Source organism: Sturnira hondurensis, unplaced genomic scaffold (genome assembly GCF_014824575.4).
Source record: "Sturnira hondurensis isolate 20B ecotype Veracruz unplaced genomic scaffold, ASM1482457v3 Scaffold0008782, whole genome shotgun sequence".
NCBI lineage: Eukaryota > Metazoa > Chordata > Mammalia > Chiroptera > Phyllostomidae > Sturnira > Sturnira hondurensis.
Genome location: NW_028081413.1, coordinates 6,353,559 through 6,930,274, shown reverse-complemented (window position 1 = coordinate 6,930,274; position 576,716 = coordinate 6,353,559). Strand labels below are relative to the sequence as shown.

Here is a 576,716-nt window from a genome sequence, read left to right as displayed (position 1 = left end):
TCTATTGCCCCCACTGACTACTAGAGTGAAGTCATCATTGTCCACATGTGCGCATTCCAGTCCACTCTCCTTGGCTGCCAGGTTACATTAATGTCGCACAAACCACTCTCATTATGTTAACAATGGCTGGGCTTTTTCTGGACAGACCTTATATATTAAACTTTATCCACTAGTGCTGTTAAATTCACATATTCTAATAATTTATTTATAGATTCTTTTATATTTCCATCTCTGAATAATGACAGTTGTATTTCTTCCTTTTTAATATTTATAATTTTAATTTTTTTCTTGAATTAGCTTAGATTTTTAGTACAATATTGACTAGAGGGGTGACTGTGGGCATCCTTGGCTTTTTACTCATTAGAGGGAGACTGCTTAATATTTCACCATTAAATATGGTGTGTGTGTGTTTCTCACGGACACCCTTTATCAAATTAAGAAAATTTCTTTTTATTTTGAATTTGCTGAGTGGTTTATTTTTATCACTAGCAGGTATTACATTTTATTAAATGCTTTTTCTGTATATATTGAAAGGATCATTTTTTGTCTTGGAGATGTAGCAGGGCCCCTTCATGTTGATCTCCGAATTTATTCCCCAGCCTTTTCCAATCTTTGCTCAGCTCTTCAGGAATCTTCTGTTTTCTGCCATTCTTGGAACCTTGAGCTACTCACGTAACGCCTTGACAGGGGAGCTCATGCAACTATTTGAACTCATTTCTCTATGAGTCTCTCCTCTCTTGTATTTTTGCACCTCAAGTCATAGTCACCTGATGGTCTTGAACTCCACCCTCTGCCTCATCAGCCAATTAGTGCTGCAACTCGCTCTATAGACCCCATTCCCCATACCGCCAGTTGGCAAACACCTTTGGGGAAACCCTGGGTGAGTAAGGCGCTCACCTCTGAAACAGTGTATTTCGCTCAGGGTTTGTATCCCCTCAGTTTCTGACTACACTCCTCAATGCACTCAAACGGTTGTTTTGTGTATTTTGCCCAGTTTTTATAGTTGCTCTAGCCTGATACAAGCTATTCCATCCTGGCCAGAGCCTGCAGTCTGTGCCACTTCTACCTTCTCCCCTCTGTCTGACCACAAAGATATTCCCAAGAAAACAAAACATTGAGTAAGCTTTACTGGATCTGACCCTCTGGCAGAAAACCACTCCAAACTCTGGACAACAAGACAAACAAGCAAACAATCAGAAGGCACTGGAGAGTGAATAAAAGCCGGGAGATTCTGGGGTGGTGGGTGGTGGGGAGTTGACACTTGGAAGAAGGGAGTCAGGAGGTTGATTCCCTCATTTTTGTTTCTGTTATAACTCCTGAGGACAGGCTAACTTGGTGTGTGGGGTGCAAGTGAAACACAGGGAGAAAACCTGTCATCTTTCTGAACTAAAAAACAGGAGGACAGAACTCAGGACAAAGTTCCTGGATAAAAAGCCAAAAGCCAGCGATAGAGTCTCACATTTTGTGTCTAAACTCTGTCCCGTTTGCAGGCTTATCTCTAAACCACGCATGCTCGGGGCAGCCTTTGAGCAGCCCAGCTAAGGATCCCAGAACTGGACTGCGATTGGAACAGCCGCCAGTAGACAGACTCCTGCAGTTTGGATTTAACATCAGGGTTCAGTCAGGGCTACTCTTCACTGACTGTCTTTTCTCTCGAGAATGAAACCCATTTTCCTGGTTCTTTGTATGCTGAGCCGTTACAGATTCTGAATGTTGAGCATTGTGAATGTTACCAAGAATCTAGGAAATAAATCGTAGGCATTACAGGACTTAGAAAAGCACCTTTCACCAGCCCCTCAGATTATGTTACATAATTCTTAGATCTGATCTTTTTCACCACATTCAAAGTTCAGAATGACTCCTCCCGAGCAGTGAAACCTGGGTCAGTCCTGCTGGAAACCGCCCAAAACAACACAGGAAGTCCTCCTTTACAGGAAGTCCTCCTTCCCAAACCGGGGTTTTCCTTTATCCCTCCCTCCCTTGTCCCCACTCTCCTTTTTTTTATAGCTCTAGCGTAAGGAAATGATGAGCTTTGGTACCAAGCGCTACACCATGGCAGCTGTAAAGCAGCAGAGCCTGGACTCGAACCCAGGCAGCCTGACTCGGGGTCTAAGCTCTTCAGCACCTGGCTCTACTGCCTCTCTGTGAGCAGCACGTGGGCAGGCACGGAGGTGGCTCTCACTGCTTTCCACAGGCAAAGACCATTATTAAGCAGAAGAGAATCTTTTGGTACAGGTAAGTAGTAGAGTTTTGATTTTGTTTTTTGTTGTTTCCCCCCCCCCTACATCAGGCCACATCGACTCTGTAGAAGCGAGAGACTTGGAAAGGGCATGAGGAGTAAGGGTAAACACATCCATCAACTAGAAAACATCAGGCAGCCACAGATTTCTCACCTCCCTCTTCTGTTTTCAACCCCGGAGTTACACACAACTTGATGGTTGGAGAAAGTTTGTTCTGAGAAGTTCCATGCTTACGATGCAGGGGCGGCCCCTTTCTGTTATTCAGACCTTGAACCTGATAATCTCCGCTATACTCTTTGCTGGAATAGAGTTCAGAGTGTATTAATTTTCTTAGTTCTTTCACTGAAGGCTATAAAATTTTAGGGAAAAAAACACTTGAACCGTCTGCGTTTATATTTTATGTTTTATTTTTGAAACAAGGAGACTAGCTCTGAAATGCTTCGTGTGGCACTTTAATGAAAAGCTTCAATTTATGACATTTCAATATAGTTGAAGACCGAAAAGACCAGTTTTCAGGGTGGAATTTTCCTGAGTGCACACAGGTAAATACAGTTAGATACACGTTCCTTTTATTGTCTGAGTTGGTCTCTTTGGGCACTTGATATTTAGAAAAAAATAATCCTGAGCATTTCACCTGAGTGTTAACATCAGAGATGGCCAGTCTTATTTCAAATTCTAGAACTTCTTGCTGTAGTGGACTATAGGACCACTGGTCATGGCGCTCACAAGTGAGGGTCCTGGACACCTTCTGACAACCCCAAATGGCCTGTCCCATATATATATGGTTCCTGTGAAGTCGTCTCTTTCGTACCTCCAACTTTTCATTGTGGGCATCTATTTGGTTGGAAGGCTAAATGTCAGGAGGGCTGTATTCGGTTCTCAGACACTACATCCATCTGTCTTCTGCTGTCACCTATTCCTCCTCCTCCCCCCTTGTGTCTCCTTTCCAACTTCCCCTTCAGTTTTGCCTGAAGAAAGTAATTCCCAGTTACTTATGAGTATGAAGTCTACCTCCTACTACTGCCCTGACCATCTCTTTGCAAGCATTTCCAGTGTCTGGTCTTCATGGTCATGGTCTTCATCAAGTTGCTATACATAAACTCAGACCTTCTTGTGGATGTCCTTCCCATGGCAATGAGCAGGGACACCTCGAAGAGGCTACGGGAGGTCTTATTTCCCTTCCTCACTCTAGAAGTAGAAGAAGTTCTACCAGACTAGTCAGGAGTGAGGGGGGTTGGAGAGGCTTCACACCACACAGCAGGGGAGCGAGGGCTGTGGCTTTGCTCTGTGTGGATGGTGGCCAGGAAGGAGTGGGGCCTTGACTCTGCGCTATTGCTCTGACATGTGACCTCTGCATTTCATCCTCTTCCCTTGCTTTCCCTCTGGAGTCTCTCCCATCAGGCAAAGAATACATTTGACCAGAGTTCATATGTTGGACTGTGAACTTGGTCTGTGAGTCTGGAAGCCTCACTAGGCACTCATAGTTTCTACACTGCGATGTTGAGAAAGCTGAGCTTACAGTGAGATAAGAAAATCTCCCCAAGGCCTTCTTTCTCTGCTTCATACAAAAAATAGTAGAAAAAAATGTCTTTGTTTGTTAGATTTTCTACTCATGCTGAGGTGGGCACAAAGAACATTCAGTTGAGGAACTACTAGGTGGAATGAGGCTTGCTTATATCCCCCAAACTTTTATTTTATATAATGCTATATATTAGGGGAATAGGATGATCTCTAAAGCTGACCTTTTTCATGCGCATAGATGATTACTCTCAGATGAAAAAAAATTACCCTAAATTTTAAGTGCCACATAAACAGCAGTGTGTAAAATCGGAAAATACTGTAGACATAGCCAAACATAGTTTGCACACACCTATAATTTAAATCTTAATTCAAATGCCGTCTCTCTACTGTTTGCAACATCATGGATGGAACTGGAAAGCATTATGCTGAGTGAAGTAAGCCAGGCGGTGAAAGACAAATACCATATGATATCACCGTTAATAGGAATCTAAACAACAAAAAAACCAAACAAGCAAAATATGACCGAAGACACGCAAATACGGAACAGGCTGACAGGGACCAGAGGGGAGAGGGGAGAGAATCAGAGGGGAAAAGGGGAAGGACTCCCATGAACAAGTATAAAGGACACATGGACAATAACTAAGGTGGAGGATGGAAATGGGAGGGAGGTAGGGAGCACTGGGAGTGCAGGGCTGGGAATATAAGACAGAAGACTGTACTTGAACAAGAATTAAATTATATATATATATATATATATATATATATATATATATACACACACACAAAACAAAAAAAATGCCATCTCTCCCATAATACCTCCTCTGACCCCCCTGACCTGAGACAGCCTCATCTGCCCTCTTCTGAATGTTCCCAGTACCTTCTTTGGGCTTCCCTAGCAATAGGCAGGCCTACTGCTACCTCGTAGTGTCGTTACTGTGTGTCTTGACTGTAGGGCTTATGATTGATGCCTTTATTCTGCTTCATCTCCTGTGGCTCCTAGCAGTGCCTATACAAAGTAGGCACTTAGGAATGATTCCTTGGAGATTTTTATTTCTTTTCCATGGCATCTGGAGGGAGACAGTTAGAATTGTGAACCTAGGCCCCATGTTGCGAGAGCTCACTCTTCTGCTGGTACAGCCACCTGGGCATCGGCACTGCAGAGGGAAGGGAGGTGAAGGGATGTGGCACAAAAGACGAGGTCGTCTGGCCGGGTGGCAGTTTTTGTAGGTTACTGAAGATAACTGGTGAAGGCATCTTTCCTTGGCAGGTCCTTTCTCCTCTGCACTCCCCAGGCTCTTGCTTTCTGATAACTTTTCTCCTTTCATAACCATTCTTGATACTGGTTTTAACTACATTTCACTTGGACACCAATGTTGGGGTAAAAAAAAAGACTCAGTGCACATTTCCTTTGGCTGTAACATGGCCCTATCCCATAGGGTTGTTTTTGGTGGGGGGGCCAGGGCAGGGCAGGGGGTGGTGGTGGTGGCAGGACGAGGCTGGGGGAAGAGGGTGAATTGTCTCTGAACAAGGCTCTTAAAAAGTGAAAAACTGACCAGCACTACCCTCTTGTGGCCAAACGAAAGTTCTTTGCATTTAAGCAGGCTTCAGCCAAAAATGCAAGAGTGTGATCAGCATTTGAAAACAGGAAGACAGATCACTTGTCACTCCTCGACCATCCTCTTTATGAGCTCTAACAAGTTCCATTAGTATTGATTCATTCAACACATATTTACTGAGCCTGTTTCTTAGGGCAGGCGTTGTTCTAGGCTCTGGGATTAGAGCAAAACAGCCAAAAATGTCTGCCCACATTCAAGTGGGTAGAGGCAGATAGTAAGCAAATAATTAAAATATGGAAATATCAGATGATATTGTGAGATATAAATAGGTGGGGGAGGGGAGGCAGGGAGAGCAGCCTTTGAAAACTCGCTTGGGACCGTGGCATTATAGCCAAGACTTGAAGGAAATGAAAGACCATGTGGCTGCCAAGGAGGGCAGTGTGGTGAACAGGGGGAGAACAAGTGCATGGCCTTGAGGCTGGTGCATGCCTGGTACATCTGAGGATCTTTAGCTAATTCCCTCCTCACACCCCTGTAATGGTTTTTCATTCAACTCTCTCCACTGGAAGCTTCCAAGTTGAATTCTGGTTCCTGCCAGGACCGTGGCTGATACCCTGTTCATCAGCCAGAAGCATTCCTTACCCTGGAGAGTTGCTACATGTGGGTGATTCTAGGACTGCAGGTTTGTGGGAAGAGATGGCACTGACCAAGGTATGGTTTCCTGAGCCCTTCCCATCTCTGGTCACACAATCCCTTATAAGCTTGTGGAATTCCTAGGCTCTCCTTAACCTCCCAGTACTTTCTACTGACACATCCTAGACAAACATGGGCCCACCTCAACAAGACTAGGAAATGCAGGCTCGAAAAAAATGGGGACTAAGTAGTAGCTCCTCACTCATAGTCAGTGATCCAGTGGAGATTTGAACCCCTGAAGCTGTGTTGGAAACCCACATTGCAGAAGCACAGTGGCCTTTCCTGCTACCCAGAGAACCTGTTTCCAAGGAGAGGTCTGGTTTGAGAAGGGCCTGGATAACGTTTCCAAGTCTGGGAAGCAGAACAGGGGTGACCACTGCTTTAAGTGAGCGGTGCTGAGCTGGACTTTTGATTTCCAGCAACGGGAGCTTACTACCCCCCAAATATCCATCAGTTTCTGAAAGATTACAAAGCTCCCCACACAACAAAGGGCACAAGATGGATAGTCAACTGACATGAGTTTCCTTTCTCTTATATTAAAGTTCGCCTTTATCTAGTAGTTAATCTTAGTTCTGCCTTCTAAAGCCACACAGAAAAATGACTGTCTCCATATTTTAGTCTCTAAAACCGAACTGCCTTCTGTTCTCCAAAGAGCAGTCCCAAGTCCTGCAAGCTGTCATATGACATGGCTTCCAGGTCTTATATTATCTAATTTACCCTTCCTCCACACCCCGGGGTGAACAGGATCCTACAGATAAGGTCTGACTGGCAAAGGGCAGTAGCGCCAGTCTCCTTTTGTCCTGAACACTATGGCTTCATTAATGCTTCCTGAGCTTTCAGCAGCCATTCTGGAAGCTGTATCACACACAGATATGAGCTTGGCATCAACCAAGATCCCTAACCCTGTTGAACATGGATTATTCTTAACTCTACATCTCCTCTGCTTTGTGTTCACACAGGTTGAAACACAATACAAAATGCAGGACTTTCCACTTGCTCTGATAAATTTTATTTGTTGGTTTGGTTGCTTGTTTCATCATCATTGAAAATTCTGATTCTGCCCTGGCTGGCGTAGCTCAGTGGATTGAGCGCGGGCCTGCAAACCATACGATCGCGGTTCGATTCCCAGTCAAGGCACATGCCTGGGTTGCAGGCCGGTTCCCAGTTCCTGGCAGGGGACGCACGAGGCAACCATACATTGATATTTCTCTCCCTCTCTCTCCTTCCCTTCTAAGATAAATAAATAAAATCTTAAAAAAAAAAAGAAAATTCTGATTCTATGAAAAAATTACCTCACCCAGTTAATGACCAGAGATAGCTGCTACAGTAGAAATTGCTGAACTCTGGATGCAGAGGAGCTTGGGTGTGAAATCTTTGGCCTTGGGATAGTTGTTGAACTTGGACAGCTAGTTAATGCTTCCATTAAAGAGGCCAACAGCACCTATTGAAATACACAGATTTTGTACAGTGTCATAAATGTACAGCTGGAATCTATGTTTGACTGTTAACCAATGTCACCCCAGTAAATTTAATAAAAAAGAAAACAGTAAATGAAAAAATAAATAAAAATAAAGTGGCTAACAATGCTCTCCCCCAGGAGCAAGTTACAACAGCTGCAAGTCCTTTCAGTACATTCTGAAATGGAATTTCTCCGGGTCTGGGGACTTGAATTTAATTAAATGGATTAAGTGCTCTCCTTATATCTTCTCACCTATCTGAAAACTTAATTACCTGCTCACCATTCGGGACTACCCTTTTTATCCTGGTACAGATCAATTTCCTCGATAGAAAAGGCTGATGTGAAATAGGACTCTTATCTATTAACATTACACCCAAATCCTAAGGAGTGTTCTTTCCCTCTCAGCTCTCCTGTTCCAAATGCAACATTGAAATGCCTTTTAAAAAAATGTACTTTATGATATCTTTTTGAAAACCTCAGTGTTGTCTTGAAAAAGGCACTGAAAAAGGAGTCAAGTCTTAGACGCTGGTTCCAGCCTTCCTGTTACCTGATTTCATACTAGCTACATCCTCCCTGGGCATGAGGCTGATTTCTGGGTGCTTTCTAAGACCGCCCATTCTGACATTCTTTGATTCTAGGAACTAGTCCATTCAGGTCCTTACACAAGTAAGAAGCTACCTTCTTCCTAACCTTCTCTGAGCCTGCCAGGCCCCAGTCCTGCCCTCCCTCTTTTCCAGGGGGAATCCCTCTGGAAGCCTGGAAGTACCTCCCTCACTTCTCCTTGTCAGGAGTTTCAGTGGGTGATGCTCCAATGAGTCTTATTTTCTTGAGAAATAGTGTTTCTTAAGAATGAGTTAGGAAGTTTGCTTTAAAAGCTTAGTGCAACAGACATTAAGTTCCTACTATGTGCCCAGCACTGCATGATGAGTGCACAGGGACGCAGAGGAGAAGGGAGGGCAAACAGATCAAGAAATAAGCAATAAATCATGTTCTCAAAGACTCTCAATTTTGTAGCGGGTCCTGGAACTCAACATCAAAGTTAGAGGTAACTGGGAAATTTTTCTGAAGTATCGATGCTGACTTGATGGGGGCTCAGAACTATCAATAGTCACTTACTGATCACTTATATCACAGACACCGTGTTAGATACTCTATATGGTCCCATTTCACAGTTTAGTGAACTGCCTGAGATTGCCCAGCTAGTAGTAAATGGCAGAACCGGGGCTCAGAGGCCACTTCTGGATTCCTCCAGGGCACTTGCCTTTCATTTTCAGATGTAATAAAGAGCCCTGAAGTCATCTTCAAATCCAAGTTAGTCTGCTAATTAGTAGAACTACTGAACGAGTAATTATAGTCAGGTATTTATCCATTTCCTATTCTCCTCTCTCCTCTGTAAGTCATTTAAAGTTGCTATAGAGATTCAAGATCGCCTCCATTCATTGGTTTAAATTTTACTTTGGAGCTTAATTATACTTTAGTTTCATGATTCTTATTAAAATTAAACATGCCTTGGATAAATGCTTTATTAAGGCATTGCAAGGGAGACGTAGGTTTTATAGGGAAAGCCTGAGAATCTGTTGAGGCCACTGTCAGTGCAGGTGGAAGGAGGTGCCGGGTCCAGGAGGTGACAGGGAAACTGCAGCGATCACTGGAAGGGCGACTCGACTGAGTGCAGCTTTGCCGAGATGGCCCCTGGGGAGCCCATGCGAAAGGTTTAGTTCTCACATGCAGCCACGCCCTGTTCGTGCTACAGCTTTTAGTATAACATTGGCCTTGGAAGGGATTCGACTCATTCCAGGGGTGTCATTATCCCTGGCAGGTTGACACTTGCAAAGCCCAGTAGAAATGGTCACAGCAGGTCTTTTTCTCTCACTCCACAGATGCTCACCAGTTAGGATTTCATCGGTTCCTTCGAAATCCTCACCTTTATGCCATGGCCATCGCCCACTTGTGTGGGCGCCAGCTTGAAGGAACATCAGTTCTTTCCCCTGGGAGCTAGCTCAGTGTGTTTGCATCCCGGTGGGCTCTGTGGTCCCTGAGCTTGAAAGCCACCAGCTCTGCTGCAGGGACCGTGGGTGGGTAGGTGCTCCTTCCTTCACTTGCTTCGGCAGGGAGGAGTCTTCTTGCTGCTGTCCTCAGGGGTCTCAGCTGGCAGAACTACCCTAGTGCAGAGTTGTCTACCCTCACTAGCAATTTGTGGGAGCCTAACCCCCAGCTTGGAATTGGGCTTTATTTTTCTTCTGAGAGGTTTTTTTTAGAAAGTTGGCAAAACCTGGATCTAACCTGAGGCTTTCTAGGTCCTGGATTTCTGAGCCCTGCTGAGCTGAGTCACAGAAGAGTGACAGGAGCAATAGCAGTGGCTTTCAGCAGCTCTTAGGAGAATTACCATGCAGAGGTGGTGACGTGGGGTGGGAGCGAAGGCTAGGAAAACATGGCAGATGGGGAAAGTCCAAAAGGGTGTGGCAGGAAAGGGAATGGATTCCCTGGCTATGGATCCTTTTTTGGGGGGCTGGAATTTTCCTGCAGTAAATGTAGGTGGTTAGGAGACTCCTTCCTTCCAGGCCAGTTTAACCTGGAACTACATTTACAGTCAACTTTAAATAAATCATATGCAGTTTAAACCCTACACAGCTCACAGTTAGCACTGCAGTCTAAAAGTAAGAGATGAATGTGAGATTAGGTACTGAAAGGTCCCCCTGCCTCTCCAGGCAGTGTCTGAGGACCTCTGGTATAGAAAATCGCTGAGCCAGTGCAAGTCTGGAGCCTACTATACCATAGACTTCCTATGTAAACCTATCCTCTTTCCAAGATTTTTCCTACTGGGAAGATCACCATTTACCAGTCTTACAAGAGGAAATGTCAATTCAACACATTTTTATGTCCCTCCTCTCTGCCCTACTGTACTAGAAAAAACAGGCACAAAAAGATTATGCAATTCCTACTTCTATTTTGTAATTCCTACCTCGAGTTTATCTACTAGTAAGAAAAAAGGAAGTACGAAGTGTCTGCAACACAAAAAAGAGTGAGGAAGCACCATTCAGAGGCTACCATGCCAAGGAAGCTCAAGGAGAAAAGATTACATCTAGAACAGGAAGGAGCTAATGGGGAGGCGTCAACTGATATAAGCAGTGACAGAGACACAGGATGATGAAAGAGGGAGGGGAGGTGGGGGATGATGATCCAATACTTCCCCAGGCTTTTAAATAAAGTGCCCAGGGAGAGACTAGAGCTCCTACCCTAATGCTCTGCATAGTCAAAGAAAATTCTCTGAGCAGAGAGAATCTGAATGGCAGCTTATTATTACCAATTTACTTACGCCCGAAAGAGTTCAAAATTAACTCAATAAACCGTTGTCTCCAAGGGATTAGACATTGACAGAATTGGAGGGTGGAGAATGCACCAAATATTCTCAAGGGGCCTCTGTTGGTTCACAAACTGGCCCCCATATACAAAGGGCGGGGAGAGACCAGAGAAAAGGCCACTCCAGGTGGCAGGTGGGAGGTTTAGTAAGCAAGGGAACTTGAGGCTTGTTTTGGGTGGCTTCAAAGCAAGTAGATCTCCATAACTGCCCGCTGGAATCTTTTTAATGTTTATGTGGAGGCCTTAAGTTGTTTCAGTCGCATATACCATCCAGCTGGTCTTACTTCCTTTATACCAGAGACTCTCAACCTTAGTAATACATTAGAATCACCTGGGTATATTTAAAAACATTGCTGCCTGGGCCCCAATACCAGGTATTTTGATTTTATTTAAGGGCACTGGTATTTTTGAAAAGCACCTTTCACCTCCCTACCTGAGGTGATTACAATATGCAGCCAAGGTTGACAACCACTGCTTTCAAAGCATTTAGAGCAATTTCCTGACTCCCCATGGAAAACACAGGTGGGGAGAACTGGGAAAATGAGTAAGAAGAGTTGGGGACAATGCTATGTAGGAAGATGAACTTCACCTCAACATGACCACTGATCCTGATTATTATTTCTGCATGTTTCAGCTACTTTGACACCTTCCAACTGGGTCTACATTCGCTCCTACCTACCTCACGTTGATAAGAACAGTCTCTTGAGCATAGTGGGTACTTTCTATGCCATGGAGAGAACAGAGAAATCAGGGTAAAGCAACAGTTTATCCTTTGAAATGTAGGAGGCAGAATAATGCCCTTCCACAGGATATCCATTTCCCAACGTCTGGAACTTGTAAATATTGTAATATATACCTCACATGAGACTGCAAATATGATTAAGTTAAGGATCTTGAAGAGAGATTATCCTGTATTTCCCAAAAGTGGATTCAATGTAGTGATCACAAGGGTTGTTGCAAGTGAAAGAGAAAAGGAGTATAGTTGGAGTTGGAGGAGATATAATTGACATAATCAGAAGTAGGAGCAATGGCTTTGAAAATGGAAGGAGACCATGAAACAAAAAATGTGGGCAGCCTCTAGAAGCTGCTAAATATTCACACACGTTATCTCACATAACCCTCACAACAATCCCATATCAAAGGTCTTTTAGCCCTGAATGGTGTGGCTCAGTGGATTGAATGCTGGCCTGCAAACAGAAAGATCACCGTTTTGATTCTTGGTCAGGGCACATGCTTGGGTTGTGGGCCAGGTCCCTGGTTGAGGGCTGGCAAGAGGCAACCAATGGGTGTTTCTCTTCTTCTCTATCTCCCTCCCTTCCTCTCTCTCTATAAATTAATAATTTTTTTTTGCCCTGGCTGGTGTAACTCAGTGGACTGAGTGTGGGCCTGTGAACCAGAGGATCACGGTTCAATTCCCAGTCAGGGCACATGCCTGGGTGCAGGCCAGTTCCCAGCAGAGGACTCATGAGAGGCAACCATACATTGATATTTCTCTCCCTTTCTCCTTCCTTTCCCATCTAAAGATAAATAAATAAAATGTAAAAAAAAAGGTCTTTTTACTGCTGTCTCATGGAGGAAGAACCAGAGACTCTGAGGGTTAAGATCTATATTTCTTAAAATCCAAAATGTCAGTAAGTATAAGATGCCCCATTCTATTATGTGCATTAGGAAAAAAGACACCACTAATTAAACTGACATAGCATCAACACAAACCATTTCTAATTCTAATTTAAAATAACAAAATGAGATACACATTTTCATATGATAACCCTTACATTGCATTGTAATAAAATTTAATGTCAAAATTTTTAAAATATATTCTCCTTGAACAAACTTATTTTTGATTGAGCCCTCAAAGCTGCGCTGCATAGCACAGTGCCCACTAGGCCCAGGCGCCCAGTTTAAAATGAGAGGGAGGTAAATCTAATGCACTTCAGATTTCAAAGGCCTGGTAAACTATACTCAGATATCTCACTAGCAGGTTTCTATATTGATTATACACTAAAGTAATAATATTTTGGATTAAATAAGGTATAACATTAAGATTAATTTCGCCTGTTTCTTTTTACCTTTTTAACATGATTTCTAAAGAATTTAAAAATACATATGTGGCTTTTGTCACATTGCTATTGGACAGCATTTTCTTAAAGTGTGTGAATAATCTGCCTATTGGATAAAACAACACAATCTGGAGTTATGGAGCTATTTCATGCCTTTTTTTCAGAGGAAGAAAGAATGATGTTCACAAACCCCATATTCACAAAATTTAGGCAGAGTGAGGTGAGTGTGTGCATTGTTGAATTGGAAGGGGTCCAGGCAAAATGTCCAATTAAGTATTCATTTTGGAATACGTCACTTTTAAATTTTTTTATTGTAGTACAATGTACATAGCATAAATTTTGCTATTTTAATCATTTCAAGTGTCCAATTCAGAGGTATTTAATGCATTTACAATTTTGTGCAACCATCAACACTATCGCTAGAACTTCTTCATCTTTTGAAATGGAAACTCTATTCATTAGATAACTCCTCAGTCCCTCCTCCTCCCAGCCTCTGGCAATTACCATTCCACTTTCTGTCCCTAGGAGTCTGACTACTACAGGTGCTTCATACGAGCGAAATCACACCATGTATGCCCTGGCTGGTGTAGCTCAGCAGATTGAGCGCGGGCCTGTGAACCAGACGATTGCGGTTCGATTCCCAGTCAGGGCACATGCCTGGGTTGCAGGCCAGTTCCCCGCAGGGGCCAGTTCCCAGCAGGGGATGCACAAGAAGCAACCATACATTGATGTTCCTCTTCCTCTCTCCTTCCCTTCCCCTCTAAAGATAAATAAAATATTTAAAAAAAAAGAAAGAAATCACACCATGTATGTCCTTCTGCTGCTGGTGTTTTACTTAGCATAAGGCTCTCAAGATTGATTCATTCCTTTTTAAGGATGAATAATCTTCCATTATAAGTCCATGCCGCATTTTGTGTATCCATTCATCTGTTTATAGATGAATATATCATGTTGTACTTGCTCTGTTACTTGTAATTGTTCTTTTGATAAAGGGCTTCAGCTTCGATTTACCTCATATCTTTTGTAGTATTTATTGGAAGACTTATGGCCGATGGGCTCTAAAGAGATTCCTCTTAAAGAAATGTGCTTTTCAGAGCCACTTACAAATAGGGCAATTTTTAGAAGAACCAGGAGCACACATTTGGTGCCACAATATCAACGGATATTGACAAGTTAGAAGAAACTTCGTTATCAGATGCTTTGGCATCAAGTCATGCAAATAAGACACTTCTACTAAGATGCTGACTTTTCGCGCTAGAATGTACTACTAGGAACCCAGCATTATTCCACTATAATACTTAATCTAGTGTCTCCAGTCTATAGCCTGAGATAAGTAGACTTTCTATAAGGTTATTTGGCTCTAGTGAATCCATGAAGAACAAACTGTTACAGAAGTTCAGGCTATGTAGTTCTGGAACAGATTTGGGGTTTTATTGCCATCACCAAAAATGTAGTTCCTAATGCTAGAGTTACGTGAACAGGAAAGGGAATATTTATTGAAAGTTATACAGACTTAGAATGATGGCAAAATTCTGTTTTTAAGCCCCCAAATCCTCCAATCACACATAAATGCACAGTCCTGCCTCCCCTAGCCAAACCAGGCCAGTCAGAGGTATTTCTCTCAGAAAGCTCAGCTAGGCTCCCACAATTTCCAGCACCATCGACCATTTCTCTGTGTTCTCCAGCTATAGTAAATTGCCGTGCTATGCATACCCAGTTTAAATACTCAGGCTGAGTATTGTTCATTTGCAGGGTTTCTTGCATCTCCCACAAGTCCCTTGCTTTTTCATTCAAGCAAGGTTAAGCTCCCCACACACACCTGTGCCTTATCAGTCCAGGTAGGCATGGCCTCCTGATATGTGGCTAATCCTTTCCAAGCTCTAGTGCAGGTGCAGTATGAAGCTAGCCTGCTATTAATGATACCCAAAATAACTCTCAATGGCCCTGATCCAAGTCTTCCATCCCCCAGCCAGGTCTACAAGGGGATATCCTATATTCCCTGACACTCCAAGTTCTGGACCCTGTTCCACACCTATTACAAAACGAGGAATCAGGAAGCAAACCTTTCTTCCTGCAATGTCTCCAGTGTCCTCTATTTACAAAGCTTAGCACTTGGCCACCAGACAAAGAAAAATGTTTAAGGGGCCAACATTCATCTTCAAAGAGTGGGCAAAAAGGATGAATTTGGAGCTCAGAGTCAAAGATCTATAGATGGCACAAAAACTTCGGTGACTGGTGGGAAAAGACCTGTACAAGCCATAGAGTGATAGGCTGAGCAATCTCACTTTCACTGACAGAAAATGAAGAGAGCTCGTTGGAAGTGAAGAATGAAAGATCTAGTGATATATAAAGGATTGTTTGTGTTTTGAAGATCCCAAAGATGCCTTATGACCTGAAAGGAGTAAATAGGAAAATCCTCGCTTATGTGAGCAAAAGTGTGTAACAGTGTTATACAGGAGGATCATTGTGTCCACCTCTCTGGCCCAGTGGGGGAGACCACATGTGTTGTTTCAGCAAATATTTCATGAACACATACCAGACGCAAGTACTGTTGTAGTCCCCAAGGAGACAGTAGCTAACCTCTTCATCCTTAAAATAAAAAAAGACAATAAGAAATAATTAAAGTGACAAACTATTAACAAGACAATAACAAATTAAAACATATGCAGGTGGTATGCAGAAAACACTAGGCGATGTCATAGGAAGCGACTGGGGAAAAGGGTCAACTGAATTAGACGAGGTACATGGGAGGGTTGCTCTGCTGAGCTGACATTTGAATTCAGAACTAAAGGATGAGCACAAGCTAGGTGGGTGAGAGCCCAGGAGGAAGCATTCTGGGAAGCAAGGCAAAAGGCCCTGAGGCAGGAAACCACTGGCTTTCCTCAGAGTGGGCCTGGAAAGGGAAGGGGAGGTGAGGGAGGGGAGGCATTTCTCGTCAACAGCCAGAATGCATTAACTCACATCCCTGAAAGACTAAATAGCCCTAGGGTCCCATAAAGAGAAAAGAAATCTTATTACAGTGTCTGCAAATGTCCTTGAGATATTCCTCATGGACCGTGTGATTCCCCATCTGTATTAGATTGGGTTAAGCTACAGCCCAGCTCTACACAGTATTCAGATCATTAGTGCAGCTGGCCTAGAGGGTCAGCTACCATCTAATCTGAAAGCCTAGACATACTCTGTAGGCAACAACCACATGCACTTCCCTAATCTATCACCCAACCAACATGAGGAGTTTGGGTAATGAAACAAATTTCAAAAATAAGTCTTATCTATGAAATTCACTGCTAGTTAACATGTTCAAATGTTAGGAATTTGTATCTTACTGGTTAAAAGAAAGATATGTAATTTTGTGGACTGGCCAAAGTATTTTAAATCTACTCCCTACTTATGCATGAACATGAACAGAGACTATAAGAACCCAGTGAGGCATATAGCCTGCACCTTCTGCACAGAACCCAGGGCTCAATTCCAAACTAGTCCTGTGTCCAACCACGGAGGATTGTTCTTTCTCTGCTGCTGACCAGAGGGGTGATAGTCCCCTACCTGTGGAATATTGCCACTCAAGCTACAGAGTACCTAAAAAAACAGAGAGCTAGAACTTCATCTAATTTGCAGAGCAGCTTGTATGAACTTGCTTGAAAATAAATGTTTGTCTTGTAAGTGTATGTCTGCTGGAATTTGGTCTGAAATTTGCTTTCTTTAAAATCTGGTAGTAAGGTTGGGGAAAAATGCTAACCCTCGGGTTCCTCGAACTTTTTAGTGACTATGATTTTTTGCATAAAAGAACCTAAGAGAGTTAGCATGACCAAATTGATTTATATCCATTTGAAACACACTCCCAAGTGACAAATAACTGGCAGCAGTCATTCAACAGAGAGCAATTGGAGAAAAGCAAGATCTCTAAATATAGAGGATTCTAGATTTTTTAAATTACAGTTTATGTTCAATATTATTTTGTGTTAGTTTCAGGTGTCCTGCATAGGGGTTGAACACTCATGTACCTTGCAAAGTCTTCCCCCCCAATATTTACAGTACAGATTGGTAGTTACAAAATAGTCATGGTGACGTAAAGTACAGCATAGGATATATAGTAATAGTATTGTAATAACTGGAGGATTCTAGATGAAAAATCTCAACCATGAGTAACTGCATAAGAGCATGCATGTTTCTTGAAACTTGCAATAAGGTGTTAAACATAAGGGAAACTCCAACCCAGAACAAGAGGGTCGTAGCACAAGAACAGTAAAGATCTAGAGAAGAGGCTCGAACACCCTTCAGAGAAGGATTCTCTCAAGGGAGGAATTGATACCTGGGAGTGCAGGGCAGAAGTATGGACAGGTGAAGGTGTGTCCTTTCCAAACATTTCTATGAGTCTTCTCTATCTTCCTCTTTGGCTCCTAGAATTTGTGAGCAAACAGCAGAAGGCCCAGCTATCAAGACAGGAAGGAAAATATTATCTTAATACTCCACTCCCTTCTCATCTACTAAATAAGTAAGAATATAGTTGTGACAATTTCCATAGCCTAACTCAGTCTTACAAACTTCTGTACAAGACAGTTTCTAATAATGTTTGATAGTAATTTTTTAAAGATAGGCTGATAAGGGAAGCCAATATTAAGTGTGGAGAAAGTTAATTCCAGAAGGATTAAGTGGAAATTATAGAATTAGAATTCTTTCATATTCTTCTTTTGATGGATTACCTGTAGGGAGAAGCCAGTAAATGATAATTGTGCCTAGAGTGAAGAGTTGCTAAGACACTGAAAAATCAAAGGAAAAGAAATTTACAGAGGCATTAAGGATGTACCTTAAAGACTTAAGGGAATTTAAACTGAAGACAGTGCCGTGTCCTCCCCCTGCACTACCCTCCACCCCACCCCGAGCTATACAAGGACTGTAGTACTTATCCCCCTTCCCTAATTGTGGGAGGGATGGCCAGACAAGTCCGTTTCTGGAGATAGGGCTCTTCGGAAGTCCAGCTTTGGTTCGATGACCTTTGATGGCCTTGCTGAACTTACTTTGGACGGCGTGACAGCCTAGGATACTTCCACCCAACCTTTTCTTGCCTCATTCCTTCAGTTGTGGTCAATTGGTATCACAGGGTGTTCTCCCAGCCCTTCCTGGCTCTGTCCCCATGGTCTCTCATACGTTTGTCATCTAATAACATCTTTGCATGTTTAGTCACACCCTAGCGTCTCCTTCTTGGAAGACCTAGACATGCAATTCTTTCCACCAATTTTTCTTCAAATATGTCAAGTAGGAAAATAGTAATAATTAATTCACAGCCATTGCATTCTTTCTTAGTCTTTGAGATTACTAAAATCCCAAGTCTTTGTTAAAAAGGTGTTTTTGGAAGTAGGAGTATAATACCTGTGGTGGTCCTAATCTGATGTTTATTTCAAAAATGAGCCAAAGGTGTCCTTAAGGTTCAAAGGTGTCCTTCTTTTAGAAACAAGAATATAATCCACTTAGATGATAGAAACCTCATTGAATAGCTATAGAACAGGGGTGTCAAACTCATTTTCACTGGGGGCCACATCAGCCTCACAGTTGCCTTCAAAGGGCAGAATGCAATTTTAGGACTGTATAAATGTAACTACTCCTCAACAGTTAAGCAAGAGCTTGGCATTGCAACTGGGTAGAAACAGGGTGCCTGGATGGATAAAACAAGGTGGAGGGTCAGATTTGGCCTATAGGCCTTGTGTTTGCCACCTGTGCTATAGAGACTTAAAATGCCCTCTAGCCCTGGCTTGTGTGGCTCAGTGGATGGAGTACTGGCCTGCAGACCGAAAGGTCACTGGTTTGCTTCCCAGTTGGGGCACACGCCTGGGTTGTGGGCCAGGTCCCTGTTTGGGGGCATGTGAAGGGCAACCACACATCGATGCTTCTCTCCCCCTCTTTCTCCTTCCTTCCTGTCTCTCTAAAATAAGTAAATAAAATCTTTTAAAACTATATTTAAAAAAATAAAATGTTCTTTAGATCTATAACAACATCATTTTCATAAAACAAATTTGCACGGCACTTGTGCAAGTTAGATATGAATGAGATCTTAGAAATCATTTGTTCTGACTGCTCCCTCCCCTTTTTTTCTTTCAGAAGGGAAAATACAGGTCTAGATGGACAAAAGGGCCTGCCCACATGCTGTTGGGCCAGAGACAGGTTCTGCCACAGGGGCCCAATGCTCAGCACTGTGCCTAGGGCGCCACTCCATGCTGCTTCCAGCTGATGGAGCTTCTGGTGATGGAGCAGCACTTGAGGGAAGATTGGCTGCACATTGTGAGTGGCTCCATGTACAGTCAGGAAAGTGGAAATAAGAGAAGACTTAAGTGTTACGGGAACCTGAATTCTTGTTTAATTTCTAACAACTGGTGTTTGACCTTGGGTAATTCCAGTGACACCTCTGGATTATAGCTTCACCTGCAAAATTTTGGTGTTAAACTCAATACTCTTCAAGGTCCTTTCAACTCTCACATTTGAGGTCTTCCCTTGGCAGAAATCATGGGGAAGGAGGTTGCCAAGTGATTAAATACAGAGTATAGGCAAGGGAAGTCTTGGGTCCAAGGAATATCTGACTCTTCCTCTTTAAGATAAATATGTAAGTTTCTAAGAAAATGAAAGAGCAGTGATGGTTATGCTGCATACTACCCCAGGATACACAAATGCACAATGACAATAGTGTCCAAAAATGACCCAAGGAAGTCAACTTCAAACTGAAAAGAACAATGTGCTCTTCTCTTCTGTACGTAATACATTACCCAACAAATCCTGTCTGAAGGTCATTTATTATAAGTAACCTACTAGTTCACTAGTCTCTTCAAATGTCAAGTCCAACCATGGTTAACATTTGGCATCTTACAATTATTTAACAATAACACTGCAGTTACATAGTTTGAAATCATTAATGGAAGGAACTCGGCCTTGCTCCTACTGAGTTCTGGTACCTTTTGTGCCTGTGGCTTAGATGTGTGGAGAAGAGAGAGATCCATTGGACTGGGCAGTTAGGAGATCTTGGCTGAATTTTGTCAGGGCATTTCTGTGATGCAGTGAATGGGAAGCCTGGAGGAGGAGTGGAAGTGAGGAGAAAATAATCTGGGAAGTGAGAGAAATAGCGGAAGAGATCCTTGAGGACGAGTCTTGAGAAAAGTTTTTCTTTTTGGTCTAGAGACTTGAGAACGTTTCAAGGCAAGGGAAATGTGAGCATAATTTGAGTAGTGATAGGTAAACAGAGGTGATATCAAAAGTGGGGGTGTGGGGCAGGTAGGCAAGGATTTGACTTGATCAGTTTGGGCTTTTAGGGATATTGTGGAGGCCATGTTCATAGCCACACCACGAAGTGTGTGTGTGTGTGTAGGGGAGTTGATGGACTTATATTCTGGAACTTTCTATTCTTTCAGTTGAATAGGACTCTGGAGTTAAGGAGTTAGAGGTGGAGCTTTCAGGAAAGAGTAGAGTTTTTAGCATTTGGGGAGAATGGGACTCAGAGCTACTCAAGGACAAGCAGAGTCATAATGGTGCTGGAGGCCCAGCTGAGGCTGGATGTTTTGAATCTCAGTGACTGCAGATGAAAGGACTGCTCTCCACAGCACAGGTGTCGGGAAGTCCAACCGGGACTGGTCCAGCTTTGTGGGTGTTACCTGGTGGTTGCAGGAAAAGCATATGGTGTGGAGGATGCTGACAAGAAAATTGACAATGGAGTCCAGACTTAGTAATGAAGCAAAGAGTGATCAGTACAGTGTTGATAACTTCAGAGAAATGGGGATAAAAGTCGCACGGGGTCTTTGTGAAAATTAAGTGTGATAATCAACATACAAAACTTTGTTAGGGAGTGTGCAGACAGGGTCTATAATTTGACCCCACTTACAAGTTAGCTTGCCAGAGGATGCTGGTAGGAGATACGCGACTTCTGAAACAGAAACAAAGAAGTATATTACCGCAAAAGCAGTAGCTAGAGCTCCATGCTCATTTGCATTGGTTCTCTGTGTCCCCCAAGTCCCACAAGCCCTGTGATAAATACTTGCATGCACAGTGGGTTGACTTATAAGAGAGGGCACTAAATTGGGGGATTTACCACTTTCTAGTAAGAAGAAGCAAGCTTGCTCTTTGCCCAGGGGAAGATAGTACCTCATTCTTCAGGGTTACTTGCTGCCAACACAACTCTGAGAAACAGTCTGGCTCAAGAGTGGGCAGAGCCTTGCATTCTTGGCACACCCAGCAAGAACATACAGGAATGTTCAAAAGCTCATGGCATATTGCTCCTTCCAGTAAGTATCGTGCCTGGTAGGTAGTAGATTTTTTAACAAATATTAGCCACAGTTAATAATCATGTTGCTATTTATGATTAAGTTGAATTCTAGTCCAAATTCAGGAGAGATAGATGGGGAGTCAAAGATCCACAGTCAGGGCCCATATATCTCACTAGCAATAAAAGGCTTGATATTAAGCTTTGGCTAAATGAACTCTAGAGCATTTGACATGTTTGTAAATGAAATGCAAAGAGAATAAGAACTAAAAGTTTTTTAATATATCCATTAAAGAAAAAATTATTTTTTCTAACACTGTGTACTATGAAATATAAACGTAGAACACATGATGAAAGAGCTGAAGTAAACCATAATGTAGTCCCATTCCTGAAAACACAGTGGGTAAGTGTGAGGTACAGAGAAAGGTCTACAAATGTGGCTGAGAGGGTTGATTTTTACTTTATACTATTTACCTAAAAGGTCAAGTGGGGACATACAAAGGTAGAAAAACATTCCAGGATGGCTCTAAAATCAAGGGAATGGACTAACTAACTTCCCCAGACAACTAGAATAAGATTTTTTATTTTTTCCATATGATTTCACTTATATGTGGAATCTAATGAATGGATAAACTAACAAATAAAATAGAAACCAACAGATACAGAGAACAGACTGACAGCTGTCAGAGGGGAGGGTGGTTAGGGTGTTGGGTGCAAAGGGTGAAGGGATTAAGAAAAAAAAGGAAGAAAGAAAAGAAAGAAAAAAAGGAAGGAAGGAAGGAAACAAAGAAAAGAAAGAAAAGGGAAGACAAACCAACAACTCATACACACAGGCTATAGGATGGTGATTACCGGAGGGAAAGGGGGTGGGGGAGGCAGAAAAGGGTAAAAGGGAGATAAATGGTGATGGAAGGAGACTTAACTCGTGGTGGTGAGCACACAATATGATATTCCAATGATGTATTATAGAATTGTACACCTGTAACCTATATACTTTTATTAACCAATGTCACCCCTATAAATTCAATCAATAAGTGAAAAAAAGTTCTTCTGTGATCTATGGTCAAATTCATAAAAAGTCATAGAAACACAGCAGTACTTTTTTAAAATGCATCCCTCAGCTCCTTTTCCTTGGATTTTCTCTCCAACATCACAGAGTGATAAGGATCCTCGTCACTCTGCTCTTATAACTTAACATGTTGAGTCTTTACTTTTTCTTTTCTTTACTTTGAGGTCAAAATCTTAATGAGATTGAGAAGGCATTCCCAACCAGAGAGAAGGAATTTTCATACAATTAAATATGGAATAGATCATATCTTTTATGTGTTCTCATATTAATCTTAATTAAGGAAGTATTTTCGCAGCCTGTCTGGATGAGAACATTGGTTCTGGAGGGCACTAGGAAATGCTTTTGTTAACACCGTGAGCTTAGCCCACCCCCAATCCCAAGCAAATATTCAGTGTCTAAGCCCTAGTGTCATCTATGATTACTGATCTAAAGTTATTCAGGGTTTTTCTTTCTAGTTATAATTGAAAACCACTTAAAAAAAGGAAACTAAGTACAAAAATGACACAGAATTGAGCCAGCTCTAACCCAAATGAGTCAAATTATGGTATAACTTTCCTCTTAGGTTTATCATTCTGGCTAATAGGTTTTTGCCCAAGTGACTTTATTTCAGATTAGCCAATTGGGGCCACCTTCAGAATCTAATTTGTTAAGGATTTGGGACAGCTGACCCAAATTTCAACTGGATTTGGTAGCTCGGCTAGAGCACTGATTGCCGGCATGATTTAATACCCTAGGGCTTAGGCCATGGGGCCAGGGGTACAGTTTTAACAGATTTATCTCTAGGCACATCCCAGGTTCCTGGGAGCCCAAAATCAAACACAGCACCTTCCTGTACACATTGTTATAAGGATGAATGGAAAGAGAGAAGGAGTGATCTCAGCTACACTAAACTAAAAACTTTTGTCTAGTGGTAAGAGTTTACCACTATGGGTAATCGTGTGACCTTTTAATGTATTTTTTTTACTTTTAAATTACAGTTGACATACAATATTATATCAGTTTCAGGCATACAACATAGGGATTGGACATTTGTGTAATTTACAAAGTGATAACATTGATAAGTCTAGTATCCATATGACAATGGTGGGACCTTTTAATTTTTCCCATACATAATATAAAAGAGGTTTATTTTAGCCCTGGCCTGTGTGGCTCTGTGGATTGAATGCTGGCCCCTGTGAACCAAAGGGTCACCAGTTTGATTCCCAGTCACGGAATATGCCTGGGTTGTAGGCCAGGTTCCCCAGCTGCGGACCCACGAGAGGCAACCACACATTGATGTTTCTCTCTCTCTCTCTCGTCCTCCCTTCCCCTCTCTCTAGAAGTAAATAAATAATTTTAAAAAGAGGTTTATTTTGAAGAAGTTTCAATTTACTATTAACTTTAAGTAAATGACATGTGTTTATGTGAGGTTTTTAAACATTTATAAACCTCCCCAGCCATTTCTTCCAAGAACTCAGATCTCAAGAACTCTTAAAATTAGCTTAATCTTTTATATTTGCCTAAGATAAGCCAATTAGCTTATTGAGGAAATTATTGGAAAAAAAAACAAAACAAAACATGGAACTCTGTTTCCATCCTCCCATATTTTTAATGTAAATATATTTCATATAGTCAAGATAAAGTGTCTATGTCCATCTTGTCAGTAGTTTAATAAGAAGGAACTAACTGCAGAACACCGCCTTAACCCAGTAACATGAAAGCCTTTAAAATAAAACTTGAAAAGCAATGCTAAGGGTGAAGACGATCTTCCTATCGGTTAATCTCCTCTCCCCCTCCCATATTCTAAAATTGGGTAAAATATGGGTATTCAGGTAAGGTGCCCTTTGGCAAGGAGCCAATGAGTCTCTGTTTCAGCATCTGGAGCCAGGTGAATATCCTAGGGAAGGTAATAAGGCCAGTGAGTAGCAGACATCTGGTCACCTTAGTCCTATATCCTCCAGGTGTTAACTTGCTTTCTAAAAAAAAAAAAATCCTTTGGGACATAGTACAAAGAATTGCATTTTGTTAATGATCACATTTAGTAAAACAGCTGGCCTGTCAAGAATATAGGAATAAACATGCTGTCCTTTCACCATAAGAGTAAGCTAAGCCACCTGCTGGCTGACAGGTAGCAGTGCCCTGTAATAAGTGCGGAAAGAAGGAAAGATCACATGCCCATTGGGTGAGCATTGCTCTTGCTCCTGTTTTCCCTTTTCCCCTGGGAATAGTAAGTTCCAGCTCAGTTATTAGCTTTGTCTTCTTCCTTACTTGACTCCAGTATTCAGCCATTGGATGCTTTGGGTTAAATGAGAAAAACTCAGCTGAACAGCTTGTCCTAAAGAAGGCCTGTTGTGAAATCCATCCAAAAATCCAATAAGTGGGAGTGATATCTGTTGGTGAGTGAATTGGGTTACCTGAGGTAAAGCTGAGTTACTAAAGCAGTATGACAATCAGAAAGAGGGAAATCTGAAAGGACCTTGATGTACATTCCTGTTCCTAAAAGATGAGCCTAGAAATTTGGAAGAGAAAAATCCAAAGACCCTTACCCATTTGCATTTCAGCACTTGTTTCGGGGTAGTTGCGGTGTGGTGGATAGAACCCGGTCTCAGTTCTGTGGCATTATTTCATTTTTTCTCTGCTGTAAAGAGTTGGCATAAAATTAAATGATATAATTAATGTTGAAGCACTCACAATTTTGTCCCCACAGGACATTTGAAAATGTCGGCAGATATTTTTGGTTCTCCAACTGGCTGGTGGGTGGTACTACTGTCATCTAGTGTCTAGTATAGACAAGGAATGCTCCTTAAGTCCCACAATGCACATGGCTGGCCACCCTCCTGCACCCAAACCAAGACTTCTCTGGCCTCAAATGTCAATAGTGTGAGGCCAAGAAATCCTGTCTAGGTTCACCTTCTTCATTCTGCTTTACTCAGGAAATCTGAGAAATGAGACCTTTACTAAGAGTGAGTGTCTTGAGTAGGTAGATGATTTGGGGGGAGGGTGGGGAAGAATGCTGGGGAGTGCAGATGCAGGCATTGAGTTGAGTCGCTTGTAGTTACATATGAATCTGATTGTGGGTGTTCACTGGCCTTGGCTCCCAGGTTGGTAGATGAATAGAATGGGAGGGCATTTGATTATAGACTTTACAGAAATAGTTTGTACCCATATCAAAAGGCCTGAGTGGATTATAACCATAAACTTTAGATGGGGTGAATGAAAAAGGTGAAGAGATTAAACCAAAAACAAATAAAAAAGACTGGTAGACAGACAACAGTATACTGGTGTTGTATCAGTATGTTAGATTTACAAAGACTGTTCCAGATCATTTAGGTAAAGAAGAGTTGCTTATTAAAAGTTATGCTTAATTTTAAGGTACAAGTTCTTGTTTTGGTTTTGTTACTGGAAGAACTTTGGGAAGGCCATCATCTGATTCCAGACTCTGCCTTTTATAGATAAGCCTGATGCAATGAGACTAGAAAAGATGAGATGAAATCATTCTGTCAGTGACAGAATTGCTGAGTTTAATATGCAAGGAAAGGGGCAATGGAGAGGTGGTAAAAATTAAGAATTGACTGAGGAGCACCTGAAGGCCTAGAAAATTGTTGATACAAGAGATCTATGTGTAAATGTGCCACAAACCATGATGGTTCCCTTTTGCCTATGAGAAGCTTCTCAGATGCCTTATAGAATCTATATTGCTACTTATTCCCTTCATCCAGGTACCTCTATTTCACCTCCTACTGTTGATTCCTAACTACTTTCTACCTCCCTGCCTATGACCTTTGACTAATGCCCTCAGTAGACCTCTACTTGGCTCCAATGCTTGCTTTGTCCCTGAATATGCCCCTCATTCTGTGTCTTGTCTCCCCCACAAACCCATAACCACCAAGTGCAGGTTCTGAGAACTAGAATGGTTTCCAACTACCTGAACACACTGTTGGCTGGGAGGGATTTTCATGAGATCAAATTCAGAATAACCAACCCTGGGGAAAAGTGGGTAGGGAAAGTTCTGGAAGGCAAGACCTCAGGATTGGTAGACTTAAAGATTTGGTAATCTGTATAAGAACTCCTGGCAAAAAACTATATTTCTAATATTATAGAATTTTTATTTTTTTAAAATTTATTGATTGTAGAGAGGAAAAAGAGGGGGTAGAGAGAGTGAAAGAAGATTGATTTTTTTGTTCCACTTATTGAAACATTCATTGGTTAATTCATTTTTTAAAAAAGATTTTATTTATTTATCTTAGAGGGGAAGGGAGGGGAAGGAGAGAGAGAGAGAGAGAGAGAGAGAGAGAAATATCAATGTATGGTTGCCTCTCGTGCATCCCCCACCAGGAACCGGGAACTGGCCTGCATCTCAGGCATGTGCCCTGACTGGGAATTGAACCTCAATCATGTGGTTCGCAGGCCCATGCTCAACCCACTGAGCTACACCAGCCAGGGCCATTGGTTAATTGTTATACGTGCCCTGACTGGGGATTGAACCTACAACCTTAGTATAATGGAGGATGTTCTAACTGAGCTACCTGGCCAGGGCTCCAATATTATAGAATCTTAAAGATGTTTTTTTTTGCTTTGTAACTTATATGAGCAACAATGCAATAGTGTTTATAGCAATGTTCCTTGACTATAGGGACTGAGTCTTATTTTCCCTTACTTCCAGAGGCTAGCACATTCCAGGAAACACGGCAGACTCACAATACGTGTAGTTGAATAAAATTCATTTCTATCTTGCATTTGTGTTCACTCAGAATTATGGAAAGATCAGGTAAGCTGATAAAAAAAATCATTGTGTATAAATAGAAAAGGTTAACTGTGTTTAACAACTATGTCTTACATTTTTTTAACTTTTTTGTTGAATTTATTGGGGTGATATTGGTTAATAAAATTTGTATGTAGGTTTCAGGTGTACATGTCTATAATATATCATCTGTATATTGTATCATATTCACCACCACAAGTCAAGTCTCCTTCCATCACCACTTATTCCCCTTTTACCCTCTCCTACTTCCCCCATCCCTCTTTCCCTCTAGTAATCACCATACTGTTGTCTACCAGTCTTTTTTATTTGTTTTTGGTTTAATCTCTTCACCTTTTTCATTCAGCCCCTAATTTCCCCCCAATAGACTGATAACTGTTAGTCCATTCTCTGTATCTATGAATCTATTTCTATTTTTTGTTAGTTTATTTTGTTCATTAGATTTCACATGTAAGTGATATCACATGGTATTTGTCTTTCTCTGACTGGCTTATCTCACTTAAAATAATACTCTCCAGGTCTATCCATGCTGTCACAAAAGGTAGGGTTTCCTTTTTTAGTGTTGTTTTTTTTTTTTTTACAGATTCAATTTTGTAAATGGACCACCGTCTTTTTTAACCATTCATCTATTGATGGGCACTTAGGCTGCTTCCAAATCTTTCTTCTCACATTCTTGAAGACCAAGAGAGAGAAGCAAGGAAGCAATGCCTTGGAAAGCAGACTGCCATGATCTGTACAAATCCAGGAAATTCTGCTGTTAATTTTTGGAGAGGAAACAAGATTTTTATTGGCCATTCTTAGGGACAGGACTTGAAGTAGAGAGGGAGACAGTTTTCAAATTGTTAGCATCCAAGATAGGATTCATCAAAATATTTCGTTCTATTGGAGTTGTGTACACATGAGATGCAGAGCTTCCTGGAGATCACCAGCCCTATGTATGCACATGAATGTAGACTCCCAATGCTTGGATCACAGAGTATTTGGGAACTCTATGTGCATTGGTCCTTCATCTACAGTAAATCTCACCTTCCCTTCTAAACAGACACTCACTCATGCAGCCATTCACTGACTCACTCACTCTCTTACACACAGAACCCTGACACATTCTGGTTCAGGAAGGGGTACACAGGTACCTTTTTGTTGAGGATAATGTAGCTGTGTACCTGACTGATTATGTGTAGGTGGTATGTTTTAATTTGAATTGTTTAAAATATACTAGCACAGTTCCTAAACTTATGTTAGTTATTAATTGCTTTTGAGCCACGAATCTCTTTGAGAGCCTAATAAAAAAGGTATGGGCTACCTTTTTTAAAAAATGAACGTAGGGCATAGGCACAATATTTTTCAGGCACATATAGTTTCATGACATTTATAGCTACTTCTGAAGGAGAACATTAAAGGTGTCACATAAAAAATATCTGGAAAAGGAATTGTGGGAAGAAGACTTTTAAGAAGTGCATAACCATTCCATCAGGGGTTGCAATTCAAATGTCTATAAGGCTTAGATAGAAATCCTAAATGAGTGACTCAGGGAGGACCTAACAGAGCAGGAAATGGTAAGCAATGCAGAAACCTGGTGGTCTTCTGCCCCTGAAAAATGCAGCTGCTACTCCGTCTCAACTACCTGTAGGCATGTAGCTTCAGTATTGCCAGAATTTAGAGTTTTACAAAACATAAAAATATGGATTTCATTACATTTCCTGATTTTTAGAAGACTATGCAAGCAAACAAAACACGACTAGACTTCCCTCAATATTTTATAAACAATTTTTAAATGTACAAAGAAAGAATTAGACAGTAGATACTCAAATACTCACCACCTAGTTTCTATAGGAAATATTTGGCTTACTTGCTTTGTTGTATATCTGTCCATCTGCTTGTCCCTCTATCCATCCTTCAGTCTGTCTTAATTTTTATGCATTTCGATGTGAGTTGCAGACATACAGGTTCACTTCCTTTGAAACACTTGTGGCTGCCCATTTTTTGATGCCCAGTATAATCTATTTTTATTCATTTACCTGTATGTATGTGCATGCACACACCTAAGTGTGTATTTTAAATGAAGCTTTTTTGTTACTCTTATATGTTCTGGAGCATGATGTTAACTAGTAATGCCCCTACACTGTTGTGGGTAGGACAGTGCTTGATGGTGTTACATAGGAATTGTCATGCATTGGGGTGGAAGTGGGTGAGGTGGGGAATGATTTGAGAGTTCAGAACCCATTTTTGGTCCAGACCCAAATCTGAGAGTTATTCTTTCTGCCTAAACTTGCAGAATAAAAGTAACCTTTTTATGGCCACAAAGAAAATGCAAAATGCTGTATGCTGGGAGGAAGACAGTGCAAAAGAACTCAGCAATCACTTACCTTGTACCAAGGTGTGCAGACTGAGGAAATAGAGAGGGATGGTGAGCTGAGAGACCAAACAATCAGACAAGCTGTTACTACAGTAGTTACTGGTAAATATTTTGCTGATTATATTGAGGAGAAGCAAAGTCATCATTAATTAGCAAAACATACACAATAAAAGTAAAATGTGTATAATCACATGCTGATGGTATCTTCATGCATTGTGCCAAGAGGGTGCTAAGTGCTTTGGCACATTTTATTTTTTAAAAAAACATAAACATCAAATTATGAGGTAGGCTCAGTTGAGGAGAGTGAGGTTCAGAGAGATCTTGTATGTCAAAAATCGAACTGTTGGGAAGTGGTAGAACTAAGCTGTGAGCCCTGGTCTGTTTTGTTCCGAACACATTCTCCTAACCACACAACTGTACTATGAATCCTCTAAAACATTTCAATACTGGAAAGAGTTTGGGGAACACAATATGGCTAGGATCAGCTACAAAATTTGTGGGACCTGGTGCAAGTTCCATTGTTCAAAAATTAATAAGAATTTCAAGACAGAGCAAAGCATTAAACAAAGTACGGGCCCTTCTATGCCTGGCCCTGTGTGACTGCAGAAGTGGCGTGCCCATCAAGCTGGACTTGGATTGCAATATGGAACCGAGACCCACAGATGGTCATTTACAGGATGTGAGCCACACAAAAAAGGAATCCAGCAAAGGCCAGAAGACAGAACCTGTATTAGTCACTCAGCCTCTTTAGTTAGCTGGAACTGGAAATTTGCATAGAAAACCACTTATTGTATCTGTATTTTGTGGTATATAGATTATATAGTAAAATGTATGTACAATTTAATGGAGAGTGTTCTCTCAATCTTTCTTGACTTACTGTTTCATAAAGTTCTCATATTAAACAACTATTCCAGTGCTGTAGTGAGTTCTCAAGACAAGCCCCCCCCCCCCCCGACCACTGCTGTTAAAATTCTGAGGTCCCAGTAGAATAGAAACAGGTAAACCTTCCCTCCCCACTCCCATACCTCCACAGACCTGCCCAGAGATGTGGTTTTGCCAATTCTAGGGATGTGCCTTTTGCATGAGCTTCTGAAGCCTTCACATGCCACAATCACAGTACTGATCTGAGATCAAGATTTGTTTGTGCAGAAGGGACTTAAGGTGAAAGGGAGGCCAGTGAGTCTTTCTGTGTGATACATGCAGATGAGCCCTGCTCTCCATGGGCAGAATGGTGAAGACATCACACTTGTGTTTAAGTGCTTTTCTTGCTGCCCTTTTCTCTCACTGGTCATTCCTTCTGCTTGGCATGAAGTCTCCTCAGCAAGTACTTGGTTTGGGTCTCACCATGCCTTTACCTCTTCCAGACTGGCCCATTGCCCTTCAAGCCCAGACCTGATTCTTTTCTCTCTGTTCAACAAGTCTTACCTGACTTTCCTCTTTCCCTCAGGTTATCCTAGGTGACTGGCCAGGAGGAAATCAATTAATTTCATGTATTAATTTGAACTAAGACTAATGGCTAACACGAATTTGATAGATTGCTTTCACATTTTAATGCCTTAGCTTAAGGATGAGTAATGAGGGAACAGTAGGTACCCAGGCTGAAACTTTGCAAGAGGTAGCTCCAACAAAGGGGCTATTCCAGCTGCCTCTGACTGATCTTAACAATATTGTACTTATTTCACTGGGAGCAAAGTCCTGCTTTCTGTGAACCAAGTGGAGAGACAACAGGCACTTTATATTTGTGTACTGTTAAATGAAAATTTAAATGACATACTTTTTGCTTATCAAATGTTGAAGTTAAAAATAGACGTTATTGAGGACAATGTGAAATCAACACTCATATAGTGTAAGAGTATCAATTAGTGTAGATTTTCTGAAGAAATTTGACAGTTTGATGGTAATGGTTAAGCTAAACATATACACAAATATATATACATATTATACATACATGTCGTGTATGTATGCACACATACACATATGTACACATACCGAGGTGTGCCTGGAAAAAGTCAGGCCATTAATATAATGAGAATGGTTTGCATGACATCAGTGTAACCTGACATCCCAGGAGAGTGGACTGGGATGAGCATGGATGAACAATGACAACTTCACTGTACTAGTCAGTGGGGGTGGTAGACACTGTTGAGTGAGCATGTGTACTGTGTGGCCAACACATTCAAAATGGCTGAGTGAGTAGAGCAATGAATCTGCATCAAATTTTGTGTTAAGCTCCAACATTTCTCCAAGGAAACTTTTCAGATGATTTAGAAGACTTTCAGGGACTAAGAGATGATTGCAGTGCAAATAAAAGTGTGGCACAAATGCTTCAAGGTGGTCAAGAATCTTTGGAAAGTGATTCATGTTCTAGAAGGCCTGCAGTGAACAGAGCACCTGAGGATATTGAACTGTACAGGCTGCAATCAGCAAAGGCTGGCTAACAGTGTGAGAACTAGAAGCTGATCTGAGATTCCAAAAATTACTGTGTCTGAGATTTTGCCACAAGATCTCAGTAAGAAACACGTCATGGCACAATCCATCCTACAGCTTCTGCTGCCAAGGCAGAAGGAATATTGTGCTGCAGTTGCTATTGACTTGATGCAAACTGCTACCAATGAACCACATTTTCAAGAAGGTCATAACTGGAGATGAATGGTGGGCATATGGCTATGATCTGGAAATACAACCCAGTCGTCCCAGTGGAAGTCTCCCAGTTCTCCACTCTCAAAAAAGGTACGGCAAAGTCTCAGCAAGATTGGGATCATGTTAATTATGTTTCTTGATTGGGAAGATGTTGTCCACCACACGTATGCTCCTCCAGGCCTAACAAGTACCAAGGGGTACTACCTGAATGTTCTTCGCTGGTTGAGAGATGCAATGTGACAAAAACAGCCAGTTTGGGGCAACTGGTGATTGGTAGCTTCATCACGACAATGCACCTGCTCATGCATCATGTCTCATGCAGAGTTTTTGATGAAACATCAAATTACCCAGGTGACTTAGACTTCCTACATCCCGGATTTGGCACCCTGTGACTTCTGGCTTTTCCCAAAACTAAAATCTCATTTGAAAGGGAAGAGATTACATACTGTCGATGAGATTCAGTAAAATACAATGGGGCAGGTAATGCAATTTCAACAAAGGATTTTGCAGAGTGTTTTGAACAGTAGGAGAGATGCTGAGAGAACTGTGTGAGGTCCCAAGGCATCTACTTTGAAGGGGACTGAAGTGTGATTGTCCTATGTATAATGTTTCTTGTATCTTCTATCTTCTTCAATAAATATCTCAATTTTTCATATTACACAACTGAATACCTTCTGAACAGACCTTATATATATATAAATAAAATATTTTAAGGATTCATATGAAGGCCAACAATGCCCTGTGCAGTCTGGCCCTGACTACCTCTCCAGTGTCATGTCCCACCCTCTCCTTCAAGCTCAGAGTCTATTCACATGGGTTTCTCTCAGTTTTCCCAAACACCTTATGTTCCCTCCTGCCAGGGAATTTTGCCTAGATTACTCTTTCTACCTGGATGGTTCTTTATTTCTCTTTTTACTAATTAATTCCTGCTTGTCTCTCAGATCTCAGTTTAAGTCACCTTCCCAGGAAGTCTTCTCAGACCATTACTTCACCTCACTTTCCCCTTAAGTGGAACAGTTTCCCTTATCTTCTGCTTTTAGGGACTTCATTGCTTTCCTTGCAGTACTTAACCTAGTAAGTAATGATACTGTCCTTTGTGTGATTATATTATTCATCCGTCTGCCTTTTTGCACCAGAAACTCAAAGAGAGCAGGTTTGTGTTCACCTTTCCATTTCTAGTACCTAGAAGGGGTCCCAGTGCTCAAGAAATACTTGCTGATTAAATAGATGAATGGTGAGATTGTAATCAGTTTTTATTTGTGCTTTCTTGTATTTGCAAAATACAATGATCATGTGATACTTTCATAATCATAAGAAAACGATTTAAAAAACATTTTTCCCTTTGAGGATGCAGCTGTTCTCTGCAGAGCCTGCGTCTTTGGCACTGATTCCTCTGACTGCTACCACTCTAGGCGCTGAAACATGATTATGCTGCATTGTCTGAAGTTCTGCCCCAGATGGGGTAATCCTTCCCTGCCTATCACTTTAGTTGACTTGCCACAAAGCAGGTGACTTGGTATCCTGCTGTTCTCTCTCTCCTGCCCTCAGGGGTGCATCCTGGTGGCTCTCACGGAGCTGCATACCAAGCCCGCAGTGGCTGCAAATCCTGCCATAGTGTCTGAGGATATGTCTCTTGGCACGAAGCCCTCACACATCCTACCCTTCTATTCCCCGATAGTCAAGAGACCCATAATCAATATGACTGCTCCTGTTGAGTCAAACCTCAGCATTTTCGGGCAAATAAAATGAGTGATTTAATGGCTTCAGCTTAAGACTCAAGTTCTTGTTTTTATGCTACAAGCTGACAGCATGAATGCAATTATGGTTGTAGCTAAGTGAGAGTAATTTCTCCATATGGTGCTTCAGGTGGCACTTAAGATATTTTTAATACTTCTGTAGGCAGGTTAAAAAAATCTTGTCTGCAAACATTCTACCAGCCTCCACAGTGTTCACCTACACATTGCAACATTACAAGGATAATTCAGTATTTGAAATCCTCTTCGGAATGAGTTGGGGAATAAATAATATAAATGGTGCATCAGAAGAGGCAGAGCCCACTCCATTTGCAGAGGTATCATTCTGCTGGTTTGAGTATTTTCAACCGTTATTTAAGCTCTGACTTTTCCATGGCCTGATTTATCTTTTCTCAGACTGTGAACCCACATTAGGTGACAACGCTGCAGCCCAAAGCTTGTTTATCTGTGTCTTAGATCCCTGGATGTGCTGCAGAGATAAACATTTTGATGCCATTAAGTATTATCAGGAAATGTCGGGGTGATGAGTAGCTATTGATGAACAGAATAGCATCTATATTAGGATGAATGTGGCAGCGGGCCAGTTGCATTTATCCGGCGTGGAGAGGAAAAGCTGATTACACAGCTGAGGGCGAATGAGGTGGAAACATCTTGGAGATTAGGTTTGCTCCCAGTGTCCTACATTTCAAAGGGATGTGATCATTGGTTTCATGTTGAATGTTTCCCATGGGTAGCCTTTCTCTTCCCATAGGTTGTTCTGCACTTGAAATAAAATCTAACCAAATCTACCTTGGAGAACACTGCATGTATAAATTTACCTCAGTTGGGACAAAGAACATTAACATTAGCTGTCCTGTGCTTGGCATTTTGGAATAACTTTGTCGTTCCCATCTGTGACCCGTGAGGACAGGGAAGTCCCAATTGGTTAAGGTGATTTGGGCCTTATGACTAGTGAGGACAAGAACATGTTGGGCCCTTTCTGGAATTATTTGCTATGCTGTTATATCCTGTCAGAGCACAGTCCTTCTCCGTGGGAGGGCCAAGGCCATTCCCCAGGGAGGGATCACTGGGGTGCTCTTCCCGCCCCAGTTCCCTTCACACCTCCCAGAATTTACTTGTAGTGTCTAGTCTCCACTTTCACTCTAGCTGCTCTCCCCTTGACATCCACACATAGGTTCTTCATAACCCTTTCCCCTGACATCAGCCTTGGGGTAAAAGAAACTCCTTGCTCCCGACGGGTCACATAATGGAAGGTGGGACTCCAAGGCAACAGATGCCATCACGGGCAGCATCCCATCTCTTCTTCCCCACCTGGTTGGTGTCCTTCCAGACAGAACCACCAAATGGTGTTTTCTCTGTGTCTGGTGGCTCTGCTGCTTTTTTGAGCCTCTTTTGATTTTCTAGGTCACACATTGAAGTTATCCACCTTGGGGAAGGACAGAGATTCAATGAAACAAAGCAGAACACTTATATGCAAGGCATCCTTGGGGTGAAAATGTAAACAATAGCCAATCCTCTCCCTCAAGTTGCTTTCAATCCAGAGGAGGAAACAAATATGTCTGCAGCCTTTTAGGGGGGGCAAGGGAATAAGAGAAGTACAAACAACACGGCACAGAAGCCCGGAATTGGAAATGAATTCTGACAGGGGATGAGGGAAGGTTTCGGGAGGAAGTGACTTGTGAGCTGGAGCTTAATTGTGGGAAGACATTTTAAAATCTCTTTCTTTGAAAGGAAGCACTTAGTGGTTAAATTATGACATACGTGGCTTTCATTGACTGTAGGAGGTCCCAACAGTAGGTCTGGAAAGCTTCAGATGTATGATAGGATTCATCTGAATCTACAGCCTGGTTTACATTTCTCTTCTGCCTTTTTTTTTTTTCAGGAAAGAGATGGTTTCATCTTTTGAGAGAAGTTGAGAGTCACTGGATCTGTGGGCAACTATGTTTCTTGCTGTTATAGGTGATAGAAGAAACACTTGTGAATGTGTGCATTACAGATGTTACCTTCCCCTCTTCTCTCCCCTATTTACCTTCCCAGTCCGAAGTCAGAAGCAGGCCTCTTTGGTCTTATTAAAGCTGCTGGAGTTATTAAATGAATTTCACACAAGATAAACAGTCCTTCAAGAACTTGAGTGCACAGAAATCAGCTGGGCTAAAAATGCAGATTCAGCTGATTCAGTAGGCCTGGGGTGGATCTGAGATTCTGTATTTCCAACAAGCTTCCACATACAGTTAGTCCTGCTGGTCTTCTGACCACACATCCAAATGAGCATCGCTATCTAGTTTCACTAGAAGTGAACTAAGAGGTACAGAAGAGAGTTGGGGAATGGATGAGGAGTCACATGAAATCCTTCCACCTACCATTAAGGGCTTAAAAGAGGCATGAAAGCACAGCATGAAGCCCTCAAATAGGTAGAAACCATCTTTTATATTTTCTTGGTTCACTCAGAAGTAGAGTACTTTCACAAGTAAATTGACCAAATTCAGTATTCAAAAATTTGCAGGCATTGCATCATCTATTTCAGAGAGGGGTGCATTTCTGTGGGTATTATTAAAAATAGCTTCTTCCCTTAGGAAGGCAAGTACTGGGTAACACAAAATTGTGGGCCTCTGGGTCAGAAGGATGTGGGGTTAAGACTTTTTGTCAACTGTGTAAGCTCAATTGAGTTAATGTTCTCTCTACTCTGTTTCCTCATCTGTGAAATGAGGATAGTGCCTCCTGGGTGGTTGTGAAGTCTGGCAATTATATTTACAAACCGACCTCTCCAAGTCTGACCCATACCGTGTGTCCTCAAATTGTGCTTCATGGATATCAGAAAACGGGTTTTCATTGAAATGGATATCCTCGGAGTCTAGCAAAGCATCTAACAGGTAGTGCCAGGCACTTAGACACTTAGTAACTTTTTATTAAATGAGGAGCACATACAATCCTAAGTGTCTATATTGCTAACCTGTTAATTAGTTTATACCTTTGTATTTATCTATAACCTTTCACTTATTTATATTTTGTCTTTACAATAATCACTTTGGGGTATATTTTTCTTCTTCTCTTTCCATTTAAACCACCTTCTATATACTCCTCCCTCATAAGCTTAGATATTTCTCCCAAGAACATATTTCCGAGTTCGATTAAAGAAAGGTCAGAACAGGCTTTATGAATCTCCTCAGAAAGCTTCTGAAATAATGCTGGAATAAGACTTTGGATTATGTCCTCTTTTTTCTTTCTAGGACTAAACTCTTAAGGCCATGATAATATATATATTATATATATAATATAATAATATTATATATATAATAATATATAATATATAATATATAATATATATAATATTATATATATAATATAATAAAGTAAACCAAATATATATATTTGGTTTACTTTAAAAGACTTCTACTTCAGTTAAAATCCAGTTAGACTCAGGCCCTGAAAAAATTTGCTGCCTTCCCATTAATATCAGATCGCATCTCCTGTCTATGAACAAAGCTGCCTTGTAATTAATCCACACACATATCAGAGCCTCTGCTTCACTCTTGGAAGAGCTTCTGAAGCTGCAGCATCAAGAAGTCAGTAACGTGGGAATTGGGTCCCACTAGCAAAGTTTCCAGGTAAACAACAACAACAAAAGAAAAACAAAACAAAAAAAACTTCAAAGAAATAAGAGTGCTGTTAACGCTTCTTGTTCTTCTAATTCATAATGATGGGTTTCAAACATAAGTGTTGACCTAGTATTGACTGGACTCCTAATTAGGTGACCCAAGAACAACTACTTGACTGATCTTCTGAGCTCTCATTTTCTTATTTATAAGGTAAAATTTACACAGGGTAGATGTGTAGTAAATTGAAGGTAGTAACTATAGATAAAAAATATTATGGGTAAGAATAAATCAGAATTTCCATAAGCTATTATTTCTAGAAAAAAACTTTTTTGAGGGAAAACATTCACTTTAAAATACCTTGCCAAAGTGTTTCACACTTACTTATTATTTGAAAACAGAATATGTTCAGGGTACAGTTTCTTCTTTATGCCAAATGCATGATAAATTTTGCATTTATCAGAAAGCAGATTAAAGGCTATGCTCTTTCTTGCCTACCTACCTGAAGCAGAAAGAAGTACCACCCAAACCACAGACCAAATCACTTTATTATTAAGACCTCAAATTTTACGTCACGTTTGGAGATAGTCCATTCCGGGACGATTTGGCATTTGGCAGCATGATGGTTTACCTCAGATCAAGGTGTATACTGATTCACCAGCACAGAAACAGTGGCAACAAGCACTTGAACGCTATCGTTTGCCAGCAAGCAGGTACCTTCCACTGTGAGGCCCCGGCCTCTGGACATGCGGACCCTGTGTTTCTTTCCCTGGTAACCAACGCGCTACGTCATTGTTTCTCTGAAACCAATTTAGCTCTTACTTCCAAATAGTCAAAGTAATGTACCTGCCAGCGGTTAGGGCTAAAGAGCTAATTAGAGGTGAGAGCAAGACTAGCATGCGAATTGGGTTTACCTGTGGATTCTATCTCTTGAGTTTTCCTCTTTGGCTCCTTTTAGCACTTTTAATCTTGAATGGCTGGCTTGCGGGTTACAGGGGTAAGAGCCGCTGACCTGATCATTGGAGTTGCACAGCCCCGCGGGGTCTCGGAGGCGTGGGGACCTCAAGAACTATGGGGGTCACCGGCCTGCTCCCTTCCCGCCAACGCTTCGAACTAGTCCATGAGAGCTCCGAGAGGTCACCGGACGCAAACAAGCCGAGGTGATTGGCTGTGGTCGGGGCTTCCGACCTAGCCTACCCACCACCCCCTCCCACCCCGCAGCCTTGATTGCGTCGCCCAATAACCTCACCGCGCCCCAGGCTGGCCCCGCGGCTCAGCGGTCTGACCGCTCGGATCGCCGCTGCACATCCCCATTGGTCGGTTGTCCTGCCGATCAGTACATTGCTCACCTCCCCCCCAAACAGTTTGTCAGGCAGGCGCGTGCTAGGGGGTGGGACCTCGGGGGCTGGGGGCGGGGACTGGGCGGGGCCTCCACGGAGGCCGGCGCAGCGGCTGCTGTAGCTTCTGGCTCTGGACTCCCTTACCGCATCCTCTCAGCAGCGGCTAGGGCTGCTGCACCTGGTCAGGTAAAGAGAGACTTGTCCCTCTCGCTGGCGGCCTGCCCCGCCTCTTCTCCTCCCCGACCAAAGGCTGCCTGCTCCGCCTCCCTGGGCTTTAGGGCTCTCGCGAAGAGGCACCAGATCTGTTTTGACCAGCTACCTATCTTCCTTCCCTTCTACGTCTGTTCCTTCAGCTTCCCAACCGAGCGGTTCCAAAGTGCGTTGGTGGGGCCCCCAGGGTTACCCTAACGCTCCTCACTTTAAAACTGTCGTTAATTCTCAGGTCCCAGCCCTCTGACTCACCAGTGCAGTCTCATTCCCAGCTTGGCACAGGAAAGGTGGACCGGCAGGACGGGCGGGGGAGGGAGGGATGCAGCGCTCTATCTTGAAGCTGGATGTCTTTTCTTTAGTTCAGAGTGGGAGCCCCTTATTGGGGCTGGTTTGGGAATGGAAGCTGCTTCATGATAACTAGCAATGTGTATAGAAGGCTATCTCTTGCTGCTTTCTGCTTATATTTATAGGTGACATTCATCATCATCGTTCTCTTCTTTCATCATCGTCACCATCACCTTCACCACCATCATTTCTCTTCCTCCATCAGAGCTCCTCAAGTTCTGCAAAGCCAGACTCTGTTCAGGCATGTAAGTGCTGACCCCTCAAATAACAAGCAGCCCTTGTCCTCTGAGGCCAGAGCCAAGTCCTCATGTACTTAAAAGACATGTAGCTGTCAGCAGAGTGTGATTTGGGGGATTTTCCTTATCTTCATTTGCAGTTAAGATTGCCACACACAGAAAAAAAGCCCTTTGTTTTAATCATCCATCCCGCTGCTTGGTGGCTTTTGGAGAGTTTGACATTGGTACTAACACATTCCCCATGTGCTGAATGCAGCGTCCAGGACCTGTGGTGCAGACCTGTGCAAAATGGGTGCTTCAGCCGTGGAGAGGTGAATGCCCAGATACAAGCCTTTAAGAGGACCAGGTCAAGTAGTTCAGCATCTGACTTTCTTCCACTGTGGCTCCAGTTGTACTAAAGCATAATCTATGTTTGGGTATGGGGTATGTGTCATCATGTGCTGTGCCACCGTGGAGGAACTGAGTGCCTGGAAGAGAGAGTTGTGTTGTGTTATCTACATCAGGTAGCATCTTAGGGGCAGGCCACTGGGCTTCGACAGCTCTTGCTCAGCTGTTCTTAGGGCTTACTACAAGATCATTTGGATCGTAGACTTACTAACTTTCTTCAGGAGGAAAAACAGTAAAATTGAGCATTGCATACCAGATCATCATTGTGGAAGATACCACTTTAAAAGTGTTATAAAAGTCCCAGGTCTTCTTGGTCAGAGATGTCTAGTCTCCTTTTTCTCAACTGTGTTTATAGTCTGGTAGTAGGGTCAATGAATAAAATGTCCTTAGATATAAATACTTCAGGAACTAAGGAGTAGTGGCCCCGCTGGAGGCAGTATATCATAAGGTTAAACTCATACGCCTGTCTCCTGGGTTCAAATTCTGGACCAACCGCCTACGAGCTGAGTGCTTTTGGCAAGTCGCTTACCCTCCTGAGCTTTAGTTTCTTGTTTGTAAAGCCAGGATAATATTATCAGCCTCATAGTGGAAGCTGTAATGAATAAATGAGATAATGTATTTAAAATGCCTAGTAGTTCTTGGCACAGTATAATTAGGGAATGAAGGGCAATGTTTACTGATATTAATAATACTTTCCAGTGAGGGTAATGAAAGGCAGTGTTCTGTCCCTAAGATGTGTATTTTTTTTCTGTATTGCCTTTCTCCATCCTCTTTAGCTGTTAAAGCTGTTGCTAATGGAGGATGGCAGTGTTCGGGGTCTTTGTAGGACTCCGCCTTAGAGGGATGGCACTGACTGAAGCCACCTATGTTTGGACAGACATTTCTCTCACCAGCCTGCACAAATGCTTAGTGAGCTTTATTAAGGCGCATTAAAGATGTGGTTGTAGAAAAAGTTTCTGGACCTCTGGGCCTGTCCTAGGCTGCTGCTTTTCCCTTGGCTCTTTAGTGCACTGACTTGGTAAATTGTGCTTTTTTACACACTGGTGAATGCATTGGCTTCTTCCCAGGAGAAGCAGGACTGCTTTCCTTCAAATGTCCCAGGGAATTGAAGAAACTCTAACTTGCCAGCGTGGATGAAATTTTGTTTCACAATATTTTTCTTCCCAAAGAATAATATATTTCTCTTTGCCCATGCAGAAAACAGGAAGTGATTACTGAATATCTATGTGGTTCAATTTTTTTCATTTAGAGAGGTTAGCAGTCTTATCGGCTTTGGGAGAATAGTTTGAAATTTAGAGTGTATTGCTTATTATATTAGTTAGGGTCCATTCTTTTGTATGGGATGGAGAGCCTGCAGAAAGAATCCTACACAAAAATGGGCATTTGGGGCTAACATAATTGAGTCATGACCAAACTCTAATGTCTTGGTGAGGAAGCTGATCTACCACAGCCAGGTCCTGAAGCTGGTCTACCCCCAGCCAGGTTCAGATATTTCTGGTTGATTAGTGGTTTTCTGTCTCCTTGTCTCTATTTCTTTCAGTTCTGTCTTCTATTTCTGCTTTTCTTTCTCTGTCTTGGCTTTATTCTTTCGTATCAGAGACCTTGTCCTCTTAGGATCTTCATAAGCTCTAGATTCACCTCAATCTAGCTCTGTAACCTAAAGGTAGCTCCCTTCTCTAGCTCCAAAGTGAATCTGAGGAGAGAACTCTGATTGGTCCTTGGTTACAGACTTAACCTTGCTTTGACCAAGGGAATGGGGTCCTGTGGGTACTGCCATTTCCTGAGGGTGGATCTCATATCTTTTGTGGCCTTTCTCCCTTTCTAGGAATAAAATTTGTAGATCTGTCCCCAAAAGAAGGGGAATGGGAGGAATGGGAACAGATGGGAACATGATGTGGCGATGGTAAACATTCTTGGTAGAGGGTTCAGAAACATGTCTCTCCTGACTTGTATACAGTGAGTCAGAGTCCAGTTTTGTTCAAGCTTTGAACTTGTGCAAATCATCCTTGGCAAAGGTGTGTTTTAGATAATCTTGCCTTTAATGGTTTTCTTTACAACATCGTTTATAAAATTGTGAAAATTCATCAGAGATATGTAATAACATACAGTGATCCCACACTGTTGGAGGATCATGTTTGGGAGTTATTCAGAATCTCTTATTGAGCCTTAGTTTCCACAGAGTTCGTTATTTTTAAATGTATATAGTCTTTGTCTTAAAAAATCAATGTTGTTCTCAGCAGGTCTCAGCCTGTGTGTTGACAGAGTTATAGCCACTAATCTGATTTGCTTGATCTTGTAAAGATGCTAAACCATGGGACTTGTATCCTCACAGAGCAAATATGAGCTTGCACCAACAGGCTGGCCTTGTGAGGAAATTGAAACATCGTGTTTAGTGTCTGTATAAAAGTGCTGGCAAAGCAGTCATCTGTGTGCCTGTAATATGATAATTATGAAAGCAGGAAGAGGGAAGGAAGGCTACGAATCTCCTTACCTTGTCAACATTTAAAAGTCAAGGTTCTGGGAAGTGGACCATTCCCTACCAGCTAGGATTTCTTATGTTTTCTGGCTAGATACAAAACATGTCTATGAGTAATCTGTATTTCTTCAGGCTTTGAATATATAATGGCATAGTATATGCATGAGGCTGGGGAAGGGGGAAGACTTGGTCTTCCCTTTGGGCCACAGCACCTCACCACTTTGCTGAAATGATTAAGGCCTCTGTAATTCACCTCTGCAGGAACTGGGCCGCTAGCTAGTTTTTTTGTTTTTGTTCTTGTTTTTCTTAAACCAATTCATCTATTTTCTTACCTTAATCAAAACTGACCTTAATCAAAACCGTATTGTGTTCTATCTTATTAGGGTGATGCCTGCTTCTCCTTTCTAAGGTGCCATAGATCATTGTTAAAGGCCAACATCTTTCAAGTTAAATACTTTTTCTCACCTTGGTATTCCAAGTCATAGGCAAGGCTATTGGAAATATTTTCGATGTAAGCAGGAAGTTGTTTTTTTTATAACAGGAGGAAAACAAAAGTTAGTTATCATGTGTATAACACTTACATATGAGAGTAACCAGATATGAGTAACTCCAAGGGGTAGGAGAGGATTTCGGATTAAGTATTTACCATCTTAGGCTAAAGAAGAAAGAGTTTTGGGCTTCTGGTTGGGAGGCAAGTTGTGGGAAGGTGATCAGAAAAGTGTCATAAACAAGGGTTGTTTAGTAAGGTGTGTTATGGAGATTGAAGTCGGTTTCTTCTCCGCTTGTGAGAGCTAAGTAGTTCTCTTCCTGGTGTGGGAGGAGATACCTTTTATAAATGGAAATGGCTTTATAAATATGTTTCCTTTACAAAATGAACACTTATGCACTGGTTTTAGAGCTCTTCTTGCATCTGCTTGTTCTCAATGGTCTTTATCTCATAGCAACCCATATGCCAGAGAAGCATATTTTGGGGGGCACTATATTCTGATACCCCTCACTCTACCCTTTGAAGTTTCCTCTTTTCCCTCTAGGAAGTTTTGTGTATCGAAGGCCAGGCTATAGGTAGCTATAGAGAGATTGGGGTAAGGGTTTGCAAGATAAGAGATCTACAAAGGAGGACAGAAAGCAAGCAGATTGGAACAAGGACGAGAAAGCAGAAAATGACATTTAAATGCGTTACCCACCTTGTTGAAATAGTCTCTCAGCCCTGGGACTAAGTCAGTCTAGTAAAACTGGTGTGTCTAGTTTCAGGAGTCAGTGGTATAGGAGGGAGTCAGGTGGGTACCTAAGTGAGGATTCTATATGGTATACAAACAATTTAACTAAAGAAATTTGAAGGTCTAATTAGCTTTATTCAGTAATTCATTAATTGGAGAGCATTCTGTCTAGCGAATAGAAAGGCACTCTGAGGAGTTGTATGAAATGAAAGACGTTTATAGACGGAAGGGGGCAGGGCAAGGAAGTTATTCTAGCAGAGTGAATTACCTTGGGCAAGCTCACCTTCCTTTTGCGGGGTGGGCAGAGGTCTATCAGGGAGATTACCCCGCTGGTTCATCAATGCGGACAGGGTAGTTCCATACTGACTGGTTAAGATTACCATACTGAGAGAGGCTTAAACCGCAGTTAGGTTAGGTATTAAGTCTTGGTTTGATGACATGGGCTTAGCACAGGTGACTCCACTTTAGGCCCATGTCTTTTTTAATAATAGTGTGAGCAATCAGGCATTTAATAAGGGGGGTTTCTATGGAAACAAAAGAAAAACAAAGGTTAATGATTATAACAAACTATATTCCCAGTTTTTGACTCCAGAGTGTAGTTGGTCAGAATTTCTAGATATTGACCTCAAAGCATCCTGAGATGGTAGAGTGAGAACAGGTAGTGGCAATTTAATGAATTTCTCAGCTCAGAGTTTGAATGTTTCTGGTGAAGGCATCAGGTGTTCCTGTGAACTTTCTGAGTGGCCTACGCAACGGGAACGCAGAATGGCAGGAATTTTTAATATTCACGTGGGTCATTGAGATATGGACAGATAGCAAATGCAGCCAGAAAGCTGACTGGGGAGGGTTGATGAAGCTTTAAAGCAGGGCAGGAAATACCATTTGGCTGCTGCTGTGAAGGTACTAGTACCGATATCCCAGTAGGAGTGCTCTAGTGTACATGTTTATGAAAGAAGCACGGGGAACATGCAATGGCCTGCAGAACGATATTTACAAATCCGGCTAACAGAGCAGTTTGTGTGTGCACTTTAGCTATGGTTGCCCTGTTTTTCCCACACTAGTATCGGTCCACACATTCAGGCTCAGATGCTTTCTCAAGTGATTTCTTCTGTGAAACAGGGTAGGGAAAATATGGCTTTTTAGAGGGAGTAGAGAACTTGTCTACTTATTAGGGTAAGCTAACTTCAGTGATCTATTCACCGTGGTAATTTGAGGAAACCGTAGCTTCCAAAACCTTGACATTTGTACAAGTGAAGTTCTAATGCAATTCTCTGAAACAATGACATCATCTATGGCTGAGAGAAAACCCTCTGGGTAGCACATAGATGGTAATGGTCCTTTCTCATGCTCCCCAAAGGCACTTTCCAATGTCTCAGCATCTCTAAGTACTACAGAGCAGTTTGTCTGCTCTTCTATGTTGGAAAGATTGCTGAGCAAGGATGGGGAAAGTATTTTGGAATGACAATTGCTTTCTTAGCACTTAATGATCTTTCTCCTCTGTGAGAATTTCACCTGGGCAGATACAATGTTAAATGTATTTAGTGTCCAGAAGGCGGTAACTAAAATCTTTGTCATCATTTCCAAAGGGTACATTGCTGCTTTGATCTGTTCACTGACTGAAAGCTCATCTGTACAGGCTTGGTCCTATGAGTACTAAGAAAGCCAACTTCTCACCATAACCCATGGAGCCCATACAACTTGATGTTCTATTCTGAGAAAAAAAAATGCCCTTTAAGTCTATTCCAAGAGCAAGCAGTGAGCATGAGTTGTATGATCCCTCTGTGTCCATCCTGTTCTTAAAACAGGAGATTTAAGCTCCTTCTCTTGGTTACCTAATCTGTCAGTAGGTACCTCTGTGCAGTAGATAGATGATACTGTTTAGCACAGATGAGCAAATCAAGACTCAGAGAAGTTAATGTGCTTACTTAAGAGTATGGCTGTAAATGGGATCTGGGTAGTATTTACTCCACCCACTGGGGTTGCACTCCACCTTCTGTCTAGTAAGCCACTGAAAGCATTCCTGACTTTAAAATTTTTTAAACTTTCAAAGCAGGACAAACCATATATATAGTGCAGTATTCTTAGTATGGATCTAGTGAAAAGCAAGGGTTGATTTTTTTTAGGTATTAAAATGATTATCCTTTCTCTTTTTAAATAAGGACAGCTACTTTAGAAATTTTTCTAAGCCTAGCTCAGATTTGGAAAGCTTTGCACATAATTTTTAAGAAGCCCACAGGTCTGCAGAAAACAGAATTCATCTGCAGAATTGGCATCTGTCCCATCCCCACTTGCCAATGTCCCTGTCACTTTTCATTTCTGTTTCTTTTGTAGCATCTTTTGCCTATAGGAGACCAACTGGGCTTTTGAATCCAGTCTTTCCTCTCCAACCAGCCCCCAAATAAATAGGAATAGAACATATCATGTGTAATAAGGTATATTGGTCTTCGGTTAAGGTCACTTTCTTATTTGTCATAAGCTGGTCCTGATTTCTTTTAAATTCTGAAAATACAGGTTGATTCTAATTGTCATGATTTTTTGGAGAGCTAAAACTCCATGATACCCTACTGTCATGAGGGAAACTGGCAGGTCGGAACAAGTAAACTTACTGCTTTCTCAGGCAGCATCATCCATAACTCTTCTACCCACATTATTCTCTAGGTAGGTGACAAGATATATTTCTAGTTGTGGAGCGGGAGAACTGAGATAGGTCAGTTGCCAAGGTCAGCCATGGTCAGTGGCACAGCCAGGAATAGATCCAGGTCACCCTACTCCCTGGGCTTTGTTCATCACATCACTCGCCTTCTCTTCAGGAAGTACCAGCCCTGCCAACCACAAAAATGAAAGGACAGTCAACTCTCGGACCCAGTGTTGGAGGCTTGGCCCTTTTTTTTTGTTTTTAATTTGGGGGTAAAACATATCAATGGCCGCTAACTTGCTGCAGTGTTGGCTAGATTTAGGATCTTAACTAATTCAGAATTTGTTAAGAAAAACAAAATTCTGTACTGATAGTCAATAATACTGTGTTTTACACTTAAAATGTTGTTAAGAGGGTAGATTTCATGTTAGTGTTTCCAAAATAAATAAAAATTTAAAATATTAAGAAAAGATAAACTTCGGACATCATAGTCACTAGCTGGGCAAATGGCAAAGCAAAAGGGCGGGGCAGGTGACAGCTCCGAGGTGGGTGCAGAGGGCACTGCACCAGGTGTGGTTCTCCAACCGCATCTCAGAGGGAAGAGAGGCACAGAAGAGGAGAGAAAGGGCTTATAGCCTAAGACTCCACATCTAGAGGTAGGACATGGCCCCAGGAGAATAGCCTAAGGAAAAAAGTAAGTTCATAAATAAGAAGAGAGTTCGAAAAAAATGCTCAGCCAGTTTTTATAAAAGCAGGCTTTTAACCGTACAGTTAGTGCATGATGTACAGAGTCTGCCTCTTGAAGAAGATGAGGTCAAATTCACAGAGAGCGAGGAAGCAGAGCCACTCGGTTCTCATTTTGCTTCTGTCTTTTCCATTCAAGTGCAGCAGATGAGAATCTCCATTTACAGAGACAGGTACATACAAAAAATATCTCCTCTCTTTATTTTTTTACAAAGCATTTCAGTTTCAAATCTCTTCCTTCTGAAAAGGCAGGAGACTTACCCTCAGTCCTTCTTAGGGCCACACCACTGCCCGGAGTCATGTCAGGGCCAGGTGGCTGACACTGTAGGGCAGCGTTGGGAGAGGGGACCCTGTGGTCAAGGAGGCCTGCAGCACCCAGGGGTTTTGCTCCCGTGGTTCTCTTAGTGGCACATCTCCAGGTCCTTCTTAGTCCACAGAAAACTTTTGGTAATATTTCCAATGGTTCCTTCTACCTTGGTGTACCACGTACAGCTCTGCAATCTTGAGCTCTTTCTGGAGACACTGCCAGGAAGCAGGACCTGGCTCCTCACTCCTCCAAATCTGTAAGGCTACCCTCCTCCTTTCCCAATGGCTCTGGGGAGATATTACTCCATGTTTCCTAAAGATTCTTCATTTTTATGAATCTTATTCCTTTTTACTTGCTTCAAGACATTCCCTGAGTTCTTTTAAGGATTTTGGAAAACAAAAACCCAGAAATATTCTCAGGTTATTTCTGTTTTTCTCCTTGTTACCTCCCTCCCCCGATGCAGTGAACACCGATTTCAAAATACCTGCCTTATTGGGAATCAATCAAAGGGACAGAAAACAAAAGGAAATAAAAAGAAAAATCAACATCTCTGAATATTACTTTCCTTTAGAAGTACAGTAATTTGGGGTATCTGTCAGGTTCATATCCATTTTCCTTTCTCTGAAAATGACCCCAGATACATGCATGGGTATCATATACACAACACCACACCCCTGATCAAGGCTGCTAAATGCCAGGACATCTCCAAGAATCAGAGTTTAAGATGGAACGACTGCAGTGACTGAGAGTCTCCGGAGTTAAGTCACAGTAAGTGAAATGACCCAGGGAGAGAGCTTCGGAGTCCTGTCCCCGAGGCTTTTGGCAGGTGCTATTTCCTGTTCTTCCTGCTCTTGGCGTTTCAACTCTTACTCTCATTTCATGAAATTGTTCAGGAATTTAATGAAATTGGATATGGTTCTTTTCTTGTGAAGGTATACACAATCAGTTTCAATTGCTTACAACCAAGAGTAATTTAAGAATGGTCTTCAAAATTGCAAAGGCAGAAAAACATGGTGAAGAGGAAACTGAAACTCCAGATAGGTGAAGAGATAGTAAGATAGAATCTAGCTATTTAAGATGTGTTTGTCTAATGATTTAAAGTGACTCTTGCAAGGATCGTATTTATGATCTGGAACAACTTTTGGCATTGTTTGAGAAGAAGCTGTTTTTAGCCGTGGGTACTGCTTTGTCATTGGCACACTAGAGAACAGTGAGATGATATGCAGGCTTTTGAGGATGGAAACACTTCATCTGAAGGCTTGACAAGACTGGGGTGGTTTAGTCAGGTGAGAGGTTGTCTCAGGAAACAGGACTGTATTTCAGGTGTTCAAAGGACTGTTGGCCAGGAGAGGAGTTGGATTCTTAAGGCAGCTCTGGAAATAAGAACAAGCACCAGTGGAAAGATGTTAGTGGAAATAGACTTGGCTCAGGAAAAGGGAACTTTTTTCTTTTCTTCCTTCCTTCCTTCCTTCCTTCCTTCCTTCCTTCCTTTCTTTCTTTCTTTCTTTCACATTTAAGGCCGTCTGGAATGCCATGGGGCTTCCTTGAGGCTTCCTTCTACACTTTCCCGTGCAGAAGTTCAAGGTGAAACTGGATGGTCATTTATGAGGGTTACAATGAAGGAGAGTCCTGTGTTAGTAAGGAGGTGGGATGGAATGACTAAGTTTTCTTTAAATTTAAAATTCCGATACCTTCTTTATGGATAATATTAACTCCTAGGCAAAGAAAATGTGAACCCACATTTTGATAGAATGCATAAGAAAAAAAGAACCATAGGCTGAAAACTTTCACTGAGAGAAGATAGTTCCAAAAAGTAACAGAAACAAAAATTTGTTTTTTTAACCTATAAATGAAAGGAAGAAATTAATGATGATTAAGATTTTTCACTCAGGTGACTCACTGAATTAAAAAACTTTCTATAATATTAATGTAATATTACAAAATGCAGGAAATACCGTATTCTATTGTACCTAGAATTCTAGCCCATGTGAAACTGAATAACTATCTTGAGTTATTTTAAGGAATAAATCAGAGTTCCAACTTTTCTCCCAAATCTTTATAAATGAAAAAATGTTACTACAGCACCTTCTTCGAAACCTAAACAGCTCAGATAATTTAGCCGCCATCCCCAAAATGTCTCGCATAAACTAATCTCTTTAACAACAATGTAACCATTTGTGTATTTGTGTTATTATTCTTAATTAGAGGGTAATAACTGGATTACTCTAGTTTGTTATTCACTGCAGCAAACAGATGTCAACATTCAAGAAGCATGTCTTAAACCCAAATGGACAAGGAAACCCACTTATTTTCAAATGTGGTCTCAAAGGCTCCATTAGACATAGTCTGACATCATGAAGCTTTTCATAATCTCTTTTGAAAAACCTTCAAGTAAAAACCTTAAAAACCTTTAAATGAATGGTTTTCAAATAGCCATTTATTATCTTCTACTTGATGTATTTGAGTGGATTGTATTTATAAAGAATATTTAAAAGAATTTAGTCTTTCCTGCTTTGCAAGACACCATTTGCCACCGAAGTAAAAATCGTAATTTCTATTTTGGAGTCGAACTGCAAAAGAAAGAAACATAATCATAAATGTAGATTCTAATGTAAAGCCCATAAAAATTATTTTTGGAAATGTAAAGCAATATAAAAAGGCACAAAAAAGAAAATAACAATGGTTCTATTACCACCAGGAAGAATTAACTACATTTTGGCATATTCTCTCTTTATTTTTAGGTAACACGCTTTAAAAAATCATATATATTAATTATCAAGAGTTGAAATAAGACAGAAAGCCACAAAGATAACAATCTTTAAAAATCTTCTCCAATAATACAATTCCCATTGTTAACCTTAGGTGAACATCATTTCAGACTCTCTGTCTGTCTATCTATGGATGGATGTTTAGATAGAAATACTTTATAAAATTGAATAGAGATGCTATTTATAACAAAAAATAATTTCTAAATTTTGAAAGCAATGAAAAGAAACTGAATTGAAACTAAGGATTATCCAAACTTCAAATAACTACTTCATTGCAAAGTATATTAATTTTTTAAAAAAAATCTCTGTATAGCTAAACTGTCATGAAAAATACCAAGATGTTGGAGTCATTGTTATTAATTATATTGCTGTTTCCTAAATACTTTTTGCTTTAGAGAGTATAAATTGACTACCCTCCTTTTATTTGAAGGGTAACACTTTTGAAACTTTCTCCTCTCTCTCGCACCTCCTGGGTGTTACTAGATGTATTATGATTTGTATATTTTTCAAGTTATAGCATCTCATTTTCCTCAGTGAATTTAATTTTAAGTATGTTTGGTAATAGTAGCTCTATGCTTAAATGGGCTGAATATGTGCAGGCTCTGGGCGTGATACCCTTGCACTTGATTTTCAGTTATTTTACCGACGATAGTATTTGATAAACGCTGACCCACTAATGTGACACATTCATTCATAATCCCTAATATTTAGGGTCCCTAAAAGTGTGTAACCCATTTTCACTCATTCACTAAAAAGTTGTTGCATGCCTATTTGGTGCTAGACAATCTTGAACTTTAAAATTTCACTGTTGCATAGCATAGTCCCTTCCCTCAAGAAGTGAGGCCAGCCAAAATATATTAAACTCCCACTGTGTTCCCTCCATGAGAGCTGTTTTATTATTATTATTTTATCATTATTATTTTATCCTCAGTGCCCATCCTAAAGCCTAGTGTTCAATAAGCCCTCAATTAATACTTATTTAATTGAATGGACCTTTATATGCCAGAAAGTGGTATGTGCATTAAAAGTTTTATCTAATTTTATCTTTACAACAAACCTATTAGGCATTTGTGTCTCCATTTTATAGAAGAGGAAGCTGAGTCTCATAATATTTCAAAGTTATACGGCAGGATTTGATGGTAAAATGCATTCTGGCTTCATGACACCTAGCCTGGGTCACTTGTGTTGGGAGTAGTAGAGGGCAGAGGCACGTGGCCTGCTGATTACAGTACAGTGGGGTGAGTAGTACAATGGGGTCTTGACAGTCTAGAAGGTAAGAGGCTGTTTGGGGTTGAATTTCCACTATTTATTTGCTATATGGTGTTGAACAGGCTCTTTTACTTCCCTAAGCCCCAGTTTCCTATTTGTAAAATGGAATTATCAGTAGGATTATATAAGGTAAAATGTTTAGTGTAATGCCTGCCCCCATCTGAGCTCAAGAAATAGATGCCATTAATATTATTTTGCAACGTGCTCTGTATACCCGAAGGAATAATTCTTCACCTCAGGTTTCCGGGGGAGGAGACATTTGCTCTTGAGCTCTGCCGGGAGCGAGCATAGGAATTCGTCAGGTGAGAGGCTGATGGAGTCTTGAAAGGAAGAGAAACGTGAAACACAGGACAGGAGACCCTGCTGAGACCCACAGCACCTGCAGCTGCTAAAACGTCCTTCCTTCACTGTACTTTTCGAAAGTGTCCACACAGGAGTGTCTGTGTTCAGAGAGGCTGACTTGCAAATGACTATTGTATCTTACTGGACCATCTTCCCATTGAGAAGTGAATTAGCCAGTGTCTGCACAGCTCCCAGGAAACGTGACAGGGCAGTTTTGGGGCTATTGGTCCAGGAGGCCAGGGGCCATCCCAGGCCAGTGTAAGAGCACCCCTGGTCCTAAGGAGCCTGCAGCCTGTCTGATGTTCTGGAGCAGTGTTCTTCAACCTGTTTTTCCCATGGTCTCTTTCCTTTAGACTTCTCCCTAATTGCTCACCCCTACCTGGGAATTGTTAATACAACAGATAAACTGCATAGTTGGTTATGCACCATATATTTATCCCTACTTCGTACACAGAAAAGAGTTAAGATTTTTAACCTCCTCCATGAACCAACTTGAATGAAACAGACTTCAGAGGGCCTTCTCAGGTAAGTGGCTGGTCTGGAGCCAATCTAAAACTTGAAGGCGCTATCTGCTGTGCTATAAATAGCCACTCTTTACTATGCTTTCAGTTGCACTTCCACAGTGCTTCCTTCTGGAATAATGATCTGGGTCACTGCATTAACCTCCCAGCTGGTCTCTCTCCGCTTCCTCACCTGCCCTTTCACAGTCTGTTTTCCATGTGGTAGCCCAAGTGACCTTTTAAATGTAATCAGATCATGTTTTTCCTCAGATTAAAACTCTCAAATAGCTTCACATTGGACTTAGAATGAAACCTGGACTCCATATCATGGTCGCAAAGTGTACCTGATTGAGCTCTTGCCTGTTGCTCTAATCTCTCCTGGTGCCAGCCTGTGTGCAGGGGAGGGCGCTCCCATGGACAGACAGACAGGCCTTCAGGCAGGAAGTCACAGGTGTTTCTGGTGAGCAGCACTTGGTGGGAGGAGCTGATTGCCAAGAGGATGTGGGTGGACAATGGCAGTGGCTATGACACCAAAAATGTACAGGAGAGGGCATTTGTCCGCTCAGGGAAGTCAGGAAAGTCTTCTCTGAAAAAAGTGACAGTGATGGAGCTATGATATGAAAAAGCCTTATGAGTGAATTATGTGAAAGAGGAATGAATGGCAGTCACATTCTGTGCAGAGGGACCGGTCCGTGCAGAGCCCTCAGGTGGAGGGAGTGGCCTGCCCGTGAGCCACTGAGAGGTAACTGTGGCCAAGGCCTGGGATAAAATGAAGGTTGAAAAATAGATAGGGGGCCATTTGCTGAGGGCTTTTCAGGCCATGTTAAGGCCTGAAATCTGTCTTAAGAGCAAGATTGCCACTAAAGGGTTTTGACTATGTGTGACTAGTGAGGAGGTGCAAGGTCGGATTTTTGTTTGGAAAAGATTGCACTGGCTGCAGTGTGAGCAACCAATGAATGAGCATAGGCCCGTTTGGAGGCACTGTGCTAATAGGGGGGTAGGGTGGCAGCTGGTAGTGGTTTGGCCAGGCCTTTGCTGGTTTTAGCTCTGAAAGGCCTGTATTCTGAAAACTCACGGCAAGCCAACCCTGTCTGTCACCTGTTCTATGCCATCATTCAGGTAGAGATTATGGTTGTCTCACGAAAGATGCAGGCTCACATCAGAAGAAAAAGGATTAGCACCATAGTGGCCTATTTTGGAAAGCCCCTTGGAATTGGCCTCCCCAGACAAATAGGCAATGCAGAAGTGCACACAGGCATGTACACACACACACGCACACATGCCCTTAGTGTGCAAATTGCTCTAGGTAAGCCTTGCTGTTTATTTTTTTCTACACAGGCTTGGTGGTATCACATTTTTGACATCTCAAAGCCCGGAGCCTGCCCAAGCAATTGTAGACCTAGGTAAGAAAGTGGATCAGATCATTGCTGCACTTTGTACTTCTGCTCACTGTCACCTGCACCCTGGCCTACTCTTATCCCCGGCTTACTGGTCCCAGTCTTGCTCCCCTCACGCCCACCCCACACACTGTTAGCATCCACAGTACCACTAGAGCGTGCTCTTTGAGCACACTGTACTACAGAGCACTTCAGTAGTTCCCAGTAGGCCCCTAAATAAAGTGAATAGCTCCCTTCTTAGATTTTCAAGCTGCCTCTCCTGCCCCCTTGTATAACCCTTCACAGTTTTCGAGTCCCCCAAGGCAGATGACTTTTGTTACTAAGACAGCAAAAAGAAGTGAGGGAGGAATACTGCTACTGTACCCTCATCACAAATAGCTAATTGGGCCCACTGTGTGTGCCAGGCACTATTTTAATCACTTTGCATATATATATTTATTAATATCTATATTAATAAGTGGAATACTCATTGGACAGACTTTTACTGAGCATGCGTGACTCCAGGTAAGGTCTCAATCACAGGACACAGCGGGGAACGGAGCTTCTCCCTTCACTGTGGTAGCATCTGCCTGGGGAGAGACGGAGGAACCATGGGTGTGCAGGGTGGCAGGTGACAAGTTCCATGGACTCAGGTGCATCAGGGCCAGGGCCGGAGAGTGACGCCCGCCAAGTCACCAAGGAAGCATTTTAATGAAGCATCTTTTGAGTGTAGAGTGAGTCATAAAGATTCTGGGGCAGTTCAGGCAAAGGGAATAGTAAAAATATATATTTTTTTTAGTTTATGTTGTAATCCTGAAATTGCGCCTTTCACTTTTCTCTTAGGCACTGGTCAAGGTTTCATACATCTATTTTTCTACCCCTTATTTAGTATCCGGAAGTACTAAAAATTATTTTATTCACGGTTCACATCTCCTACTTCCATTTTAATCTGACCTTTATTGGAAATTTTGGTATCAATGTAGTCTCTTACCCTCTAATTTGCCTTTTTGTATTTTTCATATTTTTCTCTCCTTGATACGTATCTTAATGAGGGACATGATTGCGTTTTTTGTCCACGTTAATCGTGGTTGTCGGAAAGTGAAGCCAGAGCCATCAGAGGTGGTTCGTGCCGGCTGCAAGTGATGACGTGCTTGAAATATCAGGTGGAGACACGGGTTGGGTTTATATCTTCAGATAATGACACTTTAGTCCACTCTTTGCTGAGTATCTGCCACCTCTAAGGCATGTGTTATAGGGAAAACAAAGACAATGAGGATGGCAGCCCTCCCTTCAGGGAGGTTTTGATCAGATAGGGGAAAATACATCCCAAAAGGTTAATTGACAATAGGAGGCAGGGTGCATTGGGATTCCATTCCTGGATAATGCAGATCTGGAACACGTAATAATAATAGCTGTTACTATATAACCCTTGTTATGTGTCAGACTCCGTGTTCTAAATGCTGATAGGTCGGTCAGTCAGGTATCATTGTCTGTATTTTAGGGATGAGAAACTGAGGCACATAGACATTACATAACTAGCTAAGGCTCCCATGCTGAGTGGAAGAGCTGGGATTTGAACTAGGGCAGTATAGACCCTAAAGCTGTGCTACAGGGGGAGAGTTACTTTGGCCCTCAAGAGTATGAGGCGTGAAGCCCAAGGACTGCTGAAGTCTGGGTTCACAAGCTCAGTTAGGACTGAGCCAAACATTCCGCCAGGGAGGGCTAAACAGATTGGAGACCGACAGCAGGGCGTGGAGACATCACAGCCTGGGTTAGACTGTAACGGCCTGAAGAGAGCCTTGAATTAAAGACTTTTGCCTTTGTGCATGGCCAAGAGGAGTGATTAAAGCAGCTCTTCAGAGGCTATGTGTTAAATGCCGAATAGAGTTTAGACCACACAGGGAAAAGGCTTTAGAAGTGCTGGGCTGTGTCCTGGGTCTCACTTAAGCCAACATTTTTTTTTTTTTTTAGATTTTATTTATTTATTTACCTTTAGAGGGGAAGGGGAGAGGGAGAGAAACATCAATGTATGGTTGCCTTTTGTCCATCCCCTGCTGGGAGTTGGCCTGCAGGGAACTGGCCTGCAACCCAGGCATGTGCCCTGACTGGGAATTGAACCGCGATCCTCTGGTTCGCAGGCCCGCGCTCAATCCACTGAGCTACGCCAGCCAGGGCCAGCCAACATTTTTTTTTATAATAGAGGTGAAAATAATATGCCTGGATTAACTCATTCTTTTTTACTCGTGTTAATTTTATGTTCAGTGTTACTGTTTTTAATACGTTTCTTGCCTTCTAGTTTCTTGCATTACTGATGAAGGTTTCGCTTTATCTCCCTCCCTGTAAATTTTGTATGCCATCTCCCTTGGCCGCTTCCCTCCCTTACGTTCTTGTGGTGCCTTTGGCTCCAGAAGTCTGGCTTCTGGTCCCATGCGTGGTCTGGATCTACTATGTACCTAAAAAGTACAGTGGAGAGTGGGCTCTGTTTCTCCGTGGGAGGGACGACAGAATTGGGAGGGACGATGAAAAGGTACTTTATATATGGGGACCCTGAGGCACAAGGAGATTGATTGACTCACAGAACTGGCAGAGCTGGGCTTGAGCCCAGGCCTTCTCACGCTGAGCAGTCTGCGCTGCCCAGGTGGAAACGGTTTTATACGAAGACTCATGAGTCCTGGCCCGGTTGTACCATGGGGTGAGTGCTCCATAAAAGAAGAGGAATCAGTAAATCAGTGGATCCATCTTCAGATTGAGATTCAGTGACCCCAGTCAGTGCTATGGGGATTTTCAGAGCCAGCGTTCTGGAGCAAACCATCTGGGTTCGAATCCCAGTTCAGTCACTTAGTAACTGTGAGACCTGAGGCAAGTTAGTGACCCTCTCTGTGCCTCAGTTTCTTCATTGTAGAATGGGATGCTAATGGCACTTACCTCATAGATTCTTTTATTTGTGAATATGAATGTGTTAAAACAGGAAAAGCCCTAAGAAGGGTTACTAGTACCTGGTGAGTGATCACTAAACAATAGTAATCACCTCAACAATGAAAGATGTAGGCTATTTCTTTATGTTCCACCTGAGAACCAAAACTCAGAAACACACTTTGTTTGTCTAGGTCATGTCTTAGCTGCGGGCACATGCACTGGGGTTTTGTTAATACTGGGAAGATCCCTGGCCATTTCAATGCCTCTTCTACTTAAGTGAAGCTGAAATTCCCTGAATTGATGCCCTAGCCTATCATTCCCTTTGACAGGGTAATCCTGTGAATGAAAATACTTCTGGGACGGTGAAATTATGTAATCAAAAGCTACATGATTTCTATCTGGCCGTATTTGAAAGTGAATTTTCATATGGGCAGGAAAAAGAATGTGTTTCAAGTGAGAGGAAAGGAAGCTCAAGGAGGCTGGTTAGTGGAGCCAAAATCAAGTCATCCATCTAGAACAGTGTGAGACAATAGCAAATGTGCCCTTGGCTTTGTTGGCACTTCACCCGGGCATTTCTCTCCAACCTCCCTCAGCAAAGGCGGCACTGTCTCACATGCTGGTCTGGTTTTCTACTGTTTTCAGATAAATTGTTTGTTTAAATAAGATTGTACGTGAGAGATTTCTTCCAAAAGCATTGTGGAATTTTGAGGCTTTGTATCCTCAATTCAGTAAATAATCCAACTGGGGCGGAACCTCTCGTTTGAGGGGCGTGTTTATGGGTGAGAATTTCTTGATGCTTTTCACTTTTGTGGGTGAGCACTAGTGTGTGTGTGGGAGAAGGAGGGGCGGGTATATTCAGGATTCCTCTGCTTTGATGGGTCCTAGAGTTTGGCCTTCCTGGAACCATATCCACCTTTGGTTTTCCAGTCACCAGATCTACAAATGCACAGCCAGCATTGTGTGAAGTGTTCTGAGTCACGGGTTCATCACTTTCTAGGACTCACTTCTTTGTTGAAAAACAAAGGAAAGGGAAAAGGGCTGTGGAGAAATAAGGGCTACCTGCCTTTTTAAATTTTGTATAGAAGAGAAGTAATAAAAGGAGAAAATATGTGGTAAAACACTTTAGAAGACTGAGGGGTTTCCTTCTAGAATGTCAAGTTCCTCCCTAGAAATAACCTAGGAATTCTCCATGATTGAGACCCTAGCAGTTAAAGAATATTTCTTTCCTGCAAAAGGAGTCTCGTTTATTATTTAAAGCAAACATGTGGTGGGAAAAAGTCTGTCCACGTGAAAGTTCCCCTCAGTGTCTTGGGCCCCTTATTTAGCCCTGTGGGTCAGCATCCATTTTGCAACAGAAATCATGATTCGATTAAACCTCTACACTTTGCTTTAGAAAACAGGATAGGGTGGAATGTGGAAATATTTCTGATTGCCCAGGTATTCTAAGTCCATAATGGGAAAAGCAACCATACACGGGGATCTTATCATTAATAACCTTTATATAGTAGGGAGTTGGGAACATGAAAAACCATATGATATTTGTTCATTTGATCCTATGCTCCCCAAAACCTAGTGGCCCCTATTAGGCTAGATACCCTTAAATACCAGTGGATCCAATTCTGGGTGTTAGGGAATCAGGGAAACATTCATGATTATTGGGATCTACTGTTTCTATTTGAAATAAAATATAATGATGTGAGATAATACAAAAAATAGCTTAAGAGAACAAAGATTCTTTGCCTGTTCAAGAAGAATATATATTATAATGTATATAAAAACAGAATACTAGAATGGGTTCAAACTGTTTCGGAAGGCCAGTTCAGCCAAGCACGTAGCCACTTGTGGAGGTAAAATCAATAGGACCTGATAATGGATTTGAATCTGAGCAGGAGGGTATTAAGGAGGACTGATAGGTCTGTAGAACTGGATGGATAATGATTTCATTTCCTCGGGATCGCTATCAAATAGTCATCAACGTGCACTTGAAAAGGTCCAGTGATAGGGAGCCTTCCAAAGAAACCCATTTCCTTTGAGTAACTTTGATTTTTTCCTTCTTTGGGAAGGGAGTCATAGTTATCCCTGAGTTTCTTCTCATCATTTTTTTTTTGTGTGTGTCACTTGCTTTTTCTTCACTGAGTATAAACTTAGTAACCCGGCCATCACTTGTATGGGTTCCATTGAGGCCACGTTAATAATAATGCCGAATTATGGTGAATCCTGCTTCTTTCCTGTTTGCATAGGACTTCACCCACTTCTTAAAACCTCCTGTTATTTCCTGGAGCCTTGCATGCTCAGCATTCAGGCCGGTCACACCATCCTCCAGCCTTGTCCTCACTGCACCTTGCCCCGGCCTCTGCTCCTGGTGCCTTCCTCCGTTAACCGTGCCGCTGAGCACAGCAGGCTTCTGTAATGGCCTTCTTGAGTTTTTAGGACACTGAAGGAAGTGGTGCATGGGAAAGAACGGCCCTTTCTCCAACCCTGGCCGTGCTTGCTCGCCTGGGCCCTGAGCAGCACAGTCGGTTTCATAGTCTCACAAAGTCTTTTATGAACTCACAGAAATTTCCAACCTTCTTCTGTTTGATTAACATCTGTCCTTTTTTCTCTTTTGTCCTCATCTTTCTCTCTCTCTCCTCCTATTTCTAACCCACAATTTTCCCTTTCTCTCTCTCTAGATTCATATATATATATATATATATATATATATATATATATATATATATATGTATATGTACGTCTCCTTCCCTTTTCCTGTTGCTCCAATACAAAAACTCTTCCCTGTATATCCTGGAGGATACCTTGTCTATCAGGGCCACATAGAGGTGGGCTGGATATCGCCTCGCCGCCTAGGCTCAGGTGGATCACTGTTCCTCAGCAACTTCAGCTCGTTGTTCTAGCTGCTCCATTTTCCTGTGGGATATGCGAGGTTGCTCTTTTATCAGAAGGCCTCTGGGAAGACCGTCCTTGCGCTCACAGTGGTGTTTCGGTGATATGGTTCCCCACCTCCACCTCAAAGTCACACTCTTTAATTTTTCATCCTTTAAATTTTCTCTAGCCTTAGTGAAATAATCTGTTTTTTAACCTTTTTTCTTTTTAGTGTCTGCCATGATGCAGTAACTGAGCTAGAGCCCAAGTCCCTTTTCCTCTTTAAAATCCTTCCTGATAAGCTAAAGTATTGAGAAACAGTCAGGCTCCAGCTACTCGAATGTGCTATGCTGGAGGGACTATTGATTTGGGGGTTAGACTGACCTTGTGGTGAAGCTTAACTCTGCCACTTCCTTGTTGTGAATTTTATCGATTATGATACACAAAACAAAATGAAAGCCATACAAGGCAGTAGATCATTGCTAGAGTGAAATGAGGTAACAAATGTAGAATCTCTAACTCAGGGTCGAACCACATAACCAGTGTTGTTCTCCATCTGCTTCTTCCCTTTTCTGTCCCATCCCTTGGGGACAAGCTTCACCCGTTGTACAGCTGCCTGCAGTTCATCGCTGCATCCAGATACACATAACAGTCCCCCCGTAGCTGTGTACTCTGCCTTTTCTTACCTTGCCACCACCTTCCACTTTACTTAATGTACCAGTGGCCTTTGCATCTAGTTTATCACAGAACCTTGAGTTAGCATGTGGGCTGATCATTTAGTCATAAATTCATGTTCACTGCTTTGTACCTTAGTAACGGTGTCCAGTTTTTCATTAGTACAGTAAAATCTGTGATCGCCTTAGAAGTAGAACACATCTCTCATTTGAATCATTGTGTTTTATATACTATATATAACCATACATTATGATAGCAGCAAGTGATATTAACACAGTTTCTAACTCTGTTATGAACACACATTGCATATGTGAATATGTTCATTGTATAGGTTTTCCTGAAATCCCTTAGAATGGAAGAAGAAATAACTGTAGTTATGGTTATATTGGTGACATGCTGACTCTTGGAAGGCAATGGAGACTGACGAAAAAGAATGAGTTAAGAATTGTCTCCTAACATCAAATTTAAGAAAACCCCCTAGTTAATTTTTCCTCCACTAATAATTCTATCTAAACAACCAGTGGTGAGATTAAATTCCCATGTCCTGAAGGTATTTATATTATAAAATGAAATGTGTAATGCTCCAGAACATGCTTTTTAGAAGCATGTAAATTTATTTGGCTCAAGTAGACCCCCAGTGCAGCCAAATGGGTGTTTGTCCTGATGGCGGCAGGCCCTTTAAGAAGGATTTTCTTGGTAAATCCTGATCTCTTAATCCATATAGAATTCCTCCAATTAGAAAACTGATTCATCATGCAAGTACAGTCCACTTTAGAGAACATTTTGTTTAATCTGATGATAAAAAAATACTCAATAGTGCACTTCCTGGAGGCCTCATCAGATTCACAGATTTACTTTGCAATTTATGAGACAAATTTGTGCCAAGTGCAACTTTTTATAGAAGGCTATAAAAGTTATGGAACCTCAGGCCTTAGTTTCATTCTCGTTCTGTATTCTAACTACTATGGCACACATACTTGCTGCACTTATCATATGTTTGCTCTTATTTCAAACTGTCTTTGAAACTTGCCACAGACCATGTAAACTCTTCCTGATACCAGAAATGTGCTCAGAGCCCCTTAGTTCCCAGGCTCCCCTGTGTGCTGGTAACGTAACGGGGAGAGACCCACCACTCTTTCCATTAGGGATCAGATGGCAGCCACTTATCTCAAATGCAATTAAAAATTTTTGTATATAGTTATTTCTTCAATCTATCTAGAGGTCTTAGCGATCTCAAATTCAGAAATGTTCTTATTAAATTGTTTTATAAAGGATTTTTTAAAATGTGTTTTGAATCCTAAAAACATAGAAAATTTCTAGAAGCAGTATGAAGTTTCTGTAACAAATTATCTGGGACAATCATCCAAACCTCAAAGCTTTGGCTTCTTCATCGGTTTCCTAAATGTATACTTATCTTCACCCTTATTCTTTCCAAACTACAGCTTAGATAGCTATAGTTTTTTACTTCTGATATAGTAATGTGCTTTATTCTGTTTTTGCCTTTTAATTGAGATCAATTAACAGATGTTTGAGAATGAGATTGTGGAATCATTAGGAAATGTTGCTAAGATTACATGTAAATGGTATAAAAGAAATCTTAGACACCTTCTGGGTAACATTCACAGATATAGAAACAGCGGACATGACATGTTTGCATAAAATGGTGAAATTTGTGAGTAGCAGTCAAGTGGGGGATTCTCAAGAGAAGCTCAGTTTATTAAATGTAAGATGTGTACTGAGCCAAGAAGGCCCTGCTTCCTGTGCTAAGCCTTTGGGTCTGATGGTGGCCGCTGTGGCACAGAAGGGTCTGTGTTAGAACCGTTGACATTAGGGATAAGATAATTCCATTCTAGAAGGAACATTGCAGGCGTTGCATGCTCTTTTTCCTTGCTGCCATAACTTATATTCTGGCTGAGGGACACAGCAGATCATGGTGTTACCTCCTTAAACACCATAGTCTGTAAACCATTATTTCCCAAAGAGAAGAGAAATAATCCTCATGTAGAGATGCTAGAGATCTTCTAAGGGTCTCCCATAAATGGTTCATGATCTTTCCCTGAGGTTTTAAGAAATGCAGTATTTTGTAACTACTATATGCAGACTTTTAAGACATTCAGGCTTAGATTCAAGTTCCAGTTTTACAGATCAATAATTCAGTGACTTAGGGCCAGTTACTTAACTTCTCTAAGCTTACATGGGTCTCCTGGGTGAAGTGCAAGAATTACTGGTACTCATTTCATAGGACTGAGAGAATTAAATGAATGGGGCACAGGAAGCACTTAGCCTAGGGCCTAGCACTGGTTAAGAACTCATGAAACTTTGGTGAATGTCCTCCTCCCCCCTCTCCTTCTGCACCTTCTCCTTCTCCTGTCCCTCTCCCCTTTCCTTCTCCTCCTCATCCTCTTCCTCCTTCCCTTCCTCTTCTTTCTTCCCAAACAAGTATGGATCTACCTATATCACTGCCACTCCTCTATTGTTAACATTTATGGATTCTTACTGCTTTTCCCCAGGCTCTCTTCCTGCCTCTTCCTTAGCGAACTAAGGAACATGAGCTTGTGGGACAGCACTGGGAATTTCAGCTGTCTTTGCTGAAACAGATATAAACACTGAGCCAGAATATAGTTTGGGGTGACCTTGCCCCTTTCTTGGGAGAGCCTTCTGTTTAACCATTACTCCATATAGAGTTACTGGTATTGTGCAAAACACAGTTCAAAATAAGTAACTCTTATGGCAGATTTTGTGAAGTGCTACTAGATTAAGGTGAATAAGAGGCTTCCTTGGTTCCCATGGTAAACATAAGAGTTTGTCAAACCGATACCAATGTCTCCCACAACAAAGCAAGAAGGAAGCAGATATACCTTATGAAATTATTGTCTGTAAGTTATGGTCCCCCATAGGATTCTGAGTATTTACTCAGACATAGAACTCTTCAAAAAGTCATGTTTAAATAAGAAACCTTTACCAAGGAGTGGGCTTTGAGCTCACTTGCTTTACTTTATGTAGTACTACATTGCATTCAAGTTCTATCCAATACCACATTTTTAAAAAGATTTTATTAATTTATTTTTAGAGAGAGGGGAAGGGAGGGGGAGAAACATCGATCAGTTGTCTCTTGCACACATCCCAACCAGGGACCTGGCCTGAAACCTAGGTGTGTACCCTGACTGGGAATCGACCCTGGGACCTTCCAGTTCACAGGCTGGCACTTAGTCCACTGAGCCACATCAGCCAGGGCCCAACAACACATTTTTAATGCCATTTTAAAAAATAATTGTCATTTGTAGTGGGATGGTAGAGAGAGCACCTGACTGGGAGTCTGGGAACCTGGGTTCGAGTCCCTTCTATCGCTCACTAGCTGTGTGACCAGGGAGAAGCTCCTCTGAACTTTCTGGTCCCCTGTAGCCTCTCTGTGTGCGCAGTGACAATGACAACATCTGTCATGTCTGCCTCACAGGGTGGTTGTGTGGCTCGAATGGAAGTTGGGCCACACAGCCAAAAATAACTGTTGAACAAGTTTTGGCTTCTATTTTATTTTTGTAGAGATTTGCAAGTATAGTATATGTTATAATGAAACCTAGCTTAGACTGTTGGTGGTTTCAAAGTCAAATTAGAGTTTCAAAGATAGAAAGTTTACTTGTACAGTATAAACAGGCTTAGTACTTTTTTCTTGTAACACTGCAAGAATGCAAGTAACATCATACATTTGTAGTCTTTATGAAGAAAACAATAACCATTGAGGTAAGTCTGTAAACTCAGTTTCACTGCTTCTATCTCAGAGTCATCTTCTCCTCTTCACTTAGCCCTAGCCTTTGAACGTGAAACCTTCCTAGTTGTCCAGGCTGACCTCCCCCTGTGTCCTCCAGCCCTGTCTTCTCCTTCCCCTGGTGCCTTCCTTCACCTGTTGTTCCCTATTTGATCACACCTTCCACTTGCATCACCAGTATCTCCCTCTTTACTACCTCTGTCTTCTCAACTAAAATCATGGTGAAGTTTCCTTTGTCTTAAAAAACAAAACAAAAGTAAAAATGAAGACAAAGTCTTACTTAAAACCTGTGCAGAATGCTCCTCTCATTTTCTTCTCTTAACCTTTTTTTTTTTGCTCTTTGCAATATATTTTGGTGTTTTATTCCTCCACTGAAATTATTGTCTAAAATTCTTTCTGTAATCTACCTATCTAGTTGTTTCTGTTTCAACCTCTGAACAGTTTGACGTTTTCCTGAGCTCTTCATTCTTGACTCTCCAGTGTCTTTCTACTCCGTTCTGTTCTGCTATTACGACTAAGTTCATCTTTCTTAGTTGAGTGCTCAACAAACTACTTTCCTGATTGAAACACATCAAATGCTTCCCAATTGTCTATAAAGTTAGTGTTAACTTCCTACCAACCTGGATTCAAATCTTTCTACAATGTGTTATCACTCCATTTTTCTTGATTTAATCTCTCCTGACATGTAGCTAAGAAACAAAGTGAGTACTTTTCCCCTTTGCAAATTTGCAATCTTGTATAATGCTCCTCCTTCTGGAATTCCCTTTTCTTAATTGCTACCTGTCAAAATATTACCCTTCAGTGAGCTATTTCAAATGATGTTGTCTGCCTGAAGGATTTTTTGATTGTACACACATGATGTAGTCTCTCCTTTCTTTGTCTTTTATTGATCTGTTCTTTGATATTTTATAAAATGGGTCTCTTTCTGCTTTGTATTGTAGTAATTTAGTTATTACTCCCATAACCCCACTCCTACAGTGTGTAGATTATTTGAAGAAAAATTCCTTGTTTGGGAAAAGAGCTAGAAAGTGATTGTAGATCTACCTTCATTCTCATGTCTTCTATCTGAAGAACAGTGGCGCCGCGCTGCATTCTGGGGTGGGTGGGAAGGAGACGTGAAGGCACCGGCTTCTTCACCATCAAGCCCAAGAGGCATAATTCAAGCTACCTCCGCCCAAATGAGCAATGGGAGGGAGCAGTAACTGCTATCCCGAGAAAATAACTGTAGCTGGGGAAAGGCTATCCAAGAGGAGCTGTGGAAACACCTACTGAAAAAACATAGCCTAGGAGGAGGGGAGCCGGGGAATAAATATTCTGACTCTTCTTCCATTCCACCCTCCATTTGCTGCTAGTACTTACTGGTGGCTATGCGATAAATAGAAACCAGAATACAAGGGAGCTAATTGATTGAATCCATGAAAGTCAGCGTCTTGATGCTTCAAGTTGTGTGCAGAAGGGTAGAGCCTGAATTTGAATGGACAGTTTTCAGATTCAGTTAACAAACAATTTTCAGTTTGTTAACAGAAGTTAGAAATAATCTATCTTAGCAGCTTTGGGCTCAGATGGAGACTTAGGGCATGACTGTGCCAATGGCTAAACAAGTAAAGCTTTGTATTGATTGTCTTTTGGGGACAAAATTAATTAGAAAATGTACAGTAAGCAGACAGAATGATAGCAGCTAATTCTTGGATCTTATTTTAGGCACTGGTGGAATATGAGCATTGAATAGCATCTACTAAAAGTCAATGATTTCTCACTCTAATGAAATACAATAGCTATTTCCATTTTGGGTAAAATAAAAATATGTACTTGCTTATCCCAAAAAGAGCCAGGGAAGAGATATCCATTAGCAGTGTTGTCTTAAAGAGAATGTCAGCCTGGACTTTGTCAGAGGAAATGGAAGACAGGAAGATTTTCCAGGGAAAAAAGCGCTCTTACATGGAGCGCAACCAAAGAAGGTCACTGCGTAGACCAAATTAAGACGTCTAATTTAGTGTGTGGAGCCTGCAGAGTTGCTGCCTTTTAGTCGAAGCAGAATGAGGCAATGCTGCTTGAAATAGTCCTGTGAACTCAGCATGAAATTGCAGTGCGGTGTATTTAACCCCACTTCATATTGCTTTTTTTGTTCTTTTTCTCCCCCCACCCCAAGACTTGCAGTTCTTTTTCCTGAGGTTTCTCAGATGGAAAATATGTGTGATGACTCAGCACTGCCCTCTGACTTGCTAGTGGACCTTCACAGAAGAGCGTTTGCCTCGCTGTGAAGCCTTCTTTTGACTAAAGTGTTGAGGTTCAAGTTCACTTACTCAGAGTATACACTTTTCTTCTTCAAAGAGGAGTTCTGTAGTCTTTGGGTCAGCTAGTAGGTGTCACCAAATAATATTTTGAGTCAGTGGACTGGAAACTTAGAAATTAAATCTCTCATTTAACAAAGGACGTGAAATTTGCCACTGCCAGGGATGCTCACTGAATCCTGGCTTTTTTCTTTCATCGAGAGGGATATTTGGGAAGATCCACGGATTGTTATTCTGTGCTCCACAGCAAGGCAGCTCTATAAACATTCAATGATGGTAGTGGAGGGTGCACACAACAATTTTGATAAACATAATTTCAAACTATGGAAGAGAATGGGAAAAGTAAGTGTTTGAAAAATGTTTATGTTTCTTGGCAGTAATCTGTCTTAAATCGTTTGGACTTAGGGTGTCCAAAATTGTAGCAAAAGTAATTCTAAAACTCATGCTAGGACCATAAAATATGAACTTTTATTAAGTTTCCTCTAAGATGCCCTGTCATTGCAAAATTCAAGCAAGTTCTATCGTTTCTGTGCCACCGATGACATCAATTCCTGTGCTGCTGTGCAGTAGGAGGAGAAACTTGTTCTTTCCAAGTGACCACTGCTTATAGTTAAAACAATTCACTCCAGTTGTCAGCCCCTACCTTTCATTGCTGATAGTGTCTTTTGCTTGCATTTTTATTAAATGATAAGGCCCAGAGAGAGAAGTACTAAGAGTATCTTCTCTACTTGCTTATGGTCAATGGAAACTCAGAAATTATGAACACATGACATGAAGAAACACATTTGCACCTGGATTTGGACCCCCAGAACCTTTTAGAATAGTGTTTTATCTTGGAAGCAAAGAACAACTCTGCATCATTTTTTAAAATTTCACAGTTCCAGGAATGGGACACTTTTCTTTTACAATTGTTAGAAGTCTGTTGTTGCTCTGTATCCTGCCACAAACCCCATGAACGATGTTAAGTCTGCAGCCCAAAACTCATTCCCTTTGTCTTCTCTACCCTATTGTTTGGGCCCTAGTTGAAATGGTCTTCATCATGGTACCACACCATGGTTGCAACTGTCACTATTTTTATTCTATTCTTCTACAAATGAAAACGTAGCAATAGTAGAAAAGTGCTTGGTCTTTAAGAAGGGGTGATGGATGAAGCAGAAGATAAGGATTTAAGGATATAACCAGGGATGTGACTCCTATTACTGCCAGAGAAGAAAGAGAGAAAGACTTGCTTGTATTATGGAAGTCCTGTGGTTTAGTCTAATACTAACTTCTGAGAAATGAATTCTGGTCTCAGTTTGGTTTTAATGATTAAAATATTTCAGAGCTAGGCTTTACAGACTTGTAATAAAAACATAGTAAGAAGTTAGATCATTGAACATTAATATCTTTAGCTATAAAATATGGGAGCCCTGGTTGGTGTGGCTCAATGGATTGAGTGCTGGCCTGCAAACCAAAGGGTTGCTGGTTTGATTCCTAGTCAGGGCACATGCCTGGGTAAGGGGCACTTGAGAGGCAAGCACACATTGGTGTTTTTCTCCCTCTCTCTAAAAATAAATAAAATCTTAAAAAATAAATAAAATATGGGGAATTCCTTTACTACCTGTTTCCTTCTCAGCCTCAGTTAAAGTCTCTTTTTCCTCCATATATCTGTCTCTTAAATATCTGTGTTTCCAGGAATATATTCTGAAACCTTTGCTTTTCTTGGTCTGCATGTTCTCCTCGAGTAACTTCAAGCCATTGACTTTAACTCTATATTGTATGCATCCTTTTTTTAAAAGATTTTATTTATTTATCTTTAGAGAGGAAGGGAAGGAAAGGAGAGAAACATCAATGTATGGTTGCCTCTCGTGAGTTCCCTTCCAGGAACTGGCCTGCAACCCAGGCATGTGCCCTGACCAGGAATCGAACCACGATCATGTGGTTCACAGGCCCATGCTCAATCCACTAAGCTACACCAGCCAGGGCAATACATTGTATGCATTCTTGACGGTTTTTCTGTTTAGACCATTTATATGATGTAATTGTTATATTTAAATTAAGGTTTACCATTTTGTTATTTATTTATGCTTGTTGCCTCTTTTTTTATTGTTTTCCTTTTCCTACTTTACCCTTTCTTGTTTTCTTTTGAGTTTTTGAAAAATTTTTTATTATTTCATTTGAATCTATCAATTATATTATTGACTATATCTCTTTGTATTCTTTTTTAGTGGGTGCTCTAGGAATTACGGTGTACATGCCCAACTCTTCATGGTGCAGTTAGAATTAAAGTATTAATATTCTTTACCAACATATAGGTCCCCTTTCCCACTTACTTTTCTGTTGTCATTGTTTAACATATTATAGGTACATATGTTGCAACCCCATCAAACAATATTATTGTTTTGCTTTTAATTGTCAAACATCTTTTAAAGAATTTAAGAAAGGATTAATATTATATTACATTGATAGTTACCATTTATGTTGCTCTTCCTTCATTTTTGATATTATAAGTTTCTTTCTGGTATCATTTTCATTGTCTGAAGGCTTTCTTTTTTTTAGTATATTTTATTGATCATGCTATTACATTGTCCCATTTTATTCTCCCAGTTATTCTCCCCTCTGCTCTGCATCCCCCACCCTCCAGCATTTCTTTCCTTGGTTCATGTCCATGGGTTGCACACATCAGTTCTTTGACTTTTCTATTTCCTATACTATTCTTAGCCTCCCCCTGTCTATTTTATGTCTATCAATTATTCTTCTTATTCTCCATATCTTTTCCCCTGCATTATCCTCCTTCCCCTCCCCACTGATAACCCTGCATGTGATTTCAATTTCTATGAGCCTGTTCCAGTTCTAGTTGTTTGCTTTTTGTTTTTGTTTTTTAGGTTTAGTTATTGATAGTTATGAGTTTGTTGTCATTTTACTGTTCATAGTTTTTATCTTTTTCAATTTCTTAGGTAAGTCACCTTAACATTTCATATAATAAGGGCTTGGTAATGATGAGCTCCTTTAACTTTACTTTATCTGGGAAGCACTTTATCTGCCCTTCCATTCTAAATGAAAGATTTGCTGAATAGAGTAATCTTGGATGTAGGTCCTTGCTTTTCATGACTTGGAATACTTCCTTCCAGCCCCTTCTTGCCTGCAAAGTTTCTTTTGAGAAATCCGCTGACAGTCTTATGGGCACTCCTTTGTAGGTAACTGTCTCCTTTTCTCTTGCTGCTTTTAAGATTCTCCCTGTATCTTTAATGTTGGGTAATATATTTATGATGTGCCTTTGGGTGTTTCTCCTTGGGTCCAATTTCTTTGGGACTCTCTGGGTTTCCTGGACTTCCTGAAAGTGTATTTCTTTGGTCATATTGGGGAAGTTTTCCTTCATTATTTTTTCAAATATGTTTTCAATTTAGTGCTATTCTGGCACCCCTATGATTTGGATGCTGGAACATTTAAATTGTCCTGGAGGTTCTTAAGCCTCTCCTCATTTTTTAAATTCTTTTTTCTTCATTCTGTTCCAATTGGGTTTTTATTTCTTCCTTTTGTTCCAAATCATTGATCTGACTCCTGGTTTTCTTCCCTTCACTGTTGGTTCCCTATATATTTTTCCTTTATTTCACTTTGTATAGCCTTCATTTCTTCCTTTATTTATGACTGAGCTCCAATTCTGTGAGTATCCTGATTACCAGTGTTTTGAACTCTATATCAGATAGGTTGTCTATCTCCTTGTCACTTAGCTCTTTCTCTTTTTCGTTTTTATCTGTTCTTTCAGTTGGGTCATATTCCTTTGTCTCCGCACACCTATGATGTTGTAAGTGGAGGAGCATTAGGTACTCGCTAGGGAAAGGCAACCCTCTTTGCTGCACTGTGGCCCTGTCTGTAGGGGGAGAGATCAAACAGGGAACAATGACACTGGCTTGCTCCACTCTAGCCCCACTTTCCAACGAACTCTCCTATGAGACTGGGAATTTCTCTCTCCTTCACAGCTCCCACAGGATTTTACAGCTAGAGGTCTTTGGTTTCCTGCTCTACCAGTCCTTGCTTTGTGGCAGGTCCTCTTCGCCTGGCTGCCTGTCTCCACCCCTCCTACCACTCTGGATGAATGTTTCTTTAACTCCACGGTTGTTGAAGTTCCATATTGTTTGATTTTTCTGGAAGTTCTGGTTGTTTATTTTTTAAGTTGGTTTTTATCCTTCCTTTGGTTGTGTGAGGAAGTGAAGCATTTCTACCTACGCCTCCATCTTGGCTGGAACTCTAAAGAGCTTTCTTTAGAAATTCTTTTATAGCAGGTCTGCTTACAACTAATTCTCTTACTTTTCCTTTATCTGAGAATGTCTTTATTTTACTTTTTAAAAAAGATTTTATTTATTTATTTTTAAAGAGAGAGGAAGGTAGGGAGAAAGAGAGGGAGAGAAACATCGATGTGTAGTAGAAATACCTAGGCCTTGCCTCTCACATGCCCCACAACAAGAGACCAGGCCCACAGTGCAGGCATGTGCCGGCCCTGACTGGGAATTGAACCAGTGACCCTTCGCATTGGGGAATGATGCCCAACCAACTGAGCCACACCAGTCAGGGCTCACCTGGATTCTTAAAGTCCAGATATAAAGTTTTGCATTAACGGGTCTTTTCTTTCAGTACCTTAAAAAAATTGTCTAACTTTTTTTTTTTCCTGTGAGTAGTCTGAGCCCACCTGGCAACTCCAGGTTGACCAGATATCTGCATTTTTTTTTTAAACCTTCATTTTATTCTTCTTCTTTATCTGTCTTCCTCAATGAGTTTCTATTATAAAACTCTTTCTCCTTTTTCTCTTTGTCTACTTAAGATATACTTTTGTGTAGCTTTTTGCTCTTTAGAACCAGGTAGAAAATATCTGACAAAAATCACTCATTGCAGATATCAATGCTTAATAAATGATTATTGTGTTTTCTTTCCCAGAGGGATTTCTTTTAAACATGGGCATCTTGAAAATTGAGCAATGCCTTAATTACAGAAATGAAGTGCTACCATACCGAATTCTAAACCCCACCCTTGTGTGTAGGGGTGTTAGCCACAGAGACACTCCTGGTACCTCACGTTGCAGGAGGGAGCAGCCACCTTCACGTTTGCGACGTTCCAACCACTTCCATGGTGAAGAGACCAGAAAAGCCCTGCAGGGCCAGCAGTGGCTTACAGATTTTTGCTTTTTCTTAACATTACTTCTGGCCTTTTTTTTTCTATTTTTTTATTTAATTCTTATTCAAGTACAGTTTTCTGTTTTTACTTCTGGCCTTAAATAGGCAAGAAGTATGAAAAAAAAACTTGAATTTCTTATTTAGATTTTAAACTTTGAATTTTTTACTTTTAGCTCTTTTGGCAAAATATATGAGTTGTTTTCAGAAGATACTCCAAATTGGTGGCTGAATACCTTTACCCCAATGTACTTTAAAAAATGTCGAATCTTAGAAGATGCTTTTTTTGGAGAGTAAAAAGGCTTGACTTATTTTTGCAAAGTGATATTCCAAAGACAAGTTGTTAAAATGGCTATGTTTTGTAAGGATCTCACAGTCCCCTTGCCTCAGGATTTCTGGAAGGTATATTAGTTCTGTTTTATAACAAACATAAGCTGAAGCCTAGAGAAGTTGAGAGACCTTCTGTAGGTTATACAGTGAGTTCCCATGTGGAAAGAGGGGACTTTTGTCTTGGGGCTAAAATCGAAGCACTCTGCCATCTCTCAGCTGCAGAGAAGCTCTGCTGGTCAAGGGCAGGGTGGGAGTGGGAAGAGGCTGCAGTCCGCCTCCTGACTGATGCCTTGAGTTGGCTGAGGTCAGCCAGAGAGGAAGGCTAAGCCCTGGTGATGCTTTGATTTGTGTTGGTGTGTGATTTATCCACTCTGTTAGACAAGCTACTTTCTTCCCCTGTTCCTCAGGCAGTCTTATTGCTGGAGATGACTGTCAGCTGCTTTCTCTGCATAGCCACCATCACATGCCCCTGCACCGGAGCCTGGGAAGCCTGACCACAGACCAGCATCTTTGAGGCATGAATAATTAGGTAGGCATAATGGAAGGCACTCACTCTACCCTCCAATTGTGTAAGCCCATTACTGAACTCTGCCACATCAGCTTCTATCTTCCAAGGGGGGAAGTCAGAGGATTTTCGTACAAGGGCACTGTAACTCTAGACAGATTCAATAAAGCGTTTCATAACTGCTACCAAGTCAGGGAGGGGTCAGACATCATCAGCCTCAGCCTGCAGCCAAATGAACATCCGGGAGACATATTTTTCAAGCAGACGCCCACAAAAGACATTCTCACGGAGCTGTACAAACTCACAGCGGAGAGGGAGAGACTGCTGGACAACCTTCTGAGCTCAGACCACATCCTGGGGATCACGATGGGGAACCAGGAGGGGAAGTTGTCAGAGCTGTCAGTGAGCCTGGCCCCTGAGGACGACTGTTTCCAGAGTGCTGGCAACTGGCAGGGCGAGCCCCTCGTGGGCTGTCTCAATAAGAGGAGCACCCATGGGAACAAAAAGCCCCGGAGGTTTGGTGGAAGCAGAGAGAGCGCGGAGGTGCTCCCACAGAAGGGAACAAGAAGGAAAGGACACGGGGGCCAGGAATCGGCTCCACAGATGGGGAGGGACCAAATCTGTTCTAGCAACTCTGTTCCTCTTTCTCGGGCAAGGCCTAATCTTTGGCTTCTAGAGGAGAGAGGCAACTTACTCCCAAGAAGGCCACTTACCTCTTCCCTGCAGAGGACAGAAAGCTGTCCCCCAGAGATTCCCAGGACGCTGGACCCTGACCCTGGCTTTGGGAGCTTCGATACAGCTTCTGAGGATGCTAAGCTTGGAAGAAGAGGGTTGCCCCCTGCCGGCAGCTCCACAGAGCCAGGGGCTGGTGGTGCTGGGGGGCTACAAAGGGCACCTCGCAGGCTAGCACGTCAGCAAACATGTTTCTCAGGAAGTCACGAGGGCGCTGAGAAGCATTCACGTGTAGAGAGCCGCTGGAGGAAGTCTACTGAGCAGTCTCACAAGAAGAAATCTGTTTCCAAAGTGGTGGCCAAAGTCCAGGATCTCTCTGCTCAGGTACAGAGAGTAGTTAAAGCGCATCCTGAGGGCGAAGGAAGGATTGCTTTTTGCCCCGGAACTCAAGCTGAGTTCATACCCAGTGCGGACGTGCTCAGCCTCCGAGGAGCCAAGGCTGGAGCTCATGGTTCCAAGCAGTGGAGCAAAAAGCAGCAAGGAGACAAGTCATTGCAGTCATCAGCCAGGGAATATCCTCCAGCCAGCATCGAGGCAGCTGTGAACAAGGTCCTTCTGAAGGTGATAGAGAGTGAGAAGTTAGTTGAAACTACTCAAGGAAAGAGGCTGGGCTTCCCCCACAGCGCTACGGCCACCCACACCCTCCCAGACTCTAGAAGCAAGAGGAGAGCTGACCTGTCTCTGAGTGGCCACAAAACCTTGTTTCTGGACCTGCCCCACAGTGCTGGCCCTGAGTCCTCACAGGGCGGAGGTGATGAGAAGAGGCTGTCCCCCCCAGCACTGGCAGCCCTGAGCATGGTATTTAATAATTCATCCTCTCAGTCTGGCATAAACAAACAGATGTCACCTGTTCCCTCACCTCTATCTCCAAGGCCTCCCAGTCCTCAGCAGCATCACAAGATCCTCCGGCTGCCTGGTGAGAGGGAAGCCGCTCTTGATGACTCTCCTGCTAGAAAGAGCGGTACCTTCTCTGGGTTCACTTCTGCTGACACCTTGGAGCCATCATCTTCTGCGAAGGTCACGGAGACGAAAGGAGCCAGCTCGGCCTTCCTCAGAGCAGACCAACCTCGGTTGGTGCCTGGGGAAACTTTGGAAAAGAGCTTGGGGCCCGGGAAGATCACAGCTCAGCCTCAGCACCAGTCGCCTCCAGGTTAGTCCCGGTTTAAGATGCTTTACATCTGTTTTTTTTTTTTTTTTTCTCAGTGATTCACAAACTGCTTATACTATTCAGAGACTGGTTAATTAATGAACCAAAATTCCTGAGCCTGTTAGTCAATTCTCCTCATAGCAAGGAACCTGGGAGTGCTATAGGGGAGTGTGGGGATTGTGAGGATGATGGTAACTTACAGAGTCAGGGTGTAGCTGCTTCCAGAAGCAGTGCTCTGTGCGTGTCTTCATTTGATTTTACTGTGGCAGGCGAATGCTAAGGCGGCCTCCATGGTTGTTTAACACAGGCCTCTCAAAGGAAACAGGAGTGAATGGGCAGAGAGAAGTAGCAATTTGTAGCTGCCTTTGATGCAAACACTGGACCATTGGCCACTTGACCTCGACCTTGCTGCTCGTGCTGCTGGAGTGGCTTGAGTTTGCTAGGACTCTCCAGGCAGAAGAGCAAGAGCACACTGTGTGCTGGCTTCTGTCTGTTGTCAGAGGCTTATGCCATTTGCTTTTGTTTTTAGTGATCACCTTTGCAATGTCATGATTTTGTGCCAAAAACTTTTTTGGTGCCGTGTTTACCAGAGGAGTGATTAATTCAGTGTAATTTGAGGATACTTAGTTCAGATTTTCTTTTACTTCTGTGTTTTGTTTTTTTTTTTTAGTTTCCTGAAGAAACACAAAGTCATATTTACCCTGAAGTTATAGCTTATTTATTTGTAGGTTACTATTGCCCCTGGTATAACATCAGTTCTTATGCAAAAAGGGTGAAAGAGATAATCTGGCTTGTATGCTTAATATGATTTGAAATTTTACATGAACATAATTAGGGGGTTCTGTAGGTGGGTTCAATAAGACGGGAAAAAAAAGACAACAGTGTGTAAGTGCCACTCCTGTATTCGTTACATTTTCCAGGCCCATGTGGCCAGATGCTCAGGGTTTTGTATGCCAGCGTGTGGGCAACAGGTTCTTTTTCAGCGTCCCTTTAGCAGCATATGGCCAATGCTCTGTCTAGGGAATAGTTTGTAATACAATATATGGTGTCTTAAAGGTTAGAGCAAACCTCCTGGCAGTTTTTGAGATAAAAATACCTATCTGGGAAAGAAAAACTTCAAAAGCTTTCTGTCCGTTTTGAATTCTTGACATTTTGTAAATTTCTCTAAATCACTGGCAAGGGGTTGGCTCTTTTAAAAATGTGGTGAATGGTTTCAACTTACTGTTTATAATACATTGATCTTAGTTTGAAGACTTGCTTTCTCCATAATATAACATATCTGCATTACCAAGAAAGTCATCGAATTATAGATTTTATGGCCTGTATCCTTAAACCCTAGTGATGAAAAGTCTTTCTCCCTGTGGACACTTCAAAATGCTTGGAAAGGAAGCTCTCTACAAATATTAGGTGAGAAACTTCCGGAGACCCGGGTGTCTTATGGTTACCTTCACTCCGAAGGGTCCTGTTAGAAATCACGCCGATTCTAGGATTCTCTGTGCCCCTCATCCAGAAACTGTACAATAAATACACTGAGTAAATCTTTTTCCCCTGATTTAGAATTACCTTTTTATTTTGTTGTCCTTTTTCCATATAAAAATATTATAAAAAGCTCTGTCATATCTGGGTCAAGGTAGGCACAGAGGACAGTCAATTTCTAAGTGACTGACCTTGAGCCCACGGAAGGGCAAATTCAACAGATGATCACTTTTTTCTTTGGCTTCTCCATAGAATTGCTTAGAACCATTCTCTTTACTTTGGTTCCAGATCTTCCATTGGGATTGTTAGTAGCCCATTCTGAAGCCAGTTGTTAAAATCACAGGGACTCCTTCACAGGAAGACTGCTTGTGCTTTAACTTTATAAAAGGAGTTTGAAAGGGAAGGAGAATAGGAGTGTGGAGTGACCATTTTTTTCTGTTGTGGGTAACTTTCCTTTTGCTGGGACCTTTCCCTAGGACCTCCAAACATGACCTCTTATCTTGGCCCTCCTTTGAAAACCATGGAGGGAAGGAGTTCTCCAGAGAGTATTTCCGATCTGTTTCCTGTGTTCTTGTCCCCTTTCCTCCCTTTAGTCCCCCTTTTCTGTAGCCGTGAATCCTCTTCATATTCTGGATCCTTCCGTGACTTTCTGCAGCTGGTGGGGCCATACAGGGAAACTTTTCCTGCTTCTAACTGCCCTTTTCTTTCACTTTATTTCTCCTGCCACCTCACCCCACCAGAGGGAAGGTCTGTAACTCATTTACTGTCACTGCACAGTGGCTCTTTATCTGGATCCACCTCCTCCTTTCTCCCATGCCGACTAGTATTACCAGGTTGAGTTTACGGTCTGTGGACATTTATTTCCTGTGGAAGTAACATGTAGGTATTTTATTGAAGTGATGTATTAACATTGAATGTTCCCCTTAACCGCTCAAGTAAGAGATTAAGTCTGGCAAAAGTAATCGGATCTGTTTCCAGTTGGAAGATTCTTAAGCGTTATGGACAAGTGGTAATTCCCAGGAAAGAGTGGAATCCACTTTTCACAGGACCAAGCCATTAAAGCCAACACTACTGTCCACACAGGAGAGAACATAAAGGTATCACAGAGGCTCTTGGTCCATGTCCTATTGGCTTTGTAGTTTTTCCTAACTTCATTCCAGGAGGTACGTACAGGAATTTCTTGTCGGGTAGTGATTCGATCAGATAGAGAACATGCTAACAATGAATAGTGGCCAGATTTGGCTTCTCATCACCCACCCCCTTTCCTCCTCACCCCTCCCACACCTTGGAATTGGTTTTATAGTCTTTTATTTGGGGATGGAAACTGCTATATGCTATATGCAGAATGTTCCCAAGCCTTTGTACATCGTGGTCTTTTCTCAAACCTTGAGGGACTCTGGTTGGGCAAGCCTGCATAGCAGTGGTGTTGGGGCTGGGATTCCTTTCTGTTTTGATGATTTCTTTTACCTTTGATCTTCAGAAGACCCTTTTAATGCCAAAAGAATCACGTGAACTTGGCTCACCCTCCTCAGGACAATGCCCAGTGTTTCAGTGCGCTTCTCAGCAACCTTGTGATCTTTTCCTTTGATTGAAGTCACTGAGGTGGCTATGGAAGCATATGCCTCGGGCATAATCCTTCCTGATGTTGTGAATCATTTGACCAGTTCTTGTGCCCTTGAAAAGATGTAGTTAATGTCCGTGGATTGAGGGTTGAGAGGCATAATTGTGATAGATTTTATTCTATCTAGTGCTACTGTCAAAACTTTGATTCCTCTCTTGGTATGTATTATGGGAAGTAGATGCAGTTTCTTCCTACGTGAATTCTGAGATTTGATGCAATTCCAAGAAAATTTTAAAGAAAGCTTACAACATTAATGGAGATATGTAGCCATTTAAGATTACTGCAAGAAGTATGTCAAAAGATTACTGCAGAAAATGAGTAGAAAACTATCTGTAATTAATGTTAAGAAAGAAAACAATATTCATAAGATACATAAAAATACACAATTTCTGTATTTCCTCCATGTCCTTTAATGAGGCAGACGCCCAGCATTGAGGCTTCAGCACTGCAAGGAAGGGAGATGCAGGTTGCTAGGCAGCTATGAAAGCAGTGCCCGTCAGGGACTAGTCAGGGACATAGGGTTGGGTGAGAGCAGAGCATTATCCAGAAACCAGGGGGAGGCACTTTGGAAAGGCTTCTGCATTAAACAGGTGCTGACAGGTGACCGACATCCCCAGACCTGAAGGAACAAGGAGAGTAGAGGCCACTGGAACCTCAGGCAGGGGAGCTGAATGGAGAGGACCACGTGGCAGGGACAGTGACTTGTGGTAGGGGTACCTGGCAGAGAGGAAGCTGTGGGAATAAATGTCCAGGCCCCACTTTTCTTTGATCTTCTGCCTGGAAACCTCTTCTAACTGAACCAACCAGAAGGCAAAATGTTAAGGGAGTTGGTAGATGGGATCTACAGGGTCAGCCTTCTGGAGCCAAGCACGTGGTGTGGAGAAGGGTAGAGAGTGGATCTGGAGGGGCAAGTGAGAGACCAGATGATGCAGATAGATTGAGCCACAAGGACCAAGAAGTGCAAAAAGATAAAATAGTATGTATGTATTTATTTATTTATTTATTTATTTATTTATTTCCTTTTAAAAAAATTGTTGTTCGCCCTGGCTAGTGTGGCTCAGTGGATTGAGTGCCAGCCTGCGAACCAAAGGGTCGCCAGTTTGATTCCCAGTCAGGGCACATGCCTGGATTGCAGGCCAGGTCCCTAGCTGGGGGCACATGAAAGATAACCACACATTAATGTTTCTCTCCTTCTTTTTCTCCCTTCCCTTCTGTCAAAAAGTAAATAAATTAAATCTTTTTTTAAAAACCCCAAAACTTGAAAAAAATTATTGTTGCAGTACAATTGTCTCCATTTCCCACCCACTACCCCCACCCACCCCAGCCATGCCCACCATCAATCCTACCCCCCTTTGGTTTGTCCTTTATACATGTTCCTTGATGACCCTTCCCTGTTTTCCCCATATTATTCCCCTCCCACTTCCTTTCTGGTTACTGTCAGTTTGTTCTTTATTTCAATGTCTCTGGTTATATTTTTGCTTGCTTGTTTGTTTTATTGAGTAGGTTCCACTTATAGGTGAGATCAAATGGTATTTGTCTTTCACTGCCTGGCTTATTTCACTCAGCATAATGCTCTTCATTTCCATCCATCATATCTCAAAGGATAGGAGCTGCTTCTTTCTTTCTGCTGCATAGAATTCCATTGTGTAAATGTACCACAGTTTTTTGATCCATTTATTTACTGATGGGCACTTAGGTTGCTTCCAGCACTTGGCTATTGTAAATTGTGCTGTAATGAACATTGGGGTGCATAGGTTCTTTTGGATTGGTGTTTCAGGGTTCTTAGGATATAATCCCAGCACTGGAAATGCTGGGTTTAAAGGCAGTTCCATTTTTAGTTTTCAGTTTTCTGAGGAAATTCCACACTGTTTTCCACAGTGGCTGCACCAGTCTGCATTCCCGCCAAGAGTGCACTAGGGTTCCCTTTTTTCCACAAAGTCTCCTGCATTTGTTGTTTGTGGATTTGGTTTTGATGGCTGTTCTCACTGGCATCTCATACCAGTCAGAATGACTAGTCAGAGTGACTGGTCAGAATGAGAAGTGTTATCTCATTGTGGTTTCAATTTGCATCTCTCTGATGGCTAGTGATACTGAACATCCTTTCATATGTCTCTGGGCCCTCTGTATGTCTTCCCTGGAGAATTGTCTCTTCGGGTCCTTTGCCCATTTTTTAGTTGGGTTGTTTGTCTCCCTGGTGTGGAGTCATATGAGTTCTTTATATAGTTTCAAGATCAAACCCTTGTCTGAGGGAGGTATCATTTGCAAATATATTTTCTCATGTGGTTGGTTCCCTATTTATTTTGCTGATGTTTTTTTTAGCCGTGCAGGAGCTTTTCATTTTGATGAAATTCCACTTGTTTATAGAATGGTATTTTAAATGAGCAATAAGATAAAGAAGGATGTGTGTGTGGTATATGTTTTGTTGTAGAATACTGGTTATCTTGGTAATAAATAATTATGGTAATAAATGATTATTGCACTGTTTTATTCCTTTTCTGTATGACCTTTCTACCTCTCAATGTAATTAGGTCAATTGCCTTATTGTTTAAAGTTCAGAAACAGAAGAAGTGAAAGAATTAGAAGACATGGTGATACAGTTTTCAGTCTGTGAATTCAGAAAAATTCATCTGATTTTCAAATAAAAATCTCCTGTACTTATCAGTGATTGACAACACATTGTGCTTGGTTGCTTTCTATGCAAAACATGAGAAGAATTAAAAAATATCTTCCCCAATTATATCAAATTAAGAATAACTAATTTTCTTTTTAAAAGTTTTAAAAAAAATTTTATTTATTTATCTTTAGAGGGGAAAGGAAGGAGAGAAGGAGAGAAATATCAATGTATGGTTGCTTCTTGTGAGTCCCCTGCTGGGAACTGGCCTGCAACCCAGGCATGTGCCCTGACTGGGAATCGAACTGCGATTATGTGGTTCGCAGGCCCGCACTCAATCCACTGAGCTACACCAGCCAGGGCAAGAATAACTAATTTTCATATGAAATATAGAATAGATTTTCTACCAATCAACAACTTGTCTTTGGAGCTCCTTATAAAAAACTGTTTCTCTTATTCAGATTGTGTTTCTCAAAAAAGAATATGCTTTAAAGGCCAAGACTTGATATTTAAAAATCCCAAACCAGCTTTACATAAATGAATTTTTTGCTTGGTTAATATGCCGTTGGCATTGAGGACAACACCTTCTATTGAATCGTTTTTCATTTGTCTCTTTTCCAGTCTTGGATTCAGAGTACAAGGTTTAAAGCAAGGATGGCAGTCTGTGGTCCTAGGCCAAATGTATCCATCTCTTCTGAAGAAATATAGACACAGCAGAATGAACACTGTGATAGAAAGTAACAGCCACTAAAAAATCTAAGAGAAGACCATTTTTTAAATAAATAGAGGTTAAGTTTTGGAGAAATAGTTATTGAATATGTACAGGGTATGGCAGAAGTAGGTTTACAATTGTGAGTACATGAAACAGAGTTTACTTGTGTGTTATTATTTAGTTATTAACTATTATATCATTTTGCATACAAATACCTATAAACATACTTTTGCCTCCCCCCTTCCCATATGCTTCCATCACTCAACTCTTCTGCCTCATGGTGTCATTAGTTGGGGCACAAAAACTAAGACAAACTTTGAAGGTTATCATTAGAGTAAAAGGGTTTTATCAAACTGATAAAGCAAAGTACTGAATATGGAAGGTCTGTGCTTTGTTTTATCCCTCATGGACGCTCCTGGTGGGGGTGCTTTTTGAAAACAGAAACCAACTCTGGGCCTACTTTCTACCTCTTGATAGTTTTTATCAGATAAGTGGCCTTTACTGCCGACCTGACTTCACTCACTTTCTGATCACTTATAAAAATCATAGGTAACTCCTGTTAGCGAGTTTTTAAATGGGGATCAACCCATGCTGTTTAGTACATTTTCATGGCCTCTGGGCTGTGGTATTAGGCCAGACCATCCCCCCAGATTTCCTCTGAGTGCTCTGGAAGCTCAGCTGCCTGCTGTCTCATGTTCCAGAGTCTCTTCACTCTCACAGAAGGTCTTGGAGTTCTTTCCACAGTCATACATTGCTTCAGTACATGGAACAAGAGGCTTCTGTGGCCCACTGCCTTAATCTGAGACTAGGTCAGATTAGGATTCAGATATATATTGGAGGTAGAGGGACCTATGGGGTCCTTGAGGGATACTGAATAATAGGGAAGGACAGTGGACAATGGAAGAAGTATCATGAGAGAACAGGTCTGGACCAACAGTCTGTATGCAGATAATTTCTTGAACTCTAGCAGGACTGGTGTTGGCAGGAAGGGAAGGAATGACTTTGTCCCAGAAGTCCAGTAGTTTTGCAGGTGGAAGAGCAGTTTTAGAGGGGCACAAACTTTCTGACTGGAACAAGAGCAAAGCCCCCACCACAGTGGTCTGGAAGAGGTTGTCACCAGCCGAAGGGCAGCAGAGTGACAGAGTAACAGAGCCCAGTGGGGTGAGGGTCCTCACCCCCATAACTTGTGGGCCCCCCAATGGGCATAACTGGGGAAGAAGAGCCTGAGAAAAGACCTATGGCAACTTTCTACCAAGCAAGTGAGTGAGGGTTTCTCAGACATTGAGATTCAGGTTTTTGTGACAGTTTTATTCTCAGTAAGGCGGTAAGTTGGATCATCCAGGTGTCACGTATTTTTCTTGAAATGTTATGATGTGGGGGGTTTTTGTTTGTTTGTTTAAGCTTAAGTTAAAAAAATTGTTAAAGCAAAAAATTTTTGCTTTAAGATTTTATTTTATTTTTTTTTGGAGAGAGAGGAAGAGAGGGAAGAAGAAAGGGAGAGAAACATCAACGTGTGAGAGATACATCAACCTGTTGCCTCTCAAGTGCCCCAATCTGGGGGCCTGGCCAGAAAACCAGGCATGTGCCCTGACTGGGAATCGACTCTGCGACCTTTTGGTTCACAAGCTGTCACTCAGTCTACTGAGACATCCCAGCCAGGGCTAAAATTATGACTTATAGTTTTGCATTTGTGGGGAGAGCCCAGAAATAATCCTGTGACTGATTGGAGCTGTTGGTTTTCGTGTTCGCCCAGGGAAGTTGTAGAGAAAGTAAATAACATATGTGGATGGAGCCTAAATATAGTCTCCCTGGGTCCAGACATGGGTCTAGGCACGTTTAGATAATTACATGGTTAGACCTGTCACAAGCTTTGTACTTCAGTGCCCAGAGGATTATCACAGGGCTACGCTCATCCTAAAGAAAGCAGGATTTGAGGCATAGGAGGAGGTACCTGCCCCACGGGGGCAGAACAACACTAAAAACAGCATGATGTATGCCCTCCAGGCTTTTTGCTGGCTCAGTACTCTGGACTCATGGTTGGGTGGTAGGGAGAGAAGACTTCAATGGAAAAAGCATTGCGAAAAGTTACAGAGTAATTTTACTAAAATTTCCTTAAGATATTGAAGACAGAGTCTGCCTAAAAGTACACAGACCTGTGGTCAGAGTCCTTGCTCGAGATGCTGTTGAAGCAGTGTGGCCAGGCACCTGGTGGAATGAGCCCACCTTTATCTCTTACTAAGGAGAAGTGGACACATGGGAGAGGCAGGCAGTAGTTCTGTGGGAATCCATCTGGCACCTCAGCTGCACCAACCCTGGTGACAGTTCTACCAGCGTCAAGAGGCATGTTAAACAGTCAGAACAGGAGCGAACAGCGGTGATCTCGGGAGAGTTGCATCCATGGGCCCACGTGATCCCTGGAATGAATGATTCAGAGAAATGGGCAGGGGAAGGGGTGCACCAACACTAGTAGGGCAGAGACACAGTGATTTTGTACCTTGTTGCTACGCCCTGACTGCATTTGCTGGAAAAATATAATATCTCGTTCATAGGGTTCTTTTGAGAATCAGGTAACACGCGAGGGGGACCCAGAATAAACCAGAACTATCTTCTGGAGGGCAAGCCCTTTGTAATCCAGGCATCCCCCACTAGGTGAGTGTTCTAGGAAGCTGACTGGAGCAGTGCACCAGCTGGCACTGTTGTGAGGGGCTACTTTGGCTTCAGTGACTTTTATTTTGAAGACTCTTTTAATCCATTTGCCCATTTTATGGAGGGTGATATACAAGCGCACCTGCCCACACCTTGCTGAGTGTTCAGCAGTTTTTGACCAAAAACAGCATGACTCCCTTGCCCCACCCTCCGTATTCACTGATCTGGCCCCGAGCGATTTTTGTGTTTGTTTCCCAGGATGAAAAAAGTCCTCAAAGGGAAACGTTTTGCCTGCCAGTGTAGAAGAGATGAAACAAAAAAAATGGCAGAAGCACTAAAAGGCCTCAAAATCAACAAGTTCAAAAACTGATTTGAGTGGTGGAAAAACGCTTGATAGGTTTATTGCATTAAATGGAGAGTACTTTGAAGGGGACTGAAGTTTAAATGTCTGAATAAATATGCAATTTTTTATAAATAAATTTCAGGGGTTTTTGGATCCCCCCTCTAATACTGATGAAAATGCTTTAGAAAACATTAGCTTTATTATAATTACAGAGCATTGTTGCCTCAGAAGGGAGGAAGGATTTTAATAATTTACTCTTTTTGATGCTTTTCAGTGATGAAATCATGTTATAGTTCACAAGTAGCTTATTTTATGTGGATTTCTTGATTTTCTCTCAGTTAAAGTGGCTACATTTACTTCTATTTTTAAGTCACTTATATAGCATTTTTGGTCTGTACGTTAGTTTTGATTTTCCACCTAATTTATAAAAAACTTGGTGATAGTGATTGTATCTCATAACACTGATGTCCTCTTTACTGAGTCTAGCTTAAAACTGGCTTACTCAGTAGCTTTTGAATGTAATGGGGGGCGGTGTAATTTTGAATTGAAATAAGTAAAAAGAAATTACAATTACATTTTTGATACTAATGTCATTCCATCATGAAATCATAAGTTAAAGGATGTTATAACAAAAGCAAGTCCAAAGTCCCTTTTCTTCTTTCCTATCAATTGTTGCTGAACCACCTGAAGTCACATCTTCCCCCTACATAGATTTTCTAATTTATTTATTCTTAATCCTCACCTGCATATATGTTTATTAATTTTAGAGAGAGAGGAAGGGGGGAGAGAGAGAGAAAGAAACAATGATGTGAGAGAGAAGCATTATGTGGTTGCCTCTCATATATGCCCAGACCGGGGATTGAACCCACAACCTAAATATGTATGTGCCCCAACCAGGGATTAAACCCACAACCTTTTGGTGCATGGGACAACATTCCAACCAACTGAGCCACCTAGGCAGGGCAGCTTTTTCAATTTCTTCAACTAATAGCAATTTTGTCCATCCTGATATCTCCATCTTTTATTTTGTGTGTGAAAACAATAGGTTTTGGACATCAACTATTATGTTAGTATACGTATTTTATAATATTCTTTCATTTTTTTCTGTGTCAATCTCAAATTCACATCAAGCTTTTGAATGTAGGACTCTATCTTATACTTAAATGGATGATTTTCAGTTCCTTGAATAGTATGTCACAAGGTGGTCCATATGTATTGGTTTAATTAAATTTTTTGGCCGTTGACTTTAATTAAAAACCATGCTCCAATTTATGAGTGACAAGGCAGTGACTGAGAGGCAGAGAGTCCTAGGAATAGTTAAACAGAGTGGTTGGCAGATCCTTCAGCTGACATGCCGTAGCAGAGTGGAGTGGGTTGTCCCCGCCCTGTTCTTGGAGTCTCATCTTCATTTGGAACCTGTTTCTGCTGGTGATAGAATATCCCAGAATTAAAACAGATGTTTCTTATGCTCATGTTTTTAAAAGACCTCCTCAAAGACAGTAACAGTGTCATGTTTGTCATTACTTACCTGGGGTCGGGTTCAGTACTTGTTCAGGCATGCATTCTGTGATAGGTTCGTTGAATGAATGTACAAGTGGGTGAATGAATGGTGAGAAAACTCAGTCTGCCAACTGGTAACAGGGACAAATGTTCCCCATTTATCCTGTGTTAAACAGAATGAAATTGGTTTCATACCATATTATGTGATTACTATCACTCTATCTTGATAGATAATACTTTATTTATTAACTAACCTTAAAAGGATTAATCTCTGTATAGGTTTAGGAATCTGAATATACTGAGATGACAGGACTAAAATCAAATGGAACTTGGGTTCTCAAAGCCACATTTTTTGTGAACAAAGAAACTGTCCTTTTAACTGGAATAGTTTTGTAACATAGTCAATTTTTCATGAACAGACCATCTTTAGTCTTAAGATGAGACTTTATTGTCAACAGCAGTCACTGAAGTGTATAGTCAACTGATCAAACTGGAAATGGACACCAGAGGCAGCTTACCATTCCATGCATTTTGCTGGTCACAGGTTAACCATGTTGTATTATGCATGACCGAAGTCCAGCGTATTTGCACCAAGGGACCCTTTATCGACCAACAGGTTGGGGAACTATAAGACTGGACAGGTCCTGGTGACTCTCCTGGGCTGATGCAAGACATCCTGCAAGGCCCACCTACTAAATGCCTGGTGCCCACCATTAAAGTCTGCCTTCTCTGTGAAAGCACTGTTGTGAGAATATATTTGTGTGTGATGAAAATACAAGTTGAGACCATGTGATTGATTTCCACAAAACTCATTGAATTAATTTGCCCATAAAACTGCTATTATTACCTAGCAGAGCAAGATCCTTACAGAGTAGGTTATAGGACAGGGTTCCAAGAGTGGAAGCAGAAATCAAGGCCAGGAAAACAGTAAGTAGGCCTATATCACGGCATGAGCATTTGAGGCCCCAAACCAATGGAGCAGGATAAGAACACCAGGGACCTCAATTCCATCTGCAGGTGTCCCTTGCCTTTGCTGTGGCCATGTCATGTAACTGGATCATGGAAGTGATGTGCCGTGATAATCACAAGTTCTGCTTTCAAGGAATAGGAATCTAAGGGACTCTCTTAGAATTCTGCCCACCACAGTCTCCTTCCATTATTTAGGGCTCTCCTTTCCGGTCTTACGTTCTGCTTCCATTGTCAGAACCCTATTCCCACAGCCATCCCTAATGTAACCTAATGTGTATATACAATAGACTGTTCTCCACCTCTGGATCATTAATCATGATATACGGGTTGAGAGTGTGTGTGCAAAAGCAGAACACTTCAGTGTCAAATCCCAGCTCTACTACCTACGAGAAGATTAGCAACTGTCTTAGTCTATAAAGGGGAGTGAGAATAGTGTCTGCATAGTAAATAATACTTTAAATACTTATGAGTCATTGTAAGATGAAGTGGTGTATTTAAAAGGCTTGACACAGTGTCTATCACATAATTCTGCAAAAATGTTTAGATATTATTAGTAGTGTTTTGTAGCTCAATGGCTTTATTTATACATTATTTCTTTACATGAGATACCTTGATACATTCCTATGCATCCTTCAAAATTCATCCTAACCCTGGTTATGCACAATGGGAAGGATATAGGGAACTCTCTATTTTTCAACTTTCCTATAAGTCTAAAATTATTACAAGAGAAAGTTAAAAGTCCTAAATGTTATCACAATTATAAAACCTTCTGACTCTCCTTATTGTAGAATGAACAATTTCATTCTACTTTCATAGAATTTAAGTATCATCACATTACACCATAATTATTTGTTCCCATTTCTGTCTAAATATAAACTCTATGAAAGCAAAGAGTAAGCTTTATTTATCTTTGTATCTCTAATGTATAGCATCCCATTAGATGTAGCTTAGAGCATATATTACATAAGTGCTGGCCCAGTAGCTAACTGTTGAATGTATTTTTGTTTATTGTACATGAGAGATTCGCCGTGGAAAATGAGATGTGACTATAGGACATTTTAACTCGTGGCAGGGTCAGCGTGCTGTCCAACTGTGGTTACCAAAAAGCGTGGTTCCCGAGACAATCGGTGTTATTAGCCACAACTAGGAACTTGGTAAAATGCTGTTTCTTGGACCCCGTTCTCCAGACCCACTGAACCAGAATTTCTGGGAGTGTGTCAGAGCTGTCCAACCTTAACCATGTTAGTGGAGACCAAGAGAGAACATAAATTATTACCCTAGTGTGTAGCTATGTTAAATGAATTCACAATGTTGTAAGTGTAAATATTTCATCAAAGGGAAATGATATAGATGAGCTATTATTGAGAAACCATTGAATTCCCATTTAGACATATAGTTATAAACATGAAAAGTTTATTTGTTTTATTATCCTACTGACATTGTACATTGCATTAATACAGGAAGGTAGGATGCTATTCTTGAAGGTAGAATGCTGTTTTGCTGCCCGACATTTGGTGCTGTGATCACAGCTTTTACCATCGATCATAATATTAGTGTTCTGGCTTTGATACAGATGTCTTCAAATAACTATTGACGCCTTCCAAGCGCCTGCTGCTGTTTTTCCAACGATGCTGCTTCTCCAAATTGTATTTGAGCATCCACTAGGCTTTCAGTATATAGCTTTTATAGCCAGTTTTATGTTACCAACAAATATTGGTGGAGTTACAAGATTTCATTTAATAAGCCATTAAGATACTGCAACCACACATCTGCAGCTTTATTTTTTAAAGAGCAGCGCTTTTCTTTTGTTACCATCTTTCTAATTCTTTTAAGAGCAAATGTCTTTAAAAAAATTGTATGATAATTTATGTCTAGCCTGAATCAGGAAAGCATTTGCTTCTCAGCTGTAGAAGCTGTTGAATCCTAGCCTCTGCTATTGGAGGAAAATCACTTCCTTATGTCTGTTGGGCAATATTTTCCTTTCAGAGGTTTGGAAGCTGTCCTTTCAGAATGCCTCGGCCTTCCTAGGGCTTTTTCCTTTTCATGCTGAATAGACCATAATTCATACAACTGCTCAGGTGAGCTGGGTTGAGGATGAAGCACCCCCTACCCCAGACCTTGAAATCAGGAAACCTACGTTTCAATCCTGCTTCTGTCTATTGCTATCTATGTGTCTGTGAGTAAAATGCAACTTCTCCAACTCTCAACAATGGGTTCATGATGTCACACTTTCAGAGTTGCTGTGAGAATGAAATGAGACAGCGTACATGAAAGTGCATGACAAATATGAGGAATTATTTTTATGATTACAAATGGCACCCTCAAAAAGAGCTGTCGCCTTTCAGTTATCCTTTGTGAGTCTGTATGCCAAAGAGGCCCGTGGATATTCTAAATGGCTATTCTCTGCAGGCTACGTCCTGAGAAACTGCATGTATTTTCTCCTCCCCCAGGGGCACTATTTACTGTCATTTCTTCCACGTGGGAAACCACTAAAAGGTTTAATAACTATCAGCTTTGTATTCTGAGGCAAATAGCTTTGGCAATAGTGGGAATGTGATAAATTGTAAATAGGGGTAGGATCCAAAAGGCCTGTAATAGTCTTGGTGTTGGTAGTAATAAGAAATAGGTTCCAAAACTCTGTGGATTCAAACTAGATGAATTTGATCAGATCTACATTTGAGAAAGAAGACAGTCAAGGATGACTCTATAGATCCCTGCCTCCAGTGACTGGGAAGACAACCTCTAAATGAAGACACACAGGGCCTGCAGCCAGGCAAACTCTCTCAGAGTGTTGATTAATGGATCTGTGCCAAAATGTAGAAAGGTGTCATTTGCATGTCACAAGACTCCTCACTGCTCCCTGTCCTGCTCAGATTTTTTTTTTTCAACCTGGTGTTCTTAGTCAACTTTGAAGAAAAACTGAGATGGAGAAAGAAGTGTTAGGTGACAGAATCAAAGCTTGTTAAATCCTGCCTAAGCTAAATGGAGCAAGACTGAAGTCAGGAGGATACTGGAAACATCCTGCATTTAGAGTAAAATATCCACTTACAAGTAAAGGACATCGGAGACTTTGGTTTCAGCTTTAGTTGACAACATATTGATTTTGAGCCAGTGGGGTGTGACTGTTTAAAACAAAAGCCAGACTACATTAGTAATAGGTATTCATATCAAGAGCAAAAATGTACTACTGTACTCTATACAGTCTGACAAATGTGGAGTTTGGGGTGTGATTATGGGTTCATATTTGGAGGGGGCGATTGACAAATTGGATTATATGCAGGGGATCAGGATGGATACATATTGAGAAATTATTTAATAGGAAAAAGAGTCCAAAAGAATAGAGAGCCAGTAAAATTGGAAAGGGGATGCATGACCAAGGCTGTTTGGTGGATACTGCATGTGTCACCCAGACTCCTCTGTTAAGATCAAGGCCCTGGTCCCCTCAGCTGCTGGGCGTGTTGCTGGCTGATGGCTCACAGCTGAGTTGTCCTCACTGCCACACCCCACCCCACTCTGCTGTCTGCAGAAAGTCCACGTGCTCTTCAAACACAGCCCTATCCCATGGCTGGTCTGTGGGTGAGAGCGCAAAAGCTCAGTCCTGTTTCCTGGCGCAGGACAGCTCTGAAGTCGCGCCCCAGCTTCAAAGCTCCTGTGTGATCAGCCAGGACCTCTGATGTGGCTGCGTCTCTTCCTGCCGGATCCTGCCTCCCCCACTCTCTCCACTAGGCCTTCTGCGTGGAAACCTCTTTTCAGCCTATTTCCCAGGGAATCCTACCTGCAACAGCTGATAGTATAGAGACTGGGAGAGGATAAATTGTGCAATAAATGATGCTGGAACAATGGATTATCCATGTGGAAAGAAAAAAAGTTGGAGCTACCTTATGCTGTGCACCAAATCTACTGAAATGGGAAGAGCAAAACTTTATAGCATTTAGCAGGAAATATGGAAGTCACAGGAGAGGGTTTTTTAAAAGCACAAACCATAAAGAAAATTATTAGTGAACTGGTCTATATTAAAATAATATAAAATTAACATGAAATGAAGTGAAATTCATTTAACTGTAATAAATGATATTTTAAAAGTAATAAGAAAAACTAGGAGAAAAATATTTGCAGTACTTATGACTAACAAAGAATTAATATTCAAAGAATATAAAGAATTCATACAAGTTAGTAAATAAAAGGCAAACTGCCCAGGAGGACAAAGTGGGAATAGATGATAGTTCACTTAAGAGAAAGTCTGAATGATGAATATATGAAAATATGCTTAGCTTCACAAGCAATTAGAGAAGTGACAATTAAAATAAGATCTTATTTCATACATATCAAAGTGGAAAAGTGATTTTAAATTAATTTAATAGCACTTTTTCTTCTCTTTTTTCCCCTCCTTTCTGTGCTTCTGGGCCTGTTCACATGCCATTTTCATGATAAACTATCCATCGGTGAAGACCTAGCAGAAATGTCATCTTTTCCATTAATCTTCCTGGTTAGAGTTAAGCACTTCCTCTTATCTGTTCCAGATTGTGCTTTGTGCCTTTTCCATTTTAACACGCTTGGCATCGTCATTACCTTCAAGGCCCTGATGCTAATTCAATTATGAGCCCCTGGATGGCGGCAATCATAACATGTTGCCTACGTGCCTCTGGCATTTATCACAGTGTGAGACGCTCGAGTAGCCAAGGTAGACTGGATGGCTAGACAGTTGACTCGCCAAGGTAGACTGGATGGCTGAGTGATGGCTGACATCCGATGAACCCGTGTTCCAGTGGCTTTTTTCGTAAGATCAGCCCTCTTCACAACAGGGCTGAAAGTCAGGTGCCTTGTCCTGCTTGCTTTGTTTTCTCTTTGACTTATCCACTAAAATTAGTTCAAGATAAACACTAACTTTTTTTTTACCTTGGAGAAAGTACTTTAATTCTCCTGGCTTCAAATTTCTTTCTTTAAAAAATATTATTAAAATTGTTTTCAGTTTTAGTTTATATTCGGTATTATTTTTTGTTGGTTTCAGGTGTACAGCACAGTGGTTAGACAGTCATATGCTTTGCCGAGTGTTCCCCTGGTACTTCCAGGACCTACCTGGCACCATGTGTAGTTACTACAATATTATTAAACTCTAATTTTGAAAACAGTTTTTAATCACTCATTACCTACAGTGGAGTATATTATTAAATGTGGTTCCCACCCTCAGTTTAAAGAGGTTAAGCAGATACACTGGTTCTTTTTACCACAGGCAGACAGCTGCGCAGGGACAAAATAAGTGCTGTTTTTCTCAGTTACTCATGGCCTTTCTTCCAGGTGCATTGCTGCTTAGAAGTAGCATCAGGATTTATTTTTAATTCTGAAAAAAATGAAAGAAGTATACTCTGTCTAGAGAGATTATATATATATATATCTCCATCCCTCGGGAAAGCTAAGTCTGGAAATAAACACCTTTAAGGCATTTGAAGTTTTTTTAAATTTCTTTTTTAAAAGCTAACAGCTGTTCTGTAGACCCCACATGGGAGAAATGATTTAGTTGATATTTGTCTCTTTTTACAGAGATTATAAAATATTAAAGCTGGGAGGGTCCTTGGGCTGAGTGCTTTCATGGTACAGGTAATGAAAATAAGACTTCGTGTAGAGTGTTGTAACTGTTTAGTGAGAGAATACTCCAGATTTACTCACTTCAGCTTTGATTCTTTATTCTTTATTCTGTTCCCACCAACAATTTGAAGGTAACAAGAAACTTCTTTGAATTTTCAATGACTTTGAGTTATAGTAGCTACTTTGATATTTACTTTGGAGCCCTTGAAACTTCCCCAATAAGCAATTGCTTTATGGTCTTTGTACCATTAATAATGAACTTTCATTGGCATCTAAATTCAAGGGCATAAATCAACTCCATTCTAAAAAAATATAATTATTTAGGCTCACGGTTAATATGGAGTAAAAAGTAAAGTTTATAAAATAAACTAAAAATTCACTTGATTAATAAGTAAATTGTGATAAAGATTCTATTAAGTATTGAATAACTTAAGTATATTCTATTAAGTATAGAATGGAATGGTTGTATTCAATCATCTTATGTGAAATTGAAATATAGTTGGTAATATACCTGAAGTTCTATTTACTCTCTGGTTAAAATGAATAAATTAGAATAAATCTCCATGGACAATCCATCTTTGAAAATCTTTTACCTTTAAATATTTTGATTCTGTGATTGTAATAATAGAGGAGTCATCTAGACATTACAAAGTTAACCAAGGCTTGATGTTGCTTAGCAAAGAAGGTTTTCTTCATTATTTTTTTTGTTTTGAAAAGTGATCTCTGATTCAAACACTGTCTTGTCTTTCTGAAAGGCCCCTGGGAATCTCTTTCATTAATCTCCATATATGTATTTTCTGTCCTTTTATTTGGTAAGACTGTACTTTACTCAACTAAGTAAATGACAGTTGTTCAAACCATGTGGTTTCTCTGCACTTGGCTGGATGGATGTAAGGTTTAAAGAAGGCATCGTGGAAGAAAATGGATAGTCATATATCTATATATCTGTCCTTAAAAAGTCCAACTACTGTTAATATAATGAGAATGGTTTGCGTGACATACATGTAAATAGGTAGCCAAGGAGAGTGGACTGGAATGCACATATGTGAACAGTGATGACTTCACTGTACTAGTCAGTGGGGGCGGTAGACACATTGAGTGAGCATATGTACTGTGTGGCCATTGCATTCAAAATGACTGAGCAAGTAAAGCAATGAATCTGCATCAAATTTTGCATTAAGTTTGAACATTCCTCTGTGGAAACTATTTGGATGATTCAGAAGGTCTCAGCTATAGGCAACTGGTGATTGGTAGCTTCATCACGACAAGTCACCTGCTCATGCATCATGTCTCCTGAAGATTTTTTTGGTGAAACATCAAATCACCCAGGTGACTCAGCCCCCTACAGCCCAGATTTGGCTTGCAGAGACTTCTGGTTTTTCCCTAAACTAAAATCACCTTTGAAAGGAAAAAAATTTCAGGCTCTCAGTGAGATTCAGGAAAATACAATGGGGCAGCTGATGACAATGGGGAGAACTGTATAAAGTCCCGAGGTACCTACTTTGAAGGGGACTCAGGCATCATTGTCCTGTGTACAGTGTTTCTTGTATCTTCTGTAAATGTTTCTGTTTTTCCTATTTCATGGCTGGATACCTTCTGGATAGACTGTGTGTGTGTGTATAAATTGAATCTGAATTTCTGCTGCTCTGAATAACCTTACATCCATCCAACCAAGTGCAGGGAAACCACGTGGTTTGAACAACTGTCATTAGACTGAAGTACCAGTCTAATGCAAGGTATACAACCTCCAGTAGTCTCAGTTTTATCTTTTCTACTTTGTGCATAACAAAATATGCTTCAGAGGCTTCTTATGAAGAGTAAATAAGATGACAAGAACAGTGTCAGACACACTGAAAGCAATTATGTCACATTATGGGCTGCAACTGCCAGTAAAATTTTTCTTTTTGGTGCTGGTGTACACTTTTCCTCTTGATCTCATTGAAGCTTTAGGTACTTTCCTGCAACTGTCCTGAGTATGTGTTTTTAAAAAGTTACTTTTCAATTGTATATTCATAACAATTGGTCCTAATATGATGTGTCAGTGAAGATAAGAGTGTTCGTTTCTGATTTCCACAACAAATAAATTCTTGCTTTCTCTTTCCACCACTATTCTGTATGGAAACAGCATAGCATTGCAGGATTTCTGCAAACATGTTCAGAAAAGACCAATGGGTAGATTCTCTAGAAGCTGGAATCAGTAGATGATTAATTTCTTTAATAGAGAGTTATGTCTTTTTCATGTTTGCATTCCCAGAACCCAACTTGTATAAATAGATTTGGTAATGAATATTTTATAGAGTGTATGGAGGTGGGGCAAAACTCCTTCCAAATTCTAATGTACTTAAAAGAAACCTTAGTCAATTTCCTAACTTAAAGTATAGGCCATGCCTTGGATAATGTTATAACAGATTAAGAGGCCTTACTTAATTTTTGCAGACAAGATTTTGATGCCCAAAAGAAGGGAAGCCAGAATAAACAGTAGTCCTTAGAAAGTGCTGCTTTAACAAGGATTATTTCTAACCAAGTGTGCTATATGCTATACCAGTACTGATATTTTTGTAAAATGTATAATAAGAATATTAAAAATGCTGGTTACAAAATAAGTTTCCCCAATAGTTCTGTTTATTGGTTCAACACATATGACTTTGCATTGCTGAAGGATTTCATTCCTGCCTATGAAAATTCATATCTAAAAAGTTTTTGATCAATGCTCTACTGCTGCTCAGAGTTGATTATTACAACTCACAGTTATTTTTTTTGTTAAAGATTTTATTTATTTATTTTTAGAGAGGGGAAGGGGGAGAGAAAGAGAGGAAGAAAAACATCAATGTGTGGTTTCCTCTCACATGCCTCCCACTGAGGACCCAGCCTGCAACCCAGTCATGTGCCTTTATTGCGAATCCAACAGCGACCCTTGGGTTCACAGGCTGGCACTCAATCCACTGAGCCACACCAGCCAGGGCAACTCACAGTTATTTTTTTGAAAAATGACTGCATAGGCTTTCAGCCAAGATGGAGGCATAGGTAGATACACTTCACTTCCTCATACAACCAAAAAAGGTAACAACCAATTTAAAAAACATACAACCAAAACTTCCAGGAAATTGAACTGTATAGAAGTCTGACAACCAAGGAGTTAAAGAAACATTCATTCAGACTTCGCCACAATGCAGGAAAGTGGGTTGCCCCACCCAGGCAAATACCTAAGACTCTGCCCCTTTCATCCTAACAGGTGCACTGAGACAAAGAAATATGCCCCAAACAAAAGAACAGATCAAAACTCCAGAAAAATAACTAAGCAACACGGAGATAGCCAACCTATTAGATGCAGAGTTCAAAACACAGTAATCAGGATGCTCACAGAAATGATTGAGTGTGGTCAAAAAAGAAAGAAAGAAGTGAAGGCCGTACAAAGTGAAATAAAGAAAAATATACAGGGAACCAACAGTGAAGGGAAGGAAACTGGGATGGAAATCAAAGATTTGGAACAGAAGGAAGAAATGAACATTCAACCAGAACAGAAGGAGAAACAAGAATTTTAAAAAATGATAAGAAGCTTAGAAACTTCTGGGTCAACTTTAAATGTTCCAACATCCAAATCATAGGGTGCCAGAAGAAGAGGAAGAGCAAGAAATAGAAGACTTATTTGAAAAATAATGAAGGAAAACTTCCCCAATCTGGCCAAGGAACTAGACGTGCAAGTTCAGGAACTTCAGAAACTAGACGTGCAAGTTCAGGAACTTCAGAGAGTCCCAAAGAAGTTGGATCCAGTGAGGAACACACCAAGGCACATCATAATTAAATTATCTGAGATGAAAGATAAGGAGAGAATCTTAAAAGCAGCAAGAGAAAAGAAAACAGTTACCTACAAAGGTGTTCCCAAAGACTATCAGCTGATTTCTCAAAAGAAATCTTATAGGCAAGAAGGGACTGGAAAGAAGTATTCAAATTCATGAAAAGCAGGGACCTACAATGTAGATTACTCTATCTAGCAAAGCTATCATTTAGAATGGGAGGGCTGATAAAGTGCTTCCCAGATAAGGTCAAGTTAAAGGAGTTCATCACCACCAAGCCCTTATTATATGAAATGTTAAAGGGACTTATCTAAGAAAAAGAAGATAAAAAATATGAACAGTAAAATGACAACAAACTCACAACTATCAACAACTGAACCTAAAAACAAAAACAAACTCAGCAAACAACTAGAACAGGAACAGAATCACAGAAATGGAGATCATATGGAGGGTTATCAGTGGAGAGGTGGGGGGGAGTGGGTGGGGGGAAAGGTACAGTGAATAAGAAGCATAATGGGTAGGTACAAGAAAGACACGGGAGGTTAAGAATAGTATGGGAAATGGAGAAGCCAAAGAACTTACACGTACAACTCATGGAGATGGAGAGGGGGCAGAATGCTGGAAGGAGGCAGGTGCTGGGTGAAGGAGGATAAAGGGGAGAAAAAAAGGGTACAACTGTAATAGCATAATCAATAAAAAGCACTTGAATTTTTTTTAAAGACTGCAGAATTTTTCTATACTGTGCACAGTTTATTTATCCCTGCTCTCATGGACCAATGTATCCTATTCCTCCATTTCAACAGGAGAAGGGATTAGAAGAATCTACTGGTCATTAATCAATTGACTGCCAGAACCCAACTCTTTTTTTCCTCCCTTGCCTAGGCATGGAATTCTACAAAAGTCACCAATAAGGTTCATAAAATAGAGTCAATGCAATGTGGGAATTAACATTTATTACAGTTTCCCCTACTGTGTAAGAGTAATTACATGGAAATTTCATTTAAAGCTTAGAGGTCTGTATTTTGCACACTATCTCAGGCCTGTGTGTGTGTGCAAGAAAAGAAATGAGATTTGCTGAAGGAAAGCTCTGAGACCATACAGTTTTTGCTTTGTTTTTGGCTTCTGCATTTTTATCCTTTGAATATTTTTTTAAGTTACTCAGATCAGTGTGCTTCTGTGACTGAGAAAATCATTCTGCCAATATAAACCATGTTGATAAGTCTCATCTGCCAAAATGACTTAAAATCCCATCCATGCTTTGCTTTTTTTTTGTTTTTAGGAATCAGAGTTTACTCTCATGAAAATTCTCTTTGCTGGCTCATTCTTGTCACTGTCATCCATTAGATCCCATTTCATCTGCAAACAGCCTGTTTTGTTTTTCCTCAGCTCACAGGCGCCATCAGAACACCACCTCCCTGGGGGATTACGCTCCTCTGGCTCCCCGTGAGCTCGAGGACATTTGCATTGGAAGCTAAGTAGCTTAGGGGTGCGTTTCAAGACAGGGGTAGCTACAAAATAGTAGCTAACTACTGTTTTGTTTAAAAACTAAATCATTATCCTCATTGAACTGCAGGGACTTCATGAAACACATGTTCACTTGTTCAGGGTTGAGAATGTCAATTGCCCAGTGAGACCAAGAACTGGGTCCCAGGTGTGTGGCCTACTGAGGAATCTGAGAAACGATGTCTTTCCTTAGGAAAAAATAAGGATCCATAATTTTTCAAGTGAGAAAGGTGTGCTCTGGCATAAAGGGAATGGATTATTTTAAAATGCTTTAAAAATAGGTAAGGTAGTATTTGAAAATGTCTGTTCCAGATATACAAAAAGGTATGTCTCAGTTCTGAAAAATTTAAACCTTGATTTTTACTGCACACAGCCCTATTTATGGAGCATTCTTGCCAAAGAGCTGAGTGTACATGTAATCAGACAGCCAGGGCTAACTTCCCATTCGCAGGAAATATGGGAGCCAGGGGGATAAGTTAAACAACACCACAAGCAAGCAGACAGGTGAGTCCATACATGGGACTGTTCTAGTTTTTTTTTTTAATTGAGTTATAAGTGACAACACTGTGTAAGGTTAAGATGTACAACATGTTGATTTAATACATTTATGTATTGCAATATGATTACCACCATAGCATTACAAAACCCTTCACCACATCACATAATTATCATTTCTATTTGCGGTGGGAAAAAATAAGATCTAGTCTCTTAGCAACTTTGAAGTTTATAAGGCAGTCAGCAAAAGAGACAGACTTAGGGGAGACTAAGGGGAGACTTATTGGTCTGGTAAATATATGCAGAAAACTTTGAAATATGTTTGAAATAAGCGAACTATAAAAAGACACTTTTGAAATAATTATGAGAATTGAATATGGACTAGATATTTGAGATTACCAAGGAATTATTGTTAAATCTGTTAGATATGACCATGGCATTGTGAGTATGTAAGACTGGTTTTCAGTGTGGGGCCTCTGACTAGCACCTCCAGCATCGCCTGGGAGTACATGAGAAATGAAAATTCTCACCCCACCTCAAACCTACTGAAAATGAACTTCTGGGGGTGGGACCCAACAAGAGTGTGAGAATCACTGATACAAGAAAATAGTCATGTTTTCAAAGAGTACATAGGGGTGCAATGGTATAAGGTCTGACAGTATTACAGTACTTCATTAAAATAAAGGTAAAAATTTGATGAAGCAAGTATGGCAAAATCTTAATTGTTTTGTTGAGTAATATGTTTGTGTGGCTGCATTATATGGTTCTTTCTATTTTCGTGTATGTTCATTAGAGAATTTTGGGGAACCTTGCAACACACGTGCACACAAAAGGCGAATCCTTCTCAGAGAAAACAAACAAGCAAACAAAAACTTGATTTTAAATTTTATAAAAAGTTCATGTTTGCCGACAGAAAACTGGGGTAAGTGTAGGCTTTGCCTTGGACCACTTGGCTGGATGGTCTTGGTAAGCCATTTTCCGGGAACCTCATCATTCTCATCCATGAGATGAGGAGGTTCAGCCTGTGATCCATTGTGAAGGTTCATTCAAGCTTGCTCTTTTTGGTTCTCTGAGCATTCAGATGAGTGGTCAGGAATGCTCCTCATCTGTGTTTCTCAAGTCTGGGGTTTGATCTGTGGGTGAGCATGTTTCTCTCTCTCTCTCTCTCTCTCTCATCCATTTTTTAGAGGATAGCAACATTCTGTGGGATGACTGAAGCCCAGGCCCATCACCCTCTGACAGAGTAGATAGGGTATGAAATTTCATGAAGAAGATCCCCAGGATATGAAATGTGACCTGCCTTCCAGGTTGGGCCAGAGATGGCGAAGGCCCAGAGCAGAGTTTGGTATACCTGTTGCTCCTGGCATTTGCCTTAAGTCCTTTCTTTTGCCTTTAACTGTTGCTGTGGTCATCACCTCCTCAAACAGGGTGTCAACTCTGAGTGGGCTCAGGAGCCCTAATTCATAGCTGTCACACTTCAATGACCCTACTGATTAGAATAGTCAAAGCCATGCACCTAGTTTGACAGACGGCAGTGGTACCCTCACTGCTGGGTTGAGTCAGGTTATCTAGTAAACCATGAAAATGCAGAATTGCTTGGTGAATTCAGGCCTCTGTGTGTCCATGTTGAGGGGCGAGACAAGGGGAAGGCAGCATCTCTCTAGGGAGGCCTTGGGGGCATGCCAGGCCAGTCTTGGGGAGGGGATGGCCAGGGAAGGGATGATGGGAATATGGGAGCGTGTGTGGAGAGGCTACACATTGCATTGGCAAGAGGAAGGGAAAATGAAATCGGAGGAAGCTCGTGAGGATAAGGAACAACAGCTGCAGAGTCCAGCAGCCAGGAGATGCATCCTCCACCTACTCCTCTTTAGATTACCTGATAGAAAGGCAATTCCCAGGAGTGCAGGCAATCAGTGATAGAGTTCCCACTGACAGAGCGGTTCCTGGAGGCCTCTTCCCAGTGAAGGCATTTGCTTATTTTCTCTTCTCATGTTTCTTCATTTCTTTTATTTTCTTACCTTGACTTTGACCCTGCCTGTGCCTTAGCAAACAAGGTATGCCCATGGGCATTGGCTAAAATATGACAGTAACAGCAATAACACTGTTTGTTGAGCACTTATGTACAGTCAGTTGGATCGAACACTTGATAAATATTGTATTTAATTTAAGCAACAATTTATACAATAGCTATTGTACCCATTTTACAGATAAAGAACAGAAAGTCAAAGGAGTGAGGTAAGTTGCCTGGGTCACTCAGCTTGGTAAGTGGCAGAACCTAGAGTTCAGTCCAGGTCTGACCCACTGTCACTGTGGTCCCTCATCTCTCTGCCTCACTGCTGTACCTTCTTCCATGGTGACAGAGACTGGAGTGAAGACCTGGAGCCAAAGCAGTGGGGCCGTCTGCTGAGACGGCCACACAGCGGAGTGATTGCAGTACCCACACTCCCTTAGTTTACTTAAGGCCCATAATCATGTAGAAAAGCCATTCCCCAGTATAAAAAATGTGTAAGCACTTCCCATAGCATATTAAAAGGAAATGTATTATTCACTTTTAGTAGGAAAATTAGTTTCTGGAGTGGAGTCTGAACAAACCTAGCGTCCTCCCCTGGGAAAGCTTTCTTGGTCAGTTGTGTTGCACTGACTCTCTGGGGGCTACGTTAGTTCACAGTCATGTAGGTTTCTTTTGTCTTCTCAGGGATATATAGCTACCCTTCTCCTTTAAGACAGGCAGAGAGAAAGAAGATAGAATTCCAGAATGCTTCTAAAACTCCTTCCTACCCCGTAGCCCCTACCTCTCACCTAGAAGAGCCAAATATGGACCCGCAGCTAATTTGCAGAGTGGCGGGGGTGGTAAAGGGTCTCACGGGGACAGGCGGTGGGGAGGGCAAGGGCAGAGTTGGTTAAAGAAAGCTGTGGATAGAACCAGCAACTGCAGCGACATCTGTGGGGTCGCACTTGTGCTTACACGGAACTCCCACATACATTAATTACCAGGAGATCTGCACAGAAATCCCCACAAGGTGAGTGGGTGTATTTCTGTCTGCTTTTTTTTAAAAAAAAATCGTTTATTTGGTTTATGCCCTACCTCATTCCAGAAAGGATTTGGAAGAGACTTTGCATTCAATGTAGAAGATAAAATGCATTTAAAACAGGTGTTAGGAATTAGAAAACATTCTTTTTGATAGCGTCATATTTGACCTTAAATTTTGTATCCAAAGCACTCTGGAACCCTTAATACAACCCTTGCTCTGTTTTCAGGAAAAAATAACTTGAATGTTATTCATCAATGAAATAACTTGCTTGGACACTTTCATCCTGAAACATCATTGTATAAGATTAGAAAGCAGCTGTTCAAGAACCATTCCATAGACAGAAGAAGTGGGTACTCTTCATTCCTATTTGAAATTGTTCCCAAGCACTTCCATCTCTGTTTATGCTTATGTTTATGTTCTTGTGGGGGTACAGTAGATGTGCATAAAATGTATATTTTTATAATCTCCCCAAAGACATAAACCTCTTCAGTAGCATGCACTTTCTGGCATTGCTAACAGTCCTGTCTCACAAGCAGGGAATGCCATCTCCATTGGAAAGAGACCGGAACCAAGACTCAAGGAAGGTACTAGCCAAGTAAACAGCAGAGGGAAGACTTGGTGTTGAATCCCTGTCCTCTGTTCCACCATGTTGCCTTGTCTGCTGTGGCCACGGAGCCATCTTCTCTGAACTGTAACAGCGAACACAGCCCTGTTGCTGTGATTGTGTGGATGTCCACAAAGCACTCAAAAATCATCTGGTCACTCAATAACATTCATTGAATACCTATGACGTATTCATCACTGTTCCAGATATAGCAGACACAGCAGTAGACACACACACGCAAACAACTAATCCCTGTCTTCATGGAGCTCACACTGAGGACCAAAATATGATCATTAAGTTCTATACTTGGTTAGCTGGGCATATGTGCGATAAAGAGAAACAAGGCAGAAAACAGGACAGGAAGTGCCTACGTCGGTTCCACGGTTTTATGGTCCATAGAATAGGAAGCTTTGTATTGGTATATAATGCACAATGGTGATCCTACCCAGTTTCATGTCATGTATTTTAAGAATGTGGCATAACCCTGGGGAAGTAGCCTGATTCCAACAGCGTTCCATGGAGAGTCACTTCTGACCACAGACCTTGCCAGTTAAGCTTTTGGTTTCTCTAGCTTCACGCCTGCCAAGAGGCCTCCTTGCTCCTCTGGGGATTGCTTTTCTCACATTTCAGAAGGACAGTGCATTCTTGTGTCAGGTGTGAAAGGGATCTTTCCCACTGGATGCCAATGAGAAGAAGCACCAGGGAAGGCTGGCCGACAGAGCCCACACTCTCTTCTCTAACTGGGTTATTCTGTGCGCTAGCTTATCTCACTGTGAGATCTACCTGCTCCGTTTGTACCAACGCCTAACAGCGGTATTCTCCGGGACACATCTTTGCAAAGGAGGACTTAAGCGAGGGGGTGAGATTCTAAAGACTCAAAACTTCACACTGGCCTTTTGAAAAAAAAAAGTAGAGAAACTTCTGGAACAAGGTCCCAAGTTGTTGTATATGTACTATCTAAAGTGCTTACTGGTCTTGGTGGGTGCTGCTCAAATAGCACATCATTTGAATTTTGACACTTTTAAAAGATTTTTCTTGGGGGAACACACAGGGCAGGGAGGGGGGACATCGGAAGGTAATTTGAAGAGAGGAATTCAAACAAAATGTTTCAAATGTATAGGCTGTCTTAATTTTAGCTGCACAACATTGTGATTTGGATGCGTTTGCTTTTATTCTTAAGTTTACTTTTTAGGAAAAAAAAAGTAAGATAGCCCTGGCCAAGTGGTTTGGTTGGTTGGAGTGTCACCCCATATACCAAAAGGCTGCAGGTTCTATCCCCGGTCAGGGCATGTATGGGAGGCAACTGATCGATGTCTCTCTCTCACGCCTGTGTTTCTTTTTCTCTCTTTCTTCCTCTCTCTCTAAAATTAACAAATCCTGGGTGAGGAATTTTTTAAAAGGGGAGATAGCTGAATGAGCAAGACGTGTAACAATCCCTCCAGGATCATAGTTTTCTTTTACCTTTCAGTGCCCTTACACTTGACCTTGTGGCTGACTGTCCCACGGTTAGTTATGAAGTTCTCCCAGCCCACTGCCGTTTCCCTTCTTGCTCGCAGCAAATCCAGACACCTGGAGAGCAGCAGCCAGGTGCAAGGTGGGGTGGTGGTGCACCTAGAGAACCTGTTTTGAAACTGCATTTGCTTGGCAAGTGCACTGTTTTTATATAGATTGCTGTTTATTGAGTGGTTTGGAACAAGATGCGCTGGAACTATGAGCTCAGTAACCTTTTCCCACTGCTTCCAGAGCCATCCTTAGGCCATTGAAAACAGCCTTGCCATTATTTTGTTTTGTCTCTTCTTTTAAACTTTATCTTGATTCCTATAACCCCATTTAGAATCAGTGGAATTATCTAATTTGATAATTCACTAGGTCTACTTATCATTTCCTAGAAAACAGTAGTTTTCTGGCTGTTTCGTAGTGTTTGTACTTACAGAAGCTTTGTGGTTTAACATAGGGCCTTGGACCAATATCTTGTCCACCACACGGGCTGTGTTCTTTTGAACTCCTAGCAAATAATTTGACATATGTACTTTTAGTTATGTTACTATAAACAACTAGAAAGGTTAGTGGCTCCTTAATTTGCCCCAAAGGTGTATGAACATGTCTCTGTGGCTTGAGGATCCTTTGAAGAAACCATCAACACTCAACAGTTGTCATTACTCATAATTGTAGAAATTTAGGGATTGAGAAGGTATAATGGTGCTACTCAGAGGATTATCTAGGTTCATCCCCGTTCCTAACACAGAGTTCTGCAGGTGAAGCAATCTCCTTAAGGTAAGTGGCGAGCTGGTGCCAGAGCCGGGATTGGGACAAGGTCTCCAGTGTTCCAGCCACTGTACTTTCCTTGGGCTTGTGATCCTGTTTGTAGTCTTGCCCACTCATTTACAATCGTGTCCATACTCTGACAGCCCTGTTAAAGATCATCTGTTGTCTTTGGAACAAGGAAACCCAGAGACATTGCGTGGTCTTGTCCAGCCTCGCAGAGGTTGTAGGTACCAGAAGTGGGACTAGAAGCCAGGTTCCCTAACTCCCAACCCAGTGCTTTTTTAGCCAGTACCCTGATTCTTCACAGACGGCTGCGCCTTAGACAGTGTTTTAACTCAGAACCTAGAGACTCCCGTGAACTCAGTCACATAGTCCTTTCTTCTTGTGAGTGGATCTGTTGAAGGACATAGCTCTGTGTGACAGTGGCATTTAACAGGGAGGCAGAGAGATGCAGCTCCACCTCCAATTCTCTGTGATTCTGTGGATTCATGGCACATCTCATGTACAAACTCAGGACATGACTTAATGTTCCTTTCTGTTGGAGAATTCTCTGCTCCTTTTCCAGCCCTGTATGTTTCTTTGTGTTTTGTCCAGTAGAGGGGGGTGTGTGCTCACAGACCAGCAGACCCCCGGGCTCCTCCTGCAAGTTGGATTATTGGGAAGGCACCTGGTGGTGAAAGAGATGTGAGCCTGGGCAGGACAGCACGTGGGAGGAGCTGGAGATAGTGGTGGGAGAGTTCAAGAGGCTATGCTGCAGGGAATCAGCAAAGGAAACTAAAGGTATTCCTTGGAAACACATCCCCTGGGTCCCAGAAATTCTTTTTAGGTTAATGCCTCCCCAAGAAGAGTGACAGGCTAGGACACTGCAGGTTTGAATGTTTCTATCACAAGACTCTCTGCTCTTAGGTGTGGTAAGTGTCCAGGGTGCGATATATGCATAATGTCATGCCAGTCCTGGTCTGGGGTTCCTTTTCCAAATGACACAGTGTGGGCTACATGAGGAAAAAGTACAACGTTTTCTCTTAGCACCAACTGCACACAGTCTGCTTCTTCACATCCGAAACCTGTGTGCTGGGGTCTGGGAAAGACCCACTGATTCTTCCGTTTTTAGTTAAAGTGGTAGACCACAGTGCATTAAGACAGAGTCCCGAGAAGAAAAATGAAATGCTCATTTCTCCTGTATGCAGTTCAGCAGAGCAGGGAGAGAAGTACCAACACAGTCCTTCCTGGAGAAGCCAAAGCTGTAGAGGAGTTTCAGAGAAGGGCTGTTTTGTTGACCACATTCAGCTGCTCCTAATTTGGACTCTCCGAATTGAGACAAGCATTTACAGCCAGGAGAGAAGGAGGGAGGTGGGAGGAAGACAGGGGAGGAGGGACACATTTAGGGGCTAGACTTAATAATGGGGATGAAGAAAGGGAGAAAAAGAAAATCTTGACTTTCTTCTTCAGACCCAGCCGTGGGAAATATATTTTCGAAGTCCCTTGCCTCACTGACCTGAACAATTATGTTAGGTGGCATGGGTCATTTCAGGGCACTTCCTGGCACCTGGATGTCCCTATCTCTGTTTTCTTCCTTGTAGAGAGGGTCCAGACAGGCGTGGGAAAGTCCGATAACATGCTTCGTCTGATGAGAGGCTTTCTCCTGGGGTACAAGAGCTTTTCTTATGTCTGCTTAAACAATATTTAGTGGCTGGTGGAGGTGTTCCTGTCACTTGAGGCTGGATCGCCCCCAGTGGGTGTTCACCTAGTGCTTGTTTGCTGCATTTTCTCCATTTTTCCATTGCTCTGACCTGCCAACCTCATCAGTATCCTGAGAGCCTTCCCTCGTGGCCACAGCCTTTTGCCTTGAGGAGGTGGCCTGCAATGACATTATCACCTGTCTGTATAAAACTTTGATCATTGTGACTCTGAAGGATATTTCCTGAAGTAAGCACTTGGCGTTGCACATGACATTCAGATGCTTTGGGCAGTCATGTGGAATATACAGGGACTTGGTCCCAGCCCCATGGGTACCCCCCGAAAGTGGCCTGGGTCGCAGCCACACACAAAGAACAAATAGGTTGGTGACCAGTTACCATTACAGACTTTTCAAAACCTATTTCCATCCCCAGCTAACACTGACCTGTTCAGAAAGGGTACCATGTAAGTCAATAGAAATAATGGTCCTCGTTCTTATTTAAAATAGGTCTTTCTGGTTTGCGGTGCAATGTCCCAGCCATCTTATCTGAGCCTCTCACCAGTCCTGTGGTGGCTGTTGCAGGCATGGTTCATTTTACCCATGCGGAAACTGAGGCCCCGAGTATGGGCCAACTCCACTAGAGAAACAGAGTTATGTCTACGGCCATACCACCCTGAACGCGCCCGATCTCGTCTGATCTCGGAAGCTAAGCAGGGTCGGGCCTGGTTAGTACTTGGATGGGAGAAACAGAGTTAGTCAGAGGTGGAACCAGAACTCAAGATCTAGATTTTCTCAGTACAAGTATAGTTTTTTTTTAAATGATAACATCTTAATATATGATACAGCTAATGTGGATAATTTTGTTCTAAAAACTGGAAGAACTATAGTGTTGTTAAAAGATTCAGATAATTTCCCAAGTCTTCTGGAAAAATATTTCCCTCATTAAGAAAATACACTCTTCTTTTGATATATCATATATATATACATGCATATATATCACCGTAGAAATTATGTATGTGTTTATCATTAGATAAAACTTTGGAAACACAAGAATTAATTTCAAAAACTAGTAAAACTGTTCAACCTTGCAAGTCTGAAATAAACACAATATTTTGAACTTTTAAAATTACATATCTGTATTAACAACATTTTAATTGTTTTATGTAATATCACAGAATTTTCCTATGCCATTAAATTTTCTTAACATTTGTTTTAATATTTGCATGTATTCCATGAAATAAATTCACCATAGCTTTCAAACTACGCCCTTCCTCATAGGTTGTGTCAGCCCTTGCTGTCAGAAACTGGTACAGCACACAACTTTTTATCTAAAGTTTTTTTTTTACATTTCTAAATAGTTTCATGAGACTAAAGCATCTAAAAAGTATACATGCATTTAGTTTTTGAAGTAAAAACTAAATACGAGCAGAGCAAGGGCTGACTGGCACAGAGGAAAGTTCTCTGAATTTGGGGGGACTGGGATCAGGAGCAGAAAGGTATTTGGTCCGTGGACACTGGAAGCTCTTCCAGCTGCGTTGGCGAGATCGTCTCAGATCTCAGTTTAGCCACCACTTCCTTTACCGTTTTCTCAGACATCTTCTGTCATATATGTACCAAATACCAGACTGCACGGTCTTCTCATGTGCCTCGTAGCCTTCCGCACTTGCCCCTTTGCAGCACGTACCAGGTCACGTGCTAATGGCCTGGTTGCTTCTCAGTGGCTTTTCCAAGACCAAAAGCTCTTGAGAGTGGAGACCCTGCCTTAGTACTCAGGGCAGTACCTGGTACATCATAGGTACTTGTGTTAAGTCTGCCCATGCTACCATAACACAATACCAGACTGGGTTGCATGAACAATAGACATTTATTTTCTCACAATTTTGGAGTCTGGAAATCCAAGACTGAGTTGCCGGCAGAGTTTGTTTACTCTGAGGCCTCTCTTCTTGGCTAGCAGATGGCTGCCCTCTTGTCTGTCGCCTCTTCACATGGTCATGCCTCTATGCACTTGTCTGGCCTCGGTGTATCCAAATTCATTCTTCTAAGAACTCCAATCAGACTGGAATATGACCCACCCTCCTGGCCTCATTTAAACTTAATCACCTCTTTTTTTTTTACTTTTTTAAAAATTGAATTCATTGCCATGACATTGGTTAATAAAATCATATAGATTGTAAGATTGTAAGATTATATAGATTCGGCTGTACAGTTCTATAATACATCATCTGTATATTGTACTGTGTGTTCACTGCCCCAGGTCAAGTCTGCTTCATCACCAATTTATGCCCGTTTACCCTCTTCTGTCTCCCCCTGCCCCCTCTCCCCAGTAATCACCATACTGTTATCTGTGTCTAGGGGTTTTTTTTTTCTTAATCCCTTCACCCTTTCATCCAGCTTCCCAACCCCCCTCCCCTCCACAGCTATCAGTCTGTTCATCTTTTAAAATGTTTTTCAAAAAATATGGAATGCACCCTGGCTGGTGTAGCTCAGTGGATTGAGAGCGGGCCTGCGAACCACAGGATCGTGGTTCAATTCCCAGTTAGGGCACATGCCTGGGTTGCAGGCCAGTTCCCAGCAGGGGACTCACGAGAAGCAACCATACATTGATATTTCTCTCCCTCTCTCCTTCCCTTCCCTCTAAAGATAAATAAATAAAATCTTAAAAAATATGGAATGCTTCAAGCATCTGTGTGCCATCCTTGCAGAGGGAGTGTGATGATCTTCTCTGTGTTGTCCCAGTTTTAGTGCATGTGCCGCCCAGGTGAGCACTTACTCACCCTTCGAAGGCCCCATCTCTAAATTGAGTCACATTCTGAGGTACAAGGGGTTAGGCCAACACATAGATTTGGGGGGAACATAGTTCAGTCTATTACCTTACTCCTTATTCATTTTTTATTATGAAATATTTGACATGCCTGTAGATGAATTAGAAGATAATGTTTACATTCCAGCTGCCTACCTTCTGGACGATGGCCAGAGGTCTGAATGATAGAGGCAGTCTGGTATCCTGTGAGAGGTGCCTGACCCACACTCGGAGCCCTCAGTCTGTGTCTTGGCTCTGCCAGTTCCCAGTCATGTGATCTTAACCACCCCCAGCGTCAGTCTGCTCACCTGCACAGTTGGGATAATAACACCTACTTTAGTAGATGGTTGTGGGACTAGGTGAGATCATACAGATGGGGGTGTGTAGAGGCAGACACCAGACAGCGCCGGTTTAACCTGTCAGTGCAAAGGTATGTTCGAAGTAAGAAGCATTTCAATTTACTGATGAGGAGGGCTCAGGTACTGACTGAGTTCTAAAAGTCCTTGAGTTTTAAATAGTAATTTAGACATTTTACCATTGTTATTTATACATACTGCTACCCCAGCCTCAGATTCATTTCAGCTCAGTTAAGATTGGTGGTTTATGAACCTTTTTTCATTTGGGAAAAAAAGGTGGATATATTAGCTTATTTATACATAAAGCACTTGTTTATTAAAGCCCACAGTTTTCAGATTNGAGGGCTCAGGTACTGACTGAGTTCTAAAAGTCCTTGAGTTTTAAATAGTAATTTAGACATTTTACCATTGTTATTTATACATACTGCTACCCCAGCCTCAGATTCATTTCAGCTCAGTTAAGATTGGTGGTTTATGAACCTTTTTTCATTTGGGAAAAAAGGTGGATATATTAGCTTATTTATATATAAAGCACTTGTTTATTAAAGCCCACAGTTTTCAGATTTCAATGAGTGATTTTAATTCTTGCCCCCAAGTTCTGCAGCTAATCAATTGTGGGGTTGCCTGGCTGCTGTTGTCACGGAGGGTTGTGTTGCTTGAGCTTTAAAATGTCTTTACGTAAAATATCACGATGTCTCAGTGTAAGGACAGTGATAACTTCTGGGAGGCACTTTATAAGTGGACCTTGAAACACCATAGGAACATAAATTCTCCCTTTAGGACATGGAAAGAGTATTCACTGGTGAGCAGTTGCAGGCTATGGGAACATAGAGAGAGGCCGTGGAATCTTCAGCATCCTCCAAGAATCAGTAGCCCAGCAGTGGAGCCCTCACTTCTGGTCTTATCTAAGCATCAGTCATGACCAAATATTTTCAGCTAATCGGCTTCTCCTGGCCTCTTTCTGAGGATGTTAGAAATCATGGCCTTTGGTCGTTCACAAATCTACTTTTTACTCTTTTCCCAGGGCAAGCGTTTGCTTTCTCTCTCTCTGCACCCTACTGCTGTTAGGCCTCTCTGCTGCTCCCGTCCCCGTGCTCTCCCCTTCCTTCCTCCTGCCTCATTCCTGGTTTCTGTTTCAACAAGCCTGCAGCCTACAAGCCTCTGTCGTCTCTCCTTCTTGCCCTTTCTTACTGTCTCCTGACCTGCCTTCATGCCTGGGCACTCTGCCATGTCTGCTGTTCTCTCATTCGTGTGTATTTTCAATCTCTCTCCAGCTTTCCCCGCTCCCTGTCCCTCCCCTTGTTGCTGCCTCTCCCACTTCTCCATCCAGATCCTCCTCCAGCGTGAACAGAAGTTCGACATTCCTCAGAGGTGTAGCCGCTCTCTCATCCTGTTATCCTTCAGGGTGACTTAGGGGTGGGACCTCTGGATTTATTGCACCTGCTTCTCCACAGACACTGGAGCAGATGTGACATGGGTGTCCTCCTAAGCATCGTTACAAGAACTCCTTCCTAAAATTATCTTCTGGGCTCAGCATAGCCTGTACCCGAGGAGGAGTTTCACAGCCCCGAGGAGGAGCTTGAACAAGTGAATGAGGAGGGAGCTTTGGTAGGTACGCAGCTGGGTTTGGTATGACAGCGTTTTTATTTCAGCTTTTGTCCTGGTCGAGTAGCTTTAGCACACTTGCAAATTTGACTTCTGTTTTACAAGGTTCACCCATGTTTAAAAATATCTTTATTCAGTTTAGGGAAGGCAGTTACACTTGGATTTCATTTAGTAAGTAATAGTGATTGTATTGTTTACAGTGAGATCTGGATTCACTTATCGTTTATTCTGCTCCATCCCTTGAGACTGAGGTTAAGTGATGGTCCACGTAAGGACAGAAAAGAGTTGGTTAAAAGGTCTTAGGGTTCACACTGAAACTAGAGGAGCATTAACCATGGCATTACTGAAAATTAATGGCTATCTGTGGTTGAGTTCCAATGATCCAGCCAACCACTTCATTCATTTGGAGACCACAGTCCCCGTGAAAAACAGGTCCAGCCTGATTTCCTCTGTTTGAGGTGCATCACGGGACACCTGCTCCTCCTTACCCCTTGTGGGTACGACTCTGTCTTACTTGCCTCTCCCCACCCAGTTCCTAATGTTCAGCATGTCTGTTTGCAACGTGCATCGTGCAGTTTTCTTAAACTCCCACGCATTATAACCTCTCGCAGAGTCAACCAGCCACAGCTTTTCTTTGTCAGGAAAACCACGGCCTTTAATCAAGATGAAGCATTTATCACACTTTGCACTTACACAGCCAGTTTTTTATGGGTATCAGTTTTCCTTTCCAGGGTTTTGGAGCCAGAGAACTCACCAGGAAGGCAGATCCAGAAGAGTTCAGGTTTCATGGCCCTGCAAATTGGTAGTTACAGTCACTTGTCTTCCTTCCTTTCCCTGGTTTCTGCTCCGACCTGCCTGCAGCCTACGTTGCTGCTGTACTGCCTTCTCTTTTGGCCTGCTGAATGGCCTCCCTCCTGAGTCTACTGCCAGGGCTTCCAGCTCTCCTCTTGGCCCATTTCCTGCTACTTGTCTTTCTCCCTCTGCTCTGCTAAAGAATGAGCAGAAGTGTAAGAACCCTCAGCTACATCTATGGGACTTTTTAAATGAGGTTTGGAGGTTGATAAGTGATAACCTTGAACAAAAGTAATATACATATTCAGTGGATAATAAGAATAGATACAGAGTTGGCCTACTTGAAACATTATTGGATGTTATAGACACTGGCTCTCCGTCTGTGCCCAGCTTTGTCTCACACTTTGCTTCCCTGCGCAAACTCTACTTCAGAGTTGAAGTACTCCACAAACTCTGTACTCCACACTGTTTGCAAGCACTCTGTGCTGTTCTGTTGGACCCCTTGCCTGCAGGGCCCCTTCCTTCCTCTCGCCCATCTCTTGCCCATCTGCGAGGCCAGCCCCTCCCCCCATCCTGCCTCCTTCGCAATGTCACGTCCTTGGTCGCTCTGCTCATCTCTTCCTCCTCTCAGTCTAGGAGGACTCTCTGTATCTCATCACATGGTGCTGGATCACAACGATGTCTCTGAGGAGGACGGACACCCCATGTGGCCAGGAATGAACTCCTTTTAGTCCGCAGCTGTGGCAGCCGCAGCAGCCGCAGAAGGGGAATATTTGCACAGTGCTGCACCATTTGCAAAGCCCTTTCAGCTATGTTACCTCATCTAGTTTTCAAAATTTCACTGCAAGCTTGGTATTATTATCGTTATCTCATATATAGATCTTTAGAGGCCACTGTCCCAGCTTAGTGACTTATTGCAAAGAAAAGCTTTAACCATTAATTAATAGAGAGATGGGTTTTAGAAAGAAATTTGGCATTTTCAAGGGGCTATAAATAAGAAATCAAAATGGGAGGGAGGTGGGGAGCCCTGGAGGGGGGCAGGGCAGGGAATATATAAAACAGAAAACTGTACTTGAATAAGAATTAAATTAAAAAAATAAGAAATCAATTCTACTTAGGAAGTTAAACATTTGGATATTGAATATTAACAAAACACTTCCTTGATAAAGTCACATGAAGAGAAAAAAACCTCAGTACTAAAACTGGGAGCTTTTAGAAAAATTTCACCACACAAAGTTGTCCATTTAATGGACCCTATTCTTATTTTTTAAATACTGTATTTATTTATTTTTAGAGAGAGGGGAAGGGAAGGAGAAAGAGAGGGAGAGAAACATCAATGTGTGGTTGCCTCTCATGTGGCCAACCACATGGTAATTACTGACAGCTTTCTAAGTGTCAGATGCTATGTATTATCAGTAAACCCTTAAGGAGCCTTTGAGAAAGGTTATGTATTACCTCAATTTTATAGATGACAAAAATTAGACTTAGAGAGGTTAATTTTCTTCAGCTGAGATCCCACAGCTGGTAAGTGTTGGATCAGGGATTCAAACTCGGCATTCTACCAGATCATGTGGTCTCCCTGGATATATTCTTATTGTGTGGCATCATGCTGTTTTAGAAAGAGGGGTGATACAAATAAACTCAGTCCCTTTAAATTGTCTCAAAATTCTGGGATAGGGAGAAGTGGGCTTGAGGAGACAGTCGTATATTCCAGGATATAACTTCATTAAATTGCTTCTGATTTCAGTAGATAATAATGGCACACAGTAACTTTAACATTTTTCCTTGTGAAAAGCAAGGCTCCATGGTTTATTTCTCTTCCCAAATAAAAAAATTCTAAGAAATAAAAATTAAGCCTGCTTTGCCCCTTTCCCCTGATCTCCTATTGACTTGCTCTCATGCAAAGAATATAATGAAGGGGGAAAAGAGTACTGTTGAGTCCAGTATCTGATTAGTGGACATCACCTTTCTCTCTCCAAACTTTGCTGGATCAGTTACTGAAAATGAAAGCAACCATTTCAGATTTGTCTTCCAGAAGACAGATGATTAGATGAGACAAAACAGGTGCTGGAAGATTTGAGCAGTGTTTGTGTGTCTTGGTGGTGAAGACCAGGTGCTTTTTCACTCCAGGGATTCTCAACTACACAGTGAGAATCATGGCTACCCAGTAGGATCACTCGGGAACTTGAAAGAGATCGTAATACTCAGTCCCAGGGGCTGAGTGCATCGGGCACTGCAGCGGCCTTCTCCGGCCAAGTGGTGGTATCATCGAAACCATTACTGATGAGGAAGGAAGATGACAAGGGTGGGTGAGATGTACAGAGGGGCTGCCTCACTGGGCAGGAGCCATGAATAGCATAGAGAGGCTGTGACAGCATAACAAGAAGATGACCTTTTTGTCTTACTCTATGTATTAGAACATTTTACAATAGATGTCAATATTTTTTTACCACATGGCACCCATTTCCCCTTTGTCTGGTCACAGTACCCCACTTTTCCTATGGAGAACTACCTCTTTTCTTTTTTAAAAAAAGTTTTATTTATTAATTTTTAGAGAGAGCAAAGGGGTGAGGAGAGAGAGAGGGGAAAAAAAAACATCAATTTGCTGTTCCACTTATTTGTGCATCCATTGGTTGATTCTTGTATGCGCTCTGACCAGGCAGGGATCAAACTCACAACCTTGGTGTATCTGGGTGACACTCTAACCAGCTGAGCTTCCCAGCCAGGGCCAAGGAACTACCTCTCACTTTCTCACTTTATATGGTAAAGATGGGGCTGATCTGGAGATCATGTGACCCAGTCATGTGACCCAGGACCTGGCTACTCTGATCAGTGTGGGAATGGGCACATTTTTCAAGCTATAGTATAGGAGGAATGATCCTTGGATCTTTTGCTAGAACAGCTGGGGCACTTAGTAACTTATGGTTACTAAGGTAGAAGGGTATAATTCTGAAGCTGTAATAACCATCTTGACTCCACATGAAAAAAACAAGATCAAAAGATGCAGAGAGATTCCTTATATCATATGAGTACCTAGATCCAGCCATGCTTATAACCCTAGACTTTTTGGTTACATGAGGTAATAAATTCCATTTTGCTTATGTCAGTTTAGTTGGATTTCTGTTATAACAGAGAGTTCTAACTGACTCTCCTCAAGGGGGCCAAATGAGAAAGCAACATGTTGATATTGGGTGAGGAGTCATCTAAGGGACGCATCTTTCTGGGATACCTGAGTCTGTGTTAAACCACATATCCCTTCAAACGACTCCGTCTACTTGGCCAACAACCCTCACCATCTCTCCAGTCCAGCTATGTGAGATTTCATGTTTCCCTCTCTGGGTATTTCTGCTTTTAGGGGTAAACAGATCCTAGACCTTATTATCTGTCTCTTGAAGACATGTTCAATACTCAATGTGCTCTGATGCTATTTTGGGGAACCATTGCCACATACAGTGAGCATTCACTCTGCGCTGTGTATTGATTCACCAAACACTGACTGAATCAAATCTGTCTACCAGATAGTGTAGGGGGTCTTGGACACCATGCAATAGAGTGTTTACCTAATTTAATAGATCATGAAAAGCCGAGGGAGACCTTTGAAGAGAGGAAGGATATGACCCCAGCTGTGACTCAGGAAGATTAACTAGACAATAGAGTGAAAGGCAATAAGAGATTAGAATGAGGAAGGTCAGTTGGTGATGGTGGCCATTAATGAATTGATGAGAACCCAAAAAGGGGCTGGAAAGAAAGGGATAAATATGAAAAACATTGTACAAATAGATCCACAAAGCTTAACATTCTGGCATAGAGGGGTTCTAAATTATTCTGAAGTTTGAGTTGTGAGGCTATGGAGTAGCTTAGTTTCAATGTCTGGCCCATGGTACATACTAATAAATGCTAGTGTCCTTTAATAAGATTGGATAGCTTGTACTAGGCCAATCTTCTACCATTTCTACCATAGGAAATATAATCAGTTCCCTCTTTTGTTAATAAGCATATAGCAACACCATGGCAGCAATTGGAACAAAGCCCCTTATTCTCAGCTCTTTGCAAGAGCATACTTGAAGTAGGGCAGGCCAACATGGGTCAATTCAGTGTTCATGGATTTGACACAGACACGTTCCCCTCTCACACATTGTATGTGTTGGCAGTGGCCATTAGATTCAAACATTGCTGGATTATTGAGTGGAACTATTTAGAAGGTGATGTTAGGATATTGGCCTGGTTGTTTATCTTGTTGTGTTCTATACTCTGAAGACACTTAGCAAATATGCATGAAATTTACTGTGGGATAAGCATTTAAAAAGTGAGCCTAACCCTGGCCAAGTAGCTCAGTTGGTTATGGTGTCATCACACTACACCAAGGTTGTGGAATTGATTTCTTGTCAATCAATCAATGAATGCATAAATATTTGGAACAACAAATCAGTGTTTCTCTTTCTCTGTCTTTCTTTCTCTCCCTTCCTCTGTCTCTTTAAAATTAGTAGTAAAAATAATTAAAAAATAAGAGTGAGCCTAATATGTATACTCTAAAATCAATATTAATCTTATAAAACTTATTTCAAATTACCTTCTCTTCCCACTGTAATATGTACTTTTGGGGAGAAAACTGTTAATAAATTACTGGATTTAAAAAATTATTTCTTTTTGAAGAAAACAAGTACTTGGTCACTTGAGCTTAGACAACATGACCATATATCAAGAAGGAGTAGAAACAAGTAAAATTGGAATATGACCAGAATAAATAAGGCTTCTCAGCTTTTTCACTTTTTTGGTGAGGGGAGCTAAGGGTGTTAAAAATCTTTTAGGCTTCATGTGACTAAGAACACTGTACTTCATTCTACTGGCAAGACTTTTTTTGTTTCTCTATTTAGTTAACTGTAACAGTTTCCAGAAACCATTTTCTGTACTTCAGGAGGGTTATTCTTTATTTGCCCATTTTCTGTCAGTGGCCCTGAGTGTACTCTCAGTTCCTTAAAGGCATGACCTGTGCCTTATTCACGCTCTTTACTTCTGATACATATTTAGTAAGTGAACAAATGAACTAATCAATAAGAAAAACAATGATGGTGACCTCCTTAAGTTCTAGATTTTTCTTGTTGTGGAACTAAGTCTATTACTTTCTTTTTCTCCTTCAGTTTTTTAAAAATAGTTTTTAGGTTTTATTTATTTATCTTTAGAGGGGAAGGGAGGGAGAGAAGGAGAGAAATATCAATGTATGGCTGCCTCTCATGGGTCCCCTGCTGGGAACTGGCCTGCAACCCAGGCATGTGCCCTGACTGGGAATCGAACCACGAGCCTTTAGTTTGCAGGCCAGCACTCAGTCCATTGAGCCTCACCAGCCAGACCTCCTTCAGTTTTTTAAAATAGGAAGTAAAATGCCCATTCTGTGCTCTATTGGGAACTAAGATATTAGACACAGGATATCCAAGTGGAAATAAGTGTGGTACTGGGGCAAATACCACTGGAAACAGGGATTTAAACTCTCCCTTTGGACTCTCAATTCATAGACAGTCCAAAACTGTGTAAAGGATATTGGCATTGAATTGAATATGACACCGAATCCCCCATTTGGTCTGAGGGGGCAGAGGCACAATGTACTTAGTCATTATGTTGCTCAAACTCAGAATTAGGCATTTGATCTAAGTCTTGTTTGTAAAATACTTTTCCCCCAAAAAACATAGGACCTACCACTCTGTCTTGGTAAAAGTCCAGGATTTAGTTTTCTGTTGAACTGGGCCTTGGAGAAAGTGGGCTGTGAGTCATACATGGGTGATTATATGTTTTGTTTTCTTGTAACATCAACTAGCTGTCCTTCCATGTGTGTCACGTGGAATGTTCTCAAGTTCACATTTTTGGGTCATATGGATAAAGCAGAGTAATTCCTGAAGATAAAGCCAAAACCTCTGCCAAGCAGAGATGGGAAGAAAGGGGAAACTGGTTTCTATCCCAGGTTGCAGGCTCACAATGCAGCCAGCCTCATTGAAAAATGAAGACAACCAAAACAATACGCAGAACAGAATGTCTGGCTTCACTACATGTGTGTATTGGTACACACCATATAATAGTGGTAACCTCTGGGAGTGGCCACATGAGAATTTTTTCACTTTTGCACTGTACAATTCCATATTGCTTGAATATATCACAGCAAACAGGCACAAGATGGCCAACGTTGAGAACTTCTTTCCTTCCAGGACATGAAAAGTAGTGCACAGGCTAACCATTCCATATAGACAAAGTAAACACTGTTTGTGGCCTGATCCATGGCCTTTGGAAAGGGTATGGAGGAGAATAAAGTGACTGGAGCTAGTACATCTGCTATCTTCAGCACATGTGCCATAATTTGCAAACAGAATACTTTTATTTACCTTATTTGTATGGTTCTTAAGCCTTAGAATAAAAACAAATTCTGAGAAGTGAAAACTAATTCTCATTTCAACATAAAGCTCTCCAGTGGTCAGTTGGGTTTGTCCTTGAAACAGAGGTCAGAGTTCTGAATCAATCTGTGTCTTCATCTAGCATTGTGACCTTGAATTGAGTCATGTGATTGCTAATCTCTCAGTTTCCCCACCTGTTAAAGTTGATGGTAACAATTCTTACTGTTGCATTCCTGAGTGGGGTGTTGGGAAGTTTCCTAAGATCATGTTAGCAAAATGCTTTGAGCTCTTTAGATAAAAGGCTCAATATAAACACAAAGTCTTATTAAGATAATTATATAGTGATTTTACATAGTTAAATTTATATACAAGGCTAAGTGTAATGTTGAAAGTCATTTTGTGGAGGCAGAGAAGCAGATTGGCTTTCAAAATCTGAAAATGAAATTCTTCACACATTTTGCAAACAGAGTAGAATCATTTGCTTTTAGAATAAAATAAGGAACAGTTCTTACAGGACTTAGTTTTGAGAAATGATTCAAAACAATGAAAGGTAAAAAAAAATTAAGTTTTTCTGTTTCAAAACACGTTTTGAAAAGCAAAGTGATCGCTTCTTCTTTCTCCTGAAAGAGGAAGAAAATAAAAAGAAGCTCTTGAACAATCTGCTGGTTTAAAAAAAAGTTTTGTCATTAACATGACTGTAAAGTGGTGAAACCTGTCTGGCCCACTGTGTATACGGAAGGTTGACTCATTAATGCTTGGCGGAGTTTCTTTCCCGGTGGCACTGTACCAGTTGCTCCTTTGATGGAACAAGAGAAGTACATCTTCTGCACGTTACTTTGTCTCGAGTTGTCCTGAGAACCCATCATGTTTGCTGCAGGCTCCCCACCCTTTGGTACCATGGGTGCATGCTACTACTATAATCCAAGACATGGTCAGTCAATTTCAGTCCCCAAGATTTGGAAGTGCCGACACAGGAGGTCAGTAGCTGCAGAGGAAGGTAAGCTCAAAAGCAGGAGCACATGATCTTGTCTGCAGGGGTTGGGGCTGGGGGGAAAGGTTTCTGTTTAAAGTAGAGATAAATCTATTCATATGATCAGAATTGAAATTCCTTTTTATTTAGTAAATGCTTTTCATTTGCTAGAGTTTATGGGCAGACCTATGAAAGAGGAGTCATTGGTGAAGGTCACTGTTTGGCAAGTTGGCTCAGGTGTCCTCCAGTTTGTGACCCACAGGGCTGCCGATCTTAAGTTTTAAGAATCATACTATCTGAATGTTGACATATTCATTCAATTACATTGAACAAAGCTAAGGATTAGTCTGTTTATTTATAAAGGAAGGTTTAGGAAAAATCTTCATCTAGAGAGATCATTTTCATTATAAAAACTCTGGAGTGTGAATGTGATTAGTTGTATTTATGTGAAGATTTTATATGTTCTTTAAAGGCAGGATGATGTAATGAAAAGCTATATCAATATCAAGAAGTATTTAGTCTATATTATTTACCTATAGTGTATTGAAACACTTTGCATCTAATCTTTAACATGGACATTGTTTAAATCAGGTTCTTTGCTTTTAATATCTGATAGGGACATTATTAAAATGTAAGAGGAAGAGATTTTATTCTTTCCTGCAGGTCCCACCCCTTGTTCCTATTAGACAGTTTTGTGGTGGTGAGGTAGAGACTATCTAACTTTATGTTCAAGTTAGAGAAGTTACCAAGGAAAAATAAGTTCTGTAAAATAAATTAATTTCAGCCTTAAGGGAGACATTGACATTCTTCTATTTTCCAATTTCTCCCTATTTGTTGGTGCCTGTTGGCAGTCATAATCTCTGTTTTTCTGGTTTGTTCTAATCTTTTAGACGTATTTCTTAGTATGCCCTTGAGAATCTCTGTGTTTGGACAGAAGATCATCAGTGGTTTTGAAGAGAGTCGATGTTAAACTAGGAGGAAAGGTATTAATAAAGCTAATGAGAAAATCCCTTAAGTTGTAATTGCTCAGTGGCAACGAGCAATTAAAGCAGAAAAAGCCGAAGTTTTGTATAGAGCATATTAAGCAGTGAGTCAAAAATTTTAAGTTTGCAAGCTGTGTTTTGTGCTCTGAAAGCATTTCTTAAAGAGACACATGCACATTTACTTAGAATTCATAGGATGTTATCGTATGACAGAATCAGAAACAGTTTCAGACTTTTTCTGAAATTCACAACACATTTATTTTGATTTGGGAAAAGTAATATTTCTTTCTTCAGATCATGAAAGGGAGAGTTTCCCTTCCCTACTACCATCTCATCACCAGTAACCTAGACCAGATGAATAATAGGCATTTGAATGTAAATCCAAATTTTATTCTTAGTTCAAACACTAATTTGCTATATGGCCCTAAGTATGTTTTATAATCCTTGTTTGCTTTAGTTGTGCTTTCTTTAAGGAGATTAAGTGTGCACTTTCTAGCTCATCAAAATGGTACAAAAATGCTGTTTGCAGTATGATAATCTTTAGTAGATGTAGGTGGAGCATATATCAGAAGTTGTTTACTTATTGGAATTATTTATTAATGATTCATTTATTAACTGTGCCTTCTTATTCTACATACCTATAAATTTTGATCTTTGAAGGACTCAAATTTATTGAGGTGCAAGGAACAAATATTGAGCTCACTTCATATTGAGATTTTTCCAACAGCAATTGTCAAGGTTAAATAATGTATTTGGGGGAAAAGTGTTCAGTACTAGTTAAATAAGAATACTCCAAGAAATGAATGCACCTTGTAAATCTCACAGACAATCCTTGTATTTCTCAGAATGCCAGTAATCAAAATGCAGCTATGGTTTCTATAACCTCCAGATTTTAAATTACTCTTAAGTAGATGCAGGATTTCTGCATCATCTTCTTTATAACAGGAAATTACAAATGCTTTTGTTGTTATTGCCGGAATCTGAGGGCGTATAGCTTCCAGCAGTGGCACCTGGATTTGTTTTCTTTCTCGTTTGGAGTGAGGGTAAGGTGCTAGCGGGAGCGGTAGAGGGGAGTAAGTTCTTTGCCAACACTGAATAGTTAAAAATTTTTTTCATGTATTAATCACCCAGAAACTCTACTACTAAAGACATGCCAGTAGTCCTCTTTGACTACTGGAATAGTCTCAAAACTAGATCTTTTATTTTACCCTTATACTATACTTTCTTCTCCCTCTTAATATAGAAGTGATATGCCTGCATATGAGATGGACTTTAATTTCAAATAGAATGTTTCTAAATTATTGCAGGGTCATTTATTCATCTTAAAGGTGAGTCATTGACTTTAGTGTCATATGTCATTGGTTATCATCATAAAAGTAATAATAGTATTAATGCTAATAAAAGTGTTAACCATTTTTGAGTGCTATGTAAAGTACTTTAAATATTTCATTTTCTTTAACCCTCACAAAACTCTTGGGGGGATTTCTATTATCTCCATTTTATAGATGAAGAACCTGCCCAAATGGATGGATAGTAACCTTTCTGAATCCAAGACCTAGAATCTCTCACTATTCCATATTTTTCATGAAGGAAAAAATTCCTGTTTAGTATGATTTGCCCTTATAGCTCATAATCATGTTTGGGCTTTCGTATGAATTTCCCTCCTATTACTGCTTGTATCACAGGCTGTTTTGCGGGGAGAGGTTGGAATGAGTACCAGCAAAAATGAACAAAAGTAATTTAATTGTGGGAGGTTGAATGCATATCGAAACTTTTGCAAGTTTTGTTGTTGGGTAAAGCAAGAATTAATGTGAGCCAAGGATACTTTAAAATAGCTAGAGACTTCTCCCAACCAGATGTAAAGAAAAGTAAAAAACTAGGGTTCCAGAGGGGGATACATAGTAATGAAAAACATACAATAAAAAATAAAAAGAAAACTAGGCTATCTACTCTATAGATGAATTCCAGTGAGAAAATGAACCTAGTTCTCTTTTTTTTTTCACTATAAAATGGGGATTCAAATAACTAGGGCTAAGGAAAGTCATTAGACGAACCAAAAACCAGGGACATAGCTAAAGTTATGGTTAGATCGCTAGTCTTCCTGTACATGTGTATATACATCTTTCAGCTAAGGGGCTACAATCCCCCTCCACCCTGAGAAAACTCTTACACAGTAAGAACCACCTGAGAAACATTATTATTATTGTAAGAGTGTGAGAGACTCCAGTTGAATAGTGATGCAGCCCTGGATCTGCTGGACAAGGGTCACAGGTCACTGTGGTGGGGGTATCTGTAATCTGAAGCTGAGGCCTGTAAAACCACCTAACTAGAAAGAGGTAAGAGTCAAGCAGTGCCGTGGAAAGAGAACTTCTATGGAGTAACTGAAAACGTGGCCAGAAGCAGCACGATGGGAGCTAAGGCTAGATTTAGGGATTTGAGAGGCAAAGAAGAGTGAGAAAGAGCAAGTTGAGAGGAAACAGGTAAGCAGTTCCAGTTACCAGATGCAGGTGTGGTCCACACCTGGATTTCAGGTGCTTAGTATATTGTGGCTTGTGGGACAACCATTTGCATTTAAAAGGCAGGAACAAGGTAGTTAAGGGGGCTGGTGGTACATCAAGTCTCCTCTGATCAAAATATTTTTGTGACTTGAGGATGAAATTCAATTTCCTTAGAAAGGCTGTACCAAAGGGCCTCGGCCACCCGGCCCTGCCTCTCTCCCATAAGTAGCCCACATCCCAGTCTTAGTGAAACATGTACCATCTGCTGAGCACACCCATTCTGTTACATGTGCATGTCCCTTCTGGCTTGCCACGTTAAATCTTACTCATTCTTCAAGTAATAAGTATTATTTCTTCTGAGAAGGAGCCCATTCCAGATACCCCCAGCCCCGCCTCCATCTCCTAGGGACAGCCTTAAGTAACTCTACGCTTTGTGCCTTAGTGCTCTCCTGTGACACATTCCAATAATTTATTTACTCTTTCATTTCCCTTATGGTTGCTGGACTCCTTGAAGGCATGGACAGGGTATTACATGATTCAGTACCTGGCATAGTAGGTGCTTAATCAGTATTTTGACTGAATGGGTAAATGAAGTTTTGATGACTGTGTAAATATTACTTGTTAAATCCATACACTGACCATGCATTGAATCAAAGATGAGCACAGGTCACTTACCTTCCTAGGTATGTTCAGTAACCAGACCACTGAACTTTTCAGGGGCTGGTTAAACAGACATGATCTAAATGTTTGCATGTTTGTCCTGGCAGTTGTGAGTCAGTAGATTGAGCATCAGCTTACAAACCAAAAGGTTACTGGTTCAGTTCCTAGTCCGAGCACATGCCAGAGTTGTGGGCCAGTGCCCAGTTGGGGGCGTATAGGACCAAACCAGTCGATGTTTCTCTCACATGCTGATGTTTCTCTCCGTCTCTTTCACCCTCCCTCTCCTCTCTCTAAGAAAAAATAAAATATTTAAATGTTTGCATCTTTTCAGTCTAACACAATAAGCAATATAAAGGGGAAAAATGATTTCCAGAAGTTAAACATCTCACACTGATTAGTGAAAGTGGGATCCTTTTCATTCATTTAATTATAGTACTTTATGGACATTTGTGCTATGCATTCATTCAGGTAATGAGAAATACAGGCTTTACAGTTGGGGTGAGACATTGCGGCAGCCATTACTCTTTATTTACTGACTGTGTTTGAGAAAGGAGCATTGTTTGTCGTGTGGCAGGGAAGGAGATCCTGAGTGCTTCAGTCGTGAGGCAAGGAGAGACTCAGTTTGCGTGGTGTTCTGGTGGTGTACACAAATAAGCAGGTGGGTGATTCAAGTGGTTAAACAACAATGCCTTGTTCCAGAAAAGGCACAGATGTGACAGAGACAGGTCTCTGGGAATCCAGTGACCACATTTTATAGTAAATGTATTTTTGAAAATTTCTCGGAAAATATTCAGATACTCATGATTTCTCTATACTTATGTTTAGGTCTAAATATTTCAGAAGTGAGAGGCCAGTTATTTCTTCCTCCATCACTGCCTTGAAGTTAGCCTATTACAGTACTTTCCTTAGAGTCCTGGGCTGCTTGATTCGTCCTCCTTGGGCAAGCAGGGACCCCCAGCAGCTATACCCTACAGCCCTGGCCTGGGCAGAGGCTGAGGAGTCTCCTGTCTGCACTTGTAGAGCATTGAGACAAAGAGCAGGCACCGGTAGCGGTGTCCTACAGGGTCTCCAGGTCAGAGAAAGTTCCCAGGGAAACCAAGTTGAGTTTCTCAACAAAACTATTTGAGAGCAGGAAGGTAGGAAAGCAGCTTAGGAGACCATACATGGAGAGCTGACAAGGGCGGAGTTTGACTAGGACTTGGGTGTGGGGGGTGGCAGGCCTGGAGCAATTCCTGAGCTAAGGAGCCAGTAGGTGGCTGTGTTTCCCACACTTGTAGGTAAAAACATAATGAGAATAATTAAAGGGGCAGTAGGGAGTAGTTTTCAGTCAGGGCTTTTATTAGTAAAGAAGGCTGCTTTGAGGGATGGCGGTGCTTCTAAGGACCTGAACTGCAAGGTGATGGTCTGGAAGGCATCAGGACTGGAGAAACTGATGTAGCCATGGAGCTGGCTCTGAGATGCAGCACCAAAAGTCCAGTAAGCAATATGCGGTATTCCATCTGCTCTGGTAAATCTGGGTGGTGGTGGTATCCCAGGGGCTCTTATCCAGAGGCAGAGAGCAGTAACAGAGGTGGTGGGTAGCAGCACTATTTAGATTGGGGTGTGGGCTGTGGGGAAAAGTGCCTGAGTGTAGGACCCAGGGTAATATTTTTGTTTTCTGCCGGAGCCTAGGTGTCGACTGGAGGTGGAGGGTGGGGAACGGGGTTGTGCTGCATGGAGGAGCAGCAAACCATCCTTGGTGGAAGTAGGCTTTATAATTAACTGTGTATACCCTCCGTTCCCAGATATGCTCCTTGAAAAATAATACAGGATAACAACAAAAATTGTATAGAAAGAAGGACTAGAATGAAACCCATTGAAATACTTGGGGCAGTCATTCCTGAATATGGGGTCTGTGGCTGACTGTTTTTCCTTCTGCTCAAAGGTAGTTTCTAAATCTGCAGCATAAGCAAATTCTACTTTAATAATGAAGGATAAAACAATTCACTTTAAAAAGGGTAGATAGGAAGGATTGTAACCAAATTTTACTGGCTTCACAGTTTTGCTCCATATTTATTCACCACTGATTGAAGGGATAAGATGCGTAGATAGTTCAGAACAATAGATGATTCAAAGTCTGAGGTGGACCTGAGACACAAAAACATGGACATACTCATCTTGTTTAATTCGTATGTAGAAGTGGATTGAACTCATGTCAAGGAGCCAGTTGACCTTTGGGGGAAAACATGTCAGGAAGTGATTAATTCATTTACAAATGATCATGCAGTACACAGGCCAAGTTTTGGGAGTAGGGTATCCAGGTTACACCAATAAATGTAGACGCTGGAAAAATTTATTTAGAGCTTAGGTTACTTGTGCCTTGGGGGTATTAAATATTTTTATTGTACTTTGTCTATAAGAATTTTGTTTCCTCATTCCCTAAAAAACAAATTAATACATGCATACACACACACACACATATACACACATATATACACATACATACATATATACATACATACATACATACTGTCTGTTGCCAACATGCCTGGTAGTGAAGGTTCTGGTAAGCATCTTTTCCTTTGACTCACTCCTTGTACACCACATGCTGAGGCCAGCTGTACTGTGGAGGCTAAACCTTTCTGAAGTGTAAGCACAGTAGCTACAGCCCTAGAGACTGGTATATTTCTTTCTGCCCTTCATTTCTTGCTATCTCCACACATCGTGTCCTAGCAAACCACATTCACAGCATCTATGTACGTACTCCCATTATGCAAGTATTTATTATTATGCTATTCCTTTCAGTTGTGAGCTCTGGGAGAACAAAGGCAGTATCTTGTCCTTCTAGCAGCAATGACTATGACAACGCACTTGAAAAATACTGGATAATAAATATTATCCGGTATGCTCCCAGAGGTACAGGTAGCATGTGTGCCAGTCACTTAATAAACTAGATGCTTTGCAACCACCTTGTTGCCTCTCATATCAGCATAGTGTTTTTCTGTCATAGATTTGAAATTAAACACGGGGACATGAAATTCTTCCCCACTCGTAGGCTCTTTCATTAGGTGTCTCCAGGGAGCATTTGGATTGTATTGGTTCGCTGTGCTTGCTACCTGTTTAGTGGAGCAGTGGCAGTTTCAATTTTTTAATTAAAAAGTTTATATAATAAAATTACTAGAAAAAAACAAAAAGAGAGCAGTAAAAATATTCCATAATCCAGCTACCTCAACTCTTTTTACAGATAGGTGTTTTTACTTGACTATGGTCATTTATTTTGTGTATTGTGTACTTCCATAGTTAGCTATGATTATTTCAAACTTTTATATGTTGATACAATCTTGTTAATTATAGCTTTGTAATTTCAATAGATTATTGTATTTTACCATGTTGATGAACAATAGTATTAAATCTATTGTTAGACAAATTGTTTCCAAGTTGTGAACTAATAGAAAACACTGTTATTCACATTGTTTTTTATTTTCATTAAATGATTTCTTTGAGGTGAATTTGTAGAAATATAAGTAGAAAAAAGATGAGTACTTTGTTAGTGTCTTAGTTCTTTCCAAAAATTTACACTAACATATAGTACTACCAATTCATATGCAATGGTTACTCACAGAGACTTTTTAAAAAAAACTTCATTGAGATGTAATACATATACCGTACAATGTACTCATATAAAATGTACAGTTCAGTGGCTTTTAGTATATTCACAGAGATATACAACTATCACCACAATCAATTTTAGAACATTGTATCACCTGCCCTAAAGACCCTATATGCATCAGCAATCACTTGCCATTTCTCCACAATCCCCCCCAGCCCTAGGGTACTCCTAATTTACTTTCTGTTTCTATAGATTTGCCTGTTCTAGACATTCTGTGTAAATGAAATAATTCAATGTATGGTCTTTTGTAACTGGTCTCTCTGACTTAGCATAATGTTTTCAATATTTATCCTTTTTATTGCCAAATAACATTCCATTGTATAGAAATATAGCACATTTTGTTTATTCATAAGTAGGTGGGCATTTGGGTTCTTTCTGCCTTTTGCCTGTTATTAACAATGCTGCTATGAAGATTCATGTAGAAGTTTTTACATGGGCATATGCTTAATTTCTCTTGGCAAATTCTACTCTACTGCCAGGTCACAGAATAACCCTGTATTTAGCCTTTCGAGGAAATGCCAGATTGTTCCCCAAAGCCCCTACACCATTCTGCGTTCCTACCAGCAATGTTCAGGAGTTCCAGTTTCCCCACATCCTCTCCAGCTCTTGTTATTGTCTGCCTTTCCAAGAACAGCCATCCTAGTCGTTGTGAAGTAGTGATTCTTCACCAGGGTTTTGATTTGCATTTCAGAGGGCCTTCTACGTTTTTTAATATTTATATAGAATTATAATAAAATGTTATGTTTTAAATTGCCTGTGAAAGGTTGAAAGTATTTTGCATATATTTTAACTTATACTAAAATATATGTAATTTGTAGAAAGCATATGCAGAGTACCATGGAAAGCACGCAGAAAGGATACAGTTCATAGAATGAGAGGGAAACGTGCCCTTAGAAGTACATACAAGTAGGAAACGGCATACCACAAAAAATTTAAAAACAGCACCTGAATCAAGAGCAGTTTATACTTACATACCACTTTTTCCCATGTCTTATGTCATTTATTCTGAGTAATTATCATCTTAGGTGCTATATACAGACAACTTTAAGAAAATGTTGAGGACTTGTTTGTAGAACCTTTTTAAGGTTAATAAAATTATACTATATGCCACAGCATTAAAATTTTGATTGTCTTAAAGTTCTGACAGCTTGTTTCTGACTTTACTAATAGGTATACTAATAACTTTACCAATGGAAAATGGCTAAAGGAGTAGCAGAAGGATTTTAATTGAGATTTAATACATTTTAAAATAAAAGACTTAAAATTAGTCATCAAAATGCCTTATGCAGGTACTTTGCCCATTTTTTAACAGAACTGTTTGTTTGTTTTGGGTGTTGAGTTGTATAAGTTCTTTACAAATTTTGAATATTATCCCCTTATCAGATACAAGGCGTTAATGTGGTGAGCATGTTCTCCCATTGAGCGGATTGTCTTCATTTTCTTGGTAGTTTCCTTTGCTGTGGAAAACTTTTTAGCTTGATGTAGACCCATTTGTTTATATATTTTGTCCTTGCCTAAGAAGTTATATCAGAAAAAATATTGCTATGAGAAATGTCTGAGATTTTATTGCCTGTTTTCTTCTAGGATTTTTATGTTTTGAGCCTAACATTTAAGTCTTCAATCCATTTTGAGTTTATTCTTGTGTATGATGTAAGAAGGTGGTCATTTCATTTTTTTTGCACAAATTTGTCCAGTTTTCTCAAAACCATTTATGGAATAGACTGTCTTTACCCCATTGTATGTTCTTGCCTCCTTTATCATATATTAATTGACCATAAAGGTGTGGGTTTATTTCTGGGCTCTCTATTCTGCTCCATTGACCTATATGTTGGTATATATTTAAAAAACAATGCTGTTTTTCAAATATTTTATTTTTTATTAAATTTATTGGGGTGACATACAGATTGCTAATAGACATGAAAACATGCTCAATATCACTAATCATCAGAAAAATGCAAATTACAACCACAATGAGATATCACCTTATACCTGTCAGAATGGCTATCATCAATAAATCAACAAACAACTGTGGTGAGGATGTGGAGTAAAGGGAGCCCTCATGCCCTGTTGGTGGGAATGCAGACTGGTGCAGCCACTGTGGAAAGCAGTATGGAAATACCTCAAAACATTAGAAATATCCCTAACCAGGTAGCTTCGCTGGTTAGAGCATTCTCCCAATATGCCAAGGTTCAACCCCCAGTCTGGGTACATAGAAGAATCAACCAATGAATGCATAAATAAGTGGAACAACAAATCGATGTTTCTCTCTCTCTCTTTGTCTCTCCCCTCCCTTCTTCTTTCTTTGTCTAAAGTTAATAAACAAAAACTTGCACAAAAATTTAAAATGGACCTGCCTTATGACCCAGCCATTTCACTTCTGGGAATATATCTGAAGAAACCCAAAACAGTAGTTCAAAAGGATATACACATCCCTATGTTCATTGCAGCATTATTTACCATAGCCAAGATTTGGTAGTAGCCAAAGTGCCCATCAGTAGATGAGTGGATAAAAAAGATGTTGTACATTTACACAATCAAAAGTACTCAGTTATAAAAAAAAAAGAAGGAAATCTCACCTTTCGTGACAGCATGGATGAACCTGGAGAATATTTTGATATGTAAAATAAGCCAAACAGAGAGAGACAAATATCCTATGATTTCACTTATATGTGGAATCTAATGAACAAAATAAACTAACAAACAAAATAAAAAGACTCATAGACACAGAGAACAGAGTGACAGCTGTCAGAGCGTAGGGGGGTTGGGAGGCTAGGTGAAAAGGTAAAGGGATTAAGCAAAAAAAAAAGAAAAGAAAGAAAACTTACAGACATAGTCAACAGTATGGTGATTACCAGAGGGAATAGAGGGCTGGGGAGAAGTAGAAGGTAGTAGGTGATGGAAGGAGACTTGACTTGGTGTGGTGAACACACAATATAATGTACAGATGATGGGTTATAGAATTATACACCTGAAACCTATACAATTTTATAAACCAGTGTCATCCCAATAAACTCAATAAAAATAAATAGAATAGAAAAATGCCTTATTAATTTGCATTTATAAAAATCTTTCCTGAAGATAATCAACATTAAAATGAGAAATAGAAGAGAAGCCTGATGTGTGGGTGTGTGTCCTATAGACGTTATTGGGGGGGCAGCATCCCAATAATCTTCTGAAAATGATTGTCCTATTTTGATAATACAGAATTTTACTTCTTTTAAATTACAAAAGTGTTCTATGGTCATTATAGAATATAAAGAAATTTATGAAAATAGAAAAAATCCTTTATCACCACCCTTAGGAAAAATATTGTTAAAATTTACAATTTTTTACTTTTTTTTAACTATGCTTAAATAAAATTCCTATACTCAATATATAATTTGGGGGCTAATATATTATAAGCCTTTTCCTATATTTTCAAACATTATATAAGTATTGTTTTAATTATCGTAAGATATTATGTATAGAGAATGGGCCATCTGCTTACTATCACTTACCTAATTTTAGATCTTGGCTTATTTATAATTTTTCAGTGTTTTAATAATGTAATAAGCATTTTTGGATGGGATGTTTTAACAGTGTGATATTTGGATAGGTTGCTTGCATTTTTAAATAATTTCTTTATAGTGGATTCCTAGGAGAAAATTAAAGTGTCAAAAGTATGACTATTATCTGCATTTCAATATTTATTACCAAATTGTTCCTCCAGATTTTATTCAGTATGTTCCCACTAGCCAAGTATCCATACACTTACTTTATTTATTTATTTAACAAATATTTAATGGGAACTTGCTACGTCCAGGCATGGTATGAAAGGCCAGGCCTAAAGAACACGCTTGGCACTGTCCTGCCTTTTTAGAGCAGGTGCCTCTTTTACTGTTCTGTTACCAACATTGCATATTTTCAATATTTTATTTTTCTGATTTGATGGGGGGGATGTTGTATTTTATTGCTTCTTTAATTTGTATTTTTTTATTACTGTTAGTGATATTGAATACTTCTCGATATTCATTGGTCACTTATCTTACATGCCCTTGGCCATTTAAAGTCTTTTAAAAATATATGGAGGGCAATTCCTGTAGAGATCAGAGTGGAAGCAAGTGTGAGTGTGTCCCACAGAAGGAGACATGGCTGACAATGCGTTTGAGTCCATTGGCAAGGTTGACCTGGCTTTAACCGTCATGGGAGGCAGGGTGAACTCTGCCTTGTGTACTGCAGATGCTGGGCACAGAACAGTCATCTTTGGTTGGTTCTGTGGAGTGCAGGACATCGTGGTACAGGAAGGGGTGCACCTTCTCATCCTTTGGGTACAGAAACCAGTTATCTCTGACTACCACTCTCAACCACATTACATGCCAGTGATCACTGGTAGCAAAGATTTACAGAATAGCCACATCACCCTGCGTATCTTTTTACATCCGGTAGCTAGTCAGCTTCCCTGCAACTTCTCCAGCATCCAGAGAAGGCTGTGATGAGCGCACTGCTGTCCATCACTACAGAGATAGATCCTCAAGTCACTGTGATGTGTCTTGATGCTGGAGAACTCATCCCCCCAGAGACAGCTGGTCTCCAGACCTGTGAGTGAGGACCTTACTGAGTGGATGGAGCTGCAAACTTCGGGCTGTCCTGGATGATGAGTCTTTGATGCATCTTTCAGGAAAGAGTTCACAGAAGTGGTAGAAGCCAAACTGGTGGCCCAGCAGGAAGCAGAGAGGACCAGATTTGTGGTGGAGAAGGACGAGCAGCTTTAGAAGGTGGCCATCATCACCACTGAGAAGATTCCAAGGCCACCAAGCTGATCACCAACTCACTTGCCACTGTGGACCATGGCCTAATGGAGCCACAGAGGAAGCCACAGCCCGGCTCTCACACTCTCCAGTGTCACCTGCCCACTGGGGGCAGGGCGGTCTCGGCCCCTCCAGCTGCCCCAGCGAGGCCTTCCCTGCCTGCGCCTCCTCAGGCCCAGCAGGCCACAGCCCCAAGGATCCTTAACGTTGCCTTCCTTCTGCTCCCACCCCAGAATCACTGTGAAATTCCATGATGGGCTTAAAGAAAAGGAAGTAAAAGTAAAATCACTTCGGATCACTAAATATATCCATGGACACTATCATGGATTTGTATGTTGTCCTTTCACAGAGACCTCACAGATCTTATTTCTGTATTACTTGGAGACATTTGTGAACTTAATGAAATGTTTTACTACATTTGCTACTAAACCAAGTACCGGCCTTCATCATTTTTTAATTAAAAATTGTTTTTAATTACAGATTACATTCAATAATATTTTGTATTAGTTTTAGGTGTACAGCATAGTGGTTGGTTAGATAATCATATACTTTACAAAATGTTCCCCCCCAATATTTTCAGAATTCAGCTGGCACCATACACAGTTATTACAGTATTACTGACTATATTTCCTATGCTGTACTTTACATCCCCACGACTATGGTAATTTGTGAGGACCAATTTGTACTTTTCACCCTTTTTTACCCAGTCCCCCATCTTCGTCTTAAACACACTTAGTCTTAAAGCACTCTCTAGACTAAATGTGAATTGCTTCTTCCTTGACTTTGGGGTAAGAGATGGTAATAATAAATGGTAATACATTTATGACAGGTTTGCTAGGGTGTTTAATTTCTTCTTGGGCTAATTGTGAATATTGGGATATTTTCAGTATTTGACATCATATCATTCTTTCCTGTTCTGGGAATTGATCGATAGTTTGAAAGTTTCGTATTAGGAGGCGGAGTGGTAATCAATATTGCAGGCTGAGGTCACTGACAGGGGCCAAAGCCAATAATGTGTGAAATTTAGGATGAATTGCTTTTTGAGTTTTGTCTGGATTTACTAAGACAGGGGAGTTGTTTGGGCAAACGATGTCTCTTTGGAGTTTCTTTGAAGTAACCATCTAATGAATCAAGGAAAGGGCAGTTAAATCCCTCTTGGTGAGAACATCAAAAGAGGAATGGGGTATAGTTACATGTCAGGAGCCAAGCGCTATCAGTTGACCTTTCTTAAGAGTCAGGAGAGGAGTTTGGGTGGTTGGGAAGTTTTTGTTACGTAGTGACCTTTTCTTTTCTCTCACTTTTTTTTTTCTTTCTCCCCCTGTCTTTGGTTTCTATGTCTGTGCTTGCTTAATTATTCAACAGCAGAGTTAGGGAACTAGAAACTAAAAGGCATGTTTTACTAATGGCAGAGATTCTTCAAGTGTCTTCCACATTGTACTCTCATAATTTTATTATTCTATTTATTTTTTCTTGAAGGCAAAGAAAATGAGATAATCCCATTCTCTTATAAATAGATGTTTGAATTTATTTTCTTTTCTCTTTTATGCCATTATTTTCTTTCTCTACTTGTGGGAGTTAAAAGATATATAAATGATTGACACCTACAGATTACTTTAGCATACCTTTTAGTCTGATGTAGTTTTCCCCATCCTCCATCAAATTTATTGTGAAAGTCATGAGTATTTAACTTGTTGGTTTGAATTTCATCTCTTCTATCTTCTTGTTTAGTTGGTGAGGAAGCCAATGGTTAAGAGGTGCCAGAAAGTTAATAGACAAAAGAAGAATCCCGGAACTTAGTCAAAGAACTGCAAAACACGGCTCACACACACCAACACTCCTCTGTTTTGTGTCAGGGAAGGCATTACTAATCAATCACTGAGATTCTTCCCCACTGAGCCTGAACAGGGCCTCAGAATTCTTGTCAATGTTGCACTCTAGCTATCATTCCCAATAACATGACTTCCAGTCTGAACACTACTTTATTTTCTTTATATAAGATTTGCAAACATACTTCTGGGATTTCAAGTTTACTGTAATTGAGAAGAGGCCTACATGAAATATCTGAAATATACTAGCATTTCTCTCATTTCTCTTAAGAGGGACTACCATGATGCCGTCTGCATAGAAGGAAATCTGATCTGATAACTTTCATTGCTATAGTCAACTTTGTCTGAGACCCATTAGTTATATAGTTTCAGGTCATGAAAAAAGTTATGGATAAAATACAGAGAAAATGCTGGCAAAGGGGCAGTGGCAAGAAGACTTCTCTTTTGGAAAGGTATTTGAGCAGAAATCAGCTCTGGGATGATCCAGGGGACAGAATTCCAGCAGAGGAAACACAAGTGTGAATGCCACAGGCAGGAGTGAGGTTGTTTTACTCACAGAACAGCAAGAAGGTTGAGGCGGCTAGAATGCATGAAGTGAGTAGAATGCATGAAGTGAGTAAGGGAGATGGGGAGAAAGAAGTAGGTAGATGAGGGTGAGATCAGGCGAGCTTCTTTAAGGCCAGGAATTTACTTCTTTTTTTTAAACTCTGATGGGAAGCCATTTCAGGATTTCATCTGAGGAATGGCATGATGTTTTTAAAAGATCTTTTGGATGCTTTTGGAGACTATTATGGGGGACAGGAGTGGAAGAAGAGAGAAGACCTGGGAGATTATTTCAATTGCCCAGGTGAGAGTAGAGAGTCTAAGCCACCTTCTACTCTCACCTGACAAAGTGGCTTTTGTCACTTTGTGGCTTAGACTGGGTGGTAACCATATGCCAAGTGGTTATATTTGGGATGCTATTTGGTGGTAGAACAAACAGGCCTTGTGCATAAAATGTACGTGGAACATGAGAGAAAGAAAGAACCCAAGGATGGAGCATGTTTTTAATCTTATAAACTGAGTGCATATTGATGCCATTTACTTAAATGGAAAGGACTGTGAAGGAGTCAGGTTAGGAGGAAAACCTAGATTAAGAGGGATGCATTTGCACCCTGCAGTGAGTAGTCAGTGCCTGTAGGAGACAAGAGAAAGAGAGGTCTGGCTGGATAAACCAGCGTGGGAGTCACTAGAGTTTCAATGGTATTAACAACTTTGAGACTTAAATGAGATAACCAGGAGTGTAAGTGAAGATGAGGAAGAGAAATGCACTCAGTACATACAGCTCTCTAGGGGGTTAAAATGGTCAGAGCAGTGGTCCCCAACTAGGTTTAGTTGGCCATGTCTGGAAACACTTCGTTGTCACAATTGACAGGGAGAGGGGGCATGCTACTTGTAACTAGTGGGTCAAGGCCAGAGATGCTGCTGAGCATCCTACAATACACAGAACATTCTCCTGCAAAAAAAGAATTATCTGGCCTCAAATGTCAACAGTTATAAGGCTAAGAAAGCTGACTTAGAAGTAGAGAGGATGAGGAGCCAGCAAGAAGTAAGTAGTGAACTAAGGGGGAAACTTAGACAGTGTAAGGACATGGTTTCCACAAATTCATTTCAAGGAAAAAATTGTGTTCAACTCTGCCTGATGTTACTAAAAAGTTCCATGAGATGAGTACTGACACTTGACCACTGGTTTTGGTAAGATAGGAAAGACTTCGGGATGCATCCATAGGATTCAGGACTTCTCTGAAGAGTAATAGATTTAAATGATGAGATTTATACATTTTTCTAAAGTCGAGCACACATTAAAGAAAGCTACTTCCACACACTTGTTTTTCAGGATTCCATGGATCTTATCTATCATTACATAACCCAGATCCAGTAACCCTCAAATTCTTTCAATTTCTTCTTCCCACTTTTTTTATAAAAAAATTATTGGTTAGCATTAGCTTGGGTCCAATAGCTGTCTGTTGGCCGCTCAGTTCTGAAGAGTCCAGATTATAACAGAGGCAGGGCTGCTCAGAGTCTCCGCTTAGGTTCTTGGAGCAATTAAAAAAAAAAAAACCATCACAATGAAATTTCAACATTCTTTTTCTCTTTCTTTTTTAAAAAGATTTTATTATTTTATTTTTAGGGAAAGGGGAAGGCAGGGAGAAAGAGAGGGAGAGAAACATTAATGTATGGTTGCCTCTTGCATACTCCATAGTGGGGAACTGGCCTGCAACCCAGGCGTGTGCCCTGACTGGGAATCGAAATGGTGACCCTTTGTTTCGCAGGCCAGTACTCAACCCACTGAGCCACATCAGCCAGGGCTCTCTTTCTTTTAATGGTGCAAATATTAAGGTTCACATTAGCATTGTTTTAAAAATAGAAATGTTTTAAAAAATGTTCTACAAAGAAAACGACATCAAACCCCTTCAGCAAAGTTTAACATCGGTATTATCCATTTTTTTCTTTATTATTTTCTCTTTTTAGTTAATTCCCTCTATCCTTGATTTCATGGCAAATTATGGAACTATTTTAGAGTTAAATTAGCTGGAAGACATTACTGTAGGAAGAGATATACGTTACAAGTTTCCTTAGTAATTGTGTTTTTATTTCCTTTAGTTCTCAGTGGCTGGAGCCATCTTGGGTATGGCTCCTGTTTTAACAGTGCTTAATCCTCCAATACTGAATTTCCCCTAACCTCAGACCAGGGTGAGTGCGGTTTTCCCCATGGATTTTTTATATTTGTATCATTATTTGGTGCTTCTATTCATTAGCAACAAGTCTTTCCTCATACTATACTTTAAAGGATAAATTGTGAAAATTTGACACAGAAGTCTATTCCTATGTTTGTACATAAAATGTGAGCCCACAGTAAATACAACAATACAATTCAGTCTCATTTTCTTTACTCTTCTGAAGCCATTATTGACCATCTTGTGCTTGTTTATAATCTCTCAGCAATGCTAAATTCAAAGGTTTCTATTCTATTCTTCATTTGGTGGAATTGTTCTGTGGAATTATTTATCATGAACTTGAGTATATTGGTAAGTTCTTCTTGGCTGACTGTATGGTCAACATTATTTTTAGTATAGATTTAGCTTACTTTATGTACCCATTGCTTTCCTGAAATACTTGCCCAAGAAGTGAATTTTCTTTTAGTAAATTGATTTTTCTACTTTCATGCATTTAAATTAGAGCTGTGTTTTCTAGTAGGACAGTAGTTCCAGGACATAATAAAATCACTTTCAAAATTATAGTATTACCCTTAGGGGGCAGAAAAAATAGGACAATTTTCAGATGGGGATAAAATGCAAAACCAGTCACTAAATTGAAGATTATCGGGGTTAATGTTATGTTTGACTCAAGAGATTCCACGTGTAAAGGAAAGGAAGCCATGATAACTTAGCTAAACAAAACATTATGAGACAAAACAGACCCCTCTAATATTCTGCAGGAAAACATGATACTCATTTTGGTGACACAGATTTTTTTTGTTTTTTGTTGGGTTTTTTTTTGGGGGGGGAGAACATATTATTGTTTGAGGTGTTAAAGGACAAAATTCAACCAAGTAAACTTGAAGATCTACGTGGCTTCATGAATCAGGCAGCGTCCTTTTTAGTGACGAGAGGGGCACTAAGAGGAACTGTACCAGACAGAAGGTTTTTATAGACAGAAAGATGGTGGGACAAGAAAGTTCAATGAGTGAACTATTTCAGGCAAGTTATCTTTCCTTAGGGGAAGGCAGAGGGTCTTATCAGGCATATCGCCTCACTGGTGCTGACAGAGAGATTTGGGACTGATCGGTTTAAAATTCTACTCCTAGGACAGGCTGAAACTGTAGTTAGGTTAGGAGTCAGGTCTTGGTGGGGCTTGGCAAGGTGATTCCTTTCTGGGCCTGTTGTTTCTTTTTGGGTAGCAGGCCAGCACCCAGTCCGCTGAGCCGCACCAGCTGAGGTTCCTAGTGTTTCTTTCTAAGATTAGGGAAAACGATGAACAATAGAAATATTTCAAAATAACAAAAATAGAATATGAGAATATATTTGTTAAAGTATTCATTTGAACTTGAAAGCTAACCCTTTGGAGAAATGGAGCTCTGTCTCATTCTTCCTTTGCTTCCAGCATCTAATTCAGCAATGAACAAAGAGTAAGGATTCTTATAACCAGGGTTTGTATAATGTTTATGGCATTTAGTTTCCCACTTTTTTCTATTATAAATTATACTTTGATGGCTAACTTATAATTTGTTGATATAAGAAACGTGCAAACCTATAAAGAATTTTCGTAAGATTTTATTTGAGCCAAACCGATGACAGTAGCTAGGAAGTAGGATCTCAAATGCTTCAGAGAATGACAGTTTGTGGTTTGTTTTATGCACTTGACATTAAGGAGGGGAGGTAAGGGAGATTGCATGGAGGTGGGAGAGAGTGAGGCAGAAGAGTTCACAAGATTACGTGCTTCACTGAGGGTGGTTATTTCAAAGGTGTGTTAACCTAGATGCAGAAAAACAAGGGGCCGGTTTGCTGAAGGCAAAGATAAACTTTTTACTGAAGACGTTATAGGCCTGGGGCATGACTTCCCACGTGACCTGCCTAGTTAGGAATTTATAATCAGATCACCCTGGGAGGTTACTTTCTGTGGAAACCTCCCCTTTTTCTGTCCACAAATATACCTCTCACAAAGATCTTGAATAGCAAAATGATTATTTTTCTAGGGTAGATTCACACAAGTCAGTTTTGCTGGTGAAAGGATAAGAATATGTACACATTTTATGATAGGAATCAGCAGACTTTTCTGTAATGAGCCAAATAGTGAAATGTTTTATTTTAAAGGCCACAAGGTCTCTGTTGCTGCTGCCGCCGTTCTTCCTCCTTCCTGCATCTTCTCCCTGCCTTCTTCCTCCTCCTTCCTCTCCTTTAAATATGGAGAAATGGAAGAACCATTCTTAGCTCACAGGCTGCATAAAAACGGTTGAGTGTTGTATTTGGCTGTTGTATTTGGTCAGCCTATTTCACATATATTGTCAAATAACTTCTCAAGGATGTATACCGGTGTATTCTTTTTCTGGGAAGCTTTGGAAGTATGTGTCCCACAGTCACTCCCTTTATCATTTTAATATTGATATGAGCACATTCATTCTATATTACTTTTCAAGTGTGCAGCTTCAACATTTACTATTGTTTCTTAGATTGCAGGAGTTTAATATTCTAGGTCCAGGTCAAGATATTTTATGAAAGACATTTATTTTGTGAGGCACAAAAGGCAAATAAATGTTTCTAATGTTGAGAACTTGAAACAGCCAGGGAGCACTCTCAGCTGCCTGGCTCGTTGAACATGACTTGGTTCCCTAGTGGAAGCATTCTTCCTTTGGAGATTAAGATCTCCAAACCCACCCAGGCCAAGGTTGCAAGGATGGGAAGCGAAAATCATGCAAGTGAATTGTTAGGTGTAACAGTGAGACCGGCCCTTCTCACTCTACTTTGGAACCCCAGATCTGTGTGTCCTGAGAGACACAGTGCCCACTTTTCCTGCTAGTTGAAGGTGTATGAGAGGGGGACCCCCCAAAATTCCAGAACTTATGTATAAAATATTGTGTATTTATTTTTACGTATTTAAACTTCAGTCACCTTCAAAGTACTCTCCATTTGATGCAATACACCCATCGAGACGATTTTTCCTATTGCTCAAAACAGTTTTTGAATTCGTTAATTTTGATGCCTTTCAGTGCTTCTGCCAGTTTTGTTTCACCTCTTCCACATTGGCAACATGTTTCCCTTTGAGGACATTTTCATCTGGGGAGACCAAAAAAAGTTACTTGGGGCGAGACCAGATGAATAGGAAGGGTGGGTCATGGGCTGCCGTTTTTGGTCAAAAACTGCTGAACACTCAGAGCGTTGTGGGCAGGTGTGCTGGTAAATCACCCATCATGAAATGGGCAAACATTTTGAAAAAGACTTCGAGAAAAATTCACTGAAGCCAAATGCTGCCTCTCACAACAAATCAGCTGGTGCACTGACACAGATGGGTTCCCAGAACACTCACCTAGCAGGGGAAGCCTGTACTACAAGGGTCTCACCCTCCAGAAGGTAATTTTGTTCTTTTTAGGTTTCTTTTCCCCCCCATTACATCTTTGGGATAATTGCAGAGATTTGTGCCACTATCAAAGATCTGAAAGGTGCAGGGATGTGTACTCCTCTTTAAATTTTCTTTTGGCTAATGAGAAAACAGATGGCTTTTAGAGAATTATTAGATTATTGTAAATTTAATTACACAAGGATGCAAGTTGCAATCACTGTTTCAGATATGGTGTACTTACTGAGTGTATCAGCACAGCCGCTGGGAGCTGCGTACACTTACTGATTCAGACAGTTTTGATACTAGTCATTTCATCGTCAACTGGAAGAGATGGCAGTGTGCTTGTCACTGCTTTACTTTAGGGCTATGGCAGTTTTCTTTCTCTCTGTCATAATCTGAAAGGAGTTTGGTCATCTCGATATCCTACCATAGATTATGCCGGCCCATTACCTTGTGGCTAGTATTCTCACCGGGTATGGTAAACATCAGGTAGCAAGCACCTGAGAGGCCTTAGTAATAATACACAAACATGCTCAAGGGTAGGAAATAAACTCCATTCCTGATACCAGGTACCTTATTAGTCAGAGTCCTGGCACAAAATAGCTGGTACATTCAAAAGAGTTTAAACTGAAAATAACTTAATGAAGAGATTATGTCCAGACTGATTAAGGAGATTGACATGGGTTTGAGAGGTTACTGGAAATTAGTAATGGCAAAGAGCCATTACATCCCTAGGGGAAAAGGTGGGGACTGTATCACAGGAAGGTGGCAAGGACTGGGGACAGGAAAGAGAGCCATGTGGCAAGAGCTATGGCTGCCAAAGAAAGGTGCCACATTCAAAATCTTGATCCAGCAGGTATGGAGTGACGCAACCTCTTTCTTCTTTTGCTCTTTACTTGTTAGACGTCCCCCTCAGCTGTCTCATAGTCATTGGTTGTCTGTACACACTTAAGACCTGGGAACCAAAAGGCTGATTGGAAGCTCTGAGTGCCTATAAAAAGACACTGGGATTGAGCTTCTCTTGGAGGGTGGTCTGGGGCAGCTGTGTAGCAAGGAAGCTTCAGGGTCAGTGTGTCCAGTTTCTTTTTCTTGACTAGTTATGTTTCTTTCAGAATAATGTTATATTACCTGCCTAATTCTAGAGCCTAAAAGTGAGGAGGGAAAGAAACCCCTAAAGCTTCTGTATTCAACATCCAAGAAGCAAAGTTTACTGAATCCTCTATGTCATGTGACTTAACCACACACTGACTGCGCCAGATATCCCTAAATCCAGGAATAAGTGCTAAGATGTTGACCAGAGTGCAAGAGGCCAGTCGTTCACCATTACACAAGCTATAAATTTCCCTCTCATACTACTTTAGCTGAATCTTAAATATTTCCTTTCCCTTGTTCTTCTTTGACCTGTGAGTTATTTTGAACTGTTGTCCAATTTCCAAATATTGGGGATTTTGCAGATAGCTTTCTGTTAGTGGTATATAATTAAATTCCACTGTGGTCAGTAAACATATTTGTTATGCTTTTGATACTTTTAAATTTATGAAGACTTATTTTATGGCAAAATATGAGGTCCATTTTGATAAATTCCATATGCAGTTGAAAAGAATTTATATTCTGTACTTATTGGAGGGAGTATCTTATAAGTATCAATTAGGTAAACTTGGTGGTACTATTTTCAAGTTCTGTATTTCTGTTGNTGTTGTCCAATTTCCAAATATTGGGGATTTTGCAGATAGCTTTCTGTTAGTGGTATATAATTAAATTCCACTGTGGTCAGTAAACATATTTGTTATGCTTTTGATACTTTTAAATTTATGAAGACTTATTTTATGGCAAAATATGAGGTCCATTTTGATAAATTCCATATGCAGTTGAAAAGAATTTATATTCTGTACTTATTGGATGGAGTATCTTTTAAGTATCAGTTAGGTAAACTTGGTGGTACTATTTTCAAGTTCTGTATTTCTGTTGATTTTTCTCCAGTCTGTTCTATTAATTACTGAAGTAAGAGTGTGGAAATCTCCATATATATATATGTATTTATATATTTTGCAGTTTAGTTATAATAGTTTTGCTTCATATATATTGAAGTTCTTTTACTAGATACAAACAATCTTAGGACTATCATATCTTTTTTGATAACTCCTTCATCATTATGGAATTTCTCTCTTTACTCCTGGTAACATATCTCATTTTTAAGTTTATTTTGTCTGCTATTAATGTAGCCACTCAAGCTTTCTGTAATTAGTGTTTTCAAGATATAAATTTTCCCATCCTTTTAGTGTTAATCTATTTATGACTTTCGTACTTAAAAATTAGTTTCTTGTACATAGATAGCATATAGCTGAGTCTTGTTCTTTTTTAAACTCTGACTTTAAACTGGAGATTTTTAGGTGATATACACTTAATGTACTATCATTGTGGTTGGGTTTTAATCTGCCTTCCATTTGTTCTTTGTTCTCTTTTATATAATGTTCTGTTTTCTTTTGGATGGAGTACTTTCTAGGATTTCATATTATATCCATTGTTGGAGATTTTATTTTTAAAAACTGGTTATTCTAGAGTTATAGTAAGCAACTTCATTTTTTCTTTTTTATTGACTTAATTGGGGTGGCACTGGTTAACAAAATCATACAGGTTTCAGGTGCACAGTTCCACAACACATCATCTCTATGCTGTATTGTGTGTTCACCACCCCAAGTCAAGTCTCCATCTATCATGTAATTTATTTCAGTTTATTTTCAAATAATACTACATTACTTTTCTTAAATGTATGAATCTTACAACAGAATATTTTCGTATCTCTCTCAGATGTGCTATTGTTGCCAATATTTTATATCTACATATGCTATAAGCCTCACAATACATTCTGGGTTTTTTTTTGCTGCTGTTAATTATATTTTTAATAACTTTAATAATGAGGAAAATACCTTATGTACTTCTTTATATGTTGATTTATTTTTGGTGTTTTCCAAATTTTCTTCTGGTATTCTTTTTTTTTCTTTTTTGCCTGAAAAGAATTATCAACACTTCCTATAATCTAAGTCAATTGGAGATGAATTGTCTAGCTTTTGATTGTATGATTTTTATTTCATTTTGGAAGATGTTTTTGCTGAATGTAAAATTCTAGGTTGAACAAAAAAGGAAATAAACAAAAAATAAAATTCTAGGTTGACTTTTTAAATATTTCAGCATTTTTTGGTCTTTCTGTACTTTAAGCTTGTTGTGATAGAAAGTATGAACTAATCTTTTTCTTTGGTTTTCTATGCATAATATTACTTTTTTGTCTTACTGCTATGTAATATTTTTAAATATTTCAGCATTTTTTGGTCTTTCTGTACTTTAAGCATGTTGTGATAGAAAGTATGAAATAATCTTTTTTCTTTGGTTTTCTATGCATAATATTACTTTTTTGTCTTACTGCTATGTAATATTTTTTATCACTGGTGTTCAGCAAGTTTATTTATTATGGTTTTCTTTGTGTTTATCCCTCTTGAGGTTTATCAAGTTTCTTTGATCTGTGGTTTGTATTTATCAAATTTGGAAAATTCTAACCAATATTTCCTTAAATATTTTTATGTTTCTCTTCAATTTCTTCTTCTAATTTTACATGTGTTAGACCACCTGATAGTGCTCCAGAGGTCACTAGGGCCCTATGAATTATTTTCAGTCCAGAAATCACCTGTGAGCCTTGGCAGTCACTAGACTCAATTTGTTTTATGTTTCTCAAGTACTATAACACTGTGCTATTTGCTATTGAATATCTAAAAGTAGTTGTTCCCTATATTTTATTTAGTTTCTAGTTGTTTATAGCAGGAGATTAATTCCAGGCTCTGGGTTCAGAACCTATTTCTTCTACTCCCTGTTTGACCCTGAGCAAACAACTTCTCTATTTCATTAGATTTCTCATCTTTAAAATGGGTTTTCTTTATAAATACCTTGCGGGATTGCTGTGAAGATTCTCAACAGTATGTACTGCATATAAAGTTGTGACATATAGTAAATGTCCCATGTGTAGGACATCACTGGCCCTGAGGAAATGGATGTGTGGGAAGGAGAGCGGTGGCGAATCAGGCCTCAGCTAAGAACGTTGGGGTAAAATGCAGGTTCTTCTTTAGAACTAATGGCAAGTGGAAGGAGGAAGATGGAAAAACTATGGTGCCTAAGATACCTTGGCACAAGGGGGCCATTTTACGAATTTGGCTGTTTCAGAAAGGCCACTACTTAGTTGCTCTCAGGAAGAACTCATCACTCCAGTTCCAAATAATCAGGCAGTGAAGATAATTTCCAAACCTCTCTGGTTAGGAGGACAGAGTCTATTGATCAGCAGCTAGACCAGCTCCACTGGCTCTGTGAAATCAACTGTTGGTCAGACAGCTGAGATGGAGCTAAGGCTAAGGTGGAACTAATTCTATTAATTAAGAACATCTTGCCCTGGCCGGTTGCTCAGTTGGTTGGAGCATCCTCCTGATGTGCCAAGGCTGTAGATCCCATCCCTGGTCGGGGCATGTGCAAGAGTCAGCCAATGAACGCATGCACGGGTAGAGCCACTGGTTGATGTTTGTCTCTCTCCTCCTCTTTCTCTCTCTTTCTCTAGAATTAATACATTTAAAAATTAAAAAATAAAAATAAATAACAATGTTTCTCAGAATTAAATATCAGAAACCTTTGTCAGCCCCGAAGGATTGGTATGTTTCTTCCTTTTGATAATAGGGGTGAAATAATCAAATGTTCTTGCTCCATTAGCCTGGGCACTTGAAGCTGTGTGTTGTTTGCAATCTCGTAAAAATTGACCCTTAATATTGGCACATGTGCCTTCTTTATTTCTTCATATTAATCTTGTTATGTGTATTTAGTTTTTGTGAATCTCTTAAGATCATTTGTTTTTGGAAAGGAATTATTTAAAAAGTCATTTATTGAGTATATACATTTTTAACACAAAGATTAGTCTTCTGGAGTTATTATATTTTTTATACCTTCTTGGCTATTAAGTTAATTAGTGTTTATGTGATATCTCTTCAAGAGCTGGTTTGCCCATTGGTGCAACTGAAATAATGTGATATAAGAAAGAAAAACGTTATTCAAGTTTATATGTAATGAATACTACAAGAAATTTTTTGTATCTTTGTTCTTCACATCAGTATTTTTTGTTAACAAGTAAATATATTCTTTATGACCAAAAGACCAAAAATTTTTGATCACTCAGGAATCCAAAATACCAGCATCTAATTTCTTCAGCATTTATTATCTGAAAATGGAAGGAGGCTCTTGCTATCTCAGTGAACCCTACAGTCTTCCAAATTTGATCCTTTCTCGGCCCTTTCTGCACCAAACCGTAGTTAGATGCATCTGCTCCTACCTTCTGTTCGGTTTAAAGCAGGGCAACTCAGCATCATTTGTATTGCTTTAAACGCATGCCCCTGTTTCTCAGGTGTTAAAATATTCAGTGTAACTTCAGCATAAATGAGTCTTGACTTGAGTAATATTTGCTTCTCACCTAGCATCTGTATTCTTCCCAGGAAAGGATCATGGAAAGAGGTTAAAGTAATAATCATAACAATATATATTTATCTACCTCTTTAAAACGCAATGTCATTGAAAGCCATGCCTATAGGTAATTTTATTCGTGGCTCTAGGCTTATGTTTTGGGTGCCACGGGGAATCTGTGTAAGGCCCTGCGGAACTGCTGTTTTTGGAGGTAACCAGCCACGTACTTGGAGCTATTGCATGGGGTGATGTAAATTCTATTTTTAGGGCTTGAACAGATTTGGACAGAGCTGCACTGGAGTGCTACCAGGAATTCTTATGAGCTTAATTATTTTTCTCTTTGCGTGCTTTGACAAAAAATAGTCCTTACCATGAGCATGTAGTTTTTAATATGCTCTCATTGCATACAGGTTTCTTTACTTAAAGCAGGTATTTGTTTGTATTCCTCATCAATACATCACCCCTGGCCCAGGAAAATCTTCCTGGAAGGAAACTATTCTGAGCACAGCTCAATATCAGGTATATTCTTGTTATCTTCGATTTAATAATGAGGACATAAAGATTCAGGGAGGTTTAGTAATTCCACCAAGGTCAAACAATTAGCAAAGGTCACAGTGAGGAATTAAACCCACCTGTTAAACTATTCACATCTACTTCTTTCCCAGACCCCAACATTCCTATCGGTGGATTGGGGATAATGTTCTCTAAATAACATGAAAGATTTTCCTGAAACCTGGACTTTAGTACTGCCTTTGCCACTAGCTGGGTTTGTTGGAAATATCACAGTCTTCCTGGATTTCAGTTCCCTCAACTATAAAATGAGCAGGAGAGAAATTCAAAATTCCTTCCAGCTCTAATATTTATTTTATTTTATTTGAATTTAAATGATCGACAGCATCGCACCTGTTAATGGAAATGGATGCTTTCTGCATAGATTCTGAAACTGACGTGGGCCACTCCCCAGCCCTTCCCACTTGCTCACCCACTGGCCGCCTTCCCCTGCCTCTCTGGGCCTCCTACCTGTCTGTCCTGGCTCATCATGTCTGTCTCCACATACTTCTAGCAAGGAGAGTTAGAGGCTAGGATGGATAGATTAGAGGCTTTTTCAGAATGATGCCTACTTAGCTGATATTGTAGCATTTAACATCACTGGGAATGAAAACGAGGGCAGTAGAACTTGATTGTGTTCATCCCTAATTGCCAGAAACCAGCCAAGAGACTATAGTTTTGCCCAAGATCTGCCTTTTTGGACATAGACATGAATAATTGCCTGCCCTCCATACAAGTACTTAACAATGTCACTTTCCATTAGCTACACATCTAGATTGCAATCGATCTTGCCTGTAAATATATGTTTGAATAACATAACAGAAGACAGCCTGCTTACATTTACCTATGGGTTCTGATTTTCATGGTTGGGAAAACGTCACCTCTTGGATTTATTTTAAGTCGACTATGATGGATGGCCTTGGGAACGACAGCATAGGAATAAACACTCATGAGAGTTTCAGGCTTTTCCCCTTTCTCTTTGGAGGCACAGCCACTTCATCATTGCTGTCAAGTGAGGGCTCAGTGTGACAGAGAATTTAAGAGAAAGGCTAAAAGGCACTGTTATGTTTGAAATACACATGAACCCATTTTCTCTTTGATAAATTCTTTAGATAACTTGACATATTCCTTTGATAATTAAAGGAAATACATTCAAAGGTAAATAGGGTAATTTTTCTGTAATGAAATGTAGTATGTGTGTGGATCTTGTTATGAAGAGGAAATGGGTATGCTATGAGTTTTCACTTGGTTGTATGAAAATCTGATACATGGAGTAATTGCTTTTACAGCAAGTTGCAAAATAAAATTATTGTAGTCTTTAAGCCTACTCAGGTGATACGGTTTAAAGTTTTTAATATGCATAGTGCTTTTGGTGGGGGCAGATGATAGAGAGTGTATTAGATAGCTAGTTCAACAATGAACCCGAAATCTCAATAGCAAAAAAATCACAGCAAATATTTATTATTCTCATTCATTGGCTTAGAAATTGGCTAAGGTTCACTTGATCTTACCTGGGTTCAGCTGAGGTTGGCTCCAGGCAGCAGGACTATGTTTGGGTCTGCTCTGTGTGTCTAATTTCAGGTTCCCCAGGGCATGCTTGTCAAATAATGATGGCAGAAACACAAAGCAGGGTGTAAAAACACACAATGCCTCTTAAGGTCTTTGCTCATAATTGGCACACTGTCACATTGCTCACATTCAATTGGCCAAAGCAAGTGACAAGACCAGGTCCAGCATCCGTGGGCCAATGGGAAGAGCTATGAACACAACTGGAAAAGACCTTGGGTGCATAATACTAATACAGGGAGGGAGTAAAGAAGTGGAAACCATAATTCAGTGTACCATAGGTAGATATAAACTATGGGTACTGCCTTCAGTATAAATGGCGTATTACCTTTCCTTTCTTTCTGCTTCCATTATACTGATAATTGACAGCAAAACCCCAGTCTGATGTTGTAGGTTAGCATCAGGAAGTGCAGCTCATCACTTGAATGGGCGAGACAAGCACAGACCTTCCAAGTGGCCCCCAGGTAAGTCGCCTTTCCTGTACTGTACCTGTGCTGTGTTGTTACTGAAAGTGGCCGGCTTCGGAATTAACCTGTGTGCATATGTGTGGTCCATCGAGCTGTTGGAATGTCTTTGAGAAGCAAAAAAGCAACAGATGTTGAGTAAAAACCAAATTTATAACATGCACCTGAAAAGGAAAGAGGCTTTTTACAGAAATGTTCAGTGAAAATCAAACACCTCAAAATTAGTTTGTATCAGAATATTAACTGACATTTGACTTTTGATGAATATACTTACCTAACTTTAGGTAAGTTTTCCTTCTCTTTATTAAATTTATTCAGTTGGATAAATAGGCTATTACCTATTAAATAAATATAGGCATGTACTTTGAGTATTCAAAAAACTTATAACAGATTATTAAAACTTCTATGAAAAGACTTTATAACTTTGTTATATTCTTTCTAATGGTAAATTTGTCCTCAGTCCTTACCTACCTTCTCAGATGTTTGAGAATAACGTTTTAATGTTGCTTATTTCTGTCCTTGGTCCTGTGCTGTCAAATTGATTCTCGACAAAATTACTACATTATGGTTTTTCACTTTGTCTGTTTCCTTCATAGGGATTTTGTCTGGTTAAACACTAGGTATTATGGACTGACTTTTTAAAATTAAAACTATTTCCAAAACGAAGTTACTTTGTATTGTTTCTACATAAACTTCATGCTGTGCTCCCTTCTCAGAAGGAGTGGCTCTGCTTGCCCTCCGCACCGCACTGGTGCAGTGTCGGCTGGCACAGTACGGGTGGAGTGGGTTTGCGTTTGCATCTGTATTTTCCCTAAGACACCAGATCCTAGTTACTGTGGGAATTTACCACTCTCTTACACCGAAATGATGAACTTCTGCTCACCAGACAATGTGCCTTTGATGACAGAGATGTCTTACCTTAGGTGTTGTATATTATGTTCTCTGTGATGTGTATATTATGCTTTATGTCACTTTATTAACCAGTGTAAACCTTACTCAATGCTGGCAGCTATTCCAAAATAAAATTGAAAAGTAGAGGGGCTTAAAAGGAGAGGACTAGTAATTCATACATTTCTGAAGATAAGGTAGCATGGTGAGAGTATACCATAAATTTTAAAAGGCCTATTTTCTAGTTTCTTGCCCAGTGTGAACAGAAATAGTCTAAGAGGGAAATGAGCCATATAATGGAAGTTAAAAGGGGTCTGAGCTTTAGTCTCTTCATCTATTTAAAGCATGGCCAGCAACCTTCCTGTAGGGGTCACCAGGAAGATAAAGTGAAGGTCCTCAACACAGTGCCTCTTCTGTGAGGGGGAGTAGGCTGCTCTGCAGAACAGGAGGCCCAGACAAAAGCCCAGGAGAGTGTAGGCGGTAAGGGGCATAGCAAAGGATGGGGCTAGGTGACTGGAAGGCTCTCATCTTAAGACTTCTGGCTCAACAAAAGGAAGAGGTGGGTTTTAATATTTTGGACACCCTATGTCTGCAGAGTAGGCACCTAAGGTCCTGGGCTCTCATTTTGTCAGTAGCCGTAGACTAGTGTTCTCGGGGTGGCTGTGGAGATGCTGTGACCTGCCTTACCTTTCCCTCCGAAGTGTTTGGAGAGCCACTAATTGAACCAGCAAACGAAAAGCAAAACCCAAACCTTGGCTGTTTTTAAATATTGTTTCTTCTAAAATGCTACTTTGTTATAAAGGAGAAGCATGTTATCACATGATCCCTGTGTTAGTTGATTTATTCTTGGCTCCGGTGACAGCTAAATCAGGGGTTCAGCATGGCGGAAGTCATCGGCTGGCTTTGGGTCACTGCCAAAGAGATGCTGTTACAAAGATTATGTGTAATAAACACCCTACCCTGTAGCCAACAGTGATCTCTATTGCAAAAGTACACTGAACCTAAACCCTTAACTTCTACCGGTTGTGTAGTATTTCGCCACGGTTCCTTACCAGCAATTAAAAGAGGACTAGACACTTGAGAGCCATATTGGACTGTTAGATCACCATATTGGTGATCTAACTGGTGATTTCCAAAAGGTGTTCCGTTGGCATGCTGGTGGTTTGCAACATGTTTATAAGGTGCCCCTTTCAATGGATTCTGTGGTCAAATAAGTTTAAAAAATGCTATTATACAGAGCTTAGTTTCTTTACTAAAGATCATCTCAAGGTCTTTAGTGATGCTAATATGAATTTTAGCATTTTAGCCCCATCTTTTCCCTATGCCCCTTACCACCTACACTCTCCTGGGCTTTTGTCTGGGCCTCCTGTTCTGCAGAGCAGCCTACTCCCCCTCACAGAAGAGGCACTGTGTTGAGGACCTTCACTTTATCTTCCTGGTGACCCCTACAGGAAGGCTGCTGGCCATGCTTTAAGGAGATGAAGAGACTAAGGCTCAGACCCCTTTTAACTTCCATTATATGGCTCATCTCCCTCCTAGACTATTTCTGTTCAAGAAACAAGAAAATAGGCCTTTTAACAGAGAAAGCATACACCTCTTTCTTCACACTTCCTTGATCATGAAGTCCTTTTGTTATAGAACACACATTGTCATCACAGGAGTGCCAGGCAGAGGCCATGTAGTCCGGCCATTGAGAATAGGGCCTCCCGTGTGTAACTGCCTGGGTTCACCACTTCCTGATGTTACGATCTTGAGCAACAAATTGAGGTTGACCAGTCACTGCCTCTTCTGTGATTCACTTTCTTTCTCTAAAATGGGAACACTAATGATACCTCCCTATAGGTTGCTTTAAAAATATTGAAGGATGGGACTAAGAACAGTCCCTGGCATATACTTGACTGTTACTGTCCTAACATTTAGATAAGAACTAGCGTAACACCCTCATTCTGGGGATAAGGAAAGTGAGTTCCATATAGTTCATTCATGCAGCCTCACTCATTCCACAAGCTGACCAAGTGCCAGTATACAGCACTTATGACAATTCTGTCCCCACAATGAAGATGAATATGGGGTAGACACACACTAGCACCTTGGCTCAGGTGACAACCCAGCCTTCTGACTTCTGTCCTCCAGCTCATTCTCTGATTCCACCCTGAGTGAGAATGATCTATGTAGCAAGAATAAGGAGCACAGAGTTGAGCTAATAGACTTATTAGGAAAGCAAACTCTAAAAATAGAACTTACAAAGGGAAGTAGGAAGTAGTATGAAGTGACCCACACAGGGAGTCCCCAAACATGCTAGCTTGATGTTTTTCTGGCTGCTGTGCCACTGAAGGTCTTCTCTGTGTTTGTCTAGGCATCTCCTCCGAGGGCTTTCCCCGGGACTGCTTCACTGAGCAGTCAGCCACGAAAGACCTTCCCATCAGGGATGGAGGTGCATGGGTCCTGGGCCAGAGAGCTGGACCAGCCTGTCCCTTTCTGCTGCATGAAGAGAGAGAGAAGACAAACAGAAGTGAATTTTACTTGGATCTCTACGTAAGTAGAAATTGTTGTGTTTGTGCTGTGATTCTGTGCAGCCCACAGAGTTTCGTTTATTCTGCATTTAATGTAAACCATGTTTGTAAAGGTGCTGAAGTTTCGTTTGGTGTATGATCGGGGGAGGTAACTGTCTAAAAATCAACTGGTTGCAGAAAGCAAATCTTGGTGATCTGAAATTTGTGTGATAGAAAGTCACTATATTTACACTCTGAGCTTCTCAGAGTCCTCTGTTCACATCATTTTGCTGCCTAAACCTCATGATAGGAATACTGATTTGTTGCTAGTCACCTCTTAATAGCATTTCTCTAAAAATGTGAGGACATATGTTAGCTGACTGGTAGGTTCCAGTGAAACCCAAATAGCCAGTCTTCCTTGCACATTCCTAAACCTTTCTTTCTTCCCAACTGCTCCAATAACAGGTGATCAGGTTGGCAGGAAATCTGCCGAATACAAGATGACCCATTTAAAAAAACACAGCCTTCTTCTTTCTCACTCATTTTTGGATTCATTGACACAGAAACACTGACTACCCTACACGAAGCCGCAGGCTGAGTTTTAGCTACTTCGACATTGTAGACGGCCTGATAGGATTGGCCAGACTGCTCCCATTCTCACCGCCCCTCTTTACCTCCCAGTTTCATGTTGGACATGGGGATGAACATTAGGAGTCCAAGAAGCATTCCCCCACCCCTCCATTAATTCTCATGCCTGTCAACGCAAGCTCATACTCCTGATTTCTTTGCGTACTTTCCAATTTTTTACTTTCAGGCCCGGAAGTATGTGTTTGATAAGTGTGGGTTAGGTCTGTGATGCCCATATAGGTGTTGGCTTTTTCAGGCAACCAGGAGCAGAACCTTGCACTTTTTCATAACCACAAAACCATAGTCATAGTCTGTCCAGTTAGAAAAGCATTCGACATCCCAGTTATTGTAGAAGGAGCTTCAGAATGGAGCTGACAGATGAAAAAATCTACAACCCTTCATGAGATGACATGGAAATTTGTAGAGTTTTTGTTTTCTGTCTGTGTGTAGAAAGTAAAGTTGCAGGCATTGAGATGTGCTCAAGGCAAGAAGGTGGACAGCGACACCTGCTGGTCCAATCGCCGTAAGTCGAGCTTGCTGCAGGAATGCACAGACATTGATTTTGGAAGGCTTTCTTTTTCTTTTGTGTATTTTAACAGTTATGTGTTTAAAAAAAACAGTGTTTACAATGTGTTTTTTTAGGCATTGGCTAAACTATGTATTTTTGGTTTTCCTTCTCTACTGGGAATTACTTCTTAATTTTACTTAGTTTATTTTAATTATAGAAATCATACACAATCCTTTCAGAAATTTTGAAATATGTATTTAAATTTAAAGAAAAGAATAATCTATAATCTCAGAAGCCAAGGACACTGTTAAAATTTGATACTTTGGGTTTTTTTTATTATGTATGATATATTTTCAATGAGGAATTTTTATAAACACTGGGTTTATATCCTTCTTTTTTTGCTTTACCAGTTGCTTTTATATTCTTTCCCCATATTCTTACAAATTCTAGAAAGAGTTTGTAAGAATTCTAGATCTTCTATATCTTAAGTGAAAGCATATTATCATACTATAATCATATCCAAAAATTTATTCAATTATTCTTTATTATTGGATGTTGAAGTTATTTTGAGTCTTGGAATAATATACTACAATTGGAAGTAAATAGCACTATCACACATATAATTTTCCCTATGCCCTTTCTCCTCCTAGTATTTTTAGGTTTCTGACACATATCATTGCATACATAAGGTCTATCTCCTGAACCAGCCTTTAATGGCATATATATGTAGGTATATAAATAAAATAATTATAATATTTACATATTATAGATTATACACAACATGTAAATAATTTGCTTTAAATTTCTTATTTTCTATATTAGCTTTTTTTACACTTTGGATCTTAAGGCTTCTCACCTCTAAGCCCTTTCCCCGCAGTAACCTTTGACTCTCATTGTTTTAAATATTGATACTCTAAGTAAGATTTCCCATTTGGGAGGGTTCTAGTGACATAGTCTAAGTTTACATCCTGTCGGTAATCACCACACCAGCCTACGAGGACGGCTTTCTTCTGAGGGACTGTGAACACTAAGGTCAGGGAGGTGTTCATTGCAATGTGCTGTTCGGGTCAGCCTGAAGTGTCTGTTGGCACCGCTGGGTCCTAGGGCAGCCGACAGAACATCACTTTCCTCATCGCTTTCCTGTGGATGCGCTGCCACTTGTTAGTATGCAGCGGGGAGAGCTCGGAAGTTAATAATCAGTGGGGACCTGGCATCCGCACGCGGATCAGAATGGTCACTGGCATGAGAGCTGGGGCTACTATTCAGGCCCTCTGTTCAACTTTCTTTCTTCTTTTTTTTGTAAAGGGCCAGAGAGGGAGTGTTTTAGGGTTTGGGGACCCTGCAAGGGTTGTGTTGAAACCACTGAACACTGCTGACAAAAGTAGCCGTGGAGAATGCATACACGTGCATTGGAACACGTCTGTGTTCCAACAAAAATTTGTGGACATGGAAATTTGCATTTCATATAATTTTCACATCTCAAGAAATGTTTTTTATCTTTTGATTCCTCCCCTGTGTCCCATCATTTAAAAAATGTAAAGGTTGCCCTGGCTGGTTTGGCTTAGTGGATTGAGTGCTGGCCTGGGAACCAAAGTGTCGCAGGTTTGATTCCCGGTCAGGGTACTTGCTTTGGTTATGGGCCAGGTCCCTGGTTGGGGGTGTGCGAGAGGCAACCACACACAGATGTTTCTCCTCCTCTCTTTCTGTCTTCCTTTCCCTCTCTCTAAAAATAAATAAACAAAATCTTTTTTAAAAACATAAAGGTCTTTCTTAGCTATGGACCATTCAAAACCAGGCGGTGGGCCAGATTTGCAGTCCGCCTACCTCTGCTCTAGACCAGGAGATGGACATCGTGCCCACTTGGACCCTTGGCTTGCCTGGCTCTAGCTGTGGCACCGTGGGCACTGGCCTGACTTCTGTGGGCTTCATTTTAAATGTGTTTTCACAGAATGGGGAGAAACAGGAACAGATGAAACAAAGTCCCTTTTAGCTATAATGTGAGATTTCCTGATTTTATTTATAAGAACATAAATCAACTGAAGCAGTGATAATCGCATGGAATGTAAATCAGTTTATTTAAAGGAAACAAATAAATTTTAATGTTCTGAATGGGAATCTTTGTCCTAATGTGAGAAATAAGGTCACATCTTTCTAGGAGACCAAAATTTGTACATAGTCCCCGAAGTCTATTTGAAGGTGCACACTTCTTTTTGCTTCTCCAGTGCAGTGCCCCCACCCCACAAACACACCCCAGTTTTACTGAGGTGTCACTGACATATAACATTGTGTAAGTTTAAGGTGTGCAACAGAATGCTTTTACATGTGTATGTATTACAGAATGATCACCACATTAAACTTAGTCAATGTCCATTGCTCACAGTTACCAGTTTGTTTATTTTCTTGCGATGAAAACGTCTAAGATCTACTCTCCTAACAACTTTTAACTATGCAATACGGTGTTATTAACCATAGTCACCGTGCTGTACATTACATCCCTAGAACTTGCTGATCTTGTACCTGAAAGTCTGTACCTTTTGACTGTCCTCGCCCATTTCCCCTACCTCCATCCCCCACCCCTGCCAACCACCCATCTGTTCCGTTTCTTCTTTTCCTTTTTGTTGTCTGTTTCTATGAGCTTCTTTTTTTTTTAATTCCACATATAGCTGAGAATATACAGCATTTGTCTTTCTCTGTCTGACTTATTTCATTTGGCAGAAAGCCCTGGGGAGCCATCGGTGCTGTGACATTCATCTTTCAGTTACTGAATTGTGAGAAGGTCCCGGGGTTCCCTGGGGAAATAGCAGGGTGCGGGGCTGGGGTAGGACAGACACCACAGAGATGCAGGGCAGTGCGTGCTTACCCACCGGTACGCATTTCATTGTTTGAGTCCCCGGTGCTGGTCTTGGTGCCACTTGGATGAGCGGCACCAGACTACCGTGTAGAGAGGTGCTGTTCCGGAGATCATCCTCTCATCCTGCTCCAGCAAATTCTGGGGGCCGTTCCGGGCGACCTACAAAACTGAAAGATAAACCCAGTGCTCAGTCAGTTCCACCTTTAGATCCTGAGCTTGCTAAATATTCCATAGGGTGAACTTACAGTGAAAATCATTTGCTGTTGTTCTGATTCTCCAGTTTAACTGGTTGTCCTGTTTTATTCACTAAATGTAGCAACCCTAGGCATCACTTGCGGGTGGCATTCATATGCACCAAATGTGTGAATTGCCCCAGGGTGGCATCTCTGTGTGGTTAGCACTCAGTCACCCCAGAGTGCCCATTTAGAGCATGGAGATTTTACAGTTAGCCTTAAAGGGGAGTTTCTTGTGTTCCACCAAACCAGAAGCTACCATTGGCCGTGCTCCTCAGTTATGAGCACACTTTGAACCAGAGGTCAAAGGCAACTGGGTATGGACAGAGTAGAGAGCAAATGGGGCCGAACTTCTCATGACAAGTGCAATTTCCTGAAGATCCCATTTGAGAGGCATAGTCACTGTGAAGGATGGTGTGTAAAATGTCTATAAACATGGGACATGGGTGGGCTAGAAAGGCCACTAAAAAAGCTGAGACCTGAGATTGAAAAAAAGATAGGAAAAGCAGAAAAGGTAACCAGTCATTAAGATGACATACTGGTTGCACAAATTCTGGAAGTAGGATTTTGCCTGCCAGCTTTTAAAACACAAATGTTGACCTCTTCTTGGTGATTCTGGTTTCCAAAAATCATCTCGATCTCCTTTTCATCAGTGGGGCCCTGAATTCTTATTACTGAATTGGCCTAATTGGATAGGGAGGACATAGCATGGGGTTCCAAGTAATTGTATCTTATGAACGGAATAATATGATTCCAAGTGCACCCCCAGCCTGTAGTGTCTCACCCAGTAACAAACACTTCCATGCACTGATCACTTCCTAAACGCCAGGTACCGTCCTTTGCGGTTATCATTATGCCTAGTGTACAATAAGGAGAGAGGTTCAGCCAGGTCAGGGGCACAGATTGGAACCTAAGTGCTTAAATGTTAAGCCCTTCTACCTCTCCGCTACTGTGGATGCTTTTTTGTTTGTTTTCTTTTGTTTTTAATTTAAGAAACAAAGAAATCCATTTAATGGGTATGAGTTAGACCCCATAACTAATGAGAAGGATTGAGAAGCAGGCTCCGAGTTAGATAACCCGAACCACAGCCAGGGCACCCCCTAGACCTCAATCCAGTGAACAGTCTGCAACTGCTGCCACAGAGCTCTAGGTGTCTCAACGTGCGTTTTTAAAGATCCGGGGTCTTTAATGGGGAAATGCTGATGGGAGCAGGAGTGGGATTCAGACTTTCTACCTTCCTTTGCTCCTAAATGTCAAGCTCCGCAGCATAAATTAGATTCAACAGCAAAAAGTACACAGTGCTGTCTGATCTGGTGCCTTTGCAGTACATGGAAGGGGCCATGTCCTTGTCTTGTTGTCATGGAAGCCAGTAAGAGCCTACAATGGATACCTAAGACCGCAGATGTATGTGTGAGTACGTGTGTGTGTGTGTGTGTGTGTGAGAGAGAGAGAGTGAGAAAGAGGGAGAGACCAAGATCACATGTCTGTTGGCTGTATAATAAATGATCAAGAAATGACCTAGGGAAAAAGAATAGCTGTAAGTGATGAATTATTGATTGCATTGGAAAATCACCTATTTTTTACCATACAAACTCCTCATCACATTAAGTCATGATAAAACAATTGAAGAAAGTAATCTGACTTTACCTTCAAGCCCCATGAAATTTAACCAGTTATCTGAAATTAGTACTATTCTTGAAATTAGTGTGGAAGGTTGTTATCACATTTAATTAAATAGAAATCCCATAAGATGCCACGAAGTTCAGTTCGTATGCCATTTCCCTTCCTTCACTAAAATCTACCTGTCCTTCTCTATATACTACAAGATAAGGGCAAATCTAACATCTCAGACTTCTTTGTAAAGCGAAAGGAGCAGTGAGTTTGGCTTAATTGTGGAACCACCTTCATGGCTAATGGAACCGTGAAGTTCACTTTTCTCTAATCCTGATTATGCTTACTGTGCTGATTTCCTCTTTGTTTCTTCTGACTTGACATATAATAGCTGCTCATGTGAAGTTTGGACCCGTGAGAGTGTACACAGGGAAAACTTCTTATCATGCTTTCAGAGCCTGAGAGAACACAGAGTAGAATTGAGCTTTATACTAATGTTGAGAAATTTATCTAGGCATCTTATTTAAATGAATTCAAATATTGCAGCTGAAATATTTTATTTGGTTTCTGTAAAATTCAAAATAATTGATTTTTTTTGTCCTTTTTGAACGAGTTCAGTTTTTTTCCAGCCTCCCTTTTCTGTCTCTCACTACACGTGTCATTTATGTTCCAATTGTGTGTTTCTGAAAGCACTTTCTTTCCTCTCTCTCCAGGATAAAGATGGTGATTTGTGGTTAAAATTACAGCCCCACATGACCCACTTAGAATTTGAAATGCAGTAGCCTCTGTCTAGAGAACACTTGAGAGCATTTCTAAGTTAACATAAGGTTCTAGTTGTTATGACCCAGTCGTTTTTTTCTTTTCCGTCTTTTTATTTTTGCAGACTTTAATTAAGCCATCTTGAATTATTATTATTATTAATCTAAATAGGGTTGAGAACTGTAGCTACTATGTAAATGTCCTGAGATGAACATTACAAACTTCCCTTTCATTTCTTTAGACTATTTCATGATGCTTTTTAAAGTGTTGAAAATGACAGAAATACTATATATACTTGTTTTGCTTAAATAAAACATTAAAAGGATGTGCAAAATGGCAGCAATAGCGAGTGTGTTTCAGGATAGAAAAGTGACTCCTCTGCCGCCCAGTGGCCCCTGCCACTCTGTACTCTCCACTGAGCGTGGTGAGGCAAGCAAGCGTTAGGACTATTCGCACATTGAATTCTTAGGGCAATCCTTACGAGTTAAATATTTTTCTCAGTTTATACATGTAGACACTGGCTCATAGAAGTTAAGAAACTTGCCCAAGTCACGCAGTTAATGTGTGACTAGTAAGTAATATCTCTTATTGAACACATGGCTTGTTCAAAGCCATAGCCCTGCCCCTCCTCCACTATCTCCTGCCCCCTCTTCACCTGTGTTCGAGAAGGGGGTCAGAGTTCTGGCCATGCCTAGCTCACTTCCTCTTTTGTAATTTTGATGCATTTTCATTTGTTTCTATATTTTTTTCTCTTAAAATGACTAAATTATGTGAGTATTAACTTCAAAGAATCATAACTGATAAAATCTTAAGAGCGCATAATCTTTGTGTTCTCTGCAAATTCCTCCTAACTTACACTAGCCATTGGGTTCTGTAACCATGTGATTTATTTGACCTCCATTCTGATGTTTCAATGTGAAGGAGAACTGTTACAAAATACCATAGATCTTTGACTTATCGTAATGGAAAGAATGTACCTGTAGAATCAGAGTGACCCAGTCCAAATCCTGGCTTTGCCACTCATTGGTTGTTTAATGTTAAAATTGATCCAATTTATTTGAACCTCAGGTATTAGCATCAACAGCAGGGTCCAAACAGTAGGCACTAGTAGGCTGATAATTAAAATTAAACAAAATTAAAAATTCAGTTCCTCAGTCATACTAGCTACACTTTCAGTGCTTGGAGGCCACCTGTGGCCAGCATCTACTGCAGTGGATGACAGATAGGGAACATTCCCATCACCACAGACACTTGCACTGGAGAGCACTATTCTGTGGAGTGAGGTCAGTGACACTTCCCCTCGAGTTATGGGGGGTGGGGATGAAGGTGCAAGAAAACTTGCATGAAGTATTTAGGATGGCACTTACTTGGGACAAGATGGACTCTCTGAAAAAATGCTGGTTCCTTCCCTCCTTTCCCATTACGCTTATTTTTCTTATTGACCTTCCTTTTGTTTTAGGTAAATCTTCACCTTCCCTAATTTTTCTGTTGCCTCCTTTACATTTACAAAATAGTTAAAAATGATACCTGGGTCTTTGGTGTCTGAGGTTATATCTCAAGGTAACTCTTACTTTAAAAAATTAAAGAAGGAAAGGGTCCCCAGCATAGCGCAGCCACGGCTGTCTAGTGATACGACGTGAGAAGTGGGAGCACATGGGCAGCAAGAGGTTTGTGGGTTTGTTAGACTCCAGATCTTCATCTGGAACTTTTATCCTGATCGACTTCAGCCACATGACGTGCTTTCTGCAGGATGTCGTGGCTTCTGGTGATTATCTATGTGAGGCACCAACAGTATTCATTTGGGGGAAGCTCAGAACCTTCCAGAAGCCTGACCAGGAAAGTCTGTGCCTTGTAGAATGCTCCTTTCATTTTTTTACCCTCCCTGCCAGCTCCACAAATAAGCCCAGGCTTTCCTTTGCCCAGCACATTAGTTTTGCCGTTGGTGTGACGGTGCTGAGGGGCTGCACGGGCAGGAGCATCGTCAGCCCCATCAACAGACTATTGAGAAAACCATTTTCTTGAGAGAATCCACATGCATGGGTTGTTTTTTTTTTTTGAAATGATTTGAGTTGGTTTAAAAATCATCTTGAAGCACAGGAAAAGCAATGAAGAACAGGATGAACTCTGTCCCCTTCTCCAGGGGCAACCTGGGAAAACTTCAAGCTAATTACTCTCCTCAGGTGACACAGATGGAAAAAAACAATCCAGAGAGCACTGGCCCCAAAACACCCCCAAGGGATCCCTTGAAAGAATTTGTTTTGGAGCTCCATTCACTCGTGGCACAGACGTGATGTGGGGCGGTATATTTGGTAGGCCTTTCTGTACTGAACAATCCAGTTCTGCCCGAACGGCCCTCCTGCCCAAGTGCATGTGCAGGGGAGAGGAACCTTCCTGCTCTGTCAGTTCATCAGTGAGTACTTGTTTCACATGGACAGTTTAAAAAAAATTCTGTTGGGTGCTGGTTGATATCCCTAGGAAAGCTGTTTCTTTCCTATGAAAACATAGGATGCCCATATAGCGCAGGTGGTGAGCATGAGGCCTGCAGGCCGAATCCAGCCCTCCACCTTGTTTTATCCGGCTCAGCACCTTGTTTCTACCCGGCGGCAGCACCGAGCTCCTTGCCCCTAGTTAAGGAGTAGTTACATTCATACAGTTCTTAAGTTACTCTTAAGTTACATTTGGCCCTTTGAAGGCAACCCTGGCTGACAGGGCAACCCATCAGGGGGCAGGAGTTTGACACTCCTGCCATACAGTATTTACTGTGTGCCAGGCATGGATGAGAGAGTCAAACAGATAATAGTTTATTTAATGCTCTTAACAACCCATATTCCCAGTTTCCAAGTGAGGAAGCTGAGGCACAGGGACCTTTTATAATTTGCCTAAGGTCAAGCTTCTTGATGGAGCAGAGCAGGATGCAAGCCCAGGACCCAGGGGACAGGGCCTTAACTCTGTAACTGCCCCTGCTCTTTGACTGTTGAAAGATCTCGGACCCAGTGCTCTCTTCTGTCTCCCGCCTTCCCCACAGCCTCTCCTCTCTCTTCAGGCCTTCTAGTGTATTACCTACATTCAATGCATTTCCACGGAATACTTGCTGCTTACTGCTCAGTAGAAGGCCTTAATCACAGGGGCCTGTTTCTGCAGTACGCAAGTGCAGCCTGTTCTCTTTTTTAACCAAGTAGTAAAAGTGTTGCTGGCTTCTGATAGGCTGATGCAGGGGGCGGGGGGGGGGGGGGGCTGTATTAAGTGCTGTGTTAGCTGGCAGGGGCAAGCCCCACCGGGAAGGCAGGGGACGGACGTGTTACAAAACTTAAGTAGAAGGGGCAGCCTAGGGAGGTTTCTGGCTTTGTCTTTCATTTGGCTTCGTAACTCCATTTCGAAGATGTGGAAAATTAGCATAAAGAGGATGCTATTCAGGAAGAAGGTAAGAAGATCGTGTGCCAAGGCAGCAGTAGGGGGTGTGATGTGGGGTGGGTGCAAGTTAGGACGCCCATCTCAACCTTGCTGCTGCGCTTGCACAGTGTGAACTGGTGCCAGTTATTTAGCTTCTCTTGCCTTTGGACACCTTCCTCTTTAAAAGAAGAGGGTTGAGGTCATTGATTTCTAATATTTCTGAAGTCCTCCATGCAGCCTCCCAACAATTTGATTCTACCCACATTCTTCTATAACCTATGCACCTCATTCATTGGAATGTCTTGTGGAGGACTTGTGATGTCATAGTTTCCTTAGATGTCAGCGTCATTTGATAAGTTGAAACACATTTCCTGAACTCCGCAAACCCATCTGTACCCATTACCCCATGTGTACCTTTACTCGTAGTTTACGTACTTTTCCCAGTCTTTTGCTCTAAACGTTTGTTTTTCACAGAAATAGATTATGTATTTCTATTTACTTTACTACTTTTAACTCCACTTTCTGCTTGCTGTCTCAAGCGATCGTCACGTGAACCTGGTTGAAGCACTTTAGGGAGGTGGAAGCAAGCAGTCATACAGATCAGGCCCAGACCTTGAATAAACTGGATAATGTGGGGATGAGGTAGCCTGACGCTGTGAAATGCAGTCTCGTTTGCTTTACTTTCCCCTTGCCTTTCTGGGGTTTTATGAGAATATGGGAGGGAATTATCTAAGCTGAATGGCACGGGGGAAGGCCACAGAGGGTAAGGGGAAGTGGTTCTAGGAAGTTTTCCTTTTAGGCATCTTCTAACTTCTGCAAATTGATTTTTCTTTAAGTTTTTAATGCTGATTAATCTTGTGAGAGTCCAGGAGCTAGTTTCTACTGCCCGCACGAGGTGATGTGTCTTTTTGTCGCAATCACTTTTTTTTAGACTTATTTCACCAGGTATCTCTTTGCGGGACTGGTGTTCTCATTGCCACGAGGTACAGTTGGCTGCAGCCTCAATCTGAGAGGATAGTGCGATGGACGGGAGAAACAGAAAATTCATTGGTAGTAAATTCTCCACCCAAGTAGATACTAAGTTCCATTTTTAAGTAGCTGGGTACTGATCGTTTCTTTAACAAATAATTACAGAGAACATCATGTGGGTCACATGCTACCTAGTTATTTATCACGCCTGTTTGAACTTAGCTGTCTGAGGCAGACCATTTTTTATTTGGCCTTCTGCTCAAATGTAGCTATTAGAGAGCTTGAGAACAACAGAAAATCGGGTAATGTTGTACAGGTGACAGTCTTGGCTATGCCCGTTTTGGGTAGTAGGTGCTTAGGAACAGAATGAGACAATGAGATGTTATTCACGTCTAGGAAAAGTGACTACTGTATAATGTTTGCCATGTATAATGAACACTTTTTTTGCCCAAATTTTTGAGGGAGAAAGTATGAATGCATATTATAGAGGGGTATAATGATTACATACTATGGGTATAATAATTCTGTGTGTAATGTGCACAAAAATGTGGGTGCCCATTATACACGGCAAAATACAGTATTCTCTCCCACCACACAAATATTACAGCATTCAATAGGACCACCTTTCAAGGCAACTAAGATCCAATTTGTAGGTAGTTTATTTGAACATTATAGTCTGAAACATTTTTAATTCCCTGAATGACCAGAAATAGCAATATTTTTCATGGTCATGAGAACCAGTGGCCTGCAAGAGTGTCAGTGTTCAAAGATCTGTTTGAGCTATGTTGCCGTTCCTTCCTACTCATGTTCGTATTGAGGTGGTCACTGATGGCTTTCATTCAGAATTGTTTTAGGCCCACCTATTGCTGTTCAGACTGGGTTTGGGATTTGAAGTACTTGGTTATAGCCTGTGGACGGAGTCACCTCTTTCTTGGCTGCTTTCCCCTACTAAGCTACACATTTCATGAAGGTCTTAGAGGGCTGGAGTGTTTTCATCTTTATATCCCTGGAGCTTTGTACACAGTTGGTGCTTGATCAGGATTGTTGGGTGAATACATCATCGTGCCAGGAGCCCACTTCGCGAATGAAGGGCAACTGCATGGGCAGGCTGGAAAGCTTCTTTCTCTGTTAGAGTCCAGAGAATTCTGTGTGTTGATTGTGAGCAGTAGAAAAGCCCAGTAGGAAATTTTGCTTACTATTTCTAAGCAGCCCCTCTAGATTTTTTTCCTAAATTACAACAAGGGAAAAGAATGGTCATTCTCACCCTGGATGTTGTGGCTCAATGGACTGAGCACCAGCCTGCGAACCAAAGTGTCACTGGTTTGATTCCCAGTCTAGGGTACACACCTGGGTTTTGGGCCAGGTCCCCCGGTAGGGGGCATGTGAAAGGCAACCACACACTAAAGTTTCTCTCCATTTCTCCCTCCCTTCCCCTCTCTAAAAATAATCAACAAAATCTTTTTTAAAATAATGCTCATTCGCATTAAGTTCTTTGTGAGATTAGTCTTCTGTGGCATCTCAGAGGGCAGAGTACATCACATGTCCTGCTGAGACCGCCAACCACGTGGGCCGACACATCTTCACACTTCTTACCTCAGGTGTGTGTGTCATCTGATTTTGGCAGGAGGCAGAAATCACGGTTTTAGAAGGGTGGTTAAGAGTGTGGATTCTGGAGTCTTACCACCTGGATTCAAGTCCTAGCTTTACCACTCACCGATGCTGTGAACCTGGGGAAATCACTTTATCTGGCTGTGCTTCCAAGTAGGAAAAAGAATAATCCTGACCTCGTAGCTATGTACATCAATCAGTTAATATAGAACAGTGCTTGGCACACACTAAACACCTAAGAAATGTTAGACACTATTACCATTCTCCACTCGTTAGCTGTGCAACCTGGAGAAGTTATGTTCTCCTGGCCATGGTTGACTCACATTTAAAGTGAACCTAAAAATAACTTACCCACCTTGAGATGCTAGAATCAAATCATCTCCTGGGACCCAAGACTTGTCCCACCTTCCATGATGTATTGGAATTGTGATTACTGAGAGGATTCTGAGACTTTGTCATTCTGCTCCATATTGTAGTGTAGAAGAAGGGCCAACAGGTCTTTCCAGTTTATGTCCCATGTTGCCCAAATCTGCTGAGGGTTCCTGAAATACATTCTGGAAGTCAGTAATTAGGTATGTCTGAGAACATGGAGCTTTCTCAGTTTCAGAAAGGAAACACCAAATATGTGCATGTCTCCTCCCCTCACTGTATGCTATCACAAAGTGGTAGAGCTTATGAATGAGCTGGTGTGATGATTCCTTCTTTCCTTGGGCTTGGAGAGGAAGTCAGATTTTGTCATTGCGCATTTTCTCTAGACAGGAAGCTTGTTCTGAGAGTGGAGTGGCACCCGTGAGTATCCTGCATGCGTGGTGCCCTTTTTGATCATGTGTGCCATAGTTGGTAATTCCAACACATACTGGGATCAGCAGCAAACAGGAAAGTATCTGTTTAGACACAGGGTCAAACCATGGGTTAGGATGTACTGTCTTCACTTTCCCATAGAAACTGATGGAATATATTACAGTGTGTACCCTTTTTTGTACAAGGGGTCCTTCTGGACACATTGCTAGAAATGTATTATTGCAATCCGAATTTCTCAGTATTAATATTTATTGGGAAACATGATACAAGTTTTCAGTGTGGGACCCACAGCCATTCTCTGCTACAGAGAAGGTAAGGCTGTCCTTTGCCTGTGGCAACAACTTCTGTTTTGCAGAATAAATCGCCTTGTGCATTTAACACTGGGCTCAATCTTCTCACAGTGTTGCTCCAAGAGAGTCAGTGATTACTATTAAGCCCTGGTTACTGTTAAACCCTGATAACTATTAAGCCCATTTGACTTTCCTGACCCAGCACAGTGCCCAGGTGCTCACTGAATGCCTGCCGACTGGACAGGATTTGAAAGAGAAACACCTGAGACCCTCAGGTACAAGAGGAAGCTGTCCCAGGAGGCAACCAGGCAGCTGGGAAACAGGACTGCAATTTTTCCACGACCTCAGTTGCCAGGTTCCCAGCATATAAACAGAGTACTAAGAACTACTTTGAGCTGATGTTGGGTGGTTGATTTGTCTGTCCTGTTTTTGTTTTAGGCAAATTGGGTCTGTGATAGAGACCCAACTGATAGAGACCTTTCAGATGTTTTGTCCCTTAAGGGAATGTGGCTCTTCAGGGACCTTTGATGAATTACCGTGCCTAACAAGGCAGGTTGTGTGTTACCTTGTACCATTGCCAGGTTACATTTAGTTGGTTGGATCACTGAAGCAGAAAGAGGTGCCCTTTGGCTTCCAGGATTCCTAAAAAAGCCAGGAAGTCAGAGCTGCTGAAGAAGCCCGAGGATGGCAGGGAGTGTGCAGGGTAATCACTCCTGCTGGGCTAGGGCTGTTTACTCTGCCGCCCCAAGGCTGGTGGACACAGGCGTGGTGGGCGTGCTTGGCGGAGTACCTGTTTGCGGAGCACTGAGACACCGGGGCAGGGCTGAACCAGCAGTAACCTGAAACCAGTCCTGTTGGTTTTCCTTCTCGGGTCCCACAGCTAAAATCTGCATTCCTGAAGAAACCTGCAGGGAAGCGGAAGAAAGCACTTAAAAAAAAATTAAAGGGCAGTAGTTAGCTGCTTTTGCCTTCCAGGCATTTTGAGATCATCCGTTTCTTTCTGTACTTTAATTTCTTCGCTTTGGGCTTTGTGAGTGCCTTGTTGATCTCTCTGTATGCCCTGCTAGTTTTTTTGGCCTGGGTGACCCAGGCTTCTGACCAGAAGTTAGATGGCAAAGTAGGGCCTGTAAGAAGTATTTCAGTCCTTTTCTGCTGATTCACTTTTGAATTTCTTGGGCTGCTCCGGGGGTGGCGGAGGGCTGTCAGGCTCGGCTTGCCGGCTCAGCACTTCTGGGAGCCCCACTTGCTCACCAATGAGGAAGTTGAAAGCAACCAGGAGAAAGACAGGCACTGGGGCGGAGCCGTGGTAAAGTCCTGGGCCGGGATGACTGGGACAGGCTGACTTTCCTTATGACAAAAAGCCTTTTGTCCACGGGAATAAATGCGGAAGTCCCAGAGGAGCAGCGTCCCCAGTCTGTGTGTAGTAAGGTGCACAGCCTCGCTGCCTCGGGGCACAAAGCTCCACGGACTTTTTACAGCTGCCCTGGGTGCACCCCTGTCGCGCAGTCCGGAAGGGGAGCCCGGTGGCGACTGACCTGAAGGAGACCGGGAGTGCTGGCTCTGCGGCCGGGCGGTCTGGCTGCCGGCTCCTGTTGCTCTCCGTCCTGTAAGGGAAGAGCTGATGGAGTGGATAAACTGAGAGCAGGGGAAGTAACCCAAGTCAGAACTTCCACTGAGGGCATTGCTCCGAGACATGGAGGACGGTGATAACTCTGTGAGCGGCAGTGATGTCTCGGAACCAGACACATCTGAAGCTGGACCTGACATGGCTCAGTCGATCCTGAGCAAGTTCTCCGTGAAATCCCTGTTTGGGTTTACCAGTAAATTGGAACCTGTGAAGCCTGAAGGAGACGAGGATGTGGTGCTGAAAGCGTTCCACAGTGTCGTGGTGGATCCCACCCCTCGGCAGGATGATGCCCGCCATGGTTCGGATCAGCAGGAGGCAGAGGCTCCGGGACCACCTGACCTCAGAAGTGAAGGGAAGCCTGCGAGGGTGGAGGCAGAGATGGGGTCAGAGGGAAGTCAGGGGAAAGCAGAGGCAGGGATTTCTCTCCCTGGGCAAGAGCTTCTTCCACTCACAGCTTTAAGCACAGATAATGTCCTTTTGGTTCGCGGGACCCTCGTGAACACCACCAGTGATTCTGAATCTGATGATGGTGGGCAGGAGCCAGAAGACAGAAGCAACACCAATGGCCCAAAGTCCCCTGGTATTGTTTTATCTAAGCCATCGGAGAAGCCCAAAGAAAAGCCAGGAGATTGTAGGGAAAATATTGCCACTAGGGAAAGGGATGACGCAGAGCTGGGTGCAGAAGGTCCTCAAGGGACTCCTTCTGAGAAATGTAGCAAACCGCACCCTGGTGATGGTGGTCCTCAGACGGAACACAGCCCCGACCGGGTACAAGCGGGAGAAGAAGGCTCCCAAATTCTACCTGTGGTAATGGACCAGAGCTTGAGTGCTGGTATCACTGAAAGTACCCCTTCTAAAAAAGAAGTCCCTGGAGAGAAGTCATTCCAGCTTCCAGCTTTTTTTAGTGGGCTTCGTGTGCTAAAAAAGGGGGCTCCAGCCGAGGGTGGGGAGACCATCACAGAAATTAAACCAAAGGATGGGGACTTGGCTTTGCTCAAATTGACCCAGCCTGTTCACAAGTCATTAGTACAGACAGTGCCACAGACAGTGAAGAAGACCGGGGAGAAAACCAGTGATCTGAAGGCCACTCCCACTCTCCTGGAGCAGCTCTCCCAGCTACTCAGCATTGACATGCCCAGAGCAGAACTGAAGGCAGAAGACCCTGAGCGGCCCCGGGCAGAAGAGATGGGCTGCAGTGCTGCCCAGGAGAGCCAGAGCGGCCCCGGAGAAGCCCCAAGCCAGGGTGGAGAGGTCAAGCCAAAGCCACCAGAAACCGCCCTGGAGGCCTTTAAGGCCCTATTCATCCGTCCCCCCAAAAAGGGGACCACAGCGGATACCTCTGAGCTTGAAGCTCTCAAACGCAAGATGAGGCATGAGAAGGAGTCACTAAGAGCTGTGTTCGAACGGTCCAAGTCAAGGCCAGCGGACGGCCCTTCGGATTCCAAAAGCGTATGTAGAATTGGGTTTTGCATTTTGTCGTAAAATGTGCTGCTGCTGTATTTCTTGAGGTTTCCTATCAGAGTGAATCTTGTCACCTATTGTTATTAACGACTGTCTTTTAGGTGAAAGATGATTATATTGAAGTTGCCCTTGTAAGGAGTATGGAGTTGGACAGAAGTGTTTTCTTTCTTCCTTATGTTTTTATGGATTGTTATAAGAGAGATATATGTAAATAATGTGCCGATGGCAGAGGAGACTGGTCAGTCCAAGTTTAAACATTAATAGTAAATGTTCTCACAAAAACTAAGCAGCAGGAGGATGTGATGCATGATGGAAACATAGCCCAGATATTTCCTCACCACTTAATTATATACCTCAGTGAAAAGTATTTTTCCTTTGTGCATACGCCTACTGTTTGGCGGATGGAATACTTGTTTGTGATGTAATGTAAATGTTCCCTGTCGGTTACAAGGCATTCTGATTGAGCACTGGATTTATAATGAGGCCTGAATTTAAATTCTAATAATACCACTTACTGTTGGGATGACCTTGGTTATCTTCAAGCCTCAATCTCCTCAGGAAGAAAATACCCAAATAACCTTCCTTTTATATGCTGGTTGTGAAGCTTAAATGAAGTTCATGTGTGGTAACTATGTAACTAATAAAAGCTGTTATTCAAAGAAAATTAATTCAGTAATTATAGAGACTACCTAATAAATTTTAAAGGTTTCTACGGACAAAAAGTAGAATTTCTTGGTTTGTGTCAACTCAGAATACAGTTATTCCCTTTTATACATTTAACCAGTTAAAATGCTAAACATTTTAAAGCCTTTGAAAAATTATTTTGAATTGTAGTTAAAAGCTAAGCACAATATACCACTTGCATAGTTGTAAAAATCAACTGAAACAAATAGCTTGAATTTGAAAGCCATTTCACTATTATTATTTTAATAGGAAAGAAAAAGAGAATTGAAATAGCAATGTGGAGTGCTCAGAGAAGTGTCTTGGCCTACAGCTAATGTCCATGGAAAATGCACAAGTAGTCATTATGGGATAAAGAGTCCTGGGCTTGTTTGGGAAACACTTGTAAACATACCTGATTGTAGTACATTTCTATCTGTTTCTTCGGCTCAAAGTATATTTGTGCATTTTTAAATAGTTACACAATAAAAATCATCTATCAAGGGTCGTGTAATACTTGGCCTTGAGGGGTTTTTTATTGACGTATAACCCACACATAACATTGTATTAGTGTCAGGTGTGCGGCATGAGTCGACATGTGGATGTACTGCAAAACAATGACCACAGTAAGGCTCTTTACCTTCTATCCCCATATGGAATTACGAATTTCTTTTCTTGTGATGAGGACATTTAAAATTTACTTTATTAATAACCTTCAAACTCAAAACACAATATTATTGAACTGTAGTTACCATGTGGTACATTAATGACAACCTTATGGCCTTGAGTTGTTCGTAATTTTCACTTCCACCGACCGGTCACTTCACATTTCTGGGAAAGGATCATTGAACAATGATCCTTTGGCACAATGCACAACTGGCCATTAATATTCATTTTGATTCCTCTTAGAGTGAGCATGTTTGTTTTGGGGGGAAGATTGGCGTTCACCCTATTTCATGGAGCGTCTCCTTTTCTTTGCCCACTGTGTAAACAGCCTGACCACAGCCCCACCGAGCAGGACGACAGGACTCCTGGCCGACTCCAAGCTGTCTGGCCACCCCCAAAGGCAAAGGACACAGAAGAAAAAGTGGGACTGAAGTACACTGAAGCAGGTAATGCGGAAACGGGCCAGGTACCCAGCATGGGTCTGTTGCTGCTACGGCTTTTAGTTATAATTCAGAAGACTCTCAAAATTAGGGGTTTTGTTTCATTATAAAGTGTAATACTGGAGGCTTTTCTTTTTGGTTGTGCCTTTAAAATGAACCCTTGCCCACTTATCGTTAAAGAATCTCAGAATCTAGACGAAAGGTGAATGCAGTGGAATGAATGAAGGGGGGCACGTGTGTAAAGTAGGAGACCCTTTGGGGAACTGATGGAGAAGGCAGATTACAAATCCCTCAGGAAGCAGGTGGTTGGCCCTCTCTAATGCGTGAGCTGGCAGGGTTGCTGGAAGAGGCAGAGTATGACTCTTCGGAGCTGTAATCTGATTTGCTGTTTGTCTTTGAGTAAAATGCTTTTGAGCTACAGGAACCTTGTGCAGAGTGAACATACAGATACCATATCAGTTACTCTCTTACTTTTGTCAGACAAAGCTTTATTTAATGCATGGCCATTTTTAAAGGAACCTAACTCTCTGGAAACCTTCCCAGGAGTTTTGCATGAATATATTTAAATGGCGTGGGAATGTGGGTACTTTCACTCTGTTAAGTGAGGGGTTCACATGAAATTTTAAAAAGGAATGAAGAATGAGAGGATAGTATATCCTACTTGTATGTGTGTTTGTCTGTGCATGTCTGTAATGAAACCTCTATCATCCTGATATTTGGAGATGACCTGTGTAGGCTTGCATTAGATTGGCCCAAAAAATTTAGTTCGTTTTTTTCTATATGATGTCTCTAGTAGTGCGTAGTTGTCTTTAATTTCATTTGAAATAATTTTGTTAGATTGTATTGTGGCAGCTGTCATATCAGCATGAATTTTTTAAAAACCATCTAAATTGGTGAATTTTTGCACAGCCATTTTAATACTGAAGATGGAAGGAAATAGGCAACATTTTGGCATATTATACTTTATTACTTCAAGAAAGTGAGAAACGCAACTCAAATGCAAAATTTGATTTGTGCAGTGTATGAAGAAGGTGCTGTGACTGACTGAATGTGTCAAAAGTGATTTGCAAAGCTTCTTGGTACTATTGACATTTTGGCCAAGTAATGATTTTGCTGTGGGGCTGTCTTCTGCATTGGAAGATGTTGAGCCCCTGGCCTCTGCCCACCAAATCAATACATTTATTGGTGAAAATGAAAATGTGTCTTTTTATTTTATGGAAAAAACCTAAATGGACTTTTTGGCCAGCCCAGTGTTTTGCTGATTGTCTTAGGTGTGTGTGCATATTAAGGTCAGTTTATCTGCTTATAGACAAGTTCTTCTTTTATTTCTATTCATTGATAGACATAAGTGGATCAAGGTTTTGTTGATTTAGTAATATATGGGTTTTCTGCAGTATCATAAAATTACGATGTTCAGCGATTGAGAACACAGGTGAATCCTGAGTTGGCAGCCTGATTTCTTTCTGCCTCCATTCACACGATTGCGTACCTCTGACTACCTCAAGATGTCAACTGCTTTGTAGCATTTTTCTCCTGCAATGCTTGACTTACAGGATGAAAACTATCATATCCTTAGTGAATGTGAATATAGCTATTCCAGTCTTCTCGCTTACATCTGAATTTCCAGAATTGGAATGCTTTTTATTGCAATATTGAACCACATACCAAATAATTTTTCTCATTACCTGGCCCATTTTGAACAGGTAAAAGTGCTGAAGTTTGCCTTTAATGAAAACCAGAGTCCTGTGAGTTCTCATGTTGGTGATCTTAGTCTCACCCCATCAGAGTATCTGGGCAATCTTCCTTGTAACCTGCTGGATAGAGAAAAAAATACATGGCAGGAATATTTTGGGCCTGTTTATACTTCTAGTCGTCACTTCTGTCCTCTTCTGTTTCCAGAAGCTCAGAAGAGCCCTGCAATTTACCTCGTCTGTGGCTTTCTCGTTTTTTGTTTTTCTTTAATACAATGAAATGTGCTCTCAGAGATCTCTAAGGTTTTGGCAAATGGCAGAGGAAGGGGTGAATAATGATAGTTCTCCTAGGTAGACGGTGATGGCAGCGTGTGGCAGAGAGGGCTGGCTGACCGGTCCCTGGCTGGTCCCCATCCAGGCATCTAGGTCCCTGGCCGGTTCCCATGAGTGGCAATACTGTGGCTTAATTACCGTGCTCCTACATCTGGTGCTCAGTTTCTTTGGAGCCTTGTAGTTGTTCATTACTCTGTGCATATACTTTGGTAGCGGTGGGGCGGGGGAGGGGGTATCAAAGAAGAATAAGATACCTCATGTCTCAGGAAACTTGTTTGTTTTGCCCACTACTCAATGCTAGCACATACTACTAGCTTTGTCATTTATTGTTAATTTTGAGGGCATTAATATTTTTCTTGTTATTGTCTTAAACTCTGTTGTTGAGAAAACTGGAGACTTAGAAGCATTTGGTTTATAACAACACATTCTGTGGTGTTTTCACTGGTTTTCCTGCCTTAAGGAAGCACACAAAATTTGCCACTCTTTAGGAGTCACAGAGACAGAAAAAATCAATACAAAATATTTCAAGGTATTTGAAGTCTTGTGATTTTATTCCTTCAGTGCTTTTATTTTTCTCGGGGTGTATTATTCATTAAATTGGTGGAACAGGAGGTCACAACTAGCATTCATATTTCTGTTGTGCACTAGCAATTCTGAGCTGTTGACATCCAAGCCTAGTTCTTGGCAGAGATGGACCAGAGATGGTGTTTTTCTTTGTCAGTGTCACACTGTCCTTATGCTGCCCTAGGCCACTTCGGACTTGCTGCTGCTTGGGTTTCCCTCTATTCAGAGTTTATCATTCAGTGATCTTCTTTCCTCAGGGCTTAAGGTATCACCTAATACTGTGAACTCACTTTTGTTCAGGATAAAAAGAAAAAGAGCTGATATCAGAGAAGCTGTCCCCTTAAGCTACTGCTTCTTGAATCCTCATAGCCAGATGAGGGTAGGTAGCCATTGTTGCTGATGTCATTGCCAAGGATGCTCTCTTTTGCCATTTCCAAAGCCATCAGCATCATCGTAGCTGCTGACACTGTGACTACCTTGGCAGCTAAAGCCTTTGGCTCCCACTGGAGCCTCCGATGCCACTGCGATGACATTGTGCCCACCATCCAGGGAGGTTCTGCTGCCAATCTCTGAGCTCTCGGAGCCTTGTGGATGTGCCAGTTGGGAGAAGCACAAGAACCTGCAGGAGGTGTCAGTTGGGGACTGTCACAGGTGCTGGGGTTGACCTCCCCTATTCAAAAAGGCCCCCGTGTGAACTCAGTTCTGTGCCTGGATGGCTGAGCTCACATGAGTGAGAACCACTTCCTCCCGTCTCCTGTGCTGTGCTTTCTTACATTATTATCCGTGCAAGTCTGCCTTGTGTTTGGAATGCCTCACCGCACTTTCGAGTGAAAAGAGAATCCACCCCTCACCTTTTCCTTGGAATTGCGCTAGAGACCATCTGGGTGACACACCCCATGTTCTTCTCAGAATTGTCTTTTCCCCTCTGAGTACAGGAGCTTGCTATTGAAACAAGCTTGTGGATAGTCTTGCTTTTTCAGGAGAAAAATTTTAGTGGACTCCTCACATCCTTAAACAGTTACACATGGTGAGTCCTTGCCACTTTCCTGTGGAGCAGACCAGAAATACCTGGGTACAGTGAGCTGGATTGGCTTGTGAAGCTCAGAGCTAAGGAAAAGCGATTCACACCAGTGAAAAGGTGTTCCGTGAACAATACAAGGAGAGAAAAAGGTCTACCTTTAGATGTATGGTAAAAAGCAATTTGTCTCATGAGAAACAGATAACCTGTGTTCTATCCCTTTTCTAATACACCATCCTCTAGGTACTGAGTTTATACAAGGGTTAATAAAGTCTTTAAAACAAAAAGCTAGAAAGTGTAGGTATCACGGAGTCATCGAATCACAGAGTTAACATAGTATTAAACTTTTCATTTCAAACTTGAGTGAAAATTTTTCTAAATTACCTTAGGTCATATTTTTCCTTTTGTGAAGTATAAATGCACTCAGCCTTATTTTCCTTTCATTGCAGATATTACTGTATCAAACAGGGTCCTGTTAGGAATCAGGTAACACTCAAACTGGGTTATTTGACTGAGTTTATTAGAGACTGTTTACAAAGGTGTGGGCAGGGTCTAGGAAAAGCAATAGGAATGAAGCAGTAGTCTGGGACTGCTAATGGTGAGAGTTTTTTACAGCCCTATTCCTGAAGGGACAAGGGTCAGAGAAGCTATTGGGAGTCCCAGAACTTCAGAGGGAGGCTGAGTCATATAGAAAGCACCGCCTAACAGGAGCCCAGCGGGAGCAGAGCCTTCAGTGGAAGGCTGCAGTGACCTCCTGGGATGGACTGGGGCCGAGGTGTATAAGTCCCCTGATCCTGTTCTGCTTTGTGGTCTCCCACTGCCCCACCATTCACTCCATTGGCCAAACCCAAGGAGAAGTCAGAGGACTGGAAGCCACTTTATGCCATGCTTTAGGCTAGAAAATGTGGGCCAGGATAGGGTGCTTAAGCTGGGAGAGTAGATCTCAAAAGTCAGATAGAAGATGCCCAGCACAGGTACACTGCCAACAGACTCCAGTGACAGAAGGTTCTCACGCCCCTCAGCCTGCATAGATAAGGACTGGCAGCTGGTTACCCCTCACCACACAGGACTCCACACAGGCGTGAAGAAAGTCTCCTGTTTCTTTGCCATCCCGTGGAGGCCTTGTGTTTTCTACTCCAGTCAGTAGCAAATCTGATGGCTCTCATTCAGAGCCTTGCTCTGCGGGTATGTACTTCTTAATGAAGAGGCTTTGTTTGCTGATTCAGCAAATCTGCCATAAGTTTTATATGTTTTTTTGTATATAGCAAAATAATATTTAGAAAATACCACAAAGCGAAAGAAACTTTACGTGATCGTGTTCCATAGAGAAACCATTGCCAACATTTTGCATTACGATAGGCCAATGTAAATTTAAAATTTAAAATTTTGTTTGATCACACTCTGCAGACTGTTTTTTTTAATTTGAAAAGTTGAGTATTTCTGAGTGACTTTTGCTACATTTTAGCAATGATTATATTGATAATTTTCCAGTTAATATGAGTAACATAATAATGGAAACAATAATGCTATAAATACTTTTGCTAATGCTTTTATTTTTAATTATGTTAGGATAAATTCCTCTTAGTGGAATTGCTAAATATAAGGGTATATGCCTTTTTAAGTTTTTGTTGCATGATAATGAGTTGCCCCACTTGTTTTTTCATTCTGAATATCTCTAAACAAAGTTCAACATTTTAGAACAGTGAAATATTTTTTCCTCTTTATCATCTGCTTTTAATTTCATTTGTAATTTCTGGGGCATATAAGTTTTAAACATTTTTGTAGTCATATCTACCCTCATTTTTTTGTTTCGCTTTTCTTTTAGCTTAAGGAAGACTTCCTGTGTTCAAAAACCATCTATGTCTTCAAATTTCTTAAGTGATTTCTTCCTACCTTTCCCTTTCTCCTCTCCTTCATCCCATTTCCTGTCAAAAATTAATTTTGGTGCATAGCCCGAGGTAGGGATCTAAGACAACTTTTTTCCTGAGTTGTTAATTTTACAACAGGCTTCTGGAATAATTAATCCTCTGTGTGCTAAGTTCAGGGCTGCTGCGAGCTTTCTGTTCTCTCTGACATGTTGGTGCCTTCGTTATTGCAGTGTGATGGTGCGTCTCAGAGTCTGTCCAAGTTGTCACGCATCTTTTCTGAAAACATGTTTTGGTCTTCCTCTTAATCTTGCAGAACATTTTAGTTTATTTGGTTAAGTTTCAAAAGGATCCCTTGGGATTTTTATTGGAGTTACATTAATTTTTAAATGAATGTGAAGGGAGGTATGAAAATTGAGATCTTTAATGTGCTTAATATTCTACCTAGGAATATAGTTTATTAAACTATTCGATCTTCTTTTATGATTTTCAGTGAAATATATATATCTTTACTTTTAAATAAATCTATTTCCAAGCATGCTATTTTTAAAAAATAAATTCAATAATGAAGTTATATGTGATTTATTTTTCTTAAAAGTCAAATGTATTGCTAAGAATACTGTGACTTAAGAAAGCCAGCTCTGATGAGTGATTCTTAATATTCTGTGACAACTTTAAAAGCCAAGTAATGATAGAAAGCTATGTAAGAAGACACTGTAGTTAATTTTGCATATATTTCAGACCCTCTACCCCCTAATGAAGCTAATGTTAGTGAGATTAAAATGGTACCATTTGGGAAACTGGCAGTCACTTAATTACCCATGAAATGAGGGAGAAAAAAGTACAATGAAAAACACTCATGTTTTCTGAAACAAGATGAACTGTGCACATTTGGTTTCTCTTCCATTGTACACCTGGAAAAGCTCTTCTCTCCACTGTCTGCACCTCAGTGCTGGCCTGGAGCCAGGGGATGGCAGGTAGATTGCCCTTCTGAGAGTGACACCGTGGAAAAGGGGACCTAGCAGGGGCATCATGGTCATTGGAGCGAGCAAGGCGTCAATGCATGTGGCATCTTTTGGGGCCTGCTCACACCACCCAGAACCTAGGAGTAGCTCAGGTACATCCTATTTAGAGTGTTTTTGGACCAGGTAGAGAAATAACTCATCCCTCAGCTTAGCAGAGATCTGCCTACTTTCTGTTTTGTTTCTAATTTGGGTTCCTTGGTTATAAAGTGATAGAGCTGTTGGCCACTCTTCCTAGTGAGTCAGACATCCTTGCCTCACCAGCCAGGAAGAGCTATAAATATTTTGAAATACTTTGCTGGCCTACTGTACTTTAAAATTTTTCTCCATTCCTAGCTAACAGGCTGCAATAGCCATGAGTGAATTTTCCTTTAATGTCATGTGTCTAGACAGATTATCCCGAGTGTCTTCTTTCTCAGTCTGGGCAATAGGTTTGTGCATTGTATGTTTGATTGCCTTTGTGTTATGTCACCCTCGTTTGCATGGAGTGATAATAACAGTGAACACACTAGAAGCCGTACAGACTAAAGACCGGTAACCCTTGCATTTCTGTGGCTGTAGAAAGAGGGTGTACTGGGAAATGAGGGGGGAAGTGAATGTATTGGGCTTCCACTTACTGTATAGCTGGGAGCCTTGGGGAGGAGATTTACTTCTTCGACACAGATGGGAGCTAAAGCTTGATAAGAAGCAGGGGGTACCCAAAATTGGACTGGCAACTCAGGAATTACATGTTGTAGCAAATATTAGTAGATGTCTTTGGCTCAAGGGAGTAGAAGCAAGAGATTAATGTGGTACAATTCCAGATTTCATAATTTAAAAAAAAAATTAGAGCTGCAAACATCTTAGGAATCATTTAGTTCATCCTATTTATTTTATAGATGAGGGTCAGAAAGGTTATTACTTACTGAACGATACACGTAATTAACTGAAGAGCTGGAATTATCATTTGAGGAGAAGACCACAGTTCCAAGTTGAGAGCAGTTGGAGAATGATGGACTTTTTTATGCCCCTACATTGACATTGAAAGGTCTCTCAAAGAGAGCACATAGGGATGGTAGTATTTAAGAATTATGTTATTTAAAAAAATGGGAGCTGGGTGAGTCAATATGAATAATAAGTAAGATGGTATGAGTCTAGACCGGCTCAACAGACATGCCCTCAGAGATTAAGTAGGTCATTTCATGCTGGCTCACAAAAATAAAAAAGCGGAGTTTTGATAGTATTTTTAAATGCTATCAAGGCTCACTTAAGCAACTTAAAGCGAATAAAAATGCTTGTGGTTTGCACATTCTGGGTGTGGAATAGCTGGTCCTAGGGTATGAATATTCTATGTCCATAGATGATAGGAAACAATTTTCCAAAGTGAGGTATCAGTTTATGTTCCCACCACCAGTATATCACAGTTCCAGTTGCTCTTCATCTTTGTCAACATTCGGTGTGCTTGGCCTTTGTTAGTTCAAGCCATTCTGGTCTTAATGGTGTTTTCCTAATCAAGCGCTTTTTCACACATTTATTGACAGTTGAATATCCTTTTTTGAGAAGAGCCTGTTCAAGTCACTTGTCCAATTTTAATAGGTTGTCTATTTTTATCGGGAAAAGAAATTCTTCTATGCTGGGTATAAACCCTTTGGTTAATTAAGTTGAAAATATTTTCTCCCACTCTGTGGGTTGTCTTTTCTCTTCATGGTGCCTTTTGATGAACAGAAATTCTCACTTTCACTATAATCAATCTTGGCCTTACGGTTAGGACATTTTGAGCCTTTTTCAATTCATCTTTTCCCAACGCAGTCATGAAAATATTCTCTTAAATTATATTTAAAAGGCATTGGTGCTCTTCATTTGCATATAGACCTACAATGTTCTGGGCATTAGTTACTGTGTACGAGTTGAGGTGACGTCATTTGTTTTCTCCATATCAGAATAACATAGAATTACTTATTGTAAAATCTAAGCCCCCTCCTATGAAGCTGTCTATTGTGTTCCATGGTTCTCTAGGCTTATCTAATCTCATAAGATTTTAACCTTGTTAATAACTATAACTCCATGGTAAAAAATCTACCAGAGTGTCCTCTTACCTTGGTTATTCTCAGCTCTTTGTATTTCCATGTAATTTTAGAATTAATTTTGATATTATTATTTTTATTGCATCGATATCTTTAAAATACTGAGTTTTTAATTACATAAACATAGTGTATCTTTCCATAAATAAAATACGTATTTGAATGTAATCTTTTCTCATTTTCTCAGTGTTTTATAATTTTCTTTGTAGAGGTTTTACACAATTTCTTTTAAATTTAAATTACTAAGTATTCTAAAATTTTTGATGCAATTGTGCATGTTTTTTAAAATTCAATTTTCTGACTATTTTGTTAAATAGAAAAAGCAGTCTCTCTCTCTGATATTGACCTTGTATTCAACTTTGAATCTTGCAAACTACCACATAGTTTTTTGTTTTGTTTATTTTTTAAATAAGGAGCTCTTCCCATGTCTATACACACAGAACATTCTCATTCTATCTCATTCTTTTAAATGGCTACATAGTGGTCAATAAAATAGTAACTGTATATTGATCTATCCCTTTACTTGATGGATTTTTAAAAGATTTTATTTATTTAAGGTTCTTAGGATATAATCCTAGCAGTGGAATTGCTGGGTCAAAAGGCATCTTCATTTTTAGATTTCTTAGAAAATTCCATACTGTTTTCCATAATGGTTGTACCAGACTGCAATCCTAGCAACAGTGAACTAGGGTCCTCTTTTCCCCACAACCTCTCCAACATTTGTTGTTTGTTGCTTTGTTTATGATAGCCATTCTAATCCAAAAGAACCTATGCACCCCAATATTTATAGCAGCACAATTTACAATAGCCAAGTGTTGGAAGCAACCTAGGTGCCCATCAGTAAATGAATGGATCCAAAAACTACGATACATTTATACAAGGGAATTCTGTACAGCACAAAGAAAGAAGGAGCTCCTACCCTTTGCAACAGCATGGATGGAACTGGAAAGCATTATGCTGAGTGAAATAAGCCAGACGGTGAAAGTCAAATACCAAATGATCTCACTTTTAACAGGAACCTAAACAACAAAACAAACAAGCAAGCAAAATATAACCAAAGACACTGAAATAGAGAACAGGCAGACAGGGACCAGAGGGGAGAGGGGAGGGAATTTCAGGGGAAAAGGGGAAGGATTCACGGGAACAAGTATAAAGGACACATGGACAAAAACTAAGGGGGGTGGAAATGGGAGGGAGGTGGGGAGCACTGGGGGTGGGTGGGCTGGGAAGGTAGTAAAAGACAGAAAACTGTACTTGAACAATAATTAAATTTTAAAAATTTAAAAAATATTTATTTATTTTTAGAGAGAGGAGAAGGGAGGGAGAAAGAAAGGGAGAGAAACATCAATGTGTGGTTGCCTCTCATGTGTCCCCTACTGGGGACCTGGCCTGCAACCCAGGCATGTGCCCTGACTGGGAGTTGAACCAGTGACCCTTTGCTTCATAGGTCTGTGCTCAATCCACTGAGCTACACCAGCCAGGGCTTGATGGATCTTTTAATCACTTAGAATCTCTTACTGTTGCAAACAATGCTTTTGTGAAATCATAGCACATCTATTTTGTGTGTACTTGTAAATACTTTGATAAGATAGAAGCAGAATTGGGTTACAGTCCTTGCCCATTTTAACCACTGGTAGATACTGTACAATTGCCCTCTCAAAATATTGTACCAATTAATTCTAAACTAAAATAAAAATGTCCATTACTCACATTTCACCAATATTCATTTAATTTATGCCAATCTAATGGTTAACAACTTCATACACTTGCTTAAATTTGTATTTCTCTGGTACTGGCATGGTTGGCAATTTTGTTCATTTTATCTTCTTTTGTCACTTGCTTGCTGGTGTTCTTTGCATTTTTGTATATTGAGTCATTAGTCTTTACTCTTGTTGATTTGAAGAGGCTTTTTATATATTAAGGAAATTAGTCTTCTGTTGTATATATGTTGGTCTTAGTCTCCAGCTTGCTCTGTCTTTTACCTCCTGCTGTCTTTCATTATATGGAAATTTTGTATTTTATGTAGCCATATCTTTTCTGAATTTGTTGTTGGTTTAAGGACGTCTTTCGTAACCTAAATTTTAACAATATGTCTATTTTAACTAGAACACACACATATATATTTCTATTCTTTTTCAATCTAGAATTTGTTTTTGTGTGGGTGTATTAAGGGTGGCAGTGTGTTCTGATGACTAGGGAGCTTGCCTATGGAATCTACTGTGATGGAGCCAAACTTTAGTCTTCAGCAGTTACTGAAGCCAAGTCCACCTTTATTGGGCAAGTTACTGGGCAAGCTAATCACCTATTTATGCCTTGTGTCCTTTATTTGCTTTTTGATTTGAAAAATAAGGAAATTCTTTGTTTTCAGTATTCAATGAAATAATGCATTTAAAGGCCTTAGCACAATGCCTAGCACATTGTAAAATCAAAATAATGTACACTGCTATTAGTTTGTTTTACCCAGAGAACTACTTGTCCCGAATCTATTTAATAAATAGATCATTCTTACTCTTCAGATATGGAGTGCCAGCTCTTGTGTTTGTATACAAATTCCTTTTTATGTGCTGATCTATTTTTAGATCCTTCAATACCTTTGTTGAGATGTTCAGCAAGACCTAGTGGTAATTACATGTCTTTGCAATTAATGCCATTTTAAAGTTATTCAAATATCTGGTAATCAGATCACTTCAATTTTTTTTCTTCTAAATGTTGTTTTGGTCTCTGTGCATATAAACTCTTAGACATGAACTTGAATGTTAGTTTCTCAAGATCTGATCTCATTAGAATTATATTAAATTGTAGATCAACCTGAAGGAGCCTGCTAATATGGAGTCTTCNTAGCACAATGCCTAGCACATTGTAAAATCAAAATAATGTACACTGCTATTAGTTTGTTTTACCCAGAGAACTACTTGTCCCGAATCTATTTAATAAATAGATCATTCTTACTCTTCAGATATAGAGTGCCAGCTCTTGTGTTTGTATACAAATTCCTTTTTATGTGCTGATCTATTTTTAGATCCTTCAATATCTTTGTTGAGATGTTCAGCAAGACCTAGTGGTAGTTACATGTCTTTACAATTAATGTCATTTTAAGGTTATTCAAATATCTGGTAATCAGATCACTTCAATTTTTTTTCTTCTAAATGTTGTTTTGGTCTCTGTGCATATAAACTCTTATACATGAACTTGAATGTTAGTTTCTCAAGATCTGATCTCATTAGAATTATATTAAATTGTAGATCAACCTGAAGGAGCCTGCTAATATGGAGTCTTCCCATCCAGCAATGTCATTTATTTCTCTACTGTTCAGGATTTCTTTTATGCTCTTCTGTAAGGCTGTGCAGTTTTCTTCTTGCACACTTACATTAATTTCTGTGTATTTTATTATAAATGGGATTCATTTCCCATTTTAATCAGTTTAATGGTTTTTAATTGGTTTTATTGATATAACAAAGTGATTGATTTTCATGTTTCCAATTCTGACTTTATACTCATCAGTTTTACAAGTTTTTCAGTTGAGAGCCTTGGATTTTGGGGAGGAGTAAATAGACGGATCATAACAATCCATGTGTTTTTTTAAATTGTAGTAAAATGTACATAACAAAATTTGCCAACTTAACCATTAAAAATTTTTAAATAATTTATTTATTTACTTTTAGAGAGGGGGAAGGTAAAGAGAAAGAGAGAGAGAGAAGCAGCAACACACTGAGAGGAACCTCAGTTGGCCCTCTCTTGCATACCTCCAACCTGGGGCCCTGGCCCACAACCCAGGCATGTGCCCCCACTGAGAATCGAACCAGCAACCTTTTGATTTGCAGGCTGGTGCTCAACCCACTGAGCCACAACAGCCATGGCACAATTAAAATTTTATCACTTCACTCATAAGCATTTATTCACTTGTTGCATATGTAGTACATAATGATTTACATAATAGGTGAATAGGTGTTAGCCACTTCTGAGTACAGTCCAGTAGTGTTGGGTATATTCATGTTGTGCAATGGATCTCCAGAACTTTTTGTTCTTGTAAAACTGAAAATATACCTGTGGAGGACAGAGGGTTCCATGGGGTGACTTCTCGGGATTGACCAGCTAGATCCAGGCTGGAACAGAGACTGCTTCCTGTAAATCCCCTTAGAGACTGTCTGAGTGACCCCTCCCTTCTGCCTCAGGCATGCTGGTTTCCAGAGCGGCCCTGGCTCTTCCAGGGGCAAGCATGTAAGGTCCATCCTTCCCAGTTCTGTAGAATTGGTTAGCACCTGCCGTATTATAGCATGGAAGATATCCACGCAGTCTTGTCATTCAGGGTGTGCCTGGGAGGTAAATTCCCTTAATAAACTCTCAACAGAATGACGGGGTTGTCAGCCTCTTTCTGTGGTCTCTTAGCCTGGGAAGTCACACAAACAGTACCCGTTAAACAACTCCCACTTCTTCCCTTCCCCCAGGCTCTGGCAACCACCATTGTATTCAATACTTTCCGTTTCTTTGCATTTGGCCACTTTAGGTACCGCATATCCTTTATGTACCCCTTATCTGTGGGAGATATGTTTCAAGATCCTCAGTGGATGCCTGAACCTGGGTATAGTACTGAACCATATATATACTATGGTTTTTCTTATATTTATGTATCTGTGATACTGTTTAATTTATAAATTAGGCACAGTAAGAGATTAGCAATAATAATAAAATAGAACAATATAACAACATGCTTTAATAAAAGTTTTTGAGGGCCATTATTAAGTAGAATAATTTGGGGTAATACGGGTTACTTGAACATGAGCACTGTGATAACTGTATCAGGTGAATGTGCTGGATGAAGGAATGATTCACGCCCTGGAGGGGATGGAACTGGATGGCGTGACATTTCATCACGCTGCTCAGAATAGCGTGCAATTTAAAAGTTACAAATTGCTCATTTCTGGAGTTTTTTATTTTATGTTTTCAGACCTTGGTTGACTATGGGTAACTGAAACCATAGAAAGTGAAACCGTGGGTGAGGGTCCACCGCTATAAGTGGAATTGTACAGTATTTGACGGGCTCATTTCACCCTGCATAATATCCTCAAGACTTATTATTCATGTATTGATCTCCTTTATAAGGCTGTATATTTAGTTGTATATATACATATATTTGTTTATCCTTTCAAGTCTCAATGCACAGTTTGGTTGCTTCCACTTTTTGATTATTATGAATGATGCAATTATGAACATAGGTTTACAGACATGTACACCATGAGACCTGCTTTTAAGTGGGGTGGCTTGATCTTATGGTAACTCTATTTTTTATTTTTTGAGAAAACTCCATGCTGTTTTCCATAATGTTTGCGCCACTTCATATTCTCACCAACACTGCACACAGGCTCCAATTCCTCCATACCCTTGCCACCACTTGTTATTTTCTGGTGTTTTTCTTTGGGCCAGTTTGCTTAATAATAGTATCTCATTGTGCTTTTGATGTTCATTTCCTTACTGATGAGTGATGTTGAGCATCTTTTCATGTGCTTATTGGCCACCAGAGTGTCTTCTTTGGAGTTATGTTTTGTGTACTCAAATCCTTTGCCCATTTTTGATCAGGTTTTTAACAGAAAATAAAACACAAATTGTTACCTATCTTTTTACTAATCCTTTTCTACTGTCTAGGACCTCAAAACAAAGCTGGAAAAGTATGAACTGTAGCCATTGTTGTGTAATTTTTGATTTTATAGGCTTCCCCCTAATGTATTCCAGTTAAGAACATTGGTCAGAGATTTTCGATCAGTAACTTCTTACCAAGTTAAGGAATATGTTTTATACCTGGGCTACTAAGTGTTGGCATCACAAAGAGGGGTTTGACTGTAATGTAGTAGGGGTGTATTTATTGAAACGACTGTGTGATTCATGTGGTTTTCTTTGACCTGATTATCTAGTGATTACATTTTAGATTTATTGGTGTAGAACCATCCCTTCATTTTGGAGATAATCCTATTTTGTCATGATAAAATGCTACATTTGATTTACTAACTTTTCTGGTCAGTTTAAATAAGAAAAAGTCTTAGCCAAAAAGAATGAATTTGGTGCGTTTAAGATAAGGGAAACTAAAGGAAATTATGGAGACATCTTCTATATTTTAACTGGCAACATATGCTGTGACTGCACGGTAGAGCACTACATTTGTTGAAACAGGAAAAACAGCCGAGTGGTTTTCAGATCTGTCTTGCGTTACATTTTTTCCCCTAATGTTAAGATTCCTTCCATGTAGCACCGACCGAGATGAGCAGAAGTGAACTTTGGGGGGAAAAAGCTGCTATTGTGTGCTGAGCTGCACCACAGGGCTAGGACAGACTCCTAGGGGGTTTTCCTTGACCAAGACACGTCCTATTCTATCCTGTTTTGTACTCTTAGAAGTGGCAGGTAAGTAGCCCTGACATCAGAGTTACTGAAGCTCCTAGATCATATCTAACTCTTATTTAGTAATATCTGGCACATTATTAGTGTCTAATTTATTTGTATTATTATTCCATTATTACAAATAATGTATTTGTTTATTCTGTTAACAAATATTTACTGAGCATCTATATTGTGTGATAGGTGTTTGGAGTACAAGATCCTTGCACTCAAGGAGCTCATGGTTCTGTTTTGGGTCTTTGTTGTTGTTGTTTTGGTTGTGGGGGGTATAGGTCGGTGGTAGAGAGTAGGGTGGGAAAGAGTGGGGTGGGAGAGAGGTAAACGATACACTAATAAGTGCAATAAAACATTCTAATTCTCTTATTGAAGAATGCATGGCTTGTAGTAGAACACAAAGGGGAGTCTGGTCAGTCCTGTCTAGAGAAAATAGGACAGGCCTCCTGAGCAGGCTTGGGAAACAGTGGGCTGGGTAACTCAGGTAGGTGGAGGAAAGGTAGACCAAACATGCAGAGTAAAGACAGAGTATGGCTTGTGTGAAGGATTGCAAGTAGTGTATTATGATTGATAAGGGACAAGGGAAATGATATGCAAGGGCTGTTAATGCCTGTTGGCTTGGAGAAGGGTGCTCTTTGCGGGAGAGAAATTACATGGCCTGCTGTGACGAGGACGGTGGGGTACAGACAGTGCCAGGAAGGTTTTAGGCAAGGGAATAATGGGACAAACGTGAGTTTTGTAAGACTGCTGAGGAGATATGAAGGATAATTGAGGATCTGGGAATGAGGTGGGTGGCTCTGCGGGGAAGTAGGGAGAGCAGTTTGGAGTTCCTGCAGTGGTCCAGGGGGCACATTAGGGGGGCAATCGGGAATCTATTTTCTTGTGAACAAATACATTGAAAATACATGATACCAGAATTGGAGTTAAAAAAAATCAGTAGGTACTTGGTTTTCATTTTAGGTGATGGCTTATCCTCTTGCTAAATCGATTGCCAGGTCTATTAGAAACATAAAATAATTGAAATTTAAGCTCATTTCTTTGTTTAACATGGAGTGAATGTGGGACTTAATAAGGATAGATATTAGTGTTCATTACATCTATGGGTTACCTGATTTGTGGATAAAATGTATGTTCGGCTCTAGGTCAATTTGTCTGAAATGAACTCACATAAAACCAGTTGTCTAACAGCAGTGTACCTACATTAATATTATCAACAACATGTTTTTATTAATTGTCATGTTTGCAACAAACAAAACCACCTGTAGCCATTCCACCAGGGTCTCCCTCTGATGACCCGCATGCTTTCTAAGGATAGCGGCTGCTCCTTTCTGTATCATCCTTTTCAAACTGGGCGAACTTTTTACCTCTGCCTTGTTATCTTTTAGTCCTGCCTACCTTCCTCTCAGTTCGTGTTGCTTCTTTTATGAAGCCTTTGACTATCTCATCTTCTCACGAGCTTTTCTGAATTTCTTGGCCACCAGACACTGCCTAGGACAGATCTTTTATTGCTGAATTTTTATTCAAATCAAATGTGTTACGTGTTTGTTTTATCACCCAAATTTAGTCTTCCTCAGTCTTCAGTGGGGGAAATAATCTCTGGAGTCTATTACAATTCAGGTATCTAGAGTGGGGCCCATGAATATGCCTTTTTAACAAGATATGAAGGCATTTTGTATATGGTGCTAAGTCAGCAGTCTTCACACCAGGGGACACAGAAGTGGAGTGAAGTGGACACCATGGAGGCAAGAGTACTTTTTAGTAAATTACTTTTCAGATTCTCCACTTCCATTAGTGCTCTGAATTTAAATGGACTATTCACTTAGTTTATAAAGGGAAGGTATGAGACTCACCCATTCCAAGTTTTTCTATGCATTTTTGGGGGTGTCAAAGAAAGGATAATTCTAAATATTGGTATCTGGGAAGTCTTCTCTATCAGAGCACCAAAAAAAAATCTGTCTCATCCTTTCCAATAAGAGATATATTTATGGTTAAATTTTAATGCTTCATAATTACTGCTTTTTAATGTGTTGTTTCCACGGCTTAGGAACTAATGAAAATAATGACAGCTCAGTCCAGAGGTAAACCTAAAATTACATTCTTGCGATCATGGGACATTTTTTAAAATCAAGTTTTTATGTTTGCATTCCATGGAAATTATGAGAAGAGGGTAAATAAGAACAGGCATCCTAGCACAAAACTGCACTGCATTTGGGTGAATTCTGTGAAGAGTGAAGTTGAAATGTTTTGAAAGGTGGAAAGGTGAAATTTCTGAGTGTTGCAGCAGAGTTGGTTTGCAGGCTTCTTGAAGAGGCTGCAGATCAGGGCGTTCGTAGGTTTCCTTAACTACAGAATTTAAAAGAGTGTCAGAATCAACAACATTGGGTGGACAGAGGGAGGAAAGGGAGAAGCAAGGAAGAAGAAGAAATATGCACAAACATTGAATCATTATTTGTAAAAAAAAAAAAAATCCCTAAATATCTACAAAAAGGGACTGATTATGGCATATTCATGCAGTAAAATGCTATTCAGCTATAAACTCAAGGGGCAGTTTTTACATAGTGACATTGAAAGACTGACACGGTCATCGTGTGTGTGTGTATGAGTGTACACGTGCACATTTAAAAACTTTCCTGGGCTGATACCAGAGAAGCTGCCAGCGTGGCCTCTCGGGGAAGGGCTAGGGAGGGGCAGCAGATGGGGGGGAGGGGCAGTTTCAGTGTTCGCCCTTTGTTATCTTTTGAATTTGAACCACTGGGGTATTACTTATTTTTTAAAATAAATTTAAATTTAAGGTGAAGTGTAAAAAACATAATACGAGTGTAATGATTTTGTTTGGAAGGTATTCATATTCATAAATTCCCCAGAATTTGTTCTTTGCAACTACCTAAACTGGTAGTAAAAAACTTTATATGCCAATTTTAAAATGTGTGAGGCATGTGTTATTTTTTAGAAAAGTTTCAGTGGGTGCGTGAACAAAAGGGTTTGAACAACACTGTTCTAGTTTACTCTTTGAACGTACTGCATCTGAGTCACCTGTGATCATGCTAAAGATGTAAATTCCTGCGTCTCAGCAGGAAGGATAATGCGTGTGATGATAGCTGACATTTATTTAGCTCTGTGCCCCAGAGCAAGTGAAAGTGACAAGTTTATTTCTACACAGCGTGCCAACTCTGTTTGTCTCTCCCGAGGGCATGGCAAAGCTCCCTTCCCTGTGGCTTGCTGCCCGGTTTTCGGTGCCTATAACTGGAGCACGAGGTTACAAAGGACACAGCCAGTTCCCTCAGCAGGAGCCTGCTCAGGCACTTGCTTCCCTCCCTCCCTTCCCCTGCGCCGGTGGATGGAGTCAGCCCGCCTTGATAGGGTCTTTAGAGAAGACACCGGCCTTCCATAGTCTCCCCTGCAACCCCTCACACCCTTTTTCCCCTCCTCACTCAAACCCAGATCAGCTGTGGGGAGCTTCAGGGAGAGTGTCAGAAGGTCTGCGTCTGTGCCGGGAACAAAGGGATTCTGTCCCGCTGCACTGTGCCTGGAAAACCGACCGGCTTCTGTGTCTGGGGCCTGAGCTGATCTTCCAGGACAGTGAGACTGGTTCTGTGTCAGCAAGACAGGAGTGTGGCTTCTGTCTTACTTTATTTCTTAATTTTATTAAGGATCAGAAGTAAGTCTTTCACTGCAGAGTTCCAAGTCATTTCAAAAAGTAGACATTAATGGTTACAACTTTGGAAAGTTGGATAGGATATCGGTAAAAGGAGAGAAGGGAATACAGCAAAATACTAGCAGTGATGTTGCTTAGAGTAGTGGGTTTTCCTTTGTTTCTTAAATGATAATTTCTGAATAGAAGCATGCTTATATTGCTTTACATTTAGAAGTCTTTTCTAAATTAATTGTCCTTTCTGAGAGGGAAAATACTGGGCCTTCATAAATGGTGCAGATGGGTGCCCTACCACTTATGCTGAAGAGGGTATTTCCATATCTCACTGATAATAACCCCAGTAGTGAACACTGTGTTTAACATCTGCCGAGCTCTATGGAAATGAACTAAATGCTATACATGGCTTAAATAATTAAATTATCTTTATTATAATGCTATGAGGTAAATAGTTATTCACATTTTGCTAGAGAGGATATTGAAACTGAGAAAAGTTATATACTTTTCTTATCCTTTATTTAGCTAGTAATGAAGAAGCCAATATTCGAACCTTGGTGGTTTGCTCCAGAACCAGTTTTGTGACATTAAACTTACAGACATGTCAGCTCACATTGGCTCACACCATGCTGTGTCCTTTCGCAGTGCATATAGGGACATTTCTAAGAATTAAAATGGGGATTCACTTTGGAGTAAATGGAAAGGAATAAGTATTGAATATATCACAATGATGAATGAATAAAATCTTACAGTGTGTTCTTATGGAACTGTGCATGGAGGAATTATTTCACATAATAGGCACTCAACCATAATTTTTTTTGAAATGCATACACTTATTTATTTTTGAAGTACATACATTTATTTCATAAGCACTTATTTCATAAGTTATGTTACATACGCACTTTCTACTTGTCAGGCTATGTTCTAGGCATTTGAAATACATCAGTGAGTCAAGACAGAAAAAATTCCTGCCCTTCAGGAGCTTGCCTTCTGTGGGGGTGTGGGGAGGGGTGATAGTGCTCCACACAGGTGATAGAGAAATACAAGGTCTGTCCGAGAAAAGTCCAGTCATTGTTAGTAGAACAAGAATGGTTTGCAGGACATTGATGTAACCTGGCAGCTAAGGAGAGTGGACTGGAATGCGCATGCGTGAACAATGATGACTTCACTGTAGTAGTCAGCGGGGGTTGTACACGCCATTGAGTGAGTGTGTGTACTGTGTGGCTATCACATTCAAAATGACTGAGTCAGTAGAGCAATGAGTCTGCATCCAATTTTGTACTAAGCTTGAACATTCCTCCACATGGAAACTATTTGGATGATTCAGAAGTCTTTCAGGGATAAGGCCATGAGTACAGCACAAATAAAACTGTAGCGCAAACTCTTCAAAGATGATTGAGAATCTGTTGAAAATCAGCCATACTCCGGAAGGCCTGCAATAAACAAAACACCTGGGAATGTTGAGTGTGTATGGGCTGCAATCAGCAAACATCAGTGACTAACAGTGTGAGAACCAGAAGCTGATCTGGGGAGTCCAAAAGCAACTGTGTCAGAGACTTTGATGCAGGATCTTGTCTTGAAATGTATTGTGGCAAAATTCGTTCCATGGCTTCTGCTACCAGAACAGAAGGAACATCATGCTACAGTTGGAAGAACTGTGTGAGGTGTCAGGGTACCTACTTTGAAGGGGACTGAGGCATCATTGTTCTTTGTACGATATTTCTTATATCTTCAATATATATTCCTTTTTTAATAGTATGTGGCTGGATACTTTCTGGACAGGACTTCCTAAAGTAAATAAATTGAATGATGGCTTTATTAGATGGTGATAAATGCTATGGAAAAGAAAACCCAGGTGAGAGGTGTTGGGATTGTGGTAGAAGGGTTGGTTGCAGTTTTAAATAGGGTGGTTAGGGTAGGATTCATTGAGAAGATGACATTTAAGCAAAGAATAAGAAAAAAAAAGAGATAAGGAAATGCAGGGAAAGGGAACAGCCAGCGTAAAGCCTCTGAGTACAGAGTGTGTGTGGTGTGGCCTATGTTAACTGGACCAGCTAAGCAATTAGGCAGAAGAGATGGTTCCAGAAGTAATGCAGACCCAAAGGTTCTTAACTTGGAGTCTGAGGACTTCTATGAGGTTCAAAAATAGAACTTAGGGGTCTATCATTTTGGATGGGAAAAATTATTATTTTAATAATAATATATAAATTTTATCTAACTAAAATTTAACATTTGTTTCTGTTAGAATGAAGGCCACAAACTTCAATAACTTAATAAAATCTATGACCTTATCAGAAGTCACAGACATGACATGTCATAGTTGTCACAGATGGTGGTAATGCTCATCACCATATCCCATCAAAGTTATGTTAGTAATCAGACCTGCCACTAGATCCTGTTATTTAAGGTGTTAGTTAAGGAGTACATTTTACTGTATCACGTAAAAACTGTTTTGACAGCTGAGTTGGTTTCCTTTATAATCTATTGTATTTTACCTTGTACGTTTAAAAATACTCTTTTGAGAAAGGGGTCCATAGATATTGCCAATTGCTAACTGGGTCCATGGTGCAGAAAGATTGAGGAATCCTTGATGGGCCGCACTGTAGGCCAGTATAGGGCATTGTTTGACGCTGGCCTTTGTACTGAGAGTGAAATGGGGAGCTATTAAGAGAATTTTGAGCAGAGGCACGGCATGTTTGTTCTTGTGTTTGGAAAAGCTCACTCTGGCTGCTGTGTTTGACTAGAGGTTGGGGGTGAGACGGCGGTGGGAGGGTATGGAAGCTGGGGGACCCAGGGTCACAGTTGTTAGGCATTATTATGGTGTCCAGGAAGAGACTGAACTTGCTCAAGAGATGGTGGCGTGGACTGCGGTGGCAACAAAGGCGTAAGTAAAAAGTGATCAGGTTATGGATTTATTTGGAGGTAGAACCATTGGGATTTCCTGACAGGTTGGACATCAGGGGTGATCTCTGGATTTTTGACTTGAGCAACGGACGGCTGGAACTGCCATATACTGGAGGAGAAGAATGGGGTTGAAGCATGTGTGCTGGACGACAGTCAGGCATTGTTTCTGATCTGACTCTTGAGGTGTGGATTTCACTTACACCAGGAAGTGTTAGCAGGCACTTGGATATAGATGAGTGTGAAGTTGGGGAAGAGGGCTTCTGAGTCCTACGTATACTCTGGGAGTCCTTTGCACATGCAAAAGTTGGTTTTTAAACCTCTGAGTCTGGATGAAATACTGAGTGTAGAGGGAGGAGAGGATCCAGGACTAACCACGGGGAACTCCAACAGGAAGAGATTGAGGTGAAGAGGAGAAAGCAGCAAAGCAAACCAAGAAAGGGCATCTAGTGAGGTATCAGGAAAACCAAGAGACTGTGGAGTCCTGGATTTCACGTGAAAAACAAAAAGGTGTATAGGGAGGGAGGGAGGGACTGTGCCCAATGCTGGAAGGGTAAAGTAAGGGCTGAGAATTAACCATTGGATTTAGAAGCAGGGAGCATATTCGTGGAGACTCGTGCAGGGGATTGGGGCAAAAGTCTAATTTGGAGTGACTTTCAGAATGACAGTTGGAGATTGTATATGGACAACTTGTTTGAGAAGTTTTATTGCAAAAGGACAAAATTGGGGTAGTAGCTGGTAAGTGGATCAAAGGGAAAGGTTCATTTTGCTGTAATTAAGATGGGAAAAGTAATATTTATTATGCCAGAGACAAGGTTCTGGTAGAAATGGGCAATTTGATGTAGGAAGAGGGAAGACTTCCTGGAGTGATCTCTGTAAGAAGGTGAGTAGCATGGAGGGGTCGGCGGTGATCGGAGCACGGAAAGTCACCTCTGGTAATACTGTAGATTCAAAGACGGAGATTGGGGGTGTCAGTGATGGGAGGTGGGGGGATGTGGAAGTTCTTCAGTTTTGTCAGTGAAACAGGAAGCAAAGTTATCAGTTGAGAGTGAAGATGAAACAATAATCATAGTAATGACAGCTGAAAATATATATTATATTTTATTTAGTTTTATTCTCACCTGAGGATATTTTTATTGCTTTTAGAGAAAAAGGGAGAGAGAGAAATAGTTACATGCGAGAGAAATATCAACCGGCTGCCTCCCATATGTGTCCCAAATGGGGATTGAACCCAAAACCTTGGCATATGCGCTGGTCAGGAATCGTACCTGCAACCCTTTGGTTACAGGATGACTGAGCCCCACTGGCCAGGGCTGAAAATATATAGTATATACCTATGTGCCAGGCGCTGCTCTTAGCCCTGTACAAATATTAACTCTCATCTTCACAACATGCTTGTTGGATAAGAATCATCACTATCACCATTTGTAGATGAGGAAACAGAGACACAGGAGGTGACATAACCCAACTCAGTTCCCACTCTGTATAAGTGGCAGGGCTAGGATTCGAACCAGGCCTCCTGGGTCCAGAGTCTGTGCTCTCGATCATGATGATACCTGTTCCCAAACTGACCTTCTAAAAGGTAGTACCAATTTTTCTTTCTTAACCAATGACCCTCTGTCCTACAAAATGGAATACTCTAGTGTCTGCCTCTGAAGGTTAGAAAAAGTGAAGTAAAATAAATGCTTAGCACAATGCTTGGTTCATAGAAGATAGTCAATAAATGTTAATACTAACAATAGTTCTAATGGCAATAATTTTTTATTGTTAATGATATTGTTAACACTTCACGGTCCTACTTACTGCTTTTTAGACAACACTGGATTTCTTGATTTAAAAATGTTTTCCAAATAGAGGAACAAAGTGGTATCTTTTATGTTTTATAAATATTTCTTTAATCACCGGCAGGATTAAACATTGGTTCCTATGTCTATAGGCCATGGAAACAGTGACAAAGACTTTGTTTTTCTGTGATATCTGTTACCACAGTAACTAAGGCAGTGAGCTGTAAAGGGAATGTGTGATTTTCACGAGCCTGGCCCCAGTTTACAGGTTATGAGAGCCGAAGAGATTGGAGCAGCCTGAGGCCATATAATCTGACAGCTGGATGCATCTGGTGCTCATTCAGCTATGGAAGCAGCTCCGGGAGTAGCCTTAGTGCAGCGAAGCACGTGATGACAACTGGAAGGAGGGGAGGAGTAGATCTAGCTGAAGATGAATGAATACAGTAACGGCCACATGGAAAAAACCTGTGGAGGTTTGGGGAAGTGTTGGTGCCATGAGCAGAGAATTTCAGGAAACCACTAATTGGGGCAGATCCTCTGGAGAGGCTGGGGCCTGAGTCAGATCTGCTCTGTGGAATGCCAGTCTTCTCTGAGCAAGGCCATGTCCTCAGGCTGCGTGGGCGGCAGATCCTCCACCATGGTGGCTTCTTCCCACAGTGAATGTGGAAAGCTCGGGTTAGTGTATCGTGATGGTTTTTTGTCCTCCTCGCTAGATATACTTTGAGCTGGAATAGTATGGTGTAGACATTAAGGGTTTCTGGGTTCTAAACTGGTCTCTATTCCTTATTACCTGTGTGAACATGGGCAAGTACTTAACTTCACTGTGGCTTGTTTTCTTAGCTCTAATATAGGGGTGGTAATAACAATACTTCTTTTTTTTTAATATCAATGTATGGTTGCCTCTTGCGTGTCCCCTGCTGGGAACTGGCCCGCAACCCAGGCATGTGCCCTGACTGGGAATCGAACCTCGACCCTTTGGTTCTTAGGCCAGCATTCAATATGCTTAGGCTCAATCCACTGAGCTACACTAGCCAGGGCATAACAGTACTTCTCACATAAAATTTTTATGAGCATTAAATGAGTTAATAATTTATCTTATCTAATATACAATGCACATTTTCCACATTTGAAATTATGGTGCGTTTTACAACTGATGATATTTTACAACTATAATTGGAAGAATTTTTTTCTTATATAAATAAAGAATATACGTATAAATACTGATGCATCTTAGAAATCAAGGTGTTGTGTAATTGAGGAATTATGTTATTAATACATTATTGAACATGATTTGGTAATAAAAAATGCTTCATAAGTGTTAGTCATCCTTGGTTTTATAATCACAACCAGATTCTAAAGGCCCTACTAAACCCAAAAAGATAGATTTATGGCAAACACCTTATCCTTATACTGTGAGAGTTCTTTAAAGCAAATGAAAATCCCAATAAGAAGTTAGTGTATGCCCTGGCTGGTGTAGCTCAGTGGATTGAGTGCGGTCTGTGAACCAAAGGGTCTCGGTTTGATTCCCAGTCAGGGCACATGCCTGGGTTGCGGGCCAGGTCCCCAGTGGGGGCCGTGTGAGAAGCAACCACACATTGCTGTTTCTCTCCCTCTCTTTCTCCTTCCCTTCCCCTCTCTCTAAAAATAAAAAAAAAAGAAATAAAATATTTTTAAAAAAGAAGTTAGTGTATATATCCATAAAGAGTCACATGACTGTCGGCCCCTTGGGGCTTCAGGGATTGTTATGTGACTTGCAAGTTTGCCTTTTCTTATGGCACTTACCATTGACATCCCAGGGCCAGGTCCCACTCTCTGCTTTCCCCCACGACCATGTGGACAACCTATTTCAAACCCTGGTCTCCCACTTCCAGTAGTCTTCTATTTCAGTGACTTATACCCTGTGTCTACATCCTGGACCTTGTATTTACTCAAGAGAGCTTTAATTCTGAAGTGACAAATTGTTACATCCAGTTTCCGTCCACTACTTTCCCTCTTTCTCCCTGAGCTCCCCCAAACCACAGATGCCTTTCCGTCCTCAGGGGCTGGACTCCAGACATCTTTCTCCATGTCTGTCAACCACTTCCTGTCTTCACTTCCTTCTTATGACAGTGAGATTCTGTGATGTATCTATTCCTTCAGAAACGTTCTTGGTCATGATCTTCATTTCTTTACCCTCTCGCCACCTGTAGCAGCCGTCTGACAAAACCCCAGCCTTGGAGCTGTCCACGCCTTTGCCTCCTACCTGGTCTCCAGCTGGAGAAGCTACTGGAGACTATGACACAAGTGTCCAGGATCCGCCACCGTGACTTGTGGTCTCTAATTCCAAGTGAGCCCTGCACGCTGCCTACCCACCCTGATATGTGTCCCTAGTCTGTACAGTTCGGTTCAGAGCAGCTGCTTTTTCCGCTCATGTTCTGCTGCCTCGGAACTTCTGGTTCTCTTCTGCTCCCTTCACTCTGAACATTTAACCTCATTGAAAAGCCATAGAGAGGCGTCAAAGTGTGGTGGGAAATGTGTTAGGAGTAGTCAGGGAATGTGCACTGTGCCGAACAGTCGTGTGATCCTTTCTCTCCTCTTCTGGTCACAAAATGTGCTCTCCCTTGGGTATGTACTATCTGAGGTTCTCTGTGCTATAAAGCAGTCAAGTCATTTTGTCTGGGTATTAGTTTCTCCCTGTGTTCTTTGAGGGAGGGGCGCTGGCCTAAGTGACATCCGAGAGTCTGTCTTTGTGATTCTGTGATTTTATGATTTAAGTATGTTTTTTTTCAAACTAGTTTAATTTTCAGATAGAGATGAGTTCTGATAATGGTATTCTTTAGGTAAAACAGGAACTTTCTCACTTACCATAGAAAACTGTAAGGCATGTTTCCTTTTGATATGACAAATTTATACTTTTAAATTTTATTATTTTTGAACTAATGAAAATGACTTCCTATGGTTTGGCCAATCATTTTGTCAGTAGAAAGGAGAAACTTAAGAGCATCTTGTTTATGTAATGGAGTTGATCAAACTTTGCTGGGAGCCTCTGACTGGGGGTTCTAGGGAAGAAGGATGTGTTTCCTGACCAGGTTCCGCTCTGAAGAGTGGGTCAGGTGTGTCGGCCGGCAGCGCCTGGAGCTTTGCTGCCAGACCAAACTGAATGTATCTATGAAACGAGCTGATATCCTGCCCTGGCCAGGTGGCTCAGTTGGTTGGAGCATCATCCCATTGTACATCAGAAGGTTGCAGGTTAGATCTTCAGTCAGGGCACATACCTAGGTTTTGGGTTCGATCCCTGGTTAGGGAGCACTTGGAAGACAACCGATCGTTGTTTCTCACTCTCTCTCTCAGGTCAACAAACACATCTCTGGTGAGGATTAGGAAAAAAAAGAAGGAAGGAAGGAAATGAGCTGATAACCTTTACAGGTTGTCCAGGCGGACCATTTCTAAAATGATAATCTGGCAGGTGATGTTGGGGTTTGGTGGTAGAATGGGATTGCCCCAAAGATCTTTCCATTTTTTCTTCGTCTGCAGTCTCTTCTCTATATTTTCAACATTTGAACATTATTTTCAATTCTGAGACTTCAGAACTGCAATGGGGCAAGGAAGAACTCATGTCCTATGTGTAAACTCTTGGCTCACTGCAGTTAGCCTTGGTGGGCTCAGCAGCTTGGGCAGAGCAGATCCTGGAGTTAACAAACTCAGGAGCATGTTTTTCACAATCTGGATAAATGCATTACTTTCTAGCCTTGCCAGCCATCATTGTTTGGGGGTAACACTGATGTTTGGCTCTATGTCAGAATCACCTGGACAGCTGTTAAAAATCCCAGTGTCTGGTGTACATCTCATACCCATAAAATCTGTCTCTGGGCTGGGGTCCATGCATTGTTTTTAAGCCTTCCCAGGTGATTCTAACATGTAGCCAAGGTTGAGACACATTGAATAAACCTTTATGGATAAGGATTAAATTGGTTGGCTGAGGGAGAAGTTTTGGCTTTCCCCAAGTCAGCTGGTTGTATGTCCAGTTAATCCTTACTGATTTTGACTGTAGTAACGCAGTAGCAAGACCGAGATGGTCAGCTGATTTTCCAGAAGTGTTTTTACAACCATTAAGTAGTATCTGTATTTTGTGTGTGAATCAGTGTTCACTTCTCTTCATGTGCTCTTGCCAATGGCATCCCTACCTCTGTACCAGACGGAAAGTGGGAGATGTGTACATTTGTTTGTGTGTTGTTTCAATTTCATTTGGTGCCTTACTGTTCTTTCTGTTCACTTTGAAAACTAGATAATTGACTTCCTCATAACTGTTTCTCTGAGAAATTATCTGAAAAAAATCCAGTTGCATGGGTGAAAAAAGCTAATGCTCTCCTGGTAAAACTAAAACAACACACAAGAAATTTTAAAGGAGACGTGTTAAATTGAAATGTCTAGAAGCAGCGTTTCTGGCTAAGAGATTGTGGATTGACTGATTCTCCCTGTGTGCACACAGTCTTCAATTTGTATAAATTCATGGCCTACTGTATACAGTTCCCACTAAGAGTGCTTAGAAATCTTAAAATAGAGTTGCCAGATAGATTACAAGATGTCCAGTTAAACGTGAACTTCTGATAAACAACGAATAATTACTTAAGTATATCCCAACTACTGCATGAGGCATACTTACACTAAAACATCATCTGTTGTTTATCCGAAGTTGACATTTAACTGCGCTCCCCGTAATTTTGTTTTCTAAATCTGATAACCCTGTGGAGGCTGGACTGGGAGGCCAGAGGAGTGTCCATTTTTTCCGAGCTTGATCTCCTCCATGTGACCTTACCTCTCACCGTGTTCCTACAGAGAAGCTACTGAGCTTTTCATCTCCAGCTCTCATTTTGCTGTTTTTCCTACATGTCTGACAGGTTTTTATCATCTTTGGTATTAGGATCCAGAGATGGCATACTCAAAAATAGCCACACATACACATGAACACACACAATAAATTCTGAATGATATAAGCAGTGTGAATTAAGACCTTACATTTACGCAGCTTTCCACCCCAAACTCTCACTTTCTCATCTTCCTGTATGTCAAATTGTTTTTAAGAAAGGGCTTGCAAATAGCCACAGAAGTCAGTTCTTAAACTCTTCATGGTAGAAGTATTGCAAGTTAAGATCTCATACTTAATAGGCACAAAGCCCCGTGGCAGGTGCGACATGTTTTATTTTGGAGTACTTTTCCACCATGTGGGAGACACCAGTGTCCCTCAGAAACCCTGGCAGGTAGCCTGGCCTCCTGGGTGCTGGTCTGGCCTGGTTTACTAGAAAATTCCACTCTCATTCAAGTTAAGGCTGGCTGGCTTTCACCTGCCTCTCCAGAGACTGACCTTCACCTCCCTGTTCTGAAGTTCATTTTCTTGGCCTTAAATAAAGGGCTCTGTCAGTGATTGAGCCGAGGTACAATCTAAAGAGCAGGGAACTTCTCCCAAAGTTTTCAGTCCGGCCAGCTAGTGCTTATATATGCTACATGAAGAATGGGGTTTTTTTATTAGTATTTTGTATACTCATTTTGTTCGAGGCAGACAATTTGACTATAGAGCTAAACCTAGTCTTATGTATAAAAAAGTCTGTCTGTGAAGTTTTGAAGACATCATTATTGTTTATAGAAGAGAATTAATCCTGAATAATTTCAAACTCATAGAAAGATAACAAAGTAAATATACAATTGTATACCAACCATGTATATTTAAACATTTTGCCATATTTTCTTCAGATTTTTAAGGACAGTGGTGGAGTCTCCCCTTTTTAATCTGATTTCCCTGTGTGTTTCCCCGGGGTGTGTGTGGAGGCTGTCTCCCTGCAGAGCATGGGGCGGGGGGTGCCCTTTGCAGTCAACCCGCGTGTCCCCTAGACAACAGGTATGGGTTTCCTAAACCCTGTACAAATGGACGGTCGTGTCATTGTAAGTAATGCCAATCCTGTCTCTTCCTTTCCAGCTTTTACATTTCACTTCCTCCCTTACCGCATTGTCCCAGACTTTTAGTATAATGTAGGAAAATAGGAGTGATGGTGGGCCTTCTTCATCTTTCTTCCCGAGGTTTCACTGTTACATTTGAAGTTTGCTGGCAATTTTTGGCAGATAATTCTGGATCTCATGCTCTTCTATTCTAAATTAGCTGAGAGTTGTTTTTCTTTTTAAAGTCAAGAATGAGTGTTGAGCTTTATCAAGATATTTTTTCTTTATCACTTTGTATCATTTTTGAGATACAGTGGTTTTCCTCTTTTAGTATATAATATGATATCACCGATAAAATTTCCAGATGATACATAATTCTTACATTCTTAGAATAAACCCTGCATCGATGTATGGTTTGTTTGTTTTCAAAAATTGCTGAATTAGATTTGCTAATTTTAGTTTTTTCTCTTGTTTTCAATCTCTCCTTTTATCGTTTTTTAATTGCATTACAGAAAGAGAACCTCATCTGTTAATATTACTTCAAAAATTTTGAGGGCTTTTCCCTGTATGAATCATCTTTGTTTTTTCACATCTGTGTGCCTGAAAATGATGCAGGGTGTCAAGTAGTTGGGTTCTGGGCTATACATAATCAGGATTGCTGATTGTGTTAGTCACTGTTTTCATTTACTTGGTCTATCAACTTCTAATAGAGTGGTATTACTTCTCTCTTCTTTTACTTGGTAATTTTGTTACTATATTTTTGTCAGTTTTGCTTTATATACTTTCAGGCTAAGATATGAGTTACATTTAAGTTCATGATTATATCCGCTAGCTAAGTTAAGAAACAAAATGTTAGAAATACATTTGAACTTTCCTATTGCCCTCTACCTTCACCTTAGGTGAATTTCTTTATTAATCCCATGTACTTCTTAAAATTTAGGTGTAAAATCCCCAAACAATATGTAATATGGTGATGTGTTTTAAATGGCACCCTCCTGTGTATATCTTTCAGCAACTTTTTCGTTCAGAGTTACTTGTTAGATTATCTGTGTTGGTAGGTACAGCTCTAGTTCATTTGTTTCAATGCGTGCATAGTATCACTTTGAGGGAATATGTGATTCAGTATTTGCTTATCTGCCTTACTATTGATGGACATTTAAGTTTATCCCTACTTTTTATGATTCAGAACAATGCTTCCATAAGTGTTCTTTTAATCCTTTGTGTTCCTTTGTAAATAAATGCTGCACTAGGGGTAAACTTTAGAGTAGAATTTCTGGTTTTACTTACGTGCACCTTTAAACTCAATGCGTATTGTGAAAGTGATCTTTAAAGTGATTGTAACAATTAACACTCCCATGAACAGTGGGTGAATGGAATTCCTTACTAGCAGATTGTATTAGCAGGCTTTTTCATATTTGCAAATCTGATAGCTGTGAAATGTATCCCACTGTAGTTTGAATTTGCATTATCCTAAGGACCAGTGACGTTGTGCATCTTTTTATAGATTAGGCATTTATAATTTATCTTCTGTAAATCTACTGTCCTTTTACTCATTTTTCTATTGGTTGCTTTTAAAAATTTCTTTCTAGTACTTGTTTGTTCTAGATGCTAATCTTTTGTTGGTCATATGATCACAAATGTCTTATCCATGTATGTGGTTTAGCATTTCCTACTGACATCTTTTAACATGAAGAATTTTGGTAATGTTAATGTAGTTGGGTTTAATGACTGTTCTTCTTCATGTTTAAAAAATACTTTACTTAACAATAAAATATTAAAATATTTAATAAATCTAATGTTCTTCCAAGGCTTTTTTTTCTGTTATGCTTTTTGCAGATAGATTTTTAATAAACTGGAATCGATTCTTGTGTATGGTTTGTAGTATGAATACCTATCTTAAATCTGAGTTTTAAAAAACAGTCTATTTTCTCCCCACAAACTTCATTGCAACCCCAGGCCACACATTCAATTTCCACATGTGCATGTCTCCTCTTCCAGACTTTGGTTTTTCTATTCCATTTCATGCTGTGCTTTATTACCCGCATGCCGGTGCCGGGTTCTTAATTATGATCATTTTGTGCTCTTTTTTCTCCTTCCATGCTACATTGCAATTATTATTCGGGATTTTCTTTTATTCACAGTTCCTTTCCTTGACTGTGCGACAGTGTATTCAGCTCTGCAGATTTTCGTTTCAGTGACTGTATTTTATATTTCTAATATTTCTAAATCCACCCATTATTGTTCTAGTTTGCTTTCACAGCATGCTGTTCTTGCCATTATTAGTTGTAATGGTTGTTACTCTATCTTTGTAACAATTCTAAAATTTACTAAAATATTTCAGTTTAATATTTACAATTCGGTTTTTGTGATTTCGTATTTTCAGTTGTTTTTGTTGTCTATCTTGGCATCTCAGTTTCGTCATAAGGAGATTTGGATTGGAGGCTCATGGTGTGTAGGATGCTTTTAAAAAATAAGTCTTCTCTCCTCATTTGCACTTGTCTGTGGTACAGGAGTCTCACCTGGTCCCTGCAAGACCCGCAGACCAGGTTTTGCAATGTTGTTTCCAGTTCTTAGCCCAAGGTCGTGATAAGGATGTTGCAGATCTAGGCGTGGGGACGTGGATGGACAGGGTTTGGAGTCCCTGTCTATATCCTCCTGTTTAAGCCTGCAGGTAGCAGCTGACAGCAACTTCTAGCTTCCCTTTTCCATATGGGAACCCCACCTCTGTCCCTTTCTCTAAGCAACAAGCCTAGCCCTGGTTTCCTGCCCCACGGGGGCCTTTCAAGCCCTGTTATTCCGCAGTAACCCAACTCCAGGCAGTGCTGCCTGCCTCTGGAACTGGGGCACAGCAGCAGGTCCAGAGCTTCAGTGCCAAAGCACCACTTGGCTGCTTTGTTCATTTCTGCTTCTCTAGGATATCATTCTATTTTGGTAGTCGCCGATGACTTTAAACTTTCTTGCTTTATATTTTGGGCTTCATTGGTATGCAGAGTTAGGAGAGAACTAAAAAATGTGAACCTATAACAACTGGAAGTCTATTGGGTCACTTTTAACTTTGGAAATGTGGCTTGTAAATATCTTTTACTTGTTCTAATTTTTCTCATCTAGCTACCACATCCATACTGGTCCATCCTTCACATCAAATAAAAGTGTTCATTTCATAGCTTTGATGCACCCAGGACTCTCCCCACCTGCCACCTCCTTCAGGTGTTACTGTGCTTCTGGGGAGCAAGGTTTAGGTTTAAATATGAAGCATCGTGTCTGCCACCTAGAGGCACACATTGGGTAGACTAGAGTCTTTTCTGTGATGTTGTGTGCCTCGGTAGGTTTTTCTTGGCTTTAAAAAAGCTTTTTGGTTTGTTTAACATTTGACAAATTGTTTTCAATTTCAGTCTATATTCAATACTATTTTGTATTAGTTTAAGGTGTATTGGCTAGATAATCATGTACTTTACTACATATATAAATCTACATATATACTAAAGGGAATACAAGTTTTAGGGAGCTTGTATTCCTGAGTCCTAGACTCCTTAGTGTCTCTATTTTAACAGAACAGAAAATAAATGTCAGAGAAGAAGCAAAGTGCAAAGACAAGTTATCCAAGCATTGACAGCTAGAAGTTGATCGAATCACTGTTTTCTCTGGGTCAAGCTGTCCATCAGATGGTGCCTGGCCCTGAATGCACTTACCTGGGGAATTTCCCTTACCTGGGGAATCCAAGTAAAAGTCAAAGAGACATAGCCATGAACATACTGCCCTTTGTATGTATTTTGCACCATCACCCTAGGACAAAGACTCAGTGACTGTTCTGAGATCTTTTTTTTAGCATTAAATGATATAAATATGTTACTTTTCCCCTGATTCATATATCCTCTTCCCCTGAGCCCTGTTTTTTCTGTATTAGAGACTCCATTCCAGTTATTTTAAGCCTCCAAAATGGTATGATCTTCCAAAGTAAACTTGGCTAGAAATTTAGCATATGTATTCATCAGTTGTTGCTGCAATAATGTTGTGTAGCAAACTGTGCTAAAATCTAGTAGCTTTCAGCAACAAGCATGTGTCTGCATGGGTGTGAAGGTCCACTGTGCTTCAGCTGAGCTGGGCTGAGTTCTTTCAGGCTGTGCATGCACTGGGGTTGGCTGGGACTGTGACTGGGGTTTAGGGCAGGTGTCACTTTCTGGGTCTCAGGCTGAGTGAGTAGTGGTGACCCAGGGTATATTCTTCTTTCGTGACACAGGAGTGCAGGAGGCAAGCCAAACTGCGTGCAAGCAGCTTCCAATCCCCTCCTGACATCATGTATGTTTCACCAGCCATAGCAGGAATTCTACACCCCTAGCAGAAAGTGGATGTGCGAGTAGATGTCCATTGAACAGTCTTTCCTGCCTACATATAAAATGATTGAGTAAAATCAAATGATAGTCTTTTGAGAAAATAGAGGTTTGATGCATTTATACCAAAGTGTAAGTGCTGAAAGCTACTGAGATATTTCAGAGATGTGCTCCCTAAGAAACCTCTCAAGGCCGTAAGTGTGCGCTGCTCATTTTCTTACACCCAGCTCTAGGGGTGTCTCTCTTACAGGGACACTAAACATGAGTGAAGGTGCTGCCGAGTGCAGTGACACACGGGTGGGCTTGGAGGGTTGGGATTGCCTCCCATCTTTTAATAGCAACTGTTTTCTATTTCTTTCTCAGAACATCCTAAATGTCCTTGCATAAGGAGATAGATTAAAAGTTATCATTTTTAAATTCATGTGATTTCTCCCAGCTCTTGTCAAATCTTGTATTTTTCCATGTGGAAACTAGTTGTCTCCTTTCTGTATGTACCTAAAACAACATAATAGGTAGGTCCATTGATTATTCCTGTAATTCCTGCCTGGCCTCATCTTTCTTGTACAGGCGGGATGGCCCCTCTACCCACAATCTGTCAGATGCCAAGATCAATGTACACGGATGATACGTGTGCACATGTGTACAAAAAGTTTTTACTAACACGATGAGACTTGGAGGGAGTGCAGGGCAGGAAGGCACCTTGAGAGAGGAAGGGTAGGAGTTTTCTGGTGTGTTCAGTGGGCTGGCTTAAGGATTCCCACTTGTGGGCAGTGGTTTGTGAGGTTAGAATTTCCTGCCAGCCTCAGAGGCTTTTTAATCAGATTGCCCACCCAGATGTGGGGCAGTGGGGGAGAGGAAGGGGAGAGGCTTAAAGGCGGTCAACAGTGAAACAGCAAAAAATGGAGTTACACTTCTTATCACGCTTTTCCCACCCTGTGTGTCACTGTTGAGGGCCCACTGATAAAAGGTATTGAATTGATATTACAGGTGATGGCCCTTGTGGTGGCTGTTGACTTTGATTACACCCAACATTTTTCTCTTGGCTTCACTGACTTCAAACCTTCCTTGACTGTTTCTGACAAGTGCGGGACAGCACAGTTACTGTGGACTGCACTGTTCATAGGCACCTGATGAGGAAACAAACCTATAGGAGCATCTGTGCCTAAGACCAGGCCGTAGACTTTCCTTTCATAAGCTTGTCAAATGAGAGCTCAAATTCGATTTTGTTCTTTGATATTGAAGCAGTTTGCTTGTGACTTTGATTTTATGACCAGCACCATTTTCGCTAGTGGCAGAGCAGGTTGGAAAAAGTTTCTGCATTTGTTTACAGACAACTGTTTGTGTATTCATCTGTCAGCAATCAGTACGTCTCCCCAAATTTCACCTTTTATGTGCCAGCTCTGATTTGGGGCATGTAGTTATACTTCCTTCTATTGGTTTTTAATTTATTCTTTAAATGAATTAAGTTTTTTATTTTTTAATGTTTGTTTAAATAAAATTAGCCTTAAAGCATGTGTCAGAATTATCTGGAGGGCTTGTTGAAACATCCTCCGAGTCTGTTACTCTGCCTGGGTCAGGCTGGCCTGAGAATTGGCGTTACTAAGATGCTCCAGGTGAGGCCGATAGCCTACGGCCTAAACTCCGATCAGCACTATTTTATAACAGTAACAGTCATGAAATCATGGATTTTATGTGTTAGCTTGATTTTTTCCCAATGAACATTACAATAAATTTTCATGCATTAAAATAAAGTCCAGCTGTCTGTTACCAAAATATATATGACCTCACAACTGTGCGTGCAAAAGCTTTGGGAATGCTGAGTGTTCTCCGAATACAATTCAGAGTAAGGATCCTTTCCCTTTAAGACTGAAGGTATGTGCTGGTACATGTTTGTAACAATATAATAACTGTAATGACTGTAATGCCGTAATAACTGTCCCGCAATGCCCAATCCCCCCACCCCCAAATCTCTAGTCAAACGCGGCAGCCAGAGTGAGCTTTTTCAAATGTAAGAACAAACATGTCGTGCCTCTGCTGAAGATTCTCTGATAGCTCCCCATTTCACTCTCAGTAAAAGTCCGACATCAAACAATGTATGGCAGTGGGTAGAGCCAACGAGAAGCGTAAACAGTGCAGATGAGTGTCATTCATTTGCGAGACCCGAAATTTTCTAATTTTCCTACTGTGTGCATAGTCCAGTGTTGCCAGAGTTATATGTCCGTGTAGTAGGGAAGGGTTTGTATTTATGCCCAAGAGTTTAAATGAAAACCAATTTAACCATCAACTGGTAACTGCGGGTCTGAAAGTCCCCACAGAGAAGATTGAAGAATTATAATCTCAGAATGGGTGGGATCGGTCATTATAACTTGCTCTGTTCATGTTGACACCAGGTTTATTAAACCTCTTTGTGTTTAAAAATATTCCAGGTCCCATTCAAAGGGTTATGGAAAAGATTTACCAAGTTTACAAGTAATTCTAGTGACTAGACAAAGCCAGCAACCTTTAAATCCGTAGGGATTTTTCGTTACACGTAATGCTTACCCAAGCACATGAACAACAGTAGCAGACAAACACCGTAAGCAAAGGAACTCGGCGTAGTCAATAGCACAGGTTCTTGGAATGTGAATGACATCCTTGGCACTTATTAGGATGTGGTGTGGGGAAAATGGTTCAACCCGTGCACCTCAGTTTTTTCATCTGTAAACGGGCCTTGAGATGATGCGATCTACTTTGTGAGTATGACGTGAGGATGGCCCGAGTTCATCTGTGTCGCGCATTTAGGACAGTCCCTGAGAAACAGCCCTCATTGATAGCTGTGCCTGTGTGTGATTCAGAGAAACTCGTCAGTCACTGAGAACTGTGGCGGTGGTCACTACCTGCTCCCATATTACCAAGTTGGAAGGCAAGATTGTACTCGGCAGAAAGGCTGTTTTGTTGTGAAATGGTCAAAAGGGAGGTTTGTGCACCAAACGTGGTTGGGCCTTTCTAATTAAACTAAATACTTGACTAGAAGGAACTTTATTTTTATGAAGAGAAGTTCTTATGTATTTTCCCCCCAAATGTTGAATCCTGCTAGTAGGGATCTTTTTTCCTTTTCTGTCCTTAATATATTGTGTTATTTTTCTAAAAGACATTCTTTACGCTTCTTTTTTTGTGGGCTAGATTATTTGAATTCATCTGTTAATTTCCACTGGGGGCTAATGCAGCTTCAAAGAGGTCTGCCCTTTTCAAGCCCCGACATTCAAAATCTTGATTCCTCCTTTTCACACATTTGTGGAGTCCCTAAGCTACTGAATACCACTGTCAAGTTCTGTTTTGACCAAACAAAAACATACACAAAAATAAACTCAAGATGGATAAAAGACTTAAATATAAGTCGTGACACCATAAAAGTCCTAGAGGAAAACATCAGCAGGAAAATCTCACTGGAACATCTTCACAGGAACATCTCACAGGAAAATCTCACAGGAACATCTTCACTGATATGTCCCCTAGAGAAAGGGACATAGAGGAAAGAATAAACAAATGGGACCTCATCAAATTAAAAAGCTTCTGCATGGCTAAAGAAAACAGCATTGAAATGAAAAGAGAACCAACTATATGGAAAAACATATTTGCCAATAATACCTTGGACAAGGGTTTGATCTCTAAAATATATAAAGAATTCACACAACTCCACTGCTGGAAGACAAACAACCCAATTAAAAAATGGGCAAAAGACTTGAACAAACATGCTTAGTTTTGAATTGAGACTTCCCTCACAATCCTTACCCCCAAGAGACAGGGAGGATTTGCCTTGATTTACTCCAAGGCATTTGCAAGCCCCCTAAAAATGTGGGGGAGGGGACTGCCACTAGAAGACACATTTGGAAACCACCAACACAACTTTGACTTATTATTTTGTAACCTTTATATTCTTCCAGCATTTTCTTGTGAACCCTCAAAGCCAGCAGTCCTCAAGTGAGGGCATTAACCTCCTGCTTCTATATGCTGCCCAGAAGTTCTATTTTGCCATCCTTGTTAGGAATGGGGTCGTGTTTTCTTGCCAGCTGTCACAGTGGGACTGCTGGTAAAGCTGTTTGAGGAGGAGATGAATCAACATTTCCTGGGTGTTCGAGTTGCAATGATCTCCTTTGTCACTCTGTCAATTAGTCTTCACTGTATCTGTCACACCCTTATAGGTACAATTTACACAAAGTGAATCATTTCAGAATTTATTCTGTGTAATTTCTATTTAGAATGTAGGTGTTATTCCCAAGGGACATCAGTTTTGCAAAAAGGTTGGTTTAGCTAATCCTTTGTCTACTTCGTAGAGGGTGAAAATTGATTAAGGTTTAGCTATTGGTCTAGGACTCAATATTCGTAGGACCCACATTTACTAAATGGTCCTATTTTATTAATCTAGAGACTCTCTTGTACTTTTATAATATTCTTTATTTGATATATGGCAAAAAGCAATATAACTAGAGCAGTCTTTTTCCTTATGTTGCAATGTTAGATATACATAAAGAAAGTGGCATAGAACATAGAGGATAACGAATAACTTTTCATTGAACACCTATGTGTTGCTGCCCTGCTCAGTCATAACCCAAGTCAATTTCTCTTCTCCTGGATACCACTGTTCTGGACTCTTGTTAACATTATTTGCTTTTCTTTTATAGTTTTTTTTTTCATTTCTGTTTACCTTGGATTAGGATGTCTAGATAGGGAGTATTAGTGTTTTCCACTTCATTAGAAAATGCCAAACACTCTCTATAGTGATTATACCAATTTACACCCCTACTGCTTGTGTGTGAGTTTCCATTGCTCCACATCCTTACCAACACTCAGCTTTGCTGGACTTTAAATATTTCTAATTGCTAACGAGAATGAGCACCTTTTAATTTATTTGTCCGTTATTCATATGTCCTTGTTTTAGAGCATTTATTGATACATTTGCCTATTTTTTATTTCCTATAATTTTGTAGAAATTATTGATATAGTAGTAGATACATAGTAGATCTTTGGTTATTAGTTTCAAGTATATTCTCTCACTCTGTGGCTTATATTTTATTTCTCTTTATAATGTATTTTTATGAAAAGAAATTCTTAATTTTAATATAGTGAAATTCAATCAGTTTTTATATATAGTGCAGTTTGAAACATTAGTTCTTTCCTATCCTGAAGTTTAAAAAATATGCTATATTATATTATAAAACATGTTTATTTATTTATTTTTTAAAGATTTTATTTATTTATCTTTAGAGGGGAAGGGACGGAGAGAAGGAGAGAGATATCAGTGTATGGTTACCTCTTGTGTGTCCCCTGCTGGGAACTGGCCTGCAACCCAGGCATGTGCCCTGACTGGGAATCAAACCGCGATTATGTGGTTTGCAGGCCCACACTCAATCCACTGAGCTACACCAGCCAGGGCAAAACATGTTTTTTTAATAATTTAGCTCTTAAATCAACTTAGAATGGATTATTATATGGTATAGAGCTAGAGTTCAGATTTATGTTTATCTACTTTTTCCAACCTATCATTATTGAAAACACTATTCTTACTACAAACAAATGTCTCCTGTGCTACTTCAGCCAAATATCAAGTGACCATAAATTCAGTTATATTTCTGGGCTCTCTAGTCTAGTCTTTTAGACTGTTTGTCACCCCTGTGTCAGTAAAATTATAAAAATAATTTTTAGTAGGTAGTCTTACTTTTTAATTTATTTTTTCAAGAATTTCTTGGCTCATTGTTTTTCTGTACTTCTGTGCTTCAATATATGTGGAGATTGAGCTCCTTAATTTCAAACCAACAAAAGCTCTTGGAAATGTTGAATGGGATTGCCTTGAATCTGTAGGTCAATTTGAGAAACTTAACATCTCTATAGTATTGAGTCTTACCAAAACATGGCTGGCTCACTATCTGTCTACAGTTTTCTTTGTAATATGTTCCAGTATGACATTTTTGACTTTTCATGAGGTCTTACATATTTTTGTTAAGGTTCTTTCTAAGTACTATATACAGTTAGGAGTACTGTAAAAGTTATCTTAAATTTTCTTGTTTATACACTTCCTGATATCGATATTTTTGTATACTGATTTTATATCAAGCAATCCTACTAAACTCACGTATTAATTCTAACATTTTGTCTGTAAAATCATGGATTTTTCTAAATATACAATCACAGTGAATAATAGCTTTATTTTCCCTTTTTTATATATGCGTGTGTGACCCTTGCACAAATGTGTTTCTTTCCTTTTGTTCTCATCTGACATCTGCTGATACCCTTAGGAAAATGATGACTATAAGTGCTAGGAACACATATTCTCATGTTATGCTGAATCTCCCAGGGAAAACATTTCAAAGTATAATGTTTGATGCAGATTTTTAAAAATTAACATATTATAGACTTAACTTTTTCTCTTTTTGGTGTCCAGTTCTATAATTTTAACCTATATATAGATTCATGTAACCACCACCTCAATCAGGATAGAAAAATGGTTACATCACCCTAAAGGTCCCTGTTTGTGCCGACCATTTGTAGTCAAACCTTTCCTCATCTCTAACCTCTAGCCACTACTTCTCTGATCTGTTTCATCCCCATGGGTTTTTTGTCTTTTCCAGGATGTCATATAAGTTGAATTAAACAATAGCCTTTTGGGACTGACTTCCTTCCCTCTGTGCGATGCCTTTGATATTCATTCATTTCTTTTTTTTAAAATATATTTTATTGATTATACCATTACAGTTGTTCTATTCCCCCCTTCATTCCCCTCCACCCGCACCCTCCCTCCCCCACCATTCTCCCCCCCTTAGTTTATAACCACGTGTCTCAAGTTCTTTAGATTCTATATTTCCCCCACTATTCTCACCCTCCCCCCTATCTATTTTCTACCTACTGTCTATGCTATTTTCTGTGCCTTCTCCCCCCTTCTCCTCCTCCCACCCCCCTGTTGCTAACCCTCCATGTGTTCTTCATTTCTATGGTTCCTCTCCAGATCTAGCCGTCCTCTTGGTTTGCTTTTGTTTTAGGTGTGGTTGTTAATAACTGTGTGTTTGCTGTCCTTTCACTGTTAATATTTTTCATCATCTCTTTCTTATATAAGTCCCTTTAGCATTTCATATAATAAGGGCTTGGTGATGATGAACTCCTTGAACTTGACCTTATCTGAGAAGCACTTTATCTGTCCTTCCATTCTAAATGAAAGTTTTGCTGGATAAAGCAATCTTGGCTGTAGGTCTTTGGATTTCATGACTTGGAATACTTCTTTCCAGCCCCTTCTTGCCTGTAAGGTCTCTTTTGAGAAATCCGCTGACAGTCTGATGGGTACTCCTTTGTAGGTGACTGTCCCCTTATCCCTTGATGCTTCTAGGATTCTCTCCTTCATTTTGGTCTTGGCTAATGTAATTATGATGTGCCTTGGTGTGTTCCTTCTTGGGTCCAACTTCTTTGGCACTCTCTGAGCTTCCTGGATTTCCTGGAAGTCTATTTCCTTTGCCAGACTGGGGAAGTTCTCCTTTATTATTTGTTCAAATACGTTTTCCACTCGTGGCTGTTTCTTTCCCCCTTCTGGTACCCCTATAATTCGGATGTTGGAACGTTTAAAGATGTCCTGGAGGTTCCTAAGCCTCTCCTCATTTTTTTGAATTCTCATTTCTTCATTCCTTTCTGGTGGGATGTTTTGTTCTTCCTTCTGGTCCATTCCATTGATTTGAGTCCCCGTTACCTTTCCATCACTATTGGTTTCCTGTGCATCTCCCTTCATTTCAATTAGTTTAGCCTTCATATGTTCCTCTAATTTGTGACTTTGTTCCTCTAATTTGTGACTATAATCTACCAGTTCTGTGAGCATCCTGATAAATAGTGTCCTGAATTGTGCTTCTGAGAGGCTGGCAATTTCTTGGTCGCTTAGAGTTATTGGCTCTGGGACTTTGAGTTCTCGCGCCATTTTTCGGGTTGTTCGTGCCTGTTCCATAGCAGGATCAGAGCCCTAAAGTGTTCACTAGAACAGGGCAACTCAGTGGCTGGGTTGTGACGTTGTATGTGGGGGTGGGGTCAAAGAGGGACAGTGGCTCTCACTGGTATTGCAGGGCAACTAAGTTGCTGGGTTGTGACACTGTATGTGGGGGTGGGGTCAAAGAGGGACTCTGGCGTCCCGTCTGCTGCTTGCCGCCCCAGCCCTCACCGGTGCCAAAGGGCAACTAAGTCACTGGGTTGTGACGCTGTATGTGGGGGCCGGGTCAAAGAGGGACTATGGCGTCCTGTCCGCCACCTGCCGCCACGGCCCTCACTGGTGTCGCAGTTGCTGCCGTCACCGGGCCCACGCATTTCATCCCACTGCACGCGAGTGTGCCACCGCTGTCAGCTCTCGCCCCCTGGGGCCTGCGTGGTCTGTCTCACTGTGCGCGAATATGCGCCCGTGGTCTGCCCCGCACCCCAACTGGTTCCCGTCTGTCTGCGCGCCTGGGTCGGGGGCCCTGTCCTGCCCGATCCTGCTCGCTGCTGGCTCCGCCCCTCTTACCGTCCCCGTTGAATGTAGTCGGACTTCCGTATAATTCAATTTTCTGTCCTTTGGTTGTGTCTTTGTTTCTCCAAACCTTTGTTGTATTCAAACCTGGTTGTGGGAGAAGGCACAGTGTTTCCACCTATGCCTCCATCTTGGCGGAAGTCCCATTCATTTCTTATTATTGCTGAGTAGTATTCCATTTTATGGCTATACCACAGTTTATTTATACATTCAATCAATCATTGAATTATGTATTTTTTCTAGCTCTGCAACTTACTGACCTTTGCATCAGTTCCTTCCTTCATCTTTAATGAGGAAAATCTACCTGCACCGTAGTATTACTGTAGGGATGAAATGAGTTCATACATGTGAAGTGCTTAGATAACACCTGGTGCATAGTAAGTGCTCAATAAATACAGCCCATTATTATTGTCTCCAATATTAGTAAGGATTCTGAGATAGAAAAGAACTTGACAACTTCAAGGGATAGCAAGAAAGCCAGTGTGCCTGGAGCGTGATGAGCAAGGGGAAGACAGGGAGAAGTGTGAAGGAGCCAGGTCATGAAGGGTCTCATGGGCTGCAGTAGGGAGTTTTGATTTCACTCCAAATGCAGCAGAAAGCCAGAGATGGGTCATGGCCTGGTTCATGCCTTCCAAAGATCTTTCGGAATGGCGTGAGGAGAATGGGTTTTGGTGGTGGAAGAGTGAAAGCAGGTGACCTTTTCAGCTCCAAGGAAAAGGTGGTGGTGGCTTGGACCATGGTGGTGACTGCAGAATGGGGAGAAGCGGTTTGGCTCAGGATATGGTTTGGAGGTAGAAACCTCAGAAATTGCTGATGGATTCATGTCTCAGTGGACCACGTTCCCCATGAGAGCAGTAGTATGACTAGTCATGGTTATCAACAGCAGCCCTTCTCCCCGGTCACGGCTTTACCAAAGATCTCCCTTGTCCACTTTGGAATTGAAACCTGGCCTTTCAAGATTGACTTCTGAAATTCACTTGAAGAAGTAGCCTGTCTTTTCATACGTTTTAAAATGACATCCAGCTGACATTTGTCTTATTCATACTCTGAACCTAAACACATTTGTAAAAGCTCGTTTATCCCACAAAAATGTTTTCTCACAGCGTTTTGCTTTGTGCGTCTCTGCAGCCTGTGTAGTTCTGTGACCCCACATCCTTAGCCGTCTTGCTGGAAATAAAGTTGTCATAGCTGCTTCATGCCCAGCCAGGGAGTGGCCGTTTCAGCAGTTGGCCGGAGTCCCTGTGTACACTTGGGACTTATTGTTGGAATAAACATTATTAGACAAAGACTAAATTGGGCCAGAAATTTATTTTTGTCCTCCTTTCAACTTCAACTCGCACTACATTCTCTCACCCAAATGACAAATGGTCTTGCCTTTCTGAAGTGTTCTAAAGGGGAAAATCAGCCCTGGCCCTCGCTTAGCCTTGCATTCAAATGGAGATTTATTTGGGGGTGGAGAGACTTAAAAATAAAAACCTCTGATTTCATAAAGAAAGTTTTCCTTTATTCCTTATGTGTCTGTTCTTAACACATCTGCATTTGTTTTCTGTGAGGCCTCGACTTCAACTCCTCCTTGAAGCAAAACCCTGACCCTGTCTTTATCTGGAACACTCATTGTGCTTTTTTTTTTTAACCCTGTCCTATGTACTTAATTTGATGCTTATTATAATTCAGGGTTTGCTAAATGGAAAGAGATTTCCCATCTATGCTGAGCTACTTGTCCTATCTTGTCTCAATGTTCAGCATATCTTGTCAAGTTCATGTCAAATTGTGGCATTTATGTACTCAGCTTCCTTGCACAGGCACCTCTGGAATCTCAAAGATGGCCACTTTGAATTTTGTCTATAAATTTGTGCTTCTTTGTAACTGGCTTCTTTTGTGATCTTACAGAATACCAAGCTGCTATTTTACACTTGAAGAGAGAACACAAAGAAGAAATTGAAAACCTACAGGTACATCTCTTTGATTCTGTTGAACTGGTTGAGTGAGGCTGATTCTTGGTTTACTCATGTGCTGAAGTAAATATTTCCCTTGGGAAGGCATATTTGCTTCGACAGCACCTGCAGCTGGCACCTGCCAGTGAGCACCAAGTCCGCCCTGGGGAGGAAAGCCTTGTACTCTGTTTTTTTAAAAAAACACCACAAATGCATTAGAATGGGCAAATGATTTGATCTGGAAAAATGATGGTTTTATGCTTGAAGCAGGAACAATAATAGAGTACTTAGACTTTTGCTGTTTATCAGAAGTATTTAAACGTGCGCTCAGTGTAAAGTTGTTTGGTTTGGCTTACTTCCATTCGTCCGTTTGTATTTGTCTGCGTGTCAGCACATGCTGCAGTAAGATATCATCATGCAGGCTAAGGTGCCTAAGGAAGTGACCCTAGGAGGAGGAAGAGTGGAGTGGAGCCCTCTGTTCCCTATCCTGACTTGGTCCCCTTTGGCGAAGCCCAGAGAGCCTGAGGCATCGTTTCCTTTGTCCCATCATCTACTTGTCAACCCCTTATTTCTGCCTGAAACAGGACGTTTCGGAGTCTTAATTTCAAATAAGAAAATATTGAATCAGTCACTGATTCTAGTTGATTGATAGCTGGCTTGACCCCATCCCTCCGGAGAGGTATAAATTAAAAATAAAACTTGGTGTTTAGTTTTCACTGGTTACTTGCTAATTTGATAAAATGGTGGATCAAATAGTTGTCTTTTGAATAAGTGATAATGCACTTTTAAAACAGCTGGGACCACATGTTAGATTATACATGAAGCCATTGAAAATAAAGATCATTAAGTAAGTCCTATGGTGTGTGAATTCAAGCCACCCCCACTCAGCAGGGGTTAAGTGGGGAATGAGTCTGCTTTACAAAGAAACAAAAAAGTGGAAGAATACCTCTGTCTCCTGGGGAAAAAGAAAGGTGGAGGCCCTTATCTTTTTTGTTGCAAAATGCTCTACTGGAGACCTCTCTTTCTTCATCTGTGTTCTGCTGTGCAAAAGATTCTCAGCTGTCTCAGAGGAAACGAACTGGAGATTAATTTAAGAAGCAGGTTGCTAACAAGGTTGGGTACAGACTGACTGATTCTGTGAGCAGAAATTGTAGGCAACAGCTTCGTTTTGAAGAGTTAACACTAGCTTTCCCAAAGATCAGCCCTGTTGAGGACTTTGAGCACTCAATAATATTCATAGTAACTGAAGGTGCTTAACAACCTTGGAGTTCTTACTCTCTGCTGGGTATTGTTTTAGACAATTACATACATTCTTTTGTGCCATCTCATAAAAGTCCTATGATCGTCCACCCCAAACCAAGGAAACTTTAGTTTAAGATAGATGGAAAGGTTGGAGAAGGGAAAGAGAAGAGTAGATGGAAAGGAAAAAAGTATATTGGGATCATGATCTGTACTTAAAATCAAATCAGACCAAGGTACGAGTGACAATAGTAAAGGTTAAAAAACGGTTCTAGTTATATCTTCAGTGCTCTTTAAATTCTGGAAGAACTGTCTGTTCTTCGAATGCCCTTTTCATTAAACTATAAAAAATATTTTTGCCCAATATTTGTGATTAACACCTAATTGCTGAAACCAATTGCCACAGCCCTCCTGTCATCAGGGCAGGGCAGAGCACCAGTCCATACACACTTAGCTGTAGTTCAGAACCATGTCAGCAGCCACAGGCGGCCCCCAGCAGAAAACCAGCAACTCATTCTAGAGGGTTTTCTGGCAACGATGGTGGGCTCATTTTCCTGTGTGACTTCAACCTGTAGGGGTGGAGTGGCCGGTCTCTACTTCATTGGGTACACTTGTTCTCTAATTTGCCACTGTCCCCACTCTGGGCCATTTCACTTACCTGGCTCCTTTATGCTTTAATTAACCCCTGTTCTCTGGAAGGCATAGAAAAGAAAGTAACTAGATTGGCAGGAGTACCAATCAGTCAGAACAGCAGCTGCCCATAAAACAGACGATAACCTAGCCTGGCTGTGCTGTGGGCACTCACTGAATATCATCTCTACCTGCTTCACTTTACAGAGTAACAAAGTTGCAACTATTGCCACAGGACCAGTGGAAGGTGATGGGTGGGGGACTACTGTTTCAATGTTTGTTTCTTTGGACTGTAATTTCCATTAGTAGCCTTCAACTGCCTTCAACTGCCTTCAACTGCCTGTTAGATTTTCTTTCTCCACTTACAGGTCATGGACAAGTCAGATGTGTTTCAGGGCTTCTTCCACATGCCTTTCTAGAGTCAGAAAGATTGCATGATTAAAGCATACAGGAAAAGTAATTACTTCTGTCACCACATATGAGCATTGATATATATCATGCGTAGCTTTTTTGGAATATTTTCATAGAGCTTAACATGTGACATGATTCAATAAACAGAGAGCCTAAACTCACAGAACCTTCAGTGTTCAGTTCCCTGACCTGCAAATGGGATCCTTACCACCTGAAATAACTTGGTTGGAGGTTGACGTTTTTAGGTCCGAGTGCCCAGGCCTGTGAGCGGGGGAGTCTGGAGAGTTTAATGCCATGCTGGCCGTTTGTGGAGTGCTGTTCCCTAGTAAGGGCACAGGGCATGGTCTCAGGACAAGCCTTTCAAAATGTGTAGGAACTTATGTACAGATTCCCCTTTATAGTTCAAAACCAAAGATTTAATGATGACTGGACTCAATTTCCCACACCTTATATTTATATGCATTCTACACAAAGTCAAAGCACGTGGCTGAGTTTTCTTTTTGAATCTCCAGTAGGAGCTTGGTGGCAGGTCAAACGCTGTCTGTGGCTTCCTTATTTCATGTCATTTATAGTATAACCACAGCAAAATTATTTTGTCCAAGTGTGCATTTTATTTAGCAAACTGTGCCTTGAGGGTTTATGATCACTTCCTGATACTTAGCATCATCTGGTTCATTTTGCACTTTTACATAATTCTATGTTACCGACTTTATTTTTGAAAATGTAGTGCCTTACCTTTACAGGTTTTCACTTATTTAAGAAATTTTTGCCTGTGGTAGCCATTAACTATGAGTTCATGACCACCGGGTAGAAACACAGTTCAGACTTGCCCTTCTAAAGCATGCAATGAAACCAATTCTCCCACAGTACAAACAGTTGTTTCTGTGAGCTTGCTTAGAAGCAAGATTTGAAAATTACCGTCACAGCTATTGTGCACAACGTGTGACTGTAAAGCTGATCTTTTGCCTTATTATAGTCAGAGAATTGAGTGTGATATTATTTTAAGCACAATGAGAATGTGAAAGACCTCGGGGTTTTGAGTAGGGACGCAGTTCAGCTCCTTGCACTGTGACGTTAAGAAGTGAATCAGCTTCTCTGGGACTTAGCTCTCTCAGTGTGACGTGCTGCTGCTGCTCCGTCCCTTAGGGTTATTGGGTGTGGTGTAGGTGCAGTGGTGCTAGTTACGTAGTGCATTGCTCTGTATTGTTCTTTCTCATTCCTTTTTCTCTAGACCAGTCTCCCTGTGATTGAGCAACTTGGGCTTAGAGTGGTCCTCAGGCTCCTTTGGTTGAGGACTTCTTGAGACATTTGACTTATTCTTTTAGGGTGATTTTCCCAGGATCTTTCAGCTGTTCTTCTGCCTCTGTGCTCTCTATCAGAGGACTCTAAACCAGGTTTCCCGAGGCTCATTCCCCTGAACAGTGAGCCTCTGAAGTGCTTCTCGACAAAAAGACTTCATGGTAAAGAAGTTTAGGAAATATCTTGTTCCCCTGTTAGGGCTGTACCATATACAGAAAAGAACTACAAGAGAGAAAACTGTATAATTTGCTTCCCACATTAACTTTTCCCCTGGGTAACTCATTTTTTTTTTTGAATATTGCTCTATGTTGACCCTTATAATCTTATCTCAATGTACATTCAGGTAGTTTAAATTAAATTCTTGATTGGTGTCCACCGAGGTCTTCCTTCCTAATCTGCTGACATAGGCATCCTGCTGGGAACATGGATGTTTGTCTCTACAGCTTTTAAAGTACCTACCAAAGTGTTTGGCAAATAGATGATGCAAAAATATATAGGCTGTTATATAACAACCTACAGTTGAAAAACACTAGTGCCTAACTTTTAATCCAATCCATACTATGTGCCAACCTGTTCCCATCATTTAGCATTAGTATTTTTTTCTTTTTGCTTAAACAACAAATATCTATTTTTCATAATTTTGGATTGAAGGTTGGACTTCTGAGGTCAGGATGCCTGCAGGGTCAGGTTCGTGGTGAGAGCCTTATTCAGGGTTTACAGAAGCTGTATCCTCACATAGCAGGGAGAATCCGATGGGAGAGGAAGGAAGAGAGAAGGAGAAGGAAGAGGGAAGAAGGAGGAGAAAGTAAGGAAGGAGTAAGAGAGGGAGAAGGGGAGAGAGAGAGAGCATCCAGTATTACAAAGAGTAAATGTAGAAATATAAGCAGAGTGGTGTATTCATCTCCGTTTTAAAGATGGTAAAACGTGAGGCTCTCAGAGATCCACTTGACTTGTCAGACGTCCTAGACTGGTAAGAGGAGAACCTGAATTTGAATCCACCTAGATCTGTCTGACTTTGAAGCCTATCCTCCTTCCAGTAATCAAGGTAGTATTCATGGAAAGAGCATTAGATTTAGAGTCAGAAGTTGTGAATTCTTAGGTCTTAGGTTTGGTGTGATAAACGTGAACATCAAACAATGCTTTAGGGCTTAGTTTCCTAATTTCTCTTATTTTTATTATTGTTTATGCTGTTACAGTTGTCCCAATTTTCCCCCCTTTGCCTCCCCTCCATCCAGCCCATCCCTCACTTCCTCAGTCAATCCCTACACCATTGTCCATGTCCATGGGTCCTCCCTATATGTTCTTTGACTAATCCCTTCACCATCTTTTAAACAGCCCGCATCTTCCTCCTCCCCTCTTAAAGCTGTCAGTCTGTTCCATGATTCTATGCCTCTGGTTCCATTTTACTCATTAGTTTATCTTGTTCATTAGATTCTTTTTATAAGTGAGATCATATTGTATTTGTCTTTCACTGTCTTATTTCACTTAACATAACAGTCTCCAGTTCCATCCATGCTGTTGCAAAAGGTAGGAATTCCTTCTGTTTTCCTGCTGTTTAGTATTCCATTGTGTGTGTGTGTGTGTGTGTGTGTGTGTGTGTACATACTATAGTTTTTTACTCAACTCTTCTACTGATGGGCACTTAGGCTGTTTGCAACTCTTGGCTATTATAAGTAGCACTGCTATGAACATTGGGGTGCATAGGTTCTTTTGGATTGCTGTTTCAGGAGTCCTAGGGTATATAATCCCAACAGTGGAATTGCTGGGTCAAAAGGTAATTCCATTTTTAATTTTTTGAAGAAATTCCATACTGTTTTCCACAATGGTTGCAACAGTCTGCACTAGGATTCCCTTTTCTCCACATCCTTGCCAGCACTCTGACCAGTGTGAAGTGGTATCTCACTATGGTTGTAATTTGCATCTCTCTGATAGCTAGCAATTACAGTAGGTGCCCTTTTCATTTGATGATGTTTTCTTTAGCCATGCAGAAGCTTTTTAATTTGCTCTAGTCCCATTTGTTTATTTTTTCTTTATTCCCCTTGCCCTAAGAGATATATTGGAAAAGTATTGCTATGTGAGATATCTGAAATCTTACTGCCTATATTTTCTGCTAGGATTTTTTATGGTATCACAATTTATGTTTAAGTCTTTTATCTATTTCAAGTTTATTTTGATGTATGGTGTGAGTTGGTGGTCTAGTTTCATTTTTCACACATAACAGTCTGGTTTTCTCAACACCGTTTATTGGAGAGACTCTCTTTGCTCCATCGTACGCTTGGAGTTTCCTAATTTCTAAAATGCGGGATCAGGCCACATAATCTCTACTAGCACCTTTGAATTTTATGGAAATAAAATAAAATAAAATTTTATGAAATTTATGGAGGCCAAATTCTTCTTTATGACAAGAGGGAAGCTTGAGCATAGGGTGGGTAGGACTTATTTGGCTCTCTGCTTCCTCAATTTTGAAAGTTGGGGAAGAATAAACTGCATACCCCTCATCTCGCTTTTGAGCAGTTTTGGATACCTGAAGAATATTGTTTTTGACCTGTACTTTAAGTTTGGAAGTAGGTGCCATGGAGATGACAGATTGTTTTGATCTGTTTTTAACTAATGTTCTTTGGGTTGTAGGACTGAAGACAAAGAACCAGCCAACAGGGACATCTCCTTTAGAGGAACCTCTTTCCCTCTGCCCCATTCGTCACACGCGTAGCCCTGCACTGAGGGAGCGTGTGCTGAGTGATGGCCTCTGGCAGGCCCCCACTCCTTGTGCAATGCGCTCCTATTTCTAGCATGGTCACTCCCTCCGTGAGATGATCCAGTGAGGGATGCCAGACTGGAAATTAACTTACTCTCACCTTGTTGTCCCCGAGAGAAGCAGATGCTATGTTGGCCTGCGGTAGGAGGAACATAGGTCTCCTTTCTCTTCTATCTCCAGCGCACTCCACTGGCCCTCTTCTAATAGTTACACACGGCTGCTGTTTAAACAAAACTGAGTACAAAGTACACTCGAGCTGATACAGCTAAATTTATAAAGACACATAAATCCTGAGCCTTTTCCATTTGTTATGTTCTTTGTTATCAACACAATGCGTTTAAGTCTGTTAATTCCTGGAGATTACTGTGAGGGAGAGGGAATACTTTGTAGACCAATAAACAGAACTTTTGCAAAGATGAAATATGATTTCATTAAACCCTTGTGGTATTCCCCTAAGTTCTGATTTTAGTATTATTCATTGCTGAGATGCCAAAAAGAAGAAAAAATTTTAAATGTCAAGAAATGTTTTAATTCGTTGTTTCATTGTGGATTTATAGTACAACATTATGAGTTTAGTAGAATTGCTGGTTTACTGGTGTTGAGGTGCCTTTTAAGCCACTGTCTACCCAGAAGCCAGCGGACATATTTGGAATATTGATGAAAAACACAATTAATTCCCCAGCTGACTTAGCAGCCCTAGAGTCCTTTGTCTCAGCCTGCAGGGTGCCACCTTGCTCCATGTAATTCAGGTATCTTGTCATGTCGTGCTTGCTAACGGAAGGAAGCTGGTTGCAGAGCAAAGACTATGTGCACTACTCATTCACATCATGGACGCCGATGCATGTTTTGTGCCCCTTCCTCATGTGCTGTCATCTCCATCATGTCCACTGAGTCTGAAACTCAAAACAGGAGTCGCTTGTGTGAGCCAAGATAGTTTCCCCTTTTTCAGTAGTTTTTGACTTTAGGTGATAGGCTGATATCAGAACAGATGAGTTTTTGAATGGTTTCCTTCGCTTTCTTGACTCTTCGCGGGGAGTGCTTCCTTCTCTCCAGACTTGTTCTGCCTCAAGAATTCTGGGAGTTTTGTGTAGTCTATTACTGGGTAAATAATAGATTCTTTAGCTGTAAAGTGAAATTGCAGGACTAAGGGGTCTAAGTCTCCCTTCAGTCTGAAGTTCTGTTACTTCTGGCCTGGGCAGAGTGGTTCCATGTGTCTGGCTCAACTCAGTCCAAAAGACTTTGAGGTCCCCTTGTCCCCGTTACCTGCAGCAGTGCTAGGTAGGCCACCAGCTGAAATAGAATGAATGAGTGCTGAGTGTTCTGAGTGGATGTTGTTAGAAACTCCTCCGTGATTCAGTGTTTTGGTAGAAGGCTATTTTTGAGAGTGTTAGGAGAGTCACAGAGTTCTTAAACTTGGGGCGCCGTCAAACACAACCCCAGAAAGTTTGTTAGATCAGCACAGTGTCATTTTCAAAGTCATCTTTGATTACTGTTAAATCCGCATGCATGTCTGTCGTAACTTGCCACATGTCCCCACACTTCCCGTTGTCTTAGATCCAGGCCCCTTCGCGTGTTTATGCGAGTGTCTGGCCCTGCGGACACCTGAGTTGGTGACTCCAGTATGGAGCATGGGAGGGCTGAGTCAAACTGTCCTCTCCCACGGTTTCCCTGGTATCACGCCTACCAGGCAAAAGTCTCTTGAGCTTATGGACCTTTGTGGATTTTGCGTTTCTTTTCCTTTCCCGCTTTCCCTTTTATCTACTGTCTTTCCTTAAAAGGGCTGCTGATGGGATGGGGAGGGCAGCATTGCAGGAGGGGTGAGTGAAAGATAAGCTTTTAGTGCAAATCATTGGGTATGGTCTGTGTTATGGGGCATTTTTAGGAAGGGATAGGGAAAACATTTTTGATTTTTAGGGTTTAAATTCCCTTTGCGATGGGACTTAACTGCGGGTGGTTGTAGTTATGCAGGGAGCAGGAAGGACAAGCCCCGCCAGGCACAGCTGCTGGCTGCTCCAGAGACCTAAGTTCTAATCAGCTGAGACTCAGAGAAGGGAGGTGCTCTCCTGAGCTTTCACAGCTGGTGAGTGGGACTTACTCACCAGCTCTGTCTGGCTTTTCAACCTGCTCCGTTTCCACTGTCACCTTTCAACTGACTTGATTCGCTTTCTTCAGTACATTCGCTTTCTAACTTTTTCTGCCCTTTATCCTGTGGCGAGGACCTCTGCATCCTCAGTTCTTATCCCGTGTTAGCTCCTTGAGCGGTGAAAACAGTGGGGATATTCGTGTGGTGTTGGGAAAAAGAGGAATAGCAACTGCATCCTCTTCTTTCACTGGTTTCAGGAATGACGAGCTCTTCTTCCCTTCTCCCTACCTGGAGGAGCCGGGAGGAGATTGCTTTCTTCTACTCCACTTCTTAGAACTGGTCCTGAGCCCAGTCTGAGGAAGAGCCTCTAGTCTTTGTCACCGTAATTTTGATTACGGTAGTTTGTCTATATTCATCTTAGAGATTTGAAACCTGAGTCTCAGAGAGATAAGTTTCTGAGACCAAAAATTAAGTAAGAAAATACCGGGGCAAAACTTCTATGCATCTTGCCAGCTCCTTACTTCATTGATTTCTTCAATTTAAACAGGGAGGTTCCTCAGCTGTTCTTAAATTTGATCTTCCCCAACAGCTCCCAGCATTACTGATTCCTTAAGCACATGGGGTGATGTGGCTGTTCCCCATGCTATCCCCTACTTGTAGGACGGAACCATGCCTGATAAACGACACCTGCTGCTTCTTCTAATAAGTCCAATTTCATATGGGCTTTAGAATCTGTAGTGTGAATTTTTTGTGTCTTGTGTGTGCACACTGAGTGTGTATGCTTTAACCATTTCACTGTGACTAGTTCTACCTTGCTCTGTGTCCTAGAAGAGGAATAACAATAATAATAATAGCTGGTATTTATTGCTCACTTACCATGTGCTAATCTTTATATACAAGGACTAAATGAGTTATTACACCAACCCTATCAGGTGGCATTCTTCTATACTGAACTGCCTCTGGAAGTTCTTATATGTGGAGATCCCTGCCTAGAGAGTATTCATGACAAGACCTTGTTTCAGGACTGATCCTTGTTTTAGATCCATCCCTGAGTAGAATATCACTCCTAAAAAGTGATGACTCGAGGGGAAGAATATTTTGAACAAGGAACCTATATATTGAAGCCAAGTAACCATTCATTGAAAGAAATGCAGCATAACCCTCGGCAGGTCAGGTGAGTAGAGACACAGATGTGAAGTCTTCCTTGAGTTTGAATTCTGTCTCCACTACCCACTGGATGTGTGGTCTTGAACAAATTATTTAAATCTTTCTGAGCTTCAGTTTCTCATCTGAAGAGTGGTCAAGGTAATACCACAACTTCCTTGACAGGATGCTGATCGCGAGCGTCGTGGTAGTGGAGTGGGGGACAGTGACAGGTGGCAGATGACCGATAAATGGAGCTGCTGTGTGTGTGCATAGGAGCTGTGGGTTTACTTTACTTTAAGCAGGCGGCTGTGGAATACTTTATGGTAGTGAACATCTTCCAGCATAAAGCACGCACCTATATGAAAGAAAAACATTCCGTGGTCAATATTCTACTTAATGTTTCAAAGAGCATTGTTTTTAACATTTTTGTTATAAAAATGTGGTGCTCCCGCTTCCATTACTGCCTGCTGATGTAACTATACTCCTGCTGCATGATTTTATGAAGGAAACATCCAAACGTAGAAACACCCCAGTAGTTATAACACAGATTTGGGAGCCCAGAGTAAGGTGTTGCTTCAAAATTGTTTTGCTATGAGGATTAGCTTACTAAAGTATAATTTTAGATCCTTAAATCTGCTCTTTATTGTTTATCTTCTGTGCAATCAAATACAAATTGAGCACCTGTCAAACATAAGAGATATGCTTGGGTGTGAAATATCATTTAATAATGATGATGACAATATCAGCTAACATGCGCTGCCTACCACTACATGCCAGACACTACACTTACGCACACCCTGCATTCTGGACTTAGAGGGTTTGCCATTTAGTTGGGGAAATAGAATAAAGGCTAAATGACAACTGGCACTAAGGCAGCTTAAACTAGGTTTTTAATATTAGCTAATATTAGACCATATGCTAATGACTAGTAGCATCTAGAACTTACCTACTTCTCTTGTATTTTGCAAATTCCAGATTTTATCCCTCAACTAAAATTTGCACGTGTCAGATGTTGTGATTGGCGTGAATGAGTGGCACTTTCTTTTACAGTCTCCAGAAGCTGCTGTACGTGTCTCTAAAATAGGCATAATACAGTTGTGCTTATTTTGTTTTGATACTTTTTATGGCATGACCCTTATCTCAGCAAATATACGCAACACATGTAATTTAAAGTACTGATTGTGATAGGTATATTGCATGTGTGTGTGGGTTTGTGTGATTGGTAACCTGGGTATTTTACAATGATTTTAGAAGCCATTCCCCAATCTCACCACTGGAGGTCAGCTTGACCCTTTTCCTCTAAATGAAACACCAAGTCGATTTTGTTTTGATGGTTGAAACAGCATTCCAGTTCAGAGCTTTGCTTTAAACACATGAAAAATAAAACTACTCTTACCTCATTTCGCAGAACAGTATTCATGGATATAGTTATATAAATCTGTACTTACAGGCATAATGCTTAGTGTACTTTCAGAAGCAATACATGATGTATTTATCGATATATATACATACTTTCTATGACAAAAGGGAAACAGCCGTCTAAAAACAGTGCCCTATGAAATTGATCATTTGTATTTTATCTAAGAATGAAATCATCAAATGGAAATTAGAGGTCTCCATCATTCAGTGATTCACTGTACGTTACGTACTGGGTGACAGGCACTGTACCAGATGCTGGAAGGAACAGAATAAACATGGTCCTTACTTCCTGGAGCTTATAGTCCAGTTAGAGAGACAGATATTGACAAAATAATCATTCAGTAAATATAATTATGTGAGTGCTGTGGAGAAGTATGTAGTATGAGATGCTATGATAGGGGATACTTTAGATGGAAAGTCGGGGAAGGATAATGTTGGAAAGTGACATTTAAGCTGAGATATGAGAGGCGAACAGGAGCTTGGCTGGTGTGAGGACTGAGAGAGGCCCGTGTGCCTGGAGCGCAGAAAGTGACGGACAGGAGGAAGGTTGGGCGGGAAGCTCTGGGGTGGTGTGCTTCAGACTTGTTAAGCTGCATCCCAGAATAAAAAAATGCATTTTATACTGAAACCCAGATTGTGTGTGTATGTGTGTGTGTGTGTGTGTGTGTATGGGAAATAATAATTTTATTAAACAGAATTTATTTCCTCTGATATGTCAAGTCTTTTTAAAAAGCTGGTGAAAAATCACAAGTTGATTCGCTAGTGCACGAATGGCTCATGGGCTGCAGTTTGCAAAAAAAAAAAAACGAAGTGGAAGAGGGCAAGGGGCTGCAATCTGGAAGGGTGTTTTGGTCTTTTCAAGGTTTCCCAAGTTTATTCTCAGAGCAATGAGAATCTGCTGACTAACTCTGAACAGAGGACTCTGTCATGTGAACAGATTTGCATTTTCAAAAGACACCCCCACCTATAACCAATGTCTGTTGCAAATACATAGATATAATAACATAATTTAAATTATTAATTGGGACAACAGATGAATGCTTTTTTTTTCAAATTTTTATGGAGCATATAAGTTGAACCATATGAAATTGCTGATACTTGACCTATTTTTAACTTATCCAAGAGCAGTTTCACATGGCTTAATCTTATATAGTCACACCTAAAGGCAAGGAGGTGAATGTGTGCTGGAATGTCCTTTCTCCAGATGGACCGCTCTCAGAAACGTCCCCTGGGTCTGCAGGCATGGCACGAGAGACCGCTGCTGAGAGCATCGTGACACATTGCCCGTGGGATAGTGACATTGGCATACTTAATGGAAACTCTTTTCAAATTAGAACTGTTGAGACTTATCATGACTCTTGTGCCCCATGTCATTCACAAAATAACCTTGGTGAGCAATTTTCTAGCCTTCAGGTCATCTATGAAAACTGAAATCGCTAAAAAACTAATTATCCAACTTAAATCAGTATATCCTGGTCTATATAAATGATCAACAAAACAGATTGTTGATCTCGCTGAGCCCAAACCGCTATTTTACTCCATAAAAAATAACTATCTGTGACCCACTATTGATCAATTTGGTCTCTGTAACTCATACAGGTCTTTGGAAAATGATTTGCATTTTTGTTCCCTCATAGACATTTAATAGTAAAACTTTTACTTCTACAACTAGAAGTAATAGGACTATCGTACAGATACATACCCAGGAAAATGCTTAGAAGATTAGGAAAGGAAGTGAGTTAAATGTCAAAGATACATTTATTTCAGGTTTTTGTTAAACAGATGTCTCATTGAATATTAGCTTTACTTCTCTCACAGATACTGGTTCTTTTTTTTAGGGGAATTAAATTTAAAAACTAAGATATTAGTTTTAAAGCTTATTTTCAATTAGTCCTGCTAGAAATTTATGAATGTTACCTCTGACCTTATTTTTCCTACTTCAGATTTAGAGTTCCCAACCGCATGGTCTTCTAACCCTCTTATGCAGTGAACCCATAATTATTTTTGTACATAAAAGGGCTTTTCTTTTTGATATTTCTGACGCAGAAAATAACATGGATTCTAATGTTGATGACTATAATAGAGTGTCATTATTTTTGTGTGAAATTTCTACATGGTAGAGTAGTTGCTCCATCTTGAAACTTGATTTCCAGAAACAAATGGAAACGCCTTTCCTTTTTGCTATAAAACAATGGTGGACGGGCCCAAGAACGAGGAGGGGAGAAAACAAGATTGCATTACAAATCTGGCACATCAGCCACACTAGTAAAATCAAGTCCAATGTTGTTTTATGACTCGGAATTTATGTGAGTGCCCAGGATCAAAGGGCTTGAATCCCACTGGACTACAAGGTCCATAGTTCATGGCAAAAACTCATCAAAAAGAACATTTTAGTCATTTAAGCTTTTCATTTTAATCAGCCACAGCAATAAAAGAGCCTTTAGGTGTCCAAAAACATTTTGCAAGATCAAGAGGTGGTTCTCTCGCTTGTAGAAGTGGCTTTCTTATTGGATCCATATAATGCCTGTGGCCTCAGAGTGTCAAAGGGCCGCTGCCTCCACATTGTTTGCCCTTGTGGGATGGTTTCTTTTGGTTCTTCTGACTATGTATTATGTGATAATAAATTATGGTGTCTGACGGAAGGACCATAAAATTTTCACACAATCTATCAAGCTCCTTCAGCCATTTAACGCTGGGTCTCTGACAGCAAGCCAGGACTTTGTAATGTTGAGACAGAAACAGAGTCGACGCCAGCCTCGAGAGAGCTCTGCATATGAGAAAGAAACGCAAGGCTCCAGCGCCAGCCCCAGTCTTGAGTCACTGCCCTGACATTTCGGGTGACTGCGGTTTTGACACTCCGTAAAATGGGGGTCCTGCCTTCACCACGGCGCTGTGCAGATTACATAGAGTGATATCGTGAAGCCACTGTCCGGGGATGAGAACAGATACGCACTAGGCGTCCATAAGGCGTGGAACCAGCCTGGGCCAGTCCTGCACTGTCAACAGGAGACCTGAGTAGGTGAAGGGGAGAGCTGACCCCGCAGGAACACATTGCTGAGAAAATGTTCTTGTGGATGCAGAGGAGGGTGAGAACAGGGACCCCGGAGGCTGAGTTAGCTCTGGGGGAGGAGGGAGCGTTTCTTTTGAGGTTAAGAAGAAAAAATGTTTAGATGAGTACCTTTGTCTAATAGACTCATTTTGTTGAATTTATCGGGGTGGCATTGGTTAATAAAATTATATAGGTCATCTATAGACTAATTGACACCTTTATTTCTTTGCCTCATTTTGAACTTTGGCCCCACTGAACAGAAAAAGAAACTCGGACAACTAATGGTTTTCCACCAGAGCTCTTTGGTATCATCCCCCACCACCTCTTCTGCACGGTTTCTCACCCCTTGTTCTCTTCTTGGCAGGTGCCTTCCCCACCCATTTCCGATGATAAATTCAGACATTTTTACTTTAAAAGCCCTTCGCTTGACTACACAGCTTCTTAGAGCTTCCACCTCTCTGTCTCACTGGTAAAGTTCTCAGACATTAGTTCCATGTAGACAATTTTCATACCACTTGCTCTCTGTTGCCACTACACTGAGGCAGCCGGGACCACAGATGCAGTAATTACCAAGAGCTGTCTGGCCCCCGGTCCGTCTTCATTGATTCTAGAGTGTCAGTGTTAAAATCTCCCCTCAACATCTGAGACACTGAATTCTCCTGTGTTTTCTCCTCTGAGTGACTCCGTCTTCCTCGCTGTCCCCCAGTTCTGACTCTGCAGCACCCCCAAATGTGACCCTCCAAAAGGTGGCCTTTAGTTCCCTGACTTTCCATACATTTGTCTCTTAGGGATTTCATTTATTGCTTCATGAAGGCTTTTCAGACCTAATTATTTGGATTCAAATTTTCCTGAGTTCTAGCTCCAGGAAAGTTCTAGTTTTTGCTGGAAAACCTACCCTGGGAAATATTTTCAGATCACAAATTTAAAATTTCCAAAGCCAGAATAGCAAAAATTCTTATAGTTCCCAGGGTTGAAAGGACTTGTCTGCTTGTCTCCTTCTGGCTTTCCCTGCACCCAATATAAACACGATACAAAGACTTTCTTTTCTTAGCTGCCCCAAACATGCTTTTCTCCTAAAAGTAAAAAGTCCAGGCCAAAACCCTCAGATGCATCTTTGGCCATTCCTGGACGCTTACCTTCTGCCTCCAGTTGATTGCTAAGTTACGCAAATTTTAGCCCCATGGTCCCTTATATACACTTGTCTTTTGGCACCCTGCTGCTTTCGTCCTAACATAGGCCTTTATTACAGCTTCCCTGTATTCAAGCCATATGAAAATTGCTTAGAGATTGTGGCTCCTCTCCCTTAAACACCTTTGGTGGCTCACTGTTGCTTACCAAGTTAAGTTCAAAGTCTTTAGCACGGTGCTTAGGGCCTTCTAAAATCCTGTTCAAATGTGTAACTTTAGTTTTCTATGGTTCGCCTGGGCTTTCCCATCACTCTGCCTCCTCCTTCCACTTGGATTGCTCACAGTCTGCCGCTCTACCTTGTTCCAGTCCTTTGTGGCCTGGCAGGGGCTCCTCCTCATACAGGAAACCATCGCGGACTTCCCGGGGCTCCCTCTTCTGAGACCTTTTGGCTCTTTGTACCTGCCTTAGGCCCATAGCAGACTTCCGTAACAGGAGAGCAGAGGTGTTGCCCCTTCCTTGCATCCCCAGTGCCGAGCACAAGTGGCACCTACATCTTCAATAAATAGCAGACAGTTAAGTTTGCCCTCACAGTAATGTGGGCGTTGATGCGTAACTCAGCCGCGGTTGCTTTCTCTTTTTCTTCCTCTGTAATGGGACCTGGGTTTAAACCAAAGGGATCTTACAGGCAGTATTCTTCAAATTCTAGGAGAACTCTGCTAAGAGAACTATGCTCCCAGATGTTCTTAAAGGAGATTTCTTTATACTTTGTATTTTTCTTCTGGGAGAACAGTGTTTATTGTTTCTCATTGCCTTAGGTTACATTTATCACCTGGGGTCTATTTGGACAGCTTATGGTGGGCGATCATTTGTATTAGCGTAGGTTAAGGCAACATGGACTCATTTGAATTTGTCGTAATTTGTAAACCCTTTCATTGTATAGGTGGGGAATTGGAGGCTGAAAGAGCTGATCTTAGAATCGAGCTTCATGGTTCTCAAACTTTCCTTCCTCAGGAAAAAAACTTTCCTTCCTGAGGGAAGCAACATGCTCCCAACAGGACAGGGCCTTCTAGTCGAGGAAGTTGACCCCCCATTGGGATTCACCTCTGGTTACCGCACTGTAGCGATAACAGGGCCCAAGCGTGCATAGGCAGCTGATAGAGGCGCCGTGACTGGAAGTCGGGTTTTGTCCCAAGCCAGTGTTTCATCACTGAAGCCGTGTGGAGGTTGCTCTGCCAAAAATGGAGAAAGTGTTACCAGTAATTAAGTGATGGGCAGAAAAACTGTCACGCAGCCCATAATGGCAGGTAATACTGAGTGTATGTTATCTGAGGTTTAAAATGACTTGTTTAAAACCACAGTCTTCAGCCACATGAACAAAATTAAACACGGTTCTTTTAGGAATGTACAGATCAATTGGAGGAAAACAGGGCTACCTCTTCCAAATATTTAATTCATTTTCAACTTTGTTGCTTTTTAGGGTCAGATGGTTGAATAATAGTTTTTTTCCTTCTTTCCTCACTCTTTATCTCTGCAAGATTAAAAATTGCTTCCAGGGCTTATAAATAAGAGTTCGAGAGATTATGATTCTCAAACAAGACTTTCTAGATTTGTGAGCTACAAATCAGTGTCCAGACTGACTCTGTTCAGTCATGGCCTAGACTCCACCATTGGATTCCTGTGGCATCACTCATTCCTTGCTCATTAGCAAACTAATTGCCTAATTATCTGTGTGTGTGTGTGTGTGTGTGTGAGAGAGAGAGAGAGAGAGGGGGGGGGGGCAGGCCACCTGCTGTTAGAAATACCTCATGGAGCAATTTTATATCCCCCCCACACACTTTAACAAAGCACAACCCTTAACAGAGAACCATTACTGAGAAGTTATGAACTCTGCTATGGGATTTTGCATCACTCACCACCCCCCAAATCAACTTTAAAAGCAATTGTCTTCAGAAACAGAAAGATAAATGCTTCCTTCTTGGTGAGCCCCAATGTTTAGGGCAAGACTGTTCAGTGTTTTCCTCACAGGTAGCTCATGTTTGGATTTAATTCTACACTTTTATTCTTACCTGTGCTATGTTGATAGGAAAATGTGAAAACACATCAAAGAAAAATATAAAAGAGAAAGTGACTTGGAAGAAACTAGGCATTTGCTTTTGTATTTGGCAACTACGATTGAGATTGGGGTATGTTTAACAAAGTAAATCTGGACCAAGAAAAATGATCTTCATGCCAATCTTTATAAAAATCAAAATTCCTTTCTTTCAGACACCTCAGCTATTCTAATGCGTTTCGTATGTGTATTATTACTGTATTCAAGGACATGCAGTCAGAACACATTCTGGCTCTGTGCAGTGAGGGAAAGGTGATGGTCCAACACTGAGATTCCTAGTAATCTAAATATTTAAAGTGTAAGTAGTTTGTAATTATTTAGAATAGACGGCTGGCATGGGTACTTGAGTCAGTTCATTTTTCATGACGGGTGCATGGCACAAAGCTGGCACCTAGAAGCTGTCGTAGTTGACAGGCACAGTCCGTGGGAAAGCAGCGCCTTGATGATATGAAATGCTACAGTAGTTATACAGCGATACGGACGTTTTAGAGCTGGTCCTGTATTTCATTAACCTGTATACTTAGTTAATGACTTTTGAATGCCTTCTGAAGGAATTATATATGAGTTTTCAGGTAATAGAGCCCCCGTCTTTTCACATTATTAATATGTGCAGCCATAACATGTAAGATGGAAATATTGCCAGAGAGAGAAAAAATTACAGCCATTTATAACCCTCTATCAAACTAAATTTGTAGTGACATTTCAACTTTGCATAAGATAGTCAAACATTTATTTTGAATATAGTTCATGAATTATATTCCATGTTCGATAAATTGGGAAATAGGAACACTGACTTACACTCATCTTTCAATTACTGGAAAAAACCAAAAATGTAATCGTCATAATAATTATCTTTTGAAAAAGCAAAAATTATAGTGATGAATATCAATCAAAAGTAATACCCTAGTTTAACTGAAGGGGAGGGGGAGTGCAGGAGAAAAACAAGAATGTGGTTTGTCTGTATTCCAGGAGAAAAGAATTAAGTCAAAATGAGATCTGATCCTTTCCAAGTCATTCTGTGTGCATCATACTTGAGTGTAATTTCACATGGGTCCTGATGTTCCAAGTATCATTAAACATCTAGTAATCAGAACAAATGTTCTGCCAAATTCCATTTATTTTCTTAACTGTTTAAGGCATTGAGCACCCCAGATTTATAAATATATAATTAAAACCCTGATTTAAAAAATAAACCTAGATGGGGGATTTACATTTTTCTTAATCTGTGTTTACACAAAGAAGATATCTGTTTTTAAATATCACTTCAGATCTTTGTAGGCTCAAATAAATCAGTGCGACACTTTGCCAAAACTGTTTCTAAAAAAGATGAGTTTTGATGCCTTTTGGTCAGGAAGTTTTAGAATCCTCTTCGTGCTCAAAAGGAAGATTATTCTCTTTCCCTCTGTTTTCAAGAATATGAGCTTAGGTGCTGTGGATGGACTTTTTCGCTTGCCTGCTGTCAGACTGTATGCACCCTCCACCGCAGATGTTCCAAACGAAGCAAGCGGAGTTCCAGAAGCATTTGTGTCTCTTCTTAGATAGATGCTTCACTGAGGATGTTTGATGAGCCTCATTGCTTACATGCAGCAACTCGAAAAGAGCCTGCCATTATGAAGAGTAAACCTGTCACCCACATTATCACGGGTGCAGTTTGAAGGTTCTTTTTGTTGACCCAGGCATTTATATGACCCCTATTCTAATCATGTCGGTGTGTCTCCCAGCAAAGGAAGATTGGAAAATAACTCATAACACTTGGACGTACATGAAATCAAACATGTCAGTGGGCTCCTCAATTATTTCGAAGTGGAAATATATTTGGAACTGTAAACTTCTTGCCAATAAAAGATTATGACTGTCTTTGGTGTAGAATGTTTGTTTTGACTAATTTGGGGTCAATCCCTTTGTCATCTCTCATTTGGGCCCAGTGTATGTTATAAAGCAATCCAGTCTGGAGGTCTGCTGAGTGATCCAAACTTACAAGGTCTGAATGGAGGTGGACCTGGATCTTTGGACTCATGGGTGCCAGAATGTCATGAGACTAGGAAAGAACATGGTCTCCATCCAGCTGTGCACTTAGCAGCTAGGACCTCACTGAGTGATAATAGAAGTAATCATACAGATCAGAGGGGTTTTAATCATACATGTAACAGGTCTTACACGGGCCCTACTCCAAATTCCTTCCCCATCCTTCCTTTTGCTAACTGAATGCAGTAGTTATAGGCACAATAGCTTTAATGACTTCTAGAAGTGGGTTAGGAACATCGCTGTCTGAATGTCTGCTTCGTGCCAGGCACTACTCGTGGTTCTAGGAGTGCCTCAGGGAACAGGGGAGACAAAAAGTTGAGTCCTCGTAAAAGTGACGTGTTGAGAAGATGGCAGGAGGGAGTGAAGGTCACGCAGTAGGCATAATAATCACCAGAGCAGGAAGAGGACCAGAGTTTTGTACTGTCAGAGAAGGCGAGAGAGGCCAAGTTCAAGTTCAGTTGCAGAGTCTTCCCAAAGAAGAATGAGGAAAAATACACTAAATAGGGTAACTCAGGGAGCCATTAGTGATTTTTGTGAGCATTCTCAGTATCATGGTGGTGATCTGAATCAGATTTTTGAAAAACTGCACAAAGGGTATGGTAAAGATGGAAAGACAGTCCATGATTGGCTAACCACTATGCCATACAACTGAAACTGGTACGAAATAATCTTAAATGTAAACTGTAATTTAAAAAAAAAATTAAAAAACGTTAAAAGATGCAAAGACAGTAGGTAACTGAAAATCTTTTAGAGTAATGCCTGTAAGTGCATAATGGGAGATTGTGTCTTAGCGGGGTGTCAGACTTAGGTGAGTGTTCTGGTTTTTGTGAGCAGTGGGTAGGTGTAAGAAAAAAGGACTTGAGTACTTTTTAGGTAGGGGCAAAAAGGTGAGAGAGGTACTCGTTAGTGAGTAGGTACAAATTGCTTGAGGAGAATCTTGACATAAGCTATGTCAAGATTGTCGGTGTCTTGTTCATGAGAGATATCGTAGCTTTTGTTTTATGATACAATGCTAGTTTATTTTCACGTTCGTTCTCAGGGTATATGGGTCCTATTTAATGCAGTTTATTTAGAAGAAAGGTTAACTTTTATTTAAACCACATTGTCTTTACCCCTTTTTCTTAGGCCACCGTCAAACAATAGATATAAACCTATACATAAGGGAGATATGGATTGTGCTAGTAGCTTCCAACTGATAGTACACTATAACTACTTGCTGTTAGTTGTACCAGTATTATATAAACTCTGCAATGTTTTTCACTCAGAGTATTTCTTAATTTGTTCTGACTATGTGGTTCTGAGTGTCTTTCGTCTTTGTATGAAATGTATATATATCAGGAAGTAAGACAGGTCATGGCATCCTCATTTCACAGAATGGAGAGAACTTGCATTTATAATACTGGTGAAATGATAGGCCCCTTGTGTTTTAGAGACCTGGAAGTATAGAAGGAAACTGTTTTAAATGCCTTGTGGAACAGACCGTTCTTACAGGTGGTATGTCTAACTAAGAAAAACAATTACCAGTCAATTGCAAATCCAAGACACACTTTTAACAGAATAGTCTGATCCTTACTTTGGAGGCTGACATAGGAAAAACACTAATAACTCTTCCAGTTGGTCTGAGACTAAGAAGATATTAGGTGTCTCTTTACGGAGCCAAAAATGAGGACCTTGTATTCTTGAAAGCACTTATTGATCAACTACTTTGAGAAAATCAGACTCCTTATACATAATGTGATAGGAAATAGACCATGAGAAGGAGGAAGAAATGAGACGTCATAGTGCTAAAGGCAATATAACATCCTGCCTATGCTATGAACTCAGTGGTCTCTCACTCCCTGGCCGTGTTCTCACAGAGCTGCAGGGTTGGAGTGGTACCGAATGGGGCGGTGCCATCTCAGGTCCTTACCACCAGCCACTTCCCAGCCCTGGCCTAGAGGGAGAAAGCTCTGGAAGTTGGGCCACAGAAGTGGAAATGCTATAGACTTGATGAGAAAGGTTCAACTTTTATCTTACGGAATTTGGACATTTGTGTCTCTTTAAGACATGGATACTTCTTTACATGTTTTGGGACAAAAGATTACATGCTCTTTTAAAATAACATTCAAACGAAGTGTTTACAGAACTGCTGAAACACCTCCTTGGATCCCTAAACACCTGGTTTGTAAACTTCCTAATCTTTTTCTGACCTGTTGGTTTTACAGATGAAGAAAATAACCAGAGATAAGAAGCAAATTCAAGGTCATACAGCAGTCTTACGCTGAACTAAATCAAGGCACTTTGACCACTGTTTTAGTGCTTTTTCCATTACTGGACCCAGCCTATCCAATTATAGTAGAAAATATTTCTCCTTGGGTCTCTTAGTTAAAGGTTGAAGACTAGACTCGATTCCGTGAGCCCTATTTTTGGCATTTCACCTTATGTCTTGTATAATGAGTGTGCCTTTTGGCTGCAGTGAGCAATTATTGGCCCCTCGCTTCCTCTAGAGGAGGCATCTTAGGCCAGAGCTCAGATCTTAATAAAAAACACATAAACCCTTTTGTTTATTCTCCCTGTCGATTACCCTATAATTTAAAACCCATTCAATGGCAGATTTATCAAGTGACTAATCCCTGAGAAGGCTCAAAGTGGCAAAGAGAAGGTGGTTGTGGCCTAGGTACACATCACTGGTCATTTGTTCAAATATTAAGGTGGGAAGCCAAATATTCCTTGCTTACTCGTGAGAATATATTCAGGGAGGTTAGTTATGAGCGTTTGGGCCTGGCATGTCTCGTTACTGGATGAGGAAAGCAACACAGACAACCTGGAAATTCTTTGCCAGACAAATTGACCTGTATGGTCCTTGGTTTTCTTCTTGTCAATGACAAAGTTATGTTTGAATAATAATAATAATAATAATAATAATAATAGTAATAATAATAAAGCCACATAGGTCAGCTATCTTAAAAATTGAAATCACTCACAGATATCTTTTTTACTTTATTTTATTAATTTTTAATAGTTCATCTTTATTGTTTTTACATTTATCCCCAATACCCTCTTCCATCTCCACCTACTCTCCCCACCCCCCACAATCACCATACTGTTGTTCGTGTCCATGAGTTCTTTTCTTTTCTGCTCGGTCCTTCCACCCCCAAATCTCCCCCATCCAGAGTTGTCAGCCTGCTCTCTGTCTGTGAGTCCGTCTCTATTTTGCATGTTAGTTCCGTTTGTTTATTAGATTCCACACACAAATATCTCTTTTCAGCTAGAATATGAACTTTGTGAAATAGAATGGTTTCTTTTTTAAATATGTGTTAGATTTATTGGGGTGATATTGATGAATAATCTTACATAAATTTCAGGCATGCAGTTTTATAGTATGACATCTGCACACGCCACTGTACGCTCACCACCCAAAGCCTAGTCTCCATTGCCACGTACTTGACCCCCTTTACCCTCTCTGGCCTCCCCTCACCCCCCTCTTCTCTGGTAGTCACCATTCTGTTGTCTGTGTCTGTTGGTTTGGGCTTTCTTTGTTGTTGTTTGTACGTTTGTTTTGTTTGTTCATTTGTTTTTTGTTGTTTCCTATTTCATGTATGAGTGATGGTAGAGAGATCATAGTCCATTTCACTGTGATGTGATGAAGACTTCTTTATAGTCTGTTGGGTTTTACAACATCACTATGAAGAGTAAGCCCATATGTAGGCAATTTATCATGATCAATCTCCTGAGCCTCCTCTTGCTACCAGAGTGCTATAAAATTGGTAGAGATATGGAAACTATTTTTCTAATCAGCAATCATACAGTCTTGTGTAGAGATGTCATTTTTACCTTTAATACCAGAAATAACTCAACAAGTGGTCCCTCCTTACTTACTCCCTTAAGACAGTGCTATTTAAGTAACTTAATACCATTTTAAATTTCCTACCCTTTTTTCATTAAAAAAATGTTTGGAGTACGTGAAGCAAACATAGTTGAGGGATCTATGTCGTAGTTTCTAAAGTGATACTTGGGCAGATGGGCATTGGCCATAGTATGATATACCTTCATAGAAATTTGTGAGTCGAGAAAGAAACATTAGTGATTGTTGTAATTACTTGAAGAGCCTCAGTTTATCAGTGTTAAGGACAAGGATTTACCTCCTGTTGCTTCTAAGGCCACATGTACTCTTGGATGGGTTGTATATACTTCATTGCACTGCCTGTACCTTCAGTAGTAATAGTAATTATATAGCATAAAATTCCAAGTCCTCTTTTTTAATAGAGAAGGAATTAGTACATTGGCTCATTGCCCAGAAATGTACAGTCTTAGATTTGCTTATTAGGTTTAGAATTACTTTTTGGAAAAATGAAGTAAGTCTGAAAGTCTGAAAATCATTTCCATGGATATCTCCAGGTATACCCATTCTGTGACTTCTACCATATTTAGCGATACTAATAACTTAAAAATAAATTGTTACCCAAACCTCCCATGAATAACAATTTTTTTACTTCACAAAAACACTCTGGCTATAGTGATGTTTTGTTTTGTGTCCCAGGTAGGAACCTCAGTCCAGATTTCAGAGATTTCTTCATTTGTTTTACCTCCCCACTGCTTCTTTGAATGACTATCTATATTTGTTTGTTTTAATTTATCTCTGAATACTTACAATAACTATCATATTTCAGAAATAATTTACAACTGCGTGTGTGCTGCGTGCTGAACTGCTGGTGTGTTTTAGAGCACCTTAATGAGTCTGCCCGGCCTTGTGTGTGCTTTTGCATTCAGAGTGGGGGTTGGGACTCTGGAGGCTACTGTGTGTGAGTCCTCATGACGCTTTCATGAGCAGAGCTGTATTCTGGAAGCTTCTGATAGAAAGAGAGATGATAAAGCCTTGGGTATAGAAGTAGCATTTTATAACTAGAAGAAACCTTAGTAATTAGGTATTTTAAACCTCTTACTTTAGATATTAATAAAATGAGGATTACAGGAAGTGAAAAAAATTTGGCTCAGTGCAAGTATCTACTGCCTGGAATGACTGGGAGCAGAATCCAGACCTTCTGACCTTCAGTCAGCGCGGCCCTCCCACTTGCCTGGGAACCAAAAAACCCTTCAATCTATTTACTCAATGACTCCAGTCTTTTTCCAAAAGGATGGAGAGCGAATATTTTAAAGAAAGCATCTTTCATTAAAAAGTGTCACTATTTTTGTGTTGGCATTCTGACTTTCTAAACAGTATCGAGTGGGAAGGATTAGTAATTACTGAGGATCTGTGATAAAGTGAAAAGAGCACAGGACTAGGGTGAGGGATCTGAATTTGAGTCTAGCTCATTGGCAATTTACTGAAAACCTCCCTCATCTAGGAAACAGTTACAGTACCAGCATTCTTACTGGGTATTGCTGTCATTATATGCATGAATATAGTACAAATGCATTGTGAGGCATAGGTAGCATATCATGTTGTTAGTCAATAATTATGAATTCTTACTTTAGCCACTATCAATTGATATCACTTCAAAATAGTAAAGTGGAAAGAGCATGGATTTTAATATCTGATCAGGATTCAAATTTGTCTCTCATTGTGCAAGTTACAATTTTACACAAGTTAACACTTCATCTAGAACATCTGCTTTTCAGAGTAGCAAGGAGTAAGTGAAGTCACCCGGCACAGTGCCCCACACACTCACTCCACGTTGGTTTCCTTTCTCTCGATACCTTCACTGAGTATCAGCACAGCAGAAAATTACTGGAGATAACACCACTTTTACACGTGTGTAATGTAACTTTGTACTCTGGAGCGCTGCGTGGGTTGGGTTTTACTCCTGAGTCAACTCAAGTGCTATTTTATCTTTTAATTGCTCTTTACCCCTTCTTTTCCTGCTCTGTTTCTCTGTTTCTCTATCCCTCCTAGCAAGTTCCAATTACAGCAGTGTATCAGATATGCCTCATGTTTCCGAGTGCCCCTGAGATGGCCTCTTAGTTATAGCACATTGGGATTTATTTCTGATAAGAACAAAAAAGGTATTGATCATAGTTAATGAAAACCAGCTATTGTTAACTTGGGGGATTTTCATCAAACCTAATGCCATTCTTTTCATTAGCAGAGACTTTGGTTTTTACATTAAGAAGTGTCAGTTAAGTAGGGAGTTTTTGCAGCCTGTACAACCTCTATAAGCAGAACAGAAAAGCCAGGATGCCCACATCGAAAGCCATGGAGCCACCGTCTTCTCGCGTTACCTACGAAGAAGGCAAGAACAGAATCCCTTCCCTTTGCGGTGTTTGCTCACACTGGTTTTCTGAGGCAGTGAAGGCTCATTGTGCTCCTGGGCAGTTCCCAGGAGTTGTCTTGCTCTCTCCGACCTAAGAATGTGGAATTTGGAAGAGTACCTGGAAAAGACTGACTTACTCAAGTTGTTAGCAGATAACTTGAATGGTACCGGCCCAGTCAGCCCCTTTGGGAGAGAATGCTTGTAACAACAGAATGCTACCGGGTGATTTTCCACAGTGCTTGGCACCGCCTTGGTATCTTTCATCAGTGGGCACTTTTCTCCTTGACAGACATGTTTGTGGGGACCAGACAAGTAAAAGTCTCCGTCTGTTGCTTGGGTTTCAGTGCAGTGTGTTCCTTTGATGATATCTCTGAGCAGTGGTAATGTGGAGGATATTAAAAAATAATGAGGATTTGGTAGGGGAAGGGAGGGCAGCCCCCACGGAGGCTGGGGAAATTACCTAGAGACCAGTTCCTAATCAGATTAGAATCATAAATGTAGTTTAATTCTACTGGATAGTTTATTCTATTTATGGGAATGACCTTAAAATTTACTGTAAAGAGAATGCTTATCTACATGAAGTATTTTAAATTGTTAAAATTAGATATGATCAATATCAACTTTTAGAAATACCTGAACTTAAAAAAAAGCCTTGATGTTTTATCTGAATTTTCTAGGCAATAACAACTATGGAATCTCAGGGTTTATGTTGTGCATGGAGCTGTCAGAGGAGAGGGAGACCAACAGGTCGTTCTCTTTTACAAATTTTGCAGAGTTGGGAGTCTAGTTTAGTGAGTAATACAAAGGCACAAGAAAGTCATGATATTGAAAGCTAAAAAATAATTCAATCCAATAAGCATTTATGGATCACTAACTAGCCAAGCAGTATGCAATGTTCTGGAAGTTCAAACACGAGTAAGCCATGGTCCCCAACTGCCTGGAGCTTTTAGATTTGCAAGGAAGATAAACATAAATGACTCTAACGTAATGTGAACCTTACAAGTTCTTTGGCAACAAAGTCAAAGGAAAACTTTTGTCAAGAAGAATTAAAAAAAAAACATTTAAGCCAGAAGGTTCAGTTGAGCTTGACTGAATTGTCCTTCGGGGCTCTCACTAGGTGAAAATGGAGAAAAAGGGCATTGTAAGTAGGGGAAAGGGCATGCGCAAAAGCTTAAAGATGTGGGAGCTGATCATATGTTTGGATCTTTAATGGTGTGACATAGGGAATGTATAGAGAAAAATGAGCAGAGGGCAGGTTTCGAAGAGCCATGGGAAAGCATTAAGGCTTCTATGCAATGGGGAATGACTCTTCTCAGTATTGGTAATGGAGGAGTACTCCCCATCCCCCCACCCCCCAATGAAGACCTATCAGAATTAGGAAGAGGCTTTTTCAAATAACACATGTTCCTTTGGAGATTCTGAAATGAGCCAGGTAAGAGTCATTGCAAAAATAGTCTACCAATATTGTGGTGTTATACTCTCTCAGCTGTGTTTGTACTAGAATAAAGATAAGAACAGCTGCTGTTGGTGTCAACTCTGGCTGCCCCTTGGAATTTCTTGGGGAGCTCTAAAAACACTGGTGCAAGGGCACCTTCCCAGACCAGCGGAATGATGCTATGTGGGGATGGTCCTTCCCAACAGTATTTTTTTTACAAAGCTATCTTGGTGTTTCTAATAAGAGCCACTGTATTAGACAGATAATAATAGTGCCAGTGAAGGAAAAGGATTATTGAAACAGAATAATTGCATTGGGATTGCTCTCTTAAAGACTGTGAACTTGAATCTTGCTTAGGAGATGGTTATAGATTAACAGACTGTTGCAGGTGGGAAGAGGATGTGATTTAAAAGGAAAGAAATAGAAGTAATCAAGGTAAGAGTAAAGGAAGGTAGATAAAAATATAGATAAAACCCGGATGAAGTCTGGTAGGTAAAAACTTGAGGAAGACTGGAAAGACATAAAACCTTAGTACCCATCTCCTTTCAAATTATATATTGAGACAAAAGCAGAAAAACAGATATTTAGCAGAGGGGGTCAGGGAGAGGGAAACCTGCAATGCTTTATATGTCCTAAAGAACATTTATCTGAAAATGCATGGAAGGTTTGTCACTCTTTGTCTCCTATGTACAAACACCATGTCCAGTGTGAAAGTAAAGGACACTGGGAAGAGAGTCCACAGGGTTTAAAAGCATTGTGTTCCCTTGACCCAGCCTTAGCTGCAATTTTGGCTGTAAGAACCTGGACTTGGCATTTTATAAAGACTCCCAGGATCCCAGGCAAACATTATCCAGCAGTACATGCTTATCCAACAGAAAGTTCTATGCTCTGTGTTGATTCACCAAATCATTAACAGTCCTTCCAGCTATGGCTCTAGACACAGGATGCAAAAGGGCACATGGTGTCCATGTGCAACATAGAAGTGACCCTTAACAGGAAGTAGAGTGAAAAGTGGGGTTACTTACAAACTAGCTTTCCCAAGGGCTCGATTCATGGTGTGTGTGGACTCGAGGTTCTTCATTTGTAACAGAGGCATGCACAATTGCAACAATTGATAGGATATGGACAGATACAAAATGAATGAGGTGCTTATTACTTTAATCACTCTGAATTACTATGTCATGCTGAGCTCTGAACACAGCCAAGACAAAATCAGAATGATCAAAGGGATGCTGAAACAGGGAAGGGCAAAGGTAAGGTGTTTCTTTATGTGGGCCATTTAAATTTTAATGGTCAAAAGGTTTCTAACTGTAATCTCAGCATATTGATAAGGAATTCATGGAGATTCAACATTTCATTCTTATTTGGTAATTCTTCCTATCAGTGAATACAGTTTGTAAGGAAGCCATTCATGGGATCTGTGCTTGGTAATCTGCCCCCTACTTTGGGTGGTTGTGGCAGAGGGGTATTGAGAGAGAACACCATTTGCAAAGGCTCGGACGCATGGAAAAGCATGGTCCTAGGAGAGGCAAGATGTTATGTAAGACTGGAGTCCAGAGCCTGTCTAAGGAAGGGGCAGGTGCCAAAAGTGGAGAAAGTTGGCGGGAAGTGAATTGGAAGAGCTTTCAGTGTGTTCTTACTAAAAAGCTCTCAATGTCAGTCTGTAAGTAATGGCCAATCATTGAAAGGATTTTAAGGAACAGAGACCTTTTTTATAGAAAAAAAAATGCCTTTCTAGAACCAATGTGGGCAAACTGGAATGGGAGAAATACATTAATTACATAGCTCTTGCCATTGCCCAGGTGAAGAGGACTCCACTGAAAAGCTGAAGCAGTGGGTATGGAAGGAAAGGGATGAATCAGATCAATTAATGTAACTCATTGATAAGTAACATGTTGGGAATGAGAGAGAAAACGGGACTCTACATGGTGTCCAAGCTTCTGGGGGTGATGATTGGGGGGATGATGGTGCCGTTAACTGCAATAAGGGATTTCGGGGGCACAACCTGGGGTTTGGCAAAGATGGCTTTGTTTTCGGGTGCGTTCAGTCTGAGCTGGTAGACCAGTCAGGAGGAGAGCTGGCATCACAGTTTGAAGGTAACGATTTGGAAGGGACAGTTTATAGTAAGTGTCATTTCATATGAATATACAGGATGACCCAGAAGAATTGTGGTTCGGAAGGGATGAAATGGCAAGGAGGATGCCTGGTGAATAGCATTTAAGGGATGAGGACACACAGATTGACCAAAGAGAGCCCAGAAGCAGAAGGAAAATGGGGCTGGATAGAGAGGGCATATCAGAAGTTTAGGGAAGCAGAGAGGATTGGAAGGTGTGGACAATAGTCACCTTTACAAAACCACTGAAAAGTGCTGACTGAATATACCACTCAAATTGTGTTTTGGGAGGATAATGGGGGCAGAAGCTAACTGCAGTTGGTTGAAAGCAGGATGTCTACAAAACTGGATAAAGCAAGAGATCTGTGCTTTTCCCCCCCAAAACTCTAGTGTGATGAAAAAGAGGTAGGGTGGGAAAGAAAGGCTGACATCTAGAAGGGATTCAAGAAGGATTTAGCTATCTTTGTTTTGCTTGAAATGGCTCGAACATGGTGCTGGGGAACATGCTGAGAGTCAAAAGCAAGTTGGCCTCTGATCTGTGCCATAGCAAGAGATCATAATAAGGACAGCAAGCTTATGTACACCCTCTGGGCGGCATTTTACACACGAGGCCTGTCCAGAAAGTATCCAGCCATGTACTATGAACAATAGAAGGATTTATTGAAGAAGATACAAATACAAGACACATTGTACATAGGACAGTGAGATGTCGGTCCCCTTCAGAGTAGGCACCTTGGGACCTCACACAGTTCTTCCAGTCATGATCAGCTGCCCCATCGTATTTTCCTGAATCCCATCAATGGTCTGAAATCTCTTCCCTTTCAAGGTGATTTTAGTTTGGGGAAAAGCCAGAAGTCACAGGGTGCCAAATCTGGAATGTAGGGGGCCTGAGTCACCTGGGTGATTTGATGTTTCACCAAAACACTCTGCAGGAGACGTGCTGCATGAGCAGGCTCGTGTTGTGATGAAGCTGCCGATCACCAGTTGCCCAGAGCTGCGGCCTTCTGAATCATCTGAATACTTTATGTGTAGGAATGTTGAAGCTTAATACAAAATTTGATGCAGATGTGTCGCTCTCCTCGCTTAGTCATTTTGAATGTGACAGCCACACAGTGCACATGCTCACTCAACAGTGTCTACCGACTCCACTGACTAGTACAGTGAATGTTTCATTGTTCATGCATGCACATTCCAGTCCACTCTCCTTAGCTGCTATGCAATATCGATGTCCCGCAAACTGTCCTCATTATGTCAACAATGGCTGGACTTTTTCCATAAAGTCATATGAACTCATCCTGCTTCTCATAACTGCCTTGTGATATGAACTCTGTTATCACTCCCATTTTACTTATGAGAAAATTGAGGTACACAGCACTGTAATAATGTTCCCAATTTGTGCACTACCCTCTATGCTAAGCAAATGCATTACAGAGCCACCCAAATGGTGTTCAGATGTCTCCTTAGCTTCAGTGAGTTCAGAAGATGGTTGGTTGTGTGGAAAGCACGAGAGGCGGGGCCAGGCCCCTAATGTAGTTATGGGCCAGCTCTGACATAAAGGGGAAGCTTCTCTGTGGAGCACGTTTGTACAACTTTTTCATATTACTCAGAGGCTGAAGACTGAGTAAAGTCATTGGCTCATCAGTATTATTTTAATACTTAACCTTGTTGGAGGAAATTATTGGGAATAACAACCAAGAGTTAATTAGCTGTGGTCCCAGCCAGTTAATTAGCTGTGGTCCCAGCCAGTGTGGCTCAATTGTTTGGGCATCGTCCTGGGAACAGAAAGATCCTCGGTTGGATTCCCGGTCAGGGTACTTGCCTGGGTTGCAGATTTGGGCCCCCAGCCTGCATACAAAAGGCAACTAATCAGTGTTTCTCTTTCGCATCAATGTTTCTCACCCTCTCTTTCTCTCTCTAAGATCAAAAATAAAATGAAGTATATTTTAAAAAGAGTTTGTTAGCTGGGGCCGAATGGAACTAGTCACTAACATGAAATGGTGCAGGTCATTGAGGGTGGGAAGCAGGGCTGGGATAAGGGTGGAGGTGGGCAGGTGAGGGAGATGGGCGGGATGTTGAAACAAAGGTTATCTTGGGCACATAGTTGAGTGAGGCTTGAAATTACTTTCAGACATTTGGTAGAAGACCTCATGAAAGACTGGCCATTGTTTGTATTTGTGGTACATTATTTATCCCGTCTGCTTCAGTGTTTCCTAGTTTTGTGCCCATCGCCCAACAAAGGAGGCATTATCTGGACATTTTAAGAATTAGAGATCTGTTAGTCTCTTACAGTAATCTTGTCATGATCAACAGTAATGGACAGTAACATTTATTCAGAATTTACTGTGTCAGGCATAATGCCTACTGTTTTAGAGGAAGTCACTTATTTTATCTTTATAAAAACCCTAGAGGTGGTTCACTAGTATTCTCACTTTATACTTGAGGAAACTTAGGCTTGAAAACACAAAGTTTCCTGCCCCAAGATTATTGAGCTAGCAAATAGCTCAGCCAGGATGTGAACTAGATAGCATGAATCCAGAACTCAGGTGCTAAACACCTCTGTGCTCTATGAGAACACATGGTGCCCTGAACTTGCTAATCCTTCCCAGGTTGAATTGGGGCTGCCAGGTCCACATATCCGAAAGTCAGCTTTATGAAACCCTTGTCTCTAATTCTACTGACCATAGTTCTGTGGGGGGTTGATTCATAGAGAAAAAGGCAAACCTAGGAGAAATATCATTACAAGTGTATTAATGGCAGTAGAAAATCTTTCTGTGTCTTCTCTGCCTTACTTGACTAGGCTGTTAAAAATAGTTCTTTACCTTTTCAATGCAGAGTTGATCTGCAGTTGGTGTTCTACATGTCTGTGGGCTGAGATTATGGTAAAGAAAGCTTTGTTAGCCGTAAGGAAGGCTCTAGGGGCAGTGACTGAATATGTAACTGTTGCAGTGGGTGGTATTTATCCGTCCGTCTCTTCAGTACTACGAACTTGCTGTGCTGGCTTCTGGGACACAGACGTTAAGGCAGACCCTGCCCCTGTTTCATCTTGTGGAGTTTACAATCTGATGGGGTGGGTAGAAATGAAAGAATTCACTGGGAATATTTAATGACTACTAATTGGATTTGGGAAACTCTAATGAAACTAGACATTTGACTGCTTCCCAGTTAACTGCAATAGGCTGACTGGAAATGGACTATAATGACTGGGAATATGCCAGCTGTGCCAACAAGTGTGAAACCGTAGACTCAAGGCATTGAAATAACTGAAAATATAAGTATTAAAAAGACTGTCATAAAATAGAGCTTAAAGTGCTGGATATGTAGGAGAGAAATATAGCACGTCTTGATGTTCTCATTTTGTATGCATTTATGTTGATTATTACTATATTATGAATGATTGTTAAAGACACATACCATGGGAATTTTAGCGTGGAAACTTTTCTGAAAAATCCCTGTAGATAATAGCTCCTCCTTTCACCTTTCGTTTCTGCTATATTGACTGGGAAACCCCATAAAGGAGACATTCTAAGGCAGTCTGAGGATGGCAGCTCCAAGCCAGAAGGATCTCCAAATCTAATTTTTTCTCAAAGTATTTTGTTTTTCCAAACCAAATCCAACAGTAATAAAAGACATATTCAAACATTTATTAAAATTTTTGTCTTGCATTTGATATTAAAACCAGGTGAAAGTTCTTAGATGACAGTTTTACTATAAGCCTTAATCCATGGTAATTATCCTCCATGAGTTCATATTCAATGAAATTCTGCCTCTAGTCCAACTGTTTAGCCCTTGAAAAATTCATAAAGTGAAGTTTACACCTTGTTGGAGTCTCAAAAGAACATCTCTGTATTTGCCTGCATTGGTGTGAGCTATACTCTGGTGGTACGGGGATGGTACCGAATTTTTACTTCTGTTTGTTTTGATAAACACTTTACTTTCTCCCCCACTGATACCTCTACAGGCTCAGTTTGAACTTCAGGCCTTCCATATCCGGGGTGAGCATGCAGTGATAACAGCGAGACTCGAAGAAACCATTGACAGTCTCAAGCATGAGCTAGAACACCGTCGGCGAGGAGGAGGTGGAGAGATGAAAGATGTGTGTGTCTCCACCGACGATGACTGCCCTCCAAAGACCTACAGAAATGTGTGCATCCAGACAGACAGAGAGACTTTCCTCAAACCCCGTGAAAGTGAAGGCAAGACAACCAGGAGCAACCAAATAATACCCAAAAAGCTGAATATCTCCTCTTTAAGCCAACTCTCTCCCACAAATGACAACAAAGATATCCATGCACCACTTCAGTCTGTAGAAGGCATCTCCTCAAGTCAGGAGAATGCATCCCCTCTCCCTCCAGCACCACCCCTACCAGCAGCCATCCCGCCCCCGCCTCCCCTCCCACCTGGACTTGGACATTTGCCACCAGCACCTCCACAACCACCTGTGAGTGCTGGGCCACCGCCACCTCCGCCACCTCCTCTGCCTCCAAGTGCTGGACCTCCCCCCCCTCCTCCCCCCCCACCACTTCCGAACTCATTTGCTCTGCCCAACAGTGGGGGGCCTCCTCCTGCTCCAACACCCCCAGGACTTGTGCCCCCACCCCCTCCTGGCCTCTTCTTTGGAGTCGGCCCTTCTTCTAGCCAATGTCCTCGGAAGCCAGCCATTGAGCCCAGCTGTCCCATGAAACCTCTGTACTGGACTAGAATACAAATAAGTGATAAGAGGTAAGCTCAACACCCCTGGCTCATTTTCAGCTTGTGAATTCCTAGAATTTTGCACAAGTGATATTTTATTCATACGAGTTTATTATCTATCTGTGTACTGTAGCACTCATTCTCAAATGTGGTACAGTGAATGCTTTGGATGGACAAAGTTGGAGTGTTTTAAGTAGAAGGTTTCTCTCTGCCACATCTCGTCTGTATTTTCTGTGGATTGATTCTGGGAGAAATGACATGTCAGGTGTCTGACCACTCTCTAAAATAAACGGTCATTTTATAAACTAGAGAAGAGCCCAGGTCTAAGTCAAAGCCTTCTGTTATGATCAATTAGCAAGTGATCATAACAGACATTGAGCCTCAATCTGTACTGTAGGTTCCCTGAAGATTATTTCAGAGTATCTGTCTTGTCTTTAGACAGTATTATCAACCTTATGATCTGGTTTCTAACAGGTATGTGTAATTTTTCACTTTTTATTAAAAGAGCGAGACATAGCTGAGTCATTAGCTCTTCATGTCCAAGGGGGGGGGGGTCTAAGAATAGAAACTCTGCTTCAACTCAGGTTTCCCCGACTGCCCAGTGCCTTCATATCTTTATACCCCCTTGCCCATCAGAGAGAGGGCTAGAGTGTGATCAGCTGAAAAGCACCTTCTGTTTATACAGCTCCTTAAGCTGGGTCTGTAAGGCAGGAATATCTGGTTGTTTGGAAACTTCAACCAAATTTGGATAGGATTTCTTCCACCTTATTTCAGAGCCTGACACAAGGATAACAGGAGATACTGTTGCTTCTTGACTGTTCTCTAAATTTGAAGTTCATTCCTTTGCAAAGAATAGAGGATACAGAGTACATTTTTAGAGCTAAGTTTTTGAACTTATGTGCAAATCCAAATACAGTGATGGGTTTTTCAGTTTATATAATGTTTTACTTGGAGAAGTCAGGGTGTTGAACAAGATAATATGCAATTCACAATTATAAAGTAACTGGAAATCAGTGTAGGAGGATTGAAACCAAGTATATTGTGAACTGAGTTGATTATGTACTTCATATTGGTCCCTGTCCCCTCTCTTCCTCTCTCTCTCTCTCTCTCACACACACAAAGGGAGGGGAGATCAAGAGTTTATATATGAGGGAAATCCTGATAATCTGTAAAATGTTGATGCTTTATAATTTTCTAAACCAAAGAATGGTTAGAAAAATATGAGAAAACCCTGAAATAGCTCCTATCATTAACTAAAACACTAACATTCATTTCCCTTTTCCCATTCAAGACTCAGATGACAATTCCCTCATTAGTGTCCTGAAATTAGGGTGCAGCCCTCCCAGGGTGATGAATCCCGCCTGTTCAGATAGCACACATTGCTGTCCATACCTGTCTCCCTCACCTGCCTCCACCTCGTTCCCCATAAGGCTTTATGAGCAACCAGTATCGCAGACTATACCAAGGGTATTGCAGTGCCCCTGGGAGATAGGGCCCTTTGCCCAATGTTCAAAGGGGGACAAAGTCAAACTGGAGTTGGTATTTTTCCTTCCTCATGTAATTGGCCATTTTAAGAAAGAAAACCATTGAAAGCTCAAGCTCATACTAGTTTTATCGTAAATTTAGGGCTTCAGTTTTGAGCATAATGATGAGTAGATGAATGTACGAACTTTCCTGACCTGGGACATCAGGAGAGCCCTGCTTGGTGAACGTGTCAGTCTCGAGCCTGACTTTGGGGCACAAGGAGGCCCCCACTGCAATGTGTGAAGACTGCAGTATGAGCCTGGTCTGCTGCGCCACACATCCCATCTCCTACCGTGGGTCCCTCCTGATGTTTTTGTCCTGAGGGCGTGGCTACTTGTTTTGAACGAAAATGGGCTGAAGATTCTGTGTAGTATGTATTTATGGACAAAAGTAAAGTTATCTGGGATGTGCTCTTTTAAAGCAGATGAAATGTATTTTAATGTTTTGTATAGCCAGATGTGGTAAACACTTTGTATATTGTACACATGAAAAATTTTGGTCTTGGTCTCCTGGGTAACTGGGAGTAAAATGTGAATTTTTTCCACTATAGTCACACTGCCTTTCTTCCACCTAAATTGCTTTTCACTACTAACATGAACTGATTTTTAACTTCTGCCGTTTTGCTTCTTTTGGTCTGTTTTCTGGTTTCTAGAATGGGAAAGAGACATGTAGTTAAAGAAGAATAAATCGTCATCTCTCTCCTTTTTCATCTTCCTAATAATCTTTTTCTGCTTCTTTTCCTCCCCCTCCTCCATCTGCCCCCTTCCCCACTGCCTTTTCCTTTTTCCTCCTGCACTCTTCTTTGGAGCTAAAATTATATGGTCAGTGGTCAGAAAAGCGTTGACCATGAGTGCAGATGGTCCATTGTAAGTGAGTTCTTGTTACTGACCCACAAAATGCCAGGTACCCCCAACTCACTGAGAGGTGGTATTTCAGTCCTTTAGTTATCATTGGGAGCATATTTTCCCATAGAAACAGTGTTGTAAATGGTGACAAAGTGCTCACCCTGACTGCCAGACCTAATTTGCCCCAGAATATGAGTTACAACACTCGTCATACTGGCCTCAGCTCCGAGTTCTTGGAGCTGGGCCAAGCCATGCAGGCACAGGAGATGATGTGGATGAACCTGAACAGTCTGCCTTGTGCACTGTATCACCTCGTTTTAAGCATCCCCTCCTCAGCTTCCCAGAACGTTCGTGAAGCTCAAACCAGTAGCACTTAAACAGCTGCTGCTCCGAAATTCCCTGGTTCTCTTCTCCCATTAAGACCCCCTTCCTGAGTGCAGGCGAGATAAGCACTTAATACTAGTGCTCGTGTTTCAAACTGAAGGTAGGTGGCACAGGTGGATGGCTGAGGAAGGAGCACATAGATGGATGGACTCCACTGAAAAGGGTCTAGCCCATGGGTGATGAGTTTACGGGCATTTATTATACTGTGATATGTTATAACTCATATGTTACATAAATATTCCTACATGGCTCAAATATTATATTAGAAAAATGATAATTTAACAAAAAGTGGAGAGAAAGGAATGAGGCAGAACCAAAATGACATATTTCATGGAAGAAGCAGACACAGAGCAAAATGTGAACGTGCACATCTGAAAAGCCAGTGTTCCCAACTGCTTTGAATAGGAATATCACCTTCTAGTGTCAAAAACCTTTGGGGACCACTTTATACAATACTAGGGCAAAAGTTTTCATTGGCTGAGAAAATATGTATTGAAACAATATGTATTTTTCAGGTACATATTTTCAGGTAAGAGCTTATAGATATTGTGGATTATAACGTATAATATACTTGAAAGGCAACAGATGTGTAGACAAGACATTATTCTTCTCTGTTTGCATTAAAAGTGTTTAAAAATTAGGCTAGGAGCTAAGTTGAGGAAGTGGACATTTGGGAGGAACTGTGTCCTGACTACAGGGAGCCTGAGTAGCAACTCGCCTGAATGGGCTCTCCGAGCCAGCTCTCTGGTACTGGCTTTTCCATGACTTCTTCCCCATCTTTGTTTCACAACTAGGGTGGCCTTGTGTTTTGAAGACACAGGGAAACCATTTCCCCTTGACGGCTCTAGTTGAAATCCCAGTGAGGGCTGGTGCCATGGAGTTTTGGGGTTGTTTTTATTTTTAGTACTGTTGTTGGGGAGGGGTATTAGAACTCAAGTTTTTCTAAATGAGCACAACTCACTTACGTCTTATGGGTTCTGGACTGAGTTGACCAGTCAACTGTATTTAAGACCAGTAGAAGAAATCCAAAGAGAGGTAAACCTTGTTTTCAGGCTATCGTGTCTAATGCCCCCTTTTTACTACAAACTCTTTTATTACAAAATCATAATTGTATACTTCTGTAACATCATTTCACACTCAAGCACACCACATGACATTTAGGTGAAACATTCAAATTAAAACGATAAATTATCACACCCATGTTATTACCCTACCAAACACACTCAAGCAGATGTTACTTCTGCCAGACCCTGTATTTAAGAATTAAATCCCATCATTGTCTCAAGATCAGTCATCCCTTCAGCCTTTATGTAATTAATGCCCATGTTTATGCATCATGGGAATGCCAGGGACTGAGGGAGAAGCAGCTCACAGGGCCGCAACAGTCGGAATCCCAGGGTTTCTGACCCCCGTAAAGTTAGTCTCGCTCTTTCTCTCCGATTTTATCTAATGACCATTCTGTTTTGGAAATGTGTATTTGCTTTAATGCTGTATATCATATTTTGACTTAAAAAATTATGTAATACTAAAAGGTTTTCCAAACTGTACTAAGAATGTGTGCGTGTGTATGCATGTGTTTGTTTGTTTTTTTTTTAACTAAGATTTTGATGAACAGGTCCTGTCAGTTGGTTGACTTTTTTTTAAAATCAGGTTGTAAACTTATTATTTTTTTAATGAGTTAAAAAAATGAATTAGAAATTCTATTGTGTTCTGTTCTCTTATGTTTTGGTTGATAAGTTTAACTTCTCATTTTCTCTTTTAAGCCAAAGCGCTACACCAACCTTGTGGGATTCTTTAGAAGAACCTGATATTCGGGATACTAGTGAATTTGAGTATTTGTTCTCCAAAGACACAACTCAGCAGAAGAAAAAACCTCTTTCAGAGACCTATGAGAAAAAAAACAAGGTCAAAAAGGTACTGAGTGATTACAGTAATCATTGTAATAACATATATATACATACACATATATGTATTTGTCACACATGGAAATTCATTATGGGCTGCTAGTTTGCTTTCTCTGTTTCCAAAAAATGTTTTGGAAGGCTGTGAGTCACATGTGACAAAAAAGAGCCAATAGTTTGACAATGCATGCTTGCTATTTTGGTCATAGCACCTGAAGTTTCAAACTACTTTTTCAATTTAATTTAGACCTAGTGGCTACCATATAGTACTCGTATAAAACATTTCTGTCATTACAAAAAGTTCTATTGGATAGCACAATCTAAGCATCTGGGATATGTTGCTAAAAAAAACCACTAAGATTCTTGTCCTCTGGAGCTTACGTGAACAATCAATGTTAGAGACAAAAATTGTCTCAGGAAATCATGACTAAGGAGGATGAACTTTGGCCCGGTGGTGATGGGGCTACAGTTTTAAATAGAGTGTTCAGAATAGCCCTCATTAAGCAAGGTGATTTCTGAGCAAAGGTGTGAGGGCTTGAAATCTGATGCTCCCAGTAATCCTGTCAGAGAAAAAGTTTATTCTCAAGCAGTCAGATAAATGTGAGGTTGAATCACAACTGTGCCATGCACTGGCTATGTGACCTAAGGCATAGTTCTTCCACTCCGTGCCTTGGTCACCTAACCATGACATGAGATGACACCTATTTATATCATTATTCTAAGTGATTATTTTTAAAGTATATATATATATATATCCTGGCTGCTGTACCTCAGTGGATTGAGCACGGGCCTGTGAAGCAAAGGGTCGCTGGTTCGATTCCCAATCAGGGCATAGGCCTGGGTTGTGGGCCAGGTCCCCAGTGGGGGACATATGGAAGGCAACCACACACCGATGTTTCTCTCCCACTCTTTCTTCTTCCCTTCCCCTCTCTCTAAAAATAAATAAATAAAAATATTTTAAAAGTATATATATATGATATCAAATATATATATGTGTGTGTGTGTGTGTGTAATGCTCAGCATTGTGCCTGGCACACCACCAGCCCTCAACAAATGACGGCTGCTCTCATTTTGCTACTGTATCTGTAACGGTCACTGCTGTTATCTCTCTGCGTAAGTGCTTTGATAATAGCCTAGCTGGTGTAGAGAAGAAAGGAAGATACCCGGCCCTGCTATTAATTTGCTGGATGAGCTTGGATACATTGTCTTCCTTCTTTAGATCATGTTTCCCCTTTTCTATAAAAAGAGGATTAACCATATCTGAGTCCAGCTGACCCACCAGGATGTTGTGAAATTCAAATCTAAGAGGGTGTGGGGACCTTTTTTGAAAAGTGTGTGATATAGAACGATATTATCATCAACTCTTCATTCTTAGATTATATAGGTGGATTCGTCCACTGGTTCATATCTCAGGGTAGCACTGTGATTATGAAATCAGCTGTGCCTTACGGGGTAAGAAATAGCAAAAGTCCGAATGCAGTTTTCTGTGAATGAAATCAAACTTTCCCATTGACTTGAATTATGAATGAAAATCATAATGAAAGTTTTTCACCCCTCAAGTCCACTGGAATTGTGTTTTCATAAGAAAAATGTGACCCTAACAATGATTAAATTTCACAACAAACCTTTTAAAGAGACATGTTACATGGGACAGTTTGAATTTTTCTACTGAAACAATTAGTTCTACAGTATGGATGGACCTGTGAACATTATACTAGGTGAATAAGCTAGTCAGAGAAAGACAAATACCGTATGATTTCACTCATGTGGACTCTAATGAACTAACTGAGCTAACAACGAAATGGAGACAGACTCATAAATGGAGAGCATATGAGAGCTAGTGAGGGTGTGGTGCGAGGTTAGAGGGTGGAGGGATTGAACAAAAAGGAAAAAGAACTCATGGACATGGACAATAGTGTGGGGATTGCTGGGGGAAGGAACTATAAGGGGACTAAATGGTAATGGAAAAAATGCAATAAAGATTAAATTTAAAAAAATTAGTTCCAGGCAAAAAAATCAACTGAAATGCTATAAAGTGTATTCCCATACAGTTAGATTGGTATAAGATCAAATAAGTGTGCTTTAAAGACTGGCTGGCTTTTTAAATGCCATTTACAGAAACAGAAGACTTGCTTCTATACAAATCACAAAAAAAGGATCTTTATATTCTGTGCACTCACCTCAATTTGCCACTCCTAGGATCCTCCTCTGGTTAACTAGGAACTCTGCTAAATGCATTCTTATTCATTATCATATTAAACTTAGTTTCATTCCCTACTTCTTCTCAGATTGCTATTACTTCTTTTGTTTCCCTCTTTGGATGCTTGGTAACTTGTTGTTTACGCCCAAAACTAATTATTTCTGTTTTGGTGAATGAGTATTTTTAAAACATCAAAGCATTTGGTTGTTTATTCTCATTTCTTATCTCATAATTGTTTGCCCATTGAACAAAGGATTTTCACAAAGGCGGTTAGTCCTTGATATGTTTATTTTGCTTTACTGTCTGAGGAGGAAAACTCCCTTCGTTTGAACCCTTTAATCTTTCTGACCAGTGAGGTTGCTCTACCCCATCTAATCTGCACATGTGTAGTCTCCACTTTTTTCTTTAAGTGGGGCCAAGAACGTCAGTCCACTGGGCTTGATTGTCTCAAGGCTTCTTGGAGGGTTAGTGCGCTTCGTGGCCTACCTTAGGGCTGAGATTCTACGTTTTAAAGAAAATAACAAGCTGAATCAATGCCAGAAAAGGCTACGCCTGCCTCCTCTCAGCCTTCCTTCCATGCCTGTGGTCAGATTTCCAGCATCAAGTTGGATCCCTTGGTCTCTTCCGAGAGTCAGATGTTTGTTTTCTTTTCTCTTAAAATGAAAATGAAAGTGAATTTTAGAGGCTTTAAGCAGCTGAGGAGTTTCAGCATGGGAGGCCAACTTCATCAGCTGAAGCACAGAATGGTTCCCATACAAGACGACTGGGCGAACACTTGCCAAATAGGCCTTTCATAATGACTGATATGTAGTATATGTTGGAGATTAAAACAGCCAGCATTCTGAATCTTGGATATAGGGGCTTAGCCACCACTGACACATACATGTGAACATCTCTTAAATGGATCTGGTCTTCATCTCTCTCCGCATACCTCATGCCTGCAGAAAAAAACTGTCAAGATTCTGCTGAACTCAGATACTAGTTTCTAGCTTCATCTTCTAGACTAGCATTTGAAGTTCCTACCACTGGCACCAGTTTAAAGGAAATAGGCACATATGTTATTAAACTGGGCAGGCATCCTGTTCTATAATAATTTATAGTCTAAGAATTAGAAGGAACCTTCCCAATCACCTAATTCAGTTCCTTGATCTGGCACATGAGAAACTGAGACCTAGAAAGATGAAGTGACTTCTAGTGTGTCTGCACACTTTTAACTGGGAAGACATTGATAACGATGAAGACTTGAGAGGATGTACAAGAGCTTCAGCACGTTCATCTCCCCTTCATTTAAGCCATAATTTCACACACTGATGATGGTAACAATTATTGGGATCTATGATTTGATGTTTATGAATGAGAACAGCCATTATGAAAATCATCCAAAAATATAGCTACACTTGTGCAAATCTAAAATATTTCCTTCATTGTAAAATTATCCAGAGCCTTCAGGGTCTTCCGATAGGAAGCCAAATCTTTGAATAAAAAGATGTTTTACGTTTAACTCCAACATGAAACACATGGATTTGGACCTTTTTCCCTTGGACTCTACCGTTATTTTATATATTAGCTATAAATAAATGCTCACCAACAGATTTGCATTGGATACTCAGGCCTGTGCCAATCTCCTTCATGACACCAGACCACTCTGCCGAGACAAACGTAGCAATCACCAAATGGAGAAGCAGGGTTCAAAACGTCAGCTCTTATTGGCACCAATACTGAGTACTGTCTCCTGTTTTTTTCTCTGTGATAACCTTCAGACCAAGTTTTTACCTTTCCCACACTGGTTACTTCTCTGTAAAATGGGAAATAACAATTCTTTACAGGGTTGTTATGACAGTAAAGTGAAATCGTGGTTATGAAAGTACTTTAAGTATTCTCTAGAACTATGTATTAATCTCCTAGTTTATGAACTAATATGGAAGCTTTGCAAAGGAATTTTTGAACGTCACTGATTCCCACAAGGTTGTTGAAGGTCTTAAGACATTAGTATGTCCATTCCTGGAAGTATTTGCAAAGGGTAATCTCTACACCATTCCTGTTTTTTCAATATTTATAGAATTTCACAACTTTCTCTAATGACACATGCAGACATCTAGTAGTTCATCTCACGTTGGCTTATATAGTCTTCTTGCACTATAAAACAAGAGTTTCCACTGCCAATATGCCCATATTTGCACGGCCTCTCAGTTACATTTGTTCCTGGGAAAGATAGGTCAGCATCTTAACCAAGAGCCAGAAATCTGCCCTCATTGTCTGAGATTCTTTCTCCTGGTGCCTGTCAAGGAACTAGCTGCTCTGATAAACTTTCCAGTTGCTTTTTAAACCTGCCCAGCAACTTTCAGAAAGTCAGCATGACTTGCCAATATTCTTCTCTTGAAATGGCACAATCGCACTTTGAATTATAAACTCTATTCTTGTTCCCTCCTCTGTAAGATATATAAAATCATTCCCCTCCCTCTACCTTTTTGATAGATATTTCTCAAGAATAATGAAATAATGGCCGAGCACTTTTCCCCTGAGCACTGGGTGGGGGTGGGGGCACAGGGGGCGGTGAAGTATGAGTCAGGAGGGGAGGGGTGGTGATGGTTCAGCAGACACCAGTCTGTTGAAACATCCTGGAGCCAAAAGCCATCAGTTGTAATTTGGTCACTTTGGCGCGGATCATAGCTGTAATGCTCCAATCCCAGACTTGATGTCTCAGTTTAGTGGGAAGAGGAGAAGGGTGGGAGGGAAACGTTGTTTGGAAGCCTGGACATAAATTTATAGGGTTTCATAACCTGTTGCTTTCCAAGTTTATATAATTTCAGCTTTTGTGTACAAAGATAATTTCTCAGCTGCCTCGGTAAATTATGCGCATTATTTTCACCCCCAGGAATGAGGATGAGTTTGCAGTGCCCTTTATATTCCTCATGCATTTGAAAAGTGAGCAGCAAAGGTAGGGGTTATCATCTATAGAAATGAGTGAAATAACTTGCCTGTGTGTTGATTGCACCAGTATATGACCTTGAGGTCATTAGTGCTATGTCCAGATTCCTTGAGTGATAGCTGGAATGATCAGGGACTTCCTGTTCTTCAGTTTAGGGGCCCCTCACTGGCTAAATCTACTAAAGGCAAACAGGAGCTTTCAGTCCAGACAGGCACCAGTTTACAAAAATTCTGCCTTGTAAATTTTATTTGGAAATCAGATAGTCCCAAAAGTTAAGTTGTACTTTTACTTTATTTACTTACTGAGAAAAGGGTGGTTAGAACTTGTCGAGTATGGACATCAATGATTCTTTCAGAATGTTGAATCTGCATATTATTCTTGGAGTTCAGCTGTGTTTCTCTTGTTGGCTGTTAAACAGTAACTAAATCTGGACTCGCACCTCTAGCCAATTGCAGTGTCATTGGGATGCTCATTACCTGCCCCAAACCACAAGAGGGCACCTTAGAATGCTAAGATCTAAAGCTGCATTAGCTTCTCTCCCAGAGCGCTGAGAAATGGCACCTACAAGAGGGGAACTGCCCTCTGTACCCCCTTTAGTCTTGTTAGATCTCTTTATTGTGGCCCAGGAGGCCAAATTTCACAGCAGATTATCCATGCAAAGTGTTGGGAGCCAAGTGCCTATTAGAAAGGCTTGTAGGTAATGGTAGAATAGAAATCATAGGTAGACATAGTTCCAGTGCTTAGAGTGAAAGACTGTAGTATAAAAATTTATGAAGTATTAGACTTAGCCCTTTGGGGACTGATTATGGAATCACCCCCGGCCCCCCCCCCCATACACACATCTACACACACAGAGCTTTTTAAGTTTTCCATATCGAAAGGGATTGAAGATTTATTTTGATATGGATTTGGGGTTATCTAATTAGAAAACAAAAATGGATAATTGGATATGACAAGATGGTCTGTGAGAGAACCATTAAAAATATTTGTATTCTTTTAAAAAGTATTTATTCTTTCCTCCTAGTTGAGCAACAGTTTGAAGTCTTTCCTGTATTTTCCTGGACCTCATTCACTGATGAGGCCCTTTTCTAAGACTAGGACACGGGCTGGTGCTGGTCAGTGGCTTGGGGGTGAGTGCTGCTGCTGCTGGCACCCTGGTCACGGCAGGGACTCCTCTAGCCTTCTGTCCTGCTCTAAGCTTAGGAGTGTGTGAGAACATAACAAAAATAGGCAAAGATCTTGCCCTGGCCTAGTGGCTTCATTGGTTGGAGCATCATCATGTACACCAGAAATACTGCCGATTCAATCCCTGGTCATGGCATTTATGGGAGACAACCGAGTAGGTTTTATCTCTCGCATACATGTTTCCCTCTCTCTGTCAAATCACTCTGTGTGTGTGTATATGTGTGTGTATAAAATATTGATATATACATATATATACATACACACATACATATCCCTCCCTGGTGAGGATTAAAAAAATAACAGGAATAGGCAAAGACTTTACTTGTCTATTTAAGTCACAAACCCAAGTCACATGGATGCTTTTCCGACTGAACTCATAAATGCTTTGTGAAGTATACGCAAAGGTCAGAACAGCCCCTGCACATACACATGTTCTCACGGGTACATGCATAATGCGGACTGTGAAGATTTCAGTAGTAATAATAATAATAGCTAATGCTGAGTAAGTGGTTTTGGGTTAAGTGCTTGGCATGTATTAACTTGTTCAGTCACTCTAAGAACCCAGTAAGGTGGTTACTGTTATTATTCCCATTTCGTAGGTGAGGAAGCTGGAGCCATGAGGGTTGTGTGACCTAGCCAGCCTCACACGGCTCTTAAGTGGTAAGGAAATGAATCCAGCCGCTACCCCAGAGCTTGTGCTTTGAGTTACCCAACACATGGGATTTTGATCTGAATTTAACTCTAAGTCCTGACTTTAAATTCACTTGGAGAGGCCTGAACTGCCTTCTCTGGTCCTTGGTGAGTGACAGAAGGACACTGGCTTTGGTGTCAGGAGACCTGGTTTCTACTTCTGGCTCTGACCTTAACCAACTATTGAATCTTGAGCAAGTCCCTTAAATTTTCTGGGTCTCTGGTCTCTTATCTGTCAAAAGATGAGAACCTTAATTAGGTGTATCCCAACTATCTTGTCATTACTTCCACTTTGCCAATGGGGACACTTAAGACCCACCAACTTTTGTTTTGCTTATTAGGGGCAAATGGACAAGGGGTTCCTGTGTGAACCGACACTGCAGCACACAGATCCAGGCACAGTCTGCGTGTCCAGCTGCCTGACCCTGTCCGCACCGCGCTGTGTGGGTCTGAAGTACGTGGGAGCTCAGGGAGTAGTCGTAGTAATCATTAGGGTTTAGTAACCGCTCAGTCATGTCTTTAAGAGACGTAGTGTGTTGGAGAATTACTTGAAAGCAAACTATGTTTCTTTGTGTGCTGTGGTACTGCAGGGCTGGAAATATGATGGGGGGACTGCCGTTCTGCGGGGAACTGCAGAACACGCTCCGGGAGGCATGTCTGGAAAGTAACTGGTAGTGAGTAACTAGTAACTAGTAACCGTTGCTGCATGTCCAGTCATGTAACCTCTCTGGCCTTAGTTTTCCTAACTGTCATGGCATCTCAAATGGATGTTTTTAAAGATGCTTTCCAGATGCAACATACCAGATCACCTCTGAATGTGGACACTTTCACACATACATTTTAAAATTGAGTGTATACAAATGTGTGAATAGAATGAAACCATTGCAGTTGGGGCCTTGCTTTGCCCGTGAACAGCATGTGATTTACTCCAAACCAGCCTCACTACCAGAGTGTTCTTTCAAAGATGCAAAATTTCCCTTCTCATACTTGTCTCTACTTAACCAAAAATGCATTTAGTGGCAGCAGCCATTGGTTGAGCTGGCCAGCCCCCGCTGGCTTGTGTGGCCCTTTACCATTTTCCCCTCCATCTCTCCATTTTCAGGGTCCAGAGGCCAAGCCAAGAAGAGTTCAGGTTACATCAGACAAAGCTATCCACGTGTTTCTTAGGACAGTCTGGCTCGACTGCAGTATTATGGCCACAGTTTCAATTTTTGATAATATACCTTGTGGCCCGGAGCTTGATTTCCTTGGGGCCTGACCTGATTTCTCTCCAGCTGAGGCTAATTTGCATGGCTGTAAACACGGGCTGTACAAAGCTCACCAACTGTGATAAAAGCAAAGGAAACCTGAGACCACTGGAAACTCAAAAATCTGCCTTCAGTATCTAAGCCTGACTCTGAGTCATGCCTCAGCCCAGGAGGCAGCCAGCATGCAGCAGCTAAAGAAATGTTATTCTGATTGATCTGATTAGGGCAGCAAGGTTAGCCATGGTCAATTTACAGAGACAGTATGAGAAGAAATCATGTGTGCAGCCATGTTCTGGGTCAGCGAGGCCCCTGCCAGAAGTTAGGAAAAGCCACGGCTCTGCCAGGACCATTATCAGATCTCCTCAGTGGGGTACAAATGGGATTGGAGGGTTAGGGGCCCCTCCAGTGGAATGAATGACAAAAGGGATTGGGCTGGGAAGAGTTAGTGAGTTCTACTCGCTTCCAGCTGGATTCCTGAGCTGCCAAGCCCCTTACACGTGAGCGGGAGAGTCCCGGAGTTAGTTTCCCCAGTCCAGGGCGAGGATTGTCCTTAGTTCCTCATTGCAATGGGAAGGAGAGGTTGGAAAGGCTAGTTTGAAAAGGACATGAGGCTCTAGATTGACCCACAGAGCAGCCAGATGGAACCTATTGGGCATTTTGCTCCCTTCCTTCACCAGGAGAGCAGTCTAATTGGGATCTGGCTCCAGGCCCTGGTGACTAAATAACCCGAGTTTTAGTGTTTTCATTTTCATTAATTAACTTTTATGCTAGGTACCTTATTAGTCACATTAGGCATTTTGCATGTGCAAAATATCCTAGGAGGTGAGAAGGGGTCTTTAAAAACAGTATGGAGCTGCAAGTACCAGGGGGTTAATTCATGACCTAATTATCACATCACTTTTTACTCTCTTGTAGATTCTCTTGTACAACTTCCTTAGTTTACAATAAGCACAAAAACTTCTAAACTTTGTTTTCCAATGGTTATTGCATTCATATTGATGCTGAAGATTTTTGGATCCTCCACTCTGGGTGTGGTTCTCTTCTTCCGTGTCCAATTCAGGAACATAAATGTTACTTACGACACTGGGATAAGGTACATTAATTAACAAAGAAAGATTTATTTAAGATGAAGCCAACTGAAAGCCACATTGCTTAAGCTGGGGCTCATTATAAATAGTTCACTCTGTACTACAGTCATCTTACTAATGGAAAAAATGAGCCAGTGAGAGTGTTGATTAGAGAAGAATGTGATTCAGAATGTAGCAGCAAAATGCCTAAAGCATATGATGTTTGGAATGGTTTAGTAAGACATTGGAGAAACTGGGCCATGTGATGCTTTTGTCGCATGTTACGTATAGGGTGGGGGGATATCTGAACAATTCAGCCCTTTAGGACACAGCCATTCAGTTGCCACAAAAGAAAGCGACGAGCCCCCGAGGCCAAAGGTACAGAGAGGAGATAGAACTCAGACTAGCAAAAGGAGTTCATTCCTATCAAGCAAGACCGTGGTGTGTCCCTCAGAGCCAGGAAGCCAGCGGTGAGGCTGCAGTAGGGGCCAGAGCTCCAGTGTCTGGTCCACCAGCTGTTTTGTCCAGCAGGCTTCGTGCACTAAGAGCCACAGCTGGTCCAAGCAGGGAAGGTGGTAGTGTTGTGGTTCGTCAGCAATTTCGGGAAGCCACGTAGGCCTTTGTCTTTCTGAGCCATCATTTCATCCATGGGGCAAGTGCCTTCATCTCTCAAAGACTCCTCTGTGCAGTTCCATTGTCTACCAAGTGTGAATAACAACAGTACGCACTTCAAAGGGTGATTATGAGGAATAACATGATCTGTGTGAAGTGTTTAGCTTTGTGCCTGACACAGATGTTCACTGCTGCCACCATACTGTCACCACTGTCATCAGTACCACCAGCAGCAGGAAGGAATATGACTGAGAATCCTCGTGTCACCTTTAAAGGAGACCGGAGATTGGGTTCCAACCAGAAGCCTCATTTCTCATTCAGCAACGGCTCCTGGGCCCCCGGAGAGCTGCCTGCCCTTTGGTTTCCCCTGTCATTTTTCTGAGGGTGTCACTTGGACATGACTATGAAGTGAAGCAAATGAACTTAATATTGATGCTCAGAGATAAATGTCCTCAAGGTGTGCCAAGAGAAAACCACGCAAGAGAGCAGAAGGATAATACAACTTGTTTCCACTTTCTAGTACTTTTTAAATTTTGCTTTGTACAATTTTAAGTGCACTGGCCTTAGCGGGCAGCATACGTCAGGTGACCTCCAAGGTCCTGTTAGAACACAAGAGGCTGTTAATAAATAAGTACAGACATATTTAGAGTGCATGATTTAGGTGGTGATGAGACCCATTAGGTTGGTTTCTATATTAACGATGAAATAGACCAAAGCAACTATTATATTTCATTAGTTTTTGTCAACATAATATTACATGCAAATGTGTAATTTAAAAGTCAAGTAGTATTAAAAGACTTAAGGAAAAGCAAAGGTTCTGCATGTCTCAACAAATTTCAAAGAATTTTTTTTATACAGACCACATCCTCTGATCAAAATAGAATTAAGTTAGAAATCATAACAAAAATACAACATAAATATGTCCATAACAAAAACTTCTTTGCCTTTTAAAATTTATATTTATACCTGGAGGTAACTCATGGATCAAGAAAGAAATTATAATGGGATTCAGAAAACAGTTATAAATACTCAGAAAATACTGGTTAACAAGACTTGTAGGATGGAGCTAAAATGTATGGTTATAAGTGATTATACTAGAAAAGCAAAAAGTCAATAATAAATTAAGCTTCCAAAATTAATAGCTAGTAAAAGAAAAACAAACTGGAGAAATTAAAAGGACCTAGTAGGTTACACAACAAGAAAAGTCATTCCTGCAGGTTAAATGTGACCCGCTATTTATACTTTCGTATGGTTTGATCTAATACATTTTAGAAGATTAGAATGAAATATTTTAAAAATTAAATAGTAGACAAGATTAACAGAGTCAAAAGTTTGTTTTTTGAAAACAATAATTTACAAACTTTCAGTGAGACTGAGCAAAACAAACATAATGATATTAAGGAAAATACAGGTGAATGTGACTGCCATGAACACCATGAGCAAACTTTTGCAAAGAAATGAAAATCACATGAAATAACTTCCTAGAAAAAGATAAATCACCAAAACAGAGTCAGAAAGACACAGAACACCCGAATGTCCTGTAAACATTAAGGAAATTGGGTCAGTAATTTGAGATCTTTCCACAAAGAAAGTACCAGGTTTGGATGGTTTTGTTATACCAAACCTTTCCTTTTCACACAAAATACTTTACAGACTAGAAAATGGTGTTACACTGAAAGCTAGTATTTAGTCTGGCCCATGCTACCAGACAAGGACAGGAGATAAAAGAGATTACAGGCCATTTCTCCCATACAAGATGGGAAGATCTGAAACAGCGTATTAGCAGACTAAATCCATAAATATGTTTAAAAAACATTGTATTTATGCTTTCAATGCAATAAATAAAAGGCAAGAGATATTCATCTCGTGAATAGGAAAATCAATATTATAAATATGTCTTTTAAAACTGATTTCTAGTTTTAAAATAATTCCAATCAAAATGTATATATGATTATTCAGAATTTGACAAACTTATTTTAAAAATATGTATGGAAGAGCAAGTTTCAAAACCTTATAAAAGCAACCATAAATATGATGTTTAGTAAAAAAAAAAAAAAACAAAACAAAAAACAAGTCAAGTCACAAAAGAATGATGCCATTGGTCTGAAGTTGAAAACATGAAAGCCAAAGAAGTTTATGGAGTCTTACATTGGTGGCAAGACTATTTTTCTAAAGTAAAGGAATAATAAACATAAAATCGGAAAAATAAAAAGCTCCAACAAAGAAAAAACAGGTAGGATACTTATTCCACCACATAGAAATAAAAATTAAATAATGGACAGTACGGTAGTTATAGTATGGTAGTACCTGGCACAGAATAAAAGAAAACAAATATCAGTGGGAGGAATTGAGGGTTCAGAGCAGATCCATGCACCTATGGGGTCTGATATGTGACAAATTGACTATTGAAAATCAATGTATGTGTGGCCCAAAGGAAAGAAAGTAGATCCATTCCTCATGTCATAAATAAAAATTAATTCCAGGTACATCAAGCACATGACTGAGAAAAGAAAAAGTAGTTTTATAAAAAAGAATATAGGAGCCTATCTTTCAACCTCATTTGGAAAAGACACAAAAAGCCTAAGTAAAATGAGAAATATATACATTAAAATAAAATTACATTTAAAAATTTTTAAATTCTGCCCTGGCTGGTGTAGCTCAGTGGATTGAGCACAGGCCTGCGAACCAGAGGATTGAGGTTTGATTCCCAGTCAGGGCACATGCCTGGGTTGCAGGCCAGTTCCCTGCAGGCCAACTCCCAGCAGGGGACGCACGAAAGGCAACCACACATTGATGTTTCTCTCCCTCTCTCCTTCCCCTCTAAAGATAAATAAAAATAAAATCTTAAAAAAAAATTAAAATAAAATAAATAAATTAAAAAATTTTAAATTCTTTTGCTCACCAAAAGATAATACAGAGAGTATGAAGAGATAAGCCACAAACTTATAGAAGACATTTGTAACATAAATAACCGAAAAAGAATTCCTATCCAAAATGTAGGTAGCGTCCTTTCCAATCGCTAAGAAAATGGTCACCTTCTAACAGAAAGATGGGCAAAAGATATGAACAGGCTTGTCATGAAATGAATGGTCAATAAATGTGAAAATATAATAATCAGCAAGTAGGAAAAGCTGAGATGCCATTTGAGATCCACCAGTTTGGCAAAAATTAAAAAGTATGACTGAAATGTTGAGAGGGTATTGAGCAGTAGGAACTCTCACTGCTGCTGATGGGAAGGTCAGTTATTCCATGTACTTGGAAAACAGTTTCGCTCAATCTACCTTATGTGAACATGTACACACTGTCTGTTCAAACTTTTACACATTTATACAAAAGACCCATATAAAAATGTCTGTGAAAAGCTTAGTTTATAATAGCAGAAATCTGCCCATCATCATTTGAGTAGGCAAATGGACTGAGGTAAAGCCACATAATAAATGGAATACTATACAGCTTTGAAAAAGAATCAGCTATGGCCACATGTATTTCCACTGATGCTTCATGGACCTAATATTCAGTTTTAAAAAGTCAGAAAAGAATGAGACCATTGGTCGGAAGTTCAAAAACATGAAAAGCCAAATAAGCTTATGGAATCATACATTTATAACATAACTATTTTTTTTTTTCAATGCAAGGGAATAGTACACAAAAAATTCAGAAGAATGGCTCCTTTGGAGGAAAATTGTGGAGGAAGATATTCTTCAAAGGCATTAGTAGTTCTCACTTTCTTAAAGGAGTGTGTGAATACATGTTTGTTTTTAACATCCTTTAAACTATGCATAGATGTACATATACTATTAGTTTGATATTTCACAGCTTTTACAGGTAAAAAATAAAGGTCTGTGCTGCCCCAACCTACTCCCACCTCAGTGGGTCCCCAGAGGCACCAGCTTTCAACACTCTGAGCTGTCTCTGTTTTGTGTATTCTGCTATCTATTGCTTCTACAATTTTAGACAGTTACTATGGAATTCCCATTTTGGTAGACAAGGACTTCTGCATTTCAAAATTATATTTTAACTTGTAGAAGCTCATTTTACTTTTCTGAGTCTACAAATTATAGTTTCTTGACATTATCTCTTGCTTACTACTTTCTGTTTCTTCTTCCAAGTTCCTTTTTTAATTTTTTTGGGGGGGTTTGACCTCTGTATTTTATGTGAGAGGGTTTCTTCAAATAGTTGGTGATTTTTGGCTGCTATTCTATATATAAGATGGGGGTGTGATAAACCCGGATAGAAAGCCCAGTGTAGATGGACAGGGTTTGCCTAGTTTTGGATCTCATGGTGGGGCAGACCAGCATTTCACTTACACCCCACCCCTGCCAATGATAGGATCTATTAGTCTTTGCTCTTAGATTGATCTGTTTTTCCGGATGGAATTTCTCTAGGCACCTGACTGGGGGATGGGGAGTGGGGTGTCATCCTGCCTGGGAGCATTCTGAGAGAGAAGGCTAGAAGGATCTGGAATTTGGATAATTACTTCATTTCAGCACAAGACCTCAAGCCCATCCACTGTGTGCCTGATGTCTGTGAGTCCCAAGTCTCGTTGATTTTCGCTAGAACCTATACCTCCTGATCATGATAGGTAGGATTATGCATCTGTCACCTAATTGCACCATAGACTAACTTTTAAATAATCCCCGTATATTCAGCTCCTGCATCACCCTCGCCTTCCCCAGCACGTAAGGCCTCTAATGTGTGCATGTCCAAGGTCCTGACTTCCTCTGCAGACAGTTAGGTTTGTCCTTTCATCGCTGCGTGAAATTTACTACTCTTCTGACTACTCTGCCTTCACACTTTCTGTTTTGAAATTTAAGGAGTCTGGTAGTTCACTAAAAATAGATTGTGTGTTTCTGCTCCTCAATTTGGGTGGATTTTATAGGAGGAAAGGAAATGAAAAAGCCTTTACTCCACCAGCCTAAAACTCAAAGGCAGTTTGCTTTTTGAATCTTAGAGGCTATTTCCTTGTTGCAACATGATTGGTAAGGCGTGTGCATCCTTGCTGGGGTGAGATGTATTTCAAGGGAAAGGACATGGGACTAGTAGTCAGACACCTGGGTGACTCTGGGCAAATTACCTACAGTATGTATGGCGCTCATACTATCAAAAGTTACGGGAGAGCCTCCAGGTACACCTGGTACAAGCTCATCGTTACGGGAGAGCCTCCAGGTACACCTACTCATGATTGTAGTCAGGGTGGGTGAAGGGGCTCGCCCATTCTTCATGGGCGATGCTGAGTAAACATTTGGGGCCACTGTTATTTCATGCACATGGATGACTTATGTTAAAATACAACGTGTGCTGATTGTCCTTGATGGATGTGCTGTGAGAGTCAGGAGCATGATAAAGACTAATTACAGGGGAAATGTGCTGAGTTATATACCGTGAGCCCTAACAGAATCTTGTAGCAATTTAAAAGTGTGTGTGTATAGTGCTCTTTCATCTTTCCTTTCTTCCTAACATTTCCTGGAATCGTTGCTTTATGTTTATGGAAGGAACTCAGTGAGTCTACCCGAGCAATGTGTTACTTATGTCAACTGTTGTTAGCCAGAAAGTGAACAGAGTAGAATGACTTAGGTTATAAATAGTGCACGTTACAGCAATGGCTGCAAAGTAAGACTATGTGTGAAGTTGTTCTAGGCGAAGTATGTCCATAAAGGGAAACAGTAAAGCAGCCTCAGGTATCTTTAGAGAAGGGAGTGTTTCTCTATGAGTTTTGTCTCAGCCTTTGCCTCCAGTGGCCTGAAGCCTGAAGCTAGGAGCGCCCACTGTCAGGAGCTCTTCACCTTCTAAGCAGAAGTGGGAAAGAGCTAGGTAATTTGCATCACGGTATGCTCTAAATCAAAGGCCATCCATCATTTCTGATATCTTGAATGCAATGATTATCATATCAAAGACGCACGATGACATTGAAGATAATAACTTTTCTGTTGTCCATTATCTCTAAACAGCTTGGGGTAATTATTAGCATGTGTTCTTTTCAAAAGCCTAACACGAAAGTTTGGAGAGAAAAGCCCTATTTGAGCCACCAAGAATGTCTACGAGGCTGGGTTCAGTGTCTTAATAGTACATGAGAAATTATATAAATAAGACAGAAAGTCCAAAGGTCTTATAAACTGTGTTATTTAGAATCCTTAGAAAGGCAAATGGTTGTCTGTGTACCTGGGATTGGCCTTGTATGAGAAAGCCAACCTCCTCAACTGAGCATATAGCTTTAAGAAAAGACTCTGCGGAGACTGATAGAGAGAGGGAATCAGGGATTATATAAACATATGTGTGTGTATATGTATATATATATATATATATATCAGTCATTGTGCTAAGTACCAGTGATAGTAAACAAAATAATACATTCATTGGTGGTCACCTGGCTACTCAAAGTATGGTCTGTGGACCAGAAGCAAAAGTGCCACCAGAGAGCTTGTCAGAAATATAAGAATCTCCGACCTTGTATTAGTCTTTGAGGGCATCTCAACAAACTGAGTAAATAAAAATAACAGAAGTGTATTACCTCACAGTTCTGTAGGTTGAAAGTCTGAAACCAAGCTGTTTGCGGAACCACGGCCCCTCTGAAACTGGTAGGGGAATCCTTCTCTTCCTGTCTTCTCGTGGTTTGCCGGCCATCTCTGACATTCCTTGACATGCAGCTGCCCAGCTCCAGTCTCTGCCTTCATCATCACTTGGCATTCTTCCTCCATGTCTCTGTCTTCACATGGCCATCTTATTATAAGGACACCAGTCATATTGGATGATGGGCCACCTGACTCCAGTATGACCTCTTCATGACTAATTATATTTGTGATGACCCTATTCCCAAATAAAGTCACATTCTTAGGTGATGGAGGTGAGAGCTTTAACATAGCCTTTTGGGGGGAAATACAATTCAATCCAAAACAGGTCCCAGCCCATGCTCAGGGAACGAGAACCTGTATTTTTAATGATGTCACTTGTAATTCACGGGCACATGAAACTTCTGGAGAGCATCGCACGAATGCTTGATTGTCTTATACTATTGTAGACAGTGTTCTAGTGCCCCAACCAAACTTTTCTAAGGGCTTTGCCTATGATATGCAGATGTTTGTAGGATGAAGATGTTTCCTGTGCAATTTAGGAATGATTGAGAGGAAGCTTTCCCTTTCCTCCTCAATGCTAGGTCCAGGAGGGTGAGAAGGGAAGTGAAGGAACATTTGCTCTACTAGTCATTGGCAGCTATGAAGGTGGTTTGTTGGGACAGGAGAGATGGAAATGGAGTTGTAATATAGACATTTAAAACAAACAAGCAAAAACCCCAATAAAACATGACTTAGAGGTCCCTCGGCATCATGCCTATGGTATATCTTGAGTGGTGAGCCTCTGGACTCTAATCCCTCCTGAAACAGAGAATAAGTAAGTTGTATACCCTGCTTTTAAGAGTTGAACTGCATATATGGAACAATTCTGGCCTTAGAGTTTAACCATGATAATTAGAGGCCACTCGAAGGTACAGAGTTGAAGTTTTCTAGGTTATCCTGATGTTATTAACTTCTGTCCCACAGGGAGGTCCTAGCTCCTCTCATGGTCTTAAGTGTTCATACCTTCAGTTTGAGAAGCAGAGCCTTGGACAGTTGGACCTGTGTTTTCTTTTGTTTTTGTGTTTTACTATAAGTTGGATCTTTCATACATCTTCTGTTTCCCTTTTCAATTTTTTTTCCTGCTAGGTAGCCCTCCATCCAGTTATTTCTCACCAGGTTGGTTGTCAGTGGTTCAGCAATGTTTCCTGATTGTTACAGACAAGCACTTTTTAAGGTCCCTTGAGCTCCAAGAAATAATACGATGACATTTTTCATCTGAACCTTTGTGTGACAGCAGCTGTGGCCTTGTCTGAAGACAGGGCAATGGATGCATCAGTCACATTCTCTCCTAGGTCTCTAATCAGTGAGAAAACACATGTGATTTTGTTTTGGAGTTTGTTGCATGCATAACGCAAAAAACTCTAAAACCCTCAGAATTAGCTGCTGCCCACATTCCCATTCCCCTCCATCCCACAGGACCCTCTACCCTGTGCCTAGCCACAGCCCTCACCTGCTATGGCCTTCTCTCCATTTGCTTTCTGTACAGAATCCACAGGCCTGAAAACCAATAAAAGGGCTTTTGTGTCTCATCTGTAAGGGAATGGGATGCCAAATATGTTCTCAGACGCAGGACAGGGTGACAATTTGCCTTTTCACATTTCTTGGGGAAGAGCCTAAATCCTTAAAGTAAACTTCATATGAGCAATTTTATGTGTCCCCGAAAATAAGGCCATGGAAGGGATTCAGACTTAACAGTTTGCAGAACAGTGAAGCTTAGTTTGCCTTGACACATTTAGTGGGACAGATAATCAGGCTGCGTGTGGAAAGCTTATTTTAATGGCATTATTCAGGCCGTCAACAGAGGCCACTACCCAGAAGCACACCCAGCCACGATGGCCATCAGCAGTGAGGACTTGTTTGTACCAAGTCAGGTGACATCTCATAATATGGTACTATGGTGTTAGCCAGCCAGCTTCTCTGGGTGCGGTGCCAAAGGGTGGCTGCGGGCAGAACACGGGAGAAGGGAACAAGGAAGCTGAGTCAGCATTGATTTTCCTGAGCCCCTGCCAAGAAGCAATTGCATGTGTCCATGGAGAGATAGCAAGGCGACTGCCAACTCCGGTCCTACCATCGCCTCCAGCTGGCCCTCGCTCCTGGGACTGGCTGGGAGCAGTCCTCTCTTATCTCCAGTCACTGCTACACTGGAAATGACAGGAAGGCCTCGGGAACAGCCACAACTCTGAAGTGGGATTGTGTCCATCGCTGCCTCTCAATGTATTTTGTATATGAGGCCTGCATCTAAGGGCTACCATGCCTCATGGCCTTGTATCATCTTGTGTCGCTCCTCGGGATGTCCTTCCATTGGGGAATTCTCACTCTCTTTCCCAAATTAGACTTTCATTACTTATAAAATAAGAATTTACAATTTGGTGGTATATGAATGGGTGACATTAAATGAGAGTAAAATTAAATCTACGTGCCCTCTTGATATACCATGTCTCATCCCCAGAAGATACTGCTGTCAGATCCCATACTAATTTGTGTTTATGATTTGGAGGTGTCCAGAGTAGATTGTCATCATACTCATCAGAGCTGGTAGCCCTTAGGACAGGTGCATCAATGTTACATCTCTAACAGGCCTAGTCCACAGAATGTCCTCAAGATAAAGGCCACAGTCATCATGTAAGCACCTTGATCCCTTTGCAAGCCAGTGACTTAGAAAAGCAAAGGATTACTGCTAACGAGACGGGCAGGCTTCTCATCAGTAGTGCATGTGCTTTAATCCAGCATCTTAAAGTCTGTAGTTTCGCCAAGTAATGGCATTCAGTGAGTGTTGATGTGAAGCATAAGCAAAAGATAGTGCCAGTCTGAAGATATAAAAATAGAAGTAGTGTTTTTTTAGAACTTTCCTTTGGAGGGTCAGATTGTTTACTTTCTGTATATTTTCCACTATGGGGTACAATCTCCCTGAGAGAGGAAAACCATCTAATCATTTGTTCTCTGTAGTTGAAAATGCTCTACATTCGGATATTTGAGATATCTGCTCATGTGTGTGAACCCTTTATTTGTTTGCTTTTGGTGGGGGAGGGTGATTGGGACAGGAAAGGGAGCAATGTGTCCTTCTTTGCCTGCAGTGCCCAGGAGAAGCTCATTACTCGTAATGCAGGTGGCTGTATTTAACTAGACCCGGTGCCTAGTCTCCAGGCTGTATGATAAAACCAACTTCCTCAGAGATGGAGACCCTGGGACTGAACCTGAAAAAATTCACATGTGAGGACTAAGCTAAAGAACAGAATAGGTTCTTATGTATTTGGTGTCCAGTGAAGGTGTAGGTACAGAAATCATCTTCACTCTCAGGTGGGGAAGGCTTGCTGGAAGAAGGCTTCTATGATTATCTTAACTTTGTAGCTGTGCCTTACTTAGCTGAGTGTGCTTCCGGCATTCATGGTGTATTCAGACCATTAATTTTTATTTTTCCTTCTGGCCATGTCTCCCAAGCCAGGCAGAAAGCTGAACATATATATGGATTTTATGTAGATGTGCAAGTCCCACTGGACGTGGTGGGAAGTCTTCCTCAGTCTGTCTGGCAAGACTTTTCTAGCCGAGTAGTCAGGGTGTGGTTTTTCTAGTGTAGAAAATCTTTCTTCCCATTTGTATCTTAATTCTTATTCAAAGAGGCAGGTTTTTCTAAACACCCACACATGTAAGAAATAATAATGATTTGGGTATACTCACTCAGGTGCAGGTTCAGACAGTAGGGGGTGTGGGCCTGCCTTTCCCCCTCTGGGAGGCATTGGGAGAGCTCCTCGGGCGATGTAATAGTGCTCGTGTGGAACGCCCTAATCCTAGCATGTGGTGGGGGTCTGGAAAGGCTTGGCCTTAAACTAGGCATGTCTAATAGGGTTTAATGCAACCTGTGAATTTGCCCCCACACAAGGTCATCTTGTAGGTCAGTGGAATGCTGCACAAATTACATTCTGCTCCAGACTGTAATTATGCCTCAGAGAAGGCCATGTGCTGCCAAGTTCAGCTGACTCCAGATAGGACCAAGATAAACTGAGAGCTTACTAACATTTCTGAGAAACTAATTTTTAAGAATTTGATATAAAGCATCTCTTGTTTTTAAAAAATGATGGTCTTGAGGTTTGTGAAGGAGCTTTGTGTCAGAGATGGTGAGACCAGCTATTGTCTGTCTTCTCTGGGAGCAGAGAAAGATTAAAACACAAGCAGAAGGAATTTGAATCAGACAAAATAAAATGCTTCACTGCCAAAAGTTAGTTAATACTAGAAAATGATTTTGAGGATTAAACAAAATTAAATAATAGGCACATGAGGACAAAGAGAATAAAAATGGGTATTGGGAGTAGTTGTTGAATAGGAATAGCATGATAAGTTTAGGTTATATTTACAATAAGCTGAGGTAGGATTCTGTTTTGTTTGTGTCTGTGTGAATGTATGATCAAAAATGACTGTAAATATGTGGACTTTGTATGAAATGTCACCATAGTAATTTTTACATTTAAAAGCACGAACATTCTTCTCAAGTAAAGTCTGTCCTTAAATATCTGGGCTTCTGGGCCAATCCAGGGGCAGAAGGATAAATTAAGCAACATTTGCAGGTTTCTTCAATGCTAAGGGTTAAGTGGTACCAGAATCCAGAGTCAGCCAGAGTACCCACTGGATGAGCACTTTTGCAAGTACTCACTCATACCTTCCCATAAGTGTTTTCTGAAGTATCTTTCTTGAGTAGCCTGAAGTGGGGCCAAGAACCCACATGGAAGGAAGTCATGTTGGGAGCTTCAAAAAACCCATGTGTTTGAAATGCATATTATGAACCTGTGGAGCAATCAAGTCAGGACTCCTATCCATATCCAGCAGTTGAATGTGGGAGACTGGCCTCAAGGTCCTTCCACAGTGGAACAGCCCCTGCTGCTGGCTGGTCTTCATCCCAGAGGGGCCTTCACCCTGGTGGCCACTCGGAATGGATAGAGCCCTTCATGTGTTGATGACCAGAATATCAGTTACACGGTCGTTTGGGCTTCACAATCTTCAGAGCTATCTCTCAAACCTCCTCTGTGCAGAGGCCTTCTGAAGGTGAGACCTGGACTTCTGTTTTAGGAAAAAGACACTGAATGTAGCACTGTGGGGAATGCTTTCAGGTTATCAGGGGACGATGGTGCCCGAAAGAGCCATCTTAATCATAATTGCACCTTTCAACGTGTCCTGGAATTTTTAGGGGTCATATACCTAAGAATAATTAGAAACCTTTTGTGTTAACTGATCCCTACAAATAACTCCCTGTATCAAACTTATTTATGTGTTTCCCTTGAAACTAATCTTTGAGCTCCCATTGAATGAGGATGTATACATATTCATATGTGTTCATATACATGTACACGTACATATATATATTACTATTTTTAATCTTTGCATCCCTCGCAGTACACTAACGTAGGAGTCTGCATTGAGAGAATGCTGCTGAATTGGACTGACTCATTTCAGTGTTGACAGTGATGATGAGTCAGGGCAGGGCTAGAAGTCAGAGGCTGATCTCCTGACTCTTAATAACCAGTCACCAGACTATGATGCCAGTCACTTTCCAACGCTGGCCAAGGGGCCCTGGCAGCTCAGCACGCTAAAGCTAGGAGCCAGAGGGAAGGCCCATTTGTTTACAGCTGTAGTTCTCAGCTGTATTCGTATTTCTTGTGAGATTGCTGGGAGCCTTTGACTTGGGCCAGACAACTTCTAAAGATGTTTAAAACAGCTCTGGAAATAACAACCAGAATGATGAAAGAATGGGCTGATGCTGATTAATTACATTTTTAATTAATAAATAGTTTGATGTGTCTTTTATATTATATAATACTGTGGTTATTTTTTTAATGTATTAGTTACATTTCATCCTATGAAAAGGGCAGATTGTTTAATATCAGACAATCTCAGGCAACTTAGGACTCTAAAAATTTTTCAGGTAGCCGTTATGATCACCAGTCCACACTGTTCAGTAATGTGAATATAGAAGATACAGGCAATTGGGTTTGAGTTTTTTCAAACCCAGAATATATTAGAGAAGCTGGTGGATTTGGAAGAATACATATACAATATTAGTTTATTTTCCTGTCATATGTTCTTTCTCTTCAGAGAGAAATTTTTGAAGTTCATTTTGTCTGTCTAGAAGTTGGCATACCAAGTATTCATAGAATGCAATACAAAGAAAAGAAGGGGATTTTTGGTTAACAGAAGATTTACATAAATTGCATCTGGTTATTTGAAATTTCACTATGATTCTAAAAATTATTTTAAAAATGATGTGATCATTCTGGATTGAGAACTGATTGAACATCTTTTTAAAAGTGTTCTGTCATGTTCTGAATCTGTTCTTTCTTTTTTATTTTCCTTGTTCACTCTCTCTCAGTGTTCTTCATTCTTGTTTTTTTCCCTCTTCTTAATGTTTTCTTCCTAACTACTCCATTGTGAAAGCAGAGGCCTTAAATATAGGTATATATCTGGGTAACAAGTTGTGAGACTTGGTCACAGATATCAGAAAGGAGTATTGGGCTAGCAGAACAATTGCCCTTTTCTTTCTGTGCCTCTTGCTTTAGAACCATAGCGGTGAGGTGACTGCGCTCACTTCACAGGACTCTCGAGCACGAAGGATTGTTACCACTTCAGGAATCCACAGCGGGGACCAGCACCAAGGGAACAGAAGTTCACGGTGCGGTGGTGCTCACGGCCCCCAATTCACAATGATCTGTTTGGGTTAGTTCATGTACCAGGGAGCACAATACCTAGCACTTAGTAGGGGTGCAGTACAGGGTACTTCTCTTCCCTTTCGTTCCCTTAGAAAATGCCCCTATCTACAGCTGTCTCTGTGTATATCTCTTTCTTCTTGCAATTCAGCTATGTTCTTCATGTTTTAAAAAATGTATTGGGATGACATTGGCTAAGAAGATCATATAGGTTTCAGGTGTACATTTCTATGGTACATGATCTGTATATTGCATTGTGTGCCCACCATCCAAAATTCGACCCCCTTTACTCATTAGTGCACCCTGCCCCACCTCCCTATAGTAACCACCATACTGTTGTCTGTGTATATGACTTTTTCTTGTTTACTCTTTTACTGTTTTCAGTTTTATATACCCCATATGAGTGAAATCATATGAGCTATGTTCTTAATTTGAATTTCTTTGCACTCTAGCAGCTTAAGAGACCTAGTAATTGGAAAACAGCAAAAAGTATACAAGACAATTCACAAGAACACGTGACCAATAACCAAATATTTAACCGTACTATTAAGTGATTAGAATGCAGAATAGTGAAAAATTTTACCTGTCATGTTGGCCAAAAGTTTTAAAATTATAATACCCACCATGGGTCAGAGAACAGGAAAATGGTCACTCTCAAATTCTTGGTAGGAGTGTAAATTGATACACCCATTAGAAAGACTTTAGCAATGTTTATTAAGATTTTAAATGGACATACTGTTTGAATATCTTCTGCAAATCTATTCTATCAAAATACAAGTTCTAAGGATATATCTCCATGGTTGGTCATTGCAGCTTTGTTAATAATTGACTAAATATGGAAAATTTCTAAATGCCTATCAATTAAAAAATACTTAAATTGTATGTCATACTTAGAAGAGGCTCTGCCTGTACTGACATAGAAGATACCAGGAAGTTCATCACCCTGTCGTCTCTCCATCCCCACCGTGCAAAGCAGTGCCACAGCAGCTATTTGTGCAATGAGTGAATCCATGACACAAGATTTACTTAAATCTTGCACTGGGTTTTCTTAATTCTGCATCGGACTTTAAAAAATTATTTCACTTTAGCCCTGACCAGTGTGTCTTGGTTGGGTGTCGTCCACAACTGAAAGGTCATGGGTTCAATTCCTGGTCAGGGCACCTACCTGGGTTGTGGGTTCAGTCCTTAGTCCAGGTGCATATGGGGAAACAACTAGTCGATATTTCTCTCTCGCATCAATGTTTCTTTCTCTTCCTTCCTCTCTCTCTCTGAAAAAAGCAATGAAAAAAGGTCCTTAGGTGAGGATAAAGAATAAAATAAAAATTATTCCACTTTAAATATGTGTTCCTTGTCTAAGAAAAAGCTGGAACGTGCATTCGTAAACAAGATATTTGATTATACATAATCCCTTCCTCCTCTGCTTTTGCTTTCATAAAAATAACTTTAAAATACCAAGTTCCTTCTTTATTTCTTTTAATGTATCTCCCAGAATCTTCCTCTAAGGCTACCGGTGAAATTATTAAACACATTAGACTGAAAAATCAGATTTTCCTTTTATCTTGATGAAAGCTCGGTATTTACTATATCTTAGTTCTGGTAGTTACATGAAAGTAGCCATTTTGAGCAGAGAAAGGAAAGGCAAAGGCTGGCAACAATTGATTCAGGATTGATTGATTGGTTGATTGATTGATAATTAGACAATCTTGGTTGAACAAACTCACAGTATCTCTTATTGTTCAACCAGCAAACAACTCACCTAGTCTAGTACTAATATACATGTAGGTGTCTGTTACTATTTAATCTCATCTTCACTATATTCTGGTAAATTGATAAGTACCTTGGTGGGAAAGGAAGCATAGCTGTTTAGTTTAGTTTGTATTTTACTCAGTAAAGTGCATTAAAAACCACAAGATTTGGTAATGTTTTCAGTGCTTGTCTTAAGATTTTTGTGATGTTGCCACATGAGAAATGGTAACTTTTTTCCCTTAGCGACCACTGCGTGGTAAGTTATTAGGAATTTATTTAGCTTAATAAGTTTAGAGGAACACAAAATAAAGGTTTAAATAATTGTCAGTGAGGTATTTGCAATATCTAAAATGTTGTACAATTTTTGGTATATGTATCTATTATTACAAAAGAACAATTCAAATTCCTTAAAATTAAAGCCTTCTGTACAAAGTATTATATTTCTTATATTAATAGTAGCACAAATATGAAGCAACCTAACTCTCCAAAACAGAGAAAATTTATTTAAATAATCTATGTCAAGAACTATATTAGGTGCTTTATATATATTGTCATTTATTTCTAGAATAATTGTACAGGATAAGTCAGCCCTACTTCATTAGAAAGAAGTTGAATACCTAGCAGTACAGTTATTTTTCCCTGATAAAGGTCGTCTCACTGATAAACTGCTGAGGGAGGGTCACAGTGATCTGTCCCCTAAACCGCTCAGCAGGTGACAACACCAAGAGTGGAGGCTATGAGGTGACTTAAACAGTAAAAGCATGAAAAAAATGCTAATGATAAGTTTAAAAGTTCGACTTAAAATTTCCATGTATTGCAATTACAATATAGTTGTGTTTGAATAATAGAGTAAAATATTGTAGAGATTTTAGTGCTTGTATTAAACTGGTAGAATTTGGGATGATGTTATTTTTCTTTATTTTCTAAAAGATTTATGGTTGTGGATAAGTTACTTTTAAAGTAAAGGCTTATTAAAATACAGTGACTATAGCATCAGTTTCGTTCAACAAAGTGTCTGAAAATCTTAATGTTTTTTATATGCCTCTGAAAGATTGCATGGTCATTTCAGCTTGTGTTAACTTCATGTTTACATTTCAGATCATCAAGTTATTGGATGGAAAACGATCTCAAACTGTGGGAATCTTGATATCTAGTTTGCATTTAGAAATGAAGGATATCCAGCAGGGTAAGTCTTTTCTATCATTTCCCCCTGACTTTTACTTTTTTCAGCATTTTATTGTGAAAGATTTCAAACGTAAAAAAATTAGTATGCCAGTGAATCCCATATGCCCACTACCTAGATACAAAACAATCAGCTCCCTCTTATTTCATATGAAGCACCCTTTCTACACCAACTAGATTATTACGAAGCAAAACTCAGACGTTATTCATGTGTTGAATGTAAGTTCACGAGATAAAGACCCTTTTTCAAGCACAACTCAAGTGCCATTATCATGCACTTAAAAATATTTACAGTGATTTCTCAATATCATTAAGTAAGCAGTTCTAATTTCCCTGATTATTTTGTGTACTCACTGATTCATCCTTTTGTTTACGGTTAATCTGAGGATCCAAACAAATTTTATGCATTGCCTTTGATGAGTCTCTCAGGCTTCTTGTAACTAGAAGTTTCTAATCCATCTCTTTTCTTCTTTGTAATTAATTTTTTGAAGAAACCATGTCACTTGTCCTGTGGCGTTTCCTACAAGATTTTGGTGATTGTATTGCCATGTTTTTATTTATTAACTTTTTCTGTCCCTCATGGTTCCTACAAAGTGTTAGCTTGATCTAGAGACTTAATCTGACTGGGAGGAAAGCACTTCATAGATGCTATCATATATTCTATCTAGAAATATGTAACATTTGGTTGTCTCTCTATGATATTAGTGAGCCCTGGTGATCTTTGCCTAGATTCATTATTTTATTAGAAGATGTCAAAATCATTCCATCATTTCCTCATTAGTTGGGGTTCTATTATGGAGAAGCACTTTTCTTTATCCACTTGTTACATTTTTGTTTCTTCATCCCTTCTTTTATCTGAACAACGCTGTTTCAGTTTGGTTGTCTTTGGCTCAGTTTGAAATGAGACATTTGAAGAGGGAAATTTTACTTGTATATATTTTTCTTAGTTTTAAAAAAGAGACCAAAAACCATCATATCTTTTGAAGTCTGTGTCTTTATTCATTTTAGAGAGGGAAAGAAACATCAGTGTGTGGTTGCCTCTCGCATGCCCCCTAGTGGGGACCTGGCCCACAACCCAGGCATGTGCCCTGGACTGGGAATCAAACCCGTAAACCTTTGGTTTGCAGGCCGGCACTCAATTCACTGAGCCATACCAGCCAGGGCTGAAATCTGTATCTTGATTGAAAACAATACTCCCCCTTCTCAGAAATCAGTTAAGTGTAAATCTTTATTTTTAACATGTCCCTGCATATTTTCTGAGTAGTAACACTATCATTTGTAGGTACTTTCAGTAGAATTTAGCACAGGTTTACAGTGGAGACACTCTCAAACCACACTGCCCTTCAGGTTGCCGTTTTTGTTACCTCAACATTATTTTATTTTGGTACCCAGCAGCAGACTCCCATAGGTCCTGAACTGAAAGATGCTTACAATACTTTCACACACTACTTTTCCTCTTGAAAGAGCTTTGTTAAGGGCTTAAAATATTGTATTATTGCAAACAGTAAAAATTCCACATAAAGTTAAGAATACCCTGAAGTAGGTGAAAGTCACAGCGTATTCAAATAAACTATCTATTTTTAGTATTTAAGCTTAATAGTAGAACTAAATACATAAGTATGAATACTAAACCTCCAAAAATGTTGCAGTAATTAATTTGAATCACAGACAGAAAATGGCTAAAAAGTTCCACTATCAAAATTATTGGGAAGGAGTTCTTCAGTAACTTTAGGTGTTAGATCTTCTGGAAGAATTGAGTTTTGGGTAAATTCAAACCAGAAATTGATATTAGACAAAGGGAAAATAGAATAAAATAAAATAAAGTAAATAAAATAAAAGATATCAGCAGGGAAGTTTATAGTCATATGTCAAGGAGACTAACATTTTTGATGCAGTCATTAAAAGCAATTCTTCAGGTTCAGTGGCAGGGTTGTCTCCTAAACAACAGCACTCTTCATAAGCCCAGTAAAAACCAGATATGCTCAGCTTCATCCCCGTGATGTATAGCACTATAGATATGAGTTTTCACACTGGCAACAGCAACTTAAACTTGACTTAGTTCTTTTCAGGCATGTCCTGCTGTAGTATGTCAGATGGCCATATGGACGAGAGTCGTTCCCACCATGTGATATTCCAGGCACCAAGTCAGGACCGGAAACTTTCCCATGGGTTTCTAGCCTTGCCAGATTAAATGTTCATTGTGAGTTGAGTAAGAGTCATTCCCAGGATTCTATTCTGCATATGTGAAACAGAAGTGAACTTACGTGTTGGCATTGGAAATGTGAACTGTGGTGTTACAGACTTGGAGGACGCGTGGGCGCCATTTTAGTTGCCTCCTGCTCCAGGAGCCTCTGTAATCCACCACAGAGTTGGCTCCTCGGCTCCACTTCATGTCTTCATTTAGTAATGCATTCCAGATGAATGCGGCAGTATAACCTGAGCTTAATTTTTCTTTGGAATCATTTGACTGACACTGGCATCTGAAGGTCACTTAGGAGCCGGGCTATGTCAGTTACATTTCCTTCTGAGTCCATGTCTGGTCGTGAATGGAATGCACTTGGCCTTGCATTGTCGTCCTGATGAAAGGATTCCCTGTGCTGACATTGGCCTAAAATGTTTGTTTTCATGTGGGGGGGTGTGGCTGCAGCGAGCCCTGATTGGGGCAGGCCAGCTGGCAGCCAGGCAAGGTCGCACAGCACGACAACCGTGGTGAAGTGACCACAGTTCAGAGACTGTTCTTTGGCCTTCTGGGCATATATTCATCTTTGTCACTGCGCAGAGACAAATGCAGTAACTTTCCCTCTTCGGGCTCACAAGGAGGTGATGTATAAACTGCATAGTTGGTGTGTTTCCTTTGTCAGGGTGGAAATATTTATCGTATCTGTTCATCATTATCTCCATGTCACTTGTCTCTGCTTGGCATTATATATTGTTTATGCCATTTTACCTTTTGCTGAGATTACAGGTTGGTCACCTAGATAATAGTTTGGGGTATTTCATCCCGCAGTTACCCTCCATAGATGGGTAACAGTTTTTATTGTTTCAGCTCTTTAAAAAGGGACATTGTTGTCCTCATTTGCAGGGTGGGCACTTCTCCATTGTCCACTAGATGCTGCCTATAGCGTGTACTCAGGGAGTGAGATTTGGAGGCTGTATATCTCAGGGTCTTACATCTACAAGTAGAGAACCAGTGTCTGTTCTGTTATGTCATGTTGCATTTCTTTGCTAAGAATTTCTCTGATAATTAAGCATTGTTGACAACTAATCAAGCTAATGTATCATACATAAGAGTCATTCAATAAATGTTTTTTAATTTAGTTTGATTCAAAAAATAAAGTAAACCTTAGACTAGATGGAATCCGAATGTCATATATTCCATTAGTGCATTTGGACAAAACTTCCTCCCTTCCCCCCCTTTCTCAGTAAATATGCTTTGAAGGCCAGCTCTATATCAGACCCCATGACGATCACAATACATAAGATCCAGAGTGTAACATTCTCAAGAGTTCACAGGATGGTGGGAGAGGTGTGAAAAGCAGTCCAAGATTACAGTAGAGTTACCAATGAAACAACAAAGCAATATCTTGTCTCCTTCTGTAAAACTTCAGGTGAGTCTTAGAGGGTGAAACGAGGTCCACCACACTTGGGAACTTTTCCAGTGGAAAGAAGGCATGTGTAAAGGAGGAATAGCTCAAATGGACAGATTACATGTGAGTGTAGTTTCAGGGCACAGGGCTAGAAAGGCAAGCAGCATCTAGCACAGGCGGGGCTGAGTCTCATCACGCAAGATGTGGACATTGTCCCATCAGTAACAGGGAGACAGAGTTGAGGACGGGCAGTGCTGTGGTCAGAGTTTGAGGGCAGATATATCTTTCAGGCTGGAAAAGACTGGCCTCCAAGGCCTGCCAGGCTCTGGGCACTGCTCGCTTCTCCTGCTGCATCTCCTGCTGCAGTTGGCTGCGCTTGCTTCTCCCCTCATTGCCCTCTAACCTCTTCCATTCCTTAAAAGGGCCGTGTTCTTTCCTTCTTCTGAGTCTTTGAAGGCACAGCCCATTTTGAATGAATAGCTCTGCATGTATGCTCTCTTTAAAATACTTTTCCAGCCAGCTCCTTTTCTTTGCTAGGTTTCAGCTCAAATGTCACTTCAAAGAAGCCTTTCCAGATCCCCCCTAATTGAAGTCATCCTAAGTTAATTCTCTTCAAGTCCATAGAGCACTTAATGGTTTATTTGTTCATCCACATACATTCTCATTCATGTTCATCTCCAGAATGTATTTTCCAAGAAGGTGATTGCTCACTGATGTGTCCCTAGCACCTTGTACTGTGCCTGACACCTGGGCAATGATAATCAAGTGCCTAAAAATGGATAGATCTGTTAGAAAGGGATTGTGATTGCCGAGATGAATGATGAAAGCCAGAACTAAGGCTGTGTCTGTAGAAATGTAGGGGAGGACACCATATACGAGGGATATTTGGAGAGAAAATTGCTGTAGTTGGCCATATTAGATACAAGCGGTGTTGAAGAAGTCTTATATGTATGTTGGGTTCCCGGCCTTAACAAGAATATGTATAATGATGCCAAAAACATAAACTGGAATTAGAGGAGGAAAAGCTTTGGTAGACGCAGAAAGATCAGTTCAGTTTTCAATGATTTGAGCCTGAGATGACTGGAGACATTTAGGCTGAAGTGTTCAACGAGCATCTGAAAATTCCAGCCTGATGTTATATAGATAGAACTAGGTTAGAGATATATCATCCCCAAAGGGTAAGCACCTTTATCTGTTTCTGTCTACCCAAGATGGGGTCAGCATCTTGCAGGAGAAAGCCAGATCCATGTACTGACTAAGTTTAAAGCACTGCGTGACTAAAGGCGGGCCCTGGTCATGGAGGAAGAATGGTTTCAGAAGGCTGACCGTGATACCCACAGCATTTCTGTTTGGTCCAGGGGAGGCTCTGAAGAAGTGATTTACTTCTTGCTGGTTTTCCATCCACTCAACTGGATGACTTGTATTTAAAAGCATTTTGGCATCCTTGGACCCAGTGACTGCCTGCATGATTGCAAATTAGTGTTTTCATTCCACGTTAGTGATTTCCTCTTATTCTTTTCCCAAGGGAGATGGAAAATTGCTGTTGACTATTCTTGATATAAACCTCTGTATGCGTTGCAACAGACTAGGTGCCAGAAACCTCCTGGCATTCATTTGGAATTTCCCGTACACTCAGAATTTATATTTGTAACATTTAATCTAACATCAAAATAAAACATTTTTCAGTTTAGTTCCTACTAGTCCAGAATCCCAGTTAGGGATTCAGCAGCAGTGAAGACTTTGTTTTTGTTTAAAATGTAAATTTTAAATTAAAATGTAGGAGGGTGCCAGTTAGTTATATGCCCAGAGTCTGGCCCCCCAGATCTGAGAATGCCCACTGGACTTTGCCTACTGGAAATAGCCTGACAATTTCTAGAAATATCTGTCAAGGTTTGTGTTAGTTGTTTAAAACGTAATTAATTTGACCAGACGTCTGAAATACACCAAGGATTGTCTAGCACTTTCCTGAGGAGCCTTGTGATTCTAGCGTAGGAGACCATGTACTCAAGGGCAGCCGGTCTGCAAAACTTACGCTGTGTGCTCCTATCAGTAAAGTGTCAGAGGGTGCTTCTCAAGGTATGTTTTCTAAAACATGTACATCATGTAAATGTGTGACCGAACTAATAGGCACATTATAAACATATGCAAAAATGTGAATTAAAATGAGATTAATAATAATTTTTATTGTTTTGCTCATTGTGATGGCTTTGGGTTCTCATGAGCTAACATCTCAAGGCTTAATGTGTAAATGGAAGGAGGCTCATTGTTGACAATAGTGGATTTAGAGCTAGATTTCAGTCTCTTGGTAAATTCTGTTATAACTGAGGGAGGTCAGAGTCTTGGCAAATCTGATCCAAGTGTCCTTGGTTTCAAGTCATGTCATGACCGATGAAAAATTTGTACTTGCAATCAAAGTGCTTGCTCTGTCATTGTCACGTTGATGGATTATCTTCAATCTGGGGTTCTCTGCAGGAATCTTTTGAAGCCAACTTGTTTGTTTTGTCAAATTTAGTTAAAACCAGATTTTAGAATGAGAAAACTTTTATTAATTGTTCCCCCTCCCCATCACAATATGTTGACATTAAAAGAACCAGTGAGGACGCCACCTATGGAGGTGTTTGCCACCAACGGTGACATGCAATCATGTCCAGAAGGTGAGGGTCAATCAACTTAACTGAATATTGACAGAGCTCAAAAATCTCTAGATAAATTTAAACAGTGGTTTTAGTACTGCCCTTCCCTTTCCCACCTTTCTTGTCCTCCCACTGAGGCTAAAACACCTGAGCAGCAGGGTTCCCGCCCACCCCTTTTGAAACCACTGTACATTCCTTCTCGCAGAGCCGAGTCCGGAGAGCAGAGGGTGGCCTTTCTTGGTTCTTTACCTTCAGGCACTGACTGCCACCATCCAATCTGCCTGGAATGTAATTTTGGCTTAAAAGAACCAGAACTAATGGAAGAACAGAAGCAGCTTAACCCAAACTGTTTCTCATTCCACTGCCCTACGGAGAACAGAGGGGTGAAGGAGGGGAAGTGGTGCGGATTCTGTGCCGTATCCCTCCTTTGAGGTTTGAACCATGGACAATTTTAATTGCACCTATAAAATGGCATCGTGGGCACCTCCAGGCGTATAGTACAAGCTTGGACTTGGCTGACAATTGAGATTTTTACTTTATAAGATTGAATGATTTTGAGGTTTTGGAATCGATTAGATAAGCATCCCTTTTGGGGTTGTCGTTTCTTCCAACTCCCAGCTGGCTCCTCTTCACTGTGTTCTTTACACTTGCCTCCTGTTTCCCTCAAAGCCTCAATTAAAGTCCGTATCAACCAACAGGACACACTAGCAGGCACTTGGCAGCGTAGATCCGATTGTGAAATATGTTCCCTAGATAGTGCTTATTCTTCATGTGTCTGGAAGCAAGTTTTGTTTGTATTCCTTCATGCTTTGTGCCTTTGCCTTCTTAGTTCTGGCATGCAGGGTAAAAATGCAATTATTAATATCTTTTGAAAAAATGAGTCTTTATATTAGATTCTATTTTCTTTTTATATTTATGTACTTCTGAGATAATGACTTGACAAGTTCCAGATTTCTCTTTTTTAGAAATTTGTCTTGCTCTGATTTCACCAGCAATACTGATTATTTTGCATAGCTGCAAATAGGTAAAAATGTTGAATGTTGATAATTTTATCCCACAATTACAACATGTTTGAATTAAGTGTCAGTGATAACTAAATAATGGTGACGTTGCAGCATGGTAGAATATACAAATGAAGTTTCCGGGAGGAGGGGAGGTAAGGGCTGTATGTGGTTCCCACTGAGAAACTGCTGATTAATGTGAAAGCCTGTGATGCCTTTTACCAAGGCTTCTGTACAGACTGTTGTGGGTAGTAGGTTAACTGATCCGTGTCTGTATGTGCATGTGTGTGTTTCAGGTGGTGAAGATTTTAGGGGTAGTGATTTTTTTATAGCCTAATACTTATAAAGGGATAAAAAAGTATAATATAATCATAGTACAGTAAATTTGAATATGGAACTGAGCTTTAGAAATCAGCTGTGTGATTCTTGTGACTTAGTATCATCGTTAGTAAAACTAGGAACACCATGCCCTGGCCACTGTGGCTCAGTTGGTTGGAGCATCGTCATGTACACCAAAAGATCGCTGGTTCGATTCTTGGTCAGGGCACATACCTAGATTGTGGATTTGATCCTTGGTCAGGATGCATGTGGAAGGGAACTGATTGATGTTTCTCTCTCTCTTTTTCTTTCCTTCACCCTCTCTCCCTTCCTCCCTTCCCCTGTCTCTAAGAACCAATGAGTATGTCCTTGGTGGGAATTAAGGGAAAAAAATAAAAAAATAACTAGGCACAGCACTAGCATCCACTTTATACAATTAAATGTAAAACAGAGGAATACCTGGCACACAGAAAGCTCACAATAAATGCTCGCTATTAATTTATTATGTATTAATCCCCAGTAAAGTCTGTACTGTCCCCACCTTCTAATGTGGTGGACATAGATTCCTTTAAGCTGCTTAATAATTGGTGCCCCCAGCATTTTATCTGACTACAGGCTTAGAGTGAGGCTTAGTGCACAACTGTGCCTGCACAGGTGAGCCTGCTGCTGATTGGGGGTGGAACAGAGTGGAAAAAGTGAGGCATGTTGAGGGAAGGTTGTATGTGAGCTACCACCATTGTGAAGGGACATGGCTGTGGAATTCTCAGTACGGACAGGTTCTGTGCTGCTCCTGACCTGACCGCCCTCCATGTTCCATCCTTCTTTTCACCTCTTGCCCAGTTGTATCATGCACTTGGTCTTTCCTCTTAGTGTTGGCCTTGTTGTGGGGAAGTGAGATTTTGGGGAGATGTTCCCGCTTTGCCTTTCCTAGTCTCTCAGATTCTACCACTGCCTTTTTCCATGACCCACATCCTTGCCTTTTCCTTGGTAGAAACCAAGGGAATTAGTTTGTGGGGATAGGTTACCTGAGAGTTTTAAAAACACAGGTCCTCCTATTTTACTTTCCACATCCTGTTCTCTTTTTCTTACAAATTGAGTATTTATCAAGTCCTAAAAGTATTAGTAATTTGAGCAAAACATCTAAGTATTATATTGGCTCTTTGGAAGTTAAAATTATTAACAAAATGGTTTCTATTAATAGCATCAAGTAATCCCTTTTATCTTTGATTTCTTGTGCTGAGAATAAATCTAGTATACTTGCAAATGATTATTAAAATCCAATTTTGTATAAGGTATTGTGTCAACTACTTAAGGAAGCACGAAGAAGAATAGAGTGGGCTACACATAACATTTCTTTTTTTAAAAAGTATTTATTTATTTTTAGAGAGTAGGGGAGGAAGGGAGAAAGAGGGTGAGAAACATTGATGGGAGACAGAAACATCAGTCAGTTGCCTCTCGTATGCACCGTGACTCACCGGGTACCACGCCCTCAACCCAAGCATGTGCCCTGATTGGGAATCAAACCAGTGGCATTCTTTCACTTTGTGGGGGTGATGCCTGACTGAGCCACACTGGTCAGGGCTAGAGCTTATTTTTAAAACCAACATTAGTCCAAGCTGGTAAACGGACCCAACCTTCTCTGTTTGTGACATCTTCCATACCTTGATTGACAAGATTTCCTTTGGCTAGGCTAACCAACTAAGGAGTGTGCCTTCCTCCTTCAATGTCCTCCGTGTTTCTTGCCTGAAGGTCCTCCTTCAGTCAAAACAATAGCAGCTCCCATGAGTGACTGCTTGTTTTTTACTTATTAGAAGCCCTTTAAACAACAAGCAGTCATCCTTTGTTTACTGGACGTGGCGCACTTGGGGATAGAAAAGTTTCTGGGTTAAAAATGGCTGCAGGGCTGAGAGAATTCTTGCCTGTTTTTTCTGCTCACCTTGGTCTAGTGAAAGGCTGTCCCCACACTGGAGAGGGAATTTACCTAGTGTGTGAGTCCCTGACCCTGTGCATGTGCCTGAAGCAGGCGCATAGTTTTTATGTGCGCCTGCTAGTTTGAATTTGTGATACTGATCTGCTTTTTGTCCCTGCTGACGGTTATTATATCTTAATGGGCGAAACACTACTCTAATGATCCTTGTGTATATAATTCTTAGAGTACAGAGCAGGCACCAGAGGACCACATAAAAATGTTTGCCTCAATTTCCCTGCAAAAAAGGAGCCCAGAAACCAGACTTGACCAAGTAACAGATTTTTAAAGGTAAAGGAACCCAATAAAATTACCAGCTTTTCACAGCGTGTGTCTACTTCCTTTCGGCATATTGTGAGGTGTAGGTGAAATATTCTAGCTGGACTGACAGTGTGAGTGGGAATAACTAAGGAGAGAGGGAGATAAAAGTAAAAACCACCAGCAATGATTGATATTGCAGTAGCAATGAGTTGTTGGGGTCTCCCCTTTGTGGATTTGACACTTCACCTTTCTGACACCAGCTGCAGGGGTGTTGCTATAATGAGCCCTGTACAGATGGGAACAAAAGCTAGAATTACTTGGAATTACTGTATCAGGGCTGTGAGGCGTGCTGTAGAATTATGTAGGCTGGTATTTGCTTATTCAACTTATAAGATAAAAGGTGTATATGAGTGTGTGAGTGCGTGACTGTGTGTGAAAGAGAGGCAGACGGACAGAGCAAGGGAAACAGAGTGTTTTTAAGGTATAAAATGGAGGGAGCTACCTGATTGTAGGTAACTCCAAAAATATTTTAATTAGTGATAGATTTCTTTCTGTATTATAATCATCAGTTAACTAGTTAAATGGGTTCATGTAATGCTAATAAGATTGATGGTAAATGCCTTCAGGCATCAGTTCTCTGATACACTGCTCCAGAATTTTGGAAATAGAATTATCAGGTACTGATAATTTTATCAGTGCCTTATGTAGAAATGTACACCGTTTCTGGTGAATAGGGGCAGAATTATGCACATGCAAGGAAGCTCTCCTAGGACAACTAGGACTTAAGTTTGTTTTTTTTTTCCTTGACTTTTTAGACCTTTGGGCAATAAGCTAACCTCCTTTGGCCACTTTGTAGGATAGAAATAATATAAATAATTTAATTTCTTTAAGCTCATGTGCTCAGCCACGTGATCTCTTTGTAGTACTGCTACTACTTCTGAATTTTATTCTACTTTTACTTTTAAGATCCTCACATGGAAGAGGAGAAACCACAACGGGATACTTGGCGCTGGCCCTAAATTAATCTGTCATCTACAACTTTCTTCACCGGTCATTTCCTCTCTCCCATTCCTTCCCCAGGTCCTGGAGGGAAGATCAGCAAGCATGTCCAGCTCTTAGACTCTGCTGCCTTTTTCTGTGGGTGCCCCAGAGGTCTTCCCCCAAGTCTGGGCATAAAGCCTCGAGCAGTCTACACTCCATTTTCCTCAGTCCCAGAGCTGAATAGGGTACCCAGAGTGGTATAATGATGAGCGCACTCTGTACGCGCTCTAGTGCCTTTCTCCTCTGTTCTTGTTCTTTCTGTCCACAGTACGCAGGTTTTTGCTACCTTTGCCCACTGAAAGAGGTTCTAAACCAGTTGTTCCAAAGTGTAATGTTTCCTATGTGATATAATGCTATCCACCTTACTCCCCCACTCACAACTGCTCAATGCTTCCATGCAGTGCACCCAGTGCATTGCAGGCTCTTCATGTGGCAATCAGAATCCCACAAGATCTTGCTCCAAACCGTGGTGGAGTCTTACCTCCTTAGTGCACTTAATTGATGCTTCCTTTAAGCCCATTGATGCTTCCCTTAAGAGAAGCCAATTGATACTTCTCTTGCCACTGCCAAGAACTACCTGCCATTTGCCTGCACGTTCCATCATCCTGTCTGCATCTACTTTTTCCACTTGGAAAGTCTCTCACATCCTTCCGGTTGATGTTCACTGGCACTTGTTGTAAATTTACAAATTGTCATTGCTTGGGATGAATTTGGCTTAATTAATGGTAGTTAATAAATGGGTTTTTCAGGGGCCGGACTGAAGCAATGTAGCAGTTGAAATTTTACTGGTAACCTTTATCCCTAAGATGATACTGCTATTTTAAAAGTTTCTGAAAGTAAAGAATATGGGAAGAAATGTTTTTCTTAAAAAAATGAGAAAATATTTTTTGATATGGAATATTCAGGCAAGCAATGCACCTATAGTAGGTAGGAGCATGATTCTGCAACTCTTCTGATTAAGCCTTGATTTTTTAACAAGGACAAATGGAGGTGGGTGGGCATACAACCTTGATTCAGAAACATGGCCATGCTATTTTGTCTGTCAAAGTCCACTGAAAAGTACTTGTTTTCTTTTTCAAGATCCCATGCTCTCTTTATAAAGAAACTTTGACCCCTAGCAGAAGGACTCGCTCTTTCAGGTTTCTGTAGCATTTACTCCATCCACCAATGTTTAGTTTATTTCTGTTGCACCCCAGGTACTACACTGGGAACTGGGTTATCAAGGTGTGTCGAACTATCCCTGACTACAGGGGCTTACCCTCTGGTGGGAGAGGGAAATTGTTATGCAATTGACCATACTACAGGCTCTTAAAGTACAATGCCTCAGAAAAGGAAAAGAGTGAGAGCTTAATGATCCCAAGATCAAGGAGGTCCTTCCAGAGAAGGGAACTTTTCACCTGGAGGATGAGGTGTGGGAAAGAGGGAAGCCGTGCACGTTCAGGAATGGCCCAGTCTAGCTGGAGCACAGCGCACCTGGGAGAAATGGAAGTGGTAGGAGATGAGACCAGAAGTGTAGCTTGGAGCCAGGAAACGGATGGGCTTAAAAATCAGTTCAGAGACTTTGGACCTTACCCAATATTTAAGGGAAAGACATCTGAGGTATTTTAAAGATCAAAGTAAAATTTTGAGACCTGTGTTTTCAAAAAATAACTTTGGTGGTGTGATCAAGTGTGGATTGGCAAAAAAGATGAAAATTAGATATAAAAATTAGGTTAATTTTCTGGATGGGCCCAAAGGTATCTTCTATTTTCCTCAGCCCCTTGATACATTATCTTGTGAATGGTTACTTGTGCATATGCCTTTGCTATTTGTAATGTTTCCTAAAGTTGCGCCTCCTATCTTAAACACTCAAGAATTCTGGAAAGTTACATTTATCACACAAAACTACTCAGTGGTTGCAGTCTTCTTTCTCTAATTCTTTCTAGATCTTAGAGCATATAAGGCATTAACAAACGTTAAAACACATTAACAATGTGTTTTTTGTGGTTTAATATCCCAGTAGTTACAGTTCCTAGATGCCATTTTGAGTTTATACCATGTTATAGGTGCTATGCCAAGCATACTCATTTCTTCTCTTAATATTTTTCGTAAGTGGTATTACACCTGTTCCATGGATACGCTGAAGCTCAGACATATACTTGCCAAAATCACAAAGTGATCAACTTTTAAAAACCAGAGATTTCCTCTCTAGGAAAGAAGTGTGCAGATCATTCTCTTTCTCATTAGTTAAGGTTACTCAATCATGCCTAAGTTTACAGTTCATATATGGTACCAAGGCTGTATGATTAGAGGTGAACATTTCTGATAAATTTTTTAGAATTTTACCTTTTCTCATTGCATTCCTGATGACTGATTTTTGTAGGGAAATATTAGAATTTACATAAGAGATACATTATTCCTGGCCAGTTTCTGTTTTTTAAAGCAACAGACATGCTGAAGTGCCTGGTCTACCTAATAAATCAGTGAGTTCACATTATCTCCATGTACAAAGTAACAGTTGTGGGAGGGTAAAGTCTTTCATTTGTTTCCCTCAGACTGCATATTTCTTTTGTGGCTTCAGATTGGCTTTTTGGGAAGTGTAATTTTTCTTGGTCTTGCTGGAATCCGAGATGACCAACTTTGTCACTCACACGTTAACTTCCTCTTTTCTCACTGCCGCACGTATGTAGGAGTAACTTGCCGATTATAACTCCTAAGGCAGGGAATGTGGCCTGTAAAGGAATTTGAAGTACATTTCCCAGTGTTCTGTGAAGTTACACGATCTTAGCTGAGCTAATTACCTTTGTTGAAATTGTGTAAAGGGGTTCATACGATTTGAAATGCAGAAGGAGCAGAACAGTGTGAAAGCAACCTGCCCTTTACCTTGATCCCTACCTTCTCTGAAACCGTGGTGTAATGCCAAGGAACTGAATAATGGTGGACGGGCAGAACTTTAAGGCATTCTAAATATCTCTGGTTGGTTTAATAAAATTAATTAGCCTGCCACAGAGAAAATTTACTAGCGGGCTGGTTAATTTCACAATGTAAAGTCAGAGAAGGGAGGTGGGGTTGCGGGAACAAACCTTATTAGTTTTGAATAATTATTTAAAGATGTGGAGCAGCCTATTTCAAACACTTTGATTGCCAAATCCATTAAGGCTTTAAATTCATTATTTGCATCCTGGTGTATATGGGAAGGAATCTCTCTACGTGAAATCATCAGCATATTAGTTAACAGCTAAGTGACTTATTTAAGATACAGAACAACAAGTAGAACCCTAATAAACCCATGGGAATGAGAGTTTGCCTTAAGACTGATTCTTGGGAGGTTTCCATAATCTTAATTTGCCATTGATGCAATTATTGCTTTTTCTTGTCTTTTTAATCCAAACAAGCTGTTTGCAGTGGCCATGGAAAAGTGCCTGAAATCACGTGCCTGAATTCATTTAATTTGCCAACATTGTCTTTTTTTCTCTCTTTCTTCTTGGTAATGGGCAAGAGTCAGTTCTGTTGCATTAGGTACTAAATCTCTTCAATTACCAGCAGGGAAGAAAGATTTAAAATTGTGCTTCAAACCCACAAACTGATTTAGTTTTAAACCACATACACTTGTCCTGTGGAGCCTAAATTAAACTGCAGAAAGGACGCAGAGCTTGAGGAATTAAACCAGGCGAGGCCAAGGCTCAGGCCAGCAATAGCAACCAACCATTTTGGTTTCTTTTATTGGAGTCCCTTGTGCAAAAGGAGAGGGGTAGGAACATGCTAACGGATACAGCTTCTATTAGAAAGTGCAATATTATATTGCTTGGAAGCCAGACGTGAAATAAATGTTAGTATGGGAGAGTATAATCAAACCCGTTATTCTTTTTTCTCTCTCTTTTTGGGTGTTTGGCAGCCATTTTCAATGTGGACGACTCCGTGGTTGATCTTGAGACCCTGGCAGCCTTATATGAAAATGTGAGTATCAGAGACATACAGAACTGGAGTCCATATTTCCATGTCCTTTTAACAAGAAAAAAAAATGTTAAGGTCTGGCCCTGGCCAGCTGGCTTAGTTAGTTGGAGAATCATCCTGTACGCCAAAAGGTTGCAGGTCTGTTTCTCAGTTGGGGCATGTACCTGGGTTGCAGATCCGATCCACAGTTGGCCAGGCCAATCAATGGTTCTCTCTCCCATCGATGCATGTCTTTCTCCCCCTCCCCCTGCCTTTTCTCCCTCTCTTCCCTCCCCTACCTTATTCTCTCTCTAAAGTCAACAAACATATCCTTGGGTGAGGATCAAAAAAAATGTTAAATTGTAAAAAATGTCATACCTGACTGCTTCCTCCAGAAAAATTGCCAATTCATTCATTCATGTTCTTTAGCAATTAGGGTTTAGATACAGCATGGATGAGATTAAGGCAGAGAAATGCAAGCTCAAATAAGAGCAGACAGAAGAAAAACATTAGCTTCCTCACCCCCATTCTGGTGTCTGAGTTAGTAGATCTTTTGCACACCTACAAGGGAGGGTGGTTCAAGGTAGAGGCCACTCGTCTGCCACAGAACTCAGCCGGGTAGCTTACTACCAGAATTAAGGAAGGTAAGCTACTTAATGTTGGTGTGTACCAGTGCTTTCCTCTGAGGAATGGAAATGCTAATACCAGCTTGGATGATTACTCTTAGTTCAAATGAGCTGATGGTATTGAACGTGGGCAGTAGTATAGGATGGCAGGTGAGTGTTTTGGATTTAGCGTCAGACAGGTCCAGCTCTATCACTGGCTGCTGAGTGACTGGGCCAGTTAAACTCCTTAAGCCTGCCTGATTATCAGTACAGTAGGAATTATAATGGTCTCTACCTGGTTTTTCAGGAGGATTAAAAGAATTCCATATCTGTGGCAGTAACAAGGTATTTTGAAAATACACAGCACTGTACATGCATATGGTTTTTAAGTTTGGGTTATATGTGGAAATAACGGGCATGACTGAAGCCTCTCTTTGAGAAGATGGCACAGGAGAGTCAGAATTCCCATAGCTGTTCACCGTTCTTGTTCACTGACTCTGTTAGTATTTGAAAACAGACTGAACCAGAGTCTCTTTACTGAAGTAATGGTATTTCCCAGGAAGCTGCCTGGACTGCTGTAATATGAATAGTCTCTGAGCTAAAAAAATGATTAATTTCAATACTTGTGTACCCTAGAACCTCAGTTTCTTATAGGATATTGTCATAATGCAGTAATCAAGCCTCATAGCATTGACAGTTCCCTACACATTTTCACATCTTTGACACGTATCAGGAACTCTTTAGTACTCACCTTGTGTGGGAACTTCTCACGTTTCTATCAGTAAGGCTTTCATTACTAGATGAGAAGGCACACAAATACCAGGCCATCCGGAGCTGATGGTGCATTCGTTTAGTACCTGGAGGGCAGCGTGGTATCATGGGAGAAAGATTCCGAGTCAGGCCCTTTACCAGGTACTTAGTGTAAATCTCGGTGGAATCATCTGTAAAATGAAAACAGAATAATTGATGTTGAAGGACTTTGTAAGATGCATAATGCCTTCTGGATGCTTTTTGTTGTTACCATGGGCCTAGGACTTTGTGCACTGTCAATTCTTGTCAGCTCACAGTAGAGGTAAGCGGTATGCGATCGAATGCTAAAGTAAGCAGTACAGACAGGGAATGCTTACAAAATTTAGAAAAAAGAGAAGAGGGTGACTAGAAATAAAAAAGTCATCAGCCTACATATGTTAGGAGGGCTGTTGAGAGTCAAGAAGCAAGTGCTAAGGATGGTTGGCACCATACCTTCTTACAGGCAACAGAGAGAGGTTTCAGAGGTAGCAACCCAATGTCCTGGCTTCTGTACCCAGCTAATGTCACTTGTTATAGCCATTTGTATTAGCCAGGGATTCTCCAGCACTGGCATGCACCAGAAACACTTGGGAGGCATGCCGGGCCACACCTTTGGAGTTTCTTAGGTCCCGGGTAGGGCCACAGTTTTGCATTTCTGACTAGTGGCAGGTGATACTGATGCTGCTGGTTCAGAGACCGAATATTGAGACATGTTGCTTTAGACCCACAATTTCAAGTGGTGCACCATGGCACACCTCTGTGCCACGAGGATTTTTAAAACAGGTGATAGCTAACTATTGAGTCGTGGGCACTGTCCTCTTTTCCTTTAGCTTGTCAAATAAAAATATGACAGCAGCCAACACAACAATAACCATCTGGTGTGAGTGAATCAAAGTTGTACCTATTTTTTGTCAGATCAGCAAAAAATATATTTTGGGGTGTGCCACAGAATTTTACTAGTTAGTTTTTGTGTGCCATGAGATGAGAGAGGTTGAAAATTGCTGCTGTAGACAGATTCTCACTGCTCATTTTTGTGTGTGTGTGTTTTGTTTTGCTTATTTTTGAACACAGAGAGCCCAAGAGGATGAATTGGTTAAAATAAGAAAGTATTATGAGACATCCAAAGAAGAAGAATTGAAGCTGCTGGATAAACCTGAGCAGTAAGGATGCTTGAACACTTTTCTTTTGGGCCAAAGTGCAGGCTCTATCTTCCTGCATCCCAGCTCTGAATAATCACCTCTAAATTGTGCAGTGAGCTAAGTCTCAGCTCCATCACTCCTGTGACCTATTGCATGTAGCAGAATGACCTGACTGCTGGGAAAAGCAGCCACGAGTTTTGCGCTGCTGGAGAGACTATTTCTCAACCCCTTTCCCCATCCCTCGTGACTCCCCTTTCTTGTTCTAGCAACTTATTAATTCCTCCTAGACTAAACATTCTGGCCAAAAGGGTAACTGAGGAAGGAGTAAGTCATTGCTCTGTTTAAGGTTCTGCAGATGCAGTTAAAAAGATGTCAGAGCACAGCACTGAAATTGATTTTCCTAAGTGTCGGGTCCAGTAAATGTAGCCTAAATGTGCCAGCTTTTCCCCAAGTTTCTCCACCTGCTCTGCCCAACTCAGATGTGACTGTTTCATCTTTTCTTGGCACGTGCTCTTCTCTCCCTTCACTATCTAGAGTTGTTTGTTTTATAGGTTGTGGTGTCATTTCACACCCTTTGAAAACCCAGAACTCTCATACGTAACTGAGTGACTCTTGTCCTTGGCTGGGCTTCAGGGTCTGCAAACCATACATGAGCTTCTGTGGCTCTGCAGCCTGCTGGCCCCACCCAGGACACTGTGAGAATGTGGAATGGGCTCCTTTGCCCGTTGCTGTCTTGGGTGCTTCATGTCCAATTCATACCACCCTTCTCAGCCTGGAGATCAGGCAAGAACAGGAGACAAAGAGAAAATTGAGTGATCTACGTTTAGGGTAACAATTCAGCCCTAGAGACATTCAAGGTTCTGTGCTTTGTGCAGAAACCTTCCTGCCTTGCTCTGGGGTCCTCTAGCATGCTCTCCTCTTGGATGCCTGGTCATTCCACTCCAGAAAAACATCTTTAAATGGTTGGGTGGGAGATTTCTAGGTTTACTCAGTTATTGATAAACCTTCATGATAATTTTGAGAAGCTTAGGTGAGTGGTTTTCACATGTAGCGTAGGTCAGGAACACTCTGCCCCACGGATAGTCCGTGGAGCGTAGCAGTGTTGTGGATCAGCGCAAATGGAGTCCCACTGCCCTTCTGCTCCAGCGGCTTGAGCCCTCCTCCTTACCAACCCCCACCCCGATGGATTCTGTGGTTCAACTCAAAATCATGTTTCCCTGATACAATAAATGAATCCCCACTAATAAGCTAATCGCTAAAAATTAAGTGACTAAAAATGGAATATTTAGACATTGATGAGTACATGGGGAGAACTTGAAGACTGTCTTGGGCTGCTATAACAAAATGCCCTAAACTGGTTGACTGATAAACAACAGTTTATTTCTCAGCGTTCTAGAGGCTGGAAGTCTGAGATCGGGTGCCAGGATGGTCAGGTTCTGGCGAGAGCTTTCCTCCAGATTGCGGACTGCTGACTCCTCTTTGTACCCTCACATGACCAAAAGCAAAGAGAGGAAGCAAGCCCTTGTGTCTCTTTCTCTAAGGGCACTAATCCCACTCATGAGGGTGCCACCCTCATGACCTAATTACCTCATGGGCCCTACCTCCTAATATAATCACATAAGGGTTAGGATTTCAACATATGGATTGGGGGCAGGAGCACAGTTAGTCCTTAACAGGGACAATAGGACATATCAAGCCATTAGGTAGTGCCAACTATGCCATGTTGAGCAGTGATATTCTAAGCCCAGAGTTCGAGAACTTTTCCTGTAGAGGACCAGACGGTATTTTAGGCTTTATGGGCCATACGGTCTGTTCAGACTACTCAGGTCTGCTGGTGAAGTGCAAAACAACCACAGTCAGCACATAAACAAATGGGTATAGCTGTGGCCCAATAAAATTTTACTTATGGACACTGAAATATGAATTTCATTTTACATGTAATGAAATGTTAACCTACTGATTTTTTTGCAACCATTTTGAAAGGCTCAGTTGGTTAGAGCATTGTCCCAATACACCAATACTGCAGGTTCGATCTCCAGTCAGGGCACATACAGGAATCAACCAGTGAATGTACGAATAAGTGGAACAACAAATCACTCTCTCTCAAAAATCAATAAGTAAAAAAAAAATTGGAAAAAAAAGTTAAGACCATTCTTAGTTGATGGGCCATGCAAAAGAAGTGGTGGGCTGCATTTGGCCTGTGAGCCACAGTGTACAACCCTGGCTCTAAGATAAGGGAATGGAGGACGCAGTGGAATTGAACAGTGGGTTTCTGCTTCTGGAAGTGTTCTTTTCCTTTTGTGTTAATGCCTTTCCAGCATTCTTTTCTTAAGGTTAGTTTCCAGGACACAGAGTAATGATGTCAGGTAATTAGCAAATAACCTACTATTCCTGCTTTCTCTACTGATGATATAGATAGAAGTGCATTTTTAAAGTTCGTAAATAGCCCTGGCTGGTGTAGCTCAGTGGATTGAGCGCGGACCTGCGAACCAGACGATCGCGGTTCAATTCCCAGTCAGGGCACATGCCCGGGTTGCAGGCCAGTTCCCTGCAGGCCAACTCCCAGCAGGGGACGCACGAAAGGCAACCATACATTGATGTTTCTCTCCCTCTCTCCTTCCCTTCACCTCGAAAGATAAATAAATAAAATATTTAAAAAAAAATTAAAAAAAAAAATAAAGTTCGTAAATAGTCGTTGCAGCAGCTTCCTGAACACGCTGAGTTGTACTGACCGCAGAGGCCTCCTGTGCTGTCCCAGGGAGGGGACGTGCCTGGGCGCAGTTGCTGGGGGGTGACGTGCAGAGAGGTCAGGACTTCAGGCCTGAGCGCACTTCGCCTTTGCTTTCGATCCCCTGCACAGTCCAGCACTTGTTTAATTATGCCAGAGCCTGATTTTCTGACAGTTTATTTGCCCTTAGCTCCAAGATAGATGACTATATGCATGTTTTACACACTGGAAAATACAAATCATTTATAGTTGCAGCATTACGACTTCCTAAAAGTGCTGCGGTGCCCAGTCCTATAAATCATAGCACGGAGAAGCCGGCCTCATCACTCACCTCATCAGCTTCCTTGCACCCCAGTGCCAGGTTTAGAAAGACATTTCCCCCAAAAGTGTCATCTGCCTGGGACCCAGCTGTCTGAGAGCCACTCCCTTCAGAGATGGCCCTCTACTCTTTACGCTCTGCCTTGGAGCGGTGGTGAGATCGGTGAGGTGAGGTGAGGTGAGATCGGTGAGGTGAGGTGAGGTGAGGTGAGGTGAGGTGAGGTGAGGTGAAGCTCTGTTGGGTTTGATTAGGCCTGACACGAGTTTTTTTGGCCTAGAGTGAGGACACCATAGACAGCCCATTGGAATGCTCCACGAGGCCCCCAGCTGCTTTGGGGCGCCCAGAACGAAGACATGTTGATGTCTGAAACAAGGCTCTATGAGTGTAGTCCTCTATGGAGGAACACAGATTACAACCCAAAGTGGTGCTGCACACACACCTGAGATAATGCCATTCGAGGGTGGGGGCGGTTAGGGAATGATGAACCAAGTGTTAGTCCCTTCAAATCAATGGGCCATGCAGTGTCACTGCACCCGTCAGCTGAGTTGCTGCTGTGCATGAGTAACCCACAAGGTGCGAGGTGTAGAACTTCCCTCCCGTATACAGGCTGAAATGGTATACTTCCATTTCCCAGGCTGAAATTTCCTGGGAAAATAGGCCTGCCTTGGGGAAAGAAAGGAAAGGTCTCTAGTTTGTGGCTTCTTTAGGGGTATATATTTCTATTTCTGGCTTACGGTATGAAGTTGGACTACTCCGAAGGAAATCAATCTATAAATATTCTTAAGTGCCTAAACCCAAAGTCCCAAACTAAGATTTCTCCTGGGTAGTGAATAAAACACAGTTGGAAGATAAGATATTTATCAGACACTTGCCTCATAGCCTTTGAGGTTATATACACTAATGATATTTTCCCAAATAAATGGGCAAGGAGTATGGTGCTCTTCCTGAAGGCTCTGTGTAGCTATTTTTGGACAGAATGTGACATAAAGGCATTTTGTTCCAAATTTGCTTCCTCATTATATCATATCTTCACATTCCACCGGGTCTCCAAGTCAAAAACCTGCAAGTCATTCTGCATGCATGCTACTCACAGTCCTTCGGGATTGGTCAGTTACCCTGGTTCTTCCTGCCTTAGTAGCTTCCGCATCCTTTTGCCCTCTCTGTTCACACTGAAGGTGCTCTTACCTTCCCTCTTAGACTATTGCAACTGTGGTTGTACAGGTCTCCCAGCCTCACATCGCTGTCACCTGCAGTCAATCGGCCAAGCCACGGCCATGGTGATTTTTTTAAACTAAAAGCTGAAAGGATCACTTCTGTGTCTAAAACCCTTCATTCATTTAGAAAAAGTTTAAACTCTTTAGAACACCATGCCCCCTTTTAGCATCTGACTCCTACTCGCCTCTCCTACAAATATCATTCAACCCATCTGGCCTCTTCCTGGCAGTGTCTCACATGTCTGGCCAGCACCAGAAAGCTCCGGGAAACCTTAGCTGACACTGTCCCCCCAGGGCTCTGACTTTGGCACCCTAAGTGTGGCTTCCATAGCTCCTGTTATAGGTCCCATCACTGATAGTACTTGTCATACTCCATGGTAATGGTTTTTCTTTCCCAAGCTATCAAGAAAGAGCTGTGTATGAGTTAAATTGCATTCTCAGTTCTTAGCATGCTGCCTCAGACACTGCAAATGCTTCATACGTTTCTAAAGCACTGAACAAAATTAGTCTTGGGGACTGATGAGCATTCATTTTCCGTGATGCTCTCTACAATTCTATCCAAAAAATAATGTAAAATTCCTGAATTTCCCTCCCCTGTCCAACTCTGGATATGTGTTTCAGGCCCTTTTCCACACACAGGACGTTGGCTCTAAAATTCTGTCAGCCTTCTTATCCCAAGCCCTCATCCCAGGGAGCCACTGATCCCAGAGAACCTTGCTGCTCAATTTTACTCTTTTCTGGGTAACGTAAGTTGGTGAGCCCATGGGCTTGCCTTCTCATATTGGTCCTAAACCTCCTGTTAAAACTAGTTATAGTTACTGTCCATCTAGCATTTCCTCTTTTTTATCATGTCCTTGTCATTGAGTTGAGGTATTGCTCAGTATATTCTCTCACATAGTCTCTGTACATGCTTCACTCCTGTGTTAATTCACTCTAGGAAGTCTGCATATTCTAGGGGTCTGGGTCCTACTTGGGGACTAGAGTCTCATGGCCACATGTGGAATAGGAAGAATGCAGGGATCGTCCTGAGGCAGCTCTCAGCAGCACTGGGTAAATAAAATCCCCAAGACTTGCTACAGGACCAAATGCCCCCCTCCCATAAGCTTTTTACTGCTTATATTTGTGAAAATTGGTGATATCCCTTATTCCCATCATAAATGAATCAGTGGTTTAATACTAACTTTATAATGAAACAGTTTACATAAAAATGTGATTTTTCATCTTGTCCTAATTCAGAATTCTTACAGGTTTCCACTTTTATACCCATTGAACAGCTTTCATAATTACCCATTACAGAACTTTCAAACAAAGCTGTGATTTCTTTAAGGGGATTCTTTGCTTCATCACAGTGTTATTAAAAGAAAGAAAAGATTTCACCTGGTTGTGGGATCAATAAGAAAAACAGCTGATAATTAGAATCTTATTAAGACTCAGAGGTCCCTGAAATACAGTAGAAGAGGTGCAGAGTAGAAGCTATTATATTAGGGGAATTTCCTTGGATATGGAAAGAAGGAGGGTCCAGCCTTTCCCCTTATGAAAAGCATTCTTGGGGAGAGATTGCAAAATGTCAAAGTAATGATGTTATGAGTTGACAGAGACTTTCAAAAATGTCAGGTAATAATCATCTCAACCCCAAATGGATTTTATTGCCGTTAGTGGATTCTCTCCTTTTTGGAATCCATGTCCAACTCTTCCCCCTTGTTTTAGTTTTATACCCCTCTCTCTAGTGGTTGGCCCGGAGAGCGTGTAGCTCTTCCAACTCAATCTTGCAGAGGGCACCAGTGCCCAACTGCTCAGACAGTGAGCTTTTGTGGGTAGGTTGGTACTCACCATTAGCTTTTAAGATCTGCCTTCCCATAGTTTTTCAAAGTTTTAGATTGTGTCTACTTAATGAATACCTGCTTTGTTCCAAGCACTGGGCTTGAGCTTTGTTTATGTGGGTAAGTTGATAGAAGTTTATATAGTTAAGTAAACAAATATCGATAGAATAGGGACTGTTATTGACTAGTATGTAATTCATTGAGCAGAAAATGGTAGTTATCTCACTGCAGTGAGAGACTTTTTATCACTTACCTACAGAATTTACCTCCAGTCTTCACTTGACTCAGCCTGTACACATATTTCTTTAGAGAATGCTGCGTTATAAAAAGAGTGTATCATGTATTTTTTCTCATACAATGAAGATTAACACTTCTTACTTGGGTTTAGTCTCCTATTTGGGTAGCGGGCGATAGATAACTTGTTGTAGTTTGGTATAATTGCATTAACTTTCTGTTCCTGAAGTAATTTATACACCATGCATCTATTTACCATCATAGAAACCCGTAAAAAACGTGGCTCTGCTGTCAATGGTAGAACACATACCCTCGGAGTTGCTTAAGCAGCCTGATACCTTTTATAATTGTTAAATTGACATTGTCAAGTAAGGAATGCTCTCACAGTGGGTCTTTCTCAGCTTTCTTTTTACTTTCCCTGTGATTTTATACAAAGCCAGATGATTCCTTCTTAATTTCTACAGATTTTTACATGAGTTAGCCCAGATCCCTAATTTTGCTGAACGTGCCCAGTGCATCATCTTCAGAGCTGTCTTTTCCGAGAGTATCACCTCCTTGCACCGAAAGGTGGAAATCATCACAAGAGCTTCTAAGGTATGTTTGCTGTCTGATTTAAAAAGATGACTTTGCCCTTATTAGGGGTAAAAGATAAAGAGGGAAGTGGGAGAGATTGACTGGAATCCCTTTGCCAAAACCTTGTATATTTTTTCTAAGTATAGCTCTGACAATTATCCTGCCTAAGCGTGAGGATGCTTAGGGAGAGATTGGGGAAATAAACTCCCCAAGACTCACTGTAGAATACTCTGCATGCAGGTGAGGTAGGAAGAGAGGGAAAGAGGGAGAGAAAAGGGGAGAGTGGGAGAAAATGACATTTTTACAGATTCCTTCTCCAATATTCCAAATACCTTCCAATGTACATACTGGCTCTTTAAACCAACCGACATAGTATCGTTCGTTTTTCACTCAACTGGATTACAAAAGAGGTTTTGCCTTGGACCTATGAGTTAGATCATCTGAAATGTGCTACATAGTGAAATAAAAAAGATACTAGAGATTTGACAAAGGAAGCGATTATGATAATGAGCGGTGAGCAAATCAGTTTTTGTTGGCTTTACCGCATGGTATTCATTATAAATCCTAGTGCTTAGCTTTTTCTCACAATGACCCACGTTCTTAAGAACATGATCCTCTCCACAAATGCTGTAGTATTTAGTTGCTTATCTGAAGGTGTGTTTTTTTCCTTTCTCAAATATAAAAGATTTCAATAAGGAATGCATAACTATTACCAACGTATAGTGTGTGCCCTCTCCTAGCACCCTAAAAGTCAAGAACAGAAGTCAGCCTGGAGTGCATTTGGCTTTCTTATCCCTAAAATAAAGGACTAATATTTGTTGTTGAATAAATATAGGTATATTTGGGGTTTAGCTGTGTGATAATTGGTGTTTGCCATCACAGGGCTTGCTGAACATGAAGAGTGTGAAGGATATTTTAGCTCTCATTCTGGCTTTTGGGAATTATATGAATGGAGGAAATAGGACTCGGGGACAAGCAGATGGATACAGTTTAGAAATTCTGCCCAAACTCAAGGACGTCAAAAGTCGGGTATTTATTCGTTTCATAATGAATGTCTCTGAACTGCCATTATTTTTCTTTTATACATTTAATTTTAAAAGAAAAAGTATTTCTCAACTATTTATCTCTGTCTTCCCTCTAGCAATACATTTTACCTTTTCTTTCTTTGAACTTTTGAATGAAGATATGGTTTTTAAGTTTCATCTTATTTGGATGGCAAAATTCCTAATATCTGTTTGCCCTAAAATGCACAGTTAGGTGTTGAACTGCAGTGAAAGAATACAACAGATAGTATATGATATAAGGCTTGAATTTAGTGTTGGCCGCTGGTAACTTTCACGTTCCTGCTAATAGAGCAGTGTTGAATCACCAACTGAGCTGAGCATTTGAGCTATTCTTTTGCCCACAACAGTTGGGCTGGACATCTACTGTCAGACTCTCTGAACCCGATTATCATTTGGCTCCACACCCCTGCTGAGCCACCTCTTTAGAAACAACCAGCCCATACGTAGGCGTCCCATCGGGGGCAGCAGGAGTGGAGGGAGGGGAAACACACAGGCAGATTAGAATTAGACCCATGTGAACAAGACTCAAAGGCTGCCTTGTGGGAGGGCCTGCTCGCTCCTGGCCTCCCAGGGTCATAAAGTGGCACTGCATTCCTTTTAAGCTGCCCTGATTGTTTTTCACACCATTAAGAACACACATCTTTTGAAAGGTGGGAAGGGAGGGATGGTTTTTCTGTTCAAGTCCCTGGTTCCTTTTAGCATTCCCCTGCCCCCTCCTGTTTTGGCTTTATACCAGAAAAGCCAAATATAGAGAGAGTGCTTTGTTTATTTTGTTTGTTTGTTTGTTTGTTCTGGCTGTTACCTCAGAGGTCTTACGGATTTTTTTTTTTTAACCACACAACAGAGTAGTGAGTGTAGTGTCATTTCTTTGTATGGATGCCATAAAAAACGGATGGGACAAGGAGGGAATCTTACCAGGCTCAAACAGAACCTGTACCCTGTAGCACAAATGAAAAATACATATTAGGGTCACAAACTGAGATTTGGGCTCTCAACTATATAATATAGCAAAGTCTCATGTGAATGATTTTCATTTAAGCTTCTCTTTTAAACCTAGGATAATGGGATTAATCTGGTGGACTATGTCGTGAAATATTACCTGCGTTACTACGATCAGGTAAGAAATGGCATTATGTGGAAAACTACACTAATGGGGTTTCAGCTGTTACACATTGTCGGCATTCAGAAATTGGATGATGGATGGATGGATGAATTTCAAGTCCAACATAGAATTTGAGAGCTATCCAGCCTCCTTGGTTTACAGATGGAAACACTGAAGCAAAGTAGTTTAGTTGACTCTCGTAAAGAGAAGCATTATTCGTGGTAGAAATCTACTGACTCAATCCACTCCGTGACATAGCTTCAGAGAGACTCCAAGTCATCTCAGTGCCTTCTGACCAGATTGTCAGGGCCTTTGTGAAATCTATATCCATCCAGTAATTGGTCATGTTTGAAACTAGATTCTGGGAGGCAGACCAACATTTAGAAGGTTAATATTTGGTAATACCCACTACATTATCAGTAGTATTCATCTGTGAGCACATTGAAGACGTGGAGTCTGAAATCCCTGCTCTTTGCTGAAATTACATTTGCAATTAGAAATAAAATTTTCTGTGAGAACCCACCTGAGCTCAATTTTCTCTGTTTTATTCCTTCACATTAAGTGGAGAACAAGGAGTCCTAACTCTGAGAAGAAAGAGGTACTGTTGCAAGTTGCTGACAAATTTAGCGATCACTGTGAATGGAAAAAGTCTCAGGAAAATGTTGTCAGGGCTCCTGCTTAACTATCCATGTCAGCAAAGTTTTTCCTGGGTACGGAGGGAAGAAAAGTAAAGATTCCAGGGCCTCATTTTTTTAAAGGCCTACAATTTCATCCAGAAGATTAGCTAAGCTCTGATGAGGTTTCTAGTTATTTCTCTTGCCCTCCTGGCAGATTTATCTGACTGTTCTCAATATATGTAAATACAGCAGGATTCTTCTCCCACCTCACCCCTCAACGTCTTCCCTCTTTCTGTTAAGGATATTGTAATTTTTGGTCATTTAGCCATGAAGTTGTGCTTCTCTTTAGCTGATATCTGTCCTTCAGTTCAAACTGTTTCTCATATTCTTCCCTGTGTGTGTATGTGCACATGTGCTTTTAAATCCCAACTGGTCCCTGCTCATTTGGCTTTAAGATAACTCACCGGGAGTTGCAGTTGTTCCCCGCTGGCATCCCCACCTCCCGTGACTCCCGTTCTAGTCCATCCCACACCTTGTGGCCTGATTGCATTTTATAGTTCTGATCGTTTCACCTCACATTTTTACTCAAAACTGAGTAGCTCCCCTTTTTCAAGTGAATTGAGATTCTATCCAATTTATTTCCAGTCTTTTACAACTGGACTTTTATTACCTTCCCTCTACACACATTCTGTGATTCAACTCAAGACTCAGTGTTTTCCAAACACACCCTCTGCTTTCTTACTGATGTGTTTTTACACCTGATGTTCTCTTTCATTGGAACTGTCCTTGTCACTAGCCTTTTAATAAAACTACTCTATTGTTCTTATAAATGCTCTCTTAAAATAATAAATTAAAGGATGTTTGGGAAAAAGCATCTGAGATATATATTCAGAATCAACAAGAAAAAGTCAACCTGTCCCTTCTCATTTAAAAAAAAGGTGGCAAAGAGACTACAAGTATCTACACAAAACAAATACAATATATGAATTGCCAACCAGATATATGGAGTAGAATTAGCAATATATACTGCTCAAACCTTTCTCAGGACTGTCATGTATGGTTGCCTGAGTTCTGTGTTTAAGATCTCTAGGTCAAATGAGACCTTTGACTTGTCTGCCCTGTATTCATCATACTATTTGTCCTATGAAGGGCACCTTGAGAAAAATTGAAATGTCACGTGCTTGTAAAGCTGTTTGCCAGTGGAGCTGGGCCGACATTCAGGGACACCTTTTTCTCATTCATGCAAATGTCCTGCTGTATGGGCCAGCAAGGCTTTGACTTTTCTGTATCTAAAGTCTTAGAAATATGCGTATTATTTCTGGGGGTGTTTATCCTAAAGAAAAAATAAGGTCATGTATCACTATTTTATTTAAAATAATTTATAATAGCAAAATATTTCAGAATTTTTGGTAAGTGTCCAAAGACAGAAACTAAGGTCAAATAAATTATGCTAGAGTCATAAAATGGAATAATAGACTACCATGGAAAGTGCATAGGAGAATGTTTTGTGGAATTGGGGAGTGTTCCTGATCTGCTTTTAAAATTACAAATGTGTTTAAAATAGTATATGGTGTAATCTCAAGTATGTAAATAAAAATACACATAAACACACAGAAACACCTGGGAGGATGTCTATTAAAATATTTGATTCTTTCCAGGTAGCAGGATTGTAAGGGATTTTTACTTCCACCTTTCCTTTAATTACTAAACACAATGAACATGCATTACTTTTTTTTTTTTAAAGATTTTATTTATTTATTTATTTATTTATTTTTAGAGGGGAAGGAGAGAGGGAGAGAAACATCAATGTATGGTTGCCTTTTGTGCGTCCCCTGCTGGTAGTTAGCCTGCAAGGAACCGGCCTGCAACCCAGGCATGTGCCCTGACTGGGAATCAAACCGCGATTGTCTGGTTCGCAGGCCCGCACTCAATCCACTGAGCTACGCCAACCAGGGCTGAACACGCATTACTTTTGTCAAAGGAAAAATAAGTGCAATCTTACGTGCACTTATTTTATAATAAAAAATAGTGCAATCTTACATGACCCTTCTTCCATGAAGACTTTGCTCAGTTCCTCACCTTTTACGCCTTTGAAGCCTGGGAACACTTCATTTGAATGGCTCTTTCAAAATCTGTTTTCTGCCTTATCCATCAATATCAGTGAGCAATTACCCATCATCCTGGCATTGCTCCCTGAGATCCAGAACTCATTGTTGTCTCTTTGTTAGTGTCTGTAATGTAGGTGCCTGAAAAATACTTGCTGAGTTGCATATATTGCAAATATCAACAAGATTGTAATAAAAGGCATCTGGGATGAAGCAGGTACGAGGAGGCGAGAGCTGCCTTCTGGTAAAGTGAGGCAGGGGTGTTCGTCTCCAGGCAGTATGTGCACGCCCCAAGTTCTGGCAGCAGTAGCAGTGTGGCAGGAGCATTTTGAGATGTGGCACTTCTCATCCAAGGTTGACATGAGTAAATTTACCTCATGACCCCAACCAAGTCAGATGCGTCATCTAGGAAGGGTGAAATTTGCCTATGATACACGACTCATTGAAGACAGCCGAACCCAGTGGAATCAGCTTCGCAGAAGGAAATCTGAGAACAGTTTCAAACTCAGGATGGCACGGTTTAGGAAAATAATAAGCCAACATCTGTGTGGTCCTCTCCTAGTTTTCGCTGTGCGAAATGCATTTCACTCAACAAGAGAGTAGAATTATGTGATTTATTAAACTACCCTCCCCCTCTAAGAGCATTAAGTGATGATTTGTGTGGTTAGTGGTGATGAGCAATTAAGTGAAGAAAGGTGACTTCTGTTCCAGGCTCTCTCCCACTCACGCCAGGTTTTGGGTCCAAGTCTAGGTCTGTGAAGTTGAAAGAAACCCGTGAGGAGCCACGTCTTCTCAACCCTAATTGAGCAATTTTCACAAGAGCTACTACTACCAGACTGGTTTGCTCAGCACCATTTTTTTCTAGATTAGCAAAAAAATGAAGCCAGACTGAGTCTGATAAAAAAAAAAAAACCCTTTCGGAAAATAGAAAGAGATATTGTTTATGAGTTCTTCCAGGGTCGATTGCCATGGAGCTTTGTGGCAAACATTATAGATGTTGTTCCATGTAGCCCTCAGACTAGATGCTGCTTCCATGGTTTTCAAAGTAGTAAAATAAGTATAGGAAGATGAAAAAAGTGTATCGATTGTGTAAAATCCTGATCAAATGAGGAGAACCACCTTCCTCCAGCATTCCAAGTAAAGCTAAAACTCTTAAAGGAAAGGGCAGGGTCCAGGGAATCCCCAGAACCACAAGAAACTGTGAAGATAAGTTACATGTCTCTGGCTAAAGGTACACTTTTCCAAGAACAGTGTTTTCAGCATCCTGGTGATGTCTCCAAAGTTGATTGGCATGCCAGAGGTTACGTTCCAGACTGAGACTAAGAATTCTGGCCTTCCTGTCTGGTGGGGAAGACATAAAAGCGAACACAGCAATTTGTAAATTAATACTGATAAGTGCTGTAATAGTGGTGAGTAGGAGGGGCTCTTGGAAACACACAAGAGTTAGTTGCTGGGACTTAGGGGAAATCTTTGAGTGGGTGACAACTGTTTTGAGACATGAAGGATGAGTATGGACACTGAGGTGTGAGAACATTCTGGGGCAGGGGGGGCAGGGACAGTTTCAGGTAAAAGTTTTACAAAAGCCTAGAGGCAAGAGACTGTGGCCGGTCCTTTTATTTTATGAAAGTTTGGGGAGGGGAGTTAGAGATGGAGGGGAGGAAGAAATAAGGCTGGAGATGTAGACAGAGGCCAGATCAGAAAGTGCCTTGTAAAGCAGTTTTAGCATTTGGAACTCATCCTAATGGCAGTAGGAAAGATGGAATGTGAAGGAAAGCTGGCAAAGTTGCCTCTGTGAAGAGACCTGAAGACTGTCTGAGATATGCAAGATACGGAGCTTACATTAAACAACTCAGGAAAAATCAAGCTAGGCTGGAAAAGAAACTGGAGGCTCAGCTTCTCTCTCAATGTGCCTGATGAAGGTTTTGTACCTCAAGGTGTTTCTCAGCTCAGGTACGCTGTGAGGTATAGTTGTGGGGCTTGTCCAAAACTACACTCAGTTGTGCCCCTGGTAAATATATGGTGAGATTAGCCAAATAAAATTTTTACAAATATGTGAAGAATTCTCTCCCTCTCTCTTACACACACACACACACACACACACACACACACACACACACTTTTTAAGTTTCAGAGGAAGGCCGGTAAAGGCATAGGGAAGGTGATTGTTCCTTCCATTGTAGCGCCATCATATCCAGCACCTTCCAATTCACACCCATTGACATACCCCAAACATGAGTTATCTAATTGTTACCATGTGCGATTCAAACCGGGACTTTCGATTTAAGTGCTTTCATGTGTTCCTCCTAAGCCTTTTTCCATGGACGTAGGGTGTCCAAGATCAGGACATACCTGACAATTTTCTCTTTGATTCATGAGGCAAAATAGAACCTAGCCCATGCCACAGCCAATCTAAGTGCCAGTAAGACCAAAACGATATTGTGAAAGATGCAAAAGCACTTCAAAGTCACCAGTCCAAATGGCAGAAAAGCAGAGGAGCGTTGGTACGATTTTTATTCAAACATTCAGTAAAAGATGCTTTGAAATTTCAACCAAAAGTGACAATGGGGGGGTATAAAGTACTTTTCCTTACCGTGTCTTTTAGGAAGCAGGAACAGAAAAGAGTGTCTTCCCCCTGCCTGAACCACAAGATTTTTTTCTGGCTTCCCAAGTCAAGTTTGAAGACCTCGTAAAAGACTTGAGAAAACTGAAGAAGCAACTAGAAGGTAACAGGAACTGTTCCATTATTATGATGATAGCTAAGATATTTTCACAAATGATTTAAGAGAATTATTTATTGTGTGGCTTATGGAACGGAACCGGTGCAGTGTTCGGTTTCGGTGTTCTGCAGCCTTCAGGACACTTCCCGTCTCTGCACGCTTTTTAGGGGCATTGAGTTGCCATAGCCCTCTCTTACTAGTGTTAATTAGTCCTTATTATACCTACATCTTGTTTCATCTACATTTACCAACATGCAGTAGATACAATTTTAATGGTGCTAATAGCACCAACCCTTTATTGAATGCTTACTGCTGTCTCATATAATCCTTGTAACAACCCTAATAAGCAGGAACTATATAGCTTTCTTTTACAGATAAGAAAAATGAGGCTTGGATAAATTATGTTCACACAGCCAATGAGAAGCAGCCAATTACTGAGCACTAATCACATCTATGGGATTGGAACTGATGCATTTTCGAAACAAGTTTACTATGCTGTCTCGCTCCCCCCCGCCCCAGCCCTCCTCCCTCTCTCCCCCTCTCCCCCTCATCGTCTTTCTCTCTCTCTCTCTCTCTCACGCTCACACACACACACACACACGCTCACACACATGTTCCTATAAATTTGGTTTACATATATATATGAGTCCAATAATGATGGCAAGACCACAGTAAACATTCTATTTTAGTTTAATTTACATTTTTAATTATTCAAAACAAAACACTGAAAGCCCCTTTTGGCTTTTTTTAAAAGGTGAAACTATGTCTCTCTTGGGCAGGAATTTTCCTTTGGCATTTCTAGAGCCTTGTGTNCTCCCTCTCTCCCCCTCATCGTCTTTCTCTCTCTCTCTCTCTCACGCTCACACACACACACACGCTCACACACATGTTCCTATAAATTTGGTTTACATATATATATATGAGTCCAATAATGATGGCAAGACCACAGTAAACATTCTATTTTAGTTTAATTTACATTTCTAATTATTCAAAACAAAACGCTGAAAGCCCCTTTTGGCTTTTTTTAAAAGGTGAAACTATGTCTCTCTTGGGCAGGAATTTTCCTTTGGCATTTCTAGAGCCTTGTGTTTTCACTGTGGAGACATCTCTGTGTCCAAGAATATAAATACTTGAGCTCGTGTAACTCCAATTGAAGAGCGCTCTGCGGAGGATTTAGGGAGCGTGTTAATGTGGAAATGGAGCCCAGAGTGCCAGAAGGAGAGCTTGAGGAAATGAAGAGCTCGAACCAGGAATATTTTTACACTAACACATAAAATAAACATTTAAAAAATGTTTATTGTGAAAGAGTGCTCAGAAACCTAAGTCTTAGACAGAGAACAGCTTGGAAATGGAAGGCAAGTGGGAAAGATCCGCTCCTAGTGGCAGAGAAAGCCATTTGTTTTTACTTTGGGCATAAAACTTGCTTAAATAAGGATAGTGGTTACAAGTGAATACTTTTACCTTGTAAATTAATTTTAAAGGAACATGGATTTTTCCCCCTCCTGTTGATGTGGTTGAGAGCGCGAATTCAACCAAATGAGTGCTTTGTTTGGGAATGTGATACGTGAACTTGTGGTTATTCTTTTCCCTCCCCTCAAAAAAAAAAAAAAGACGACAGTTTTATCCTTGTCTAAGATGAGGAGCTTGATTCTTATTGGAATAAAGCAGAGGAAGCCATCCCATAGCAGTTTGCTTCTGTCCATCGCCAGTGGCAGAATCAGGGTGCAGGCCAGTCCTCAGAGTGGCTGCTGGGGACCAGCAGCAGGAAGGACCCGTGCTTGCTTGTTCACTCCACCGCCACCGTGAACGCCACGCCCTTATCTCATGGCCCATGTAACACCCTGGGCCTGCCCTGTCGGCTGGTCTTTTGGACAGAAACCTGATCTGTCCTCTCCTCCTGCCTTCCTCCCAGGGACTGCCCCTTTCAGGCATCCTGGCTCAGCCACTGTCCTGTGACACTCCTGTGTGTTTGATGGTAAATCACAGAGGGACGAGAAGAGTGAATTAGGAAGACAGTGGACAGGCAGGGGTTCCCCCACAGCTCCCCATCTTTGGTATACGTTACTTTCTCTGGGGAGATCCTAGCTGTCATTCCAGATCTCTCAGTACTCAATTCACACTTTCCTCAATTTTAAGGAAATACCAAACTCCTGAAGTTGGGGGGAGGTGCCTTAGGAAAGAAAATTGAGCATCACCGCAGTGATTTAACCAAAGGCCGTGAAGCACCGTAAGGGCAATGGAGGAAACTGGGGCTCCCCATGCACATTGAATATTTAAACAAAACAATGCCCTGCTAATCTTTAGGGATGCCAGTGTTTTCCACACATGAAAGGTACCTAGTAAATATTTAAAGAAAATACAGACTGTTGGTTCTCTAATGAATTTCTTTTTCTTCTCGATGCCATCTGGCAAGATGGCCAGAGTCCTGGCGGTCCGTTTCATCTCACGTTCTCGTTCAGGTTTCACCTCCGTCTCCATAATGCCTTGGTGTGAGCCTCGATTGGATGTTTAATTGAAGAGGGCATAATTTTCACACATACAGCAAAGATTTGATGAGGCTTTGAGGTTTATTGTAGCCATTAAAATGTCGTGGCTGCTGGCAAAACCCCAGAAAATGTCTAAAGCTAAACCAGATGTGATTAGCAAATTTCAAGTGGTCTCAGGCCCCAGTTCTCCCGGGGGCAGCCATGGCCCTTCAGAAGAAATCTGTGTGGAGTAGCACAAACCACACCTTAACAATAGAGTGTGAATTAACTATGACCCTTGGTTCTACAAGTGTCGCTGATATAAGTAGACGTTGTCAATAGGCATCTTTCACAAAGACAAGAACTTTGAATAGCTCTTTTATGTAGGTAAAACACAGCAAGGAATAGATGGTATCAACTACAATTTGTTACGTGATATAGTAACAATACATTATTATTATCTATCAGGTACTTCCCATATATCACTTATTTTAATTCTTGCAATGCCCCCGAGAAGCAGATGTTATTGCCAATCTCTCACAGGAAGAGGAAACGGAAGTTCACTGTGCTCACGTAACTCACTAAGTCACTTCACAGGCAATGCTGACCTAGCCACATTTTATAGCTCGATGTGACTCTGAGCCATGTACTCAAGGCATCCAGAAGTTTCCATACCTTATCAGAGATCAAAACAGAAAGAGATATATCATCAAGGCATAAAGCCTCATGAAGATACAAAGGACAGAGAGAGTCACAGGAGTCACTGAATGTGTGCATGAGTGCAGGCGTGCACACACACCCCTAAAACCATATGTGTGCACCCTTGGGTTGGGGAAGGTAGAGGGGAGACATATAGGAAAAATGGGTTATAAAAGTGAATAGACACAGTATTGCATAAGATTAAGACCTCGGGTTATAGAATCAGTTATGTATTTTTTACTGGTTTGATGAAAGTGAGATCTTGCCAAGTAAGTTACCCATAGAGTATATTCATTTTTCGAACCTATAAAATGGGACAGTTATAGTACCTGTGTCATAGAAGGTAATGAGTGCATGGTCCCTTAGTAAGAAAAGCTTTGACAAAGCTTTGCAGTTGTATGTATGTACCTCCTACTGGAAAATGTACAGTTTCTAAGGTCAGGCCCACGTTCTTGAGAAGCCAGCTGGGCTGTGTTTGTGGAAAATCTACTTTCCAGAGTGCTTGCATGCTCTTCTCTACACTGTGGACACAGCCCCAGTTTCTTGGTGCTTGGGAACATGTTTCATATTGTGTTTACTGTTCTACATCCCTTAATGAGACAATAATTTTTATTTCCCTGGTAGTGTGATGTTATAAGTAATAGCTGGGGGAAAATCAAGCAAACAGGAACAGTTGCTCTCTTTCTTATTTGTCGAACTTGCTGGCCAAAATTCTGAAGGTATTCTTACCAACGCATGTGTGGTAGGCGGAATACTATTGCAGGAGCTCCTGAAGATGTTCAGACCCTAGTTCCTGGGGTCTGCAATGATGTTACCTTACATGGCAAAAAGGGACTTTGCTGACACTGAGATGGGGAGATTAGCCTGCACTATTCCAGTGTACCTAATCTGATCACACGCATCTTTAGCGTGAATCTTTAAAAGCTGAGCACTTTCCTCTTCTGTGGTCAGCCGGAGATAATACAGCAGAATGATCAGGGAATGCAGTGTTGTGGCTTTGAAGAGGGGGAAATGGGCAGTGAAACGAGGGACGCAGGAAGCCCCTAAAACTGGGAAAGGCAAGGGCCCTGGCTGGTGTAGTTCAGTGGATTGAGCACAGGCCTGCAAACCAGAGGATCGCGGTTCGATTCCCAGTCAGGACACATGCCTGGGTTGCAGGTTGGTTCCCTGCAGGCCAGCTCCCAGCAGGGGACGCATGAAAGGCAACCATACATTGATGTTTCTCTCCCTCTCTCCTTCCCATCTAAAGATAAATAAATAAATAAAATCTTTAAAAAAAATTTAAAAATTTTAAAAAAATAAAATAATATTATATATTATTTTTAAAAAAACTGGGAAAGGCAAGGAACAGAGTCTCCCTGGAGCCTCCAGAGGGCATGCAGCCCCATCAACACATTGAGTTCAGCCCAGTGAGACCCCTGTCAGACTCTAACATGCGAGGACCATAGGTAATACCTGTGTGTTGTTTTAAGACACTTAAGTCTGTAGTAATGTGTTATAGTCACAATAGGAAACAAACACACCAACCATGTGCGTGTCTGATTGTACCATTCGATACCAGGCTGTAGATGCAGGGTTTCCCCAGTACTAGCAGTTGTCAGTGTTGCATGAAATGTGAATTAGTGCTTTCTTAAAAAAAAAGGCCTCTAGTCCAATAAACTTGGAAATGCTCCATCCTAAAATCTTATCATAGGGATTCACAGCGCACATGAGTTTATTAACGATTCTGGAAAGTTGTACAATAAAAATAAACAAAATGGTTTAACCTTGTTTAAAACAGCGTTTCTCAACTTAAAACATGAAACAGTGGGTTTTTTTCTTTTTTTCTTTCACTGAATCCTTAGCAATATGAGGCAGAACGTGCATTCCATGAAACAGTTTCAGAGGTGATGTTGATTTTCCTATCCAGTCTTTGATATAAAGACACAGCTGCTGCTGCGCCGGCACCGCTGGACGACCAGAGGCGAGGCTGTGGTGAGCAGCCACGGCCTTTGCCCTCCGGGGCTGCTCTTGGTGCCCCCTGGCCCCCCGTCCTCACTCGGTCTGTTACCCGTGGGAACGGAGTGGGTCACATCCTCTCTGGTGTCTCGATGCCTGAAAGCCAAAAGGAATAGCGTTAGTGTTACTCAAAATGACTCTGGTCTCACCGCCCCCAATCCACAATTGTTTACCGTCATCCTGTACGAGTATTTTATTATGAAAACTTCATTCTGGCTATGAAAGGTTACTTAATTTTTTTGTTGGAAGATGAGACAGGAACTCTTCAGATAGGTGTTTCAAAGTCAGCATATTTTGAGAAGTTTAAGAAAAAACCTAAATTTTTCTTATTAGCACAAGTTACTTAGTGTCCCTTATCATTAAGAATGGGCTATTTAATCAGGTATGTAAGAAATCTTGCCTTGAAAATGATGTGTTCTTAGCCCTGTTATTACATATATAAACTGGGGAAATGTAATTACTAGTTAATCCTCAGTGTAAGATAGTCAAACTTATTTGAGACTGTTGGCTGAGATGCAAGTTTGGGTGTGTTAAGACAATTCCAGTGATCTCATTTTCTCTAAATGTCTAAGACTATATATTTGAACTTGTCCTTTCTTTGTACCATTTAGAAATATTTGGGAATACAACTATATAATTTTGGAAAGGCAAGAGTGTCTATTGACTTTTTTTGATGTGTTACCACTCAATACATGTTTATCTGATAAATGTTTACCCTAAAATGTTAATTCCTTAAGCCTTCTTTAAATGAGATGCTGCATGAAACACATAGTACAGGCATTCAATAAATGTGAAACTTTTCTTTCTAAGTTTGAACAGTAGTAATATTACTAAACTAACTTTACACTGAAGTACATCCATCCCATCTGTAGGCATTTTCAATCCTGATGTCCTTATTTTAATGCAGTGACCAGATTAACCCACAACCATTCAGATGAACCTTTGTTTTGTGTAACAGTAGTTAGTCCCTGAATATTCTACTCAAATTTTAAATTATAAGAGGATGTAAATTTATACATACATGAAACTAACAGTTCAAAAAAGAGGGGATTTTTACTGGGGGGGGGGGGTGGTGTTGGTAGATTTCCCAAACTATAGACAGTGTGTCTTCCAGATGAAGATGGCACATTGAGTGCATCCATTTAGCTCCACTCCCTTCTAAAGTCTCACCAAAAAAACTAACATGTATTTAGACTCATACAGTCAGTACCAATACAGTCAGTTAAGGGAGTGGAAATGAGAGAGGAACCACACATCTGCACATGAAAAACATAAACGAGAATGGTTTTACATTTCTCTTGGTCCTTGGCAACGACTGGTGTAGAGGCGACAGTTTGACTATTTAGATAGAGATATGAAATTTTTACAATTAGAATTAAGGTTAAAAAACATAAGTTAAAATCTACTCTCAATTATAGGTAGGTAGATTAGTGGGGTTAAAAATGAGCCATAATTTTCTAGAAGTGAATATCTTCCTTTTAATAGTAATCATGACAAGTACACTGTTTACATGTTGGAAAACTTCTCCTGTTTGAAACTACATGGTAATCATACACTAGCTACTGCTGCTCCTGAGAGGTGGAAACATTCCTCTTCTTTGCCATTTAGCTCACTTGGCATCTGGGCAGATGCATGGCTGAGATAACATTAGTGAGGTGCCGAAGGGGGAGCTGTGTGGAGCGGGGTTTGAGACACGGATCACTGACGGCTCCTGGAAGGGACGCTGCCTGCAGAAGAGTTGGTGTCCCCTCAGGGGGAAGAATGCAGGAGGGGTGGTTAGCAGAACCTGTACTCCATCTTGCCCTTGATTGCTTTTGCTTTTGCTTTTTTAACATTGATTAGGGATATGTGTAGTGTCCTGCCTTCCTTGCAGTTGAGAGTTGACTGTGAGAAAGGAGAAGAAATGCCAATAATTGGTGTTATTGACCTGCTAATGGGTGTCCAACGTTGTGTCATTGAGGATGGGGAAGGATCCTGTCCCAGTTCCACTGTCTAGTTCTTTAATGCAAGTTTGGCTCCATGTTTTCTGCAGCCCTGTTGGCTCCCCAGCCAAGAACCTATGTATCCATCCAACGCTTTGAGGGGGTGTGGCCTTTGGCTGGTTAACTCAGTCAGTGCTGTTAGGCCCCAAACAGAATTTTTTAAAAAATGATTACCTATTGATATTATCTCGGGAAGCAAAGCAAGCAATTTAAAGGAAGTCTGTAATGGCTGTCCCTTGAACTTTGCAATAGACCACAGTCAGGGAGCCTGTTAAGTGGTGAGGGTTGGGGCTGTGATGGAGCATGCGGGCACACCTAGGGTTACCAGATTTATTAAATAAGATGCAGGAGACCTCAGTGAATCTGAATTTCACACAAATAAGATTTTTTGAGCATGTGTATGTCTCACATACTGCATGGGACACACTTATACTAAGAAATAATATTTCTTGGTTATCTCAAATTTAAATTTAGCTTAGTGTCCTGCCTTTTATCTGGCACATCTGTCCAGAATTTCAAGGCAATAATAAAACCTAGTAAAAGTTGGTTCACATTTTATTACCATTGTGCCCTGACAATTCTAAACAATCTCAGTGATAAAATCATCCTCCCTGCAAGGGTGGACAGTGGACACAGGCACCTAACTGTGTTCAAGGGTATAGGAACATATGTGTTCATGTCCATGTCCACCACCACTAATGACAGCAGTTACCATTTGATGAGTGATTACTAAATGCCAGCAAATTTGCTTACATCATTTCTCTTTGTTGAAACTACTTCAAAATAAGTACTCCCCGCATTTTCATAGTGAGGAAGTTGAGGCAACTCTGCTACTAATGACAAAGTTGAGATTTGAAACAAGTTTATCTGATTACAGATCTTACACTCTTTTCTACTATATCATACTTTATCTTTTACTATTTGTGGGCCCACCCCTCAGGCACTAACAACATGACCTAGAAAAATAAAGCTTGGAGGATAAGCTTCACTTAGTTCTCTAGTTCATCTTCTGAAGGGGCTACAGATAACAATTAAATTGAAGTTAGTCTTTTTCTTCTCTCTTCCCATAACCACTTAACTAATCTACCTGTTCTAATCTCTATTGTCCTAAGACCTACTGATCAATCTCTTTTGGTCACTCCAACATACTCTCTTCAGCTCACTCTCTCTCTCTCTCTCTCTCTCTCTCTCTCTCTCTCTGATGATTACCAAGCCTATGTTTTGTCCTTCCATGACCCAGAATATAAGCAAACTAGTCTGATGTGACAAAGACAAACTAGTCTTTGTCTCAGCTAGACAAAGAGCAAAGTACTGCAGGGCTACTCCAAGGCAACCCACACGGTTTCAACTTGTTATCTCTTCCATTTGAGGAAATTACATGTAATGGGCTTCTGACATAGATGAGAAGGTTCCAACACTTGTCAGGTCATACAACAGAGCGGACTATTGCTTCTATGCTTGGGGTCCTTCCTGACTTGCAGGATGAATGACTTCTGCCACCTAACATTACCAGATGGCTTTCTCTCCATGAGAATATTCACCTTTCAAGAGAAAAAGAAAAGAGTAAAACTAGATCTCATCATGAAAGTGAATATTTTTAAAATTACTCATTTGAGCATTGTCCAAAAACAGTATGGCCTTAGTCCGGGGAGGAAAACTTTGGAAAGCTTGTGGAGAACATCTAAGAAAGGATGGCCAACTGAACACTCATTTGGATTGCACACTCTCATGGGATTTCAGTTTCTCTTTGAAAATTAGTAAAACACTAGTAAAGAGAGTTCTTTACGGGCATAAACTCGAGAACAGAGAATGAGAGAGTAAACCTAACCATGACATTTCTGAAGTTCAAAAAGTAGATGGACAACTGATAAATGAATTAGCCACACAAGAAAGCCAAATTCTAATCCAGGAGTGGAGAAAGGTAAGAATCCAACTTTTGCCACAAGATTCATACACACCAGAAACTCACACATAAGTTTTTGCATATACATATGTAAACATTAATGTAAATTCATATGTAAATAAGTCAATGAAATCATTCAAAAAAATGACAGACACATGTTCCTAGTTTTAAAAGGTCCGTAGAGATTCCAGCACAATGGAATAGAGCGGATCCATACCATGGATAGAGCATTTCAGAATACTCAGCACAAAAAAGAAAAGCTTACACACCTCTAAAAAGAAAGAGGTTGGGGTGAGATGAGGAAACAAATTGCGCACAGAAAATCAGGAAGCAGAATGGCTTCAGGCTTTTCAACGGCAGCACTAGAAGCTACCAATGGATCAGAATTCTGAGGGAAAACTATTCCTATTCCAGAATCTCATATCCACCAAGTTGTCAAATATGAAGCAGAATCTAAGTGTTTCCAGGCATGTAATTTCTCAATAATCTTACCTCCCATACAGTCATCCTCAAGGTGCTACTAGAGAATGCTTTGTCACCAAATAGGAAGACAGCGGTGACAGGGAATAAGGAATCCGGTGGGTAAGGGAGGTGAAGGGCTTCGCCGCAGGCAGGGAGCACAGGATGACAGGGAGCACGCGGAGCAAACATCCAGATTCGGTTAGGTCCAAATAATCACGGAGATGATTCGTGAGGAATGTGTGGTCTGGTGTGTCTGGATGTTCTGACAGGATTTACACAACTAGTAACAAATTTGGAGCTCATTTAGTGATAAGCATGTGGAAAGCAGAGCAAATTATAAAAAACAATTATTTTGAGGGTGAGGCAGTTTGGGCGGCAACGTTTTTTAAAAAGGTTAATTAACCAGAATTTACATATGTCAGCTGCGACTGGGAGTTGTTTTTGGAAAGTCATAAAAACGTCAACACTGGATACTAGTGTAAAAGTCACCGTGGCGCTACGCTGGGAGGAGGCTCGTGTGGTGGGCGTGGGGGGACATTAGGAACTGCTCTTTACAGTGTGCATAGAGTTCATTTTTTAACTATGTGCATGTGTAGCTTTAATAAATATGTCAACCCCCCCCCCCAGCATTTGTGATGATTTAGTTAAATTTCAATGGAGAGGAGTACCAGCCTGGGATATAGGAGATGCAGTTTAAAATTTTAATTCCGCTCGTTACTCACGGCATGATAAGCCATGCAGCTCTGAAAAACCACTGAATCTTGGTGAATCTCAGCTGAAAAATGTGGAACTGATCCTCCTACTCTNAAAAACGTCAACACTGGATACTAGTGTAAAAGTCACCGTGGCGCTACGCTGGGAGGAGGCTCGTGTGGTGGGCGTGGGGGGAGATTAGGAACTGCTCTTTACAGTGTGCATAGAGTTCATTTTTTAACTATGTGCATGTGTAGCTTTAATAAATATGTCAACCCCCCCCCCCCAGCATTTGTGATGATTTAGTTAAATTTCAATGGAGAGGAGTACCAGCCTGGGATATAGGAGATGCAGTTTAAAATTGTAATTCCGCTCGTTACTCACGGCATGATAAGCCATGCAGCTCTGACAAACCACTGAATCTTGGTGAATCTCAGCTGAAAAATATGGAACTGATCCTCCTACTCTGAGCCCAATTCAGAGAGATACTGGAAGGGTCAGAGGAACTGATGGCTGAGGAAGTGCTTGTAAAGATGAGGGAGGTGTTACTCAATCTCCCTCAGAGCCGTGCAGTTTGCTCAGTGTGTGTGTATCGGTGTGTCCTGGGGGGGAGAGGGGAAACTGATCCGTGGGGACAGGACTGGCTAGTTTATCACCTTTTAGGAAGCTCCAGAAGACACGCCTTGAATGATGACTGACCATGCCTAACTTATTAGCTCTTTCCTCCTCCGCAGCCCATTTGTCCACTGCCCTGGTGTGCTAAGTCTGAACTCTGGTGCGCACTGGATACATTAGCCAGAGTCCTGACCGTGTTGCCATGGTGTTGAAAATATTTAGTTTTGCAAGCAAAGTTTTAGAAATAAGAAAAAAAAACTTTGATAGGATTTATTTTTGTAAAATGATTTCAATAAAACAGACATAAGGAACTGGGGTAAGAATTTCAGAAAGGCAGTGGGTGTAAAATGCTGATTAGCATGGTGACTTTTGATGCAAAGCATTCAATTAAGTGCGCCACGATGGGTAAAGGTCACACATTCCCCAAGTGGAATGCCTTCAAAGACAAGCCGTACAGAACGGAGAGGGGATGCGGAAACTGAAACCTGATTCACCCATTTAATTAATGGAAGAAGTTTGTGTTTTCCTTTGAAGCCATGATTGTGACATCTCTAGGTGGGAAGGATGAGTTATGGTTCACTTTATTTCTACCCTTTCTTTATACATGAACATCGTAAGTAGAATTTATTTTGTTTTTTTTTTACAAGAAACATAAAATATTGAAATAAAGCTACTGTCGTGGCAGAGTCTGAGTCACAAGCCCTGAATTCAGATTCGTGTCTCGCAGGCTGTACAGCCCAATCGTGTCTGTATCCTCGTATGCAGGGGAGGCATCCCTGCCCACCTCACTGAGTATTTGAGAGGGGAATTGTATGAAGGACCCCCCTTTGCAGAATATAAAAAAAGGAAAATACTTATCCCTTTGTGCCCTTATATCTGACATCCAGCCCAGGAGCAAATCCTGTTGACTTCCTTCAACACATGCCTTGAATCAGTTTATTGCTTTTTACCCCCACACCAGGGCCGTAGCACCAGGTTCCTAATAGGTATCCCTGCACCCACTCCTGCCTTCTCTTTAAATAAATCTCCATAACCCAGGACAGGTCAGGCTATTTTGTTGTTTCATATTCATTGCTCTTGGGATAAAATCCAACTTCAAAACTAGTAGCCATGCCTTACAAGTTTCTACACCATCTGCGCGCTTCTCCCTTTCCCGTCTCATCTCGTGGAACCCCAGCACGGCCTGCGCATTGGACTCCAGCCTCAAGGGGGCCTTCTTTGGATTCCAGCCCAGGGAGCTTGTCTGTGCTGCAGGACCTTTGCGGCAGCTATTCCCTCTGCCTCGCATGTCCTTCCTGTTCATATCCCTGGGCCCCAGCCCTCCTGTAGCCACCCAAACTACAGCAGCTACTTTAAATAGTTTCTCTCTCTTAGAGCCCACAGTTTTGATACCGCTATTATTTTCTGTTTGTTTATTTACTTGTAAATTTTATCTCCCTCCCCTCTCCAATGAGGCAGAAAGCTAATGACCTTTTTAGTATTTATATGTACCGTGTTGTTCAGTACCTGCCCTGTAGTTGCTGTTCAACCAATATTTTCTTATGGGCAAAGATGTCCAATGAGCATAAACAGATAAAAGGTTTAGGAAGACAAATTTAAAGCCGCCCAAAGGAAGGACGGATGGCTTTGAGAAGTGGTGGGTGCCTCACCCACTTGTGCTTAAAAGACTATGTTGTGGTCGATGGGCAGGACAGGTGACATTCGAAAGGGGAGTTGTGCTAGATGACTTTACGTTTCTAAGGTGATTGTTCTTGCTGTGCTATTTCAGTGCATTCTGCAGTTCTCCTTACTTAGTAAGGGTCATTGGGTTCTTCCCTGGACTTATTTCATTAGAACTAGAGCCCTGGCCACTTACAGGGTACAAAAGTCAACTGAAAAATTACATGAGGTTTGGAATTCGGGTATTCCCTTTCAGAATGGCTCTCTCAAGGATCTGCTCTTGAATTAAACCGTGCATCAAAAACCCCAATGTTGATACCATCTAGAAATAATCTTTATAGAGTGGAATTCTCGTCCAATGTGTTTGCTTAATGGAACAAAGTTGGCTCAAACCAGGAATCATAAAAAATGATACTGATATTCCTTAACCTTTAATTTAAAGGAGTTAACTAGAGCACCACTTATTTGTCTGTCGTTTGATGCAGGGCTGAGGCCTTGTCCTGAATTCCAGATCTTGGAATGGAGTTTTCTGAGTCTTCCCTGTGCCCTCGGCATCCACGGCAGATCACCCGTGGTCTCCCATTCATATTTTTAAAGTGGAGCCCAGGCTTTTGCAAATATCATCACAGAATCTTTCTACTTATTGATAATTATTCTAAACCTTTTACATGTGTCTTGCCTACACATTTTTTAATGTGAGCTTTTTTATTTTTAGCTTAGAATAATTTTAGATTTACAGGAGTTGCAAAGCTAGTATGGAAAGTTTCTATACAGCCCCTACCCCATTCCCCTAGTAGCCTTACATTGTTGTGATTCATCAAAACCTAAGGAAGGGGCACTGGTACATTTCTGTTAACTAAACTGACTAGTGCTTATTTGGATTTCACCAGTGTTTCCATTAATGCCCTGTTTTTGTTCCAGGATCCAACCATGAGTACCACATGGCACTGAGTTGCCATGCCTCCCCAGTCTTCACTGATCTCTCAAACCTATATTTAATATATATATATATATATTTTATTCCTTGCCTGAGGGTATGTTTANTATATATATATATATATATATATATATATTATTCCTTGCCTGAGGGTATGTTTATTAATTTGAGAGAGAGAGAGGAAGGGGGAGAGAGAGGGGGAAACATCAATGTGAGAGAGAAACATCAATCAGTTGCCTCCTATACGTGCCCCAACCAGGGATCGANAAAACCCCAATGTTGATACCATCTAGAAATAATCTTTATAGAGTGGAATTCTCGTCCAATGTGTTTGCTTAATGGAACAAAGTTGGCTCAAACCAGGAATCATAAAAAATGATACTGATATTCCTTAACCTTTAATTTAAAGGAGTTAACTTGAGCACCACTTATTTGTCTGTCGTTTGATGCAGGGCTGAGGCCTTGTCCTGAATTCCAGATCTTGGAATGGAGTTTTCTGAGTCTTCCCTGCGCCCTCGGCATCCACGGCAGATCACCCGTGGTCTCCCATTCATATTTTTAAAGTGGAGCCCAGGCTTTTGCAAATATCATCACAGAATCTTTCTACTTATTGATAATTATTCTAAACCTTTTACGTGTGTCTTGCCCACACATTTTTTAAAGTGAGCTTTTTTATTTTTAGCTTAGAATAATTTTAGATTTACAGGAGTTGCAAAGCTAGTATGGAAAGTTTCTATACAGCCCCTACCCCATTCCCCTAGTAACCTTGCATTGTTGCGATTCATCAAAACCTAAGGAAGGGGCACTGGTACATTTCTGTTAACTAAACTGACTAGTGTTTCTTTGGATTTCACCAGTGTTTCCATTAATGCCCTGTTTTTGTTCTAGGATCCAACCATGAGTACCACATGGCACTGAGTTGCCATGCCTCCCCAGTCTTCACTGATCTCTCAAACCTATATTTAATATATATATATATATATTTTATTCCTTGCCTGAGGGTATGTTTATTAATTTGAGAGAGAGAGAAGAAGGAGGAGAGAGAGGGGGAAACATCAATGTGAGAGAGAAACATCAATCAGTTGCCTCCTATACGTGCCCCAACCGGGGATTGAACCCACAGCCTAGGTATGTGCCCTGACTGGGAAACAGACCCATAATCTGTTGGTGTACTGGATGATGCTCCAGCCAACTGAGCTGCTCAGCCAGGGCTAACACAAATAGTTTAAATTCCTCCACTTACATTGTTTAGAAACAACACATTGCTCGTAATAAGGATTCTACTGAACTGTGAGAAGACTGCCCAGGAAAACTGGACAATAGTCTTCCAGCGGCAAACTTGCTGCCTACTGTAGGAATCAAGTAGAATGAATGGGAAATAGCATTAATTTGGCAAGTCCATTGGCAAGAGTGTCTTCTCTATGTCCCATTCAAAAAAAGAGACATGTTAATATAGTTATAATAATGATAACATCCCTGTAGATAGAACTTCATCCTTTGAGGTGGGGAGGGCAGGCATACAGAGTGGAGAAAGCATAGTGGATGGGCCTCCAGCCCGTCCAGGAAGCAATATGGCTGGGATTACCCAGCCAGGAACAGAACTTGGGTCTTTTGACTGCCAAGCCTGTGTTACTATAACTTTGTGTCAGCTCAACATATTTTCTTCACCCAGATAGACTTGTGGGTGGTTTTGTGAATATCAGAATATCTTCTTATCCAAATAAACTGTGTTTCTTGGAGCTTATGGAAGACTCACAATTCACAAATGGATTCCTCTCGTGTCAGACAACCAAATGAGTAAAGTCAGACGGAGAGCTGTTTAGCCCCAGCAGTGGGCATTAGAGTGTTTGCTAGTATCTTTCTCCCAGGTTTCTTGGCAGCAGCATGGTTTTTAGATGGACAGAGGTCATGGACTGTGACTACGTATTAGGCACCTGGAGAAAAGTCACTGGCCTATCTGGGATCCACAGCCCTTGTTCAGGTCTCCTCTGCCGTTGATAACCTGACCTTCTCCTAAACTTCACCTGACCTCCCTGGCCTTCTGTTTTCCTATTTAAAATAAATGGGTCCCAGTGTTGATACTTGACGGTTTTCTTACCTTCGCAAAGCACTTTCATAGCTTCTTCACATTGCTTCTGGCACTTCCCTGGTTAGAGTATGGACGCAGGATAGCACAAGGCCAGTGGGTCTGACGCCCCTGAGATCAGATTCTGACTTAGTCACTTAGTATTTATGTGACTTCACTTATGTCACTGAAAAATAGGGATAATAGGAGGGCTGAGCTCAGAGGGTTCTCTGAGGAGTAAAATGAGACACATAAAGCAGGCTGAGGCTCAAGACACCCTTGGCCATTAAGAGCCATTTGTTTTTAATCATACAGATAAAGAACTTGGTAGAGTTTTCAAAAACTTATCGAGTACAGAAATAAGAGGCAGTGTGTGTGGTTCTGTGTAGACACCCAGGCTCCATTAGGCCAGTGACTTTCCCAGTGGCGTAATGTACAGAAATAGGAAGGCCCAAGGAAAACCGAGAATGGCTAAGGTACTAAAACTGCTCATTTGGCTGTACTTCAAAACTGTTGTGTTTTGTTGTTGTTGTTGTTGTTTTGACTATTTTGATGGACTTCAAAAACATCATCAAATCTCCAGGTATCAAAAACAATCTCCAGAATACGAGGAGAACCTTGTCTGACCTTTTCCATCCGTTTATTTGCTCAGCAAATATTTATTCAAAACACAGACTTAGCTGCTAACTTTAAATAAACTCACTGAAATGTTAAGTCATTTGTAAACCCGTTTTAAGAGCAAGTGTTCTGCTCGTTTTCTAGGGGACAAACTTATCCCCACTTTCTCTTCTGATCTGCCTTCTCCTGGGAACAGAAAGCTGTCTCTGAGCACGGTGATTGAACCTGCTGTCTGTCTGACAGGTGGGAAGTCGGGCAGTTTGCCCCCCAGCTGTTTGGCAGATTCACAAAACCATTTGCAAAACCCTTTCTGATGGTGATATTATAAAGAGAATGAATAAATGCGTGCAACCTCCTGTTCAAGGAACTATATCTTGGAATTAAAAATACCTAGTTTCTTTTTTAAAAAAATTAAATCCAGGATACTCCTTTCCTTATCCCCCTACCCAAAACTGAGTTGTTTAGGCTGGGACTGAATTTTTAAACAGAAGTATATGATTTTTCTTCCTTAAAGCTGTGAGAAAATTCGTTGTGAATCAAATTCAATGACCTGTTCAAGTCAGTGACATGGAGTAAAAAGAAAAAGGCAGCTAATCTAATAGGAATAATTAAGCAATTGAACAATATGCTCAAGGTCTTGTCACAAGTACCTGACTCACTTGAAGACAGGGACAAGGTCTCGGGCCTCCCCAGACCAGCAGGAGATAGCTTTGATGGGCCTCCCTTGCTTTTAAATTTTATCACTCGGACTCATTAACATCAGAGCTAAAGACATTATGGAATTTAATGGGCATTTCAGAATCTGTTATACCCAGCTTCTCCCAGAAGAGAATTTCCCCTTTCCTCTAAGAATCCCAGATCCTCCCTAAAAAATGTATACACAGTCACGTGGCATGTGACCATATAGTGGCCTCCTGTTACAAACCTTACCAGCTCACCTCTCTAACCCGCAGGCCCTGGGCTGCAGGCTGCTGGGGCTGCTGGACCAGTAACTTTCTCTGGGCCGTAACTCAGCAGAGAGGCAGGATTAATGACAGGTTTACAGGAGAGTGGGGCTTTAAATAACTGAGGTCAGTGTCTGGAGGTTTCCCATTAATACCACTAACAGCATCCCACCGGCGAGACCAGCGGCCACTCTGCCACCCACTCCAAACTATTTCTGATTTCCAACTTTATTTTCAAACACATCCAAGAAATCCTGACTCCCAGCAAATTGACAACACAGCCCTTTTCATGTGAAGCTTTGTTTATCAGCCACAATTCTCCCGACAGATTTACAAGTGTCTGCGGAGTTTTAAAAGACGATTGCCTAACAGGCATTAAGTGAGACACATAGGCTGTGTAAATATTTTAGCTATAATAGGGGATTTTTTTAAACATCTGAGCCAAATATTGCATTAAATCCGAAGACAGTGGCAAACTGATTAGCAGCACTTGCCAGCTTCATGCTTGGCCAGAGATTCCCGTGGCCAAGATTACGTACCAGAACCCATCCACCCGTTTAGGGTGTGAGTTTTAAAATAATTTTCCATCCTTTCCTCCTCTCTCCTCCTCTCTCCTCCTTATGCCTGTCCATCTTTTCACTTTTATTTCTTCATGTTTTATTTAGATGTAAACACTTTCCAGAGTAGAAAATAACAGTTAATGTGACTAACCAGTGAGGGCTGAAATGGTAACGTGGGCCCGGACAGGGGTCAGAGGGATGGTGGAAGGCTTGCAGCTGTCCTAGTGGAGCAGTGTGGGAACAGGTTGCTCTGTGGCGATGGCTTATGTATCTTAATCACTGGTCTCTCTGTAGCCAGCTGTTGCACTGCTGGAAGGAAGTAATGCTAAAATCGGCATTGTTACCTCTTCCACACACTGATTTCCTGGGGTCATCAAGAGGCAGGCCCGTCAGCTTCACGGTTTACATGGCTGAGAAAATTCATCACCTAATTTTAGTACAAACTGCAATAAGCATTTTGGCTCCAGAGGAAGTCTTTTTTTAACTTAAGTCTTCCTATAAGGGAACCATTTCCCTGCTTTGAGTGATGGGTGGGATGTATTTCTTGACCTGGGATGTAATTTCTGTGAGAAGGAGGCACCTTAGTCAACAGGGCTTTACTCTCTCTGCCTTTGCTGATTCCATCAGCAACCTCTTAGTTTTCACCCACTGAGTTTTTCCTCAAAATACTTCTTAAAGTAATACTTGGTTGCCCCAAAGGGTAGGCTGTAGATGGTCTTCACAAATGGCTTGAGTTGTAATCACATGTCTGGATCGTTACTTAATATTGTTGATCCACAGGTCTGAGCATCTTAAAATTATGTGTTTATAATTATATATATGTAAATGTGTTTTTATTTAACTCAGCATTTGACATAAATTTCAAATCTGCCTTTAGACCCTCCCAACACTCAGATAGCTCCCATGGTATGAAGAGCCTACTTTACATTCAAATTAAACATGGCTTCTGGGACCTTCCCAGAGAGCTGCTTTCAGGGGCAGTCTGAAACTTCGTCTGACACTGTGGTTCACCCTAGAGTGTCTTGTACCACTTTCGTATGCCACCAGCTTTCTTCGCCTTTGAGTAAATCGCCTCCGTGCATGGATGGCCGTCTCAGTGCTCACCAGTCTGGAGTGCAATCCCTTCCAGCACCAGGACCGCAGGCCCTGTGATAGGGCAGTGGGCCCACGGCAGCTCCTGTGCAGCCAGCCACCTCTGCAGCGCCGTGGAAGAGCCTCCGCTTTATTTTCAAAACCTCCCCGTTATACCAAAAGCAGTTTGTATCCACTCTGCATCAAGAACTCTAAAAATCTTTTCCCTCTTCTCTCCGTAATTCCATTTCTGAAATCTATCCTAAAGAAGTAATCTTAAACTTAGAATAAGTTTTTTACTGGGCGCCGGTGTTACTTAAAGCCTGAATGAGTCGCTATGAGAATAAAGTAGAAAGGACTTTATTCTTCAACTGCAGGGAAACCTTTGAGTGAACTAGGACATCTCCACCTGACGACATTTTATATGGCTGTGAGACACAGTGCTTGTGAGTTTTGTGAAATAATATGAGAAAGCGCATGATATGGTTAATAGAAAGAATGAAGGTACACAAGTTTCTCTGTCAAATGAAAGTATATGTTTAAATATATATATATAGGCAACCCCTAGGAAATCAGGAAGGGGCGTGTGTGTGATGCAGAGGCTGAGACACTAAGAATAGGCAGCAAGGTCTGAAATGGTAACCGTTCCGGTCATGAAGGATCGTCTCCTAGTCTTTGTAAATATTGTTTGTGTTTCTTTATGTGTGTTACCTTCATAATACTTTTTAGGGGTTAATTGCTGTGCTCCTCCAGAAGATGAGTGCCCTGTCCCCAGACTCCGTGTTTGGGGCTGCCTGCCTAATGCTTCATGCTGTACAGTCTGCCCAGCGATAAGAACGTTCACAAAGGTTCCTTTTTCTTCCACTGTAACACAGCTTTCCTGTCTATTGCTTGAAACCTAGCCTTTCCAAGCCAGTCTGAGAAAGAAATTTATACTCAAGTGTTAATATATTCTTCTTTCATAATGCTTTCTCTTTCAACTAATATGCATGCATTTCTAAGGAGATCTTCTGGGGTTAGTCAAGGGAAGGCTTCTAATGGTGGTGATTTTCATAAGAACCAAAGAAGGGATGTTTTTAAATAAACAGATCACTTAGCACCCTATAAATCCTATCATGCCCAATCTGTCTATATTTAGGCCTAGTCATGAGTAGGTGATTAATGAATATTTTTCCTGCTGATGTTTCGCAGACTAAGGCTGTGTCAATAACCGCATAATCATCACAGTGGAAATTCTGACTCAGCAGTGACGTTCGATAGGAGGGATCTTTGAATGGTGCTTTAGATGATTCCTTGCAAAGGCTGCAGTTGGTGGCCCAGCTTTGCATGCCTTTCCAAAAGTCCTGAAGCAGGCTGGCATTTGCTCACTTGGCCCTGTCACTTCTGCTCACATTTTTGCATGGAGAACCCTCATGATCATAGGACATAAAGGTGAACTTCATCTCGGGCAGCCTCCCTCTGTGAGGTGAATCAGCATCATGGGATTCCCCTAGACTCAAGCTCCCTGGTGGGTTTATTTTTACACAACATTCCTCTGGGGAAAGAGACACCCACTCTTGATTGGAGTAACCCTAGATAGAATCTTCTTGGGTAGAAAGATGTTCCTTATTTTGCTCTTCTTTCTCGGGCTTAGCTTTTTAAACGAATAGCTATAGAATCTGTCTCTACCTACCCAACCCTGCTCCAATTTGGTTTCCTCCCTCAACCCCTCACTCCCTGAGATTGATTTTGAGAGGCCCAGTGACTTCCATGTTGCTGGAATCAGTGGTCACTTCTCCGTCTTCTGCTTGACCTTTCAACGGGATTGCAAAGAGCTGACTGTTCTTTCTTTCTTGCAATACTGGTTTCCTCTCAGATCATGTGATTCTGCACTTCCACTTTTCTGCTTTTTTGCTCATTCCCCATGCTTTTCTGGCCTCACCTCCACTACTTGCATGCCTCGGGGTTTGTCTGCAACTGCTTCTATTCTTTGGCTACATTCTTTCCCTACCAATTCATTTGCTTTCATGGCTTTAAATACCAGTTTTATGCCCATGACTTCCTGATATGTATTTCTATCCCAGCCATGCAGCCTAAACTGCAGACTTTTGTATATAATGTGAGTGTCTCATTGACATCTCAAGCTTATCATATTTTAAGTAAGTCTTGATTTTCACCCTCAAACTTTCTCAGGGCTTCATTCTTTACTCTGGTCAAGTCTCTGGTCAAATATCTTCACAGTGAGACTTTTCCTGACCATTTTATTTAAAATTACACAAGCACTGCCATGGACAGTATGGCTCAGTTTGTTTGAGCATCATCCCGTAACTGAAAGGTTGCAGGTTCAATTCCTGGTCAAGGTACACACCTAAGCTATAAGTTCCATCTCCAGTCTGGGTATGTGTGATCCCTAGTTTGGGTATGTATGGGAGACAACCTATCAATAATTCTCTCTCCCTTCCTGTCTCGCTAAAAAAAATCAGTGAAAAAACTATCCTTCGGTGATGAATGCATGAATGAATGAGTAAACAAATAAATAAATAAACATTATACAAGCCTCCTACTTTTGTAGCCTTATCTGACCTCTCTGCCATAATCAGGGGAGTTCCAATGTGTTTGAATCTAATTTCTTGAATCTTGTACCTTTGAATTAAAATCTAGACATAGGACCCTATAGATCTTGGAAAGAAAAAAGGTCCATGTCCTGAGGTCCAGTCATGCTGTTACCATTGGTCTTATCCCAAAAGACCCATGCGTTCCCATAATGCTTTATTTTTACTCATTATATTTCCTCTTTCTGAAACTACTTAGTTTTTGTATTCTCCTTGACTGGCGGCTGCTCAGCTCCTCCTTGACCTTTGCAATTCAACTCATGTTACCTTTTCTGGGGAACCTTCCTTCCGTGAGCACCACCCGACCCCAGAATCCCATGACAACGTGTTACAACATGTTGATTTCCTTGTCTCTCTGCTATTTGACTCTGATGAACATTTTTAGAGGAGAGATGACTGATAGGTCTGGTTAAATTTTTTTCCCAACTTTTGGCACAGTGGCATAGTCCAGATACTCAGTAAGTACTTTGAATGTATAAGTATTTGTGAGTAGGCCTATCTCCTGTGATCTGAGAAGTATTTATGCCACAATCCTATCTCTGTAGAAAAATTAAGCTATCCATAACATTTGAAGGGGAGGGATTAGAGGGGTATGAGGGAGGGGATAATTCTCCCGCCTTGTGATGTATCTTTGTTCTGCACTAGGTCCAAACTCAGTGTAAAACTCAGCCCCTCCTTTGATGTTCACAGCCCACACTGAGTTCCGGAGGCTTTGCTGAAGCTGTGGGGATACTCCAGAGGCCGCCCTTTTCCAATTCAGTTGTTCTTGTCTTTCTTTTTACCCTTATCTCTCTGTGTCCATCTGTTCTCCTGAAAGGGATCAAAGTTCTTCTTTTTTCCATTATGAAAGAAAACTCTTCCCTGCAGCCAGACTATTATATAACACTCACCCAGGACCTCATTTGGGGACGGTGGGATGCTTAATTCCAAGAACCTATTAGATTATTATTTCTAGTAACAACCATTCCCTTTCTAAGAATTCTAGGGGTGTAAGTCACAAATAAAATGATTTCACATATGCCAGCAGAATATCGATGAGAAGGGCAGATGAATGGGAAGCATGAAGAGAGATGTGGTCTAACCTGGGCTTAGTTCTCATGATGAAAATGGGTGTCACTCTGAGGATTAGCCACTTTGGTGGTTCGAGGCAACTTAAATGCCTGGGAATGAATTTCTTCAAAATCGATTTCAAGCTCTCCTTTTGGAGAATGATCTGAAGAGGGTCAGGGCCCTCAATTCCCTAGGACTTGTCCATCAATAGTTTTTGCCTCTTTTTTTGAGAGGTCAGAAGCAGAGGACTTCACCTATCCCAAGTCAGAGGTTTTGCAGTACCTCTAAAAGGAAAGTTGGAGGTGCATCTCCCTCTTCCTGAACAAAGGTATAGAACGAACTAATGACTTTTGTTTGTTCATGTTGTTTTTGTCTGTACTTTTCCCCCTTGGATTTGAATAAACAGTGATTGATAAGGATTTTACACAGTTAATACCCAAGAACATAGCTCAGAGCATGAGTTCAGCAAATACATGTTCTTGGGAAGTCTAATTCCAAACTTCTCTTCACAGCAAGTGAGAAACAGATGGCGGTGGTGTGCAAGGAGTCACCAAGGCAGTATCTCCAGCCTTTTAAAGACAAACTACAAGAGTTCTTCCAGAAAGGTAGGAAGCTGTGTCAGCTGCACATACATGATCCTCTGCAACATCCTTCATTCCACAATCCTTCTCTGAGGCCCCCTGCCCCGTGCATCCTGGCTGACCACTGGCAGCTTTAAGGATTCCGTTAGTCCATCTTCCTAGGGCAGTTACGTACTCAATGCAGACAGAGTTGTCCTATAACTTTTATATCACCTTTCAAATCTGTTTTAAAATTAAAAATTTTTAACATGACTCCTGTTTTTGTAAACTCTGGGGAGAAGACTTTTTCTTTGTCTCTTCTTGGAACCCAAGAGGATCCTGAGCACATTAATTGGCAAACAGCGGAGTGCAAGGCTGATATGGCCGTGCATCTCGGGTCTGCATCAGCCTGGATGGGAGGGTGGTGATTGTCCTGCTGGTTTTATGAGTGTAGCAATTTAGAAATTTGTGTTGTATTTTTCATTACTTTTCAGAAAGGAACACTGGGGCCAGATGAATGTCACACATCCAATCACTTGGTACCTGTCGGTCCTTTGGGGTTAGTAGGTGGAAGTGATATGCATGAGACCCAGAACTTACTTAGAAAGCTCACCAAGTTATCTTTAGTCTTTCATGATTCTGGAAGGAGTAGAGAACTTTTGTCAATCACTGTTAGTGAACATGGAAGTTTAATGCATTGGGGGTATTTTCTATTCTGATTTCTCAAATTCAGCTTAAGATGTGAAACAAAAGTAAGTGTGGGGTACAACTTCCAGTTTTAAAAAAAACTCCTGGGGCTATAATGTACAGTGTTGTGACTGTGGTATCTGAGCACCCAGTGTAATATAATAACTAAGTAAAGGTATTTGTATATTTCCATACTATTGGGGTATTTAGCAGGAAGTGGCTACTTTGCTACTAGGGGTCTTCTCACTCATCAAGTTGTAAGCAATTGCATTCTTTATGCCTGAGGAGTCACATACGTGTGTGTTGTGACTCAGTGGATTCATGGTCAGACTAATTTTTACATGAACCACAATTGTTAGTGCTTCTAACAATCACGATGATTTCATTTTTCTTTTGTAAATCACATCCTGTTGCCACGCACAAGTGCAGATGATATGTTTATTCTTACGTCTTTCATCACTCTTCACCACTCCAAATACCCTTAAATAGTATTATTTGACAAAACTGTGCTACGTGTTCTTAATAGTTTCATTTCCTGCGCAGAACCAAAAGGAATTGCATCGGCACCACTCTCCACAATCTCCACAGAGTCTGAGCCTTTTTCCTTACGCGGTTTCTCTCTTCATGGTTTCTCTCCTCCACAGTAGGCTCTTGTTGATTCCAGTTTCCAGCTCCGTTTGGGGCAACCTTGCGCCGGCATCACTTGAGCTCATGCTTTCCCACCCTCAGACCAAACATGGCCATAATGGTACGGCCTTCAAAAATGTGATGCCCGCATTAAAAGTCCCCATAAACATGGCAGGGATCCTGTAATTGGAAGAAGGCGCAGAACAACTGATTAGGTCCCAGGTATAGATCTTGTAGGTGGTCTTTTCATGCTGTTAAATTGGTCATTTGTATTTATAGCTTTGGCAGGGAGGGCTGAAACCTAAACTGGTGCTAATACCAGCACTCTCCCACACTTGGCCTTATCTCATCCGCCATTAATTTTATGTGGCATCCATGAATGGAACCCAGGCAAAATGAATCTGAATGAGCCGTGTTAGTCCTAGTTAATCAAACTATACTGTGAGGGTCTTTGACCAGCCGAGATTAGAGATATTCTAAATGTCAAGAAACTGTTTTCTAGTAAAAAGTAAATAGATAAATTTACAAAACTAAAAAGCAAACAAGACAATAACTGTGATTCCGCACACTGGATGGAAAAAGAATGATCTAAATAGCTGATTGTTGCACGACAGCTGGGACTGTGCTTATCTGTCCTGCACTTTCTTATGCCAACGTAGTATAGGATCAGCCTGGCCCACGGTAGGTGTTAATAACGATTCATTGGATTTGTGAACAAACAACCTATGTTGTGTAAAGTTCCTTGAGGATACCCCCCACCCCCGCCATCATTTTCCTGTTTGGATTATTTTAGAATTGGTAAATCATGCCAGCATCTGATGAGATACATATTTTTGGTCTATTACTCATGCCTGTGGTCAAATCTCCTTGGACATCAAAACATTGAGTTATAAATATGATACAATTCATTCTTGAGAAGTAAGTGCCTTGCTGAGATTAGATTGACAAGGGCCATCAGGGAACTGCTAAACTGTAGACGAAACGCAGGTTACTAGGTAATCTCTTCAACCCTTAGGACGCAGGAAGAGAACCGTCTGTCTGAGTCAGCATATTCAAGCTCTGGATTACAGAGATAAAAAGATCAAAGATCTAGAGACAGCATGACCTAGGGAAGGAAATAACTCTTGCATCCTTCAGGGGGTGTGGAGGGCAGGACCCTGGCTGAGGGGATGCACACGCTGTGTGGACCACACCACACCCTCACGTGCCTCCTGACAACTCAGAAACATACAGGCAGGGATGGCTGCAGATCACATCAAGCAGCCAAGAATTAAAATGATCTGGTGTGATTCATGGTCACTGAAGTAACAGAGCAGTGACCCTTGGAAGGTGGCGAAAGCTATCTTATCGCAGGTTGGTTAAGTGGACTCTTACCTGAAAGAGTTAGTTTGAATCAATCAGCTGTTTTTGTTTTATTTTTTCCCAGAAGTTTCTGCAAAGAGCACCTATCTGTCCCCCCAAAATTAGTCTCTCTCTCCCTTTATTTCCTTCTCCCTTCCTCTCCTCATCTCCTCCCTGTCTTGCTTCTCCCCCAACTCCCCCCCCCGCCTTTATATCTTCAATTTACTCAATTTTTCTTTTTCTCCCCAATGGAAAGTTTTACAAAAAGAATAAAAATGCCTAAATTGTTTTTATGTATGTACAATACAGACATAAATATCTGGAAAAAAACCTGTAAATCAGTCTCACTGTGGTTTTAAAATATGAAATAAAGAAGTATATTCCAGACCAAACAAAGTTTATTTCCAAAACTTAAGGATAAGATATGATATTAGGAAGTCTATTAACATAATGTATCACTATTAATAGCCCTAACCAGATAATTCATATATTTAGATATTAACATCTCTTTACATGTAAAAAAGGCACTTGATAAAATTTAATGTCCACTGTTCATTTAAAAGTTCAATAAAACACTTAATAACATAACTTTCCTAATATAATAAAAAATAAATGGGTTATAATCCCAGATGTGTAACTCATATCATACATAAAAGCTCAATCTTCCTAATATAATTAATTGTAAGGCCTCCTGGACATCATTGTCCAAAAGACTAGCATCCAAGAGAAAGAAAAGCAAATAACATGAACAGTGAAAAACCTTTTAAGCATATTAAAAGATGCAACTCTCAAAGTAGAGGTGCAAAATAAATTACATGGAAATTCTATTTGTCATCTATAATATTGGCATAATTACAGAAGTTTGATTTTAAAAGACTTCATTGGCATTGCAGTCAGGTGAACCTTGCCGCTTATATTGCTTGTGAAAGTGTAAATTGTTACAGCCTGTACGGAGGTCAATTGAGCAATATCTATTAAAGTTACAAATGCATATGCCTTTTGATTTGGCGATTCTGTAGATGCATACCTTCAGATACGCTCCCTCGTGCAAAGTGACGTATGGGCCATGTTGTTTGTTGTGACATCGTTTGTAACAGAAGAAGATTGGAGACAACCTGAGTGACCATCAGTGATGGCATTGTCAAATTATGGTGCTTCCATAGGGTAGAACACTAAGCACCTGTTTTTTTTAAAAAAAGGATGGGAAAAGTCTTCATGTATCGACAGGGAAGCATCTCTAAGATATGTTTTAAGTAGAAAAAAGCAAGGGTCAGAAAACTGGGTATATTATATTACCATCTGAGTCAAGAAGAAGAGAAAAGTGGATACTACTTAATGAAAATCTCTGAAGACAAATAAACTAATCTGGGGCTTTACCATACGTACCGGCTGCGCAGGTTGTCTGTTCTGTTTAGTTGGTACCCAGGCTGTTGTTAAATATTTAGAATATTGCCCCTAATATTCTGACACCTTCATCACTGTAATGGGTGGGGTGCAGAGGTGTTATGCAGGCTTTTCATAAATCTTTTAATCAATGTGAACCTCTTCAAAAAATTAAACAAAAAATGTAAAGACAAGCTACTTACAGGTTTTCTTTCAAGGCTGCCTCCCCTTGCAGGCTTTCCTGCTGTGGTACAAGCTGGAGTCCCTTAGGGTACTGAACTCAGCCCTCCTTGTTCAAGTCCCAAGGCCCTGGAAATTAAATGTGCTTATTCACGGGCCCTTTCCCACCATTGGGGGCTGAACTGGGCCACTTAAAAGGAAACATGAGGGCCTCTTGTATTTTCTTTCTCTCAAGAATGGCAAACAAGGTCAGTGAGCTAGGACCTTGCTTTCTTTCCTTGTGTCCTCCTTCTCAGCTGTGCTCCACCCCTGCTCGCTCTCGCTCTCTCTCTCTCTCTCTCTCTCTCTCTCTCTCTGTCTCTGTCTCTGTCTCACACACACACACACACTTTGCGTATGGCTCCATCACTTTCTGGTGATGGCTGTAACTGAAATGTCCATGAGAATGGCCCCTTGCTCCAACATGGAGGGTGTTTTCCTTTTTCCTCATCTTCTGTTCCCTGTTGTCTTAATCCTCTTCTCCATTTCATTTGGAGCCTGTTAAACTCCAGTACACAGACGTCTTAGGTGTCTCGGTGTACTCTTTCCTGGACACACAGGTGAGAGAGCGAAAACCTACCTCTTGAAATACCTTGACACAGGCCACCTTCTATCTCTAACCACAGGATAGGACCGCTTATTAGTCATTTATATCTCCAGGTCATTGCCAGGATCTGATCTCTCCTTTGAGTGTTGGCCTTTTAAGCCTTAACTCTAATTTTTTGAAAGACAGGCTTTGTCTCCTCTTTTTAAGCAATGTCTTGGAACCACATGCAAGTAGAATAGAGGTTGGGGTGTCTGGGTTTGGAGGGAAGTGTAGGGTAAGTGTTATTATCTCTTGCTGAGTCTTCTGAGAGGAGCAGCTGTTGAGACATGTGCGGCCACAGCTCCAAGCTCATGAGACTGAGATGCGTTAGTAGAACAGGGAGTGTATCTTCAATTGATTTTTGTAACTTGGAGTAAGGCCTTTAACCATGGAAGTGTTAAGGTGTCAGTAGGTCCCACCCCATGATGGTATGGTCAGTGTCGATGTGGTCCCTTTATTTCCCTTTTATCCTGGCAGAGTCTGAGATCCTTTGAGGTTCTGGAGCTCCTGTTAGAGTGACTCCTTCATTAGGAGTGGAAACATCCCGAGTGGAAGTATGGGCCAAAGCCAAGTGAAGCAGGCTCTTTCTGCATATGAACTTTCTCGTCTACTTCTGAATTTCTCTCTCCATATTTCATTGGCTTATTTGGGGGAAACTAGAAGTTGACTAGATTGTGTTCCCCAGAAGCCAGATTTTAGTGATTTATGAAGTTTTATTCCTGATACTGAGCCATAATTTTGTTATTTAATCTTCCTGTTATGACCGCATGTATACTTTTAGGTTAAATAGGCTTTTTTGGTTTTGTTTTTGCTTTTTAACTATTCTGAGTGTAGCAAAAAAAAAAAAGGCTTTGTGCTTGAAGTTAGGAGACCTTGGTTTGAACCCTAGCTTCACTACTTTAACTTCTCTCTGTGACTTTGGGCACATATTGAAGTTTCTTGAAGCCTTTTCTTTTTCTTGTCTAGAAAATGGGAATAGTAATATCTACTGTATAGTGTCATTATGAAGATTAGGTGAGACAATATACATGTAGAACCGTTGCACAAACTATATAAAGCATTAATAAACACAATGTGTTATTTTTAGAATATAACTATTATCTCATCATCACCCTCTGTGAGAAACACCCATGGGTTGAAAATTTCCCTCGAGTTTGCAGTTCAGGCAGGGAATTGGGAGGACGCCTCTGCCTTCAGCAGTTGAAGCACAGTGCTTCACGGCACCTTTGCAGTGGTGCTGTGGGGCTGACTTTGTTATTCCTGCCTTTCCAGGCTAGGAAAACTGAGTCTGAGGATTTCAGGAACTTACTCAATGTCAGTGGGCTCTCAATTTCAGTGTTGGTATTGTGCCATCCTAGTAACTTGGAAAATCACTTCTTTTTCTCTGTGTCCCAAGGATCTTGTGGGTAGCTAGAAATAAGTATTTGCGCCCATCATCTAAACAAGAAAAATGTGAGAATAGCAGACTTACCTGCCATAGCTTAACCCCAGGACCTCCCATTCCTAGAGTCTTGATAGAGACCCCGCAATACCCTCCCCAACAGTAACAGTGGAGGAATTTCGTTTGTACTCTGGAAATAACAGTGGTGACAAGTAGTTAAGTATTTTATGGAATGAGTATTGAGCTCCAAATCCTTGCATAATAGTTGTTTTCATGATAAATTGCTTCATATAATTGTTGGCTCCACCGCCATTTCCTCTTTGGATTCTTTACAACTATATTGAGATTTTAATGAGTGATTGATTGCAGTTGGTATCACATGACCTCTCTTTGAATCACTCAGTTATTGTCTTCATGCTGAAAGAACTTAGCACTTGTACTGCCTTCTGGGAGTTATTTTGCAGAATACATATTATATAATATGTGGTTTTGCAGCTAATGTACAACTCTGGAAAGATCTCTTTACTCTTTAAAATAATACGGGTCTGTTTCTTCTGCTGAGTTCATTCTGCTTTAGAAGCATCGAGGCAGCCCCAGCCACACCCAGGGCTAAATGAGATAATGCAGGTGGAGCATTTAGCGCAGAGCCTGGGACTGTATGTCAGAAGCTGCTGCCACAGTTATATTCTCACTTTATTGCGTTCCTCTTAGGTAATTCAGGGGGCAGAGCTCAGGAAGTCAATCACAAAAGTGTTACCTGCCTGTGAGCAGCTGTATTTCCAAATTCAAATGGCAAATAATAAACAACTGCAGTGAAAGATCTTAGGTACTTGAGGAAAGTCATATTCATCTTCTTCATCTCTTTAAAAGAAAGCCAAAAGCAACTAATATAAGCTGGATTTCAGTGGGACCTGAAGCTTCCTTTTTGTTATCATTTGTAGATATCATCATGTATGTAATTAGAGTAAAAATCGGGTAGGAAGAATCAGCATAAGTTAAAAGGTACCTTTTCTACAGGATTGTATTCTTCCACCATTAGGCTATTTTATTTTGAAGTGTGATTTTAATTTCTATAGTTACCTGTTAATATCTTGTTTGCACTTTTCCACTGAAGAAGGCACACCTCATGGATGTCACCTCAAGGCTACCCAAATCAACAATATTACCACCTAGTGGCCGCTGAGTTGAACTGCAAACACATGATCCTTGGGACCCACAGAGTTAGAGTGCTGTTTCTCAGGGGCTCTAAGTGATTAGAAATGACAGGAAACACCACTAGAGTAAGCGACACTAACTACCCTTAATAACTGTTATTAACCAGGACATTCAGACTGTGCTTTCTAGAGGATGGGAGAATGATGAGACTGAGAGCTTGCAAGCTGAACCCAGAGAGTGTGGCCAACTCTTTAATCCTTGTATTAGTCTTTTAATTGAAAAGAAATTTATATTTTTCTACCTGTGTTTGTATTTAGGTCTTGATTGAACTCTGCCATTTTTCTTCTGAAAACTTACAATTACGTATTTAAGCAGATCATAACTGTTTTCAACAGGGATGAACAGTGAATGTTATTTTTTCATTATAGGAAGCATGCAATGCCAGTTCACACCCTTTTATAAGTTTAGCGAAATCTAATTATTTAGCTTCTTAAAGTGCTGTTCCTTGGTAGCACATCCTCGCGCTACCTTCGAGTCTGACATGAGAACCCTTGTTACTTATCACTTCCCTTCTACCCCTAGCATCTACTGACTTGTTGACATTCAAATTTTTCACTGAAATGAACAAAGCATCTGCCTACTGAGCTCATCACACCATCCCAGTTTCTTGCTGAAAGAAATGAAATGTGAGGTGAGAAATTACAATAATTCTAAGGGAGCGTAATATATTCATTTCGGTAATAGAGAGATCCACTAAAAAATCTACTTGAAATTATTCTTCCCAGGAGAGCACTGTTCTTCCTTTAGTATCTTCCCTTCGGTTTTAGGATTATATTTTATTAGCAATTAGGCTAAAAAAATATTATGTGTGTGATCATCTACTTTCTTAAACTTAAGCTCCCTCTGGCATTGGTTCCCAGTTTGTAGTCATGGCTGTGGCATTCATTGTAATTGATCTGAGCTTCATGTGGTGAAATGGGTTCCAACATGTTGACCACAATTGATGGAGTACAATAGTCCTGGGTAAGTAAGATTCAAGGGATGGGTTTTATATCTCCTTCAAATTGTTTTCTTAGTGTTTCTGTTGTGGTCTCCTGGGAGACTCTAGGGAAAAGAAGGCTAGCTTCAGAGTTACACAAACCTGAATTCAAATCCCTCCCCTAACTATCCAACCTTGGGAAGTTTACTTCATCCGAACAAGGCTGAGTTCTCTCACCTCAAAGATGGAGATAACCATCCCGGGACCATCAGGTCGTTTGGATGACCAAATCAGCCAGCCTTGTCAGCCACCTAGCACAATAGGTAACATAGTCAAAGGCATAAATATTTGTTCTCTGTCTTCCCTTTACCCTCCCTTACTTACATTTCTTAAGCAAAGTCAGTTTTAGTTTCATCTAAGATGCTTTGTTGACCATGGGTCCTTCTTTTGCTGTGCTAGCACAGATCTAGCTGCTTGACTGTTTATTAAATATTAATTAAGGTCTTACTGTGTTCTGGAGATTTTGCAACTTGCTAGTGATACAGTGAGCAAGATGCACACAGTTTTTGTCTCTAGAATTTTTAACCTGCCAGAAGAGATTATAGCTTGTTGGCATCCAGAATCCCTAGGGTATATTCTGGTTGTATGTTGCTACATAATCAAGTCAGTAGCTTGAAACAACAATTTATTACCTATCTCTTACGGTTCTATGGGTGGACTTAACTCAGTTGGGTGGTTCTTGCTTTGAGTTTACCATGAGGTTGGAATCAGAAGGTGGCTGGATGGTTGGATTGGAGTTGTCTGAAAATTTCTTCATACACATATATGGATCCTGGGCTGGGATGGACAGCACAGGCAGTGGCTGGTGGGATGCCTCCTAATTGGGGTAGTCTCTCCACGCGACTTGGTCTTCCCCACGACACGATGGCTGTGGGGTAGTTACACTTCTTACTAGTGGTTGGCTCTTTCCAGGACAAATGTCTCATCCCCCTTCCCCCCCAAAAAGAAACAGAAACTGCTAATTCTCTTAAAGTCTAGAGATAAACTTGGCATCACTTTTGGTCAAAGAAGTCACAAGCCAACCAACTTTCAAGAGTGGGGCAGACTGCACCTCTCGATGGAGAGCTATGCATATGTAAGGGAAGGAAAGGATGTGATTGTGGCCATCTGGAATCAAACTATCAGAGTGTGTAATCGGTCGTCCCTCAGTTTCATGTCCCTGGATACCTAAACTCTTAACTCCTAGGTTCTGGCTTCTACTAGACTTAGTGCATCAAGATTTGCAAAGCCGGCCACTGGTGCTTGCCCCAGGTACAGGGATCCATGTCGTCTTTAGGGATCAGATAAGCAGCAAATATGTTTAGCTCTGGTCCTTACAACTTCTTCAGGACAGGTAGTGTTTCCAGGGAATGAGTCTTCATCATTCTCCTCAATCTCTCTCGAAAGAAAAGTCCTGATTTGTCTGTGTTACTACATGGAAAGAAATTAACACCTTCAAGAAGAGTAGCCTTTCAAACCTGCCTTACCAAATGGTTCGTGTTACACACCTCTTTTACTGCATGACAGCCGTCCGCATCAACCAGGATATTTTTTCTAGGACTCAATATAAAGTCCTATTTGCTGAAGTTTCTATTTCACTGCTTCTAAGATAGAAGTTGGAGTTGGACCCCCCAACAGATCATTCCCCAACCAAATCTCAACACTCACACACTTGACACGAAGAAGTTCCCAGGGACAAGTGCCCTTTAACCTTCTCATCTTATTTTAAATATGGTTCAGAGTGTTAAAAAAAAAAAGGCACAGAAGTCAACATTCCCAGCATGAGCATGAGAGAGAAGAGGAAGTTTAAGCTATAGCACACATTCTTATTGTCAGCAAAAATAATCTATGTAAATTCTGGGTTTAACTATTTTTACAACTTTCAAAGGAGTAAATCATCAGAAAATTGACAAAATTAGGAGCTAGGGAATTTCCATTCTGTACTCTGGCTTTCAATGAAATTGTTCTCTCTAAAGCCAGTGGGAGGTTCTGCGTGCCTTTTCAGTGGGTTATGACTCGCCGTCCGGTTCGTCAGTGCCCAGGGCAACAGTGCTTGCTGTGGCAGAGCCGAGGACCAAGCAGTGCTCCCCGCTCAGAGAAGCATTTGCTCAAGAATTTTAGTCGAATATGAATCCGTTGAGGGTTTTTTTTCCCAAGAGGGTAAGGAATGTTTTCACAACGGATTTATAAAGACTCTTCTTAGCTTCAGCAGGCAGGTGTGGTCATGCAGGATCAGGATTTTTTTTGTACTTAGAGGAGCTCTTTCTGCTCTTGTCAGGGTTGTTGTAGCTGAAAGTCCTAACTATAAGCTACTGAGTAAGAGAGCAGATAGACCTCATCAATCGCACTTTGCATGAATACACTTTAAAATGCTTTCTGGTTGGGATGGGGCCAAGGGAAGGATCAATGGAGTATATAGGTTTAAGAGCTATTTCTGAATTGCATTGGAAATAATATTTTTGATTGCTTAATTTATCTACCAGTTTTCTGTTCCTAAAAATATACATAAGAAATCAGAATCTGGAACTTATATTACAAGTTCATGAGTTTTGGCTACATGTTCTAGGTGGATTGATTTGAAACATCACCTGTCTTAGTTTAAAATAACAGCAATGTTCCCTTGGATTTACGTACCTTCTTCTCAGGGACACACTACATTTACTCCGAGATTAGAATATCATAAGTGTGTGTCTATATGTAATTTTTTCTCAGAAATATTGAGTGGACAGCATCCAAGAAGAATCTAAAGTAGAGCAAGCTAGAAAAGTAGTCTAGATTTTTTCCCACAAACTTTGATTATCCAAACTCAATGAAGATCAATGAGCTGTCAGGGAAAAGAAAAAAACTCCTAAGCAAATATCAATATATCTAAAGTAATGGCCAAAGGGATAAAGAAAACCACTGGATGGCTAAACTGTGATAAATGGTGGTGGTTTGTTTGTTTTTGAATTTTGATCTGTGTAAGTTCCTCCGTGATCAGTGGTGTCTGTGTAATACAAACCTTTTGTACTGTGACACACTCCTGCCTCTGTGTGCCTTCCAAAGACTGGGGAAGATGGAGTGAAGAGTCATCTTTTCTCCTTTAAACAACTATTTCTCACACTGTTCCAGACTTTACCAGTTGTGTGCATTTACTCTCCAGCACTTCAGTTATCCAAAATTACAGTCCATTCACTGCTCTGTAAGACTGGGCCGTGCAGACCATGGGCACAACTTTCTGGGATGTTTGTACTATTCTCGTACTTTCCACCTTCCTGTTGGGTGGCTGCCCTGGTCACCCCGAGGATTGCTCTCTGGCCCCAACTGGCGCCTCTCCCCAAGCAGCATGTTTAACTCCCAAGGGGTTAAAGGTGCCTCTCTGTCATACTACCAAGTGAAATAACCAAGCCTCCAAGATCCCTATAATTTTACAGCGTATGGAATTCCACATGATCTAAACTACGTTTCAAATAGCTGTTATACTTTTGGAGCAAAATGGTTTTAATCATCTGCACACGACTGCCTGCCAGAGATTAGCAGCTGCAGCCATGCCGTTGACCCCTTAGTGGTATTTTTAAGGTGCTGATGCTAAATGCTCCCAGTCTCCTACTAGTGATCTGGAGAAAATGGAGCTGCCCCCAGCCAGCTATCCAAATAGTAGCATGGCTCCTCCTCAGAATACGATCATCCTCAAGGTGACCTGGTGCTCAGCTCTCTCCAGAAAAGAGATCTCTCTTCTCCCAGCTTTCCTCTGCCCTCCCACGACCACAGCGGCTCCTAGAGTCGGGTCTGAGCTGCACAGACACTCACCAAGGGCTGGGACACGGCAGTGACGAGCAGAGAGCTGAGGTGATGAATGCAGGATGCATGGAGCTGGGGCTGCTAGATTTTGCTGACAACCTCAAGCTGTTACTCCCTCTGCTTTGGATTCCAGGGCTGTGGTACCCCTCCCTGGGATGATTGGTCCCTCCCCGGGTTTGTTCAATATAGGTTTATTCGGATTCTAATATGTGGTGCTCTACGTGCTCAGAGGGCAAAATCTGAAGTGTATTTGGTTGACCTACCAATATAGGTCTCCCCCCACCCCAAATAGAGTCTTCAGTGTTCCCACAGGAAGTTCTGGGTAATTAGAAGCAAGTTGCTTCCCACTCTGTGGCCCTATTTCTGCACATTAGCACAATCAGTGTGGGCTGGGCAGTGCAGAGACAGATTTTTATTTATTTAAGCCCATTCTCATTTTGAGGAAAAATAGGTCTTCAGTAGAATGCTCTCAGTTCTGTTTCCAAACTCAGAGTGGCGCCAGGCCTTAGTGACTCCTTCAGTCAGCCAAGGGTGTAACTGAGAAGTCTGGATCTCTTGTCTCCAGAAACCAACCTTCTGGTGTAGACAGAGAAAAGATACAGAGACCGTGTTAGGAGTCGCTAATCATCATTAACAACCATAGTCACTTTTTGGCTAATGTCCCCTCACGTGTAGTGTCCTGCTGTGGAATCTGGAGGCTTCCAGTGCTCGTCCTCAAGTAGCTCACGTGTGAGTTCAGGGGAGGAGGAAGACACCAAGGTGGTGAGCAGTCATATACAGTACAGCAAGTGCTAAGTGTTGAGTGAAGTCTGAAAGGACCAAGAAGTCCACTTGAATTGTCTTATCTGCAGAAGCCTTGGAAGTTAGCTTGGTGTTGGCACTCCCCTGTTGACTCTTGTATCTGCATATCTCAAAATTTCTGACCTTGGGGAGTGGGGCCGTAGGTGGACAGGGTGCCGAAGGCTGTGGGGCTAATGCTACCTGGGGAAAGCCAGCTGCTTAAACCCGTCTTTACTCGGCCTACCGGTCCCTGGCTTTGATCTGGAGTTGTGTTCCCAGGAGAAATCTGCCTGCTCCTCTTCTATCACATACAACAGGCCGCCCCCCCACCCCCCAAGTTTGGTCCAATTTCAAGGGAAATGGGATGTTTGTCCAGTCACCATCTCTGGGCTGTGTAAACAAGTGGACGGGCAATTAGTGGCTCTGTCAGAGCCTTGGCCCACCGCTCTGCTTGCACAAATGGAGACTCATCACTCATCTTTTGGACTACAGTCATGCAAGCATGAGATAATGGGGACTGCTTGGCTTTTGAGATTTCTTCATGCTGTTTAGATTCCAGTATTTGTGTCAAGATCCTGTTGTTCAAGTATTTTTGGCAACAGCAACCACTGCCACTCCGCTCATTTGGGGGAAAAATCATTTAGATTGTTTGCCTTGATTTTTTTTTTCTCCTTAAACCATTTTCTTTTAACGAGCAGGAAATAGGACTGAGACATAGAGATCTACAGGTAATAGCTTTCCTTAATTAGCCCAATGCTGACAAGAGAGGTCACTCAGTTGAACACGGGTTTTTCTTTGTCCCTTGAAGTGGCCGTGTGTGTTGTACCCACAGATCAGGGCGGGGGCGGGAATGGGCTGTAGTCTCCTGGCTGCTCAGCCGCCTGTGGCCTTGTCAAACATGCAGCCAGGTCACTTACAGGACTGCTGTCCTTTGTGTTTACTTGAGCATTTCATCCCAGCCTGTGTGTCTCTTCTCCCATTCGTAATGCCCCAAGAGGCTTTGTGGAGCGCTCCCCCAGCGCACTTGGTCTCTTCTTGAGGTGCTCAGAAAGCAGCCCCCAGTCTCTGTGCTCAGCACAAGCTGGTGGCATGGTGTGTCCTTCGTTCGTTCTTCAGAAATTGTCGTCACCTCCTCAGTTTTTTTTCTTTTTCTCCTTCTGCTTTTAATTTTCTTTTTCCTCTTACCTCCATTTTCTCTGCTTTCTTGCTTAGCTTTCTATTTGCTCTGTGTCACCCCGTCCCCCTACTTATGTTTTTGTTTTCTTGTAAAATGTTCTCCAGATTCATTCTTATTCAGGAATCATTATATTTGCCCAGTGTCATTCTGGTCCTTTCTTTCTTTTTCCTCACCACTGTCCCGCTTGCATTCATTCCTTTCCCAGCCATCATCTTTCACTTCCCTGAACCTTTGTAGTTCTTCCAATTGGGGGTGTCTCTGTGTCATGCCACACAGAGGAGGCAAGAGCACTCGGTGATGCTTTCAGCATGACAACTGTGAAAGTGGTCATCTTTTCCCCATTTTGCCCTAAAACAGTCATCTGATGATGGGCCAGGAAGCAGCAGAGAGCACATCCAGTTCTCTGTGACCAATGACAGCTATTCTTTTCCAGTTGTTTATTCAGCATTTTTAGGCTCTCTAGTGTGTGGGAGGCCCTCCCTGTAAAAAAAAAAAAATGATGAATTGGATATAAATTCTAGCCACAGGGACCCAATAGCCCTGACACAAAGAATTATTCCACCTTTCAGCAGCAGTTGGTAGAGTCCATCAGCCCATCCTTTACAAAACTCCTTCTCTTAGCTTTAGGCATTTCCTTTTGTCTTCTTTCTGCTTCTCGAAGGCTCCTCAATCTTTTTTTTAATTTTATTTATTTATTTATTTATTTTTAGAGAGGGAGAGAAACATCAATGTATGGTTGCCTCTCCAGATCCCATTACGGGGGACCTGGCCTGCAACCCAGCCATGTGTCCTAGGCTGGGAATCGAACCAATGGCCCTTTGCTTTATAGGCGGGCACTCAATCTATTGAGCCACACCAGCCAGGGCAATGCTTCTCAGTCTTTACTGCTGGTTCCCCATCTTCACGATCTCTAAACTTCGGAAGGCTTCAAGACTCAGTCCATGGATCTCTTCTCTTTCTAGCTCTGCTCATTTACCAGGTGATCTCATCAAAACTTTAAATAACCTTCTTTATTCCTTTGACTCCCATATTTTTATCTCTAGCCCATACCTGTCCTTGGACTCCTGATTTGTATGTCGGACTGCTTGCTCAGTGTCTTCATTTCGGTGCTAAATAAGTGTGCATAAGCATGTCAGACCTGGTGTCCCACACCAAATTTTAATTTCCCCACTTCACCCTATTGCCTCCACATATCGGCTTTCCTCGGGCAAATGGAACTGCCATTCTTCAAGATGCTCAAGCCAAAAATCTTGGAAACTCACGTCATTTTTTAATCTTTATTTTACAACCAAGCCATCAGCAAATCCTGTCACCCTGGATATCCTGTTGTGTATCCAGAATCCAGCAATTCCTCTTCATGCCTCTTACTACTACACTGATTTCAAGCAATCATCATTTCTCACTGGGACTGTTGGAATATCTTCTAACTGGTCTTTCTGCTTCTAGACTTGCTGTTCCTTATAGTATAATTAATACAAAATCCTTATCTTATAATTAATATAAGATTAGGTGACTCATTTCAATCATCACAAAATTCAAAATCCTTGTTAAACCCACTAGTCTCTATAGGATCTGACTCCAAAAACCTCGCTGTCTTCAATTCAGAAATCCCTTGCTTGTTCTCTCTCTCACATTTGACCTTCCTGATGATCTCTGAGCCTAGCCAGCATTGTTTCCACTGTAGGAAGTATACCGGCCCTTCCTCGGGTCAGAATCTCTCTAAGTCCTTTCCCCAGATACCACATGGCTTGCTCCTGCCCTTCATCCTTGTCCTTGCTCAATTATCAAAGAGAGTACCCTAATAAAATAACACTTCCATAGACTCTATCTTTCTCTTCTTGTTTCCTTGCTTTGTACAGCTTCTGACCACTTATCTCCATCAGAAATACCATGTATTTATTTCATTGTTTTCTGTCTGCACCCATAAAAATGTATGTTTCTTTCTTTTAAAATATATTTTATTGATTATACCATTACAGTTGTTCTGTTCCCCTCCTTCAATCCCCTCCACCCGCACACTCCCTCCCTCACTATTCTCCCCCCCTTAGTTTATAACCACGTGTCTCAATTTCTTTAGACTCTATATTTCCCCCACTATTCTCGCCCCCCCTATCTATTTTCTACCTACCATCTATGCTATTTTCTGTACCTTCTCCCCCCTTCTCCTCCTCCCACTCCCCTGTTTCTAACCCTCCATGTGTTCTTCATTTCTATGGTTCCACTCCTGATCTAGCTGTCCTCTTGGTTTGCTTTTGTTTTAGGTGTGGTTGTTAATAACTGTGTGTTTGCTGTCCTTTCACTGTTCATATTTTTCATCTTCTTTTTCTTATATAAGTCCCTTTAGCATTTCATATAATAAGGGCTTGGTGATGATGAACTCCTTGAACTTGACCTTATCTGAGAAGCACTTTATCTGTCCTTCCATTCTAAATGAAAGTTTTGCTGGATAAAGCAATCTTGGCTGTAGGTCTTTGGATTTCATGACTTGGAATACTTCTTTCCAGCCCCTTCTTGCCTGTAAGGTCTCTTTTGAGAAATCCGCTGACAGTCTGATGGGTACTCCTTTGTAGGTGACTGTCCCCTTATCCCTTGATGCTTCTAGGATTCTCTCCTTCATTTTGGTCTTGGCTAATGTAATTATGATGTGCCTTGGTGTGTTCCTTCTTGGGTCCAACTTCTTTGGGACTCTCTGAGCTTCCTGGATTTCCTGGAAGTCTATTTCCTTTGCCAGACTGGGGAAGTTCTCCTTTATTATTTGTTCAAATACGTTTTCCACTCGTGGCTGTTTCTTTCCCCCTTCTGGTACCCCTGTAATCCGGATGTTGGAACGTTTCAAGATGTCCTGGAGGTTCCTAAGCCTCTCCTCATTTTTTTGAATCCTCATTTCTTCATTCCTTTCTGGTGGGATGTTTCGTTCTTCCTTCTGGTCCATTCCATTGATTTGAGTCCCAGTTTCCTTTCCATCGCTATTGGTTTCCTGGACATCTCCCTTCATTTCAATTAGTTTAGCCTTCATATGTTCCTCTAATTTGTGACTGTAATCTACCAATTCTATGAGCATCCTGATAAATAGTGTCTTAAATTGTGCTTCTGAGAGGCTGGCAATCTGTTGGTCGCTTAGAGTTATTGGCTCTGGGACTTTGAGTTCCTCTTGCGCCATCTTTTGGGCTGTTCGTGCCTGTTAAGTAGCAGGATCGGAGCCCTAGGTGTTCACCAGAGCAGGGCAACTCAGTCACTGGGTTGTGACGTTGTATGTGGGGGCGGGGTCAAAGAGGGACAATGGCTTCCCTCTGCCACCGGCTGCTGCGACCCCCACCGGCACCGCAGCCACCACTGTCACCAGGCCCACGCGCTTCGTTCCACTGCACGTGAGTGTGCCACCACCGTCAGCCCTCCACCACTGGGTTCATCCCCTGGGGCCTGCATGGTCCGTCTCACTGTGCGCAAATGTGCAACCTTGGTCAGTCTGCCCCACACCCCGACTGGCTTCGGGATGCCCGCGCGCCTAGCGCCTAGGTCGGGGGATCTGTCCTGTCCGACCCAGCTCCACTGCTGGCTCCGCCTCTCTTACCGTCCCCATTGAACGGTTCCTAGCTGTTGGACTTCTGTATAATTCCGTTTTCTGGTCTTTGGGTGTGTCCTAGTTCTCCAAAACTTTTGTTGTAGTCAAACTTGGTTGTGGGAGAAGGCGCAGTGTTTCCACCTATGCCTCCATCTTGGTGGAAGTCCAAAAATGTATGTTTCTTGACATCAGGAATTCTGCTGTACTCCCTGTGTACAGTGCCTATAGGCATTCTATGAATATTTTCAAATTTGTGGATAAAAACTGTGCCTTTGAGGACATGCATCAAAGATATCATGTAACTCAGAGGTAAGAGAAACCAGGAATAAAGGTGGATTATGAGCTAAGCATTGATGTCTGAGATGTGAAGCATATTCCAAGGGAATTGAATTGACTCCATGGAGCGTATACAAAGTACAGTAAATACATTTATTGTAGCTAGTGCATTGTGTACCCAATGTCCCAGTTGCCCAGGAGGATAGACCAGGAAGTCAGGCAATTCTAGCTGTGCTCCTGACCGTTCTGACCTGGTGCATTTATCTCGCATAGATCAGATTTCTGATCAGCCAGTGCTAGACCCCTATGAAAATAACTAGGTGGTCGGCAGCCAGTAGAACTGGGTGGTGTTCTTGGCACAAGCATAGAATTTCCTTGGGGACAGTGTGAGGAACACAGAGGGGAAGTAGATGTAGGGAGAATGAAGAGTAAATCACTTGGTAGAGGCAGTTTGTAGTCATAAAGATATTCTTCTAAAAACTAAAAGCTGAGTTGATCAGAAGCCTTGCATCTACCTAAGTTCTACCCATCTTTAAATGCCATGCTGAGTGCCTCATTCCTCATTCTTGATGGGCTTTCCTGCCACTGAACCCCTTTGGCACCTTGCTTCTCTGGGCCTCTGCCTTTATTGAGAAAAAGTGAAGATATTGGGATGCCAAAGTTCCCATCTAGCTTCACCATTCTATAATCTCTGAGTAGTAGGAAATAAAGTTAGAAAAAATTGAAAAGTAGTAGAAGAGGGAAAAATGTATAAATTGTAAAGAGAGCCCTGGTAAGTGTGGCTCAGTTGGTTGGATGTCATCCTACAAACCAGAAGGTCATGGGTTCCATTCCTAGCCAGGGCACATGCCTGGGCTGTAGGTTCGGTCCTTAGTCGGGACACATGCAAGAGGCAATCAATTGGTGTTTCTCTCTCACATGGATGTTTCTCTCTCTCTCTTACTCTCTCCCTTCTCTCCTTTCTAAAATTAATTTTTAAAATTTAATTTTGAAGAGTCTAGAGTGCTAGGACAAACAGTTTATATGTTATTCTATGTGTAAAGGTAGCCATTGAAGGTTTGAGCAGAAAAGTGACATGATAAGATGATACCAAAAGCAGGAGGAACAGTGACTAGAAGTGATCATTTAAGAAGGCATGCAGTGATTTTAGAGAAAAGTGATGAAGGCCTGAAGTCAGGTGCATTTTTATGGGAAAAGATATGAGAAGTTGAATATGGATGACATTACAGAGGCCAGGTGTCCAGGGTTTAAGCATCTGACTGAATGCAAGTTCCGTGAAGGCAGGGAACACCTCAGCTGTGTCCAGTGCTCCGTGCCCAGTGCCTGGCACATAATGGGTGCACGCTGAATATCTGCAGATGAATGAATCACAGGAGTGAGATGTAGGAAAGTAGGAGTTAAAGACGACACTGAGACTCCGAGTTTAAGTGACAGGAGGAATAGGCTACCGTTAAAAGAAAAAGGGAACACTTTTTCTACCTGGGTCTAGCAGTCAGTTGGGAAACTGCCACAATGAAGTAGTTGGTGAACTATATATAATGAGACTTAAAATGGAGAGAGAGTAGAGGAAGAAGAAAGCTATGAAGAGAATTGAGGTGGGATAGGGTGGGCAATATACCATAAAAGATAGAAGGAAAAAATCGGAAGAAATAGAAGACCTAGGAGTGGGTACGTGCACTGAAGCTGAGGGAAGAGAATTCCAAGGAACATCTGTTAGCAGTGTTAATTATCGCAAAGAGGTTGAAGAGGATGAGTATCAAATATCAAAAAAGCCAAATTATACACATAGAGAGTGGACACTGGTGATAAGAAGTAACCCTGGGGTCACAGACTTGCCGGGGCAGTACTAGGAGTAGTGCGAAGAGGTTTCTGACCTCTGGGCTCAGGAGGCAGTAGTCAAATCACATCATTCTTTAATCATTCATAGCCATCACTTTCCACGGATGCTGGTCAACCACAGGTTTGCATTTCAGACCCAACCTTGCCAGAAGACTGTCTTTCCACTTGTAGAGAAAAAGAAATCTCAACACATATTTTTATAGCATTAAAGCATTTGTCCCCTGTTATATTATTATCAGGCCTGGGGCAAAAACACCCAAGTTTCCACTTGATTCAGTACGTGAGTACACTCTTACGAGGGGTTTCAGGGAGGAACTGGAAAGGCACAAAGGTTCTGGAGTGTAGCCCTGCATCCTGGGCATCAGTGTCACCTTGTCATTCTCTCCCTGTCCCCGGAATGCCCTATCAGAGCAGGACCTCCATGGTTTTTACTGTTCTCATGTTGCTTAGTTAAAGCCTGTTTGCCTTATCATTGGGATTTCTGAAGTACATAGAAGCTTGAGACTTTCTTGTTGATGAGATGCATACGAAAGAAGCCAAGGAGATGTACTCAAGCCAGGGGGATATCATCTTCTTTACCAAAGGAGGAGGGCTGTCTTACATTCACTAAGTGCCAAGTTTGTGAGAAGTATACAGTTTAGGTAGAAAAATAGGACAAACTTGGTTCTGGGGAGAGAGCATCTGGGCATTGATAGTCTTGAAACCAAAGATGAGGAGGAGAAAGAGTAGCTGAAGTAAAGTGAAGTTAAAAGATGAGTTACTGTTGCTATGAATCACAATAAATAGAACCAGCGAAATAGGAAAAGATGTGAACATTATTATACTGCTAAAAAAAGTAAACCGGCAGTGAATGGGACAGCACATACAAAGCTGACTGTTTTTTAGTTCTATGAGCTTACAAGTTTTACTTTCTTCCCTCCCGCTTTGTTCCAGACAGACATTTACCACTGGAAATCTTTCTTGTCTGTGTCCCAAGGTTATCTGAACACCAAGATTACACTAGAGTAGGAAAGGTTATCAATTCAGGGGGATTGAAGAAGGATTTCCATGGAATTACCCGTAACATCTATTTGAAAACAAAACCCTTGCAAACCATCACATCATGGGAATCACAGTCTCTGGTGAGAAAACTGCCAAGTTTTTTTGAGGTTGCAACTTAGACCACATGAAAAAATGTGTCTGCATCTCCAAGTGTCTGGTTTGGAAGCTGGACGCATAGGGCATTCGATCAGTCTTCCTCACAGGATCTCCAGTACTTTCCCCACTTCCGGTGGCAGAAGCCTGGTTGGTGGTCCAAGCCAGGAAGGAAAGTGATATATCAATTTGGAAGAGGAAAATAATTCTATGTTTATTTTTTAAAGTCATGATTTAGAAAAAAGTATACTTAAGTAAGGAATGCCTGTTATTTAAAATCAGTCAGTTTGAATGACCAATCTGAATGCTTTGCTGTCCCTTGGGCATGAGGATCTGTGATTACGTGTCAGGAACTGACAGGCGTCCCCAGTAGGTTGGGTGCCATCCTTGTGCCCTGCTCTCTCCTCTGGACCCTCCTCTAGTCATTTCTAGCAGCCGTGTGCTTTAGGAAGAAAGGGGCTGGATTCCCTGAAGCAGCTCTGCTTCCATACCAACCCTATATGATTCAAGTTCACAAACTGTAACAAAGGTAATGCCTTACCCCAAAGACTCAAGGCCACAAGGTCAATTACATGGCAGTTTTGTTCATGACAAAACTTTGATATATATATACATTTGGAATCATAATGTTAGTATTTGAAGAATTTAAGTGAGTAAGATCCTCAAATTTCTCCGTGCAGCAACCAGAAAACACCCATTACAAAGTTAACCAGGTGGCCAGTGATGATTAGTTCCCCACCACCCACAACTTGAAACTTTGATTCCCATCTTCAGGATCAGTAGAAATAACAAAAATATGAAACAGTGTTTGTTCAGAGAAAGGTACTGTCTAGGTTACCTTTATCTGCTCCCTTCTTGATGACGCTGCCCTTTCTTGGGGGGAAATGGCCGAGTATAGTAATGGAGGGAGTGAGAGATGGCCAGGAGGGAGATGACTTTCAGCCGCATTTTAGGGGAGAAGAGGAACCACTAGAGCTTAGGCCATGGCAACTGGGTCTCTTTATTTGGGGTAACTAGTAATAATCTTAATTTGGGCTTTAGCTTCTGTCTTTGTTTGTTTGTGTGTTGTGTTTTATGTATCTATTTTTTTTTCCTGAGGCAACCTGAAAAGAAAGAGTGAGGGAGCAGAATTAACGTGGGCTGAGAACATATCTATATATGATTGAGGTCTTACTTCCTCAGTTTGCTACTACTCAATCCCTGGGGGCCACATTTGGTTCCAAAGCCGTGTGGGGAAAGGAGGCTGAGTCAGATGAGTTGGGCAGCTTCATCTGACTCAGAGAGGAGTCTGAGCTGGGCTCAAGGTAATGGTCGATATGACAAATACAATTGTTCCAGTTTTCCTGAAGGAAAAAAAAACATAGAAGTTTGAGAGAGTTCACCATTCAAGGATTTAATTTGGTTTTCATCCGAATATGGCAAAACAAGCATGGCAGAATCTGGGCTTCACCAACAAGAGACAGTTAAGAGCAAACAGAACAGGGTGGGGAGTAAATCTCAAAAGGTTCTGAGAATGAGAAAAAATGGAAAGGGACAGAGTGGAGATGATAGCAGATCTTAAAATCCTGCTAGAGTTTGAGAGGTATCTGCCTTTTAGTATAAAATCCGAGCTTAGGAAGGAGCCTGAGAAAATGAAAATAAGGTTTAAAAAATCATATTTAATTAAATGAAGATGCCCACCTTTCTTTTCCCTACGCATTGAACTTTACTTAGGCTTTAGTGTGTTTAAACCTTAAGATTATTTGCTAAAAGTTTAAAAAAATAGCAGTAGGTTTCTCACATTACACAGAGAAGTATGAAAACACCACTTTCCAGTAACTTCCATGAGGAAGGCCCAGAGACCTTCAGAAAAAAGATTCTCAGACACCTCATCAGGTTTCAGAGAAGAATTTAGACACATGAACCCCTTTTACTCAGCTGTAATTCTAAAGCAAAGCCCATTACACTGATGGGTCCTGGATGTGGGTGGCAAACCCCTGTGCTCTGCTCCATCTCCTCTGTGCTCTACTGTGGGGAGAATATTGGGTGAGCTGCCCTTGGCTTTCAAAACTCTATTCATTCCTAGCTGGCTTTCTGTGGGTCTTCTCCCTCATCAGTGTGGGATACATCTCGCTCCTACAGACAGGCACCTTCCAAAACAACCAGTATTTTAAAAGACATTCCCATAACCCAAGCCCTTCCTCCCATCAGGTTAAGTAAATGAAGATCAAAATCATTTTTTTTCTCTCTCTGTCTTCCCTACTTATCCTCTATGAGCAGAATTAGAGTAAGAATGCTCTAGAAGAGGTAGCAGCCAATAGCAGGACCACATCTTAAAATATGACTATAAGAGATGAGGAGATGGGAAAGCTGGCACACACTGGACATTGAATAAACGGTGGAGGGGGAGGAGACAGGAGAGATAGTAGGACAGTGTTCTAGGAGACAGACAGAATCGGGGCAAAACCATCTGCCTTTACTTTTCTCCCATTGACAAATCTAAGAATAAGAAGGTGACTTACACATACTCCTGTCTTCCACACACTCCCCAACACAGAAAGCATATGTACTCAAGGAACCCTGGATCAGAGCTGAGAGTGAAATTATAGAAGCTTCCGCACATGTCTTTCCACATCATCAAGCCTTGATTTATTGGCAATTTCAAACACTCCGTGAGCGATCATCTCAGAAAGCTTTTTCCTTTGCTTTAAAAATATTCACAGCATCATCTCAGCAGCCACTGCATTCAAACCCCTCTCCACACTTGAAGCACAGTTGTCTGTGAAGGAAGGTTAGGGACACCGTACAGGAGCAGGAACTCCTTTGCAAATTGCGGCTACACCAGAAGAAAAGCTGAGCCAGGCATATAGTATTTTATTTTATACACCACAAACAAACAACCTCTAGATTTGGAGTCCAGAGTTAACAAAAGCATTTAATCCATGAGGTTTTGAGAAGGGGCAATGTTTTTTCATATTTCTCCTCCACTACCATTATTTACATAACAAATTGCTGCAAACTACAATCATGTCAGATGTTGGGAATAAATCTTTGGGGTATAGCTATTTTTAAACAACCCATAGTTATAGGGATGTTGCAAAAAACATGCAAAGGCTGAGTTTGTGTTTTAAATCATAAGTGGTCACAGGAACTCTGTTGTTAGGCTGGTGCTAACCTATGGAACAGAAAAGCTTTTTTCAGCAGAGCCTGAAATCCCCTAGGAATGATGATGTTTTTAAGAGTTGCAAAAATTCAAGTTAGCCATAGATGGAAGCCCAGTATTTCTAGGCAGGTACACAGAAATCCTTGATAATGCCATTTTTTCCCACTTTGGAGAGCATTGAACTTCTCCTGCAAATATATTCAAAATACCTCACCATCAGAGGATTTTATTTGCTGACACCAGAAACAAGCATCCCTTTTCTGCCTGCCTCCCTCACACCACAGAATCAGAAGTTAGTAGAAAGAATGCTGCATTCTTTGGTATTATTTGCATGAGTCAATTATTTGTATCACTCTCTGAGAGATTATATTCATGGTCTCCATTCTACTTGTCTAAGCTGACTCCTGCCACAAAAAAATTTTCCTCCAGTGTAGTGAGCCTCCTTGTTGTCTCCACGATCCCGCAACACCCCCTCACACCCGCACAAACATCCCTACCTTTCACTTATCCCTCCAGCCTGTCTAGACCTTTGTTCATGTGAAAGAAACAGAAGCTTCAGCTTGAATCTTGGAGTCCCAGCCCTACTTCCCTTTTTCTAGCCAAGGTTAGACACATCCTACAAAATTGTCCTCAAGTCTCACTTCTTCTATAGACACTCTCAAGTTCCTGTGGTATTTATTCTTTATTATTAAGAATAAAAGGACTTCCGGCCAAGATGGAAGCATAGGTAGACACACTGTACCTCCTCTCACAATGGAAAGAAGGACAACAACAATTTAAGAATGAAAAACAAACAAACTGACAGAAAATCAAACTGTATAGAAGTCAGACAACCAAGTAGTTAAAGAAGAAATGTTCATCCAGACCAGTAGGAGGGGTGGAGGTGGGCAACCAGGCAGAGAGGACTCCTGGCCAGGCAGTTGCTGGAGGGCTGGGACAGATGAAGTGGAGTCTGGAGGAGCGGTGGGGGTGGGAGGGTGGGGTTCCACATTGATGTGCAGATAAACTGGGAGGAACAACTAGGGAGCAAGACAGACTACACAACCCAGGGCTCCAGTGCAGGGAAATAAAGCTTCAAACCACTGACTGAAAAGACCTGTGGAGGTTGAGGCAGCAGGAGAAACTCCCAGCCTCACAGAAGAGTTTGTTGGAGAGACCTACAGAGTGTTAGCATGTACACAAGCCAACCAAGACCAAAATCAGCACCAGAAGGGCCCACTTTGCTTATGGGTAGTGAGGGAAGTGACTGAAATCTGGCAGAGAGGGGAACAGACACCATTATTCTCTCTTGGGCCCCTCCCCCACATACAGCATCACAGTGCAGCGAGGTGGGTTGCCCTACCCTGGTGAACACTAAGGCTCTGCCCCTCACTGTGAAACAGGCACACTGAGACAAAAAAATAAAAGTCGCCCAAATGAAAGAACAGATCAAAGCCCCAGAAAAAAATACAACTAGGTGACAAAAAGATAGCCAACCTATAAGATGCTCAGTTCAAAACACTGGCAATCAGGATGCTCACAGAATTGGTTGAATTTCATAGCAAATTAGATGAAAAAATGAAGGCAATGCTAAGTAAAATAAAGGAAAATATACAGGGAACCAATAGTGATGGGAAGGAAACTGGGACTCAAATCAATGGTGTGGATCAGAAGGAAGAAAGAAACCACAAAATAATGAAGAATCAAGAATTTTAAAAAGTAAGGAGAGCCTTAGGAACCTCCAGGACATTTTTAAACATTCCAACATCTGAATTATAGGGGTGCCAGAAGGAGAAGAGGAAGAGCAACAAATTGAAAACTTACTTGAAGAAATAATGAAGGAGAACTTCCCCATTCTGGCAAAGGAAATAAACTTCCAGGAAGTCCAGGAAGCTTAGAGAACAAGCTTCCTGGACTTCCTGGAAGAAATTGGACCCAAGGAGGAACACACCAAGGCACATCACAATTACATTGCCCACGATTAAAGATAAAGAGAGAATCTTAAAAGCAGCAAGAGATAAGGGGACAGTGACCTACAAAGGAGTTCCCATCAGACTATCAGCTGATTTCTCAAGAGAAACTTGGCAGGCAAAAAGGGGCTGGAAAGAAGTATTCCAAGTCATGAAAGGCAAGGGCCTACATCCAAGATTACTCTATCCACCAAAGCTTTCATTTAGAATGGAAAGGCAGATAAAGTGCTTCTCAGGTAAGGTCAAGTTCAAGGAGTTCATCATCACCAAGCCCTTATTATATGAAATGTTAAAGGGATTTAATCTAAGAAAAAGAAGATAAAAATATGAACATTAAAATGACAGCAAACTCACAGTTATTAACAACCACACCTAAAACAAAAGCAAAAGCAAACTAAGCAAACAACTAGACCAGGAGCAGAACCACAGAAATGGAGATCACATGAAGGGTTATCAACAGGAGAGTGGGAGGGAGAGAAAGGAGAAAAAGGTACAGAGAATAAATATCATAAATGGTAGATAGAAAATAAGGGGGGGTTAAGAATAGTATAGGAAATGTAGAAGCCAAAGAACTTATATGTATGACCCATGGACATGAACTAAAGGAGGGGAATGTGGGTGGGAAGGGGTATGCAGGGAATAAAGGGGGGGAAATGGGACAACTGTAATAGCATAATGAATAAAATATATTTTAAAAAAGAATAATAAAAAATGCTACAAACTAACATTTATTTCATATTCTCAGCAGGTGACACTTAGTCTCACTTATTCTCATTTTTTCATTCATATTTTATTGTATTTTATTATCATTTAGTTCTTTTATACCCCTTTTCCCTATAATCACCATGCTGTTGTTCATGCCTTTGAGTCCTTTTTTCCTTTTTTCTCAGTCCTTCCAGCATTTAACCTCCGCTCTCATGGCTGTCATCTTGCTCTGTGCCTATCAGTCTGTCTGTATTTTAGTTGTTAATTCAGTTTGTTCATTTTATTCCACATATGAGTGAAATCATCTGGCATTGGTCTTTCTCTGACTGGCTTATTTCTCTCAGCATGATGTGCTCTAGGTCTATCCATACTCACAAAGGGTACAATTTTCTTCTTTTTTATAGCCAAGTAGTATTCCAGTGTGTAAAGGTTTCACAGTTCTTTTATCCATTCAATTACTGATGGGCACCTGGGCCGCTTCCATATCTTGATGACTGTAAATAACACTGCCTTGAACATAGGGGTGCTTATGTCCTTTTGAATTAGTGTTTTGGGTTCCTTCAGATATATCCTTAGGAGTGGAATCACTGGGTCAAAGGCAGATCCATTTTTAATTTTTTGAGGCACCTCCATCCTGCTTTCCACAGTGGCTGCACCCGTCTGCACTCCCCCAACAGTGCAAAAGGGTTCCCCTTTCTTCACATCCTCATTAGCACTTGTTGTTTGTTGATTTATTGATGGTAGCCACTCTGACAGATGTGAGATGATATCGCATTGTGGTTTTACTTTGCATTTCTCTGATGATTAGTGATTGAGCATCTTTTCATATGTCTATTGGCCATTTGTATGACTTCTTTAGAGAAGTGTCTATTGAAGTTCTTTTCCCATTTTTAATTGGGTTGTTTGTCTTTTTTGATGTTGAGTTTTATAGGTTTATGAGTTCTTAATAAATTTTGGATATTAACTCCTTATCAGATATATTAGTGAATATGTTCTCCTATTGTGTGGGTTGTCTTTCTATTTTATCGATATTTTCCTTTGCTGTGCAAAACTTTTTAGTTTGATATAGTCCTATTTGTTTATTTTTTTTTCTGTGGTTTCCCTTGCCTGGGGAGATATATTCAATAAAAAATTGTTAGGAGCAATGTCCAAGATTTTGCTGCCCACATTTTCTTCTAGGATTTTTATGGTTTCGGGTCTAACATTTAAGTCTTTGATCCATTTTGAATTTATTCTTGTGTGTGGTGTAAGAAGATGGTCAAGTTTAATTTTTCTACATCTATCTGTTCAATTTTCCCAGCACCATTTATTGAATAAATTATCTTTAGCCCATTGTATGTGCTTTCTTCCTCTGTCAAATATTAACTGACTGTAAAGGCATGGATTTATTTCTGGGCTCTCTGTTCTGTTCCATTGATCTACATGTCTGTTTTTATGCCAGCACCATGCTGTTCTTATTAGTATGGCCTTATAGTATAGTTGAGACTTGGTAGCATGATTCCTCCAGCTTTGTTTTCAGATTCATTCACTCTTGCTATGCAGGGCCTTTTGTGGTTCCATATAAATTTTTGAAATATTTGTTCTAGTTCTATGAAATATGTCATTGGAATATTGATGGGAATTGTGTTGAATCTCTAGATTTCTTTAGGCAGAACGGATATTTTAATGATGTTAATTCTTCTTATCCATAAACATGGTATGAAGAAGATCCTATTTGCATCTTCTTCAGTTTCTTTCTTCAGAGTGTTATAATTTTCTGAGTACAGGTCTTTTACATGCCTGCTTAGATTTATTCCTAGGTAGTTTATTCTTTTTGAAGCAATTGTTAATAGGATTGTTTTCATAATTTCCCTTTAAAAAAAAGTGAAAATTATAGCCCAATATCCCTAATAAACATAGATGCTAAAATCCTCAAAAAATATTAGCAAACCAAATACATCAATACATCAAAAAGATCCTACACTATTACCAAGTGGGATTTACTCTGGGAGTGCAAGTTTGGTACAGCATTCACGAATCAATACATCTGATTCACCACATAAACAAAATGAAGGATAAAAACTACACGATCATATCAATAAGTGGAAAAAAAGCATTTGATAAAATCCAGCACATATTTATAATAAAAACGCTCAGCAAAGTGGAAATAGAGGGAACATACCTAAACATAATAAAGGCCATGTCTGACAGATTTACTGCCAGCATCTTACTCAGCAAGCAGAAACTACACGCGTTTTTCTTAAAATCAGGATTAAGACAGGAATGTCCACTTTCACCTCTCATTCAGTATAGTTTTGGAAGTCCTAGCCACAGCAATCAGACAAGAAGAAGAAATAAAAGGCATCCAAATTGGAAAGGAAGAAGGAAAACTGTCTTTATTTGTAGATGACATGTTACTGTATATAAAGAACCCCAAAGATTCCACCAAGAAACTACTAGAACTGATGAATTCAGCAATGTTGCAGAATACAAAATTAATAGCAGAATTTAGTTACATTTTTGTATGCCATTCACTTAGCCTCATCTTAAAAAGACCCTTGAAGGAAGGGTCTATTTCTATTTCCATTTGACAAATGAGGAGACTGAACTCAGGCAGGCTAGATTTGTTTGATGTCAAAGGAAGACTCCAGGGAGAGTAAAATAAGAATTTGGTGTGGGATTTCTGTGGCTTGGGCTAGAATGGTTGAGCAAGCAGAAAGCGCTACTAGAAATAAGGAGTATTTGGGAGGTATGACCCTTTCCTCAGGGAGGCAGGGCTTTCCTTAGTCCTACCCCTGTGAAAATCATGTTCTCTCTGTTATTAATGTAACTGTCACTCCTCCTGTTTCCTCTGTGGCACTTCCTTCGGTTTTTAAATATTTGAGACATCAGCTAATGCAAGAGGGAAGGTTTCTGTTTTTCTCACTTTAGTATCCCCACTGCTTAATACGCAGTGACAGCTGAGTAAACACAAATTGAATTGGTCCAAAAAAGGAAAGGAACATTTAAAGTTGTTCTTCCTTGTTTAAGTCATAAATGGAACAAAATGTATCTGAAGATACAAACAAGATTTGAAAAGGAATATTAAAGTCTCCCTACCACTATGTAACCAGTTCAGAAATGTGATCAAAATAACAAACTAATGAAGAATGGAAGGCTGTGAGTCAGGAGGGCCTGTCCTCTACAACTGGATGGTTTAAAAAGAAAAAAAAATCTGTTTTTATCTAATAGCCAGTGTCTAGTCAGATGCAAGGATTATGAGATTTTCTTACATCTTATCATTTGTTAGGTATTTTGGCTCTGATAACTTTGGAGCCAGTCTTTAATTTTCCAGGTTCCCTGAAATTTTGGGCAACCTAAATATAGGATCATATATTACCTAGTGAAATGTAGAAATCCCCTTCCTGGATCCAATTGCTTTTAAAACCAAAGGAGCCATTTAAATGAGTTGCAGATAAAAGTAATACGTATTTAGTTATTTATTTCTTCTTTTCAGTCAATATAAGTTCTCCACATAAGTATAGAATTTGAGTTGGGATTTAGGACCTCCTACCTTTGTCCCATGGGAGGGACGTGATCCTGCCCTTCATTTCTGTGGGAGTATTTGTCTAACTCTTTTCTTTCTTCCCACCACTGAGGTCTCTGAGGGGTTATATTCATGTTCAGAGTCATATCTAATGTAGAACATTGTTTTATATGCCAGCAACACAAGGTATAACTGTGTTCATCACTCATGGCTCCCATACTTTAAACAGATGCAAGGGTGATCGACAGCAATTGGCAGGGGTCAGAGGATCCTTACTGTTTCTGTAAGCTGAGACAGTAGGTCCAGTTCATAATGACACGAAATAAGGTGTCTTGGAATGTGATTGTGTCCATCTCCTTTCAGGGTGTGCAATTTGGGCACAGAGAACCAGTCCCCAGAAACTGACCTCTAAGGAAGGTGTGGGCTGCTGGCTTGACTGGCGCCATTCTCCCCTAAGCAGCCCTGTATGGGCTCTTTAGCATTAATGAAAGTGTACATTAGAAGAAATCTCATTCTTTGAAAAGTATCGCTGACTGTGCTGGGACCTGGATTGTTCACCAGCTAGCCACTGGCAAGGAGAAGATGGCTTGTCCAATTCTCCTGGTTTCTCACTCTGAAGAGCCATAAGGTGGACAGAACTTCTGCTTAAGTGTCTCTTTTTCACATATTAAGAAGGTTTGATCAGTCTCCCGGATTATTGTATAGTCTTAGACTAGACATCACATAACAAAGTTTTATTCTTGGATATTTAGCCAGTTACATCAATATAATAAGTTAGAGTAGACCTTGAGGAAGCAGAGAAGTTTGTTCCAATTTGGCTGGAGTTTTGATGTCCCAATTCTGTGTTCTTAGAAATTGTGCTTTACGTTTGTGACCAAGTGGCTAGCTGTTGCTACAAGAAAGCAATTATTAACATACCTGCCATCCACCAGGATCTTTCCTCCAAGGGATGACAAAGCATTTGATGTGTAGCACATGTATAGAGGTGCCAACAGATAAGAGGTTTGCCTTAGGTCATCTTCCAAGAAATACTGTGTTTTAACTATCTCCCTGTTTACTGGGAATGCCATAAAGTAACATAGGGGAGTAATTCTGAAATCCTTAAAAAAAAGGCATTGAAGTTACTAAAAGGTTCCTTTATTGTGTCAGTATTTCTAGTAGTCAGAGAGCATGCATTCTCTCCACAGTAATTTTATTAGATTGCTTTAAAAAAAAGAGAGGAGTGGTTTTCTTAGAAGGGAGCATGGGCCAAGTGGTAGACCTAAATCCCTCCTTTTATCTGAGGATCGTGATACTATTTTAACCACAAGTATGTATTTTTCTTTCTCAGAGGAGACAGATAGCCCTTTGGATCATCCCTTATAGAATGCGGTAGATGCTGTGCAGAACCGTTACCCAACTTGTTAGATCTTACAAACGGACGAAACTGCATTCACTGTTATAAAAACCCAGTGTGAAAAGAAAAGTCTACATGATAAAAACATAAGCCAGCAAATTGGCTTCATTATTTTAGAGAATTGAAATTGTCTTTGGATGACTCTCGGTATTCAAAATCTGGCCAATTTAGAATAAGAAATACCGACTCTCTTCAGGAGGGCAGTGAGAACAGGGCGGAAAGGGTGGCTCGTCCTGGGTTTACCATTCTGCATCCTGGTTTCTCTCTCCAGATTGTTTGAAAATCTATCCACATTGATACATATGGATCTAATTCTTTAGCTGCTGTAGATCATTCCATTGCATAAATAAGCCATGCTTCTCTTTATCTATACACCTTTTTCTTTCTGTCACTAAGTTAGTTACATCAGTCTGGAACTCCACTTTATAGGAGAGCTGGTAATCTGTGTGTCCTTTCTTCTTCGCTGGGACTTGGAAAGATAAACAAGGCATTGATGTGAAATGTCTAGAACTCTTGTTACGAAATGGCGCAAGCATTAAAGCTATTTCTACTTTCTTATATCTGTGCTTTCCATCTAGAAGGACAAGATTCCTCAAGCATTTTTTTTCTTACCAAATGCAATAGTGATGGTCCATATGTGAAAGGGATGGGAATACAAAATTAGGTAATTGTGACTAGCTGGGACTTAAGCCATAAACACAGCTCAAAATAATATTGCTGAAAACCAAAGACAATCATTTTATTGCTCATAAATGATCGTTAAGCTGTTGAGTGAATAAGGTCCAGAATTCTCTTTGGTCCCTCGATGGACAGTAATGCTCTTGGATCATAATTTTTCAGCGTTCTTCTTGGAAAGATTGACTCTGGGCTGCTCAATAAAAGGAATGTTGGAAATAAGACTTCCGTCTCACACCATCTACTCACAAAAGAGTTATAAAAATAAACACATACTGAGCACCTGATGGAGACATGGCAACAAGCCTGAGGGAATGCAAGCTCTTCAGCCCCCTTTTAATTCCCTCTCAGTTTTATTTAGTTTCAGTTTGGGGCAACTGTATCAACTGTAGGCAGACATTCATGTTTTCTGAACTTGTTTATCTAGAAAGTAGTTGAAAGACATAGGAAAGTTACTCATCAGAGTGACTTTGGAGAGAGCCTTGGAGGAAAACAGGGAAGGGCATACAGACTAGCATTTCCACAGTTCTATTGCTATCTGGAAACTGCCTGGAACATTTTAATGAAACCATTCTGTGTGATATCACCTAGTGTTCTAATGTAAGGTAGGTCTCTTTTGGTTTCTATACAAAATTCTAATGTGAACTTTGGTGGGCATGACTTAGAAATGGAGCAGAGCATTAGAGTCCAGTGTCAAGAAGTCTAGACTCACCTGTGGATTAGGAAGGATGTCAAGAGTCACCACCCTTGTGTCTCTCACTGCCTCCCTGTCTCTCGTGAAATTGGTCTGTGCTGCCCTGGGATCCCCTGACTCTGCTTTTGGTCTCTTTTGCACTAAATCTTCCTTCTGTGTGATTTGTCGGCATCAACTCTTTCCATCAGTTTCTATGCATACCCTCTTGGTATGTTTCCTTTAAAATTTTTTTTAATATCAGGGAAACATTTTTTCTAAGGAATTCAACTTTGATCTTGTTCAACACCTTCAACATCCAGCCTCTTGGGCTACAGTAGGCAGGATCCTCAGAAAGTCTTCATTCTCCTCAGGGTGCCTTTTCTCCAGTGGACTACAGAGCCTTGACATTTTGCCATCTCATTTCTTTTCCCACTGTCCTTGTGAAAAGAGCAGTTACCAGGCCTCTTGACATATGAGGGAAGGGATGCTCTGAGACACAGTCCTTTTCAGGGACTGGCCACTAAATCAGCGATAGATTTAGACATCCACGGGGAGAGTTAGCTCCCTAAGTCTCTCTTTGAGCTATTTCTGACTACTACTTCAAACTAGTTTCCATCATTCAAGTTTTGTTATCCAAACAGACCTTATCCATGATTTTCTTGGCCTCTGGTTATTGCTAATGTGGGTGTGTGTTTTTTTTAACCTCTTGAGACTACTTACTCTAAACAACATCACCCAAGTTGATGTTGCATGTCAGGTCTAATATTGTACAATTTGAAAAAAGATTACCGAGTACCTAATCATAACCATTCATTTCTCATGTATAGGCCCACAATGTGTCGAATACCATGCCAAGCAAAGGCAGGAGACAGTTCCCTGGCTTAAGGATCTTGCAGCCCCGCCTGGAAAGCCAATCTTAAACAGATGACTATACAATAGGGCAACTGCAGTGCAAAGAATAACAGAGAATTCCTTCAGCCAGTGTTGAGAGCCTACAGTGTGTCAGGCTCTGTGCAGGCACAATTTGTATAGTTATGAACGAAATAGATAAACTTACAATTAAGAACAGAAGGAGACAATGAAAAGCAAATAACTAATCCAATGTATGCTACAAATTGTGGAATGTTTAGGTTTGGTGGGGGCCACACTTTTAAGAAACCTGCTTTGAAAGAGTGGACAGGCCTCTCTGCAGTGAAGACACGTAGGACAGGGAAGGATCTAGTCACAGAAAGTGTAGGAAGATACACACCACAAACAGAAGGAATATTATGGATGGCAGCCCTGAGCTGGGGAAGCGTTTGGCATACTGGGAGACTAACATGGGCCAGTGCCACTGGAAGGGGGCCAAGCTGCCTAGGCAGAGCCCTGAAGTAGTTTGGATTTTAGTTAGTATTTAATCAGAAGCCTCAGGAGAGTTGGTAAAATGAAAGTAACATGACTGCATTTATGTTTTAAAAGATTATTCTGATTACTGTGTAGAAAATAAATGGAAAGGGGTGAGAGCAGATATAAGGACATTACTGAAATAACTCAGGTACAAAACAAAGGCCCTCTTGGCCAGAATGGTGGAAGTTCGGATGGAAAAATATGGATGAATTCAAGATATATTTGGAGGTAGAAAAGACAGGGATCTGATTACAATTCCGACCTTATAGTTGAAGCAAAGAGAAGAGCCAAAAATAATTCCCAGATTTTGATCATCCTTGTGAATGGCGATACCCTTTACTGAATTGTGGCAGAGTCTGATAGGGGCAGGTTTGTGTTATGGTGGAGAGTCAGGGGTCGTTTGAACTTCAGGGCAGCTGTTCATGTTGTCCTGCACAGAGTGAGAAATGCAAATCTAGTGGAGTTAAGCTAGTGGAGTCAACAGTATAAACTTGGGATTCGTCAGCAGAATGGTAGCTGTATGTGTCCCCCTAATCATGTAAAGATGGAAGAGAGGAGAGCTAAGAGACCTCCTGGAGGCTGAATGTGTTTAGAGTAGGAGAGGAAAAAGAGAGAGAGCCAGTGGATGGGGCAAGGGCAAGTGATGAGAATGGTCGAGATATTGATTGATATGAAACGTGGCCCTATCTGGCTTGCTGGGGTAAGTACTTTGTCTTTCATGATCACTTTAACAAAACACAGTTTTTGAAAATGTGGAGTAAACTATAAATCATTACCTACATTTAACTTAATGCATCCGTGATGCATGATTTATTTGGCAGGAAGGAACCTGTGTAAGAATCTGAACCTTTGCAAATCGCTGTTGGAGTCCAGATCCTGCTCCAGGAGACTTGGTTTTCATGGGACAAAAGCAGTGGGACATGTCCCTTTACAAATGGTCTTCACAGTTATTTAATAATATAGTTAATGATAAAATGGCCAAGGGTTTTTAAAAAGTCCCTCCTTACCCAGCCCTCCTTTTCCTTCCACCCCCAGACCTCCCCATGACTGCAGTATGGTACTTGTCGGTGGTGCCATGTCCTGCCATCCCCGGCCCCTGGGTCTCCAAATGTTTGTAACTCCCAGCACTTAAATGAATTCTTATTTATTCACAGACGCCCTTTTACAGAACATTAAAAAAGGAAGCACGTGGCTTTCAGCAGGGGCTCACAGCCCATGGCCTTCCACCATTTCTGCAGTAGGATGTCGTAGCTCTGGGCTCTGTGCCTTCTCCCTTTACATTCAGAGTAGCCCATCCTGTGGAATGCTTTGCAAGTGTGATTGTTACCTGTAAAGTGTGTATGACTAGATTTCCAGTGTGAGTTGGAATCGTGTGTTTTAAGGGCTGTGCTTCTATATGCCTCCTTTAAAATACGTATTTTAAGTGGTTAATTATGATTATTGATACCCTACATCATTCCTTGTGAGATAATACAATAGCAAAATTGCTACTTTGGCAATTTATTAGGTTCTAAAACCTAAGAAAAGCATGCATAAGCAATCTTATAAACCATGGGGAAGACATGTACAATGTTGAGTTTTGAAGTGTAAGCAATTTCTTACAGTTAGAACTCTTGGGGGAGTTTTCTCATTCTGCAAAGGCAGCCCTTTGGCCACCCCCAGGGCAGATGCCCACAGTAGGGCCTGCCTTCCTCTGAGACACGGCCACAAATGGGGCTCTTGCAGGGAGATTCCGAGCAGTGCCTTGAGGAGCTGGGAAGTCTCGGGGTATGAGAGAACACCCTGCCTAATTAAACATTCCGTCCCTCCTCTACATTCCCCCAAACAACTAGGATCCAGCTTGCATCCTCACATCTCACTCCTGCACCCAATGGCGGGACTCAACTACAAAGGCTGGGTCACTCTCCAGAACCAACTGTTGGAGAAAACCAGCAAAACTCAACAGGCAAAAGAACTTACACCTGAGAAAAATACACTTGTAGATAGAAGAGGTCTTCAGATCACGTTTTATAATCTCAGAGAGTTACAAAAGGGCACCACTCTGGAAAAAAAACAATGTGGAAAATAAAAAGGAAAACTTGGGCTAGGTAAAATTTTTTAAAAAATCAGTGAAGTCACAGAATGGTGAAGTGATGGTACTGAAAAATGAGAGAGGCGAAAGCTCCAGTCAAGGGAATTCTTCCAGAATAGAACATTAAGAGAAAAATATATAGAAAGTGTGGGAAAGTGCTCAGATGTGGGGAATGTTTTTAGAAATTTAATTTATTTAATACAAGTCAAGAAAAGAGAGGAAGAAATACTCAAAGAAACAATATGCGATTACTTCCTATAAAAGAAGAAAGACATTGCATCTTTTATTGAAAAGGCACTTCAAGGCAACAAAAGGTAAATGTGCCCATACACATACTGTCAACTCCTTATAATCAACTTTGAGAAACAGGGGTTTAGAAAAATTCTGGGAGCTAAACAACAAACTTCTCAGCAGGAACACTGCATACAAGATAACAATAAAGCAATAAATTTAAAATTCTGAAGGAAAATAATGTTGAAGCTAGAATTCTGCATTTAGTTAAATGGTCATCAGAATGAAGGAGTAAAGTGAATTTTCGAGACATACGGAGCCTAGGAAGCTTACTGTTCATAAATCTATTCTTGAGGTTGTACTCCTTCAGTAAGAAAGTGAATCCCTGAGGAAGTGGAGTGGCAAAAGATACAATGAACAAGTAAAATCATAAAATGATGGTTAAATACGAACTGTAAAAAATTGATTTGGGGTAATCTGAAAGTAGAATTGCAGATGATATCAACATGGGATTTGGCACAGAATGTGTCCGTGAGATTTGTCAGAGGGAGAAAGGAAAACCAGGCCACCCTTTACCGTTCAGGGTTAGGGCATACAGCTACTACTAATTCTAGATACTCTTAAAATCACAGACATTTGTGTTATGGGTGTTGAAATTTAAATGTATTCTCCAGTCAAAAAGCTAAAATTAATCATTTCAACCCAGTAATGTAAAAGAAAACAAAAATAAGTTTGTGACTCTTACGAAAGTCAGGAAAGGGGGGAAAGGAAATAGCTAGAAAGACTGGGGACCGAAAGAGCAAGAATAAATATGGTGAATAAATAAATAAATGTAAGTTCCAATACATCTGTAATCACAACGAAGATGAGGATCAACTTTCCCCAGAAGCTGGAAGACCCCTAGCCAGGGGACTGTGGAAGAAGATGAAATGATGTGTTTAAATATGAGAAAGGAAACAAAACTGCCAAAATTTGCATACTCTGATTATGTTTTAGAAAACCAGTGTTATTTGAACAGTGATTATTCATTTCAAAAACAGAAAAAGGAGTTTTGCCCCACACAATTCCAAGTGATTAATCAACTAAATATAAAAAGATGAATAAAAGACAAAAACATATAGAAGAAAATATGGCACATCTTTATACCCTTGGGAATAGCAAAGGCCTTTTTAAAAGTGAATTTAAAAAGCTCTTATAAGACATAAAGAAAGTACTTATTGCTTTACTTTGACTACTTCAAAATTAAATGTGTAGCACTGACTGCTGAGGCTCAGTGGATTGAGCACTCACCTGCGAACCAGAGTCACCAGTTCAGTTCCCAGTCAGGGCACATGCCTGGGTCGCAACCCAGGTCCCCAGTAGGGGACCAGGTCCCCAGTAGGGGATGTGCAAGAGGCAACCACACATTGATGTTTCTCTCCCTCCATTCCCCTCCCAAAATAAAATCTTTTTTTAAAAATTAAATGTATAAATAAAAGACATTGCAAACAAAGTCAAAAGGCAAGCAAAATCCCAAGAAAAGATGTTTGCAATACATATAGTAAGGATTTGTTCCAAAATCTATGTGATTTGCAAGAATTAAAGTTTGATGACATCACTGATTGGTTATTAATAGTATAACATGGCACTCGAACTGTGGAGGACTATGTGACAGCCTCGACTAAAAATAAAACTATGTATACCTAGTGAGCACGCAAATTTTCTTCTCTATAGCTGACTTAGAAAAACCTTGCACATTTGCACAAGGACACTCAAAATTCTGGAATGATATACTTTCAACCCAGAACAGTGGTTGAGTCTCAGGAGAGGATGAGAATGTTGTCAGGGGTAGAGGAGGGTGCGGTGCAGAGGGCTATGAAAGAGAACTTCTGGAATGCTTAATATTTTTAGGAGGAGAATGAGTATTACCTAAAGTAATTCAAAAGTAATTCTTCAAATCTTGGAGTGGAAGTTTTATTTTCAGTTTTTCAGTGCTCAGAATAAGGCTCTGCTGTGGCAGTTAAAAGAAACAGTAGCCGGCCTGTTAATAATACAAGGTTCCAGGTTGCGCCCAGTGTTTCTGTAACCAGGCATCTCTGTGACTGCATTCATTTGTTACAACCAGAAGAGTTTTTAAGATGAGGATGAAGTTTATGTGTGCCCTTCACCTTGTGTTGATGAATTTTGGTAGGAGGTAGCCTGCATTTATCTTTCAGTATATCGATCTTAAATATTTACATCTGTAATTTTGTTGTTGTTTAATGCTGATGGGGTGGGACTTACTATTTAGTCCACCTTTTGGGGATGGCAGAATCTTTAAAAGTATATCAAAGGCTGATTATTCTTTCCAGTCCTGTTTCAAGTATGCAGAAAATGGTAGGTTATGCACTTAAATTTTTAACTTCATTATACAAATGGCATTAAATCAACCATAAAATAACTACCAATGATAACTGCATTGTTTCAACTGGGATTTTATTCATGACTATGAGTCATTGTTCTTTCTCAAAATAAGAAGTGGATTTTTTTGTTTCATTTAATGATGTCCTAAGACACCCAAATTTTGACCATATTTTTGTTCTGCTTTGGAAATTCATTTTTCTATCAGTTGTTATATTTCTTTAAGAAATGTCTTTAATTTTTTTTTAGGGAAGGAACAAAGCTAGCAAAGAAACAGATGTGTCCCATATAAAATATGCAATAAATCTTGTCCCACAAATTCTTTGCTCTGAACTTTCTGACAGAAACTGTCAAATAGCCACTTTAATTCAGGTATAAAATGTTCACTCCGTGTCATGGCGCCAACCACCATATGCCAGAATAAAGTTAGTGACCAGCCATAAAACCAGCAGCATAAGCACCTTTGAAATGGTACAAGTCATCGTGGGTGAGAACGACCCATATAAATCCATGGGGAATTAATCTAGGCTTTGCTACTATCCTGCTGTGCATTTACAATGAGCTTCTACTGCCACACAGCAGAAGTAGTAATACTTTTAAAAGGAGAGAGAATAAGAGAGCCGTGTGTCCACCTAATGAGCTTGTGGGAGGGGAGAAGGGGGTTCATGGATCAGAAAGCAATTGTTTTTCCTCCCCCTCTTTGGAGTCCTGGAATCCCCTTGAAGAGGGCAGGTCCCAGGCCTCAGTTGAACATGTGGGGTTCTTCTTCAGCTTCCATTGCCCAGCTTCACAGATCATGTGAAACAAATCTCCTTGAAGCAAAATCACAAGAAATGACTTCAGCTCCATAAATCATTGTTACCATCCCACAGGACAGGGAATGCTATGGTTTTTCTCCAGCAAAACATTTCAAGCCTCTGGTTTCATGAGGTTTTTTTTTCCCTTCCGAAATCAGCTTCGTGCCATTGACACAATGAACCTCACTCAGTCTGCTGCCTAAAGGAGACAGTGGCACTTCTCCAAGTGACTTAGTATTGAGTATCCCCAGCTCTCCCAGGCTTTCGGGGAGACCTAGCTCCTGTCCATGTGTGTGTCGGTCATGTGCCCAGAGGCTTCACACTTGCTGCCAAGCATGCACTGACCCTCCATAGTTTTTCCTACTCAAATATTTTTAGCCCATATTTTTCAAATACAAAACAAGTATATTAGTTTTAAGAATTATGGACAAATATTTTACCTTATTTTGTAGCAGCATTAGACACAATTGTAATACTTGTGGCCATCTAAAACATTTCTCTACTAAGCCACAAAAAGAGGAAGACTAAAGGGTAAAGCAATGGATTATTTCCAAGTTGAATCAAAAGATTAAAATCTGCTTTAATTCTACTTGATAATATTTCAATAGTCTTTTCTAACCAAACATATCCCTCCTACAAGGTCTCATTTAAGAAATACTGTCAGAAAATGGTTTTGAAGTGTTATCTTGGGTTTCTAAAAACCCAAGATTATTTTGTTTTGTTTGTTAGAATGGGTTCCATACCCACTTTAAAATGAAAACTTATTTTTCAAAAATTATTATCAAGAATTAGAAATTAAATAACAAATCACCTATAAAAAGATTCTTAAGTGTTGGCATATGCCTTGACATGTTAAATGAAAAAGCAAGAAACTGAATTATATTATGATCTCAACTGTGTAAAAACCCCCAAATGAATATGTGGTTATAAATATACACCTGTACTTCTGAAAAATGAATCAAAATATTGATTTATGCCATTATTCGAGAAAGCCTATATGCTACTTTTATTTCTTTTTTTTCTCAAATATCCAAATAGTCTACAGTAAGGATTGATTACTTTTTTATTTTAGGAAAATATAATCTTTTTAGCAGGGTTTTTTTGTATTTTGTTTTTTATTTAATCTTTAGTGTATTTTTCTATTACCATTTAGTCCCCTTATACCCCCTCCCCCCAGCAATCACCACACTGTCATCCCTGTCCATGAATCCTTTTTCCTTTTTGCTTGAATATATATATATATATAAAACATAAAGATTTGTAAAAAAAATGGGGGATGGAAAAAGGAGGATGACAATCGCTGTTGAAAGGTGACTCCAGAGGCGCCACCTCGAATTCCATCGAACTCCCCATCAGCACCCTGACCTCTGCAGTCTTATGAACAGCATGGTCAGTTTTAGAACCAGGCTCATTTCTTTGTTTTCTTTCACTGACTCTGATTAGGATCCGTGTGCTAATGGTCTGTCTGCATGCGCACAACTTCTACTGGTATAACAAGTTAAATGGGCTTTAATGTGGGAAATGTTTTCTGTAGCAGCATCTTTGGGAATCCAGGTTCTTCCAGAAACTTTTTCTTGGAAATATCTCCCAAGAAACAGACTATTACTTACCTTCCTTGAGCCTAGATTCTTGGTAACATCACAACCACTGAGATTGTGGTTATTCTTGGCTACCATTTCTAGTAGATCAATTGAAATCCTCAGCTATGACAAATTCTTGATTATTTGAAAGAAAAGTAGATAAAGTATTCTAATATTCAAAGGAGTAGCAGATGTCAGGAGAGTTAGACTTTTTTTTCAGTTATCATGGCTCTGCAAATCTAGTTTCCTAACAAGTGCACTTCACCTTTGCCAGGGTTCTAAAAGAAAACTGGCTTAAGGGTAGCGGTGGTATTTCATGATAACTTACTGGACATTCTGGTGGTCCATTCGTGTTCATCACTAAACATCCGAACACTTGTTACCTAGAGGGAAAGCTTCAATTATTTAACAAGTGTCTTATGAACAGAGATGTTAGAGGTTTAGTATATATAAATCTAGACAAAGAAGAATTCTTTGTAAAGGTATTGGCTCCACATTGTATTTTATCTGCTATACGAGTATGGCTTTTATCCCCTCTCTTCATTTTTGATTAGTTAAGATCAATCTCAAGCTATTAAGATCTCTAACCATGCGTAACGGCTTTTTATCTGAGTTTTAGTCTTTAAATGTGATTAAAAACATTCTTCATATTGAATGTATTTCTGAGCAATTTATAAAAATATGTGGATGATTACTTTATAGAGATCATAGAATTCCATGTTCATGTGTGTGGATGGAAGTTTATAAATAAAGGCCTTTTGGTCTTTAACATAGGTGACCATTCATTTATATTTAATTTATTCATTCAAATGCTAGTTTTTCAGTTATGGCTTCTTATTTTCCTACTTTTTCACTGTGCAATAATATGATAATTTTATCATCTTTAAGCAAGAATCTATAAAGAATAACATGGTGGTGCAGTGAAAACTAGACTGAAGTAAGTTTGCCTTTTTTGCCCCAAACTAGTTGTATGAGCTTAGGCAAGTCACTCGTTTTCAATGTGCTCTTCCCCTGCTTCCAATAGCATCTGTCTCTTTCTTATTATATTAAATGGTGCTAATTCTTTGACAAACACATGGAAACCAAAAAGCCTATTAACCAGAAAGGCAGAAATGGCAACTGTGACATTTTGGTATAACATCTGGTTTTTTTAAGTAGACATATCATTTATTTCTGTGATATAAATTTTATTAGTCGCACCATATCTAATGCTTTATAGTCTAACTTTTTATTGAATTTTTTGGGGTGACATTGATTGATAAAATTATTTAGGCTTCAAGTGTACAATTGTGTAATACGTCATCTATATATTATATGGTGTTCACCACCCCAGGTCAAGTGTCCTTCCATCACCATTTATCCCCCTTTACCCTCTTCTGCCTCCTTTTAGTAGAAATCCTCCTTTCCCCCTGGTAATCACCATACTGCTGTCTCTGAGTTGCTTTTCATTAATGTTTTTGCTTACTTCCTTTACCTTTTCCACCCAGCCCCTCAATCCCCTCTCCTCTGACAGCTATCAGTCTATTTTTGGCATGGATGTGTATTTACTTCTGTAAAATAAATTTTAGGTCTTATTATTACCTCCATTTATAGACTGGAAAATTCAGTCTTAGCCAAGTTAAACAACTTGTCCAAGGCCAACAACTAGAAAATAATGGAGCAACTGGAAGCTTTGGCCTGGCTACCATCCGCCATATAGAACACATCTGAAATGTGCGTTGTAAAGGTTAAATGATCTATGTAAATCTCTAAGCGTATTGTCTGTCACACACTCAGCGTTCAGTGAATGTCCATCATCGTCATCACCATCGTTGCTGCCACCACTAGCAATCTTATTTTAGTCATTTGTATTAAACTGCCTCATGAGTGACTGATCAGCCAGTGGAATGACCCCCCTTGGATCCCATTAGCTGTGGCTGGTGGGCTGAAGTGGTCACGCGTGGGTCACTGCAATGCTCTGTCATCATAAATCTAATGTTTATTTATTCAGTCTCCTATTGTTTAACTTAGTTCATTTGTAGCATGAGAAGTTTACACCAGGTAAGTTCTTAACATTTCTTCTAGCTCCAAAGTCCTCAGGTGTATGGTTTGATTTTATCTAGTATATAGATGAACAAGTTGAGGCACGAAGAATCAAGTGTTGGCCCTAAGTAGCACAGATAGTCATCAGAGGCAATAAATGGGAAACGCAAAGAAGCCAAGTGGTGAACTTATATTTTTTTCTGATTTGTTAACGCAGTGCTAAAAGAAAGATTTGTTGGAAAATCAAGTACTAAAATGCTATGAAATAAATGCAAACAAATGAATAAACTTGGTGCTTGCTTTTAAAGAGCTCTACTGTAAATAGGGAAGAACAAATGAGCATGGGCCCTCTTATACTTTGCTCGTGAGCCCACCCCCAAATTCAGTCTAGCAGCCACATTTGTAGTCATTCTCGCCAATTAATGGGTCAACAAGTTACTGATTTATTAACATTTCATTTGTAGTCTCAAGTGCTAAGCATTTTGAACACAAAGTTTTAAAAACCCAGTACATGCTTTCCAGAAATTATACAAGTTACACCTTTAGGCTAGTGCTAATACCAAGGTAGGACAGAGGGGTGTGGGAAAGGAGAACTCCTTCCAGGGTCAGCGTACCTGCAATTTATCACCAGATGGTCTTTGATGGTCTCCTGACTCCAAACCCCATGGTCTTTGGAATTTCACCAAGGTTCTTTATGGAGCAAAATGGGGGCAGCCCACTTTTACAAATCTAGCTTCTTTGCCATTCCTAATATTTCCTAAAGGATGATTCATCTGATGTCTACTCCATGAGTGACGAAGCTGCAGACAGAGTTCACTATTCCTCCGTGACCCCTGAAAACTTCTAAAGCGTGGTGGAAGGCCTGAGCCTTCCCGTTGGAGATGGGATGGCAGGGACACAAGGTAGATGCCCCAGGAAACAGGATTTATATATAATTATCCTCTAACTGAAAAATCATATTTTATAAATATGCTTATTTAGAAGTATCTTTGACAAAATGACTAAGAAAAAGCATTTTTACAAAAGACATGCCCCTTCCATTAATGCTGATAAGTTAGAGGTCTCTGTGGGCCTAGAAGACAAGATAGCAGGGAGAGTGGCCGGCCCTGTTCGAGACTGCAGACACCTGACTCCCATTAATGTTAATGAGCCTCTCACCGGATCATTCTAAAATTTTACCCCCGTGGTCTGTTTTAAAGCATCAAGAGTCAGGAAATTTAGAGTGAAAGCTGAAATTCCATCTTGGCACTTTCTCTCTGATGTATATACTTTTATGAAAAATGTGCAGTACAGTGCAGCTCCAAGATGCCACCTTTGTGTTGGAGAATTCTGGAGAAAAACACCGCGCCCCACCCCTGGGAAGCAGCAGGGGGACATTAGAAAGTGTATCGGATTGTGCGTCAAGAGACCCGGATTCTGACACTACTCGTGTCACCCGGCAAAGCCACTTCATCAACTTGGATATCCATTTTCTCACTTTTATAAAATTAAATTGTTGGACTGGGTTATAGTGGGTTACAGATTATATTGTCATATCAACTTTCTCAAGTAATTTTATTTGTATCACCTTGAAGCCAGAAAGTTGCTATGTGTAGAAAGTTGGACAGCAGGCGGGACTTCACTGGGCTAAACAGAAGCAAAGTGGAAAAGACAGTGGGACGTCAGAAGCTAATTAAATGGTTGCCTTCAAGAAGAATGAGCAGAATTCCTCATTGAGTCGAAAGGCGGAATGTTGTGTCATTGTCACCAGTGGCTGAAAAACTTTCCTGTGGGGACAAAAGTCTCATCTAAGGCAAAGGTATATTGAAAAAAAGATTCAGCTTTTTTAAAAATACAGCTTTTACAGGGGGCTGACTCACAAGTCATTCATAAATGGTGGATAAATTTACCTCATTTACATTCCAATTATACATTCCTCATAACCTTGTTGCCTCCTAGGATTTTGACCAGGTAAAATGTTTACTTTTGCAATAACTACTATAGAGAAAAATCAGATGCGTAATTTCATGAACGCTTATAATTATTATTGTAATCTCTTAAACTGTAATCGTCACCTATACAAATAATGATTATAGTCATCACAGAATATAAAAGAGTATTTCTTTCCATTATATAATCTGGAGATTTTTCTAATACAAATTATTATAGCAGTAAGATATTTTATGAGGTACTGAATATTATCGTTCCTGGGTTTAGAAATATATAAATGTAAGTAACTTAAAATCATAAGTCCTTCATAAGCTTGATTGTCTCAGGACTTTTCCAACCTTTTATGAGAGAGTTAAGCCCTGTGGCCTTAAGGCCACCATTGTGCCTGAAGAGCTGGCGTCTCCCCGGGCGTCTGGAATGGCAATCCTTATGTGCGGGGGAAGAGACCGAGAGAGCAAGCCTTTTGAGTCATTTTCCGAGGTCTGCAGTTCAAAAGAACTTTGGTTGAGAAAGGCCCCAGGTGCCCAAGTTAGGTGATGGCAGTGTTTTGCTTTCCTTTGATGCCCATAAAAATATTCAGGCTCCCTTCTGAAGGGCAATGGCAGATAAAAATGATGAAAAAGACGACCTTTGGAAAGTCTGATTGAACACTACAGGATCTTGGCTCAAACATCAGCCTGAGAGTTAGACTAGATGACTTTTAAGGTTCCTTTTATCTGAGTTCCTTTGATTTTTTGACTCTAAAGACCTCTTCAAAGTCTTCTAATACAATGTCTTTTACTTGGTACTTTCATCAAGAAAACTGAGTTTTCTAGTCTACGTTGGCCTTAGACAGGTGACCTGGAAATGAAATTATACCCATATATTGGGAATCTTCATCTCATGCCTTTTCACATCCTCGGACCACTTTACACAGAAAATCTCACAAAAGGCTCCACGTGCTCCTGAGATTTACCACCCAGCTAGACATTTGCAAATGTAAACTCCATGACAAGACCTGCACTGATTGTTCTCCTTTAACTGCAACCAGGAAAATGGATAAAATAGGAAGAAGAGCAAGGAGGATCCCCTCCGTGGGCAAGCATGCCGAGAGGGAGAGAAAAATGGGAGGGTACCACTGCTCCCAAAGTCAGTGCTTCCACATGTTTCTGTTTTTCTCCTCTCAAACAAATGTTGAGGTCTCCCCGTTTCCACCGCCAGCGTGCTGCGGCCTGGGTTGGTGAAAGCATCCTTTCCTGCTGGACAGTGCCTGACGTGGTGCTTTTCTGAGAAATGCGACGTTACTGTCGTGTTCTTGTCAGATGGCGTCACATGAAGTGGAGCGCCTGCCTTTGTTTCCCCGTTCGCACCACCCGGCTCCTCTCTTGGTAGAGCTGTAATAAAAGACGCACAGTGTCTTTACTGTGCGTCCTGTTGGTTTGCATTAACCACGTCAGGTCTATAAACCATGGTATATTAAAGTGTAATAGACTGTAAAGAATATTAGGAAGATATTCCAGCCTCCATCCCTTTGCCTCGTTTCACAATTTACTACCTCCCAGATGGGTATCCACAAATATGACATAATTGTGTTTGGCATAGCACCCCCCAGTACCCTGACTTTCTTTGAAGAGTGATCTCCTCCTTCAGCCACTTTTAAGTGTGCAAATGTGACCTTCTTGGGGATACAATATGCATATTTGGGGATATTTAAATGATGAATAGTCTTAGACTGAATGCTTTGTGGAAATGTACTTTCACTTAAAAAAACTTTATATTTTTTAAAATTATTATAAAGGATTAGGCAAAAGTAGGTTTATAGTTGTGAGTACATGAAACAGAGACTTTATTCGTATATTTTGTTTATTAGTTATTATTTTTCATACAAACAATAGTAAACCTACTTTTGCCCTACCTCGTATTTTAAAAGTTCGGTCTGAACCAGATAAAATTCAAGGGTTAATGTTATTTGTGCCTGTGATATGTCAGTCCCAATAATATGTCTAAAATAGGATGTAACAGGATGAAAATCAGTACTCTCTGCTAGACTGCTTTTTATTTTGTTGCTAAAAGAAAATTGGAAGAATAGAAATTGCTCGGCCAGGAAACGGGCCCTGGGCCCCCTCTGGGGAGATGAGCAGGGGCTGGATTCTGTGAGTGTGGGCTTCCATCTGTCAGGTAACCGGAGCACCTGCTAGGTGTTAGTTGAGAGAAGGTCTATGAAGTGAATCTTGGTTGCTGCCCCCAAGAAGCAGAGAGCTTATAGCAGGATGAGCAGACTGCCTGCAGATGATCTCAGCACCGTGTCCCGTGTGTATGAGCACAGTGCTGCCGGGGTTCTCCTGGAAGGAGAGGCCCATGCGGAGGGCTTCATAGAGGAGGTGACTTAACATGTAGAACCACTGAATTTGTCTTGGAAAACTTGGTTTTCGAAAAAAGAAAAGATTTTTACAATGTGTGTGATTGGAAAGGAGAAAGGCAAGGAGAAGAGACATTCAAAGTCCAGGAAGCCGTGTGCCCAAAATAAAGGTGTAAAAAAAATCGGTGGAGCGCCGGGAACAATGGACAGGAGCATGGAGGGTGTAATGGGAAGCAGCTGGAGCCAGGTTGCAAGGGCTTACTGTGCAGTGTGCGTCCTTCACCTGGATGGAGGGGAGCGAGTGCACGCATTAACAAAGCCATGGTGTAATCCAGTCTGCCTTTCTTATTTTCAAGTACAGTGGGCATAAAATAATATATTAGTTTCAGGTGTACAAGTAGTGATTAGACATGTATATACTTTACCAAGTAATTGCCCAGTAAGTCTAGTACCCATCTGGCCGTACATAGTTACAACAATATTATTGACTATATTCCCTGTACTGTCTATATTACATCTATAGTACAGTTCCCTGACTTCTATAAACTGACAGTTTGTACTTCTTAATCCCTCTTACCTTTTTCACTCATCCCTTCAACCCCACTCCCACTGGACAACCATCATTCTGTTTTCTGTATCTATGAGTCTGTTTCTGTTTTATTTGTGAGGGTTTTTTTTAGATTCCACATATAAGTGAAATTATATGGTATTTGTCTTTTCTCTGCTGACTTATTTCAGGTAGCATAATAATTCATTCATGTTTCTGCAAACAGCAAGACTTAATTCTTTTTATGGCTGAGTAGCATTCCATTGTATATATGTATCACTTCTTTATCCATTCATCTATCAATGGACGTGTATATTTTGGCCATTTTAAATAATGCTGCAATGAATATAAAGGGGTGCTTAGCATTTTTGAATTAGTGTTTCCAATTCCTTCAGATAAATACCCAGAAGTAAAATGGCTGGGTCATATGGTAGGTCTTTTAAAAATTTTTTGACGAACCTCTGAATGTTTTCATAGTGGCTGCACCAATTTATAATCCCACCAACAGTCCATCCATTTTTTTAATTAGATTGTTTTTAATGTTAAATTGTATGCATCCATTACATATTTTGTATTTTAACCCCTTACCAGGTGTATCATTGGCAAATATCTTCTCCCATTCAGTAGGTCGCCTTTTTATTTTGTGGCTGGTTTCCTTTGCTTTGCAAAAGCTTTTTAGTTTGATATAGTCCCATTTTTATTTCTACTTTTGTTGTCTTTGCCCCAGGAGACCTCTCAAAAAAAGAATTGCTAAGGCCAATGCCAGAGAGTTTATTGTCTATGTTTTCCTAGAGAAGTTTTATGGTTTCAGGTCTTGCATTTAAGCCTTTAAACAATTTTTAGTTTACTTTCATATATGATGTGAGAAAGTGGTCTACCTTCATTTTTTTAATGTATCTGTTCAGTTTTCTACACATTATTAATTGAGGAGACTGTTGTTACCCCATAGTATGTTCTTGCCTCCTTTGTCATAGATTGATTCACCATATAGAGATGGACTTGTTTCTGGGCCCTCTATTCTGTTCCATTGGTCTATGTCTTTTTTATGCCACTACCAGGCTGTTTTGATTACTATAGCCTTACAGTATAGTTTGCTATCAAGTAGCATAATACCTCCAACTTTGTTCTTTTTCCACAAGATTGCTTTGGCTAGTTGAGGTTTTTTATGGTTCTGTGTAAACTTTAGAATTAATTATTCTAGTTCTGTGGAAAATGCAATTGCCATTTTGACAGGGATTGCATTCAGTTCACCTTTTAACTTGACAAGTTGGTGTCAGTAGAGAAAATGGGATTTACTGTGTGTGCAGGGGATCTATGATAGGTTCTTAGAGTCTAGAACTTAAAGAAGACATCTTTGTTCTCAGAAAACTTACTCTTTAAAAACAGACCCCCTGCATCATATCTTTCATTTAGTACTGGGGAAGTGATTAATTTAATCAGATCAGAGATTGCATAACTCAATGATCATTAAGTGGGAAAAAGAATTACCAGTAGGTGAGAATACTTAAGTTACTTGTCCCCTCACACCTACACCCTACTCACTCCACCTGCCCACCCTCAACTCCCAAGTATTTGCAAAATTATAAATCAGTTTCTCTCTTTTGCTCCCGAGGATTAAATAGAACAAAACAAAATAAAACGGCAAATAAACTTACGTAGGTCAGACATAAGGAAAACCTTTCTGTGGAGAGTCTGAGCAGCATGGTAAGTACCTTGGCTTTGTGAGTGAAATGGGAAGACTGAGGTTTTGAGCAAAGGACACCTGATCCAAGTTGAAAATGATCACAAGCAAAATTATCATCCACTGAGCATGGTTGTGGACATTCTTAAGAAAGAGAGGAGAATTATGCTTGAAATTTTGTATTAGTCATCCAAAAGTCAGAGAGCTGGAATAGTGATTCTGAGCATTTGCTTCTAGCCAATCAGTAATAAATGGCTGCCATTTTTGAATGCCTGCTGTGTTATTCCCTGCGTTAATCTGTCACGTTCAGTACATCCAATTGTCACAACCACTTTGCAAGGTAGGTCTTATCATTCCAATTTTATGGGTAAGACCCAGTGGAATTTAGCGACTTCCTCAGGGTGTTTTGATTAATAAGTGGCAGAGCAGAAATTCACCCCATGTCCACCTGAGGCAAAGCCCAAACTTTTTCTACTATGCTATCCCTGCATGTAACTTTGTCAAAACAGCTATCCAGCTGGGAGCTCGAACGCCCAGTAGCCTCAGCATGATGTGGAACCATCAAAGATCTCGCTGCAAAGATTCTGACTCAGCCAAGCACTGTTCCCTTTGCACGTGGCTCTCATAGCTATGCGGGAGGCAGGAATTATCGTCTTCATTTTATAGAGGAGAAAACTGGAGCACAGAATACATGCAATTTATCTATCCATGATGCTTAAGTGGCAGAGCAGGGCTTAAAACATGACATTTAGCTGTCTTGAGTTCTGATTTGCATTCCTTGGGCCTGCAACTATTGAATAACAATGACCATTTCTGCTTCACTTGATAGACCACAGTACTTATGAACTTCAGAATTGTTTTTGCGAGTGACTTTATGATAACTAATGAGACACTGGCCATGAAATGAACCAGGAAACCAAATTCCAAGGCACTAAAGATTTATACAAAAGCAAGTGGTCTTTATTCAGTGAAGGCTGCATTAAATAAAATCAACATAAATATATCTTAAATGAAAAAAAAAACCTTCAAAAGAAGCCATGTGCTTTCTGTGACATGGAATTATGAAAAATAACTTAATTGAGAAAATTAAAGTTTAAGAAAAGCAATACCGTTCTACCAATGACAGAAAAATTATCATGTGTTGTTAGTAGGTCATCATGCAAACTGACCACTCAACTTTCTCTGAACACTTCCAGAAATTCGCATTGTCACAGTGTCTACATAGCTTTCATAAGGAAGTTTGCAAGACAGACTTGATGTTAAGTGAAAGCTTTCATTTTCAGTAGTCTGCTTTGTTTTATTGCTTTTATTGTCGTAAACTGTGAGACTATCATCATTGTAAACAGCTTCTTTACTCTTCACATTTGAAAAATAATTACCTTTAACTCAGTGCAAACAATGAGACAGCTTTTTGTGAAAGAAAGAGGAGAAAGAAGAGGAAGGCTGGAAATGCCTGTTATTTCTCTGTCTCCCCTGGTGCTGTGTCAGTTTCTGACAACTTCTTCAAACTTCTAAGAAGCCTACACACACCCCACCCCCGCCACCACACATGTGGTCCTAAACTTAAACTGAGAAAGAAGTACCTAAATACCGCTATCCACGTGGCTCTGTAGAATAGAAGTCTAAATAAACCCCCCACACAGATTCAGGGCCACTGCTGGCTGAAGTGGAGGTTAATGATACTTGTTGTCTCAGCCTTGCCATCTTCAATTTAAGCATTGTCTCTCCTTTTTTCGCGCCCAGTACCTATGTGACATGTTCTGGCTGCAGGTACTCTGAATTCAAAACATAAGAGTCTCATTTTATAGGCAACAATCCATGCTCTGGTTTGGTTTATTTTTGTTTGTTGTTTGTTTGTTGTTGTTGTTTTGCTGCCCTTTATCAAAAATGACTCATACTTGATCGCATTCTCTCGGGTTTAACTGTCTGTCTTCCCCAAATGGAATGGAAGTTCTATAGGGACCTTTGTCTGCTTTTTTCACCTGGGGATCCCAAGCACCTAGGATAGGGTTTGGCACCTGGAATGAAAGAACAAAGCCACCTGAGTCATTATGCCAGTAACTTCTACTGGCTTAAGTCAGAGTTTGCAGAGTGAGATGTGACCAACAGGAATGTGCTGTTTGTCCTACCCAGTGTTTGGAACATTCTTTTTTAAGTTGAAAGCATTATTTACAAATTGTTGCCGCAGCCCGCTGCAGCAAGGGTGGTCACGAGGTGAGGCGAGGGACTTAATTAAAAGAATGGAGAGGACCAAGTGCTCTGCTGGCAAATGGCAAATTTATTCAAGGAACAGCTGTCTTATATACAAACTGTTAATGCCTAAAGCAAGACTGCAGGGAACTAGAAACAATGTTGTTTTTCAAAGTTCGTGCACTCCCTTAAGCTATCAAAAGGGCAAGAAGTTCTCATAACCATCTGGGAACATGACACCTGTGCCAGAGTCTTGTTGTGTCCTTCAAGGCTGGGAACTAGAAGGTTAGGAAAGTGTCAAGGTACCCGCCGGCTCCAGGGACCAGAAACCAAGCTCATCCACCATTCTCACAGTGGAGAACTCTGTCCTTGGTCCCCTTATGGCCTGGTGGGCCCCCACAAATTGTAGCTTCTCTGAAAAAGGTGGGAGACCTGCTGACACTGGCAAGTGCCTCTTCTCCCTCACGTGGGGTCTGGCCTTCCTGTTTCCCGACCCCACCCTGTTGGCTTCCTGCACTGAGACTGAGTCGGTTCCAGTCCTAAGACACCTGGGATCAAATGTCAGAATATTAGGACATTGCACTCGGCCTCCAGTTACCCTATCTGTTGGAGATGTTAGAATTTGCATATGTGACTCCAGTCTTTAAATATTTTCCTCCCAAATAATGTATTTTTGTTTTGCGTTAAGCATTTTGAAGACTTTACAATGTATTGATAACATGCTTAGAAATTTCACACATGTGGCAGAAGATGTATTTGAAGCTGGTGGAACTTCCAGGTCACACCGCAGAGGGGTCTACCTTCTCTTTCTGTACATAAACCCTTTACGTAGGAAAAACTGGCAGCTCTAGGTTCTCATTTTCCTGAGTGATTTTTCCCCCAGAACCCTCAGAGGCTGTCCTGTTTGCGTTGCCTCCTGGTAATACCTCTTTTTATATCTGGATGTGGCATTTTTTCCTGGGTCGCCATATTCATAGAGCCATTGCAAATTCGTAGGTAATGCTTAATTCAGTTTGGAAAGGATATTTCTTGTCACCAAATTTATATGCACCGACAACCTGACCGTAGTCTACTTAACACAGCACAGAAGCAGACACTTAGAAACCATTTGGTGACAGAGAACAGCAAAGGTGCTTCAGGAAGATCACTCAGGCCTGGGAAGAATCTTCCTCCTGTTGACCATGCACGCGATTTAGATTCACTGGATACGATCAAAACGCTAGTCTATTTCGCATTTTGGGGAACTTCGTATAGCCTATGAAGAGACATGGGTCACTTCTCTGTATCTGATTGGCTAAGAACTAGACTAATTCACAGAGATTCCTACTAGGAGGATGGGGCGGAAATTACACTGCAAAAGATGGCCATAACTATAACTTTACCCTAAATGGTGTAGATATCAAAGCTAAATCACTTTAATGTAAGAAGAAATCATTTCTTGTTAGCTGAAATATACTGGACTTAGAAAATATAGCATACAGCTTTATCCTCACACTCTTCTTTAGCCTATGTTCATATTCCAAGTAGAAAGTTTTATGTTTAGGAAACCTAGTATCTCTCTTTTTTCAGCAATCCAATATATACATTCTTAAGCTAAAATAACTTATTTAATATGTAAGCCATTTCCATATTTAAGGCACAACCAAAACCAAGCCAGGTGAAGTTGCTTCTTTCCTGGAGCTTATGTTCAGTTGTTGTGTAATAAAGAAATGAGTAAACAAATTAGTCTGTCAGGTTGATAAAGGCTATGGGGGGGAAAGATAACAGGAAGTAGGGGATGGGAGGGGAGCATGCATGAGGAGGGATTTTTTTTTTAGTGAGGTCAGAGAAGGTGGTGTTTGGGCTGAGACCTGTTGGAGGGAGGGAGCCAGTCGCCCACAAGTGGTGGGCGGGGTGTCCCGGGAGGAGGGAGGGTGAGTGCGCCTGCTCAGTGCACTCAAGCATCAGCAAGGCACCACCCCGTCTGGAAAGGAATGAGCGTGGAAAGGAAAAGTCGATGTCACAGAGGAGCCAGGGAGCAGACTTGCAGGGCCTTCAGGGACATGGTAGAGGTTTTAATGATTATGTCAGGGGTGATGGCAAGCAGTCGGAAGCTTTTAAGCATAGGAGTAACTTGATAAAATTTATATTTTAAAATCAATGGTGACATTGAGGATGATGAGGTGCTAGTAACACCTGTTATGCCATTTGTTGAGCATATGTTATATACTAAGCAGTTTACATGGATTATCTCATTTAACCTTTCTAATGCACAGTTATACATAACATGTATTATGTACTACAATTCATTCATGTACTAGGAGAGTGCTCACTGTAGCTGTTCTCAGAGGACACACGAGGCAGTAACTACACAGTGGACCACGAGTGACTCACCCGCAGTCACACAGGTAGTGCATGGCACGGCCAGGCTTACCTTTCCTAGAGTATCCCATGCCCTGGGTAAGATGATTTTTTTTCTCATTCATTTTACATCACTGTAGCCTTAAACAAAAGGAATCTTAAGGTTCATAGAAATTACGACACCTATTTCTCTAGACATTTTTAAGCTGTAAGAGTGGTATGTATTATCACATATAATAATATCTTCTGGTGAGAAAGAAGAATATGTAAAAGACCCCAAAATGAAACCTCCAAATTAAATAGACCCTACAGAGCACAGGTTCCTAAACTGCAAATTCAGAATTGGATCTCAGTTTCACTGATTTCCTTAGTAATCGAAAGTATTTTTTTTTCAATGTATTTAAAAACATTCTGAGAAAGGAAACAATAGGCCTTTCCAGTTTGTCAAATGGGGCTGTGGGTAGAGAGAGTATGTGCAAGGATTCAATGAATCTGTCTGAATCGAAGCAGATCTTCGAATAGTCCTGGGTTTATTATGTTCAGGGCAGGAGTGCTAAGCCCAGGCCAAGGCTCACAAAGAGGCCAGCCATAGCCAGGGGGACCCCGTGGACCAACCTGGCCAGGTTTGTTCCAATTTATGCCTTTGTCCAGGTGTGATTTCGTATTGCCTCCTTTCACTCTCTCAGGTGTCCCACAAGAATGGAAATTAAATGCCCCCCATTAGCTCTAGCTGTTATCAAGAAAGCAGTGGTGGTAGAGGTGGTGAATTGCGTGCCTTTTCCGGGTCCAGATAGGGGCTGCTAACCCCTGAACCTGGACTTATTTCAGTAACAAATGGGTATAATCAAAGTTAGAATATTAGGCAAAAGATATGCTAGAAGCAAATTCTATTTTAACCCTAATTATTTCTCTATTACAGCCAAAAAAGAGCATAAAATGGAAGAAAGTCACTTGGAGAATGCACAGGAGAGGTAAGCTGCTCTGGTTGGCCCCAGCTCTGTCTTTGACCAGCCATTTATTATTATTATTATTATTATTATTATTATTATTATTATTATGCACACTCCACTTGCTCTGCAGCCACAACCACTATCCATTTCCTGAAAGTTTTCATTTTCTCTAAAAGCACCTCAGGACCCATTCAACCCTAACTTCCCCCATTTCCTCTCCCAGCCCTTCCCACTCTCTCTGACTTTGACCACTCTGGTCACCTCATGTGAGTGGAGTCGCACAGTATTTTTCCTCTTATGACTGACTTATTTCACTTAGCATGATGTCTGACTAGTCGTTCTTTTGGCCCCATTTGTGAAGACTTTGCTCTCAAGAACAATAACCATCTGTGGAGAGTTGGAATGAAAACACTGTAACAGGACTTGGGAATAGTTTTCCTCAAGAAGCAAGATATTTAAAAAAAAAAAAAGCAAGCCCTGGCTGGCGTAGCTCAGTGGATTGAGCGTGGGCCTGCAAACCAGACGATCTCGGTTCAATTCCCAGTCAGGGCACATGCCTGGGTTGCAGGCCGGTTCCTTGCAGGCTAACTACCAGCAGGGGACGCACAAGAAGGCAACCATACATTGATGTTTCTCTCCCTCTCTCCTTCCCCTCTAAAAATAAATAAATAAATAAAATCTTAAAAAAAAAAAAGAAGCAGATCATCCAGCAGTGACTCACCTGCCTCACATGTCATGACACTATGTTCATCTGTTTGCCTCTCCTCCGTCCCTCTGCTCCTGAACCACTTCCCCGAAGCTAGGAACAGTGTGATCCTTCTTAGTATTACAGTGAGGTTAAACCAGTGATTACAAATCCCTAAGAGACTTACTATGTCTTTCCTTAGATCATATCCTGGGGCGAAGGGGACTGACTGTGTATGGAAAACTCCCCCAGAATGCGTGAGAAACCTCAGAGGTCGTCTAGTCACCTCTCCCCTACCTCAGACCTCTTGTTGACTCTTCTCTCTCTGAACAGGCATCAGAGTGGGAGAGGCCAATAGTCACGGGCTGTGATCCCTCCTAGGGGCTTTTCCCTTAGTTGATCAAGTAGTCAGTCTGGCTCTCCCTCCCTCTTCGAAGGGGGAGTGGGAATATACCAGGGCATTCCCATTGTCAACACAAAGAATTGAGATAAACTTTGCTGGTACAATTCTAAAAGCACTAGAAATTAAATAAGAGATAAGAACGGGAAACACCATATTTGGAAAAAATGAGCTTTACAAGTGTGTGAAGAGAAGAGTTAGTCCATTAAATGCAAATGAAAAAACTCTAGAGATGCACCGTTTTCCTCCCAAGAGTTCTGAAAGCCTGGAGACAGTAACGTCTGCTCTACTTTGACAGGTACCAACATCTTTCCCTGCTGTGCTCTGTAATTGCCAATAGAATTAAAATGCAGACAAAAGCAAGGTTAGGGCAAATCCTGCATTTTTCTAAATGCAGACATGTTCTTGAATCGTGATGACCATCTTCACACGATAATTTTTGAAAACCAAGAGAATCCTGTGGTTGCGGTTTTGGATTTTTGGGCCTCTTTATTGGCCTTATCCCTGTAGGGAGCTTCCCTTGTTTGGTGTGTAAAGGAGTATGTGTATGTTATAGAAATCATCAGCGTGGGGTGGATGTCAAATTTCTAATTCTTCTTCAAGATTCTTGGGTAAGGAAAAGGGGGCCCACCGTAGAGGGGCCGGAGCTGCTGCTGCACATTAGCCATGCTGAGGGGGCCATAAATTCCAGTTGTCAGCGTTTTCCGTGACTTTGTGGTGAAGGTAGTCTCGCTTTCATGTCATTCATGAAATATGTCCGATCCCATCTTTAATGTAGAAACCACAGTTGTTTGGTTACACTCTTTAAGGAGGCTGGTGGTCAGTGTTGCAATATTTGTGTGAGATTTAGGAAATTCTTCTGTTTTATTCTCAAGAGAAACAATTTACTCTGAGGCAAAGGAATATTTGCTCTTCCTAAGCAGTTTCTGAAGGCACGCATGTAAAACAATAAGTGGATGAGTTCTGCTCTGGCCTCTCAACACTGTAAAAGTAAAACCATTCAGTTGGCCACGGGCTCTTTGATAGAACCGTCTCTGTATTTTTAAATGTTTAGCTGGACTGAAAAGATGCAAATCAGATGATGAATTGTAGCAGGGAAAAAAGGAGTCAGTTTAGGGTGAAATAAAAAAGTTTTGTGAAACACAACATAATCAGAAATCCATCACCTTTTAGAAGTTGAAAGCCAATTTAGAGTCACCCACTGGCAAATAGCTGTTTCAAAAAGCATGATTGCCCCTTTGTCTATTGGAGAAAATTCTCCTGGCTGTTAAATATTGATTAATTTTCATGCTCAAACTTCAGAAGGTTTTCAATTATCAGTCTTCTGATGTTGCGTGAATCAGAATTGAATGTGAAAGGAAGAGAGTTTTGTTTGGGGAGAACAGTAATCTACACTTTATCAGATAGACTAGCTTTTAACTTTTCCTCGAACCAGAGAATAGCATGGAAATCAAATAAGGCACATCCTCAGAGCCGCTTCCTTTCTGTCACCGATGTAGGGGGCCAAAGCCAGGCCCCTCCCTGGGACTCTGTTCACTTTGGTTCTTCTGAAAAGGTTCACTTGCCTTCTTAATTTCCAAAACACGCAGGGCGGGCTGGGTGGGGGGGGAAATGCTGAAATTCTGTCTTTCCTTTGGCTTTCAGCCGCTTTGAGGGTTAGTAAGCAGGACCTTGCAGCTCCCCACAGGGAGAGGCGGTGGGGGTGCACAGGTTAGCTTCAATTTACAGTTGGGCAGAATGAGACCTGCAGGATGATGCCATGCTTTTCTCAAGCTCTGTGACCACCCACCAAATAATGGTGTCATTCTCTGAACCTGCACCAGTATTTGCAATATCTCGGTCTCACAGTCCGGACTCCAAATAAAGCCAGAGGTGTTCGGGTGATCCAAGAGGTGCAGTGACAGGGGCTTTTGCTCTCCTCCTCGTATCCTCCTGGAAAGTAGGAGGACCATTTGTATCTGATGACTGCAAGTGAAAGACTTTCTCCTCTCTATTAATGCTCAAATTAGCATGTTTCTGTATAGAAGGTGAGCATAAGGAAGAGAAAAAAGTAACGATGTGCTCTGCTGGGAGTAATGTGCATTATACAGGGGCAACTGTGTCAGAAGTGGAAACAGAAAAAAAAAAAAGCCTTTATTTCTTGAGTGCCCGTGTCAGTGAGCTTCATCCACAGAAACAGAGAGGAAAACACATTTCCCTGAGAATCAGGAGACCAAGTTAGAGGCCCAATGTGCCAATCACGGGGACACTCAGTCTTTCCAGATCTCTGTTTTCTCACCTGTAAAATGAGAACACAGAACTAGTTGAGCTGTAAGTCTCTTCCGATTCTACAGCCCCAGGACTCTGAGGAAACCACAGCCCGTTCCTAAAGGTTGCACTTCACTTACGCGTTTCCATGCTACAGTAAGTTTGACTTCCATTCTGAAGAAAATAAAACTCTGTGCCATGGAGTTTACAGTATTTTATCAGTGTTTTGTCTGCCACAGAATTAGAAGTCCTGTCTGGATGAAAGTAGACATTGCTACTTCCTTCCATTGCTGGCTTTGCACCAAAATATGGATGTTTGGTATTAGAGGAGAGTCCCTTAAGAAATTACTAGTTATTGCCTTTCTCCACTTACACACTTCCAGTCTTTTAATAACTGGGAACCAAAATTCCCTGACCAGTAGTTTTAATTTGCATTAAAAACAGATTTATTATTTACAGAAGCACAAAGAATTTATGGGACTCAGAGCTGCAGCTCTAGCTTGGATCTCGCCTAATCATAGCCATGGAATCAATTAACAGTTCATCTGTGAAATGTGATAAAATCTTATGAGATACATATTGGCCAATAACTGAGAATGAGATGAAAGTATGCTCCATAATAGTAACTGGGCTTCGGGGTTTTACAATCGCCATTGAATAGAGTTCCATTAGGAACTCAGTATTCAGGATGGCCACAAAAAAAACGCTGCGTCTGAACAGATGATAGAGCGTTGAGTAGTAATAAACCTGGCCAGCCATTCCTGCTTTGATTAGTTTCCAACACCCCAGAAAAGGGAGCCATTTATTTAAGTGTTCTTGCTCATGGCAAATGAGCTTGTGGGGCTCGGGGTGGGTAGGGGTGGGTGGGTGGAAAGATTGAGTGCAGAGCTATAAATCGCTGCAAAGCCAGTGCCTCCAAGAAGGGCTGCTTGGGAGGCCCAGGTAGTCCGGTGTGCAGTGAGCCTCCACAGTATAGATTGGGAGATTCCTAATGATATCTCACAATCTGCTTTGTAAAACTTTAGACCAGACTGGAGATCCTCCAATAACATCAAAGATGATTTTCCAAATCTTGCATCCAAATCTTGCAATGCCCTCAACATACATATATATATATACACATACACATATACATAGATATATTCTTATATCATATAAAGCTATAAAGCATAGCCTTCTTAAAATCATAGAAGCTCAGTCTCTTATTTTACCCTTGAGAAAACTGAGTCAGATGCTGAGTAATTGACCACAGGTTACAAAGCCAACGGATGCCAGAATAAGGATAGAACAGTCTTGATTTTTCATGAAACGCTTACAGATTAATTATTCCTGATGGGCTTTCTAACTGACCACTGCTAATGCTACAAAATCATTATGTCATCGGTGTTCCATGTCATCATTAAACTCCAAATGAAGGGCAGGTACAAGACATAGATTTGAGATAAAGAGCAAGCTCATAAAATTTTACCCTACACACTCACTAGAATTATGCATGCTGGTTTTTATATGGATACGTTATGTCCAGGAGTATCCCCAGTCAAGTTGAATTTCTTGGAAAATGGATTGGAGCAAATAGGTTTTCTGGGGTTTAGGATAAGCCACAGTAACTCTGAGACAGAGAATGGACTAGTGGGAAACAGCCCCTGCGCCCCCTCTCCTCACCCTAATGAGTTTTGGTGTTGACAGCTTCTCACCCTGTACCTCACTCTGTTTTCCCCCCTGCCTTTTGCAGTTTTGAAACAACAGTGGGATATTTTGGGATGAAGCCAAAGTCTGGGGAGAAGGAGATCACTCCCAACTACGTGTTTATGGTGTGGTACGAGTTCTGCAGTGACTTTAAGACGATTTGGAAACGGGAGAGTAAAAACATATCTAAAGAAAGGTAAGGTTCTAACAGGGTCATGAATACCCCCTTTGGGAGTCGAGGAAACTGCCTTCTCCAACCAAACAAAGTGGACACATTTCACACGTGTCAGTGTCGTCTTTCAGGCCGAGTGGATGCGAGGAGGGGTTATTGCCTCAGGGCTCTTAGGGAGATTCTGGGGGAGGCTTGCTGTCCACACAAGCAGATACACTCATGTGGCCTGATAAGTTACACTTTCTTAACCCCTTCCAATTACTAGCTAGTAAATGAAAGGGGAGCTGTGCTAATTTGCAACAGATTGCTTCTCTGTGTATTTTCATGTTGGCCCAGGCTAAATGAGGCAGCCGCGCTGTCGCAGACAGTACAAATAAAAGTGAATGCTTTTCCCATTAATATACTGAACTTGCATCAAAGGGAAATCTCTGCGACTCAGGCCACACTTAACACAGTGTTGAAGCCCCGCTCCGGATTTACAGCGCCACTTCTGACTCCTCGTATCCTGCTGAGGACATCAAACTGCCCGCCGCTCAGCCTCCTTGCAGCCTCCCAATTTTATTAGTTGGGGGTAGAGGCAAAAGCTCAGCTCTGAGTACAGGGAGAGTGTGTGTGTGTTCATTCTTAGAAAGAGACTGAATTTGGCCCTGGTTATCAGGAAAAAAGCATTTGTGCCGGATCACCATTTTGATCAGGTTGCCACTGCGCTCTACAGAGGGTATCAACGTCCCACAGGTCTCGTCAATACCCCTGCAGAACAGATGCCTGAGAGTGTCATTGACACTGGAGTAGAAGGAGTCAAAAAAATTCTACAGATTAAGGGAAACGGTTTATTCAGTTATAGCATCTATATCTCATTCAACACCGAGACCTAAAATGCCTTAGTTCAGTACTCTGTCATCAGAGAAAAGGTGTGTGCAGGCTATACACTCAAAATACACTAATAATATTTCACCTAAAAAAAACTATTTTGTAAAAGTGATAAAAATTTAGAGATTTTTACCAGTATTACTGAGTATCTAAATATTTTCTTGGGGCATCCTTTCAAAAGCCTGCTTTCTTTCTAAGGAAGTCAAAGAGCTTTAAAAATATTTGTCAACACGTCTTTCCACCATTACCTCTTTGGGAATCATGAGTACATCCATTACATAGAGAAACTGAAACAGAGAAAGAGTTGTGACATTTTTAAGAAAACCGATCATTGATAATAACATGAAAAAAGTTCTCAAAATTCTGAACCCAGCCCATTTGCTGTGGCCCTACTACTGCTTATGAAACCCTGTCAACGTCTGTGAAATACATTCTGTTTCGTGAGCTTCGCAGGACAGTGGCGGTGCCAAGCTCCTCGCCCTCTCCACACACCACACCTGGTGGCCGGGAAACCAAGCAGTGGGCTCTGAATGCGTGGGCTTCGCTTGGGATTTTGCATAGTCCTTAGTGAATTTGTCCTTGAGGCTGGAGCCCTAAAACCGGTCCAAAAAACAAAAAAACAACGGAGAGTGTAATTAATTGCTTTTCATTGTAATCATCTTCTGTTGAAATATTCAAATATATTGCCAATGAAAGAGATTTTTTTCCCTACCACCAAAGTCACACCAGATAAATTGGGGGTCCGCAGTAGTGGTGGCCTCCTTTAAAATGACATGTCCTCGGATTCCTAGTCACAGGCATTTGCAGCGCCCCTTCCTGGGTGCAGCTGGTGAATTGCCCACTTCACACTCTGTAAACCAACACCTTTAAAGGGTCATGACTTCACAGGACCCTTTTCAGTTCTCACTGAGCGATTTCAGGGGTCTCTTCTTTCCAGCTGCTTTGCGAGATGGATCACCGGCGTTTCCAACCTAAAACAACATCTCTGAGAGTTAATGGCGGCTCATAAAATATTTTTGGAAGCAGCTTGTTTACAAAAATCTATTTGCTAAGAAACGTTAGCACATTATGTTTATTACTGCTCAGCCAGTTAAACCAATTGATTAATAGCCCGGATTTTCTTATGAAGTAAGGATTTTTTTTATAATTGTCTTCTGTCTGCTAAGGGTTTTAGTTTTTCAACTGTTGGAACCATGTATTATCATTATGGTAAAATAAATTAACTTCAGTTCTTCTATTGTAATTAAAATGAGAAGCAATATGATTACTTTGTTTTGACACCCAATTAACTATGCTCGACATTATCATTTTTTAATTACACTTTTCCCAGAAATCCAGTAAATCCCAACAACACTGGACGTCAGGAGGCGGCAGCATAATTAGCACAAAGCCAGCCTCAAAATAAGACTCCCATGAAAACCCGATGGCTTATAATTATGAGGAAAAAGAGGACAATAGTTTGGATCTTATCAGAAGAAATTTCACCCACTTGATTTTTAGACATATTCGAAGCCCAATAAAACAGGCATTGGAAAAAATTAAGTATCAATACTAGTGTTTTCAAAGGGACAGACTGACTTCTAAATGAAATGGAAGTATTGAAAACTACCTTAAGCCACTTGAGGTCCATTTTAGATGTACAGATTGTTTACTTCTTGCTCTGCTCAGTGTGGTTTCATGAATAAACATTAGCCTGATGCAAAATTGATTGATGCAGGTCCATAGCAGCATAACAAACTGCCCCTCGTGAAACCTACAACAATCTCCAAACACACAGATGACTTTATAAAAGCCCGCGGCGTTCTTGTGCCCTGTGAGTGAATGAAGAACCCTGCCACCAAGCTAGTGTCAGGGCATGGTGCTGTGTGTGTGTAGACGAGACTTGGGATTTCACTGGTGATATGCTTCACCTGCAGATTAACTATATGCAGCGGAAAAGCAAGCTACTGTGTGATGGTATATTGCCGGCATTAAACTTTCCTTGTCATTTAAGCCAATATGAGGCACAGTAGCACATTTCTGTGTCCAGGAACAAGTGCAGCGTGCCCCACTCCCCAGATCACCTTTCCAAGACCCGCCCAGTCCTCACACCACCCCTCCTGCTCCAACGCCTCCTCCCGTGAACCGTACCAGGCCCTTCTTCTCTCACCCCTCCTGAGTGCAGGCAGCGAGTGCTTGGCAGTGGGAGACAGACCTCCAGATAGAGAATTAGAAACCAGCATTTTTATGCCATTAATTTGCTACGTGGTTGTTAGTCAGTCACTTATTATTAACTGGGGAGCCCAGTTTCCCATCTGTGAAATGTAGGCATTGAGAGGAAGCAGGAACTAAATGTTTATGATGATCTCTTCTAGCTTGAAATCTCTGTAAATCCAGAAACTACTTTTCTAATGTTCTGAAAACCTGTGTATTTTATTTCTGAAACACTCTTTACCTTTGGTCTTGAGCTTACTACAGACTACCTTAGAAGACATTTCAAGCTAGTATCTGGCAGGGAGCAGTGGAGATTTGGGGCAGGGGGCGTTTTCATTGCCCTCTCGGAACTGGTAAATGTCTACAGCTACCTTGCCTTACACCCCAGTTTTTCCCCTGAAACACTAATGTTGATCTTAAAGACCTCATTTTCTTACTGTAAGTGTATGTGCAAAAAATACTTTCCTCTGCTCATCTGTATCCAACATTGCATTTAGTGGTTCATTAAAGTTCATTGAGATTTTTATTCTCAGGAAGAGCTTTGCCTCAATGTTACCTTTTCATGCACTTTTGTATTTGCACCCCTTGGTATGCACGCATTCGACGAATTTTTGGTAATACCCATTTCTTCCACCTATTAAACCAGATTATTCAAGCACATGCATAATTGCAAGGGAGTAACCTAATTTTTGTTGCTATTACTGTTTTTTACTCATTTTTTGCTTTTTTCCTCCGGTTTCATTGCCCTGGGATATAGGACCCTTCCTTGTGAAAGAGTCCACCATTTAGGATATCCTAAGATGATTTCCCACATATGACCACACATGCATACATACAGGCCACAAACCACTACCACCCACAAAATGAGCTATGAATTTGCCAAAAGGTAAAGAAGTCCCAGAGGAGCCGTGACTCCAGGAATAAAGTCTTAGCAAATAATTCACCCCGTGCCAAAGCAAACTTTAAAAGTACCATTTAAAAAAACCCATAATGGGTAAGTAATGAGTCAATAAGGAGTGTGGTAAATTTTATGTGCAATGCAAATAAGAAATTTTATTATCCATGTAGCTATAATTTACACCATTTTTTTGTTGTTGTTCAGCTAAACACCAACAGGGTTTTTGTTTTCAGTATATTATTTGCAGCTCTTATGGTTAATTATGCAACTGCCCTACCCTTGACGGCAGATAGTTCAGAGCTGGTGTGGGGTTGTCCCAAAGCTGTTCTCAGAGCTCCCTCTTGCTCAGGTCACTTTAGGAGCAGGAGTTGGGGACTTTGAGAGACCATCACCCAACCCACAAAGGGGCCATTGATTGCAGTGTACACGATGCAGGAATTCCACTATTTATATGAGAAAGTTATTCCTGGAAGAAGTGCCATGAAGTAAAATTTTAATTTTTTGAAATCTGCTTTCCTGCTGACACCCGCACGTGATCATCACAGTAACTTCTAACAAGTTAACTTTGTTTTTCTTTGCCCTCTGTTATGTGGCTAAATGGTTAGTGTGTACTTCTAAGAAGCTTCATATTTTAAGGAACCCCTTTACTAACACAAATCACCCTCTAGCTGACGGGCAAAACTTTGAATGTTCCTAAGACACATTTCAAAGGCCGTTCTGTACAAATCCAGAAGCAGTAAATATCCCAAAGAGCTAACTTATAAACACAATGATCATAATCACGAAAAATAAAACCTGCTTATTCCCTAAGCAATACATTTAAAACTACTTCTGAAAAATTAAAACGATGCTGTGAATCAGGAGAGGAGACAGTAGACTTTAAAATGGTAAGAATTATAAAGTCATTGACTTAAAAAGAAAAAAATTAAAACACCCCTTTTGAGTCCCTTTCCTTTGGAAACTATTGTTCCCTTCTAGCTTCTTTTCTTCTTCCTTTTTAATCCTCATCTGAGGATCTGTTATTGGTTCTAGAGAAAAAGGGAGTGGGAAGAGAGAGAAACAGACACTGAGGTGAGAGAAACGTAAATCAGTTGTCTTCCACAGCCAGGGCCCTTCTAGCTTCTTAAAAGGAGAGTTTATATTAATTTCTTCACTTCTAAATCCTATGCACATACTTTTTCCTATATCATTAAGGATAAAGCCACAGTTGCCTTAACAAAGACTAAAATAACTGTTGCTTAAACAAGAAATATCCATTTTACTTTTGCATAATTGCTTACAAGCTGTTTGAATGTCAGGGTCTCAGGTACCTTCTGACCTGTGGTATCTGTCATTAAGGTGTGGTTCTTATTCACAAGGTTGAAGATGGCTTACATCATATCCCCCAGCACCAGGGCTGCTGAGTTCCTGCCAGTAGGAAGTGCGGCGGGGGGGGGGGGGGGGGGGGGGGGGGCGGGGGCACACTTTTTCCTTTAACCATGCGGCCTAGAGAGTGCACACATTTCATTGAGCAAAACTTAGTCTCATGGCTGTACGCAAAAGAGACCAGGAAATGGAGGCTTATCTGGAAGCCGTGTGCCCAGCTAAAGACTCAAGGGTTCTAGTACTATAGGCAGCAGGAGAAAAGGATGTTGAGACCATCAGCAGACTTTGCTACTTTTCTTAACTGTGAAATCAAATGGCTCTAACTACTTAACTTTGAGTAGCTTTTGACACATAGCATTCTGGGTATGTTTCTGTGAAAGTGACCACTCCTTTACCTACTTCGTTAGCTCCTCCTTTCCCTCTGTTATGCCAAGGTTCAGATCTCAATGTTCCTCTTTTCTGCTTGACTCTCTCTCTAGCTAGACCCAACTATTTTCACAGCTTCGCTGATCACCTCTTTGCCAAGGCCTCCCAAGTCTTCCTACCCAGAGCCAACCTCTTAGTTCTAATTCTTAGACCCAAATCTCCTATAGCACACTAAACCTTCCTGCAAGATACCCAACTTACCCCTGCAATTCAGTACATCCCATTTAGAATTTATTCTACATCAACTGAGTCCTACTGTTCATAGGTTCCCTAATTTTCCATTGCACTGCTCTCTTTCTGGTAGCAAAAGACAGGCTAGAACTCAGAATCATCTTTGATGCTATAAGATCCACTTTCCACCAGTTGCTGACTTCTCAGTTTTGCCTCCTCAATGGCTATTCTTCACCCTGTCTGCACAGTGCCTTTGCCCTCATCCAGGACCTCACCTCTCACCTAGATTATTGAAATATCTCCCTAACAGTTCTCTCTGCGTATAGTTTTTCTATTTCCACTTCAGTAGCCTTTTGTATCCAGTTGACTTTATCCAGCCTAAGTTAGATCACATCTATTTCTTCAGTGCATTCTGGTGTTTTCTATTACGGATGAAACAAAGGGAAGAGAATTAGCCATATATGGATAAGGTTGGTGCTTACATTCATGAACTTGTTGGGTCCTTGGAAGGGCAGCCCTGAAAAGAAGGTGTATTGGTATTTCATAAGTAAGCACAGGGGACAGTAAGCGAATCTCCAATGGCACGGTCTCCCCAGTAAACAACAGCACTGGGAAAGGACCTGGGTCTTATTTGACACATGAGCCTGAGCACTCTCAGGTGTTCCATAGTCTCCCAAATTAGAGCAGGAGTTTCCAGAAACTTGCCCTTATTTCGCTTTCCAGTTTCATTTTCTACACCCTCGCCCCACGTGAACCCACCATGACAACTCACTGTTTCTCACACCTGCACATCCTTGCCATGAATTCTCATTGGATACTTTCTCTACCTTACACGGTCCCTGGATATTTCCTCTTGGTCAAAATATAGTCATCCTTCCAGGACTACCTCCAAAACCAGGTTCTCTAGAAATTTCCTGAGTTGCCTCTAAGTAGAACTACCTTTTTTTTTTCTGGTTCTGAGACATATTTTTCTTATCATCTTTTAGCCATTCATTTCAGTGTATCATTGTAACAATTACTTGGATTTTTTTCAACTGCTCAATATAAACCCACTCCTTGTTCTGTCTTCTAGGGTGCATTCAGCACAGAGCAGAATAATTATTTATTGATATAGAAAGGACTTCACAACAGAGACTAAAATGGTTTCAAGTGGGCATTGAAGATCCTGGGTGGAGTAAGTGTTTGGAAGAGGAAATGATCCCAAAGAAATGGGGAGGCCAGAGAGGGTCTTAGGAAGGTGTTTAGTCATAACCAGGGCCCGCCTAGGCAGAAAGTCTATGGAGGGGATTCCTAAGCCACTAGGGGAATGTTGGAGATTAGCGGCTAGCAAATCTCGCAGATCTTCCAGATCACCGGAGAGCCTTGCAGAAATGTAAGCAAATCTAAATCGTCATCCCAGGGGGTGGAGTAGAGGGCTCTGTAGTTTTAGAAAGCTCCGCCCAGAGAAGGCAGGGCAAGAAAACATTTTATGTTTGTTCCTCTCAGTAATTGTCTTGGCTTCATGGACCCCTTACTTAAATGTATCTATCAGGTAAGCTTTGGAGGTGGAAGAAGGACATCTCCCCGGGGGACCTTGCTACATTCTCAGCCAAGTTTGGAAACTGCTAGACTTAGGTGATCTTGAAGGTCTCTCCCTACCCTGATTTACTGTGATTTTAGATAGAAAATGAGCTCGGCATTGACAGAACTGATGAATTCAGCTACTCAGACAAGAAAGGGATAAAGGCGTTCATGGAGATCAATGGCAAAGGCCTGGACTTGGGAGGCTTGCCACACATCTTGGAAGAATCTCGCAGTGTGATTTCTGCAGCCAGCCTCACTGCTGTGTTTCCTGTTTCCCTCTCTGAGTGCTCTGTCCACGCCAGTCTCTTGTGCATTTGCATTTTGCATTCCCGTGATAGAAATTTGCAGCACTTAATCAGCTTGATTTAAACACATACTCTTAAAATACCTATTTTGTCTTAACAGCTGTACAAGCTATGAGACCCTGTTCTGGAAGAATTTAATCTAGTGACCACACACTGTCTCCTCAATGAAGTCTTTCCCAATCTCTGTGAGCTGTCTTTCCTCCAAAAATCTAGGGTGTTGTTGTCTCTTGAATTTCAGCACTAGTGATTTCTGTTTCATCCTCTTAGTTATAGACGGTTCCTCCCTTAAATAAATCATAAGCCCTAGAGGACAAGGGCAACGTCTTGTACTTGTTTTTCTGTAGCACCTTAAAATTTTCTCATGCATAGTAAGTGCTCAATTAATATTTGTTGAACAAATAAACAATCACTGTGTTTTCTTTTGCGATGCTGGAACTGATTACAGAATTTTCTGTCTGCTGCCGATAGATGAGAGATCTTATTTATTTGGGTTTTGGTGGTAGAATTCCCCCAAATACATCCCATATGGGTTGCTTTTGTTCAAGAATTTAAAATCTTAAGAGCTTTGTTAAAGAGAATAGACACGTTCAGAACATGACAGATTAGTCATTGGAATAAAACAATCACTTTCTCTGTTCTTGACTGTATTACTTTCAATTTGTCTTTTAAAAAAAAAAAAAACTAGAAAAAAAGGAAGTGAAGATCCTTGGGATCCATGGCTGTGCCAAGCCTCAGACCTCTTTGGAGCTCAAACAAGAACCTTAGAGAGCATCTGTCTGCACTGTTTCCCTGGCTTGGCAGACAGCAATGGAAACCCAGAGCGAGTCTGCTTCATTCAGCTAGAATATTTCTAAGTTGCTTATCTGTGGGCCTCCTGACAGCTCCTGCCTTGGGCATGGACTAGATGGAATAGAGGTCTGCCCGAGAAGTATGATTTAAGGGGCGCCAGAAAGGCTGCCTGCCCCACACAGTCCCCCCTGTCCCCCCACCGGTTTTAGTCACTGTGCAAACAGCCTCTGATCAGTTCTGGTTTTTGGTGAGACTTGGTAGGTGGTACAGGTTTCCAAATCACAGATCGGGGGGAGTTGGCATCTACAAGCGTATGCACGTCTTCATTATCAGGATTGGAAAGGCCTTCCAAAGACTGGCCGTGCATCGCAATTAAAGGTGCAGATTTATGACACAGGGCTGACTTCAGTTTCCAATCTGTCTCCCAGACACCTACCTCTCCCTGAACAAGGAAATGCAATGCTGTTACCTTTCACTCTGCACCTAAATCGCCGGGCGGCTCCGGGTGTTTCGTCTACCGAGTGCGGAGTGATTGGCTTTAACTGATCAGGCATTCCAGGGCAAGTCCACGGACCACCCCCCTCCCCACTTCCCTTCCCCTGTGGCCTGGGGGGGAGAAGCTCTGCGAACGGAAGCAGCTTTTGTTCTGCAATTAATCATTTGCAGTCAAAATGTGTTTGGGTGGCACAAGTGATAGCCCACTAAAACCACGAAGGGGCCGAGTGTGTAGCTGGTAAAATTTGTTCTGAAAGAAGACTTCCTTCACTGTAAACAGAAAAGTATCTTAAGAATGGGGTGGGGAAAATTATCAAATTTAGGAAGTAGAAATGATAGGCTGATTTATCACGGACTAACTTCTAGAGACTAGATTCTAACTTGTAAGGAGCTAAATCTTTTAATCTAAGACTTGCAAGTGAAGCTGACCTGGGGGGAATTATTGGGGTGGAGGGTTCTTCAGGGTCAAGGGTCAGACTCTGAAGAGAAAATGAGTGTAGAAGTGTGTGTGTCTGTTCAAGTATGTAGTCCCAGCGATCTGTCCGAGATAAATGACTGTGGGGCTGCTCATTATTTCATTTGGTCTCTGGCTCTGTTATTTGAGTTTTATTTTCTTGCCCTTTGGAAACATAAACTAGTCAATAATGTTTTCATCAGCTGCTGCAGCGAGGAAGAAATTTCTCTTTACATTGAGGAATTAATGAGTTCAGTCTTTGTGGTGTTTGTTTTTTACTGATGGTGCAGACTGGCTTATTTCACTCACTTTTATAACTGTTATCTATGGGTAATAGTTATATCAAGAATTCCGAAATACCTAGTGAGGGAAATTTTTGTCCTGGAGGATGGGAATAAAAGAGGTTCCCACAGCCCCTGGCAGGTCTCCATGATTGCCCTCTGTGATTTAGAACCAAAGCTGGGCATCAGCTCTGTAGACTGAGGGTAGCCGCTCTTCCCTGGCTATGGGAAGCTGCCTGACTCAGTGACCTGAGGCCAGGACCTGATGGAGGGTTGAGGATTATCAAAAGACCCTAATCAAACCCCGGAGAGCAATAGAGCCTTATGTTTAAGGTTCAGGTTATCAGGCATGACCAAAGCATGGCCTGCTGTAGCCGTGTCCTTCTAAAAGTACAACATTAAAAACTATCCCTATGACATCATGCCGTCTATGCCTCAGGTAAGCCTTGTGAGGCTTGCCCACCCTTTTGACTCTGTGGGCAGCACCATGGCAGTCAGCAAGAACAAGCGCCTTACAAAATACAGCAAAAAGGGGAGCCAAGGAGAAAGTGTTTGACCCATTTTCTAAGGAGCCAAAGTCACATGTGATGGTCTCGGGGTCACATTTTGGGAGGGAGCCTAGTTGGTCGCAGAGTGATGAAGTTGCATCTGGAAAATTCGAGTCAGTCATTGAGGATGTTCAGGGCGAAAGCTGCCTGACTGATTTCCATGGCAGGGCTCTTACCCGCAATGCGGTCCATGGTCAAGAAAGGGCAGACTGTGACTGAAGCTCATGTTGATGTCAAAACTACTGGTGAGCATTTGCTTCTTCTCGTCTGTGTTGGTTTTACTGAAAAAAACACAGCAATCAGATTCAGAAGACTTCTTATGCTCAGCATCAACCGCTCTGCGAAATCTGGAAGGTCATGGAAATTATGACCCTAAAGGTGCAGACAAATTACCTGAAAGAAGTAGTCAATAAGCTGATTCCAGATAGCCCTGAAAAAAATATAGAAAATGCTTGCCAACCTATATTATCTGCTCCATGATATTTTTGTTAGAAAAGTAAAAATGCCGAAGAAGCCGAAGTTTGAATTGGGAAAACTTTACAGAGTTTCACAGTGAAGGTAGAAGTTCTGGAAAGGCTACTGGGAATGAGACAAGTGCTAAAGTTGAACGAGGTGATGGATATGAGCCCCAGTTAAAGAATCTGTTTAAAATTCAGCTTACATGGTAAAATATAAAAAATACTATTCATGGGGGAAAATATATATTACCCTCAGTCTTCCCCATCTGAAGTGGCATAAATCACGTGCTAATGAGCTTTCTTAGTTGAGTAAGCCACTTCCACGTCTTTCCAAAGTCTCTTTGTATGATATTCACGTTCCTTGGCCCGATGCTACCTACTTCAAGGCTGCAAGGAGTTCATGGCAAAGGAGTAAATAGCCAGTTGGCATTTCATCTTTGCAGCTTCTTGTACCTCTTCTCTGAATATTCCTTCTAAAAGGAGACCATAAAAATACCATCATTTGTTGTGACAAGAAGGTCTCTCTAATCTTGATTTACTGGTAAAGCCAACCTGCGTTGGGTAGTCAGACTGGCAAGTTATTTATTTTACAGGTGTGTTCCCCAGTAGCTGCCAGTGCCTGTGTCATCCCACCAAAACCTTCTCCACAGTTCAAAGGGGCCAAAGCCAGGATTTACTGGGTTGTTGACAGAGGCACACTCTCTGTTGATCATGTTTCTCCATGTATTTCAAAATAGTCACCAGAATGAAGATTTCCTGTACTTGTTAGAGAGTTTTGGGTTAACAGGTCTTTGGATTTTAGGATTTGCTCAGTGGTATTGTGATTTGGACAATGGTATTGTGAGGATGGGACAATTTGGACAATTGGCAAATTTGGACAATTTGCCCAGTGGTATTGTGATTGTGAGTCACCCCTCATCACAGTGCTGTTTAGGGAACCTTGCAGGCCTCCCCGTGGTGCACTGACCCGGAGGCCCATGGCTGCCCACAGTGGCACACAGGGCCTGCCTTTTCCCGTTCGAGCCTACTTTGACCTCCTCTCTTCAGTGATGGGTGAGACTAAGTNGACAATTTGGACAATTGGCAAATTTGGACAATTTGCCCAGTGGTATTGTGATTGTGAGTCACCCCTCATCACAGTGCTGTTTAGGGAACCTTGCAGGCCTCCCCGTGGTGCACTGACCTGGAGGCCCATGGCTGCCCACAGTGGCACACAGGGCCTGCCTTTTCCCGTTCGAGCCTACTTTGACCTCCTCTCTTCAGTGATGGGTGAGACTAAGTCTTCCTTAAAGAGATTCACATTACAGCTGGTTGTATTTCATGAACTGTATTCCCTGCAGCGCCTCCCTTTCCTTCACCTTTATCCACCACTGTTTCCAAAGCCATTGACTTTGAATGTCTTCAGTGAAGATGTGTCCATGGCCCAGGGCGTGCAGTGATTGGTGTTTGTAGATCACACAGGACTCAATGTCCCAGTTTCCTCTTTGAAGCTAGTTGCATTATAGGCAAAAACTTCTAAACTCACTTCCTTGGTCCTATTGTCTGCATTACAAAAGTGAGTGATTTATTAACAAGTATGCCTTGGTAATATTACCAGACTGTAGATTTTTCTACTTGCTAAAATGAATTGGCCATTATCTTTCAAGAGAATTTCTAATGAAGCTCACCAATAGGTGTCTGAAACAGAAGAGTAGTTTGTGAGGGCCCTTTGCCCTTTTTTAAAATACTTTTTTAGAGCAGTTTTGGGTGTATAACCAACTTGAGAGGGAAGGACAAGGGCTCCCTGTAGATGTGCTGTCCCCACACATGCACAGCCTTCCCTGTTTCAGTGTCACTCATCGGAATGGCACCTCATTAAAAAAAAAAAAAAAAGCATGAGCCTGTGTTGATGAATCATAAGCACCCGTAGTCCATAGTTTGCCTTAGGGTTCATTCTTGGTGGTTGGACAAATGTACAGTGACTTGTATCCATCATCATAACGCCATCCAGAGGATTTTCACTGCCCTAAAAATCTCTGTGCTCTGTCTATTCATTGGTGCTCCACAACCATTGATCTTTTTGTTGTCTTCATAGTTTTGTCTTTTCCACAATATTTACTCATTTTTAACACTAAAATTAACCCTACTGTTTAGAGTATAGACCCCCCCACCCTGAGCCATGATTTGACATCAGTCCAGCCACAATTGGTTGCCTCTGTGACACTTGTATTTAAAAATATGTGGCTTCGTACTTTAGAGTTATTCAGAAGTTAATAGGCTGACAGTCTTATGACAGGTTAGAAAGCTATTTGGAATGGGCAAGAGCAGATGACCAAAGGGAAAAAGAAGAAAAAAAAACAGAAGTTAATTGCTGTCACAGAATTAAGTTGGGAAGAATCTTAGGTACAATCAGATGAATCCATTTGAATTTTATTCCAGGGTTATTATAAGCAAAGGAAGTAAATGGAAATTGGAAAGTGGAGTAGGGCCAAACGCAGGAAGATCGTGTGAAATTCCAAGCAAGACCATAAAGAAAGTGAATCATCGTGAAACGTGAGGCAACTTCTGTATTTATGAACAGGAAGGAAGGAAGTGGATGTCCCAGTGCGTACTTATTCTTCCCATGTGTCAGCTCATCTGGCTCTGTCCCCACAGGTCCTACTGTGAACATTTGACAGAGACCGTTGGTCTCTCAGAAGCAGAACACATCCAGAAAGTAGCAGACAGAGAAGCATGGTGGAATGGGCCATGTCTCTGATTTTTAAACATTTGATATTTTGCTAGAGCCCAAAAGCTGTAAACTGGTGGCATTGGCTGTCAGAAAAATGGTCCTTTCAAAAAGCCTGGTCTTCTTAGTTAGTTGTCCATTTCCAAGACACCACTGGATAATTCTCTAGGAAAAAGACTTCTACTGGCTTTCGTTCTCCTGGAGACGGAGGTTGTTTCTTTGCTTCCTTTCCCCTAAAAGTTTCAATAGGTTCTGTTGAATTTCATTTTTTTATTTTTTTTATTTTTTAAAAAAGCAGAGGTGTTTGTTTGCTTTGTCCAAACGAAAACAAGTGTGAAGCCCCAATATATAAAACAGGTAAAATAAAGCTTCTCTGGTTGCAGCAGGACTGGCAGACGTCCAGGGGCTAGCGGGTCCGATGACTCTTCTCCTCTCTCTCTGAATCATCTTTGTTGAATGTTAAGGCTCTTTGTGAGACACTTTGAAAGCATTGCTCTAAAATACTGATTTTTCCAATAGTGACAAGGAGTACAAAACAGCCTACACACTCTATCTACCTCACCTGTTCAATATCTCACTTATCTCTTGATCGATTGGTCTGGTTCATTTCCTTGGGTCAAAAATGACAGCACTTTTCATACATAAACTTTATGCTAATTTCAGTATATTCTGCCCTTTGCACCACGAATCAATGAAATACTGAATGTCAGAATAAAGACACTGTACTTCTTCAGTCTTACATGACTGTGTTCTGGGTTGGTTTGATTTAGCTGCAGGCATATGAATCGAGCCCACAGAACTCCCGCAGCACGTCCAGTGTGACGTCCTCCCAAATGAAGTTTAGTCCTGGGGTCCCTAACCCTCTAGGTGGAAAGGCCTGTCACTCTTCAGAGTGCAGTGCCCTTAGCCGCCATGTGAACCTGGCTCTCCCGTTAAAGAAAAAGTAGGATTTCAAATATTATCCAGCTCTTTTCATTGTTTAGATGGGAACAATGTCTCCTGCAGCTTCTACATTCTGCATGGGAACAAAACTCCCTCCCCAGGTGCTTATCCTGTGAAGCCAAGATTACAAATCACTTCCACAGAGTAAGGGCTAAGCAGGAACATCAGAAGACGTGTCTCATCTCATACTACATCTTTCCTCAGCAGACTCTGGCAGCAATTGAATCGTACTGGGGCCCTCAGTAACTCCTTGGGGATCGTATGGGTTATAAAGAAGCTGAAAAGGCAGGGTTTCCAGAAGTCAATTTTGCCGAGGCATTTATGAATTGAGAACAGTTATTTTCTTTCTAACTCATTTGTATGTTTTTTTCCTACATATCCACTTTTGAAGGAGGTGCCGTATAACCTTTGAAATCAAGTTTAGTATCTGCCTATGAGTAATCATGAACAACTATGCATTCTAGAGCAAATATTCAGATCAGAAACAAAAGGAGAATCAATATTGTAGGCCAGCACCAATATAAGTTCACAAACAATAAAGCAAGGGGGAGATTGAGCATATGTATGTAGCTAGAAATTGTCTAATCAGTGAGTTCTTGGACCAAATGCAGAGAAGTTCTCACCTCCTAAGTGAAAGGCGCACATTTCAGATGTGAGATGAGCTGTATAAACTCTGAGTCTTAGTCTCCTCATGGGCAAAATAATGTGGATATTTTCGGGCATCCTGGAACGTATAAGTTAGCATGTATAAATATTTAGCACATTTGGGCAGCCTCATGTACCCTTTCTTTTTCTTTATTTGGGACTCAATCAGCTAATCAGTAACTGGAACTCAATTTTTTCGTGTTTTTGCTATTTCCCCCCCAAGAATAAATGAATGCAAATGCAATAGATAACGTTTCTACCAATCTAGGTATTTCCTAAACATGTATACTTGTTTAAGGTAGGGAGAAAAAAACCATCAATGCAAGTCATTCATGGGTTACTTAGATATTTGCTGACAGCTGCTTTGTGCACGGCACCGTGCTAGCTGTAGAAGNCACATTTGGGCAGCCTCATGTACCCTTTCTTTTTCTTTATTTGGGACTCAATCAGCTAATCAGTAACTGGAACTCAATTTTTTCGTGTTTTTGCTATTTCCCCCCCAAGAATAAATGAATGCAAATGCAATAGATAACGTTTCTACCAATCTAGGTATTTCCTAAACATGTATACTTGTTTAAGGTAGGGAGAAAAAAAACATCAATGCAAGTCATTCATGGGTTATTTAGATATTTGCTGACAGCTGCTTTGTGCACGGCACCGTGCTAGCTGTAGAAGCAGGGAGGAGACCACATCTACACGAGGCGTGGTCACTGTCCTAAGTGGCTCCAGTGGCTAAAAGAGACAAGACATCTGTACAGTCCTGAGGTGAAAAGTACTAAGTGCCCTAAGAGAGGCACAAAGTGCCTTTTCAGTTGGAAAAAGAGCAATTACTTCTGGCTAAGAGAGATGAAGGAAGCTTTCATGACCTTAGCAGTTAAGCTGGGAATAGAAGAATGGGAAAAATTTGAGCACGTGGAAAGGAATAAAAAAGGCGTTGAGGGAACAGTAAGAACAAGATTCAGAGGGAAGAAAAGCCATGCCCAAAGACTGGTGAGCAGTGTGCGTGGGACAAGGAGCACAGGGAGGTGAGGGGAAAGATGCGTGGCAAGTAATCTTTTTTTTTTAATTTTCACAGTGATAGTGTTGTTCAGGTGCGGCAGTATATTCCCTCTTTTAGAAGATGAAGAAATTGAGGCTCAGAGGGTTTAAGTGACTTATCTAAGGATAATGTAAAGCCAGATCTGGGTCTGTGAAGGTAAAATAGACAAGTAAACTAAGTTTAGAAAATGGGTGAGCGTTGATTCTCAGCATCAGGAATTTAAATCATGTACTATAGTTCAAAGGTCTGTGAACTACAGCCTTTGGGCAAATCCGTCTCACTACAAGTTTCTGTATATACAGTTTATTAGAACACAGCATTGCATTGCTATTCATAGGTATGTTTTTATGACGCCTTTTACACCACAACAGTAGAGGTGAGTAGTGGCAGAGACCACATAACCTGCAGATAGCCTAAAATACTTACTTTCTGACCCTTTCCAGAAAACCTACCTGAATCCTGGCCACAGTCAATGGGACTCACTGAAAGTATTCAAGAAGTGGCATTTTTAGAGTTAAGCATTACTGATCGAGACCCTGTCCCTCAGCAGGAGGGTGGGTTTGGGGGAAGCAGGTCATTTAGAAGACTTTCAGTGGTCCGGGCTCTCACCTCTGCACTGCTGGAGCATCGCAGTGGCCTTCCGGCCAACATCTCAAAGCCCAGAGAGTCCAGGCGAGTAGTGAAAATGGGTGAAGTGTGCAGGGTGTAGGAAAACCAGCTGTACCCGCACGCTGACTGAAGGGGTCGCCTGACGGCCTCGGGGCTGCGGGCACAATAGGGAGTGACAGGAAGTGCCGGGAGCCTCGAGGTCGCTGCACAGCCATGCTGCTCCGTGTTGCCGCGCCTTCCAGTTTCTAAGAGAGGCCAGAACTTGGAATTCTTACATGATATCTGTGCATCTACCAATGTTAGCCACTGAACCTAAATGTATTGAAACCCTCTGAGGTCAGCCACACAGCAGACCTCCAGTTTGCAGTCTTTGCCCACGTAAGCACCAGCACACTGATTCTGAGCAGATTGGGCACGGCCAACAACAGCGGCTGCTGTAGTTTCTTCAGCAGGCCTGTGACACCTGCCCACAGTTGTTGAAGACCATTTTCAAGAGATAGACAAGACCAACCGACTGTCAATTTCTTGTCAGGTCGAAGGAGTTTTTAAGACTTACCAATGTGTTCTGCCATTCCAGTGGTCATCACATGGCTAGATTGTCAAGACGTGTGAGCATTTGCTTTTTTATCATAGACATGATCCAAAAGAAGCTGAAAAACAGCCTTGCCCTCAAAACAGGGTATGGACACTAATGTGAAGGACATACAGAGAATCCAGTGAGAATTGCTGGTTTGAATTTTGAGGGACCAATCTTGAGTGTTGGTGATGTTATTCAGGTGACATTAAGAAAGTTTATATTATAACAGATCTTAATAGACTTGCATGTCTTCCCTATGTCCATTCTTGGTGCCCGAATGTTTACAGTTTAGAGGTTAATCACTTAGAACCATTCTTTCATTCATTTATTCAGCATTCAGTGATCACCTGCTAAATGCCAGATACTGTACAAGATGCTGAAGGAAGCAAGACATTGAAGTCATATCCCCTGCTTTTGAGGAGCTGTCATCTAGGGTACAAGGCAGGTGCCTAGAAATGGTCACAGCTCAGTAACATAAAGGGACCTTGGAGGGAGGCATCCACTCTACCCAATCAAATATACCAGTCTGCATATAATATGTGTGCCCCAGAAAGAAGTTACAAAATGTTCCACTTTATTAATAAAAATGACTGGAAATGTCCTTGAAAGCCTGAGGCAGGACCACGTGCACACTTTGTGGAGCCTCTTGTTGCAAACCCTTCACGAGAGTGGCAGTGGAGTGTGAAACCCGGGGCCCCACACGACGCCCAGGCTGCAGGCCTGGGAAGCCTCGTGGGCTCCGCATTTTTAAGAAATTCGAGTGAGCGGTGTTTTAGGAAAGTAAAGGATTTTTTTTTCAGTTTTTTTCTATAGGTCTCCATTCATTTATGGCATATATGTGTATATGCCTGCCAGCTACTATATCAAGAACTAGGGATATGGCAGTAAAAATGGTAGCTACCATCTCTACCCTCATGTACATTATTGACTAGCTGAGAATTCTGAACGTGATCATTTTCATGACCTGGTCCAATTATGTCTTAACTGCATTAAGAGAAAAATAGTTAAATAACCAATGAGTCTCATTACTTTATATTTTCAGATATATGGTATGAATTAAAAATATGATTTTAAGTGTATAAGCATAAATTTTTTAAAGAAACAAATGTTATTTGGGTTATTGGGAAAACAAGGTTAATGTGGAAAAAGTATACTTACTCCCAAGTTCAATAATTTTTTTTAAAGATTTTATTTATTTATCTTTAGAGAGGAAGGGAAGGAGAGAAGGAGACAAATATCAATGTATGGTTGCCTCTCATGCATTCCCTGCTGGGAACTGGCCCCTGCGGGGAACTTGCCTGCAACCCAGGCTTGTGCCCTGACTGGGAATCGAACCGCAATTGTGTGGCTCACAGGCCCGCGCTCAATCCACTGAGCTACACCAGCCAGGGCCCAAGTTCAATAGTTTTTGAAATTTAAATTTTATTTGTAATAATTACCTCACTGAAGCTTATAAAAGATATGAGGAAATAGATGCAAACTTTATTTTGAAATTTAAAAAAATTTCTCTTATTTGTTTGAGAAATTTTCTTCATATCTGCACCAAAGTTTAGCTTCTAGGTGGGAATTTTAGAATTGGAAAAACTGAGGTGAATTCTTTGGTTTGTTAAGTCTCAGGGAATAGCAATAAGCAGGCTTGGTTTGCTGTCAGGATGCATCTAAATAATATTACTGCAGGATAATACTTAGCTAATAGTTCCACCTGTGTAGTTTGTAGTCAGAAACTGTTGTCATGCATTCTTAAGCAGTTTCTCCATTTCTGTGATAGAAGATTCCATAATGGTCATCCTTTATACCAGGTATACTAGATATACTGGACGTTTTCATACATTAATTCATATAATCCTCATAATTATACCTCCATTTCATAGAAAAGAAACGAAAATTTACAAAAGTTGATTCCTCCAAGTCTTTAATAATGGGCAGAGTTAGAATTAGCATCAAGTCTAGCAGATGCTGAAACTACTTCCCAGCAAGCTTTCCCTTGGCCCAGTCCTGTGTGATTTTCAAGAGTGTGCCCTGTGAAAGGGAGACACAATAATTGAATGAGGCCCTGGCTGGCTAGCTGAGCTGGTTAGAGAGTCATTCGGTTATGCCAAGGTTGCAGATTCAATCCCCAGGCAGGACACATAAAAGAAACAACCAATGAATGCATAAATAACTAGAATTTTAAAAAAGTGATGTTTCCTTCTCTCTTTCTCTCCCTCCCTTCCTCCTTTCCTCTCTTTCTCTCTAAAATCAATAAGAAATAAAAGTAAACTAATAACTGAATTAGAACATTAGGAGAAGAGCAGAATGGGGTCCCTGAAGTCAGAACTGTCCTGGGGAGTCTGGGGTATGTATGACAGCCTGTAGTCTGCACAGCAGTCACTCACCAGTGGAGAACAGCCCACAGTGGGGGCGGGACCTTCGGTTGGCCCCAAGCCCCTGCCTCTGCATTGCCAACCACTGCGACACCCCTGATATCCAGGGAATGTGAAGAGTGTTAACAGGGCTGCTGGAGGGTGTGGGGCCTGGGAGAGGCAATGCTGAGCAGGAAGATGGGAGAAGACCACTCTGAAAGAAGAGACCAGAATTCACAGGTGAAAAGGAACTGCTAAAGCAAAAGGTAACCAGAAATAGATCCCTAAAAGTTAGGGGGCCCAAGGCAAAATAGTAATCCCAAACCACACCTTTGGAATGGGGGTTAAAGGGTCACTAGTAGGTGTTCTCTTTGAAAACAAATCTTGCTGGAGAGAAGCCAAGAAGAGTAGGCCTTACAAGCTGTGGCACCACTTACAGGACCCTCATCTTGGTTTGCAGATCCCTTCATAGCCAGAGTCTTCAGTGTAGTCTGACTTGGGTTCGGTCCTTTCAGTGCATTCTTTTCTCTTGTGGGGCGTAGTCACAGTTATTGCTGCAAATGGAAAACTTTAGTGGGCACCACGGTGCATACACTCAGACCTTGTCAGTGTTGAGAAATGCCTGTTCTCAGGGCAGCTTTGCAAATGCAGCTCTACTTGGGTTTTGTAAATCATTGCTCATCTTCGTCTCGTTTTTATTTCTCTTCTGATGCACAAGTCAGCATGTTGAATTCATTCTAACTAACTAGTGCATGTGGACTGGGAGATTAGATTACTAGGCATATGTTTTAAGTAAGTTGTGTAAAATTAGTTAAGTAAAGAGCTAAAGCACTGAAACACTTCTACAATATGAAGCAAGTATGTGATTAACATTGAACAGTGATTTTTATTTGAGGCCCTGGGAAAAAAAGTATGTTCTTTTAAAAAATGTTTCTATTACACTTGGCATCCAATATTATATTAGTTTCAGGTGTACAGCATAGTGATTAGTCACTTATATAACTTAGGAAGCGATCCCCCTGAAGAGTCTTACCCCCGACACCCGTTATTGCAATACTATGGACTGTGTTCCCTAAACTGATCTTTACACCCCGTGATGTTTTTGTAACTGCCATCTTGTCCCTTTGCCTTCTTCACCGAGCCCCACAGCTCCACTCCTGTCTGGTCTCTCACAGTTTATTCTCTGTATCTGTGAGTTTGTTTGTGTTTTTGTTTATTCATTTATTTTGTCTTTTAGATTCCCCATATACATGAAATTGCATGGCATTTGTGTTTCTCTGTCTGACTTATTTCATTTAGCATAATACCCCCTACATCCATCCATGTTGTCTCAAACAGTGAGATTTCATTCTTTTTTGACCAAATAACACTTATTCCATTGTACATAAATGTGCCATGTCTTCTTTACCCATTCATCTTTTTATTAGACATGTAGTTTGTTTTCATTTAAGTAATTATTGATAGGTATGTTCTTACTGCCATTTTATTAATTGTTTTCTGAAAGTTTTTGTAGTTCTCCTCTGTTCCTATTCTCTTGTTCTCCTCTGTTGTATGTTGATGGCTTTCTATCACATTGCATTTGGATTTCTTTTGTTTATTTCTTGTAGATTTCCGATTTGTCATTACAGGTCCTTCATAAATACCAAGCTATGTCTATTTTAAGTTGATGGTTACCTAAGTTTGAATATATTCTAAAATCGCTACTATTTTCACTCGCCCCTTCCACATTTGTTTTTTGTCGTGGTATTTTACTTCTTTTGTGTGTTTGTGTGCGCCCTTTCCTGTTGTAACTACACACTGATGCAGATCTTGACACTCAGTCTTCCTGCTTTGGCCTTTTAACCTGTGTCCTAGCTTTAGTTTTGGTTGATCCACTGCTTTTATGATGTTTGTCTTAGTAAGAATTTTTTTTAAAGATTTTATTTATTTATCTTTAGAGGGGAAGGGAAGGAGAGAACGAGAGAAATATCAATGTATGGTTGCCTCTCGTGAGTCCCCTGCTGGGAACTGGCCTGCAACCCAGGCATGTGCCCTGACTGGGAATCCAACTGCGATCATGTGGTTCGCAGGCCCGCGCTCAATCCACTGAGCTACACCAGCCAGGGCAAGAATTTTTTCTTTATGGTATTTTATTACTTATATTTTTTATTTTTATTCTTATTAGAGTGGTCCCTTTCATATTTCTTGTAATACTGATTTGGAGATAATGAGCTCCTTTAGTTTTTTCTTGTCTGGGAAGCTCTTTTCTCCTGGATTCTAAATGGTAGCTTTGCTGGGTAATCTTGGGTGTAGGTCCTTGCTTTTCATCAGCATGTTCACTTTTTAAAGAGTCTGTGAGTTGGCAGACTTTTGAATTTTTAATATCTTAAAAATAGTTTTCAAGAAAATTTTAAAATAAGGAAACATACAAAGAGTAACATATTGCCCACATTCACACCACCTAGAATTATCTCTTCACATTTTACCAAGTGTTCTTTAAGAGTTTTTCATAGAAAACAATGAGACATTATAGATAAAAATTTAATTGTATTTATTCTACATACTCTCTCTCAAAGCTATTCTCCCATCTTTCTAGTAATATCCTCTATCATGAAACTAATGAGTACCTTTCCAGTCTGTATGTAAGTGTAGACACATGTTTATATGTGTCTTTACACTGACATGCAGGCATCTGTGAACACTACTGTGTGTGGGTACCATTCAAAGACACACAGTGTAGCACGTTGCATGCGCAGTACAACAGAAGGGGCCATGCGTTGAGTAATTGTACCGTGCCTGGAGCTGTACTCTTTTCATCCTTCAGTGACTGTATGTAGCAGGCACTGTTGTTATCCCCCCTTTTAGGAAATCAAGGTGCACAGAGAGGTCACTTCCCCGGGGTGTAACAGCTAGTAAGTGGTGGCGCGCAGTCAGTCCCGTAGCCAGGCTCTGACCCGGGAGCACTTGACCATCGTGCTGTGTGACCTCTTCACTCCCAAGAATTCTTCACTCACAGTATCATGTTTCTGGTATCTGTAGTTGATTTTTAAATTAAATTTATTGAAGTAACATTGAGATAATAAAAGTACCTATGTTTCAAGTGTACAATTCTTTGATATATCATCTGTGTGTTATACTGTGCACTCACCACCCGAAGTCATATCTTCTTTGGCCACCATATACTTGGCCCCCTTTACCCTTTACTCTCCCACCCCCTACCCTGTAATAACCTCCACTGTTGTCTGTGTCTGTGAGTGTTGTGTTGTTTTGTTTGTCTTTCTTATCTGTTTATTTGTGCTTTCAGTTTTATATCCCGTGTATGAGCAGAATTCTATGGTTCTTAACTTTTTCTGTTCGACTAATTTTGCTTAGCATGACACCCTCAAGACCCATCCACACGGTTGCAAATGGCAGTATTTCATCTTTTCTTATGGCTGAGTAGTATTCCATTGTATATATGGGGTGGGCAAGAGTAGGTTAAGTTACCAGCTATTATTACCCAATAAGATATGAAATAGCAACAATAATTATAAGAAGAAGAAGCCAAATAAAACAAGAATAAACTCTGTGTTTTGCATACTCACAACTGTAAGCCTGCTTTTACCTGCCCTTGTATGCACCGCATCTTTATCCAGTCCCCTGTCGAAGGACACTGGTTGTTTCATGTCTTGGCCACCGTGAATAAGGCTGCCATGCGCACAGGGGTGCATATATCTTTGCAAATAAATGTTTTCAAATTTTTCAGATAGATACCCAGAAGAGGGTTTGCCAGATCATATGGTATTTCTATCCTTAACCCTTTGAGGAGCCTCCACAGTTTTCTATAGTGACTGAAAACCTGAACACACTTCTTCCATGTAGTTGCTGATAAAACACTCAACCAATAAAAGTAGATCTGTCTAGTTCATAGTTACCCCATATTCTGTTAAGTGAATATAATTTTTAAAAACCCGGTGGTTTTTAAAAACCTTGGTGGTTCAGACCTGTGAAATAGGAGTAGCAAAAGTTCCTATTTTACAGGGCCATTTTGAGAAATAAGCGGTTTAATTCAAATAAAGCAGGAGCAAGCACCCAGTAAGTGTTAGCTATTACTTACTATTAGCGTCCATCCATTACCCTGCGGAGTCTAATTGTTGGGTTTCCAGTGTTCATTACTGCACGTATCACTGCAATGAAAGCCCCATGTCTGTGTATAAAAGTTTCTTTGGGTATCTCCCTGGAAGAGAAATTGATGGCTCACAGGGGATGCACAGTTGCAGTCTTTCTCGATTTTGCCAAAGCCAGCTGTACCAATTTACACTCCCTAGTGCAGTTTCTCGGTTCCCGTTTCGTCACACCCTCAGGCACAGGTGGTATGTCGGACTCCCATTCTCCCCTGTCCCCAGCCTCTGGCACTGCCAACCCACTTTCTGTCTCTGGATTTGCCTATTCTGGACAGTTCCTATAAATGGGATCATATAATATGTGGACTTTTGTAACTGGCTGCTTCCACGTAATGTTTTTGAGGTGCACCCACTTTGTAGCGTGAATCAGCATTTCATTCCTTTTTATGGGCCAGCAACAGCTCATTATGTGGATACACCACATATTGTGTCCATATTTGAGCTGATGGAAATTTGAGTTGTTTCTACTCTCGGCTATTTGAATAATGCTTCTATAAACATTCATATGCAAATTTTTATGAACATATAGTTTTACTCTCTTGCTTATCCATATATTTACATACCTAGTAGTGGGATCGTGGCATCATATGGTATCTCTGTTTAACACTTGGAGAAACTGCCAAACTGACCGCACCACTCTACATTCCCACGAGCAGCATGTCAGGGTTCCCATTTCTCCAAGTCTCGGCCTCCAGCCCTTGGTTGGTTTTGTCCTTTTTGATTCTCGCCATTTTAGCGAGTGTAAAAGGTACCTGTCTCATGGTTCAGATTTGCATCTCCTTGATGACTTATGATATTGAGCCTTTTTTCATGTGCTTGTTGGCCATTTGTACGTCTTCTTTGAGACATGTCTATTCAAATCCTTTACCTATTTTTTAATTGGGTAATTTGTTCTTTGGGTTGTAAGAGGTCTTCATGTATTGGGAATACAAGTCCTCTCTCTGTCAGACTGCGTCCATGTCGTCTTCTGAGAGGAGGGATCACAAGTCAGATCGCTATTGTCCTTGAAGTGTCCTTGTGGGCAATAAGGTGACCGAATCTAGCTTTCTGTAGATTAGAAGCTCGTGTGTTGGTCAGAAAAACACAGACTTTCCACAGGCGTCTAGGTGCGCCTCTCAGCCAGCAAAGGTAATGAATTCACTTTTGAAAGCACGGAAGATGCACCTTCACACCTAATTAGAGCTTGAATTTAATCGTGAAAAGCACTGAAAGCATTCCTTCCATTTCCAAACTGTTGATTGGTTAACTCAGCTTCTGGATTTGGATTGCTGTTTACCCTGGCCTCTTCCTTTTTCTCTTTCTCCTTCTCTTCTTTCTCCCCTTTCTCTTCCGTCTCTCCCATCCCCACTCTCTCTTTCAATTTCAGATTGAAAATGGCCCAGGAATCCGTCAGCAAGTTGACATCAGAGAAGAAAGTGGAGACAAAGAAAATCAATCCCTCGGCCAGTCTGGTAAGATGCATTATTCAACATAACCTCAAGATTTTTCATTGTAAGTGGGGTGCACCCAGGAGTGTATCTGAATTTCAAGGCTAAAACTCAGGGCCGTAGGAGGTAGTATCCAGATTCTCAGCTCCCCTCCCAGAGCAGTGTATGGTAAAAAAAGAATATAGGGGAGGAGGGAGTGAGGAACAAAACACAGCTTCATGTGTTTGCCCACCAAATTCAACAAACATCACTTCCTGATAAAGCAAACTGAGTCACTAGATGTCACACCCTGTGGCACAGCCCCCCCCCCCCCCCCGCCCTGCATCTCTGCACCTTGCTCCTGAAATGTTTCAGCATTTCATCCTCATCAGTTTCTTCTCCCTTTTAAAGAAATGGGCAAGGCTTATCCTCTTTTGGTAGTTGGGAAAACTGAGATGCAGAAAGATACAGCCTACATAGTATCACTACAGAGATGTGTAACAAAAACCAGGACCACACTCTGGGCTGCAGAAGTCTCTCCCTGTCCCAGAAACCAGCCGTCTGCTCAGGCTTCCTAGCTGTGAGGACAAGCCATCCGCCACTGCCACGTTTTCAGGGTGGAACACGGTAAATCTCCACCGGTTTGTTACAATAGTCAGAAGGGCTAAATGGTTACAAACCCAAGGTGTCAGAGTTCAAATCCCAGCTCAGACACTTACTCCTTGTGAAACCTGAGTGAGGTTATTTTGCTTCTCCATCTTTTGTGAAAAGAGGGAAGTAATATTACCTTTGCTTCAGGGTTATTTTAAGGAAGCTGAGAAGAGATATGTGAAGTGCCTAGCATGCAGTAAGAGCTCCATCGATGTTAGTTCTTTTCCTTGTGATCATGAATCTCTGCAGCTTTGGCTGGCACTGCAGTGAGTGGTAAGTGGGAGTGTCACTCTCCTCACTTTGATTTTCAGTCCCTGCCTTCCCTGTGCCCTGATCTCCTACTGCTACTGAATGTTGTCCCTTTGTGTCACAAGTGCTTTTTGCCAGCTGCTTCAAATCCTTTGACAGTCTAAGTGGAGCATACGTTATAAAGTGATATTACTCCCAGTGGTTGACTGTGGCGTCTCTCATAACAGCCCCACCAGCAGCTAAATGAATGTTGAGTGAGGTGCACAGGTAAGAAATGAGAAGTTGGGGCCGTACAGCGTGGTCAGGAGAAGCAGTGGTCAGGATGCCGAGCCCCTGCCTGAGCGGACACACCCTCCTGGCCCACTGACACCATCATCGTCGCACTCATTGGTGTGATTTCTATAGGCAGCGAGCTCAGCCCTGATTTTTATCTCCCTTCTTCATGGGCCTCTACCTTTTCCCCCAAGCATCTTATTTGGGCCTCCATCCTAACTTTCCCAGCCATACCTTGTGTCCAGTGGCAAAGGAAATGGACTCTGCTCTACAGACCTGCGGTTTGCAAATGGTGTGCTGCCACAATTGTTAAAACATGCACTACCTGACCAGTCAGGGCTCTGACCTCTTTTCCCTTAGGATGGCAACTGAGAAAATGACAGCAGCCACCACAACAATAGCCATGGGCTACAAGTGAATCAAAGTGATACCTATTTTCGTCAGATCAGCAAAAAATATATTTTGGGGTGTGCCATGGACTTTAGTACTTTGTGTGTGTGTGCCACGGGAATGAAAAGGGTTGGAAATCGCGGCTGTAGACAAAAGGGCAACAGTACTTTTCTTGTATAAGTGACCTTCACTATGAGCAAGCTCCCAGTTGTGGTCCTCAGCTTAGAGTTGTTTTGTTGTTTATTTTCGTAGAAATTAGGGAAGAGCTTGTAAACTGATTCCTGACTAAATTTCTCAAGTCAGGGATGGGATTCGAACTCGGGAAAGGCATTTAGAATCATCAGCTTTTACATTTACATCTAGGCCAACATAGTAACTCACTGTAGCATCGGCACCTCCCAGGTCACAGGCCGCCGAGAATCCATTCTCAAAGTGGTTCTCTCTGCATCTGCTCCTTCCCAAGGAGTGCGCTTCTCCCGTTTCATCTTTAGCCTTCTATTTTCCCACTGCCAGGGCAGACACACCCATCACTGTGTTTATTCTGTTTATTTCTCCAAAGTCCTGGAAACAGTGAGGCTCCGTGTTTCTGTGTGGCGCGCTCTCGTTCTTTCCATCCTGCCAGTAGACTGCCATGTTCTCCCCATCAGAAGGCGGGCCCTGGGGAGGAAACTCAGGAGGGCAGAGCAGAGCGTGCAGGGCGAAGCTGGAGCTCCCGCCACTCTGAGTAGATGAAATCAGGTTGCCTTCCAGGTTGACTTTTCCTACCTGGACTCCCTAGAAACTATTTAGAAACTATTTCTTGAGCATTCCCTAAGTCCATTCGTGAGCCAAAATGAGATATGGGAGGAGCCTATGAGTAATGCTACAAAGCTAGGACTTTTGTCACAGAACAACAGCCTGAAGTGGTAAAGGTCAGGGTTACCAATGGATACACTTGGCGTACTAGTTGGTTATTAATTTTGTTTGTTTGTTGGAGAGCAAGAGTGATAGGTTCGAAGGGGCAGATAATGGAGGGTTTCAGGAAAGAAGGGTAAAGATGGTCTTTTTTCTACAGAATATATATAGTGCAACTCCAGAATTGTAGACCAAAATTTGAGAAGCCTATCAAAATTTGAGGAAGATGAAAAATCAAAAAAAGGAATAATAAACTCATTTCCTTCCTCAACTACAGAAAGAAAGACTGCGTCAGAAGGAAGCCAGCGTGGCCACCAACTGAACATCGATGTGAGAACACCCACGGCAAGACTGGGCACCTTGCTTTTACCCTTTGCAACACCAGCACTGCAGGAGCTTCTGGGGAGATATGTCACTAAACGCTTCTCTTGCCCATCTGTCTGCAAGGGCATCTGCAGTGGGAACCCTGTGTTCTCCAAGAAGTCCCTGGTGAAGCCACAGAAGCCATAAAACGCTGCTTAAGGAAACGTTGCAGGAGTATTGATCATTGTTTCTTATAGAGGCCCAAAGTCGACTTTGCTGTAAGACCAGAACAGATACCAAGGTTTTCCAAGGTTGTTTTTTTTTAAGCAGAGATTTCAAGCTTTCTAACCTACTCTTTATATATGTAAATTTGTGAGAGAAGAAAAGGATGTTTTATGACTGTTGGCTTGAAGGAGTTCAAGCCTTTACACAATGCTTGTTTGATTATTGATCTTAATTTTGATCCCATTGCATCAAGATTTTGAAGTGTCTTTCTGGCCAAAATTGTTGAAATTTACCAAAACTATTTTTAAAGAGCTCCAAGACTATGTATTTCCTAGATGAGAAAAATGGTTATTTTGTGGTGGTTGTTGCTCATATTATGGAAAGGAGAGAAATGGAATTGTAGATGGTGGAGAAGGGGTTAAATAACTACAGACTCATCCTGGAGAACAGATTATGACACGGGCCATCAGCCATTACGCAAGACCTAGTCCTTTGTTTTTGCATCAATTAATTGTGGTTTCCTGGACTGGCAGGGGTTCTCACCCCCAAAGTCTAGAAGAGATGGTGATCCCTGAGGAGGAAGACACGCGACCCAGTAGCAGAGTACATTTCTCATTTCAGATCATTCATGAAACATAGGCAATGTCATGTTGACATGCACCTGAGCTGCGCATCCTGCTCTGGGACTGTGTGCGGCAGGATCTTTCCCACTCACCCCAGGAGGCTGTTTCTAGGCAAGATGGCCAGTGTTACTTGAAGCTTTTTATCATGACCTTGACTGAAAGGCATGTGATGTAGGGTGAAGCAGGGGGCTGAAAAATTAAGGTTAGAGAAGTTCTTCACATTCAAATGCAAACAAGGTGATGACATTAATCTTAATCTTGGAGTGGAATGTCATATAAATGCAGCTTTTTCTGACCCTGGGAGCTGGCATGACCACTGCCCCTGAGTCACAAGAGAAATGAATCCATCTTGGGAGGGGTGAAAAGAGAGGACTTGGGGTGAGTTGATAATAGGATCAAAGAACATCAGGTTTGGGCCTTGAAGGGACAGGGGTCAGAGCTTCTTCCTCCAGTTGGTGGAGAACAGTCTAGACATGAGCAACAACCTTAAAACCCGTCCCAGTCCAGCTGCTGTTGCCCCAGGATCTCCCCAGAAGCTCTCGACTTGCCAGGTGCCTGGGTTTCTGCCCAGGACATGCCTGCCAGTCGTCAGCCTCCTCAGGGACCCATAATAGACCCAGCTAATGGAAGCAGTACCGTGTCCTCAATATAATGCCCACCTCAGGAAGCAAGAATGCACGGTCAGGATCAAACCAAGTCTCCAAAGCCATATTCAAGCAGGTGCTAACCACCTTTTCTAACAATTCAAAAGAAAGGAATATGGTAACATAGTTGGGCTGCCTTTTTTTCTTCCAAGTCAAAATAAAAGGATGAGACACACAAAATAGAAAAGGAAACTGACATGACTGCAAGAAGCTCCTTGTGAGCAACAAGCTTTTCATACTGTTTTCTTGTATCGTGTCTTCTTCCCTTTCACTTAACTATGTAGAAAACCTGAGGAATCCATCAGGGTAAACAAATTCCACTCGCAGCCCTCCTGGGCTCTGTGGCATGCCCCTGGCATTACCATGCAAGAGAGAAGAACCTGTATTGCCCACGCCTTGGGAATCAACTCTGAGTTCAGTGAGACCAGCAGAGGTTGAGATCCACACAGGTCCTTACAGATGTGATGGGAGAAACCAGCTTCCGGTGGCTCTGGGCAGGAGCTCTCAGCATCACTGCCGTTATACTTCAGGTCTAGAAGTAGGACGCTCATAAGAAAATCACTGAAGATGAGCAGGACTGTCACTTCGGCCACATAACCCTGCAAGAACATGCTCTCAGGGACCCAGTGCTGAAGAGGAATGATTGGAAACATTGAGTTTGAGGGTCAGGCAAATGCGGCCCGAGGTGGGGGCTTCATCCCCCTAGACAGGCCAGAAATTGGCAGTAAAGTACTCATTTCTAAAGAGCAAAGTTTGCCTGGCTGTGTTGAAGACAGTGATTTTGGAATATTAGTCAAATGCAGTATGTTAGTGCAGTGAGACACCAGGATCCCCATTATTTTCACCCTGCTTGAATCCTATGTTATGTGTCTGGCTGCCCCCTCCTTCATGCACACTCACTGCACTGTTGACACCACCGTCAGTTCCAGCTTCAGTGATTAACAAGTAAAGGCTCACAAGAATTTGTTCAAGGTAGCCATCTAAAACAACCTTGAGGCCTTTAGAATGTCCCCTCTAAAACACAGTTGAGATGGTGTTTAAATACAACCGGTGTCTCTCAATGTTGCTGGAGAGGGAGTAGTTGAAGTTCCGCTGAGCAGCTTGAGCGGTTCGGGCAAACAGGATTTAAGGGGCGGTTCTAAGTCTCCCTCCCCAGAACAGGAGGGAGAGTGGCCGGCAGTGCTCCTCTGTTTGACCGCTCACACCTGACTTACTAGTCAGACTCCGAGAAACCTTTACTTATCATGATATTATCTCTTCCAAGATTCATTAAATCCGAGGGCACAGGTGGACAGCAGTTCAGATTCTTTCATAAGTAATTGGTATCATCATCAAGCACACAAGTATATTATATATTAAACCAGAGCATAATATAAATGTATTATGGGAAAAAATCAGGGCTGTGAGTTATCAAAATTCAGGTTATAAGGAGGTGTGCTGTGTGGCTCTTGACCCAGGAAGAGAAGCTTACCAAGGGGAGGAAAAAGGCACAAGTGTGGTCAAGCAGAAACTGGTGATGGTGAATCGCCAGCCGTCACAGGTGTTGGCCTCGCTGCCCAACAGCTGCCTTTTGAATTCTTGAGCTGATGCCCATGGTGCCCCTTCTAATGCTCACTGCAACTGCCTAGGGCTTACATATGGCAGAAGAAGTTCTGAAATCTGAGAAGTGGGGTAAGGAAAACTAGTGGTGCTGTTACACCTGAAATGTGGCCTAAACAAACTAGCAAGGTGGTCGTGGAACTGGACGTCAGATTGGATGCAGTCTCCGCCCTGCTGCCCTCTGAGTAAGGACAGTGGAAACTACACACCTGCTGAGCCTCCCTTAGCGCCCTCTTTGTCCGTAAGTACCGTAAGGAAAGGCGTTTCCTAAATAAAAGCTCAGATGCTGCTGGTGGAGCAACTGCAGAAGCTGAAAGAAGGAGTAGAATTCTTTGGTGGCATTGGAGACCTCCACAGAGATGGCCATCAGTACGGCTCTTCCATGGACCAGGACTGGACGTAGCACAAGAGATATAAGTATTTTCACACTTTTCTTTATAGATTACACTGCCTGCAATGCAGAGTTTGTACTGTAATTATTCTTGCTTTCTTGAGTGTTAGGTCTCCTCATTTCTGTTTCTCCTTCTCCCTTGCCTGGTGTCATCAATGCAGACCCGTGCCAACAGCCACCCAGCCAACAGTGGCCGATCCACTGGTCTGCAGGCCCACCAGTCTGTGTGTGAAGGGGAATTAGCAGTGCAGACTGCAGTGTGTTCCCCAGGCACCAGACTTTCATTTTGGCAGACTTTAACTCTTCACTCCCTGATATCCCAAATCGGCCTATTTTGTCATATCTCCCTTCCCCCAAACAAAGGAAAAACCAGTTTGGGGATTTCTGTGTCAAAGAGAGGGAAGAAATCCCCCAAAATACAGCTTTTTATCTCCAAATATCAAATATACAATTTTATAAAGTAGTTTAAATTTTCTTTAGGGATTGTTTGGAAAAACTATGTGATAGATATGACCTTCATTTTTCTTTGATCCTGCCTGTTCTAATCAGAAAAAAAAAGTGAAAAGAAAGAAAGAGAAAGAAAAAAAAGGCCAAGAGCTGGAAGGGAAAGTAAAAAACACTAGCAGATTTGCTAACCTACAAATTAATGTATTAATTCCTGGCTCACACAATAAAAATGGACACACTGTGAAATCCAGTGAGCTCATTTTTTAAAAAGCCACATACAAGAAGTGGCACTTTATAGTAGGAGAAGTTTAGATAGACCATTAAAAAAATTTTTTTCTGGGTTTCCTTAAGAGCAGTTTATAAATTTGTGGAACATGCAGAAGACCACCACTATCACATTTCGCATATTAGGTAGTATACCTTGACGAACAATACCGTTGAAGAGAGGGTTGAACAAAGATGTGAGCTTTCATTCATGGCAGCTACTTTGTCATCATAAAGAAATCGTCAACATAAGAGAAGCCAGTCTATGTGGCCAGGCTAATAGGATCTGTACTGGGAAAGTAGGAATCATTTTTAGCTGCTCTACATGTAAGTGACTTGCTGGATATAGTTCCACTTTCCATCTCTAGAGAGAAACACCACCACTGCTTGGCTCCTTCTCTGTCACTGAGGGAGAAGTCACATAAAGAAAAGCACCTTCAAAACCAGGCTTCAGCATATCTGGCTCCTTTAGACTCAAACAGCAGTATTTATCACTCTGTTAGCAATTGAACCCAGGCATAACTAGTCTCCATGACATAGCTGTACGTTACTGAGAAGCCCATTTTTTCATTTCTGCACACCCACCGGTTGCTGACACCTTGTTAGAAGCACTGTTAGCTTCACAATCTTCATTTCCCTCCCAAGGAGTGGGCAGTCCCTCCTCTCGATCAATGCTTTGCCGGGCCGTAGTGAATTCAAAAGTCTTAACATATCCAACTTGAAGCCAATTCAGCAGTCTTGTTTGTTTCAAAACTTTAATCAAGACTGTGATATGAACTTAGCGTTTAGGAAATGTGTGTGGTGAACAACTTACTTGGACATGTAAAGAGGCGAAAGCAGCAGCTAGCCCACTCTGCCTCTTAAGTGTCCTGCAACTTCTGCCAACGAAGAAGATCAGGGAGGCAAACCCAGCCTCACTGAGTAGGTGGGCCGTCCTCAAATGGAGCTTATCGGGTTCCCTGGCCCTCTACCCCAGCCTCTCCTGACCTCCCTGGTGGTAGACACAGGGCCTTTTCCTTCTCCTGCCTCCCCTCTCTGGTACGATGATTCACTTCGAACAATAGCTCAAGTGAACTTCCCTTTACTGCATATTATATCTATGAAGTACTCGTTTGTGAATTATTTTGCTCCATTCTGTGGTCTGAAGAAGACTGATTTACCTCAATTTTTATATGAAAGGGGTATCTAAGGTCATTAATTTATTCTTCATTCCTCTACATTCCATCTAGGTTTATATAATTTTCTATTTTTTTAATAAATCTTCCCTGAATACTAAGACTCTCTAGTCTGCCTCTTTTTCTAAGAGCTGATCCAGATACTTCTGTGAACTATTTCTTTTATGTTTTATGTGCATTTCCATTGCATGGGGCTAGCAAATGCAAATGAACCGATAGTTTCCAGTAGAAATGCCCCTCCAGAGACTTTGGCATTCTTCTCCATGGAGTAAACAACCTTCTACCAGACCCAGTCTGTTTTGTAGGCTGAACATTTCCTGAAATTCTACCTGTGCAGAAGAGCTCCCTGTCTTTGAAACTATATAATGTCTAAGAAGAGAATGAGTATTTCTCCCCATATATATTATACTTAGCACATTGAATAAGAAATCAAGTGTTTTCAAGTGCGCATCATAGTAGTCTGTCAACATCTCTAGGAGAGTTGTACCTACTTTCCTGTATTGTTCTCTTTCAGGGCTTACTTAATTCTTGTGTCTTGGAACAACTGTATTTTTGTGTATTCGTTCAGTCAGCGTTCCAGAACACAAGGCTAGTCCCATCTGGCCCTGAGTATACAGGGAAGTTACTCTCTACCTCCCTACGACATGGATGATAGGTGTGTTCAGGAATGGACATCTCTCTGAGAACTCTTGGGATGAACTTTGAATTCCAGGTTTCTTTCTGTGAAATATATAAACATGGGCCAATAATATACAAAAATTATATGACCCTTTCTAATAAGAGGCCAAAAGGAGATTGAAAAATCTTTATATGTTAGATGGGCTGAAGGAAACTCTAGAGAGCTATTTTTTCCTTTCTTCTTGGCAATTTGTCTCTAGCTATAATCTTGTTTCTTTGCTTCTGACCACCAAGACATAAAGAAGGTGGTCTCAGCTCACTGACCTTAAATTCTGCACAATCCTCCAAAAACACCCATTTCCCTTAGAAACAAGGCCACGAGTGAGGGGAAGTCTAGCGGCAGTTCTGCCTACCCAGGATGACACACACAGCATCTTGAGGTCTACCAGAGAAGAAGGTCTAGTCCAAGTCATCGGTTTTATGGTTCTGCAATTCTTCAGTTTCTCCAAACAAATAATATCACTCTACTGTTAGTAGAATGTATAATCTTCAAAGAACATAAGCATTTATTAAAAGGACTTCTTTAAAAAAACAATCTGAGAGACTCCTAAAATGGCAAAAACTTTTAAAATTAGAACTTGAATAACTTTTAAGACTCTCTAGACAGCACATGTCATTGACTCACTGTAGTCTTTTCCTTCATTGCATTTTAATTTAGATTACTGTGGGAAGCGGCACACTTCTCTGGGGTTTGATTTAGGGAATCGTGCTTTGGCCTGGAAAATCAAGGCTAGCCTGCATGCCTAGAACCTAAGTGAAATCAGTTAGCATCTTAATAGGAATCAGGCCTAACCAATGTAAATCATCTCAAGTCCTTTGAGGTCTCATTTTCTTAGTGACACCCTGGACCTTGGACACTGCTTTCCTAAAATGTATTGGATCCCTGAAGATATGTGTCTTAATTCTGTCTTGTGAGATCACAAGCCATGAGATGAGGGAGAACAGGTAACCGAGAAGAAGGAAAATCTGAACGAGGACAAGGCCCACTGTTTGGCTGATATGCTGCTTTGTTAGGGAGCTGGTGATTTTTGGCATCGATGTATCATGGACAGCCTCTCTGTGGAAACACAAGGAACCTGTCTTAGGCAAATGGGAGTGCCCGGTATCATATTGGTCAGTGCCTGACAACGTGCTGGGAAAGCAGGTACCCTAGTGAAACTGGTGCACTTGCTGAAATAGTGCCAGTCAATTTCAGATTTATTTCCATGGGGCTGGCGGTCCAGGGACCTTCCTCTGTTCTCTGTGCTCGCCCAAACGTTGTTTTGGCATCTCGACTCATTCGTTTCCTCCTTTCAATACGTCTACTTTGGCCTCCCCTTCCCTTACACCCCACCCCTATTTTTTCTCACTTTACCGTTTCTCCAGGACCCAGCTCTCTTTACCCCCCTGCCTCACAGACAGCCGAGTGTCTCCCTGAGCCCGCACTCCCTCCTCTCACACCCTGTGCTCCATTTCCCAGGCCTTTGGACAGGGCGCTCTGCTGTCTCCGAGTGAGACTCACCACTGTGACGGCCTCTTGTTAATGTCAGCATCACCTCATCACTTAGGCAAAGAGGGGAAAATCCATAAAAGAGATGGAAAATACATTTCTCTCTCATTTTATTCTACTTTATTTTAGGAAGGTTGAGGGGAGGGTTATTCTCGTCCTTCTCGATTTCTCACAGATTTTATTTTAAAACTGTCTACCTGGCACCATTCTTTTGATAAACTATAAATCAGTCCAGGTCACCGGCTATGGTGCATAAGACTACATTTTTGAAGCTCAAATAATTTTTCTATGCCACAGGACACATTGACTTAAATTCTGGGCAAACATTTTGACTCATAGGCTTGTTATTGCCACTCCATTCTAACAACAACTCCTGATTCAAACATCTACATGAATCTGGATCAAGACATTGACAATTTATGGTTGTTTTCAGATCAACAGTGGGTAAAGAGATCTGTTAACAGATCAAAAGGGGGTAAAGAGAAAGTATAAGCATGTCCCAAATAGTCAAACATTGGACCTGGAAAAATGTTGGCCTTTCTGTTTCATTAAGTATATTAAACCAATCTGTCGAGGTCATTCCAAAGGGCTTTCAGCAACAATGGAGGCAGTTTGAGAAGGGAGAAGGCACTTTAAAGACATGAAACCTTACATTCCATGGTCTTGGATATTTTTAATGTAATAAGCTAATTGGATTCAGGTATTTTTTCCTTTTAAATTAAAAAAAATATGTATTTCTAATTTGCATGTTTAATTTTGTCAATGCTGAAAATGCTCATTCGTTGAATTTGTAAATGTCATTTGCAACCAAATGAAGTATTTATTTTTAAAAAGAAGAGGTGAAGGAACCAATATTGACTGTACATAATGCAAATATGTGTGTGCATGTATATACATATTTTTTCCTCCATGACACTACTCGGTTACGACATCAAGTGTATTTTTGTACATAGTATATATTGGTTAGAAAATGTAGATTGTCTACTCAAAGAATTCTATCTCCGTGATAGATTATATTTATTCTAATCTATTGATACCTCTGTTAATTTGTTTTAAGAGATAGAACTCTATTTTTTTGGAATTTGAAGAGAACTGCATTCATGGCTTCCAACTGGAAATATGCTAAGGGTATTTTAATAAATCGTGGTTTCATGTCTGTCTGGCGTGCAGTGCCGATTTGTTTTCAGGAGGCATTTTGGAAAGCATCCCAATGGTACGCTAATATGGAGAAACCAGTCACTTCCACCTTTCACTGCTGCCCAAGCTTAGCATTACTACTGAGCTGCAAGAGCTGGGTCTCAGGAAGTCTGTCATTCACATTTCCTTCTTTCTGCCCTGTTTGTCCCACCAACAGTGGCCAACCTGCCTAGGCAGTCAAGGCTAACACCAAACAGATATCCTCAGCCAGGCATTGTCTCAGCCTGACTGACCCCAAAGCAACCCGAACACGTATTGCCCAAGATGGGGTGAGTAGGGGAAAAACCACAGGGATTGGTGACTTCAACTTGTGGGTTGGTAAACAATATACTAGGGAAACAGAACAGAAATACAGTTGAATCATTTTCTAGCGCTCAACACAAGGTACCAATTCTTTTTGAGCAATGATGACACCTGCAGGTATTTACAAACAAAAAATTAAATACTTCCAAAAAAATTAAATACTTCCAGTAGAATACACTTATGTTTAAATAGGTGTGATTATTTTGTAGTTTATTCATTTGTTCAATGTTCCTGAATGCCATGTACTCGAGTTCTGGAAGTTTGCTGCAATAACGCCCCTGAGTGCGTACTTGTTTAATGAACAGACATAATTATTATCCAGGGAGGCATTTTATCACTAGAAAACCTTCTAAATTATAGAATCATAGAGGTTCCAAAACCTTTAAACACTGAATAAAGTTGATTTCATGAAGTAAAAACTACTGAAGTTCAAGGGACTTGCTGAAAGTCACACTTAGTGAACACAACAAAACTAGGATCCAAGTCCTTTGACCGTAAGGCAAAGGCCTTCCCACTGCTCAACTCATTTGAAACAATAAGCTGTTCTCCTCTTCAAAATACTCCTTTATGGAGAAACATTCTAGAGTTGTTGATTGAAAATATGTGTCCCCATTCTCCTAAGGGTTTGTAGAAACTATTATTAAAGTTGTGTTCTAAATTAGAGCACCTAGGAGAAGTAGAGGCCTGTGTATCGCAAAGACATGAGGGATATACCAGCCCGCCTTAGGAAAACTCTCCTCTCTGGTTTAGCTAACATTTACTCTCCTTTGCTGAGCATAGTGATACCTGTTGAATTTGTAAGTATACATTTTTGCCTATTCTTTAAATAACCTGTGTATGCTGGTGGTTCAACTAACAGGCCATAAATTCCTGAGGCTACATATTCTACTTCAGACTCTAGCTACCCACTTTCCCCCTGGCTGTGATATATTCATGGAAATAAAAAAAAAACTTTAGAGTTGGCCCACCTGCGCTGGCCCTGCCTACAGGGTTGCCTGCATTGCAAAGGTGCCCCTGAGTCAGTCTTCTCAAAGTAACATTTGCTTCATGCCCGTCATTGTGTGATAATAAATGGTAGGAGATGGTAACTGTAATGCTTACCAGTTGCTGCATAACAAAATACCCCAAAGCTAAGTAGATTAAGTCAACAACAATCACTTCTTATTTCTCATGGTTTTTGTTAGTATGAGAAGAATCAACAGGGCACGTCTTGCATAGAGACTCCTAAGGTTACAGTAATGTGTCTGATGGGTCTCTCATCCTCTGAAAACTGGAATGTTTGAATGGACCTGGAGCATGGCTGACTCACGTGACTGTCAAGTTGGTGCTGGCCTGGGGCCAGGTGTCAGCACCTCTCCACTGGACTGCTTGAGTGATCTGAGGTGTGAAACATAGGCTTTTTGGACTAAGACTGGAAATCATATGCAGTCACTTTCATTATATTCTATTAATTAAAGAATTTAATCAGTTTTTCCCGAGTTGAAAGGGTGAAGACACAGTCCTCACCACTTGGTGAAGGAACATTCAACCCCACATTGTAAGGAGAATATTGGATAGGAGTGATATGGGTGCAACCATCTTTTGATAATACCATCTGTCCCTATATTTGCCTTGTTCCTTCTCTCCGGCCTTCTACTTTCTTCTCTCATTCTTATTTTTGTTCTAAAAATAAATTTCAGATTTCTTTTTCAAAACATTTTCTACTTCCTTCTCCCAAATCTTTATTCCTTCTGCCTGCATATGAGAACACAGAAATGTTTGCTTCTCTGAATATTATACACTTAAAAATAGTCAAAATGTTGCAACTATTTTATGTTTTGCATACTTTACCATGATAAAAATGGTACATATGTATTAAGGGCTTTCTATATGCCAAGTGTTGTAATAAACATTTTATATGCATTGCGTCATTTAATCCTCCTTATAATAGTATGAGGTAGACATTACCATCCCCATTTTACATACAAGAAAACCAGTGCTTGGACAGTTGGCAGCTTTCTCATACAATTGGTAAGCAGAGGAACCAGAATTCAGATGCTCCAAAGAGTCACTCTCAGCCTCTGCCCTACCTCTACAGGCCACAGAATTAGAATTAGCTGATTGGGGCAAAAGGGAAGGACTTAGACAAAGATTATAAAGTTCTAAAACATGGTGGTTTCACAATTTCATTTTTGAGATACGGTAAAAAATTCCTTCTTACAAGACGCTTTTTGTTCACATTACTATCTATTCAAACCTTAGCGTCCTTTTTGTCCAATATTTCACCCAAGAGTACTGAGACCACCAGCCCTTCTGTAGAAGCCAAAGAAACTACCATAATAGAACAGTATAAGCACCCTCCAAAGAACAGCTAACACATGCCTCCAAGAATGTTTCTTCTTCCATAGATGAGATTAAGGGGGTATAATATAAGGCAAAACAAAAAAAAAAGCCGGTGAGAATTATATGAGGGATTACTGTAAGACTAAGAGAAGCAGCCATATGTATCTTTTCGTAGTTGTCCTGAATTAACCTCATAATAAATCAGTCTGGAAGTACATCTAACAGGTTAAAACAACACCCTGTCCACAGAGAATAATGTTTAAACAAAACTGGATCATGTAGTGTTAGTTTTCCAGAATCTCCTACCAATGTTGTGTGGTATGTTCATTGCTTGATTTGAGGTCAAACTGAGATCCAGTTGGACCTCATTTAGAATCATTTTGAAGATTTTTGCTGCTGAAATTAAATTCTTCTTTGGGGAGGGTATTTTACTCTTCTTCCATTAGTGGAAGAACCATAAATGAATAGATAGCTGTAGACTCAATTTTTGTATGCTGCCCAGAATCAGAAGTAGAAGGAAAGAGAAAATTCCTTCAAGAAAGAAAATGCTTCCTTCATACTTCAAGTTCTAGGAGACATCAAGAGTTACCCAATTATCCAGTGTTTTGCTTCATCTTCCCAGACTTCCAGCCTAGTTCCAAAGACCAGATGGCTTGGTGGTTTTTTTTTTAAAAAGACTTTATTTATTTTTTAGAGAGAGAAAGGAGGGAAAAAGGGGGGAGAGAAACATGGATGAGTTGCCTCTTGCACACCCCAACAAGGGACCTGGCCCACAATGCAGGCATGTGTCCTGACCAGGAGTCAAACCCACGACCTTTCACTTCACAGGCTGATGCCAACACACTGAGCTGCACCGGCCAGGGCAGTGTGATCACCTTTGAGAAACTGTTGAGAGAGTACTAATCTAGAAAGCTAGAGCACCTCTGCTCTTTAGCTTCTCATGGTTTGTGTGACCAGTAAGAGGACATTGACACCACCAAGCACTCTCCCAGGGGCCATCTTACAGCTTCTCCAAAGAGACACTTTCTGATATGAGTCCCTCTTCTCACTGGATCCCCACCTACAACTCAATGGTAACTTAAAGAAAGATGGTTTTCTAAAATACAATTTATTTTACATTGAACTTCACAATGTGAAAGGATTGTACCATCTCCTCAACAAAGCCTCATTACTTTATTGCCTGGTTTGCAGGTGAGTTGACTCAATCTGGCCCTTCTCGTTCTTCTAGAGGTGACACATGCTTTCAGTTCTAGTTATCCAACAACAGTATATTATTTAAGTGGGCTTACTACATTGCAATTTTTGTATCTGTTTGGACTAGATGATTTTTAGGACCCCAGATTCCTCTGTGAGCAGCTATTATAGAAATCACCCTAAAAGCCCTTGTTTTCAAGGCATACAATATACCAAGGAGAAACACCACTAACGGAAATAGAAGGGCATTTACAGTCAACACATACTAATATTTGAAACTGGGTCGCTGAAGTTGAGAGTTGAAGATTGTTTCTTTAGAGGAGATGGGACAATCCTTTCCCATCGTGTCTTGAAGATTTTTTAAAAGATTTTATTTATTTTTTAGAGAGAAGATAGGGGATGGAGAAAGAGAGGGATAGATACATTGATGTGCAAGAGAAACATCTATCAGTTGCCTCTTGCACACCCCCAACTAGGAACCTGGCCCACAACCCAGGCATGGGCCCTGACTGGGAATCTAACCAGCAACCTTTTAGTTCACCATGTTTTAATAACAGAATGGGTTCTGGCATGGCAAAGAGAGAGCCTCTATCAGGTGGCAGAATGGCCCATGTGAGAAGTAGGCAGTGTAGATAGAATCCCTGTACCCACAGTGGTAGGTACATCGTGAGATAAGACAGGGTAGGTACATCATGAGATAAGACAGGGTGTCCTTCAGATGGTAGGAACATGTGTACACACATACATACACCCCTACGTCACCTTTGGATCTAGTCTTCACCAAGGACAACTAGAGAAGCAGGATGGTCTTTTAAAATTTACTTGACAGCCTTTGGTAAAAAGTCTTGACAAGTAAAAATTACTGAACTAAAATTGGAGAGAAGATTAAAAACCAGAGAGATAAAACCTGGTATTTGGTATTGCTTTCCACTTGGGGGCTCGTAAAGAGATGGCTGAGAGGTCAGGCTATGCCTTGGGCAGTTTTGATGTGCCAGGGGAACAAAAGTAGAGATCAGGGCTCACGATGTTCAAGTCTGATAAAATCCCCTTGTGTGAGGTTAGTACAGTGGTTCTCAAGTAAATACCAGGAAGCATTTGGCAACATCTGGAGACATTTTATTGTCATAACTAGAGAGAGGTCTTATTAGCATCAGTGGGAAGAGGCTGAAATACTACTGAATATATTGTAAAGCATAGGACACCTTCCCACAATAAATCATTATTTCCCAGCATGATATGCCAATAGTGCCGAGGGAAGATGATACCATATCTCTAGTGCTCCCAGGTGCCTGGAACAACAAACATAAATTCTTCCTAGAAGAATGTGATCTTATCCTAGTTCTATAGGGACAAACCAAATTTTCAAGTAAAATGGCTATCACACAAGGATGAATATGCGTACCAGGAGACAATAGTTGTGAGTAAGGATCAGTGGGAACAATGCCCAATGAAAGGAAATGTGCAGAGGATCCAGATATTACAACAATCAGCTTACTGTGTTCAGGGAGTGAAAAATTAGAGATTGGAGATTTGGGCAGACAACTGAAAGGCACAGAAAGTCACAGAGCAAATTTGGGAAAGAGAGAACTTCTGGAACTGAAAACGACCATGATCCCAGTGAGGATGCAGTGGACAGGTGTGTCAGCAAATTAGAAAGGATTTAATAGGGAATCCGTGAATGGGAACGTGAATGAGACGAAAATATCAAAATGAAGCCCAGAGAGATGAGTGACTGAAGAGACGGCAAGAAAAGCAGATGACACGGTGAGAACAGAAGTAATAAAGCAGTATCAGCAGAGTGAATGACAGGATTTTCCAAAACCAAAGAAAGACATGAAACGACAGACTCAAGAAGCTCTGGGAAACCCACGCAGTATGAATGAAAACAATTCACTCCTAAATACACCATCATTAAACTTCAGGAACACAGAGACAAAAATAAAATCTTAAAAGCTTAAAGATTTTTAATAGTACACAAAAATTAGCAACCCTAAAAACCAATAAATTTTACTATATTAAACTAAGACCTTCTCTTTGTCCAAAAATATCTTTAATGCAAAGACTGGGAGGAGATATCTGCAATACATATTTCTGATAAAGAACTCCCAGCCAGAATACATAGAGAACTATAAATTCACATGAAAGGACTCCAAATAATGTAATAAAAGATCAATAAAAACTAGACAAAAGAGGGTATCCAAATGAGGAATACACTTTTTGAAAAGATATCCAACTTCATTACTGATCGGGGAAGTCCAAATTAAAATCACAATGAAATATCACTCTGATTTAATAGACAGGGTGGGGCAAAAAGAAGGTTTACAGTTATTTGTATGGGAAATGATACAATAATTAATAAATAATAATATAAGAATAAACTGTTTTGTGTACTCACAACTGTAAACCTCCTTTTGCCCCACCCTGTTTGCACCAGAATGATTGAAATTAAAAATTACCCAGCATTGGTTTGTGAAGAAGGGCAAGGAAACCCTAATGCTGCTGGAAAGAATGTAAACTGAAGCAGCTACTTTAGAACAATAGTTTAGCATCATCCTCCTCGACTGGTGTGGCTCAGTGGGTTAGGCATTTCCCTGCAAACCAAAAGGTCGCCAGTTCAATTCCCAGTCAGGACACATGCCTGGGTTTCGGGCCAGGTCCCCAGTAGTGGGCATGCAGGAGGCAACCAATCTCTCTCAGTGGTTCTTCTCCTTCTCTTTCTCCCTCCTCTCTAAAAGTAAATCAATAAAATCGTAAAAAAAGAAAAATAGTTTAGCCTTCTCTACTGAAGCTGAGCAAACACACACTGCACGATCTAGTGATTTCATTCATAGGTAAGAGCTCAACAGAAGTGCAAGCACTTTTGTTCAAAGAGACAGATGCTGCAATGCTTAAAGCAGCCTTATTCATGATAGCCAAAAGTGGCAGTGAGTCATATTTCTAACAAAAGTAATATAAATAAAAAATATATTGTGATAAGGATTCGTCAGTTAGGATGTTATACTGCAATGGGGCCGAAGAAATGACAGCTACAAATAACCTGGATAAGTCTCTCAGAGGAGGTTTACTGAAAAAAGCCATATAGGCAAAATAATATGCCTCATGATTTCATTTATATAAAATTCAAAATCAATAAATTACCATGTTTATGCATGCATACTGAGGTGATCAACTATAAAAAAAGAAGGAACTGTCATAAGTTAAGATAATGGTCATTTGGGGGAAGGATACAGGATTAGCAGGAATATGACTAGATATACAATTGGACAGGCCTGGAGCAAAATGAAAAATATTTGTACATGATGAAGAATTTCAGAACAGTGGCAGTGGAGCAGCAAAGAGAGTGGAGCGCTCCTGAATGTAGGCTCCTGACTCACGTGCACAGGCTGCCCGGGTAGCACTCAGGGCTGGCAATGTTGCCAAAGTCTGTTTATTAATATCAATAAAGTTTCATTTGTTTTTGTGCATTTTTCTCTCTGCATATGATCAAATATGATGAAGAAAGAAAATCTTTTAAAAAACCAAAGCAAAACAGTCACGGTAGCCACAGATTCATTCCCATCCAGGGAGACTTGGAGGCTAATGCAGGTCAGATTCTATGGCCAAAAATAAACAAATAATTTGAAAAGCTCTATATTCAGCATTGAGACTCTGGGGTCTTGTCATAACTCTGCTCAGGGACTTCAGGCAAGTCGCTGGACCATTTGGAATCTTGCTTTCTCAGTCTGTCGAATGCATATTCATGCCTCTTCTAACAAAGTTAGAAGAATGAGGTGATATCAGATAGTAGCACTTTAGAAAGCACAAGTAACTATGCATTGTAAGACAATAGAGCTGGAATATTTTTTACACTTTAAATTTCATGTTTAAGTATCCCCAGACCAAGTAGAGCAGACAATTCCCACTTAAATGGTGTTGCCTGGCTCCTCTCCTCACATTTCGATTTGGGCTAGTGCAAGGGAGGGCAACGGGACTTCTGGGCTACTTGGTGCTCACATGTGCATTTGGACTCCAGGATTGGAAAGGACACACTGACATATAGATCTCAGTTCCTAGCAGTGATCTCTCCTTCATGCAGAATCCAAGAAGCAGCACCCCACCTCCATGCCTACAGCATCACGTCACCTGTAGACCAGCCCTCATTGCTGAGAGCACCCAATTCCGTCTGCCAGGCTGGAGACCAGGAGAGCCCGTGCATCTGAGCTAACTAAGGACAGGGCTCATTCTCAGGAACTGAGTACAAACTGAGGTTCAGGTCTTTTGGAATGAAATTCCATAGTTCCTACAGAGTTCTTCCTCGGGCCGTCTAATGTAATTTGATCATGCTGTTAAAACCTCTTCTCTGACATTCATTTAACACATTGGAGGTCTTCTTTCAGCTAGGATGAATTGTAAGTTTTTTGGAAAAAGGATGAATGTGTAGAGAAGAGGCAGGTGGGCCCCGGTTCCAAAAGGACACCTTGAAGCAGTCACTTCAAGAGACCTCTGTATGAACCATGAGCGAAGCCAGCACACCAACAGTTCTGAGAGCCTGTCTCCATGTACACCTATTTGAATATAACCCTCTATTTGCTGATGTCACAGGCTTTTTAAAAAACGCTTTTGCTACCATTTTTTAGGTAATGCTGTTGGGTACCCAGACGGGGTCTTATATTGCCTTTGTATTTTTAGGGGAGACCTGATTACTAGCCATGGTGAGGGTCAGCCTTGCTCCCGGTTTCACAACCCCTCCTGACTAGCCATCAGGTCTCTCAGAGTCAGTCTTGGGGGCCATCCTCATCAGACTTAAAAACTTCAGCTGTGGCCATCATTCCTAGTTTATAACCATAAAGCAGAAAGAAGTGCTTTTATGGCCTAATACCTGATACCCAAGAAATTGGTTGAAAACAAACTGGAAAATCTGGTAGAGGTGTTCACTCAAAGGGGAGCCTTCAGGACTCTGCCACCATTGCTGCCAAGGTTCACAGCGCCACAGCCCACAGGAAAAAATCAGCCTTCGTTGTTTTCTTACTCCCTAAGTCTTTCATGGCTTGTTCTTCCTTCTGGGAGAAGTTCATAGGGGCTTTTGGGGGCAAAGGAATCAGAATTTTGCTGTAATCAGTTTGTTCCTTTGCAAACCCTTTTTAGAGACGAAACCCCTCTGGTCCTTGTGACTCACAGGCAGAGAGGCAGGGTGAGTTTCATGAAGTGCGCAGAGCTCCAGAGAAGGTGTCAGGAGATCTGAGTCTCAGTCCTGCCTTTGTCTCACACTAGTCATGAGTCTTCCAAAAAGTCTTCATCCTTTAGCTCAACTTCCTCCTCCCAAAATATGGACAGCGCTGCCTGATTACCTCACTGGGTGATTATTGGGCTCAAATAAGATCCGTCTGTGAAAAGGCTTTCTAATCTAATAAAATGCTAGGTCAGTACGAGTTCACCTAATATTCCAGAAGAGAAAACGGAGATGAGGGGAAGCCATGACTCACTCAAGGTCACAGAGCTGCAACGAAACGTGTTGAGACTTGAACCCCGTGTCTTGTCATTCTTCTGTTGGCGGCCAGAAATGGTACTGAGTGTTAGACCAGTGGAGTCAGACCGGACCTTGGTTCAGCAACCTCAGTATTTGAGTTCTGGCTAGAAAAGACTTCAGAACCAAGAGTCAAACTATAAGAGAAAGTTTATTTAGAAAGGCATGGAAGTAGAAGTAGCAGTGGGCTCTTCTAATGGAGGTAAAAGAAATGAGCTCAGGAAACAAGTTACAGAAGCAAAGGAAGGGGCTGTGAGAGAGAAGAGTAATGGTAACTAGCCTGGGGGGTGGGGGGACGGGGAGAGGACGGGAAGAGGACGGAAAGAGGAGGGTGACGGGAAAGGCTCATCCTTGTTCCCCCTGAGGGAGAGTGCCCTGGGTTCTCTGTCCTAATGGCTTTTAAGGGTGGGGATTTTAGGGGAAGTCCCAACAGAGCATTTCCATAGAACATTCATCAACTTTCCAGGTATGTCCTTTCAGGGTCATGATCTCCACTGATTTCAGCCATGGTGTCACTCCTCTGTTTTTGCTGCTTTTCTGGGCCTGGAGCTGAAACACAACTGAGGTCTGGATGTCATCCCTAGAGGTTAATGCTTAAGGGAGTGGTCATGCAAGGGCCCACGTGGGAGTCACATGAAGCCAGTCTTTGGCCCCACTTTCCTCCTTCAAGAAAGTCTATCACATGACTAACAACTTGCTAGGGGAAGAAAGGTCTGGAGAGAGTTTGTACTGCATGACCAGCAATACGAAAGGTCAGAGTGTCTAAACACTGGGAGCGAGGTTCTTGTTTTCCCCCCTGGTAGGCACCCGAAGCTTTTCAGCCTGGTGACCTTCTGCACCTGGTCCATTGTCCTTGCTCTGCTCATGTGTGTCTCACTGCCTTCCCCACTTCTGGTGTTCTTTCCAGAACAGGCGAACTTTTGGGGACAGTTCCTTGAGGGCAAGGACTGGGCCAAATGTTTTTACTCATTTGATTGTGTGCCCAGTCACGATTGTTCACTTAGTACTAATTGAAAAAGATTCCCAAATGCCAGGGAACTCCTCAAGGGGTGAGGCTGGATTCAGACATTTGCATCCCCACCATCAAAAGGACTAATGAAATCAAGCTCTTGACCTCAGCTGGCTGCCTCTCAGGCTGCATAGTGAGGACTGGAATGAAATGTTAACCAGGACGAAGGTTACAGAGGAAGACGTTCTGATTTAGGTTCCTTCACTTAAATTGGATTCTTCTGCTTTAGCGCTTTGCTGAGAGGGGGGGTTCTGCAAAAAATCCTTTTCCAAAATCTGGCTGGAACAGGAATGCGAAACTTTGGGGTAAAATGACTGGAAACAAAAAAGTTCCTGCCCCAAGTAAGTCATCTTTGTTTCCTTGCAGAGAAATACGCACGAGGCTCTACGAGGCACTTCTCAAAAGCTACTGGCATTTTTTTGGCCTCCACTGAACCACCCCAGTCGCCTATATATAGCCCTGTCTTGTGTAAAGAATTTAAAAAGCATTAGAATGCAGAAATCAAAGAGACAATAAATTTAAAACCAATCTTATTGTCTGCAGCCTAAAGTGTTATTTAGATCAAAGGGGAGGGGACATCTGGCTTCTGGCTGGCTACAAAAGGCAGATCACGTTACCCACCAACCAGCAGCTAGATTCATCCACTCGCTCAATTTTGAGGTCTAGAGAACACGACTCTTTTAGCTCCTAGGGAAGCACGTTGGGTGATTCAGTCAAACTTCCTGATACTTTTGAAGTGAAACAAGCTCCTCAGGATCATATAAAAATGTGCTGATGAGTTCAACCCTGTGCCTCTCTGGTCACATTGGAGGCCTTCAATGCCTCCATGCCGTGGCCACGCTGTCACTGTGTACCCCGGTCCTCTTCCCCAGCCTTCCCCCACAAAGCTGGAACTCTCCGGTTTGCAAAGGTAACTTCGAAACTGAGGATGCACATCAAGTTAGATTATTTGGATATGTTTTGCCCAAATCAGGTTGACTGAGTCACAGAATGCTTAGTTGAAAACTTATGTGCTTCCTTTCCTCATTTTGGTTATAAAAGTTTTGTGTTACCGTGAATTTTCTACAGCTTTGAAAGAAAGTTCAATTGTGCAATTTACTTAATGTCTGTACAAATTCTATATATGATTCAGTTCTAAATTACTGAGTAAGATCTCCCTTCTAGCATAGATGAGGGAATTACAGCGATTTAAAGGCCCTTATTAATATCCAAAACTAGGAACTCAATTAGTCAGTACATGACCCTGATTATATTTGTTCTGATGAGCCAGTAGCACAAGGGCAAGATTTTTTTCATATTGTTTCAAAGGGGAAAAGTCAAAGAAGTAAGCGCCACAATGAAGAATATTTTCCAGTTACTACTGCCTCAACACAACCTCTCTCCCCTCACCAGTGCTTTACCTCCGAAGTCTAGAAAGGAGTGCAGACCACAGCAGTATGAACTCTGTATTTGGAAAATCAGCAAAGCACCCTGCAGTATCCTCTGATTCACTTGGTCCACTCACTTCCCGATAGAATGGACAACATTTCTGCTGAAGGGACCCCACAAGTTCCTTGATATTGCTCAGTCCGTCTGGTGTATTTCTCTTCCCCCACAATATCCTCCTACTAATTTGGGTTCTTTCCCTGCATTAAGGGCCTTCCGAAGACTAGAATGCAGATGAAAATATTATCTGCACTGACATTGTTTTCTCCTAACCAATTTTCACCTACCCTAACCCTCGAAGGGAAAGGTTCTCTGTCAAACAAAAGTTTTGAAAAAGAAAATCACCAAGAAGTTTGGCAAGATCCTTGCCTGGTGATCTCCAAGACACATGATTCTCTCTCATAATCTTACTTCATTATTCACAAAGTATGCTAATTTGTTGATGAAAAATTGTCATTCACAAATACAAAGAATCTTAGGTGAGAGATAAGGATAGATGAGATAATTTAAAATTTTTGCAGGACAAGGTCTCACGCTAGAAGGATATTTGAGGGTCTTCAGTTTCTGGATGAAGTTGGAATTGAGGTTTATCACCATTAATTCTTTGGCTTTATTTTGAGTAGTACCCAGTTTCCCTTGAATTGTGGATAAGTATCACAGATTAGAGTTTGGTAAGAATCTAGCATTCAGGTCTTGACAGTGTGTCTAGAAAGGAAGTGAAGAGTCAAATATTTAATAAAATATAAATGGAGAATAGTCAGTAATATTGTAGTAACTATGTATGATGCTAGATGGGTACTGGACTTACTGGGGTGATCACTTTATAAGACTTATTAATGTCTAACTGCTATGATTTCAGCTGTCATTGAAAAAATTAGTTAAAAAAAATAGAGAGAGGGAGAGACCAGCAGCAAAGAAATTCATCCTTTTAGCCTTGTTTTGAATAGCTGAAAAGACCAATTTTCAGCGTTGTGTATCAGGGCAAGCAATCCAAATGAAGTATCTTCTTCAACCCCAACTGTTATTCCTGTACTTCTTTTTTTTTTTTTTTNACTGGACTTACTGGGGTGATCACTTTATAAGACTTATTAATGTCTAACTGCTATGATTTCAGCTGTCATTGAAAAAATTAGTTAAAAAAAATAGAGAGAGGGAGAGACCAGCAGCAAAGAAATTCATCCTTTTAGCCTTGTTTTGAATAGCTGAAAAGACCAATTTTCAGCGTTGTGTATCAGGGCAAGCAATCCAAATAAAGTATCTTCTTCAACCCCAACTGTTATTCCTGTACTTTTTTTTTTTTTTTTTTTGCAAACGTAGCCTGTCTCTGGGTCTCAGGGCCACGTCCCACGAACTCTGCTCTGGATGCCCTTGTACTCTCAAAAAAGCCTTGGGAGGTGGAGTTATACCTAACCTAACTACTATCCACTGAAGGAAAAAACTTGGTGCCTCTCTTAATGAGGGTGCTAATAACATAAAATAACCTATGACTCTGAAAATACACAGGAATGCCCCCAAACAGGCTCTGTTCATTATGATGTGGCTATGTATTCGCTGTACATACAATGGCAAAAATTCTACGGCTTCCCCTTTAGAGAGCCTAGATTTTATTTTGATAGACATACAATTTTTCTCAGATCTCTAAGAATTGGACCTTTTTTTCAACCACGGCCCTCTCCCATCTCTCCTGAAAGCACATCAGTAAAGCCAAATTTCAGCAGAAAAATAAAAATGAAGAACAGAAATGAGTGTCTAATCATTGAAAGCATCATGGACCCCATTATGGTTTATTGCCCTATTTTAGGGGTCGGATGAGCGTGCTGTAAAGAACGTGGCACTAAATTTATTAGCATGGTTATCATCTTTCAGACAAGATGTAAAGCTGAGGGGACCCACGTCTCCCATCACCTGCCATCACTATAGATCCCATGGCACCTTCTACAAGAAGAGTCGAGTTATCCTGGCCCAGATCCAGATCCAACTATCTGATGACTTATATTCCCTTTGTAGTAGGCCTGGGAGACATTATAGGGTCTTCCTCTTTGAAACTCAGTCACTACCATAAGAACAGCCAAAATGGGCTCTTGCAAAGGGATGTTGGAAAGAATTCTCACATCCCACCATGTGGATCAAGGGAAGAGAAAGAGTAGTGTGGCCTGAAGTAGGAAGCAGAGCGAGGTCATCAAAGTCTTCTTCCTTTCTTAGTACTAGGTTCCTAACCAACCCCTGCCCCACCCCACAACTGTGCATTTATATAAAAAAATCCCAGACTGAATTGGGCGCTTGAATGCTGTACAAATTCTGGTTTTTCTAAATTCCTTATACTGCATCCTTTCCCTCAAATAAAAAGAAAAACAAGTTTTATTTTCTCTGACTTCTCTTTCTCACTTTTAGACTAAATCCCAGAAGCTTTCCTTAGAGGATTTAATAAAAAGCAAATCACTCATGCAACATTGTGCAAATCATTTTATGTCTCTGATTTCACCTTATTCACCAATCTCCTTTCTTTCAAAATTAATGAGGGTCAAATAAAGTGATGTACACAAAAGTGAATTTTTTGTTTTCAAGCAGTCTTACAAAATCAAATTACTGAGTAACAATGGGTATAAATTTTTGTTAGACTCAGATAGGTACACTATGTGAATTTATGTTTTTTTTTATGGGACTTCACTAATGCGAAATTTAGGAGTTTTTAAAGTATAAACCTACAAGGACAAAGAACAAGAAGAAAGGAGATCATAGCAACTGAGTGATTTTAGTAAACAGTATCAGAGATGGAAGCGAGAGAAAGAGTAAACACTGACAGCACAGTGAAGGGAACTTCAGACTGAGTTAAAGATCCTGAGAGAATCAAGGCTCGGAGGCAAGTGCAACAGGAAACAGGTGTCACAGTGACCTGCAGGGCTGAGCACATGGAGACTGAGTCAAAGTTTGAAGACAGGACAGCTGAACACCCTTGTCTCTTCTCCTGGCCAGGGAGGCCAGATGTGGTCATCAGGAGGCCACAGATTATTGGACATTTCTCTCTCATCGAGAGGTGGGAAAATCCCCTTGCTTGACCCTGGGTAGGTCTAGATGGCTTTGCCCATTAAAGATGGTGAGAGTGACCCTGTGTAGGTTTTCAGGCCCAGTCTTCAAAAAACTGGCAGCTTTTATCTTCTTCTTGGAACACTTACCCTTGGAACCCAACCACTGTGCTTTCAGAAGCCTAAGACATGTGAGGAGACCACTTGAAACTGAGCTTCCAGCTGTAGCCAGTATCCTCTGCCAGCCATGGGAGTGAGTCATTTGGGGCATTGACCCCAGTTGAACCTTCAGCAGTGGCAGAAGAAACAGGCCAAAAGAATTGAAAAGGGTTGACCCTGAGAAATGAAACTGAGGAGTGTCAGGTGGGAGAGATGGGACAAGAGCCTGATGCTTTTCATAGAAGCCTTTACCACGGTTTTATTTCCCACCCCTGCATTTACAAGTTACTTTGATGAGGCCTCTTGCCCTCTCAGCATCTACTCCAGAATCCTTTTCGATTGCCTCCAGTACTACAGAGCAGAGAAAGCTAAACACTCACACTCACCAGACTCCCATGAAGTTGTGTTTATAAACGAACCTAGGTTCCAGTGAGCTGATACACAACACTGGACTTATAAGCAGAAGCGACCAACTGAGCCAGCAACCATTCATAGGAACTCATAGCTTCTGTCAAGCACGAGTGGGGAGTCACTGGGTTCTTCTGGGCATCTGGGCTGCAGTTTCTACATCTGTCCCTAGTGACATAAATAAGAAATGGTGGTTAAGCCAGTGAAGTTTTCTACAGTAGTCCATGTTGTGTAGTGCGTTTTTCCCATGGCTAACTCATTTCTGGACTTTATATTCCTATGTAGCACTCCAACAAGATTCTTGGCTCCCCCAAAGAGTCCATGAGCTACCTAGAAGCTTTTGGTATACCTCTTTCTGATTAAATGACCTAGAGGAGATTCTGTTGCTTGCAACCAAGAATACGCACTGCCATGTTTTATTAAAAATAATAATTTTTAAAATCTGTGATAATTTTTTAAGTATCTAGCTTATCAATGTAATTCAAAGAATAATTTCTTTTCCATGGTTTACAGTCCCTTCCATTCAAAACATCCTTTACTGGGCTCCTCTGGGATAAATTTTCAAACATGTAAAATGTGGAATTTTCAACATGAATAGCCTCTTTCTGGGCCTTTAGATGGAAAAGTGCAAGGTGGACAGGTGCTGATTAGGTCCATTCTTCCTCCAATTGAAAATCGATTCCAAAATATTGATCTATGAAGAGGACGCCTAGGTTTGAGACATGTAGAGAGAATGGGTAGGGACCAGAATGCAGTGTTACAGGTCTCTAAGTGGCACTGAACGCTGGGTTTCATCTACAGAGCGGTGCTCTGGCCCCACTGCGAGGAAAGTTCTCCCTGCAATACGTTCAGGTCCCACCTTCTGTAGAACCAGTTGGGTGAGTCAGATGGTGCACTGGCTGGGCTCTGCCCGCATTGCGTCAGAAGGGATCGGTTCACTAGGGTAAAAATAATAACTAATGACATCTAAACCCTTCTTAGTGACACAGATAGAAGATTTGGGGGGTTTTAAGTGGCATAAACCCAATACAAGCTAAGCCAAAAATTGAATTTATTGATTCATATAACTAAGAGTGTTTTGATTTTAAAATATGACCACAAATTTTTTGACACTTCTCTTTCCAAGAGCTGAAGCCTAAAAACCCTCCTCTTGAATGCAGGCAAACTTAGCAACTTGCTTCTGAAAAATAGAATAACATGAAAGTAAAGTTGTGTGGTTCTGGAGATCAAGTCAGTAGAGATACTGTGCTTTCTCCTTGCTTTATCTCCTATTGCTCACTCTGGAAGCTAGTTAGTGTCTTGTGAAGAGAGGTCCACACTGTGAGGAGCTGAGGCCTCCAGCCAACACCATGTGTGTGAGTGAGCCGCGTTGGAAGGGGATTCTCCAGCCTCAGTGAAGCCCGTGGGGGGCTGCAGCCCCTGCTGGCACCTAAACTGCAAACTCATGGGAGATTTTGAACCAGAACCACCCAATTTAGTCACTCCCAGGTTCCTATCAGAATATGTGTGAAATAATAAATGTTTGTTGTTCTAAGCTACTAAGCTTTGGCACAATTTGTTATAAAGCAATATGTAACTAATACAGGATGACTCAGAGTTTGGCCTGACTTCCAGTATAGCTTGATCCAGGGGAAAAAAAAAATTCTTTCATCAAGATGCCTAATCCATCGTTTGGCTCTGCTTTTCTGCATGTAGATTCATTCTTCAGACTATTTCATCTGTACACCTGGGAAAGATAGCTGTCATCAGGTTTTGATCGACAGGATTACTTTAACTTATGATCCTAGAGGAAGAAAAGATCTCGTTTATCCCAGTCTTCATATTCAAATCTTAAGGAAGATTCTTATGCATCCAGGTTGTTTCAAGCCCATTTCTAAAATGCACCGTGGTGACCAAGTGGAATGAGTCTTCTGATTTCCAGCGTGGTCTCAGGTCCAGCCTACGCCTGGAGGGGGATTGAGGATGAAAGACACGGTGATAAGAAGCCTGGATGGCCACACGTGGAATGAGGGAAGAATTATTTAAGGAACAGTGATGCAAGAAGTCAAAAACAATAGACATTTACTTCCCATATTTAACTCCTGCTATCACTGTGCACAGTAATAAACTCTTGTGTACCATTAGCCATCCCACTTTCCACTTGTGGAATGTCTGGGAGGCACTGAACTTCATTTCTAATGTGCTAATGGTACACAAGCAGGAGAGAAAACGTGCTTTCAATAATAACTATAGAAGAGTCTAGGTAGAATCCTTGTGAGCATCAGAATCTGAGCTTTGTTTTTATGATAATTAGAAACAAAATAATTATTTAAAGCATTTGAAATATCCAATTATTTAAACCTTCTTCCCAGGAAACTTGTTGGGGCAGCAGGAGGACGTGGACACTGACCGCACGGTGACCACCATCGGGATCCTAGGAGAGGGTGGGGCTGCCTTCATCCGGGCCTTTATCTTTTCTCACCTAAATGGTCACAACTGGACAAAAGTGTATAGTTTAGGAATGCACACTGGGGCGATAAAACTACAAAGACAGGCGAACAAGACATTACTACAAAAGTTGACAGCGATTATTATCGTAGTGTGGAAAGGGTTAAAGTTGAGGTGGGTCACAAGAGGAACCTCTAGAGAGGCTGGAAACACGCCTAGTGGCGGTTCAGAGTGTGTCTGCCTTGTAACAACTGTTTGTTGTAAGTTTGGAAATCAGGAGGTGTGAGCCCTCCAACTTTGCACTTCTTCTTCAAGATTGTTTCATCTATTCTGGGCCCCTTGCACTTCCACACAAATTTCAAGATGAGCTTGTCCATTTCTGCAAAGAAACCAGTTAGAATTTTGATAGAGGTTGTGTGAGTCTGCAGAGCAATATTAATTCTTCTAATCCATGAGCACAGGAAGTCTTACTATTTATTTAGGTGTCTATTATTTCTGGCAACGTGTTATTTTTGCAGTGTACAAGTCCTACACCCCCTCTGTTAAATGTATTCCTATGTATTTTATTCTTGTTGATGTTGTTGCACATGGGATTACTTTGTTAATTCCAGTTTTAGATTTTTTTATCGGTAGTGTATAGAATAAAATTAAATTTTTTATCTTGATCTTGCTGCGACTTTGCAACCTTGATAAACTCATTTATTAGCTCTTGCCACCATCCAAATTTAGTGTTTTGCCTCCTTCTTCAATTCATAGGTTGAAATCCTAATCCCCGTACGTAATGGTATTAGTAGGTGGGCCCGGAACCCTGGTGAATGGGATTAGTGCCTTATAAACAGGGCTCCAGACCTGGAAGCAAGCTGTCCATGCTAACACCCTGATCTTGGACTTCTGGCCTTTCAAACTGTGAGAAATAAATGTTTTTAGTAAGCTACCCAGCCTGTGGTGTTTTGTTGCAGTAGCCTGAACAGACTAAGATAGCTCTAATACTACTTGTGGACTCCTTAGGGTTCCTACATACAAGATTATGTCATCTGCAAAAAGAAATAGTTCTATTTCCTTCCCAATCTGCATGACTCCTTTTTTCCTCTCTTGCCTAATGGTCCTGGCCAGAACCTCCAGCACGATGTTGACAAGACGCGGTGAAAGCAGACACCGTTGGGGGAAAGCTGTCAGTCGTCCACCCCTGAGTAATACTAGCTGTGGGCTTTCCGTGGATGCCTTTTATCAGGTCTTTTATCAGAGTTCCCTTATAGTCCTAGTGTGTTGAGTGATTTTATCATGAAAGGGGGTTGGATTTTGTCAAGTGATTTTTCTGTAAGACTGTGTGGTTTTTGTCCTTTATTCTACTAATATGACGTATTACATTGATTGATGATTAAACCAACTGTACTCTCCTGGACAAATCCCACTTGCTCATGGTGTATAATCCTTTTTATATGTTGCTGAATTCAGTGACCTAGTGTTTGGTTGGGAATTTTTGCATCTACATTTGTAAGGAATATTTGTCTGTAGTTTTATTTTGTGATATATTTTCTGGTTTTGATTGCAGAGTAACGTTGGTCTCCTCATCTCTCCTGTTTCTTGGAAGAGGTTGTAAAGAATTGGTATTAATTCTTTAAATATCTGGTAAAAACTTACCAGTGAAACCATCTGGTCTTGGGTTTTTCTTTGTGGAAAGTTTTTGATTGCTAATTCAGTCTCTTTATTATTGTAGTTCTATTCAATTATTTACTTCTTCTTGAATCATTTCAGTAATTTGTGTGTTTGTAAGCATTGCACCTAGCCCTTTATTTGAAGCTTGGTTTGGAAGTCAAGACTGATGACGACACCACACACACACCAGGATTGTATGAAAAGTTTCATTACTCACATAACAGGGCTTTCTTTTCAGGGGAGAGCAGAATGGGTCTCCCAATCTAGTCTAAGAGCAGGGAAAGGGAACTGATGAAGTTTTTGTGGTGGTTCAAGAGTGAGGCTAGGATGAAGGTTTTCACATGCAGACAGGTCCTTGGAGGGTTAGATCATCTCATTCACACCAAAGGAGAGAGAGCCTGGGCTTTCTTATTGGCTTGCCCAGACCCGGGGCAGAAGCAAAAGAGAGAGGAGTGAGGCTTACAAGATATTAAGATGAGAAATGGAGTTAGACTTTTTGTTACACTGGGAATACATCCATTTCATTTAAATTATCTAATTTCTCGGCATACAGTTGTTCATAGTATTCTCTTATAATCCTTTTTATTTCTGTAAGGTTCATAATAGTGCTCTTTCATTCCTGATTTTGACAGAGTCCTCTCTTGCTCCGCCTCCATTCCCATCAGTCTCGGTAAAGTGTCTCAGTTTCGTTCTGCTTTCCCTAATCTGTGGTCCAGCCCCTCTAGAAAAGTTTTCATTTCAGTTACACTTTTCATCTCCACAGTTTCTAGTTGGTTCTTTTTAAAAGTAATTGCTCTATGTTTATATTCAGGATTCGATGAGATTTCATTCTCCTGTTTTTCTTCAAGTTTTTTAGAATGGTTTTCCCTAGTTCTTGAATATTTAAAGAGTTGTTTTAAAGTCTTTGTCTAATAAATTCAATGTCTGAGTTTCCTAAGGGACGGTTCTTTTGTTTTTTTCTTCTGTATATGGACCATATGTTTTTGTTTCTTTGCATGACTAACATTTTTTTGTTGAAAATTGGGCATTTTAAGAAATAAAATGTGGTAACTCTTGAAATCAGTCTCTCTCCCCCTCCCCAGCCCTGGCTGATGCTGCTGTTTATTGTTGCTCGTTTGTTTCTTTGCTTAGTGACTTTTCTTGATGAAGGTAACTAGCCTGTGGCTTAATACTTCCAAAGGCAGGGAGCTCCCATCTCGTGCCAGCTCATGGCACTGCCAAATTGCTCTCATCAGAAGGAAGATCTTCCTTCTACTGAGATGAAAATCTTTCTCTCATTTTTCCCTTGAACACCTCCAGATAAAGTTATTATCATATCTGGACAATTCTTCCACTATCTAAAGGCTTCCCATAACCTTTTCTCACTCTTCTCTCTTGCTCTGGGGAAGAGGTTGGCCCATTCCATTGCACGCCAGCTTTCCCCCTGCCTCTAAGTGCCTGAGGGGTCCCACTGACTTCAAGCCAGATCTGGAAGGTCCAGGTGGAAGAAATAAATTCCCTTTGAGGTCACAAGGGAATTGTTTTCCTCTCTCCATTCCCACAAGTGAATCCTTGCACCACCTCCACCCTGCGAACACTTCCAATTACACACACACACACACACACACACACACACAGAAGAGGTTCGATTTATTGACTGCTCTTTGGGAAAGATTATATAGAACATAATTTGAGTGAAATTACATTTTACTTACAGATTCATAAGACTTCAAACCAAATGAACTTCTATGATCCTATCCAATCCCCTCTCATCCTCATACACAGCAAAGTACCTCAATTGTAGTTTATATAATTCTCTCTTGTTTTTAAATGATTAAAGCAGACATAATACACAATGCAGTTGATATTAAATATCTTGAGAATGACAAATCAATAGACTACTTTCACTCTTAAGCATTAACTCGTCACTTATAAATGTTCTGCACACACATTTCTCACTTTAGATTTCTCCTTAAAAGGACTTGTGAACTATTCGCTATTATCTGCTATTTGTTTGTACACACACATTGTAAGTCTTCCAAAACAGCATTTAAAATTATTCTTAATATTGCCTCAGAAATATTAACCTTTAAGGAACATTCATTTAAAAAATTAATAAACGCTCAGGTCTTGACTCTGCGATGCGCATCCTGACATGTGAAGACCTCGTCATTCCCCGCCGACCAGGTAAAAGCGCCCACAGCACACAACGCGCCGGCCTCTTCTTCGCTCCACTCGAAGGAAGTCAGATAAAGGAGAAAACAAATGCTTGAAATCACAGTGACCAAAGGATTTGAATTAATAATTACATTAAATAACCATAACTTTTTGTTTAACTATTCACATTCCACACAGTGGAAATTATCCTTCCCTCCAGATTTTTCACTTACATTTTGATTTTTTTGAAGAACTACAATAACAAAAGAGAAAAAAATTACAGACTTGCAAGATGTGTGTTTTGGGTGTTTTGGTCATTCGATGCCAAGCACAAAGTATACATCATAAAATTCATGTTTGGTGTTTGGCGTTATTTTAATAGGAAAGATCAAGATTGCAAATATCTTGCCATTTAAAAAACATTCGACTATAGTAATGAAAAAAACCTATCATCATATCATTGGTGACTCCAATACATTATTTAACAGATATGGCACTTCAATAAATCCTGGAAGACACACCGTACTGGTTTTGGTCTTAATACAGGCACAGTAAGAAGAGCAAGCGGTTCCTTCTTTTGGCTAGTGCTGTGTTTTTAGGGCAGTTACGCCGATTATCCCAGTGAAGTTCATTTTGAGGAAATTCTCTTTACTTCAGCCAAATTCGACTTAATGCAGGCCTGCGGTGCACGCTACTACCAGACTACAGCTGCCAACTTAAGTCATCTCTTCTTAAAACACAGTCGCACGCTTGTGGCAGAGTTAAAACAAGAGAAATTCAGTGCCGGCTGGTTCTGAATGTCTTTTCCCCCCTCTCTGGCATGGTTTTACATGTTTAGTTCTTTCCCCTTTCTCTTCCTCTCTCTCACCCTCAAAATTCTGGCTTAGCATTTGCGTGCTCAGTGAAATCCATTCTGTGCTGTAATGTTGGATAGAAAGCTCTGGGGCAGGGGCATACAGTGTATACGAAATGCACTGACAAAGTGTCTACACAAATTTGCCTAGTGTAATAGGACCATCAGTAGTGAGTTTAAAAGTTTCAAAATTAGACCCAATATTTTGGGTGTTCAAAATAACTTCTGCCTCAAAGTATGGTTCCTGTTCAGTTGTTAATGGGAGAACACTGAACCAAAACAAAAATAATATAAAAACAGCCTCTTCAGTTGCAATGAGTCTGTTAAATGCTGGAGACTTGAAGAGCAACTGAAACGCAAGTCAGTGGTGTTTGTTTCCGATGTTACTTACACATGACTTGGCTGGTGAGGCTGAGACAGTATGAAGCAGAGTGTTGTGGGGAGAGGGGACAGTTTACATATAAAACCTCAGGCTTGAAGAGAACAGGTTCGCCAAACTGAAAATGCAGTATGGTTCACCCACACCACACTTTGGCCATTAGATAGACCCTAGGTAGGTATTGCCAGTAGCCCAAGTTCAATGAGAGGCCAGTCTCTACTGGCAGGGTCTGAACAGTTCCAATGTTGTTTGAAACCCACCAGCAGTAGGGGACCCGCTTATGAAGCCAAATGCTCTGATTTCTTACCCAGAGTTTCCCACTAGACCCTCAGAGAATAAAGGAAGAAGAGGGAGTCGTATTATTCATGTCTCCTCCCAGACATTAACCTACTCCTTAGCCAGAGGCAATCTCCTTTATTTCCTTACTCCCCTCTGCTCTCCAGCTCAAACTCCTATCCACGGCTAAAACAAAGAGACCCAAAATATACTACCAGCTAAAATGGAGCAGGCCCTAAACACTCTCGTTAGCTTGGTTCTTCACTGTGGGGTACACTGAGCAGAGGCAGAATCTTTACAGAAAAGGACGTGGCTCTCAGAAGCATTACACAGCAATAGTGACCTGGGGAACAGATGATTAGAACCAAGCAAAAGAAATGAGAGCCTTCTGCTTAAGAGGTCTTTGTTCCTTTCCTACCCCTGTGTAGGGGGTTCTGGACTTGTACTGTTCACCTGATGGGGCAAAGCAGGAAGGATCTGTTTTGGCTTAGCTCATTCACTTGGTTCTGAAACTAGCTGGGTCAGTATTTATGTTTTAAGTTTGTATTGGATTCCACCTAGTTTCAGCACATCAGAGTGACAGCCAAGGTTAATGATCTTATTTTTTGCAATTTCATTTCTCCTCTGTTCACTTGGGTTCCAGAAGAAAAAAAACTTACTTATGCAGGGGTCTCACTGTGTTTTGGGGTTGGTCTTCCGAGACCCTGCACATCTCCCTAATGAATTCTGGTGGGTCCAATTGGTCCTCATGTTCAATCCCTCTCTTTTCTCACTCCACCTTTCTTACCCTGGCTTCTACCAGCCTCCCCCAGAGTCTGAAAGGTCTTCCAAAAAGGGAAACATTTACACCCATGGTCAAGTGAGGTAATTTAGAACCCTTGGCAAATAGGAGATTAGACTGAAACAGTCACTGAGATCCTAAGAAGGGACTGACTATGGAAGGGAGGAGGAAGGCAGGGAGCAAGCACGGGTTGAGAAACCTTCTCCAAGTCTTACACAGCACTAGCACAGGTCTCCGCCCTCGGAGCAGGCTCTCACATTAACATTCATTCTAAAGAGAGATTCTGGTCCCCAGGAGGGCACATGGAAGACAAAGGCAGAAGCAGAATTCATCCCTGTGCCTTTTAAATGTGCCCTGGGTGGAGCGGGCTTTCTGTGCCACACCCTATGGAAGCAGATTCGTTTAGGTAATGGGAAGTGCCCCCCAGCAGAGACTGTGTTTCCTCTGGTGTCTGCAAACAGCCACAGGCACCTCCGCACACTCATGCACACAAACTAAGCACTAGCAGGCGCCTGTCAGGAGGCAGCTGGTTGTTCTTCCTGCCTCTAGGGTTAAGCCAAGTTCGAATCAGGGTGCTTTAGGTCTGGCTCCGGGCCTGCCTGGGGCTGCATCCCTAGGGCAGGCGGGGTGCCCAGGCTTAATCCAGATCGATGGAAATGCAACGACACTGCTTCACACGTGTCACCCTCTTCTTCTTGGTGGGTGGCTGTAGTTCGGGGCAGTTGAGGGTGACCATCATGGTGGTGAATTTCTTGGGCTTGCAGAAGGAGCAAGACTGGAAGGAGCCTTCCTCCTTCCGGATGTGCCTGGGGATGTAGAAGGAGTTGCACTGGCCATAGCAGAAGCGGTTGATGATGGTGCGGCTGTTGCAGCCCTCCTCATGGATGGTCTGCTTGAGCGGCTGGGTTTTGCACCAGTCTCGCTTCAGGTATTTGCGCTCGGTCACATGCAGGGCCTCCTGGCTGGACTCCAGCACCTCCTCCCCAGGCATGGCAGTGCCTCGCCCTTGGCCCCGCCCCCGGTTCCTGGAGCCCGGCTGCTGGGGAGACTGAGTCTGCTCAGAGTCATTGTGCTGGGCCTTGTCTGGCGGGGGGATGGCGCCCTGGGACCCATTCTTTTTCCCTTCAGCAGCTGGCAGCAGGGTCCCCAAGAGGAGAAGCAGGGCTCCCACAGCGTAGGCGGTGCGGCTCATGCTAAAGGAGGGAAACAGAGAGGGAAGCCAGGAAAAATAGGTAAGTTAATTAATTAAAACGTTAATATTGCTGTGTGCTGCAGGACACCATTTGGGTCAATAATGGACTGCAGATACAAAAAGTGGTCCTGTAAGATTATAGTGGAGCTAAAAATTCCCTTCTGCCTAGTGACATTGTAGCCATCATCACGTCATAGCCCAATACATTACTCACAGGTGCTGGTGTGAACACACCTACTGTGTTGCCAGTGGTTTAAAAGGTGAGCGCACACCATTATGCACAGCCCATCACATTGATAATGATACAAGACTAAGTTTCTGGTTTACGCATCTACTGTGCTGTTTTTATTGTTAGAGTGCACTCCTTCTACTTACAAAAAAATGTTTGCTGTAAAACAACCTCACGCATCTTGTGTTTACCAGGTCTCTTGATTAAACCATTTTCTCTTGTGCTTGATTTAATCTCATGCTGTTTTGTACAGTAACATGCTGTATGGGCATGTGCCCTGGGAGCAAGAGGTTGTGCCATACGACCTAGAGGCATAGCAGCCTAGACCATCTGGGTTCGTGAACTCTGCGACGCTGGCCCACGGACGAAATCGCCTACTGTATCCCACGGTTAAGCAGTGCTTACAATGGCAGCCAATGCTTTACCAGGGACCTGTTAAACATTTTATGTGAAATACTTCCTTTAGTTTCCACAGTATCTGCTATGGGTTGGTACTATTACCCCTACTACCTGGCTGGCCCCCAGACTGTGAGGTAGCTTGCCCAAGGTCACACAGCGAGTGCATCCGGATGTGAGCTCAGCCAGGGCCCACCTCTTCACTGCCTGTGCTCCCACAGGAATTGCTTCCCAGCTTCTAACAATGGCTACGTTTGATTTTGTATTATGGTCACTTACTGTATCATTCTTTTAAAAAAACTTCTTTATTCATCAATTTTAGGGAGAGAAAGGGAAAGAGGAACATTGATTTTTGTTGTTCCACTTACTCATGCATTCATTTGTTGATCCTTGTCTGTGCCCTGACTGGAGCTTGAACCCACAACCTCAGAGTACTGAGAGGACACTGTAACCAACTAAGCAGCTTAGCCAGGGCCCCTGCATTCATTCTTGTATTTGTCAGCATTTAATAAGTTCCTGCTGTTTCAATGCCAGATTACCTTGTACCTCTTTGGGGAAACATTTTCTATCTTGCTTTATAGCAAAGAAAACTTAGCCTCACTACCCAGGGGGCTTCACCTGCCAGGAGAGTCTCTCCGTCTCTCCCCCGGACCAGCCTCAGTGCTCCCTGAGCTGTGCCTCATTCACTTGGCTGGACACTTATGAGATGTTCGCTGTCCTCAGGCACCGGGAGGAAACGAGTGGGGGGACCAGAAAGCACTTGACAGAAGGGAGAACATGTCACAAGAAGAGCCGCAGACCAAAAGACTCATGACTGAGTTTCTGTTTGAAATGCTAGAGCAGCAACTTGCCATCTGACCTGAGGAAAATTCCATTGCTTGTCAATAAATGACTTCATTTAAGCAAAGCTCCCAAGACCTTCTCTCCCCAGATCGGCCGTTCAGATCAAACTTGAGGTAAAAGTCAAAGCAGTCTGAGAACTAACCAAACGTGTCGCAGCACTGCAGGCAGAATGAATGGCTCCACCAGGAAGATCTTCTAACTCAGCCTCCTCTGCCCCTCACTTGCTCTCACTTTTAAACTGAGAACAGATATTCACTATGTCATTCTTTACACCAAAAATATACATTTTTCTACTTTCAAGGGTGAAATACGTCATTCACATATACATGGGCGTGTGTATAAAATTTAGAAGGCAGAAAATAGGCACAAGAGACCAGATATGTGCAAATATTTACATTAATATATGCCACAGACATGTTGAATGTACTAGAGACTGTGAGTTAAGGGGGATGGGTCTGGACTTAGATAATGATGAAGGAGGGAAGTGGCATATAGACAATGACCAAAAAAATTAAAAAGCAGTGATGCAGAGGGAAAACTGATGTCCCCCCCCCAAAGAAAAACAACAGTAAAACAAGGATGGAGGGGGAAGAAATAAATGGACTAAGGAATGTCAATCAGAGAAGGTAGGGCAGACAGAGAAGGAAGAGGAGGAGGACTGGGAGAATAATATTTTCAAAAGGAGGGTGCAAGAGAGAAGCATTATGTCCTGCGACAGAGCTTCTCAAACGTGACTGTGCAGGCAGTCTCCCGGGACATCGTTAAAATGCAGATTCTGATTCAGGCGCTCTTCCTTGCGAGCAAGCTTTGACTAGGAAGGCCTGTAGCCCTTGGAACCATGGGGCACAGAGGGACTTATCAAAACGGGAACGGACTTTTCCAGGAGAGTAGTTTTAAATGCACAGCCTCCCTCCCTAGGCCATCACACCAAACCTGACCTGGACCCCCAAGCCTCCCTTTCCCCGGCCCCTCCGCGGTTTCCTGCCATTCAGCACAGAGCTCGGAAGCACCCGTTCCCCGCTCAATTCCTGTGGGAGCACCGGCATTCCAGGTGATAACCACTAACTGCAGTTCAACAGTAACCGCATCGTGCCCCGCCCCGGAACCGTACAAGAGCGTGCTATTAGCTAGTAGAGCAATTACTTTTCACAGACAAAGGGCAGCATGGGAATCCACATTCTTCAAGGGACATCCTCTGTCAGTGAAGACCATGCAACCTAAGGATGATGTCAAATTCAATGAGGACAATTAAGTGTTGAATGTAAAAGATTCCTAAATGGCACCATCTTCCCAACATCAACCTAATACTCTTGGGCAAGTTCAAGTTTGGAGCTGATAACGTGTAGCTCTCTGCTCTGACTGTACACTCCCGGGCTTTTGTCAGTTTATGTTACCACATAAACTCGGTGCTTTAAACAGAGCCCTTTTGCCTCAACAACAAAAAAATTAATTCCCTTGTTTTGTCTTTAAAAAAATCCCTCATGAGAGAAGTTCAGTTATAAAACAGTGCTGATTTTCTCCAGAGACCGAAGAGCTTGAGCCGTGATCCGTCTCCTCCGCAAACGCAGGGGCAGGCGAGAGTGGGTTCACAGTTGAGACACAAATAAATAATACAATAATTAATAAATAATATAAGAATAAACTCTGCCTTTTATGTACTCACAACTGTAAATGTATTTTTGCCCAGTTTCTGCTATGGATTCAGTTCAGTGTCCACGGCCAGGATCTGAACTAAAGCAGTTTCTTTTCTTTCTTTCTTTTCTTTCTTTTCAAACTCATCCCAGAGAAAGAGAGGAAGAGAGAGGAAGGGTAAAGACACACAGAGAAAGACATCAATTTATTGTTCTACTTATTTACACATTCATCAGTTCTCTCCGACGTGCTCTCTCCTGGGGTGGAACCCACAGCCCCAGCTGATCAGGGATGACTCTCCAACTGACTGAGCTACCCAGCCAGGGCAGTCTCTGCCCATGTCGAAGAGGGGCACACAAGACAGCCCTAGGCCTACACCCAAGGCCTTCCCCATCCCTCCGGGACAATTCAGCCCTCCCTGAGTAAGAGGGTCAGAGCCACATCCCAGAGGCCAATCTGAGACTGACTGGGAGTGTATGTTGACTGCATGTGACAAGTTCATGTAGGAGGCCATCCCCTCCCACAAACATCTATCTAAAGATGTCACTTTTTTCCTGCAGACCAACTTAGGGCCTTCTTTGTACTCAGCTTTTACTTCCTGGCATTTTCACATCTGTAATTAAATAAATACCTAATCTGAGAGTCACAAGGGCTTACTCATCACTTTATCCTCAGTGCCTGGCACACATTTAAGGTGCCCTTAAATGAATGATTATTACAGACCACATTGATTTAAAGAGTTCCCATTCTTTGCCTTTTAAAACACCTTCCCACAGACCAAGGAGCAGCACAGCCAGTCACGATTCTTTTGTTCTCTCCCTCATCACAGCGAACTCTCCTTCCAGTCTAGGTAAACCCCACACAGCCGCCTCTCTTTACCTGACCCCACGTGGAACGCCATGGGGTTTTATTTTCTAATCAAAGCTATTGTTTTCACCATGGCAGAAACCAACAATAAAGCAGAAAGTCGAAAATTGGTCGATTGTGGTTTTCAGTTTTAGTTTGGACAGAATTCCTATGGGAGCATGGGAGCCCCATAAGCCAAAGGGGTCTAGAATGACAGGCTGTTTTTTTCGTTTTTAATAAGAAAAGTAAATTTGTCTCCAAATAAGATTTATTGGATGTGGAAAATATTATGAAATGGTTTCTTGTTTATAAAAAGCCTGCTCTTCAAAGATCTTCAGCATTAATTGTGAGGTTTTGGAGTTCTTGAGCCTTATTAACTAGTTATTCGGAGAGGAGTGAAAACCACCTTCTGGAATGTTAGTCAACAGAGACCTCAGCTTCTTAGCGATCAGCATTTCGCTAAGCAGTGCTCAGAGGGACTCTGCTTATTCCCCCTGAGTAGGGTGAGGGGGGGACCCCTGGAAGTAGTGCCAGAACCACTGGCCTATCAAGTCATTGTGGTTAATACCCCAGCCTCCCTCCACACCAAACTGGCCACGATGACTCAGTGAAGAACACAGGACGGTTTTGCTCTGGAAATCCCATTTGTGCCGCCACCGAACGAGCTGCACTTTGTAAATATCCTAGCCATGGAGGAAATCAAGAAGATGTGAATTCCTTAAGGACAATTCTTTTCCAAACCAACACGTCACAGAGTGTCCCGTTATCAAAACTCAACCCAAACGCTAATCCTGGTTTACGTTCCTATGAATTATCACCGATGTCCAACCATGAGCTGCAAACATTTTTGGTGATTGGCATTCATGAGACGGCCCACTCATGCCATTAAATTAAGGCTGCAAGTCATGGATCCAGAGACCTCCCTTAATTTTCCTTTACAGACAGTATTCTTCCTTTCAAACCCTGCCTTAATTTTCCCTTAATGCATTTCTCCAACAAGTGATGGGACTATATTGTCATGGTAAACTTTCTCTGTTCCTGTTCCCCACCAGCAACACCCGTCTGCCCCCCTTTTTCCGCTTCATGGCTGCCTCCCTTCCCTCCAATCCACTTGTCCCAGAGGATACAGATCCTCTCAAAGCAGGTCTTTTTTACCTGATGCCACCCTCCATGTTTCCCTTAGTGATCAAGGGCAAAGGCTTGCATGTCAGCTAAACCAGGCTGACCACCTCTCTCCTGTGTGGGTCATGGTAATTTATTCTAGTCTTCACAAAACTTGACGACTATGCCATCGAATTCTGAGGAATCCAAACCCAAAATGCTAGGTATGACCTGTTTCCAGTGTTCTTGGTACCTTTGAGAAAATTTAGGCCAGTTCCTTTCCGCCCTCTTCTTGCTGTATTTCTCACTTTAGCTAACTGACCTGCTTATTATCATCAGTTAAATAGAGTGTTCAGTGGGAATTACAGTGAAGAGTAATGGTCACCAAGCCGGATGTCTGTGCCTCAATGCCTGATCAATTCCTCCTGGTGAATAAAGTTTTAGAAAGACATTCAACAGTCACGACATCAAATTTTTCTCCCAGCATAAAAAAATAATGGAACTAGCAGCAAATATTCAAGTGCAAGCCAGATCTGAAAATACCCCATTCCTTTTTCTCAGGACTAAATCTTTGACAAGGGCAAGGTTATTTTTATTTTGATCTGTTCTTTAAAAAAAAAAGATCAACTTTTAAAAATTAAGTCGAGAATTTAAGAATACACTGAGTTGATTGGTTTTTTTTTCCAGGCAAGTTGTATAAGAAGAGGCGGCATTTGGCAAACCAGTGGACCGGGACGTCTCATCCTGCACATGTAACAAGTCCCCTCACCATAACCTCCTTATCTTGAACCCCATTCAGGTTAAATCAGACTGGGGCCTAAGATCGCATAGGATACAGAAAAGACCACCTAAGTTAGGCATCCCAGGAGCTCTAAGCTCATAGGTGGGGAGTGTGTGTGTGTGCGTGTGTGAAGGTAATGATTGTATAGAATTCTTGTGGTCAACAGGAAATAAGTTAGAAAGTAATAAATATTAAATGTTCACTGAGCAGCACGACAGAGAGACAGCCAAGTTACACGTTCTGTCTTGTAGTGAGAGATGTATGTGTGTCCCCAGGTGAGTGGGATTTAGGATTTAATTTCGGTACCACCTGTAATATATCCTGGCGCTGTAGAACGTTACTCCCTCTCCCAATACACCGCTGATAATAAGAGTCACCTATATTTTTTAAACCTTTACTATGCCAGGTTATTATGCTAAATTCTGAGCAAATCTTATTTATTTTCCACAACAAACTATGAGATAGAGAATATTGTCTTTATTTGCTCAGATAATCCAGATTCAGAAATTAGGAATCTGCCCAAGGTCAAACAGCTCCCAAGTAGGAGAGCCCAGGTTGGAGTCCAGTTCCATCTTGCACCCAAACACATGTTCTTAACCACTGGACTGTGGACACCCAGCACAGCATTTAACAAGGGACATGGGGACTTGTTTCTAATGCAATAAAATTTGAAGAATACCTTAAACTCAAATAATTATCTTTTTTATCTTCATGTTCACTGTGGAGAAAATTCATCTCAGGAATCACTGTTGGACTTTCCTCTTCGAAGAGCACACGTTAAAATGAAAGAAAACTCCTTGCAGATTATGACGCGGGCTGGTAAGACCTGTCTGATCTGTGTCTTCCAGGGGATGCTCCGGTCACCTCCCCTACCTCCTCCCACACGCCCCTCCATAAAAGGCCTGGGTTTACCTGTTCTTCACTGCTTTGCTGTTGTTGGGAGAGGGGTGCGTGGCATGAAAGTTCTTGGAGTTATATCACCTTTAGTACTTAAGACTGGGGGCTTCAGTTTATAGACAAGGAAGGCAATTCTCCTTCAGAGATGCAGGGACTTCATTAAGTCTCTACTCTCCCCTGGGTAAGCAAGCACTCCCCTAAAGACTGTTAGCCAACTTGGATTCCCTATAGATTATGAGTTACCAAAACATTTCACTCAACATGAACTTTAAGAAAATAGGAAACCTGTGAAATTACAAAGTTTACAAAAGACTTTAATTTCTAACTGACCCAGAGGTTAAACACACACACACACACACACACACACACACACACACACACACAGACTATGGAACTAAAGAACCTTGAAATAATCAGTTAACCACCAGAGTGTGCAATTTATTCAGTGACAGTAATCAAATTACTCACCGTTGTAGACCTGGGTGTGCCAAAGAGAAGATGATAATCCATAGTTTTCTTGAGATCCTCCCCTCATTGCTTTGAAAAATCAACCCCTTCAAGTCCCTATGCCCCCTCCCCCACTTCCAGGGGGAAGAAGAAAAGAAAAAGAAAGAGGAGAGGGAACTGGAAAGCCCTGAGGAGAAAGAAGACGCCTCGCCCTGGGACGGGGTTATCTTAACCTCTTCTCTGCTATTTATTTAACTTGTGCAGCAGCCAAAGGAAGTCACTACTCAGGGGTCCCTGGGACAGTTTAAATCCCTGGTGACCCACTTAGCACAATATATTATTTTTATCAACTCTTGTCCTGGTAACATCTAGAAGGAAAACATAAACAGAGGCGTACCCCTCTCGGATCTGCACTTTCCAGCAGGAGTTCTAATTTACCTACCAATGGTCGCCTCTCTATCCTTGTACCATTTTTTTTCAAGAGATTTTAACCCCTAACGTTGAGGTTATGCTTCTGTCTAAAAGAGCCTGGGTTCGGAGTCCGCGGGGGCATAGAAGGCGGCAACCGAGTTTAACTGGGAAGTACATCAGTGAGGCAGGCTCTGGGTGCGCGGGAAGAGCTTTATTGCAAAGCCTTGGTCACCTCCAGTCTGTCCCCGCTTTGCCCGGGGACCATCACTGTTGGTGAGGAGAAAAAGCCAGGCTGGGACGCCCCCCGCCCCCGGTAGAGCTGGGATCCGAAGACAATGCCAAGCCAACCCGGGGGCGAGTCTGTACTTCCCAAGCCTAATATCTACAGATGACTGTGGCCGGTGAGATGACAGCCCCGAAGCTCTTGCCCTTGCTCCTAGACTGCAGAGAGGTCAGCGGTGTGACTTAGGAGGAAGGAGAGGAGGAAGGACGACCTGGGCGTCGGAGCCCGTGACCAGCCTCCTGCCTACAGTCCCGTGTGGCCCGTCGCTAGCGAGGATCAGCAAGGCGCGGCGAGGTGGGGCCTCTAGCACACAAACTAAGGGGGGCCGCGGAAGTGGGACCCGACGGGTTGTCGCTGCCGGAGCCCGGACGTCCGAGATTCAGCCCAGGCGAGAGTGGGACGGAGAGAAGCCTAAAACAGGGAAGCGAGTGCCCACGAGTGCGCAGCCAGCACGTGGGCGCGTGCGGTGTGAGCATTAGGGCTCTCTGGAACCCGCATGAAGGACCGAGAGCCCCGCTCTTGCGCGAGTCTCCATCTCACCTTAAGGATGGGCAAATGGTCCCAATCGCTGATTCTCCCGATCCATCCTCAGCTCAAGTGGCATTAACGGCGCTCCGATGGGAGCCCCGAGGGTAGCCTAGACCCAGCGCCCCGCCTCAGATACATGGGACCCTCTCAGTGCGACTTGCCCCTCATTGTGCTGCGGAGCCGCAGGTCCCCGCTGCTCCCCACTGCTTCCGCCCACTAGCCCTCTGCCCGCGCTCCCGCCGCGGGGGACTCCGCGCCCGTGCGGTGCAGGCGCGGTTGGCGCCGCAGCTGCTACGCGCACTAGGAGCACGTTAGTGGGGCTCTTGATGGGGGCGTGGAGGGTGGAAATGGAATGCGGAGCCTTCGCTCTGGCTCTTGACATCCTCTTTGCCAGCCTTTCCCTTTAAACGGTACAAGGCGAGATCATGGCAGCCACAACCTTGGCAGGAACGACCCTGCAATGGCTGTCCACGGCTCACCCCGGAAAACCGCAAGGCCTCGGTCTATCCGCAAGGCTGGCTGCCGCGCCTCTGCACCAACCGGAACGCAAGAGTCCTGCAAACCTCTGCTCGCACGCGCACACACGCACACCGGGACCCGCGCCTCCGAGCTCACCTGTCAGTGCGGTGGGTAGTTGCGGCCGGCGCTCTGGACGCGTGGCGCGGTTTGCGGCCGCGGCCGGAGCCGCCCGGGTTGGGCGCGGGGTCAGCCGGACAGAGAGTAACGCGCTGGCTGCACACTGGGTCGCCCGGTCCGCGGACGGCGCACGGAGTGCGGGGCATCGCGCCGTCTCCCGTTTAAAAGCCGGCTGCCCAGCGCGGCGCGGAGGGCCGCGCCTCTCCATTGGCCGAGAGCCGCCGCCGCCGCCGCGGGACCCGCTATCCGCCCCCTTTCCCGGTACTGCCCCCGCCCCCGGCACCCCGCCTGCCTCCCCGCGGGGTCCCCACTCCGCCTGCCTCGCCTCTTTGTCTGCTCCCCCGCCCAGGCCGGCTGGGAGAGGTCACCCCAGGGAACAGCTCCTGGAATGCACAGCAAATCACATTTTCCGCTCCCGTTGTGGGGGGAAGCACGGGAGGAAATCCCCCCAGGCTCCCGGCCCCTCATTCCTCCTCCGCCCCAGGCCCGGGCTTTTCTCTCCCCGGCTCCGCTCCGCCTGCGTCCGTCCCGCGACGGGCTGGGTCGTGGAGACCGCACGGGGAAGAGCAAGCTCCGTGGGGCCGGGACAGATTGGGCGTTTCTTTCGCCGTGGAAGGACAGGGGCTACGGGATGCTGCGGTGGAGCGGTCGCCGCGGCTCCGCTCAAGGCCTCCAACTTCGAAGGCGCTGACCCCGCGCCCCCTGTTCACCCCGGCGGGCCCGCGGGCCTCCGTCCGGAGCCTGTGGCCAGCTCGACACCCCCGGTGCCGTGTCCGCCACGGGTTCTTTCGGCTCAGAAGCTGGAGGCCTCGGCTGCGAGTGCGCGGAGAGGGATCACAGGGAGACGGGAGAGGAAACCTAAAAGTCAAAAGTCAAAAGTCAGCTTTTCCGTGCCTAAACCCCTTTAAAAGGGGAGAGGACCGTCGCTAGGAGAAGAGGTTTCGTGTGGCATGTTAAAGATTAATAAATCTGGAAAATAAAACGTCAGACAAGGAAATAACTTCCCAGAAATTTAAGACAAAACCTCCGAATGTGAAAAACCGATGTCACATTCTGTATTCATTACTGAGAACACGAAGAATAGAGGCGAACATACCAAGAACATATTTTTCGAAAGATGAGCGAGCATTTTTTATTTGTCCTTTGAGCTTGAAAATGGGTTCCTAACAGAGGCGGTGACTTTTCCGTGGAAGACAGAACCCGCGCAAAAATCAGCCCGGCAGCAAGGTCCGTCTGCCGACCGCCTCCCGCAGGGGGGTCAGATGGTGGCTTTGAAAAAAGTTTGTTATAGAAGGAAGTTTGAAGGTTTCTGCACTCACTGACTAAAGCAAAATAAACAAAACAATGAAACCCATCAAAAGGTACTTAAGAAACATTGGTGATTTAAGTACTTGGCTAAGAAAACAAAACAAAACCTCCAAATGAGAAGATTGCCCCCCCCGCCCCCCACTCCCGGAGTGGGCAAGCGGTAGGCGGGTGGACAGAGCAGTGAACACTTAACTTACTAGATGCTATTAGGACCTGGAAATGGATTTTTCAAAATAAATGAAACAAGAAGGAAATCCGCATTAATTCTGTGTTTAGAGGATCTTCGTTGTCTGAATGGTGTGTGTTTTTTTTTGTTTTTTGGGTTGTTTTTTTTTTTGGTGGGAACGGCACTTTCTCCCGTGAGCATGGTGCTGCACTTCAAATGATTCCAGTAATTTTTTTGTTAAATTTTCCCATGAGCCATGCCTTGCGTTTGCCTGCAGGGTGGGAGCATTCAGCAGGACTTAAAGATTTGTCCCGGTGGCGGCTGCAGGAGAGGTCAGGACTCCGAAATACGCGGAGCGCAGAGTCAATTAGCCGTCAGCCCAGCCCACCACCGATCTGTCCTTTCGGTGTAAACTTTTCCTCCAAAGAAAAGGGGACGTATTTTGCAAATCCCTTAACTCGTTCTAATCTAAGAACCGATGCTCGAGTCGCTTGTTTTCCAGACTCATATAAGCTACTCCGAACAAAATGACAAAGAAACGGCTAACCTGCTGAGTTGGAAGTCCTTGTTTCGGAGCCCTGACTCTGTGGCTTTGCACGTCTCCGTCGGAATCACTCCGTCTAGTCAGCGTGGCGGGCAATCACTCTGGTCCCTCTTCAGGAGGCCCCTGGCACCACGCTCCGTGCCACTGAGACACTGCGACCCTCCCCTCCCCTCCACCGCACGACTCTCTACCCCGTTGCACTGAATCCTTTTTTTTTGTCACTTCTCTCCCGGCCACTGGACTGTAAGCTCCAGGAAGGCAGAGACGCTGCCTGTCTTTGCCACTTTGATTACATGAGAGTCTGACATAAAATGAAGATTCAGTGTATAGTTGTGGGTTGGGCAAGTTCAGCAGCACGTCCCCACTAACTAGGATCGTCAACGCAGCGGGACCGCGGAGGCTGTCACCGCAGGAGGGGGGTCAACACGGGCCCTCTCCTCGCGGCTTACTGTCTACTATGCTCACAAATATTTAGATAGATGCCCCGGCTTTTTGCCTCATACTTGTGTTTCCACGGCTCTCAAGCAGTCATTGCAAACCATTATCCAATCAGGAGGAGGGCACAGGAGTGAAAGCTCTTCAGCCCTCTTTAACCATAATCACATAATTGAAACCTGCCCTCAGGAAGGGGGGAAAGAAGTAGGATAATTCCATGTAGTCGAAGTCAACATGTTAAACCTGAGACCCGAACAATGATCCATAAATGATAGACTGCACTTACGGAAAGTGCTTTCAAAGGATGAGACTGTGGTGAGAGGTGTAGATGCTGCTCAGCTACTGGCTTGTAAAAGGAAAAGCCCGTTTCTCTTGATCGCTCACCCATCCGTTACACGTGTCTTCGTCTGACACCCCAGACGCTGAGAGAGAGCTGCTCTCCAGGCCCGGGGAGGGGGGAACCTCCAAGGCCTGCTCAGGGAAGTTTTCCTTAGAGCCGCTGGGGCTGTTCGTGGCTGTTTAACCTGATTGTGAGGCTGTGTTTGCCATCTAGTGTTTTTTCCCCTTTGAGCACTTTATTTGTTATTTCCCCTCAGATTTATTGGGGTATAATTGGCAAATGAGAACTGCATATATTTCAGGGGTACAACAGGATGACTTGAGGTACATGTCCATTGCGAAAGGATGACCACCGTCAACCTCATTAACACAGCCATCGCCTCACAGAGTGGCCCTCTTTTTGCGTGAGCTGAGAACACCTCAGATCTACTCTCTCAGCAAATGTTCATATCACACAGTCTTATTAACTAGAACCAGGCTCAGAACTTACTGATCTTGTAAGTGAAAGCCTGTGCCCTGGACCAGCCTCTCTCTGTTTCCTCCACCCCACCCCCCGCCCCCCACAGTCGCTGGCAACCACCTTACCAAGAGTTTGACCATTTTAGGTTCCAAACAATGAGTGAGAACATAAAGTATTTCTCTGATCTGTATGACTTGTTTCACTTATCATAAAGTCTTCCAGTCCACCCATGCTGTATGAAATGACAGGATTTCTTACTCTTCTAAAAATGAAAAATATTCCATTGTGTGTGTGCATATACACATGTACATATGTGTGTGTACACATTGATGTGTGTATATAGGCATGTGTGAATATATGTATATGTGTGTTTTCCTTTTTAAAGTTCTTATTGGCTTTATTGGGGTGACATTGGTTAATAAAATTATATAGCTTTTGATTGTGCAACTCTATAACAGATCATCTGTACACTGTACTGTGTGTTCACCATCCCAAGTCAAGTTTCTTTTTATCGCCCTTCATCCCCCCTTCATCCTCCTCCACCTTCTCCTACCCACCTTTTCCTCCCATAATCACCACACAGTTGTCGGTGTCTGTGAGGGTTTTTTGCTTAATCCCTCACCTTTTTTACCCAGCCCCGAAAATCCCTCCCCTTTGACAGCTGTCAGCCTGTTCTCTATGAGTCTGTGTCTATTTGCTTTTTATCTATTTTGTTATTTATTTTGTTCCCTAGATTTCACATGTAAGTGAAATCATACAGAACTTGTCTTTTCTGTGACTGGCTTGTTTCACTTAGATAATACTCTGTCCACCCATGCTGTCACAAAGGGTAAGATTTCCTTCTTTTTTCTCACAGCCAAGTAGTATTCCATTTTGTAAATGTACCACAGCTATTTTTTTTTTAATCTAGTCACCTCCTGATGGGCACTTGGAATGCTTCCACATTTTGGCTATTGTAAATAACACTGCAATAAACGTGTGGGTGTGTATATTCTTTCAAATAAGCATTTCAGTTTTCTTTGGATATATTCCCAGAAGTGGAATGGCTGGATCATAAGGCATTTCCATTTTTAATTTTTTGAGAACACTCCATACTGTTTTCCACAGTGGCTACACCAGTCTGTATTACCACCAACAGTCCATGAAAGTTCCCATTTCCCCACATCATCGCCAACACTTGTTTTTTGTGGATTTAGTGATGATGGCCATTCTGACAGGTATGAGGTGATATCTCATGGTGGTTTTAATTTGCATCTCTGATGATTAGTGAATTGAGCATCTTGCCATATGTTTGTTGTCCATCTGTATGTCCTCTTTGGAGAAGTGTCTATTCAGATCACTTGCCCATTTTTTTATTGGATCAGGTTTTTTTTCTGTTGTTGCGTTGTATAAGTTCTTTATAAATGTTGGGTATTAACCCTTTATCAGACGTGTTATTGGTGAATATGTTCTACCATCCAGTGTGTTGTCTTTTCATTTTGTTGATGGCTTCCTTTGCTGTGCAAAAAACTTTTTAGTTTGATGTAGTCCCATTTATTTATTTTTTTCTTTTGTTTCTTTTTCCCAAAGAGATATATCAGATAAAATACTTCTATGAGGTTTTGGTCCTCATAGCAATATTTTTCAAGGTTTTGGACATGAGAAATGTCCAAGGTTTTACTGCACATGTTACCTTTCAGGATTTTTATGGTTTCAAGTCTTACATTTAAGTCTTTAATTCATTTGAGTTCATACTTTGCATGATGTAAGAAGGTGGTCTAGTTTCATTTTTTTACATATATCTGTCCTATTTTTCTAAGACCTTTACCCCATTGTATGTTCTTATCTTCTTTGTCAAATATTAATTGACCATAAAGGCATGGGTTTATTTCTGGGCTCTCTATTCTGTTCCATTGATCTGTATGTGTATTTTTATGCCAGTACCATACTGTTTTGATTACTGTGACCTCATAGTGTAGTTTGATATCAGGAAGAGTGGTTCCTCCAATTTCTTTTCACAGTTTTGCTGTTGCCATGTGGGGCCTTTTGTGGTTCCATATAAATTTTTTAAATATTTGTTCTAATTCTGTGAAATATGCCATTGGGATCTTGATAAGAATTGAACTGAATCTATAGATCGTTTTGGGTAGTATGTACATTTTATTGATGTTAATTATTTCTATCCATGAACACAGTATACACTTCCACTCTTTTGCACCTTCAATATTTTTCTTTGGTGTCTCGTAGTTTTCTGAGAACAAGTCTTTTACATTGTTGGTTAGATTTATTCCAAGATATTTTTGATACAATAGTAAATGGGATTATTTTCTTAGTTTTCCTTTCTGATAGTTCATTATTGGTGTATTAAAATGTAACCAATTTCTGGAGATTTATTTTGTATCCTGTTACTTTATTGAATTTATTTATCAGTTCTAGCAATTATTTTGGTCGAATCTTTGTACAGTACCATGTCACCTGCTGTGTCCACCATCTGGTATTGGATTGAAGAAGAATAAAGCCCTTTTTCTCATTTGAAACTGACCTTGTATGCCCTTCCTAAAAAATGTGATAATGAACTTGACAATGCTTAAAGGAAAAGATATTTGCAATGATCAAATAAATGTCAAATGATTTATATCCAGAATAGATTTCTCTCAAAAATTAATAAGAGAGAAAGTGGAATCTATCTGCACTGTTGGTGGGAATGCAGATGGGTGCAGCCACCGTGGAAGCAGTACAGAGTGTCCTCAAAAAATTAAAAATGGAACACCCTTTTGTCCCAGCGATTCCACTTCTGGGAATATATTCAAGGAAACCTAAACACTGCTTTTAGAGAATATATGCACCCCTATGTTCACTGCAGCATTATTTACAATAGTCAAGTTTTGGAAGCCAGTGGGAGAAAGACAAATACCATATGATTTCACGTATATGTGGAATCTAATGAACAAACAGAACTAACAAGCAAAGTAGAGACAGACTCTTAGATAGAGCAGGCTGACAGCTCTGGATGGCGGAGGGATGTTGGGGGTGGCATGACTGAGCAAAAAAGATAAAGAACCCATGGACATGGACAACAGTGTGGTGACAGTGGTGGGGGGCAGGAGGTGGGTGGAGGTGGAAGAGGGTACAACGGAGTTAAATGCAATAAAAATACAATGAAAATAAGCTATTAAAAAAGAAATAGCCACTTAAAAAATGAATAAGAAAATTATTCCACAAATAGCCTCATAGGAAAAAAGGTTAGCAAAGCATACAACCAGGCCCTCACAAAAGAAGAAACCCGAGCATGCAATAAACATTAAAAGGATGCTATATTACACTAGTAAGTTGAGGAAATGCAAACTGAAATAAGAAGACACCCTTGCTTATACAGCAGATATGCCAATATTTAAGTCTGCCAGGACCCAGCACTGAAAAGGGTGCCGAGAAGCCGGTAGGTAAATGCACTGCCGTCAAGGGGTCACTGGCACAACCATCTCAGAGCGTGACGTGTCCATCTGTGGTGAAATTAAACACGCCCCCAGCCTACCACCAGCTCTTCCACCGCTAGGTAAACACTTGGTAAGAACTTGCGTGTGTATGTGAGAGCTGGAAACTCGTGTGAGCACTTCGATGGCACCGTTGTTTATAACACTCTTGGTGTCCATCAACAGGATACGGCATGAGAAGTTATTTTATTCATATAAGATGTTGTATAGACCTCAGAATCATCGTGCTGTTTAAAAACAAGCAGTAAGTTGCAAAATGATAGAAGCAGAATGACACCATTATGTACATGTTATAATAAACATATAAAACAATAGTATAAATTGTTTATGAAAACATATGTGTTCACATAAATGTATAAATAGTGGATTGGAAACCAGACCTTCCATGGCGCCCACCAGGATGGAATGGGAGACGGGGAGATCCAGGATGGAAAACAAAGAGACTTCAACTTTATAATGTTTTAAACGTGTTTGTTTCAAAAAATCTTGAGATAAATATGACAAAATATGGACAACTCTAATTTCTAGGTGATGGGTACATGGGTAGGTGTTAGGTAGTGTCTTGACATATAGTTTTTATTTTTCACAATGAAAAGAATAATCTGATCTTTTAATCACAATTTCAGGTGATTCCTGTCATCATTAGAGCCCCGAGGACCTGTGCGTCCTGTGTGTCCTCTGTAACCAGCTCCAGCCCGGGTAGGCGTGTTTTCATGAGCTCAGACCGGAGTTTGCGTATCTGCTGATCTTCCTCCTCCTGGAGAGGGTTGGCTCCTGGTTATCCACCTTGCTCTCTACACATAAGCAGTAAAATGTTTACCAGCTTGCTGTGTATGGAGAGTGCCTATACACGTGATAATTCGGAACAATGCTGCCAAATAAAGCAGGTAAAAGGAAGAATCATGCAGACCGTTTTAATTCAATTCTGACCTAATTCCATACAAGTATTTATTGTATTTGTTGCATGCACATTGCAGTGAGCAGAAGGATTAGCATAGCATATAAAACATAGCCATAGCATAGCCCTGGCTTGGCTTGTGTGGCTCAGCGGTTGAGTGCTGGCCTGCTAACCAAAGGGTCACCAGTTCGATTCCCAGTCTGGGCAAATGCCAGGTTCCCCGGTAGGGGGCACACAAGAGGCAACCACATATTGATGTTTATCTCCCTCTCTTTCCCTCTCCCTTCCCCTTTCTAAAAAATAAATAAAAATGTTTTTTTAAAAGGTGATAGCACAAAAGGTATAGCATAGTCCTTCACAGTCAATATGTAGCCACAGTAGAAAACGCACTGAATTTGGAGTAAGAAAAATCAGAATAAACTCCTGTCTCCTCCTCCTCCTATGAACCATGCCCCTGGGTTAGATATTTAGACCCTCAGAGCCTAGATTCAATCATCTATGCTATAGGAATGGTAATAATACCCGCCTCCGGGTGGGTGATGGAAGTAAGTAAAATAAGCTCTGTGAGAGTGCCAGACCCGTGACAGACGCCGAGTAAACACAGCTCAGTGGGAACTGAAACAAAGACAGTGAAAGCATGATATCAACATGGGTTGTGTCCTATGTATCTTTATATTTACAGTTCATAATGCAGTGGGTGCCACATAGTAGGTGTTTGCATAGAGGAAAGGAAGAAAGGGAGATGGGGGGAGGGGAATGAAGGGAGGTGGAGAAGGAGCCACAAAGGGAACGACGGGAGGGAAAAGGAAGGGAGAGGAGGAGAGGGGAACCAAGGGGAAGGGAGGGGAGGAGTGATGCCACTCCATTAACCGGCACAGCGACTTCTATCTTTGGTAAAACCAGTCGGTGATAAGAAACCCCACAGAGTGGCACAGGCAGAACAACGAACTCCCCTGGCTCTCTTTCGCCCGCTTCCTAACAATCAGTTAACTAAAAGTTACTGCTCTCAGATTGTTTTCGCTGCAGCGGCAGAATTTGAGAGAAAGAGGTCAGAAGATGCCCAGCCCTGTAGCAAGAGAGGCTGGAAGTCCCAAGCCCAGGACTGCTGGCGGAGACGTGGGAGTGAAGCGAGTCGCAGGGCTGAGACAGACGCCTTTCTCAGCGTCCGCACGCCCAGTGCCAGGATATGAAGGAGCCTGCTGCGCACGGGGCTCCCATCTTTGTCTGCAGCCTGGGTGCCTCGTCAAGTCTGAAAAGTTTCTGTTTGGCTTGAGATCTTTGACATGACCTCACTCTTGGAAAACAATTGGATGGGACTTTAATCAGTGGTTGATTTTCTGCTTTCCCTTGGGGATTGAACTGCTGTGGTTCTTCATTTTCTCCACCTTTTTTAGGTGTATTTCCAAGAAATCTCCTTCTACTGCAGTTGTAAAAGGACAGGGCCTCGGCTCTGCTGAGGATGTTCATTAACCCGAAGGTCCCGCGGGGCACCACGCTATTGTCTCTGCTGCCTGGCTCCCCTTGCCTTACTGAACTTATCTCCAGCCTTTGTTCCCTTGAGGTCTCTGCTATTTACGAGGAGCCACGTCTTAAGATTTATCTTTTCACTTTTTTTTTATAAGCATGGAAGCATCAATGTAATTTCTATCCAAAAAGTCACTGTACTGGTTGATTACAGCTTTGAAAAGATTTTATAGCATTATAAAGATATTATAAACTCATCAGAGAAGACTTGGAAAATAGAGAAAATACAAAGAAAAAATTTTCCCATAACCCCACAAATAACCACTGTTCACACACAAACACACACACATACATATATGTGTTTTCTTTCCAGTTATATAAAGTATGTGTGTCTACCTTAAAGTGGGTTTTTATTAACTAAATAAAGGGTGAGGCAAAAATAGGCTTCCAGTTGCTCATATGGAAAATAGTACAATAATTAATAAGTAATAATGAAGAATCAACTCTGTGTTTTGCATACTCACAACTGCAAACCTGCTTTTACCCCACCCTGTGTACGGCTCTCCACATGTCAGTTAATTTGATCTTCACAGCAATCCTATGACGTTGCTACTATTATTTGCTCTTTTTCAAGGTGAGGAAATTGCTACCCACAGAGGTGGTGTAACTATGTCAAGAGTGCACACCTGTGTGAGGCAGCGGAGAGTTGGATTTCCGCTGATATCTGTGTTCCCTCCACTCACCATCTGTGCCATTCACTGCACAGTTAGAATCTACACCATGCACTGAGTTAGAACTGACACCCAAATGTCATGATTACTCCACAGAAAACCACTGCAGCCCTGGCTGGGTGACTCTGTTGGTTGGAGCACCATCCCATACACCAAAAGTCTGTGGGTTTGATCCCCGGTCAAGGCACATACCCAGGCTGCAGGTTTGATCCCCAGCTGGGGTGTGTATGGAAGGCAACCAATCGATGTTTCTCTCTCACATCAATTCTTTCTCTCTCTCGTTTCTCTTCCTCTCTCTCTGAAATTAATAAACATATCCTAGGGTGAGGGTTAGAGAAAGCACCCTAAATGCTAAGTGATTTAAATAATTCAATAGCTAGTATTGTCAAGACATTTGGTTGTATAAAATAGGAACACATATATAAAAAATATGAGTTTGGATTCTACATGACTTTACTTAAAGAAATTCTGAACCATTGAAAACTCAGATAAGCCCTATTTTATATAAATACTGCCTTACTACCATTATAATTGTTGTTAGTGACAGTATTCAGGTAATTTTTTAATTAGGAAGTCTTGTAAATTCAGCGTTTTGGGGTTTGCTCAGGGCGGAGAAGCATGGAGCTGAAGATGAGAAAGGAAATTCAAGACCTGCTTTCCTTTCTAAACACCAGTGTGAGCTGGGTGCCAGTGCATCCTTGACTCACAAAGGGCCCAAATTTAAATCTCTTTGAAATCCTAGTTCCTCCTTCACCCTTCCCTCCCCTGCTTAAGAGTGGATCATCTGGAATATGACTTCTTATTCCTTTTTGAAAGAAAGACAAAAATGTAAACCGTGGGCTCCTCACTGCTTATGTCAGAGCGGTACATGTGTGGTTTATATAAACCAACCATTTATCTATTAATGTTTGTAAAGAGCTTTGTAGATACAAGGCATTTGGGACACACTCTCTAGAGAAATGTGGTGCTTTTGGAGAGGGGGTCAGTAAAGGAAGAAATCAGCAGCAGGAGAGACGCCTTTGTGCTCGCCCGTAGGAGAATGTGGAAGGAAATCCCCAAGATGAGCATGGAGCTGCTGTTCCCGTGTCGAAGGCTGTGGCAGGAGGAGAGAAACGTTTCCCAGGAGACACGGCAGCCTTGCCTGCACCGTCCGTTTCTGTTCTCTCACTTGTGTGTGCTACACGAAAGAGAAAATAAAAAGAACATACTTTGGACTGGACAGCATCGCCGTGTGTCCCCAGACCCTGGCTTCCAGATGATGTGCCGTGTGTCTCCCACGGGCAGCAGGGCTTTCCTGCTGACAGGTCACCTGTTGGCCTGAGCAGTGAGGGGCTCTGGGGCCCCCCGGAAGCACTGTCTACCTGCCCAGCTTGTTGTATGGAAGTGCAGGGCTAAACACGGAACAGGCTCTTAAAGTTCGGCAAGTGTGGTTCTTGGCCAAGAGATGTAGCGCCAAAGAAGAAAATAAATCCCAGTGCTTCCCTGAGCAGCCACTCCACCAGCCAGAGCAATCCATGAGTGTCCCTGACCAGATTAGATGGGCTGCCCCGGACAAACCTCTGTGGCCACCTCTCAGCACCAGCAACCTCAGAAAGCCTGCCTTGCCCAAAGCTCAGGGCAGCAGCCTGAGCTCCTGGTCATGTTCCCAATCTTCCTCGAAAGGAGAGAGGGAAGGGAGAGAGGGAGGGACCCCGGGAAGGGAAGGGATTGTTCCTTTACAATAAGAAAGTCACGTTATTTCAGAGAACAACACCTTTCCTTAATTGGTACTTACCCTTTACTTTAGCTCTGTAATCCTAAGTGTCTATACTAGGAGCAATTATTACTATGTGAGCTCAGCTAGGGAAAAGAATCTTGTCACCAGGAAGAGGAATTTCAAAGGGAGAGTTTGCTTTCGATACAAACATTTAATACAGGTATAAAGCTGCAGAAATACAGCCCTGCGTATGAAAGGACAGGAGGCTGAGCGGCAAGGGTCTGCCTCTACCTGCCGTGGGCAGTGCTTGACCGGCGCTCTCAGTGGGACTTTCTGCACATCCAGTGCTTGAGCCAAAGTGAACCACAGACTGGTCCCCCCTCCATGCCTTTGCTCCTGCTGCCCCCCCACCGCCGCCCCACTTAGAGCTTCTCATTCTGCTCAAGTCATCCTCTTCCTTCGGGGCTCCCTCTCGGACCACCAGCCTTTCCTCTGATTTCTGTTGTACTTCAACTTTACTGTGGCCGCATGTATCCTTGACCTATCTTCTTCCATGGAATGTAGGCTGCTTGAGGACTGGTGCCATTTCTCTCCTCATCCTGGAGTCCCCTGCGGGCCAGCGGAGCCCCCTGAGCAAAGAAGATGCTCATCCAGCAGATTCTTGTTGAACTGGAAGCAAGGATTTTGCTTAAAATAGAGGAGGCTGAACTGAACTGGAAACTCATTCCAGATCTCCACAGTCTTCCATTTTACTCCGTTACCTGAGGGAACTGTGTCAGAACCACTGTTGGTATAAGAAACATCTAAAACTGGAAAGAATTGTTATGCGTTTATTTGAGCCAAACCGATGACCTTTGTGGGGCAGCAAAGTCTCAAGGGATTGAGAACTTGCTCCAGAGGATGGCGGTTTTGCAGGAGGACCTGTAAGGAGGGGCTACATGAAATTCATTGGTAGTAAATTAGGGAGGTGAGAAAAAGCAAAGCAGGAAAATCTCTGGGACTGGATAAAAAGTAAAACGAAGGGAGGCATGTATCTTTTACATTGGTGGACACAGGATAGTTAATAATTAACATTTGTAGCACGTGGTGATGGTACCGGGAGAGCAGGCTAACAATGAGGGGTTCTGTGGTCTCCTGCTCTAGTGGGAGGGGTCTGACATGTCAAAGGTGTGTTGTCTTAGATGCATAACAACAACAGGCAGGTTCCTTTCAGGTAAAGATTCACCTTTTTCTAGGAAACTACCGGTGTAGGAGGGGATGACAAGCCACTGCCCACTTTTAGTTAGGATTTTTTCTGTTCAGACATACGTGGCTGCTTTGGCTCTCTGAGTTTGTGAGACCACCATGCAGACCCCACTTTAGGAGGTGGCCCCTTTTCAGCCTCAGTACCAAGTTCCAGAGTTCATTCAACACTTGTTGGCAGGTGATGGAGGTGCAGGTATCAAGCTTGAGTCGAACCCACCTCTTCACTGCCACCCCCCCTGTCCAGGTCAAGGTCGCCCCTTACCAGGAGGACTGCAGCCGACTCACTAATGCTCTCCCTGCTTCCACCCATGCTGACAGGCAGCTGCTGGAGGAAACTTTTGAAATCGCCTACCGGACGGTGTCTTCCCCTTGCCTAAAACCCCTTCCTCCTGGCTCTTACCACACTTTCAAGTTATTCCGTTTGTTAACTTGCTTCATTTTGTCATCTCCTCCACATGCCTGTAGGTTCTGTGGAGCAGCAACCATCTTCATCTGGGTCGCTGTCTCCCGCTTCTAATGTGGTGCTTGGAAAAGAGCCTGTGCGCACCAACATTTGTTGAATGAATAGATGAAAAGTATAGAGGCACTGTCATTCCCCCTCACAGTGTGAGCCTCGCTCCACCCCCCATTTTCCTCGCCCCAGCTTCTGGCTGCTGCTCTTTAACTGGAACTCACAGGAGCCTTGGGCAAGCTGTGGCCGGGGACCGAAGCCCTGCAGTGGAACCTCAGTCCTGAGCTTGGTTGTGGAATCGGAGACCATGTCCCCACGTGTGGAGGGATGGCCAGCAAGGATGGCACAGCCTCATTCTGGTCACCTCAGTGCATCCCTAATAACTTCCCTTGCACAACCAATCAGGAGACAGTGTTCCAAAGACCCCACAGAAGGAAGCTTCGTGGCCCTGCCAGATAGGTCAGCAGCTACCCTGCTGCAAACAACATGGTCAAGTTTCATGAGAAATTGCTGTTCACTCTTCTCCTTCTGTTTCTGGAGGAACGCAAAGACTTGTTGCTGGCAGCTCATTTTGTTTTCTTAGCCTGAAGAAATAGGGCGTAAATGAAGACAGCCACACTGAATAATAGAAGGAATATTTGCACATGTGACCAGGAATGGTGCACATTTTGCTACTGACTTCATTTTTTACAGTTTTTTGAAGCAGGGTCAGGGAACTAGCCAAGCACAATACATGTTCAGGGCATTCATGGTTCCCAGTGCCTCTTCCTTCACTGTTTATTGGTGGAGGCCCAAGCAGCTCATCCTGATTCATGCCGAGGAAACAAGGTGTGGCAACAGCATTTTATCATGGTTTTCATGTCTTCTGAAGGCACAATTCCAAACCCCAGGAGTATCTGATACTTCGGAGAGGAAGTGGGCTGGTTAGGAATATCTAGAGTCTTAGAAATCAGTGCCGGTGGCACCACGGCAGGTTTCTCTGACCTGGCAGGAGTTGTGAGATGGCTCGTGTGGTTTCTCAGGCTGCTCACACAGCAGCGGCGTTTTTATTCTACCCGCTTCTCTCCTGGCCTCTTGTCTTCGCCCATCCTCACGCCATCTCCGGCTGCAACTCTGGGCATTGTTTCCTCAAACTGGTCCTGCATCCGAGTCACTGAAGGAAAATTTTAAACATTTGATTCTCAGAACTTGCAGCAGAGTTCAGAATCAGAATTTCCTAAGCCAGGGGCCCAAGAATCTGTGTTTTCACAAAGCTCACTAGACGATTTTGACCAACACACAGGTTTGGAAGTCCTGGTGTCGTGGGAAGAATTCTGCCTGCACCAAAGCTCAACCACCTAAGCAACTTAGACAAGTCCACTTCCGCACTGTTGGGAAAGCAGAGAAGATGACCCCTGCAGCCCAGAGCTGTGGCAGCATTAGGGGAAATTTTGCATGTGGTTGATTCCTGTGTGTGCTTAATAGACGCAGTTAATACTCTGCTGGCTTCCCAGAGTCTTTTTCTGAAATAGTGTTTGGCTTCGTCTTCTGTGTTTAATTCCTTATGAACCTTTATTTCCCCCTTTGTCAGTCACTGAGGATAAGGCCATATGTAGATGAATCATAAGACCATTATGCATGTGTTCCAAGAGCCTTCCAAGTTCATTGCTGCAAAAAAAAAAAAAACACCGCTCAACATTTAATGCATATTGTTTCTCGATATCTCTTTCCAAATTGCCAGTGCAGTTTTCATTTCTGAGAAATTACATAGACATGTCTGGATCCAACTCTTTTATCTTTACATTTCCAACTGATCTGTTTTCCTTCTTTCTTCCCATCAAATTCTCATATTTTGACAGTTTTAAGACCAGCTCTTCCTTGATCTTTTCCTTCCTATAATATATTGAATTGAAATGAGCCCCTTCTCTTTGGTGTGTCTTCTGTCCAAACACAAAATACTCTGAAGTTCAGATTCTCTTTCTGTGAGTGGGTCAACATCACAAAAAGTTTGTGGTTTCATCCATCATAAACAAACGTGTTTTAAATGAACTCTGTTTCTTTTCTCCCAAGCATCACAGAAAGGCTGGAACAAGTGAAATGAATTTTTATCAAAAAGTTACTCATTAAAAATAGTAGGGATAAAAACACATAAATTGGTTCGGTAGGGTCAATTTATAAAGTGCTTTGTGTTCAAAGGAAACGCTCTTGCAGTCGTCCGCAGTGAATCAGGACGAAAACACTCCAGCTTCTTGAAAAAGCTGTTTACACTTTTCAGTGTTGACAAAACGTGTCCAACCAACACCCCTCTCTTATGATGTGAGGCAGGAGGCGAACGCACGTGAGAGGATCCGGTCCTACTTCATGGGGCGACGTTACGGTTCTGCTTGTTGTGTGCCCAGTTAGTCTGAACGTATTAACAGCCACAGTGTTAGCTGCTGCCAGTGTTTTGTACTGAAGACATCCATTTTTAAAAATAGAAGAAATACTACATTCACATTTTCAATCTTCTTTATTAAAAAAATATTGCAATGTGGTTTGAGTTGGGAATCTATTGAAGACATCTTTGATGAATCAACCGTCCAGGCCTATGTGAAAAGTGATTTGGAGAATTTCTCCTGGGCTCCTGGTGGGGCGGTTGGGTGCAGAGCAGACTGGGGGCATCTCCTCATCCTCCTTCTGGCTCTCCCATCGACGCCTTCCACTTCCTAAGTTCATCTGCTGCTACAATAAAAATGACGTCCTCTCTCCTATGCCCACTTCTCTCAGGGCTTTCTGGTACAGTATGATAAACTAATTACACATAGTCGGATTTAAAAAGTTAACTGGTGCCATCTAGATATGATGCATTATCTGCCCTCAGACACTCTAAGTAGCATCCAATCTGGAGGCTCCTGGAAGTTGCGGAGGAGAAATAAGCTGAGTCCAACCCAAAAATAAACAACAAAAAGCAAAGAGCCAAAGTACAGAGAAAGAGAAAAAAGAAAACAACCTACCTCCATCTTGACCTTTTTATTCGTGCCCTTGTACATCTGGGCGGAACGATGGCTTGAGTTTGATGTGCATTTTTGCTGAAATTTCTCACTTTCTTTGGAACACATTTTCTTACTTTATCAAACAGGAAATTTGTGGGAAAAATGTTGCTTTTAAAATTCCACAGCCTGTCCCTTGGCCACACTCTCTGCTGCGGGGCCATTATAAAACAGGGACTGGATGGCTAAACTGAGCTCAGAACAACTGGGCTCCACATGGACCTTCGCCAGAGCATTCGACTTACCCGTGCTTTGCTACTTCTAGGTGAAAAATACCCATTTCCTGATTATATACCTCTAACGAAGCGAAGGAGGGAAATAGGAGGTGGACTACCTGCACTTCTAAGAATAATAGCTCATGCATGCTGGCTTAAATAGCATGTCTGTTAATAAAGGTAGTCGGCCACCGACTCACCAGGTTGCAGAGGCCAGGCCACAAAGAGGGCGGCGTGTGCTGCCGTAGACTCTGCCTGTCGCAGGCTTCGAACTAAGGTAGCCTAGAATATGAATTCTTCAGAGGAAAGAGCACATTCTAAAAAGCAACCCCAGTCCTGTTTGTAACTTGGATGGTGTGGCCCAACAGCCTTACCCAAGTTCCTGGTACCGGAAATCTGCATGAAAATCAGTCTCAGTTCCTGGGCAGCCTTCGGAAATGGCAATCTGTATTTTCCACGTTCAGCGGTACCGAGGACTATCCGGGTTTCCTCGTACCCCAAGCCCCTTTGCCCACTACCTATCACTAAAGACCCCAATCCCCTGCGTGTTCGAATCCAGGACAATTCCAGCACTACAGTGGCTACGAGGAAAACGTGAGAACCAAAAGCATTCAGACTGAACTTCAGCAAGTGCAGCACAATGGGATTTCAGAGAGTTCCTGAGAAAGCAGGCGTGTGCTTGACAACTCTCACGAGGGTGAAGACCTCTCCCCAAATAAAGTGTATGAAGAGGAAGTGGCTGAGTGGGACAGCTCTCCCCAGTGGGGGCAGAGGGGTCCCTCTGCTGCCTGGTTGGCCCAGTCGAAAAAGTCCGTGAAACCATCCAGCACAATATGGAATGGTGCAGGATGCAAGCTGGAGTGGTCCCCTGAGGAGTGGTCCCCTGAGCAAATGCCCTCGGTAAATGCCGAGCTGTCACAAAAGTATCGAGGGAAAAAGCTCAGTAATAGAAAATTAGACCAGGCCAGGAGCATATCCTTATATTGACAAGACAGTGCATTTGAACAGAAATGATTCCTTGAACATTGTGCCTCCCAGGGATTCAGCGGACTGTGCGCTGGAAGACAAGGCATGTGAGGTAGAGTGGCTCTTTGGAGAAGCGAATGGTCCGAGTTCTAAAGAAAGGCTTTCTTGTGAAGCACGGCAACTCGGCTGCCAGAGAGCGCGCCCTGTCCCCGCGTCGTCTGGCCCAGCAGCAGTAAGATTGGCGGAATGTGAGACCCCTGTTTGATTAGCATGTTGATGAGAAAGCAGAACTTTGAAATCACTGATAGCAAGGTTTGAACAGAACACAGGACCCCCCAGGAGGGATCAGAGTCCATGACATCGTCTGGGGGGATCATCGAAGTGAAATGAAACAAACTGCTGAGGTCTAGCTACAAAGGAGAGCTAAACGTCGCCTCGTCGTGATGGGCCAGAAGCTGTGATGGGCTAGAACAGGTGATGTCCTGATTTGAACTGGTAAAGCAGTTACACCAACAAAAAAATTAAGCTTTTGGAGTCAATTATCAGTTGTAAAAGTAAATCAATTGAATAGCAAACAAAAATAGTGAGAGTTAATATTTAAGATCTTATCCCATGTTAAGACTGGCCAACTGGCCCACATTTCTACTCCCATCACCTGCTGCACGCCTTCTCGTATTGCAGGGGCTGGAAGGTAAAATTGCATTAGCTGACTCCTGCAACGAGGATTCTGGAAGCAAAACAGAACAACAAATAGATGCACTTCCACGGGTTTGAAGGTGGAAGAGAAAAGAGAAAAACTTCTTCTGCTACTGTTTCTACTGTGAGAGACAGTAGCAGCAGGCACTCGGCATGGCTGTGTCAAGACAATGGCTTTGGGAGTGTGGTTTTGAGAGTGTCACGCATCAGTCAGAGCAGATTGGTGGTGGCAGTGGCCTCTGCTTCCTGACCCCTGGATTCCGGCTCTGATGGTGACCTTGAACTGCTGAAGTCCAGCCATGGGTCCCCAACTCCTGTTCCTCCACATCTTCAAGTAATTTACTAAGCACCCGATTCTTTGTATGATACCACTTTTATCTAAAACTATCCAGAGTAAAGAATTTTTTCTTGCACTGTAGTTTGGCTAATTCTGAGTTTGGCGTGAATATCAAGGTTTAATTCCAGTGCCATATTGCAGGGAATGTATTCTCACATTGATTTGTAGTAGATACTACCTTTTCCATTTGTCAAATAAAGGAACTAAAATCCCGTGAGGTGAAACGACTGGCTCCGGTCACCCAGCTTGTAAGTAGCAGAACTCAAGGTCAAATGCAGATCTGATTACAAAGGTTTTGGGCCTAACTGGTCTCTGCTGAACTGAGATTATACGGGATCAAATACATAATAATCGTGCATAAATGACTGAAGGTTAGCTTATTTCTTTTGCTATAAATTATACAAGGAAAGCCTATGTCGTGTGCACCTTTGTATAAGACCCCTATAGCAAGGCTCATAATTTGGCACCTAAGCCCTGGCTGGTGTGGCTCAATTGGCTGGGCATCGTCCCACAAACTGAAAGCACAAACTGGCACATGCCTGGGTTGCAGGTTCAATCCCTAGTTGGGGCATATATGGAAGGTAGCCAATCGATGTTTCTCTCCTCTTTCTCCCTCCCTTCCCTTTTCTCTAGAGTTGAAAATTAAAATTAAAAAAATGGGCACCTAACACACTTCCGTGATAAGTGATCACCCAAATAACAAGTGAGTCGTATTGGGATGGTCCTGGCAAAGGAAGTGGCATCAAAAGACGGAAGCTCATTGGACGGTCTGTGGGGGGTGAGTCACTATAAAGCCAAAGTGGTCTTATCAAGATGTTTCTCACTCTTCCAGCCTGTAATTGCCCCTGCGATTACAAATACTTTTTACAAAGTGATCACAAATATTTTCGTTTCCTTTGCATACGTTTTTGGTTTCTGTGGAGAGGAGTGTATTGACAAATTCTACTGCCACGTTCAATTCATCAAAGAATAGGACGTTCAGGCTCTGAGGATGGCCTTTTGGGTCTATCTCATCCCATCCTGTAGCAGCTCTCTTCTGAGTCTTTACAAATGTTAAGGTAATACTTCTAAACCCAAATTCAAGGACACATTTCTGCTAGAATCTTTGCAAACACCTCACCTTTGCTTACAGACTTCAGGAGCCACGGTGTAACATCCACGATTCTCTCGCTCGTTTTCTGCAGGGTCTCCTGTGTGCCCATTTTGCCAGGGTTTCCGTTTGAGTAGACCCCATCTTCTCTCAGGGCTCTTGGCCACCAACTCTGATATATCCCACTCCTGTATGTTTTAGGAGGAAATATGACCCATATGTTTCTGATTCACCTTCAGAGAAGTCACCAAGCAGAGAGCAGAGAAAGTTACAGTCATTACCGAGTCCTGGTAAAGCCTTTTTTCCCTTTAGAGAGAGGAGTGAGGCGTGTGAAGAGCAAGCACCCGAACACAGCTGTGCTGAGGCTGCCGGTAAAACCGAGTCCCCAGGAGGCTTCAGGGAATGTCACTTTTTCAAGGCATTAGCCTCTTTGTGTAGCTCTGCCTGTCCGTGGATGTCGTGAATAACGTCCTGGGTGTTACTTTGGGAAGGTGGAACTGACCCCCTCTGCTGACTCCTTCTTGGGGCTGTCCTCGTGTGCTCTAAACAAGCTCCCATTGACTGGCCAGCATTTCCCACGGTCTCTCTGTTCTAATTCCCAAGGCTGTTGCCATAGCACGTGATATACTTAAAGGTTGGCATATGCCCTATGAGCCACCCACGTGCCTACTGGATATTCCCCTGGTCAAGAGGAACACTGGCAGACAAAAGCCCATGGCCTAAGCCACTATGTCCTCAGGGTGAGGAGAACCCCTGCACTGGTCTGGTCTATTTCCCTAATAACTAGGTCATGCACAGCCCTCCTTGGAGTACAGCAAAGTGTCCCTGGATGCTTTCTGAACAGCCAACATTTGGGCAGTTACTCAGGGAAAAAGGGAAGAAGAGAGTTCTATTGGCTAGTTTTCAAAGGACCTGGGACTCATAACACAACTTCATGTCAATCTGTGAACCCACCAGCATAAGAAGTAATACCACCCTTCCTTCTTTACACATAGTCTGAGATGCTCAATCTTTCCTCATTTCTTTAGAAAGTCCCTTTATCTCATTCATTCAGCAGGCAGTGATTGCCTTTGTCAGACCCAGGCAAGGTACCAGGATAGAAAGAGAAATGAGACGCAGTCCGTGGCCTCAAAGGACTCATAAGCCAGTGGAACCAGGCAGAGCAAATGAAGGTGAGTATCGGGTAGCAGTGTGGTACAGGGTTGAGTATCAGCGGTGGAGACCAAGAGACTTAAGTTCAACTTCCAACTCTGCCTCTTACTAAGTGTGGAATCTCCGTTAAGTCATGCAACCTCTCAGCCTCAGTGGCCTCATCGAGTAGGGAGGGAGGATTAAATAAACCTTGTATGTAGAACATGTTTTGCATATGTAATAACTTACTATTATACCTGTTGCAGGGACTGTACAGGAGTGAATGTGAATCCCAACGGGAACACAGGGGAGGTGATAAAAGAATCAGGGATACCAAGTTTGGGGGAAAGAGACCTCTGAGGACCTGACTGTATTGCTAGGTGGACATTGCTGGGAAGGATATCTCCCCAAAATGTTGGAGTTCCTTTTCTTGGAGTATTGACCTCCAACACTTGGACGTAATGAGATGAAGACCACACACACGCCCTGCACTGAGACCAGCTTGCTTTACAAATAGCTCTCAGGACTCATAGGACCTGGAATTTCTACGTGCTCCGAAACTTCAGCATTTCTAGCTTCTTTGGCCCCTCCTCCTATTCTTTCTTGTCCTGATTATGAACTTGAACAGCCTTTGGCCTGGTCTGCACCCTGTTACCAGTGCTCTTTTTAAAATCTGAAATTGATAATGCCCCTTCCCCATGTGGAATCCTCTTGAGATTTCCAACCTTTCAAGATAAAATCCACACACTTCAGCATGGCCCACTCAGCTCCGGTTCTTCTTGCCACAGTCTCCTCTTAGCTTTCCAGTACACGTCACCCTTAAAACTGTGCCACCATAGTGGACGTTCCCATGGGCTGTTGTCTCTCTCCCCTCCATAGGTTTGCACATGCATTTCTTTGCTTGAAATCTCCTGCCTCCCACTCTCCTTTCTGATTTTGAAAAACTCTTTCTGATTCATCTTGGGTGTGACCTCTGGCTTCCGTTCCCGACCCGCCCACTCTGGGTCAGCTGCCCCCTCGTCCAAGTCCTCATCACACCTGCATAGGTTCTGCCATGACGCCTTTCTCCCTGTCAGCCGCTCTGCATCGGGGGTTTCTCAGACTAATAAGTCATTTGTCTCCCCACCTGGCTTGGTCCTGACTCACGCAGTGTTTCTGAGTGAATCACAGAAACTTAGACAGGATCTCAGCTCTCCCACCTGTGGGTGCATGAGTGTCCTCTGCAGAGACTGAACTGGGTGTCCAGTGAAAAGGCTACTTCAAATGCCATTTTCTTCTGTGTGTAGGGGTAAGTGGGGAGGCCATTGGGCACAGAGACCAAAAGTGAGTACCATTCCTGGGAGAAGAGCCGCTGGTTCTTCTCCGTGATCAGTCTACTATGGAAAGGCTCCAGTCAGACCCTGGGTCTACCTAGAGCTGGTCTGTTGCTGAGTGGTCGTTGGAGAGAGGGTGAGGGAGAGGGAAGGAGGCACATCTTGGAGCCGCTCCACATGGTCCCGCAGCAGCCTTTAGCTCCTTAGCCCAATTCTGGAGCCTTTAGCTCCTTAGCCCAATTCTGGAGCACATGTCAGCTGTCCTGGCGCCTGAGCCTGGCGCCTTACTAGATAAGCGTGTGGGCTCTAGGCAAGACAAAGCTTCACTAAGGAGACTGTGTGGTAGCCAGAAATGCCCATGCCTCAGAGATCCCAGCCCACCCCCACTTCAGACTGATGAAGTCCCGTTTGGAAGGGTCCTAAGTAAGGGGATTCCAGACCACCTGCCAGGTGTGTGCTTGAATGACAATGGAAGACACAGAAGTTTATGGAGTGTTCATGTTGACTGGGCCACGGCGAGGAACCCCGGGACCCACCAAGGAGCTCCTCACAGTTCGATGCCCTGATGGGGTCTTCCCTGCTTAAATAGATGTTCACTGACTCCCAGCACTGTTGCTAGAAAAGGACTCCAGATGAGGTACAGCTGAGCAGGACGCAGTCTCTAGGCGTCAGAGAAAGGGCAGTATCTATTTCGTTTTGTTTTGCTTTAACTTTGCACTCATGAGAAAACTAGAGTCTGGAGATGGGGGCCTTCACAGATGCAGAATTAACCAGGTTCTGAACCAGAGCTGCTACCCCATCCTGCCCAATCCGACCCCACTCACGTCTCAGGCCTCCATCATCTTTAGTTCCCATTCCATTTGGCTCCACAGTGCCACCTCAGACATGTGGATGTGGGCTCACCTGAGCCTTCGTGTGCCTGTGCTAAGGCAGTGACACCTTAATAGTCACCCTGTGATTCTGCGGCAGATACAGAGAATTTCAAACAGAAGGAATTTAATATAAAAAGTTGGTACCACATGTGATGGAAGAGCCAGGCGGCTACAGGGGTTAGTTAGCGACATAACCCAGAGATTAACAGTAGGGCAGAAGCCATGGCTTCCAGAGGCTGCAGGGACCAGGGGAGGAGCCAGTCTCACCTGACCAAGACTGGAGCCTCAGAGATGTAGCTATTGGGAGAGGCAGCAAATTACCTTGCTTTCTCCCAACCTTTCACCTTCTCCTCTGCCCTCAGTGACCTCATGTTAAATCTGGCCAGAGAGCTGACAGGGGAGCCTGTGAAAACCAACCTGCCATTCAGAGAACAACGGGGGGGGGGGGGGGACACGAACGTGTCTGCAGGTGAAGAGGACAAACACAGGCATGGTGACCCCACCTCCTCCTACTTCCCCTCCACTTCCTTACTCATGATCTCAAAACGTCCTTCTTAAGCCGTTTTCCTTCCTCTGTCTAATCTTAGAGAAAGACGTGTCTGGTTTCCCTAGGACTAGCATTGGTATGAAATGTAACTGAAATGCCTACAAAGCCCAGAATGCCTAGGGCAGACCCTCCCAGCTCCTGAAAGCATGCTATGTGAGGTGGAGACACTGCTTAGAGAAGCCGTCTTGGAAAAATGCCTCCTGCTGTGAAAAAGGTGCCAATACCTTTCTTGATTTTTATAAGCCATAATAACAAACTCATATGTTAACTATATACGGTCAAGCTATTTCTACTGAACAAGCTACTGGCATAAATGTGCACTTATTAAAATTCAAACCAAGAATGATGTTTCTCCCTGAGGGCTTCCTCACTGCTGTCTCCCTTTTATAGACGAGGAAATCGAGGCCAATTATATCAAAGCCTGAAATTGTTGTCTGCTTTGGAGTGAGGAGTTATAAAGGGCACAGAACGAACCTCAACAGTGAACTGATTCCTGCCAGCCTTCCACTGGGCTGCTTTTCTGATGTGGGAGGACTCGGCTGGAAGACAGTTGCACACCTCTTCAGAAACAGGCAGGGCAGTGCTCTGGCACCAGCCATTCTGAACTTGAAAAGCAGAGTGGAGCCCTGGCCAGGTAGATCAGTCAGTTGGAGCATCGTCCCGATAGGCCAGGGTGGTGGGTTTTATTGATCCCCAGTCAGGGCACATACAAGACTCAACCAGTGAATGCATAAATAAGCGGGAAAACAAATCAGTGTTTCTCTCTCTCTCTGTCTTAAAAAATCAATAAATGTAAAAAAATGTTTTTAAAAAGAAGAAGGTAGCCAACTGACCTACTTGGAGCTCACAGAGAGGATGGGATCAGGGGAGGGAGTTGGGGGGGTTGGAAATGCAGACAACTGTAATTGAACAACAATAAAATAATATATAAAAAAGAAACTGAGATTACATGATCTGAGGCCTGAGGACCTCACAGATGTCAGATCGGCTCCCAGCCCTGCGCCTGGCACACAACAAACACCACTATGTACTCAACAAGTAAAATAACTCCAAGTCAGAAAACCTTAGTCACTAGTAGTAAGAGAGCTTCTGTCGAAGCTATCAGAGTCTCAGTCCCACCACCTGTAAAATGGGGACAATTATCCAGTCCCGTTTACTTCACAGTATTGCTGTTAAGATCAGATAAGCTCGTATGTGTGAGTTGTTTTATTCAGCAAAGACATTGTTTTAGAATGCTCTGAATATTTAAAAAAACTTCCAATGCTTGCACACACATTTATTAAGATGCAGCCAAGTGAAATGTGCCAACTCCTCCCCTCGAGGACAGGCCTCTTCATTGGTGTGTCACAACCCCCGAGGGCTCGGTGAGCAACATCATCAAAAATAAATGCCACTTTTTTGCAGATGTGGCCCAAACAATGCAGCCCAAAGCTTCATTCCAAACTGCAAGAAATCTGAGGACAGTTCATTCACAATCTTGCTTTTCACTGTTACTGATACACATGCTTTAATTTTAATGCTCATTTCAGGTCCTCGTGTTAAAAAAAAAAGCTTCTATTCTAATTTAGCAGAAAGCGGAGTTATCAGCCTGAAGGACAATGCACACAGTACAGCTGCTCTCATCCACACTCATCTAAATTAGAAACACATTGCCATTCAGGGGGCGCTCATAGCACATGCACAGAAGCGATGCCGTGGACAAACGGCCGTGTGGGTGTCCACCCAAAGTCTTCACTTTACTCTGGGTCCTTATCCTCTTCTGAAAAATGGGGCACCGACTTCTTGGCGACAACGTTGTCCAACCTCTGTCCTTGCAGATATGGGTTGACACTCTGAAACAATATACATGGTTTGGTGTTACACCTGAACGTCAGGGACAGACATCTCACAAAACAGGTGAGCGAGAACCATTTCTGGCCCACTGAGTTGACTAGAAGGTAACCATGGTAACTACCACCCAGCAAACGGCTACTTCAGTGAACTACACAACCCCTCAGTGGGAGGAGAAATGCCGTCTGACAATGTATCTAACTGTGTCCTTCGCACAGCTGTAAAGTTCTTATTGGGCTCAGTATCCCCCCTCCTTTTTCTGGCACAGAGATTTGGAATGAACCAGCTAATACACTCTCACTATTAACTAAATACACGAGCCCCATATGAAAGAGAATTATTCTATGACCTTATTTAGGTGGGAGAGAGAATCTGAAATGCATTAGATTATTTTACAAGAAGAAGTTTCTAAAGATGACAGAGCAGGCCAAGTTAAAATTCGTATTTGCAGGCTGGCCACAGATCATTCTATTATGCTGATTCTTCCCGCCAGCATTTTCCTACACGAGGATTCCTCCGGGGCCCCAGCAGCCATTTCCACCTTCCCTCGGACAAACTGAAAAGCTGAAGGAACAGGAGGAGGTTCTGCGGAAGGCTCCACCAGGTTTGACTCAAGATCCCTCAGTCTGAAATCTCTTTTATCTGTTGGTATTCTGAATGAGTCAAGGTTTTTCCATTCCTTTTCTAACACATACCTATTCTTTGAGGTTTAAGTTTGAACGAGTCACTGCCTTAAGCAAGCAGAAAAAAATGTAAAGTTGTGAAATATTAGTTTATTGAAGTCACCTTCCAATAACTGAACAAAAGTATAAGAGAAAAGCTAGAGCTGCAACTGGCCGGCAATCCTGTTGGACAGGAAGTCCCTGGGAATGAATGGATGCAATTCACAGGTGGGTCTCTCTTCCCCCTGGGTCACGGTCTGCCGTGACTCTTTTGAAGGGTGCGTAGACATTCTCCGAAGAGAAACAATGGAACCGTTGTTTAGTGTTTGTAAATGTCTTTCCACATTTCGATGGGTAGTGAATCATGCAAGTCCCAACTCACCCTGCAAAAATGCATCACGAACTAGCTAAGAATTACAAAATATACAATGTCCTCATAGATCTGAAAAATGACATGTCACAAAAGACAGTACTTTGCTGGGAAGGCATGTTTAAAATATTTTAAATAACTCACATAGCCCTGGCTGGTGTAGCTCAGTGGGTTGAGTGTGGACTGTGAACCAAAGGGTCGCTGGTTTGATTCCCAGTCAGGGCACATGCCTGGGTTATGGGCCAGGTTCCCAGTAGGGGACACATGAGAGGCAACCACACACTGATGTTTCTCTCCCTCCCTTCCCTTCTCTCTAGAAATAAATAAATAAAATCTTTTTTAAAACATTTAAAAAATTCACATACTTTCCATCCTAGGAAAATCACCAACTAGATTGGCCTACCCTAGGGAACTATATTGGAATCTTTGGGTAAGTGGAGTAAGTGTGAACTGAACAAGTATATTAAATATCATAAATATTTTGAGTGAATTCTAGTAATAATATTTATTCTGAGCATTCTAATACACTTAAAAAGGATATTAGATGTTTGTAATGATCAACAAATAAGCTCTTTAAATAAGATCAACAGCAGATCTCGAATATTAACAATATACATCTTAAGAATTAAAAAGTCTGCAAAGTCATTTACAGGTGAACTAACCTTTTACTCATGAAGCACAGAGGAATTCAGTTGAAACTAAACAAGTAGAGAAAGTTAGACACAACCACCAGGGGCTTCCTTGCGACTCTGGGGAGAATCCTCTTGGATTCTTTTATAGGAGACGGACCTTCTACCCAGACCCAGAACATGACCAAGACTGGAGGGATGGACATGAGTGAGGAAGTAAAAGGAGCAATCAGTTGGTGACTGTTTTTTGATGAGTGTTTAACTATTAATATTGAATCCTAACTTAAGAATAATAATGAGGAGGAGGACACTTGGTTTTCAGTACCCTCTGAAGAACTTCAGGCGCGTACACATGCATCTTCTCCTCTGGGTGAGAGACTGGCCAGGCCACCAAGTGAAAGTTATTCCCATTTCACAGCTGGAAAAACCACTGGGATCGAATCCCTACTTTCCATGCCTTCTGGAAACCCACAGCAAATGCTGAGCTTCACTGGAGAAAGCCTTACTTAACTCCAAAAGGAAGCCCATTATTTACACTGATTCATGCACTTGAGGTGGTAAAATGTTCCGTCAAGAATGGGAACACCATCCACAGCCCGATACCTGGGGAGGCAAGTTCCGTTTCCCCAGCAGCCCCGGGAGGCCCACAGTTTATGGCATGAATACATGTCTTTGCAGATGCCTGAGAATAGAAAGAACTTGATACTTGTCGGTCAAAGCGACCCTTATTTTCACAAATTCTAAGCCTCTCCTTTGAGGAGGAAGTTTAGACCAAAGTAAAACCTTTATAACATGTGTCCTAGCCAGAATTCTGATTTTCTGATCTCATCACTGAACCAAAATCACAACCCACAGTCACTACTTCAGTCAGGGCAAGAGGGGATGGTGAATCAGGAAGCAGGGACAATTAAAGCTTCAGGCTAAGTTAGTTACTCATTGTGGGCCCATTATCAGTCTTATTTGGAAATGTCCTTGCTGGGCCATGGAGAGATATTCAAGCCATTTCACTGGTAAATTATGTGTATTCTGAGCTCTTAGAATAGAATTTCTTGATGTTCTCTCAAGACCACACAATACCCTTCGGATGCTTCCTGCCAGCATCTGCCACTGGAAACTGTAATCACCCAAGAAGAACCCCTAACAACCCTGGTGAGTCTCCCAAGAAGGTCTGTTTCCAGACACCAGAACTGTGTCTCGCAGAGAGAACAGGCCATGGCATTTCTGCATTCTTGTCAGGCAGCTTAGGGACTTTGGGACTCTGCTGCAGGGGCCTGAGATTTAGTGCCAAGTCCAAAAACGCCACACCTCCTAAAGGGCCCTCTGACCGGACTCAGCCAAACTCTCAGCCTGGCCACCAGGACCACTGTCCAGAGTCCCAACTTTTGCCAGGATCCTGGCACTTGCTATTCTAAATAATGAGTCAGTGGTCTTAGGTATACGGTTAGCTTTGTGTATTTTCACAAAAACGGTTACTTTCTGGCCATACTTTGCTATGCAATAGCAGGCTTTTAACTTTTTCTCCCACTTGACCAGAAGAAACTGATGGCAGGTGGCAGACCTCTTCTGAGTAGGAAGGCGCCAGAGGATCAACAGAGTGGACAGTGATCACTGACCGAGTCCAGATGCCATCAAATGCATGAGAAACCCAAGGCAAATTCGACTAGCAGCTTTGCATGAGGCAATACCGTAGTGGCTAAATGTGATGCACCCAGGCTGAAGTCCCACCCTGGGCAGCCCTGGGATGGTTAGTTAATTGAGTGGTCAGCAAACCAATATAACAAAAATCTAGCCAATTTTTACATCAATTGGGTCAGCCCCCCCCCAAAAAAAAACCAATCTATGTTGGAAGAATGAGGTTTGTTCACCTCCTCTTTCGTCCCCACATGCCTCCAGAATATGGCCTGGAGCACCACTTCCTTGTTCCTCTCTTGCGCATTTATGTAATTGATGCAGACAGGTGAGCAGCTTCCCCAGTGACCTGCAGACTCTCCGAGGGAAGACACACCTCACGGACTCCCTGCATTTCCCACACCCACACAGAGATGCAATACACGTGTCCTGTGTGTGCAATGCAGGTGACCGAATCACCACAAAGCTTGGAGTGGCAGTAAGGGTCAGGTGTGGAAGCTAGAGAAGGCCATCTCAGAAAGCCAGGGCAGGCTCTCTAGGCATGGCCCTGTCGCCTGGGACCACTGCTCGGCCCTCCCAGGACTGCTCGTGAAAGGAGGCTGCTGCGTTCCAACAACGGAAGGTAATGACTTGTCCACTGCCCCACCCAGGAAGCTCTGGGTGTCCCCCAAACAGCCCAGCCAGCTGTGCGTTACCCTCCGCTTCCGCCTCTGTCCTCCCTTCATCTTCTCGTAGAGGAGTTTCTTGTTCTACAGTGGGGAGAAAAGAAAACAAATGCAGAAATATGGATCAAATTTGGTGAAAGTCTATTTTAAAAACAACCCTTGGTGTGTCCCCTGGATATTTGCATACACATATTTTGGAAACAAAACTAGATGAAAGGAATGCCGTGTCAGAAAAACAGACCACAAGGGAGAAGCCGGTGGTTGTGCAGCTCTGAATAAAGTCCTCTGCGATGCCCCGAGGCCTGTCAGTGTCACAGACAATCACATAAACAGGGAACCATGACATTCTGAAACCCAAGAGGCATTGGAAACACATCTCCTCCCTTTGAATAGCCGCCGTTTAAAACAAACAATTTTATCTCACTTTACTTTCGTGTCTCACTCCCTTGTTATGAGCTGTACACACAAACTGTTCTCTAGAGTAGTGTCTGACTCTGAATAACAATCTTCTAGGTAAATAAATGAAACGCTCTGACTTTTGCAGCCTTTCCTCCCGTGGCTGAAGTCAGTGTACCCAGTCAAGACAATCGGAAAACCATTTGGTCCATAACATTTTTAATAGACTGAACCTTTAAAAAATTGCCCAAAAAAAGCCTTTTGGCAGAAAGAAAGTTATGTTGGGGGAAGAAAACGGGATCTGTTACCACAGTTTGTATAAGTGTTTCCACATATTGCTGTATTTCAAACACGTAGGGGACTTAAATGAGCTCTGGAATATCAGACACATGCTCAGCAGATTTCCCTCCTGTTGGGGTTGCAAAAGACAGACACGTAACCTGGAGGCACAAGGAGAGAAGAGGAACTGGGGGGTCATCCTGGTGTTGTTCTTTTTTAATTTGAATTTTAATGAGAAGGGAAATAATGTATAAAAAAGGTGATGCATCTTACTCCAAATAAAATATCCTGACATTAATTTTTTTTTTTAAAAAAGGAGACGACAGAGTTTTGGTAAGAAACCAGTCTGTGCAGCACTTGTATCCTCTCAACTGTCTGGGTAGAAGGAATTTTTATGGTAGATTTGGAAATGAAAATGACAAATGCCAAGAATGAGCTTCGTCATATCCGTGTTCATCAGACTCCACCTCACCCGCAATTTACAGTGCGCATCTCTTGCCCAACCTCAACTATGCAGGGAGCCAGCCAGGGAGGGAAGGCGCCTCCGCTGCCCAAAGGCCCACAATGGCCACGGCCTCTTCTCACAGTCACTTGGGGAGCTGATCGATTTCACACCAGGTGACGCTTTGCCGTGTGTGACAATGTGCATGGACCTTGAGGGTATTATGCTACATGAAATAAGTCAAAGACAGACAACAGCATATGATTTCACTCATATGTGGAGTAGGAAAAACGACGGCGACAGAACAAAAAGAAACTCACAGAGGCAGACAACAGGTGGGCGGTAACCTTGGGGGAAGGGGAATGGAGGGAGGGCAAATAGGTAAAGGGGGTCAGGCGGTCGATGGTAAGGTGATGAATGGAAACTAGACTTCTAATGGTGGACACGCTATAGTTAGTTTGGTATAGTTAACATTATACCAGACTATAATGCTATACACCTGAAACTTACATAATGTTATAAACCAATGTCACCTCAATTTAAAAATATATATGTGCATATATACACATACATATGCATATATGGAGAAAAGGCGGACATGCAGATCATTTACTCGAAGAATGAGGATTTCTCAGTGAGACTCACTCTTGTCGCCTACAGTTGCCTTCCTGGAACGTAACAATTCCCGATGCACCGAGAATGTCCTGGGAGTTTGTACCAGGGCTGGGGAAGGTAGCTGGGGAAACGGGGGTGAGAACAGAAGCTTTTTCACGCTCACCTTGATGTTCAGCTGCCTGAGCAGGAGGCAGTGATCGCACAGGCACCTGAGAGCTGGCGCCATCACGTGGGACAGCCAATCCACTGCAGCAGAGCCCCACAGCGCCACCATCAGGGTAGAGGCAGCATCGTTTTAGTTACCCTCTAGAAGGTTGTGGGCCAGATTACGCCCATAAGAGCTTTCTTTGAAAAGGAAATGCAAAAGGTCTGGCAAGTCTTCCTCTCAAGGATGGTGCCTGTGTTTCCTGAAGGGCCCATCCCTGCATGAAAGTGGCTGGGGCATTGCAGTTAGGATCTACAGGCAGGGACTGGCAGGTATAGTACGGGTAAAGGAAGTCTGAGAAGAAACCAGTCCCTTCTCCTGACATCCATTCTTTGCCAATGGGGTGGGGAGGAGAGAGTGGCGAGCCTGGTTCCCATGTGAGGAGCAGGTTCGAGTTCATAAAGAGGGCTTTCCACTGTGCCATCAAGGTTTTGGACAAGTGCCCAGATGCTGGTTTTGAATTCCACTCCTAAATGGAACCAGGGGGGCTCCTTGCAGAAATATCTGCTTCCAGGGCTAGGGCAGGGAAAGCGCAAGGATGAATGAATTTGGAATATTTAATTGGGGCAGAAAGTTAGGAAGTGCTCAAGAAATGTTAAAAAGAACGAGAAGCCAGCTTGCAGAGACCACCACTGGTGAAATTTAGGACAGTTTGAACACCAAAATAAATAATAACAGGCATCACCAAATCCATACTGATATTAAATGTATCAACACAATTCTAGGTAAATACATACATGAGTAGATAAATAAGAGAGAGAGAAAGGGAGCTTTATTTATGTATTTACTACTTTATTTATTTATCTACTCTTGCGTAGCGTAAAATGCCAACCAACAAATGCACAAAAAGTAACAGAGTGAGAAAATCACCTTCGAAACTACCATAGTTATAACTGATTCTGGTGAGGATCATCAGTGGATACTAAAATTGTTAGTTAAAATTTTAATGTGAACAAAATATTTATATAGTTTCAAAGTAGCTCCCTAGAGATGAATTATTAATTTCAAAAGGAAAAAATGTTAAAATGCACCGGAGAAATCTGGCAGACACTACTTGAGCCGGGTTACCACCCAGCTGGGGACGAACTGGCATCACGTGCCCCCTGACGCAAAACACTAAGAAAAGCATCATGTAAAGGCCGGCCTAACTCCACCTGGGTCCCATGGGAAAATGAGACCAACGCCCCCTGAAGAGCACTCCACTCGTAGCCACATTGAGGTCAGGAAAGGCAAAGAGCAGCAGAGAGGGTCCTTGTCTCTCATTTCCCTCCGGCTCAGGCTGTGGCCACGACAAGCTGCTTCCGTTTGAGGAAGAGCTTCTAATTGCCGAAGCTGCTGTTGAAAAGATGTGCTAAGCACTTGCCCAGGAGAAATATTTGCTGTCCTTAAAACTCTTTCCTAAGTACGCGTGGCGATTTAACGTATGAAGGAGCGGAGTGACTGACCCTTAGAGTAGCCAGCCTGTGGTCATAGCCACTCCATGCTGTGGGTACATAACATGGTATGAAAAGCAACCAGTCCTAGGTAGGACTTGGTGGGATGTCTGTACAGGACACTATCTGAGTGATGAGCCATGGACAAAGTAAGGGATTGATCCAGTTTTCCAAGAACTCCTGGAGTCAGTTTAGTTCCAATCCCAGCTCTGACAATCATCAGCTCTGTGGTATTGCACAGCCTACTCAAACTCCCTAAGCCTGTATTTTCTCATCTGTAAAATGAGAGTAATGGGGATGGGCAGATTGAATGAGATACTTCATGTAAAGTATTTAACATAGTGTCTGGCACATAGTATGTGCTCAATAAATATTACTATCTATTAGTGTATTACAAACGACATTTACTATTCATCTTTGTATTCTAATCACCTAACACAGGCCTGGAGGGCATATGATGTGTATTTCATAAATGTGTCTAGATGTATTAACAAAGATAAAAACATAGGAAACAAGACACTGATGTTCATATGGGAATCACTGCTAAAAACTAAGCTCAGCTCCAGGGAAACATTATCAGTAAATAAGGCATCAGGGTCTTGTATGCAGTTTCATGTGAAAAATAATTATTTTGTTAACTCAAAGGGTGGTTGAGCTTAAGACGAGCTTGAGGCCCTCACTCTCTATATACACTGAGGAAGCTTGTGGACCCCAGCTTAGAAATAAAGGCATACTCAATTCCCACGTCTGAGTGAAGATCAAGCAGACCATGTTTTGCTGTTAAGGTGGTAATGAGAAAATAAATGAAAGGAACTTCTGTTTAAACAAACACATACTCATAGATGATAAAAGGTGTGGAAACACTGGTCCTTGGTCACAGATGTGTAATAGTACTTCCCTTTCATGTAGTCCTAACTTGCATGGTTGAGCTCTGATGTAGAAAAAAAGTAGGAATGACTGAGAAAACAAACTGATATTTGGAAATGGGTGCAAAGGAGGTAAAGGGTGGTGTTGGCCTCTTCCTGGAGCGCTGAGAGTGAGTGGAACCTGGTGAGAGAAATCTGTGAAGGTTTCTGAGAAGAGGCAAGGAAAGCTGGCACCGGAGGGGTTTCCCTTCCTCCCAACTCCCCAGGTGGGATCTTGCCCTCAGTCAGGCTGTCCACAGTCTTCCTCTCGCATCCTTCTGCTCATTTCCAGCCTTCCAGTTGTGCATGGTACCTTCTCACCTTCCACCTTGACACTGCCCTTTTTAGCAAGTGTGACTTGCTAAAAGGGGTCCTCATGAGTCCTCAGTCACGGATCTTCCTCCGCCTTATCTTCCCCCTGTCCTGGTAACTGCACCTGGTGCCCTTGGGATAGCCAGAACATGATGCTGAACTGTGCTAGGTGGGCTTCATTTGATTCTCGTTTAGTTTTTCTCAACCAGAAGCCTACAAGCTCTGTGAAGACCAGTTCCACGTCTTGGTGACTATTGCACATTGAGAACCTAGCACAGTGCCTGGGACAAAGCAGGCTTAACATCTTCCATTTGGTCTTTGTTGAACCTGCCCCTTGCTTCCATTCAGCAATATTTTTCTCCATCTCTTGTGGATTCTCTGTGATCCTCTGTGACTTTCTACTCTCTCCTTCCTTCTCTCAGTTCCCTTCTTTCCTTCCCACCTCCCTCTCCTCTTTTCCCCTTTCTTTTTAAGATTCCCTCAGAGGGAAAGTTCATAGCATCCACTTCATATGAACCTGACACATCTCTTCTTTCCTCTTCATCTCTATTTTTGTCACATAGCAATTCTAGTCAGTTCCCCGGCCTCCTTTGAAATGTCTAAGAGTCTCATGATGTTGGGGAGATTCACCTGAATTCACTACATTCACAGCCTTCATAGATGGAATTACTGCTTTTATTTTTTTCCTGCCTATAGTCTCTTCTGCCACCAGAATAGTCTTGATAGAAGCCTTTCATGACTCCAGTCTCCTGTTCAAGAACCTGTAGGTGTTTGCCAATTTAATTCAACATATTTAAACTCTGCTGGTAGGCTTCAACACGGCTCCCCTGTTCCAATTCTCCCTAACAGAACGGCTTATGGAAAAAATGAAAATAGAATAATGCATATTTGAGGAAGCAAAATTAATGTACAGGGTGTTGTTGCTTTGTCCATTGAAGACAGAAAGCATGTGCACGTTGAAAGTTGCATGTTGAGTCAACTCAGTGCAACGTTAAAGCAAAATGACGAAAACATAAAAATGGTCGCTAAGGAGGAGAGACAGTTCTCTCTAAAACAGTACAAAAGAAAGGGAGAGAGTTTAGTCCCTGAGACTACAGAATTCCAGGTGAAGCCTGAAGCAAATTCAGCTTCCAGTAAGGAACTGAGATGGGATGGATAGCTTTCGGAGGGCTTAGGCACTTGGGGATATCTCCTCATTCACTCGCTCCGCAGATGCATTCACATACCGGAGGTATGTGAATTAACACCCCTAGTATTGCATTCTCCACTTTTCTCACACAGCTTCGCCACTTGATTATATAGGCTCAACCACAGAAACGTAATAGGTGTCTCCCCATTCAACTGGGATCTTATTCAGCTCATTGCTCCAGCCTGTTACAACCATCTTAAATCCCAGCTCGGTCATTCAGTGCTGGCCCTTCCAACGTTGTGTCACTTTTTTGAGAGTCTGATTAGTACACATTCCATAGTTTTTTATTATAAACATTTATAAACATGTGGACATGCAGGATGCCATGTGAAGTCTCTTTTCCTGTTGAGGTGGACTCTTTATCAAGCTCCCTTTTGGGGACATTCTCTCGCTGGGGTGTATCTGTCCACTGCTCACAACAGGAGATCACGGAGGATCTCATCAAACCCTTCACAGGGGTCCAAATACTTCATGCTCACTTTACTCCCCTCACCAAACTGGCAAGTGAATGAATGACGCTGGCAAGGATTAATTTCACAAAACTTGTTTTTAGCAAGCCTGTGCCAAATGGTCATGCTTTCTCTTTCCAAGTTCTTATAAACAATTTCCTTAACTGGCAATTATAGATTCTTGCCTGATATTGACAGTATGCAATATCACAGATGCACATTTTGTAACTTTTTTTTCTTTTCCCATCACTCAGAATTACATACATCTGTTGCTAAGCTTCTGGCATTGTTTTTCCTTACTTCTGCAGCGGTCATTACCCTCCGTCTAGAGATAAAGTTTGCAAATTTTCTCAGTATCTTTTTTTTAATCCTATCTTTCCTGTAAGAAACACTGGTGAGACTTTAGGATGTCTTAAGACCCAGATGGGGACAGAGCGAGAAGCCCTTGCAGACGCTCGCCGATGAAAAAGTTCAGGCTACCGACTCATTGGACAGGCTGGTATATTGTGGCCTTCACTGTGGTTTGGACTAGTAATTACTTAAAGTCCTTCTCAACCAGAGATTTCTGGAGAAGCAGCCACTGAACAACTGCCATTGTCTCTCCCCATCCGTGTCGCTCATTTCTGTCATCAGCACCTTCGGAGCAGCAGAGCGTAATGGTCCCCTGGTAACCAAGACTGGACTCACCCACTTGCCCAAGCTTGGGTAGTCGTGCTCCGGATCATACAGGTGCTGGTGCAGCTGGAATTCTCGACTGAACTCTGCCGTGTCAGGGGTGTTTTCTAGACATCCATCATCGGCTGCAAAAGCAAAAGGTTTTTGAGAAATGGCCGAGGCATTTGTCATTATTCTAAGAGTTAATTTATTAAAAATAACTAGACACCCAAAGGTCAGATTGTGTTCACGTCAGTCACTCTAAGTCACTTTCCCTCTGGGACTGACTCATCCCAAAGGCTCACTCGTCTCCTTACCTGTGACTGAGACTGGTTGGCTGCCCACCAAACCACTTCCCCTGCCACCTCTGCACACAGCCAGGTTCCCAGCTGTGCCTTGCAATCGGACGGTGCTGTATGCCCGAGTTTGAGTCAGTGGGATGTGGGCAGAGGTGATGTATTCCCTTCCAGGTCTAGCCCATCAAAACCTCCTGGACGAGCTCTACTGCCTGTCCCACGCCCGCCACGTTGCTCTGCGTGCCTCAGGTGGCCGACCGGGACAACTTGGATGTCAAGTAGAAAGATGAAAGATTTTCGTCATCTGGGCTGCTGAACCTTCCACCCCCACCAAACCTCACCCACCTCTGGCAGGACTTCACAGGGGTAGGAACTAAACTCCGATTGTGTTAAGCCACTATAATTGTTTATCTGTTGTAACAGCCAGTATTTCCTTAGCTAATGTACTTCCATTCCACATGACTCACTCTTTTCTCTTGGCTGAGTCGTTAGCAACAGTTTCAGCTCTTGGAGAATGCACCTTATACAAGAACAAAACAGTCACTAGACAGTACTTGAGGCTGTGTGTTCCGGTGGTGACGGGGTAAACTTTTGAAGTCGGACAGACCAGAGCTCAGGGCTCCAATCCTGGCTCATAAGTGATAGGTGCATTTAGTTCCTCGGAAAAGTTAACTCCGCCTCTCTGCGTCCATGTATTCAGCTGTGAGATGGGAATAATCACACACTTGCCTTTCAGGGCTGCTGTGAGAAAGCTGATCATACACAGAGCCTCTGGCACATCTTCGCCTTGTGCTTGTTTTACTTCCCTTCTCACCACTGCTCTTTCGGTGGCAGTTAGTATGACAGCTGCTCTCGGAAACGAAGCACGTCTTCCATTCAAACCCAAGAAAGGTCACCCCTCTTCACTGATGCCGTTACCTATGCCCTATCATTACTAGACACCACGCTCTGAAAAGGAGCCATTTCTTTCTGTCTCCAGTGCACGAGAGACAGCTGTTTAAATAAGGGGACCGGGAAGGGATTGTGAATTTTGTATAGGGCTGGGGGGGGAAAGAGTCCCTTTTCACAGGGATAATGACCCACCCAAGTCAATGCTAAAAGGGGTCTAACACAATCAGTCAGGAGTCTAACCTCCTGAGACTGCTCTGAAGCCTTCCAGCACCTTCAGGCATCCAGCCTTTCAGCTCTTAGTGACAAGAAGTCAGTGTGGAAGCCATGCCTGCTGAACGAATCCCTAACATGGTGGCTCTCTGGTGGATCCTCACTTTTCACTGAACTACTTATCTAACTTCTTCATCTACAGCAATGAACCTACAGGCAAGGGAGAGCAAATCGAGAGAATTCTGGTAGTCTGCAAAAGGCAGCTTTACAACCTTTTCATGATGTGTCTCGAGTGCCTCTGAGGGCCCAGGCTGAGAGGGAAAGACAGAGCTCTGCCCTGGGAACCAAAGGATCTTGGACCCGACAACGCACCCCAGAACTCGCATCCTACCCCTGAGGACGGACTCTGAGTTCGGCTGCTTGGTCCTGGGTGAGATGATGCCAAGGAGCATGCGGCATGGGAGGGGAGGCCAGGTTTTATTCTTGGATTTCTCACCTGTGTGGTGATTCCCATTGAGACGTATCTGCAGCTATTTCTTAGAAACAATGACCATGTCTATACAAGTGATTTCTTTTTTGGCAAATTAAGGTAGAACGAAGACTGAGAAATAAGTTAGCTTAACAGAAGGATAACAGAGAAAATGGCAGATAAATTGGGTTTTTATCCAACTCTTTCAGCCCAACTTGATTGCCACATCTTAGGTCTCCTTCAATCTACTTCATTACATAGATCTGTATTTTTTTTATCAAGATACCCACATGGCATGTTTTAAAAGGCATTGACTATGTGTCCATTTTAACAGATATGGAGGCTGAGGTCCTGGGAAGTAAAGTGACTCCTGCAGTGAAGACTAGAACTCAGGTCTCTTGGCTCAAACTCTGCTTCTCCGCCCACTCTCCTATACCAGCAGTTCCCACACTTTAGCATAGACCAGAATCGTGTGGAGAGCAGGTTCAAATACAGATTGCTGAGTCCTACCCCCAAAGTTCTGATTCAATAGATCTGGGGCAAGGCCTAAACATTTTCATTCCCCCAAAGGTTCCAGTAATGCTGATGCTGCTCTGGCCCTAGAACCACACCTTAAAGACTACTGAACTATATCTAACCCATGTAAGCAAATCCCCATGGGGATTGTTAGCCTTTAAACTCCAAACTGGTCTTTCTTCCTACCCTCCAAGGCCCTACAAGCAAGTGAAAGGCAGCAGAAGTGGTTGGCGCTGTGCAGTGACCTGGGTTTTCCTACAGTCCTGGGCCAGCATCCCCACCTTGGCAGGGCCACATCCAGCTAGTCTGGTTGCTCCATCCCAGGACAGAGGCTCTGTGTCCCACGAAAAACCTCACCCTGCACAAAGATGGGGATATCTTTGGGAAATAGCACCTTCTAGACACAGCCTGCGTTGTGTTTAAGACAAGCTGAGGGGTCAATGCTGTCACGGTTTTCAGAGCAAGGGAATTTGTTGCGGTGGTTGTGCACATGGCACTGACTCTGGTAGACCTGAGTGTGAGTCTTGCTATGTAGGTAACCTTGGGTGTGTTATTCTCTGAGCTTCAGTTTCCATATATACATAGGAAGGATGATGCATACCAACTATTATTATCAGACTTGGGGAAAGGAACTACTTTGGTACTAGAATTTAGCACAAGCCCAAAAAGAGAGATGTGTTCTTTCCTAGGGGAAAAGCTAATTACGACCTGGATGCCATGAGTCCTCAACTCTGTGCTAGGTGCTATACCAAGTGCTAACACAGATCATTGTGTTTAATTCCCACAATAACCCCCGTTTTGCAAATGAGGAGCCTAAAGTGAGCATGGTTAATTAACTTGGTCAAAGTTGCATATTTTGACCTTGGGTTTGAATTCAGGTAGTCTGAGTCTAGGGCCAGTATCCTTAATGACCAAAGGAGGATGCTCAAAGGCCAACCTCAGTGTAGCCACTCACCACTCATTCTGTTTGCATTAGGCAGTAATAAGTGGGAAGAATACACAAGTAGCAAGGGAAGTTTCAACCTTCTTTCTTAGCCAACTTCTTATAATACTGGCCCCTCTCTTTCTCGTGCTATCTCCTGGCCTCTTAAGAAACATTTCAAGATGAATGTTAATTAGTTGACATGTGGCTGAAATGTTGTCAGGAGAAGTAAGGAAAACAAACAGGCATGGATAATCCACAAAACTATATAACCACTTCCAAAGACACTAAAACCAGACAGCAGTTGTATCGTAGAAGAGGGGAAAAAATTCTTCCTGCAGAAAAGAGAATCAACTTCCACGTACAAAGAGGGAAAGAGGGAAAGAGGGAGAGGTAATGCCTCGGCAAGGGAGTCTTATGTGGGTATATCTAAATACCAGAACTCACCAAAGAATTTATTCTACAATAAATTTCCCTTTCCAATCCACTTACCAACACATGAGGGCTCGGTGGACTTAAAACACTATTTCTCATAACATTCGTAGCTGGTGTTTGAGTTGTTAATTTCCTCCCCAAACTCTTGCCATACATGGGAACCAAAGGGCATGTCCATTACCTGTTTTTCCAACAGGACAAGGATTTGGAGGGTCTGGGTAGCCCTGATCCTCACTGAAGTCCTTAGGAATGTTGTCCCCAGTCAACTCTGCCACGATGTTTGGGATGTTGCCAAAAGGACCCAGGTGCTGCAGACCTTCGTGAGCTCCACCTGCCGGGGAAGCAGAAGTAGTTCATTTCAGTGCACTTCAACTCATTCCAACGAATATTGATTTATTCAGGCATGCTGAATAAATATCATCCATGCAATGCACTGTGCTCTCTGCTGGCGGAGAGAAAAAGAATCAAACAATTCCTGCCTCTACTAAAATTTGTGAATTAAAAAAACTTAGTTGTGGAAACACATACATATTATACCTACATCATTGCCACACCAAGCACACTACATACACAGTATAACAGAAATGTCCACACAGCATCTGGGAGCCTAGAAAAAGGAGAGTTTCATTTGACTGATATGAGGGGAGGGCTCCTGGGACCAGCTGGAACTAGGGCTGTGGAAGCTGGGCCTGGAGCTCGGGGGCTGGTTGAGGGCAGGTACGGGGAGAAGAAGGGGGAAACAGGCTGAACGACAGCACATGACCAAAAAAAAGGCAGGTAAGAACAGACAATATCCTCCTGCCACTCCAGATCAACCACTTCACGTTTAGTGTGTTTACTTTAATCTGTTCTCCTCTGCATATCTCTTCATACACAAGTGTTGACTCACTTTTTAATTAATATGAAAACACAAGCGTCTTCCCACATGGCCGCATGGCCTCTATGCCCATAATTATAAATGGCTAGTCAATTCCTAGCCAGTGACTCTACCATGGCGTATTAATCATCCCCCTTCCGTGGGGCATTTACTGTTTCCCGATTTACTCTCAGGCGCTTAATTTTTTCCATAGTTTAGACTAATCTTCCTCAGGATAGTTTCCCACAAGTTAAACTACTAGGTCAAAGGCTATAAATATTTTTATGGCTCTTTATATTAGACTGCCAATTGTCCTCCCAAAAAGGAGGTACCAGTTTATAAAGAATCATCTACAAAGTACGAGAATATCACTTTTACAACATCCTTACTAGCACTGAGTTTTGTAAAAGTAATTCTTATGTTTTCCTTACTAATTTAAAAGGCTCTTAGAAAAATTGCTGTTTTATTTCAAACGTCTTTGGTTACCAGGTCAGTCAAATATTTTTCCATGCGCTTATTTACTAGTTTGAATTTCTTTTTTGTGAGTTGTCTGTCCATGTTCTTAGAATTTTAACATTTCTATTACAGATTTGTATGAACATTTTATATAATAGAGATATTAGGCCACTGGAGGTCACATTTCCTGCAAACGCTTTCCCATGTTGTCTGACTTTGAATTCTAGGTACTATCATAACATTTTGTTAGCATAAGTTTTCAATATTTGGGTAGTCAGGTTTGTTGTTATTCTCCTTCATGATTTCTTTTCATCCTTCTAAACTTACAAAATGATTGTGCTTTCCGAAGTACTACCGACATTTGGATATTTCTTTTCATTTATTTTATTTTTAAAATTAATTCTTTTAGCCGTATGTTCTCTGTTTTATTTAGTGCATGTGAAATAGTTAACCAATTATCCCACCGGGGTTTGTTAAGTAAGTCTGTCCTCCCCCGGTTATTGCATCCCTTCAACAAACACCCAAGGGCCCCACACATAGCAACGCCTGCGCTGAGCACCAAGGCACAGCAGTAAGAACAACGTACCTTGTGTCACTTACTTTCCTTGCTCATACCAATGCACACCAGCTGCTGGACTCCTTCTTTCCCTGTGGCCTTACTACCCTGTAAGGTACAGGAACCTTACTTTTCCAGCACAAGAGCAGATCGTTTCTTGGAATGAATTCCTATCATTGACGTTATGAGGACACAGAGGCCCCACACTCACTCCCAGCTCCCACAGCGCACAGTCATCTGTACACAGACCCGTACACAAAGGACCACACCGACGTCAAACGGTGTGCAGGACATTAGCGCCCGAATCGGGCTGACGCAACTCCATACTCCCACCTGGAGAAGGAAGGTCTTGTGAACCTATCATACTATTGAATTCCGGCAGCTGGACGAGGCTCCCTTCTCCCGGGAGGAGCAGGAGCAGTGCCAGGCTGTGCCTGCCTTCTCACAGTTGCTTTTGTTTCTTTCCTTCTTTTTTGGCTGAACCAGCTTCACTTTGGATTGACACATATTTTTCATCAGAAAGACTAATGTGTTTAATAGGAACATGGCTAGATCTTAGTGTCCTGAAAGTTACATTGCGTCTCAGAAGTGACTTTAGTCCCTCTGTCTTAATTTATTACATTTAATTAAAGTATATCCTTAAAAGGATGATCTTACTGCCTTTAATTCCAAGTCCCTCTAGCCCCCAAATACAGCCAGCATCAAGTGGCTGGGTTGTTTTGTTTACATTTATATTCTATCTCACTGCTTTGTGATGAGAAAGAGTAGCCTGCAAATTTTCCGCATTTAATAAAATAAGATGCTCTTTTTGTAAATAATTACAAGTATTTTTGTAAATATTTACTGTGGACATTAAAATATGATGTATTTTTATAGAGTCCATAAATGTCTAAATACAGTCAATTAATCAGCATTCTTAATTATATTCGTCTATGTTCTTAGTCATACTTTATCTGTTTAAATTATCATAATCTGAGGGTATCTGTTAAACATATCAATATCTACCAACAAGTATCTATGAATCTACACTTATTGACACTTATCTACCAGTAAGCGTCTATCTATCTCTTTTATTTCTCATGGTTTCCCCTTGAGCATTTTGATGCTATGCTAGTTAGTGTGGCCCAGAGTGTAAATTTTACTGCTCATTAATTGTTATTAATGAGCAGTGAAGTAAAAATTGACTGATCATATTTTGCTTCATATTTCCTGTAATTAGCATGGCACTCTTGGTCTGCCTTTTCCTGTTTGGTAACTCTTCGATCACCCATTTCAGCTTTCTGTATCTCTCTGGTGGTTTGTCTGATTCACACTGCGGTGGCTGCCTTCAGAGACATTCTGGTGATTCATGTTCATTCTGCCGCATTAACCCAAGACCTGGCAAAGGTTGGACAGACCAGCACACCTGGTACTGATCCATCTGAAGCTCTGTGCAGTCTTGGCAAGCCAGCCACCATTGTGCTTGCCATAGGGCACGCTCTCTGGTGTGTCAATGCATGCCTCCACTTTTGAAAGCACCCCATCCTTAAGTGCCGGGAATTATCCAACTTGGCTCAGAGGAGAATACATGTCTTAATGCTCCATCAGTAATTAATGAAGGAAGCAAACACAGTTTCCTTTATGGAAGGCCTGCCAAGGCTCTGTTTACTTCTGTGCACCAGTGCCATTAAAATGAATGCAGCACTTGTTAGGGAGCAACAGATGTTTAGCACCAGGCAGACACATTGCAACACAGGCTCTTTAAAAACTGCATTGGTGACATGGAGTCAGGAAACACTCACTGAGGTAAGAACTGTGGGAGACATGTGGAAGCAACAAATGCTATCTGTTGCTCCCTAGGACCTTGAATTCTATAGGCAAGAAAAGTAACCACATAAAAAAAGAATTTGATAATTACAATGAATGAATAAATTCATTATTAATTATGTATCATAAAATTATATAGTTGAGTATACAACCAAATGCTAGTTTTTCGATTCATCGTATGGTTTAGCTTTGCTGATCTGTTACACCTGAAGCCAAGCCAACCAAAATGTTATGATGCTATGGATGTGATCTGGCCCATTTGTCCCCATCTCAACCACGCCCATATTTTTAAATCACGAATTTTTCTGTGAGTCTAAACAATATGTACTGAGCATATCTCAAGACCTGGACTATGTATGAGAGAGGGTCAATGATGAACCAGGTGAGCACGGGCCTTTCTCTCCTAGTGTTTGGTCTATAGGGGCTACACGAAGAAATAAACACAGAAAATGCAGAGTTGTGATGCATTTATAATGTAACTGGAAAACAGCAAGATGCCACAGATATGTGGAGGAGAAATACCTAACCCAGATCTAAGATATGGAGGACTTCCTGCAAGAAGCAACGGACCAGTGACTATGCTAGGTGCTGTAGGAGATATAAATGGGAAAGATATGGTTCTTGCTCTCTAGTTGGCTCTTCATTCTCATTGGTTACTTGAGGCTAACAAAATAAGACAATGGTATGTAATAAGACATGTTCTCCAATGTAATTCATTATAGTGTAGAGTATACATGATGTGGAAATTCAGGAAACAAGGAGCCTTCCAGGGAGACTTCCATGGAAAAGGTGACATTGGGTGGAATCATGAAAGATAGAATCCATGCTTACAGGTGGCAAAGGAAAATCCACAACTGAGGGCACAGGGGTGGGTGTGAGCGTGGAATGTCTGATCACCAGTGTTGAGCCCTGGTGGGGAAGGGAGGAGCTGGACGGGAGGGGAGAAGGCCAACACCAGGCAGGAAGGTATGGATGAATACTCCTGTAGTGACAAACAGCAACCAAAGCTCTCTGGGCAGGAGAGCAGTATAGTAACTGGATAGTGTGTAGAACACTAATTTAGCAACAGCCTAAAGCCTTTGTTCCCACCCAGAATCCCACATCAGAATCACTTGTGGAGTTGCTTTGTTTTTTTTTTTAATCCCAGTGCTGCCGCTCTGAAGCCAATACATCCAAGTGTTTTGTTGAAGACCACTTGCAAAGGTAGGTTAGAGGAAAGTTAGGAAAGGCTGCTTTGAGGCTGTTGCTGAAACTCAGGGGTAAAGAGGCAAGGATTGGGGTTAGGGTGGCCACAACATGAGTAGAAATACTAGAGATTTCAAACAGTGCACAAGAGAGAAATGAATCATGTATCCCAGAGGTCCGAGGCTCCCTGTTTTGGGAAAATAATGCCATTGGTAAAGATAGGACCTTTCACTACAGCTTTAAATTTATTCCAGGCAATTAATTAATTCTACGCTGTAATGATGCTTTATTTATCTGTTTCCATCACAGCCATGCACTCTACAAATGTCTCTAGAATAAACAGAAAATATTTAATTCTTGCCAAATAAATTTTAAGCCTAGCTTTGTTTATATAAATTTGCTTTATATAATAAAATTGGTACCAGGCAGCTGTTTATTTCTGAGATCCAGATATCAAATTATTGGTGGATTTTCTTTGCATTGTTTTGGCAATGAAGTACCAGGCAGTCGCCCTGTTCAGAGGCCATGCTGGCAGGGCAGGGAGTGAGGGAGAAGGGGAAGGAGACCTGGGTTGGTCTGATCTGAGACAGGGCCCCTACACCTCCTTCTTAGTCTGTGTTGGAATGCTTCCTAAAAATCTGAGGAGGCTCTTTTCCACATTCTGGAGTTTTTCTTCAATAGCTTTCATTTCTTTTCTATGTTCCCATCCCCTGCTTTGTGCCTGCATTCTCCCTCCTCTACATGACAGGCCAGCTGGTGGTTAAGCCTCATTTCAGTTGGCTATCTGGTCAACCTCAGCTCCATGCTTTCCCACTCATGGACTTGTCAGGTCTCAACGTGACAGCTCCCAGCAAGACTCTTGAGCATTACCACCTGGGCTCCAGTACTTCCAGTACTTCCTTATTCAGAAAAGGGCACTAACTTTTCTGGTTTATTAAAAACTCCTTCTGCCCTGGCTGGTGTAGCTCAGTGGATTGAGCACGGGCCTGTGAACCAGAAAATCACGGTTCGATTCCCAGTCAGGGCACATTCCTGGGTTGCAGGCCAGTTCCCGGCAGGGGCCAGTTCCCAGCAGGGGATGCACAAGAAGCAACCATACATTGATGTTTCTCTTCCTCTCTCCTTCCCTTCCCCTCTAAAGATAAATGAATAAAATATTTAAAAAAAAAACTCCTTCCAGTTCCAAATCCATTTTCCTACCTTAGTGACATTGAAGACCAGTTGCCAATATCTAGTAAATGAAAATAGGAAATCAAATACCTACTGACTTCCAAAGTTTTCCCTGGCTCTGAACAGTTATTTTCGGTGTTTAGTTGTCGAATACATCTCTGACATAACACCTTATCTTGAGGTCATTTGACTCTCCTCTGTGAGAGTCATGAGAAATGAAATCTGAGTGAACTGAGATTCCCGGTTAAAGTAACACCCCACTTATTTCTTTGCTGGAGAACATGATCTTCAACACAATATCCAGGTCACTGATGCACCCCCTTAAACATCAATGTCCACTTATTTAGCCACATTAAAGGACATTTTTCACTATGAATTTTTCATTAGAAAAAGCAGCTTTGGAATATGACTGTACCTCTTTGTCATTGCATCGCAGTGGCGTGTTCTCACGGAGCGTTAAATGTGTGCAGCGACACACACGTGTATTCAATGGTCCCGGCTGCTACGGCTTTCCATGTCCTCTGCCTGTTCCTCCCGTGTAGTCATCCCAAATCTGTTCCATAATGAAGGATAGTGCATAAACCAATAAATAGAGGGGGGCTGAGGGTCGTGAGTCCCGTCTTTTCATTTGCTTTACCGTGCACGTGAATTATCCGAGGAGCTTGCCACAATACAGATTCACAGTGAACGGGTGAGGGGTGGGCCTGAGGCTCTGCATTTCTAACAAGCTCCCAGGTGATGCTGATGCTGTTGGCTCACAAACTACACTTATAGCAGCTGGAAAACGAGAGCCAGGCCTAGTTATATTACATAGAAAATAAGATTAAGTTAGCTCGAGAGACCTTGAAGTGACCATCTCGGTTCACAGAGTTTGTGACACCCAGTGTGGCTGCCGAGAGGCTTTTTAAAACCACCTCACACCTGTTAGAATGGCTGCTACTAACAAGGCAAGTAATAGCACAGGCTGGAGAGGTTGTGGAGAGAAAGGAACCCTCATTCGCTGCCAGCAGGAATGTAAGCTGGTACAGCCACGATGGAAAACAAAAGGAGATTCTTCAAAAATTAAGAATAGAGGTAGCATATGACCCAGCAACCCCTCTTCCAGGTGTCTACCCAAAACATTTAAAAACATTTATTTGCAAAGATAGATGTGTCCCTAAGTTCACAGTGGCCAAGACATGGAAACAACCAAAGGGTCCCTTGATAGGTGACAATGGAACACCATTCAGCCACAAGGAAAGATGAAACACTGCCACTTGGGATGCCATGGATGGACCTTGAGACTATCATGCTAAGCGAAATAAGCCAAAAAGAAAAAGTCAAGAAACATATGATTTCACTCACATGTGGAATATAAAACTGAAATCAAATCAATGAACAAGACAAATAAACAAACAAAACCTCATAGACAACAGCTCTCCGGTAGTTACCAGAGAGAGAGGGGGAGTGGGGGTGAGTAACGGACAAAGGGCGTCAAATATCTGGTGACAGACGCTGTGACCTGGGGAGGTAGACACAGTGCAATAGACAGGTAGCACCGAACTGTACCCCTGAAACCTATATGATCCTATTAACCAATGTCACCCCAATACATTTACTTAATAAATGAATAAAAAGGAAGCTGAGGCAACAAATAAATGCCACTTGAGGCTTCAGATAAGAGAGCTGTAGCTACAGGTGAAGTCCTTTTACCTGAGGTTTTATTCTAACTAAAGAGGCACTCCATCACATTCACAAGAAAAGGACCACACGACACCCTTTCTCATTCAGGCTAATTCTGTGGGACTCGTAGGCGAAAGGGAGTTCTCACAGTACAAGTGGCGTACTTGATGATGTAAGACCGGGGCCAGTGGAGACAGTTTTGACAGAAGTCAGGGCTGGCTGGAAATGAAGAAAATAAATGGGACCAGCACCACTTCCCTCATTTTCATAACATTATGGTTTCCCAAGTTTCGAAGTACTTTTATTCCCTTAAGAAAAAGGTTTCCATGAGTTCAGTAGGACAGGAGTTACTACTCACAATTATAAGTGAGGAGGTGATCCTGGGGTCGCGTTACTCGCCCAGAGCCACTCAGCAACTCGGGGAGACCGGGGAGCACGGCACGGTCTCCGCTCCATGATGGCACGAGGAGAGTCCCCTTGGGGGCGTGTGAAAGCCCTGCACACCCTTTACAGTGGCTTGCCATCTCCCCACGTGCCATTGGCTCTAGTTCCAGTGCAACTGTTGGTACAGTGACCTGTCAGAGCGAGAGGGGCCCTTATGTTTTCTAGCTCATTGTGAGGATCCAAAGTGTCAGTGACCAGGCCTGGGGGGGGCGGGGCCAGCACCCCACTCCAGCCAGGCACCCGTGGTCTGCGGGTGATGCTGAGATGGGGTGCCGGCCATGGTCCTCGCTGCTGTGGTTCCTTCGTGTCTGAGCGCCAGCCTTAAGCCAGAAGGTTCAGAGCAGCGATTTTTAACCTTTTTCATCTCGTGGCACACATGGTTACTAAAACTCTGTGGCACACAAAAAAATGTTCTATTTTTTGCCAACTGGAAAGAAAAATAGAATATTTTTCTGATACCTATTCCAAAATAGGTATAATTTTGATTCATTCACACTGGACAGCTATTATTGTGTTGGCTGTTGGCATTTCTTAATTTGAAAATCTAAGAGGCCAGTGCCCCTGAGTAAACAGCGAGGTGTGGCACGTTGTAAAAGCCCTCGCAGTGCATCGGTTGAGAAGTGCTGGTTTGGAGCGTGCAGGCACAGCCCCTGCCCTGCAGACTCTGCCTCACAACCTGGTGGCACCCGGCCCGCTCGCAGCCAGCGGCCTCATCCGTACCCACCGCTGCGCACGGCCCTGCTGGGCTGCCTGTGGAACCGGGCAACGAGGCACCGGGGCTGGGCAATAAAGGAGAATTGTGGCGGGGCCGCCTGGTGCCAAGGAGCCAGTCACCCAGCTCATAAAAAGAGAGCTCCGTGAGGAGAGGCTGGCAGGGAGTGGGCACACTCTCCTGAATACCAGCCATTCAGCTGAAGGGAAAGGATCCAGCAGTTTTCACTTATGTTACCACAAACATCAGGCGCTAAAAATACACTGTGGTCTGGGCCCTCATTCCTCCAGCACGTCTCGATACATCTTTTACAAAGCAGTGACCCGGTTTTCATTTGCTAACGTCTGGGCCACTGAAGCAGTCAGATAGGTTATTCTAACTAAGGCTGCCCACCTTTGGTTTTTCCCTCAGACTCCTGACAGAGAGCTGAAGGCCCAAAGGAGAGAGCACCTGGGGAAACAAGGGAAGAAAGTGGGGAGACTGAGGCTGAAGTGTGGCAGATGAGGTGTCTGACATCTGGTGTCAGAGGCAGCAGAGCAGGGACAGGAGGGGTGAGGGAGGCCATGGTCCGCACACAGCCCCGGGAGGTCTGGATGAGGAACCCCAAGTCCCAGGAAATCCCGAGGGTCTTATAGAAAGAGGTCTGGCTGGCCCCAAAGGTTTTGTTTTTTTCTATGACTTGGGTAAACACATACACATCTACAAAAAGTGCAATCACTTCTCAAAGATCAGAGGACCAATTTGTCACCTTCTGTACAATCCATGCCTTGGGTTTCTCCTTCTGGGTACCGCACTCAGGCAGTTTCACTAAATTATTGTCCGCCCTGGAGCAAAGAAGCTGAAGAAAGGGCTAGAGAAAGACAAACAAATCAGTCCTTATTAGTGTGTGTGTGTGTGGGGGGGTGAGTGGGAGCGGGGAAACCTGAAAGAAGTGATCAACTTAAATGGGGGATTTTACAATTTTACATGTCTAATATCCATATGTCTATCTTCTTCAGCCCAAGTAATTTAAATGAGCTAAAAAACAACAAAATAAAAAGAATTTAGAGTACTTTCTGTACATGCTCATCCTGAAAATCAACTCTGAGCAGTAAGACCTGTTTTGCCTTGACTTCTGGTGAAACTCAGAGTCCCAAAATTCGAACATAGTTATGAAAAGCCACTGATTTTCACTTATTGAGGACCCACAGAGAAGAGATAACCTTTCACACACAAATCCCTTGTACTGCTTCCTGCGGCTAGGGCCCTGGGTTCAAGTCCACATCCCAGTCTCCTCGGACCTCAACTCCTGTCCTTTTCACTGGGAGGTGGTGTGGTTGTGGAAAGTCTACGGGAGATTATGCATAAAACACTCAGCTGGGCGCCTGGTGCATGCGTAGGAAGTAGGCACTCCACAAGTGTCAGCCGCCTTCAGCACCCCACCGGAATTCTCTAACAGCACAGTTAACAGAGCCCAAATGAGCGATCCTACATGTTTTTCATTCTGGAATTCAGAGCCCTGCGTTTGGGGCGGAGAGCAACCGGGACTCAGAGTAGCTGAGCTTTTAATGAGCAGTAATGCCTGCTTCTCCACGTAAAATAATTAAATTAAAACGTGAACTCATCCTACTCATTTTTTTCAGGGCAGGCACGCTTCCCCGCTCCACCCAGAAGACAGAATCCGTCTCTCAAGGGGACAGTCACAGGGGACAAAACACACCCACGTCAGCACATATCGGATGTACACGCCAGTTCAGTGGAAGAGACGGGGAGCACTATGAGGACAGAGAAACACGTGTCCTAGAATGAGAAAATGAGCATATGTTGGCTTATAATTAGAGGTGGGTGACATGGCCTCAACTTTCCTCCTCCCTGGTAACAGAATTTAGTTGAAGCTGTTTAGAATGGTGAGGACTTGTGTTGCAACACCCCCATTCTCTAGACCCATGACAAGTGACCCCAAAGCACACAGCATTTGGTGATTGAGAAAAACAAAGGAATGATTCTATCTATGCTGAATTGGCTTATTCATTGATTTGCCCCAGGGACAGGGGGCCGGTCCAGATGGTTTGCTAGAGCCATCCTAATACTCTGAGTGCAGCCTGGTCCCTTGCGGGGGGACTTCCCCACGCGGCCCGCATCCTGGTCAAACACACTGCACTTTGCAGACCCCATCCTTCCCATACGTGCAGGAAAGATTTGAACTGAGTCGCGCCTGCTGGCAGAGAAGCAAAATGAAGCTCATTGTTCAGCTATTTTGGATTGAATGGTATCTGTTTTCATTCCTTCTCTTTCTTCTTCCCTCCTTGCACTAGGATCCGAAAAGCTCAGGGCCCTTCGGGAGCAAAGGCGACCTTTTGCTCATCTACTCGGAGGCACGCACACAGCGGAGGCCGACTCAACGTTGAGCGCGCTGTGTCTGTAGCTTTCCCATCTACATATGGTCCCAATTTGGGATCACAAGCAGGGCTGTTTATTTTAGGAAAGCTTTTCAGTTCAATTTTAAGGTATTTTGCTTAGGCATTGCTTGCTTTTGCAAAATAAGAAAATGTGTATTTTTCCCCCAAAGTGGTGTTTGTTTTGGCTGTTTACTCATTTGCAAAAGTTCAAATTTTATTCTGTGAATTTAACTAATTTTCCTGCAGCCACCACACGCCCTGTGCCTCCGCAACACATACACACAAAACCCAAAATGAAAATGAAAGACATTAATTTGAAAAGGAGGCACTTTTAGGATGGCTGCAAATTTTGTAGGTTTCGAAAGTCGTTTTAATAAGTAACTTGTGATATAGCACATTCGGCCTTGCTACTTGCCGCCTGAAACAAAGTGTCGGCTCACAGTCCGTGTGGAGGCCAAGTCTGTTGGGGACTGAGTTGGGGTCCTTTAACGACTTTATTCTAAAGATGCTCGCAGAAATTTCGACTTACACAGCAGTCAGAGGATTAAGCTGAGATCAACTACTGCTGATAAAATAACGGGGCATGAAACACGATTTTGGTGGTGGAATTAGGTGAGGACATGGACAAGACGGAGAAAAAGTTAAATGACACACGGGAGCCCTTCTAGTACCTCATGCCACCTGGAATCCCGCTGCCCTGATTATTCGAAGTCCCCAACTGCATCTTCCTTTCTGAAACTTCACTCGCGGGTGGTCTGCCCGGTCCAGGGCCTGCAGCCGCACAGCTCTGTTCTCCAAGCCGAGATGAGCCACGTGTCCTTCCTTTGGGTAAGGTTCTCCACTGACGTGGTAATGTGTGTGGACATGTGTACCCTGCTCCCGTAAAGTAGAGACTTTCTGGGATAATTATTGTATTTTTAAGTTGAATTACAGATTACATTCAGTATTATTTTGGAATATTAGTTTCTGGTGTGCAACATCATGGTTAGACAATCATAAACTGTACAAAGTTTATGGAATGCTGGTTTGAACTGAAAGCAGTGACTTCATGAACAGAAACTGGAGGTCCCTGGAGTCCCAGGGACAAGACAGGTGGAGTTCTGCACTCCGCAGGAGGGGCAAGGACGACGACAGTCCTGGTGCGTGGGCGGACACGGATCTAAGTAGGACCGCAGAGCTCAAGCCAGAGCCAAGTACATGGACAAGAGGTCCATGATTACTGAACGAGCGTCCATGGAGATAGCTTCCAACACAAAAGAAAATAGTAAAGGAGACCTGCAAAAGCCTAGGAAACTGGGACGAAATGAATGGGGGAGCGGGTACACGACATCGACTCCTGGACAGCGTGATACCTGATGTGGTCTCTGCCCAGACTCAAAGTTCCTGGATGGTTTCCGGAGAGGCGACCTCTCCCAGCCAGCCTGGGCTTTTCAGGCGGGGAGCTGGTCCCTGGGAACACTAGGCTGAGGAGGAGGTGTGACTAAGGACCAGCAGAGGCCTCAATGGCCCTGATCTGGAGGGCGGAAGAGGGAGATGCAGGGCCTGGTGCTGCTGCGCCAGCCCAGGGTCCCCTTCTGTTGACTAGCTCGGTGTCAAGTCTCCTTTCTGAGGTTCTTCTCTGGGTACAGGGGCAGCACCCTGGACCCTACTGGGGGCACATGCCTGGGGAATGCGACGGGATATCCCCTGGCAGCTCCTTCCACGTGTCTCTACAGTAAGACAAGGGGACTGGACTTGGGTCAGGGAGGGTCTTCCAGGCCGTTCTCACTTGGCCTTACAAATTAATGCCTGTATTAACTATTGATCCCCTACATCCCTTTCTCCATCCAAAGCTGCTGTGAATAAGGACACGTCTTTCATAAGCAGCTAGCATAAACATTTGTTTTGGACAAACAGTGATCTCCTTGCAGGACATTCTTTTCTGTTTCTGAGTTTCTGGCAGTTACCTTTCCCCCACCCCCTTCCTTCTTCTTTTTTTAAATTCCAGCCTCAGAAGGGAGGGCAGGTGGCGGGGGCTGGAGGGGGGGGGGTGTGTATAGTTTTCTCAGACTAAATCCTCTGCAAACTTCTGGTATAGCTTTTCTGGCCTGTAGTTTTCCCATCCCACACAAATATTCCCAGCTTCTTCCTCTCATATCCTGGGATTTTGGGTTTTTAATGTCTTCAACCTCTGCATACCACCTTCAACCAACATTTCAACCAGAACTATTGATGAGAAACAATGGTGGCCTGAGTGAGTTTCACAGGCTCTCTCTACTTGGAATAACATACTGCAGACTGTCCGATAGAAACATAGCCTGAGCACAGCATAAAGAATATAGTCAACAATGTTGTCACAACTGTGTATGGTAGCAGATGGGTACTGGACTTACGGGGGGAATCACTTCATCATAAGTTATATGAATATCTAACCACTATACTGCATGCCTGAAATTAATATAATATTGGATGTCAACTGTAATTTTAAAAAATTAAAAATTTTAAAAACAAATCAATAAATAACCTCCCAAATAAATATAATGTGAGCCACACAAGTAATTTTATTTTTTTAAAGTTTTATTTTTTAAAAAATGTATTTTTAAAAAAATTTATTTATTTTTAGAGAGAGGGGAAGAGAAGGAGAAAGAGTGGGAGAGAAACATCAATGTGTGGTTGCCTCTCATGTGTCCCCTACTGGGGACCTGGCCTGCAGCGCAGGCATGTGCCCTGACTGGGAATCCAACCAGCAACCCTTTGCTTCACAGGCCCATGCTCAATCTACTGAGTTACAAAAGCCAGGCAAAAATGCTTTATTTTTCAATTACAATGGATATATATTAGCTTCAGGTATACAGCCCATCATATAATTTACTAAGTGATCATTCTGATAAAGCTCATACCTATCTCACACAATACATAGTTATTAGAATGTTATTGGCTATGTTTCTTATGCTGTACCTTACACCCCCACGACTACTTTTAACTACCAATTTGTGCTTCTTAATCCTCTTACCTTTCACTCACACCCCCAACACCCCTCTTATCAGGCAAACATCAGAATGTTTTCTGTGGCTATGAGTGTATTTCCATTCTGTTTGTTTATTGCTTTATTTTTTAAATTGAATTGATATGTATGTATTACCATTTTATTGTTCATATTTTTTCTTCTTCTTGCTATTCTTCTTCCTCCTCTTCTTTTCCTTCCCTTCCCCTTCTTCCTGTACTCCTCCTTGTTCTTAAAGAAGACTTTTTAACATACCATGCGATACTGGTTTGGTAGTAATGAATCCCTCTAGCTTTTTCTTGTCTGGGAAACTCTTTAATGTCTTTCAATTCTAAATGATAGCTTTACTGTATAGAATAACCTTGGTTGTAGGTCCTTGCTTTCCATCACTTGGAATATTTCTTGCCAATACCTTCTGGTCTACAAAGTATCTGTTGAGAAATCAGCTGACAGTCTTACGGGAGCTCCCTTGTAGGTAAATAACTGTTTTTCTCTTGCTGCTTTTAAGATCCTCTCTTTATGTTTAACATTTGGCATTTTAATTATGATGTGTCTTGGTGTTGGGACTTTTTTGGTTCATCTTTTTGGGACTCTCTGTGCTTGCTGGACTTGTATATCTATTTTCTTCAACAGGTAGAGAAGTTTTCCAACATTATTTTTTCAAATATGTTTTCAATTTCTTGCTCTCTCTCTTCTCCTTCCAGTACCTTCATGATGCAAATGTTGGTCACTTAATACTGTCCCAGAGGCTCCTTACACTACCCTCATTTTTAAAAAGATTCTTTTTCCTTTTTGCTGCTCTGATGGGGTCTTTTTTGCTACTTTCTATTCCAAATCACTATTTTGATTCTTGGCTTCATCTACTCTACTGTTGATTCCCTGTGAATTATTCTTCATTTCAGTTGGTGTATCCTTCATTTCTAACTGATTCTTTTTTATGGTTTCCATAGACTTTTTTATGCTGTTGAAGTTCTCTCTAAGTTCATCTACTCTTCTAAGTTCATTGAGCATCTTATAATCAGTGTTTTGAATTCTGCATCTGGTAGATTATATGTCTCCATTTTGTTTAATTCTTTTTCTGGAGTTGTGTTCTGTTCTCTCATTTGGCATGTTTCTCTGTCTCCTCGTGTTGGCGGCTTCCCTGTATTGATTTCCATGTGTTAGGTAGAGCTGCTGACTCCCAGGCTTGGTAGCATGGCCTAATGTAGTAGGTATTCTGTGGGATCCAGTGGCACAGCCTCCCTGTTCCCCCAAGCTGTGCACTCCAGGTGTGCCCCCAATGTGCGCTGCGTACACCCTCCTCTTGTAGCTGAGCCTTGATTGCTCTTGGCGCATAATGGGGGGGATTCACTCCCCACCCAGTCAGTCAAGTGTGTGGACTGATTGCCCACTGTGGAGCATCAGCTGTGCGGGGGCCCACCCCGTGGAGCAGGACTTCCTTTAGCAGGGCTCTGGTACCTGCTCAGTCTACCCCTCGAGTCATGCAGATCCCTTTAAATCGTCCAGTAGCTTCATTTCAAAAAATGAAAAGAAGTAGGTAAAGTTAAACTTAAGAATTTATTTATTCCAATATATTCAAATTATTCTAATTTCAACATGCAGTCAATATAAAAAATGACTGGGGAGATCTTTTGAATTCTTTTTGTTCATATTGCCTTCATAACCTGATGGGTAGCTTACATTTAGAACACATCAGTCACATCTCCATGTTCAGCAGCCTCGTGCAACTGGCCCCCATGTGGGGCAGCTCAAGTGTGCAGAGGCTGGGTCAGCAGGCAAGAGTGCAGGCTCTGTGACCCAAGTGCTAGAGTTTGCACCTTGGCTCCATCATACTGACTCCATCATACTCCATCATACTGACTCCATCATACTCCATCACACTAACTCCATCATACTAGCTCCATCATACTCCATCATACTAACTCCATGACATTGTCTGTAAAACAGGGCACAGGCAATGCCAATCTTAAGGGGCTGGCATGAGGACAAAATAAAATAACACAGGCCTTGGAAGGCTTTTTGCATGGCAAACGTTAAGTGACTGCCATTTCACAATGCACAAGCTCCAGACTTACGCGATCCTGGACGAGTCATCTTACCTCTTTGAATACTAGTTTCCTTCTCTGTAAAATAGGCTGATAGTAATGCTTCGTTGAGAAAATTAACTGGGACAAACATAGCACTTAATAAATGTTCATTTCTTTCCCCTTGGATTTAGGTGTCAATAAACAGAGCAATAGCCAAAGCGCCAACGGAGTGGGAACAGAGGTAAGTGGGTCTGGATAGTTGGCGGGCAGGATGGTCCCAAGGTACCGGTGCCTCGGGCGAGCGTCCAGACGGTTCCGACCCACCCCAGGCAGTTCGTGGAGTGCCGTTCGGGATGCTTCGTTGGTAGTCCCTTCGCTAGAAGCTGTACAGCAGCCAGCGTTTTCCCTGTTTCACGGGCTGACGGAGGCTGCATCTGTACCTTCCATGCCATATCCCGACGTACGCCTAATTCGACAGACGGCCATTCGGTATTTTGAAACTACAGCAATGACTCGACTCCCTTGGTGTTGAGGAGAAAAACAAGGAAATTATTTGTTTATTATACAATTCAAAATTCTAATGGTAATGGCCTTGTCTGCTTTCCTACCCAGAGGTTTGTTTGTTCATAGTTAATACAAGATTTTGAGAAAGGAAACTTAAAAATTTTAATTAAAACCATATCCTAAATACCCTCTGCATATTTATTTTTTTCCTTACAGTTGGTTTGTTAAGAGTTTTGGGATTACCAAGGAAGAGCTTGTGGGGATGTGTGAAGTCCATGATCAGAGAGGGAGGGGCACGAGTGATACGATTGCCTGTGACGTCAGAGGTAAGCGGCCACTCCCCCACCGCCGGCCGGGACCTTTCCTGCTGCGCTTCACGGGGATGCGGCAAACCCGCTGCGGGCTTAGCGGCCCACTGCTCCGAGACGCCCCAGAAGGCTCGTTCTCGAAGGACAGCAGAACCGCCATGAGAACAACATGGGTTCTGGATGACACCGAGGGCCCAGTCACTTCTTCCACCAATGAAAAGGGAGTTCGTTTAAAGTCCTCACCCAAAGATATGCCTATTGATTTTACAGAGGCAGGAAGAGGGGAAAAGACAGAGAGAGAAATATCGATGGGTTGCCTCCCATATGCACCCTGACCAGGGATCGAACCTGCAGCCTTTCGGTGCACAGGCTTATGCGCCAACCCACGGAGCCTCCTGGCCAGGCCGGAAAGGGAAATTTTGATAAGACACAGAACAGGGCTCGGTTTTACCTAAAGGGACTCGCAATCGATCTCACAGCTCCGACTCTTTACTTTTCCACAGGAATTCACCAAAACTGAACATAACAAAGAAAACAAAATATAACAAACAGCAAAACACCCTGCACTAAGCTAGATCTCTAGCTCCATGTTATCCTCCAGAAAGTAGCAGAAACCTGGCTTTCTTCGTTCTTAAATACAGGAGCAAATGCTAATGTGAGGGTTTAAATAAGAGTTGAGTACAGATGCTGTCTTACCGAAATGGAAATAAATTTCCTGAGAATATGCATAGAGACTGTTCATGTTATTCTTGTGATTTCAGTGGTATTAGGCACATTTTAGGGGAAAGTGGCCCTGATGAATAAATGTACTTTTCATTTATTTCAAAGCCATGATTTAACACTTAAAGGACTTGGGGGAGGGAAGAGGGGCATAACCACAAAAATATTACTCTAACCTTGAAAAGATTTTCATCCGGAAATGCCAAAGGGTCTTACTCATTTGATACTCATTCCCCATGTGACAGAAGGAGCAGAATGACTGAGAGGAGAAGAGTGTCTGAGACCAAAACTGGAGACAACATACAAAGGCTGGTCTCGCTCAGGCTTCGCTGGCCCGGGCTAGAGTTGGGAAAGATGACTGGTATCGGTATCCACTGCTGTGCATTTGAACCCCACCTCCTGTGTTAAATCATCACGTCCTTACCTCTCCGTGCCCCACCCAGGCCCTGCACAAGGAGCAGGGACTCGGCGCGCATTTGTTTATAGAATGGCCTCCATTCCGGGCCACGGGAGATGACTCAATGTTCTCGGCAGGACACGTTATTTGTACAAATAAAAGCATCTAGCAGAACACACATGACTAGGACTCTGGCTATGGCTATTCCTAGAAGTGGATTTACAGCAAAGTGAACGAAGCTTAAGATTCAGGGCCCCTCATTTGCATAGACCGCTTCCAAGGCCCTGGACCTAATTTTGTGTTTGTAATTTTGTGTTCTTCTTCTTAAAGACAGTTTCAAAATTGCATATACTTCAGGCCTCACAGAACTTGGATCTGCTCTGGGCTGTTCCTAAAAGCCATCCATAAATGAAACCTTGGAGTTTTCATCTGTCATTATTTTAACTCCTACTCAACCAAAGCAAATATAAATCAACTAGCTGGGTAACCATGGACAAATTAGGTCTGTGTTTGCTCCCTTCTGAAAATGAAAGGCAGTTGGGTGTGATTCCTCGGGTCCCCAGAGAGCGCTGTGGGAGAGCAGGCAGAGTGGAAGAGAGGAGCCAACGATGCGACCCCAGGCCCCCGTCCTGACTGCACTGCCAACAGCTGGTATATGACCTTCTGCAAGAAACTTCACCTCTTGGGACCACAGCCTTCTCTTCTAGGAACTGAGGCAGGCAGGCAAGATGCTGTCTAAAGTGCCATCTTATCTGTAATTCCAGCACCCTGGTTTGTGCAGTGCGCCACATCTCACAGCCACTCTCGCCGGTGCTCATGGAGCCCAAGGGAGTAGTCAGTGGCATCTTCTGGCAAGTTTCAGACTCCTAACTCAGGGTTCTTCCTGTTATACCACACGGCGGAGACTTGCCAGCTGCAGAGTCAATAGGGCTGATGTCATTGGTTTTGATGGCCTTCAAATAGCACTGCTGTCATGCTGAGTCAAAGACGACACTGTGACAGGAACCAGCGTTGCAGCGTGTCCATGTGGCAAAGGGTGAGAGGGGGGCGCATCCCTCCCACAGGGGGAGATACAGCCAGTCTCCAGGGAAAGACAGCTTCTTCGTATGCCTACATTCAGAACCAGGTTTGCCCTCCTCCATGGCTTGAGCGCGCTTGCTGACATCGAGACAAAGATTAGAAATCCCTGGGGCACTGGGGAAAAAGACTTAAGCAGTGACTCTCCATAACTACCAAATTCAAATTCCTGGAGAGATGGGGGTGGGGGGCAAGGAATATTTAATTCTGGAAGCTTCCCAGGCGATTCTGGTTATCTGTCAGGTCAGATAATGGCTGTTCCAGGTTGTTTTCTCCATCCTAACAAGCCTGGAAAAACAAATGCCCCTGAAAAGGTCCATCTAGTGGCCCTGGTGCCTCCTGCCACAAAGGAAACGGGGGTAGTGTGGGCTCAGCGAGTAAGGCCAAGAACGCAGCCCTATCACAAAAGACCACCTGGTGGATGATTCCCTTTATAGGGAATGTCCAGAGCAGGCAAGCTCATTGGGACAGAAAGGAGATTAGTGTGGTCAGGCTCTGGGGAAATGGGAAGGAGGGCAAAGGGGAAGAGATGGGGGTGGTGATGGTTAAGGGGAATGACAGTTCTTTTGGGGGGTGATATAAATGTTCTCAAGTTGATTCTGATATGAATATAATAAAAACATTAAGTTATACTTTAAGTGTGTAGTATGTGAATTACATTTCAAAAAACTAATATATATATGCATATATATATATATATATCCAGCCCTAACCTTCCCTTCCCTTACACACACACACACACACACACACACACACATACATCCCATGCCAATTTGTGAACATTGATGGGTCAATTACAAATTCCCAACTAGTAAAAGTCCTACATGTGTGGCTGGCACTCAGTCTCCTTACCATGCCACTCACCTTATGACCACTAATACCCATCCCCAGCCCTGGGAGACCAGAGAAATTAATTCACCCCATGCCAGTGGCACCACCTAGTGGCCATCCTGGGAAGTTCCTGATGAGGTATTTCTGCACCACCTTCTCTGCCACCTTGCGAGCACCTCTTGCACAAGCCCCTCTTCCCTCTTTTCTCCTTCCAACTTCAGGGTTCAGTTAGTTCCAGTTTAAGTAATCTCCACCTTATACACAAGCATTCCCTTCCACCTCTTCCCCCTAACTCTCGCCTAGGTTCTCCTTCTACTGCTGCTAAAAAGCGTAAGAAATTCCAGTTGTAAGTTTCTTTTGTGGGGAAAAAAAAGTAGCAAATCATAAAGTTGGTAGACACAATTAGAGCTACTAAAAAGGCAATCGATCTCATGAGCAAGTATTTTGGAGAATCATAAATAGGTAGATAACAGGTGGAAAGATGGTCGGTTTTGTTGGCATCAAATTAAAACTATGAGATGCAATGTTTGCCTGTTAAATGAAATGATTTCTTAAAAGGCAATACTCCTAGTTAGCAGGAGAGACGAGACCACCACGAACAAAGAGACGGAGAGGGAGCAGCCACACAACTGCAACATCGACAGAAAGCAACCTGGCAGGCAGCCTGCAGGACACGGAGCGAGAGCTCAGCGGGGAGCGCAACCCAGTGTCTGTCTGTCTGTCTGTTGGTTCTGTAGATACAAATACCCTAGAGAACTTGTCAGGAGTCCACACAGAGATTTACGTGCCAGTATGGCCACTGAAGCAATGTTTATGATGGGGGCAAACTGGGAACACTCTAAATGTCCAACCTTTGGGGAGTGTTTAATGCAACCGTGGCATAAACAGACAACTGAATGTAATGCAATAACTAAAAGCAACAGTGACTCTCTATGATATATATAAAAGTTCTTGATATAATATAAAGTATAAAAAAGTCAGATAAAATATTTTGGCATGGTCTAAAAAGCTACGTAAGTACATAGGAAAGGATACTGAAAGAAACACCAAATGTCGAAAGTGGCTATCTAGGTAAGATTATAAATCACTTATTTTCCAAATAATCCAGCTGGTCTTTATTACTTCATACTAACGAAACATACTGCAGGCATAAGTAATCCTTAAGACCCAGTCTTTTATATTGGTAACCTCAAATTTCCTCCTGAGTGTGCAGTGGCAGGGAAAATGAAGCCTGCAGAGCAGTCATTTTCCACAGGGGGTGCTGTTGACTCACAGAGGACATTTGACGGTGGAGAAATTTCTGGCTGTCACGAGCAGGGGCATTCCCCTGGCATCTGGGGACAGGGTCCAGGGATGCAGCCTCCACAACAAAGAATCCTCTGGCTCAGTGTCAAGAGCACTAAGAGTGACAACTCTGCTCTAGAGTCAAACATATGATTGGAATCCAGATCCCAATATTTTAGTTACTTGTCAATTATTCATTTCAAACATAATCTTGGAGTCAAGTAAGATTTGATGTGCTTTCCCCAGATTCTAGAACTTTAATATTCAGGTTGATAGGATGAAAAGTGAATTTTGGCCTACAATGGTGACAATCCAAAATTAATGGAGGCAAAAGTTCTCTAGGTATTGAGCTCACGTGGGTGAGAAGCTGATCTGTCCATCCAGACATCACTAAATTGGGTCCGCCCTGCAGTTGAAAGGCTGAGCCTGGAGGGGGCGCAGTGAATGGGAGGACGCACGCATACGTGTCCTGCGGGCACCTCTCACTAGTGACTAAACGCTACAGGTGAATGATCTGGGGCTCATCCATCCATTTGTGTTTCTCGTACTTTCCCCCTCCACTGAACGATTCAAGCTCTATTTATAAATCTGCCCATAGAAATGAATTATGATCCAGAGAGAGCAAAACTCTAGACCCAAGACACCTTCGTACCCGCCTGCTTCTCCATCACAACAGTTTTGTCACTACCTGCAGGGACGGGACTTCCCACCAGCGGCCTCTCTGCTCCTTTGCTAAATCAGAGAGAGGCTGGCGGTCATTTGTGTGCTGTCCTCAGCGCTGTCACTGGGGCAGAGGGAGGTGATGTGACTTGCCTTGCAGGGTGGATGAACACCACACTGGGGCAGGGGCAGGGGCAGGAGGCAGGCTACGGAGAAGGCCGCATGAGGACTTAACTGCAGTCCCAGCCACGGACCCAGAGAGCTGAGAGCGACCTGACCACGCCCTCCAGCAGGCACGTGCCTGTGCACAGTCTAGACCCATAGGCACCAAAATCGCCTGTGAGAAGCCAGAGTGCTTACCAGGCTCCAGTGTGCTGTATACAGACCTAGTTATGGGAGAGTTGGCTGCCAAAACTCTCTTCACTGACCATGCACGTGAAAAAAAAACCCTTTTCCATATTAGTATAAATGCATCATTTACTGTCCAAATAACTCCTGCCCACCCCCACCCCACCACGTCCATTCAGAAGTGTTTTCAGACCTGCAGGGCTGCGGTATTTTTGCACACTCCAGAGACTAAGGACTACTCCAGAGTCTAGACAAACTGAACAGCACAGCTGAAGGAGAGATTTTTCTTTCTTTTTTTTTTTTTTTAAGGAACAAAAGCAAGAGACAGGACAAGAGACCCACTGGTTCAGTTCAGGAGACAGGAGTCTTTGGTAGTTTATGGCAAAAGAATTCTCCCGGGAATTCTTGCTGCTCAGGAGAAAATGTTAGTCACCACATTGGCCCAAATTGTGCAGAGCTTGTGGACACGGGCCTCAAGAGCTGCTGTGCCACAGAGATGGCATCGGGAAGGTCCCCTGGGCCACTGCAGGGCAGGCCAGTCACCTGGGTACATCATGCCAGCCAGTCGCTGTCTCACAGAAAGAACAACTTTCATAGGCTCCTGGGGGAGATGGCAGTAGAGATGAGTCTGCTGTGAGTCCCCGCTGAAAGGGCATCTCAACTTGGACCCAGGCCAAACGCCAGGTGACAACTTCTCTTCCCGATGTGTGAGTGCCCCCACCCATTGTACACCCAAGTACAGCGTGCACAGCCGTGCAAGGTCAGCAGCGCTCAGTCCTCTGGGGACTCGTCACCAGATGGGTGTAAGCAAACAGCCACATTATGTCTCGGACGTCTGCAGACGCTGAGTGACTGACGAAATCCCCACCTCCGTCCCCTGAGATCCCAACGGCGCTGGTGCCACGTGTGCGTGCACTCAACCAACACAAAAAGCAATGCCAGTGAACCCTGCCGCCCAGTACCACGGCTGCTACTGAGGGTGTCTCCAGGTCCGGGACAGCCTCTGGTGTGCAAGATGGCAGGCTGTGGAGGCAGCTGCTTCCCTGGGGGAGCAGGGGGCCCTGAGTGACACAGGCCCTGTGCTCCTGCCCCAAACGCTTCCACGTGGAGGAACCTGATGACACCTTTCAAATTTCTCAGCCCTCCCTGCTGCCACGGCCGGCCCCCATCGCCAACCTGCACTCCACACATCCTGGCTAAACAGTGTGCTGCTTCCCACTTCTTCCCCCTGAACGTAGGTCCTCTTGTTCCACCTCCTACCCCTCCTCAAGTCCAGTTCAAGAAGGTCAAGTTCAACTCACCAGCAATTCTTTTCTGGGCGGCCGGTGCATTGCCCCCCTCCAAAACCCCTTTTGTGGTGACTGACCCACATCCTGGGCTCTCAGCTTCTATTCCATCGTGCTCTAGAGACACATTTCAGTGTTTGTGGCCCCTTTTCTCTAGATTTCAGTTTCCTTAAACAAACCTGCAAGTCATGGTTAAGAGAAAGCGGGCCCCGTGCCCCCCGGCCGCTCTCTAGACTGCAGAGCGCCCGCCAGCTGACCCACGCACTGGACTGAGGCGGTGCTCCCTCCCTGCAGTGTCCGCCTGGCACCTCCGGATGCCTCTGGACTGCGGGGAAGCAGCAGCAGGGACTGCAGCCAGGGGTCGGGGAGCAAGGGGGGCAGCGGCCTCATCCTGCTCCACCCCTGGTTTTCTGCAAAACTCCTTAATTCCTTTGGTCCAGGTTTAACCTTTACTAACAGGTTACACAAAGATAACGCCGGCCCTTATCTCTTTTTAAAAGACCCCATGTAAATAAATTAAATGCATGTTTATACGTTGTAAAAGGCATCAAGGTCACAATTCCTGGCACACAGTAGGCACTTAATAATTACCTACAGCTACGTGAAAATGGAATCGGGTTAGATGGTGTTTGGGGAAGTGCGTCGACCACATCCCAGGAGCCGCGCCAGCCCGTGTGGTCTGCCCGCAAACCCGGGACACCCTTCCCAACCCCCCTGCACCCTGTCTCACACTGGCGCTTCACACCCATGTCACCCATGTCAGCACACTTCCCTCTGACCGGGCAGCTGACTGACGGGTCTTCTCGACTTTAAAGATGCTTCTGTGACCTATTTCATGGCAAGTCGCAATACTCGCATGGCCACAAGGGTGAGAAATAAAACAGTCCAGTGTGGAAGAGTTGCTTGTTATTAGAATGCACAGGGAGCGACCGTCATCACTGCAGGCGCCTGACCTGCAGGGACAGCAGCAAAGGGAGCAAAGCACTTCCATCGCCAGCAGGGAACCGGCTCCCCTAAAGCTGGACATGCAACTACTGGGGACAGTTTTCTGAGGCCAAGGGTAGGAGCCACAGGCCCAGGGGTCACAGGGGTGACCCCAGACTGTGACAACCTTCCGGCCAGGAAGCCACGTCTGCCTGGAAAGACATGTGGTCGGATGAGAGAGGCGGCGACCACAGAACGATGTGTTACCTTTGTTTGATGCTTCAGCTCGTCCCAAACACAGACAGGGCGGGGCAGAAGGAGGTTCACAGTTGTCCGTATGGAAAGCAATACGATCATCCATACACAGCAACCTAAGAATAAACTCTGTCTTCCACGCACTCACAACTGTACACCGTTGTCCACCTGTGTATTATTTGGCCACCACATCAGCCCTATGGGACGGATGGATGGCTCGAGTCCATTTTTCAGATTAGAAAGACAAACTTCCCACGGGACCTGCTCGGTGCCATGCGGCTGAGCGACGACTACAACACCTGGCCACCTGCCTCGGTGCTCCTCCTGCTGCTGCTCAGTGACCCCCTCGCCACCTCGGGGCCCCCCTGTGTGCCCGGGGTAAAAAGCGCGGAGGAAAGTGCACACTTAATTTTCACTGCGGGGCCAGGCTGTGGTCTGCTAAGTCCTTCCTGCCTCAAGAGCTTTCCTTACCAACCACGGTGCCCAAGGTGTTTGCACTGACTTGCTCCAAGAGGCGAGTTTGTCAGAAAATTGGCTTCCTGAAGTGTCCCTCGTGTCCCTGAAGCACCACGTGCCCGAATCCACACGTGGCTCACCGCCACCCCTGTGTCACGGCAGCTTCTCGCCTGAACGTTACAGAAGGAACAAGTCCGTGGGGACAGAAGCCAGCTGGTTGGAGGAGGCGGGGATGAAGTCCTGAGTGGACAGTTGTACGAAGGGCCAGTGAGGTTTGAATTATTAAGGTTAAATGCTCCAGTAAAGCCTGGCGTAGGGAATATTGTCAACAATATCGGAATAGCTGTGTAGGTGCAGGGGTGTCCAACTCTCGGGCCACACATGTTCCAGGATGGCTATAAATGCAGCCCAACACAAAATCGTAAATTCACTTAGAACCTTTTTTTGGTGAATCAGTTTTCATTAGTGCTTGTATATTTAACAGGTGGCCCAGGACAACTCTTCCTTTTCCAGGGTGACCCAGAGACGCCGAAAGGCTGGCACCCCTGGCTGCAGGGCATCAGATGGGCGCTGGACCGCATGCTGTGCACCGGGAACTAACGTGATACTGTCTGTGAACTGGAATTGAGATCTATTTTTTTTAGTTAAAACATAAAATAAGCCAGAAGAATAAAATACAACAAAACGCCCCAAATGTACTTACAGGTTGTATTACAGGCTGGATGGTCTTGGACAGAAATAGCACTGGTCCCCCTTGCTGGGGCCTCAGGGGCCGATGTCACCTCGACAAATGTTTCGTGAGCATCTGTGATGTGCCTGTCCTGTCCAGGTGCTGCTGACGAAAGGCAAGGCAGAACCTGTGTCTGCAGTTTCTAGGGAGGAAGGCAAGCTGCGCTTTGTCCTAGACGCTCATTCACAAAGACTCTGGGAGCAGCAGTTCAAAGAAGGATCGACAATGAGCCCAGACGTGAGGATCCCCCTTAAAGAGAAACCTCTTTCACGATTTGGTCTCAGATCGGCCCTGCCCACGTCTACCCCGTTCATGGACCCGCCTAAGAGGCAGCGTGCCCTGTGCTACAGAACAAACACCAGGGCACTGAACCCACGGGAAGATGCCACCTGCACCCCCAGGCAGGTCACTCCCCCGAGCTCCTTTCCCCACCTGCCGCAGGGCACTGTGCGGGAAGCCACTTTGAGGCCCGGAATCCACAAAGGGCGCCCAGAAGGGCTGCACTGCCTTTACGTGGGTGAAAACCACTTTCCTCGGAAACTAGCGGCTTGATGGCACCTGTGTGCCAGTGTTCCTCATCCGCTCTGGCGTGACGGTTAACGAAATGTGGCGGCTTGGCTGGGTTATAGTGCCCAGCTGCTTGGTCAAACCCCAGTCTAGACGTTGCTGGGATGGTATTTTTTTAGGCGTGATTAACATTTAAATCAGAAGACTTCATGGACTGAGCAAAAAGGAAAAAGGACTCATGGACATGGACAACAGTGTGGCAATTGCTGGGGAAAGGGGGATATAAGGGGACTAAAAGGTAATGTAAAACATACATATACAATAAAGATTAAATATTCAAAAAAGAAGACTCTGAACAAAGCAGGTTATCTCCCAGAATGTGGGTGAGCCTCATCGAATCAGTTGTAGGCCTGAGGGAGAACACCGAGGTCCCTGAGGAGAAAGGCACACTGCCCTCAGACTCAAGGTCACGTCAGCTCTGCCAAGGGGCTCGGCCGGCCGGGTAGCCCCAAGATTTCAGATTCTGCAGCCTGCCCAAATGTGTGAACTAGTTCCTTAAAACAAAATACCTCTCGTCTGTATGGTTCCTTCTTTACAACCTCAGTCATAACTTTGCTTGGCGGCATCTTATTTAGACAGCCTGCACATCCCCAGTCCCACTAACCCTTTCTCTCCAAAAGGGTACGGGGCAAGAGGAGGAAACGACACAGCAGTATCTCGTCATCGGTCGGCAGGCCCGTATTGTGAGGTGCAGATGATATTCTCTCGATACTCATACCGTATCCGACGTTAATGTAACTCACGGTTGTTTTTACAGCCCGAACCCCGCTGCAGTGACGTCACGGGTCGCAGACAAGCGGCAAACCCGTCAGTTTGCACGCACACTCCTGGCAGTGGCGGGCCTTGTGGTTGTGAGATGCATACACCTGCAGTCTCATTCACCCCAGCCTACGTGTGGTGATGCATGTATGTGTATATAGAGACGGGTTTATTTATCAGTATAAATGTGTGGAGGACTGCACAGGGTACATGGATATGGATACGTAGTTTGTTGCTTCTTTGGAGAGCCCTGACTGACTCACCTGGGTTCTGCTGACTTCCACGGTGACACAGTGAGGCTCCGACACGCCCAGGCTCCCACCTGCCCAGATGTGAGCTCTGCACAAGGACTGTCCGAACGGCCAGTGCCTGGTGTGACAGTATCAGCTGCTACACATACACTGAATTTCAGTAGCTGCGTTGGTTTTCCACGGACGTCTCCGCCATTGTAAGACAGTCATATGTTATTTAAGAGATGAAGTGACGATTTCACAGCATTCAATATTCACATAATTTTAAAACAAGCCTGATCAAGGATGATAACCATTCTACTTACCACCTGACAGGCAGTAAGCACTGTTCACAATTACTAACTAAGCTTAATACTCGGACATTGTGATTCTTGACAGACTGATACTTTTCTGGGGTTCACGTTCTCCACAGTTTCTGCACACAATAAAACTACTAATTTTTGATACTGCATTGTTGCAAAGTCACTTAAAATGCACACAAAGATTATTTTGCATTTTTGTTCTTGTTTTTTTTTAAGATTTTATTATTTTTTTTATAGAGGGGAAGGGAGAGAGAAAGACAGGGAGAGAAACACCAATGTGTGGTTGCCTCTGGAGCACCCCCCACTGAGGACCTGGCCCACAACCCAAGCATGTGTCCTGACTGGGAATTGAACCAGCGACCCTTTGGTTCCCAGGCCGGCACTAAATCCGCCCAGTCACACCAGCTAGGGTGCATTTTTGTTCTTGTTTTATGACTCATTGAAACATTTATTGCTATTAAGTAAAAACAAAAATAGACAAAGATGACACTCTAGATCTTTTGATCTTGGATTCCATTTACAAGATATCTAGGAGTTATATAATATAAATATAAAAAGCATATAACTGGCACATAACTAGCAGATTACATTATAGAAAGTTAAACCAGTCTTGTCTGAAATTATAAAATATCAGAACCACATAGGTCAGGTGTATGAGATGTATACAAAAGAACAGATTTGGGAGGCTAATGACATTTCATTCTGATTTTAGTTCTGAGCAGGCAGCTTCAGAGGACACAGAGTGTCTACACCAAGTCCAAACCTCTGAACTTGACTGCATCCCAGCATGCCCCTCCCTCTCTCTCCCTTTGTCCACAGCAGAGGAAAGCCCTGGCCTCCCCCAGGGCCCCAGTTTCCCCACCCCCACCCCCTCCCACTCCTCGGGGACTTTCAGCACTCACTCATCTGCTCTTCACCCCACCTCTTCAACCCTCCCTCTCCACCAGGTCTGCCACCTTAGCACTTAGACAAAGCTCACTCTCCAACCCCAAACCCCAAACCAAGCCTCCTTCCTCTACATCACGCCCAGCCCCCTCCCACGTCCTTCCTCAGCTCGAAGGCAGCTCCTCCCCTGTCCCTGGAGGACTCCGGTAGCATCTCACACCTTGCCTTCCCTGCATCCTGCAGTGTGGCCTCTGCCCACTGCCCACAGGGCCTTGGTCCCGTCCACATCCCCAGTGACTTCAGTGTTACTACACCCAGTGGTTTTATTTCATGTGACCTCACCCCCGACTTTGACGACGGCGACTGCTGCCCCCTCCTGAAACACTCTTCATGCTCAGGTCCATCGTTTTCTGTCCAGATTCTTCACTCTGGCCCGATGTACTGAGTCTTTAGGGCCTTTATCTCAGGCGCTCTGCTCCCCTGCCTGACACTCACCCAGCGTCACCTCACCGGTTCCCACATCACCAGCCACCACCAGCATGGGACGCCCCAGATCTCCCCCTTGCCCACACATCCCCCCTGAGTTCGAATCAGCCAAGGGCCTTGGACACCGGCACCTGGATGCCCCAGAGCACCTTACACACAGCGCAAAAATACGTCATCATCGTTTGCGTTTCCCTCTTCCGCCCCCTCCCCCTAAACACCCCCAATCTCCCCCTATTCTTTTTCAATTTCTTATCCTTATCCATGCAGCTTTCCAAGAAAACAACCTGGAAATCATCCGGGGACATTTAAGGATTTGAGTTCATGGTGGGCTCAACAGAATGCCCAAGGACATGGGCCAAGCTGGAGGTCCCGGCCCACTCAAAGACAGCCCTCAAACCCACTGCTCTGTTGGTTTCTCAGGATGGGGCTAACTGAAGACAGATTTTAGTCAGAATACCCTGAGCAAGAGTCCACCCCACTCCTTCCTCCAACTGCAGCGAGAGGCCAGCCAGAGAAACCCCGTCTCTCACCCTCCAGCTTTCAAAAGGGAAGCAACGATTGCCCCCCTGTGGTCGAGTGGAAGCACTGCAGCTCCTTCACCAAGGCCAAAGGTTGGCTAAGTAGAAACTTAGGATCTGACCCTTCAAGTGGACTTTATCTTACAAAGGACCCTTGTATTCTCCACTTGTATTCATTAAGAAAAGAATCTTGGTTCTCCTGGTTTTGAATGAAGTAGCTGCATCCCAAAAGTCTGTGTTATAAAAAAAAGGATTTTGGTATTTCTATCTTTGCCAATAGAGTATCAGTTTCCACGGCGGATGCTCAAATCCCTTATATAAAATGTAGTGTTTGCATACAGCCTATGTACATCACCCCACATACTTTAAATCGTCTCTAAATTACTTATAATGCCTGATACAATGTAAGTGCTCTATGAATAGTTTTTATATTGTATTGTATAGGGAATAATGACAAGAAAAAAGTCTGTACATGTTCAGTAGAGACCCAACCATCACAGGCCTAGCTACACAGTACACATCAGCAGCAATGCAACAGTGCTGAGAAAATGTTTTTCATCTGTGGTAGAATCTGCGGATGTGGAGCCCAAGGATTCAGAGAGCTGGCTTTAAAGATTTAAAATTATCTGGGACCATCACGGCCAACACTTATAAATCTCTGTCTCAGTGGTTTAATGCCTCCTGTTATCACAAAGCTAGATACCCGGTGGTCTGGAGTGGTGAAGAAAGCGAGCCTGTGGCAGTAAGGGGAAGAGCCTCTTCCCTTTCACCTGGAGCTGTTAACATTCCCAAAACAGCACAGTTTCAGACTGGATTCATCAAAGACCAACGGTGCTGTCAGCTGGCAGAGCCAGTTCTGACTCCCAGGAGTCGCTATCCCTTTGCAAATGGCTCTCCGAATCAACCCTCGGACAGCAGTGGCTTTCCCTGTTGCTGGGGGTCATATATCTACCAGTCATTTAGCTGTGTCCATAGGGACCAATGAGCAACCACGTGATTGGGGGCAATAGGCACTGCTGAAATACAAGGTGCACGGAAGCCTCGGTCCTGTGCTGCCCACCGAATCGGTCACCACAAACGGCGTCAGGGAAAGCCATTCAAGATAGAAAATGCACTGTGGATAATCCCCAAAGTGGGAGGAGACAGGCCTGCAAGCTGTCACTAACAGCACCCACTTGCTGCATTCCAGAGAGAGGGCCGAAGTCCCACCTTACAGATGAGAAAACTAAGGGTCAGAAGAGTTCCCAAGATCACCCACAGCTAGTTAATCGTGTGGCCAAGACTCGACCCCAGTTCTCCTCACTGTTCGAGCACATGTTTCTCTATAAAACAGGTTGAGTCCTGTTTTGTCTTGACTTTGCAGTTGTTTTCTGTTTTGTTTTGTTTTGGGCTAAGACTTTATACATTTAAAAGATGCTCCTTACCAGGTCATGTGTAAAGTGCCTAATGGAGAAGTGAAAACCCCTAGGCCTCTCTGGATGTTTTTGGTAAATGCCTCCTGCCCAGCAAACACTGAGAGCAATTAACTGCTACCAGGTTGCAGGAATCCTATGACACACTTTGAGTGTGGTTCGCCCCCTGCTGGTGTAGTTGCAGAACTGCAGAACGCCCTTCCCGTTTCTCAACAGGCAGCTGTGCTGGGACACAGACCTTGCACCTTGGTGACTGGTCACAAAGTACGCAAGTATGAATCACTAGGCTCTTGGCGAAAACTTCTAGGTAGATTTTTTAAAAACTCAGAATAGAAATGGATTCTTGAACCGAAAGAAGAAATGTAATAGATCCAGATGTCAAATAGTGTTTACATACTTACTGCCTCCAGATATATTTATTTTCCCCCAAATGTAATATGTTCAGTCTTCATATATTTACTGAGTACTGTGCGGGTTCTGAACGAGTCATCCAAGATGTGCCTCTGCAGGATGCAGATTATTTGGGGCTAACGGCAACAGAGACCCCGTGGACTCCAGAGACACTCCTGCCCCCTCCCCCTTTCACTACCTGGCAGAACTGGAATCAGGGGCCTTGCCCACGAGGAGAGATTATCAGAGGCAACCTTTCTGGCCTAGCTACGGGGCACAGCAAACGACTGATGGCTGAACATTGCCCCTTCCTACTCTCCCGCAGCGACCCTTGGAAGCTCCGAGGCCCCCTACCTCGCCCTCGGCTCAGGGTGTCACAGGCACCTCACTCTCCCTGTCTGTGAACGTCTCATATCCATGGGATTCCTATGCATGCACATGTAATTAAATTTGGTTATTTTCTCTGGTCAGTCTGTCTCATGCTGATTAAGAACTGATCTTTTAAATAGCAACCCTGAGTTAGGACCCTCCATGCTACCACACCACAGCTGTCAGTTTGCTTGTGGAGCCTGGATATTGTGAGCGACTTCAGAACTGGGATTTTCAGCCTCGTCTTTTGTCTTCACTTCCTTTCTGTCTTTCCTCATTAAATCTCTGAGAAAATGAGAGTGTAACGATTGTGACAGAGACCACCACTTTCAAAAGCCTTGGGGGCTTTTCTAAAATCAATTCTGCCCTTTCTGATCCTTATCTTTTTTTTTCAGGAATAGTCCCAGAAACTCTGGATTGTCTCTTCCAGGATTTGTTTTGTTGGGAACCACTCTGCCTGGTTTCAGAAGCTGTAACCGCCNCAACCGCGCCCCCCCCCCCCCCCCATGGCTAAGGCTGAGTGAGCGACCTTTAGACCCTAAGCCACTAAGGAGACAAAGCTTATCTCCCTGGCAGGGGAGCCGCCTCTGCCCCTTTTACTTCACCCTGCCTGGCCCCCAGTGCATGATCGGTTAGCCAACGATGGGTAAGATTCCTCAAGGGAGGGATGAACCAAGACAGGCATGATCACAGGGAGCCCCCAGGGAAGGACTTGGAGGACTTAGCAAAAGGGGGTGATGGACCCTTGCCCCTCGGCTTTGACATAGCCTGAGTCCTCATTCTGTCTGGGAGAAGTCTCCTATCTTGGCTGCCTTACTTCCCCTGCCTGACTTAAGCCTGAAACAATGACAGAGGGTGGTGAAGCCCTGTGCTGGAAAGGGCGGGTTCCCTGGGTGATCAGGCCTAAGAAAGAATACATAAAATCCTGTGGAGCTTGCTTTGCTAAGAATGCTCTCAATTTTGTGATAAGGGTCCAAACAGGAAATGAGTTTGTTTCCCAAAGTTTTATAGCCCTTTAGCTCACAGACCCTGACTCAGCATAAGCCCTCGTGGTTCTTTGTATCTATCTATTGTTTGATCCTCACTGCCTGACCATGATTGATGAGTTTTACCTGTATTCCTGTGCAAACTGAACCCAATTAAAGCCCATTGAGGAACAGGCTCCTGGCCCTTCTCCTTTGAGAGATCAGCCACTTCTCCTCCCCAGGCAGATCATGTCTTGGTAGACTTGGTCTCCTCCTCGGTGGCCGGGAGGGCCCTGTGGGTGGAACCCCCGCCCCCTCCCCCCCACAGCGGTTTGGGTCTGCTGCTGCTCCCAGGACATGGAGCTGTGAGAAGTATGGGTCTGGAGGTCTGGAAGTCGGGGGCAAACTCTCAGAGTCTTTACACTTGTGTGACTTCAGGAATATCATATAACCTCTTCATGTCTCGGTTTTATTAGCTGGAAAATAGGAACATCTAGCCTATAGATACCGCTTGGCAGTAAATAAATGAGAACGTCTGCGGGAAGGAATGGCACATAGTAAACACTTAGTAAATTTTATCTCTGCTCCCCTCTCGTGTCAATTTAATTATTAGACCAACGGAAAGAACGGAGGAGGGTACAGAGAAGCTTCTTCCTCTCGCACAGTGCCCACTGTGTGTCTGGGCACAGGGCAGGAACTGAACAGACACAGTCTCATGGAGCTGACAGTTCAGTGGGGAGACAGTAAGTGAGGAAACAAACAATTATAATCCCCCCCAAATGCTATGGAGCCTAAAAACATGGTGACAGAGAATGGGGGCTCAGGTAACTGTCAGGGCAGGCCTGTCTGGGTGACGCCGAGACTGAGGCCTGCAGAGCAGGGCACAGCGATGCCATGCGGAGAGGGAGGAACAGGTGAGGCGAGAGCTGAGAGGCTGGGGTGTCGGTGGGGCCAAGGGGGAAGCCCGGCAAGGGGGAGGGTGCACAGGAGCTGTGGGGCCTGATAGGTTTCGGCAACAGGGGCTGTTGTCTCTGGGTGCAAATGCGAATCCACTCACTGGATCTTAATCCGGGGAGCGATACTGATCTGATTTAAACTTTCAAAGTTTAGCTCTGCCTTTCCGGGGTGGAACAGCCTGAAAGAAACCAGAGGAGAGGCAGGAGGACCAGAGGATTTCAGAAGTCCACGGCAGACGCATGGGTCTGGAACCAGAGCGTGGAGAGCAGACTCGGAAAGAAGAGAAAACAGGCTGAGCAACAGACGCATTTCAGGGACAGGAATGAAATAAACTGCTTAAATTTGAGGATGATGTACGATGCAGAAAGTATAGGTGTTTTGCTTTTTTTTTTTTTTGGCCTTGCATATAGGTCAATGGTGGCATTGCTCATTCACGCAGAAAAGACCGACAGAAACAGGCTGAGGAAGGTGGTGACAGAGTGAGGCTGACACACGGTGATTTAGCGATCACATCAGCCGTCAGGGACACAAGAAAGAAGCTGGGACCCCAAAATACAAACACTGGAGTCATAAGAAAAGAAATAGCTTTGTGAGAACTGACAAGAGAATGAATGAGACCACCTGGTCAGAGAATTGAGAAGAATCAGAGGAGTGGACCCAGCCCCAAGCCCTGGAGAACTTGGCAACTAAAGGCTGCATCACAGGAGCAGGGAAACAAATCAAATGAAACCCAGAAGAAATGGTTAAAGGGAAAAGGAAAAGGTGAAGAGCCGGAAGTGTGCCATCTTGGAGTATCTTGACATCTTGGCACCAAAACCAAAAAAGAAGAGGGTTTTAAGAACGAAACGGTCGAGTGTGCTGAATGCTGATGAGAGACCGAGGCACTGAAGGCAGAGCATCGGTGAAGGGGGCCAGGGCGTCATCGGCCTTCACGAGAGGAGTCTCAGACACACCTCAGGATTAACATGTGCAAACCTGAACTTGAGAACTTGCCTCCGAGGATCCTCAGTTTGCTCCTCTTGTGGAAAACTGTACCTCTCTAGTCCTTCAGTCCAAAATCTCGCCGTCACCCCAGGCCCCTCTCTTTCTTTCCGTTCCACCTCCAACCCACCAGCATAGCCTGCTGGCTTAATTTAAAGATATATCCAGATTCTGACACATCTCCCCACATCTCCAGCTATTCGGCTAGCACGTCTCTCTCCTGGGTTGTTACAATGTCCTCCTAACTCAGCTCCCCGAGTCCAGCCCTCCCTCCCTGCAGGAACACTGTGGTACGCCAGCCGGTGGCCCTTTTCAAGGGAAAGCTGACGGCATGCTAGGGCTGGAAGATCCTGTGCGCTCTGCCCCCACACACCAACCTCCTCCCTCCCCTCCTGCCACGCCCTGTTTCCCCTCCTTCCACTCCCCTGAGTTTTGGGCTCCAGCCTCGCTAGCCTCCTGGCTCCTGCCTTAGCCCTTCTGCACTTGCAGCTTCCTCTGCTTGGAGTGTCTGGCTCCACACACCACACAGCTCGCTCTCAACCCTCCGGTTCCTGCTCACCCTCCCGGTGAGGAGCCCCCTGGCCCCATTTTAAGTCGCCTCTTCCGGGCCCCTCCTCTGCTTTCTATTTTTATAGCACTATAACCATTTGACTTATTACACATTTTGCTTTATTTGCTTGTGTAAGGGCTATGTCTCCCCTGTCCTGCCAAATCTCTGAGGTTCGTGTTTATCCCCTCAGGACCTAAAACCATGCCTGGCATCCAAGAAATACTTCCTGACGAAGGGGTGGTGGGAACAACGAGCTCCAACAAACCGGGGGAGAATGGGAGTGAGGAGATGCGATCGATCGGTGTGTGTCCAAAGGTTGCTGTGAGGGAGCAGAGACACGGGGCAGCAACCAGGAGGGAAGTGAAACGAAAAGAGGAGATATTTTTAATGGCTATGACCTCAGAAACCTAATGGCACTTTGTCTGCTACCAAATCCAGACTAAAAGGTTGGTCTGTGATACTATGGTTGAGAGCTAATATGCATCTTCAATTACGAGATTAATCTAAGGATCATACAATTAATTGATCAGAATAGAGAAAATGGTCTTCTTTGTACCGTGGACTACTAGACAAAGAACAGCCCTGCCTTCGAGGAGCACGGAATCCAGCGACTGTCACAGAAAGTGATGGCGATGCTCCCTGTAAAATGGTTTCACAGCGCGCTGGAACGCTGCTTTGCTTCTCCAGCTCCTACCTCCAAGCTAAACGGAAGCTTAGAGAAGTCAAATAATTTGCCCGAGCTCACATCACTAATAAACAGTGGATCTGGCATTTAAATCCAGGTATCTTTGGAAAGACTCTATGTTAAATGCGTGTTAAAATTCATACCAGAATACATGTATTGTGTGTACTTTACTACAAAAAAATTAGAAAACCAATAACCTTTTAAACTTGGCCCTTTATAACAAAATCCTAAAGTAAGTGTTGGAGGGGATACGGAGAATGCTCCGTGTACCTGTCAGAAGCCTGGGAACGAGCATGAGTGAATGGGCAAGGACAAAGCACACGGACAGTCGAGGTGGAACAGCACTACGCTCGCTGGAGTAAGTACGAGACTCCCCAGGGCACCAAAGGCCAAGGTGCAGGGCCAGGAAACACCAGCCTTTTTGTTTGCTTTCCTTTTTTCTCTCAAGTCTGTGGGCTGTTTTGTCTGTTAAGTTCTCACCCAGGCTTAACAGGCAGAGTTCTAGAGCAACCCCCAGAGTACTCGAGATCTTGCTCCCGGCATATGTCATCAGTTGGGCTCAAATAAACTCATAAAAATGAGTTTTAAAATAAAACATAAATAAATAAATACAGTGACACCCCCCCGCCCCGATGCCCACCGCCTGGTGAACACGCCCGAAGAACCCTCTGCCTTTGATCGTGGAAGGGACCTGTGCATGAAATGGGACATCACCCCCAGTTCCATGGCAAAGGCGTTGGGACAGTCACTCCTGTAACAACAGCATGTCACAACTAGCAGACTGAAGGGACAGTCTCCCTCTGCCACCTGTGAGAGGGTCACCGTGTGGCTTACAGCTTCAGGGTGGCCTCCTCGAGCCGAGTTGGAGCCCAGCTAACAGCAAGAAAAAGGGGACTGCAGCCCCACAACAGTGAGAAACAATTCTGCCCACCACCTCAATGCTGGCAGAGGGCCGTGAGCCTCAGCCAAGGCTGCACCTGCCGTCAATGCCTTGACTTCAGCCTGTTGGGACTCTGGGCAGAGATGGTGGGGCAAACCCACTCGTAACTCCTGACTGGTGGAAACCATAAGGTAATAAATGGCTATTGTGTCAAGCTGCTAAACTTATGGTAATTTGTAACAGTCGCAGAAAGACTAAAACACAAGCTGATACTCACCCTTGCACAGACACTGTTAGAGGAGACCTAACCTTGCTGTGACCTCATATTACCCCAAGGGTAATAATGGAAACAATTTCTAATTCTGAGTTGTCCTAATCCACGTTCTTTCGAACCTGCATGCCTTTTCACTTGCCCTTCCTAATGAATTCCTATTCCAACTTCAACACCCAGGTCAAATGCTGCTTCTTCAAAGAAGCATTTCCTTGCGCCAACCCCACGCACTCCCAAGCAGAGCAAACTACTTCCATTTGCTTTTGTCTGTATGTACATCTACAAAGCACGTGACATGATACATGGTGATGCTTGTCCTCCCCCGACAGCGAATGCTTAGGGCAGAGCTGCCCCGGTCTCCTGCACAGCGCCTGGCCCGTAGTGGCTGAAAACAGTTGGCTCTCCAGGGAGGAAAATGAGGCTCGAGATGATCACAGGCTTCTGATGCCAGGGAGCTGCCATTTCTCTTCCACACAGATGATCAGGCCTCGGGGATTAACAGAAACTCAGAGAGCTTCTCCATGACAACAGCTGGGTGGCGAACCTGGCACCTACGGCATTACCTGGGCGGATATTTGCTGTCTCCACAGAGCTGGATAGGTGTGCTTGAAGCTGGGAAGGTTTTAAAATTCTCCCCACAAGGCATGTCTGATTTGTTTGATTCAAGCCCTGTGCTAGGCTGGTGTGCTTGCTGATTCAAATCATCCATGTTAACCCATTCCTAACCTCAAATGTCAGCCTAAATAGACAATCACCCCACAGAGTTAGTTTTTCTCAATGGCTTCAAACTATGGGCATCCAGCCAGACACGAGAATCACAGGTGGACAAGACCCACGGCATTCACAGGATCCCAAGGAAGAAAGCACTTTTAGAGAATTAAAAACTCAGGCAACACTATGCATCATCCGTCCACAGGGAGTGGCATTTGCTTGCGGGGTGGGGGGCGGGTTACATATTTTTAATTGCATTTTTTTCCATTACCATTTATTCCCTTACCACCCCTGACCATGCATGTTTTGACAAAACTCGAGGAAAGAATTTGCATTTTCCCTCAGGACCCACTCCTGTGGGGGAACACCTGAATTGCCCCTGCAGCTGACCCGCAGGGACCACGCTACCGCTGCAGGGCCCACCTCAGCAGAGAGGGAGGTCATTCCCATGCAGAGAAGACAGGCAGCAAGGCCTGGCAGTAAGGGACCTGCGCATAGCTCCTCAGAGCTGCCTTCCCACCCTCTCTATGGATAAATCATTAACAACAGAGTGCTGCCTTCTTTTAATCCTCACCCAAGGATATGTTCATTGATTTGAGAGGGAGAGGAAGGGAGAGAGAGACAGAGAGAGAGAATCACCGATCAGCTGCCTGCCTCACAAGCCTCAAGCAGGAATCAACCCACAGCCTAGGTAGGTGCCCTGACTGGGGATCGAACCTGCAAACTTTTGGTGTACAGGACACTGCTCCAACCACCTGGGCGACCTGGATTTGTAAAGCCAAAGTGCTGTTTTTTAATGAAAGTATTACAACCACATTGACAGAAAGTTAGAAAACTTCTGGGAGGAAATGGTCTGGCTCCATGAACACAAGTTAATTAACATTTGTTACATTTTTTAATATTTTTTCAACAGTTTAGGACATAACCTCTTAATGTCAGTATCTCTTTGGGCTCTTATATGAAGTCATCCCTAAGAATCAAATCAGATCTTAGACGTCTACATTTTGAGGATCTTTTACAAGTCCTGGCCATCAGCAACTCAGAGACACAGCCAGCTGGGGACACAATTTCCCGAAGACCAGTATGGGAGAAGAAGTGGGGCTGGGTTCTGATCTTCAGACATAGCACTAGCTTCTCCTTCATGCACTCAATAAACATGAAAGTACCAGGCTTTGCACTGGGGGCTAGGCCTACAGCTGCCAATCAGACAGACAAGGTCCCTGCTCTCACAGGGCTTACATGCGCATGAGGATGTACAGACTGTGCAGGGTAAGAAGAAAGGGAAAACAGAGAGAGAAAGTAGCTTTTCTTCACTATGTATTAATTCCTTTAAGTGCTAATGGAACGTTCAAAGTGGCAAACAGGGTAAATACCTTCGATGCTCTGTGGGCCCACGAGGTTCATGGCCTGGTGAGCTGGGTACTCCACCCGAGGCCTGGCAATGCCCAGCTGCTCCATAACGCCGTGGAGCAGCCTCTGGATGTCTGTTTCAGAGACCCGGTCAGGGGTTCTCGGGCTATAAGCAGAGGTTGGGGTCCACCCAAATGTCAGCCAACACAGTAGTCCAGATAGCACAGTGCAGACCATCCTGGAGACCATTTTTTAACCTGCAGAAGTAAGACCAAATTGTACCGATGGGTCACAGTTGGCAACTGTGATGATGGTGCAATCACTCAAGGGACTAATTCCAGGACCACCCAGAAAGGGATGGCACACCGAGGGGGCTGCTTTGGCCTTAAATACCCACTGTAGCCAGGACACCTGCTGGGGGAAGGTGTTAAAAACAGCAAAACAGCTGGAGAAAGCCAATTCCTTCTGTTCCTTCCCTGGGGGGAAGACTGGGCTGGAAGGGCAGCTCTCCGCCAGTGTTTATCCTGTGCAGCAACCTGGAAGTTCTGCATCACCTAACCCCACCACTCTCTTCTTTTCTTATAAAAACAAACAACAACAAAAACTGGTTTCAATAGTGAGGAAGGGAGAGGGACATCTTGAGTTTTCCTAAGTCTCCCGCTGGGATGGGAAGATGGGAAGGCTCACAGGAAGGAGTTAGGGAGACACCAGAAGTAAAAAATCACAGAAGGGTTAAAGTAGCGGAAGGGGCACGTTAGCTCAGCACACGTCCAGTCTCAACGCATTTGAGATCCTGAGAGGACTGCAAACCTACACAACTGTCTGCCCTGCAGGCTGCACCGGTAGAGGAGGCCTGCTTGCTCCCCACGTGCTGGCTGGGTGATCTTGGGCAAAAGTCGCAGCTTTCTCGTCTGCAAAAAAGGGGATTAGAAAAGCAAGTGTCTTACAGGATTGTTGCAAACAGGTGTGTGGGAATCCAGGTCAGGAGGTCAGAATCACGCCAGGCAGAGTGCCCACGCTGCTATCATTATGTTGGCAGTATTACCTTGTGGTCCTGGGGTTAGAATTTGGGGAAGCGAGTGATGAGCGCGAAAACTGACAGGTGAAAGAGAGGAAGAAAACTAGCCTGGGGAGTTACTGTCCTAAATGTTAGCTTCTGTAAAGCCAGGCGCCTGCAGAACGAGGGAACAAACATTCATGCACTGACCCGCTGCGGCTTCTGTCTGGTCTACGCTTCTGACCATTCTTCTACGCATTTTCTTCCCTGAGACTGAAATACTCATAACCCCTAGTATTTTCTCTGTATAGAAAAAGGCCTTTTCTAGCCACACCCGGATACGAAGCCTCGTCCTCCAAAGGGCAAAGCCTGCATTTCTGACGGAGAAGGCCAGCGGCGGCGCCAGCTTCCAGCCCTCTCCATCATTCCCTCCTCTGCACTGAATGCAGGACGTCTTGCTGCTCCATTTACATCCCCAGCCAACACAGTTCTGATCTGATGAGCTACACAATCTCCTCCGTGGGTACTGTACCTTGTATCTCTAGCCAGACCTCCTAATCCGCATCCATCTTTTGTCTGCCCCCAGCCTCCAGCTCAAAGGTTTCAGGATGCCCCTCTCACCTCCCGACCCCGAAGAATCCCCGAGTCTAGGCCGGGTCTCAGGAGGTGGAGCGGGCGGGACTCACCAAGGGGCCGGCGCCTGCGGCGGGGTCTGGGCCTTGCTGGGGGTCGGGTGGGAGCAGCGATCCTGGTCTCTGGTGCGTCACCTCCGCACGTTAGCTCCGCCCCGGCCCCTCCTGCAGCAGGTTGCGGCCGCCCCAGCAGCACTCCCCGCAGAGCTCCCAGACGCTGGTGCCTCCTGCCAGGAGCCACTCGGTGTCCCACCCACACCTTCCACGTGCGGGTCTCCCACAGATCCTCCGCTCCACCCACCCGTCTCCTCAAGCATCTAAACCGTGTGCCAGGTCGCCCCTGCGTACTCTGCACCCATAGCCCACCATTAATTCTGCCACCTTCCCGCATTTTGTTGAAGTCTCTCAGCTTTAAGAGGGCAGAGGGAATGCGACAATGGTGGGAGAAAACAGAAGATGAAGAACTCCTAAGAACATTTAATGATGGCTATTTTAGGGCCTATCCGAAGGGTGTTTTCAGAAGCTTCCATTGAGCAGGGAAACTGAGGCTAATTAAACACTACAAAATGCTAGCAACTTCTACTAAAGTAAAACACCTCAAATGTGGGAACACTTCTAGGAACGAGTTCTGAACGTTAGTTCTCAACTTCCACATCAATTTACCCAGTAAAATTCCTTTGGCCTCAAGAGAAACCATACTCCCAACACACTGCGGATATTCATCTGGGTTGACCCAGAGTTTTGTTTTTATAGAGTGAACTTGTACATTTGAATTTTGTCCAAACACAAAAACTGAAATGTAAAACTGCACGATGTAGTATTGCGAATTCCCTTTAAGAATGGAGATGACTCGAGTACCTGGGGGTGAGAATGAGTAACTTGAGGTTAGGGTCCAGGTTGCCTCAAGCCAGGTCTATGCGGCAAACCTGTGGGCACCCACAGCAATGGTATATAACACAGAGGTGCACCGAGATTCCCCGAGACAAACGGCCTGGGTCTGAGGCCAAGCCTCCTCCCCAGCCTTTTCTCCCATGGACGCTCTTCCATTTCCAGCTTTTGTTTCAGGGTTTGCTCAAGCAACAGTGCAGTCTATTGGTTCTAGGTTCAAAGGCCAAGCTGGGGCTTAATATTATTATGCACACACAAGGGTTTTTTTTTTTTTCAATTCTAAGCTTTACTTTCACATTGCTCACTGTTACCTTCATTTTGACCTTGGACAAATGGAAAAGTCGTTAAAATTTACTGCTGTTGTGATGAGTGGGAATTTGGTTGAAATACACCAAAATGTGAACACTGTATGTGAAGTATTTTAAAAACATCTACCACATGTATCTTGGACTTGATAATTATGAAAATCCTTTATTAAATTATTAAGTCATTATAGGATGCTGCCAGGCAACCCACTTAGTTCTATGTAATTAGAACTAATGTTTCTCATAATATGCAAATTAACATCTTTACTTGTAAGAACAGTGAAAGTAATCTTTAAGATACCTGCACGTATCCAGACAATTTTGACCTTAGTTAATGATTACAATTTGGTCAAATATCCCCAGGAGTTTAGGAACATTATTTATTTTGCATAAAAAAATGAAAAATGTCAATTAAATCAAGTCTAAAACTCAACTTTCCTGACTTCTTCCAAGTACCATACAACCAAGCTGTTCACTTTCAGCTAATGAAAATGAGAATGATGTATGGGTATATTTTTAAAATAAATATCACTCATTATCGACTCATCTCTCAGAAAAGCCACTAATTCAGGTAATTTGTACAGTTCATTTCCCATGTCTTCTTTCTAAATTAGTCTTCCAATTCAACATTTTGCCCATCCCCAAGGATATAAAAGGACATTAATGAAATTTAGGGTTTAAAAAAATTTCTTTCAGAAAGACAACATATCTCAAAGCTTATGAATATTTTCTACCTCTACTATTAGAGAAATACCATAAACATCTGAAATGCACACCCAGTACACAGTACAAAACTGTTTTGATGTCAGATAAATACTATATTGATACCTACAGGTTTTTACAATCTTTATGTCAATTACCTGCTAGTTCAGAGAAAAGGGTTGATTCCTAGGTAATGAATATAGAGACAGGAAATGTCTTCAAAATAAGAGATGTCTTGCTACCACGTAGAACTTGGCAAACATCTGATGACTCTAAGGTCCTCATACATCACACAACAAAGTCTGGTTGCTCTGAGTAGGTGTGCGATGCTGTTCTATTCTGCGCCCACAGCTGAATGTGACATTCTAACAACTGACCCACAAAACTTTTTTCAGTGGTTGATTCTGCCTGCAAATTCCTTCCTGTAAAACTCACCAGAGAATATCCTCTATTTCTTCTTTAAGATTTGTAATTTCTAATAACCTGAAATATAAACAGTTTTACGTGGCAATTTGTTTTGGTTTTTTTTAACTTGGCAATTTGCATCAAATTCTAAATGGTATGTTGAATTTCATTAGTCTCAGGCAAGTAATTTTTCAGAAAGTTATCTTTAATGTCTATGCTAAATAAATAACATATACACACAAGACAAAACCACCATTGGCTTTTAGAAAAATCCAAAGTACAAGAATCCAAGGAAAATGTGGAGGTGGATCAACTCTTTCAAAGTCTAGAATCGAGCATCTGCATATAAGAAATCACCGTGATTAATTTTTCAAGCTTAGTTATTCCTCATTTTTAAATTCTACATGGGACAAAACATACAAATGTATCTGTGCAAATTAACTTTAAAAAATACAGTATGGCTTACAAGTCACCATTTGTTCCTGCAGCGTCATACTCCATAGGCACACCTGAGTCACTGCTCCATTTAGCCATTTCTCTGCAGTGACGCCCTGTACGCATCTATGGGCAACAGAAACCCAACTACTTAGTCCCAAAGAGGAATAAAGGATTAAGATACTATTGAAACAAGTTAATTTCTAGGTGTTTGGGTAAGGGCAATAAACATTAATGTAATTCAAGAAAGAAGATTTGTGCCCTGGCCAGTGTGGCTCAGTTGGTTGGAGCATTGTCCTATAAACTGTAAGGTTGTGGGTTTGACGCCCAGTCAGAGCCTAAGCCTGGGCTGTGGATTCCATCCCATTGAAGCTCATACAAGAGGCAGCCTATCAATGTCTCCTTCTCTCCCTCTCTATAAAATCAATAAGCATGTCCTCAGGTGAGGATTAAAAAAAGAGAAAGATTTGCAAGGCTTATCTATTTATTCCCTTTATAGTTAGAAATGCCTTGTAAAAACATTAAGTAACTTAGGAGGAATAACAGGAAATAGACACAATTCATTCTACTCTTCCTATCACACTTAATAAAATTCATGCAATTTAAAAAACCCAATTTTTTATAAACCCAGTCAACAATTTCTTTTTAAAATGTAACCTGTTTTAGGAGATCATAATAAAATTAAAGTTTTAAATATTGCCATAATCAAGGAAAATAAAGTAGTCATTCATACAAACACAAGAATGTAAATTGCTTGTGCAGTGAAATAAAAAATCTGGCCCTGGCTGGTGTGGCTCAGTGGACTGAGTGTCTGCCTGCAAACAAAGGGTCACCAGTTCAAATCCCAGCCAGGGTACATGCCTGGGTTGCAGGCCAGTTCCCCAGGTGGGGGCACGCAAGAGGCAACTGCACACTGATTTTTCTCTCCCTCTTTCTTCCTCCCCACCCCCTCTATAAATAAATAAAATCTTTAAAAAATAAATCTATCATGCATCATCCTGAGCTACAAATTGACATGTAGATTACCTTACAAGCACATCACTAACAGCTGATTTTATTTACATTAATGACAAGCATAACATTCACCAATTACAAGTCTACAGGTTTACTTGTTGGTAGTAGTTGAACTTTTCCTAAAGGATTTTTGGGAGAACCTTTATATGAGACCCTTTCTTTTTCTGACAGTTTCCTGAGGACCCTGTCATTTATTCCACAAGAAAAGCCCACACTATTATTTACAACAGGTTTTAATACATCATGATTCGTCAGATCCTCCAAGGGAACCTTAATCTGGCCATCAGATATCACTTTCTCTGTATAAACTCTGGTTGACCCAAGGAAAACATGCATGGAGTTCCTCTTCATCTGTGGGAAAGATTTAGAAGTTAATTCCATGCTTGATTTTGAAACTGCCTCAACACTTGACTGCTCCCGTGATACAGACTTCCATTCTCTTGGACCTGCTTGAATACACGAAATCAAGGAATCTTTTGACGTACTTTCTACACAAGAGGAAAAAGCACCCTCACAGCTCACTGCTTTAACCAGAGGAGCGGCATCATCATGATGAGCTGATTTATGCCTTACAGGTTGTCTGTTAGGCTCTAACAAAGAAGTAATTCTTCGGACAGACTGACGGACAGGCGTGCGCTGCAACTTCAGAGGTGATTTAACTTTTGTCCTACTTGGCTCATTTAAAGAGAGCTTGTTAAACCACTGTATGTGGTCTGAAACCTTTCCCGGCTCTGCTACTTGAACACCTTTATAAACTGCTGTGTCACGTGTTTCCACCAGTGGGAGCTGTTTAACCACTCTCCCGGGCCTGGCTTTTGACACTTTGGTTATACTGTACGCAATCTGCTCTGAGGAAGAGGTGTGAGCTGCATCCTCTCTAGAAGCTGTGCATTTTGGTAAGTTCTCTTCCATCCTAGTCTCCTCCTTCAATTTTGTATTTAGTTCATCCCTTGGGCACTGTTGTGTTCTTATTTGTTCACCACTAGGCAATTCTTGCTTCCTTAAATAATCATTTGGCATATCTGAATGAATGTTTCCGTCATGTTCCACCTTCACCTCAGTTGAGTAACATTTTACAGTTGCTTCTCTACCTAAACTTTGAGTTTCATGTAGTGAAAAGTCTCTTTCTGAAACACTGTTTTCACTTTTACTAGTGTGGTGTTCACTTGATTCTATCACAGTCAAATCATTAGTTTTAAAGAGAGTTTTCCCTGGGCTATCTGCTATAGAAGGTGTTTCATTTAATTTTTCTTTCCCCATATCAGTTATTGATGACTGCCTGTGATTGATCAATGTATTAAGATTACTTCCAGATTCAGAAAATGCTTTCTGAATTTTCACCAAAGTCTCTGTACTCAAATTATTTTCATCCCCACTAAGAGAGCCTGCGGTTACGTTGTTATTATGCTTATTGTGTGCATCAGAAGGGGTCAGTTCACATATATTAATAGATGACTTTTCCATCATAATATCAGGCTCCAAAGAGTAGTTTTCCACTTCAAGACTTCCCTCTATCAGAGAAGCTCTGTTTGCTTCTATTTCTTGAAAACTTGAATGACTAGGTCCTGTCCAAGACATTCGGTAGCACGTTCCATCTGGTTGCTCTGGAGTTAGTAAGTTTTCCTCAGACTTACTGATCTGTTTTGAACCTAAAATAAAGCAGTTCAGGGTTTTTAATAATTTATATTTGACCTAGTTTTGAAATATTATTCAAATACATGGTAAATAAAGGTACTAAGCACTTCATTAAAACAAATTACAGATTTGTGGTAAAAGAAGTAATTTTTAAATGTCAAACATTTTCATATTTTAAGCATCCTCCAATAATAGTTCACAAAATATACACTGCCAATTCAGGTATTTTTATTCAAACATGAATATCAAATTTCTAGAATAGTAAATTACTTAATGCATTTTATCGTTAACAAAGCAACTAAAGGTTATATATCAATTTTATTTCAATAAAATTGGAATTCCTTTTTAAAAACAACTAAAAAGTACGCCTTTTGAATAAAACTCTAACAATATCATGTAAATGTACCTTTACCTTTCTTTGTTAATCTTTCTTCAATATCTGGGCTAAAAAGAAGACCTGTTTTTACATATTCAATCCTATTTTTTAAACTTTGTTGATTTGCAAGTCTTCGACCAACATTTTCATGTCTACTGACACCAGAACACCCATTCTGCACAGGCAAAAAGAAATTAAAAGTTTTGGTTAAAAAAAATAAACCAGTTGATTTTCCAAATATTAAGACAATTTAAAATTTTAGTTATCAAAATCCTCTATAGTCAATTAAAAATAATACATATGATCAAGAAACAATTTTATAGCAAACACAAATATATTTTTGTTTACATGCTGATAAGTTGTAAGTATTTGACTTGGCTGTCAGTTGATTTTATTATCCAAAATGAAAAATAACCTCACATATTCATTAAGTTAAAAAATAATGTATGGTATGTTGAATCTGTGCCAAGGCCTATTCACAAAAGTGAAGAAAAAAGAAAAACAAATGTAACCCAAGCCCAAAATCTTACCTTCATGGAATTTATATGCTAAGTGGAGAGATTAAGACCAGAACAAAATGAGCAATTACACTGTATAATATAAAACAGGGCTCTCCAACCCCCAGCTGCAGACCAGTAATGGCCTGTTAGAAACTCACATCATGAGTAAAGCCCACATGAGCTCCGCCTGCTTCGCCCCTCCCCCACTGGTCCCTGGTGCCAAATAGGTTGGGGATTGCTGATATAAAAGATAAAAATTGCTACGGAAAGTAGTAAAGTAGGGTAATAAGAATATGAAGTGATAAAAAGTAGGGGTACAACTTTAAACATAGTGATCATAAGATGATGATTTGTGAGTAAAGAAAAATGTGGATGAAAGTCATGAACGTATAAGAGGGAAAACATTCTGGGGACAGAAAGCTGCCAGTGCAGCCTCTAAGGCTGAAGCCAGGTCTGGCATATTTGACAAGGAGGCAAGAATGGGTGCAGCCGACTGAGCAAGGGGCAGCGGCTGGAGGGGAGCTTGGAGAGGGGGCTAAGGACAGGCCAGGGGCAGGGCTGCAGTTGATGGAAGAAATTTTTTTCCAGAGTGAAATGAAGAGTCACTGGAGGGTTCTGAACAAAAAAGTGACATGACTTCACTTGAGTTTTAAAAGGATAATTTTCGCTAGCGTACTGCAGCAAGGTACAAGCAAATAGATCTACTAGTAGGAACTTAGTGAGTAATCCAAGTTTGAGACAATAGGACTTAGAGAAAGTTAAAAACGTAGTACTGCTGAGAATTGGTCTGAACATACTTGGAAAACAAAAGTTAGATAGGATTCCCTAATGGTAGAGGCGGGACATGCAAGAGAAAGTGGTAAGTCAAGAATGCCTGCATGGTTTTTGACCATAACGGAGGCAATGAAGACTGCAGGTAGAAGTGTGGTTGGGGGCAGGGGGAGGAGCAGAGAAATAGAGGCAGTGAAGAAATGCATCTTAGAGCTCTATTTGGGACAGGTTACACTCGAGATGTCTACTGGACCAACATCCAAGTAGGGAGGTCAAGTAGGCAGACATTAAGAAACAACCAACTTGTTTGGGAGAACATTCTGGGCTGGAGATAGAAACTTAGAGATCTGAAGTACATATGTGATATTTAAAACTGGTGATCACCTTTGAGTGAGTGGAGAGAGAAAAAAGAGAAGTCCAGGGATGAACCTTTGCGCACTCCAATGCAAAGAAATTAGAAAAGTAAAGAACAAAGGAAGAAATCATGAGAGTGAACTGTCCTTGAAGCAAGGAAAGTACATTCAAGAGGAGAAGTGATCAGTGAGGACAAATGTGGCTGGCAGGTGGAGTCAATCAAGGACTGTTATTTGTCCAGTGGTGATGAAATCATGGGTGACCTGGATGAGAACAGTCACCATTAGTGCTGGGGACGAAAGCCTCACTGAAACTGGTTGAAGCAGAGCAGATAAGGAGGCTTGGACATATGCAAGTGTAAGAGGTTGTATACAGAGGCCTAGAGAATGAGAAAGTTGCTGGAGGAAAAGCAGGGTTGAGAGGGTCTTTTAGCATCAAATGTATGGCTTTATGCTAAGATGAACATCAATGAAATAGTGAAAGGCAACTTACTACATCTTTGCTACTTCTCCCCAGACTAAATTTCAAACGAAGAGATCTTCGAACTTTTTCTGTACGACTGATTTTAGGAGAGAAGCAGCCTGCTTTTTCTGATTCCACCCTAAAAAAGTGGAATTAAAAAATATCAGCTTATAGCACACAAACTGGAGAAATTTTTGCAAAAGGAAATTTAAGAATGTCCACAGCAAATCATATTGCTAGTAATTCAAGAGATAATTTTCTAAAATCAGTTAAGCTTTGACATACCACATGAGCACACTGTATCTGCATGCAAACATGATTTTTCCTATCTATCACAAGAGTTCGTCACTTATAAACCAGAACCATTAGAATAAACTAGCTTTTTAAATAACCAGAAATTTAAAATTAACCCACAAGAACATGAAATAGGATTTTAAGCCAGCAAATGACTCAAATTAGGGATCTTTCCCTGGAGGATACATAAAGCGCACCTGAGTATTACAACTACAAAGGCAGAGAAAAAATTTTAAATTATAATTCCTGGGGAAAAGACAAGATATTTCATTACCTTATTTTTGGGATTATAAGATGCACCCCCGCCCCCACCCCCCGCACCTCTACCCCTGCAATTTGGGAGGAAAATGGCAGGTGCACCTTATAGTCCATATGTAGCTTTACATTTACATTGGTGAAATATTATGTTATTTATGTGAGTAAATAGTTTATCACATTTTTTATATGAATTTTTTTGCCTATTTTCCTCCTCTAACACCTAGGTGCATCTTATGGTCCAAAAATAGGGGTAACTATCTACACTAAATATTTATCCAATAAAAACATAATATTCTGGATAAATTACCTGCAAACTGTTTTGCTTGCAATCCTTTTACTTCGCCTTGGTGCATCCGTGTTGATCAAATGATTTCCACTGATGGCCACAGGAGAGACGGAACTCTGAGATGACTCTTCTGGGCTTGTATCAAGGTGAACTATAAAAATAAACACATGTAATATACCACACATACTTATTTTCTTTTTCAAAGTATAAACTATTGTTAATAGCAATTATACTTAAAGTCTTAATTTCGACCCCTAAGCCACAATAAAAATTATATAACTCCTGCTTCAAAATTTCAGGGGCCAAATAACCCAACTCAACTAAAAAAAAAGAGGTGTCAATTTTCTACTTTTCAGATGCCAGTGAAAGGTCTCATTAACCACTGCTTTCACATTGGAACTGTGCTGTACACTCACTCGTTTAGGAATACAAGGGAGGCCTCGGCACTGCTGGGGAACGGAGAAGAAGCAAGCTTTAGACTTGATAGACTTGACAGATAGCTTGAGTTTGTTCCACTACTTACTACAGAGCTTTAAGCTCTGAACATGGATTTTTATGGCACATAGAACTATTACTGTAATGTACATAAAATGTCCAGCACAGTACTCGATACATAACACCAAAATCTAAGTATCAAGTATGTACCTGCTAACCAACTGCAGTCCATCTGACTCAAGTATAATTTGTCCAATATTTTTTGGCAAAAAACGATTTGTAACAAATACCTAATTACTTGGCTACTGCCATGTTCCATGCTTAAAACTGCTGGTTACAAGTTATTTGAAACTATATCATGAAACTGACTACAGTAGAATAGTTATGAACAAAAGTTCCCTATACATTTGACTTACATTTGAATCACTCCCAGGTATGCTCCACAAACATGAACCCTCTTATCACTGGAATCAATAAAGAATTCACACGGGTCCCCAGAGACACCCATGCTTTAATAACCATTTAATAACTGTAGCCCTGGCTGGCGTGGCTCAGTGGATTGAGGGCTGGCCTGTGAACCAAAGTGTCACTAATTCAGTTCCCAGCCGGGGCACATGCCTGGGTTGCAGGCCTGGTTCCTAGTATGGGGCGTGTGAGAGGCAACCACACATTGATGTTTTGCTCCCTTTTTTCTTTTCTCCCCTCTCTCTAAAACTATATAAATAAAATCTTTTAAAATATCTAGAAAAAAATAACTGTAATAACAATTGCAGTGATTTTTGGGTGCTTTTGACTAAAGAAATTTTGGAGGCCAATATAGCATATCCAATGTGACACAGGTAGCTTCATTCTAAGGCTGCAGTGATCACAAGCAGGCATGGCCAGAAGACATGGCATCGTGCAAAGTTACCACATATATATGAAAGAAATTTTGTATCGGTACTCATGTGTTGGGAACCACCCTGCCTGGTTTCAGGAGCTGTAATCCCACCGACAGGTGAAAAGGCCCCACGGCTAAGGAACCTTCAGACCATAAGCCACTAAGGAGACAAAACTTATCCTCTCGGCAGGGGCACAGCCTCTGTCCCCTTTACCTCACCCTGCTTGGCCCCTGGAGGATGGCTGGATAGTCAATGATGGGTAAGATTCCTCAAGGAAGGAACCTAAGACAGGCAGTTGCATAGGGGCCATCAGGGAAGGACTTAGGGGATTATGGAGGAGGGACAAAAGACCCTCAGGCCTCCGCTTTATCATAGCCGAGTCCTCATTCTATCTGTAAAGAGTCTCCTAATCTCTTGGCTGCCTTGTCTTTTCCTCCTCCTGATTCAGGCCTTAAACAATGCCGAACTGGTGTGCAGCCTTGTGCCCAACCGGTGATTCCTGGTGGGAGGCGATCAGGCCTAAGAAAGAATGCATAAAGTCCTGTGAAGCCTGCTTTGGTAAGAATGCCCTCAATTTAAATGTTAAGGATCCAAGAACAAAATAAGTTTGTTTCCCAAGGTTTTATGGGTGATTGGTATCACCCTGTCTACCAGACCCTGACTCAAAAGGACCCCTGTGGTCCCAGAGATGTTATCTGTAAACCATACCTCCTGTCTTTGACATGCATCCCTATGCAAGTTAAACTCAAAGAAAGCTCATTGAGAGACAGGCTCAAGACCCTTCTCCTCTGAGGGACTGGTCAGCCTTTCCTCCCCAAGCAGATCATGTCTTGGTAGATTTATTCTCATTCACGGTGGCCCAGGGAAGCTCTGCAGGTGGAGCCTCCCACAATCATGGATTTTAAATTCATGTTGTTGCCTTCATACATTAAAAAACATATATATTGCAGATAGAACATATTAAATTATACCTGAGAAAGTAGGGTCAAAGAAAAATGTTGAGTTAAAATAGGATTACTATTGTTGAACTTTCTGACTTTTGTATTTAGAAAAAAATCCACTGATTAAGCCCTGGCCAGTGTAGCTCAGTTGGTTGGAGCACTTTCCCATAGACCAAAAGGTCACAGGTTCGATACCTGGTCAGGGCACATATCCAGGTTGCGGGTTAGATCCCTGGTTGGGGCACATACAAAAAAGCAGTGAGCCGATGTTTCTCTCTCTCTCTAAAAGCAATGAGAAAATCCCTGAGTAAGGATAAATAAACTATTTAAAATTAAAGACAATTTGCTGACTAAACAGGCTTATACTAATATTACAATTACACAAGAATGTTTAACCTATTTGGGGGGAACCTAGAGAAAAAGAATCAACAGGTTCATCCTTGAGGAAGATGCTATAATGCTAATAAGCAAAGGCTTCACATGTGCCATTTGGAAAAGCCCGCCGAAGTAGAAAAGGCTTTTTAAATGTAAGGAAAACATGAAGTTATTAAAAAGTTGAAGTCTTCAACCTCTGAACAATGAAAAGGCTACAGACGTGGCCTCAGAGTTCTTATCATTACACTTTAACGAACCGTGGAGAACCTATGAAAGACCAGAAAACAAACTGCTATTCTGTTTACTTTTTTAATAAAACAAACCAGGAAAATATAAACCTTTAGACTATAGAAACAAAAAAGAGGCTTTTGAGAGCTCATAACCAAGCTTATGAATTCAAAATGGAACTCTTAACTTTGTCAGAAACCAATAAAAATCTAAAAGAATCAGAGATCACTCACATTCTGACTACATGTGAGATAAATAGGAGATGGAGGACCCCAGGCTTAGTGATGGTTTCATTTCATTTTGGGTTGACTGTAAAGGTAATATGAGCCAACTGTAGTCTGCACATGCTAAAGAAGCCAATTCCACCTAGACCGCATTAACAAAAATCTGGTACTCAATCTGACATGGTTATATTTTTTTTCTGGAGGCTCTGGTTGGCCACAATAGGACCTTCTAGTGCATTTGGAAGAAAAGGGCTCGGCTGGTAAGGGATCTGGAAACCATGCTACGAGAACAGTATAAGCAAAGTGTTTTAAGCTTTTTATAAAAGCTAATCCGGCATAAAACATTAAAAATGTTGCTTTCCCTGCCCCCCAAAGTGCAATCCACAGTGGTTACTCCAATAATAACACCCTCACTCCGGATTCAGAGATGACCAAACTTCTGGCCACCTCAAGTCAACAGAGGACAGCAATATAGTTATTGCTCTAGATCCAGAAGTAACTAAAGTCAAGTTCAGGAATTTCAGTTACATCAAACCTGAACATCAGTGCTATCCATGGAAGCCCAAACTCCCACGTCCCTCCAAGGTATTTCTCACAACTTTCAGTGGGCATGGCCACAAAACACACACACATTGATCACACTGACCAGTGTCCATTCTAAAATGTAGAGATCTTGCCCTGACCAATGTGGCTCAGTAGGTTGGGCATTGTCCCACAAAGCGAAAGGTCACCAGTTCAATTTCTGGTCAGGGCACATGCCTGGGTTGCAGGGTTCTGTTCCCAGTTGGGCAACGCACGAGAGGCAACTGATCAATGTTTCTCACATCGATGTTTCTCTCCCTGCCTTCCCCTCTCTCTCAAAATAAATAAATAAATAAAATCTTTAGAAAATAAAATAAAATATAAATAAAGTTTAGGGGACTTTATAAAAATTCACATTTGATTAAAGAAAAAAAAAGAATTAAGCTCTGGTTTCTCAAGGGTGGCGTTAATGTGAAATAGCACTTTGCCCAGAATAAGCACTCATGTTAATATTTACAACTCAATTTGTAACTTACATTTGCTACCTGACACTGGTGTAGAACTGGTACTGAAGAGATTACTTGGCAGCAACTCAAAGTTAAAATTGTGCTTGATAGACTTCCTTTTCTTGCTTGAGAAGCCGTAAGAATCTACTGGCAGTTTACGCTTAGCATTTGGTGTAAGAATCACTGGTGACTCAGACAGCTGGGCTGGGAAAAAAAACAATTTATTATTTCTTCCACAGTTAACAAAATTAAAAATCTTTATAAACTTATTCTTACAAAGCTATTACCTACAGCTAAACAAAGAATGAGGTGATGTTTACATTATCAAATGTTATATAAAACTAAATTAATACCTGCAATTCCATAAAATATAGACAAGCTGCAAAGAGGCAAGATTTTTAGCACAGTATTAACTTAAACCAAATAGACTAAAAGTTGCGTGTAATTCATATTAAGGAATATTAGCAAAGGGAAGAAAATTATAATCAAGGAGTTCAAACAAAAAATGATCTAAATATTGTTTTTGCTTTTCATTTTAGCTGAGTATTAGTTAACTTATTTAATGTGGAAAACAAAACAAATGATTATATTGTCTGTTACTGGACTAAATAATTTCAGCCATAAGCCAACTAAGATTAAAAAAAATGGAACATACACTAATAAACTTCTGGCTCTAAAATAAAAATATGATTGAGTTATTTTCACATGTTCAATAACATCTAACTTACAAACAACAGAAAAGCATAATTTTGAAGACTATAGATGTAACAATAGACTAAAAGAAATTTTTACTTAAAATGTTGGCTTCATTATAGCCAATGTAATTAGCAAGACACTAACATATAATAGCATAGTATTACAGTATGGTATCCCCATTGAAAAGAATGAATTTGATTAAACCAAAATAATTCAGACATTTTCATTTAAATAAGTATGTATAATACCTACCGATTCTTTCTTGTTGAGGTGTAATAGAGGGTGTTCTGTTATATTTAAGTTTATTTAGTGCTCCACTGACAAAATCTGAAATGCAAGGCATACATAATCATATACTCAATGATAACTTGATATTTACCTATCTTTCACCAATACTTCATGTTGATATTTGTGGTCTTTTAGCATCTAGATTTGTATCAACTTACATGTTTTAAAGGCAACTTAAGGTTATTTAAAATGAATTATTTCAAAATAGAAAAAAACTAAGTGATATATTTTTATTCCATTCCACTTATACTCTCATATCTCTCAAAAAAAGATATATAATACTGAATGAAATGTAAAACAAATATTTGTGATGTGCAGAAAGGCATGGAAGAGGAAAGCATTACTTGTTGAGGAAGGTAGAAGGAAGTTGCAACAGGAGAGAAAGCTTTGCAAGATAAGTAAAACTTTGCCTGTGTTCTGAAGAGTTAGTAGGTGCTGATTCGGGCTAGGTGAATAGCATGTAAGTAGAACAGGATTTACGCATACTAGAAACCAGTAGGTCCATGTTGCTAGAGCAAACAGTGAGCAGTGAATGTGGTAAGAGATAAGCCTTCTATATTAGAAAGAACAGGGCCTGTTTGTCGTTTTGAAAAACTTGAACTTTTCCAAAGGCGAAGGAGAGCAAAACTGTCTGATCTGCATTTTAGAAAAATTACTCTGGCCGCAGTTTAAAAGACAGACCTAAGGCAGCAAGCTTCCGTGGAGGCAAGCAAACTAGCTGAGGGCTCTTCTAAGTATGTCAGTAAGTCATTAACCAAGTATGTAATTTGTACCTACAATGTGTCAAGCACCCGCCAGCATCAGAGATACAACAGTGACCAAACCAGACATAGTCTTTGCCTTTAGAGAACTTACTGAGAGAAACAAATAACAAATAGCCTAAGAAAATACTAAATGTATAATAACAAATGGATTAAGTGGTCTGAAGTTAAAATATGAAAACAGATTTATACTAGGGAGTCCAAGGTGTCTCTGAGGAAGTGATATTTGAAACCCCAAGGAAGAATGGAAACTAGCCAGACAAGAGATGAAGGTCTGAAGAGAGACAGGAACAGGGAGAATGGAGGCAGGAATACAGGTGTTTAGGAGATCAACATTATAAGGGTTGGTAAGTACTGAGATGTAAGGATGAGGAAAGTGTAAATACAGTATACTTTCTAAATATAAAATTCTGATTTTGATGACTGAGTAGACAAGAGTGCCACCAAAAGAAAAAGGAGATTATAAAAGGAAGAGTCAGACATGTCTCTGACACTGTGATGGGATATGAATCCATTTGCAGGAAAATCCAGGCTAGAGAAGTAGATTTGAGATTTGTCAGCCTAGAAATGGTAGTTTTTAAAAAGGACGATGAATGAGATCATTTTAAAAAGGGACAAAGAGTAAGAAGATCAAGTATGGAAGAATGGAACATTTAAGAGGTGGTCAGAAAAAACAAAATCCAAAAAAATGAGACAGAATAAATGGCTTACAGAGGTAGGGAAATCATGAAAACATAGCATTACAAAACAAAAACAAATAATGAAGAAAAAATATTAGGAAGGAAAGAAAACAGGCAAGTGGTCAAAGAAATTCTCAATAATGTAGGCCGAAAATATATACACTGAATTTAGCTACTAGGAAATTGTGATTGCAACAGGAATATTTTCATGCACAAATATGCCCCCTAATTTTCAGTCACAATGAAACACAAAAGTCTTCTAAATATGTAAATTTAACTGATTAATCACCAAGTATCACTCAAAATAGTTATTTAAATTCAAGCTCAGCTATAGCTCCCTTATGTATTGAGAAATCTTACATCCTCAGGTGAAATACGGACAAACCAGAGGACTGCAACTGACTCAGCCACAGGAGATAACAGACCAGCAAAATCAGGAGTGTGGAAAGACAAGCTGTTCCCTCCATAATCTGAAACCGTCCTGCCTGCCTAAGGGGCCACACTGAAAGCACAGAGCATCTCTCTCGAGAAAAAGAAAAGTGATGTCCTAATCCCCTCAATAGTCTCAGGAGCTCACTATTATGTACTTCAGGAAGTACCTCACTAAGAATGGCATCATATTAATTAAACCAGCTCAGCACTGCGTCACTGTCCACAAAAGACATTCGTTAGCACAAAGACCATGCAGAGGAGCATCCACACTCACATACATAAGCAAGAATGGGAAAATTATGAGAGACCAAATTCCTCTCACTTATTTTAAAAATTTGCTCATGGAATTCTGTATAGATTCTGGAACAGTGCAATTAGTGAGAATCATCATATCTAACATAAAATTAAGTTAGAGTAACTAACTCACATAATACACAGAAAAATAAACATTCTAGAGATTGGTTGCACAATGGGAATGTACTGAACACTACTGAAATGCACACTTAAAAATGGCTCAAATGGTAAATGTTGTTATAGTTTTCCACAATTTAAAAAGAAGGCAGACGATTCTTTAAAGCAATTGCAATCAGATTACACTGATGTTTCTGTGGCATTTGAAAGTCAGACGCAAAAAAAAAAAAAAAGAGGCGGCTAGCTATGCATAAAATAAACACTGATGGTCTAGAGCTCCTGAACAGTTTCAAGTTGCTAATAAAATTGATGTATTTTATGACACTTGACAAATGCTATCATAACCTGTTTGAATAAAGTACCTCTGAGTTTAAGACAAATGTAACTCAACTTACTGTATTTATTAGTAGTTTGTCTATTCAGTAAAAAAAACAAACAAACAAACAAAAACTCTGGATTGGATGCAATGATGTGTAAAACATGGTGTCTACCTTTAAAGAGCATTAAATACAATAGGTAAGAGTTACACACAATGAATAAATATAAAACCAGATGAAAACTATTAAAGTCTAGAATATTATAGAATGTCAAAGAAATTTCCATACTAAAAAAGGGAGGGGAAGCCTGCTTAACAAGACATTTAGGCTGAATTTTGACAACTGGATATAATTTGAACAGGAGTAGATGGAAGTAAAATCAATGAACAGTATATGCAAAAGAACAAAGTGTCTAGAAAACAGTATAAGAATGCAGTTTGACTACAGCATAGATTGCACAATGGAGAACAAGTACAAAGGCAGGCTAAAGCTGCCTTTAGTGCCAGGGTAAAACATCAGCACTCATCAGTGAAGGTTCCCGAAGGGGGTTAGTGTGAGATACCTGATTAGAGTGACACGTGGAGCACGTCAGCTCTGACAGCAATGGCGGAGCAGATTCAAGGAGGAGGCAGAGAAACCAAGGAGACACTTATAGAAAAGATGCAGTAAACACTGCAGGTAGAACCTTATAGAACCTGAAGACTGGGCAAATATAGATAGTAAGTAAGAGTTAGGCATCAATGGCTTAAAGCTTAAGTGATTAGAGAATGGCAGTGCTATTAGCAGAAAATTGAATTCAAATAGAATCAGTTTTAAAGAAGGTAAAAATGATGGTTTCAAAATGCTGACCTTCAACTACCAAGGGAAAGCAGAAGTGAGGGTATATATCTAGCAGTTCTTTACTGTGAAGAAGAACTGATGTGGTTAAACAAAAAAAATTGTCATTAAATAAAGAATTTGTATGAACTGTTAAAAAATAAGTAAAGCGGAGCTGAAATTTGCTAGACAACAGTGAAAGACAGAGATCCAGTGTGCATCTATTTAGATGAGAAACCCCAAACTATAGGAATGAAATCACAAAGGGAAGTAGGTAAAATAAAGACACTCAGGGCCTGAGAATAGCTACATTTGGGGTAGGAAGTTCAATGGGTTGAATCACAAACACTGGGACTTAAAGATTTAAGTCCCAGGGCTTGTGAATGTGACCACATTTGTAATTACAGCCTGTGCAGTTGTACTCATGTTTTGTTTCAGCCACCTAGTTTGTGGTACTTGGTTACAGTAGCCCTAGGAAACTGGTGCAGGAGGCATGAGAGAACCCTACAAAGGAAACAAACAAGAAATAGAAGGCAATGCCGTATGAACCAAAAGATTTAAAAACTAATGCACTAGTTAATCACAATTTGTTCCGATACTCAAAAATAAATTTCTAAGACAATTAGGGAAGGTGCGGTCACAGACTTCTTCATCAAGGAGATAAGAAGACTTATAATTAATTTCACCACAACAGCATTCTGGGTCTTTTTGATTCTTCCTTGGTAATGTTCATTATTTATTTCATATTCGTAACTGATTCATATCACTTTAAAATCATGATCTCACAACTGGATTATTGCCACACATTTGTGATTGTTCTCCCTTCCTCCAAGTCTCCATTCTCCACACCAGGTAACTTTCTAAAATATTTTAATCATGTTATGCCTGTACTCATAAGCCTTCAATGGTTCTCCAATGCCCAGCTTAATATTCTAATTCTTTAGTCTGACATTAAGCTCACCAAAATGTCATCTTAATAAATACTTCAATCAAGTCACACTGGTTGTTTTACGTAGTGATTACTTTTTCCTTACAAAAGTTTTTTCTCATAGCACCCTTCTCATCCAGAATAGAATACAAGTACTCTGACCCTCTACCTAATCCCCCTAGATTCTACCCATTCTTCAAGAAGGGACTTATCTGAAAAGTCCCTGACCATTATAGCCCTGGGAACTTTTCTCATTTGATCACATATGGTTTGTGCTAAGATCAAGCACTTAATATTAGATTATATTGTCATTTTTACTTTTCACATGTATATGGTCATATCTTTCCAACTATGCTGTAAAGCACCAAAAATGATATACCATGGCTTCTACTTCTTTATGTTCAAACACATTTCAAATAAAAGCAAACTGCTGTAGCTCCATAAAACAGACTGTTACTGCTACTTACTTCCCACACTTTGTCTTCGCTTTCTCTTATAGTCAATAGGAGTTTCATATTCGCCTTCTTCAAAGCCTTCCAGTGATGGAGTAGCACAGAGACCTTCAACACCCAACATAGCCGGTATCTTTTCCAAGATAAAATCAGGAACATGCCCTAATGGAAAATGTTCACAATAAGATCTTTCCTCTACTATTCCTTAAAATGCTTAAATAGGACATTCCAACTTTCTAATAGTTGTCTGCATAGTTCATGGAAGTGGGGAATCTCCCTCATTTAAACAAGTCCCATTACTTAATAATGCAACCACAGCGCTGGCTGGTGTGGCTCAGTGGATTGAGCGCAGGCCTGCAAACCAAAGGGTCACCAGTTTGATTCCCAGTCACGGTACATGCCTGGGTTGCAGGCCAGGTCCCCAGTTAGGGGCATACAAGAGGCAACCATACACTGGTTGCCTGACATGTCTCCCCCTCTCTTCCTTCCTTCTCCTCTAATAAATAAATAAATGAAATCTTAAAGAATAATAATGCAACTACATCTTACCAATATCTGATGCATAATCAATAAAAGTCTGCACTACTGCAGCCTGTAACCGTAGCTTTTTTTCTGTGTTGACAGACATCTTGTCATGTCCTCCACTTGTCTGAAGAAGGTTTGGTGCAAATATCACTGCAAGATTGCTGCTATCCATCTTATTCTCATTGGACCTTAAATTAAAAAAATAATTTATGAGATGGCACCAAAGGTAAAAATAAAGAGTTAAAATAATGTATTAAGTACATTTTGAAGATCTCTTACTTTACCAGTCAAGCACAAGATACATTACCTTTTATCTACCCATCTTAATAATCAGCTTGAAATAAGGCAACCAGAAATATACAGCTTAAATACATATATATCATAAAAATCATGCAAACCACAGAGTCCATCCTTTGTTTTTCCATACAAATTGAACATGTTTGATTTTCAAACCCATACACAGAAAATCTGAAGTATTAGAAGGCAGGGAGTTATGTCTACAACAATCAGGCTCACTGACAGGAGGGAAAAGACAAATTTGAAAAGCAAAACACAAACATTTTAAAAACACAGTAACCTGAAACCATTCAGTGAACAAAGAATCTTATAATCATCAATAAGCTACTAAGGCATTCATAATTTTCACTCTATGACAGAGAAGAAACAGTGAAATTGAAGTTTATTAACTATAAGAATCCAGCTGAGAAATTAAACTCATTCCCCAAGACTTTTGATTACGACTTACCTAAGAGAAACATTCCTGAGGAAGTTAAAGAAGTATCTTACTGTATCAACAGTGTGGTCAGGCATAAGACAGGAGAGTAACAACGTAGCTTCATTCTTTTGCTCTGTTCCTAACTCTTGAGCTTTAAAAAGTGCTTCATGCAAACCAGCTGGGAGAATGGGCTCTGGCAATTCCCTAAAAAACTGCTTAAGAAGTCCTGCAATATCACAAGGCAGTGCAGAGGACAGGCCACTGTCACCATGATCCAATTTATCCTGAAATAAATAAAATAGTCTTGAGCATTTGGGGGCTTAAGAGAACATTGCAAATAAAATATCCTTTCTTATACTCTAAAGAGATTTAGTAAATTTCTCTGAACTCTTGTTTTAATATATATCACTCCTTAATACATATCACTAAAAATAATAAAATTTAATGTTTTTTCAGATATAGGAGCAAGGATCATGAATGTGAAACTAAACTATTAAAGCAGTATATAAATAGCTTGATTGTAATGATCATTTCACAATGTAGATATAACTCAAAACATTAAGTTGTACATCTTAAATGTTTTTGTGAATTGTATCTCAAAACTGGGAAAAATATATAAATGATATACTCTCTTTTGGAAAAAAAGTTCTTTGCCATGAGAAAAGCTATTTGCAAATTCAATTTCTGTCAATAATTCATGTAATACTTCTAAATAGTTCAATTGTAAAAACCAAACCAAAAAGTGGTGCAAAAGAAAAATTACAGTTCAAAAATATGCTGACCTTTAGAGCTTTCAGACGAATAACAGATCCTGATTTCCTAAAAAGCCCTTCTGTATGAATATGCTCTTCTAGAGACGTGCAGGCATCCACGAGAAAACTGAAAGAAAGAAATCTTTTCAGGTAGCCAGGTAGACACACCTTCCTAAGTCCCACTGTTCTGCCAAAGGACATGGGCAAACCAGGCACTACACCTCTTTCAGAAGCTGAGGCCACAAATCTCTTTAATCTGCAATATCTTGCTTCCTAAATTCACCTCTAGGACCCACCTAACTACCTACGACAACTTCCGAGAACCCACTCAGCCCTACATCCTTCCCAGCCCTCCATTTTTCTGCTCCCACTAGAGCACAGGGTGTCTCTTGCACTGCCTCTACTACTCCACTTTGTCACACCCCAGCCTGTACTGCACCCTCTCCAATCGGACTCTCACCCCCATGACCAACAAAACGGCACCTGTCAGAGTCGCCCATGGCCTCTGCCTTGCCAAATCCATGGCCAATTCATTATCTTCATCTTGTTTGTCCTACCAGCATTTGACACACTTGACCACTCTTAGCTCATCTTGAAAATATTTTTTCCCTCTTCTGGCTTTCCTGCTGATTCCCTGACAGCTTATTCTCAAACTTCTTCTGTGGATCCTCTTCTTCTGCCAGCCCTCCACATTCTAGGATAACCCAGAGCTAGGCCTATGGCCTTCTTTTCTTCATTCTCTCTCCATGTGCGATCTTTCACAGCATACACAGCTTCAAGTATCTAGGATCTACTACATTTGCCCAAAAATAAGAGAAGGTTTTTTTTCCCATCACTCCCACATTACCTCTTAGAGAAGTCATATATGAGTCATATATGAGTCATATATCCCAGTTCTTACCATCTTTTTCATATTTAAAGGTGTGTGCTCNCCACATTCTAGGATAACCCAGAGCTAGGCCTATGGCCTTCTTTTCTTCATTCTCTCTCCATGTGCGATCTTTCACAGCATACACAGCTTCAAGTATCTAGGATCTACTACATTTGCCCAAAAATAAGAGAAGGTTTTTTTCCCCATCACTCCCACATTACCTCTTAGAGAAGTCATATATGAGTCATATATCCCAGTTCTTATCATCTTTTTCATATTTAAAGGTGTGTGCTCAATTTTTATATTGAACAATTTTTAACAATCAATTTAGCTTTAGATGCTTAGTTAACAGCTGGTATCATCAAATTATAATGGATGTCAGCTGTAAGCAACTGATAAAGTTGCACTGGCACACAATGGCTGAAAGCAGGAAAAGAAGTTACAACAAAGATGCAGTCATTATCACTGAGAATATGACTTTCTAATTCTAAATGTTGAAAATCATAAATAAACTTTTTGCAGATTATTTAAAAAGCAAAATAGTGGTTGTCTTCGTAAGTGGTTGCCTTCCGAAGACTGTGAATCTACACTTACAGGCTGAGGGAAAATATTCTAAGGCAGCAAGTGTTTAATAGATGCTTGTGGACAATGCACCAATTAAAAACCTAGTTTATGAGCGCGGACCTGTGAACCAGACGATTGCGGTTCGATTCCCAGTCAGGGCACATGCCTGGGTTGCAGGCCAGTTCCCTGCAGGCCAACTCCCAGCAGGGGACGCACGAAAGGCAACCGTACATTGATGTTTCTCTCCCTCTCTCCTTCCCTTCCCCTCGAAAGATAAATAAATAAAAAAATATTTAAAAAAAAACACCTAGTTTAATTGGAATACACTACCCAGAATAAACCCTACTTTGGACATAGGAAAACATAATTAGAAAGAGTTAAAATAGTTTCTTAATATGCATTTAAACTATTTTCTTAAGATGTAAGCTTTCCAGGTAATTTCTGATGTAGTTAGTTCAAAAGATTACTTATAAACAGTAAGCAACATAGAAAGGCTCAAGTTTTATATAATTTATATTCACAAATACTCTAACACCTCAGCATAATATTCCTTTATCCAGCAGTTCTAAAACACACAAAAATACCAGTGCTATAGTTGAATTGGTAAATTAGCATATTGCTGAGTATAATCAAAATTGGGTGGGGGGGGAATGGTATAGAAGTAAAAACTCCTGTGGATTGAGCACAAGCCTGCGAACCAGAGAATTGCGGTTTGATTCCCAGTCAGGGCACATGCCTGGGTTGCAGGCAGGTTCCCTGCAGGCTAGTTCCCAGAAGGGGATGCACAAAAGGCAACCATACATTGATGTTTCTCTCCCTCTCTCCTTCCCCTCTAAAGATAAATAAATAATCTTTTAAAAATTAAAAAAAAGAAGTAAAAACTCTAATTTGATATAACAAAAATAATTTGTGTTCTAGCACTTATTCATTACTAAACCTCAAAATTCAATCCTGGGAATGAGTACAAATTAAAAAGTTAAAACACATAAAAGTTTGAAAAAAATTTTTACATTACTATTGAGAAATGAAATCATGTGCTAGTTCAAAACAAATGTGTGAGTCAAATACCACTTTGAAATATTTATTCTTCATTTCAAACTTTACTTACCTTGGAATGTGTCCATATTCTGGTACAACCGAATGGGGCAATGCACTAAAAGGTACTCCAAATATTTTACCCTAAAATGACAAAATTTAGTTCCTCTAACACAAATATTGAGCATAATATAAGTTTTCTTAAACACTAGGCAAATTAAAAAACCCGGGGCAGGGGGAAGATAGCAGAAATGAACTATCAGTCCAGACAACAAAAGCAATTATTTTAAGCACATTTGGTGAAAAGTAACTATATTATGCTAGGTGCTGAGAGTACAGAGATGGTAAAAACAAAGTCAGTGCCCTCAAGGGATATGGTAAACTCCAAAGGTTTCCAATACCACCATAGAAAAATCAACCCAGTCAGTGCTTAGTCAGGAAATTCTTAAACAGACTTTGTCCCAAAACACTAACATTTCCCTCAAAGTACTACCTGTTCCTTCAGCAACCTTATAAATACTGACCACATTGAGTACCCTCAATTGTTAGGGTACTTCCTAACATTACAGCTGATTATCTTTTTCACATTCCATGGAAAAATGCTACTCAAACTATATTCTGAGATACTCAAGGCAGGGATTCTGCAAACATTTAATTCAAATTTCATTTAGCTACTTGGAAAATCATTTTAAACAGTCACATTGAAATGCATTACCCAATTATTCACATTTTAATACACTGAAGATTCTAAGAGTAAAGTTGTATATGTTGGGTAAGTCGCATGCTTGTACATACCTTGCCACTATGTTTGGGCAGGCACTCAAACTTAAAAATGTGTCACTGATTAAGAAGGTTGTAGCTTTTCACTAAACTGAAAATAATTAAAGCTTGTCTATGTCTACTTATACAAAATTAAATAAGTGGGTATACCTAATCCTACAAATGTTAATTTAGCTTAAATGTATCTGCTCTCCAAGCATGATCTTGAAGTGTTTATATAAGTTTTAAGAGCATCTTATTTATTTAACCTTATATTTACAATAAGAAACCATTCAGCATTGTTAATGACTCAACAGACTAACAAAATCTTACTAGTCCCTTTTCAAGCATCTGGCTCCATTTAATTGACAAATATAGAAAAGAAGGTGCAGTGCAGAGCTTAAGAGAGCAAGTTTCTAGAGGCAGGACTGCCAGATTTCAAATCCTGGCTCTTCCACTTATCATGTGACCTTGATCAAACTATCCTTTTCTATGCCTCAGCATCCTAACATAGGTCCTAAGTCATAGTTATATAAAGAATTAAAAGATGTAAAACATTCTTATCAGTGTCTGAGACAGAGTAAGCATTCAAAGAACATTTGCTACTGTTACGATTACCATTTCAAGGTGAACTTCTTTAAAAAGTGTTAGTATGGGCAACACCTTTTTTGGGTAAATCAAAAATTTTTTGACATTATGAAAGCAAATAAAATGCAAAAACAAATCAGATGCTGAAGGTGACTGTAAGTCTACAAATGTCATTCTACATAAGTAGAATTCAGGTGGGTTTTTTTCCCTTAAATCTCATTATCCTAATACTTGGCCTCAAAAGTAACAGGCTAAATTTAATCTAATAAAATGAAGAAAATGCTTCTTAAATTTTATGTATTGGAATATCATTTATAATACCACTGTTAAAAGATTTCTAGTACTTTTCTTAAAAAGCTCAAAACTATGAGCTAATCAACACCAAAGAACTAAAGAAATCTAGTTTTCAAACAATTACCTATCTTGTTAGATTCCATTGATATAACACTACAGTCTTCTGAATTTCTAATCAACACNTTCTTTAAAAAGTGTTAGTATGGGCAACACCTTTTTTGGGTAAATCAAAAATTTTTTGACATTATGAAAGCAAATAAAATGCAAAAACAAATCAGATGCTGAAGGTGACTGTAAGTCTACAAATGTCATTCTACATAAGTAGAATTCAGGTGGGTTTTTTTCCCTTAAATCTCATTATCCTAATACTTGGCCTCAAAAGTAATAGCTAAATTTAATCTAATAAAATGAAGAAAATGCTTCTTAAATTTTATGTATTGGAATATCATTTTGTAATACCACTGTTAAAAGATTTCTAGTACTTTTCAAACAATTACCTATCTTGTTAGATTCCATTGATATAACACTACAGTCTTCTGAATTTCTTTATCAGAACATGTTATTAGTGTTTCTAGCATGACTATCAGGATGCAGACCATTTATTAGCATCAGTTCAAGTGGCATGTCACAGGCATTGTGCTAATCCTATCCACAGATAGACCTTAATGTTTTCTAAACAACCCAAGAAGATATACCATCATTCCCACTTTCTAGAGTGGGGATCTGAAACTTAGGAAAATTAAACAAGAAGTCTAACATCACAGTGGGGGTAGAGCAGGATTCAAACACAGGTCTACCAGAACCTACAGACAAGCGTCAGTTTCTCTTAACAGATAAAAAAAATCCTTATACAAATTCTTTCATATACTTACAAAACCAACAATATTTGATATCTTGGAAAGCCAGTTTTACAACCAGAAAAAATGTTTCATTTTAAATATAAACAAATATGTTGCCATTAAGTTGCAAACAACAAAAACACTTTCTCCAGAATTTTTAAGAGGTATACAAATTATATTTGCTAGTAGTTTTCTTTTCCAGGTACTTACTATCTTTCAGAAAATAAACACTATTAAGTTAGTTTTATCAGTTTTCAGCTCTAATTTACTTAGAAAGCACCATGTAATTGGGCAAATAAGTTTAAAACAAAATGCTTTATATTCTATTTATGTTTCTTAATGAGATTCTTGAAGATGCAATAGAGAAAAATCTCATTCAAAATTCCCCTACCCTGACCACCTGAAATCAAAAGCTTTTTAATTATCCCTTCTGGCTTGTTATTTAAAAAAAAAAAATAGCTTTGTCTCAAAATATGATATAGTCAAGTTGCAACACTATTGTTGTTTGGGTTTTTTTTCCCCCAAACTGGTGAATACAGAGGTATTATCTGAAGCCTATTCCTAATGTTCTATCATACCACCTGATTCATTTAGAAGATGTACTAGTCCCTCTCGTCTCCTCTTCTCAAATCGTACTCTTCCGACAGTGGTGCAGTGTTTACCTCCCTTCTCATGTGCTATTTGTTCAAAACACAATAAATTGGCAATATCTGAAAATATTTTTAATTGTCACAAGTGGAAGGTGCTACTGGCATCTAGTGGATAGAAGTCAGAGATGCTGCTAAACATTCTACAGTACACAGGACAGCTAGATATGCCACCGCCCCCCGCCCCCCATTATCTAGCCCAAAATGTCAAGCTGCGGAGACTGAAAAATCCTGCAACTTTCTCTCGATGACCAAAAAATCAAAAATCCCTGTAAAAACTAAAAAATGTCATTTTTTAAATTTCAGCAGTTGGTCCTTCGGGTTGAACTAGACATACTTAACCACATTCTCTTTTGGATCCACGTAGAATGACCATTTTGGCATGCCCTGGTAACGACAGTACAGGAGATGTTCTTTTTTCCTAACCCAAATATTCCCCCCGGAACTTACCGCTATTTCCGTGGCTGCTGTTTCTTTCCTCTTGCGACTGCACTGCCCGCGGCCACCTTTGACCTTGATGCCATAGACAGCCCGAAGGTGCTGCAACAAGGCCAACCTCACCAGCCTCTTATTCCACATTCCGGATACGTCGCCCACTCTCCGAGGCAGGATCTGAGCCCTGAACCTCGTTCTCCACCAAGTCTCCCAATTTCCGAACACTCTCAGGTTTGCGCTCTGCTCCGCAGCGCTGCGGTCACGTCTGGTGTAGTTTCGGCCCCGGTCTCCAGCCACTTCCACTTCTTTTTCCTCTATCCGCTTCCACCAACCGTCTTCCCTTAACCCTTTGATCCAGCCACACCTCACCTTTCCTTCACTTACACCGACCTTCTTTCAACGACTCACACAGACCTTCCTTATCCTTTCGGCCACGCCCGTCACCAGCTTCTCCCCACTTTCAGCCCAAGAGCCCCTTTCCTGCAAACCTAACTTTGCCCTCGTCTCTCTGCTAAGTGTAACGACGACTGTTGTCGCCTCTCCTGTCCCGTCAGGGTCAACCGAGTGTGTTCTTCTGTCCCCACACCCGCGACCCCAGCCCAGCCGCCGGACCAGCCGGCTGCTGAAGCGTCTCTTCCAGTCCCGGTCCCCGCCCGGGCTGGTCACCACCGTCACCCCGTTTCACAGACTGCTCCTTCCCTCCCCCATTAGCCTGCCTGCGGCCCTCGGCCTGCACATCCCAGTGCGCTCACTGAAGCTCAAAAACTCTCCTCATGCCTCCGCCCCACCGCCTCCGCAGACAACCGGACCCACGGTAGCCGTCTCGGCCTCAGTTCGAGCCCAGGCTCAAATGGCAGCGCCAAACAGCGCTCCACTCTGATTGGCCCGCTCCGCTTTTCAAAATCAGGTCCTCGGAGGGTGGCCAGAAGCTGCCTGTCTAGCGAGGTGCGGGCGAAGGGTGTGGCGGGCAAAATTAAAGAGCAGGAAAAGAAATGTGAGTTCCACTTGCTCCGTCATAGCCTACTTTTAGAGAAAAATACTTTATAAAGAGTACTTTAACACACTTGGCCTGCGCCTTAGACAATATATTCGGGGAAATGTGGTAGACACCCCACTCTAATCCCCACCCCACCCCACCCCCGCCCCGGAACTTTGCTGAAGGTGAAGACCTCCTTTAGGGGAAACCACTTCTACGGAATCCGAGTTGGATACAGTTGAGCCAGGGTTCACAAACTCTGATTTTAGCAACCTTAAGCTAGGGGCTTTGGTGGAAATTTCGGATACGGAAGCTGGTCCATATCTGGAGGACTGATGGTGACCCTGAAATCTTAGCCCATAGATGGTTAAATACAGCGAAGAAAACCTACTATGAGAATAGAGTGAGGGAGGAACGGGAGGCGGCAGGTGCAGAAGTTCCATTGGGTGGGATTTGGAGTATGGAGACTGGAGAGGAAACAGGCTCGAGGGCCACACATTGCTGAAACCTTGCTTTTCTCGTTAACGAACGGGACGGCACAAATCCGGCTCTTGTCCCTCCATCCTCGCTCCTTTTCCATTCTCAGACATCAGCAGGCGATCGCATCGGGGTGTTCTCTATTTTCTGGGATGTTACTATTTTAGCGCCCCTGTTGAGTGATTCTATTTGCACACGTTACCTATCTTCCTCTAGGTCTAAGTCCCTTTAGAAGGCTAGAGCCAGTTTCGTATTCACTTCCCACAAAGTGTAGCTCAGAACTTAAAGTTCTCATTGAATGCTTTTTGAATGAATGAATGAGGAATCCCTAGCAACGAGAAAACTTTCAGTTATCACTCATACAATAGGGTAAACAAGCAAACAATATCCCTTGAGAATGAAAACTCGAAGACTAGATTTGGGGAGAGGAAGCAGGGAAACCTATATACCAACAGGGCTACGTGCACGGACTCCAGATTCCTAGTTCCGAGGGTCGTTAAAAAGCAAGATACCTCTCAAATAAATGTGGAGGTTTATACCAGTTTCTTTGCCGTCGATCCTCTAGGGGCCTTTAATCGTTGCGCATTGGGACTTGCCAATAGGAGGGAATTAGGCTACCCTTCTTAGTGTTTCCTGAATTATTTTTTTGTGTCGTTATTTCAGAGTACTTGGTTGGTGTTTGATGAATGAGCTTTGGTGCTCACCGCACTCACTGTTCACGTAACTCATTGGGAACACTCTCCAGGACTGCTGTTATACTCGGTGGGCCTTCCTATTGAGGTTTGGGCAAACTTTCCTGTGGTCCTTCTAAGAAATCTGGTCGCAGTTGTAGACCCTATGTAGTTTTGTTTTGTTTTTTTTTCATTAGATGGAGGAAATAGAGTGGCTATGAGGAAACTAATAGTTTGAAATCAGCAAAGGTCTGAAAGATGTACAGTCCATTGGCCTAAATTGTCACTGGCAATTCTTGCTTGACCATTGAAGTAAGCAGATAAGGATAGAGAGGTTTATGCCACTCTAGCAAGCGTAGCATGTTGTTTGAATTCTCCAAGAAGCAGGTGCCCAGACATGATTAGATATGCAAGAGATTTATTGGGGGAAGTGCTTGTGAAAGGATAAATGAGAGGAAGCAGGAGTAGGCAGGGAGAATCTTTAGATCATGAAGCTGTCTGATGCCTGTGAACAGGGAAAAGGAAGGAAGGAAGATGAATAGGAATAACCTCACCTACAGCACAGTTCTAAGAAATTTTGGCGGGACTGATGGGGAGCTCCTTACTTAAAGTCACACGTGGGAAGAATCTTGTCTCCCCCAGGAATGGGCTAGCACTTCAATGGAACCCACAATCATTGGCTGGGAACAGCTCATGGTGCAAATGCCTTGATGGATCCAGAGGGCGAGCATCTGGGGCTGTCAGCTTATGCTCCTTACAGCAGGAAATCCGAGTAGTAAATTTTTATGGACATCAGGGGAATGAAGTCAAATGACCGGGATATAAATTTCAGCTTTACCACTTAGTTATGGGAAGTTATCCAACTTTTTTAAAAAATTGATTTTAGAGAGAGAGGGAGGTAGAGCGAAGCATCAATTTGTTTTTCCACTTATTTATATATTCATTGTTTGCTTCTTGTATGTACCCTGACTAGGGATCAAACCCACAATCTTGGCATATGGGGATGACACCCTAACCAACTGAGCTACCCAGTCAGGGCTAAAAGTTATCTAACGTAATACTTCATCCATAAAATGGAAATTATTAAAGTATCCACCTGAAGGAGTTGTTATGAGAATAACATGACATGAAATTCTGAGCGTTTTGCCCAGAACATTGAAGATTCCAAAATGTTAACTGTGTTGTTATTACAGGTACTTGTAACTGGTACAAAGTCAAAAGTCTCAGCCTTGAGGGAATTCTGACAGCTGGATAAAATGCTGAAAGGTGGAAGAAAGGCTTTACTTGTGTGTCATACTGTGTGTGTAGAACAAAGTACAGTGATCCCTCACCTATCTCCAGAGTCACGTTCCAGAGACCCTCGAGATAGGTGAAAATCCTCAAAGTAGCAGCATTATATCTATTTTATTATTTATATAAATGTTAAGGCTTTATATACCCTTCCCATACTCCTATAAACCTTTCCCACTCTCTTATTAACCTTTCCCACACTCATAAACATTTCATACGCTCTTAAACACCTTCTACACTCTTAAGCCCACGTAATTTTAACAACGTATAAAATTCTATATGGGTACTCACCAGTGAAGTATACAGTCATCCCTCGCTATATCGCAGTTCATTTCTTGCCCCAGTAAGTGAACTGAGATATAGCGAGGAACGACTGTACCATACTCTGTTCCAGGATCTTTGGAATATGATCCTTTCTCTCTGTTCCTCAGAACAAAGGCATTCTCTCCTGAATTTCACTTCCAAACACTTAATATAAGGGAAAAGGACGGCATCCATGTTTCCCTGCTAGATTGACCTGGTTGCTCTGGGGACCACCCCCACCTTTGCCACTATCCATTGAAGAGTTTAGTGTGTTTGTTTATTCCGTGTGCCTACTGTGGACATCAATAATGCCATAAACAGGAGAGTTCCAGGCTCAGTCAAGCAAATTAGAGAATATTGAAAAAGTCATGGCAGTAAAGTACGGCACTGTAATCCACAGAATGTACGAAGCTTTAAAATACTAATGCCTTGACTTTTGATGAAAATTTACAAAGGATGAGAAAAATGAACTACTTCAGTACATTTTTATGGCCAAAATTTAAAAGGGTGGATACACCTAACTTCTGCTAGCCGTCTTAAATGCATTGAATTACCTTCTGTGTTCGTGGAATTCTGTCTCTATGGAACTCAGTGTGCTAGGGAGCTGTGAATGCTTTGGAACCTTCCCTGAACAGACAGAGGAAGAGAGAATAGGTGGGCGGTGATAGAACCAGTTGGTGAGACGTTTTCACACATGAGACCAGACTAATAGCCAAGTGAGTGTTGATGGTTTCTCCCGGATGCAGGGAACCTGACCGCCTGGATCTACGATGTTGATTGACTCAAATACATGACCTGTCCTTTCATGGATCATGCAGCAGGGAGGAGCAGCTCTACATCAGTTCTGCTCCTCTGCACCACACCAAGCAGAAGTGATTGTTAACTAAAGACAGTGGCTTCACCACCCATGAAAAGAGCAGAAAGAAATGTGAAACCATGTGGTTGTCTATGTAAACATAGACAGCCCAGAAGAGTCTTTGATACCTACAGGAATTCTGAGTGAAGCAGCCATGGGCTTGTTTCGGAGCTAATTCCTAGAAATACTCTATGAAAAATCACTTAGGAAAGAACTATACAATCTCATAATTAAAATCACAAGTGGTGTTACTATTTAACCTTCTTCAAAACTTAAATTACTCTGCCAGCTGAGCAGCTTCATCAAGGGAAGAGGCAAAGGAAAGCAGCACTTAATTGTATACAGTGTGCCTAGTGTTAGGGTGGTTGGTGGTTAGGGTAGGTTGACTGTGAAAGAATTCACAAAGAGAAGAATGTGCAGAGAGTAATGGTCTTATTTTACTTTCCCAAGACAGGAGAAGGGCTGGGTGTGCAGGTATGCACCAGCATTGAGGGATAGGGTATTTGAGCTTTTATTGGACTGTAATTGGGTTTAAAAGGTTGGTGAGGGAGTTGCTGTTATGTGGCCCCCAGGCTGTTGGGGTGTTGTAATGCCAGGCTGCAGTTTGTTCCAATGTTGTCTTCTGCCTGTGGCTGTAAGGAGTGGTTAGTGCAGTTTTTGCTTTCCTATGATTTCCAGTCCCGGGGACATAAACTCAGAATCTGAGTAAAAGGGCCGTCAGGTTCAACAAGGTCATAGGCCTGCTTGGCAAACGGCACCACCTAGCAAATGGCACTGGCTATCCTTTCACCCAGCACTAATCCCCACAGCAGCCCTCGGAAGTGAGTATTAACCCTATTTGACAGATGAGAAAACTGAGGCTCAAAAAGGTTAAGAAAATTGTACAAGGTCCTAAGCTAACAAATGGGTGGACTGAGATTCCAACCTGGATCTGCCTGGCTCCGAAATCCAAGCTCACTCTAAACCGCTCAATGCTGTTGGCGACACCTTTCCTGTGGGGGGACACCGATGACCTTGGAAACAGCCTTGATTCAAAAGCCACCCCTTTTCCACCTGGGCGGTAATTGAAAACCTTTCTGTCTAAAAATGTCTTCCTCATTAATATCTGTCATTTCCTGTTAGGAGCAGGTTGCTTTGGCTTTAGTTCTGATTTTCTTTCAAAATGTAAATTATTCTGAGCAGCGAGACACTGTGAATAACTGGTTCCCGTACTTCATTTCTTGAGGAAGGCCTCGGTAGCGTTACACATGGGTCTCCTGGGAAACAGAGGCGTTAGAGAAAAAATGGCGGGCAGTGCCCAGTTAGTGAGTCTGTGTCAGAGTTTAGCTGAAACTGAACACAGTGATCCTTTTTGCTTCTTTTAAGAAAAAATAAGTTTAATATTTTAGAATGTGCACACCTTTACCATGATATTGCTATAAATGAGATATACATATGTGAGAATGCTTTGTGATGTAAATGGATCCATAGAAACAAGGTGTGGTTCGGTACTATTTCAATTTGTGAATGAGTTTAGTTTTTATGCCTAAATGCACCCTTTCTATTGCTTGTGGCTCCATTTCCTTCACCATACATCAAATATAAGTGGGGCAAGAAATAATTGGTCTGTAGAAACAAATTACATAGACCAAGTATTTGTTCTAGAAAACAATGTTTAATATTTGAGACTGAGAGAATTACATTTGAGGACAAGGTTGAATAATTATTTCATGATTTTCAACATGTTTTTCTCTTACCATTTTAAAAACACAATTGATATTTCTATCAATTTGACTTCTAAGAATAGAATAGATTAAACTAAAAAATTAAGAAAAAGCTATCTTAGAATTTACCAGCAGAGGGGAGTAAAGGAACACAGAACATCTTTCAATTTAGGATAATTTTTGTGACTAAATAGGGCAGCAAAATCCTCAAATCCAAGCTTTTTAAAATTAGCCAATGAATCCATGTGAGAACATTAACTTTTGTGAATAGCTCAATCTGTAACTGAAGCAAATGAATAGATCTGTAGGTCACACAGGCATCGATTTTTGATCAGAAGTTATAGGAGATGAGAAGAATGAGCTACCTAAGTGCATTTTTATGGCAAGTTTGCCAAGTGTGAAGTTTTATTTTCCAAGTTTCTTTAAAGAATAGTGGTGTCAATTTCCCTGTCAATTTTTATTATACTAAATATTTTTTCTTAATTTTTCACGGCTATTTCTTTTTTTTCATTTTTATAACACTTTTATTATGTGTTATCACCACATCACTGAAAGAGTTGTAGTGCACTAATTACATGCATAATTAGGTTCCTTTTTTAATTGTTA

At 41.8% G+C, this 576,716-nt stretch overlaps 4 protein-coding genes, 1 long non-coding RNA gene, 1 other non-coding gene and 1 pseudogene across 11 annotated transcripts; 2 read left to right on the top strand and 5 right to left on the bottom strand.

The window, feature by feature from the left end:
• Positions 1–107,286: 107,286 nt before the first annotated feature.
• LOC118993654 (U6 spliceosomal RNA) lies at positions 107,287–107,393 on the bottom strand. The gene has a single exon (XR_005067909.1). It is a non-coding gene; the product is annotated as a U6 spliceosomal RNA (small nuclear RNA).
• Positions 107,394–129,444: 22,051 nt separating this feature from the next.
• LOC118993526 (prohibitin-like) lies at positions 129,445–130,358 on the top strand (annotated as a pseudogene).
• A 32,985-nt stretch (positions 130,359–163,343) lies between these two features.
• On the top strand, positions 163,344–428,397 carry FMN1 (formin 1). Its single transcript, XM_037056139.1, has 17 exons — positions 163,344–166,192; positions 167,859–167,976; positions 211,870–211,931; positions 244,944–245,704; positions 250,191–250,341; positions 276,400–276,487; positions 291,165–291,226; positions 293,668–293,756; positions 300,515–300,644; positions 301,506–301,652; positions 302,745–302,804; positions 308,114–308,234; positions 331,053–331,145; positions 386,501–386,552; positions 391,596–391,745; positions 416,907–416,991; positions 419,681–428,397. The coding sequence occupies exons 1-17, from the start codon at positions 164,810–164,812 to the stop codon at positions 419,723–419,725; spliced, it is 3,597 nt and encodes a 1,198-aa protein (XP_036912034.1). The 5' UTR covers positions 163,344–164,809; the 3' UTR covers positions 419,726–428,397.
• On the bottom strand, positions 230,414–245,020 carry LOC118993636 (uncharacterized). Its single transcript, XR_005067903.1, has 3 exons — positions 244,942–245,020; positions 236,512–236,522; positions 230,414–230,428 (listed from the first exon to the last, which is right to left on the bottom strand). It is a non-coding gene; the product is annotated as an uncharacterized LOC118993636 (long non-coding RNA).
• A 21,080-nt stretch (positions 428,398–449,477) lies between the features above and the next one.
• On the bottom strand, positions 449,478–462,665 carry GREM1 (gremlin 1, DAN family BMP antagonist). Its single transcript, XM_037056138.1, has 2 exons — positions 462,494–462,665; positions 449,478–453,485 (listed from the first exon to the last, which is right to left on the bottom strand). The coding sequence occupies exons 1-2, from the start codon at positions 462,658–462,660 to the stop codon at positions 452,930–452,932; spliced, it is 723 nt and encodes a 240-aa protein (XP_036912033.1). The 5' UTR covers positions 462,661–462,665; the 3' UTR covers positions 449,478–452,929.
• Positions 462,666–487,153: 24,488 nt separating this feature from the next.
• Positions 487,154–543,395, bottom strand: SCG5 (secretogranin V). Of its 3 annotated transcripts, none has more exons than XM_037056134.1 (6): positions 543,287–543,395; positions 541,627–541,860; positions 502,481–502,630; positions 498,594–498,706; positions 491,712–491,765; positions 487,154–487,728 (listed from the first exon to the last, which is right to left on the bottom strand). In XM_037056134.1, the coding sequence occupies exons 2-6, from the start codon at positions 541,850–541,852 to the stop codon at positions 487,633–487,635; spliced, it is 639 nt and encodes a 212-aa protein (XP_036912029.1). In that variant the 5' UTR covers positions 541,853–541,860; positions 543,287–543,395; the 3' UTR covers positions 487,154–487,632. The 3 variants fall into 3 exon arrangements, with proteins under 3 accessions (XP_036912029.1, XP_036912032.1, XP_036912030.1); XM_037056137.1 differs by lacking the exon at positions 543,287–543,395 and adding an exon at positions 543,222–543,240; XM_037056135.1 differs by lacking the exon at positions 543,287–543,395 and adding an exon at positions 543,133–543,183.
• A 3,464-nt stretch (positions 543,396–546,859) lies between these two features.
• ARHGAP11A (Rho GTPase activating protein 11A) lies at positions 546,860–570,672 on the bottom strand. 4 transcript variants are annotated; one of them, XM_037056132.1, is made up of 12 exons: positions 569,850–570,672; positions 566,346–566,416; positions 563,833–563,929; positions 563,081–563,334; positions 562,360–562,523; positions 561,826–561,972; positions 556,978–557,052; positions 556,069–556,233; positions 551,939–552,068; positions 551,110–551,218; positions 549,023–549,167; positions 546,860–548,630 (listed from the first exon to the last, which is right to left on the bottom strand). In XM_037056132.1, exons 1-12 carry the CDS (start codon positions 569,976–569,978, stop codon positions 547,057–547,059), a joined length of 3,060 nt encoding a protein of 1,019 aa, XP_036912027.1. In that variant the 5' UTR covers positions 569,979–570,672; the 3' UTR covers positions 546,860–547,056. The 4 variants fall into 4 exon arrangements, with proteins under 4 accessions (XP_036912027.1, XP_036912025.1, XP_036912026.1 ...); XM_037056130.1 differs by having other exon boundaries at positions 546,861–548,630; positions 556,060–556,233; XM_037056131.1 differs by having other exon boundaries at positions 546,862–548,630; positions 549,029–549,167; positions 556,060–556,233.
• Positions 570,673–576,716: the final 6,044 nt, after the last annotated feature.

What these genes read in the sequence shown, in the direction of transcription:
- FMN1 (XM_037056139.1), top strand. Translation starts at nt 164,810, where the DNA reads ATGGAGGACGGTGATAACTCTGTGAGCGGCAGTGATGTCTCGGAACCA. An exon ending in AAGAAATTGAAAACCTACAG is followed by an intron (nt 211,932 to 244,943) that starts GTACATCTCTTT and finishes ATACCTCTACAG; the next exon opens with GCTCAGTTTGAACTTCAGGC. An exon ending in TTGGAGAATGCACAGGAGAG is followed by an intron (nt 386,553 to 391,595) that starts GTAAGCTGCTCT and finishes TGCCTTTTGCAG; the next exon opens with TTTTGAAACAACAGTGGGAT.
- GREM1 (XM_037056138.1), bottom strand. Translation starts at nt 462,660, where the DNA reads ATGCCCCGCACTCCGTGCGCCGTCCGCGGACCGGGCGACCCAGTGTGC. An exon ending in ACTACCCACCGCACTGACAG is followed by an intron (nt 453,486 to 462,493) that starts GTGAGCTCGGAG and finishes TCCCTCCTTTAG; the next exon opens with CATGAGCCGCACCGCCTACG.
- SCG5 (XM_037056134.1), bottom strand. Translation starts at nt 541,852, where the DNA reads ATGGTCTCCAGGATGGTCTGCACTGTGCTATCTGGACTACTGTGTTGG. An exon ending in GGGCCCACAGAGCATCGAAG is followed by an intron (nt 502,631 to 541,626) that starts GTATTTACCCTG and finishes CTTCCCCGGCAG; the next exon opens with GTGGAGCTCACGAAGGTCTG. An exon ending in TTGTCCTGTTGGAAAAACAG is followed by an intron (nt 498,707 to 502,480) that starts GTAATGGACATG and finishes TTGCTTTTGCAG; the next exon opens with CCGATGATGGATGTCTAGAA.
- ARHGAP11A (XM_037056130.1), bottom strand. Translation starts at nt 569,978, where the DNA reads ATGTGGAATAAGAGGCTGGTGAGGTTGGCCTTGTTGCAGCACCTTCGG. An exon ending in GCGAAGACAAAGTGTGGGAA is followed by an intron (nt 557,053 to 561,825) that starts GTAAGTAGCAGT and finishes CTTGCATTTCAG; the next exon opens with ATTTTGTCAGTGGAGCACTA. An exon ending in GCAAGCAAAACAGTTTGCAG is followed by an intron (nt 551,219 to 551,938) that starts GTAATTTATCCA and finishes CCACTTTTTTAG; the next exon opens with GGTGGAATCAGAAAAAGCAG.